The following is a 575,287-nucleotide window of genomic DNA, read 5'->3' on the forward strand; positions in this document are numbered from 1 at the left end:
AAATAAGTTTGTTTACATTTACGGGAGATGCTGCTGATTGCTTCTTATTTACAATGTCACCTGAAAGTGAGACGACGCATTTGCATGGCACTGTTGTAGCCGGCATTACAAAATATTTACGTGCCAGATGCGCTAAAGATTCATATGTCCCTTCATGCTTCAACCGCCATTGCAGAAGACATGCGTCCATGCTGACGATGGGTTCTCCTCGATAATGATCCAAGGCAGGGTGGACCGACGCCTGTTCATTTTCATCGTCTGAGTCAAATGCCACCAGCAGAAGGTTGATTTTCTTTTTTGGTGGTTCGGGTTCTGTAGTTTCCGCATCGGAGTGTTGCTCTTTAAAGACATCTGAAAGCATTCTCCACACCTCATCCCTCTCAGATTTTGGAAGGCACTTCAGATTCTTAAGTCTTGGGTCGAGTGCTGTATCTATCCTCAGAAATCTCACATTGGTACCTTCTTTGCGTTTTGTCAAATCTGCAGTGAAAGCGTTCTTAAAACGAACATGTGCTGGGTTATCATCCGAGAGTGCTATTACATGAAATATATGGCAGAATGCAGGTAAAACAGAACAGGAGACACACAATTGTCCTCTAAGGAGTTCAGTCACAAATTTAAATAATACATTTTTTTTTAACAAGCATCATCAGCATGGAAGCATGTCCTCTGGAATGGTGGCCGAAGCATGAAGGGGCATATGAATGTTTAGCATATCTGGCACGTAAATACCTTGCAATGCTGGCTACAAAAGTGCCATCCCGAACACCTGCTCTCACTTTCAGTGACTGATATTGTAAATAAGAAGCTGTCAGCAGTATCTCCCGTAAATGTCAACATACTTGTTTGTCTTAGTAATTGGCTGAACAAAAAGTAGATCTGAGTGGACTTGTAGGCTCTAAAGTTTTACTTAGTTTTGTTTTTGAGTGCAGTAATGTAACAAAAAAAATCTACATTTTAAGTTACACTTTCACGATAAAGAGATTGCACTACAGCACTTGTATGGGGAGAATTGAAAAATACTATTTCTTATATCATTTTTACAGGGCAAATATTTGTAGTAAAAAATAATACTATAAAGTGAGCACTGTACACTTGGTAGTCTGTGTTGTAATAGAAATCAATGTATTTGAAAATGTAGAAAAACATCCAAAATATTTAATAAATCTCAATTGGTATTCTATTGTTTAACAGTGCGATTCATTGTGATTTTTTTTTTTAATCACAGTTAATTTTTTGGCTAATCGTGCGAGTTAATGGTGATTAGTCGACAGCCCTAGTTAAAATCGATGCTGGTTTGAGAGCTGAGCTGTCATCATGGGCCTGACTCTGCAGCCTTTAGGCGGATCCTCAGCTGGTAAAACTGTTACAGCTCCTCCGAAGTCCACTGAGCTATTGCAATTTACCCCAGCTGAGGATCTGCTCTGTAGAGTAGTTCTTATTCACAGGGGATGTTCCATTGAACTTAATAGAACTACTTGCATGAATACCACTGTGAATAAAGGCTACAGATTCACATCATATATTTTACCTAAATGCTGCTGCAAATCCTTTGTGAACAGCTCTGTGAAGCCTGACTCCCTTTAGGTTGGTGTTTCCAGCTTGTATTTTTCATTAGTATCACCAATATATTGCCCTTCTATAGCACCTCTCACCCAAAGAGCTCATGCTTCCCAAACAGCACAGCTGTGAGCTGGGAACGAACATAATCTCCATCTTACAAATGGGGAAACTGAGGCGCGGCATTGACATTACTTGCCCACCCATACAGTCTGTCAGTGACAGGAATAGAACCCGCAAGCCCCTTCTCTAACCAATAGACCACGCACCCTTCCCAGAGCTGGAAGCAGAACCCAGGAGTGTACCTGACTCGCCGACCCTGTTCTAATCACTAGACTACACTTCCATGTTGAGATGACACTGGTCAGTGGCAGATCTAGACACAGTATATAATGGTGCTAACAGGGGTCCTTGCCAGTATGCAAGGGGAATGACATGTCTGCTCCCCACCCTACGCCCTGTTGAAGCACCCTTTGGCTGGGGCTCTGGGCAGGAGGGGTTCAGTGGAGCTGACAGGATATATAGCAATGTCCCTTGCACAGCTTGGGTGATTCTCACTCCTGTGTAGCAGGACAGCACAAAACATGTGCTCTGCTCAAGCCCCCAGAAGCCCTGTGTTGAGGACTGATCTGTCACTGAGTGAATTTCATAATTCCCACGGCTCGCCAAGGGGATTCTAGCACCAGTTTGTGCTGCTTTTGACAACACAAATTTCTGCAAGGTCCCATCCATGATGAATGCTTTATAGTTGCTCCTGCCAGGGCAGCCCGGTTCCTTTAGCTTTGGGTTTTAATAATTTATTTTGAGGGGCACAGATTGAAAAATGCACAGCTGGATGACAAATGATTGTTTTTCTGTTGCAGTCCACACGGTAGATTATTGTAAATGAATGGATTTTGAACCTACAGGGTAACATTTTCAATAGCTCCCAAGTCACTTGGGAGCCTAAACTTAATTTTTATAAGTGATTTAGGCATCACGGCTGCAGGCTGGATTCTCAAAGGTATGTGGGTGACCAGACAGCAAATGTAAAAAATCAGGATGGGGTGGGGGGTAATAGGGGCCTATATAAGAAAAAGACCCCAAAATCAGGACAATTCCTATAAAATCGGGACATCTGGTCACCCTAAGCTCACCTCAATATTTTTGAGGATCTGTGTCTTAAATTCCTTTTGAAAGTGGGACTTTAGGTGCTAAGAGTAGCAGCCGTGTTAGTCTGTATCCGCAAAAAGAACAGGAGGACTTGTGGCACCCTAAAGAGACTGACAATTTATTTGAGCATAAGCTTTCGTGAGCTACAGCTCACTTCATCGGATGCAACATCCGATGAAGTGAGCTGTAGCTCACGAAAGCTTATGCTCTAATAAATTTGTTAGTCTCTAAGGTGCCACAAGTCCTCCTTTTCTCCTTACAGTGTGTATGATAAACCCATTGTTTCATGTTCTCTGTGTGTCTATATAAATCTCCCCACTGTATTTTCCACCGAATGCATCCGATGAAGTGAGCTGTAGCTCACGAAAGCTTATGCTCTAATAAATTTGTTAGTCTCTAAGGTGCCACAAGTCCTCCTTTTCTCCTTACAGTGTGTATGATAAACCCATTGTTTCATGTTCTCTGTGTGTCTATATAAATCTCCCCACTGTATTTTCCACCGAATGCATCCGATGAAGTGAGCTGTAGCTCACGAAAGCTTATGCTCTAATAAATTTGTTAGTCTCTAAGGTGCCACAAGTCCTCCTTTTCTCCTTACAGTGTGTATGATAAACCCATTGTTTCATGTTCTCTGTGTGTCTATATAAATCTCCTCACTGTATTTTCCACCGAATGCATCCGATGAAGTGAGCTGTAGCTCACGAAAGCTTATGCTCTAATAAATTTGTTAGTCTCTAAGGTGCCACAAGTCCTCCTTTTCTCCTTACAGTGTGTATGATAAACCCATTGTTTCATGTTCTCTGTGTGTCTATATAAATCTCCCCACTGTATTTTCCACCGAATGCATCCGATGAAGTGAGCTGTAACTCACGAAAGCTTATGCTCAAATAAATGTGTTAGTCTCTAAGGTGCCACAAGTCCTCCTTTTCTTTTTGCGACTACAGACTAACACGGCTGCTACTCTGAAACCTGTATATGCTGTTTGCTTATTGTGTTTTCACGTTATTCTTCTGAGGCGGTGGGGCCACGTGGAGACAGACTAGTCAGTTTCCCCTTGGGTTACACCAGTGTCTAGTCCATTCCACTTTCAAGTCCCCCCCCCCCCCCCCGCAGCTGCCCGGGGTGCAAACTGCGGGGAAACATGAACCCCCCCCCCAACTGCTTTCCCCAACCAAGTAAAATAAGGAATTTCAGCAAGGAAAGGGAGCGTTTTTAGATGCACAAAAGCGACAGGCTGGGGCAGACGAGGCCCTTTAAAGGATGAACCTCGCTAGCCCTTTAAAAAAAAAAAAATAGATTCCTCCCCCCTCCCCCTCCCCCTTTTAAATCACAAAGCCATTGCACGTTTTATACCGAAGGCGAAAACTTTACCTCGCTCCCTACCGCTGGTTGCAACAAAGCACCAGCTCCTCCTCTCGCTCTGTGGGGCCAAGTGTTGCAAGCCGCGGCGACGCCGAGCGCTTTAGGCCCCTGGAAGCTTCCTCTCCCCGGGCCACGTGCGCCCATGGGGCTCCCCGGGCGCTGCCTGCAAAGGGCACGAATGGAAATCCCCCCCCCCCCCCCCCCCCCCAAGAAGGGGCGCGCGCTTGGGGGACCCAGCCGGGGGGCCCGCGCGGTGGCGGCGCGTCCGGGGAGAGGAAACCGGGGGGGGGGAAGAGTCATGCCCGGGGCCTGGGTACAGGCTGGTTGCCGAGGCTGAGATCTGACCCCCCCCCCCCGGCAGCTCCACGCTGGGTCGGCCGGCGGCTTGCTCTGCCCTTGCAGGGTTCCCTGCAAAGCGGGGCCGGGGGTTTTATTCCCAAGTGGCGACAAGGGGGAGCAGGGCCGCGAGGCTAAGCGACTTGCAGTCCGGAGGGGGAAGATGGTAGCAGCCGCTCCGCGAGCCTGAACGGAAGGCAGAGCTTTTTAAGTTAAAGCCTTTGCAAACCGAGATGAATTCCCCCAAAGCTCGGTACTTAGTTTTCTTTCAGTACTTCGGGACTAACTATAGGTAGGTGCCGTAGCGGCGGTGGTGGTCCTCCCGTGCTGTGGCGTTTGGCAAAACGAGTCCAGGATCTGTGCCTTCTTAGCGTGGGGTGTAAAACAACCAGATGCCCTAATATTAGGGGATTTGTTTTATAGGCGCAACTATAACCCCAGCCCCTGGAGGTGCGGGGGGGGGGAAGTGTCCCAATTTTTCACATTTCCTATCTGCAAAAAGAAAAGCAGTACTTGTGGCACCTTAGAGACTAACCAATTTATTAGAGCATAAGCTTTCGTGAGCTACAGCTCACTTCATCGGATGCATTCGAGAGGGAGAGAGCCAAAAGGCAGGTTTCCTGGAGTGTAGCTGAAGTGAGCTGTAGCTCACGAAAGCTTATGCTCTAATAAATTTCAGAGTAGCAGCCGTGTTAGTCTGTATTCGCAAAAAGAAAAGGAGTACGTGTGGCACCTTAGAGACTAACAAATTTATTAGAGCATAAGCTTTCGTGAGCTACAGCTCACTTCATCGGATGCATTTGGTGGAAAAAGCAGCCTCTGCTTTTTCCACCAAATGCATCCGATGAAGTGAGCTGTAGCTCACGAAAGCTTATGCTCTAATAAATTTGTTAGTCTCTAAGGTGCCACACGTGCTCTAATAAATTTGTTAGTCTCTAAGGTGCCACAAGTACTCCTTTTTTCTTTTTGCTTTTGCCAGCATTAGCTACAGGCAAACCCTTTCTAGTGTAGACAAGACCTTAATATCTATAACTTTCAGCCTGTCGTTTCTACTTTGTCTCTAATGCGAGAATCAAAATCACTTGCGTGCAGGTCAGTGACTGTTAGAATAACCCCTAGGTTTTGTCCCCTGTTTACTACACTGAGTAGAGTTATTTAGTGCAGTGCTCTCGGTTTTCTCAGTGCTGCACAAGGTCCCTCCCTCAAGAAGTTTCCAAGCTGAAGCTCAAGTACTGCCAATGCACGTTTGCATGTGTGGGGTTAAGTTCAGTCACACTGCTCAGTCGCAATAGCATCTGCGGGGTTGGGACCTTATCCTGAAAGCCTTTACCTGGTGCAAATTGTCCCCGAACTTCAGTGGGCTTGTCGTTATCGTTAATTTTGACTGATGTGCATTCGCTCCAGCTGGGGGCCTTCCAGACACTTTGAAAGGGTGGCCTGTGCACTGTGACCCTGGCTCTTGAAGGTCAGAGCAGGAGAAGGGTCTCAAGGAACTGTTATGAGGGCAAGTTAGGAGAAACATAAGCGGTAGGAGGGAAAAGTAGCTGAGAATGGGGTTATGTAGAGGCTTAAAGGTGAGGACAGGTAGCTTGAACTTGATATGGAAGGCTAGAGGGAAAATTGGGTGAGATTCAGAGAGGAGTGATGTGATCAGAACATTGTGGGAGGAAGGAAGGTGACTTTTGGCAGTATTTTGTGTGGACGGGATGGGGGAGCAAGGGGGAAAAGCAGGAAAACCAAAGAGGAGGAAATCTCAGTAGCTAAGGACAGATCCTTGATGTGGCAGTTCCTATGTAGGTGGGATGAGGGCCTGGCTAGGGAACAAGGAGCAAGGGTGGATTGTGATTTCTGCAGTCACAAACTTTTTTCCAAAGTAAAATAAATAAATTAAAGCTTTTAAAAATGTGAAGTGCTGTATGTGACCGTTTTCCTTCGTCCTTGAATGATGCAGAGAGAACCAAGGCAGATAAACTTGTCTTTAGACGTAGTACAGGGGCCATTTAATTTTTGCAGGGAGAGTTTGAATGTTAGATATGCCACGTAATACATTTTGACAGCTGAGATTGCATTATTTTGCTTTTCCTTTTTTCCCCTTGAGTGAGTCTCTAACTCTCGGCGAGACATTCTATTAGGCAGACAATGAAAGGAGACTAGAGAAGGAATAACTGAAATAAGATATGCAAATGTCATCTGTTGTTGAAACCATAGTCATAAATTCGTGTCTGCATCTGCTGCTTAAATATTGTTCTTTGCCTATAATCAGATTAGGCCATGATTATTAATGGGACAATTACTATAGCTAGAAGCCGCAAACTGCATCCTACGTGAATTATTAAGAAGTCTTTGTAAAACTTTGATTCCTATTCGTGTGACCTCAATACAGTACAACACTTAACAGCTCTTGAAGTCAATGGGACATAAGCATGTGCTTAATTGCTTTGCTAAATGAGAGCCTGACTAAAGTAGCAGCATATAGTGGTAGGAAAACGTATATAATTTTACTTCAGTGTACAGTATTGGTGCCTGATCCAAAGCCCATTAAAGTCAATGGCAATCTATCTAAAACAGGTGAAAGGTAGCATTTGATCCTTAGTTAAGTTTTATATAAAGAATTCGCTGGTTCTCAATCACAATCAGTCACTTGACAAAGAAGCTGACGATCCTTATTTTGCTGTAGCCCAGGTACCCAGCCTAAGTGTGATGTTACATCCTATGTTCAGCCATTGGCTGAAGGTTGGTGTTCACTGACAATTGCTAAGAACTGTTGTCTTTCTTTTGCTCTGCAGTGGTGTCATGGAGACGCTGACTGATCAGCCTGTGCTCGGTGTCCAGAATTACTTGGAGGTAGGTACTTGGGGGGGGCACTGACTCAAACTGAAAAGCTAAGGTTGCATTGTGGAACCGCAAATATTATAAGGGGGAACACTTGTCCTTGTACTGACCGCTTAGAATAATAATAATACCTGGCTCCTTGTACAGCACTTTTAGTCTGTAGATCTCAAAGCTCTTTACAAAAGAGTTCAATATTATTATCCTCTTTTTAAAGATGGGGAAACTGAAGCACAGGGGATGAAGTGTCTTGCCCAAGGTCACCCAGCAATTCAGTGGCATTGTTAAGGATTTGATACAGAGCAAGTTTTTCATGCCTTTTCTTTATTTTTTGAGGGGATGTGGGGGCCAGTCCTGCAAGCTGCTCTGCGTGGGCAGGCACTTGTCTAAAGGCAGTAGTGTGCTGGTTTCCCTTGAGATTTGATTTTAAACCGGTTTGGTTAAACTGGTGTCCATGTAGTCCTGGATTAGCTAAACCAGTTTAACCAAATGGGTGAAAGTTTGTGTGTAAACAAAACCTGGCTTACTACAGGACCTTGTGGCAGTCATCCAGCTTTTTCTGTGCCCAGTTTTCCCCTCCGATAAAAGAGGTATTAAAACACTTTCCTCCCAGGGGCATGAGAGTTTTACTGGAAGGATGTTGGTAAAACATTCTCAGATCTTTGTATGGATGCAAAGCATTGTTATTTCCAAAGCCTGCAAATGCATTTGTTAAACTGGTGCCACATGCCAGAAGTTTTGCTCTGTTCCAAAGCCATGTATTTAATAGCTTTTTGCTATTAACAAAAATTCAGTTATTACGGTGATACATTAAAATGAATGATTTGTGCTTAATTTGAATGTAAACACCCATAAGAATGGTGCACTTCGCCTGTTGTCCCAGACATGCAATCGTGAATGACTGTTTTAATCTTAATGTTTGTTCCTCATGGTCTCTATTGTCTCAAAGGGGGCAGCACTTTCACTCAGCCTTTATTTTTCTGTAATTTCTGTTGGGAACTGTACCGAGTGAACATCTGGTTCTTAGATGACTTGTCTAATGTGCAGGAATTTTGTCTGATGTTGAGGAATTTTGCTAATCACCCTTATGTTGTTTAAGTGCATTCCTCTCCAGAGGGTCGTATGACTGTCCTATCTAAGCAAAGCCATCAGAAATGTTTAATTAGCAGTGGAGTCTCACCTTTCTCCTCCCATTAATTGACAGGTAGCGACAATCTCTCAGTTTCTACACAAGCAAAACCAAATAGCTTCAAATTATAGAGACTTGTAATGATTTGGATTCTTCTTGGTAGAGCTATTAAAAGCGATCCTGTGTGTCTGCCTGTGTACTTACATAGCTCCCCTCACTGTACCTCACAAACGTTGTTAATTTATCCCTGCAAAACACATGTGCCGAAGTGGTGTTTTCCCCACTTTACAGATGGGAAGCTGAGGCCCAGAGAAATGAAGGAACAAATCCTCAAAGGTATTTAAGTACCTAACCTTCATGGATTTCAATGGGAATTAGGTTCCTAAACACCTGAGAATCTGGGTTTATGAGACTTGTCCACGGTCACACAGGGAGTCTGTTGCAGAGCATAGAATTGAACTTGGGGTCCCTGAGTCTTGATACAGGGCCTTAACCACAAGACAGTCTTCTTCTCTGCCTGGTCAAACTGGAACCAAAAGCTGGGCTTGTAAGAACAACTTTTCATAAAACCTAAAACCAGTAAAAATGGTTCTGAAAATTCCAGTGTAAACAGTTTTTGTTTTTTAAGCTAAACATTCCCCTGCAGAACTGCAATCCAAACCTTACATCATTGTGTTAGTGTGTGACACCCAAAGGTGAAATTGACTAGTAACTGTAAACAAAAGTGAGACAAGGAGGGAGAGGTAATCTCTTACTGGCCCAACTTCTGTGAGTGAAAGAGAGAAACTTTCAAGCTTACATAGAGTTCTTTGCTGTGTAAATGCAGCAGCTTCTCTCTCGCATCAACAGATGTTAGTCTAATAAAAGATGTTACCTCACCCACCTGGTCTCTCTAATATCCTGGGATTAATACAGCTACAGCAATGCTGCATGTAAACAAAAGTGAAATTGACTAGTTCATTTTCATTGTCAAGATGACAAGAAATGCAAAAATTTAAGAAGGAAATTTGCCGTTAAAAGTTCTTTCCAGTTTTAATGCATATTATATATTAACACATATAAAGAAACCTGGTGGGGTTTTTAAATGATTTCTAATCTGAAAGCATCCCTTTTAATACACTGCATATGGGTTCAATCCTACAAACACCGTGAGTAATGCCTGAGTTGTTCCATTAACTTCCAGGAGACCTCCCAAGGTGGTCAGGACTTCTCTCTGTATCAGTTGTTAACAGGATTGGGCCCTAACTGTGCAGTAGCAGTGAAAAAAGACCCATTCCTATGTCAGCCAGTAGAAAGTGGGTCATTAGTACAGGTTACAGAATGAATGCTCTGCACATCTAGGCATTTTTGTAATGTAATGCTAAGTTAATTACAATTCTGTATTGAGCGGCACATCTCTGAACACTGCTGGTGATTCCCATGTCCCACGAGTGGCTGTAATTAAAAGGAGACTCTGCTGTCTTAATTCACTTCTTGCAATCGGGGTAAGTTATAAGCTAAAGTGAAACACATGCCTGTTTATGTAAGAGATGAGATTTGAGCTGTCAGAGAGGTTACAATCCCGCCACCTTGTGCTGCAGTGGACAGCCCTTGCTATCCAGAATGAGACTCTCACATGACTGTTTATAGTCACTTCTGAAGCAACAGAAATGATGTATGGTTCTCATAAGCTTTACTTCTGGAAAGATTATCCCCTGGCATGTTTCTGGGGTGGGTTTATGGTTGCCAGGAGTAGAGATTAAACCATATGTTTTATTCTAGCCAATCTAGGTTCTATATGATGGCTCCCCTCACGTTAGGATCTGAGCATAGTATTCTTAGAGCAGCATGTTTTCTTATCATCCCTACAGGTTTTAAGGACAGTGTGCTAGTCTCTGGGATAGTCTTACCTCTTGCCCTGCTTTTCCTCTTTGGAGGAGTGGGTATGTTTGGGAAGTATGTGCAGGATAGAACTGTGTGCAGTGCAATAGACGGTGTGAACCCTTAGCACTGAATCGGGGCCCCAACGTGGTGTCAGGTGGTGTGCACTTTTGGAGGCGCTGTCCTTTTAAGATGGGTTGGTAAACGTTTATGGTCGCTGAAAAGAATGACTTGTGGCCATTAAAAGATCACTCTTCACATTTTGCATGGGTAGAATTGTAGACCTTGATGTCAGAGTTAAATTTGAGCTAGGTTAAGTAATGCCTGCCTAAAAAAAATTACTCTTGCAGCTTCAGCTAACATGCAGTATTCTTTGCTTTCTGGCCAAACTGTTGTACTGTGTTTCTATGTCCTCTTAAACAGTTGCCATGACAGAGCTGTCAGAGGCACCTGCATTTCAGTGATGGGTCAGATTACTCCTATGGGAATTATGCACCACTGCGCATGTGCAGAATTTATGTTCCCTGCAGATTTCTTTGCTTCCCCACAGAAAAATGACTTTCTGATGGGGAAGCAAAGGGAAGCCACAAGAGCAGTCATGCGACCTTCCCCAGCAGTATGTTTCGGGTGCCCGTGGCAGCCAGCAGAGAGATAAATCACTGTAGGCAGGGGGAGGGACTGGGGAAGACCCGGCTGGTGGCTCCTACCCTGTGCCAGGCTCAGCTGATAGTCCTGGCTGAGCTGGGGCGGACAGGACTTCCTCTTCCCCTGCACGGCATCTGGGGCTGGGTTGCAAATTCCTCCCCCTCTCCCCCGCTTCCTGTACCCACTGCTCCTCACCTGCAGAGGGAGGGATCACTGCACAGGGAGCTTCTCCCCCGACCACCCTGCATCCAGACCCCCTCATACTCAGACCCTCCCGCTGAGTCTCACACCTGCCGCACCCAGAACCCCCCTGAGGAGCCCCACTCCCCTGCACTTGGACCACCCCGATAAGCCCCAACCGGCTGCACCGGGATCGCCGCCCCACTCCCCCAGCATCTGCCCCCCCCATGGGACCCCCCCACACCCAGACCGACTGCCGAGCTCTATCCCCCCACACTCAGACCTCCCCCATTGAACCCCCAACACCCAGACCCCCCAACAAGCCCCTGTGCATCCAGATCCCCATCTCGCCTGGATCCCTCACTGAGCCACCCACACCCAGATGGCCCCACACAGAACCCTCTCAATCCACATCTGGATCCTCTCACACTAAGCCCCTCCACACTTGGATCCTGCCAGGCTGAGCCTGCGCACACCTGGGTGTACCTGGCACTGAGGGGCAGGGCACTGGGGTGTTTCTGGGGCAGGCCCGGTTCTTGCACTGTGTCAGGGTTGGGTGCAGCCTCACTGCTGAGTCTGTCCCCAGTGGGGAGCTGTATAGTGATCTCCCACTTCTGTGCAGTCAGGGGCCTGTGCTCTCCAATGCCATGCTGGAGCCTCCACAGTTATTTGATCAATACATTTTGCATAATTTTAAAATATTGTGCACAGAATTTTTAATTTTTTGGGACAGAATGCCCTCAGAAGTAGTCAGATGGTTCCAGCATATAGACAAATCAAAAGTGCTTTGGGTTAGATAGCTCAACGGACTGTTTGAGGCATGTGTTCTGAATTTGGTGGCAGTGTGGGGTTTTTTTTGGAACTGGTTGACTTTTTAAAAAATTTGGTGCAATTACAAAATTTAAAAAAAAAACTGCAGAAAAGGTTGAAATTTTTGCAAAAAAAATATTTTTTTGTTCAACTAACTTTAGTGCTGGTCAACTTCTTAAAAATGTTGAAATTAGGATGAAGTTTATAGTTTCACAAAGAACTGGACAAAAACTGTTTTGGGGGAAAATGTTGCTTACTCTTCTCTCCTCCCCTCTCCCCTTTCCGCCACTCCCTGGTTTTTGTCCCCCTCCCTCTCTCCCCCCCCCTCTATTTATTGTTTTTAGAGCAGTGGGTTCCCTTGTTTTACAGAGAGAGTTCCAGGCATAATGAGCAGTAGAAAGGGTGTGAAATTAAGAGAGGACAGAGGGAGCAAAAGGGCATTGTGGATGGTTGTTTGGGAGGAGAACTAACCATAAAAATTGAATCTGAAGGTAATAATATTGCGTGTGCCACACACAACAGCTCAGGCTGGAGATCTGTTTTGTAATATACAACCTGTATGCCCATGTGATCTTGTTATTACTCAGCACTGGAATTGATTACTTATCATGAGCCCAGCAGCAAGCAGGTGCTGCTTTATCATCTCTAGCCTCGGGACACACACCATTTGAAGGTCACGTATTTGCCCACCAACCTCTCCAAGATACCCCCCGCGCTGTGGGATTGAACATCTCATGGCAGCAGACCAAGGTCCATAAACTCAGAGCGGGGTATTCTGTGGAGAGCAGTGAGGAGTTCACCTACCTCGGCTGTAAGCAGTGTTCGAATGGTTGCAGCAAACTGGATGTTCTTTGGCGAACATGAACACGGCATGAAGTGCGCGTCTTCCTTATAGATGCTAAACCATCTTTGTGCTGAGGCAAAGTTCAGGATCTGTCAAACCTGCGTTCTACCTGCATTGTTAGATGAGTCACAAATCCGGACGCTCCTCAGGCAGACTTGGAGCGCTGAGGGGTATTCCATATATGCTGAGTATAAAGTGGTTTGTGTGCAACGATCTGGCCTTCCTTCGGTCGTTCGTCATGGCCAAAAGCAGCATAGCGAACTTTTCAGCCAGGTTGTTTCAATGGACAAAAACAACCCAGCACGCTGTGCTCTTGAACTTCCATCAACGTGCAAAGGGGTGCATGCCCTGATCCTACCTGGGCTTTCTGGAGGCCTGCCCCAGAGAGTCATGGATTTGTAGGATTGAGACAGATCTGGGAACTTGATTGCACCATGCCCGGTGTGATGCCTTCACTCGCGGTCACTCTGACTGGTGCAATGTTCCTTAGAAGACTCTGCGTCTGTGTATTTGCCATGCTTGTTTTTGATGGTCTGTGTTGGCATTCATTTGGCACTCACTGCTGTGGTAGCTGAGGGCTATCTGCAATTCTGGTGGCGGGAGTTAGCGCCGTCTGGTGGCGGGGGCACTGGTCTGGGAATTGGGAGACTCAGGTTTTATACTCCGCTTTGCCACCCACCTGCTGCACGACCTTGAGAAGTCACCTAATCTTAGCACCTTGGGTTGCAAAATGAGGATAATGTTTCTCACATCCTTTGGCCAAGAGCTCTGAGATTTATGGAGGGAAAGTCCTGCTTAGCGGCTAAGAATCATAACTCTAATTGAGGATCTCAGCAACATTTATTCGCATTGCTTATTGATTTATAAAGCACCCACCCATCTCCAGAGACTGTAACTGGAATGCTGCGTAAATGTTACATGGCGCTTGAAAGACAGAGTCCAAAAGGCTGTGTATCCCGTTTACCCGTCCTCTGCACAGTATAGCACTGCTTTCCCTCCCTGTCCCATGCTTGGGGCTTTGGATGAGCTCAGCAGTTGTTTTGCAATATTTGAGTGAGCAGCTTTTTGTTTTAACAAGCAAATGGGTAGAATGGGCAATTAAAAAAAAAAAAAAAAAAAAAAAAAAAAAGGAAGGGGGAGAAAAAGTTAGATCAACATATTTGTTATTGTCATTTCATGGCATCGGCATTTTGATCTCCTCAGCTGCACACTGGCCAATTCGTGGATATGCTCGGTCCTTTCATGTGGTTGGATTGATGTCGGGCACTGCTGAGTCGGGTTGCATTTATGAGAACCACATGGGATGTCTTAAAGGAACATTAATGGAAAACTTCTGGAGTCTGTAGGAATTTGTCCCCTTTGCTTCACCTTCTTGCAACCTTGAACTCCGAAAGACTTGTTCTTCGAGCGATTGCACATGTCCATTCCACTGTAGGTGTTGGTGCGTTCCAGTGCACAGTTATCGGAGAGATTTTACCCTTAGCAGCACCGGTCAGGGTGGCCCAAGTGGCCTTTTCTGTCTCATGCACATGGTGCAGGCATAAAGGGCTGAGCCACCCCAGGTCTCCTTCAGTGCTTCTGCCTGTGGTGGTTGTTGGAGCTCCCTGTCCTTGCTTCTGCAAGGCTTTTCTCTATACCTGTATCTAGTACCCGGGTATTGTGAGTGTCCTTTTAGTAGCTAGTTTGTTTGTTAGGGGGGAAAACTTGTTTTGTGTGGTTCTGACACCCAGCTTGGGGATTGGTAGCGGAGATGTGCTGCGCTCTCCAGGTTTTGAGGCCTGCCGCTCTTGTGGCAAGGCTTAGCCTAATAATAACCCTCACCCCAGCCGCCTTAAGTGCTTGTGAGGGGCTCATGTGAGCGACGAGTGTGGCATTTGTTAGGACTTTAACCCCTGTTCAAAAAAAGGCAGAGTAACCAGCTTAAATTATCTGCTGATGGAATCAGCACCTTGGCCTCCATTTGAGCCTTCTGTCTCTCTGTGGGTACCGAACCCCTTGGCGTCAGTCAGCATGGCACCTCTGGTGCTACTGGGACAAAGAGGCAGATAAGCATCATCGCTACCAACAAAGAGGCATCATCAAAAGACTCGAGGAGGGTGAGCTCTTCCAGAGACTTGGGAGCACGTTCAGAAAGGAAGCAGCCCCCAGAGCTCACCTCTAAGCAAGGGGTTTGTTGACTCCAGAACCCAGAGCGGGCCTGTTGAGACTGGCTCCTGAAGCACCTTCATCAGCATCTCCTTGCGCCGCAGAGCATCTTCCTGGGACTGGCTCCTCCTGAGCCTCTGGAGGCAGAGAGAGTTATTGAACCTCCTGGAGCCACCGTCACCAGCATGTCTAGAGACTTGCCTGGCACCGGTGCTCAAGACACCTCCTCCGGCACCTTCACCTCCGCTCTGAGCAGCTCCACCGGATGTGGCTGTTAGGGTACCAGTGAGGCCACTGCTGTCTAAAGGGAAGCCATATGTCATATCCTTGGCTGCTCTTTCTTCAGAGTTTGAGCCTCCTTCTCCAGCACTGATGGGTACAGCATTGCCTAGTCTCTGAAGTGGGTTCCTACGTACCCCAACCCCATCAGGAGAGAGAGGTCACCTGCCCGCCCTGGATTCCACCCCAGCAGGAAGCCTACAGGAGGGGCCTTTGGGCTAGGCATAGCTGAGTCCAGGGCTGTACCTCAGGCCCTTTTGGAACCTTGGGGTCATCTCCCCTTCCCGCCCCAAGCAAGAGCATCCCTGCACCATCTCAGCTGGAGAATTGTCACCACAAGCACCGTCGTGGTGGTACCTTCCATGAGCAGCTGCAAGAGGAGAAGGAACTAGACCAGCCCCTGGTTCCGTTAGCATCCTCTTCCTCCTCTCCAGAGAGGCAATTGTGGCAGAACCTATTTCTCCACCTTGGGATGATTCTAAGACTCATCTGGAGCTTTTGCGGAGGATGGCTGTAGCTCTTGATAGACCTGGGGGAGGTCTGGGAAAAATCTCACAAGCTGGGGGACATTCTAACATCTGCAGCTCCAGCTAAAATTGCCCCATTTTATTGGGAGAGCTATCTTAGAGCCTACAGTGTGCACGTAGGTGGTCTAGGTTGCCAAACTGTGCCTTAGACTCCTTCGGGGCTGGATGGTGGAGAAGTGCTCTTCTAGAGAGCACCATGTAGACATGTCAATGTCAACATGTTTACGACTGCCCTCTCCTGGATGGAATCAGAACTGCTTAACTCAGTGCCGTAGATCCTGTACTGCTAAACGAGATTCTCCTTTAGCTCAAGTAGCTGGGGACGGGTCCTTTGGAGCAGGAGGTTTTGATTCTATCCCCGCTGTCACCATGAAGTTCACAAGTGGTCATGGCATTCACCATAGTGACAATCCTGTAGCCACAGATTTGTTAGTGTTCAGAGATCACCTGCATGAAACAGAGAGATGTATCAATTTTTCAGACTAAGCATACAGAGATAGATGATGATTTAATACGTTTGGCTTTTTTCCCCCCAGGAGATTAAAACTTTCTTTCTTGGTGAATATTTATTTAGCCTGCAACCCTTAAAAACTCGTATCATTTCTAGGGATGGGTGCAAACCAAGAACCCAGATCTAAACATCCCCCCCACCCCCTGACTTCTCTAGAGTTTGGATCTAGATCTGAACACTGTGGCTTGGCCATGTCTTTTGTTGTTTCTTTATTAATATTGACAAGATATATAGGACCTGATCCTGTAGCCCTTACACACAGGTAACCCCACTGTAAGTGCAGTTTAGAGGGACAAACCTCCAGTGTCGAGCCTGAGCCTTTAATCCCCATACTCAAATGAGTAGCTGTTACTCATGCAAGTGGGCACCTGGACTTCAGTGAGATTACTTGCATAAGAAAGCACTGTTAGGATTTGCAGGATTAAGCCCATTTAGCGTTACAGCTAGTAAACTGCACCCAGTTTGATCTCCTCTAAAATGCAATAAATGCAAATCCAATTTATACACCCCCAAGAAAACAGAGCCCCAAACCCTGAGCTGTTGTTTTTTGCTTCATTGTATTTTTCTCCCTGGACTTATATGCACTGTGGTGCTTGCTGTTTGGTTTGAATCATCTCCTGAGTGTGCTGTTTCCCATCGTGCTGATGAACACTGCCCAGAACAAATCTTCCTGCACAAAGCTCTGCTTTGGCCAGCAGCTTTGTGCTATATCCAGATACTATTTCCCATGCAAGGGAGGGCGGGGAACAGAGCAGCCCAAGACTGCGTGAGGCTGTTTCAGAACAAACTCCAAAGAAAAGAAGGTAGACACAGGAATGAGTCATCTGTTGTCCCTGTTTGAGTTGGATTGCTCTTCCAGTGATGTGGGTGACGGGCTTTTAGACCCATTCTTCCAGGCCTAGTGAATGTCTCTACTGTATTCTCCTTGTTGCCACAAGAACTTGCATCCATCATACTAAGTACCGGGCCAGATCCTCAGCTGGTGTGAATCGGTGTCGCATTGTCTAAGTCTATGAGGCTATGCTGATAGATACCAGAAGAGGATCAGGCCCCTTAATTTTAAAATGTACTCTGATACTTTAGGAGGTGGCCGTTAGCCAGCACAGCACATATTGCCTATATTGCACATCTGGTGCCGTATGGATGGAATTCGTTTCCACCTGCAGTTTGCCCTTGTACTTCTCTTTTGAACTTTAAAACCCATTTGAAAGCATCCATTTCCCTTCTCTCTAACCTGGCACAGTCAGAAAGGAAGCATTGTCCAGTGGTTAGAGCACAGAGCAAGATTCAGGAAGCTCAGATTCTTCTCAGGGTACTGCTATTCATTCTCTGTCTGGCTTTGGGCAGGTTACTTCACCATCAGCATGTTCCCCATGGGGTGAATGCTATTCTCCGATCTCACATGGATGTCATTAGTTTGCAAAGCGCTGAAGGGGCCTGCACGGGAGGTGCTCAGTGTTGTTTTTGCAGGACTTACCCCAATGTAACGTCACTGGAATCAGGAGAGTTGCACTGTCGAGGCTGATGTTCAGTACATACAGCATCACAGTTAGGCATGTATCATGGTTAGGTGACTTCTGATGTCAGGGTTAGAGGTGAAACCTCATGTAACAAGCTTACCATGGAGTTTTTCTAACTGCTTCCCTTAGTTCAGTGGTTCTCAAACTTATTGAGTGGGCCCCCTTCTTTGTGTCTGTAACCAGTTAGCCCCTCCCATCCCCAAGTACATAGACTGCCACCCTCCCCTGAAGGCTTCAGAGTGTGAGCTCTAGCCCAAGCCCCAACTTTAAAGCTGTGTCGTGCTAGCCCGAGTCTCTGAAGACAGGCTGGGAGTGCTTGCTTCCCTGGGCTGTGTAGACACACCCTCATGGTCTGTTTTAACCTTTAAAGGGCAATTGAACCGGGGTCAGAGAGCTGAAAATCAGGCCTTTCTTTAGGATGCAGCACTGCAGGCGATGTCTCTCTGTCTCCTCTTCTGCAGGCAATGTTCAAACAGAAGCAGAGATTTCCCTGGCTCTGCAAGACTCTGTCCTTCTTCTCTGGATCCTGCTGAATCTACCAGGGATTCCTGTTGTTTCCTGTCCCTTCAGGATACTTTAAGGGCCCAGCTCCCACTGAAGTCAGTTCCATTGGTTTGAATGGGAGTTGGGTTGGGAAATTTCAGAATTTCTTAAATTTCCAAGGCACCAGATTGCACTGAATGGTGCAAGGTTCGTTGTTTGTTTTTGTTTTTTAAAGTATTTATAGGGAAGGTTCCATAGATTCACCCCTCTCTCTGCCACCCAACAGACTAGGATTTTATTCCCACCACCTCCCTCTGCAAATCTCTCAGCTCAGCCTTGGCTTCTGGCCCTTGTGCCAGAGCTTTTAATATGAGACCGAACCCAGTTCCCATGGAAGTTGATGGGATCCTTGCGGTTTGCAGGTGTGTGGACTGAGGGGAGGATGGACCCCTGAAGAATAATAGCAATATGGAATGTGGTTCCATATAATTCTGGCACTTAAGAGTGGACATTTTCGTGCGGTTCTAAACGTGGAAGCGCTTAGCAAATGACCTGTTAGAACAGCCCAGCTAACTGAAAGTGGTTCTTTTCATGCATCACAGCGTAAGCAGGAATTCAGGGTAAAGTGAAATCCTTGATGTGTATCCCAGCTCAAGGAATACCGTTGGCTGGAGAGAGAACGCACACCGGAAAGTAAAGTCAAATAGAAAATTGACTGGATTTAGGTAAATGAGGCACCTCCGGCCTGTGCCAAGCCATCAAATGGCGGAGCACTCAGAAATGAACAACTGCTAAGGTGAGGATGCCTGGATGCAGTATGGGCTAAGAACCAGCCCCTGGGGACTTCCAAGGCCTGATCCTCCTCTTACTTGCACTGGAGTGATCAGGAGTAAGTCCATTCAATTCAGCAAAGTTACACTGGTGTGAAAACAGCACCACTGAGGGGAGACTCCTCAATTCTAGACTCCAGTCCCAGCTGTACCAGCCACTTACTGGGTGACCTTGGGCAAGTCGTTTAATCCTTCTGCCTCAATTTCCTCATTTGGATCTCTGAGATCATGCCCAGGGGAGGTATTTGGGAGGCTTAATTAATATCAGTAATGCTGGGGTGAGTTCCTCTGATGTAAAGCACTGTGCGGGTCCAAAGTGTTTTTATCAGGCTTTTACCTGAAATTACTAAAGAGTAAATAATGCATCTTTCATAATTCAGTGCAGGTGATATTAGCAGATTAGCGTTGTGGAAATCAGGGGGAAACAAACCACCAGCTGCATATAGGCTCAAAGGACATCTGGATGGTCCAATTATGGGACACGCTCATAAGCGAAGGGGTCATTTTGTGAGTTGCTCGCAACTGGGGTCAGCAGTTCAGCAATGCTCTGCATTGGGGAGATTAATTAGGACTTGCTTTCACTGAGCTATTAAAAAGGAATCTGGTGCAGGAGTCACTTTAATAGATATTACAAGACCACGTGGCCGCTGGGCTGGAGGGAAAATAGCTTTTAATAGCTCTGGTTTTGTTGTTGGTTATTCCTTGAATGTTCAGCACATAGATCCTTCAGTTTCCTCTCCAGAGAGTTCTGCATGGGAAGGATGCCTGCTGGATGGAGGCAGCTGTGAAAATAGCTTTTTTTTGTCCCCGTCGTCCAGTTCTGTGTCTCTGTGGGTTCATTGTTCCCCACGCACCAGTCAGCCAGCCCTGCTGGGATCCACAGTCCACTCTTCTTTTCCAGTCTATTCTCCAAAAAGAGAGAGCACCTCCCAGGCCGAGGGGTAAGATCCAAACCTCAGCGCCTGGTTCTCACTGCAGTACCTTCCAGTGCCGTTCAGACACTGGTTTGAAAGGGGCTAGAGAAGGGATGGGCTGGGCGTGGGGATCCCCCTGAGCCCAAGCAGATGCAAATCCATACCAAGCCACGCAGGGTGTTTCCCATGCTCTAGCCTGGCTCCCCAAGTGTGAATTCATTGCACTTCTTGTATGCCTGATGAAATCTGCTAAATCCAAACACGTCTTCCTGCAAGTTTGCTCTCTAAATGCAGCTTCAGCTTTACCATAAGTCGCTGGGCCACATGTCAAGGTCTGCTAAAGAAAACTGTTTAATTTCTGTCTGCTCCTCTCTGCTAAAGGGTAATAAATAAAGATTTTCGCTGTTAATTGTAACCACATGTGAGCTCCAAAGAGAAGGACTAGGGAGAGGAAAAGGCTCTGGTGTGTTCTGGTTCCCAGGCCTTCCCCCTGCAGCTCAGTTACATGTTTGCACTCCTCCCCATGCTGCATAACAGCATGTTTCTAAGAGCCCAGAATCCTCTCTGCTAAAATAGCAGGAGCCTGGAAGGCATTTCCGAGTGAGCGGCTAAAACTTTATTGACTCTCGGTACCAAATTGAAATCTAATAAAGATCACTGCTTGGTCTCCTCAGGGGGGAGGGGAGTGAGCCAATTGCTAGCCATTAATCTGGTTTTCTCCTTTATTTCTTTTTCAGCCCATCTTTCTGATCTCTCTCTCCCTCCCCCTCCATCCATGTCTTCCCCCCCCCCCCCCCCCAAGCTAACTGCCTTAGTCTCTCTCTAGGGGCCTGTGAACATGAGGCTGAAAGGTGTATTTGCACAACGAGATAGCGAACGTGTTTTTGAAAACTCGAGCATAGATGGGACAAGTTGTGTTTTAAAATGTGTAAAGTCAGTCCTGGTGAACCCTAGGCTCCTACTCACTAAGGTGTTAAAATAAAACCTGCCCTGTCTTCATTAGGGTTTTTAAGAGAACGTAATTCATCCTAGCGTGCGCGCAAACACACACACATTCCTAATTATCTGCAATGGAGCCTCTTAATTAGAGGACACCACATCAATGACTCATTTAGCAGGGTTTTTCTTTACTTTCCCAGCAGGGGGGCTATGATATCGCACCTGTTTGTTTTTTTCCAGCCCTTTGTTATGGGGCAAAGGAGGAAAGCGGGGGGGGGGGACCCAGCTGTTGTGGAGGGGAGCGGTGGGGAATGGGAACTGAAATCCCTTTCAAAAGGTGTTTAATTCACTGTGGAAGCTGTGCCATAGTGCAGAACCATGCAGATATTAAATTACTTCCACCACCCTTGGTTTAAAAATGGTGATTTTTAGTATTATTTGGTGTAATTTTTAACTGTCCATCCTCTGCCCCCTCAGAAAAAATTCTCACTTCACAGCTGCAGTGTGATTCAAGGGCACAATGGTGGCTCTAGTAAAATACAATCCTCTCTCTCTCTCTCTAAATAATATATTGTCCATAGTCATTTTAATTTTAGTCTTGCTGTGACTAACGTCCCAATAGCGTTAGCAAGACATCGCATCAATGCTAAGATGACTTTCGCTAGGAAAGAAAGGCAGTATATTTAAACAGGAGCAGCCCAATTCTGTGTTCTAGTCACATATGTAACCAATGAAGAGAAGGGTGTGACTTGAGTCCGTATGGTTTATCCCGTCACTAGTATCCCTGCACTTATTCATCGGCTCCAACGCTACACGTGCGTATTAATGGGGAAGTGCCTGGATCCTTGGGGTGTTAGCATTTATTTCTGAGACTAATGAAATGCATGAGCTAGGTGCTGTGTTACTGTTAGTCTGATCTGCTGGCCCCTCCTCTGATTTTAGTAATTGATGGAAGCCTATTGTTCCCTTTATGGGTGGGAGGAATCTTTGGCTTGAGATATTTTATTCAGCTAGGGCCTGCACTGAAAATGAAAGGGTGAACCCTGCACCTGCTAAAGGCTGGTGGCAAAACTGCAATGGTGCTGGATCGGTCCCTAGGTGCTGCTGATGTCTCTTGTGTGAATTGCTTCCATAATCTTTTAGGAATTTGTGCACAGAGTCAGGCTAAAGTCAATAGCATTGTAAGGAGGCCTAGGGCAACCAGTGGTTTTCACCCTCTGGTCTGCAGACCCCTGAGGGTCCACAGTCTATGCCTCAAGATTTCCAAAGGGGTCAGCACCTCCATTTGAACTTTTTTTAGGGGTCCACAAATGAGAAACTGCTGGAAATGCAGTTACTCGCTCATCACAGGATAAGCTGCTGGGTTGCATTTAAACGCTGAGCGAGTCAACTGGCTGTCATGGCTAAGCTGTGACTTACAAATGGAGACAAGACAACGGTTTGCATTTTAAGGGTCACTGAGAAGGGGTAGGAATGGATTTGCCACTCTGCTAAATGCCATCTCTGCTCAGCCAATCACACTCCGTATGGCACGGTGGGAAGAGTGACCAGGGCTAGGGAAAATCTGGGACAGCCATATCTTGGTGGAAGATTGGATTTAGAATCTGGGTCACCCTAAAGGGGAAGTCACCTGAGAATCATAGAATATCCGGGTTGGAAGGGACCTCAGGAGGTCATCTAGTCCAACCCCCTGCTCAAAGCAGGACCAAACTTTACAAAACAACCAGCCAACCTACTCTTCTGTTCTATTTAGGTTTTTATACCATCCTCGTCACCACAGTGTCTGGGCACCTTCCAGTCGTGCATTAAGCATTGTGACTAACATCTGTTGTTTGTGATACCTTCTTCCCTGATGACAATTGTATGAAAAGCAACGACCTGCATCTACAGCGGTGACTAGGGATTTTGAGTGCCTCCATTTTGGGTGTCCAGCCTAAGATGTCTTTTAAAGGAGCCTGATTCTCAGAGGGCAAACACTCCGCACTGTCTGAAAATCGGGCCCCTTTATCGTGTCTCAAACTGGGCCCCAAAATCACCCCATCAGGTTTGAAAATTGGGTATTTTGTTGTTGTTGGCCTCAAAGAAACAAAAGCACCCACTGGTCTGCTTTCCACAAGGCGCTGAGGCCTCTGAATTGGACTCCTGTTGATTGTCCTTGGAAGCTGATGGACCCCTGCCCCTTGCAGAACGGATCCCTTGATGAGAACTGGGAAAACATTATTAAATATTTGCCAGTGACGGAGCTGGCTAGTTTCGTTTCCTGCTCAAATGATCGGGAGGCCAGTATTTAGCATGAATCATGGTGAATGTGTTGGGGGCTTGGAGTGGGGAGTTCTCTTTCCTCTGGTGTGTTACTATATAAAAGAAGTTTCAAAGGAAGAAGCAGGTGAACAGATGTAGGAAGTTTCGTTTGCTGCACGTGCTCGCATTAAATGTGTACGATTGATGCTCTACCAGAGCAAAGGTCAGATCAGTGGGACCAGGCCTATAACCATGCTCTACTTCTGCTCCCGTTGATTGCCATGGTTCAGGAGAAGGCACATGGGAGAGCCAAAGAACACAGCGTTGTGTCCTAATGCCTCCTTGCGAATCCCTTGCTCACTGTCCCTTTTCTTGGATTGCAGCGGGCGGCACAGAATCTCAGACCCGTCACTCCCATCAAGTTCTACATCTCCAGCCGAACGGACACCGGCGTCCATGCCCTTTGCAACTCTGCTCACCTAGACGTCCAGAGAGCCGCCGGGAAGCCGCCTCTCCCTGAAAGCGTAATTGTCTCCGCCCTCAATTACCACTTGAAACCCGAACCAATCCGGTGAGTGGGGTGGAGGGACAAAATCTCTCTCTGCGATTGCTGGCGAAGGTGCGATGAACTCCCCTGCATGCATTTATCCACAGAATGGGTCTGACTCTCTTAAACATCTCTGCAAGCTCTCCACCCATGTGCGCGCACACACACACACACACACACAATCTTCCCTGTCCCACCAGTGTGGTTTGGCAGTCAGGCAGTCTCATTGTATCACAGTAATGGCACTCTAAGGGTTGAAATGAGGGAGATCCTGGGGGGATCCAGCTCCTGTAATTGCTACATTCAGGGCATGGTCAACCAGTGATGATGGTATGACTGTAACTTCATATCCTTGATAGACCATCAAGGGGTTGTTCTACAGAAAGCTGCAGATTGCTCATGTAGTCGAATTTAGCTCTTCATAAAAGCATTTCTTTGCCCATATAACCAACTTTAAATAAGATTGCTTCCAACAACGCAAAGCCCTCCGAGCAAATAAACAGGATTTGCAGTTGCTCGCTAGCACCAACCAGGCCCTCTCCACTCCAGTGAGGTCAGCCCCATCCCTTCTCAATACGATCTAGTCTGCTACTTGACCTCGTTCAGAGAAGTTAAGTCAAAATTCCTAGTTTGTTGTTTTTGTAATAAAATACGATGCTCTGTTCAGTGATGCAGCTACACAATCCTTATGAGCTGATTGGCGACAACTAGACCAAGGAACATGTAACTGCAGTGATGAGCACGATATAAGGATCTACATAGACTAGATGAGAATGTCTGACATTTTGTCTCATTTCCCTCACTCCTCTGCAGTTATTACTAGTTCTCATCGAATCACAAAATCAGCTTATTTTGGACAAAACCCAGGTCTAAACACCTGCGCCCACAGACCTGGCTGCTGGGAAAAATATGATAATGAAACCAAAAGCTTTTTGTCGGGAAGTTGCATTTGTTATATAAGCAATTTGTAAGGTATATTGTATGTTAATTTTCTGTGGTTCCAAAGGGATCGGTGAATTTAATGTTCATCTGTTTCCTTCCTAAACTGTTGTGTGCTGTTACAGTGAGCTGTTAATAGTGCTATATTCCTCCTCAGAGGTGGGTATGTTTCAGTGATTATTGAGTGAACGCTAAGAGTGATGTTTACTTCTATCTTTTTTTATTGTTTTGATTGCTTTGTAGAAAACAACCAAAAAACCTCTCCCAAATTGTGGTACCAACATGCTGTTTGCAAACCATCACTTTGCTTGTGTGCTTTAGCTCTCTACCATACCCACTATCTGTTTTGTCTGTTTCGATTGTAAACTCTTTGGGGGCCGGGATGATCTCTTTGTTAGTACAGCACCTAGCACCATGAGGTCCCCGTCTCGCCTGGTCCCTAAGCGCTTCCATAAATAATAATCTACGTAAGTGCTTTACAATCCAAATTGGCATTAAGGAAAGCGGGTAGTTGGGTCAGTGCCTGAGACCTGAATGATAGATCCTTCATGTAAGATGCCCATTCATGGTGCTTACGAGGAACATGGCCTGCACCATCACGTGTCCCCACAACCCGCCTGCTGTCTGGTGGCGTGAAATTAAACAAAGGGACGCTTACGGAGGCGAATACTCTCCTGCCACAGAGCCAACGGGCTCGGGACAAAAAACAAATCCCCAACGCACCCTGTGAAAGGATTGTTGTTAAGCATAGCAACATTATTGTAAAGCGCCCCTCCCCCTCCCAGCGCCCCTGTTTGCTTTAAATCCTAATCTCCTCTTTGTATAGCAGGGCCCAACCCAAATGCCGACACAGCAAGGCCTGGGATTTGGGGGCTGACATCACAGTTGTATCTGATCTCGGTATTGCAGGGTAGAGAATCCAATCGTCCGGCATTGGGGGACTGCACAAACCCTGGCTGTAAATTGTCAGCTCTGAGATATTTTTGCGTGGGTGGTCGTGGGTTTTTTTTGTTTTTTTTAATGCCACTTTGTTTTCTCCCCTCCGTGTGGCCTGTCCGGTTTGGGAGAATCCCCAAATCAGCGTATGAAATACCATGTAGGGTCATGTCCTTTGGGGGGGGGGTGCTGAGCCAGCCCTAATAGCAAGACACCTGTAAAGCACAGGACACCCACAGCCTAGCCCAGTTGTTCTCAGACTTTTGTACTGGTGACCCCTTTCACACAGCAAGCTTCTGAGTGCGACCCCCCTCTTATAAATTAAAAACACTTCAAATATATTTAACACCATTATAAATGCTGGAGGCAAAGCGGGGTTTTGGATGGAGGCTGACCGCTCATGACCCCCCTAGTAATAACCTCGCTATCCCCTCAGAGGTCCTGACCCCCAGTTTGAGAATCCCTGGCCTAGCTCATTTCTGCAGCACCCCAAAGAGGTAGCCATTTTTGTTATCCCAGCGGGAGCGAACGGTGAGACAGATTAGGAAGCTTGGTTTAAATGTCCTGATTTCTCCCCCCACCCCCCCAAAGCTCTCTCAGGCTTTAACTGGTGTGGTGGGTGCTCAGCAACTCTGGAAAAATTAGGCCCATTGTCAAAGGTGTTTAGACGCCTAAAGATGCGGATAGACTCTGGTGGGGCTTTGAGAGGCACCAAAGCCAGTTCAGTGCCGAACGCCCATTGGCTTCAGTGGGAATTAAATGCCGAATATGCTTAGGGCCTTTTGTGACTTGCTCGGGTCCATGCACGGAGTCAGCATCCAGCCAGAGTTAGGCCGAGCTGCTGATCCCCGTGCATGTTCCGTGAGACCCCTTGGTGTGTTGACAGGTGGAACAAGGTGGAGGATTCGCTGAGTTGCTGGGACCCCAGAGTTCTCTCTCTGCTCTTGTTCTCTTCAGCACCATCTCCAGAGCGTTCTTCATGGCAGTGTCTGACAGCGCGCAGCGCACGGCTTTGCCGTTAGTGTTGCCCTGGACAGGCGTGGTGACACCCCTGGATGACAAGGGTCAGCGTGGGAGACCGCCCCGCTGTGCCTCCTAGTTGGGAGCTGTCCTCCAGTGTCCTAAATTCAGCCATGGTGATCATGTGTGAATCCACGCTTGCTGCCATGGTGGCCAGGGTCCTACCCACGCAAAGTGAAAGCTTTCCAGGGTCTGGAGCTGAGTGTCTGTAACTCGCAGGGCAACCCTCTTGGAATTCAGGTGCTTGGCACCCCTCAGGATCAATCCCTGCTCTGGTTTATTGCAACATTTCCGGAGCTGGGTGACCAGGCTACTTTGCATTGAAATACAGTGGGGCCTTTTGTCTGAAGGCTCTCGACTGAGTGAATAAAGGGAGCAGCATCTGCAGCAGCTGTCTCGGAGCCAGCTGTGTGCTCTTACTTCTGAACAAGTGCCATGGTATCTGCTGGGTGGTATGGGAACGATTAAATACAGTCCTCGGAATTTGAGTTTCACGGACAGAGGAGATGCAGAGGGAGAAGGTGTTGTAAGAGCCTTATTATTAAAGGGACAATCAACTTCAATATTATTTTTAATTGACTAATTTCCTGAGGGATTACTGCTCCCCTGCTGATGTTTAGAAGGGTCTTTAGGGCAGGCTGAAGAGCGATCTCATTGAGCATACTCCTGACACCCCCCCCCCCCCCGCCCCCAGTGCATCTTCCTTTTGCCTCTTCAGTGTTAGTTTTGCAGCTGCTGTTCTTTGGAGATACCCTCTCCTGGTGCCTGGGAAAGGGAGTTCACCCCCCAAGGTGCAGGCGAATAATGCCTTGGTGCTGGGACAGGGAGCCCAGCTTGTCCCCGCGAAGGAGTGAAGCTGGCTATAAAATGCTGGCAAATGCAGAGTAAACAAACTGGCCAAAAGAGAGATTTTTCTGATCTCATTTGTTTAGCGTAATTTAAGGTCTAAATATTTAGGTCAAAGTTTTTCAGAGGGGATTGTGATTTTTTTTTTTGTTTTTTTTTTGTGTTTCAAGTTGACGTCTCTTTAAGTGCAAAAAAACTTAGTTTCTTATTAGTTTGCAAAGTCCATTAAGTTCCCTCAAAGCAAATGCTTCTGTGATGATTATTTAAAAAAAAAAATAAAAGTCAGTGCCACAATCTCACTATTCAGAGGCAACCCTACAATAACAAACCAGGCTGTACAGCACAGCACTCAGAGGCAACCCTACAATAATAAACCAGTGTTGACAAATATAAGCCACCACGTCCAGATACCCCGCTTAAAATATAGGAGAGAATCCTGGTGGTGATGGTTTTGAGGTTTGGGGGTTTTGTGATGCCCTGTGACACAGAGCAAAGCAAAAATGAACTTGAGTTCATTGACGATTATGGTGCAAAGTAAAAAGGAGCAATAAGATAAAGTTTGACTCCCCCTGGCACAGCCCCTTGTATAGGTCTCAGCTGTACTGCCAGCAGCAAATACATCCTTGTAATTTCGCTTGTTTAAGCCTTCAGCCAGATGGATTGGTAATGGCTGTGGTTACCATGTGGCCTTTGAATGCATAGTCAGAGGCCAGCGCATGAAGCCAGTATTTCACAAGCCAGCTGAAGTTACATGTTTAACATCTGTGGGGACCTGTCCCTCAATAGTTTTCACCTTGTACAACACATATAGAAAATGGCCTACACAGTTATATTGAGAGCTAGGAGAGGGTTTGTTTTCAGATGACTCTTTGGTTTAAAAAAGGCCATAAAATAGAATTTGGTCGTATATTTTCAGTCTCAGAACTTAACACAGTTTGGAAGTCAAAGAACTTCTGATCACTCTGACAGTAGGAAGGAACAGAGTATAAATGTGGAGGTCCCGTATTTGGTTTCTTGCCTGTGTGGTCTAGTGGTGGGAGCAGTGGTTTGGAAGTCAGAACTCATAGATACAAAGGCCAGAAGGGACAATTAGACCATTTTAGTATGAACTGTATATCACAGATCACAGAATTTCATCCACTTCCTCCTGTGTTGAACCCAATAATTTGTCCATCCTATTCCTGGCTCTGCCACTGACTCATAGTTACTTGGGCAAGTCACTTAACTTATCCATGCCTCCATTTTCCCCTTGTGTCAAATGATTCCTCTTGGCTTCATTGGGAGTGGTTTTAGGCTTTGTTAATGTTTGCTTGGTGCTCCAAAATCCTCAGATGAAAGGTGCTCCAGAATTGCAAAGTGTTCTTTTCTGAATTCGTTTGCAAAATTCCATGCAATTTTTCTTTCTTGCAAAACAAATTTGGTGTTCGCAGTCATCCAGTTTCAACACAGTAAGTGCATACATCGTAGTGGTGGGTGAGGGACTGAATTCAATAAGGAAATAGCCTGTAGTGATGTGTTCCCACTGTGACTCTAACTAGCGAATTGTGGGGTTGGAGGTAAAGGTTTTAAAATCATGGCGTGTAAGTTGACAATGTCCTTGTGATTGATTATAGTCTGGTTTGATGACTAATCATTACTGGGGGGAAAGGACTTGTAAGAAGAGCATTTTGCTTTAGTGACGAATGAGACAAGCATCGAGAAGTGGAGTTGGGGACCAAAAAATCTTCTGGTGTATATATGTGGCTGTGTTAAGTCAATGGCAATTCCTTACATGCATCAGAGGGTGAGATTTGGCCCCACATGTGCTATAAATAAGAACTCTGAGAGTGATGAGGTGTAGGATGCTGATATGTTAATTGAATCGGGAGGCATGGAGTTTCCGAGAACATCTCCAGCTGTTGCATGAAGGCAGCAGGGTGAAATAATTGATTTTCAGTCCAGCAGGCTGCCAGAAGTTATGCTACCATAACCACTATTAACTAAAGGAAACCCAGAGGCTCACACAGAATTTTACCTTGGTACTTCACACTTCTGTAACACCTTGAGAACTGAGGATCTGAACGCCCTTTCCACATCATCTCGGGGGGGGGGGGGGAGAGGTAGGGGATGTACAGGTATTACTTCACCACAGTGGAAATGCATCCACCTCTGGGGTGGAACATTGTGTTTAACAGCACAACACTATGGGGTAGGAAGTAAAGAACACAATACCTCTGTGAAACTAGCGAGGATTTAGGAAAGCAGAATGCAATTACTTGAGAGGGAGTTTGGCCAGAATACCATTTATTTTTTCAGCACTATGACATTTTTCATGACCGTGAATGGTCAGGATTTCAGTCTCTTCTGAATGACACAGCACAATGACCTCTATGGCCAGGCTGGGATATTGGTTCAGTATTGACCTGGAGGGAAGAATGACACCATTCAGTGCAGCCATTTATCCAATGTCTAACACACATTAAGAAAGTGTTGGCCTTTGTCTCCCTCTAGTGGCTGGTCTGCTGAAGGGGATAACAGCCTACTGTAGTTGCAAGCTAGTGGAGGTATTCCTTTAGCTCAAGCAGTAGGGGGCCACGCTTCTAGCACTGAACGTTTTAGGTTCAAACCCTGTTCCAGGCCTAAGGGATGGCTCTTCCATTTCTACTACAAGGCCTTGGAAAGCCAGATAGCAATCTCCCTATCAAACCTTTTTATGAGGCAAACTCTACTTCATACTTAATACATATCAAACTGTTGATTTATTTACCTCCCGATGGGTTAATAGATGCTGTGGGAATAAACGTGATGAACTAGAGATTTGATCTACAGCGTGTCCCTAGATTTCTGTGCTGGGCTTTGGATGGGGAGGGGAGGCTGGTTTTGATGATCGTGATGAAAGCTCAGAGTTTTCTTCCTTCCAACCCATAAAGAAGCTCACGGTTTTATGTGCTGAGATTGGCATTAGACAGAAGATCCCGGTTAGAGAGCATCCAGTGAAAAGTTGTCAGTCATATCCCGAGGAAGGGATAAACTTTTCTCTTTCTCTATGGCCTGTTGGTCTACTACAGTTGCAATGACTGACCCATGGGATGGGGAATCTAACTTTATTTGGTCTTTAACCAGTGACCGTGTCGCTCTGATCGGTTAGAGGGTTTGGATTTAGAGGAACTCGGGTTGGTGCTGCTTCCTCCTACTTCCCCTGGCTGTACTTTTCAAAACCGTCCGTCTGCTTCATATTAAGGAATTGGTGACGGGCATGAGCCGGAGCGGACTCAGCAACCGCCACTCTCCCTCTGTAAATATTACTCTGCTGAAAAAAATTACCTCCTAATGCTGAACAGAAAACTCAGCTCTTTCATGTGGTTGAGATTGGGGAGGCGGGGCGGGGGGAGATGGTCTTTGTGAGAGTATATTAGTGTCGATAGAGTTTGGAAGGGAAACAAGATTCCATGCTGGCTGGCTGCATTATCAGCAGTAATATCCTTCTGTAGAGCTCTCCCATATGCCATGTGATGGGTCTAATCTCTCATCTGATCTTCCCCAGCCAAAAACTGGCTGCAGCAGATGATGCTCCACCAAAACCCATGCTCTAGAGCTGGAGACATGCGCGAGGAATTCCTAACCCATCGCAGAAGAGTTTGAAACCCACCCTCTATCCCAGCGCATCCTTCTCCCCTCCCCCCACCACCCCCAACTCTCACTTGTGCCTACCCACAGTCTCTGCTAACCCTTGCACTGGAGTGCACCAGTCTTGTGCGCCTTGCTGCGCCCTGTAGAAAAAACTCGGAGGACCTAAGGGCATTATTGTGTTTGTATTCATAGAATCATAGAATATCAGGGTTAGAAGGGACCTCAGGAGGTCATCTGGTCCAAACCCCTGTTCAAAGCAGGACCCATTCCCCAAATCGCCCCCTCAAGGACTGAACTCACAACTCTGGGTTTAGCAGGCCAATGCGGCTCCTATCCCAATGGCAGTGGTACCTTGCGCATTATCTGCTTTTAAAGGGATTTTACATGCCTAATGATCCTGTTATTCCCCAAAAGCTAGTCTGGTTGCAGTCTCTTAGCAACTGCTGCATCTCGACTCAGTCTTGCATTACTTTAGGGCTGCAAAGCACATTTTAAAGGATCTCGCCCACGCAGATCCAGCAAGTACCACATAAATGGAGAAGATCTGTTAAAGACATCTCCTCTCCCCAGCGACTGTAGGATGGCTCCCCGCCGAATATTTGCTGGCATTTTGTCAGAGTGATGGAATGATGGCAGGAAAATTGACTTGTATTCCTTTTTGTTTCTGGTTTGAGTTCCATATTTGCTTATTATTTGCTTCTGGATTAATGACAGACATAGCAAAATAAACATTAGTGTCGGATGAAAGCAAAGGAAGCCGAGTATTTGGTTCCCCCAGGGTGTTCGCAGGACCTGTTAATAAAATATTGCTTCCATACAGATTCTGTTGGGATCTTTAAGAATCACTTTTGCTTCCTCTGTATCCCCAGTGGAAGATAGTGCCACTCTGAATCGGAGCTCAGGAAAACACAGCCAAAGCTTTCACAGTAACGTACCATCCACTTGAGATGCGTTAAAGGGGTCTGGTTTTCAGACAGTGCTGAGCACCTGCCCTCTGAAAATCAGGTCCTTTTACGGCATTTCAAGTGGGCCCCCCACAAACTGAGATGCTACCGATCACCAACTACTCTTGGAAAAATTTGGTCAGTGGGTTTGCCCCTCCCTCGTGGGAGGAGCGTCCCATAAACATCTACCAACACCGCCCCCCCGCTCCATTATCACTTTCAGAACTCTTCTGTGCCTTGGTGCCTCCAAACAACTTGACAATGGTTAGGCTTCTGGGGTGTGGAAATCACAGCCCAGTAATGCCTCATTGTTTGTTTCCTTGTGCTCCCCCTTCTATTGACTTATATATCGATTGTCCACCCACTGGAACAGGGACTGTCCTTTTGTTCTGTGTTTGTACAGCGCCTAGCACAACGGGGTCCTTCTCTGTGGTGCTACGGTAATACAGATAAATAGTCATAATTCAGTTCCTGTCAGTAGGTGGAGTTCTCTTACCATGTGGGTTTAGCCTGTACTGATCATGCCTAAGCGCTGTATCCAGCGAACATCGCCAGGCACTGGGCCCAGGACTGATCCTGCTTTGCCAACCTACTGCATAAAGTCCGATTGACTGCAGCAGGGCTCCCAAGCGGGTGTATAATTCCCTTTGCAGGGTCAGAGGCATAAGCAATAAAGGTGGGGTGTTGCAAATCCAGTCACAAGTTTGCTCGGTGCATCGTAGACCGCATGAACACGGCAGGGTTCTGAGAAGGGCTCACTGCTCGAGCTGCTTGAAATATTCAGAAGTTTGGAATATTTTTGGGAAAAAAAACATTCATCTCTTCCCCCCCACCCCCTTCAAACCAGCTCTAGTCCCAGTCTGAAAGACAGACTTGTAGAGAGGGGACAACTCGCTCCTGGAAGGATGGGAGTGGTGGAAAGGAGCCAGGTTACAGGTCTATGATTTTGTGGTTACAAGATGTACACGTATTTTGGTGACTCCATCTTTTATGTCATTGGAGAAATCCCAGCCTAGGTAACCAAGGGACCTAAATTCCTTTGGAAATCCCGACTTTGTCAGTGCCAAGCATGGTTTTTGCAGGCCGTGCTGCTGAAATGGGCTCTAGGAGTGACTGAAATGAAGCAAGGAGGGAGGCTTAGGGGACTACATTGTGGAAAGACATTCCCAGCTCTAAAAGGACTGTAGCTCTCATTACGCTGAGTGTGCGAGGCAGGAAATAATGTGTACACAGAAGAATCATGTGAGCATAAATATATTTCTTTTCTGAAAGAGCTGCTCTATTGGAGTGCATACAAGGGTGATTATTTCCTAATAAGCAGATGAGCATTGATGAGGAAGGCTCCAGGGGAACCGCATACTTGCAGAGTGTGTGGAGGGTGGTGGGGGGAATAAATGGAACATTTAATTATGGTACTGGGGTCAGATGAGCCTTGTTACGGTAAAACTGCATTGAGTCCTTCAGCTCTGCGATACTTCCTGATCTACTCCATGGCAGTCGGGGAGAGGACCAGCGGGCACTCCAGCTGGCAAAAACCCCCTGGGCACAAGAAAAATATTTGTAAATCAGTTTGTTGCTCAAATATTTGCTCTTGATGGGCACCTGGGTTTTTTAATGGCTGTTGATCTCATTCCTCCTCGGATGCCAGGTTCAGAGCACCCCATACCTAATGCAAAGGGCCCCCGGCAGTGTGAAGACCCCTGCATTCCGCAGAGGGGAGGCCCACCTTGGTTAGAGTCACATCTGCCAGAAGAGGAAAATGACCTCTCCCTTTCACACCTCGTCCTCTTCCAAAAGCCCATGGGGCAATATCCTTCGGCCTGTCCCTGCAGGATAACAATTCTGCTTGGCTGGACCAAGAGGGGAATTGAGTTCCAAGGCGAAGCATCCTTTGCGGGAAACAGTTCAATATAACCTCTTGCGTCCAGTGGCTTATATAGATTGAAAGAAGTGGAGGAGCTAACAGGGGCATGGGCACTGCTCCCCAAAGCCAGAGAGAGCAGGAGGAGCTGTATCCCTGCTTCTCCCCTCTGTTTTAAATCAAGGTGGCCCAATTGCCATGGCAGCTTCTCACAGAGGCTCCTCTACCTGAATTAAAATAGAAAATAAGGGAGTGTAGGAAACTGTCAAGTTCTGCACCGGTGTAACGGCTCTGAAGTCCATGGAGCTGCGCCGGGGATAACTTTGTCCTAGCGCCCTTCCTCTGAATACACAAGAGCTTGTGATTTCCTGGAGGTCTCTTAAATGCAGTCCACCTGCTTGTCTTCCTGGCTGCAGAATTGGTCTAAGAGGCAGCAACGTGCTCCCTGCATTTCCACCCGACTGCGGCAAAGTCGTGTCTGTCTTTGGGGGGGGGGGTGACCTAGTTTCCTGCTATCTCCATCATCTGCTGCAGTGAGCTGAGTAACTGCCTTTGGAAAGAGCTAGCGAGGAGTGTGCTCCTTGGGTATCCAGGTGGGCCATGACTGGAAGGACCTTCCTTCTCAGGGCCCTGATTCAGGAAGGCACTCGAGTTCATGCTTGACTATAAGCATGGGAGGGAACTCATTAAAGCCCCCAGGGAAGTGCTGTTTGCCCCTTCACATAATATACGAACCGGGGGTCACCCAATTAAATTAATAGGCAGCAGGTTTAAAACAAAAGGAAGTATTTCTTCTCACAGTGCACAGTCAGCTTGTGGAAGTCGAACTCCTTGCCAGGGGATGCTGTGAAGGCCAAAAGTAGAACTGGATTCATAAAAGAACAAGATAAGTTCATGGAGCATAGGTCCATCAATGACTATTAGCCAAGATGGTCAGGGATGCAACCTCATGCTCTGGGCGTCCCTAAGCCTTTCAGCCCCAGGCTACATAACCAAGTTAAGCAGCTACGTTGATCTTACATCAACCTAACTGTGGAGGTGTCTACGCTACAATGTTCCTCCTGCCACTTTAACTCGCTCGCTTCGCTGATGGAACAAAATTGCTTCCAGGAGAAGCGGAGTGCTTCGGGTGACATAGTTAGGGTGACACAGTGTCTGGATAGACACTGCATTGCTCACGGCATCCTAAGTGACCTCCAGGAGGTGTCCCACTGTGACCGCTCTGGTAACTGGTTTGAACCCTGCTGTCCTGCAGCCAGGTATGCAGGTATACGCCCCTCCCCTTTTAACGCCCTGGGAACTTATGAAATGGCTCTTCCTGTTTGCTCGGTGTGGAGAGCTAACATAGGAACTGCCCAGCTGACCATGCCGGCTTCAGGCAGCAAACGCCCAGAGGAGGTGGATCTCCTGGGTATGTGGGGAGAGAAAGCTGTGCAGTTCCAGCTCCGCGCTAGCTATAGGAAGGTCAACGTCTACCGCCAGATTGCTTGGGGCATGGAGGAGGACTACGACAGGGACGCGCAGCAAGGCCGTGTAAAAATCAAGGAGCTGGGGCAGGCGTCCCAGAAGGCCAGGGAGGCAAATAGCTGCTCTGTCGCAGGGCTGCAAACGTGCCGCTCCTACAAGGAATCATAGAATATCCGGGTTGGAAGGGACCTCAGGAGGTCATCTAGTCCAACCCCCTGCTCAAAGCAGGACCAATCCCCAATTTTTGCTCCAGATGCCTAAATGGCCCCCTCGAGGATTAAACTCACAACCCTGGGCTTAGCAGGCCAATGCTCACACCACTGAACTATCCCTCCTCCCCCCTGATTTTTACATGCCATCCTCGGCAGCTGCTGCACCTGCACGGTCAAGAGCCCCGTGGATACTTTGCGGGGGGGGGGGGGAGGCTGGAGTCACTGGCCCACTGGAATGAACTCTGAGGACGAGGAAATGGAGGCAGCGGAGGATGGGGGACAGGTGACAGAGAGAGCCAGTGGCGTGAGGAGCCAGGATCTCGTTTTGACTCCTGAGCCATCTAGCCAGTCCCAGCAGTTGAGCTCTGGTAAGTCCTCTGTTTGCTTCAGTACGGCAGGGACACATCTGCCCATGTATGGCTTTTTTTAACCAGGCTAGATGAGGTCGTGAAATAACCAACACAGGGCCAGTTGCTATCTGCTTCTCATTCCCCTGTGCAGTGAGGCGGGGGGGGCCCTGGGGAACAGTTGGTTTATGCACGCTGGGATGTCCTGTGAATCCTCCATAGAGATCTCTAGGAAATTTTCCTGGAGCTAATCTGCAATCCTCTGCCAAAGGTTTCTTGGGAGGGCTGCTTTGTTTCTTTCCGCGTAGTAGGACGCTTCGCCATGGCACTCGGTAATTACTTCAGAAGGCACCATTGTAGCATTCAGGCTAGCAGCATACAGACCCAGTCTGCAGCCAGATGCATGCAGGAGCTGCTCCCTTGCAGCCTTGGCTACCCTCAATTTACAGCCTGTGGAAAATGGTACCAGTATTCAGAACAACAGCCCTATGTGCTTGTACTGATACTCCAGTGCCACCTCACCACCACCCCTCCCCGGGCTGCCATCCTGCTCTCTGACTCCAAAGCGAAAGTGAGAAAGTTTTGCTGCAAATCTATCCATTATGTCTTGCACATTGCCCAGAGTCACAGTCCTTCATAGCAGGAGGTGACTAATGGCCCTGCACACTTCCATCACAGCCACCCCCACAGTGGATTTCCCCACTCCAAACTGATTTGTAGTAGTCTGGCCAGCTTCCACACAGCGATCGCTACGTAGGATTCCCCTTGTGGCTATAATCTTTGCATGAAAGTCAGTGTGGATGTGATCAACCTGGGGTAAAATCCATCAATTCTAAGATTTATTCATTCGTTGCAGAGCTCTGCTGTGAAGGGACCTGGTGGGGGAGAGCATGGTTCTCTTGCCATCATTCGTGTGATCTAGCCATGACGGTGGGGGTTGCAGGGTAGTGGGGAAGGTGCAGAAAGATTTAATTTTTAAATCCACATCAGTAGCAACAGAGTTAATCATGATGTTCTATGTTTGTGTAACATACTAGGGATACCAAAGAAACTGGTAAGTATATAGTGAATTCTTGCAAAAAACACAAAACAAACCCCACTATGCGTCCCTTGATATTTGCACCAGCCACTGAAGAGCTAGTGGCCCCGCTGTGGTTGATGCTAGCCATAATGTAGCATAATATAATACCTTATATTTGTATAGTACATTTTATCCCACAGCATTTCTGCAAACCGTGAGCAAACTCCTGCTTGTCTTACTCATGCAAAACTTTCCCCTTAAGGGAGGTGGGGGTGTGTATGTGTGTGTGTGTCAGAGAGAGAGAGGGAGAATACTTTATGCGTATTTAGATGTACACCATCATGCATTCCACATTTACTGCTAAGGCAGAATGGAGCAGCTGTTTAGCAGTGTTCAGCAACACATGAGTTTGATACAACTTTCAGTTTAAACTGAAATGGAAAGGGAATTAAGGGTGGCAGGAATTAATTACTCAGGTTGGAACGTAGGTCAGGACACCAAGGTTACCTCCCTGCTCTTGCAAAAAGAGCTCTGGGGTTGTTAATAACTGCAAGGGGTCAGAACCTGTTTTGTGTCTCATTCTAAAGATACCACCTACAGTGACCCAGGCTTGCTTTTGTCTGGAATTTAAAGGCATGCTAGAAGTGATAGCTAACACAGTCTAAAACTCTAAGGTGGGTAGTCGGGGTGTGTAGACTCTACCAAGTGCCAGCCAGTTGAGTTGACGCAACGGGTCTCCTTTTCTATCCTAATCGACACAAATCCACAGTGACCCCAAGCTCCATGCTAGAGCATTGTTTTGTTATCAGATCAAAGGGATGGGTGGTAACTAGGGAATCATCAGAGGAGCTTCCTAGAGAAGTCTGTTGTGTGTTTAATTCTGGAGGTCGCCAATCCAGGTAGTGACCAGGCTTAAACTAGTGGGTTAAAAAGGATCCCAACTTTTCTTTCCTAACAGCATTCTGAGTGCCTATCGGGTGTCTGATAACTTCCACGCACGCTTCTCTGCACTGTCAAGAACCTATGTTTATCGGCTGGTGACAGGCTGCTCTCACCATTCCCAAATACCGGTGTTTGAGAGGGATCTGTGCTGGGCTCCCAAGGGAGAGTAAGTTTATTTAATTAACAGAACTTTTCAGGAAAATCCCCTTTATTGGATTATGCAGATGTTTTTCTGTTTGTTTTGTTTTTTAAGTTCAAAGTGAGTTAAACTAAGTGGAATTAAGTCCTCTTTAATTCTGAATAATTTAATATGGTAATGAGTTTAATGTGGTTTAACTAATACACTTTAAATTCACACCATTAGTTAATTCGGATTCACTTTCCTGAGTGTTCCTGTGTAGACAAGCCCTAAATTTCCAGGTGTGAGACCAGATCCCCAGCCAGTGTAAGTCAGTTTTGTCGAATGAAGTCACTGGAACCACACTGACTTACTGCCGCTGTGAATCTGGCTGTCCATCCTTTCTTCAGTGAGATCTGGGATAACTGCAGCGGCTTAGCTAGCTTACAGCCAATAGCAGATCTGCAGTGATTGAGCCACAAAGGAGTGCATCTGTGATTGACGTTCTCTGCGCTGCCAAAGCCAGAAACTCGCAATGGAGCAAACTTTTTGCATCCTCTGTAGAGAGTGAGAAACTCTAAAATGGAGACTTTTTTTCTGTACAGCAAGTTAACTCTGACAATCTAGGGTGCAATTATCCAACAAGAAACAAATGTGCAGAAACCCATTACCTTGCAGATTTTAGAGTTACAGATGGTCTACTCTGTACAGTCCCATTAAGACTGACAGCTCAGTATTTTTTTCTTGCCCCCATTTGCAAATCCATATAATTCTTCTCCCTGGTCACATTCTACAATGCTGTGTGTTCAAATAATGAATGAACGCAGGTGCCAATCATTCATGTGCAACCCTACAAAAACAAACCAGACTGCATAACCCAGTGCTCATAAACAATCTTGGAATAGCAAACCAGTTGTTGCAGATTGGTACCTATGAAACAACTCTTTAGTAATATAGCAGCATACGTGCAATGGAGGATACAAACATTTTAGTAAAGAAACGGAATGTCAGTTTCAAGCTTTAAGATAGTAAAATTGTTAAAGAATAAAACAATGTTAGGCTATCCTCATTCTTTTTTTACTAGCATATACTATAATAAATATACATTCAAGAATATTGGGGTTTTTTGGAGTTTTTCAATCACATTATAGTAAAACAGTTTTATAACTTCAAAGTCAGTTACAATAGTTTTATCACCACTAATGGAATAACTTGACATTTTTCATTACATGTATTCTTATAAAACCAGTATAACAATCACAAATGGTCCCAGCAGAGAAATCAAAATTATGTTGTCCTAATGGTAAATATGTGCATTCTTTTTTGTGGGCTGAGGAGGGGAAAAATCAGCTTAAAACTGCAAAATTATATGTTGCACACACCATAAACCCTAATCTCAAGCTTTGTGAAATGACATGTAATTTAGCCCAGATGTTGCAGTTAATTTTCTCAAAGGACAATACCACATAGTGGGTAAAGATGGACTATACCAAATGCTGAGTGGGAGGCAGTTTACTAATTGGATTGATCCTTATTCTAACAAAATCCACAGAGCAAATTCTCACTGATTTCAGTGGAAAGCAGCATCCGCCCTAAATCCGTAATATATTTTTAAAGGGACACTGTCAGTTTAAAAATCCCCTAACCAGATTCCTTTCTGTATTCCCAGTACCACCTTTAGAGCTAGTTGGGAAATCCTTTTTGTTCCTGTGAAAAATTTCCACAAAAATGGAAAAATGTTTTGAAGTTTTTCTTCAAAAGTTTTGGGGCTTTTGTTGAAAAACTGAAAATGTTCAGCCAAAAGCCACACCATTTTTGTGGGTTTCTGACGACAAAAAAACAAACAAACAAAAAACCCAACATTTAATCAAAAATGGACATTTCCATGGGGGGGGGGGAGAAGGACTCTCAAAAACAAGCCCACCATTTGTTCCACAAAAAAACCTTAAAAGAAGATCTACCACCTTGAAAGATTTTGGGTTATTAAATCTGAATGGCAATTAGCAATCTTAACTTTACTTTTTGCCCTTTATACTATCTGTTCATTGAGAGTTTGCAGTGCCTTAAACTTGTGCTTTTGCCAGTTCCTCTTCCATCTCTAGTCCGTTACGCCTGCGGATTGGCTTGCTTGTAGCAGGCTATTCCAAATGCCTGGTTTAGATAATTGTCCTTGTGTTGTGAATGTCTCTGCAATTTCCATTTTAATTTATCAGAACCTCATCCTCTAGAGAGGATTTTTAGTTTGTTTTTTTCAGGGAAGTAACTTTAATGGAGACGATCAGAGCTTGCAGTCATGAGAGATCTACAAGTTCTTTGATAGATACTGCCTTGCATAAACCTTTGCAGTAATAGGTCCTTAGAGGTGAACAGAATTCACATCTGGATTAGGGTTTGGAACACCATGTGTTTTGGTTTGGGCCATTATAAGTAGGGGGCCATTTGCAATATGAGAGTTCCCCACCCTCTACTCGCCCCTCTCAGTTTTTTCTAGAGTGTCTGAATCTGGGGCTTGGACTTGGACCCTTCTTGGAAATTTATTCTTCTCCCCCTTTCCCCCCCAAAAAACATCGTTGTGCAGAACCTTCCCTTGCTTCCAGATCCCCCTCAGACCTTCCTTCTTGCTCTGATGTATCTCTCTCCATTTTGTTCCAGCCATTTGAATGTTCCTGCCATGCAGGAAGCAGCGGGTTCCCTCCTAGGGACCCATGACTTCAGCACCTTCCGCTCAGTCAGCTCTGAAAAGCCTTTCAAATCTCCCATTAAAACCCTGGCCCAGGCAGACATCCGACCCTCTTCTGGCTTCATGTCACATCACTATGAATACAGGTAAGAACCCACGTGGCCTTCAGCCCTGTCATACACTTTGTTGACCATACACCTTGATTGCCCACTGCTTCTGCTGAGAAACCACCAACTGCAGCTTGCCAATAGCCCACTGTTCTCTCCCCTTGCCAGCAGCCTAAGACTGGAAACTAAGGGGACTGAAAGCAGCAGCCCACGTCTGAGCGAGTCGAATAGACCCACTGGCCGCCTGTCCCACCATGGAGTGTGGATCAGGCAGATGCAGTGACATGTTGTGTCATTCCTGCCCTTCCTGGTCAGTATCGAATGCCACATTGCCGAGAGCCATCAAACTTGACTTGACTCTGGCTCTTTGCATCCTCTGGTCTGCTAGTAGAAGGACATGCACTGTTCTCACCGGATGGAGCATTTCCCTAACTCCTCCTTGCCGTACAGCTGAGAAGGCAGAGAACCCCTAGTTTACAGGGGATTGGCTTCAGTTTTTAAGGATCAAAGCCATCTTAAAAAAACAAAACACAAACTCTCCTTTCTGGTCAGTGATGTACCACTCATTAAGGTCAAGAATTGAAACTGGAGCACTGTCCCCATTCCTTGTGGCCTCTGTAAAGCTATGTTGGATTGTTATTACTTCCGCATGAGTCTTGCTTGCATTAAGTATTTCGTGAATTAGCCATATTGCGTGTCCCTCCACCAATGGCATCTCACTCGTAGGTTTAGAGTGGGGCATTTGAACCAAACCTGTCTGTGAGATTCCCCAAGTGTTGCATGCAGATTTCTTCATCTCCGACTTTGGCCAAGGTGACTGTGGAGCAAAATAAGGGACTGATCCTGTGTGGTGTAAGCTTCAGATATCGCTGCAGCATGCACGCCCTCCTCCATTGCCAGCTGTCTAGCCTTGCAGCTTGCAAGCGAGGTAGTTAAAGGGGGAGGCCCTGGTCATCTCCTAGCTTTGTGGTGACCCTTGTAGACATGGTGGCACAGGATGAGTACAGCAGGCTCGCTGGCAGGGTGATCCATTTTAGGCCACTGGGAAGGGTCAGCCAGGTGCTGAGATCCAAGCTTTAGAGCACCGAGAGATTTGGGTTTGTTCCATAAACCACGTTTTAAAAAACTGACGCCTTGAAAAGAGAAGAAAATGGAGATTTGTTTGCACCCATGCTCATAGAATAGTAAAAGATCAATGACTGTAGCTGTCCCATCTGGGTCAGACACTCCAAGCCAAGTGGGGTTGGGTGTGAGCTGTACATGAGAGACCCAGGGAGGAGAAACAGGGTGTTTCTGGGTTGGTGTTGGCATCTCAGTGGATGGCACTCTCTCTTGCTACCATGGCACTGAACTGTCAGATTCTTGGGTTGAGTGTAAGGCGGAGGCCATGGCCACTTGTGTTCAGTAAACATTCCCTGGCATGTTTTCCCCAAAGTAGGAATTCTAGCCCTTGTTGTCTTGGTCTGTTCCAGTTTAGACATTTAAATCTACCTCCATCAATCCCCATCTCTGGGAGTGGCTCAGTCAGATAAAGCATGCCTCCTGTCCTCTCCAAGACTGTGATGCACTGTTAGCTACTGTATTCCACTCTAGAGGCAGCTGCATTTCATCATGAGGAAGAAGGGATTCCCCTCTATTTAATTTGCAAAGGGGTGCGGGATTCGTCGGGAGTTAACATGCCAGAGAAGTGCAAGAGGTGGTTGGTTTTTTGTTTTTTTTTAAAACACGCACTCTGATCTGAACAGCAGGTCATTGGTAGGCATTGCCTGGCTTGTTAGGATAAGTGAATAATCAATTGTTCTGGTGTGCGTGTCCAGAACAAAGCAGTCATCGTGATGGCCCTTTAAATGAAGAGAGATGGTAGGTCATGATGGAAAGACCACCTCTTCCCCCCCCCCCCCAAGAAATCAGTGTTTACAGAGTTGAGCCAATGGGGGAAGAATACACACGTACGTTCTCCGAGGTAGGCAGCATCTTGGTAGTAAATCTTTGCCTACCTGATTTTAACCTTGGCCACCACACGCCACTGGGCAGCTGAATAAGCTGCCTTTCCAGGTAGTTCCTGGAGATAGATGGCAAGGGGGGAGACTGCTATGATAGCTGGCCTCTTGTGCGTGGCAGCCTTCTTGCTGTCACTCATGGGCTGTTGTTTCTGGAGGCAAAGAGCCTTCCTCCTTCAGGGATGGATGGAGCTGAAGTTAAAACACCTCTTTGCTTCTGGGGCCCCCTTCCCCCCTGAACCTGTGTCCCCACCCTGCTGCATTCTGCCCAAGGGGGAAGTGGCAAGGAGGTGATGTTAGCAGAGCTGTTGGCGCTGTGAAAAGTCAGGTCGCCTTCCCATTAAAGGCATGTCCTCCTGACGATACTGGAAGTCTCTTCCTTTCAAAAAACCACAGCTCTGTGTAGCTAGTAATGCTTAGCCTTGAAGGAGGGCTTTGCCACAGTAGCTAATCAATCCTGTCAGCGCCCCAGGGGGAGGCGAAAATTACAGGTGAGGAAAGTGAGGCAGTCCAGTGATTTGGCCCGGGGTAAACCGAGGGCGAGTTAGGCAGAGCTGGGACTGGAACTCGGGAGCGGCTGACTTGGAGTTTCTTCTCTCGCCCCTAGCCACGGCTGCCTTGTGTTTATCCAGCTTGTGCAGCCTGGCTTCTCTGAACATTTCTGCTGGGACGTTTGCAGGCTCACCTCAACCAACAGGCCTGCAGTCTGCCCAAGGGTGGAGGGAGGAGCTGGGGGAAAGGGTAGAAGGCAGGTAAAAGGAGTCAGGAGAGGTGGTGATGGGGCAAGAAGGGGAGGTCCCTCTCCAATCTGCATCCGATGAAGTGAGCTGTAGCTCATGAAAGCTTATGCTCAAATAAATTTGTTAGTCTCTAAGGTGCCACAAGTACTCCTTTTTCTTTTTTGTGAATACAGACTAACACGGCTGCTACTCTGAAACCTCTCCAATCTTGCTGTTCAATAATAAATTGCTCATAGTCCAGCAACCAAAGGAGGGGGCCAGAATTGCATCTTTACTGGCACAATCCATCCAAAGCCACCTGCCTGTCCATTGTGAAGTTCTGGTATAGCTAGTCATTAGCATGTGGAAATGATTGCCTGTGTTTATGGCATGTCTGGAGCCTGGGTGATCTGGAATTGGGTAACCTAAGTGATCAGGCACATCAGGGAAAGAAGTGTGATTTAAACCCTTCTGTATTAGTACAGCCAACTCCAGTAAATGGCCACAGTGGTGTACGTCCTGCTTTTCATCAGTGCAGCATGTCTAGATGAGGGTTTGCAATGGAGCGACTGTAGCAGTGTAGCTACTCCAGTGCCAGTATCATAAATGTAGACAGGCCTGTTTTAGTACCAGGGCTGTTTCTTGAAACCCATCAGTTGCTCTTTGATTCAGAGTGAAATCTCCCTGCACTGAGCCCAGCTCCAGGCAAAAAAACCCAATAGACTGATAAGGAGAGTACTACCGGAGAAAGCAGTGGACTTGGCAGATCTTTCTCTCGTCACTGATCTACCAACTTGTGAATTTTTAATGTGGCTGGTTTTGTGTGTTTGATTTTAATAGAATGCTGTTGATTTAAATGGTTTGGAAAGGGAATGTGCATTTTCTAGTTTATCCTGCTTCATAAATCTGTGCCAAGCAGCTTGAGAAAGCCTTCAAGCTGAATCAGTGGCATCACACTAGTTGTTGGAGGAGCATTTCTGCTGATTTCTGGCAATGCACAAAGACGGCTATTTTATAGCGAGTCATTTTTACAGCGATGTAATGTTGTTTGTTTATTTATTTACTGAGCATGCAGACTTGGGGCTTTCAATGGTGCATGATTTCAATGGGATTTGGATGATTAATTCCCATAGATGCCTTTCAAATCCCAGCCTTAATTATTAAAATCTTGTTAAACCAAACCATTATTTTTTTGATTTAGGGAATAAATACAGTTGTGGTTTTATTTATCTTTTGTATTAATCTCCTGGTTATAATTAATCTGTCAGATGTTCCCTTGGTGGGATAGTTGTCACTTATGAAACTCGGTAGGCACCTTTCCCAAACCTGTGACTGACAGCCAATGTATCTGGAGCGTGTGCATTTCTTTACTGAAGTAGCAGCAGGAAATCAGCTTGTAAAGAAAGGCCTGAGATTGCACGAACAGCATATAAATAGGTTTTAAAACTAATCTAAGAGGTTTATTTTATTTTTTTTTCCACTCTGGAGGGTAGGATACAGCGAATGATAAACCATGATCTTTTAGTCAAATAATGCAGCTTTTCTTCCGCTTCTTTCTTCCCCTCCAAACGAAAACTGAGCTTCTGAATTGACCCCTTGTCTGTGTAAAAGGGCAGCTGTTAAAACTGCTCCCTCCATCAAACTCACCGTTGCCTGGCAACAGTGGAAGTTAGGTTAATGTCCCATCAGTACGAAGCACTCTTGAATGCTAAAGCCATGTTCAGGAACTTAGCCCCATCGCTGCTTCCTTGGGAGTAATTTTCCATCACCTGTTTCTCACTGAACATGTATTATTCGTTGCGAGGTGCTGGGTTGTGCCAAGTGAATAGCCAGCCTAGAATTTTGCTCGGAAGCAGAATTGTGTGTGATATTAACAAGGAGAAAGTTCCCCCTTATGGAAAAGTCTGATAGAATTTAACAGAGAACCAGATAATTTTCTAAGTTTATTGAGTCATCTGATATAACTTAATAGAGAATTCTATCCCGACTATAAAATTCTATAAGAAGGCTCAGAAAACTTTCAGAAAGAATCTCATTTTCCATTCAGCTCCATAGGTTTTTAGCAAAAAGAAAAGGAGGACTTGTGGCACCTTAGAGACTAACAAATTTATTTGAGCATAACTTTCGTGAGCTACAGCTACATTGGGGTCCAAGATTATGGATCAGGGGCCTTAGAGAACTAGGGACAAAGAAATAATACCTGTGGTGCTGCATTAAACTAAGAGAGGTTGCATTAAATATATTGGCCTCGATTCAGAACAGGTGCATAAGTCTTTGCTGGATCAGGGTCTTAATCTGCTTAAAATTGTGTGTGCCGTGTGCGTATGGGCAGAGCATGTACAACATATACGTAGAGGGAAAGTAATGGCATGGGAAAGCGGTAGGATATTAACGTTTTCTGATGGGAGCAGAGTCTGGGGGAGGGGAACTGAATGATGGGAAGCAGCAGCGCACGTTGCAGCAGGATGTTATCAGTGATTTGTCTTTAAAAGCATCCTCCCGACATGGAGTGCTCTAAGCTGCACCCTTCAGCGCGCTCGCCTCCCGTGCAGGCTGGCAGGTGACCTCAACTCCACTCTCCCCTTCTTGATCACATGGTAGCTTTTCACCTTCCCAGATAGCTGAGCCCTTCCCCACAAGCCTGTAGGTTCCGGGCAGGCCAAAACCGATGGTGAACCAACCTGAACAACACGCGTGCATTTCTCGCAGCCACACTTTATACACACACACACAGACCCCTTCTGCATAAGCACAGATGGTCCAAATCTTCATAGCTGCCCAGTATGCCATTACCAATAATTTTGCAGGGGCGTGGGAACAAAGCACTAACAGTTACTTGCACACAAAGATCAGCTGTTAGGATTAGCAAAGGCAAATGTTATCCCAAGTGGCAGTAGGAAGGAATTGAGGGAGGATTGGTGAATGAGGGAGCAGGGGCATTTAGGAACTCCCAGTGCATTGGATAGTTTCCATTCGCACTCACATAAATTCCAGCAGCACTTGGTAGCATGGATAAATACTGGTGGGTACTTATTTATGAGTCTATAATTGTGCTACTACATATGTACCCCCTCTATATACGGAATGGACTGGAGAGTGTTTTGCCTCTGGCCATGTCCCTTTGTAGAGTCCGCCAATGAACCATGAATTTTCAAAACCACTTTTTCCAGAAATGAACCAGATTGGATCCGCCATAAAACAAAAATCTCCCCACATTGGTAGGATGGTGTCGAGGTGTCCTTTGGAGGTTTTAAAATCCTGTTTTCAATGAGTCTTAGAAACCCTAAAACTTTTGGAAATCCAAGACTGGTATCCATTTCCAAAGCTAATATTTTTGTCGTCTTCACATAGACACTGGCTTGTTGTGGCAGGATCGTGCTTTAGGGCGGGGTGGACATTTTGGTTGTTCTAGGGTTGCTCTTGAGTGCTGTGCCATGCATTCTGGGTTTTGATTTTATGGCTGTAGGAGAAGGTTGTTTCTGGTTCGTTATTGTAGGGCTGCTCCTGGGAGTCGGGCTGCAGACATGGATTTGTTGTTATAGGGTTGGGTGTGAATACTGGGTCTTCTGCCATTTGGGGTGAGGGGATGGTGCAAAGGCACAAAGTATTCAATAAAGAATTAAAGGGGTTTGCAAGCCTAAGTGAAATGTTGGGAGAACTAGCTTTGGTAGGATCCTCTTTAAGGAACATTGGTGATTATTCCAGTAGGTTTTAGAATCGGCGTGATCTCCAGGTTGCAAAAAGCAGTGGCTGTTTCTATCCAAGCAGCACGATTTGACAAGGGAGAGGAATGCCTGCTTACCTAATGTCTGGACCAGAATCTCCATCTGGCTGTTTCCCTCAACTCTCGCACCGGCATGGGAACGCCTCTCTGTCTGCTGCAACATGCCTTCTTGACTGTTACAGATGGATTCCCTGTGCACGTCAGTTTCCTGATTTGCTTGCTCTGGCCTTTCCAGCAGCATGTGGACATTGCGGTGTGGATTGCTGAATGATGAAAAGCATTCTGCAAAGTCGGTGGTGACCACATGACTTTCCCCAGTCAGCTCCAATGAAATTGCATTGTGGGTTTGATCTTGGTATTAGGAGAGGGTTTTTTTTATGTTCCCAGCTGGGAGCATTCCCAGAGTCAGCACTTTCTCTGCAGGCAGTTGAATTGCACCTTGTTTTATACCGCGTATCTCAGGTTGTGGTCATTGCTCTGTTTGTGAGCCATTGTGCATACGTGTATAAAAATCTACACCTAGCGCATCCAAAGGATCCTACAACTCTTTACAAGCTTAGGAATCACTCCTACAAACTAGGCAGGGATTGCTCAGTGGCAGCCACCTCTGGGGTGGAACATGGCAGCTGTTTAACAGCTCACAGCAATTTTTCACTTTAATTTAGGAGTGGAAGTGGTGCTGAACGCGCTCTCTAGCTGAAATGACAGAAGAGTTTAAATAGGAGGAATGTAGGAACTGTGTGTTTTGACCGGGACACTGAGATTAAAAGCTGTTGCCAAAAAAAAAAAAAACAACCACTCCCAACTTCGGTTTCACATCTTCTCTGAAAGATTGCTCCTCCTGCCAGCCAGCAGCTTCCTAACACCCGTTTGGGGCACTGGTTCATTGCTGAATAGGGGAAAAATGCCACCTACTCCCAGACCCACACCAAGGACTGCCACCACAGTGAGCTGGGCTGGTTTAATTTGCAGTTGGCTGCCGACCACTGGATTTGGACAGACTTTTGACAGCAGCTACTCTAATGTAAAGTGGCATCATTCAGCCCTGCAGGCTAACTGGGTTTGCAGAGAAGAGCTAGTTGCATTGTGAAATCTGTACCAGAAGTTCTGAATTCCCATCTCCCCACTGGGACTGGTGCTCATCTCCTCTGTGAAGGGTAAGTGATGAATAAGGTAGATGTGAAAAGCCCCTTTATTCTTGTTGGATACTGGAGAAGCTCACTGATGATCCTTGGGTTCTGCACAGGGCTCCTTGTGTCAGTTAACCACATCCAGTCAGTGGTGCTGATGCATGTGAATGAAGAACATAACAGCAACTCTAACTGCAGGTGCACAGTGCATCGCTCTGCAAAATACGTAGGGGCCTACCCTAGCATGCGGGAAGATCGGTGTTTCCTTTTGAATTACGTTCAACTGCCTGCCTGCAAAACCCCAGTTAAACTGCTGACCAAAACAGGCACTCAAGAGGTTTACATTCCAGATTCTTTGCAGGGCAGCTGGTTTCCTTAATCTGAGTCTGTGGCGTGCGTCTGTCTGAATTTGGGCTTTGTGGATATCAGTGCTGAACTCAGGCCACAAAGTTCCCATCCAACTTTTCCCAAAACTGGGGCGGGGCTGGTTCACATTGGTCTCTGTGTTGACACAAGGGATTCAGATGTTTCTGATGATGCATTAACAGGTATAGAGTGGGGCAGTGGTTAGAGAAAGTGAGGATACAGAGCACTTGGAATACAGCTTTGCCAGCTGTTGCTTGGTGCCAGATGCAGCCATCCCTGGGCAAGATCCCAGTGGAGTCTGGGCAAGGGCTACCAGGGTTGGCTGGGCTGACAGAGTTGCCAGGTAGGGGAGGTGGCAGAAGGTCAGCAAGGCAGAGGCAGGAGAAAAGGTTCGGTTGAAATTGGAAATGTAACCTGGAGAATGGTTGGCGCCTAGCCCCAGAATTGCCTGGACATGCTGTAAAGCGGATGCTCTCCTGGAGTGGGCATTGCACGGCGTGGAGTGCTCTGCACCAGAACTGGTGGCCACCCTGCATGTTTAGGCGTTGTGCACCACAGCACTAGACTTGCAACTTCCAAACCCAGTTATAGCGATGCTAATGGCCTCCCATCTACGCTCCGGATGTTACGGGGCCGCTGGCCTGGCGTTTTAATGGTCATGGGCTAAACACGCTGTCCTGTGCAAACCCCCGATGATGCGGCACGTAGTTACAATGCACAGTGGACATGGCTAAACAGCAAGACCAAATCCTGTTACAGAGCTGGGCCCCTGGGTTCTAAGCTCCTGTCCTAGCTGCAGTCCCTCTTGGGTTCAGGGAAGACGGTCACACTTTGCCCTACTTACGGCCAGAATCACTTATTCCCCTCTCCCTCATACACTGGTTGCTTTTGTTCCTGTGAATCGCACTAATTTCCACCCCCTTGTAGCTACAGTCCAAGATCTATAGTGACGCTACAAACCACTGAGTGCTGTAGCTTTGCCAGAGGCTCAGAGAGAGAGAGAGATGTGGGTCCTGAGAGCTTGGCAAAGCCCTGCTTTCTCTGGGGCGGAGGGAAGGAATGGGGAGGGGGGGCAGACAGAGCATGGAACAACCTAATGCCATGAGGTTCCAGTTAGTAATTCATCCCGAAGCCTGGTCCGGTAATGTCTAGCAAATTCGATTAGAAATCACACCCATAAAAAATTCCTTTTAATGATGCTGAACGCTGGGCGGGGATGGAGACAGAGGATGGGGCGTGGGAGGGGAGGCAGATTTATAGTGAGCTGCAGCTTAGAGGAAAGCAAGGGAGTCTTATCTGCAAAGGCCCCAGGGATGCCTGTAGCCAGCGGTGCGGAGGGTTGGTTTAAGGGGGAAGAGATTTGTTTTGTCTGCTAGCAGTGCTCCCCCTCCTTCCCCCTTCCCCCGGCAATCCAATCTGTCTGGTTTCGAATTCCCTCCTCCCAGCCAAGCACAAAACCCTCCTCGCCGTGGACCCCGTAATGTAATATCCCCACTGAAACCCGGCTCCTCTGCCTTTTCCCAGGATGTGAAATTAAAACCAGAGGCGGGGAACTTTCCCCTGCTTCCAGCACTCCCTGTGTCTGGGGTTCTTAGTAAGCAGTGCTGCGGGGCGGGGAGCTTACCAGGGTGCTGCCTGTTTCCGGCACCTTGATGATTGTCTCTCCCTTAAAAGACGCTCGCAGCACGAGCAGAGGGATCCACAGAATGAATCCCCATAGACCAGGGGTTCTCAACCTTTTTCCTTCTGAGGCCCCCTGCCAATTGCTATAAAAACTCCATGGCTCAGCTGTGCCATAATAAACTGGTTTTCTGTAGATAAAAGCCAGGGCCGGCATTAGGGGGTAGCAAGCAAGGAATTTGCTTGGGGTTCCATGCCACAAGGGCCCCTGCAAAGCTACATTGCTCAGGCTTTGGTTTCACCCCCCGGTGACGGGGCTCAGGGCCCCAGGCATCAGCTCCATGCAGTGGGGCTTCAGCTTTCTGCCCTGGGTCCTAGCAAATCTAATGCTGACCCTGCTTGGAGGGCCCCCTGAAACCTGCTCATGGCCCCGCAGGGGGGCCCAGGGCCCCTGGTTGAGAATCACTGCCCTAGACGGCACTAGATCTGGTTAATAACTGCAAGACCCCAAGCCAGCAGACAATAATGACTATGTTCAGATTCTGCCACCCCAGCTCACCTTGAGGAACGCCTAACTGGCAAGTAGTCCATTGGTAAGTTAAGGTGTCTAGTGCTTAATTAGCTCTTCTAAGTTCCCTCCCTCTTAATAGGAAGGAGTCCAGGTGGCTGGGGGACTGAGCCCAGCCTGCCAAAGTGCTCTGGAGATGACATGATGAGCAAGACCTCAAGTGGCATCTGGGGGTACCAGGAGACCAGCCTCTCTCCGGGCATTTCAACCTGGCCAATGCCAGCTACACGCTGGGAGGAGAGGAGAAAAGCAGTCAACCATAGTGTGTTTGACCCTTTGGGTTTCTGGATTTGCTGTTTGTATGATGGTAGCACCTAGATCTCCGTTGTGCTAGGCGCTGGACAAACATAGTGAGATGGTCCCTGCCCTGAATGGTTTGCTATCGAAGGCCCTGATTCACAAAAGCCCATAAGCATGTTCTTAAATCCCATTGATGTCACTGATAAATTTAAGCATGTGCTTAAGTTTTCTCCTGAATCAGGGCCAGAATAGACCAGACAGAGAAGAACAGTGCTTTCACCCCATTGTAGAGCCAGGGAGCAAGGACACAGAGAGATGAAATGACTCGCCCAAGATCACATAAGATACCCATGGCAGAGCTGGGCATTAAACCCAGATCACCTAATCAATAGGTCTCAAAGTGTAACTGTAAATGAAGACTTGTCATTAGACAGGGTCTGTTTCAAGTGGAACCCGCAGGTATTGGGTCTTGGCCCTTCGCTATTTAACGTTTTTATCAGTGACTTGGAAGAAAACACATAATCACTGATCAAGTTTGCCAATGACACAAAAATCGGAGGAGTGGTAAATACTGGGGAGGCCGGATCACTGATACAGAGCAATCTGGATGGTTTGGTAAACTGGGTGCAAGCAAACAAATAACTGTATTAAAACACATAAAGGTAAATGTGGACATCTGAGAACAAAGAACGTCGTCCATACTAAAGGGATGGGGCACTCTATCCTGGGGAGCAGGGACTTTGAAAAAGATTTGGGGATCATGGTAGATAATCAGTTGACCGTGAGCTGCCAGTGTGACGCAGTGGCCAAAAGAGTTAATGGGATCCTGGGAAGCATGAACAGGGGAATCTCCAGTAAGAGTAGAGAGGTGATTTTACTTCTGTATTTGGCACTATTGCGACCATTGCTGGAGTCCTGCATCCAGTTCTGGTGCTCTCAATTCAAGAAGGAGGTTGATAAACTGGAGAGGGCTCAAAGAAGAGCTGCAAGAATGATTAAAGGATTAGAAAACCTGCTTTATAGTGATAGACTCAAGGAACTCAATGTATTTAGTTTAACAAAGAGAAGGGTTACAGGGTGACTTCATCACAGTCTACACGTGCCTACGTGGGGAACAAATACTTTATAACGGGCTCTTAAGTCTAGCAGAGAAAGTAGAACCCAATCCAAGGTCTGGAAGTTGAAAAATGGACAAATAGTAGAAAAATTCAGCCTGGAAATAGGGCGTGCATTTGTAACAGTGAGAGTGATTTACCATTGGAACGATTTACTAAGGGCTGTGGTGGATTCTCCATCAGTGACGTTTTTAAATCAAGATGGGATGTGTTTCTAAAAGCTCGGCTCTCGGGATTGTGTGGGGGCAGATCTCTGGCCTGTGCACTGCAGTGGGTCAGGCTGGAGGATCCCGATGGGCCCTTAGACTCCGTGAATCAGTGAAAAACCTGAGTCCTGTTCCAGTGCATTAGCCACCGGCTCTTCCTTCGTCGGAACTTGTTTCCCCACCCCTGGGGCAGGCTGCGTGTTCGCTGCACGCTAGCTGCCTTGCCAGCTCAGCGATGGCTTGCACTGAGCGCATCTTGTCAGTTCCCCGGCGCTTTTGCCTGGGCTCCCTTTTCCGCCTGCTAGGTGCTTTCTGTTTTTAGCCTCTGTCGTTGAGACCTGATCCGTAGCAACATCAGAACGCGCATCTCCCTGCATCAGTCCGTGCTCGTCGGCTGAGCGTCCGCTGCCTGCAGCGCTGATGTAAGCGCACCGACCGGCCCTGGGACGATGACTGTCTGGGGCGTATTCCCCCTCTGCCTTGCCAGCCCCAGTGCCGACCGAGCATATGACATGTGCCCAGAGCCCAGTTTCTCCTGCTGGGACACAGGGATGGAGCCACCCATCAACAGAGGCAAGCTATAGCAGTGGAAGTCGGACTCCTGGGTTCCTCCTGTCTGCTGCTGATGTGCTGGAGCTCATGTGCTGGCTTTGAGCGTATGAATGAATGATGTCACCCTCTAGTGCTCTCCCCTCTCCTCCGCCGGGGACAGTATTACAGACCTAGTAGGACAAGCTGAGAGAGTTCTCCTTTAGCTCAAGTGTAAGAAGCCCATGGATCTGGAATGTAAAAAGTCTCCGACTGTCTTTTTGGAGAGAAGGGGAAGACGTAGAGTTAAATCTAACCTGCTGGGTGCTCCTTAAATTCATTGGTGATGTGATGCCCAGCTAATTATCTTCGAACTCTGGCTGAAGGAACTGCAGTCTTGCAATGAGCAGCCTGGCTGTGCTTCCAGGTTTACGCTGGAAATGTTGTTTACTAAATGGCTCCAATTCATTAGGTAACGAGATTCTTCATTTGCCATTTCCTACAGCACTTGTTTTTAAAGAGCCCTTTGCACTGGGTATTGAGAAGCATAAATGAAATATAAATGTAACCTGCAGGAAACTATCAATAGCTACCTACCTGGTGGCAGTTGAAGCCAGTTCTTGTTTGGGAAGGAGCCTTATCTAGGGGTCAGAGAGGCTTTTCTCATCCTTTTTCTGCCAATAAGCGAAGCTGCATTAGCGACCAGGCCAGACCGAGGGCTGGGTGCCCTCAAGCAGAAGGGAGAATGTGTTGGAGGGAGCGTTTCCCGACGGGACAGATGGGATTTCGTAGAGCAAAGGCTGAAATGAACGTGACTCGGATCCCATGGCATTGCCGTTTCCTGTTACCTCCTGGACAGGCCTTTCCCTCTCCCCAGCCTGTTCAAACTGTGCCCTCCTCCTCTCCACCTTCCCTTGGCTCTGTCCCTGCCCCTCCCTAGAATCCATCCACTTGCTGCAGTTGGTTGAAAGGTTGGCCACGTTTTTCATCAAAAATGTGACTACCGATGGAGAGGGAAGGGACAGAAATGCCTCATTTCTCCTTCAGCTCTAGCGCTTGCTTCCTGTCTCCAGCATCTGATGCTTCCCAGCCCCATGAGGCTCTGTGGAATTGTATCTGAATTACACAGGGACGTAGGAATGGCCAGGGTGAATTAGACAGTCCATCTTGTCCTGTATCCTGGCTCAGCAGACAGAACCAGCTGTTTCACCAGAAAGTGAAGGAAGCCCCCACCCGCTAGTGGACAGCTATGGAATAATCCAGTTGACCCTAGCTAAGTAGAGGTTGCCCAGAAGCTGGTGGGTTTTATATCCCAAGGAATATGAATAACAACGAAGTGATGTTGCACATGGAATGGAAGGCCATGTTGGCTGGATCTCTGGTGTTCTCAGACAGTTGCACCATTTCCTAAAGGTGACCTGCAAAGAGTGGGAGAAATGGGCATGTGCTGCCTTTATTTTTGCTGCTTCCTGGTGAATGAGAAAAGATCTGAAAGGTTTGTGGAAGGAAAAAACCCAACAACCTGGTGTGTTTGTTACATTATGAATTCAGTTCTTTTCCACTCTGTTTCCCTGAAAGACTCTTTGGATGACTGGGGAACTAGTCCCAGACACCAAGCAGTTGAAAACCGATTAAATGGAAAGAGAGGGGGATTTTGATGTTCAGAACTGTTTCAGCAACAACTAATACATTCAGACACCTGCTAAACAGCTGGGGGAAAAGCTCTCTCATTAAAGATGCAAACCCCAAGCTAATCGTATAGATCTAGTCACTGAACTAATCCATGTTTACATCTCTAGCTCTTGTTAGAGCGGCCAATGAGATGGAAACTTGGTGGTGATAATGCTCTAGAAGTTTTCTAGTTTTCTTTGTTGGGATTTACATATTTTTTGAAATAAACATTTTCTGTAATAAGCTTGTTTGAAACAAACAGATCTCCCAAGGTACTGACAGTCTCTGGATGACTCCTGGTCGGCTGTCTACAGGGAGGCTGCATCCCCAGCTCTCTTGACAGGTAGAAATTCTTTCTTGACATTTGGCTGTGAATGCATTTCATGGTTCAGCAGCTGACCTCGGTTCGGAAGAATGTTAATTTTTGCACCTAGGCTTTTGCATCTGAACAGTCCCGTAGGGAGCTGCAGAAAAGCAGGAAGGGCTTGCTCCGTCTATCCAAACACATGCAGCAGCGCCGCCTGGAGTACTCACTGTTTGCTCAGTTTATTAAGGAGGGTGATGAGAGCTTCTTCAAAGACGCCTTCTAGGAACTTTGGGCCGGACAGGTGCTCCATCTAGTCCAATATCCTGGTCGTGGTCAGTACCAGTTACATCAAAGATCCAGACCTTGCAATTGGCAGTTATGGCAATCTCAGCTGCTCCCAAGGAAAGTCCTACTCCCAAACCACACATGTGCGAACTTCTGCCACACATCCGGAGGCTTTATCCAGGCTCTCACCATCTTGCGTCTCAATTACTGCAACATCCTTTTTCTCTGGAATTGACCAATGCAGTCCTGTCGCGCTCAAATCCCTTCAGAATGCCGCTGCAAAGATAGTTTGCGTAGTCTGTCGCTTTGACCGTGTCGCCCCCTCTCTTTGCAGCCCTGCATTGGCTTCTCCCTTCTCTAGTGTATCGAAAATATAAGCTGCTTGTCTTCGCTTTCAAGGTCCTTCACGGCCTTTCCCCATCTCTCGTTCGCCGTCCCACCACCAGTCAGTCCAGGATCCCAGCCTCCATTGCCCACTTGCTTGTTTGAAAATGTAATGCCTTTATGCTGTCCCCTGTGCTGCCCCTCTTGCTGGAGTGGAGCTCCCCATAAACATCCACAAAACTAATGAATTAACCTCTTTCAAAACCCTCCTTAAGACCCTCCTTTTCCACGATGCTACAAAAAACTTGACAGGTTAGGCTGCTGGTGTGCTGAGACCACAGCCGGTCATGCTGACCAACACTGTCTCATGGTTTTCTTGCACTCCCCTGTCAGTCTGTATCTACCTTTTGTCTATTGTTTTAAATGTAGATTATAAACTCTGTGGGACATCCTGTCATTTTTTGTTCTGTGTTTGTACAGTGCCTAGCAAAATGGGGTCCTGGTCCATGACTAGGGATTCCAGGTATTGCAATACTACTACTAATTATCCTTCCAAAACTCTTGTTTGGTGTGTTTTTTAGTATGTACTATTCTAACTCTGGCTAGTCTTGTTACTCCTATCAATGCCTCATAACCATTTAATCCTGCTAAACTTCTTGGCATTGGTGACATCTTGTAGCAGTGAGTTCCACCGGCTAATTATGCATCATGTGGGGAAAAAAATCTTTCCTTTTGATCAGGTTTGAATTGGCTGCTTTTCAAGTTCATTGACTGTCTTCTTGTCCTTGTATCGTCACACACAGGTCATGCTGGTTTCTGATCAACACTCCAAGTCCGATTCATTATTTTGCATGCTGCTTTCATGTCCCCTCTTAACATACCCAACTCATTGCAGCACTAGTTCACTGTTAGCTGCAGAGTGAGCAGCTGTCAGTGCAGCCACCATCCTCGTTTCCCATCCCTGGCTCCGTTCAGGTGAACTTTTGGCCAAGGTCCAAGTGACGGATCCCCCAAAAAAGGAAGCCGCACCTGGCTGCCATGGAAAAATCAGCTTCCGGCGGCTGAGTTGACTTTGGTGGTGACGATATTAACCATTGACTCTAACCCCCCGATCCCCATTCCTTACAGATGCCTGGAGGAAAATTGCGCATAAGGACTACAGTGCCTGCTGTTTAAATAACAGTGCTTCAATTAAGGCCCATTTTGCATCTCCTGGAGAAGAGCGCGTTTTGTGCATCCTCTTGGGAGATGTCTGCTCGGGTTACATCAGCGAAATGATCCTCATGACTCGACTCCCCTCCCTTCCCCCCCCCCCCCCCCGAACAGAAGCTGCATAATTGCAGCAAACGCCAAAAGCAATTTTCATGTCAGTGGAAGAAGAGGCTGGTTTTATGTGAATTTAGTGCTTCCAAAAGTAGCAGACAGATTGGCTCGGTGTGATGGGGGGGTCAGCAGCCCTGGGTAGCTCAGATGCTGGGCAAGTTTCCCGCACCTAGATGTGCGTGGGTCCAGAACCCTGACCTAAAAATCCTTCCCTTGCCATTCCAGCTGGGAGGTCTCCGCCCAGCTCTGCCAGTGCACTTTGTTCTCAGCCTGTAGCAGTCCCTGCTGATCCAGTTCTGTACGCTTAGACAGCTCTGCACCTGCAGCACCCCCTGCCATTCCAGGCATCCTGTCTGCGCTTGGCTTGCCTCCATTTAGATTCAACTCATCGGGGCAGTGCCCTGCCTGGATATGTGCATCCTGCGTGGCTTTTGATTGGTTAAAGCACAGGTGAGGCTGGTGAGGTTTAACGAGGGGGAGCTGGCAAACTGGGCCATGCGGCTGTTGAGAATTTAATTGGAAATCACTGGAGGAGGTTGTGGGCCTTTTAAATGGATCAGCAGGGACCACCTAGCAGGTGCAAATAAAAAGTGTTGATTTCCTGCTTGGTATGGAGCCTCCTCACCTGTGGGCAGCACCTGTATGGAGCAGCTCCAAGCCAGGCTGAGGCACGTCATCCCCACAAAGCAACCCAGAATCCTCCAGCCCCCTTGGCCAAGGTAATGCATCTATGTAGAGCCAACCCGGAGCTGTGCAGCCCAGGCGTGACAATCCCATAAGTGAACATAAAAACGGCCAGACTGGGTCAGACCAAAGGTCCATGCAGCCCAGTATCCTGTCTTCTGACAATTGCCAATGCCAGGTGCCCCAAAGAGAATGAACAGAAAAGGGAATCATCAAGTGATCCATCCCCTGTGGCCCATTCCCAGCTTCTGAGAAACAGAGGCTAGGGACACCATCCCTGCCCATCCTGGCTAATAGCCATTGATGGACCTATCCTCCACCTATCCTCTAGTTCTTTTTTGAACCCTGTTATGGTCTTGGTCTTCACATCATCCTCTGGCAAGGAGTTCCGCAGGTTGACTGTGGGTTGTGTGAAGAAATACTTCCTTTTATTTGTTTTAAACCTGTGCTCCTGAAATGGACCATGTCTCCCCAGCAACCGGACTGCACTGTAAATACTTAGTGCTGCTGAGAGCGCCTGGCCGTCTCTTCCCCTCTGCTTTGTCCTTGGGCATTTTAGGGTCGTGCTACTCGGCGAGGGGCAAATTTCAGGCAGTCAGGAGAACATGTCCCACCTGAAATGGCAGGAAAAGAATCTCTTGAAAGAACCCCCAGCACAACATCTGCTTCCTCGAAAGCTACATTAAAATCAGCAACCCCTCTGGGTCTCACAGGCTGGGAAGAAAAGGGGGGCGGGGGGAGTCTTAGCCCTGACCCAGGGAGGCTGCTGTCCTAGGGTGGAGTCAGATGAACAGGGATTCCAGCCCTGTTTCACCGACTGACGGGGCTTCAGGCCCTACTGTGAACAGAGATTCAGTTTGCATTTGCGTTGCTTACCCTGCCCTTACGCGGTGACCGCTTCTCTGCTGCAGAGTAGCATTGCCTGGCTGTGCCGGGACAGCTGTGCCTGTGGCTGGTCACAAATGGCTGAAATCCCCAGTGGAGACAAGAAACCGCCACCATGCTGGCAGCAGCCCATGTGAGCCTGCTATTCGATAATTATAATCGACAGTAGGATCCCCTGCAGCTGCCCCGGTCAGGGAATGTCTGCAACCTTTGGCTTATTGGGGGTGCAGGTGAACGTGATTTTCCCTGGACTGCAGCGATGTCCCTATCTGTGCTAGTTACGTGGTCGGTCTGGGGGAGCTCAGAGCAGAAGGGCAGGGTTGAGGCCCATTGGCTCGTTCTGTTCGGGGCCAGAGCTGTAGTTAGCATTTCAAACGGGTTGAGAGTCTGTGGGGCAGTTTAGTGCATCCAGACCAAAAGGAATTAAGGAAGTTTTGGTTTTCTGATTTTTTTTCTTGACGGGAGAGGTTATTAATTGCACTAAAACTGTGATCTGAACCCCTCTTCCTCCCCCCCCCACACCCGACGCCAACCGAGCGAGGGCTATAGGCGTGTTCAACTCGGTAACCAGAAACCCGGCGGGCATGTCGCGTGAGTGCCATCCAGGGAGCACTGAAACAGGACCGGTGGTGTTTGATTCTCTCTTCTCCTTCTAAAGGCTTAAGTAGATTCAGAGTGGAATTGTTCCTCCTTAATCTCCTCTCCTGGAGTCTGTTTTAGTCTTTTTTGTTCCCACTCACGGTAGTTTAAACTGATTCTTTTTTAGGTCACGGAGAGATTTAGGGCAAGGCTGAGGCTCAGTGCTGTTCGGTGGTGGTGGCGGCACAAAGATGAGTCGTCTTCGTGTGCTTGAGTTTTGGCGCCATTGAGAGCGAACAGGTCAATGGCAGAGCAGCGGGGAACCAAAACTTCCCCAGCACAGCTCTGCTGATGCCCTGGAATCCTGACCCATAGCATCCCCTGCCGTGCCCCTCCTAGCTCCCCCAACAGCTCTGCCGACGCTCCTCAGTCCTGACCCACAGCGCCTTTACCATTCCACGGCTCTGCTGATGCTGCTCTGCCCAGACCCGCCACACCCCCTGCTACTCCCCAGCTCTGTAGCTGCCCCCCCCTTTCTGATCTGTTGCCGGGAGAGAGAGAGAACCTGCCAGATGGGCCGCGTGATGCAGATGCCGAGGGCACAGAGGGAAGGACCATCCTGGCCTCTTCCCATCCCCACCTGTGTTGGGCCAGCCGCAGTGTGACTGACAGAGCTGTGTGTGTGGGTTGGGTGGAGAACAGCCTGGAGTTGATGCTGCTGTATAAACTTCCTATAAACTCCATGCAAGAAGTGAGCTGGGATGGTGAAGGAGAAAATTGCTTTAGGTATGTTGCAACGCGTGTCCCGTGCAGCCCCGAGCTGCCCTGGTCTCTCTGGTGCCATCTGTCTGAGAAGCAGCATTTCAGCTTCCCCCCATAAATCTGCTCTGCTGTTTCCCTGACAAAGGCTTGTGTCTCCTTTATTTCGGCCAGCGCGGTTTCTCTTACTCCAGGATTGTGAAATTTGCCCGTTTGCCTGTCCCTTGCAGATGTTTACAGCGAGTGGAGGACTGGGGAGTGCTCACTGCATAACTGACTGTCTGCAAGTTAAGTTTAGTTCCGGCTGGAGAATCTGGGCTCCAAAGGAAGCTGTCACCGTTCTGATGTAAAGAGCCCTCCCTGATCCCCAACACTGAAGTTGAAACTTGGCTTCACATTGATTTGCCTGCCTGCCTGTAATTGACCAGTGATTTACGGTCCCTCTTGGGGCTGCGGGGGGCTGGTTTGAGAGACAATTTTTAAAACTGATCTTTTTTTTTTTTTTTTTTTTCCTAGGGGGCTGCAGTTCTGGGAGCTAGAATTCAAGAGCAGATCATTCCTCTACAGGCAGGTACGATGTAGTGCCGCAATTGTGATAGTTCTATCCGCCTTCGGCCCCTTTCACCCGGGGATCTCAAAGCACTCCACCAGCACTAAGCAAACTTCCCTACATCCTTGGGAGGTGTCTTCCCTATTTGACAGATGGGGAAACTGAGGCAAAGAGGTGCCATGACTGTTTCGGCCATGCAGTGAATCCATAGCAGAGCCGGGAATAGAACCCAGATGTTTTTATTTCCGTGTTTGGGCCAGTACAACCAGAACCTTTAAGTTTGTTCCTAAAATGACTGGAGGTTCCAGGTCATGTGCGTGGGAGTTCTAATTGTCTCCACGCTACCTTGCCTTATCCCTATGGTGTGAGTGGCTGCAGCCAATAGCCAGGCAGTCTCACTCTGTGTTACGATGCCGAGCGTCGTGAGGACAGTCTGGAGTTTTCCCTTGTGTTTTGGATCATGAAATACTACGTAGAACTACAGAAAAGAAAAGCTCCATTACGCCATGTATTTCCTCTCCCAGGGAGATTATTCCCTACTGCAGGATTGTTCCCTACTCTGCCCTGTTCTCTAGCTATGTCCTGTCTGGTTTGAAATGACTCAGGAGTGGGGTTTTCACCACATTTCCCCCCCTCCTGAGAGAGGCTGCTCCGCAGTTTTAATGGAGCTCATTGTTCGGAAAGGATTGGCAGTTCTTGGTTGGTGGGTCTCAGCCATGGTCACGTTCTGGCGGCAGCGAGCTGCAGAGAGAGGGCTGGTTGGTCTTTTTTTGTGGGATCAATAAGCCGCTCTTTTGGATTCCGTTCTGGCAGACCAGCTTTGTTTTCATCATGGGCCGAGCAGCTTTTTAAACTCCCTGGCTGCGGGTGCCCAGTGACTGAGCAGTAGTGGGCTCGAAAGGGGGAGACCTTCAGGGCATGGGAAGGACTTAGGCCTGTTCCCGGGAAGGACAATTTAGAGAGAGAGTCTCCCTCCAAGTGAGTGTTTTAGGCATTAGACAGGAGGCCCCAGCCTCAGGCAGTGACATTTTGGGCTCCCCACGCTCCTATCTCCTATCCTGCCCAACTATCTACTGCAGTCTGCTATGACAACCTCCCCCATCCCTGCAGAAACCCAGCTCAGCTTTGAACTGTGTGCACCGACCTACCCGCAGGTGCAGTCACGATGCATTTGACAAGGGAAGCAGGGTGGGGCACCCGAGGGCAATTGTCACGAGGAGTGCAATGTGTTTGCCCCGGGAAGCTGATAAGGAGGCAATTGGGGCGTGTGGCTATCCCAGATCCCTTAGGGATAGCCTGCCTTTAAAGCCAGCAGACCTGAAACACTGAGGCATCCAAGTTAGATTCACAGCAGGCAGTGACCTCTAGTGGGGAAAATTTAAAATAATGCCAAGTACTCCTGGTTTTTTGTTAGGTTTTTTTTTTAAATAGTGCGAGTCCAGAAGGGTCGTTTCTTCACAGTCAGATCTGGGCTTGTTTTATCCATGCTGAAATGTAGGATCTTAGCAGATAGAGATGTAAAAGACCTAGCTGTCTTGAGCAGGGAAGATCCATAGAACAGATCTGAAGATTTAGAGACCAAACCCAAACCCCTAATTGCTAACAGCATTGGGAGCCAGCTGCTTTGATTGGATTAAGGCGTTAGTGGGAAAGTGATGGTGCTTTGTCTTCATCTAAATAACTCCTCACTCGTTTGACCTGTGCGTGGGTTTAACAAAGACAAACCTGATTAGCTGAGTTTACTCCACTGTAAATGCAACCTCCTGGATAATTGTTTCCTGCTCTTGTACAATGCCTTGCTTAGGTCCCTGCAGGATTCACTTTACATTTGTTTCTTAATTTTTCTTGTAAGAGCACAAACAGCCTAATAAAACAAATACAAATGGAACTCAGATGTTAGCCCCAGCCTTCCCTTCTGTGCGGGCATAACCAATTGCACGTAAGGAAGTGGACTTGCGTTTGCACAACAGCTGTTTTCACAAGTAAGCGTGCCAGCTGGGCCCCTGAGTGTTTGATCTGACTCCCTCGTAGAGATTCGGTCTGCGTTCATTGGCTGCTGGTAAAAATCAGTTTGGTGCCTAAACTCAGAGGTTAGTGGAAAATCTGGAGAGACCCATGGGAGGTGATGAGATAGCAGTTGGTGGGATACAAGTTACAGCCACAAGCATGTGCGGCAGCAGTAGCATGTTCTGTGGCCCAACCCCAAATGTCAGTGGGACTCCCCATCCCTGCGATGTGTGACACAAAGGCTGCTGTGAGCATCTGGAAAACTAGACCTAGAGTCTCCCTGAGCCTGCATAGTTACTTTCCTCTCAGTGCCCGGGGTACTAGACAGACAATCACAAAGCTCCAGCAGCATGGAGGAGGGGTCTTGCGGGACCGCACCAAACACAGTGCCCAGCTTGAAAGGCTGGTCTTCACTGAGCTGGGTGGAATTACATGTCAGGGGCTTTTGGGCATTGCAGACTTCTAGGAATGCTTGAAGAGTGAGCACAATGGATGAAGTCGCAATCACGTCAATGACCCCCACTGAACCTTCTCTCCTGCTGCTTGGCCCTGTTAGGAGCTAGCTGCCTGGTTTTGGAACCTGCTCCCATTCCTCCCCTCTTTCTCCCTTTATTTTCCTGGGGATCTTCAAGCCCTTTGCACATGAAACTTCTCAAGGGCAAATTGACTTGCCCACAGTCATGCAGTGAGCTGACCCCAGATCCCCTGGGTCCAGATCTTCCCCAGCTCTAACCACTAGACAGTGTCTTTGATAGTGACCACAGAACAGCCCTTAACCCTAGAAATGGATCACTAGCGAGGCTTTTGTGGGGAGTTTAAAGTGACATTTCATGACTGCAGCCTAACAGGAAAGCCACAGTGCAAACATGAAGTATGCAAAGGGCCAGGAGATAAATCTAGTTTCAGAATAAGCTCATCAATATACGAGGGAGGTGAAGGGCTGGGAGTTGATCATGCAGCCTAGCTGGCAAACTCAGCTGTGTATCCCTCTGACGAGATCAGTTGGTGATCCTGGGAGAGCAGCTAGGCTGCAAAGGTACCAGCTCAGAGGCTGCTAGACTCTGCTTCTGGAAGCACTATCAGCAGAAAGGAGGTTTCCTCAGCCCTCTTCAGAAGAGAGGTGCTGAGTTTTTTCTTGAGGGCAAGAGGGAAGAAGGGTCAGGCAGTAGGTAGCCCTGAAACGTGGCTTTCGGGACGTGCTTGTGTCTTTTGCTGCTGCAGCATAATACACTGCATAAAGGGCAGGAAGGAGCCTAGGCTTTTAGTTTTTGTTTCTCCTTCTTTTTTTATTACATTAGCAGTTCAGGTTGTGTCTACTCTGCTTTTCCAAGCTTCTATGATTGACTGTGGAGCTCAAAGGATTATGGGATCTTAACTCTCAAGAATGTGTACCCAGAGCAATTGAGAAGAGGTGGGATCTTTTTAGATGAGCTGTGATGGGAGCTCCTAGGACTGCCACAATTCAAATACTAAATAATCATAAACCCCTTTTAACTCAAACGCCTGCCAAACATCTGGGAGAAAAGACATTTTTGTTAAAGTTTAATCATCCCCTGCCCCTTCATTTAAGGGCTGAGGAAGTCCCAACTCAAGGTTTTTGGCTCCTCCAGCAAAATCAGACTTGATATTCCTGATATTTCTGTTTTTCATTATCGGGTGGCACCATAAAGAAGCTAAATAAATAAATAGGGTGCAAGCAGAATTTTATTGCCACCTTTATAGGTCACCAAAAAAAGGAGGATCCTAATGGCTGGAAATTCCTGATGCAAAGTTAACTGTGATAGAATTCCAATTTCTCTAGCAGTTTTCATCCCAAAATGCTCCCCTAACGATGTACACACAGCCAGCAGCCCTGTGATCTGCAATGCAGCCACCTCTGGGTTGGTAGTGAGCAGCTAGGGAACATCGTGCATGACGCTGAGTGGGCAGACACCAGGGAAAACCCTGCTCTTGTGAAAGATGTCCTAGGGTCTTTCATAGCCAGACAGGACCTGGGTTTTTAAAGGTTTGTACAAAAATCCTGTATGCACTTAGCTACCTGCATTAGAGTTTGTGTGTGAGATCTCAGTTCATCCTGCTCTGATTCTTGGGGGTGAAGGGAGGCAAGATATTTCAACTCTTCTGCTGAGATGGCTAAGAGAGAGCAGAGGCAGTAGCAAGCACAGAAGGCAGGGCGAGGCAGCTTTTCATGGCATGGATGCTGGAATTATTTTCCCCTTGAGTCATGCAGGGGAAGGCTGTGGGGGAGCTGATTGGTAGCTGGGGAGAGACAGTGACACGGCTGAGGACAGGCTGCCAATAATATAAAAGGGAACGTGTAACTTTTTAGTGTGCTTTTTGCATAAAAGCAAAATGGAAGTGTCCCCTCCTGTGAGAGGCTGAACAGCGCCCCCCGCAACCTGCAGGGCAGGGACCCTGAGCAAAGGCTAAACAATGTCTAGCGTTTCTACAGTGCCTTGCATCCCCTCAGACCCCTATTGGGCTAGCTTTGCCCTTGGAAAGGCAGCCAGGAGGGGCAAAGGGCCTTCTCCTTGAGAGGTCTGGAGCCCTCGCAGCACCTGCTGACTGTACTGTGGGGATTATGGCCCATGGCCACCCGCTCAGGCTCACATTCTTGTAACAAAGCGTTGGGATAATACCAAGGCCCTGGGCATGTGGAGAGCTTGGCTGCTGACTGGCTCCTTGCACCACCTACTTGTTAATTTCGTCCCTCTCTTATGGCTTGTTTTCTAGACTGTGAGTTCTTTCGGGCAGGGACTGCCATGTCCCACAGCCTGAGGGGAGCCGCTCTGCAGTGCTCCAGGCTGGCCGGTCTGCCCGTGGGAGCAGAGCAGAGTGCTTTGGACAGGCTAACCTGGGGCTTTCCGGGGTGCCCACTTTGAGATGCCTTAAAAGGGCCTGACATTCAGAAAGCACTGAGCATCCCTCCGGCAGGATCAGCTTCCCCTCTGATTCTGCCCAAGGCCTTTAAAGTGACACTGGCTGATGCGATGCTAGTGCCAATAGGTAGACGATTTCCGTTTTGGGCATTCGCTTTTGTGGGAGCTGTGAAATCCCATCATCTCCGTTCTCCCGCTGCACTGTGTGCTTTGAACAGGATCCCCGCCGATGCCCACTCTCTTGGCCCCACCATTGCCTTGCCCGGAGAGGACATGGGCCTGGCTGTTGCTGATGGTTTTGCTGCTTGGCTGCTTGTTTGCTAGCAGTGACACCTGTCCAGCTCCTGTGCGTAACTAACTAGCTGCTGGGCAGTCGGTGCCTTGAAAAACACAACAATGGGTTTCACTTCCTAGCAGCCATATGGAAACCAAAGGCCATCCCATACCCTATCACAGCTGGCTTAAGGGGATTGAGGTGTTGGGCCTGATTATTATGATTAATGATTTGTATTACCATCGTGCCCATCAGCCACATTCATGGACCTGGACCCCAGCATGTACCAACACGGAAGAAAAAGACGGTCCTGCTCCAAAGAGCTTACAATCTATCAGAGCCTCTCTCTTAACGAGCGACAGCGCATCCTGTAGGCAGACCTCATTCCTACATGCATCCTTGGTGCTCTAGTTTTTAGCTTCGCTTCTCCTGCATGTTGGTAGAGGTGCCATTTTTGCGGAGGAGCTGTCAGGCTGTGGCCGCTCGTGGCTGCAAGCGGGCATTGACTTCTGTCACCTGTGCCAGGCAGCAGGCCATGCACAGCCTGTGTGCAGAGATGCTCCATGCCTCTGGCTTAGGAGAATGCTTGGGACAGGAGACACTGACGAATGCAAGTACCGGTGGTATTCCTGCAGCACATTCGGTCCCAGGGACAGAGAGGGAAAGGACAACTGTTAACCTAGATGCTCAAGTGATGGGTGTGTTATAAATATGACTTCTCCATGTAGCTCTCCAGTTCTCCCGCTGTGGATGAAATCAGCGAGTGGCAGGGGGGAGGTGTTGTATGCAGATCAGAGGAGGTGTTTGAAATATCAGATTGCCGGCTGCGGGGGCATTTCCTCTCCTCTGACTCGCTTGTTTTTCGCTTTTTGAGAGAGAAAGGAGCCCCTGAGTCTCCCCCGCCTGGAAACAAGGTTGATTGCGTAACTTGAGTTTGAAAGCCCAGCTCTGTCGCATGCTCGTTAGTTTCCTACCGCAGAGGGATGTGTGGGCGCTGCTGCTCCTTGCCTCTGCTCCGCTCGCTCTCTGCCCACGCGTGCGCTCCAGTTAGAGGCAGTGTTGCTCTGTAGCAGAACGTTTCAGCGTCCCCGGCGCTCTCAGTATCCTTGCGGGGCGGGGAGGGGGGGCTCTCAGGATATAATGCAGAGGGCCCAGGAATTTGGTCTGCAGTTCACCCCTCCTCCTTTGGCCACTAGAGGTCACTGTGCTGATTTGTGTTACTGGTGGCAGCTGTCAGGGCTGCCTGCAGTCCCCAGGCACCACTGAGCAGGGCAGACGCATGGAGCAGGCAAATCACAGCAGAGCTACCCCCGCCCCAAGCTGTGCAGCCGGGACCACCGCCTATCACTGCAGCGCAGTGTCCTGCCCCTTGCAGGCTGGAGATGGGGGCAGCTGCTGGAGCTCACCAGGGCATTGCATGAGGGGGTGTCAGAAAGGCGGGGTCTCAGGGCATGTCTACACTGCAGTGTAAGCCCAGGTTTGCATTCGGGCCCATCCCTAACCCCTCTTCTGTGTACACGCACATCATTCTGTTCCAGGACCCCACGGGGATGGAGGCTCTAAGCCTGGGTTCAAGCCCTATTGCTTTGCAGTGTAGACAAAGCCTCCCTTGGATTCATGTTCTGGGAGTATCCCACAATCCCGTGGGTTGACTTTTTGTCCTCTGAACGGTCATGCTTGGTGGACAGTCCAGTTTTCCCACACGGCCCCGTGAACAAAGGGCTAGAGCGGCTGCGTTGTGGGAAGGCGCTAGGAAGTCTGGGATACGCCTGGCTGGACTCGGACCTGCATAATGCAATGTAGATGCTGGAGCCCCAGGTTGGGTTTCAACAATTCCTAACCTGGGGTTACGAATGGGTGTAGATGCTCAAGCCCTAAGGTAACAAACCCAGAGCAGGCTGACTCGAGTTCTGCTAACCCTGGACTTGCGTTGCAGGGTAGACAGACCCTGGGAGTTAAAAGACCAAGGCCAAGGGGTGCTTCTGGGAGATGTGGAAGCTCCAGGCTGCCACATCAAGTCCAGCCAAGGTCTGTATGGACAGAAAGTTGGGGCTCTTTGGGGTGACTGGTCTCGGCCTGGTTCTCTTTGGTTACGTCTACACCGCACTAAAGCACGCACAGCTGACCCAGGTCTGCTGACTTGGGCATGCGAGGCTAGGCGGTGGGGCTGCGAACTGCAGTGTGGGCGTTCAGACTCAGGCTGGAGAGACTTAAGGAGCTTGGCTTGTTTAGCCTAACTAAAAGAAGGTTGAGGGGAGATCTGATTGCTCTCTATAAATATATCAGAGGGATAAATACAGGAGAGGGAGAGGAATTATTTAAGCTCAGCACCAATGTGGACACAAGAACAAATGGGTATAAATTGGCCATTTTTAGGAAGTTTAGACTTGAAATCAGACGAAGGTTTTTAACCATCAGAGGAGTGAAGTTTTGGAATAACCTTCCAAGGGAAGCAGTGGGGGCAAAAGATCTATCTGGTTTTAAGATTCTACTCGATAAGTTTATGGAGGAGATGGTATGATGGGATAATGGGATTTTGGTAAGTAATTGATCTTTAAATATTCAGGGTAAATAGGACTAATCCCCTGAGATGGGATATTAGATGGATGGGATCTGAGTTACCCAGGAAAGAATTTTCTGTAGTATCTGGCTGGTGAATCTTGCCCATATGCTCAGGGTTTAGCTGATCGTCATATTTGGGGTCGGGAAGGAATTTTCCTCCAGGGCAGATTGGAAGAGGCCCTGGAGGTTTTTTGCCTTCCTCTGTAGCATGGGGCACGGGTCACTTGAGGGAGGCTTCTCTGCTCCTTGAAGTCTTTAAACCACGATTTGAGGACTTCAATAGCTCAGACATAGGTGAGGTTTTTCGTAGGAGTGGGTGGGTGAGATTCTGTGGCCTGCGTTGTGCAGGAGGTCGGACTAGATGATCAGAATGATCCCTTCTGACCTTAGTATCTATGAATCTATGGAGCCCGGGCGCCGAGGCCTTGTGACTGGGGGAGGTCCCAGACCCTGGGCTCCGGCTCGAGCCTGAACGTCTCCACTGAAATTTTACAGCCCTGTGAGCCCAAGTCAGCTGACGCAGGCCAGCCGCGGGTGTTTCACCTAGCGGGTCTGTGCCGTGATGGAGCCCCTGGGTTGGCATCTCAGTAAAGAAGCCCAGCATAGAATAGACCACGGAGCTTGGAATCTCCTCCAAGGGCTGGAGCCCCATAATTCCTATTCAGCTCCTCTCAGGAGACGACCAGCCCTTTGGGTCCGGACAGAGGCACAGGGTTAGCTGGGATGAGTGATGGGAGCTTCCCCCAGCTGGCTTGGCAGGGAGATGCCACAGCCAGGGGTGGCACTAAAAATACCTGCAGAAGAGGCCCCAGAGAGACAACACGTTCTTGCAGGGGCTGGTTTATCTGACCTTCCTTTGAGTAAGGGGCTTAATTTACCAGTCGCCAGTGCTGGAATTTTCTCAGGCCACTTCTTCTCAACCAGTGTGTGTTGGCAGGACTCCTCCCAGTATGACAGGGACCGGGCATGCTGCCTTGAACTGCAGGGCATGAAGCATCACTCAATATGCTAATTCCCTGGCCTGGTAGTTATAGGATGTTACATGCCCCTGGGCTCTGCTGGTTTACACTGAAAGCATCAGGTGCCAGGCAGAGGGTTTTCACAGCTGCTTTTTACAAGGGCAACAACGGGGCAGTATTTCTAAGCCGGATTCTTTGTCGTTTCAGGTACGAAGGATGGCAGGGGCTCTGGTAGCAGTTGGCCAAGGCAGGCTGGCTCCTTATCGCATAAAGGAACTATTAGAGATCAGAGACCCGCTGGCTTATCCACTAAACACCATGGCTCCAGCAGCTGGACTCTTCCTGAAATCTGTGGAGTACGACGAAGCTGGTAAGTGAATCCATGGAGTGCCCGTCAGAGGGAACACCGAGCATCGCAAGACTCCTTCAGTGCCGTCAGATCTGCCTCTGAAGGCAGCAGTAACCTGCCCCAGCCTTGCTATCAAGACCGTCTTCGCCATTATTCATCTCACAGGCTATTTATAGCCACATTCCACTGAGTGCCAAAGTCGTAATGGGCGCTCGCTGCAATGTGACCTCATGTCTCCTGTTGTGTTTCCTGGTCAGTTTCCTCCATTGGTAAAACATTCATCATAAAGTTTGCAAAGGGCGTTGAGATTCTTGGATGAACGGTGCTCTGTCGGTACAAACGAACGAATGAAGCCTCATTATACCCACGTAAGCGTTATAGCTGTTTTGATGAAGAAACTGAGGCACAAGGAGGGGCAGCAACTTGCTTGTGGTCACAGAGCAAATGAGTGGCTGAGCGAAGTCTAGGATCCAATAATTCTGGCACCTGTTCCCCTGTTCTAACTATCTGACCCCTTCCCTCCCAGAGACAGGAACAGAACCCAGGGTTCGAGACTCTTAGTCTTTTGCACGTAACAAGTAGAACTACTACCCTCTTTAAATATTTCATAGCAGGCTGAGAAGGGTAGTGTGCACTAGCCAAATATCCAGAATTTGCTCACATCTTCATTCCCACCTCTCACTGGGCTGTTACTGCACAGAACCTGTAATGATAAGACCTGTTGCTTAACCTGTCCAGAACAGGAGACGGAAATCCAAGGGGTCCCTGTGAGCGGAGACATAGTATCTATTTTATGCTGTTTATTTCAGGTACTTCTTCGTGGAAGTTTACCCCCCAAAAAAAGGGCAGTCTCTCTCAGAAGATTATGAATTCATACAATCCAAAATTCATGTCCCTTGTAGGGAAGGAGGATATTAATAAAAGCGATTTTATTGCAGGCAGAATGTGATAAGATGACATCCATCTTTCCTCCATCAAGACTATCTTATTTCTAAAATGAATCCGGCCTCTGTATTAGTGTCCCATTAAAGGGAACCAATGAAATCTTTGCCGCAAACATGCATACTTGCTTCTGATGAGATTAGCAATCTGCTCCAAGAGAGAAGGATGGGGACATTGAATTAATTCCTAGCTCACTCGCCAAGCAAGCCTTGCCATAGTGACAAATGCGAGCCACCGTTGTGAAATGATACAATAATCAAGTACCTAGCGGAGCTACTTCGTCCATTGCGCTCTCAGCCCTTTATAAAGACGTGTATTATTGTCGATGATGGGGAAACTGAGGCACGGAGAGGCAAAACCGGTTTGCTCAAAGTCACATGGGCTCCATGGCAGAAGCACTGGAGTAGAACCCAGGTATCCTGACGGCTACACAGCACTGTGCTCTACCTGGCCAGGTCAGGGTTGAGGGCACAAATGATGGAGGGTGACGATATGGGGCAGCTTGTGTAACTGGTGATCCTATGCTGCGTAGAGAGAGGCCTTCAGACCCCAGAGCTGTCCCCAGGCACACGGCAGTTGCAGTGAATAAACTAAACTCAATTTACTTCTACAGGTGGGGTGGGGACAAATGGACTTCAATGGTTCACCTTCTACTGGCTCTCTCTGGGGTCACCATCTCCCTGGAGTGCCCTCCCTGTGAGCCGCTTCCTCTCTCTGCAGCTCATTGTAGAACTTTCCTCTCCTCGTTAGCCAGCAATTCACCCAGGGCCAGGGTGAGCTGGTAATGAAGGAATGAAGGAATGAATTAACAAACACAGAGCGTCCATCTCAGCTAGCCCCACCGGCCCTCCCTGGGCCCGCTCCGTTGCAGCCAGGGCTTGCTAAAGCTGTCCAGGCTCCCCAAGGCTCTGTTAAACTGGGGTTCGGTTTCATCCCCCACAGCAGCAAAGGAGCCTCCTTTGATTTTTCTTGGAGGTGCCAGAGCAGGACTCGGGGAACAAAGAGCAATACAACCCGCCTGGAGACAAAGCAGAGCTCTTGGGCGGGCCTTGAAAATGCTGCAGCTTGTCGGTTTTGGCCCGCTCTAATGGCACTTCTCCCAAGAAGCGCTGGCGGCCGAGCCACCCAGCCATCTGCCCACGTGTGTGGGGATGGAGCCCAGGCAGGAAATGAAGAAACACAGAAACTTAAGTGCTTTCAGGTGGGGCTGGGTTTTTCTTTCTTTCCATATCAATGTTTTCCCTTTTTTTCCTCGCAGACGTGGAGACAGAAGGTAACGCAGCAAAATAGCGGCCCTGTGAGACGTGCAGCCGTGCCTGAAAGAACTCGGTTGGTGGGAGCCGTGTCGCGGAGATTTCCGGAACTCGCTTTGTATGCTGATACGCAGCCGGGTCTCAATAAACCCCATTGATTGTGGCTAGAGGCATCTCCATGTCATTTGTCCACGTGCCCAGAGGCCGCCCGGGTGGAAGGATTGGTAACTCTGGGCGACGGACAGCTGGTTGGTTTGCAGAGTCTAAGCTATTTGGGTCATACCACTGGCTATGCACTCACATACTGTCTTCCCCTCGCCTCCTGCCTCCTCCAACATACAGGGAAGGGACCTGTGTGTGTGGAGGGGCGTCACTTCCCCAAGGCACAGACGCAGAATGGGGTCAGACCACAGTAGGCAAACCTTTGTCTCCTCTCTACCCCTATTCTTTGTAATCCCTGTCCTCTTGCAGACCAGCAGGAGACACAGTAATTTTGTGTATGGATCATGAAGGCCCAACCTGAATCGCGGGATGATTGTCAAATAGTTGCAACTGAGCTGCGGACAAGACATGGAAAATTGCGGAAGAGTAATAATGGTCCTTTATTAATTATGGTCGTTTGGAAAAGCCAGAGAAGACCTATTTGTTTAAGAAAAGTTTGCTAGAACAATAGAAACTCTCAAGTATTGCATTATGCTCGCAAGTTTTTCTGATAATCAGACATTTTGCGGCAACTGTGTTACAGTTATTAATGCGCAGTGCTGACAGTGGGAGACCCAGCCGCCCGGGGCTGACAGCGGGGCAGCCCAGCTTCCAATGGCCGGGGACTAGCAGCCGGGAACTCCCACTGTCAGCTGCCTGGCTGACAAAATTGCGGTGGAAGCTGAGTTTGATGATGATGATGATGATACAAGAGGCAAATCAGAATCCAGCTTCCTCTTGAATCGCTTCAGCATGGGAGCTGGTGCTGCAGATTGTTTTCTGCTCTCATTACTGCACAAAGCACACATGAATCAACACAGGAGCGTGTCGTGACGGAAAACAGAAAGGTGCCTTTTTTTTTTTTAAAAAAAAAAATAGGATCATTTTTTGTTACACTTAAACCTCAAGTTTAGCCTATTTTATGACTGAGTCTGATACTATCAGCATCATATTGTGTGTTAATTGGCCTGGCTTGTGAATGGCACCGAAACACCAGATGTCCATAGGCAGTTGAGCATTGACTTCACTGAGAGCTAAAAGTCAAACTGAGGTGTGCTGGAGACTGCCCTGTTTTGATGTGCATATTATGCAACAGTTCATTTTTGTGGCACAAGTTTTAGGCAGAGAGACTGAAACAGGAGTTATTCTTATATAACATTATCTTGTTCTGCCTTTTGCTTTCTCTTTTAAAGCTTTGTGGTGTCTTATGGCTTGGTTGGTGCAAACTTCAGTGTCTTGTGGTTTTTTCCCAAAAGAAAGCAAACATATCGCTGAGTGAAACACTAGTGCTTGGTTTCAGAGTAGCAGTCGTGTTAGTCTGTATCCGCAAAAAGAAAAGGAGGACTTGTGGCACCTTAGACACTAACAAATTTATTTGAGCATAAGCTTTCATGAGCTACAGCTCACTTCATCGGATGCATTCAGTGGAAAATACAGTGGGGAGATTTATATACACAGAGATCATGAGTGCTTGGCCGGGTCCTGTTGCAAAAATCATGCTTAGTGCACAGTGAAAGTGCCTAATGTCAACTTTATTAATTAACCCCTCCTCCTTATGTGCCTGAGTTGCAGTTATTGAGAAGGACCAATGCAATTGGCCAGAGAGAGGGTCAGATTGTCAGTGACTGTGGGTGATGGTTTTTTCCTCCACCTTCCTTTGCAGTGTGTGGATGCAGGTGACCTGCCAAAATGATCAGGGTCTCTCACTCATTTCCCCGGCATTTGCGGCAACTCTGGGCATCAGTGCATCTTAGTCCCTCCCATTCTCTGCCTGTGGCACAAAGTCTAGGTTCCCGAGGGCTGTAATATTTGGTTTCCTTTTGGTTGCTGGTGGCTTGTGATATACAGGAAATTAAACTGAACTGTAAGACCCTGTGACAAGCTATTTCCTTGACTGCAGAGCTGGTGTTCGGAGCCTTACAGTCTGCTCCTCAAGGTAAGAGGGTGCTTTTTGTTACTGGGGGGTTGGACTAGATACCCAGTAGCCTATTCAGACAAATGAAAAATCCTATTTAATACTTAGTTGCAAGATTGTACAATGTGCATTAACTCTTTGACAGCAGGGTTGTGAGTTTGTGATGGCAAAACGAAGTATTGCATCGCCTTACTGTTGCCGGTAGCAGGTTTATCAGTGGACCCACTTCTTCCACCCACTGAAGGAGAAGTAAGAATTTTCCACTTTATTCTCTCTCTCCATGCCTAGCAGGTTGGTTCCTACTCACTTTCTAATCCCAGTTGCACAAGGGTGAGTTGGGAGCTGCATTCTTAACACTAACAGTGCCACTGGCAATTCCAAGGAGGCCCGGAAAATGCCACACAATCCCCTCCACACAGTCAGGAAGGTTAACATCAGTATCTCAGTAGGGGTGGTGCTGACTGCATCTGCTTGTATAGCTTTGGGCTCACACTGTCATTATCCTAGAGACTGGACATATTGCAGATCAGTTAAGGGACCAGCTGTCATGTTGCTTTGGACTCACCTGGGTATCTGAGCTCCACATAGATACAGACACAGGAAATCTGATGCTATAGATCAAATTTAGGCAACTGTTTCCCTGGAAAGGAGTTGACCAGTGGCCTAAACCTTGCCGCATTATTGCCATTTCTCACCAGGAAAAGCATTGGTTAAAATACAGATAAAATCACAAGTGGAATGAATCTGATTTAGGCTCAGGCTAAAGTCAAGTACTGGCCGTGATTTGGAAGCATTAGCGTTCTCTGCTAAGGAGAGGCCTAGGGCTGTAGTGTAGCTCAGGTGCCTGTCGCAGTTGTGAATGAACATGGGACTGTGCCTTTCACCAGCTGGTGCATGGAAAGACTGCCTTTTACCAGCTGGCAAAACTGAAAATCGTCTCATTGTAGTTTTACATGACACATGCTGGGCATGATGTGAAATGTTTTGTACACCTACCGGCCGCTTCAGAGTACGAACTGGAACTCTTGGCCTACCTCTGCACTTCCTGTGGTTTCTCTCTGCAGAGCAAGGTGGGAGGGTTTTGCTGAATGCTTTGCAATGTGACTTTATTCTGGTGCTTCACTTCAGACAGGAGAGCTCAGCATCAAGCCTCTGCTTTGTGAAGAGTCTTCAGAGGATCCAGTGTGTTCATTGCATTTTTCGCGTGAGATAAAATGGCCTGGGGCTGGTGGGTGAGTTTTTGTTTCTTTCACTTCCCTTTTTTGATTTGTCATGAGGCCACATGGCGCAGGACGAGGGCAACTGACATGCTGGGCTCTCTGGCTGTCCGTCAATCCAGCCACAAGTGCAGGCTCTAAAATTACAGCCTCTCTACAGATGTTTTTACCAAACACCCCCCCCAACCCACCATCTTGTTTCTCAACTTGGGTAAAACTAAAACCCTCTCATTATCTGTCTGTCCAATAGCTGAACGACCCAACTTAAATAGCTATAGGATCTGGTATTAGTTGGTCAGTTCGGAAGCTAGCGCCTTATACGAGCACTTCAAAAGTAAAAACATCTAATCAGCATGATCCTTGGTTTAGCGTCTGGATTTTTTTAAAGGAATGCCAACATCTTAATACAAGCTGGAAAGCCCCTCTCCAAATTATCAGGCTGAATTAGTTTTGCAACACTCATGGTAAATGTTTGAAAATAACCTACCATCTTATATGCTAACTTTTTATTTATTTATTGCTTTAAATATCTTGTTATGCTGCTACTTCCTTCTACTTGGATGTAATCTGCATTGGATACTGCACCCTGACATTGGGAATGCATTTCTGGTGTTTTAAAAGGGATGCTGTCAAATCACATTTGACCTGAAATTTGAATTTTGTAAAAACGAGGGTTTATCCTGTGACTAGCAGAAATGTTTCCATTACTAACAATGAAAACTTCTTTTCCAATCCAACAGACTTTTTCCTCTTCACTACCAGGTTTGCAAACCAGAACTTCTGCACCAGGGAGAGCTTGGCAAGTGAAACTCATGATGGTGATTTTCATTATCCAAGCAGTAAAATGGGCACTGATAAATAGGGCAGAAAGAATTGGGTTTTTAAAGAGATGTAGGCGCTGGTCCTGCAAGCTGATTTACTAGCAGAATGGGGGCTGTAGGGTAATAGGAGAATCAGTAAACAATTTAGTTTATTTACAATAGGGAGAAGTTGATTGTACCTGGGGAACTGGGTGCTTCTCCTAGCTTTGTGACAGGGAGAGTTTTGCTGCTACCTCTACCCCCTTGTGTATAATGAAGACACTTAGATTTATTTACTTCCGATGTGTATTGTGATGCTAAATTGTTTGTTTGTAAAGGGCCGATGATGGAATGTCTTCAGTGTTATTTCTTCCCTCTCTGATCCTCATTTTGCTATAATTAATCCAAAGCAAGTTCACTTTAAGGGAGTGGAACATCTAAACCGAGTTACTCATGTTACCAAGTCTGCACAGAGGTCTGAACTTAATGACTTCTCGACATCCCTTCCAGCCGTACACTTCACTTCCTTTTTGTGAGGCTGGAGAAGGCGGCTGTCCTCTTTCAGTGGGGCAGATCTGGTTTCTGATGTCTACTAAGATGGTGGCTTTAGCATAGCTGTGCAACATTGTACTCACAGCAGACAACTAGAATATTAGTCTCTGTGGTAATGCTGGGCAAGTAGATTTTTGCCTTGGCTAGTCAATTCTCACCCCAAGACTGCTTGAGAAGTGAGTTTTTGAGGTTTTCCTTTAACCTGAATGGGTTGGTGTTGTCAGTTAAATATCTAAAAATGTCACTTATGGGGGGAAAAGCCTACGTTTTCCTGAATGATGCTACTAACGGACTTACTTACTCAGTCTGCTCTGTCCCACGTCATTCAGTTAAGAGACAGTAATTTTACTGCCTGCTTTCTCCTATTTCCTTTAGACAAAGTCTACAGCCTATTCAATACGCCACTGCTCGCTTTATTTGCTAGTATCCTCTCAACTCACACATCACTCTTCTTTATTCCGATCACCCTGGCTGCTCCTCAGATGGAGAATTAAATTTAAGATAGCTCCAAAACCATTGCAACCTCCTTATTTGTTTTAGGCCTGCTACAATTTCTTGGTTGTCCTTTTTCCTTGTCAGGGACAGGGTCAAATCCTAGAGTTGTCACTGGATGTTTAGATTCTGCTCTGGTGAAATGTTCTTGCATGGGAGACCCTGCCTAAGGGGCAGAACTATTAAGTGGATGGTTTGCCACAGTGTGGTTTTGCAGTTATTTCCCGTTCCCCCACTCTGTTTTCTGAAAGACCCATACCAACAGATTGTGTAGTCAGATTTGCTGTTCTCCCTGTAATGCCAAAGTGAAACTGTTATTAGAGAGGTGGGGGGAAATAAACTTTGGTGCTTCTTGTAACAACAGTACAAGTGAGGGGACTGACTGTGCCCCTTTAATGTGTAATGAATAGTAGCATCTACTTTCCTAGGGCCTCCCACCAGAGGATCTCAAAGCAAACACTGCATGAAACCTCACTCCATGGGGAGGTGGTATTCTAACTGTTTCAAGAGGTTATTTGTATTACAGTAGCAGCTACAGGCGCCAGCTGACATCCAAGCCCATGTGTGCTTGGCTCTGTACAGATACATCACAAGAAACAGACTGCAAGCTCTTCGGGGCAGGGCCTAAGACAAAGGGTAGGAGGGGCAACAGGCATAGAGAGGTGAAATGACTTGCCTGAAACAGAAGGTAGGTCTGCTAGGCCTAGTCCAATGCTCAAACTCACACAACCACTCCTAAATTTGGATGCCTAATCTCAGAGAACTGGGGCTTAGCTTGCTCCTGTAACTGGTCTCCTCCAGCTGCCTGTTCAATGTAAATGAGCTGGGGACTGCAGCTGCTTAATCTCAACCAATCTCCTGTTTTAGGGGATATTTTTGATTGTAACTTGATGGAAAGTCTTTCCCCACCACACTAATGCTTATTTTTATCTTATTAGGTTTACTGAGAGTAGAAGCTTTAACTGCATTTTTAACCAGAACTGGCTGATGTAACAACACAACTCGAGTTCTCATAGAGAGCTCTTGGAGGTTTGGACTTGCTCATCTTTGGAAAGAAGAGACTAATCTAGGCTATCCCCACAGAACTTGTTCTCCTGCAGCAGAAAGCATGGAAAACACTTCCTGTACCTTGGCCAGGGGACACTCTAATGCAACACTAGTTGAAGCAGACTTCCAGTACCATCTCTTCACTATCATCTACAGCATTGTCTTTGTACTGGGACTGCTAGAAAACGTCTTAGCTCTCTACCTTTTGACCTGCAATGTCAAGCACACCTCGCACTCCTACATCTACCTCATCAACCTGGCTGTAGCAGATACCTTGTTTGTGTGTATATTGCCCTTTAAAATCCATTACCACCTGAACCGGAACAATTGGATTTTTGGAGACATGGCTTGTAGGATCACCGGGACCTTGTACTGCATAAACGTCTACCTCAGCATTGCCTTTTTCACCTGCATTTGCATGGATCGTTACATTGCTGTGCTGCACCCCTTCACCTACATCCGAATTAAAGTCACCCACTGCATGACAGTGGTCACCGGCTTTTGGCTCACTGCTGCAAGCATCATGATCCCGCTTATCCTTGGGGGGCCCCTTCACAACAAGGGCACAGGGAACAAGACAGCCTGCTTTGAGAACTTCTCGCTGCCCAGCTGGACCCATCGCATGTTGCCCTACGATGTCTGTGCCTTGCTGTTTGGCTTTGTCATCCCGTTTGCCATCATCCTCATCAGCTATCCTCTCATGGCCAAGCGGATCACCCACACCAGCCGCAGCATTCACAAAAAGAAGGCCTTGAGGACCATCTACCTCATCCTGCTCATCTGCATCCTGTGCTTTGTTCCTTATCATCTCACTCACCTGCTCCACTTCCTGATGAGGGTCCAGCTCATCCAAAGGTGCCTGTTTACCCACTTAATTTACAAAATGCGCCGGGTCACTATGGCCCTGGTCAGTTTCAACTGCTGCCTGAACCCCATCCTCTACTACTTCATGTCTTCCAGCAAGCCATGGCATCTTGGCCTCAAGTTCAGATCCAGATCCAAGGTTTATACCATCTGTGACAGAAAATTCAATGACTGTCCTTATAAAAGCAAGCCAGCAGTGAGACCACCAACACAGCAATTGAATGAATTGTCTTTTTTAAAACAAGTTCAGTAAGTTATCCACCTGAACTTTGAGGAGGAGTATTCAGGTGCTGTATACACATACCCTTTAGGGCAGGGACTATGAATTGATTTGTTCGTGGTGTCAGTCCACTTCCTAGGAGACCAGAGTCTGTTACAACCCCTGCCCCTCTCCAAAAGTCTGTTAATGGCCAAGGGAGGGCTCAGCAGACAACATGAAGATTAAAGACACGAGTTTTCCCCCCCTCAGCTCTAAAAACTGAAGTCCTATTTATACACAACACAGGCACCTCTGCTAAAGAGTGTCAGGCAATATTTCTAGTTCAATGTTACTTACTGAGCAGTACCAAAAAAAACCCCTTTACTTTGCAAATCATCCTACACTTTCCAAACAAACAGAGCAGCTGGCTTTCTGCTATTTAAAATATCCTTGTAGAATGAACAATTCCAGTCTGTGTATAGTATGAAATATTTGACAAATTATCCGAACCAATGGACATGCACCAGTATGGTTTGCTATACTGAATACTTGACTGAGTCATTCCATCATCTGCAGCCTTCTCTCAACTTTCTTAGGTATCCTTTTATTTTGAGGTGGACAGGGACTGAGAGGGCTAGTTCTAATACCAGTTGCTTTGCAGGACACTGGCTCATGATTGAAGCTCTGCGCATCTATAAAATGGGAATAACCAAGCACCCATTATTTGCTGAACACTGAGGGATGTTCTTCCTCTCGCTAAGAGACCCCTGGGGAGTACATAAGCTCCTCAGCTATTGTTCACAGCAGTGTATGCATATGCGGTAATGGGTAAGTAACTACTTAAAAGTAGACCCAAGGGATTAAAACAAGCATGATATTTAAGTTCTAACCCCCTATCAGTGTTCTGTACTGTTAACTGAATCAAGGGTCAGCTGTCAACTTTCTCTCATTGCTTCTGCATTGAACAATTTTGTTCAAAAGTGGTTGAGTGAATTAAAATACTGTTAAGAGGAGCATCTTCCTGTGATGTTCTTATGTATGTTGAAAAAGTGCTGTCATCTAAATGTTCTTTTTAATATTACAAAAATAAATGTGAATGGAAAGACTTTGAAAATTTCTTATCATGTGCTACAAGGAGCTCTAGGTAACTTGATGCAAACAGCTTGCACAGTAATTGATATATTTGTGACTGGCTTTGCTAGTGGGGGATAGCAGTGCTGCTAAAGCAAAATTTTGTCTGAATAGTTTAATACTCTCTCCTCTGCAGGATATTTTACAATAGACATTTTATTTAAAAAAAAAAAGTATTTACATGCTCTGGATAATGTAAAAAACAGAAGTAAACCTGGAAGGCTTCTGAAGTTCCATTTTCCCCATTGCTGCGTCACTCAAGCTGTAGTTTGTGGCAGTCCCTTTTTCAATAGGGATGTAAGATAGCTGCCCAGTTCTTCATCCTATACCCAGAAATAGGTCAGCAAATCAGAGCCTGCTATTTTGACAGGATACACCTAAACTTAATACTGTTTCTGAATTGTTTGACAAATGGGAGTTTGTTCTTCCAAAATAGCAGACTTGGCAGTACCAAAGTGTGAGGGGACCCTGAGACAGATTTTTTTTTTTTTTTTTGCTTTGCTCTCAAGAAAACATTTCCCCTCTAAAGAAAATCCTTTTGAAATCTACAAAACTTAAGCAATAGAGAACTCTAGCCATTAAATTAAACACTAGTGCCTCTGCTGGGGTGAGCTTTTTGCTAGTCACAACTCAAATTTTTCATACAACCCCCTACCCCAGCCTTCCCTCTGCTACCAGTACTCCACCCATTGCATCATACTGCTGATGGCTAAGGCCATCAATTTTAGGGTGGTTGATTATTTTGTTTCCAGCGCCCACAGTGGGAGTAGACGCAGGAGATGGTGCTACTGGAAAGGTAGTTTTATTAGGGCTAAAACACTGGAGAAAAGCTTAAGGAAAGGAGATGACTCTAGAGTTAGAGTGCTGTAGATTTACACCCCAGCTTGCCATGCACTAACGGGCCCTGCTGCTGCCCAATGAAAGTTTGAACCAGCAGGCTAGAGTGGCCCCGTACTAAGACGTTGTGTCTACACTGCAGCTGAGGTGTGAGACTCTCAGCCTGGACAGACTATCATGATAGCTCAGCATGAACTAGAGCACTAAAAATAGCCATGTGGATGTGTCTGTGCTGCACATGGGAGGTGCAACTGCATGCCCAAGGGGCTCATGCTGGACTCATCAAACAAACTCAAAGATGGAGTAGCTCTTTTCTGTTCCCTCACTGCAATAACCCATTTCCTCTGGAAACTCATCCTTACAATTGCAACCCTCACCACAGGCCCATGTTAGAACATAGCTAACCAGAGTTACTTTGTGAATCCACATCTTTTGAAGTGACATTTATTCTTACCTGGTATGTCCATGACACCAGCAAAACTTTGGTTCCTTGGTCCTCTGACTGTGCTGTGGCTTGGATCAGAATGGACTCCACCATGATAGATCCATCAGGGAGATGCTGAACAGAATAATCTTTCAGGACTCTAGGAAGATGGAAGGTACATTATGCATTTCTGCTCTGTACTGAAGTGGGCGTCTCACTACACAGACCTAGCTCCTACAGAGAATGCCTGCACCTCAGACTCCCCCAAAATGATATTACTATCCGCCAGCTGAGGAGGGCAGAACAGGACTTATTCAAAGCCTGCTTATGCCTTTTTATATTAATCATTAGAAAGTCACATGGCCCCACAGGGCTTGATTTCTGGCCTGTCTGAAAAGGACAGGCAAGATCCTGAAGTCAAATTGTCTGCAAAAACCACTCCCGAGGGGCTGGGCCAGCAGTCTAGAGCAGAGGAATTATCTGTACATTTCAGTCACTGGAATCTCTGTCACCTATTAACATTCCCCAGCTACACACAGCTGCTTTGGAACAGCACAGCCACCCTTAGAGGAGCAGCTGTTAAACAGCCTGTGGCATACTTACCCCTTAAGGTGATTATAGACTCGAAGCACCATCTCATGCTCCTTGCGAGGATCCTGAATATGGACACGGCAGGTAAAACGAAGCTGATGCTCCCCAAGCCCCAGTTCTTTCAGTGCCTGCTCGGGAGAGACCAAGCGGAAGCTCTGCCAAGGGAAAGGAGAAAACCATTAATCACAGGCTGCTGTTCGCATTAGAGAGCTACCCAATGAAAAAAGACTCTGGAACAAAGGACAAACAGATTTCCTTGGACCATGCCTTTTTAAATGGCCTAGCACACTGTGGACAATGCCACAAACAACAGCCGCTAGCTAGATGTGTTTGTGTACACAGATTTATTTATATAAACACCTCTCTCCATCATACATTCCCTGTTTTCCAAACCTGCCTTCAAGCACAGCTGCTGTATGAATAAAAGTTGGCACAACCCACCTATATGACAAGAGTGAGACAGACTACAACCACTAGGCTAAAGATAAGATCTCTTGACCTGGACCAGAAGGTAAATGCATCCATAGTGTGGCAGGAGGAGACAAGAGCATGATAAAAAGCAGAACTGTATTGGAAGTGGCACTGTGGATTGGTTAGCTATGTCTCCAGTGTCCTTCCAGAGACAGAGAGCCATGCCTCTGGGTTGGTCTGATCTCTACCAACCTTGGTGGTTGAGAAGCTGGGAATTCTCATACACCTGGATTTCCTTCAGAGCGGTCACTGCTGAGCTGCTTCCAAGAAGCTAGGACTATGCACAACACCTTTACTGTTAGCAGAGGCAAACAGACACTAACAGAGGCCACAAGACAAGTACTAGAGTAATCTCCTTTTCACTTACATTATCCTTCATGATTAATGTGCCATGCATGAGCTTTGGCTTCTTGGAATCTGGTACGAGACCTAGAGTGGGACCAACAAAAAGGAAGTGCAAAGTCATTAAGGGTCTTGTGCTTATCTAACACCTTTTATACACACATAGTAAAACACTTTGGGATCTAACAGACTGCAGGGCCATGGTAAGAAGAGGGTCTGAACTGCCAGCCCCTCAACTGAAATGCAGTAGGTTTAGTCTATGATCTTATAATCTTGGCAGAGACCTTTTACAAATAGTTTCTTAACCCAGTTAGCAATTCCCTGGGGATGGGGCAAATCAGGCTCAGCAATACTGACTTTCTCTCAATCTTGCAGCACACGTTGCTTCCTCTGTTTAGATAGAACTTTGGGGGGATTAAAATCAGGTTATCGTGTAATTCCAACAGGGATGGAACTGGCCCACTGAAGCATGCATTTTTATCCATTAAGCAAACTTGACAGGTAATCTCTCTGCAGAGTGCATTAGTGATGAATAGCAGGGCAGCCCCATTCTATGTGTCTCTGACTTTCCAGCATGGGGCTTTTAAAAAACAGTGAATATACTATGAATGTATAAATTGGCAAGTGAACTCTTCATCCCACTAGTGATGAAGCTCCATTATATGGGAGATCACATAAATGTGTCCACAACATCCCTTTCTCACACATCCATGCATAACCTTACATTCAGTAGTAAAAACATAAGATGTACTAGAACTGCAGTGCCTGAAAGGGAAAAGTCATTGTTAACTGGTGTATTACCTATGGCAGTCTCTCTCTTCAACAATCCAAGGGAAATGTCCACTGGTATATTGGGGCTGGTGAACAATGTAGTGGTTTCTCCGTTTGCAGGCATGTAGCAGTTGATATCTGTATTAAATGCAAACAATACTGGAGAAACGTCCATATAGAGCTTCTAATCCCAAAGGACTTTTTATACAGGAACTATCATTGCACCCATGGCTAGAGTGGAACATGGCGGGTGTTTAACAACAACCCTTTGCAACAATTTGGGACAGGGACTAAGAACATTATAGTCAACTGAAACTTGAAGGGGTAATTCAAATAGCCAGTATAGTTGTTCTAAAGGGAATCTTGCCAGGACACCAGAGTTAACACCCCTAAACGGGTGGTAAATTCCATGGGATCATTAGTCACAAGTAGCCACGGCCTTTTTTTTTTTTTTAAACACACTTTTCCCATGGAAGACAGCACAGATTTCCACAAAGGGAACAACGCCACTTTGTGAATCATCAGCAACACCTCATGCAGCAGCATGGGTTTCTTTCGGAGAACTCCCATCCAGCCTGAGTCTTGGATAATTTGTCAGAGTTGGCAAGATCACAGGCTGCAGCAAGACTGCCGCAGAACTTACAGCCATGATAAAAACAAGTTAATGCAAAAGTCACCTGCAACTGTTGGGAAAATGCACTCAATAAATAAGTATCCAGCGAGTGAAACACAATGGTCTCTTTGCTGATCATTCTCCACCTCGCCTTAGAGTCAGCTGCTTTCAAAAAAGGTTTTTATTTTTCCTCTACTCTTGTTCACTGTAACTTAAGTCCGTAGTACAGAATTATAAACATGAAAGAACTTTTCCCCACCAGTCTCTGGTTTTAGGAGTCCAAGAGACACAGCTTACAGAAATAAATCCCAGTTTATACATGCACACATACAATAACTCTCTATTTCTTCGACTGCACTGCATCTGATTGGTCCCCAAAGATCATTAAACCTGCAGCAGGGGCTTACTGCTAGCCATGCCATCTGGAGAGTCATCGAGCCAATCAAAACATGTTATTCAACTAGATTTCACGTCCTGGCCGAAGTACGTGAACTATAAAAGTAATCCTTCCCCCTTCCACAACGAATCCCCCCCCCAGCACCCTCTACACCAAACACCTCACATACGAAATTCCTGTTCAATTTTCTGCTTCAGGAACTCCATCTTCTTTGCTTCCCCGTGAACCAGAAGAACACTGCGTGGCTCGGCCTGGCGAATCAGCTGCATTATTCCCTTGGCATCAGCATGGGCACTAAAGGACATGTATTCTACCTGCATCTTCACCTCCAGCTGCAGGGAGCAAGGGGAGAAGCAAACAAACCATCCCCCATCAATACTTGCTTTGCTCGTTCGCAACTTACAAGCCGCACAGTAACTAAACCAGAGCTCTCAGCATCCGCGTGTAACTGGAGTGAGCAAGACACCGACTTCAGAAAGTGGGACAATTGAGGCAGCCAGATCCTTGACGTCAGGGGCAGTTGACAGCAGTCAGCTCCATACAAGGAAAGCAGTTAGTACCTTGCAGAATCAGACTTTATAATTCTGGATACACTACCTATCTCCGTTTTGTCCAAAGAAAATCACCATGTAAGGATTTTAATTACCAGCTGCAACGTCCCTTCCAGCAGGAATCTATGTGACAGTTACCTCACTGGGTATAAGTGATTTATGTACTTTTCCATATAGAAGTAAACACCCATTAAAGCCTCTGGGCACATCTACAATGATTTCAGGCTGTAAGAGATTTATGGGGCAATTGTTCAGCCATTTCCCACGTAGCCAAACTCCCACTGACTGTAGTTGTGGGTCCACACGTGGAAGGATGGCCGCAGAATGCAAAACATTGTCAGCGCAATCAAAGGAACTAATTCAATCACTTCAGCTAAAATGTTACTTGATATATCAACACAGGGAGAGATTTTCACCGACACAGAGGGCAGTGCAATGTGCAAGTCCCCTGAAAGTCAGTGGTGCCGTTCCAAAATTAACTTACTATTTGTCTTCCTTCCATTTCTAGCTTCCGCTGTCCACTCAGGATCTTATGGCCCACAGTTCCTTGCACACAGTAACCTGGCATAATGACCTGGAAGGAATCCAGACAAATACGTAGCATTTGCACACTGAACGGAGCTACAGTAAATTGTTCTCTTGGGACAGAGCTAGCCACACAGCCACCTGTATGATGCTGATGGCAAGTTTCCATGTTTCCCGACCTGTATACCACAGCTCTTTGTTTAGACGCTACTGAATCTATTCTGTTCAATTATGCCCCTTAGCAACTTGTATAATAAAGACCTGAGTATGGCACAAGCATTAAGATTAAATTTAAAAGGTGGCTTTTGTTAAAATTTGCATGCTACTAAATAAGGGTTATTACTAGTCACGGGTAAACAGACAGCTTTGAACAGATAAGCACAGCTGAAAATACATTTCCATAACATAATATCTTGCACCACTCATCCTTTCTGAGTCTACTGCCTACAATGCAACATTTTAATAGTCACAAAAGCTCGAGCTAAAAGAACTGTACCCATGTCAATTCCTCAGGAAATCCCTCTCTCCCCGACTATAAAGGCCTGATTATCATTCAGTTTCATCGAATTCCTTCAGAATTAAGGCTTCTTTAAAAGATCTTCAAAATAGTCAGTAAAAAAATATAAAAAGTGGTTCCACAGTCTCAAACCTGAGGAATGTCACCTTATGGGTTTCAAAGGTCACGGTCAGCCTTTGTGCACAAAAACTCTCTCAATGGGATATTTTATATCCTTATCAAGACCACCAGAGCAGGTTGGCTTTCAGAGCGTGGCTCAGTGAGAAACGCTCAGAGTTCCACAGCTATTCACCATCGATGATTTTCATAGCCAGTGTTCCCTTTGTAAAAATTGACCCATATGATAAGGTGGTCCCACTGAAATAAATGGACCAATGTGTCCCCACGCATGGATCACAGGCAGCATGTTAGGAGTGAATACTAATTTTTCCCCCTAATTGAAGCACAATGTGGTATCTAACGTAGGTCAACTTAAGTCTAGAGCGTAGACATGCCATCAGAACTGAAAGCGTCATGTTCATGCACAGTAATTAAACCTTGATTTTATCAAGCTGCATCTGTTCCTCAACGAGTGAATCCTTATCCAGCAGAGACAAATCCTGACCCCAGTGAAGCCAATGGCTAAACATCCACTAATTTCAGGGCCCAGAGTTGGTCCAAATGCAATATACCAGTCCTAAAAAGCATTTTTTAATTATGCTTTAATTAAATAAGGTCAGTCAGTTAGTGGTTATTACTAACTGAGGACTCATTTAGATAACAGCTGATAAAGGAAAGATACATGCAAAAGACTCCTCCTGCCATTATAGGCAGAGTTTATTTCTAAAACGACTGGACTGTAGCACGACACATCAATATGAGGCATCATTCAAGGTCACAATTTCTTACCATGTTCTTTTCATTCCCTGCCCATTTCCTGAAGATCTGAAGGGACTGTCCGGCATGAAGCATACCTGGGGTTGCAAATACAACCTAGGTTTCAAAACAAGAGTGTTAGGAGCTGCCACACAGAGATTCATTTTTCCTAATGATTAGAAAGCAGCTTCCCCAGATTATGGAGAGAGCACATAAGAACAGAACCCAGAAAGTTCCATCCATTAATCTGTATAGTACCAACTAATATACAGTAATGTTTATACTCATTACAGCTGTGGGGGTTTTTTTTGGGGGGGGGGGGAGAGAAGGGAGAGGCAGAGGTAATTTTTTCAAACTGTGCCTTATTTTCATACAATAAGATCTCCATAATTTTTCATAAAACAAAATACTTCAAAATTCACATTTCTTAATAAACCCTTCAAGAGTTTTTATTAGCCTGCAGTACCATGATGGTTTCTGAGTGATCTACTGGGATGTAACTAGAATAGGAATCTGTCAAAATCAATAGCAACTATTCAACATTTTTTTTTTTTTTAAAAGGGTCACTTTCATGAGTTTAATTTAAAGGGCCTGGTTATAAGAACTATAGATTGGATCAATGCAGAGGAATGCATTTAACAGATATGCCATTTTTAGATTAATTTTCTAATTACAAGAAGGTAGGTCTTGTAATATGTTTATTCCTTTTATTATGTTTAAGACAAAAGCTTCATTATTGCTGCATATGATTGGATTTATTAGTGCAAAAAAAATGTATATTCAACAGGGATTTGGGTGTAGAGTCCCAGGTCTGCCACAGGTGCTTCCTATGTGACGTTGGGCAAATTACTTCATCTCTTTGGGCCTCAGTTTCCCATCTGTAAAATGGGGATAACAGTAATTCACTATCTCAGAGAGATGTTGTGAAAAAAATACATTGACAATTGTGAGGAGCTCAGATGCTATGTAAATTGTGCGCTTTCCTTAACCCAGGCAAAAAACAGCACTAAAGCAGCTCCTATCAATGCACATCAATCCTATCACGTTCTTAACCTCCACGTACCATTGGCCCAGGGTTATCGGCAAAGGCCCTGTCAAATGCCTTGATGTGTTTGAATTCGAACATGTTTCTCTGGACAAAAGTTTTCCGGATCTTCTGATTGGTCCATGTGATGAAAAGCTTGTAGTAGTGATTGGCCTTCTCAGTCAGCCCCATGGAGAAGTAAATTGGGGCCTTCAGGTTCATTCTTTCCCTTTGGGGAGAGAGAAAAGTCAGTCAGCTGTCGTTGCTTAAGTGGGATCCTGGCAAAAATCCCTCAGGCGCTCCCCTTTGTGTGCTCAAGAATCATCTAGGGACTTAAGATTTCTATGCATATACTTACCTGGGGAAGTAATAAGCCAATCTCACTGCTATGTCACATTAATGTTAGATAATCCAATTCTCATTGTCAACTGCTCCAGACTTACCTAATCAATTATGAATGTTAAACATGATGCTACGGGGTATAATTAAGAGTAAGGCAGCTTTAGATTATGATGTACATGTTCCAACCCAGACACAGCCTCTCCTTTTTGATCTTTACCATGACGACGTTCATGAAAAAGACTCAATATTTTATTCAGCCATCCAAAAAAAGTTACTTGTCCTGAGCATGGAGAGTTTTGCAAGGCCAGAGGGATGGCATGAAATAAAGAAAGGGAAAATTTAGACTGTGTGTCTGGGGGCAAGGTGAGGCATGTCTCAAAAGAGCAAGATATTTTAGAGTAGTGTTCAAGTGGTAGAGGGAAAAAAGCATTAGAAAATATACTACAGGAAGCAATCCTACACTAGCCACCATAGGCAGATAAAGACTAGAGACAGAGAGATGAATGCAAGACTATCCATGACGAGACAGACACCACAGACTCCTGGAAAAAATGAGCACTAAGTGTATGGGGGGAAAGGGGAATAGATATACGTTTTAAATGGAAAACCTGAGGCTGTTCTTACCAGAAAGTTTCCAGTAAGATGCAGAGTTCCTGGGCACGTCCCAAAGCAAAAACCGGGATAAGAACCTGCAATTGAAGTGCAGAGTTAGACTATATACTGCCAAACACCATGCAAAGATTACATGCCCCACTAGTGCCCACAAACACCTGCACTTGCTCACAATGAGTGCACATTCAATTTTGCAGATGAACTCCATGTGCCCTCCTTTCCAAACTCTCCCCACAGAGGGCTGATCTTCTTGATGCTTCTTTTTATTTCCCTATTCATCATTTGTTCTTAATGGAGAGGAGATATTGCACATTTACTGAAAGCAACATCCCAGGCTCCCTGGATTCTTGCAATATAACAGGGAACATGCTTTATGGAGACTTGGGGAGCCACATTGTTTTGTTTAGCACTGCAAGGAAATTTCCAATAAAATACTGTAAATAAAAACAAAACCACATTTCTGGCGTTGTCTATGGAAAATTACATGGTGCCAAGCACTTTTTATCTTAACTGCCTAGGCCGCACTGGAGCAGTTATGTCCTAGCAGTAACTTATTTAGCCCTCCAGGGGACAAGGAGCGTGAGAGTCCAACATAGAACATACACACAGTTGCCTCCTTGGAGAGTTTTCACACACATCGTTTCATGTCTCTAATATTTTCTTCTGTCAAACTGTTCACTGATGCATGCTGCCAATTGGCAGGGCCTTAAATTACTGATTGGTTTTCCAGATTCAGTGACAACTTCATACTTAAGAAATCATCAGCTAGTTCTAAGAGGAGTCTCTAGGTGGGAGATCTATGTGTATGCCACCTCTGTTCTCAGAGGACTCACTTTTTCCTTCCATAAGCAGATCCAGATTTCTCCCTCACTAGGAACAGAACAATAAATGAATGAAATATATGACCAAAGTCACTGGGGATGAACTCATGTACCTTTTAACTAAGACAACATCATTAAAACTGTAAACATGTGACTGCCATACAGACTGCACCTCCCATTTTATCAGCGATTAATTTAATCCAAACCTCAGGAACTAAGGGCCACATCCTCATGAAAGTCAGCATAGTTTCATTATTTGAAAATCCAGTGACTTGACCATTGGGATCTGGCTCTAAATTATTTGTTTTAATGCAGATACAACATCCATCTTTAAGTAGGACTGCTTTAAGGCACATTTTATCGGGAAACTTCTCTCACTGGCTACAGAAAGTTGGCTTTTAATTAACAGAGGGGGCAATGACCAAAATTCTGAATGAGCAACAAAACAAACAAGTGCCTAAGGAAGACACACAAAAATCACAAAAGCCAACTACAGTTAAAAATTGCATTAAGATGTTATTGACATTATAAGCACTGCTATGTGCCATGTGCTTTGGTGGTCATGTAGACAAGATGACCAGTTGTTTATTTCAAATTGACATGATTAGAAAAGATCTGAACAAATAAAAGGGGGAAAGCTACATGCAGTGCATTCAAACATTTTTAAAATGTTTCAGAAGGGGATGTAGGTCAGTTAATACTTTCCATATATTTGGGATTTTACAGCAAAAATCTGCTCAGGGTCTAATAGTGGGGCACCGAATATGGAGATGAGAGCACTGGTTATACTAGAAATTGTTTCTTATGAATGGTTGAGTGTACAGATTTTGACAGATATTCATCGAAATTTAGAAACAGTCTAAGAGACTAGAGCACAAAATGCACATGCCTGTATTTCAGGCACTACTGTCTCTGTAACTTTGAACTACAGAGAGTTAAGATTGTAATCTTGGCATTTCCTTTCCACTATAAAAACAAAAACACCCACTTAATATCCTGCCCTTTCTAGCATAGGTTAGCAATAAAACCAACCACCAAATTTGCTTGGTGGAGCAACAGAGCTGTCGTCAGGCTCTGTAAGAAGGCAGCTCAAATATTAACAATAATACACCCTAATGACCCACCGGATGCGCATGCTTTCTACAGACTGGAAAAAGCCCCAAACCATACCTTTCCTCCTCTCTCTACACTTTCATGGACCTTTTTTAGGAAGTCCCTCTCTCTGCAGCGTTTGGAGTCTCTGATAGTTGTGGCATAGGTGGATTCGCTGATTAATAAATCCGGACGACACTTATCAATCCAGGCAGCTCTAAAAACAGAGAGAGACAATCTAATAGATAATATATAGCACTTTAATATAGGGATAATGATGGTCCTTAACCATCTTTTATAGATGGGAAAACTGAGGCCCAGAAATCACAGAATCATAGGACTGGAAGGGATCTTGAGGGGTCATCTAGTCCAGTCCCCTGCACCCACGGCAAGACTAAGTATTATCTAGACCGCTCCTGACAAGTGTTTGTCTAATCTGCTCTTAAAAACCTCCAATCCTAAGCAATTTTATTCCAGTGCTTAGCTTCCCAGACAGTTAGGAAGTTTTTCCTAATGTTCAATCTAAACCTTCATTGCTGGAGTTTAAGCCCATTGCTTCTTGTCCTATTCCTCAGAGGTTACGAAAAACAATTTTTCTCCCTCCTCCTTGTAACAACCTTTTACGTACTTGAAAATTGTTACGTCCCCTCTCAGTCTTCTCTTTTTCAGACTAAACAAACCCAATTTTTTTCAATCTTTCCTCACAGGTCATGCTTTCTAGACCTTTAATCATTTTTGTTGCTCTTCTCTGGACTCTCTCCAATTTCTCCATGTTTCCTGAAACGTGGTGCCCAGAACTGGACACAATACTCCAGTTGAGGCCTAATCAGGGCAGAGTAGAGTGGAAGAATTACTTCTCGTGTCTTGATTACAATACTCCTGCTAATACATCCCAGAATGAGGTTTGGTTTTTTTGCAACAGTTGACTCATTTAGCTTGTGGTCCACTATGACGCCCAGATCCCTTTCCACAGTACTCCTTCCTAGGCAGTCATTTCCCATTTTGTATGTGTGCAACTGATTCCTTCCTATATGGAATACTTTGCATTTGTCCTAATTCAATTTCATCCTATTTACTTCAGACCATTTCTCCAGGTTGTCCAGATTACTGTGCAGTGACTTGCTCAAGGTCACACAGGAAGTCAGTACCAGAGCCAGGAATCCTAACTTCATTGAACCATACTGTAACTGTCTCTTGCTAAATGAATCCAGTCCACAATATGGAAACTTAACACTACAGATTTTTGAGACACAAGTTTTCATTTACTTGCTGATGACTAATTTAAGAGGTTTAATTTTATTAAAGATCAGCAACGTTTAAAATCTTTCAAACACATAAATATACTTCTCCTTTAGCACCGATATAACATTTATTACTGCAAGTCAAAAATAAAACATGACTCACTACAAATTTATAGCATTTGATCTGAACTATGTGAGAAAGCGAACACCTATAAAAGATGCCATGACAGGAAAACATTTAAACCCAATTATTGTGCAGTCTTAAAAAGGGGATTAACATGACCATACACCAGAGAAAAGAATAATACTGCAGAAGTGCATTCAGAGTCTATCTTGAGGAATTATTTTAAACCTATTTAGTTCCATAATTGAAAACTGCATTTATCTTCCCAAGAGAGAAGGCATGGTCCCTTCTGACCTTAGTATCTATGAATCTAAGTAACTGAGTCTTTTATTCAAGAACACAGAATCAACACTAATAAACTCCCATATAATAACAGGAGTTGCAGGTTAAGATCTCCCGTGTATGGATCACACACATTAAAATTCACAGTCTCTCTGCTTCCTACTTACCCTAAGTGTCTATCTGGTGTCATGTTATAATCACCCTAATGGAAGAAAAGAAAACCCATTTACTCCCTGAAAGACAATTGGACACATACCATACAAAGGAGATGTATAGGTCTATAAATATTTATCTGTATACTCACAGTATATACCACAGACTCAGAACCAACTTTAATCTGGAACATGGCTGCTCCCAGCACATGGCCAGCATAATACGCCTTGATTTCCAGCTCATCATCTACCTACATAGACAAAACCATATAGCCAATTTCAGACATCTCTCTCAATGGTTAAAGAGAATTCATGAATTGGGAATTATGAGCACTGATGGCAGCTGATTTTATTACTCTGTTTCTTCACTGCTAATTTCCTGATCCCTTCCCAAATACAATTGTCCTCTTCCCACTCCATGTTTGAGAGGCAGCATCCTCTATACCACACTCCTGCTAGAGGAAACTATAGGGCAGAACCAACTTCAGGTGCAGTACCCTGAACAAATAAGGGATTTGATTACCCCCAAAGTGCCTCAGAATCCACAGACTGCAAGACAAACACACTAGCTCCTGAGATACTTCAATAGCAGCCACTAAAAGGACTCTGGGTAATCTCTGTCTCACCTTCTTCCTATTTTGTATTGTGTCTCTGCCTCCCTGCTTTCTCTTGTTTCTGCCCCTCCACCCCAGTCTCTTGCTTGTTTCTTTCTTTTATATGCACTTTGGTTTTCCACCTATTTTTGGTCTTTGATAGGTGAGGAACAACAATCCTCCACCCCCTTTCTACATGGAAGGACTGCAGAGGAAACTGACTAGGATTAGTCCTTCTCCTTCTGTATCAAGCTCTGTAGAGCACACAGCTGGCTGCAAAGGGAAACTGACAAGAAACACAGTATCTTACAAATTTCAAGTGAAAGTGCTTCTTGGCAGGGGCATGAGGAGAGGGGATTCAGATTCCTGGGCACCTTTCCCTGGTCTGCCACTGACTCTCTGTCTGACCTTGGGCACATCACTTAACCTTTTTGTGGCTCAGGCACTATAGAAGTGTGGCAATAGAAGACCCTGTCCCCTCCTCTTCAACAGTCCAACTGATTTATTCTGAGAGTTCCCCGGGGTGAGTCATTTTACCTGAACTGTCTGGTGAAGGTGGACAGCTACCACTTTTTTCATACAATCTTTAATCATTTGGGAAGTGAAGAAGTTGGTCTCCCCTTTCTTATCCACAGTAATTTTCCTGTAATCCTCCAGCAGGATGGGGCAGATGGCCTTGGTGGGGTGCGTCATGTATATGGGTCCATCATAGCCAACCATTTCACTGAAATACGGTAAAGCTCCACAGTGGTCCAAATGAAAGTGGCTGTGAAGGAACATCCAGAATGAAAGATACGTCCCACAGGCACTTAGCTAGATGTTTATTGCTGTCACCTAATACACAGATCTTGTGAACACGCATTAGTTCATGTAAAGCGCTAGAGATCCTTGCATGAAGCAGAAGTGCAATCTAATCTTTGCGGTATAGAACTGCAAGCCATTAAGGATGATTAGTTTATTAATGTAGGAGGGGAAAATGGAAGAATTATTTTCCAGTGCTTTCCTCTTCTGCATCTGAATTATAAGACGGCAGCAAGTTTTCTTACCTGATGATTACACAGTCTAGAAAGTCAGTCAGCCTTCCATTCTGGGTAATGTATGAAAAATCAGGAAAGCGTCTCTAAAAGACACAAAAGCATGTTATCAAATATTAAACAAAACTGGTTACTGAATTCAAACATGACAAACAAATGTCAGCCGCCCATGTAGCTTTAGGAATGCACTGTGGTCTTATTACAGGGCAGAACTCCAGCGGGACAACAGGGAATGCTGGTGTCACCAATGAAGTGGATCGCTACAGGCTAAACCCCATAAAAGAGATGAGTACAGAGAGTGCCAAGAAGGAGGAGGAGAAAACTGCCAATGGGAGGGTTTATTAGAACATTGCAAATAAGTAATTAAGTTATCGTCAAAGAAGAAAGATAGCTAATCCATTTGATCTTCACCAAAATGCTCATTTATAGGTTTCAGACCTCTTCATAGAGTTCTACTAAAGTTGGTAGTTTGCTCTGTGCTGTGTTTTATGAATTTTGTTATCTGCACACAAGAATTAAGCTTACTCCTCTCTCTATTAGAAGCCATCAATATTCAGGCATCGTGAGCCAAAACAACAGAGTCAGGGGGGAAAAACCAACCACCACAATGCATCACTCTATATCCAGCAAAACATACATGCTGCAGGTCTTGGTTTGGGTCCCATCATCAATCAACTGGCTGGTAAAAAAGCTCATCCCAGTACCAAACTAATGATGGGTTTTATGTTTTAAGGCAGGGGTGGGCAAACTTTTTTCCTGCCACATAAAGTGAAATGACACTGAAATGCAGGATCCACTGCCCTACTGATCGTCTTTTTAAGTTTTTCAGGTAGCTCACACACCACCTGGGGGCTGGGAGGTGGAACTACAGAACACAAACATATATGGGGAAGAGGGGACATATTTTCAGGCTTGACAAAGCCCTGGCTAGGATGATTTAACTGGGACTTGGTCCTGCTTTGAGCAGGGGGTTGGACTAGATGACCTTCTGGGGTCCCTTCCAACCCTGATATTCTATGATTCTATGATTCTATATAGTCCCCACACAGGAACTCAGAATTGCCAGAGGGAATATTGGTCCATCAAGTGTGGTACTACAACTCCAGCAGCGGTTAATACCTAAGGTTTCAGAGGAAAGTGAGCCCTCACCTAAGAGTGCACCAAAACGTTGTGTTGGATTCTTCAAACAATTTCTAAATGAAGCTGGTACAGCTGGCCAAGTAGGTTATGTAGCTTAGGCACCCATAGAACCAGAAGTAATACTGGAAAAGGCTGAGTAGATAAACCTTAAAGAATCTGCACACAGCATTCTGTCTTTCTGCCATACTTACATCATCATTATAGCCCATGTGCATCCCACAGTCTAGCATGACATTTTTCCCTGCAATAGACACAAGGATGCAGCTCCGGCCCACATCCTGGCCAGCCCCTGGAACAAGAGACAAATAAAGGAAGCTGCATCACCTGTCTATATAACCTCTTAAATCTTGATAAGGATATAAACATTTGAAGCTCTGGGAAAACACTGACTAGATAAACGTCAACATCCGTATTAAGAGAGGCAAGTATCATTATCCTCATTTTAAAAAGGAGAAAACTGAGGCACCAACAGGAGAAATGACTTGACCAATGGTACACAGTTAACCATTGGCAGGGCTGGATTTGAAATCTGGAGTTCCCCCTCCTGTAGTCACTCCTCTGTGCCACAGGGACTCATCTTTTGGTGAAAGTGCAGCTCTCCATTTAGCACCCAGCTTGTCAGTTTCAGACCAAAAGACATACATTAGCAAACAGCATTTCTGCTGATATATTTAAGGAGATGCCATCAAACGGCTTATCACTAAGACTGCTATCATCTTTGAGGAACATATTCTGTATGCAGACTACACACAGAGACAGAGCTACACAATGTAACAGCAGCTGTTTTTGAATTTGTGTACTCCACAGAACAATGACCTCCACTCTTTCCACAGCAATGTTAAATAAGCTAACATTCTGCACACACTATGCTAATATGTACGCTGAAGCAAGACCACAAAGGAAACAAGAGGCTCACCGCATAATCCAGCTTCAGTAAAAACATTTTTGGGGTGGGAAGAAAACAGTGTTTGCCAAATTCAAAAGGACAACAAGAAATAATATTTTGCACTTATCTAGCTATTTCTATCTATGAGGCAGCTTATAAATATTAATTAATCCTTTTAACATCCAAACGCAAGGATAGCAACTCTCTTTCTGTCTTCATGTTTGCAAAGCAAGTTTAAGATCACCTAAAGAGAGGAGTCAAATCTGAATGCTGTTTATACAAATGTAACACAGTAACATATAAGTAACATGTAACATAGATAGAAGTGTAAGATAGGGCAGGGATCGGCAGCCTTTGGGCACACAGCCTGTCAGGGAAATCCGCTGGCCGGCCAGGATGGTTTGTTTACCTGCAGTGTCCGCAGGTTCAACCGATTGCAGCTCCCACTGGCCGCGGTTCGCTGTTCCAGCCAACAGGGGCCACGGGAAGTGGGTTACCAATCCCTTCAAAACCATAACAAGCTATTCTATCCCAAAACATGGAAAGAGGCAGAAGTCTCCTGCTATCTATATTGGAGTTATTTCTATATTAGTTTTTTCTAACTAATTTAAATTCCTTTAAGGCTCTGTCACAGCATCCAAACCTTTTCTACCTATTTCAGCTCCATCTTGTGGTTTGAACTTACCCAAGGGAGTGACTTTTATTTCAGGCATTTTAAGCAGAGAAGAACTTTTTGAACCTTAGCTGTACAGTAGGCTATTTCAGAGATACCATAACTGGGTATTGAAAACAAGAGAAGATCCAGCCTTTATTTACTAATATCACAGAGAAGAGTTCAGCTGGAGCCCCATGGCTTCCTAGACGGAGACAAGAATACAGACAAGAAAAGGGTCAGCTAACTCGGCACATTATCAGTGTCATCTAAAAATGCATGCCTGTTTCCAATATAGTCAAGGCTAACGTTCCCCAAAAACATAAACTGGTTTCCTTTACCCTAACGTTATTACAGTGTTTTATAGTCACTCAGTCCAAGACTGATTGGGCCATGGAGGCTGAATCCTTCTCTTGGTCTTTAGAGGGATTCAGCCCAGGTGAGAGGGGATGCACATTGGCATGGCTCTATGTAGGAAGCCTGACTGCTGCCGATCCTGAAGTACCTGATCTGCGGACAGAGTGAGATCCTTCAGCCTCCTGGACTCTTGAGCAAGGACTAAGTTCATTAATTTATTAAATAAACTGCAGACAAACTCCCTCTTACAGCCTTTATTTTGAAGTGTGAGTTAGTTTTAAAAAATTAGGACCGTCACCCTCTGCATCCCCTTCCCAACGCAAAGAGCCATTAAATCAAAGACGAGAATGAACTTAGTTCAATTAACTTCTAAGTCTGGAAATAACAAAACACCTTAAATTGTCTGAATACAATTCGCACATTCTTTAGCTCTGCTTCTGGGATTCCAGAGCAGTACGTATTTTATAAATCATTACGGGAAGTTGTCAGGTTGCATTATCACTACCAATGTTCCCTCAAATTTTTGACAGGCCATGTGCGCAAAAAATTTCTTCTGTGCAAATTTTTGTGCGGGCGGCGTTTCGCCGTGTGCGCAGGGTTTAGGAAAAAAACAACTTTTTCTAAGTATTTTGATTTCGACTCAAACAACATTTTTGTGTTTGTTTTGATGATAATTTTCCCATCGGCGGTAGTGATCCCCGTTCCCTGTAAGCACACAGATCCTAAATCCCGTGCACAGCTTAGAGGGAACGGGGATCACTACCGCCGATGGGAAAATCATCATCAAAACAAACACAAAAATGTTGTTTGAGTCGCAATCAAAATATTTAGAAAAAGGCGGTTTTTTAACCGTCCACAGCCAAATGAAGCGTCTTAAGGAAGTTGAAATATACTGAAACAAACATAAAAACATCCCTTTTTTCAGAATATAAAGTTTGACTTTTTTTTTTTTTCGGTTGCAAAAGAACTTTTAGGAACAAAATATTATTTATATAAAAACCATTTTAAAAAAGTTTTAGAAGGTTGGGATCCGAGAAAGTGATGAAAACAAAACGTCCCGGTTAACCCCCAGCCCGGCGGCCCCCCCACTGCACGGCTTCCCCTGCTCAACGCGGCAACCTCCCCCCACTGACCCCGCAGCAGGGGCCCCCCCCGCGCTCACTCCCAGCCCGCGACTCCCAAACCGACTCTCAGTCCTACCGCTTCGAGCAGGCCCGCTTCCCCGGGGGCATCTGCGCATGCGCGGCAACCCCAACTAAGGCCCGCCCTCTGACTTGGAGGGGTTGTCGCTGCCCTATCACGTGACGCAGGCATAGCCTCTCACCACCTCCCCAGCGAGCGCCAGCCAATGGCCAGCGGCTATCACCCACCCCAACAACCCGACTTGCGATTGGCCAGGGCAATGCGCTTCCCGGAGAGGAAGACGGTGAATGGCTGGAGCGGGAGCCTCGGGCATGGATTGGCTGCGGCGGGAAGGGGCGGGGCAGCAGTCGGGAAGGCGGAAGCGACTGGCTGAGGGGAGCCGGGGGGAGTCTCTGGCGGTTCAATATGGCGGAGATGTTCTCCCTGAGGGAAGTGCTGGTGGCGTTCACAGCCTGCGTCAGCGAGCAGCGGGAAGTCCGCGTGGACCCGTACCTGGCGGGCTGGAAAGGCCTGGTCCGGTAAGGCGGCGGCGGCGGCAGCTCCCGGGCTGTGACCGGCCTCAGCCGGCCCGAGACCCTCCCCCGGGCCGGGAGTCAGCGGCCGCCCCGGTTTTTAATTGAGTTGGCCGGCCGCGGCTAAGGGGGGCGCCATCTTTCAGCGCGCGCTGCCCCGCCCTTCGCGCGCGTGCGCGGTCACGTGGCCGAGGCGGGCTCACGCCCCGCCCGGAAGCACTGCCGGGGCCCTGGGCCTGGCCCGCCCCGCCCGGCCCGGCCCGTTGACCCCGCCCGTGGGCGGGCCTGGCGCTGGGGGGGGGGGAGGCGGAGCAAAGCGCCCCAGGCTTCAGCGTGACCGGGCGGTGGCAGCTGGAGCAGATGTTTAAGCCCAAGCCCCTAACAGGCTGCAGGAGACCCCTTAAAAAGAAGGGGGGAATTAAGGGGGCTGCAAGCCTCGGACCAAGGGTTGATCGCGTAGAAAACGTTATAGGGCACCGTAAAACCAGTGCCAGGTACCTATCCGAGGGCTCAGCGGCCCCTTGGGTGGGGCATTGGGAGGATAACGCTGCCCTCACGCTCCATCCACCTTGAGGAAGGGGTCATTGCAACTCAGAAGCTTGCGTCTGTCCGCAACACCTGCTGGTCCAATAAACGCTAGTAGCTCCCCCACCTTGGGTCTCGAACGTCGCCCTACTACACACTTCACCTGAGTTTAAGGCAAACCACCTGCCTCAGCCCCTCCTCTTAAGATCTAAGTCGAGGTGAAGCAAAATTCAATTTTGAATTTTTAAATTATAAATATACTTAACTAATAAAATTTATCAATTTAAATTTTTGCATTTGCACAAAATTATGGAGGGGGGAGGGATCAGACAGTTCAATGACTCTAGACATTGAGATTCAAAAGGCTGAAACTTTATAACTTAATTTCATAGATTCATAGAGACTAAGGTCAGAAGGGACCCTTCTGATCATCTAATCCGACCTCCTGCACAGCGCAGGCCACAGAATTTCACCCACCCACTCCTACGCGCGCGTGCACGGTCACCAAGCACCCCGGTCAATTAATTGTCAACATCGTATGTCAAAACACACAACGTAAATAACCTTACATCAAACTAAGTTCTTAAGCGGCATTTTTTTTTTTTAAAACTTTGCCTATACGTAAACTGACTGTCGACGAAAATATTTTTCATCAGTTTGTGTGTGTACAGTGAAATCAATGTTTACCAATAAAAACCTAATCCTTCCAAGCCTAACACTGAACACTGCCTCTTGATAGTCTCTGAGAAGGTAGGGGACTGGTCCTAGGCACAAAATGGCTGTTAGTAGATTACGTTCTATATCGTTAACCAGTTTTGCTATATATTACCAACACTTGACTCCACTACTGCCTTGTTTGTAAGCCTGTTTCAGTTATTTACGACATTACCTGTAATATAAAAATGACTATCACCTTATTCTTCCATGTATTCCATTTTAGATTTAAATTCAATCTATGTTCACCATAGAATCATAGAATCATAGAATATCAGGGTTGGAAGGGACCCCAGAAGGTCATCTAGTCCAACCCCCTGCTCAAAGCAGGACCAAGTCCCAGTTAAATCATCCCAGCCAGGGCTTTGTCGAGCCTGACCTTAAAAACCTCTAAGGAAGGAGATTCTACCACCTCCCTAGGTAACGCATTCCAGTGTTTCACCACCCTCTTAGTGAAAAAGTTTTTCCTAATATCCAATCTAAACCTCCCCCATTGCAACTTGAGACCATTACTCCTCGTTCTGTCATCTGCTACCATTGAGAACAGTCTAGAGCCATCCTCTTTGAAACCCCCTTTCAGGTAGTTGAAAGCAGCTATCAAATCCCCCCTCATTCTTCTCTTCTGCAGACTAAACAATCCCAGCTCCCTCAGCCTCTCCTCATAAGTCATGTGCTCTAGACCCCTAATCATTTTTGTTGCCCTTCGCTGTACTCTTTCCAATTTATCCACATCCTTCCTGTAGTGTGGGGCCCAAAACTGGACACAGTACTCCAGATGAGGCCTCACCAGTGTCGAATAGAGGGGAACGATCACGTCCCTCGATCTGCTCGCTATGCCCCTACTTATACATCCCAAAATGCCATTGGCCTTCTTGGCAACAAGGGCACACTGCTGACTCATATCCAGCTTCTCGTCCACTGTCACCCCTAGGTCCTTTTCCGCAGAACTGCTGCCGAGCCATTCGGTCCCTAGTCTGTAGCGGTGCATTGGATTCTTCCATCCTAAGTGCAGGACCCTGCACTTATCCTTATTGAACCTCATTAGATTTCTTTTGGCCCAATCCTCCAATTTGTCTAGGTCCTTCTGTATCCTATCCCTCCCCTCCAGCGTATCTACCACTCCTCCCAGTTTAGTATCATCCGCAAATTTGCTGAGAGTGCAATCCACACCATCCTCCAGATCATTTATGAAGATATTGAACAAAATGGGCCCCAGGACCGACCAGTTCTGACCTGTCCAGTAATTTCTGATATAAATTAAGACTGATCTAACTCTTAACCATTTAAGGAATGTCACCATTTCAGCATCATTTCTCAAGCACCCTTACTCTGTTACATAACATAATTGATTTTTGTTTTGAATGTAGGTTTCTGAACTGCCTGGGCACAATTTTCTCCTTCATTTCTAAAGATGCAGTGACCAAAATAGAGATAATAGAGAATTACCGTAATAGTGACCAGCGAGAAAAGTACTTGACCGTTCAATCCATGGTGGAGTATGAGGTGGCTAATGGCCTGGTTGATCTCCAAAAGCGATCCAACTCAGGCTGCAGAACCTTGTTGCGCCTGCACCGAGCCCTTCACTGGCTGCAGATGTTCTTGGAAGGACTGAGGACTGGCAAGGACAACTCCAAAACCTCTGTGATCTGCTCAGAGACATACAATGCTTCCTTGGCTAACTATCATCCCTGGATTATTCGCAAGGCTGCTGGGGTGGCTTTTTGTGCATTACCCACTCGAAATACATTCCTTGAAACCATGAATGTGGGCACAGCTGAAGAGGCTGTGGCTATGCTGGGGGATGCTTTGCCCTATATCTGCGAAGTCTATAAAATCACAGAGGAGCTCTATGCCCAACACAAACTGCTTGACCTCCCCTAGTGTAGGGGATGTTTGATTAAAATATCTCAATATTGTAATTGCTGGAAGAGTTCACTATATTGGGGGTGGTGGGGCAGTCATGTAAATAAGTGGTTATTTGCACTAAGGACTGGATTCTTTTCCTCTCCCCCTACCCTGCCATCTCCAGTAGGTCTCTAGTAGAGCCCATAAATAATCTGATTGATTCTCTTTTAGAAGGCCAAAGAGTGCTGACTTAATTCTTGGCTCCCCTTTTATTAGAAGAAATTTGGAATAAACATTCCAAATCCCATGTTAGCTTGTTTAAACTTAAAGGATTTCTCTCTCTCCTCTGCACTGAACTCCTTTTTCAAAACTTTATCAGGTCTTTATTTGTAAAAGCCAAACAAAGCCCCCAGCCACAAGCGATCACTTAATCTTTGTAGCTCCAATGCCTTTAAACAAAAGTAGTGAGGAATCTCCCTTTGTCCTACTCATGGGATAATATTAAAATTCAGCTAAACTAGGGTTGGAACCTCTCGCTGTGGTATTGTAGGGCCTGTGTACAGATGACACTCATTGCCATTCAGCCACTTGTTCTCTGTTTAGGTTAACAAGGCAATTTGTGTTACAGGGCCTGGTATTTTGGTTTTGCTGCACTGCAACACAGGACCCTTGAAATTATGACGCTTTCTTACAACAGAGTGAGCAACTGATTGCAGACCACCTTCATGGCAGCTGGTCATCACTTGCACTGGATAACACTTCCTGCCCAGTCTTCTCCCACTCATCCTCACAAAAACTAAATGGTTTGGAGGTGTGGTATAAGGATATGTCATTCCCTCCCCCCTCCCATTTTTGTGTTGTGCTGTTGAGACAGGAAGACCCTTTGTTATTTCCTCCCTCCCCCCAGTTTTGCTGCTTGGCATCATGCCTTTTGGGGGTGGGGAATAATCTTGAGTGCAGACTGCACAGTACTGAATCACAGAATAATTCAGAGCTTTATGGATGTTGAGGCTACAGGTACAGAAACTATCCCTAGAGTAGACTTTAGGAAATAATAGGAATGCTGAAAGCCTAGTGAAATGAAGTCCTGCTGGCTGGGTGGGGTAATTATGATTTATGATATACATAAAATCATAGTGTTTGCTGAAGCTTAATGCATTCCAGTCCAAATCAATCATAAGCTTTAAAAGGAGGGTAAATCTTCATGCAAGTTGTAAGTGTAAAATTGTTTTAGCAAGAATTCCTACATATGTTGTATATACAATAGGTGTATACATAGGAAGAGGGATGCAAGCTGTTTATAAAATAATGAATTGTACTTTATCAGATATTTTCAAAATTTATCTTTCACAACAGTGCATGGATATTTCAGAAAGAACACTAATACTACTGCTGTAAAACTATTTTAAGACAACGTTCACACCTCACACTGTGCCCCTGTACATTTTACAGTGATCTAGATAATTGGAGGCATTTAAATGGCCAATAAGGCCACAATGCTGGAATTGATTATTACCTCATGGGTTTGCTAGCCACACTACTCTCCCTTAAATTACATTAATAACTTGCCTCCAAAGAGTGGCGTTGTACAGGAATGCCTGCCTTTCTCAGGTCTTTGAAGGCATGTGATCTTGGGTCTCATACATTCAGGGCATATTGAAACCAATAATGAATGGTTGCTTAATTAGTCATTTGGCTAGTAATCAGAAATGAGACTAAATAAATTTAACAGTGGATTCTAAACTCTCAGCTGCAGCATGCATCTCTAGACCCTGCAGATCAGAATCTGTCCATAGAGTATTTCTTAGCTTGAGGATCAGGAAAGGAGGGGGTTTTCCCTCATCTGATCCAAGGATAGATGTTTACCCACAGTGATTAAAAGGTATTTATGTCTCTAGTATAGCTCTGTGAAATGTGCCATTTTCCTTTCATGTTAAGATATTAATTTAGAAAAGCCCCTTTTAAATTTACTGTAACTTTAAAAATGCTGTTTTACACACAATGCTATGGGGTAGATCCCCCACATATTAAGACAATTCAGGTAACTCAGTGTTCCAGTGTCTAATAAATACTGGCTGGTTTTTGTTTTATTTTAGCTAAATGAGTTTTCTTTCTGGTCAGATGTTCTTGATATTTCATCTAAAATGTCATGTTGCATATTTTGCGTATGATCAATTTCATAAAATATTTTAAAGTATCTCGCACTACATATGATGTGAAAAAGCTGCATGTATTGTAAGTAATATCTGCATAATGCCTTTGTTCCAAAGGTTTAATATAAAGAGGGAAATATGTGAAAACTGTTTATCCTCCACCAGTATGTCCAAGCTAAATGCATCCGATGAAGTGAGCTGTAGCTCACGAAAGCTTATGCTCTAATAAATTTGTTAGTCTCTAAGGTGCCACAAGTACTCCTTTACTATTCTTATATGATCAAAGCTGTAATACTTGATTTCCAATTTCCAACAAGTGGTTTTTCAATTAAAAAGTCACTTATCAGTGGAAAACCTGAGTTTGCTTTGTATCTACTAATCTGTTGGTCCTGTTTTTTTTCAAACGGGGGTTATATATATATATATATATATATATATATATGATGGCTAGATTCCACAGGGTGGTACATACACTCAAAATCCACACATTTCTAACAGCACCCTGCAATCTGTGTGGCATCTTTAGCAAATTCCTATGCATATGCGTTGTTTAGTGATGCTTCTCCAAATTCTGAGGTTCCTCTTCTCTCCCTGCTCTGGCCATGTTCCTAAAATCCTAGCCTCTGTCCCTTACTGCTCATTAAGGCCAGGGTCCTACAAACTGCTCTGGGGGGTTGTAAGCTGCTTTGCATAGAAGGCCTCTGCATGGTATAAGGGCCAGCCATGCACAGCTGGCAGGATTGGGGCCCAAATTACATTTGGGTTTAGAGATTCCGTTTTAAGCAGAAAGTATTGTTGGACATGTGGGCCTACAGCTCAAGGGACTGGATGTAGATTTTGAGGAAGGGTCCCAATGCACCTATCTGTGCACCAGAGGGCGCTCGTTCACTGAGTGACAAACAGGTACAATCTCTTTGCCTCTGTACACGTATTAATCTTGCACCATTTGGCTCTAAATTTCCTTTTATCTTAGAGTGAATGTGTACTTAGTTTAGTCTTATGAAACTACTGAACATATTTTAAAAATGAATCACTTTCCACTCTGCTCATTAATTGTATTTCCATAGCATGTGGGGGCTGGTCATGACTAGGGATTCTATTGTGCTAGACTCTATACAGACAGAACAAAAAGATGGTCCCTGTCCTGAAGAATTTATAATTAAGTAAGCCAGTAACATTAAAAGGAGAAGAAAATATATTTCTGGAGCAATGAGTAGACTTTGCAATCACATAAGGATTTCAGATCATTCTCTGCTGGCCTGTTCCATCTATTCATGTCCTTAGATATATTCCTGCACTTGCATTCTGACCCTTTACTGAAGATTAGGGAATGATGCATAGAAAGCTTACCAAGAGATCTGCAGCCATGTCAGTTAAACAGTAAAAAAACAGCCCACTCACTCAGGAAACTCACAACTGTGTCAACCTTCACAGGGATCATACAGCAAGCTAAACACTACATTTAAATGCACAAGTATCACTCCTCTAATTGACTTATTGAAAGACATATTCTAACATCTAGAAGCAGAAAACTGCTTTTTTTCATTGGTGTTTTGAGACTAGGTGCATGATGGAATATCAATGCATACAGAGCCAGTAAGAAGTGCACCAGTGAGCTCAAGTGTTAAAACCAGAAGTTCTCCAGTTTAGATCTTCTGTCCTCCTCAGGATAAGCCTCGGTGCCTAAATGACTGTATTCTGGACTAGAGATCCATGAAGAGTTGCACTAAGCATAACACAGTAACCCCATATGCAAGAAATCACAATTTTGCCAAATGACTTAAAAACAGCGGCACAACTTACCTGTCCTAGAGCATAGACTAGCTCTTTGCTCCAGACAAGTTCCAGTGAAGATTCCGAAACCCAAATCTGTGCCATTGGATGACCTAAAATTAAAAAGTTTAGGATCCCTGTTATCTGGGCCACTGAGCACATAATTCCACAGCTCATTTAAAAATAAGTTCCACACCATTCTTTCATTGCATGTCACCTTTAAGTAGTTAGAAGGTTGCTTTCCCAGTGTGATTTGAAAACCAGCAGGAGATGCAACATGTGGCGCTTTAGAAAATTAGTCACTGTGCCTTTGGATGAAAAGGCTAAAATAAGAATCAGGAGTTTGGAGAATAAATTTAGTACCTGGGGATGAACTTGAAAGGTTATGGAGGAATAATAGGTCCCAAAGAGAATGAAGAGCTGAGGCTGGAAAAGTGCATCCGTCATGGGAGAGAAGCACACAGTCTGTCCGCAGAGAACACTGAGTTTAATGGCAGCATTTAATGTTTTACTCCACATTCTAGCAATAACTATTCTATATTTCTCTGCCACTATTTCACCATTCCCACGTCAAAGCCAAACTGTATTGTCAAGGGGAATGCTAGATAAGTTATTCAGAATGCCTAATAATGTCTGCCCTTATTTTTGATGTGTTCTCAACATATTGCTTGTTCCTCTTCCTTACGACTAGAAGTGATGACAGGGACCCTCAACATTCTTACGGTATCGTACCGGGTCCTGGGATGGAAAAGGGGAAGACCCACTGCTTTAGAAGGTTTCCTGGGATCAACATAATGTAGACTGAAAAGGGTGACTGGGTGTGTTTTTTATCCAGCCAGTGATTTTCTCTAAAACTGGTTTGAGAGTAAATACCGAGCCAAACCTGTCCCTATGCTTCAGGCTGTTTGAAAAGAGGAGTGACATTTCAGTGGACCCAAGAAGGTGAGCTAAGCCTCTGAACTTTTGGATGTCTGTCTACAATGAACCTTTTGAGATTTGGCCATCAGTACTGCTACACTAGAATGGCTTAGGGGTTTGAGCAGGGGATGGGAAGCCAGGACACCTGGGTTTTGTTCCTAGTTCTGTCACTGACCTACTGTCTGACCCTTGGGAAAATGATTTCACCTGAACCTCTAAAAGAGAGCTTTAAATCACCTAGATTGCAACACCTATGGCAACTTTCTTTATTGCCATCCCTTTTCTCCCCCTTGCCCCAAGGTGCACAAAGAGCTTAGGGTATCGAAAGAGCCCTTTCAGTTATCTAAGGAGCCTGATCCTGCAGCTTGCTATGGGCCTTTGAACCCTATTGACTTTGCAGGGATACATCCTACACCAAAAATAGGTCTTTCCATTGATTTCAATGTGCTCTGCACCAGACCCTCAGCATTTAGCTATACACTCCCCTCCTGACTTCACTCTTGCAGGAGTAACATGGGGTCCACCCAGCAACACTCTCACTCATGTAGGATCAGGTTCTCCACACATCCCTCTTCACCTAGGGCCTATAGGCACAATAGCTGCCCTGCGTCGGAACAAACCCTTGGTAACACTAGTACATCATGCAGCTATTGAAACAGTCAGTCTACGTGGGATCTTCAGATATCACATCATCTCTCTGCACAAACCATAATGCCAACGTGATTCCGTACATACACCATCAGATACACCTACGTACCACCCACTTTTCCTTTCTTTGCAAGCAAAAACAGTGGCCCTCACCTTCTCTGCTTTGAGGCTAAGATCACGCATAATGGCAGCTGATGGGTCCTATCTTGGGAATTTGCCTTGTCCTTGATGATCTAATAATCCTTGCCAGCTCTAACTGCTCTTATTCCATTGCCCCTCCCACAGTGCATGAGCATCTTCAGATAGAAACATCAGGTGCTTTGAAACAGACAGTGCCCATACAGCTTGAACCCCTCAGGAGTCCCCTGCTCACACCAAAATGGAGCCATGACAGCAAATGAAAAACAAGACATTCTCGCAGCCTGATGGCCAAGATGTTTGAAGGAGCGGAGATAAAAATGCAGCGCAGAAAAATAGCCCAATGTACACACAACCCTCTACTCCAGAATCAACATGGAAGTGGGCCCTGAGCTTGCTCCCATCTGCAGGGGATGCTCATGCAGTTATTCATTCAGAATGGATTTGAACAAGATCAGGCTATTGGAGTGGATGGAGCCATATCCTGGGCTTGAAAAATTCACCTTGCCAAAGAGGCCTATAAGAATGATGAAGGTGGGAGAGCCACCAGCAAATTCAGGTTCCCCACCCCCAGCAGCACCTACCCTATACACTCTACCACCACCACCACCACTCCCAGCTGCTGGCTGCATAACCAGCATGCAATCCCTGGACACCACTTGAGGGCTCCTCTGGCTGGTTGCAGTCTGATAATTCTGAAGCCTCAACCTCCTCTGGGCTTCGCCAAGGAAAGAGGAACTCTGTCCTTCCTTTTCCCCACCCAAGCTTCCGCCCTGTTGGCTGGATCCCCACGCCTCTAAAAGCCTCCCAACTCTTGCATGTTTCAGGTCTCTCCTACCCTCCCTCTTCTCTAGCCTGTTGGCTGCTGGGAAGGCCTTTCCGAAAGATTATGCCCTGCAGAAATTGATGGCTAAGCTCACCCATACACCAGGGAGACAGTTTGTCAATCACCAGAAATTAGCAATGTTGGTTTTTCTATTCCCTGGCTATACCAATTGGATGAGCCTAAACATAGTCCAATCTATCACAGGCAATACAATGTACAGTGATAAGGCTTTCCCTGCTCAGCCCTCTTTGGAATTGAAAAGTGCTCTCCTTTGGGTAATCACCAAGCACTGCAAATTGCATGAGAGTGGTTTTGAAAACAGCCCTCTCTGATGGACTAGAATGGTTTTATAAATAGGTAAACTGAAGTACAGAGAGGGAGAAAGTGACTTTTCCCAGAGCATATGTTAAGTCAGTGGCAATGCCACAGACAGGACCCAGAAGTCCTGATTCCTAGTCCCGTCACTAGCTGCAGGCCCCATTCCATCCTCCAATAAATAAGATCCGTTTCCCCACATTTACAGGTATTTGCAAAGTGTCCAGTTCCTGTAATCTCCCCACTCTAGCACTGACAGAATCCGAAGCGACACTGTCTACTGTAAATATGCTTGGAGTGGGGGAATCCCACAAATGAGCTGTTCAGAGAACCATGTGTGGCTAATTTTGCTTGCCCGTTAAACAGAAAGCAGGTCCATCAGGCACAGTGCAGTGATGAGTACTGTACATTGTGTACCCTGGTGCCGTAGGACCACACAGCTGCAATTTGTTTAACTGCAGAACAAGATCACTGATCAAGCCCTGGCAAGAAATAATATATTGGATCCCTCTGAAAGCAGAGCAGTCAGTGATTGCTATGATTTATGCTCCCCACCGAGGTTTATTATTGCAAGCAGATACAGGATATTTACTGTCTCATCTGCAACTAATTTCCGTTACTTTTTCTGCCAGACCGAATGAGATATTTACGTGGGAGAAGGGGAAGAAAGGACAGAACCGGCTGCTGATTGGGCCAGAATCTTTTTTGTTTGTTTCCAGCAGAATTTTTAGCTGAGTTATAAATCTCTAGGGTTAGATGGGCAAATAAAGAAAGGGCTGATACCAAAGTAACTACAGTGGAGCAGCATCAACCCAGGTGTGGAATAAGGATGGTCCTGAGGTTACAACATTGGGCTAGAACTCCTAAGAACAGGGCTCTGTCGCTTACTCTTGTAACGATGGGAAAGCTACATAGAATCCGGAGTTCAAAAGTGCCCGAGGTCAGAATCCTCAAAGGTATTTGGGTGCCTAACTCATATGGATATCGACATGTTTTAATAGTTACCAACCATCGAGAATCAACCTCTCTTTAGGAAAATAACTAAAAACGACAAATACAAAACAAGACTGAAATTGATTATTTGAATCAAGGTTTGCTGCTTGCCGATTTAAATCATGATTAAAATCAGCGATTTAAAATCAATCCACCCTGATAGGAACCTAATCTCAATGGTTTCAGAGTAGCAGCTGTGTTAGTCTGTATTCACAAAAAAGAAAAGGAGGACTTGTGGCACCTTAGAGACAAACAAATTTATTTGAGCATAAGCTTTCGTGAGCTACAGCTCACTAGCTCACGAAAGCTTATGCTCAAATAAATTTGTTTGTCTCTAAGGTGCCACAAGTCCTCCTTTTCTTTTTAATCTCAATGGGTGTGTGCTCAGCACTTTCTGAAATGTAGGGCCCTCTAAGATCTCTCACATAAGAACAGCCATACTGGATCAGAGCAAAGCTTCATCTAGCCCAGCATCCTGTCTTGCGACAGTGGCCAATGCCAGGTGCCCCAGAGGGAATGAACAGAGCAGGGAATCATCAACTGATCCAAATCGTCAAGTGATCTCTCAAGCTGAGCACTCGGTATCATTTGTCACTTTGAAAAATCTTGGCCTGTTAGTGTAAGACCATCACCGTCATATCTGGCTATATTACCCAAACAGAAAGTGCAGCAAGCACTGTTTGGGGAAAGCAAACATTCACTCTACTAAAAGGCCAGATCTTGAAAAGTGAAGAGCACTTTCACCACGAAGCTTATCAGGCCAGTGTATAAAACACGAAATCCACGCAGAGGCACTCTGGATAAGATGATCTGCAGTAATCAAGAGCTGTTGTTGATACAAGGCGACACACAAATCCAGGTGTCTGGGAAATTTGCAAACAGGAGACAGTTTTTGCAGATTTCACGCTTGAAAGAGGTCATGTAAAGCAACTTTAGTCAAATTGGATCATCTCCAGGGCCTGGGACATGATCCTGCACACCTCCCTCAAGCAAATACAGACTCTTCCTACTGAAGTCAATGAGACTCCAGGCCTGAATACATGCCACTCACTGAGTGAAGGGAGCCAGGATCAAGCCCCTGGTTTGCAGAAGAGCCCACGCAGAGGTCATTGCTGGATATTTGACTACCGAGGACCAAACACAGAGTTATTTATTCAATGAATTTTGCGAAACAAATTCGCCTGCGTCATTCTCACCTCTTAATTCTAATTAACAAGATTTTTTTGGGACCTGCCTCCACAAGTTTCTCTTTCTCTTTCCCCCCCTGCTCCCTGTGGTTTTTTTAAAATTTCCTGGGAAGTATGAGCTCTGAGAAGAGCAAAGCCATGGCTAGAGTCTTGCTGCTGTACCCGAGTTTTGTCAGCTCCGCGGCCCACGGACGCACATGCATGTCAGCTCAGTTTAAAAAGCCGGGTGATTATATCCTGGGAGGCTTATTCCCTTTTGGAATGAATACCATGAACCTGAGCGAGCGACTGGAGCCCAGTGTCGTCGTGTGTGACAGGTAAGAAGAGGTCTGTCAAGGATATCATCCTAATTGGCATACAGTGACTTTGGTCACCCCCCGGGGGTGGGGGGCGGGAGAGGGGAAATGGGCTTTTATGTAGCAAACAACCTGATGTCTTAGTCACAGAGGATGATGTTCGAGGTGAGTTAGGAAGAAAGAGTGCTATGGTACCTGGCGAGGTGGGGCGTTGAGGATGTTGCCACGGCGACGGCAGGTGCTGGAATGGGAAATCTTCAGCACTCTCCTGCTGATGTTATTCACTCCAGCATCAGATGCCACCGCCCGCCTCCAAACACACTTTGGTCAGCGATTTTAATGGTGCTGCCTGTTTGGCTGTTCCCACGGAAAGGATTCTGCTGCATCTGCCATGATGGTTTCAATACTCTGTGGGTTTAGACTGGGCTGCAACTGTGCATGGGACGCTGACAGAGCATGGCGGCTTCTTATCGCATTTGTAACCCACTGGAAAGCTCACCAGGCCTACTTGGGGCAGATGCTTACAAACCAGGATAAGAAGATCCCGGCTAGGTGATGAGCACCCTCCACTTTCACCAAATTCAGCCAGAGCGGAGGCTGCTCAGCACCTTGCAGGATTGGGCCCTATGCACTTACACGTTCCCATCCCTGCTCAGCAAAGCATTTAAGCACCTAGACTTTAAGGCCAGAAGGAACCATCGTGATCATTGCGTCTGACCTCTGCACATTGCAGGTGACAAAACCTCACCCGCCCACTCCTGTAATAGACCCCCAACCTCTGGCTGAGTTACCAACGTCCTCAAATCAGGGTTTGAGGACGTCAAGTTACAGAGAATTCACCATTTACACTACTTTAAACCTGCAGGTGGCCTGTGTCCCATGCTGCAGAGGAAGGCAAAAAACCACCAGGGTCTCTGCCAATCTGACCTGGGGGAAAATTCCTTCCCGACTCCAAATATGGCGCTCAGTTAGACCCTGAGTATGTGGGCAGGACCCACCAAGCAGACACTAACTCTAAGTGCAGGCATTCAAATCAATGGGAGTTAAGAACGTGCTTACGTGCTTTGCTGAGTTAGAGCCTACATGAAGAAGGGCATCACTGAAAAGTGAGGAATTTCTTCCTCGGCCAGTACCTGCTGTGTTAAAGCCTCAGAACACAGAGGCAATCCAGACTTTTGTGAAACGGGTGAAATTTTAATAAGGGACACTTACATTTGGAGAAAATTCCACAAGCCCAATGCAGAGATACAAGCCAACCTGGGAGCAGTTCATTGCTTCAGGCTTTGGGGTGAAATCTGGCATTCTAGATTACTTTTTGCTTTGAGTCAACTCCCAGGAAAAGCCAGCCTCAGAGGAAGCAAACCTCTCACAGATCCAACATGGGGGGGAGCACCGGGGGCCCATACACCAATTCCAGAGAGCAATAAGCCACATCTCTCAGCGTATTACTCTGTAGCTGAATGCTGTAGGCACGGCTCAGCTCAAGCTAGAGAATTTATTCTTCTTGCACACTAGCTCTTACCTGTGTACTTGCGATTTATATTTCTTTGTCAGATTCCCAAATTAGTCACATTTACAGGGACGATATAGGTTGCCAACAACACCAGACCACAATGGCAATATGTATACACACTTCCGTTTGCAGGGAGTGGAAAAGAGACCCTTGTGTCCCATCCACTGTAAAGGACAGAACTGAAGTCAACAGCACACTCCACACACAATGGTCTAGTGGTTAAAACATAGGGAGTCGAGGGCACTGGGTTCGAATCCCATCTCTGCCACAGACCTCGTGTGTGACACAGGATGAATCAATTCCCCGCTCTGTACTTCAGTTTCCTCACCTGTGAAATACAGATAATGTATTTACCTATCACCCAATGGGGCTTCAAAGCTGAATTCATTAGTGTTTGGAGATCTTCAGGCAGAAGGAACAAAATCTTACAAAGGTCCTGGTTACAGCCAAGCTCTGCTGATAGTTAAGTCATCTCCTGTAGAATCCGGATTTGCTAGAGGCAGGCTCAGCTATACCATTCTGCACCTCTGTGCTAATGCACGGCTGCTGAGAGCTCAAAGAGCATAGAATAAATTCATTCCTAGTGCAACGGCACTGATCAGTCTGGCTTCATGCAGTTCTAGGTCACTGCTTTGCTGTTTCCCGTACCTGCAGGTTATATGCTTCTGGCCTGATCTGGGCTCTAGGGATGAAGTTTGCCATCGATAAAATCAACAACTCCACTTCCCTCCTCCCGGGAATAAAACTGGGCTATGAAATCTGTGACACCCACTTAGAGCCTGTGGTGGTCATACAGCCCAGCTTGTTATTCCTGACCAGGGAGGGCAGCGCTGGCATCAGAGCCCTGTGCAGCTACACTGACCACCAGACCCGAGTAACAGCTGTGATTACAGCCAAGCTCTTCGGCTTCTTTCTCATCCCGCAGGTAAGTCTTTGGAGAATCACGGCTTTTGCATTATAGGGGTTTGGCCCAGAGAGGGTGAGAGGAAGGATTGCCAAGTGGTTAGAGCGCTGGCCTGGGCCTGGGGAGACCAGGGTTCAATTCCCTGATCCACCACAGACATGGTGAGTTACTTAGTCTCTCTCTGTCCCTCAGTCCCCTGTCTGTAAAATGGGGCTACCTCTCAGGGGCATGTGGATAAATGCACTGATGACAGTGGGGTTCAGACACTGCGCTGATGGAGGACTATCAAAGTAAGACAGAGGGGTTGCGTGTTTCCTGATCACACACGAGCTCCCTGGCTGGTGCCAGCAGATTGCTCTGGAGAGTGAAGCCGCCTTGCTGTACAAGTTGCTGCTGTTGATCCAATAGGTCTAAACGCTACTCCCTGGGTAGCGTTTGGGCCTCCGTCTGGGAGTTACTGAGCACTCTAGATTCCTATCAGTGGAATCAAGGGGGCTTGGCCCCAGGCCCTCTGCCTACAAAGGGCAGCTCAGTTTCTTGATAATAGATCCCCTTTGAACAGACAGCAGGGTGAAAATGCAGAGCGAGGAAATGACCAGAAGTGGGTGTTTATATACTGGGGAAAGTCACTGATTTTCATCCTCATGTCTGCAGTCTCCCTAGTCAGTCAATCTACTTCCTTCTTATGCCTTTACCCTGAACCCATCTTTTAGGCACCCCACGCTATCAGATATAATGTGACAGGCTGGAGTTGGTGGTTCTGGCTCCCGGTGGTTCTCTCCCGGACCAGCTTTGGTCTCACAGGGTACATCTACGCTGGAGCTGACAGGTAATTTCTGGCGTGGGCGAACGTACGCACACTCGCTCTGTACGAGCTAGAGAACTAGGAACAGCAGCGCAGTTGTGGCTGCACAGGTGGCAGGATGGTCTGGCCTCCCCGAGCACAATTCCATTCGACATCCTAGGTTATGTATTCAGGGTGGACAGCCCGGCCCGCAACCTGCGCTTCCATGTTCACACTGCTGGTTTTAGCATAGTAGATCAATCAGAGCTAGCGCGGGTATGTCTGCCCAAGATGGAAATTATACCTCCAGTCCAGACAAAGTGTGGGAGGGAATATCTTTGATTGGGCCAACTTCTGTTGGTGAGAGTCTCAAGCTGAGCTCAGGGTGGCTTGAAAGCTTCTCTCTCACCAACAGAACCTGGTCCAATCAAAGATATGACCTCCCCCACCTTCCCTCTCTAATATCCTGGGACAGTCACGGCTACAACTATACTGCATACCTCCAGTCCAGTGCAGACATATCCAGACACACTGGTCTCTCCCCCATTTCCATGTTAGCTACGGAGCCAGCAGTGAGAAACTCAGCCAAGAGGAGTATTACCCATCCTTTTTCCGGACTGTTCCCAGTGATAAGAGCCAGTCGAAAGCCCTGGTGCAGCTAATCAATAAGTTTGAATGGAACAGGATTGTGGCCATTGGGAGCAAAAATGAATATGGCCATGAAGGCCTAGGCACCTTCTCCAACTTGGCCACAGCCCAGGGCATCTGCATAGTCTGTGAGGCATTGATTCCTGCTGACCCATCAGCCCCACAAGATCACCAGAAACCAGAGAAAATCAAGTACATCAATGAGACCCAGGTGAATGTAATTATCCTCTTCTCCGTGGACAGGCCAGTGCAGGCCCTGCTGGAACTGGGGATCAGCCATGGCTTCAGCCAGAAGGTGTGGATTGCCACTGAAGCCTGGGTGATGTCTGACATAGTCACCTCTATCCCCAGCATCCAGACCATTGGGACAGTCATCAGCTTTACCATCAAGGGAAGCATTGTACCTGGCTTTCAAGACTACGTCACTGACCTCTTCTCATCCGTCCAGCAGAAGAGCTTCTGCTGGGCTTCCTGGGAGTACAGCCGTGAAGCCGACTCTGCGGTGCTTGGCCCGCACTGCAGGCAGTGTGACAACGTCTCCCTGCCCGACATCTCTCACTTGCTGGAGAACCAGCAGACCTATGTGGTGTACGTCGCAGTGTACAGCGTGGCCCATGCGCTGCACCAGGCGCTGGGGTGCATGGCGGAAGGGTGCCCCAAAGCAACTGTCAAGTCCTGGCAGGTGAGCGAGGGCCGGAGTCTCAGCAGCAGCTTTTCCACTCCGAGCCATCTGTCACGCAGCCGGCTTTCTCCCATCGGTCCTTTTCCAAATGCTAAGATTAATCCCCCTTGCAGTCTCCCAACATGAGCCCGTCATGTGAGCCACACTGACCAACTCCTTTACTCAGGCATAGGATCTGCCATAACGGATCATCGTACCATTGGCCCATCAGGTCCAGTTTCCTGCCTCTGGCAATGGCCAAAATGTGGTCCAGTGGCCTGTGAGTCAGGAGACCTGGATTCTATTCCTGACTCTGCCACAGAGCTTCTGGGTGACTTCCAGGCAAGTTACTTGCCCTCGGTGTGCCCGTTTCCGCAGCTGTAAAACCGGGAAAGCGGTACTTTGAGATCTACAAAGGAACAGCGCTGTGTACGAACCACGTATTTATTAATACAACCCTACACTGCAGTAAAGGGCCGTTAAAGGTGCAGCAGGTCCCCAAGTCAGTTCCACACCAAGGATAATGCTAGGTCAATGCTTTATAAAAAGGGGAGATTCCTTCCTGAGCCCAGCAGTTACCAGCTGATGTCCAGAAGCCTGAGAGCTGATGGCTGCTATCTTAGCCTGCCCAGGTGACAAGTGATTTCAATCAGAAAATGAGACATTCATACCCAGCCCTCTGCCACACTCAGAGCGGGTCTGTCTCTCTGCAATGTAAACCCAGGGTTAGTAGAACTTGAGCCAGCATTTGAACCAAGCCAGGGTTTGGTAACCTAGGGCTTGAGCCTCTACCCTTATTTGTAACCCCAGCTAGGGATCACTGTACACAGGCTCCAGCACCAGCACCGTATTATGCAGCTTTGGGGCCAACCAGCTGCACCCTAGATTCCCTAGTGCCCTCCCAAAACGTGGCCCATGCTAGCCATTTGTTCGTGGAACAGCGTGGGAAAAGGTCACTGTCCACCAAACTTGACCATCCAGAAGACAAAGAAAGGTCGGCCCGGGGGATTGTGGGATACTTTTGGCGGCCTTCCAGGGCATGAGTCAAATGCATCTGTGTCTACCTTGCAAAACAATAGGGCTTGAACCCTGGGTCTTGGCTCCATCCTCGTGGAGCCCTGGGACCTTGGATCAGAGTCCTGGGTTAGTGTGATGTATGTGTAGACGGAAGGGGGGTTAGCCTTGAGCCTGAGTTTGACACCTGGGCTAATACTGCAGTGTAGACATACCCCATACACTGTAGTCATGGGATGTGGTTGTAGCTGCAGCCGACATACCCAAGTTAGCTTTAATTGATTTAACTTGGGTCCCACAGCAGCAAGCTTCAGCATGGGTTGTACACAAATCCACCCCAAACCCTGGGCAATTACTTGTGGGGCTAGCGTGGGCTGAAGCTCTTGCTGCCGCAGCTTTACTGAGCTAGCTAGATGAAAGCTAGCTCTGCTACGTCAGGTCGGGCCGCAATCATACCCAGCAATTGCAATGCAGACGTACCCGATACCGGAGAGTGCTTGGCAAAGTCTCTCAGCCTCCCACCACCCACTGCCAATCGCACCTTCTTCTCTTTTCTCTGCAGCTGCTGGACCTCATGAAAACGCTTCTGTTCACCCTTGATAACCAATCATTCCAGATGAACCAGTTCCATAGCACAAACCAGGGCTACAACGTCATGTTTTGTAGTTGGCAGAAAAACAGCCTCCAGTATATATCCATTGGAGACTATCGGGGGTCCTTAAGCATCGACACGTCCCAGATTCGGTTTCACACCCTGGATAACAAGGTAAAGAGTGAGGGCAGAGGTGCTGCTAATCACAACACAGTAACAAAGCTGCACCTACTTACCCACCCAGCTTGCTTGCTGTGGCCACTCAGGACTTTATGGCTACATCAGTTCTTCCTGCTCCCAAACAGATCCCAGCTGTGTGAGCTAAAGGAGAGTCCTCCTTAGCAGTATAGGGACTCAGACACAGAGCTCTGGTCCTATCCAATACGGGGCAGTGGTGCCCATACTCAGCCCGTGTGGTTCAGTGTCATCAAATTGCTGCTGCTGCTGAATGTCTGTGGCTTTATTCATCTTCCAGAAACCTGTATCCACGTGTTTTCAGCGGTGTGAACCAGGGCAGATTAAGAGAGTGAAGAGATTCCACCTCTGCTGTTATGACTTATCGACTGTGAAGAAAACGCCTACCAGAGCACCAGAGGTGAGGCTTGGGAAACGCAACTGTCTGAATAACCCATATCCCAGCTGACTTTAGGGTCACACAACTTCCTCTAAGGAAAATTGGTGTCCAATTCTATGCTGTTCCTCTGAGAGGTCTGGTGTACAAGATGCAGACCACGGGGAGGAGGGACAAAGGGGACTTGAAGCCATCTTTGCCTGGCCTGATCCTGGGCCAGTGCTGCTCCCACCATAGGTTTGGAGCAACCCTGGGGCTGCTCTATTTACAGCAGCCTCCAAAGGGCCGAGTCACAGCTCCACATTTCTGTAGTAGCATGGGCTGCAGACATGTGCTTCTGCCCTTGGCCTGCTCCTAGTGTACCCCCAACACTTGTGAATAGGCCAGGGTTGGTTATGCCAGCCCTATGGTGGGGGAATTTCCCCCCAGTGCCTTGCGATACCTTTGCAGCCCCTGAACGCAGCTCAAGTGGCATGGGGTGGGTGAGCATCTTTCACTCGCCTATTGGTCTGCCCCTGCTACTGACCAGTGCAGGATTGTTCCCTATGATATATTCTCCAGTGCTTTGTCCAGCGTCCTTTTGAAGGGCTCAGGTGACAGCCAATGCAGGGCCAAAACAGCGGGAGTGAGCCCATGTGACATGATGGGATTTTTTTTAGTTTTGTGAGAAGGTGAAAATGATCATTGTGGCACAACTGAAGGGTCTTTTGGAAGCAGGGGTGCCTCCCTTATGGGGGGAGTAGAAGCGGAAAATACAGGGCTTGTTTGGGGACGGACAGGGGAGGAGATTGGCTAGTCACAGGGTCTGGGGATCCTGAAGATGCTTGCATATTTCTGGGGATTGTAGGAACTACATCGGCTGCTCCGTTCACCTGTGCCAGTGACCTGTCGTCACGAGCTGCCTGCGGCAGGGTCATTGCAGCCCAGAGAGACGGCGTGCAAAGCCGTGCCCAGCCTCACGTCCCCTCCTCATTGCTTGTTTTCAGAGGACTTGTTTTGCACTGAATGCCCAGAGCATCAGTGGTCACCTATTCAAAGCACCAAGTGTTACGACCGCAGCGAGAGATACCTCTTCTGGGACGAGCCGCTCGTCATCAGCTTGCTGGTCCTCGTGCTCTTCGCCACAGTACTGACCTGCCTGTCAGCAGTGCTCTTCCTTAAGAACCTCAACATCCCCCTGGTGCAGGCATCCGGGGGCACCAGGAGCATCTTTGCCCTGCTCTTCCTCTTGCAGACGTGCCTCAGCTTCTGCCTGCATATAGAAAAGCCCAGCGTTGTCAGCTGTATGGTCCAGCAGCCCCTCTACGCCCTGGGCCTCAGCGCTTGCTTCTCCACCTTCTTAGTCAAGTCACTGGAGATCGTCTTGCTGACGGAGTTCACAAGTGTCCCAAAAGCTCCCTGCTCTAGGTGACCCAGAAGAGGGCTTGGCTCGTTGTCACGATCGCCTGCCTGGTTGAGAGCATGTTCTGTTTTTGGTACATCTACTCGGTTCCAGCCATCCCAGTGAGCAATTACAAGCTGCTGCACTCCCAGGTTCTGATCATTTGTTGGGTTCAGTTCTGGTTCACGTTCATTATGATCCACGGCTACACCGGTGGCCTGGCATTCATCTGTTTCCTCTGCACTTTCATGGTGCAGACCCCTGCCAAGAGGTACAACATGGCCCGGGGGATAACGTTTAGCATGCTGTCCTACTTTGTTACTTGGATCGCTTTTGTTGCCACCTATAGCACGGTACAGCCCACGCAGCAGCCAGCTGCGCATATCTGCAGTGGGTTGCTGTGTGCGCTGGGGCTCCTGGCCTCCTACTACCTCCCGAAATGTTACATCCTTTTGTTTAAGCCCGAATGGAACACGGTGGCTTATTTCCAGTTACACCAAGGAGGGGCCTCATGAGAAGGACTCCTGCTAACCAGACCTGTTCTAGGCTGCTGTGAAATAAAAGTTGGGAGGGCTTTAAATGTTAGCAAGGATGGTTTGGTTTGTAATGACTCCATGAGTTGCCGTTGAAAGACACAATTACTGTATAAAATACACACAGCCCTACCTGGTAGACTGAAGACTAGAACCTTTCCAGCTAAAAAAAAAAAAAAAAATCACAGGGTGCTGATGCTTGAACTAAAGGACTATGCCCCAGGTGACAATAGTAGTAGGTCCCATACCCTCTTGGACCAACAATAAGCACAGGGAGACATTGCTCAGTCAGTCACCTCCATAAAGCCAGCAACATTACAGGTTCCATTTAGCAAGCATCCTAAGGTTCAGATGCTTCTCTGCAACATCTGTTCCTGTTGGATTTGCACATTTGAGCTGGGAACCTCACCAGATCCAGCTCTCTCAAAAGATTTCCAGGATTTCCCGGTTCTAGTCAGGGCAGAAATAAAAGCCAGCCTGCTTCTCTTGTGCTATTTCTGTACATCCATATCCGGTCCTGACCAGAGCATGGAAATGCAGGAGGGGCCACAGAAAGAAGGGATAGCATGGGGTGGGTGAGGAGAGGACTTGCTCTCATGGAAGAAGCAGATTCTCAGAACCCCTCGAGTTTCAACTGATGAGTTTCTAATTCCAACTCAACGGTAGGGGAAAACAATAGTTACGACCCAGGAATTGCCAAGTACATATCTACAGATCCTTTATTAATGCTCTCCAAATATGCACCACAGGTAGCATGGATGGGGGAGAGAACCCACTGAAATGCCTCTGCATTGCTGCTAGAGTGAGAACCATGTAGAATTGTATTCAAGGATCAGTTCCTCTAGTCCCAGCAACTAATCTAAAGGCTGGAGTTTGATTCTGGCTTCCATCCTCCTGGATGCTTCTTGGTATACAAGTTTGCTCTGTTCCTAGCGCCCAAGCTTGTTTTGCAATACACTGGGTTTGTAACTCCAGGCTAGCGTAACAGGAATGCATGTATTTCTACATGTTTTGTGTTTATTAAAAAGTAATAAAACCAAGACATTCCGCAGCCTTGGATTTACTTTGTAGAATTTACAGTGAATGAAATCATTTCACCATCTAAATCAGTGGCAGGCCAAAGCAGCCACCAAAACCCAAAGAGACTCCCGGATCCATCTCTGGCCAATATACCATATTTCACACTGGGATCTATCATTTCTTTGTGCTGCCCTTTTGCCTTAAAGAGGAGAGTGACTCCCATCTGCTTGAAGTTAGCTGTGACCCTGGGTTCTTGGAAAATAGCCAACGTAGCCTTGGGTTGGGGCAATTTTTGCATGCCCTTGATTTTACCTTGAGGAATACATAGAAGGGGGGCGGGGTACATGGGAGGGGAAAGATACAGGAGAAGGGAGAAGAGAACAAGAGTAGGTCACACCTGAAATGGGGGGAAAGGGAGGAATTGGAACAAGAGAGTATAATTTTTCTCCTCATAACTGATATAAATTCATGCTGGAATCCCACCTGAGCATTCTGGTGACAAATTTTCCTTTTATCATTTATACCTTCCCCAGGATCCTTCCGTATACAGGTAAGAATGTGCTATTCCTTATATATATCTATATATCTATTTACCACTGCATATATTTGTACTGAGGCTTGTAGAAACCACATCTAGATCCAGTATAAGGGAAAATATCTGGCCTGATACAAGGGGCATATTAATCATCTAAATTTGCTCTAGTATATTTTTCACCAAGCTGCCTTTGCAAAGAACATGGAAATGAAGTGAAAATAGAAAATGCAAATCTTGCAGTCCCAAGTCGGAGCAAAACGCTCCCACAGCCTCTGCAAACATGTAAAGGATCAACCAAAAGCCCCATTCCTCACCCAGTGGGACTGTTTGCATTGGGATAAAATAGCAAAATCCTTGTTGCAAATTATGAACTGCATGTTCATAAAACAGGCTCAGGAATTGTCAGATCAAGTCAGAGCAGTGGTTTGTCTAATTTAGCAACCTGCCACCAACAGTGACGAATAGCAGCTGTTTCAGAGGAAGGGGTAGGAAACCCTATAACGGACAATTATGGAATAACTAGCTCATAGAAGTTCCTTCAGAGCTGGTTAATGCTCTGAAATATGAGGGTTTACATCTTCTCCATTTTTAAAAGATCCTATCTAATGTAAATGGATATTTTTATTGTCCATAGAGTTGTCCAAATCTTTTTGAAACCCTACCAAGCTCTTGGCATATTTCATTGCAATGAGTTCCACAGACCAATTATTGCATTGTGGTTTGTCAGCTTACTACAAGCATCAGTCCAGGCTCCTTCAATTTGGCCCATTTCTTAGGGGCTACATCCAAACCCTAAATATACAAGTTTTTTGTTCAGCTGTGTTAATGGAATTAGATAGGAGTAAACAGAAATAGTAGGAATCTCCATTGCCACTTTCTATCTCTATACATAACAACAAACATTCATACCCTAGAATTGATCTTTCTGCCAACTGCCTTTTTGGTTCATTTCTAATCTATGGATTACTCCAGAAGCATCTGCTGCCTGAGCAAAGCATTCCACACATCATTTACACTCTGCGTAGAGAGAGATATGCTCTGGGGAAGAGGAGGGGAAGCACAGAGGGAGCGTGCAAACTATTTATTGCAAAAGTTACAAAATTCAAGAGAGGGAAAGGTTTGATCCCATAGGAAACAAATGCATTAAAATCAACACCCCTCTCCGAAATTCTAATTACACCCGAAACAAAGATGGGACATTTATTCTTTGGTTACTTCTCAGCTGCTTCTGATACGTCACTGAATATTTTCTTCACAAGAGGTAGAACTTTATTATAGTCTATCCCTCTTTCTGCTACAATAGCCAGAAGGCATTTTGGGCCTGATCCTAAAGCCCACTGGAAAGGATAACTCACCATGACTTCAGTAGGCTCTGGATTAGGTGAATCAGGGTTTTTATGACTGCAGATGGTCAGGATCTCAGGGATACATCTCACCTAATTGATGGAGTTACCTGTAGTGCAGCAGCGGGTAACACCACACTGAGGCATCGATTCAGCATCGTTTCACAGGGAAAAGTGTCTCCTACTGAATTAACATCACTTCCATCTTGGGCTTTCCTTGCTATCCCTACCCCAACCCTGGAGATCACAGCCCAACGTGGCACTGCTGCCCACGGACATGCCAAAGCTTGGTCATCAAAGGCGAGAGGGAGGCGGAAGCTTCCTGCCACTCGGTGGCGACTTCTGTTTGTCTTAGAGGGGGAGCTGCCTTAGGGGCCATTTGCATTCAGTGCTACAGTACCACAGTAATTATGGGCCTCAGCCAAAGCCCACTGCAGTTACGGGAAATCTTTCCATTGCCATTTCTGGGAAATGACTCTCTTGGTCTCAGTGCAGCATGGAGACTAGTCACTTTGGGCTAGATTTACAAAGGCCTAAAGATGCAGATGTGTGTCTAGAGGGATTCACAAATGGCACCTAACCGGATTAGGTGCCTAACTCCCATTGCAAGTCAATGGGCGTTAGGACACTTGCAAATCTCACTAGGCCCTCCCTGCATGCTGAGGTACCTAAATACCTTTGGAAATCTGGCCCTTTGTTGTTAAATCTAAATTAACACGTCACCCTCCCAATTCCTTCCCCTCCCCAGAGCAGCATCACCTTGACATGATCAGATGTCACCGCATCCCATTCTGCTGAAGGCTAGTTGCTTTCAGGAGGCAGGGGATGGTAAGCCTATTGGAAGATCTCAGATCTCTCAAATCCTGTTCAGAAGGCAGAGCCATGTTACTGCCTCGGCCCCTGGGGAGCAGCTTCTCTTGTCCCATTCAGAGCAGGAGAGAAATGAGCGCGAGAGCGACAGGCAGAAGGGAAGAGGTAGAGGAGAGCTAGAATCCCAGGAGTGAAAAGAGGCAGCAGATGTGTGGATATGAAGGGAAGAAGAGGGGTTTCGTTTGCAGGAAAAGCATCATTATGGTGCGAAGCTGGTGCTGAAATACCACCGTGCCGAGCACCAATACAAGAACGTTTACACAGATCTTATGAATTTAAAGGGGTTTATAGTATTAGGATGATCTAGAATAAGAGGATCTGTTCCATGGCATGTAAGCAAAATGCACATATGGTTATTCAAAGCCAGGTTTGTGATTTAAGATTATTTTATCTTGTATATCCCTATACTTGGCCCCCCTCAAACAACTCCCCACAGATCAGACTGTCTAGCTTTGAAATAATATGGCTCCATTATTCCCCCCACACACACACACACACACAAAGGAATACACATGCTATCAAATAATCCAGATTAAATGAGGCAGTCTGTGATGAAGGATCTGACTCATTCATGGTGCTATAAACCCCTACATGTACAGGACCCACAAAGGCTATGGGAAAAAAAATGGATTATAGTTTATTTGGATGCTGGAAAAAAAATACTGCTGCAATTTTCAAAGTCCTTTAGGGTATCTGGGCACTCAATTCCCAGTACTTTTAGGCATCACTGAAAGGGTCAGTACACACACACACACACACACACACACACACACACACACACACACACACAAAACAGCTGCACAGGGAACTTCCAGAGATATTGCTGGATTCAGCAACAGCTCGTCTATTCAGCAAATCAGTTCATAGACAGCTTTATGTCTATGTTTATCAGAACAGACGCTTTGGAATAGTTACGGTCATGGGGCTTGATCCTAGTTCCCACTGGAGACAAGGGTGAAGCTCCCCCCACTGACTGCAACGGAGCAGGATCAAGCCACTGAATTAGCCTGGAAGGGAAGCAAACCAACCAACCAACCAAATGGAGACTAGCTTTTACTGAGTGGCAATGGAATCAATGAAACCAAGCCAGCGGGCACATTTAAAGCACTGTGCAGGCCACTCCAGAAGCATTCATACATCTGTTTGTTTTCCCTGCCATCCATTGACTAGGGCATTTGGGCTCTGGGCAATGTAATTACTATTTGTTCTTTCAATCAAGTGACACTTTGGTTTTGTTGTGATCTAGATTAGATGGATAAAGGCACAGATTGGCTGCACAGCTATCGAGTCATATCCCAAAGGTTTGCCTCACTTTCTGTGGAGTAGATGCTGCTAAATTCTCCTCTCAATTGCAGCGTAGTCAGAAGTAGCACCACTGACTTCAGTGGTGCCATGTGGTTTAAAACTAGTGGAAGCGTGATTAGAATCAGACCTTGCCCACTAGCAAGGTTTAAATTGTCTATCACCCTGTATGAGAAATAAATGCATCGTTGCGACCATGGAGGTATCATAGCCCAAGCTGCAGAGAACAATGTGTGTCCAAGTTCATTCCTTGCTTTGGATCTCTTCTCCCAACAGTGCAGGGAGATCAATAGCCCTGCTTGCCCTTGGCGACATGTTTGATCGGCACCTTGGATAGTTGCTATTTATTAGCTGTTGCCTGTGGTGAAAGGTAGGAGCCATCGGGACGCTAAGGTGGGTGAAGGCGTACATTCTCTCACTGCGAGTGAGATGAGTACATGGGTATTATCACCTCCATTGTACAAAGGGAAAAATGAGGCACAGAGAGGCCCATGGTCACACAACAAGTTGATGGTAGAGCTGGGAACAGACCTTAGGATCTCCCTAGGCAAAAGGCCATGCTCCTTTCTATGAATATATTAAGTATATACTATCTAGTGCAGTGGTTCCCAAACTGGGGTTCGTGAAATATTAACCCCAAATATTACAGGGGGTTCTTGGGAAAAAATTCCCTAATGGAGGACAGAGCTGTCCCTAGGGACCCCGGGCATCACAGGGCCAGCAGCCTGGAGCCCCTGGACTTCCAAGAGCTGAGCAGTTTAAAGCAGGCATATATATCACACTGAGGAGATTCAAACTTCAAAACGCCTTATAAGAAATGGAAAGGGAGGTGAATATTTTTTGCTGTTTTTAAAATTAAATTGGCAGCTAGTATTGTTTTTTAAATTATTATGAAGAACAAGTTTCAGCTTTGTTGTAACGTGCGTTGTTTGCCTGGACTGCTCAAGACCTGAATGCTTGTGTAGGAGGAACTCCTTGAGTTGGCTTCTTAAATCCCTTCATGGCGTTTCACATCTGACTTTCCTTGATGAAACATAAGAGCCTTGTCTTATAACAGGCTTATTCAAAGTGATACAAGCTACGAAAGTGAGATCTGGGAAGAGTGTTGCTGTTTCATAACATAATAAAAATACTGTAATGATAAATAATTAATAGTGTGTAATAAGCATGTCATAAAAACAAATGTTATATTTCCGAGATCACTGCTTTTATAATTTATACTCAGGTAAAAGGAGAAAATCCCTTGAAATATTCATTTTTAGGAGGGGGTTTGGGAGACTTGACATTTTAGTGAAAGGGGTTCACAGGTTGTTAAAGTTTGGGAACTACTGATCTCGTGATAACCAGCAGGCCCTGGGTTTGCAGGCGTTTCAGTGGAAGTTCCATGTGTGGAGGGCTTGCAGACTGAGGCTAATGATATTTATTGCACTGCAGTAATGTCTATGAGCTCCAGACCAGGACCTCACCATGCTAGGCACTGCACGGACAAAAGACTAGAAAGATAGTCCCTGCCCCCAAAGAGCTTACAATCTGAAAGCCACAGTTATAACTAGGCTATGATTTCATCATGGACATTTTTAGTACATTTTACAGCAGAGGTGTGGGGGAAAAAAACCCTAAGTCACGTAAAGGCCACCAAATAAATGTTTTTTGTTACATCAACATTCACAAGAGACTAGTGGGGATACTGAAAGGTGAGGGCCAGGGAAGGGGCTGGAGAAAGGGCCCACTCCAAATTCACCCAGCAGCAGCGGAGGCTGGGCCTGGTTCCCCATTCCAGGAATTGTGACCTGCTACAAGAGGTTGCAGTGTCACTCTGGTTCAGCCCATGGGCCCCTCCATCTACATGCTCAGTGACTGTCAGGAGAAAGCCCCATCACAGATAAAATATAGACAGTATTTTGCTTGGAACATACACACACAGAGAATAGCACTCAGTCCCCAGAACTCCTCAAGTGCTCACAACCAAAGCATCCCAGGGACTGGTCTACATTGTAAAATTAGGTTGAGCCAGCTGAGTCTCTCAGAGATGTGAAAAATATTCCCCCCCCCCCCAGTGATGTAGTTAAGCCAACCCCTAACACCATTCTTCCATACTTAGCTACCACCTCTCGGGCAGGGGGATTAATGACAGCAAGGGGCGTCATCACTAAGGTGTTTCAATGGCAGAGCTGTAGCATTTTGAGTGTAGACATAGCCTCCCTTGCAAAGCTACCTGTTCTTTCTCCTGTGCTCTGCCCTAATGAAGGCTCAGTTCAATGTCAATAAATCCCAGAAATTAACCACATCGTGTGCATTCCATTTCATTGCCTACTCCAAATGCGTTGCTTGCTGTGCTGAAAACAAAAGCAGTGCATTATTTCAGGGAGAAATCTCCTGGTTTCTTGTGTCTGAGTTTGTAGGTGGATTTTTTTTTTTTTTTTAAAAAGGAACATCAATGCAGGATCCATCTTTACCGAAATTAGATCCTAGATTATGAACAACAAAGTTTTTATGTGGCCTTTGTGTAGCAAAAACAATCACATTATTTTTTGGGGCCATAGTATAAAAGCATCATTTTATCATATTGTAACATACACACATCCTGGTTCCACTCTCTTTTATATCAATTTTACATCCATGTAATTCCATTGACTTAAAATGGATTTACTCCTTATTTACACCAATAGATCAATATTTGGCCCTCTGAATCTACATTAAAATGCAACAGCTCAGTCTGAAGGTGCCTTCAGTGAGTTCCCCTCAGAAGTACCCAAGGCAGAACTTTTAGAAAGCAAGCAGCTCTTTTTCTGAGATCTCCATATTTTATTCCGCCCCCTTCAAAGTTGGCCCAAAGCGTTTGGTCTTTACCTCCATTTTTATCAGTGCAGCTTTATTAGCCAATCACTGAGCTGCATGAAAATGATCCCATCAATTGAATGCACATGGATGACTGGACATAAGCAGACACTAATCTATGGGATAGGCTGAACATTAGAGAAACAGGACTTCTGCAATGCATCCCAAGCACACTTCCTCCTCTGCATTTCTTTAACTCCCTGCATAATGAAGTTCTTTTGTAGGTAGGAGCCTGTGCACATGTGTGCATGGAAATTCACATGAGGGGGACTTCGTGTGGAGTAAGGCGCTACTCAGCGCGAGCCAAAGTATCAGAATCTGGCTTTACGCCTGGAAGTCCCCATTGCCGGAGACCGTACTCAAGGATGTGTTGTCACGTGTGAGATGACCCAAGTGGTGATTTCATGACCATGCAGCAGTTTATGGCATTTTCAAACCAGGAAAGACACAAAGCCACATTCTTTGATGAGACTCTACTGAGGTCAGCAAAGATTAAACTGACTCCTTTTTACAGCCAAGTGGAGTCACCTGTTCTGGGACCTGGCTGAAGTCAATAATCTAACTCCCTCATTAGACTGCTGAGTGAGTGCAGGCTGCACAACTTAGATCTGCAAGGGAAATACTGGGCCCAGTTCTCCTCTCACTTGCAGTTGAGCAGCTCTGGACTGGCTCTAAATTGTGATTAGCATCCAGCATTTAGCCAACTTCCCCTCAGCTCCCTCCAAGCTGACATGTAGGCTTTGAAAGATAGAAGAGCTGGGGAAGTTCTTCTGCACACAGCCCAGAGAAGGGGTTTCCAGTCCATATCTGCTACAGAGCAGTACTATCCATGATAGGCACGAGGGGTGTTCAGGGGTCGCCTAGGGTCCCATGATGACTGAAAGCAACCCCCCCCCCCCATTCTGCTGGTTCTTGCCAGCCTAGGAGGGTGATTTGGTCCCAATCAAACTCTAGGGAGAATCCCTGTGCCAGGCCCATTCAGTCAATTCAGGCTTTAGAGGGAGGGAGGGCGGATCTCTTTATGCTGTTTATCAAAGGCATTTTGTTGGGGTTTCCTTGTTAGACTCACCTGCAATCTGGGGTCCGGCAGAATCCTGATTTCCATCTCAGCTGGGGCAGACGTGCAGAGTCCAGAACAAAAGTGAGTCTAGCCACAGGACTGTGTTAGTGGGTTCAAGCAGCTCCAGGGGACAGAGGGAGAATTTCTCACTCCCTTCTTGGGTTTGCAACTCAGACAGCTTGTTCCAACCGAGGCCCAGGACTTAACACCCTGGTCCATCTAGTGCAAAATATCACACCGTCTACATTATACTTGTGCTCGCACATGCTTTGTCTACTCCCTTTCCAAAGGCAGGCTCAGGGAGAGGGAGGAGATAGGCTAATTAATCTAGCTTCTCTTTTAAAGAGACAAACATGCTTTCTGCACAAATGCATTGGTGATAAGCTCAGGGCCTGTGCCTTATCAGTATCTGAACATCCAGAGAAATGATGATAGGCCATACAACTCTGAATCCCAGTTCCCTGCTCTAACTTCCAGACCACACCTCCTCTTATCAACTGGACAGAATACTTACCTCTCTCAGGGAGAGGAGCTGTCAGACATAACGCATGCCTGGATAGCAAGTGCTATAGAAGTCCAAAGAATCCTCATCAATAAAGGGAAGACACTGGGTGCAGTTGTCACATAAAATTAAAAGCTTTTTTAGTGTTTAAAATAGCATTTACACATAAGCAGCTATATATTAACTATACAGACACTTGGGTTTTAATACAATATCTACAAAAAAGAATTCAATTATGCAATAGACATTTAACAGGAACAGTGCAGTCCATGCTAGTAAAAGGTTACTCTCTGAGTAGAACCAATTCTAGAATAGGTGATAGTCTGGGTTTTCATTATTTAAAATCATTTAACATTTTCCCCCCTCTACTGTACATAAATTCTTTACATGTATTTCTAATCACTGATTAGAATGATTTTTTTTAAAGTCAATCTTATTACAATCCAGTTAAATGCAAAACAAAAACAATTACATCAACTCATCAGCTGTCAGTCTCAAGATGGGACTGTCAATTTGACAAAAAAACCCAAACAAAAATATCAAAAGTCAGCGCCTGTGCATCGTTTGCCATCCAATATACCTTTGGATGAAGTGTCCAGGGACTATTACCTCTGAAAGGCAAATGTGTTAACAGGAGGTCAAAGACATCAGCGGTGTCTTTAAGACGCTCATAAACCATTCACCAAAATCTTATTCTTTAGAGAGTTGGGTTAATACATTAGGTGGGTGCATTACCCTCACATTCCAGTAGGAGGCGTCATCCCAAAGCCTTGGCACATATGTTATCTCTAATCCACAAAACACACATATTTGTTCTTATTAGTTGCTGTTGACAGGAATGAATAAATAATAGTGCAAGTCCAGCTGCAGAGCACAGGCAGATTGTGTTAATTCCCCCTTTCCCCCCAAATTCAAATATTATTTAAGGCTCCTGTTATGAGACCGGCTTTTTATTTTAACCCGTTCCACATCACACCCTTCATGTGCCTATTAACGGCAAGCCCATTATTTTTCATTGCAGGGGGAAGAGGACAGGTCAAGATACATTCTAGAGCCAGACCACTGCCAGCTCCCCAACCTTAAAATGAGCAAACTAACCTGGGCTCTACTAAGAAACTACATGCTCTTTAAGGGCCTGATCCGTCAACTATTCGCCACATGGCGTAGGACTTGCAACTGCCTCGTTGACGTCAAGGGCATGTCTCTCTGGAGGAAGCACTCCATCTGGAAGTATATGCTTGCAAAATTAGGCCCAAACGCCCCCAGGCTGCACAGATAAACTTGGATATATTTAAAGGCATTGGCAGGATTTTGGAGATCTCCCTCCATCCACTCATGAATAAGTGACAAACATTCTGCTCCTGGTTCCCCAATCACTCAGTCTGGCATCTCCCTAGACTTCAGTGGAGTTACTATACATTCCTCCAGGGGAAGGGAGAGAGGAATCAAGCCCTAAGTATTATACTGCAACTATGATGTATTGCACTATTCATAGAATGGGCACTTAGATTCTCCTATGGCTCTTCAAGGAACAGAAGATTCGAAATGCCGTTCATTGTTTGATAACCTGCCATTGCACACAGAGCAGCACATGCTCCCTAACTGGGAGCTTGATTTCAGCTGAAGCCAGTTTGGATAGAACCAGGTTAATTTCTAACTCACAGTCAAAGCCAGACTTGGCAGCCTGCTTCCTTCAGCAGATGAGCACCTTCTCAAACCTACAATAAGGACTGTGTCAGCCTGAGTCCAGAGTCACCCATGCACACGGAAATACATAACACAATCATTTCAACACAGCAGCAAAGGGCAACACAACATAGAGCAGTTTTTCTGCCAATAGCACTTACCACAACAACAACAAAAAGAAAAATACAGCAAGTGTGTAACTGCAACTCTTGAAAAGACATACAAGGAAATAACACACTTCGGCCTCCTTGGGTGAAAGCCCAGCCTGCAATCACTCCCCCTTCTGTATACCCTAACAGATACCCAAATACTACAATCTTTTCCCCTGATCCCGTAACTTTTGCTTTAAGATGAAGTGAGCCAGAAAAAAAAAAAAACCATGAAGAGAAGTAAAAAACTGGTTTAAAAGCAGAACCACCAGAGATTGTCAGTAAAGTCAAAGACTTTTTTTTTTTTTTTTTAAACACGGCCTCCTTGAGATACAGCGAAAGTAAGGGATGATTTCTTTGATCGCTTTAAAAAAAAAAAAAGAATCTGAGTGTAATTAGTATTTGCATCATGCCTAGGTGAAAAATGAAAAAAATGTTGCTAACAGCTCCAGGTTCTAAAAGGATCGTGCAATTTTATATTGGTTACCGGCAACTCTGCTATTTAGCCAGTATAGGCTGGGATTCCAGCTGAATCATAACAAAACACAGCTGGGCAATGCTAGCCAATGGGTGGGTTAGGCAAAAGGGATTTAGGGGCTTAAACAGGGAGTTGGTGTGTGGCATGGTGGGGTGTAAAATCTACAGTGCTCCAGCACACTAACGGTCCATGTGGATCCTGCCACTGTGCATTAAGAATGCCCTAAGTGTGCACTGATGAAATGAATGGCTGTTTCAAACAGCTGTTATGTCAGTGCACTCTAGGGAACCTTGTGGGTACAGCAGCAAGATCCACATGGACCTTTGGTATGTGACACCCTGGAGTGCTGCAGCTTTATGCCCCAGCTTGCTGTGCACTAACTCTTCATTTAGACACGCCCTAAGACCCACTGACTTTCAGGTTGCTCTGTGCCTAAGTCGCTTTTGAAAAGGAGTCTCACAATCCTAAGTCATTTTGATACTTTTGCAAATTTTACCCTTTGTCTTTTTCTAATTCCACTAAGAAAAAGTAAAAGAAAAAGCTGTGGCAGCCACCCCAGGGTGCGTGACCTGATAAGCACACTGCTTGGGAAGTCAGTGCTGCAGTAGGATTATAAGGGAACATGAAATCCCAGCAGTATTCAACTATACATCTCTTCTGCATGCCTGCTAGGCACTGAAACCAACAACAATGCAAGAAATATAGCAGGAGGGACCGTCATATTGGGGGGAAATCTTTTCTACACAGTGAAGCAAGATTTAAGCACCTATCCTCAAATTCATCAGGAAGAGCTGACTAATAAAGGTGGATTTTAACTGAAGGGCCAACAACACAGGACTGAAATCTTTGGAGATGTGTGACAGCGGATGCTTAAGAAAAAGCTACCGGTTGGAAGTGGGACCCTTAACACAGTTTTCACTGTGTGTCAGGTAGAAAGATTAATCAGTTTTTAGCATTTCTGAGCTGTGCAAAAAGCATTTCCCTTACCACCTGTACTAACCTCTAGCCCTGTCTGCAATCAGAATATGCCCACTTGGTAATTGCAGGGCCAACCCCAGGATTCTGATTCAGCAGAGGTGAAGCTGGGAAGGGTGATGCCAGGAAGATCTTATTCAGCAACCGAGAGGAAAAAGAGCAGCCACAATTACTAGCAAAGCCATTGATGTGGGCAGGAATAGGATGAGCATCCCCTCTTTAATCAGGAAAAGCTGCATCTTTGCCTTGCATAACCAGATAGTGGCAACTATCCCATTGCTGCAGGAACAACCTTTACAACAGCAATTAAGTGCATGTTATGACCAGACAAAAATGGACATGCCTCATCATCAGGGTTGTGATAGGATGATGTCAAAATGAAAGACAATTCTACTTCTTACGCAGCAGAGGAAAGAAGGTTTCTACATCGAATCAGATCTTTGCCTCCTGCTGGGAATTTCCCCACTTACATACTGCCCACAAACTTTCAGGTGTCAGGGCTGCTTGTGTTGTTTTTTGCTATTTACCAGATGTATGACAAGGAAATCAATCATAGTAGCCAGTGTTTCTGGTAAGAGAGCGAGAGAGAGAGAGAGAGAGAGAGAGAGAAATAAAGGTGCTAATAATGCATCACTGGAAACTTAGAAGTCATATGAAATAAAAAAAATCTTGAATCAGCCAAGACGACACACTAATTGCACTGAAAGTAGGTGCCACAATTACCAAAGCTTATTAGGCTGTGAATATACACCAGTCAATCACATTAAAAAAAACAACATGGGGAGAAAGGGAAAAAAAGAGGAGGAAAGAAAAGATGCCATCGATTTGCTGATATTTAAAAATCCCAGGTGATTTTTTTTGTTTTTTGTTTCGCAACACATGACTGAGATTCAGGAAGGTGTTACATGCAATACAGCCAAGCTTTCTTTCTTAAAGTGTTTGGCAAGGACCCTCCCCCCCCAAAAAAACCCCAAACCCCAACATCAGTGAAAACAAGCCCCTCCCGCCCCTCCCCCCAAAACAGAGTCTGAAGGCACTTCCTCTCACATGATGTCAACAAAGAATTCGCAAGGGTTGCCCATCGCCTTCTGGAAGGACTGCCGACTCCCCGTCAGCTCTGGAGGAACGGAACTCAGTTCTCTCACGGGCGGTCCGCCGGGGGGTCCACTCGTCCCATAGACTTTGGAGCTTAGCTTTGGCAGGTTGTAGAGGGGTGGGACCCCCGGAGGCCCGTACGAATGGTGGCTGTGGTGGCTTCTCTCACTGTGGGAGGCAGAGACGTGGCTGAGCTGGCTGACGGGCCGTTCACGGCGCACTACGCTGGCTCCGCCCCCGCTGTGGGCGGTGTGGTCGGATTCGCTGCCGCTTCCGGCTGACTTGCGGTCCTTCTCCCTGCCCAGAGCCCTCCGGCTGTTCTCACTGTTGCTCCGGTTAGAGCCGCTGCTCTTGCTTCCTGTGGACGGCGAGCAACAGGAACAGAACGGGAGGGTCAGTCAGTCACATTTCCTCCCCTCCTCTTTCATCAACACGTCCTGAAATCCCCCCGGCATCAAACCCACAGTGGCAACAATGACAATGACCAACTTCGGCCCACGTCAAGCATAACAGGCTATGGAGGACTCCAGAATTTGGCGATGACACCCGCTAGAACAAAGCTGAGAGGCTGTGACATGCAAAGATACACATCGATCGAACCCACCCTCCGGAGCCAGCATGGGGAAGGCATTGGCTAGCCTAGAACTACAGCCTGAAGCCCCTCTGCTTCCATGCCTTCCCACTGGCCAAGCAAAGGAGAGGGAAAAGACAAAAAGGGAAGAAAAATGGAGGAATGGGGGGGGGCGGGTTTTGTTTTTAAAACACAAAATAGGTTTCTTCTAACAGTATGATTGACTCAACGTGTGGATGCCAGGAACGCCGGTACAGGAATGGGTTATCCTACCACGAAACCGCTTCTTCAAAACAAAAAACTCATCTGCTCTTTCTGGTATCAGTCTTTGGTAAACAAAGCGGATTCAAATGATGGGCCTGCTCCAAATCCCGTGAAGTCAATGGAAGTCGTTCTGTTGGCTTCCATGGCATTAGGACCTGATCTAAAGGCAGATTCCTACAAAGCCCAACACGGAGGTGCTTTGTGGTTGTAGTGTTGTTCAAAAGCCGGCATGTAGAGTTCTTATATGTAGATTGCCACATATCATGCAAATGATGAGTCTAGAAGATATTCCCAACAGAGGCTGAAAATAATGCTTGAGAGGTTGTATGCAAGTAGCCACAGTACATGAGAGTGTGAGCTATTGACTTCACTGGGTTTTGGGTTAGGCCCTGTGTGAACAGCTGCAGGAGGTGCTCAGATATCATAAGGATGAGCATGGAAGGCTACTTAGGTAGATATTTCCAAGTAAAATCTCTCTCCCTTAAAAAAAAAATCCTAACTTTCCAAGCCATCATTCAACAAGGAACTAATTGCTCTGCTTAAACCAAAGCCCTTAGAGTTTGAGGTTCCATTCACGCACAAACTCCACCGCCTTGTAATCATGGGCCAGATTCTGAATTTGAACAAGTGCTTGCTACTCCATCAAGTCATCACAGCATTGATGGTTAATGCAACGGAAGAGAGGGAAAGAGAGAATCACAGGTGCTCCTATTGCTAGTCGCGGCTCCTGCTGATGAGATTATATTGAGAAAAAGCAAAACAAAAAAGAGATGGAGGAAAGAAAACTAGGCAGGCCTGGTGTGTGTGTAGTAGAGAGCTCAAAGTCTCCTGCAGAACGCAGAGGGCTTGAGGACCAAAGCAGAACGTGGAATACCCAAGATGCAGTGTGGACGAGGGGTTTGAGCTCAGGACTAGGAGCCTGGTGAGTTCTAGTCCTGGTGAGTTCTAGTCCTAATCTCCACCAATTCCCCCGTTTGCTTTAGGCAAGACACTTGACCGTTCAAGGCTTCAGTTTCTCCATCCATGAATGGAGGTTATAACATTTACTCCCCTATCTCCCAGGGGTGTTGTAAGGATTGGTTAGCTAAGCCCTTTGAAAACAAAGCACTACATAAATGCTGAGTTTCGTTATCAAACATCTCCTAACGAGACAATAACCCCCTCGCCCCCCATGTACCAGAGCATAATTGGGAATTAATAAAATGACTGTTCCAGCCCTCACTCCAGGCAGGATCGACGCCAGAGTGACATAGAGAATTCTTACAAGGCACTGATTATAATTCATCCTCGAGTGAATGGCGCTGTGCCCATCACCACCCAAACACAAATCTTAAGGCAGGGCTCTTTGGCAACTGCTTTGCAAAATCAAGAAGCATCTTGATAGGAAGAAATTCCAGTGCAGTGGGCCTTTTTTCCCCAGCAGGAAGTCACCATATTGTGGCAATCTTTGAAGCACTAGAGAAGTCTCCTTTTCCCCTAACTTGTCCCAGGGGAATAGCATCAGTTTTCAAGCAGGAATTCCCATGGATGGAGAGATCGGTTTAAAACCTGATGGCACAAAACTGGCCCCTTTACATTCTCCTCCCACGTTCTAGCTCTATGCTGGGCATACAATGCCGAGTCTGCTGTTACGTTCTGAGATTAACGCTGGTGTGTACGTCAAAGTAAAGGTCTCTGTGTAAGCTGCTATTCGAGATCAGGCCCCGAACCTAGGCTCACTTACCCCATCAGCACAGTCACTGCTGAAGATAGCAGCACATTCAGTTTGGTGCAGGTGAAAGGAGCTGAACCTACAGCTTTGGAGAACTAAGCCCTCTATTTACTAAGAAATATGTCCTCCCCAGAACAGTAAGATTCGGGCAACAGCAGGGCAAGCTTCGTTTTATTGCCCTTCCAATACACCTCACCACAAATCCAGGAGAGGAGAACGAAATCCAGTATCCTTGGCCGCTCTGATGACTACCAACGAGGTACCAATTGTGCAACATGGACACTCACCAGATCTGCACAGTCACCCTCAGGCTCTGCTGCCACCGAAATCCTGGGATATCCCCTTTGCTGTCTGGGGGTCACTACCAACCTACCAGAGCCACCATCATTTTGAATAGCTGAGTTATTGCTACACCCTCAATGGCTGCTCACTTTACGCTTCCGTCAGTCATGTCAGCTTTCCGAATGCCCAGTGTGACTAGATTCAGCCGCATGGTCCAGCAGCCCCAAAAACTAAGGTGCATAGCTGGCACCCACAGGCCTTCCACCAGGCGTATAACAGGAGAGCATTGGTGGACACCTCCAGAAGCAGCTTATTGGACTAATAAAAACAGGATGCAGGAGGAAAAGTCAAAAGGCTGACCAAAGGCGCTCAGGGGCGGGCACCATTTGGAAGTCTGCAGTTTGGCAGGGAGAATTCGGACACCATTCCCCGGTAGCTGTTGTCCCGTTCTGCAGTCAGATTGCTCACTCCACTAATGCCACAGTATTACAACAGGATGCGCGGGGATAGGCAAAGTGCCTCTGACAATTGAAAATAAAATGGGGGGGGGGGGGGAGACAGCTAAACATTTGGATCACAAGAGTCTAAATGATCATGCTATGAATTTCTTGTTATTATGGAGGCGTTTGAAGCTTACCAATCCCCTAGTGTCAGCCATTCCTTTCTGAATCCTTCAGTCTAATGCTTGCTCAGAACAAAACAAGGGAATAACACAGTTACAAAACAAGAAACACCACAGCAGTGTAGTTTCCAAAAGTAGAACAAGGGAGAAAAAAGTGCTGAACCCTTCAGAATGAAACCCTCCCGTTGCCTTTAATGAAACTCTCCTAGCTGGTAACCCAGGATGCATGGATAAAAAGACTGTACCTTTCCTATTCCAGCAGCAAAGAGCTAATATTCTGTTGCTCACAGTGACTGGTGAACCACATTAGGAAAAATCAGTGTGTCCCCCCCCAGCAGAACAGACCTGATGTGGATTTTTTTCCTAAAGATCTGAATTTTTTTGGTTTCCCTTCCCCACACTTTTGTTTTCAGCTGAGGTGGGAAGGGCAAGTGCTGGCAATCTCACCAGAGAGTTCTTCTCGTGGGATTTCCAGCCTGGGTTTGCAAAACGAAGGAGGTTGGATTAAGTCTGGAGGGGCTGCGTGCAAATTACTGGATGTTTATCTTGGTAACATAATTCATACCCAAACTCGGAGACTCCTTCTGAGCCTTGCCTTTTGGTTACGGGCAGTGTTTCCAAGAGGGATATTCACACTGGAAGCAATGAATTTAAGAAATTGCAGGGGACCGCCCACTGGACAGTCATACCACAGAATCATGTTTTATTTCCTTGGCTTAGAAGAATGAAGTAGCAAGGGCTGGAAGGAGATGGTACATTTATGCAACCCATGCAACATGCATCAGAGCAAAAGTAATTGTGCTCCCAATGGAACAGCGTTTCGGGGTTGCAGTCCATTTGGCTGGCTGCTCCAGACAGCACTCTTTTTGCTTATTTCACACAAGAGGAGGTGAATGGCCTTCTGCACTCAGGACGGAAGTGGAAGCCAGGAGCATGTAGTTTGGAAGCCCACTTCTGTTCCTGACTCTCAGTTCTGGCACATGGCTTCAAGCAAACCACTAACGGCCTGATTTTCAGGGACATCGAGCACTCCACTGAACTCGGCGACTCGCACCTGTGAAAACCAGGCTCTTCACCTCTCAGGGTCTCATTGTTGCCTTTTGATTAGTCGGCAAGCTGCTATCTATGTAGCTCTTTCCCAGGGTGAGGGCTGGATTAATTAGAGATTTATAAGTGCTACGTATTATATAATGCTGTGGGGTATCTATGCCACATTGGACACGACAGACAGCCCTGTAGCTAGTTCCCCCTTGGTTCTTGCTCTGTGTGCTGAGCTCTAGCGAACTACCTGGATGGAATATTGTGCTGGCTCAATTAAAATGTAACAGGCACCTTCACTGTGGTGCTGAAAGGCCGGCCCTTCTCTCCCTTGAGTCTGCAAAGAGAGGTTTGATTCAGCACAGTTGCAGTAAATCCCATGCATGGAGCATACAAACCACGGGGAAGGGGAGCACAGACAGGACTAGGGAAACTCAAGCAAATGGCCAGGGATAACGGGAGCTGGGACAGCACGTGTTCCACTCACAGGCTTACCTTCACTTTGCTGGCTACCCGCGCTGCCACTTCCATAGCTGAAGCCTGGGTCCTGGTATGCTGGTGGGAAGCATGGAGGGGGGAGTGGGTACTGGTAGGGGTACCCCTGACCCAATGGCCAAGGTGCAGCAGGATGTGGAAGGGGAGCAAGAGTGTCCTGATCAGAGGCTCCGCTAGAACCGTTGTTAAGGTTCAAGGCAGCCATATCTGGAGGAAGAAAGAAAAGATGAGGACAGTATAATTCCCTAACACCTAATACGCACGTACTATCATCACCTATAGAACGAAAGCTAATGGGTTTACCTGGGACTTAACCTCAGTAGTTCAATCCAACTATTACCCAGGGTGAAGTAGGCTGAATATTGAATATGGAGGGACGGGTATTCTCAAGCGGGCGTGTGCAACTAGGAGTGCAAAAACACATGCACTGATCTGATTCGATGCCCCAAACCTTCTATCATTTGCCTATCGCTACCAACTGCCTGCAAAGACAATCTGTTTATAGGCAGCGTCTCAGTGGGGAGATGGGCCTTGCAGCAGAACCAAAAGGTTAACAAAGCCAGTCTCTGGCGGACTACGGAAGGACGGTGGCCTTGTGCTTAAGGCACTAGACTGGGACTCAGGAGATCAGAGCTCAATGCCTGACTCCCCATGTGACTTTGGGCAAGTCCAGCTAGGGGTGTGATTCCCAGCGTGTGTACTCACACTTGCACTAGTTCATGCTGAGTGAGTGTGCCAAAACAAGTAGTGAAGCTGTGGCAGCATGGACAGCTCAGGCCAGCCACCCTGACAATAAACTGGCTTAGGCACTGGGGTAGGGGGAAGGGACATGCTCAGGGCAGCTAGCGCGGGCTGCTGCTCCCACTGCTTGCACACTATGGCAGCCACGCTCCTATTATTAGCGCTAGCTCTCCTCAGGCTGTGCGTGTCTCCCCGAGCTGGGAATCACACCCCGAGCTCTAAGTGCAGATGTAGCTTCGATCTCCTCTGTGCTTCAGCGCCCTTTCTATAAAAGGGGGATTGGTCCTGAATGCCGAGGGAAGTTGTGAGGGTACAGCCATTGCTGAAATAGAGGTGCTAACACACTACCACGATGGGGGCCCCCAAAGTGACCTGAAGAATGAATTCCAGAGTGAGAGGGGTCAGCAGAGAATGCTCTGGCAGCCTATTCCCATTTACATGAAAGGAGGGCCAGACTGAATGCCTCTGCTGATCACGCTTGCATCAGGGCACGAAATCATTATTCAATTTCAGATCATACTTACACAGTCTGCATCACTGTAGCATTTGAGCCCCTCACAGCATCCCCATAAGGCAGGGTATTCCTAGCCCTATTTTATAGATGAGGAACTGAGGCCTGAGGACACGCAGGCATGCGGCAGCCAGGATTGGAACCCAGATTTCCTGAGTCCCAGTCCAGTGTCCTATTTCACTAGGCCATCCTTCCTACCCAGATAAGAGCATAAGAACGGCCATACTGAGTCAGACCAAAGTCCATCTAGCCCAGTATCCTGTCTTCCGACAGTGGCCGATGCCAGGTGCCCCAGAGGGAATGAACAGAACAGGGAATCATCAAGTGATCCATCCCCCCGTCACCCATTCCCAGCTTCTGGCAAGATAACTCAGTTGCTTCTCCTAGGGGAAAATATTGGCTAACGATCATGTAACTCTGGCGAGGGGCAGACTCGTGTGTGGAAATCGCCAGGCTTGTGAGATCCCACAGGAGGTTGTCCTGCACTTCCTGCCAGAACAGAGGAGCTGGCATAGAGCACATGCGCAGCTTTGCCCTTCATGGCTGAGGAACTTACTGCTGCAGAGGTCCCCGAAGACGTAATAGCACTGCTCCGAGAAGGTGATTTTGTTCACAGTGTGCCTGAGGTAGCCGTGTTTTAACATGCTGCTGGCGTATTTTCTAGCCTCCCGTCTGTCCTTGAAGCCCTCCACGTGCGTGTAAAGCCAGTCGACCACATCTGCCCCTGCAATGGGAGTGGGGAATGGAGAAAGAGAAACATCCCAATGTTACTTTTAGCCGACAAGACAACGTTCAAACTCCCATCATTATCTATCACAATGCATTTGGGCCTATAGGCCTCAGCCAGCTCAGAGAATCATTGTGCTAGGCACTATCAAAAAAAGATACAGATCAGGCCCTGCCCCAGAATATCATATTTTCATAGCACCTTTCATCTAGAGATCACTTGGCCCATCACTGAAATGCAGCCACCTCTGGGGTGGGCTGGAGCACCTGTCTGAGAGCGCTAACCACCACCAGCCATCAGTTTAAACCAGGAAGTGAAGAATAATCCTGCATCCAGGTGGAGCACCTATTCATTTAAATGCTTAAAAAAAATCATACATGGATTTTTTTTACATAGTGCATATGAGAAGGAATTAAGACAATCTGAAATGACACAGTGTTTATACAGACAGTGACAGGTTTTCAACAGATATGGGGGGCCAGGAGCGGTGCAGACTCCAGGCTGTCTAGTGTCCTGTTTAGGTAACAAGTAAAAGTCACCTAGGTTGTTTAGAGCTCAGTACATATTTGCATGCAGCACGAAAACACCATCTGGGTCACTTGGCAGTCTCCGTTCAAGAGGGAAATAGCTGGGGTGGTTCAGGTCATGACTGAGATGCCTTGGCAGAGCTGTGTGAACGTGCAGGTTTGGAGCAGCAGGGGGCGCTGCTATTCTGACAGATGCCTTCCACAGCTGCGTGGAGGCACAAGATGGGAGCAGCAGTGGTATTATCCATAAGGGTTCAGGTGCAGTGGGACAATGGGTGGGGGAAGCTTGCACAGTCCTAGCTCACACTAGTTCAAACTCGAGTCATTCGTTCTTCCCTTTCACAACCAAATTCTTTCACAGATACACACAAGAAAAAAAAAAAGTCACCACGGCTCTAAAAAGGCAGCTCCGAAAGACTGGTTCTAACAAGCCACCGGGTGATCTGCGCAGCCATTGGGGGACCCGCTTACCTATCACTGCATTGGAGATGGTAATTTTTAACCACATTCTGTCCCGGATTTCCAGGCCTGAGTCAGGTAACTGCATAACCTTGACAATAGTAGCCATGTCACTCTTCACAGTCAAGGGAGATTCTTCCAATTCTGAAAGGAAGAGAAGTTAGATGCTTCTCGGAGCTCAGCCGCCTCTGCAGAGAGTCACTTCGTTTCAGCTCACCATTTGGACTGCGCCTTTCAAGACACAGCTTTCCAAAGCAAAGGCAAGACAGTCACAGGATTCCCCCGTCTTGCCCTCAGCCGTGGCACCAAGGTGCAGAATTCACACCAGTTCTGTAAAGATGCTGCTTGGAGTGAACAGTTTAGTCACTGAGCTGCTGGCACCCTACTGGTGTTGGGTTCTCTAGCCAGCTACAAGTCACTACCGGCCCTTTTCCCTAGGGGGAGCTCCTGAGGCTGATCCAATCATCAGCAATTTCCCATGTAATTTGCAGCATACCCAGAGGGACTTCAGGCAACACTCTCTCCACATTCAACCCACCATAGATCACGTGGCGGACGTAAAACTGACAATGTTAGGAACAAGCACGTTTTGCTTCTACCTAGACCTTTGGATTAATCACTATGAATGGTGGCACCTGCCAGGGAAAGAAGAGGGTGAGTTATTCTGCTATCAATGCATCTGCAGCTCATGTCAATGGGCACAGTGCAGGCATCAAAGGGAGGAGTGAAGTGAATCGGGAATCTAGAAGACAGCCTGTATCAATAACAAGCCCTAGGCCGGTGGATGCCTTGAAAATGACTTTAGTGGTACGCAGCCTTACAAACCAGGGAAAGTAACGAAACCCAATGAGAACACATATACCCCCTCCCCCACGCTCCATGCACCTCTCTTGCGGAGTATTTGGAAAAGCCAATTCTAGATGTATCAGCATTGATCACCCATTGCTGCTTTTCTCATTTGACCACCCCATCTCATGCACAACGCCCCTGACCTGAGCATTCAGCTAGAAACAAGAGTGATTTGTTTTGCTGATCCATTTCAATAATAAAACCCAACAGTAAGTGCGTGCCAGATCTTTTGTGCTGGCTGGGCAGGGTTAAGCCTGGCCCCCCTGTCCCTCTTATGGGAGGGGTATTCTCCTTGGTTACCTCACCCAGCAACTCCTAGGGCCCTTCCTTCCATTCTCTCGCAGATCATAATAATGAGAGACGGTTATGAACCCCAAACGCCATCCAACTCTGGATCCAATTCCCAACTGGTAACGTATTTTTAATGGGCTGCCCACCATACTCATTGTGTTAATCCTGCCTCCCATCCTCCCAGCTCAGGAAAATTCATATCCATCATGTAGCTCAGGCTCATCTCTAGCAGAAACATAAGCAAGTCATGAGCCCCCGCACTTTTCTAGGAGAGCAACGGAACCAATTTCACTTTGTGTCAGCCACCCTCACATTTTTGGTAAAAGGCGCATGTACGATACAGCGAAAACTCAAACCATTGATCTTGATACATGCACATCTACACACTTGAAATACATCATCACATGCCGTATACACACAAGGCTTCTAAACTCTCATGCCATCTGAGCAACACTAAGATTTGCTTTTGCTTTAAGTTAGTTAGTTTGGTTAATGACAAAAAGCAACTTTTTTTTTAAAAAAATATCTGATTTAAATATGCAGGGAGCAATAAACTTGATTTTCATATGGTCAGTCTCCAAATCAGTATTATGCTTTTAGAAGCCACTGGAAGGAGAAGGATGCTGGATCAGTAGGCTGTAGTTTGCTGGTGGCTGTCCAAATCTGAAAACTCTCAGTTACATCAAAGAAAATGTATCCACTTCAGGACTGGACTTCCTCAAGTAACCCTTGACCCAACAACATGACTGAGTGGGTTGGTGAATACACGAGCATTAGAACAGGCAGAAATGACGACCATCTTTTGAATCAGATGCATTAACCCAGTGATGCTCAGATCCCAGTGGTTCAGGAGCCAAATTAGCGATCAACATTACCCAAAGGAGCCACAATGTATTGTTTCATTTACTCTCTCTCTCTAGATTATATAGTCATTTTGCTGCGAGGATTATATAGAATTATTCTCACTGCAAAATGACTGACCAAGTGTTCTACACTTGGTGAACAACACAATAAAAGTATCTGATTGGTTAATAATTAAACCACACCATGTTTTAATATCATGTGCTGCAAAGAGAGACACATTAAAGAGCCACTTGCCGCTTCCAAGCCCTAGTCTGGGTATCACTTCATTAGCCCATTGCTTTAGATTGGTTCTGAGTGGTACCTTTACCTCTCAGTTTCACCTCTCCACTCTTAGAGATTATGGATAAGAAGGGTATATACATCAGGACAATGCAGTTGTACCATACCTCATGCCATCTTTATTTTGCACCTTCATTCTAGTGCATGTGTATACAATATTTGCTGAAAAGACAGGCCCACACAGAAGGAATAAATAGCTTTGGGCAGGATACCCCTTTTCAAAAAGCAAGACGGTATTTCACAGTAATGGTCTGAGGGCTTGATCAAACCCCATTCAAGTCAATGGAAAAAAACTCCCATTGATTTCAATGGGTTTTGGATCAGACTCCGAAACACAATAGCTGCCAAGAAGCACTTTGCAATGTTCAGGGGCTAGTTCTGTAGAAAACTGGAGTAGTTTTACACATAAAGGTATCTAGGATGATCTTAGAAGACCCGGACAGGCAGTAAGCAAGCTCCTCTTCTGAAAATGGAGGGGGAAAAGATGTTCTGCCTTTGATAGATAAACCAGCACTGGTGCTTCTCCTGGCTGAAGGCAGCTGGCCCAACAGAGAAAATCAGAGGCTAATGCAAGAGATTGTTGCCATAGAATGAGCTGAAAATTATTCTAGAACAAGGTACTTTTTTCAATAATAATATGAAAAACTGCATCCATCTGGTATGAAAAAGTCTGATTTAACAGCAATTGAGTAGTCAGGTCCCTGAGGAGTCCTGTGTTTGAGAGAAAAAGCCTGAAGAAATAAAGAGATAATGAAACCAACCAAAAAAACAAAACAAAACAAAACAAAAAAAGAAACCCAAGCCCTGCTGAATTGTGGGTTTCATCTGAGCCCCTCCCCCCCAATCTCAGGTGCTTTAGTCACAAATATTGATGTAACACTGGCTGCACCAATACATCTAATGTTAAGAACAGGCAAGAGGGCAAAGGGGGGTGGGCTGGAAGAAAAAAAAAAGTCTTTCAATCTGTTTATGTTATCCCAGCCCCATTATATAAACAAAGTAAATCAGGAGACATACCACAGTACTCAAAAGAAGGAACCCCGACACAGACTTGCACTCAGCTAATGCTGCTCCATTAACTGGCTGCTTCCACGTTTACAGCCAAAACAGTAAAACTGATGTTTATATTTGCTGTGAGTATCAGCAACGTAACCCTGAGAGACTTTAGGAGGCTCTTGGATGGGGAAATGCAATGCTGGAAAGCCCTGTTTGTATTTAAGCTCTTTGTTTATTCCATTTTGGGTTTAGAGGCGTGCGGTCTCTCAGTTTCTGCCGTGACTGAGAGTTTAATGGGTGAGATCCTCTCTTCCTCCTGACCCACTCCTGAGATCTGGGTGTGCTGCCCCTCCTGTGCATCAGATTGACTCCAAGTGGAGGAGACAGAAAGGGGAAAATCAAATAAATAGCAGTGCAGTTTGCCACCAACCTCGCTGCTAGTCCTGTTGGTCTTGTTTGTAATAAAATGTTACCCAAAAGGATAAGGATCCCAAAGAGCCAGGGGTGGGTGCTGGAACAACGTGTATAATGAGGGATGATGAGAGCCACTGAACCAAACTGTAAACCCTGTGTGTGATGGAAACCGCTTCAAGCCAGTGAGTGCGGCAGCCCCCAGTTCTAGCACCTATGCAAAGAGCATGGGAAATATGAATGAATGAAGCCTCCAGACACACCTCTGATGTGTGTCAGGATAACCACTTCACAGATGTGGAAACAGACATTTTATTCTGATTTCAAGTTTTTTCTCCTGCTCCTGTTAGGAAAAGGGAACACCCCATGCCACAAGAAATGAAAAGCTAACTGCAGAAAACTGGTTTCACTCCCAAGCAACCTTCATTTCAGAAGCATGACGAAGAGGGTGTCTGCATTCCTCATTTCCAAATCGCTGTACTGTGCAGCAAAGCACCCGATACATTAATGTTTCAAGAGGAATGTAAACAGAGTAACAGACTCTCATTGTTTGACAGAAATCAGCAGACATATTAGACTCCAGTAATCTTTAGTATTTATAAGACTGAAAAAAATGCATCTCAAGATAAAGCCATGGTGGGGTAAGTGGTTCACTTGCCTTTGACTGCTGATAATATTTCCCCCCCTTTTGCTGGTGCCGCCTACTATCTAGGAAGATGCAGAGACAAGACCTACAAAAGAGGTCACTCCCCTTTCAGAGTTTCAAGGTGAGGCTGCTGTCCACTTATGAAATCAGAGAGTGAGCGAGCGAGCAGCTACATGGTCTGGCAGGACCTGCTGGTACTTTTAAATATAAAGGCACCACCAATGCACAGACAACTTTAGGAATTTAATACTTCAGCCAAACATTTGTCCAGGAAAGATTCTGTCATTGATTATTAACCCAAAGGTCTTTAAATGATCAATGAAGGTCTACTTTATTAATTATGATGATGATGATGATGATTGTTGTTTTGCCTCTATGGAAAAATCCAGTATAACATATTAACAATGAAACCAATAGGGTCTCTTTAAGGGGTTACAGAAATTACTTTAAGCAACCTACAGATTTTAGGCCCCAATTCAGCAATGTACTTAAGTGCTTGCTTAACATTAAGCTTGTGAGTTATGCAAGCTGGCTTCAGTGGTATCCTGCTGATTTGTAGCCTTAACAGAGAATGAGAGTACTTGTGGCACCTTAGAGACTAACAAATTTGTTTGAGCATAAGCTTTTGTGTATCCAATGAAGTGAGCTGTAGCTCATGAAAGCTTATGCTCAAATTTGTTAGTCTCTAAGATGCCACAAGTACTCCTGTTCTTTTTGTGGATACAGACTAACACGGCTGCTACTCTGAAACTTAACAGAGAATGAGATCCTCCCTACAGAAATTTTAAGGCAACCTACAGAATCTGTGGGGAATTATATAACCTTGCTACAGATTGGGTTAAAAATTCTACAGAAGGTTATCATTCTGTATTAAGGGTTTTTCCATACAGAATACCTGTAGGAAAGAAACACTTTTCAAGGTGTAAAGTTCCTTAGAGCTTTTAAATTTAGATTATTTCATTGCAAAACAAGTCTTCAGGTGGAAAAAATGCCTGAACTATAATTGGCAGTGTCACGGTTAGTTAACAGAGCCAATCTCTTTTTTTTATTACCCTGTGCAGCTGAGAATATTTTCAGTGCAAAACAAAGAGATTAAAGGAGGTGTGTGTGAGCAATACAGCTAGATCCATCGATTCTCACCCCCTCTTTTAAACTACTCAGATAAGCCAACCCTTTCAGAAGTGACTAGTCATGTGAGGTATTTCAGTTTTTGGATGTTCAAGCTGAGGCACCATAAAGGGCCTGATTTTTAGAAAGGGTGGACCACTCTGAAAACTAGCCATCTTTAAGATATTTCAAACTGAGACCCCAAAATGGCTGGTCACTTTTGAAAATCTTGGCCCAAATTTTCTAAATAGGGATATGCTATTGTGCCACCAAAAGCATCCAGTTTGCATTGCTCCTCCCTATTTCTTCTTCTTTTGAAAAAATATGCCAGCCACAAAGTACGAGGAATCAGTGGGGGAAGAAAGGCTTGGGGACACACACCACAGCTTTGCCACTTTATGAGTAAGAACGAGACAAGAATTTGATCCTGATTGAGGCAAAAGTGCTGTTTAATTTTGCTGTTTGCAGGGCAATAGGAAAATGTGTCCAGTGTGCTTAGCTTAGTTGGTCAGTGCATTGATTGCTCTTTGAGCATCAACAGGACCAGCTAGAATCAGCAGCTCAAAGTGGGACGCTAGATGGCAATGTTTTGGAAGAAATCGTGAACCAGTCTGCAGAATGTGTTTAGTTTCTGGTCTCTTTATTTTTCATTCAGGAAAACACTTAAGCATGGTGCTTAAGTCCATCCCAATTTAGGGCCGCACTTACAGACTAGCTTAAGTCCCTTCAGCACATGCTTAAGTGCAGTCTCAAATAGGGATGTTTTCCTAAATTGGGGCCTCAGTGGTGAGGACCTGAACAGCCACCTGCTGTACGTATCTGTCTTGCCTTAGTGCCATGTGTTTTTAAATCAGATGTTGCATTGTGCCCTACACTCACACTAGAGAGCAAGAAAAGACTTATTTCTTCAGTTCTAAAATTTCCAAGATAAGAAACCATAATAACTTTCTCAGTAGGCTGATAGGAGAATTTAGGAACTGCCACAACATACCAGACCAGTGGAGGAGAAAATCTGACTCTTCATTTCCTCTTGCAGGACAAAAGTCACCAGGTTTTGGTTTGGTTTTTTAAATTTAATAAAGTTCCAAAAAAGAAATGGCAACCCAATTAAACCATATTAAAAACACTGTGAAGGCTGTTTTGAAAGCAAATAGAAAGTTTCCAAACATAATGCCCTAGTTCTTGATCCGCAAGGTTATCCACCTGGGGGAAATGGCTTCTGGCTCTGTAAGGGACTGATACATTAGGATGGGACTCTGCCCCTCCATTTGATTGGAAGACGTGGGGGAAGCTCTTCTAATGTATGGTGCAAAATCTAAGTGCAAAACCTTGCTCCTCCTACACTGTGGCATCACTGTGTTAACCTTCAGAAAGTTTTATGCTCCCCACACGTTAAAATTAAAATGTTTCCTTGCGGTTGTTGTGTTTGTTTGTTTGTGTCTTGCTTTGCTTTTTGTGCAGCTCTACACTGCCGGCCCTGAGCAGAAGACACCTGCCCTGTGCTGGCCGCAGTGCGACTTACTTTCCGAATCGTGAATTGAGCTTGTTAGTGAGGAGCTGGTAGATGTGATGGTGCTCATGGAGGGGCTCATACCGTAACGGGGGTATGCTCCCGTCATGGCTGTGGTATGAGAGATCCATGCTGCAGGGTCAATTGGCCTCACCGGTTCAGCTGGAATAGCAAACAAACAAACAAAAAGAAAGAAAAATCAGATTTCTGGCAGAATCCACCTCAGCAGGATTCAGTTGAGTGGGTGGGTAGGAGACCATTATTTGGAGACTGTCAGTATCTTGGGGTCATTGTCATTCACATGCACAGGGCTAAGAGGATCACTAGTGTGGGGGACCAGAAGGAATTGTCAGGAACTTTTGTCTTCATCCAGGACACTAAGCAGGGACAGTTGGGTTAGATTTGGAGGGCTACATCCAAGATGATCAGTTTCCTGTGATTGTGGCAGGAGTCTTCTCATATTATACTGTGAAACCTGACCCAGAGTGCAGACCCAAAGCTAACTGAATCCAAGAAAGAATGAAGCCCTGTGCCCCCCACCCCCAACTTAGAACTAGATATTCTGATCTGTTTGCAAAGGGTTGTGAAAAAAAAAAACCTTCCTAAGATAACAGGGTAGCTGGAAATGCCTTGACCCTTGAGGTCTTTGTGTCATGCATTTTGAAAACCTTGCAACTTAGCACTGCTATACTGGCTGCTCACTTACCCCTGGGGATAGTAAAATAACTCCTAGGTGTGGGATCCCAGCACTTGGCCACCGTTAGGCTGATAGGTCTGAAAATAAAGAAAATAAATATGGATGACTCAGTTACCTTTCCCTGTAGAACCGGGAGAACAATATTCTATCATGGTGAACTGATTTGTTCCTCCCCAAGGATGGCCAGATAGAACAATCACATTTTGAGGAGGTTTTTGCCCTAGGAACCCCATAGGGAATGAATCAGCAAGACAGCTACCAGTCTGTGTTGGTTTTAGCTGGTATACTAGCAGCCAGGGGCTAACCTATTCCAAGTGGTTCAGATAATCAGGATAAGCATCCATACTCTCAGTCCTTATCCAGATTGAACTGCTGAACTTCTTGAGCTTTGCCCAGTCCTAAATTTCGGGAGATGGGGGAAAACAGGGATCTGGTGACACACTCACCCAGGCTTGGAGACTATTTCCCGTAAAACCCGCACTGCGTCATCATTGCTCATGTTCTCAAAGTTGACCTCGTTCACCTGGAACATGCCACAAAAAGACAATGATGGTCAGAGGTTGTCACTAAAGGGAAAAGGCCATTTTATAGGCCAGTGTTAGCCTGTCCCATGCCAATGAACAGGGCATTGTCAAGCACTATGAGTGAAGCCCCATCTTAAATTCGTCTTAACTGTTTTCATTTGGTGGAAAAACTGAAGAAACAGCCAGCCAGCAGGGGGTGCTCAAGTTAAATGGCAAATATTTGGAGACTTATGTAGTAAGTAGGCCTTGTGCAAGCTAAAACTTCTTTGCACAAGAGTGAATTTCGCTCACAGGTTCTGGAACCAGGGAAGCTGGTGGAAAGGCCAAGCTGAAACCAGTAATATTTTAGCAAGTGGCATAATTTTGGGGACATGGACCAACCTGTAGAAGCATGTCTCCTGGTTCAATTCGGCCATCTGCTGCCACGGCTCCTCCTTTCATGATAGAGCCAATGTAAATGCCACCATCTCCTCGGTCGTTGCTCTGTCCTACAATGCTGATCCCCAGAAAATTATACTTTTCTAGATAGGCAGAGGGGGGAGAAAAAGCAAGCAAGGTGATTGGAAGGCCACTGAAAGCTGGCCGAGTAATATTCTATGGCCTTAAGAGAGACAGGTGTCTTCCAGATTTCTCACTACCACCACATTATCAACAGAAGCATTGTAGACATTCAGACCAAGAGGCTAAGCTGAGCTGGTTGTATGTACCTGGCATATTAATCCAAGCAGGGAGAGGATGTTGATCTTGGATTATTTTTTTCATATGACTTGTTGAAAATGTGCACATTTTAAAGAAAATAAGCAAGAGGAACTGTACTGAAAAGACCTGTCTGCACCTAGAAATAAAACACTTAACAGCATCAGGTCCTGTTTGTTTTTCCATACATCAGTGGGGCAGCAGGAATTCAGGGCTGGTGAAGGGGGTTGAATTGACAGCCCGGAAAGTGTCTATCTATCCAAACAATGGGGACAACATGGGTGGCAGCAACATAAGCCTCCATCACCAAGCTACCTTCCTCCTTACCCCACTTATAGGGGTGAGAGGAGAATTTTATCTCCAATGACCAGTCATGGCCTATCCCGCTGTATCTGCCACGAAGTTCAAAAATCCGAGACAGTTATGATGTTGGTTATGGGATATGGACACACATCCACTCTGAACTGGATTGAGACCCACATGCTTCATTTGGTGGTCTGGACAGCTGTCAAAATTTATGCCCCTTGAATCTTTTCATTGACTTCTAAAGAACTTTGAATCAGGCCCTAATTGCAGTAGCTCAGCTATTGCATCATGCTAAATCTTGACTTTAATAGCAAACAATGAACAGCACTTGACAAATAGAATTAAGAATAAAAATCAACAAGGATGCTACAACGTCATCTTACCCATATTAAGCGTGACAGTGATGATATTCAGGGACATGGTTGAATCTGTGATACTGCTGAATGAGGATGACTGGAAAAATACAATAGAGGCTTCATAAGAATCCCAGCTTTTAAATGGTTCAAAATCTATCAATGAAAATAACTAACTGGGAGCAACCAACTGATCAGATTTGGACCTTTCTTCTGTATGGAAACCATCTAGGAACCCATCATGATTTTTTGAAATTGATTCCTTATTCATGATTCTTCAATCAAATGTATTTCACCCAATGGATTGTTTAAAAGTGCTCATAGCAATGCTCAGTATCAGGGATTCTCTATTTGAACGGTGCATGCTAAGTCATGTGGTACAGTTTCAGACCAGATGACCTAAAAAAAGTACTCCTGTTGCAAAGACGCCCATTTGCATGCAAGTCCTGGTATTCACGTGGATCAAAGCTCCTTCCCAACTATCCGTGCAAATAAAACATGACCTCACAAAAGTTTGCAGAAAGGCAAACAGAAAATGGGGAACACACAGTTGAATCAAAACAGTATCAAGGTTCAGCAAACATGTTAGAGAATAGCTCTTCTGTTAGTCCAGTTCTAGCAAGAAGAGCTTAACATATTCTGTTTCTTTAAAGCCCCAACGGATATATTTTTTCTGAGAAGTTAACAAGTGCCTGATGAAATTATAATACATCATCTGAGTCACTCTGGTGCTGCTATTTTAGCACTGTACCAGAATGGAGCAAGAGACAACCCTTGCAAGTTGCTGAGTATTTCCTAAGAGCTGAGCATCCTCTCCTATTGACCTGAACGGGAGCAGAGGATGGTGTAGGCCAAATACCCAATACTGTAGTAACCTTGCCATTGGCCCTTCCCCTTACTGAAGACAGTGTCCTGACTGAGGATGTCTCACAGGAGTACGTGGCAGTGAGAAGATGGGGCAAGAAGCAGAGTCACAGCATCAGAGGCAGAGGGCTGAAGAAAAACAATAAACTGTGATGATACGTCAAGATCCCTAGGTCGAGGACCTGTTCCAAAGCCCATAGGAGTGGATAGGAATCTTTCCACTAACTTCAGTAGGCTGTTGACCAGTCCCATCATCTCTTTCTAGCACACATTGCACTCATCAGAAACATGTCCCACCCCGCCGTATGCTGCAGCACCAACCTTACCCTGTCAATCTGTCGCATCCTTTGTTTTCTCCTCCTGCGTTTATGCTTCCGTATAAGCCGGGATGAAGTACTTTGCTCTGTGGAGCTACTCAGCCTGGGGAGAATTCAAAGCACAATTCAGCTGCATAAAAGTGAGGCCATTTGCAACTCTTGACTCTGCCACAAAGGGCTGATGCCTGAAGATCCAGGAGGGAGCAAGAAACGTTGGCCCCAGCAACTGGCTCACGATGCACGCCCCCACCCCGCCCATCCTTGAACTGCTGCTCACCCCAGTGTTAGATCTTGGTCTTTGCCTAGCAGCATGCACAGGGCAGTAGATTAACTGTGACAAGGAAGTTACAGGCTAAATTACAACATGGATTAATGAGAATAATTTACTATCTTCCTCCTCTCCGGGAGCAAGAGTGAATTCAGCCCCCAGCTCGGCAAACACAAATCCTTCTGATTTAACCACCCAAAGGTCACAGATACTCAGCATAGCCTAGTACTTTGCGGTGGTCCTGACCCCGTTATCCAGTGAAGAAAACTGCACACAATAAAGACAGCTGTAGGCCAAGCAATGATTTTAATCTCTGCTCTGAAAGGCTCCAGCACAGAGAACCCTAGAGAATCATGTGAGGCTACATTTTGAGAGCCCTGGAGAAAGAAAGAAAGATCTTTGTGAGCATGCTGCTATTCCCTCCATGCAACTGGAATCCCATGTGCCTAGGAACTTAATGGGGACCTCATAGCTAAGGGAATAACTCTCTCAAATATTTATGCTTGTTCCGATGGCTCCTCGGTCCATAGGATGGAAAGAGTTACATTGCCATGGAGGGATTTATTTATTTTTGTTTCTATGATTTTCAAAGGCACTATAATAGCTGAGCGTGTCACATCCATGAATGCATTTTTCTTCCAAATCCTCGGTGAGGTAGGGAAGTTGTATCATCCCCGTTTAACAGATGAGGAACTGAGAGCCAAAGAAATGAAGCGACTTGTCCAAGGTCGCACAAGCAGTCTGTGGCAGAGCCAAGAACAGAACCCGGATCTCACAAATCCCAGTCTGGTGGGTAACCACAAGAACATCCTTCCTCTCTGTTTGTTACTCTAAAATGGTTAAGATAGACTAAGATGATGCAATATCTTTAACCAGGACAACATAGTAGCTACAAAAGCAAATGGGCAGATGCAAGTCCCTGCTTCACAAATCTGAGCAAGAGGGACCCTGGACCGGTTTTTCCATGTCTACCTGTCTCTGACCTACAAGGTTCTGGCCACGTTCAAAATGCTGGAATACCACAAGAGAGGACAAACCCTGGAAATCTCATGAAGGGGCCTGTTGTCATGAGAATCCCCACATGACAGGAGTATTCAACTCGTGTATACTCTGCGTGAACACGTTGGAGTGAATATTGGGGATGGGAACCTCATGGAGCTGGAGGGTTTGGGAACCTCTCGATTCATCCTCCAAGTTCACAAAACTAACTCAAAGCTTGTTAACATCAAGCACATGCTTCCTCTCAGCCAGCAGGGCAGTTCCAGTTGGAGAGGCAACGGCCTACATTTTCAAAAGCAACTAGTGATTGCAAGTGCCTCCATTGCTGGCAAAGTCCACACACCACTAAACTCCTACCAAAGTGCTCCAAGTATGGTACAGTATGGCTTCCAGGGTGCCTAGATCTTGTTGGCTGCTCTGCATAGGGGTCAGTTTCACATAATGTCCATTTTGCCACCAATATTTTTCCCCCACTGGATTTTCACTCTTCTCCTCTTTCCTCCCAGAGTCTCTTCTTAGACTATGAACCTAACTGCATTCAAGACTGAGCTAAATTCTCCAGCCCACAACAATCAGGTGGGCTTAAAGTCCAGCAAAGTGAGTTTGCTTGAGTCCAATGAACCTGCCTGCTACTTGACGAGAGACTCCGGGGAAACTTTCTTGCTTGGACACAAGTCAAACAGCAAGATTCCTGGGAATGCTGCCGAGTGAGAGGCAAGTGCCTTTCTTAGGCTGATAAGAGTAGGGCTTCAGTAAGCAAAATAACCTTGTGCCGAGATTTCATTCTATGCAGCGAGCCCTGGGGAAGAGGTGAAGTCCAGCATGACTCATGGTGAAGCACGCACTAATTTTTCTATTGACTTTCATGCAGCTGGGTTGGGCCATGAGTGAGAAAGAATAAAAACACATGGCAATTTTTATATGGTCATCTTTTTCTGATTATAACTGTGCTTTAAATAATTCCCGGCAGCTATGCATCATGTAGTTGATTTTCAGCGGCTGTAATGATCTTCTGAAGTGTGCAGTAGTTTAGAAGGTGCTGCTCTAGACTAGTGTTTCTCAACCTTTTTCATGTCAGGGACTGACTTGCTGCCTCCCTAGACTGTGTCAGGAAGATCTCAGGGACCGGCGCCGGTCCACGGGCCAGTCGTTGAGAAATGCCACTCTAGACACCAGGGACATTGCACACTCCTAAGGAGCAGGATTCTGGCTTGCAATGGATAAACAGATCACAGGACATGTGCCATGCAGCTCACCATATCGTTTGTTTGGTTTCACAGTGCCACACCAATCAAAGGATTAATGCCACTGGCTGCTATTTCCCATTGTAAACAGCAGGCTCTAGGTTAGATATGTTGGTGAAATGCACATGCCAGGCCGTGCCTGAGATGTCCAATCAGGGAGGGACTTCTCCCAGTAGCAGAGAGTTCTTCCTTCACCTCACAGAAAAAGGATGTTTTGTCTGGACAGGAAATCCTGGGACGAATAGGCAGAAACTTAAGACACCTTCAAGATGCCCCTAGCCCAGTTTTGCCTTAAGTAGTCTTGGCAGCGACCCAGTGTTGCCTTCAACATTTCCAACACAGAAGAATCTTCCAGCACACACACTCCCTGTCAATATTCTCATTCTCATCACACACTTCCAGTCACCAAACCCCCCGAGCTGCCCACGCTGACTGGTTGTGCCAATTCCTCCCCTCCTGCTCTGAGGCACATCAACACGGTGCTGCTTAGAAACACAAAGTGTAATTATACCAGGGGTTCAATCTCATTCTCTCTGGCAGGCTGGACTAAAAATATTTGTCTGCAGTCAATCTGGCTGGGAAATGCAGCTGCTCTCTGACCTTGTGAGCACTTAAAAGTGACGTTTTAATCCCCCCTCAAGTCAGGGACTCAGTGTTTCAAAGCTAGCTTTGATATATACAAGGGTAAAATTAGCTCAGTTCCTAATTGCACTGACACCAATTAAAGATGTCCTGATTGTAACTAGGAGGGATAATACAGTCCATTGCTAAAATACCAGCAAGATGGATACATCTTGGACAGTGGTCTGATGCAAGGGATGGCCAAGAGAATTTGGCTAACATATTCTCACCAATCTGTAGTTCGCTTAACCTTTCCTCCTATTTTCTCTGCTCCTCCTGCAATTCTGTGCTCTGGCCAGGGCTGGAAGTGTAATGAGTCTTTAGCATGGTTTGCACTTGGGTCTTCCAGCTCAAGCTAGACTTCTACCATTAAAGCTTGGCTGGTGGCCAGTAGTAGGCTGTTATTTTCTAGTGACCCAGCCACTAGACAGAAGCCACATCAGACATGTTGCTAGCGTTACAAAAGTAGAGGTGCAAAAATACCACAAGAAAGTGAACAGATCAGAAGGAGGAAGTAGCAGAAATCTCGAGAGAAAGCCTGTTTCCCATGAGACTTAGAGGTTCTACAGGCTCAAAAAAGGTCCGAGAACTAGCACCCAAACTCTAGGTCATTATTGAACCCAAACTGTCAGATATTCTTAGAGGTTCTTCCACCAAATCACCATCTTATACGTCCTTTATTACTGATTTCTTAAAGAACCATGTACCCTACCCCTTCTGACTTACTTACCTTTCATAATTACATTGAAGGAATTCTGAAGGCGTAGAGTAAATTATACCTTCTGAATGGAGACCGTGTTAGAGCACAGCATGGTTATTAAAAGTGTAACAAATAGATTCTTACAAACTGAAGGGAAAGGGAGACAATCTGCTTAATGATTCAAAAAGATGGTTCTGTAACCCTCAGGAAATTAGAGCCAATTGGATGCTTTGAGTAAATATCTGGAAAGTGCTGGGGAGGTAGTGTCTGGTCTGGTCAGGTCAACACCACCACCCATGTGTTCTACTCTCTGGACTAGAGGAGCTGGGCACTCGGTTATTATTTATTTGTATTATGGTAGTGCCCAGGGCTCCACTGAGCTAGGCACTGTATAGACAAACAAAGAAGACAGTCCCTGTCCCAGAGAACGTACAATAGAAGAGAGAGCGACTATAGTGATGAGCCTAAATAGAGGGATTAGACAGAAAGAATAGGCAAACTGGGGAAAGATGCTTGAGGTATGTGTGAGGGTGATGGCAGTTGGAACATTTGAGCATCACCTGCAGGCTGATTCCACTGTCAACCGCACTCTGAGCATCTTCAAAAGGATACACACCTTTACCCTCCCCACGTACCTCAGCAATCCTGGATAAAAAGATACGAGTCTGCATAGGAAAAAGTGAGCCTCATTTGGGAATCTGGGTTTCATTAGGATATGCACCTCTCCAAATGCTGAACACTGTCAATCTGTAAAAATGGAACTGGATATCCCAGAGAACAGACTTTCTTGAAAGACTTTTGTTTCCAGCTGGTATCAGACTAAGAGGAGTCGTCATCTTTTGGTCTGCGGTATTTCCGGTTCTACTCTGCATCAGAAACCAGGATTGGGGGGGGGCAGGGAAATCAGACCCACAAAAGATCTCCATTCATATTTGGTTCTAAAATACAGTCCATGATTTGGGGCAGTTTTTATGCAATCCAAATTGGCTCTTTCACTCTTTGTCTTTCAAAATTCAGGACCACAACTTCAGCCTTAAGACACATTTCACTTATCTTGCTTTCTGGCATCTTTCCATCACAGAGGAAGGACTTTAAAATGGTACTTGTAATAAGTATGCGAAAGAAATGAAAGAAGAGGAAAATTATGCTGAAGAATGCTGCAAATGTGTACGCATTTAATTCAATTAATTCTTGATCCCTTCTTGTGGGAAGCTGGGCAAGGTTTTAAGCTATCTTAACAACCTTGGATGCAAGTACAAGGAAAGCAGTTAGTCTTGGCAAGACTCCTAGATGATGTGAAAGCATGTTTGTAGAAAGCAGGCTTCACAGTCTCTGCCATTTCTTTCAAAAAAATAATTAGGGAAAAATCAAAGGAATCCAACTTATTTCCTCTTGCACGTTGCCATAACATTTTAGCCATCTCTCCTTGCCAACTTTTTCAACCTGTGTCCTCAACAGAACTGCTGCTTACTCCATGTTTCATCAGTAAAGAAAATATATATTACAATTACATGTCAGTCATACTCATTTTCATTTCTGTAGCACTTTTCACGCCCTGTATTTCAAAAGTGCTTTACGAGAATTAATTACTTAATCCTTTCAAAATCCCTGGAAGGCGGGTAGGAATGATTATAGCCATTTTACAATTGGACAAAGAGAGTGACTTGCCCAGGGTCACCAGGTGTCAGTGCCATGCCAGGAAAAGAACCCAGAAGTCCTGACTCTCAGTCTCCTGCTGCAACCACTGGCCAAAACTCCTTGAGCACTCCTCAAACCCGAAAGGCTACTAAACTCTACACAGAGGTTACAAAATGAGGATCATCAATGCAATCCGGTTTCTCCAAAGAGAAGGAAAGAAGGGGGAAAAGTGGTAATGATAGACGTAGTTGCGAAAAGCGCTTCAGAAAACGTTCTTTTCATTTGGTTCTTTTATGCAGTAGACTACAGCACATCTGAAGTCAGTGCAGTTGGAATTCTCGCCACGCATGATTTTGACCACATTAGAGCTAAGAGTTCTTATTAATAATAATTATAGGCTGCTGCCAGAAACCTAGCTTCCTAACAGCCTTTCATTTTCCAACTATTTATGGTCTTAGGGGAAGGAAGAGACTTTAGAAAAGTACCTTCGTATTGAAAGGATTACTCCCCAGCAGCTCTGTACTCAATAGATCACCCATTACCTGCAAACACCACTAAGTTTACGCTGTTTAATGACTTGTGTACTATACCCCATTCTATCACATTGCTTTAAAGTCATTTTTTAAAGAGAACAAATGTTTTTTTGTATCTTTTTCCCACCTCCCATTTGAAAAACACAAAAATGAATCAGAAGATCAAAGTCTGAAACTCCCTGAACCATAAGAGAGTGAAATTGCTACTGTCTGTAGAGAACCTGAGACAGAAATATGCCAGCACTATAAAAAAAAAAAAAAAAAGATGGCTCCTACCATATAAGGCACAGATGAGAAATGAATCTTGGAGTAACAGGATTCTGGTTAAGAAAAGAAACCTAGAAGATGGTGTCAAATTGGGGAACTGTACTGCCTTGAAATAGCCACTCACTGAAATAAAGTCACCCTCACTAAAACACATCACGGCTTTCACTGGATTGGAAATTAACCAACTCTGCTGCACCACTCCAAGTTAAAAATCAATCAAATACTCACAGAGAAGTACAACAGAAAGTTCACATCCTCCTCACTGTTACCACCATAAAATCCTTTTCATTTGGATTCTTCTCTCCGTGTGGTCTCCCCCTCCACCTGCTCATTCCCCACTCTCAACTCGGCCTCCAACACTAGAGTTTATCAATGCCATTAAACAAACTTACCCCCTTTAACCCTTTCCCCAGGCCCCCATCCCCAACAGCTCCAGAGCGTGTTTGGTTTTCTATCGGGCTGTATTTGCCCGTGAAGAAAATTCTCCCCCCACCAGCGGAATCTCTCATCCGCTTATGAACATCGTCTTTGTTATAGAACAACATACCTTGGAGCATTCCATTATGCTGCTCTTCCTGACGAGCTAGCCTGGCAGCTGCTTTGTATGCCAAGAACTTCTGCCCTCACCTAGAAAGGAAAGGGCCCTTGGCAGCAGCTTCTAAGAATTTCGCTCTCATCTTGGGTCAGGTGTAGAGAGTTTTCTTTATTAAAATATATGACAGGATTTAGCTGGGTCTAGCATGCTGTGCTTCAGTGGCCACCCTGACTGTGCTAATCCTGCCCCACTGCATATCTTGCTGCCATGGAAATAATTCATTTATTTACAAGAAACAAAATGAGTTGCAAGGCTCTCCTGGAAACCCTAAAGGTTTTAGGAAAGCTTAGAATGGATGCAGGTTAAAGGCAAAGGGCTGGATTCTGTGGATCATTTAGGCACAGGGAAGGCTGATGGGCTTACTCATCTGTGTAAAATACTTGAAGACTGGTCCCTTCATTTTCACATGTTGGCGATCCATGCCCACAGCTCACATTTACACAGGGAATTTCCATTTGCATGTGAAATTATCAGTTTTGGCTGGGCGTTTTTTACTTAGACTGTGTCTGCGAGCAAATATTTTTCAGGGCAAAGCAAAAATCAGCCAAACTGTCAACAGGTGACCTGTTTCAGAGTAGCAGCCGTGTTAGTCTGTATTCGCAAAAAGAAAAGGAGGACTTGTGGCACCTTAGAGACTAACAAATTTATTTGAGCATAAGCTTTCGTGAGCATCCGATGAAGTGAGCTGTAGCTCAAATAAATTTGTTAGTCTCTAAGGTGCCACAAGTCCTCCTTTTCTTTTTGCGAACAGGTGACCTGGTAGCCCAAATGAGCATCCATGAGCATTCTGCATACCGCACTACCCAGTGCGGCCTCCTTGCCCTTTACATGTGTCAAAATGGAGCTGAAATTAAGTGGGATTTTAAAAAATTAAAAATAACTGAGGCCCCAGTTCAGCAAGGCACTTAAGCATCTGACTAACTGCAAGCCTGCAAATAATTCCTCTGAATTTAATGGGCTATTCATGTGCTTAAAGTGAGGCATGTGCTTAAATACCTTGATGAGTTGGGCTCCTTTTTTGTTTGCTTTTCCCCTTAGAAATGACAGGAATATCAAGTTGTGTCTTTCTTGTTTTTACTAGAGGCTTCCTTGGAGTACCAGAGACCTGGAACGGGCTTTCTCAGCTCAGCCTCTCCAAAGGACATCAGTACAGCTCTAGATACAGCATTTATAGCTACTTTCATTGGGAAATCAGCAGGGGGAACAAGAAGTTGGTCTTGCAAAAACAATGGTGAGTTTTGTTTTAAATCTTGCAGCAATGGAGTGGCAAAATGGAGTGGCAAAATCAGTCACAGTCTGGCCCCTGGGTCCCTCTCCTTGCTCCTGGCAGGGGATATGATTTGCATCAGTCCTACACCTACTGCAGACCTACACCAGGTCTCTCCTCTGTACTTGCTCAGCTGCACTGGCTGGCACCGCGTGTGGGTAGGCAATGTGGAGCCCAGGCTCCACCTGTTCCCAAAAGCTGCCCGCCCCCCATCTTTGCAGAAGCTTCCCCACGGACGCTGCTTTTCCTCTCCCACACTCTGTTCCAAGCTGCAAATGGTGATGGGAGTAAGGGATGTGTCTAAGGGATGCCTTACACGCCCTTAGCTCGGTACATAGCTAGGGTCACAATCTGGCTCTACACGATTAAGAGCAACACAGTAAATCTACCTTAATTGCGCTGCGTGAATTCCCCACACCGGCTCCCTACCTGCTTGTGTTATCGTCATCATCAGAGTCAATGAAGCTGCTTGACTCCAGCTCGCTGCTCATCATGGTGGAAGAGCTGTCGTAGCCTGGCGGGTGCTCGCGGTGCCTGTCCAGCTTGGGGTGCCCATTGATCCGAGGGACTGCGGAGAGAACAGCAGGAAATCAGGCCTGAGGTGGAGAGAGGGTGAAAAACGACTGCAGTGGCATGAAGGTGTCAGGGAAGGGAGCATAAGACTGACACTAAAAACAACCAATTCCCAACAGCCTTCGGAAAGGGCCCATCTTGAAAACGGAACCACTTAGTGTTTGGATTTTAGTCAACAGCTGACAAATCCTACCCTAGCCTTCCCCCATCTACCCCTGCTCTGGCTCATTCGCAGACCAGGTTTAAGGTTCACAGGGAGAGTCGTACAGGGGTTAGGGCAGATGGGCTGCAGGTCAGGACTGAGGTGTATCACAGCAGAGCTCTGAGGGGAGCCCAGCGTTGAAAGAGCAGCAATTGCTGAAAGTCAGGAGTGAGGTTCGTTGGCAGAGCAGCACATAGCACAGGGTGCCACAAACTGGGGGTGAGACTCGTAGAGTAGCGGGGGAAAATGTGCATTGCCCCAGTATGCACAGTGCTATCAGCTTCTCTCTCAAACACAAATCCGTATGTTCCCCCACGCCCAGTCAGGTTCCCCATAACCTGGGCACTACAGCTACGTAGCAACCTCATTGTCTTGACCTTTCCATATGCATAAAATATACTGGCACATTTTCTTCTGCGAACACAGCTCTGAGTATGCAATCAGAGTGCAAGGACTTCCCTGTACATCTTCCCTACAGAAGTGTACCCCATTTATCTGAATGCACCAGTGGTTCACCTCTGGCTATAGAAACACTCAGGATATCCCTCTACAAAGCAAACTTCCTCGCTCCCTTCTCCCACTCAGTCACCTGTCACTAAAAGATCCTTGACCTAAGAGCGATACAATTTGCCAAGAAAGTTCTTGTCCTAGACGCCAGAAAGGCTGTTTCTGATAAGGAACCTGGTCAAGAAATCAACAAACTGGACTTCAAAGCAAGAATGACTTTTTAAAGCATGCTTTCTAACCCTTGGAATGCCTTTCCGGTACAAGCAGATTATACAATAGAAAAGCTTCATGCGGAAAGAATGACAGTGCCAGGAATATACAAACAAGAGGGAAATTATTATACCCAGGAAGAAATTTTCACAGCCTAAGACTTTGCATAAGTTTTGAAGTAAGATTACTTGAAAAGTACAAGCAGCAGCATGGACTAGCAGACAGACACAGGACCAGGGGTTGAGAGAGCTGGTTTCTAGTCCCAGATCTGCCACCCTTAACCTTGCTGCCTCGATTTACTCATCTGGGAAATGGGCATCTGATTACTTCCCTCCCTCCTTCCCAGGGGGTTTAACTGTAAAGCACTTTGAGATCTGCAGATGAAAGGTACTCGAGAATTGCAAAGCACTATTATTATTCTTTATAATTCAAGCACTCACGGCTATAAAGCTAGATAATCAAAGTACTGTGACAGTAACCGAGCCGATCCTTCTGTTGCACAAATTTCCAAATCCCGTTCTGTCACCGCCTTGGCCCAGTTTACATGAATTTAGCAGTGGAGAAAGGGGCTATGTTGGCAGTCCCTGAAGATCCAAATAGTCTTTGCATTGCCAGAGCAGGTGCAACCTGAAAGCAGCACTGTCAGTTTCCCCTCCTCCTGGTCAATGCGACTCAATCTTGGTTTGCAGGGAACCACGCCTAGCAGCATTCCTCCTAGTTAGCGTATGGTGCACGAGGGGACCATTCAGATGCCATGGTCCATCCAAGCCCTGACGCTCCGGTAGGATTGTGAACTAGTTCTAATAGTGGGTTTTGAGACTAGAAACTTGTCCTCTTGGAACTATGCTGAGACCACCGAGGATGCTCCTGTGTTTAAAGCCTCGGGTGGGTGATCAGTGTCCAGTTCCAGGTACTGCCTCAGTTTCCCCATGTGACCTTGGGACTGTCATCATTTAATCTCTCAGTGCTTCAACTCCCCATCTGTAACAATGGGACAATGGTACTTTGCCTTGTCTTTTTAGATTGCAAGTGCTTCAGGGCAGGGACTACCTTGTACTATGTGTTCGTACAGCTCCCAGTACAGTGGGGCCTTGGTTGGGACCTTTAGGCACTCTTTGGATTCCAGTAAACTTTTCACAAGTTGAACCAATCCGTTATTAGAATGATTCTTGCTATCTATGAAGAGAGGGGGAAATGTTAAAACACTTGACGTTCAGGCTCAATTTAACAGATACATAGGAAATGACTAAAGAACCAGAGCAGTGGCTCTCAACCTTTCCAGACTACCGTACTCCTTTCAGGAGTCTGATTGGTCTCCTCACTTAAAAACTACTTGCTTATAAAATCAGACATAAAAATACAAAAAAAGCGTCACAGCACACACAGTTACTGAAAAATTGCTCATTTTTACCATAGAATTATAAAAAAATCAGTTGGAATATAAATATTATACTTACATTTCAGTGTATAATACATAGAGCAGTCATTGTATGAAATGTTAGTTTGTACTGACTTCGCTAGTGCTTTTTATGTAGCCTGTTGTAAAACTGTGCAAATATCTAGCTGAGTTGATGTACCTCCGGAAGACATCTGTGTAGCCTGAATTGAGAACCACTGGACTAGAAAACATGGCTTATAGTGATAGACTCAAAGATCTCAGTCTATTTAGCTTAACAAAGAAAAGATTAAGGGGTGATTTGATTACAGTCTGTTAGTACCTACATGGGGAACTAATATTTAACCATAGGCTCTTCAATCTCGCAAAGAAATGCATCACATGACCCAATGGCTGGAAGTTGAAGCTAGTTAAATTCATACTGGAAAAAAAGGTGTAAATTTTTAATGGTGAGAGTAATTAGCCATTACAATACTTTACTAAGGGTTGCAGTGGATTTCTCATCACTGCAATTTTAAAATCAAGATTGGATGTTTTTCCTCAAAGACCTGCTCTAGGAATTATTTTGGGGAAGTTCTCTGGCCTGTGTTGTACAGGAAGGCAGACTAGATTATCACAATTGGAATCTAGGGATCTACGAGGTTCAATTTGAATAAACATTCAAAATGGACAGCTACTTCTCCAAATTCTATAGTCTAAAACAGGCTAGAAATTAATAATTTACATGTATATTGCACCACAGATGATTAGGTAAAAAATCCAGTGGGAATCCTCCCCAAAATAGCCTTCTAGTTCTGCATTTAAAACCAAACTCAGGGACCAGGCAACTAAGCCCATGTATCCCAGACTCAACACAGACAGAAGGAAAAATAAAAGGAAGTCAAATTTTGCCCCTCCCAGCCTGGACCACAGGAGTGTTCAGGCAAAAGCTATTCTAATGATCAAGCAGGCGGCCTGGAAACAGACACACACGTCTCTTGAATGATCACTGAGGAAGTAAAGACTAAACTGTTATTTCTTCTCATGGGGAATCGGCCAACTTTGACCTTTGTCAGCCAAGGTCAAGTAATCTGTTCTACAAACTCCCTGAAAGTTCAAACCCAGCACCTCAGCCAAGCTTTAAGAGCCAATTTTTTCTTTCACTGATGCTGTCATCCATGACAAAACAGAAGGAAAAAGGGAAAAACTTTCCCGATTCTAAAGCTGAGAAAACAGTGTTCTGTCCATCAAATTAGTAAATTTCACACAGCTACCAAACTGCCCGTTAAAACCACAGAGAATGTCCTTGGCTTGGGTTAATGACAAGCCTCCTTCCTGGGGAAATGAGCGAATTGTTTTAAATCCAGATACAGTGCAGTCTAGTGGATAGAGCACATGCCTGGAAACCCTAGTAGCCTGGGTTCTGTTCCCAGCATCAGCGTTGCTTCATCTCTCTGTGCTTCGGTTTCCCCCAATCTGTAAACTGGAGAATGATACAATCACTAGCTCCTGCTGGGAGGGTTTTGAGGTTTAATAAACACCTCAAAGTGTCCCATAAAGTCTTGGAGACCTTCAGATGGGAGGCTCTATAGAACTGCGAAGTTACGTTGTATCGCTGAGGCTGAGCGACGTAAATTATACCAACATCAGCACTCACGCCCACAGCATTGTGTCAGCAGGAGAGCTTCTCCCGCCGACATAGCTTCTGTCATTCGCAGAGGGGGTTTTATTATGCCAACGGGAGAGCTCTCTCCTGTCAGCATAGCATGTCTTCACCACATGCACTGCAGTGGCGCAGCTGCATTGGTACAGCTGCACCGCTGCAGCACTTGGGTGTATACGTGGCCCAAGAAATACTCAAATCTCATTGACAGTCAGTGCAATTTGCGTGGCTAACTTCCCGTAGGCGCCTTTGAAAAAATTCCATCTTAAATCACCCAAAACGTGGGCGACTTCCTAACCAGGAACCTTTTTTTCTTCCCTTGTGCAAGGGCAAAAGGTAGACTCCTGCCCACACCTGTTCAGGTCCAGGAAGGAATGTTTTCATTACTGGTCCGGAGGGTGGGATAAAACAAAACAAAACAGAAAAACACAAAGGCTTCACTGCTGAAAGAAGCCTATTCTGTTGAGGGAGATTTAAAGTAATTGCCAGGCAATTGGAGTCACCATCAGAGCTCCCCGCTTCTAGTGACTTAGTAAGACAAGAGATGGGAAGTGAACCGGAGAGCTGAAGAACACAGAAGCTCTTTAATCTGTTTACAAGAGAACAAAGCCATGCATGAAGCTTTAACTGCTGGGGCTCTCCTCCCGTTTCCTGACATTCCTTTCCACACCCAGATGTTTCTTGCCCCTCAATCAAAGATCCATCCTAGGTGCCCATTCCCTCGCCACATTCTGCAGGTGCTCTTCCCCCAACCTGTCTCACTCTTAGCTAAGCCTCCTAAGTTCTGCTTTGGATAACAATAAGGAGCACTTTTCATCCAAAGGCTCTCACAGCTCTTTACAACAGAGAGCATAAGGAACTTCATTCTGCAAAGCCCAATCCAGCAAAGCATTTGAACACATGATTAACTTAACTTTAATCATGTGCTCAGATCCTAGGGGAGTCAATGGAGCTTAAACTTTAAGCACGTGTGCAAGGTCTGTGCTAAATCGGGGTCCACATCTTCAAAGGCAGTTGGGCGCCTAACTTCCATTGGATGGGATTTTCAAAGGAGCCAAAGGGAGTTAGGCACATAAATTCCAATGGAATTTTAGGAGACTAAACACCTTTCAGGATCAGGGCCTAAGTGACCTGGCCAAGGGCAAACAGCGAGTCTTTGTTCCTCTTTGGTGTTGGCTTCGTAGCTGGATTCAATGCGCATCTGGTTAAAAAGCTGAGCCTGACACTACCATACAGCTGAGGAGCTGTGCAGATGAATTTATAAGGTAAACGGATTAGCTTTACAACTTTGCTGTCTCAAGGCAGCATTTCCAATCAGGCAGGTCACAGGCAGCACCTCACTAAAGCAAGGTGCGTCTATTGACAACAAACATCTGTCACAACGTGAGAGCTGAAGTTGAGGGGAAGAGGAAAAGGGTTTAGGAAGAGACGGTTGGACCCAATTTTTACTGTGCTGATCACTGCTGGTGTGGAATACCTGTTGACTTTCCTTTTAATTGGACTGCATTTTTAAATTTTAGAGAGGGGGGGAAAAATCCTTGTTTTGGGTTATAAGACCACATGAAATAAATACATACCCTGCCAGGTAAGAGGGCAGGAACTGTCCATCAGATTCAGAAATATTTAATAATTTCTTGCACTAATAATAGTAACTTCTTACACTTCCATCACACCTTCTGTTTGAACACTTTGCTACGCTTGACCAACAATGAGGTTGAAATGTTCAGAACCGCTGTGATGAACATTTGTTGTTTGTCTTGCTGTAGTACTGAGAATTCACAGGATGGCATCAGGGTCCTGATGTTCTGTACAAACACAGAGAACTGGCCCCTGCCTTGTGCAAGGGATCTCATTAGGGTTGGGAAGGATAGAAAAATCTACCGCAGCCTTGGGGTTCAACAGCCATTATAGTAGCCAATACCCCTCTCACCTCCACCCCCATATGCTTGGGGTTAGGCCAGGAATTCACAAAGATCTCCTTGCACTGAACTCTCCAGTCCTTGTTGTTATGCAGAGTCCCGGGGACGAGGTGAAGGAAAAATAATGAAAACGAATAGCAACAGTGATTGCGATAACAGAACCTGAACACATCCAGCAGCTAGAGGGGAGGTGGTCACAATGCCAGCAGATATTTGCAAATCAGCCTGTAGCTGGGTCTTCAGCAAACACCACAGATAAACACTAGGATTAAAGAAACCCATCTACCATAATCCATCATTCTGGGTCAGTTGAATCTCCGTGCTGTGTTTCTGTCTGAACTGGCTGCTAAGGATTCTCCTTTCCCATTCAGAGGGGGGCTCCTGGATTTGCCAAATAAACACCGGGTTTCCAGTTTATTTTGTCAGCTGTGCGGGATGGGGCACCCTTATTGTGCAAACCAAAATACAGGAACACATGGCAGCATTCGGAGTGAAAGAACAGCGTCTCCTCACACCCCCCGCCAACACGATCCCTGGGAAAGTCAGGTTAACAGGAACTGGCCAGGGGTTGCATGAAAGGCAGAGGGGTGGGTCAGAAAAGTCTTGAGAGGCCCAGTCTTATGGTTAGCCTGACAAGGAATGATAGGAAACTGGTTCTCACATTATTATTGCGGTAACTTTCTAACTAAGATGAGGACCACATTGTGCAAGGAGCTGTACACACACACACACACACACACACACACACACAGCAACTGTCCTTGACGCACATAGCTTACAATCTAAACAGACAAGTCAGACGGCAAGTGGGAGAAAGGCAGGATTATTATCCCCACATTACAGATTGGAACTGGGGCACAGAGAAGGACTTGGTCTCACAGGAATGTCTGCAGCAGAGCCAGGCATACCACCCAGATCTCTCAAGTCCCAGTCTGGTGTCTTAAATATGAAACCACCCTTCCTTCCCCCCTTCCCTGTGCATGGGTTAATGGGAATTGTTGAGTGGGATGGGAAATTCCATAAGGGAAGCAGGCCCAGAGGGAGGTTATTAAAAAACGGGTGAATGGGGAGGAGAGGGAAGCTCCTAAGTCAGGGAGAGACCCAGACCACAACCCGAGATCCAACTACATCTGGGATCCAGATCTCAATTGTGTCTTGAGCTTGTTGGTATCCCCAAGGGAGAGAGAAGGAAAAGAAGAGAGTGGGTTGAAGAAAGGAAGAGTAGGTGGGCTGGTCAGTCAGGGGCCGAGGAGACCAGGAGGGCAATGAAAGGATTTCAGGGACAGTCTCCATTTCCTGACCAGGGACAGCAACTCCCGCTGCTGACTCCAGGCCCCAGAACTACCCAAAGCCACACACGTTAGCATATGATGGAAATGCAGCCACTGGAGGTAAAACCCACTCTACTGGCAGCTCTTTGGGGCAGGGACCATCTTTTTGTCCTGTACAGCCTAATGGGGCTCTGGTCCATGACGGGGGCTCCTAGGTGCTATAATAGATGAGGAAAATAAAACTGGTCTCCCTGTTGTCTTGTCTGTGTAAACCTTGTCTGTCTTCGATCCAGTTCAGGCTTTTTCATGGTACCCATCACCTCAGACTGCAAGTTCTGTGGGGGAGAGAATGTTCCTTATTCTAGGTTTGCAAATAACTGGGGAAATTTCTGCTAGCCCTACCGCACAGTGTTTTGGCTCACCTCCACCACAGTGCTGTAGCAGTGTTTAACTGAAAACTAGCCCATCAAAAACAAAACAAAAAACCACCCTAATGCTGAGCCCTGAAATATCTCCATCCACTTCAGCAGTCTCTATCCACTTCAGCAGTGTTTTAAGGGATATAAACCTCTGAAAAATGGGGCTAAACAACAGAATGCCGAAAAATTCAAAAGATTGGAGCTTGAGCCATTAGGTGCAGAGACTGTTCTGATGTGTGTAGAGCCCCTAGCACAATGGGTCCCTGATCTCCAAGTGGGGCCCTCCCGGCACTACAGGAATAGAAAGAATCCATCATTCAAACGTAGCAATGTGGAGTCAATACCCCAGACAAGAAAAAATAACCTATAGCAAAGCCATGGGAACTCCCAAGCCACCTCACCAAATGCAGACCCAACACAGAGCAGAGCTGCTTGTGAGAGATGACTGCATATCATTTGCGGACAACAAACCGGGAGCAAAGTCTTGCTCTCTCTGAAGCTTTGTTGTTGTCTTCAGTGGGTGCTGCAGCTTTCCAGATTCGCTAGCTGCCTCCTACTTTAACATGGACAGATTGAATCACTTTGTTCTTTCCGAATTTTAAATGTCCATTTTTCATAGAGTAGCTGTGTATAAATTAGAAGCCGCACAGGTCCAAAACACTAACCCCAAGGAGACCCGCTATATACTTCCCCATTAGACAAAACACCCTTTGTATTTTTTTTCTTGCCCTCCCCGAGTTCCCTCTGCTATTCATTGGTTGCAACTTATAAAACCAATCCCATCAATGGGAGCGGATCATTTCTATTTCATTTGGTGGAGCTGACATTAAACAGAGCCCTGATCTTAAAAACAAGCCTCCGTTGGGGAAAGTGTTCCCAGCTCCAACTGGCTGGAGCATGAAGATCACACAAAAGTTGCAGGGCCAGAATTTCATCTCAGGTACAGGGGTGTGAATGGGAGATGAATCTGGCCAACAGGCTGCAACAAGGAGAAAGCTTATTTATATTCAGTTTTGATTATTAAGCATGTAGCTTTCAAGGCCAGTTGCATTTGTCATGTTCCCCCTTCCCCTCCGGTTGCATAACTCTTCTCTATTTTTGCAGCTGAAGGGCTCTGTGAATAAGTTTGGGCTGCCCCCGGCACTCATTACTCCATGTTCACTATGGAAGCCCCAAATCCCCCCTCCCCGCCCCCAGGCAGTGACTAGACAGCATAGATTCTTTATTCTATTCAGAGTGGGTGGTCTAAGAGCTTTTTACCACTGTGGGTCCCCTTTTCCTCTGTATAATTCCATCTTGCATTTTCTTCACTGCTGAAAACTCTACGTGTCATCAGTTACGGGGGGGTTAAAGAGAGATATTTATCGCCTGCAACCTCCAAGCTCTCTCTTAGCCCACACAGCTGGGAAGGGCACTCACTTCCACAAGCGGGCCTCCCTCACAACACAGCTCCTCATTCATAATGGAGCCTTTAGCCAGTGAATTTTTCTGTTCACAAACTGTCCGTGAGCAGATGGGTACAATATCCCTGAATTTGTCATTCAGAATTCTTTGCCAAATAATGCTGATGGATAATTCTGGGTCAGTAGCTCATTTGGTTTGCAAAGAACATTCACCGTTCAAAATGCTAGGCTTTTTGATTAGACACAAAGGTCATGTGGCAGGCTTTTGTTCTCTCATTGGATGAGCGTAGATCTTAGAATCAGGTTTCAGGTGAGAATCCTTGCAATTGCAATTAGTTATTTCCTTCCTTTTTACACTCTTGCAACACTTGCTCAGAATTCACCAATCCCACAAACCTCAATGCTAATAAATTCACTCACCAGGACATTCACCGAAAACAAAAACAAATGCTCATAGCAAATTTGCTTCAAAATTCAAACCAACATTGATAGGATTTTTTTTTTTTTTGAAGCTGTCACTGTCTCATTGTCTAACACTAGGGTCTGGTGCAGGCTTCTCGGCTATTCCTATAATAGGGTTTTAAGCAGTATTTCTCTACAAGAAAACACACTTATTTTCCTGTGCATTGTCTGGCTAAAGATTTATGAAGGATTACAACACAGCATGAGAACATTCCTCACTGCGATTATCTCGCACTCTGAATTAATATCGACAGGAGCGGTTAGCTTTGGCATCTCAGAATATCCCACGATTTACATTTCCCTAAAGTACCTGCTAGTTTTGGAAGCTATAATCTTGCAGCTGTAACTTGTATTCCAATCAAATAGACTAGGATAGCTAATCCCATGTGTAATATTTAGACTCACACAGTTTCCCCATTCATTTTCAGGTAAATAATTTATCCCAGAAAAACTCCATCCGTTCACAGCCACTATGAAGAATTAATGGCCCACATCAATTTGCTATGCTCTTTCGTTCTCAAGAGGGACTTTTCACAAGGAGGAGCAAGCTAAAAGCAGGCAGAACTTTAACTAGCTGAGTGCTGCTTCACATACTTGGGACCAAAACACACTTAACAGGGCTTATCTGCACACTGGGCAAGTTTCCTTCAAAGCTCTGACCTTCCAATGAAATACCTGTGTTTAAAAACACAGAAGGCAAGTGCCATATGGCTGCTGCACTGTGGTTAGACATGGGTTAAACATGGATCCATTTGCACTTGTTCTTAACTTTCCTCAGTTTCCTGGTCACTTCGGTTGGTGATCAGAGAGTCTCTCTCTAAGCTAGGTTTTCCCTTTCATGACCCATATTCTCTTTCGACTCAGTCTTGCTGTGAAATCACAAGGTTGGAAGGAAGAAAGCAAAGCTCTGGAAAGCTGGTGGGAGCATGGTCTACCAAGTAAGGCAGGGGAGTAGGAATCAGGACTCCTGGGTTCTATTTCTGCCTTGGCCAGTGCCTGGCTGTTTGACCTTGGACAAGTCTCAATCTCTCTGTGCCTCAATTTGTCAGGATGCAAAATGAGGTGAAGCTGCTTCACTAGCAGTCACGAGATGTTTATAAAGCCCATGGAGATCCTAGGACATGGCCATGGGAGTGCTAAGGGCTTACAGAATAAAAACTTGCCAATTGACGTTGATGATCCACTGCCCTCTCCCCCGTTCGCGTGCCGAGAATGGGCCTCTCACCACTGAAAGTTTAATAGCAGGGTGCTGGGGCAAGTGCTTTAATGTGCGCGGAGGCAGGTTTTGTTTGTGCCAAGAGTACATGTGAATTTTCAGTGGGTGCAGTGTTTGACAATGTCTCCCCCCACCCCCCCGGCATAAATGAGCACTTTCCATCACATGGATACAGATGGGAAAGTAAAAATATTAGCACTCACATGGGGCTGGGTATCTTCAAAAGGACTTTACAAACATGAAATCATTGACACCTTCAATACACTGCTGGAGGCAAGTGTGCGTTATCGCCATTTGATAGACAGAGTGCCTCAGTTTCCCTTTCTAAAGACCACATGGTTACAAAACGCCCTTGCGGAAGCCTGTAATCCATTTGACCGCACGGGAGCCTCAGTTAAGATGGCTCTTGATACCTACAGTGATACACGCGGGGCTGCGCTTCTGGGTAGCATCTGATTGGTTCCAGAGGTCTCGTCAGGAGGGGGCGCCACTTGTGGCAATGTTTCCTACTGTGACTGGATCTCAGAGGGGACCCTTGCTGCCGTCGCTGCTGCTGCTGCCTCTCCTGCCGTGGCCGGCTTCCCCCGAAACATTCCAGAAAGGTGGACGTGACCATGTCCCTGCCCACCCTGGGGCCCGTGAAGGAATCCACAGGGTGCAACGTGGCAGCCATGCCGCGCAGCTCAAGCAACCAAATCCAGAGGCACAAAGTTCTCCCGTTCTGTGCATTAAAAATAACTCTACTTCTGAAAAGAGGATGTCGTTCAGAGCTCCAGCTCTGGCATTAAGAGAATTCTTTGCCCGAAGACTCAGAGATTATGGGGGGGAGGGGAATCTGCATGCTCTTCCTCCATGACATAATCCCAAGGACGCTTGTGCCCGAAGGGCAGCCAACCTGGTGAGCACTGTATCTTCAAGGGACTGGGGAAACAGAACACAAATCATTTGCATGGGCTTTTTCCACATGGCTGTTCCCTGAACATGCTTAGCACTCTCTCTCTTTCATGGATCATCTCTGAAGAGCCAAATCCTTTTACGGACACATTTTTAATGGGATCCCTAGAATATATGCTATAGTCCTCTCTATCCAAATGAGCCACGCATAAACACAGCTTTGGAATTTGCATGATTACTTTATACTCTATACTCTGGCTACAGGAGAGGATGATGATTTGGGAATTATTATTTTTAAATTGTCTCGGATTTTTAATGTATATCAGAAATACAGTTTGGGCCTAACTACACTGGCTGATTATTCTATTTTAATATAGTTCTTTAAATTCTTTATGCATTTTGCCTTGAGGACAATGTATTAATAATAAACAATGGTTAAAAATGGTATCCTTATAGTACACGTGTGGAGATTCCCTTCTTATAAATTTGTTCAGTTTCATGTACACATTGGTATCTAACAGGACCATTGGCAGGTTCCACAGACAAAATTCTGTCAATTATATTGGTGTAAATCTACAGTAACTCCATTGACTTCTACTTGACAAAGGATAAAACACACAGACTGCTGTCAGGGATATTGTCTGCTTATAGTGGTGGAGGCATTTCTTACAATGGATCAAATTCTGGTCTCATTCCCACCAGTGTAAATCCAGATTAACCTTCACTGAAGTCAACGGGAGTTTGGAATGTGTAAGGACCAAAAAATATAGCCTGACAGACTGAGATCCTACAAGTTAAGTCCCTGATTCAAGAAGTGACATAGCATGTGCTTAAATCCATCTCATGCTAAGTGTGTCCTTATACCCCACTGACTTCAACACGTGCTTAAGTTCTTTCCTGAATCAGGACACATGGGCAAGATTGCGCTTTCATTACAGGCAAAATACTTATTGACTTCAGCGGGAGCTTTGCTTGAATAAGATCTACGGGATCAGGTCCTAAAAATCAGTTATTTAATGCCACCTCCTCTGGAGTCTATGTGAAATTAATCATCGAACATTTTCTGTTTGATGCATTTCAAATATTTTTGTACGAGGGCTCACGTTTTGTCTCAAGTGATGCACCCTGGCGTTACTACCAGGTGCTCCAGCCCAGCTGTAAAGAGGCGGTATTTGCTGAGGAACGGTTTCCATTCAGAAAATTAAGGGCCAAATCATCAGATGAACTTCCTCAGCTCCCAGAGACTCCAATTGGAGTTGCAGTGGCTCAGCTCCTTTCAAGCTTTGGCTCTATGCTTATACCCCATTTCAGGGAGATTTTCATATTCCATGACTGCCTTCTTCGCTGACTGGGTCATTAGGGCACAGAGACAGCTACATCTCTTACCCTGGGGATGATAGGACATTTAAAGAGAGCTCTCAGCTTTGTCACAAATCTCTCCAATTCCCTTTTTCTTTGTTTGCTTTTCTTTTTTAAATTATCCCTCAGAAGCAAAGCAAAGGAAATTAGGAAGGGGAGTGGAATATGGAGGTGATATTTCAACAGAGAAAAATAATGTATATTCTCGGTATCATAATTATTAATAGTAGTAACATTTTTTATGATAGCACCTAAAGACTCCTATAGGGTACTGTACATGCTATATGTTACCGCGTATGCTAGATTTAAACAGATCTAACACAACTCTAAGAACTGTGATCTTATATCCTCAAACAATGTTTTCCCTCCATTTACAGTAAGTAGTAAGTCACATTGTCTAGGTCTCTTACTACCCAACCCAGGAACTCTTCTAGGACATGCAACTTCTTGATTCCCATTTGTGCAGCTCACTTCTTTTAATAAAATTAAAAGATTTAAGAAAATACCTATCCCGCTCCTCTCCCCACCTCTGCCTTATTTTTCCATTCATATTACAATCATTACATCAAAAGATATATTTCCTAATACCAACATTTAAACCATTTACAAAGCTTTTTACCTAAGCAATATGCGTTGTTGAAAAAATCCCAGTTGTTTTTAACATAATAATGTTTTTAGCACCTCATACAGCAAAAGAGCTTTGGAAATATACTTTAACTTTTGACAAAATCATGGCCTTTGATCAGAAATACTATTTAAATAATCTTTCTCATGGGGTTTTACCAGAGCAGAGGTCAATAATCCTTAACTAGAGAAACAGACAGTATTGTTCTGCAAAGACATCAAAACTGAGCTGTTGGGTTTTTAACTATAAAGGATTGTTAGGATTCACGTTTTTCAAAGTTTGTACAACACCAAAGCAAGAGGGTAGAAAGAGATCTCTCACATACACACCTCTCTCTAAAACCCATCTTACATATTCACCCACCTCCTGAATTTGTCCTCCAGCAGCATATACCAAAAGCTACTCACTTTAAAGCTCCCTTCAGCAATACACTCAGTAAGCTGCTATAGATACTTACTTTAAAGCACAACTTCTGCTGACTAGACTGGGCAGAACAAACTTCAGCCTGGGCTTCCTAAGAAATCCTTTTAAAACAAGCACACACACAACCAAACCTCAACGTGCCTAAGGACACCTGAGACAGCGATCAGCGAGACACTACAGTCAGCCCTCACTCTGGCTTCACTGAGTGCCAAACCAATGAGGGAGAAGCTATGCAAATGCTCCGGTGATGTACTCTCTTCCTAGGGCCTCTGGCACACATGTTGTGGCCCTGATGAATAGTCCTTCAGCGCTGAGTCCCCAAAGGGCAGTGCTGGGAAGACAGGTAGACTTCTCTCCAGCAGGCAGTGGACATATGCCGGCCAACAAAGGGGTCTCTAGTGAGAAGGCACACGCTCCTGATCAAAGCAACAGGCCGTGTGCTGCTTTGACCAGAAGAAAGAAACACCGTGTTTCTGCTTTCAATGGCATAAGCTCAGCACAAAGCAGGACAGTCGAACACGCTTGCAAACACTCTCCCCCACTACCTCTGTACGACCCCCCCCCCCACACTGGATCTGCGAAGGAAGTGAGAGATCATTCCACCCATTATCCCTCAGGCTTGTTGAGCCAGAATAAAGGCAGCGGCAAATGGCGTCAACTCTACAAAGAGGCCGCCGGAGTTCAGTTTGCGATGTCGTATGTTAACTCGGCTGAAATCAGACAAATATGAAATGAAAAAACCAACAGAATTTCTTCGGGGTGCGGCAGGGGAGGGAAGCAGAGGCTCCAACAATTCCTAAAATAACAGACAGGATGAGTGCTACTTAGCAGCACTGAGATTCCTCCTAAACATAGAGAAACACCCCCAAGGCCAGGCACATATGGTCTCCTTTGACTCACACACTTAGTTGTATAGCATGATGTTCCCCATACATAAAGCACACAAGTACCAGTCAGCCTCAGTGGCTTTTGTTGTAGATTAAGAAAAACCACCAAAACAAGAAAGAATAAAATCTCTCTGCAAGAACTGCCAGAGTGGACCAAACGTTGCAGAGGAAGGTGTAAGAACCCCGCAGTAGCAGATGTGCAATAACCTGCCCCCCACATTAACCCTTATCCTCCTCTCTAATAGCTAGAGATTGGCTTAAACCCTGAAGCATGAGCTTTACCATCCCTTCTGAAAAGTTTGTGAGCACTGACTATAGCAACACCAGCTATTTCTGTTCTCCATATTCGTGTCCCAGCATTTTAAAAAATCTTGCTAAGTCCTTGGCTTCAGTGGCTCCCCATGGCAAATTCAGTCCATGTCCATTCAACAATACTTAGTTTTGGGTTAATTCTTGACCTTGGCTGAGTTTGAACTCGAGACCCGGAAGCCAAAGGCCCGCCCCGCCTCCCATTACCAGCCTCCAGAGCCCATTCCGTCCGTCCCTTGTCACACTTTAGATGGCTCTCTCAAGAAGCGCCACAGGCCTGGAAGAGAAGAGCTGCCAAGACTCTCCAGTAGGAGGCAGCAGACCCTGTAAACGCTTGGGCTCCGGTTCTGCAGCATCACACCCAGCACTACTTAGCTGCTGTATCTGAAGGTGCCAAAAGTCCGCCTTAAGCATCCCGCCCCCAAATGCAAACGTAAGTATGGTCTCTCCTACCTCTGGCCTTTCATTCCTAACTAAAAAAAAAATGCCTCATCTTGGAGAGCTGTTTAATGAGTAGCTGCAACCAAGTCTTGTGGCCTGCGGATGTTTCGGAGGGAGCAACTGGCAGAAGGGGTGGCTCCGTGGGCAAAAAACTACATCTATCATCGGGTAGTGCAACTTTGCAATTGCTATCTGTTCAAACATTCCTATTGCAAGAAACAAGGAGCCAAGGCATTTAAAAAAAAATGTCTAAACGGTAATTGGTGTCTGTTTAGAACTGAGCATGGAAGTGGAGTCAGAAATGCAGAGGCGATTATCTGAGCAATGCTGCGAGAAAGCAAATTAAAAGTTATTACTCTAACCAAATTTCTCACTTGCAGGTAGCCTGCCATTCATTTCCCCAAAAAGCAGAGGCTCCAACAACTGCTTTTATCAACTGCTGATGAGCTGTGCTGAAAACAAGAGTAGAGCAGACAAGGTGCAAAGGCATGCAGAGACCACCTTCCCTGCGAGCTCCCTCCATGTGAAGAGGCATCAAGAGGAAGGTGGGGCATGAAAGAAATCCTCTTGAGCTGAACTGATCCAGAAAGGCTCTCTTCACCGGCCCCTTTGGCTGATGCATGTGGCTAAGCTACAAGCTAGCAAGGCTGAGCTCTGGAAACCTGAGACCCTGCGATAAAGGTACATTGAGGCCAGATCCTCAGCTCAGCTCCTTGACTTCAGTGGAGTTCTGTCAACTTACAGCACCTGATGATCTGCCCCATGTACATTGAGTCCCTTCTCATTAATTTGCTCAGTGGAACATGTAGGCTCCCAAATGGGCTGCTGGCCTTTTAAAGCTCCATAATCAAAAATAATCATGGACCCACTAAAAATGATTCCACAGACTTTGGGAGCCTAATTTGTCCGAGTACAGAGCAACAAACACCTACCTCCCCCCTACCTACAGGTGATCTCACCCGCTCACACATTTCATGCACAAGGCAGAGCTGGCAGTCCCAAAATATCATGGCACTGTGCACCAGTCAGACCTGCGAGTGCCAGTTAGAACTAAATAATTAAATACTACCTAGCTCTTAAATAGTGATTTTCATGAATAGGTCTCAAGGGTATCCAAGTCTAAGAGGCAAAAGACTGAGATCCACCAATCACGGATGCGATTTTCAGGAGGTAGACACCCAATCTTAGGCTCCTTTGAAGAGGCCAATCAGAGCCGACGTAGGCCAGAGCATAAAGATTCAGTATAATACTTGTTACTGCATTGCCTAAATAGCAACTATTAAAACATTTAACAAGCGCACCACATAGCAGACACATTTACTAACATCTATGGTGGTGGAACCAACCGGGGCATTCCTCAGCAGGTTATTATGGTTTATTGTCAGTGCAGCATCTTTCCCGCTTTGCCATCATAAAACTGCAAGTGAAATAAGATGGGGAGTAAAAAATGCTGCTAACCCAGGTAAACGGGATTGAACCATTGGCTTCAATGGGGGTTGGGTGGCAGGGGAGGAGGAGGAAGGAAAGCAGAGCAGTAAGGCAGGCCTGGCTCATTTTGAGGGGCGAAAGGGGAGGTGATCAAAAGGAGTAACTCATCCGCTAGGTTCTAAGGGTTTGAAGCCTGTTCCATTTGGGGTTGGGGGATCGAAATGGTTCTGCCAATCCGCTCCGCAGCCCTTCAGAGTCAGAATTCACTTTGTTAAAGAGCAGATTATGTTGTTAATGGGCAGCTCTCTCTCAAACCAATGGCGCCAGGAGTGCTGGATAGCCGAGCAGTGTGCTTGTTCCCAGACCAGTGTCTGCTTGAAAAAAAAATAATTATGAAGGGAAACAAGGCCAAGTCCATAAGCCAGGACTAAAGATGCCCCCCCCTGCATAGCCCCACCCGTAAGTCTCTAGAGAAAGGTTAAGTTAGAGGCATTTTATCAAAGACAAACTCAATGGAAAGTAATTAAACATGAGAGGGGAAACTTGAAAGGCTTGTTCTGTCCTCGGATTAGCAGAGTGTGCCCAGCTAAATAGCTAAGAGCGGCTACAGGCTTGGATCTTCTAGGCAACTGTCATCTTCAGATTCCCTTTTGAACTCCCACCCTGGAAACGGAAACTTGCAGAAGCCAGATCCTCAGCTGGGACAAAATGCCGCAGCTCCAGTCGTGTCAGTGAGCAATATTAGTTTGCATCATCTGAGATGCCAGCCTAGGGTGACCAGATGTCCTGATTTTATAGGGAGAGTCCTGATTTTTGGGTCTTTTTCTTATATAGACTTCTATTCCCCCTCCTCTTCTCCCGCCATCCACTGTCCCAATTTTTCATGCTTGCTGTCTGGTCCCCCTACTCCCGCCCCTGGCTTTTAAACTTCTCAAGCTGGGTCAGCATTGTTAAGTGCCAGGCGTGTTTATGATGCTATGTAGACAAATAATTGTTAGGATGAACCTGTCTGAATAAGTTAAGAACCTCTGATTGCCACCCCCTTCCCAAACCCATGCCGGTAAGGAACCCCTTTTCAGCTCTCTAACAGTTCATTACATTTTTTACCCCTTGAGGCTTGACATTATTGCAGCAGCCAGCGCACAGCTGGGCTTTGGCTGGGACTGGAAATGGAACTGTTGAACGGCTGCTCCAGAGAGAGGCTTCCAGCCCGAGTTTGCAGATCAGAGAGGCACTGATCGTTCAGGTAAGCAGCCACACTCCGGGTAACTCAGTCAAAACCAAGAATGCCAAGCTTGTAGTTTGTCCATCACTGGTTTACTACAGAACATGCTTCCTGCTGTCATTTGTCACTCACCTCCCTCCTATTTGAAGCCTGTTAGTTTTGGCAAAACAATAATACACGTTTCATCTGGAGGTTTTTACCCAGGGGGCCTGATTCTCATTTACACCAAGTCCCCTTTGAAGCCGCTCTACGCTATCAAAGTGGTGTAAAGTGGGGGCAGGTATAATATGCTCCCACGCTAAGGCACCGTTACACTGTCAGAGTGGAATAAATGGACCTTAGGTCTTCTCTACACTGGAGTTTTTACAGTATCCCCTCAGGTTTGACTGTAAATAGCTATAGTTACACCAGTATCTCTCATGCACATGCACATCCATGGTGCGTTTTTTCTGGTTTCATTATGTTCCCTGGGAAGGGGTTTAAATTAAACCAAAAAAACCCAAAATAAGAATGTCTGCATGGGGCTTATACTGGTATAATGCTGTCTGTATCACTGGGACAATTTTCCCATGTGGACAAACCCTAAGCGTAAATGAGAATCACACCCCTTTATCTCAGCCATTCCCAGCCACAAACACATCATGCCGTTTCTGTCTCCTTTGTACCCACTATCCATCTGGGAATTCAATGCCTAACCCACTAATGGCCAGGGACTTTCTACCCTCCTTGACCAAGGGCTCCTATTGCGTCACTGGAGGACCCAGAATCCATTGAGACAATCAGACAAGAACCTTTTAATCTGTCACGACGATTAGGAGAAGGCATCACTCGGGAGGTTAAAGTGCGTTCTCCTTGGCTTTCATCAACAACTGAGAAGTTCTCACCCTGAGGGACAAAGCACTTCAAAGTATGGAATCAAACAAGCCTTGAACAGGGGCAGCAGAGGAGAGGCATTTGCACCAGCAAGTTATAAAAAGTTCTCCATTAGCACCATGTAGAAGAGCAGGGAGGCTGGGCCTGACAGAAATCACAACTAAACCTAAACCTCAAATAGGAGGTGACAGAGCGCCACAGCTCTAGCTATTCAAGGGGTCTTCCATCAATTATAGACAGACACTGAAATCCGTTCCCACTTTACCAACACATACCACCGCCCCTCCAGCAGCTGGGTCCCGGCCTGTGAGCACAGGACATAGTCCTTACTGTGCAGGTAAGGGGAGAAGAGTGAGTATTAGTGTCTCATGGCCACGGTGTGCTCCCTGCTTGTCTGTGTGTTGTATGCACCTGCCATCTCTTCTCTTGTGCTTAGATTGGGAGCTCTTCAGGGCTCTGTTTTGCGTTTGCACAACACCTAACATGATGGGGATGCAGCTGCCGCAACACAGACAAATAAAACAAACTCACAACGACAATGACGCAATCACGGGCTCCTTCCTTCCCTCATACATCAAACAGACTCACAGACAAGCACGCAGACCAGCCGCGGGAGTAGCCCATGCAAGACTTTATGCCCCTTTACACAGAAGGCAACTCACGACAGCTGTGAACAGACCCAAGCGGCAGCAAGCTGCCTCCACGTTAAAAACGAAGCCAACCTGAAAACAAACCTACTGTAGCTCGGCAGCACTAAGTCCTTGGACATACGTGTGATTGATCCTGGAGCATTACGGCCACCAGTGTCAATTGAGTGAGTGTTGGTTTGGCAAGGGAATGTAATCACTTACCCCCAATGACTTTTCCTTCAAACAGGAGTAACCAATCCATCTATTTGTCAAAGGAAATGTACAGAGAAACACAATTGCTCGTGAGCAGTTGCTTCCCAGTGCTGAATTAGTCTTAACTTGCCCTGGAAGATGAGCTGGAGGCAGGAAAACATAACTTCCCTTTTAACAAATATCCCTTCCCAATGTTACAGCACAAGATTAGTTTCCAATCCACTTTCTGTACCTTAATAGATTTGCCTACATGGTTCAGTATTTACATACATCGCCTTTCAGCTGCAAATCACAGAACACATTGTAAACGTCAATTAAATCTCATACAATATCCCAGGTCAAGCGTCATTATCCCCATCTTACAGATGGATAAAGCGAAGCCCAGAGAAATGAAGGGATATGCCCAAGGTCCAGAGAAAGTCAGCAGGAGAACAGTTAGAAGCCAGGAATCCCAATACCCAGCCCCCTGCTTTTAGTGCTAGGCAATATTTCTCAGCAGAGGAGCACTACATCCACAAAGACGTTCTCTGGGTCTGATTTTCAGAGATCCTGAGCATCTGTAGCTCCAAGTGAAAACAACACTTGCAGGTTCCCAGCACCTCTGGGGTGGGAAAAAAGAAATCAGACCATCAAATGCTATTATATGCATCTAAATGTGTAAAACTAGCTGACAGATGGTATTTACAAATGAAGACTTTCCTGGCGCCCCTTATTCCTAATAGAACTGTGTCAGTACAGTCCTTAGTACATCAGATAGTTTGGGACACTGTTGGTCCTACCAAAGCAAATAGCATTTGAAATAACTACATAAATATTTCCCACATGTACCTATTTGGTCTGGATTCTAATTACCCATGGACCATGCCTGATTTTTGCATGGTGACATCTTGAAGAATAATCAAACTAAGCCAGAGATGGTTGGGCAAAGCTCTTTTTAGAAAACTACAGTTGTTTAAGTTTCCATTACAACTGGCCTGAACAAAGGGCACTGGGAATACAGATACATGGTTCTCCCCAAGGCTTAAGAATAGTCATGCTGTAGCGGCTACAGGAAATTTGGAACAATCGCTCTTCCCAACCATTCACAGCGCCTTGAGTGTAAATGCCAGGCATCTCCCAAAGCACAGGCCATTGACCCAGCATTTTGATCTGTCCATACAATGGTTCATTTCACTGCAGTGCAAACTCATCATCGAAACAATTGCGCCGACACTTGACATCTGTAGACTTGTCAAAAAACGGCAGCAGCTATAAAACATTCTGAATGCCCATGAAAACTTGTCCCTTAATTACCTCCCTAATTAGACGTTCTGCGGTCCCTTTTCTCGCTCCTCCTCGGGAAATGGACGTGGGACCTTTGTCCTAGTCAGCGAGGGGTCCCGAGAACCTGTGCCAAGCAGACCTCCCACACTTCTAATTAAGAGCTTGGCTCCCCTCGTTTAATGGGACTTGGTCAACTTTTCCTAGTATCAAGTACTCTGGTTGCTTTAAAGGGGATGGGGGACAGGGAACAAGGGGAGTCAGGGTTCTCCCCTAGTGACAGCTCCAGTGCATTCAGCCTGTGATTTTATTTGCAGCCAAATCCAGAGAGAGATTTGCTACTAATTAGAGTGAAAGGTGATCAGGAGAAAGACATTTCCTAACTCATACAAAGCCTCAGTTTGATACAAAGGGGCTCTTGGTTTTCCCCACACCAATTATTTCTGTTTCTTTAGCACCCTTCCCCCCCACGCACTTTGGGGGGCAGGAGGAAGGGTGGAAATCACATTCAAAAGGTAACTTTGCCCAGGTCCGCTTTACAAAGTGCATCTTTGTCTGCAAGTTGGCTTTATTGTCTCTCACTTAAGAGACAGACGACATCTACATCAGCACAAATGCGCTCTTCTTTTGCGCTTGGTGGGTAACTCTCTGGTTTGGGAGCACAACAATCTAAGAATCATGCAATCCCTCTGAAGAGGGCACACTGCTGTTTGCTTGTCCTTTCTGTTTTCCAGCCGTTTTATTAGACACACGGGGGATCTGTAGACAAAGATTAGCGTCTGCATCATGTTACTCGACATCTGAGGATGTGGGTCATTCTCTAACGAGGATTATTCTTTTCAAAATTACTTAACTGAAATTGCATGTTGGGAGGAAGATAAATTGGAAGGTTGGAGCCTCCAGAAATTAACGATCTTGTTTCCATGTATCATGCTAGTGTGTGAGTAAGGAAAAGGGGTCAATCCCCTCTACCAGCACCTGAATCCTGACCCAAAGCCCACTGAAGTCAACATAAAGCTTCCCCAATTGACTTCATTGGGCCCCTGAATACAACCCAGGCAGCATCCTGTGCTGGGTGCTCTCTTAGGCCCCGATTCAGCAAAGCACTCAACATGCTTTAGTCCTATTGATGTTATTTGGCTTTAAGCACTTGCTTAATGTTAAGCGTGTGCATAACTGCTTTGCTGAATGGGTCAACAAGCACATTCCACAATGTTCCTTGACCCCACAGAGGCCTGGTCGGCCAGACTGGGAGCAGGCCCGGCTGATCAGAGCTGAGTGAAGAATGGATTTTTGAGTTCAGCGGCCAAACAAAAAAAATCTGAAAAATTCAGTTTGGCAACAAACCAGGAGGGGTGGGGTTTTTTTGGTTTTCACGATGAATTAAAGGGAACTAAAAACTTTTGTTTGGGTCAAACAAAACATTCAGAATGTTGACATTTTCCAAACAACATCTGCTAACCGAAGCGTCGGTCCAAATGGACATTTCATTTCAAAACTTGTCAAAACGGTTCCTTTGGACATTTTGTTTGGAAATGATATTTTCAGGGTTTTCCCCCCAGGTTTTTTCCTTGAACAAAACTATTTGCTGAATGTGACCCACATTCACAAAGACATTCAGAGCCCTGAGGAACGCATTTTTCGATGAAATTTCTATTCCCTGAAAAAACATCTGGTCCAGCTCTCTTATGGACATCCTTTCTTCAAACCAACCACAATGGAAAATCATCTGATGCACCAGTCGGGCCTGGGGGAACAACTAGGAGACTGCTTCTTCCAAATGTCACACCTCTTTAAATGCACATCACTTTACGCAATTTAAAAATGAACTCGTTGGAAATTAAGCGGATTCCCTGGGAGAAATCACTTTCCCCAGCACTGCAATTTCTTTGATAACTGATGAAGGATTTGTTTTTTAATCAGAATAGACACAGGCACAATGACGTCTGACACCATTTATGATTTCTAGGCTATCAAATAGTAACAAAATTTATGAGAGGTGGGTGCGGAGCAGGAGGGAGCGGAACATGCTCACGTGTCGTTACCAGAGTCACTCCCTGATTCAGTAAATCACAAACTCCTCTCTGCTACATACCTCTATGATCTTTGGTAATCTCCTGCACAAGGAACAGATCGTGTGGTAACCAAATTCTCTTCTAATTCTCAATTTATGCAAAGCAAGGCTTAACATTTTTCTTGAGAACTCTATGCAAGGTCAGTCATGCACTTATGGAGACAATCATTCAGGCAGGGGAGACCCAATTAAGCTTTCCCATTAAAGTACCAGAAATATTTTGCCTGTCCATTCCTGAAGATTTTCATAAGATCACACATGGACACAAGAATTCTGCTCCAAAATGTCCGACGAAAAAGGTGACTTACTTAACCTTCTGCAAGTAGCAGGATACAGAAGAGAAACGAAAAACAAACATGAAAATGTTACAGGAACAGCAAACACAACTGGTATTTGAAGCAACTGCAGACAAAAGGGCTGGAATCTCTGGCCTGCCCCAGCTACTTTGGGCAATGGGGCAGAGTTAAAGTTGTGTGTGAAACCTTAACTTTGACTTTTCCTGATGGAGTATTAAAGCCCTGATCTTACAATGTGCTTTGCAAGGACAGACCCCCTGCAACCACACTGAGCTCCAATTACATCAATGAGGTACTGCATGGATGCAGGGATTTGCCCTGCATGGAGCTTATAGTACAGTCATGACCCAACTTTGCAGGCTTAATATTCTCAGTGAAGATTTCTATACACAATACATATATCATACCCCAGCAGTTCAACCACAGGCTGTTGGGCTTCACGCAGGAACCATCGAGGTGAAATTTTCTGGCCCACATTATGCAGGAAGCCAGTTTAGATGATCATAGTGGCGCCCTTCTGGCCTTAATATTTTTTTTAAACTATTCACACATTAGAAATGAGTGTAAACACAGTACTAGTCTAGTCTATACAGGTTTTTATATCATGCTTATCACTGCAGTATCTGAGCACCTTCCGATAGTGCATTAAGTAACGTGAGTAGCATCTGTCATGGGTTTGCTCTCTCATCCTCTCACAGTGGGGTATGAGAAGCTTGTGCAGGAGATAATCTTGTTTTGGTAGCATGTTTTTCACACAGGCACCCACACACTGCTCTGTATCTATGCTACAGAAGGGTGGTTAAAGAAATGCACCTTGCACTTGAAGCAAATGGTGGGAAGGTGCGTGATGGTCCTTAGTCCGTGGGGAAGTTCATTCCAGTGTCTCTCACCAGCACCAGTGAATACTCTGTCTTGTGCACAGACCTGAGCTATATCCTTATCAATAGAGAGCTCCCTTGTGCCAGAGAAGCAAGACAGTCAACCATGGTTTTCATCCCAGCGCTTTAGGCTCTTTTAAATATCTTGGGCCCAGACCATGGAGCACCTTGACGATAAGAACCGAGATCCTGAACTTGAAATTCTGTGAGAAGCCAGTGTAGAAAACAGAGGGCAAGTCTGATGTGGTCTCAGTAGCCCATGTTGCTGAGGAGACATGCTCCAGCATTCTGCTGTAGTTGGAGTTCCCTAAGGGCTGAAGGCTTCATGCCCATACATATTGCAGTAGATGCATACTTAATACATCCTGCATAAGAAGAAGCTTTTTCTCCACGTCATACATCTCCACACAAGTCTTGTTCACATTCAGATCTGCTAAAAGGTCATGATTATTTTATTCATTCATTTTCATGGCTCAGCCAGACCCATATCCTCACACACAGTTTGGAAAATAAGATAGCAGTAAACTATGGTGGGAAAAGCTACAATTAATGCAGATAATGTATTATTTAAATTAAGAGCGTATGGAAAGTTTGTTCCCCTACCAACTTGAGTTTGGCTCTGTTAAGGAATGCAGAATGTGGCCCTTAGATGGGAGAGGGGGAGTAGGGCCATACACCATGGGGATGTCTGTGGCCAGGCTACTATCAGCACATACGGGACAGAGTTGGTTAAAATACTGTCAAAAAAATACATGAAAGTAGCTACTCAACAAAACAAAAACATTCACAGAAAATTTTCATCATTGCTAGAAACTTCTCCAGTTTTTTTTAAACAACAAAAGTTTGGTTTCACTTGCTGAGAAAACAAATACACCAACATTTTTACTTTTCAAAAAGCTGAAACATTTTCACAGGAAATTCTGAAAAATAAAAATGTTTACAAAAGTTCCCATGAGAAACAACTGATTTTTTCAATCAGCTTGAATGTTGGGTACAGTCAAATTGATTAATCCCCAAATGCTTGGCTTAAGCAGCAACTCCATGCACAAGAGTGTTTAAATAACACACACACATGTTATAATACCCCAGCTCTGTTAGGGGTTGATCCTGAGGAGAAAGGGTTAAGTGGGTTCGGCTGACTCATTAGAGGTATGGGTCTCCTTATCTCACTTGGATATAAAGCAAAAATTGCTCTCTGGTGAGAGGGGATTTAGGGTGTGGGCTGAGCAGATGTGAGAGAGGAACTGTATAGGCAGCTAAACCTGGGGAGAAAGTTTGAGCTGAACTTTGTCATCATATTGCTAATGAAGCCATACCCCATAAGTGGGGTCAGCATTTGACTCTACACAGTACACAGAGCGTGTGTTGAAGCAGGTTGGGAAAGACACCTTCTTATACAGAGTGGGAGAAACTGCAGGTGCTCAGTATAAGTCTATAGTCCTGAATGCTCCCATTCATGTCTATTCTTCACTAGAAAGAACAGCAAGAAGCCATAAAAACAGTATCATGTTACCAGGCATGTCCCCGGCCTCAGCTGAGGGTATACCATCCATTTAGAGAATGGCCAGTGTGTGTCCACGAATGCGTGTGAGCAACTCAACAGCAGCACTTGTATTAAGAGTAATCCTGAAAACAATGAACTAGAGCGTGCAGCCCAATACGCACAAGCAATTCTACCATGACAACACACTGTTAATTATCACCACCAAGAGATCACTTAAGTCTTATTCGAGTTTTCAAATCAGGATTGTGTTTCTCTGTGAGGAACGTGCCCTAATTCAACCACAGATTGTTGGACTCAAAGGAGGAACTGCGGGACGAAATCCTCGGTCCTGTGTTATGCAGGAGGTTAGGCTAGACGACCGTAAGAGTCTCTGCTGGTCCTAAAATCTAAAATGGTTTCATTTCTGGAGAACTGCGGGTTACCGAAAGTGCCTGAGGGGAGTTGCATCTGTCCATTTTGCAGGTGAAAAAGAACATATTTACCAGTAACTGCTGCTGTCGTTTATCTTTTTGCATCAATATGGGAACTGACTGAATGTTCACACTGAACAGAACCTCCCAGGGACAGAAGGAATGCTCCCTTTTTAGATCCTGTATTACAAACTGAAGGCCAGGTGCATTACAGTCTCTCTGAAGCACTGCTACCTAGAGTATATTTGCTCTTCAGCAGGATTCAACCTTTCACATGAATACCTAAAGTGGGCTGTAGCCCACGAAAGCTTATGCTCTAATAAATTTGTTAGTCGCTAAGGTGCCACAAGTGCTCCTCTTCTTTTTACTAATAGACACACGTTCTCCACAGTGGTTGGCTAGATCAGGCAGAGGAAGGGGAGAATCTCAATGGGTTTATGGCATTATGAACTTTGCAAAGAACTTTTGGGGAATTCACAAAAATATAATCTCATCCATGAACCATTTTTTCTTGTCCTTTAAAATTCCAAGAGCTAATCAAATTTAAAATGACAACCAAAGAGGGGTTGCCTAGCTCTTGGGTTCTCTATTCAGGGGTTGCAAACCCCCAGAGAGGGCAGCAAACAGGCATCAGGGAGTTTTCCCCACCTTGCCCTTTCCATAATGCTATGTAAATGGCTATCTATTTTGCGCAGTGGTCTGTCCTGCTCCTTATAGCACGCTGGACGCATGAGCAAGGACTTGGTGATGTGAAGGAGTGTGCTTCAAACAAGAACAGTGCCTTATTTCCAATTGAAGGCAACCGTCCGGGCTTGTCAGCTCATGACAGCTTCTTCTCTGGCATTTAAAGAAGATTAAAAGGCAGATGTAATTTGCAATGATTTGTCTCACAGGGCGGCAGGGGGGGAATCCAACACCCCTCCGATTAGTGAGATCGATTTTGAAGCCCCTTTGCAACGCAGTTCATATGTCAGATGAGCCTTCTGGCCATCTCTGCCTACTGGAATGAAAGGATGGGGGGGCGTTTGGCTGTGGAACAGACAATAGGATGGGGGTTCACAGCCAAATTCAGGCACAGGAGCTGTGTGTGTCACTCATCACTGAGAAATAATGGCCAAGCCGTTCCTCAGCTGCTATGGGAATAAGGCAATGCAAGAAGTCTTTGATCTGGCCATGTAGAGACTCATTAAAAGGAGACCAAAATTACAGCTCCAGTAATTCACTATGGGGTGGGGGAAGTGTCCTCTTTAGCACTCTGTGGGTCTTTTTGTTTTGTTCCGGGGGTGTTAATTACACTGCAGTGCAAAGCCACGCTAGTTTAAGCGCCTGCAGTGCCATCGGCTCACCAAACTACGCTGAAAAAAATGCCCTGCTATAGAATCATAGGACTGGAAGGGACCTTGAGAGGTCATCTAGTCCGGTCCCTGCACCACTACCACCCCTCCCTTGCCATCTAGCCAGTACCAGGCTGGAATATCAGCAAAACCAAGACAGGTCTGTAAGGAGGGGGGTTTACACACATAGGGAAAGGTATGAGCTAGCTGTCAGAACACAGGGCCAGCAGCCAGGAACTTCTGCTTTTCAATAACACGCTCAGTGACGTACACAATTGTCTTAGGCCAGCCAGTCAGGGTTTGATCCTGCTCCCAATGAAGTCTGCCACAAAACTCACATAGTCTTCAGTGGGGGAGGCTCAGACCCTCAAATGCCTCGCCTCCGTGCCCTCATTAAAACAGGGGTGATCACTCTAATTCACTTGCCTCCTCAGGGCTCCAGGAGGATTAATGAGCAATGTGCTAAGAGAGGTAAAGCCCTGTGAAGATGCATAAACTCTATTTAAGTGAAAAGGGTTATTATAGGAAAATTCAGTGTGTGAAGTAAACCCCATTAAGTGCAGTGATGGGCCAGAGTTGCAAAATTCAGGTCCCGATGCCATCCAAGGTAGGGAATGATGGGATGCAAGATACGGCATCAGGCCCATCCCTCCATTAACAGGAAAGGGTTCAAGATCTAGCCAGATAACCAGAATATCCCCAGTAACGTTCGATAGGATGGAAACCCTCATGCGTCGGGGCATAAGCTAACCCCTGACTAATGGGCACCTTATTCCAGAATGGTCTCTTCTAGAATCTCGGGGACCTTCCCCTGAACCAGATGGTGCTAGCCACTGTTGGAGACTAGACACTGGAGTGGATGGAGCACATCTGATTTGTAGTACAGCTATTCTTTTGTTCCTATGGCACCATTCCAGCAATAGCAACCCACTTCATTCTTGTGGATACACACTAATACGGCTACCCCTCTGATTCTTACCAGCCGTCGTTATAAATTCTGCTCCCTTATTGGAAAAATAAATAAAACAGCAGCAGAACTTTCCATTTCTCCAAACGTCCAATCCCACCTATGCACCCCCAAAAATCTGGGGTCCCTGATAAGGAGGTAGCTACTCTCAAGAGAAGGAATGCCCAACAAACTCGGGGCTACTCCGTTTGATTGCAAGAAAGATGGAAACCTCCCACCTGAGACTGTATGTCAAACAACTGTGACCAATCCAAACAAGCCCCCAAAAGGGCTTTGTTTAGCTAACTACAAATCACAGGCGAAAAAGCGCAGCATTCAAGGACACCTAACAAGATGCATCCGAGTGCCCATTAGATAGGTCAGGATCAATGGATCTCCCAGGGAATGGTGGGAAGCAGAGGTTAGCACTTCTCCTCATTAAAAAGGACACTTTCTCTTTGTAAACTTGAATTCTCAAAACTAAAAAACAAATTATTGATGTGGCAGCAAATGAATGATACTGAAGGGGGAAGAGGCTAAAGGCTGGAACCAGGCAGCCAACATAACGGCCTCATACAATCTCACCGGGCCAGGGCTATGCAACAGCAAAGAAAACGTAACGCTATTTATATGCGGCATACCTAGGGGTACATAAACAGAATATGCCTCTGTGTACAGATGGGATAATATGGATGGCACAAGACCCAATTCCTTGTTCTACCTTATTCAACCCTGACACCAAACCTATTGAGAAACCTCCAAGGAAAGTGATCAGACCGGACAGATGGGATCCTCCTGGACGGCAGGCACTAAGGCACCTCACAGCCCAGCGAACACAGTCCATAAACACTCACCTCCTCGGAGGCTCAACTCCACCGCCATGTGGCGGACACAACATTGCATGGAAGGTCTGTAGGAAAGGAGATCAAGAATACCATCTGCAGCTGAACTCACAGCCATACAGCTTCTCAGTGTGATCCTACCACATCTGGCAAACTAAGTAGCACTGAAACAGGTCAGTACTTGGGTCAGTCAGTTTAGGAAAACCCAGGGTGCTGTAGGAAGCAATTCAGTGGGTAACGTGCTTCCCTCCGAGTCAGGACTGAATCATTGCCCCAGCATGGTTCTTGGGGACAGTGTGATCTTCCAGATAAGCTGAAAGAACCTGAGGTTTTAGTAACCACCAGTGGTTACTAAAGGTCCTGTAGCTTTTCACCACGGCATTATTACCCCTTGTTAAATGCTGATGGTATTCTCAGTACTGTACAAACAAGGATCCTTCTTCCCCATGGAGCTTATAATGTACAAAAAAAAGTCACGCACAGGTAAACAGACTCATCAGGGGTATGTCTCCACTGTATCTGAAAGAGAGCCTCCCAGTGACCTTTGAGCTGAATTTGCTTTGAGTTTTGAGAGGGCCTTGTCTGAACCTGAACTTCCAGGCTACAAACCCTATATGGACTGAAGCCCACAAACCAAACAATTTGTCCAGAGCCTTACAAACCTAAGCCACCCGCTTCCTCACAGCTCTTCTCCACTTTCTGACCCAGACATTTAAACAGGCATTGACAAGTCTAGCAAACGTCCCCTCCAGACAGCAACTGGGAGCCCTGCCAACCTATCTCTGATCACAAAGTTCAGGGGAAGGGGAAACATCCTCTGAGCTGAGCAGAGAAAAAACATATACTCTCTCCACTCCCTCTCCCACAGCTGAAGCCAGCCTCAGCTGTAATAATACACATCTGCCCATGGGAGACAAGGCCCAAAACACATGCTCCCCCTACGGTGGGGTAGTAAATGAGACGGGGCATGGATGAATGGAAAGGGCAACATACATTGAAAACAGACAGACATGGGCCCCACGGGGTATTTTTAGCTCTTTGGTCAACAGCCCTTAGGGTCTGATCCACCTAGGTGCTAAACAAGCCCTGAAGCTGGCCAGCGGCTTGCAGGATTGAACGTTTGCTAGAAAGGACCTGACCACATCCAACCCCTCCCACCCTAGCAGGTATCTGTGCTGGAACCAAACAGTTGGAGGGATAGACAGCACAAGGCATTTACATAATATGTGATGAGCAAGGGATGGACAGACCGACAGGGAACTACATTTTGACCTAGCCTACGGAGAAAAGGGCTAAAGGGCTTTTCATCCAAATGGTGAGAAATCAGCTGCTCTGGTAGAGAACAAGGTGACACTAAGTAGTTTTGGCCAAGTTTCCCTTTGAGATTTCGGATGTGAACCTCAATCTCAAAGCAATGCTTGGAAGGCACAATCCACAGGGGCTGAAGCTGGCCAAATCAGGCAGTGAGGTTCTGCTGAGTTTCACACAGCTCTGGCTTAAGCACTAGAACAGCACCCTGCATCAGATCAGGGCCAGTGGGACCCAGGGCCAGTCAGACCTCAAATGAGGGGCCCGCCAGGTTAGCAGTAGAGAGAGAGCTGGCAGCCAGCAATGAAGAGACATTCCAGCGAGTTGCCAAACTCCACATGCACCTTCTGTTTCTTTGGAGTGGAGCATCGAGAAGAGAAGCAGAGCAGGCAAGTGGGGGTGAAGGAAGCCAAGAGGTCCGTCTCTTAATACTTCCTTCTTATCGAGCTCAGACTGGCATATTTAATGCAGTCGTTTGTAAAGAGATTGGGAGCGAGGAAGACAATAAACCAGCGTTAAACACACGTCGCCCTTTTAACATTCTTCGAGTAACAACCTTTTGACCCAACATTGTTAGAACATTCCCCCCTTTCCAGTGGTTTCCCAAAGGAATCTGCAGTCGGTACCATGTGAAGACGGCTCTCTGCTCCACCTGCCATTTGAGGGACTTTCATTCATTCTCCAAGCCACTGACAAGTTGGGTGGTTAAATAAACAGAAAGACACCTGTTGCCGACACAATATTTATGCCCTTTTGGTCTTGTGTTTGGAGGCACTCGCAGATACTTTGGTAGGTGGGGCTGTGAGTTAAACCTACACAGGCTCAAGAGATGTCAGAGCAAAATATTCCAGAAGCAGGACAGTTTTACGCTTGATGAGCCACAACACTTAACCCTTCCTTAAGCCTGGATATGCCAAACATTGCTCCTCTGGCAAGGAATTAAAAACTAAGCTTACTTAGGTGTGTAGAGTAGAGACCAGGGGATGGAATTCTACAGTTCACTTACCTTGAATGTGCAAATGTTTCAAAACCATAATTTCTGGGTGTGCATGATATGCACGCACACAGCCATGTAAAAACATGACTTCCTTACTACATATCTAAGGCTTTATCCAAACCGAGCTGAATGGGAAGATCCCCATTGACTTCAATGGGCTTTGGATCAGACCCTTAGTGGTCAGGTGGGATTTTACAGCTGGCACTTACGGTGCCCATCACGGCCACACAGAACTTCATGCACTGGGGAGCAACTCCTTCACACAACGGGCAGGGCTGTGCAGATACAGGTTTACATGTCTTGGGCTGAGTCCAGAAGCAGCACCAGTATCAAGTCTGATGAGATGCATAGTTATGCCACTGAGGTGTTGGAGTTCTAAGGGGAAATCTAAGATAGCACTGAAGGCAGTGTCCCAAGATAAACCAAGAGCTGAGAGTTGCAACAGGCTACCTAAACAAAATATGGTGCATAAACACCCATGACCCCAGCTAAACGCCAATGGCAGGGTGCCAATGACAGACCTTGTGCAGTTAGTGCCAGCAGATTTTTCTGTACATGTATTAAAAAAAAAAAAGTGCTAGAAACACAGGGGGCAAAATGATGAGAAAAGTTAATTTTAAAAAAAAAAAAGGGGGGGGAGGGGGAAATAGACACGTTTTCGTCAAAAATGGAAATCTGGAAAATTCTGACCAGCTCTAAAATGCCCTTTGTCTCCACTGCAATGTAAATAATAAGCAGATGCAAAGCTGGGACCCATCTTCTATCAACACTGGAGCCATTTGTGCAAATTCCGCAATAGGATTTCCCTTCACCCCCTTCGCTTCACTGGAGGGTGCTTGGGCTAACAGGAAAGGACAGGAGCTCCGGGCTTGCTAACATGCTTCCCTGTCCTTTATCACAGGGGTTCTCAACCTTTTCCCTTCTGAGCCCTCCTCCTCCCACACCATGCTATAAAAACTCCACACCCACCTGTGCCACAACAACTGTTTGCTGCATATAAAAGCCAGGGCCGGCGTTAAGGGAGTAGCAAGCAGGGCAATTGCCTGAGGCTCCATGCCACAGGGGGCCCCACAAAGCTAAATTGCTCAGGCTTCGGCTTCAGCCCCAGGTGGCGGGGCTCAGGACTTAGACTTTCTGCCCTGGGCCCCAGTGAGACTAATGCTGGCCCTGCTCAGTAGACCCTCTGAAACTGGCTCACGGTCCCATAGGGGCCTTGGACCCCTAGTTGAGAACTGCTGCTTTATCAAACGTGCCATCGTTTTTAAAAGCACAGGAACCCATCAGCTCCATCAGGGCCCCAGAAAGAAAAGAATGATGCCGCAGATGGATAAAAGGGCCGTGGGGCTTACCGTCTTCATGGCCTTCCCTGTTCCTCCGCCGGTGTCTCTCTCGCCTGTGGCTAACAACCGACTCCGTTCCTGTTTCGTTGTCCAGTCCATCTCGACTGCTGGCAGCATTCGGGCTGAGAGAGACAAGGGGGTAGAAGACAGTCAGGGGTCACACACCGCCTCACTAAAAATAAACTTGCCAATGCACTTAGTGTCCAGGAAGGGAGCTGATTCACAGCCCCAGAGAATGAATACAGAGGACAGGTACAACACAGAGAGCAGCAGAGCAAGCTTCCCACAGACTGCTTCGCAAGGGCACCCCCGGTGCTGAGCTAGAGGACGCGGGGACAGATTGGTCTCCCAGCCTTGGGAATGCCCAGAAAGCATCATCCTCCCATTGAACGAAGCAGTCTCAGACCCTCTAGTTTAGATTGTGGTCCCAATGGTCTAACCACCTTGATGGTGGGATGAGCGAGGGGATGGTTTCCACGTGAATCTCAGCAGTTCCGTGGCACGCTTTGGAGAGGCCAGCGGGAAGGCAGCTTTGACTGGTTACACATTCACACAGCTGCTGGAGACTCCAGTCCAGGTTTGAACAGCACCAGGACAGGAGCCTGACCATCAGGGCGGCAGCACAAACACGCCTCGGGCCTGCCTAACTCAGGTGAGAAAACAGTGCAGGGACTCTTGAAGAAAGGGTCATTCGTTCTCACACACGTTTCTACCTCTGAACACACAACTGCCTTTCTCCCCATGCCCCTCAATATTCTCCGCAGCTCAAGGATCCAAGAGACAGTCCCAAGTACGACTGAGCGACTCCAGTAATGCTGACAATCCAGCGGTGTGTTTCTCTGGAGAAGTGGCTATCGGTGGGTCATTCTGAAAGGAGTGCTAGATACTCCCTGGCCTTCTCAGGTATCCCTAGGGTAGCCATGAGCCATGCTGCTCACCATCCTGAGGGCTCAGTCACACAGTGCATGGGTCCCCAACCTTTACGGCAATGCCCCGTTTGGAGCTAGCAGCTTGCTGGGAGCCAAAGGGCATAAACCACAACTGAGCACAGCCCCCTTTATGGCAGCCCTGCAGCCTAGGAAGACCCCAAATCCCAGAATTCATTGGTGAGATACAAAGGAATGGAGGAAGCAGCCTAGAGCATGCTTGGACTCGCAGTCACTCTGGGCTGCACTGCCACATTAGAGAGGAGGCTCGTTGCCTGACAACACCATGTCCTCCTCCAATCCTTATGTTACCTCAAGGACCCCCGTTTGAATTCAGCAGTGCAGATTCCCGCCAAAGTACTGGCCCCAGTCACTGCACTGATTCACGTTCTATTCCTTGCAGCCAATTTACCCTAGACCCTCCTTCTTCCTCCACCAGTCCATAGCCTGACCTCCCCCACCATGTCCTGCCTTTTCCCCGCTGGATCGGGGCACAAGGGAGAGAGCGGGGGAGTTAGGTTTTGTTGGGTGAACAACATCAAGGGGCAAGAGCGGAAAAGGGGCCAGTTGGGATTTAACCAAGCCAAAGCCCTGGGCGTATCTCTGGGCGGCTGAAAGCCCTCCGCTTCCCTCTTCTGCGACAGCGCCCCTAGAAGCCACTTGTCCACTCCAGCAATATGCCAGTGCCCAGATTGTCAGTGGAAATGTTGGTATGTAAGTCAGGGAAGAATTCAGCCTCAGACTTAAGGCCACATTGTGAATCTAGACAAAACGGGAGCAAAACCGGCTCCCTAATCCTAGCCTTCAGGGGGCTGCTCCTCAATACAGCTAAGTAAGGTTGCCCATGACACCTGGTTTAAATAACTGAGCCAAACTGCAGCCTTTGCTAGCCCATCACTGGGGCTGTAATACAGAGCACTGTACATGTAACCCCTTTTACAAGCAACCGTCTGTTTCAAGACCACTGCTGAGGAAATGCCAAAGTGAAGCTGGCCGGGGCAGAGGGGATGAGCTCCCCCCGGCCCCCCCAAACAGCAGTAGCTTGGCTGTATACATCTCCCTTCAGGCTCAATGTGTTTTATAGGGCTCTATCATTCTTGCGTTTCATAAACGGCACCGGAGCACTCATGTGGAAGGCAGTAGGAAAAGCTTCCCAGAGGCCACAGCTCATTGTAATGGACTGATTTGGGGAAATTGACCTGTAGCTCCTGAAAACGCCGACAAAACAGGATCTGAGGTAGCAATGTGCCACTGTGCATCTAGGGGCTGGAATGGCTTTCCTGAGAAAGGGTCGCTGCTCACAGTCACCTCAGATACCCACCCTGCAAACAAGCGGCCCCGGCTTGCGGGCACGCCATGCAGCTGAGAGTTACATTTCATGTGTATCTAAGTAGTTGCTTTGATGGCCATCATCACAATAGTATCCCAGCTCCACACAGTCATCAACAGATTTATTCTTACAACACCCCAGGAGGTAAGAAAGTGCCGTATCATCCCCTTCCTATAGATGGGGAAGTGAGGCAGAGTCTAAAGGTAGATCTACACTTTGAGCTGGACTACCATACCACTGTACATTCCAGCCGAGGAGACATACCTGCAGTAGCTAAAACTCCAGGTTTGAGGAGACAAATTACCTCTAGCTCAAAGTGTAGATGTACCCCCAGAGACTTGCCCAGGTCACACAGGGTGTCTGTGGCATAGCCGGGAATCAAACCCTTCAGAGTCTTGGTTGAGGGCCCTACTGGTAGGTCTCCCCTTGCTTCCCTCAGATTGCTGCATTAGCATTTTGGGGTGCTTTTCACCAAAGATCTCAAATGGAACATCCTTGCTTCACCAATAGATAAAATAAGGCACAAAGTAATTGCTAATTTTGGGGGTCCAATTTTTGACACCCTACAGTAGGGTCTGAATTCCAGCAGGGCTGAACACTGGCAGCTCCCGTTGGTCTCAATAGGAGATGGAGGGGGGGGGTCATCACAGCTGAAAATGGGGCCCTGCTGCAGTATGTCTAAAGTTGAGCATGCAAGAATGGAGGCATGCAAAATCAGAGGCCATATTTTAAAATGTGGGCTAAAAAGAGAGCCAGAAATACATCCCAGATCTCTCGAGTCCCAGGTCCTTGTCTGAACCACTAAAAAACACCGTTGTTGCCACCAACGCGCTGAATGACAGTCCAGTAACATGAAATATTTGTCTTAGGGACAAAAAAAAAAAATCACTAGTTACATCTCAGCAATACATGCTCCAACACTGACTCACCACTTTGCCCCTATCAGAGACTGAATGGATCTCTCTAGTCTAATAGCAGGTCAAGAGAGGATAAATTGCATACAGAGAATGCAATAAAATGGATACATTTAATGACATTATGGAAGTGCTCTATTGATTACATGGATTCAAAAAGCAAAACTGTTATACAACTACTGTAGACCATCAAGGGAGTTGAACAGTGTATGTGTAATAAGCGTATAGAGCACTTAAGAGGGTTAAAAGCCAATTATATGGACACCTATTTAATAATGATTTTCTTTCTTTTCCTGGGGGTTTCCGTTTTATGTTCCATACCATGGTGAGTTGGGGTGAAACCATTAAATGAAACAGGTTAATCTTACTCAGCCACTCCATAGCAGCTTCCGGCTGAGGCGCTCAGACATTTTGCAAACACTAGTTAAGCCCCATAATCTCCACATGGAATAGGCAAGTATTATCCCCATTTTACAGATGGAGATACTGAGGCACAGTGAGGTTAAAGGATTTGTCTGTGACAATCAGGAACAAAACCCAGGGGTCAGGAATCCCTGCCTGTGCTCGAATCACAAGACCATTTCCCACCCAAAACAAGAGGAAAGGAGGACTGAAATCCACCCGTCTGAGCCCAATGTTCTCTCCCTGGAATCACAGGAAACTGAACATTGAAGATACACCCATCCAGCAACAGCCGGCTCCTGCTCTATGCTCCAAGGAAGAGGCAAAAACTCCTTTTAGCCCCCACCATATGCCCCATGGGGAAGGGAATTAGGTCCCCAAATGAAATTTGGCCACCAGTTCAATCTTTACATGCACCAAAGAGGCTCAGAGAAGCATCCTAACATTTGGATACTTTGAGGAACAGAAAACTTTGCACCGTTTGAGTTTGCTCCTAACTACCATAGTACAGAGAGATGTGTGGTACAGTGGATAAGGTACCGGATTGGGACTCTGGAGATCTGAGTTCTATCCCAATCCTACCACTACCTCAAGAGAAGAATTTAAATCGATCCGTTCCTGTTTCCCAATCTGTGCATGGGAGATAATGTTTACCCAGCTGTGCACAGTGCTTTCAGACCAGGGGATGAAAAGATTGTTAATGCTAAATACTAGCAATAATCTCCAGAGATGCCTCTCAGATCTCGGCAGTTACGCCGCAGACCAGGACACACGCTGAGAAAGAGAGACAGAAGCAGTACCAAATCGACCAAAACACCAAGCTTTGTAAAAATAGTGCACAACTTAAAGCTGATCCTTGACAGCCAGAAATCGCTTAAACAGCATATGCTGCGGAAGGAATCCCCCAGCTTCTCATTAAGGCTGAAGAAACACAGGAGATGCCCTGCCAGTTTCACATGTGTGCATGTCTCTATTGCGAGAATGAGCTGGGCACTTCAAACAGAAAGCGCAGGAAAAGGGAATTCAAGAGACTCGAGCACGCTGCTCAGCGCTGATGCTAGTTCTTTTCCTCAGGAGCCGTAAAAATTAAAATTCTTTGAGGGAGAAAAGGCTGGTGCCTCAGCGGTTCTCTCTTTCCGTATCGAGAAACCCAGGACAACAATCAAAGGCTGCATCAAATCCTCCTCACTCAAACCCACATGGGGACGACTGAAAGAGAGCAGGAAACCCACAAGATCTCTATGGACTTTCCTCAGGGTGGAAATTCAGAAGGGACCACGCTAGCAGCTTCCAAACCTGAGTAAGTGGGCCCCCAACGCCTCTTTGCTGAGGTGTTTTAGTCCTGACCAACAGTTCCTCTTGCTGCTACGGTCCTGCACGCCCCCAGCTGTGCCACCATGCCTCAGTCCTGAGCCACAATCCCCCCTGGGATGCTTTTCTCTTTTAGGTCCGGTTATCACGGGGTGGTGGGGGGAAAAGAGAAAGGAGAGAAAAGAAAGATTCCTCATGGAAGATATTCCCTTCCTTTGTCCCTAAACAAAGATGGGCATCAGCAGGTTTTCCAGGCCTTCATCAGTCAACCTCAGCAGCACCATCTAGTGAGTACAGGCAGTTACCATGCGTCGCTACACAGCTCGCCGGTGATCGGACTCTCAAAGGCTGCCCGAGAAATCTTTACAGGAAATGCAACGCTGCTGGCTTCCTCTCTCACTGCTGGGAGGTCGGGTTTACTTGCCAACATGAAAGGAGCACACTGTGGATATGTGAGGGCAGGGATACTGGGCCAGGCCCTCCACTGGGGTAAATCAGCATTGCTCCATTGATGTGACTGGAGCAATGCCAATCTATATCCTCTGAGCAAGCAATCCCAGCTTGTAGTGCCAGGTTCTGGTCAAAGCTTCGAGGTGATCATTTTCTAATAAGATTAGTATAGCCTCCTCTCTCACAGTATCCGAGTGCCTCACAATCTTTAGTGTGTTGCTCCTCACAGCCTACCCTGTGAAGCCGGGCAGGATTACTGTCGTGCGTTTGGCAAAGACAGGCTATGCCAATGGGAGAGCACTCAGCATAATAACTCCACCTCAATGAGAGGCAGAAGAGCGTCTCCCACTATCCATACCACACTAAGAGCGCTATCCATACCACGCTAAGTCGATCTAACTTGCGTCACTCAGGGAGGTGGCTTTTTCACACCACTGAGCAATGTAAGTTACGTCGATTTAAACAGTAGTGTAGACAAGCTCTGAGGCACAGAAAGACTAAGTGACTTGCCCAAGTTCACACAGGAAGTCGGTGGTAGAGCAGGGAATTGAACCCAGCTCTCCGGGGTTGTAGATTAGAGCTCTAACCACTGGACTGTCCACCAGGCAGTTGAACTATGACCACACAAAAGCAATGGGTTATTTCTGCCCTCACTGAGCTACTCATGGTGCCAAGCAACTGCATTCAAATACAATGAAAAGCATCAGAAAAAAAATAACCTTTTTGAATCCAGCCAAAAATAAATCCAAAGGTTGGGAATAGGACAAAAAAAAAACCAACCCTACAGCAATGAGGCGGCAGCTGGTGTGTTGTTTATCATTCTGACCAGTATTATCTCGTTGTGCTCCCTGCCAACCCATCCGTCGACTTGAATCCATCTCCTCTCGTCTCATACTTGGATCATAAGGTCTTTGGGGCACCGACTGTCTTTGTTCTGTGACTGTACAGCACCTCGCACACTGGGGCCCTCATCTACAGTCGGGGCCCCTGGGTGATGCAATTAATAAATACAACCACCACCAGAAAAAGGAGGGAGAAGAGAAGCAATAGACATCGGGCCCGCGGCGGTTATACTAAAATATACTTAAAATCTACTACTACGAAATAGAAAAAGGAACCAACACAGGTATCGAGTGGTGGGGGAAGCAATTCCTACCCTAAAAAGCCCTCCCCTTGCAGAGGCCTGCTGGCCTGGGATGAAAGGGCGATCCCAGGCCAGCAGGCAGAGTGCAAGTGCAGAGATCTGTCAATTACAGGCTGCGACTGAACTGAACCGCAAACCTCTCATCAGACTTCAGGGGAAGAACTTGGGCTTTAAAACAACTCGTCTACCAACTTCAAACCAACCCATCACGTTGCTTCCCAGGACCCTGTCCTCAGCGGCTGGCCAACGTTCCTGCATTCTCCCTGTCTGCCGAGGCCAACCCCAGCCAGGGCCAGCACTCCCGGCAGCAGGAACAGGCATACACAATGATGGGCCACACACTTGGCAGTCCCCTCTCCTCATGTATACCCATTGCCGCCCGCCCCACCATACCCTCATTAGGCCCTTGCTCCACTGGCCCAAGAAAGCCAAGCGCTTGCATTTCTTCTCCATCCCCCATTTCTCCACACTGCTGTTTGTTCAGCCAGATGGCTGAACGCCTCCAAGTGCAGCGACAGCAAGTGTTGTCTAGTAGTCAGAACACAAGTCTGGGAGCCAGGACCTCCCAGCTTCTCTGCCTGACTCACTGTGTGAGACCTTGGGCAAGCCACGTCACCTCGTTGTGTCTCGGTTTGCCCAGCTGTGAAATGGGGATATCAGTCCCTACCTCCTAGGGGCGCTGGGAAGCATGACGCCCCATTGACAAAGTTCTGGGAGTTCGACAGATGGCAGCAGGTGCAAAAGAAGAGCACAGCTGGATAAAACGGCATCTTTAAAACACAGGGGGTAAAACAGAGTGCTGCACGCCTGACCCTGTGCCACGAGTTTGAGGGGGTGTTTTTGAAGGCACAGTTAAAGCGTTCTAAAACCAGCACGTACTTCTATATATAGGTCAGGAAGAAAAGAACTAGTTATGCTAGCAGGTCATGTGACTGCAATCGTACAGGCTACTCGCCCACAAGGAAAGCGAAGCTTGGCCACAAGAGGGCAGCATAACCCTGGCAAGAAACGCAGGCCAGGTGAGCATTCCCTGGGATTTCTTGTCCCCTCCAGAATGCAGCTTGGTGCTTAGCCCCCGCCCAGATAACCGGCTCACCCAGGCCACAGACATCCCAGAAAGCAGGGGTGGAGGAAGGAGGAGGGAACGTGAGAACAGCGGGAAAGGACACTGGGTTTGCCTCTTTGAATATTGAGCCACCGGCTCACAAGCATTGGGGTTCAGCTCCCCCTCCGCATCCTTACTGGGAACCTGTTAATGTCACCAGTGCGGAGCCAAATGCAAAGGGCAGGGTTGGAACAAATGGAACAGCTGTTAACTTCTCTGCGCCAGGGGCTGCCTGCCATTTGGGCCTGGCAGCACAAAGCCTGCCAAAGAAGCGAAGTGGAGAGATGTCCAGGCATCAGCATCAATGCACCGAGCACAGGTCATCTGGGTTGCCAGGGACAAGGAGAGGCCAGAGGCACCAAGAGCTCACTTGGCTTCCGAGCAAATAAAATAGGCAAACACAAGGGTTTCATGCAGAGGGTGGTTCACTTGATTAGGCCGGATTGGTCAATATATCAAGAGAAACAGCACTGAATTTTGAGCTAGGTGAGCCTGGGACTGACAGCCCTAGAGACTGATGATTTCAGTTTTTCTGAAGGGAGGCAGAGTGGTCTGGTGGTCAGAGCAAGGGGGGAGGGGGATCAGAATTCCTGGGTTCTATTTGCACTTCTAGGAGGCAGTGTGGCTCGGTGGTTAGAGCATGGGTCTGGGACTCTGGCACTTTGCTTTCTAGTCCTGATGCTGATACTAACTTGACCTTGGGGAAAACGCCACTTAACTTCTCTGTGCATCAGTTTTCCCATCGGTTTAACCTGTCGAGCACTTATACACACGTCAGAAGTGAGAATAATTCATGCAGTTGACAAGTGGTGAGGGGCCTGAGATCCAAGATTCATATCCAGATTCCAACCACCCCAAAGGACTGGTGCACAGGGTGGCAGTTTTGAGTCTGAGTTTGGGAGCTGGATTCACTGGGTTACAGGAAAAGGAACCAATAGCAAAATTCAGATCCCAAATTCAGGACTGCACTGATCTGGGGTTTCAGTTCAGGCCCCAATCTAAAACTACAGGGCAGAATCTCAGCTCTCAAGCACAGCTAGCCTTTGGGGGAAAATACTTGCTGTTCCCTGGAACAGATCAGAAGGATCACTGGATACTTTAAAACAGCATACACTATGGTCTGGATCTTGCTCTCAGTCCCCACTCAAATCAATGGGAGTCATTCTGGATTTACACTGGGAGGATCTGGCCCTGTATGTAGAGCTGCAGGTAACGAGGCTGCTATTCCACCAACGTACATTGCATTCCATACAGTCGGGGTGATAGCGTGGGGAGCATTATTCCTTATGCAAATTGTTGCTCTTTATAATAATGGTCTGCTGCCCGTGTATGCTACATAATTATATGGCACACGGTAATAAAAGGTTGTCATCCACATGCCACACAAAGCATTTACATTCCTCCCCTTCTCCCCCACCCAAGGTGGGTTTCGAAATGACGAGCAATAAGATAGTTTCACTCTAATGATCACATTTTTTCTTCCCATCCCCACTTTTATTCCCCAATGAGCACAGCAATATCAAAACAATAAAACAAAACAGGTAGGAACCACCTAACACAGGGAACTGAGAGCTGGGGGAGGGCAAGGCAGAGAGGTGGGGGAAGAACCAGTCAAGTATTTTGCATCCCTTGATTAGAAAGAATAGCTTGGCCTTACTGAAATGAAGGAGGCCGTGAGTCTCCGATGCCACCCGTTCTCTCGATGGGAGGAGGGAGGTCCGTGTGGCTTTCAGCGCACTGGGAGCCCGTGTCGGAGTGGGAGCTTTCAGCCAGGACCAGCTGCAATAGAATAAAAGGGAGAATTAGATACACCCATACAGGTTTCCATGCCCTGACGTAAGGCGCTCAGCTGCCCCCTTGATAGGTACCCTATGAATGTCTAGATAGATTAGAGGCAGAGAGAACTGCTTGGCACTGGATTTTGATGGCTCTTTGCCAACCTTTCACAAAAGCTGGATCACTTTGGGTCCGAATGTGAAATTGGAACTTGTAGGGATTTGTGCAAAGCCCTTATGAGTCCCACAAACCTGCAGCTGACTCAAAGCAAGACCAACATTGCTGGGCGGGGAGCGTGTTTTGAGAGACTTAGGAAACCCAAAGGATGTTGCAGATGGAAACTTGTGACCCTCAGCAGGTCATCGGGACTGAACAAAACCCCTGTAATCCTCCCAGGCCTTCAGGAACCCTTCGGAAACGCATGCACATGAATGCGCTGGGGGTCTCTGCAGAACACCCTGCCTTCAGTGACCGCTTTACACGACGGGTTCAATCAACCCCCCATGCTCACAAGGAAAATCAAAGGCTGCAAAATCACATGGCCCAAATGCAAGGAGTTGCTCCATCAGTTCCCATGGCAGGCGCTTGTGCGAGAAGTGCTGAAGACTGAGGATTGAATCCCAGCTGTATGCACACTGCCATGGTTTGTTACACAGACACCCCTGAACACAGGGAAAAAAATTCAGAATCTGGGTCCAGATCCAATTCCATGGCTAGTCCTTATTTTTATACAAAAAAATCCCCTGCCTGAACACCTGGGAACTTTAGGAGGTAGACATGAAATCCCGAGTTGGGTCTGAGTTTTGTGATTTAGGCCCATTTCCATTATAAATGTCAAGGTCATTCCTCAACAGTGCCATAAAATCCTCAGACAGGCAGAAACAAATGGCAGTCAGTTTAAAAATCCAGAGGATCCCTGAAGAGTTGGGGCATTTTTTTTGTTTTTGTTTTTTTGCTTCACAGGCTGTGCGCTCTCAATAGTCCATAATGGCTGGAAATCTTCTGTAAAACAACGTTGCTATAAACGACTGCGTTCAAACCTCCTTTAATACCGACATCTGCATTCACGGAAGCTACAGGCTGCTGGCAGGCAGGCAGCCAGTCAGGGGAGCGGGGAAGGATGCAAAGGACTCAATGTAGAACGCTCATGTGAAAACAGGTAATTGAAGAAAAGCTACAGCAATCAATCAATCAATCTTCTCACCACAAACAACAAGCAGCTAGACACAGCCCGGTGTGTCGGAGGCTTATACATTCCATTCTCATTACAAGGGTGTATAAATTCTGCAGATCCCCACCACACCGCCACTTCTTATTTTCAACTTCCTATCAACGGGAGGAAGCCTTGTGTATATGGATAGCAGGGATATTAGGGTTACACAAAAGACACATGGGTCCAGTCCTGTTCCACCAAACTCAGCGGATGAAACTCCCATGGGCTTTTGCACATGCAGAATCAGGGCTTTTGAGAGTAAGCCAATCAGGTAATGGATACACTGGAGCTAAACAAATGGGTTCCCCTCTTTTCCCTCATTCCTAACTCAGAGCCTTATGTTGAGGGACACTGGAGGATGTTTGAAGTTGGAGACTTCTACTAACCAAGTCTGATTTATCCAGCTGCCTCGTACCTTCATTTCCCTATTCTTTCAGTCCACTCCCCATCACCCCGCCCCCCCCCACACACTTTTTTTTTTTGTTGGTAGAGCCAGGTGAAACAAGGGCTACACTTCCATCTTTATAGAACCTTGCTAGCGTTGGAGAAAGCCACAGTTAAAGCACATAACTGGGAATCAGATAATCCGGGTTCAATTCCCAGCTCTGCTGGGGACTCTGTGCAGCCTTAAATGAGTCACTTCATTTCTCCATACCTCAGGTTTTCCCCTCAGGCCGGCGCGAGGTTAAATTAATTTACAAACATTAATGAATGAATTTGTGGCCCTTGGGTGGAAGGGGCCATAGCTGGATAAAGGACGCTTACAATCAAACCAGAAGCGGTTTGGACCCAGCTTCCATTTCAAAACTAACTCCTGACGTTTGGGGATTTCAGATTAAGGGGTCCAGTTTTGCTCCAACTTTATTTTCAACAGAAAGAGGCAAAAATAGGAGCAATATTTTTGTTTTAAAATATAGATTAGATTTATTGATTAATTATTATTACTATAGGGAAACAGCCCCTTGTCCCACGCTATCCTGGCCGCCACACGTCATTTGGAGAATGCAGGAGGCAAAAAGGCTTGAAAACCTGTTCCATTTTTTGTTCACTTGTGCAAACTCCTCCTGTTGCAAGACTTTATTTCTAGTGTGGTCACACTTCAAGGCCCGAAAGGAGGACATCAGAGTCCTGTTATGCTCGGCCCTGTACACACACAGCAAGAGATAGCTACTGCCCCAAAAGAGCTTGCAGGCCAAACAGACAATACCCAGGGTGGGAGAAAGACAGTTTGAATGGCATCTTGAACAGATGGGAAACTGAGGCACAGAACAACAAGGTGACTTGTCTAAGGGTCACACATGGCGTGGGTGGCAGAAACAGGAATTAATCTGGGATCTTTCGAGTCCCATCCAGTGCCTTAACCGTGAGAGCGCATCCATCAGCCTCATTTCATTCATACCATTTTGTCCAGAGATAGGAAATTCAGATTAACCGGAAATGACACCGAGGACATTTCTTTCACATGGGCCACTGATCAGACAAGATGCTGACCATTTCTGGCCACGAGCTCCACTTGAACTAATCACCTAGAAGCGAAGGGGCCCATATCCTGTTACCAATCCCCTAAACCATCTAAATCCCCTTACCCGAGTCCCTCCACACAATACGATTAAGAAACCTTTTAATTAAGTAGATGCACTAATACCAACTAAGATTATCACCTCCTACTGAGAGGCCAAAGGTCTCAGTCTCTCTCCATTTGTAACGGGGCATAAAAGCTAAACACAGCTTAAACGAGCTTGACCGTAATTGGTTAATTTATCAAAGGCTAATCCTAATATAATTCTTGGGTAAATACTAGCCATCAGTGCAAAGGGTGCAGGGGAGGAAAACTGGTGATCCTGGCAGGCAGCACGGAGTCCCGAAGGGGAATAGATCATAGAAAAAGGCAGGCAAGAGACGGATGGACACAAAAAGGAGCAGTTTGAATACAAAACAGTTCTTTGAAGCCAGCTATATTACTCAGACTCGTACATCACCCAAAACTAGAGCGACGGGGGAAAAATATGGAAGCGACACATAGCATGAGTGATCCAAATAACATGCCGACAGGAATCTGTTTAGCGCCGGGAAAGTGTCTAGAAGGCATGGTGGCATTATGGAGACGGAGGTGCCTCTCTGAGCAAGGCCTATCCCTCAAGGAATCCCTCTGCGGGGGACAAAGTTTGCACGAATCAAACCAAGGAACACAAAAGAAGAAAAGAAATTGGGCATAGACACGAGACTCAAACACTCCTCACGCCTCGTCCCGCTCCCAAATCAGACCGAGCTATCCAGACCAGTCTAGTGCCATTTGCTTTGAAGCGGGAAGATGCAAAAAACTTTCTCCAGGCTTTCCACAGACGGAAACACCTGTCCTAATTACATGCAGCCACGTAACAAAGAGGCCGAGATGAGCTGACTCTGAGACCAATCACTTCCCAGGAAAAACGGAAGTGACACATTTTAGCTGGGACTGTCAGTTACCCAGCAGCCCCGCGCCCTTGGCCTGACAAGCTAATTGTGCTGACGAGGTGGCACAACACCTGGGGCTCTAGTGCACACACTGAAGGCCACTGTCAGCTTTGCCTGATGTTAGCCATGGGCTCTATTTTAGGCATAGTGCACCTGGGCTGGCCTGTTCAAAGGGACGAAGGGCCACACACCCATTTCCTATCGGCATTCGATAGGATCAGAGTTCCCAGCTCCCTTAGGCTGCTTTGATTGTCCCAGGCCCAGTGGAGGTGCAGAAACAAGGACATACAGTGCTCTTCTTAGCTAACTTAGCCTCTCAGCAGCACCCTTGGGTGGTAGGATAGATATCATTAGCCTCATTTTACAGATGTGGAAACCTAAGTGATTTGAACCTAAGTGCCTAAGTGATTTGCCGTAGGTCACAGAGGTATCATAGAATCATAACGTTGGAAGGGACCTCAGGGTCATCTAGTCCAACCCCCTGCTCAAAGCAGGGCCAATCCCCAATTTTTGCCCCAGATCCCTAAATGGCCCCCTCAACAATTGAACTCATGACCGTGGGTTTAGCAGACCAATGCTCAAACCACTGAGCTATCCCTCCCCAGGTAGTCAGTGGCCAGGTGGGATGGAACTCAGGAGATCCTGATTCCTATATGTAGCCCATAAGACCACGCCCCCACCCACTAAAGACAGAAGAGGGCTAGCCAAGTGGCCTGTTCCATCCTTCCACCAATGCAGTGGCTTGACCCACACCTACCAGAACCTGCCCAATTTGACTGGAAATTCTGCATGGACAAGCTCGCTCTATTGATTTCTGGTACCTCCTGTTGGCCAGCTTGCAAAGCCTGAAAGAAAGTCGTGTGGATGTCAGTTGTCAACTGAAAGTTAATTCCCACGAGAGGATTTAGAAGGGCCGACAGAGGGCAGCCCCGTCATCTGTCAGGAGCCTCGGGTTAAGCCTGGGTCTCTTCAGAAATCAAACAGCAGCTCTCCAGGCAGGGAGACAGATTATTATTGGAGCTGGTCAAAAATTTTGTTTAAATTTGAATTTGGTGGGGCAAGAAGATGGAGAACTCTTTCTCCGAGCTAGAGCTGGTATTACCTAATGGAGGAAACATCACCTAGTGGTTAGAGCACAGACCTGAGAGCCAGAACTCTTGGGTTCTAGCCCAAGTTCTGCCCCTGATTTGCTGCAAGACACTTGACAAGTGACCTAATCTGTGTGACGCAGTTTCTCCATCAGTCAAATAAGGATAACACCATCTCCCTGGGACTAGTGAAACCCAATGAATCAATATTTTAATGCTTTGAAATCCTTGCAGAAGGCCAAATGCAGAAGTGTTTGCATCTCTAAAGGGAAGGGCTTAGTCCTGCAAAGCAATGAGGCAAAATCCTGCTGATTATTTGAGTTTGTATGGCCCAGCCTTGGGGAGGATATGAAACTCAAACAGCTTTTTTGAGTATATTGGAAGTGTCAGGAAATCCCTCAAGTCTGGCAGCACCTGAAATGAGCTGGGAGGGAGACAGTTTAAAAGGGCTTCAGAAAAAGTGTTCTTGCTGCTCTGCCAATCTGGGGCCTGGAGGGTCCTGCAGGATGACCTGACTTTAGCAAAAGGCCTTGGAGCAATTTAGTTATTAAAATAAAATCATTTGCTGTCCAGGTCCGTGTCGGCTGACAGCAGGTAGGGCACGCTCTGCCGTTCGCTGAATCTTTCATCCTGTGCTCCTAGACATCCACATTTGTGAACATGGGAAATAAAGTGTCATTCAATATTCTGATGGCTGTAAACCAAATTAACAGGAATACAACGAAGGAGCTTCAGGAAAATACCCGCTGTACTACTGCAGGAAAGGAAACCCGCCCCAGGCGACAAAGGTGCAGTTGGATTAAGGCAATGGCTCAGGCTAGCTGGCTTTCCACAGTGGTCGAATGGAGTGGAATCAGAAAAGTTACACGTAGTACAGTGCCTAACACAATGGAGTGCTGAATCTGGTTGGGGCCTTCCAATGCTACCATAGCACATGCTGTAATAAAACAGCTTTCCAAATGGAGTGGGACAGCTCTTTGTTGTGACAGCACAAGGAAGAGGAATTCTGGAGCAAAGTGAGGGTGTTACAGTGTTTGCTGCATCTACACTCTGGGATCTAACAAAGGGCTCGTATCATGCATTGAGGTGCAGGGAAATCTGTTCTGTCTTTTGTAAAGCTCATTAAGGATTCATCATTTCTTCCTACAACGAACGATGCCAGGCAGAAATCTAACTATCTGATGGGCTTCGCTTGAAGATAAATCACATCCCTTTCTCTCAGAGAGCTAGAGTGTAGCGCAAAAGGCTCCAGTACTAGTTCATTTTGAAAAAAAAAAAAAAAAAGAACGTGGTATTCTGTTTGGGCATTATAGGCTTCTCAAAGTGTTTCCAGAAGAGCAAGGTTGTTAACTCCAGCATCCTGGCCAAATGCCAACTCTGATCATTACATTTTGCCCATCAAGTTCCCCCTGCAGTTTCAACTGGATACAGCATCCTGCTTCATTTCCTGCCTTATACTGCAGCTGCGCTGTGTGTGGTTACACGGCTTTCCTGTGCGCTGTGAAACAGGTGCTGTGTTCCACCCCAGAGAAGGCTGCATTTCAGTGATGGATGAGGCAGACCCTAAACCTCTTTTGCCTATTTCACAGGGGTGAGAATTAATAAATGTGTAACCAATTATAATTGTTGCTTCACGTAATGTTTATTTAACTTAAAGTCTGTTTCACGAATTAACACAGTGAGATCCTCATATTGCTAAGATCTCACCACAGCACCCGCTATTAAATCTTTGTGGAGAGATGATGAGAGCTTACCTATTCTGCGTGAGCTATAGAAAAGGCCTGATTCTCCTCTCCGACTGTTAACGCTGCAGTATCTCCGCTGACTTTAAGGGAGTCACTTCTGATTTACAGCAGCACAAGTGATACCCAGTGACAGGCTCAGAGGACGCAGGTTAATACTGTGAAGCTTAGCAAGAGTCGATGATAAGAGTATCCCCTGTGATCTTTTAACACTGATGGAAGACTCACCTTTCTTTCTGAATGCTAGGCAAGTGTAAATGACCTCCTGAAGGGTGGACTTGAACCTCGCGCAGCTGATCGATCCTTGGTGTATTTCTAATCAAGTCAATGGAGCTACTCCATTACACCAGGGTGAATTTGGCCCACCATAAAATATTCTGGCCATGACCTCGTCTTTCACTCCTCAGCAGTTCTCTACACTAGCGAGAGTAGCCAATTAAAATGTCCTTTAACCAATTAAAATGCACTGGGCAACCAGAGGCTAAGGAATTTAATTGAGTGATGAGGGGGCAGCAATCAAAGTTACCCCGATAATTTGCAGGGGACTCAATCCAATCAAATGCCTGTATGGATGAACCCGTCACCCATCCCACCTGAAAGCTTAGCATAGGCACCAGGAAAAACCTTATGCTGGCTCAGGGTGACTGTAGGTGCTCCGAATCAGTGGTGGGTCAGCTAGTGCAAATCTATTGGTACACCATCAACTGATTGCTCAAGTGCACGCAAGTCCGAAGGTCCCATTTGAAGTACAAGACACGAATAGCACACTGGCTTGGGAGTCAAAACACCCGAGTTCTATTCCCAGCTAGGCCAATGACCTTCTGTGGGACCTTGGGCAAATCACTTCATTTCCCGTGCCTCAGTTTCCCACCCTACCCCATGTCATATTATTTAAACTATAAGCTCTTCAGCACAGGGACTAATCTCTTGCTATGTGTTTGTATTGGGCCTAGCACCACGTTGGCTACTGTAACACAAAGAACGCCTGCCTCACCGCAGAACCTCTGAACTAGCCCAGGCCACGAAACGGAGGAAGAGATTTGTTAAGGTGACCCAGAGTTGAGGCCACGAAGCAATGAGGGCTGGGTTGGTGGGGGTGTTTATAGTACAGTTTGCTCTCATGCCGGCTGCATTTAACTCTGCATCAGTAGTTACTGAGCTCGTTGGGCCGAGAATCTAAACATGCAGCTTCATTAGAAGTCTTATTTAAATCTCTCGGCCCTGCTGTGTGAAATGTTGGAGCTCTCAGCATCTCTGCCCCCTTGAGGACAAGGAGGGAGGGGAAGAATAGCAGATGCATAAATACCTAATTAAGAAGGGCCATTAGTCAGGATTTCTGCAGACAACCCCGTAACTTCCACCTCTCGTTAGGGGCAGAGAGTCATTACTTCATACGAAGGCATAAGTTCCATTGGCTGCTGAAGGCAAAGCCCCGAAGACATGGCCTATTGTTCCGAGGAGCAATGGTTCTCAACCAGGGGAACATGTACCCCTCAGGGTACGCAGAGGTCTTCCAGGGGACACATCAACTCAACTAGATTCTTGCCTAGTTTTACAACAGGCTGCATAAAAAGCATTAGCGAAGTCAGTCCAAACTACAATTTCACACAGACCGTGTCTCATTTATACTGCTCTGTATCTTATACACTGAAATGCAAGTACAAGATTTATATTCCAATTGATTTTATAATTGTATGAGAAAATGAGCCATTTTTCAGTACTAGTGTGGCTGTGACAACTTTGTATTTTTATGTCTGAGTTTGTAAGCAAGTAGTTTTTAAGTGAGGAGAAACTTGGGGGTACAGCAGACAAATCAGACTCCTGAAAAGGGTACAGCAGTCTGGAAAGGTTGAGAACAAATGCCAAGGAGCATTGCCCGTGTGGGCATCGATCCCGCAAAGGGATCCAACTGTCCGCCTGGACAGAATCAACAGGACTTTCCAGAGCGGGTCTGTACAGGCAGATCAGGGCCACGGGATTTACTTTAGGGCCTGGGATGGGAGACTGCCCCAAGGACAATCCAAGCTACTCAGCAAATTGTGATGAGTATTCACTAGGCAGCATGCCGCCCGCTGACCCTGCAAACACCCATTACTGGGGGTTAGCACTTACTGCTGTCACCAGTCCCCCACTGGGCTCTGGGGCAGGCTCCTGGGAACTAGAGGAAAAAATGCCAAGCACAGGCTGCTGCTGTCAGAGGAGCTGTGCACCTGGAGGGATCTTTTAGATGATGTGAAACACAGGAAGAGTGACCAGACAGCAAGGGTGAAAAATCGGGACGGGGTGGGGTGTAATAGGCACTTACATAAAACAAAGCCCCAAATATTGGGACTGTCCCTATAAAATTAGGATATCTGGTCACCCTAAACACAGGCCTGACCATCTGTGGCTAGTTAAGATCCTGGGTCATTTTCATAAGAATAGGACAATTTACCCAGGTATCCTGACCAAATTACAGTTGGAGCAACAACTTCCTTCCTCTTTATATTCCCCCTTCAGTTTTGATAGGAGACTATGTACTTCATTTCATCCTCAGGTCTGGTTCTGAATTTTTGCCAGTGGCTTCTATTCTATACCAGGCAGAAACAAAACCCCTGCACTTGGTCTGGCTCAAAATCCACAGGGAAATGTTTCAGCATGGGCCCAAGAGCAGAGGTATCTCCCACTATGGCACTGAGGGGCAGATGAAAACACACACGTCCATACGTTCTAGTCTATCTTGATGACCTTCATTGCCGCTGTATCCTACCCCCAGTGACTTCAGTGAGGTTTGGGTCAGGCCCCAACTCTACTGCTCAGTCTGTTCAAGAGATCTTTGATGCAAAGACAATGTTGTCCTCACGCTATTTGGTGCCAAGAGCACCAACAATCATCCCATTTCCTATCAAGCAGTCCTCCTCCCGCCAACTTCAGCTCTTTCTCCAGATTTTTTGCAAAATATCTAGCCTACCTTCAAACTGTTCTATTTCAAGAACACACTCTTCTCTCCACCCCCTGGCACAAGTCTGGGAAAGCTCTAAAACATCCTCAATTGCAAAGCTTGGAGGAGCTCAAGCTCGTATGCCGCTGACTGTGTCTACTAAAACAGAATATCAGCCCATGATTCCTCAGCCCTGCATCTCCTTTGACATATGGCAAAGGGAAATGGACTATAACGAGGGTCTCTAAAGTGACTGGAGACAGCTGGGCTTCAGCATTGACAGCTGTAGGGGTCTCCTAACCCCTTGTGCAAAGCATGTAAGTATATGCAGGACCATCTGCTTTCATCAGTGGGAGAATAGCTCCCCTCCCCTTCCCCTCAGTGTCTATTTCACTTCTGCAGCCTGATATTTAGGAGAAAATAGTCAAAAACTAAGTTTTGATCTTTCCACCTAACCCCCAATCTGTGTCCCCAGTGACCGTACCATTAGCATCTGCATGAGTGACAGGAAGGCCCAAGGAGCCACCTTCAGCTCCTCTTCTGTCCTTGATTTTAACATCCTTGCTGGGTCTAAGCCCCATCCCTCCTCCCTCCCAATTCTAAATTGGGGGCAGGACACGAGAGAGGAGGGTCCAAAAGCACAGGGGAGAGGACACCTAGGATGGGATTGTGCGGTTATTTGGAAAGACACGTGTACAACTGAAATCACGCCCCTGAACTAGGGGTTTCATTTTTGTTATTTCAAATTTCTGTAACTCGCTCCCCCGAGGCAAAACTATGGCCGGGAGATTTTTAGAAAGGGATTTGACAAACAGGATCAGAGAGGGCATGCCAAGCTCATGAAGAGGACAAAAGTAGGTACTGGGGCCGGCTGGTGTATGAACAGAAACAAGGCCACAGACATACAAAAGCCGGGGCCAAGTGATGCAGGATCTTGCAATTGCCACCAACAGTGGACTCACACAAGACCCTATTTTCAAGAGCGCCACACCCACAGCCAGGGACAGTTTTCAAAGTTCTCAGCAGCTCCCACTCGGGCACGAATGGCTGGATTTCCAAAATGTTCCTGTACCCAACATGCACCCTGTCTGCTGAGCTTTTTGGAAAATGCAGGCCTCATGAATCCAGACCCAGAATATTTCTCCCAGCAAAACGGGCATGAGGTTACCCCCCCACTGCCAATAGCAGAGAAGCATGTGAGCTTGTATTCTGACAGGGGAAGAGAAAAATCCTGCTGTCATTTCTTTTTACAAATTAGAATCAGCAGGAAGCGGCTTGTTTGGATTATTTAGATTCTGCATCCGCCGCCTCAATTATGCACTAAGAGACACTGGCTCTTAGCAACAGATCACCGAAGAATCCCAGGTCTCCTATGCAACCCTGTATGGCACAAGGCTGCGTGACTCTACCTGACCACTGCAAGAGCAATTGCCCAGCAATGCAGCGCCTGGAAGTGTACATACAAGCGGACATGCAGTTAGGTCCATTGACAAAGCATTATCTCTTGGCACCTAGATACTACAGCCGGAGAGAGACATGGGTATGACATCACTAAGAGCCAATCAGAAATTGGAATCATCACAAACCAGTCACTCAGCCAATTTTTCTCAGATGTTACAAAGCTTTCCGAAAAACCACGGATAACGGCCAACCCACTGCGTGCCCACTGCTGGCCTCTCGGCTGGTTCTGAATCGGCAGCTACCTGCAGGCCAGTTCTTTTCAAATTCCCAACCGCAGCGGCCAGGCTGTGAAAGCACTGCAGGAGTGGCTGCAGCAACACCTGAAGGGGGTGTGTGTGCGTGCGCCCTCCCACAGCTGCCACTGGCTTTTCCACAGCCAAAATCCCCAGCAAGGTCCCAATCCTACAAACCACGGAGCAAATGGATAACTTTGCCCATGTAAACAGTCCCCTTGGCATCAAGGGGAAGTACCCCCGACTCATGTTGAAGGGTTTGTGGGACTAGGGATCAAGGGAGGCATTTCTTGCAACAGAGCAGCTCAGGGGAATGTGGGTTGGTTGGTTTACATTCAATTAAAACTTCGGCTTTGTCGAGAGGAACGGTCAGTGCCTGGCAACCTGGGATGTAAATCTACAGTGCACTCGTGCACTAAATAGCTCTCAGGACCCTGCTAACACGCATTACACGTCCCTAGCTCACTTGGAGTCGCTCTGTTTTGAAATGGGAATAGGGCAATGCACACCAGGGAACTGCTAATGCAGGGTAGCAGGGACCACACCACCAGTTTGTGCGCAACACGCCAGTGCATCGTGGCTTTACACCCCAGCTTGCTGTGCACTCAGACTATGTCTACATTTGAGCTGGGCGGTGGGATTCCCAGTTCACTTAGATGGAACCGGGCTAGTGCTGCTTGAGTTAACATGCTAATAATATTAGCAGAGCCATGCGGCAGCTAGGGTTAGCGACCAGAGCATATACCAAGGGGTTGGAGTGGGTACACACTCAGGTAGCTAGCTCAAGCCACTGCCTGTACTGCCCTACGCTGCTATTTTTAGCACACTGACTCCAGTGGAATTAGTACACCTATATGAGCTGGGAATCGCATGTCCCAGCTCAAGGGGGGGACACAGTCTAACTGTTCATATAGACGAGTCCTAAAACATATGGATTAAGAATTTCAGAAATGCCTAGTGATTTGGTGCACCTTAAAGGGGCTCGATTTTCAGAGGGTGGGTGCTAAAATATTCTGAAAATGAGGGTCCCTTTAAAGTGTCAAGTTGGGCACCCAAAAATCACTGGCCACTTTGGAAAAATCTTGGCGACGCGTCACACAAATCGCTAGTAGAACATTGCAAGATCTGGAGGAATATAAAGGGGTGTGGGGAGTCTAGAAACAGACAGAAGAGTATTTGAATAATTGTACTTCATAGCACATTGGGATATATATATTAAAAAGCGTCACATCTTCTAAATGCAACTTCCATGTGTCAAAATATCTTTATAACCTCTTTCAAACATCTGATCAGATGCACCAAATGAGAAACAAAGTTGTTTGCAAACCATCTGAGGTTAGGAATTGAGGTTTGGGAGTTTGCCTGCATCTATTTTAATTTTCAAAGGGTGCACCATGCATGTTAAACTGATTAAGAAGCAGCCTCACCAAAGCGAGAGTCAGAATGGAATTAAAAGTCATGTTGCGAAACAAACAAAGTTGATTTGTGATTTAGCTCACCAAAGGAGGAGGTTGCACTTTACCCTCAAATACAGCTGACAAGTAGCATCATGGCTCGGATTAGAATGCTAAATGCAAAATACACCGACACACTCATCCCCAGGGGCTCCCACAGATTGCCCAAGAGGACAGGTTCATGTGAGTGGCGTATACATCAGAGGATCCATTTTCTTAGCAGCACATCTGACAATTCCTTCCTACAAGTCCAGTAGATAAACACACACGCACAAGGGTCCTAAATCAAAGCCCACTGAAGTCAGCAGCAAGACTCCATTGATTTCAATGGACTTTGGATAGACCCCAACCCATCTTTCATCTCCTGTCATTGCCCTATGAGCGGCTAACGTATTCATGACAGATGAACGGCTACACCAGCCCACGCCTACCGCCTCCTGTTCCCTCATTGTGCACTCTGATCCCATGAGACTAAGCGCCACAGACGGGATGAGGGAACTTAAAGCAGTAGTTACAAAAGCCTGAAATACCAGTAGCTTGGCCTCCTGGGTTATAGCCAGAACAGAATCACTGCTAGGACAAGAATCCGTTCTCTGGTGCTTGAACCGTTTGGCAGATTGTCCATGAACTTGTGCTGCTATGGATGTAGAAGTTACGTCCCCCCCAGAGTCTCTCCCAGTCCTGCAAATAGGCTGCAGTGAAATACATTTTTGTAACAATAAATATACAGGTATTTCACCCAACAGCTCCAGATAGAGGGGATTGGCAGAGGGGAACAGTAACCAGATTATACTCCCATGCTCATCAGCCCCCCCCCAACCCGCCAATCAACAGCTCAGCTCCTGTCACTGTGGGAGAGAAGGTAGGTCTGTCTGCCCCACGTCCATTCCTGACCTCTGGGGAATGGGAATCTTCTGAGCCCTCCTAAAGGCCCGATTCTCTTCTCATGTCCATGCAGGACAGGAGGCGCGAAGAGCATCAATGCAAAACTGGTGAGAGAGCAGAATCCGGCCTTGCGATCTTGCCTACACCTGCACTTTTTCACATGCTGCTCTGCCAATCCAGTTCAGTCCTGATCTGCAGAGAAATCTATTCCCCCACCCACCTGGTACCTTGTGGTTCTGGAGTGGGAGGGGGGAATCTTTCTACTCCGAGTTTGAAGGCTGGCTCTGGGCTGAGGCCCATAGCAGAACAGTCTATTGTGATAAAATCCAGCCAGACTCCTGGCCTCTGCTCTTCGCCCATCATTTCGTTCAGTGGCCACATGGTTTGTCAGGAAGATGGGCTTACGCTTAAGACACTAGCCTTGGACTCAGGAGATCAGAGTTTGACTCCCATCCCTACCATGGACTGTCTGACTCTGGGCAAGTCACTCCACCCCCCTGCACCCCAATTATGAAATGGAGATAATGGTCCCATTGTCAGCTGTGCTCATTTGAGCTGGAAGCTCTTCAGGGCAGGGTCTGTCTCTTACTGTGCAGATGAAAGACGGGCACGCTATTTAATATTAACAACGTTTATACTGTGCTAGTGCCTAAAGGCCAATCTGGTTGGGCCCCACTGAGCAGGTGTCTTACAAATCTAGAGTAAGCAACAGGCCCAAATCACTTACAGTCTAAAAAAACCCCGTAAGATGGAACAAGTGGATGAGACAAACAAGCAGGCCAAGGCAGGGATGGAGGAGGTGGGACGACAAACATAACAGGAGGCATGCAATTGTTCGCCAATCAGGAGCGGCGACTGTGACTCGCCACTCGTGGGTATAAATGAGCGCGATTCCAAAGCTAGGGGAATCAAGCAACAGCTGAAGGGTTGCAAAGCCTCTTTTTAAAGATATCGCCTATGGAAACCAGTCCAGCATGTGACGCCAAGATCAAAGCTCCTGCTTATGACAAATATAATGATTCAGATGTTACTTTAAAAAAAAAAAAAAAAAAGATGAAACTCAGAACTTTCTAAATGTCACTCGTCTTTTAACTTCAAAGCGTCAGTTGCTGCACCTGCCTCTGGAGAAAGACAGGAGGGGAATACTAAGCTACTTCACATATGCCGAATGCCAAAGTTTTTAAACATTCTGCCAGGACGTGGAATGTACACACAAATACAGAGGAAGAGCCCAGTTATCAAAACCGACTTAGTGGGAGAGTCAAGACGTTTGCTGTAGGTAGGCTTTGCAGAGTACTTTAAAAAATAATACTACTACTTTCAGCAGGTGATGTTGATGTTTATTTTTAAGCATTTGTTTTCTATTTTAATAGATTTAAATTTTCACATTTTTTTTTTATCCATTTCAGTTCTTCGTTGTGAGAAATCAGATGGTGGAAAAATCAGAAAATTTAATGACAGCAGACACAGATTCAAAAAGGTAAAGCTTTATAACTATTAAAACAAAAAACTGTAAGCATCATGTCAAAATCTATAAGCTAAATGGCCTTAAATCAAACGCTAACAAGTTTACGAGCAGCATTTTTCTTACTTTGCCCGTCTGTAAATTTCAATCATCATGGATGGAAATACATTTTCATCAGTGCGTGTGTGCACGATGAAATTGACGTTTACTAACATTTACCAATAAAAATCTAACCCTTCCAAGCCTAGCTACAGGCAGACACGTGATTTAAACAGCAAAGGAAACAAAGGCAGCTCAAATCCATTGTGTGGGAAGCCAGGTACTGGAGTAGTTCATGCTGAAAAACATCCTTATTCCAAAAGAGAAAGCTGTAACGAGGCTAGGTCTGAAATGCATGGATGCAATTATATATTCAGTTCAAGTGACTGGGATATTAAAAGGTTCCAAACTGTGAACAATTAATTTTAACATAAGTAAGATTAACATAAACCTCCTCCAATAATTAACAGCAAGGAGAGGCAGATAACCATTGCAATTTTATGGGTTTAGTGCGAAAAAAGTAATTTGCAATTGGTAATGCAGGTCAGGCACAGATGTTTCAACTGATAGTTTAGCACAGTCATCCGCAGCACTTGTCAATGTCATCTTCTGCAAAAGGGTGTTGTAAACAATCGGTAAGAGGAGGGCTACAAACTGAATCCTAGCTGGCAGGGTATGCACAGAAACTTAGAGACAAGTTTATGGATGCTGGGTGGTTCTCAGTCTTTTGAAGCAGATATCAGTTTACATTGCCTGCACCAACCAGTGCCCACTGCCTTCTGTTCAGTTGTTCATACTTACCCCTCCATGGAAACGGTTTGCTTGATAATGAATTACAACATGCACAGCTGAATGGCAGCTAGACAAGGGGCCAAGAACAGACTCAACACTAATAATGTGGAGAATGGGAGACTAATGTACTTGTTGCAAGAGGCTTGGCAATACCACTGGTTTGGAATAGCTGATGTAGGGCATCCATTTGCTTGTGCTTTTTGATCTTTGCAATACTAATGTGATCTCTAACCTTACAGATTTGTTTTCTGTGACTCCGCAACCAAACCGACCCTGGGCTGGCACTCAGGACCATAAAGACTTCTGCTTCATTACCTGATGAATCTCATTTCATCTACGGAGGAACAGAGGAACAAAGCCAATGTTTTTCCTGGAAAAGTGAAACAAGCGACCAAGGAGCATTGTCTGACTTGGAGGAGCTAAGCCATGGACACAAATATCCAGACGAGAAAATTCCCTGTTCCCTGATTTCATAAGCATTAGCCCAGATCATGGTATTACAAGCATCAGGAACACCAAGAGCGGCAGAAAGGTGGTGAATACCTCATCATAGTAACATTTAGCACTTATTAGCAGGCCTTGATAAGGGGATGACAAACAACGAAACAATAAAACAATTTACAAAGACTAGCCCAAACTAGCCAACTGCAAGACTAGCAGAAGCAGCATATCTACAGGTTTCAGAGTAGCAGTCGTGTTAGTCTGTATTCGCAAAAAGAAAAGGAGGACTTGTGGCACCTTAGAGACTAACAAATAAATTTGTTAGTCTCTAAGGTGCCACAAGTCCTCCTTTTCTTTTAGCATATCTACAGCAATTCAGTGGGGCTCTATCTTATCAGCACGTGGAATGGAAGAACAGTTCGGAACAGTCAGGGCTTGTCTACAGTTAGAAATTGACCAAAACGGCTATTCTGAAGTAGTTATAAATCCCCAAGTGGACATTCTTATGCCAGAATCAGAGTGCCTTTTCCCAATTTAATATAATCCACTGGATTCTGGGATAAATACTCTGGAATCACTGTTTTGGAAAATGTTCAAGTATAGACTATCCCTTAGGGATGAGCATCACCCTAAAAGGTTCAGCATGTGAGTTCAGAGGATCATGCATAGCCCAGATCCGGTAAGGCTGGTTAGATCCTTACAGGCCCAGATGGAAATAAGAATCTTCCCAGGGAGTTTCAGTCGCTTAAGAAGGTTGAAATCAATGCAGGAATCTGTCTCAGAAATGGAGACACAACATTTCTCTGAGCTGCAAACGCTGCTCTTCACAAGACGTTCCTTTTCCAAGGAGTTTGATTCTTAAGGGTTGGTTTTGTGACTTCTTCCTTAAAAATCCAACTTTCTACATGACCTTTTAGGAGACCTTTCAGCCATTTACATATTCAAAGAGCTGTATAAACACATGAACTAATTAATACTAATTAATCCCCATGTTGAGAAATACTATGCCATCTAGTAATTAGAAACTTAGTAATTTCATAACATGCTTGCACAAAGCAGGGGGCAAAGTTAAGGTCGCACGTGCAATCTTAAATTGCATTTCCTACTGGAATGTGCAGCCTTAAAGCTCCTTTAATGTAATTTTGTATGGAATACCCCCATGTACAAGCACAGAACAAAGAGCGATGGCACTGATCCTGCACTAAGTTCCTTGCATCGCAAGTCTCTTTGCTTGGAGCTCTGCAGGATTGGAACCTTGCTGTAAAAAGCAGGGCTGCTACGTCTGCTATACCACCACCTGGGGATAATACCTCAGCGTCTCCCTTTAAGGAGAAGCCACATTTTGCACTGATCAAAAGGTCCTACTGCATTTTTGCTCTAGAGCTAAGAACTGCAGCCATTGCAAACTATCCGTGTCAGGAAAGCGAAGACCCCTATAATTCACAGACCCGGAGGCCTGCACTTCTCAGAATGGATGGCTACATGAAATAGTAAAACCAGGTTAACACTAATATTCCTGACCTTGTCAGTAAAGGGAGACCAAGTGCAATTAGGGAGCCACTCCAGACTTCCTCCTGTTGGGTATGATGAAGGGGTTTCCCAGTCCCCACCCAGTCATGACTCATGAATTTTATGAAATGGAGGTCACCTACCAGGTGTTGATCCCTTTCCTCTCCCATCACACACAGTCCCTGCTCCCACAGAAGTCAATGGCACAGGACAAGGCTCACTGGGCTTTTCCTATTGACTTCACTTGGAGTTGAGAACACTCAGAACCTCCCAGGATTGGGCCCTCCGTATTTAATGGCAACCTCTGAATGCCACTGTTGTAACAAGTTAATGAACACGCGACCTCTGTCAGCAGAGAAAGATAACACATGGCCGGTGCTGACATTTTTGGTGAGTCCAATTAAAACGTAAAGCTTCTGAAGTTTGTTTCTCTCTTTTCAAGTACATCTTGACGTCTGAATCATTGGAGACTTGGGTTCTGGTAGGTTTTTTAATCTCTCTTTAGACAGTTTCATTTCAATGAGCCACAGCGTTTTTCCTTTATGTTCCCATGCTGCTACTAACCACTCCATTAGAAGGTTAAAAAAAAAATCAAACATTATGCTCAAAAAATTCACTCGTCCTTCAAACAGTCCTTCTGGTTGTGAGGCTCCCATTTAAGAAAGGGGAAAGACGACCTTATGATTAGGAACTGGGCTGGGATACAGGAGAGGTGGATTCAAATCACAGAGGCACCTGGTGTCACACCAAGCAAGTCCCTTCCCTCCCATGCCGCAGTTTCCTACTTGTAAAATAGGGATTGGATTCCTTTGTCTTGTACCTATTTAGATTGCAAGCTTTGGGGGCAGAGGAGTCTCTTACTACGTATCCATACAGCACCTACAGTGGGGCTCTGATCTTGGCCAAGGGCTCTAGGAGCAACCATAAAGTAAGTAGCAGCAGCTTTCCTTTCATATAGGAATGGATGGGAAAAACTGGAATAAGGGAGAAACCCCTGGATTATCTATTCTTGAAGGTCTGGAAAGTGGCCAGCACCCTCTACTTAAACTAAATCATAATTAATAATAAAAAGAATACTTAAAAAGATGCATTTTAGAGACTTTGGAATTCCACTGGGATTTTTAAAAAAAAATTTGTAAAAATATGTAACATTATTTATCTCTCACTGTTCATGTGTAGATCTCAATGCACTTTGCAAAAGAAACCAAAATATCATGATCCCCATTTTACAGATGGGAAACACAGAGGCACACAGTCAGGAAGTGACCTGCCCATTGTCACAAAGCAGGTCATTGACAGAGCTGGGAACTCGGGTCTCCTGATCTCAAGACTCATTCTCTTATCCACCGCCTAAATAAATGGGTTTTTGTAACAGCGACAAACAGCAGCAGCGCTAGAAAGGGGGGTGGGGGAACAATCCAAGTCCCTTTAATCCTTAGTATGGAGAAATGGATTTTCCAAAGCCCTAAATATAACTACCTTTGCAATAACATCAATTCTGCACAGGAGGGCTAGCACAATGCATTCACCCAACTGGCTGACTTACACTGAATCTGAAACTCGTCCCATTGCCGGAGCAAAACTAGAGATCTCCCACCCATCGTACACTAAATCGCACTCATAACTGCTTCTGAAACAGCAAGTCAATTTAGGTTAGATAAAAATAAACCCCATGGAGATAGCAAATGTGTTGAAAAGGATAAGCGCCCGCTCAGCGGTGCAGAAGGCTGCTTGAATGTCAGCCTGTTTGCATAAATGCTATTCAGTTCAGCAGCTTAAATTGGGGGAAATGGTGCCAAGCAGCAGGTATGGCCTTCGGGTCACTCTTCATGAGCAGGGGACAGAGAACTGAGAAGGAGCTTGTAGGGTTTGGCTTGTTCTTCTCCCGTTCAGCAAGCCGCTATTCACTTCCATCCCTTTAAAATGGATGCTGCTCGCATGACTTAGTAGTAGCCACACAGTGGTTGATGCCTCTAACTATGGGGAAGAAGTTTATGGGACCTTTAACTACCTCCAGTTTTCAGGTTGCTCAGTTTTAACAGCTCAGCCAAAAGAAGGAACCTCCAACCTGGCAGTGTCTATTCACACAAGAGAGATCAGGACCCACTCAGAGAGAAGAGCACTGCCATCAGGCACTCGGATACCACAACAATGGATCCGGTCCTGGAACAGAGCTCCTGTGGTACCTAGATATCTCTTGTCTGTCTCTAGCCTGGTTCTGCTGGCCTTGGACGGTCTGACTGGATCATCGGTATTTGTTCAAGGTTGGTTTTATTCTCCAGTGCAAAAAAACACGCTTGAAAATGGAAACGGTTTAGTGTCCAGTTTTTGACCGGAACACTCAGTCGAAAAGGAACCCTGTCAGACCAGCCCACCGGGCCGTTAAAAGTCCGGGGAGCGGTGCTGTGGAGCTAAGGCAGGCTAGTCCCTACCTGTCCTGGCACTGCACTGTGCCCCGAAAGCGGCCAGCAGATCCAGCTCCTAGGCTGGGGGGGGAAACCAAGTGGCTCTGCATGCTGCCCCCGCCCCAAGCACTGGTTTTGCACTCCCATTGGCCAGGAACTGCGGCCAATAGGAGTTGCAGGGGTGGTGCCTGCGGCTGAGAGCAGCACGCAGAGCTGCCTACTGCACCTTTGCCTAGGAGCTGGACCGGCTGGCTGCTTACAGGGTGCAGCACAGAGCCAGGGCAGATAGGAAGCCTGCCTTAGCCCCCTCACTGTGCCACTGACCGGGAGCCACCGAGGTACGCCAGAGCCCCAACCCCCCCAAACCTGGAGCCTCCTCCTGCACCCCAACCCCCCCATCCCAGAGCCTGCACCCCCAGTTAGAGCCCACACCCCCTCCTGTACCCCAACCTCCTGCCCAGAGCCCCCTCACACACCTTGAACCCCTCTCTCCCCACCAACCTGCAGCCCCCCACACCCTGAACTCCTCATCCCCAGCACCACCCCAGAGCTCACACCCTCAGACAAAGCCCTCACCCCTCCTGCAACCCAATCCCCTACCCCCCAAATCCTTGCCTCGGCCCAGAGCCCCCTCCCCCACCCCCACCCTGAACCCCTCTACCCCACCCCCCAGCCTGAAGCCCCCCCCTGCACCTCAAACACCTCATTCCTGGCCCCACCCCCTCCAGTACCCCACCCTCCTGCCCCAGCCTGGAACCCCCTCCTGCACCCTGAACCCCTCATTTCTGGCCCCACCCCAGAGCCTGCACCCTCAGTTAGAGCCCTCACCCCCTCCTGCACCCCAACCCCCGGCCAGCGAAAGTGAGTGAGGGTGGGAGACAGGAAGCCACTGGGGGAGGGGGAATGTAGTGAGCAGCGCCTTGGAAAAGGGGTGGGGCTAGGGCGTTCGGTTTTGTGCGATTAGAAAATTGGCAACCCGAGTTACTTGATCCATTAGTAAAAACGGAGATTTCTCCCTTGGTTATGAAGGCAGATATTTAAATGGTCCCTTCTCGCTTGATTACTTTCTTGATTCCTTGGTAGCATCAAGGATTTGTATCAGCACACTTCTGGGAATAGTAGTTGAGCTTTTCAAAGCCATCTAAGGACTTTAGCTACCTAAATCCTTTAGTCGGCTTTGAAAAATCCCAGTGTCTATTAGTCATCTACTGCTGCAGGGCCACAAGGACGGCACACAAAGCAAGCTGCGTAGGACCTATATAAATAGCTTTTTAAATAAACATTTCTCGGTGACAAAGTGCTGGGTTGGATTTTTCTTTTATATGACTATTTAAAGCCTGGGGAACATTCCCACTTTGGGCCATAAGCCATTTTAACATTAAAGATCCCGGTTCAGCAAAACATTTGAGTATCCGCTTAATGCTAAACACAAGTTTGAGTGCTTTGCTGAACGCAGGTGGACTTAACCCTAAGCCTGTGGTTTGCCGAAGTGGGGCTAGAGAATTGTTGTGACGATACTGTTTAAAACGTTTGTCCCTTTTAAAACAAGAGAGAAAGAGAATACTGTAGAGTGCAGCTGAGACAAATTCGTCTGCAGGGCCCAATCCTGCTCTCGCTAAAGAGGACAGTAAAACTCATCAGCTGCACTCGGAGCAGTCTTAGGCCCTGTATGAACGCGTATTGTTGATTTCTCACAGCCAGGCATGACGTTGTGCGTCTGAGTCAACAGATACAGATGTCATAAACACCCCCCCCCCCCCCCACACACACACACACACACCCCCTCAAACGGACAGACATTTAAAACCACATTGCACGCTCCTTCTACAGCGTACAGCCCATGTGCATTCTACTGCCGGCTACAACACGTCACCCAGGTTTCCTTTGACTTTGACAGCCAAAACGCGTGTCGTCATGTCTTCCAGCAGACGGGCCCAGCGACTTTCTGAGCAGCCCAGCGAGGTTTGTACAACGCAGAGACAGGTTTCCTCAGCAGCGTTTCTGTGAGACGACTGAGGTACTGAAATATTTTAGTCCTCCCCCTCCCCACCCCCGTGCTCTCTTTGGGGTGGGAGAAGTACATCTATGGGCTGGATCTTCAGTTGGTATAAAAGTCAGCTTAGCTCAGTTGAAAGCAACAGAACTCAGCTGAGGATCTTGTCCCATACACTAGAGGGTTACAAAGTCAATCCCCACAGAGCTAACTGCACTGAACAGCGCATGGCAGACAGCTGACAATGGCTGGCGTATATGCACCCTTACAGTTATTGCTGGGTCCAGATGAACCTATCTGCTTGGATTTTCCCCACTAAAATAACCCTAGAACAATTTTTTTAAATACTTATTGGCTGTGGGCAATCCTGCAGACACTGGCTACCTACCAGCCCCTTGACTACTAGCCCCACAGACTGTAGTAACAAATTTCACTGAGCTTACTCTCTCAGCGATGAATGCTATACCGTCAAAGCCAAGGCCCTAACACGATGTTCATGCCCTGCATTTAGGTGCTTGGAACAGTGTGTAGGGGCAAATGGACATCACTCAAGTCCAACTTAAGCCCTGTTTTGGAGACTTGAGTCGTGCAGACCTTGCGTCGGCCCTGTGTACAAGGGCGAATGGTATCCCTACTTCCAGATTTCAGTATCCAAGTGCAAGCTTTGGACATCCCAGCAAGGGGCCTACGTTTGAAAACCGTGCTCTTCATTATGCAAATCAAGTATTAAAATTGCAGGCAGACTCTTGCACAATCATTAGTATTGTCATCTTCTGCTGGGTACCAATAGGAGGGCATCTGATGTCTCACTCAGACTGAATAATCAGAGAGGATAGTAAATGGACATGAGCTTGCTAGATCCTTTTTGCCATAAAAAAAAGCCCACAAAGCTGAAGGCTCATAAGAGCCCCTTCTCCGGCGGCTAACGGCACGCTCCTCTGTGAATCAGCCACCCCTGAGACTTATAAACTTGTAGCCAAGCGCAGCAACATCCTCATAAAATGGCCTAACACACACAACACACTTCTGGCGTCTACACCGCCAAGCTAATCCCCAGCTGGGCAGGAAGGTATCTTGCATGGTAAACCTCGGGGAAGATTGCTAAAGTCACAGGTTCTGTATCACTGCCAAGCCGACCATAGTCCTACTGCAGAGCTGGGTACTGGGCCGAGCACACCAGCTATGCAATGAGGGTCTTTTTCAGCGCAGCTCTGAGAGCAAGTCACCCATGTGCAGGATGGAAGGCATCCCAGAGGGCTGCACATAGATTCAACATGCAGCACATTGTAATTAAGAACTACAATTAGCCAGCTGCAAGAGGGCCTTTGTAGCACATTGATTAAGAGAAACACAGAAAAGCAGAAAGAATGTGAGGGGTGTGGACTGAGGGACAGAGACTCAGGAGATCTGGGGTCTATTTCCAGCTCTGACACTGATCTGCTCTATCTCTCTCGGAAAGCCACTTCACCCTCTGTCTCTTTGCCTTCCTACCCTTTGCCTGTTTTGTCTATTAAGACTGTAAGCTCTTTTGGGCAGGGACCATCTCTTACTCTGCGTACATAGGTGTATGCATTGTGCTTAGTACAATGGGGCCCAAATCTTGTCTGATGCCACCAGGCACGACCATAGTACAAATAAATACATTTGAAAGAAAAATGATCTTTCAGATCAATGGATATCAATGCAGGCTTAAAACTGACCCTTCCAAAAATCAGACAGACAGACTTACTCAGCAGAACTCTGCCTATTGTTAGTCATGTACCATGGACAAAAGGATGCACCCAATTCTCTTGTTATACCACCACATTTATCCCTCTCCTATGAATTATATGACATTTCCTCCAGATCTCTACATGCAAATTCACTCTGATGCTTTCTTTAGAGGGTGGGACATATAGTCTTAAAAAATTCCTTGAACATTTTTGAAGTTCTAGTGTAGCAAAAATAAGTTTAATTTCCTCCCCCCCCCCAGACTTGTGGACCGCAAAACATTCCAAAATAAATGGGGGGGGGGTGGAGAGAACGGATTTGCAGATCACAGGGCTTTGAGGCAAAGGTACAATACTGAAATCCTTGCAAATTAGAAAAACGCCTCCCAAAATGCAGAAACATCAATCCTAGGCAACTGAAAACAATCAGTATGCATTTGTGCAGTTTGCAGTCTCAGGCAAAAGAGAGATCCTCATAAATTGAATTAAGTCTTGTCACTGACCATCTAGATGCTTCTGGAAATAAGAACTACACGCAAAGTTTATAATACAAGGGTAATATTTTCAATAATGGGTATTTAGATGCATCACAAACAGCCTGACTTTTACAGTGCAGAACGCTATTGGAGTCCCTAGGTGCCCTGAACATTTGAAAATCAGGCCACTGATCTAAATGCCCAACTCCAGCCCCTGTTTTTGAAAATCGTGGCCTAAAGAAAGAAACTTGCCCACTCAATTCTACTTACTTAGTCTGGGCCCAATTCTACAAAGATAATGTACATAGGTAACTATATTCAAGCAAGTAGTCCCACTGATATCCATGGGACCACTCGTATTAGTAAAGCTAGTCACACGTGAATATGCATGATCACGCCCTTACAAAGGCATAAATTCTTTAAAGGCAGAGTTTGAGTCAATACCTCAAACTAGAGAGTATTGGGGACGGGAGAAGAGACAAACTCCTGCACTGTCACATACTCTGATTTTGTTTGTAGGCATGAGGACAGTACTTTCCAGCTGTACTCACATACCAGCTAATCCCAGCTAGATCCCAGCCACCGCGCAGCACACGTACACAGACCAACCTACCCAGGACACCACTCTTCCATTGAAGCACGGTAGCTTTGCATTGTCATCCGAGATCTCCTCCTTCACCACCCTGAAAAATAAAACCATCAAGAGCTTGTATCAACATCAGATCCTGGTGGGCATTTAACAGGTTCTAATCCATGACATCAAGACAGTTCTTTGCTCTGATCATCCTAACGTAGCACGGAGACCATAAACTGTAAGTAATGCTCCAATCCTTTAGAGGGCATAATTGTACTCCTATGCGTTTTGTTCTGTTCATCTTCTAAACTATCTAGTCCTATAGAGGGAATGCTGCTGGTTCGGATGCATTTCCTGTTCAATTACTCTGCATGCCATACATTTCATCCAGAAGAGGGTTATTCATCTTCTGGACAAAAAATGCTGGCCAGGTCAATGAATGGCTCTGGTGGGCAAGCTGTCAACTTCCCTCTGGCTGTGGAGTCCAGGATGTTCAGAGGTGAAGTCTCAGTAAAGGTTATTTCAGCTGGGGACTTTTTATCTTAATGACATTGAATCTGGGAGAAAGGCCAACATGGGCATCAAGATGTGACTTTCCCAGCTATGAATGCATCTCAGTAGGTTTGTGAAGGGCTAGACACACATTTTAGTTTTAGTTGGGTTTTTGAGAATCAGAAGCACCAAGCAGTATCCAGTATAAAGAGTGAGATTCAAAACCCCCTGAAGTCTTTTCACTGACTTCGAAGTGCTTCGGATCAAGTTCAGAGAGAACACCAGACTCATTTCACATAGGTCACCAAGCAGATAACAGCGTATCACCTTCCAGTTACTACTTACGCTGAGAGTGACCAGATGTTCCGATTTTATAGAGACAGTCCCAATATTTGGGACTTTTTTTTTTTTTATTAATATGGGCTCCTATTGGCTCCTATTACCCCCACCCCGTCCCGATTTTTCACACTTGCTATCTGGTCACCCTACTTACACTATAACCTAGAAGTGAAAGCTACACCAGTATCAAATCTCCATACATTGCCTGTACTACCCCTTTGCTGCATCCGGAAGCTGTTCCTACAATAAGATGGCTACTCTGCACATAGCAATTGAAGACAAAGTTATGAATACTGAATTCGTTTCTTTCACCTTTATTGATCTGCCCAAGTTATATACAAAAAAAGGAATGTGTATGAAAAAGACACAGTAGACAGACAACAGAGACAGATCCCAGGTCTCCGGAAGGACTTCAGATGGGAACTCTGTGCAGGCAGAAGCTGCAGAATCAGGCCCAGAGGTCATGGGATCCTAATGATTTTAACATCAGTAAGTCTCCAGCACCATACCGGTCAAGCCCCAGTCTAGACGGTAGGGAAAAGAGTGCAGAGGGAAAGGACAGTAAGGAAGCAGGTGGAGGTAGGGTGTGAGGGGTACAACTGTTACAGCTAATGATAAAGGAAAGCAATGCACCACATGTTGGGTCACATTTCTCTCCTTTTACAACCCAGCCTTCAAATCATCTGAAAACAGCAGGTGGAGAGTTATCAGCAGTGACTGTCCATCTGCCAGAGAGAACACCAATCACTTTCTCAACTCTGAAGTCTCACTCCTGCCTTGCCACTATGACTTACATTCCAGTACAGCTTCTAGGCGCTAACCCAGGTCAGGGCTCCGTTGCGCTAGGTGCTGCTGGCACACAGACAGCTCACACTGAATGCTTCACAATGTGGATGGACAAGCCAGAGGAAGTTCTTAAATCCCAGTCTGTGAAATAGGGATAATAGACTAATCTTAAGGGACTCCTCTGCGGTCACACAGGTAAGTCTGAAGCAGAGCTGCGCTTTGAACTCAGATCTTCTGCAGCACCACAGTTCAGCCCCTTTACTCCAAGGCCATCCCTTCCCCTTAATTCAAGCACCCTTCACTCCACTCTTGGATCATCATTTTTCTCTTGCCACTAATAAAGCGCTGGCTTTCCCCCGGCTCCTCCACCCCCCAATTTCGGAAGTGTTCAAAAAGCTGCAGCCTGCCCCAAGGGGGATATGGATGAGTGCCAAGGTGCAGCTGTAGCTTGGGAGTTCTTTTCCCTTGCAGAAGTGTGATGCCAAAGCTGTGTGATCTTCAGAAGGAGACGAATGAGGCGTTATTGTTCATCAGCTGCATGCAGCTCCAAAAATGCCAGGGAGCAGAAGGGAGCATTGCCCCACCTCTCAGGCTGCTGCCGACAGCAGCTGGAACCACAGAGGCTGTGCAGTGGGAGAAATATTACCCTTCAGCTCCTCATTCTGCTAGCGGCACGGGCTGGCACAAGAACAAAGGCAAGATCCCAGATCTGAAGGGGGTCAAGATTTCATTTATTTTCGGAGGTCCAATTCAAGCATCTCAACTCCCAAAGGAGGAGCGGCACTACCGTACGCCATGCCAGCTACGCATATGTCTGCTAGCAAGAGATTAAGCGTGTCAATTTCATTTTCCGCAGGGCAGCCCCTAGTTGCTTTCTTAAAGACATCCCATCCTCAATTTAAAAACCCACCTCCCGCAAAAGCTTCCTGTAAGAAGAGCAACCCAGTTCGCTTTCACAGAATGTTTATTTCCATGTTGTTTGATTGCTGCTTTATAGCTGTGTAGTAAATCAGCAGCAAATCTTGGACATCTGTTAATCAAAAAGGTGACTTGACTCATCTGTTTGTCCTCCCAGAACCTCCGACATCCATCCTCCCACCTAGCGATCCTCTCCACAGAAGGCATGCTTTGTTAGTGGGAAGGCAGGCTCAGAAGAGCTGCTAGGCTCATGCCTGCTTGAATGAACGCCTCTCCCATCTGGGGACCAAATGCCTTGACCCTGCAATCTCTCCCTCCCTCTCGCTCTCCTTCAGCCTGTCTAAGCTCTGGCTGCCCAGCTCCACTTCTTCTCCTGACTGCATTCAGGATCTCCCCACTTTCTTGCACCTTTATCCTGGTTTTGTCCTGCCTCGGCTAGCCCTCATCGCCACTTGCAGCCACCTTTGCTCCACCCTAGTAACGTTCAGTCTCCCCACCCTCTCTGGCTCGCTCCCCGCTCCATTTCTGCTCCATGGTTGGCTACCAAGGAAAGGACTATTGCATTTGAAGAAAGGATTTGAATGAACAGAAGGAGATGGGACAATGTTATACCAGGGCAGAGGATCCCTGGCACCCAAACCCATGTGGTTTCAATGTACCAGTGGAGAGAGGGGTTGTGCCAGGGCTAAGGGAACTGGAGCAAGGCCCAACAGATCCATTGCTACACAGATTCACCTCAGAGAGGATGCGGTACGGCTGCTGTTCCTCCTCCATCCCCCACACGCACCCTTGCAGTACACAACCCAGCTATTTGGATGAGGCTCCTGGTCCCTATTCATCATTGGTTCCCAGCCAATGGGAGTTGCCAGGGCAGTGCTTGGGGCAGGGGCAGTGTGAAGAGCCAGATTAAAAAACATCTAAAGAGCCAGATGCAGCCCCCGGGCCATAGTTTGCCCACCCCTGCTCTAACCCCACGCGGGGGCATTGGTTCATATGCTGACTCAAGAGGAAAGTCACCCACCAGGGTCAGTACCATTACTACTCACTCCTGAATTCTCCTTAGAGGTCTTCCCATTCGAGTACTGACCACACACACAGATCCCCGTAACACAGCCTCCATCCACGTATGCAGCTCCCATTGATGCAACATGAGCAGTGTGCACAGATGGAGGACACTGGACTGCCATCAAACGCATTCACAATTAAAAGGGCGGCAACTGTTCCAAACAGTCTCACACTGAAAATGAAAATCAACATCCATGCCAAAAGGCTTCCCGACATCAGAATCCGGATTCTGAACTCTCCTCCCCTGAGGATAGCAAAGTAAAGGTCAGAGTCCTCCTGATTTGCTCCAGCTTCAGAAAGCAGAGTCAGGACCAAAGATTGTTAAACCTGCTCTCAAAACGGTCCTCAATTATTCACTCAACTCTATGTAACCTCCAGCTTTTACCACTGGAGTGTTTAACTTTTAAGGCGTTTGTTTGTTTGTTCTAGCGTTCCAACGCCCCAGCCGCACAGGGCAGTGGGAGAAGATTGCTCACAATCTTCAGGCAACCCACTGGATTGATTTATTTATAAAGAAGCAAATACAAGCCAGACATTCAAGTGACACTATTAGAAAGAAAACAAACATGCACTCCCAAGCTGGGCTCAGTTCCAGGGGTTCCTTTCCAAGGGCTTCGTTCCACATTTTTACCCCTTACATTTTTCTTCCCAGGCTTCTCGCCCCTTGAATTCCAAGTTGAAACAAGCCCTCAGATTCAAAGCAAAAAACTCAGCCGGAAATGAGGTTTGGGGTCAAAGCCATGTCAAATCACCACATTCTTCATGCCTTCTGCCCAGAGCCAACAGACTGCCCAGGTTAACTCAGGAAGCATGTGCCTATCCTCACTGAGGAAGGATGGCCTTGTGGTGAAGGGGACTCAAGAAATCTGGGTTCAATTCCCAACTCTGCCACAGACTGTGAGGCCACATGCAAGTCATGCTCCCTGGCTCTCAGAGTCTGTAAATGGGTAACAACATTCCCTTTGTTTAAGTTAAGCCCTTTGGGGTAGGCACAGGAATGCCAAAGTGCCCGTAATCAATGCATTCTCCCCCCCCTTGGCAGAGAAGAGATTGGTCTGGGTTCACAGGCAACAAGGTCTACATTGAGGCTGCTGCACACTGATGGTGGTTCTCCCTACCTCCCACACTAAATAAAATAGCTTGTACTGCTGAATAGCACTGCACACAGCCTCCCTAAATCCTGGCCTGGACTCCACAGTGATGAAAGAGACTGTTGACTACACTACAATCAATACCTCTGGAGTCATCCAGGTGAATACTTCAGTATCAACTAGTGGTTCCATACTACTGGGAGTAATTAGCAATTGCCTTGAAGCTGTGGGTTCGCAACAAATCCTCAGTGAGCCAGCTTCTAGCTCTACTAAACAGTTACAGATGTCATCTTTCAACAGGGTACATTCAACTAGCTTTTTATGACTGTTGCTTTAGGCTAGAGAGAGTTCTCATTTAAACAAGATAAGATTAAGATTAATCTTAAGTGTGAGCTCTGAAATCCCATCACCTTTCCCAGCACTCTCCAATCCCGGTCTCAAAAACTGCAATCTATCAGAAACCGCTCTCAGCCGTGGAGGCAAAGCGGGCAGTTCCAGTGGTTCCTGAAAAGGCCAGCAGAAGAGAAGTTTTAAAGAAGAATGAATTATTTTTGGGGGGGGGGGGGGTGAGGTTAAGCAGGGTGGATAAAAATTGATAATCTTTGTTCAGATTTTTATTTTAAAATTGAATACTTAAAAAAATAAGCCTATTTAAAATTAAATTTGAAATGATGACAACCTATATCAAGGCCCAAATTTACTAGAACGTATACAAATATTTTAAATTAAATTTCAAAAGCAACATCCAAGCAGTACATGTTTGCTGCCAAAGTTTTAAAGAAAATCAGACCACGGAACAGGTGGAAGTCACTGGCTAAGTACCTGGAACCAGAGTGTGTTGAAATGCTACACCAGCTTTTGGCAACAGTAGCCTCTTCTGCAGATGCAAAGAGAATATTTTCTTCTTGTCAGTTTATTCATCTAGTTCAGTTCAATGACTATTCAGTCACAGTTCAGAAACTGATTGGGAACAAGCAGGAAAGCTTGTTTTCCTCATCCAAGCTACGAATAATAACTAGGTACGAGGATGAGATCTACTAATTCTAAAATCTTGAAAGACATGGTGTCCAGAAACAATTAGTTCAATTTACTAACTACTGATCATACTTCCTTCGTTTAATAAGTTCGTTTGAAATGCAAAACATGTTTTGACAAGCTTACTTTATTCCCTTATTTATCCAGCACATTCAAGGGAGTTTTATTTAAAAAACATTTTAAAGTTCTGTTCTTGTGCATTTTTAATTGAATTATAATTCCTATCCAAATGCAGCTTGACACTAATCTAGAGTAAAAAAACAAATCTAGTAAATAAGAAATGAGTCAGTCACGATTTTCTACCATAATAAAAAAAGTAAATAATTAAGAATCTGATAAATGTAAGTTAAACTATATAATTCCTTAAATAAATGTGTGGAGATATAATGTATCCTCCTAGTTAGGAAAAAGTACCAAATTTAGTGTAGAAGGCTCTATTTAGTTGTAAATCAACTTGTTTTAATAATTACCAACCAATGAGAATCAATGTTTCTATAGTTTAAAATAGTTTCTATAGTCTAAAAATTACAAATGCAAAACAAGATTAAAATCAATTATTTAAACTTCTTACTATTTGAATTGTGATTAAAATTGGTGATTTAAATCAATCCACTCTGTTTTTAATATACTGAGATCTTGTACCATGAGTGCTTAAGTTTTGAAAGGGCTTAAATGCTTTGGTGAATCGGAGCCTGAATGTTTAGAGTTTTCAGTCCGAAAATGCAATAAAAATGCATCACGGAACTTCCGGGTTAATTTGGCGCAATGATTTCACTTCAGATTTGCTCAAATTCCAAGACAAGTTATCATAATTACCAGCCTTATACTCTCATTCAGTCCTGAATCAGAGCCAGGCTGGGTTCTTTCCGGCTCATGCGTCACTAGTAATAATGATTCTGCAGGCCCAGTTCTTCCCTCCATTACAACAACTCTGCAACATCACTGTCGTCAATAGGATCAAAGAGATAAAATCCAGGGCAGAATTAGTTAGCAGGAAACTGCAATTTAAATAATTGCTTTAAATCTTGTTTTGCATTTGTAATTTTTTTTTGTCACCTTGAAGTCTAGTAAATTTCAATAGATTGAGGTTATAAAACCACATTTTCCATTATTTATGTTCTTCTCTCCCCAGTTGCTGTGTTAAAGACCCACGTGAACCATCGGGAGATGGACTATACTGTGCTGTCAGATGAACAAAATCAACAAGGGGGAGGGAATATTTTCCTCCCTCTAATCTCTGTCAGAAAGATCTTAGTAATAATATTATTACCTTCCTTTGCATCCAATAGCTGGAAGTTGAAGATAGACAAATTTTGATTGGAAATAAGGTGTACATTTTTAATGGTGACAGTAATTAACCATTGGAATCATTTACCCAGAGTCACTGTAGATTCTTTAATCGCTGACCATTATAAAATCAAGATAGGATGTTTTTCTAAAAGCTCTGCTCTAGGAATTATTTTGGGGAAGTTCTCTGGCCAGTGCTATGCAGGAGGTCAGATAAGTGATCACAATGGTCTGTTCTGGGCTTCGAATCTATGAATCCATAGATTTCAAAGCCCTTTGTGCAAAAAAGAGGTAAGTATCCATTTCTCCTTTTTTACATGGTTTCTTCAGTGCTGGTAGGATACACATTTACAGCCAGAAGCGCACTTTTAAGCAGGCTGGGTCCCTTCATATTAGTAGAATGGACAACAACATTTTAAAATTCCAATTGAGAGTTTATTTCTGTGTTTGCACTTTCCATTGTCCAAAGCAGAGAACGGACTATTCAATTTCACTTTGCTTTTGGTTATGGTCAGCGTCCTACAAACAAGCATCAAACTGCAATTTTGGGATTGCTAACACTTGTGCTGGGGGAGGGGTATTGGCTACTGAAATGCTTCCAATGGAAATTCAAGAGAGTCATGGAAATTTCTATTTTTCAGTTTTTGTTTAAAATAAAACCCTACAATTTGGGCCAAGTTTTGATCTGACAGTATCCATTTAATTTGGAAAAGAATAGGAACCCGTTGCCCAAACTTGCCATCAGATCCACATGGGCAGACCCTACAGCTGGCACAGAGCCCCCGCGACCTCCACCCAAATTCAGCAAAACATTTAAGCAAATGCTTAACCTTGTGCACGTGGCTTCAGTCCCATTCAATCGGATTTAAGCACATGCTTCAGTATATTGCTGAATCCTTGCTGAGGCTCTTCATAAATCCAGCTGCAGGATAGGACTTAAGATGCTGCAATAATTTTATGCTGGCGGCTACGTCTTAAGCTAGAATGGCAATTTTTGGTAAGGAAATGTCATTTCCTGGGAATTATACCCCAATCCTGCACATCCTTATGCACCAGTTTACTCTACTCATGTGAGCAGAGCCAGAGAAGTCAGCAAGGCTACTCACATAAGTAAATTTAAGCCTGTTCAGATTTACAGTACTACAGCTCAAATGTTTGACCTTTTGGGGCCACCCACTAAGCTCAGGAGTGTGGTAAGGCTCATGTGTTGGGAGGTGGCGAGTTATGTTGTTCATCAGCTCCCCCCAAAATTGCTACATTTTCCAAAGGCTTCATGGCTATCAGGGTCTTTTTAAAGACCACCGGAATATGTGATTTCCCTGCTACTCAGCACAGAACGCTTCAGCCATATGCTTGCTGGAAAAGAGATGCATCAAAGCTACCACTTCCAAAACAATGCACTTTTGCACAGGCTCTGCTGGGAAAGGGCTGCCAGCTCTGCTACAGCTTGAGCCATCGAATACGGCCCCAGGCTATGAGGCAGGAGAACAGCCGCCTGCAATTCCCGGCTTGCTCTGGGTAGCAGCAAACAGTGCCAAGAATATCAAATGCTGCTGCCACCACTAATTTCATAAATCATTCTTTGTGCAGAAGAGGCAGCTCTCGGTTCCCAGAAGGTGGTGGCCGTGGGCTGAGGGAGGGAAGGAGAATGAAGCACCTGGGTTCATTCATTCAATTTGGGGACCTCTTTGAAAGCACAGATCAGTCAAAGGCCCCTTACTTGGCTACACAAGGACGGAGGTGCAGGGCTCGTGAGAAGGATGCGTGTCAGCATCTGGGGAGCACTAGAGGCTGCTCTCGCTAACAGACAACAGCGACTCAGCATCTTGGGACTTGCAGGATCAGGCCCTGAGCGACAGGCTCGCTTCCTAAGCCCGGTCGAGGCTGGCACAGCGAGGAGCAGCAGAGAGGCCGGGGAGCTTCTCGTCTGCCAAAGGACTCCTGCCAAGCAGCTGGGGCAGGACTCCTTAAGTCAGGGTGTGTGCGGGGGGGGGAGCTGCACAATGGGGGGAAAAAGAGTAGGATGCTCCCCCCTCCCCCTGCAGCCTGCCCTATGATAATGGCAGCCATCAAGCCAGGGCCACTTGGCAGCTGGAAAAGTAGGTCCTCAGTCCTGACTCTGGAATGGGTATTTGCCACCTAAGCCACACTCTGCAGCTGGACAGAAGTCAGGTAGGTGCAGAGCTTATTACGGCTAAGAGCAAGCATTTGCCAGACTGGGATCCTGCTATCCCTCTTTATTCCAGGTCTTCTATGTGCCCCTCGAGCGGGAAACTCTCTGCCAGGAACTGTCCATCAGTGTGTGTATTGCGCAGTCATCACTAAACAAACAATGAGCAGTAATAAAACAAGCGGGTTCCTGGAACCTGGGCTGCAGGTGTCCTGAGTACAACTGTCTCCTGGAGGTGGCCCGAGCGTGTCCCAGCAGCGCACCCAACCCTTCCAATGCAGGGACAGGGCACGCCTCAGGAAGAGTGAGCCGGAGACAGAAGCTCATGCCAGTATTTTAGATTCACAATAATTTTGCCCTGGTCCTGACACCTGTCAGCAGAGGTGAACTTTTAGAACTCTCCATCCACATACCAGGTAGGTCAAGCGAAGCGTAGAGCGGGGCAAGGACTCAGCAGCCGAGCCAGGGACAGAACCCAGGAACCCCCAAGCACTTCTGCTATGGAAAGTTTAGAGCAAGCAGGCACTTTCTCCACGGGGGCTTCTCCAAGGGTCACGTTCTTCCCAGCTTTCCATTGGGAGGAAATTTAAAAACCAATTCGTAAATGGAACCATCAGTCCTTGTAGAAGAAACCACCCTCCTTCCCTCACACCAGTCCCCAGGTCCTCCCCTTCCCATCTAGGTTCCTATACCCTCCTTGTGCCCACCCTCTCTCCCCTTCTGACTTGCAGCAGAAGCTCCACTTTGAAAACACTCAGAAGAATCTGAGGCCAAGGAGGCATGGCCAGGCGGTGCTGCACGGCCCTGTTCCAGGGGCAGGAGAGCCAGGCTCCGTGTCCGGCTCGCCCCCAGATTTCAGGTTCTACTTTCCACTGGGTGTGGTAGGGCTTCGAGCAGCCCCCCACCTCTGGTTCTGGGGGGTGGGGGCAGGTGCATTGACTCTGGTTCCACCAGGACTAGGCAGAGACCGCTTCTGAGCCCCGAATGAATTCAAGCTGCCTCCCCTTAACAGCAATGACAGGAGCACTGCCCACACTCACCCAGGGGTTAACGCATCCTTAGCCACAGGTGACCACAGGCCTTGCACAGGGTGACTCAAGCCTTCTCACGTGGGACCTTGGGTAAAATCTCTTCCCAGCCACCTGACTTCACAGGCCTCAGCCATTAAATGCTTGAAGATCCTCAGAGAGAAGGGCAAAGCAACAGGGTAATTTGTCCTAAATTCAAAGCCAATTTGTCTCAGAGTCAGTAAGATGACAGAACCGGAGACAAGCTCATTGAAGCGCGACTTTTAGCAACAGAAGTTCAAGCCGCAGCTTCTCACGGGTGCCCACTTTGATTCCACTTATGAAGCAACGGATTCCCCCCCACACTCCAAAGCAGCAGTTTAAATTAGCAGCACAGTCTGCTAATCTGTGACATGTAAACCAGCCAGGAAGTTCTTTATATTAACCCACTAGATGTTTTGGCAGCCCTTGAGTCTACACCTCAGCCCAAGCAGCTTTGAAGCCTCCTAACTGTGCTGTAATCCGCTTCCATCTATACATTAACATGGAATTCTCAGCAGTGGAAACAGAAGTTGCTCCATTGAAGTCAGGCATTCCACTGAAGTCAGTTGAACTCTACTAATTTACATCAGCCAACAATCTGCCATTACACCTTTAAATCTGCCCAGAAAGTTTCCCCAGAATACCCAGATTACCTGGTAACATTGGTCTTGTTGGACCAATCTGCAAGGATTAAGACCCCATGTAGAATATAAACACTGCAAGACAGCAAGGCTGCCGTGAGTCCCTGGTGGGGAATAGCACCAACGGATAGGAAATTGTGTCATCATTGCGGGGGTCCACTCTAAAATACAAAGAGCGCGTCAGTCCCTGTAAGGACAGAACGTATTTCAGAGTGCACACAGCAAACCAGGAGCAAACCATCATTGCAGCCAACCTTCCCGAGTCTCTTTAAAATAAAATAAAATAAAATAAATAAAAAAAAAAAAGTCTCACCCCACTGATCACATGATGGGTTGGGAGTACTCCAAACAGAATTCAACACAGCTGCTCTAAAAATAGATCCCTTTCAAAGCTGATTAACATTTCTGTTGGAATTCTTAATGAGAATTAAGACTATATTTTCGATAGCTGGGGCCTCCACACAAAAAGGTGTTTGTTTAACAATTCCTCCTTGGGAAAAAACAAACGAAAAAACTCACAAAAATAATGCCACCCACAAAATTAGCTGATGGGGTCTGGCCAGGACACAGTGTTTATTCTGGAAATAGACTAGAAGGGATGGAATCTTTTTGCCAAGCAGGATAAACACCATGCTGCAGTGCAGCATCAGAAGGACCCTGCTCAACGCAAAAGATCCACAGCCTTCTGTGATGCTGGAAAAACCTTAGATCTCAGCTGCACCCCGCTGAGTTACCAAGCAGGAAACTGGGTTGAGCTGCAGAAGCTTGCGGAGGCAGATCCGCAGGTGCCTCTCTGTAAAAAGCTCATGCAAATGACTCCCTAGCCTAGGGATCTTTCCGCTCAATGCAGTCGAGCCAGAACGGAACCTATGCACCATTTTTGAGCAGTTAAAGAATGACTATACTTTGCATTTCCATACAGGCTCCTGTATGAACCAACACTTGCATAAACCCATCATGAACACACACTGGCACACAACTCAATTACTATACAATTAACACACTGCAACAGCAGAAAGTTGGTACTAAAATCCTATTCCTACAGCTTCCAAAGCAGAGGCCTCTACCACTGGACCTTAAGGCGAGCTCCCTCAGCTGACAAATAGTAGGTCTGTTATCCTCTTCATGGGGTCAGCCACTAGAGGCCATCACCACCCAGGCATAAAGCACATTAAAAACTTGCCCCTTGACTGGGTGTTCCCCAGGCTGGGATTAATGAAGGGACCATCCTGAGACCCATTCTTAGAGGTCCCATAAAAAATTCAAGGACAGACCTTATGCATTAGGCATTCAGGGAAGTTGCTTCTTTTAAGCAGAGTTTAGGACCCCCTCAGAGGGTCCTAACTCTGAAAAATCCACAGCCCTGAGCAACAGTTATACTGACTTTAACCCCCATGTAGACAGCGCTACATTAACAGGAGAACTTCTGCTGTCAACACATTAATCCACCTTCCTGAGAGGCGGTAGCTACGATTACAGGAGAAGTTCTCCCATCGACACAGTGCTGTCTACAGGAGGTGAAGGTCGTAAGAACTAAGATGGTTAGGGCTGTGGATTTTTCACACCCCTGAGCGATGTAGTTATACAGCCATAGGTCTGTAGCCTAGATCAGCCTACCCACCGAAGACTATTAGCACCCATAAAATGAGGTGACGCTTTCTCCAAACCCAGAGAAACTCGTCACTTTCAGGTTTTATACCATTTGCTTCTGAGGATAGCTAACAAGGCAAGGTCAGGGAGCAGAACCCCCAAGTCCTGCCTCCCAATTTCCTGCATTAAGGAGGCAGCGTGGCTACTAATGGCTCATGTTATCGCAAGAGATGGCTGAGGATCCCCGGAGGGTGCACATGAATGCCCAAGATGACAGTGGATCATTTTAGTCACTTCAGGGGCTTGTTAAAGATATATATGTATTTAAATCAAAACAGGAACTCTGAACGGAGTGACTCTAATTAAAGGCACATAAAGGGGAGTTAACCTAAGCATTTCAATGTGTAAAAATCAGACCACTCTTCAGGGAAGAGCAAACATTGCTCCTAGCTGGGTCACAGAGTATAAAGGAGCTTAGGAGGAGAAAGAGTAGCAGCCGTGTTAGTCTGTATCCGCAAAAAGAAAAGGAGGACTTGTGGCACCTTAGAGACTAACATATTTATTTGAGCATAAGCTTTTGTGAGCTACAGCTCACTTCATCGGATGCTCAAATAAATTTGTTAGTCTCTAAGGTGCCACAAGTCCTCCTTTTCTTTTTAGGAGGAGAAACTGATGGGAAAACCTATAATGGGAGCAATAAGGTTACTTAGGGGACTGGGGGTATGTCTATACGGCAACCCGAAGCGTGACTGCTGCACAGGCAGGCACACCCATGCACAGCTAAAAACCAAGAGTGGAAATCCAGAACCATGAGCTTCGGCACAAGCTAACTTGCATGGATCTGCCTTAGATGGAGCACTGCTTATTTTCATTGGGAGACAGGAGGCATCAAGGTGTCCTGGTGCAAGCAATACAGATTGTTATTCACACCATGCCCTTCACTCCACCCTAGTTTCTCTGCTGACTACTTCTTGTGTCTCCCTAGCCCACTCCTAACTCCATGCCACCCCTCAGGCCTGGCCTAGGCTTTCCAGTTTGGTTGCCAAGCTTCTCCCTCGCCTCCTTCAAAACCACTTATGAAGAAATCCACCTGTTCCGAGATGCATCCAGCAATGCAGATGGCACACTGCTCTGCCTTTGCGCGGCACGATGGTATAGTGCTGTATCGGACCCTTGAGACTGAAGCTTCTCTGGGGCAGGGACCCTGTTATTTCCTGGGCACCGTTCACATATCATACATCAGGGCGCTCACACGGGGAACTAAGAAATGATACAAAATAAAGAAGTGGTGTGTGGATCTTGATTAAGTTTAGGCTGCAGCTCAAGATTTGATGTGGAGGCTGAATACAGGCAAGGGGACAGGCTCTGTTCTGAGGATACTGAAAGCCAAATCAATACACAAGCTCAGATTTCAACCCAATCTGGCACAAGTCTCTCAAATCTTGCGAGAGCTGGACTTCTGAAATCCTGGGTTACAGCTGAGCCACATTGCCAAGAACAGGCCACTTCCACTTCGAGAGCCAAAACTGGAGAGCCAAAACCTAATCCAGAAATTCTAACACAACCCTGTCCTACCCACCCCAACACTCAAACACACACACTTTAAACTGGATTACTGGCGTGTGTCAAGTTAAGCCCACGTATACGTCTTTGCAAAACTGGGCCTAAGTGAGGTCAGGAGACAATAGTATTTGGGGTCAGAATATAACAGAAAAGGTTAGACAAGGACATGCATGTGACAGGACAGGAAGTGAAACATAACTGGATGGTGAAATCGACAAGCTTGTATAAAGATGCCAAAATTTCCTCTTGTCTGTCCTCTGTTAGCCGATGTTAGGACTCTGCATTAGTCCGCTGAGTAAATGTTGTTGACCCACTGTGGCAGAAGCATTCACCTGGAATAAAGAGATGGGTGTAGCCCTCTGGCCAGAGGGAGATAGGGAGGTCCTCCGGAGAACCCAGGGAACCAGGCTTGGATCGGAGGCTTATGCTCCTTATTATTAATAGAATTACCCATAAAGCACAGCTGCAGGATGCATGTGAACTGACCTATAGAGTCACTGAGTCTAAGGCCAGAAAAGACCGAGATCATCTGACATCCTGTATATCACGGCCACCAACGCCAGCACACTAAGCCCAACAACCAGAATGAGACCAAAGTATCACAGCCTACAGGACATGACTATTGTGTGCCACATGCAGAGAATAGGAGGGAACAAGGTGCACCAGTGCCCGAGAACCTGGCTATGGCAGGGAAATAATTAAAGCAGATATACCCAGATAATCCTGGCAAGTGACCTGCACCCAAATGCTGCAGAAAAGAAGGGAAAAACCCCACGGTCATTGTCAATCTCACTTGGGGGGGAAATGCCTTCCCAACCCTACATATGGTGATCAGCTAGACCCTGAGCATATGAACAAGAACCAGCCAGCCAAGCATCTGAGAGAGAAAATGGGCTCAGTGCCACCTGACAGCCCTGGCCCATTCTGCCCAGTGTACCATCTCCAGCCATGGCCATCCCTGATGCTTCAGAGAAAGGAGATTTTAAAAGCCTCCCAGAATACATTGCAGGAAAACCAGCTCCCTTCCTGACCCCCTGCTGGTGGCCAGCTGAAACCCTGGTGCATGAGCATTAGGAACATAAAAAACTGGAAGTCCCAAGGCTGTTGAACCCTGCCCCTGTCGTCTCAAGCAATGCCATCATACATCCATACTCAAATTTGTCCAGCTCTCTCTCAAAACTAAATTAAGTTGTTTGCTCCCCGCAACTCCTACTGGGAGGCGGTTCCAGAACCTCATTTCTTGGATGGTTAGAAACCTTCTAATTTCCAGCCTAATTTGGTTCATGGCCAGTTTATGTCCATTTGTTCTAGTGTTGACATTGTTCTTTAACTCTAAGTAGCTCTTCACATGCCCTAGTGTTTATCCCCCCCAATGTATTTATAGAAAGCAATCATATCCCCTTCTCAGACTTCTTTTTGTGATACTCAACTAATCAACCTCTTCCAGTCTCCTCTCATAAAACAGGCCTCCATTCCCCTGATCATCCTAGTAGCTCTTCACTGCATCTGTTCAAGATTACATTCATCTTTCTTGAACATGGGTGACCAGACCTGTACACAGGATTCCAAATGAGGTTTTACCAATGCCTTGTACAAAAGCGTTAATACTTCTCTCTCTCTCTACTGGAAATAGCTCACCTAATACATCCTAGAATCACATTTGCCCTTTTCACAGCTACATGACATTGGTGATTCATAATCCACCTGTATTGACTAAAACCACCATGTCTCTCTCCTACTCTGCACTTCCAACTGATCAGCCCCCACTTTGGAACAGAAATTCATATTGTTAGTCCTCAAATGCATGACCTTGCATGTTGCGCTATTGAATTGTGTCTTATTTCTGTCACTCCAGTTTTCACTGTCACCTAGATCTTCCTGTATAATATTCCGATCCTTCTCTATATTGACAATGCCTCTTATCTTTGTATCATCATGTTTCGTTAGCACGCTCCTACATTTTGTGCCATCATCATTAATAAAAATATTGAGTAAGACTGGTCCCAAGACTGATCCTTGAGGAGCTTCACCAGTAAACTCAACTTCAGTCCGATTATTCACTTTTCAGCACAACCCTCGACTTCTTCCCATCTTACAATGCTTGCAGTGATCCCCATCTTCCCTAATTAACTAATGATTTCCCATGTGGTACCGTGTCAAATGCTTTACTGAAGTCTAAATAAATTAAAACCTAAAGCACTTCCCTTATCTTAAAAAAAAAATCAGTTATTTTCTGAAAGAAGGATCTCAAGTTAGTTTGTTGTGGTCTAACTTTGTAAACCCATGCTGCATTACAACTCCTTTGCCATTTACCTCTAAATTTAATTGTTCAGAGAGGTAAATGGTGACTTTGTGCTTAAAGAAGTATATTGGTCTCAAAAGATCTGGGTTCAGTTCCCAGTTATACCAGACTCTCTGTGTGACCTTGGCCAGCTCATTTGTACCTCAATAGCACCACCTATGAGCTGGGGATAAACCATTCTCTCCCCCATTCTTCTTCTTCTGTCTTGTCTATTTAGATTGTGACCTCTTTGGGGCAGGCACAATCTCTTACTCTGTGTCTGTACAGAGCCTAACCTGACAGGATCCTGATCTTGGTTGGCGCGATCATAATAAATATGGCCAAAAAACAAACAAAATACCTCTGAAGCAGAAGATCTCAAAATAGACGGCAATATCTCAGCCCACGATGCTGGTGACATCTGCTGCTATGCACTGGGGAATTTTAAAGACGGTTTTAATAATTTAAGCAAACAGTCTCTTTTTAAAGAAGATTTAAAAAAACAGGAACAAGAAGCCCTACCTTCCCATCCAAAAGATGCTACCTAAAGATATATACATAAATTAAAAAAAAAAAAAGTTATCAATGACACCGATGGTAAAAATGCAACATAGCCCAGGGCTGGATCTGAAATATACATGTTCTCCATTTTCACAAAATGCTTTTCCCCCCCCCCTTTTTTTTTTTTTTTTACTTAAAAGAGGAAAAAAGGGACCCCAGTCTCCTTGAGCCAACTGTTTTGGCAGATCATAAATAAAAGAAGATTTACTGCAGCATCTTTTAAGCCTCATCAAACATGACTGCATAAATTTATCTTTCACTACTCACTCCACACCAGAAAGGCTGATCTGAAGACGCCTGATAAAAATGAAAAGGGGTACAAAACATGTCAACAACCACTGCCTGGATAGCTATTGAAGTTGTTCAGACCAAATGTGTGCAATGAATGCTTTGCCCGCAAGTGTAAGCCCAAAAGAAAACCACAACTTGCAAACTTTCCAGGCATGGCATTTAAAAAAAAAAAAAAAAAAACCCACCACCCACACACTCTTTTAAAGAATCCACCATTCCTCAAATTTCACCCTTCAGTTACGGTGCTGATTTGGTATTTCTGTGCTGTGTGTCATTTATTCTAGATACAGCTCCTGCTACAACGCATGTTGCAATGTTGGCTGGAAGAGCCAATATTCCCCTTGCCCTGAGCCTGTAAAGAGACCTGACCGTTGCTCTGCCATGAGGAAAAGTCCAGCACTCTTGTTATGGACTCCTGACATCATTATAGGATTACTGAGATCAGGGCCCCATCATGCTAGGCAACGTACACCCATACTGGGAGTGACTGTCCCTGCCCTGTATAGCATACAGTTTACAGAAGACAACAAAGGGTGCGAGGGGAAGCAGAGATAGGGAGAAGTGAAGTGACTTGCTCAAGTTCATTCAGGGAGTCTATGCGAGCAGAGATTAGAACACCTCTCTGTTGAGCACTGGGTCTTGGGGCCTATCCACTAGCTCCCAAAGATTCAGCTGCAAAAGCTTCTGTGATGAGCTGCAGGTTTCAGGAAATTCTCTGCAGCAATATCCCACTGGCCAATGGACATGTCACCCTCTGCCACCTCAATGGCTCTGCTGGAAGGCAGAACAGTCCATCGACTAGGATGTAGATTACTTCTATCCCCAGCTCTGACCCTGACCTACAGAGACATGGAGGCCAAGTCACTTCACCTCTGTCCCCAACCATAAGGAGGGACAACGCTGCTTACCCACCTTCACAAAGCACTTTGAAATCCATGGATGAAAAGCATCCGTTAAGAACCAAAGCGTCATGTTATTACTGTAAAGCCAAGCGAACCCACAACAGCACATGGCAGAGGTAGTAGAACCCAGGAGCCCTGATCTAACTAGTGCTCTCTGCAGGGGTTTGGAGTAGAACTGGGAAACGGTTCACAGAAAACAGTACATTTAATTATATTTAATGCTGGTGCTTATTGGACAAGTGAATAGACAGCAAAGGCTGTTTGCAGAATGCTTGCATTCAAAATGTGATTAATGGTTTATACAAACATACTTCTGCCTATAAGCTGATTGTTAACTATTAGCAACTACTCAAAGTGATAGCTGCAATTTATATCCTTATTTAGGCTTGTAACTGGTCCAGATAAATCATATCCTCTCTTTTTCTGCTCTGACAGGATGTTTTCAAATGGCAGCTGAAGACATCTATTCTATGGTGTATCTACACTGCAGTGAAAACTCGATCTGCGGGACCTGGATTTGCAGTTTCCAAGCCTGCGCTTCAGTGTCCGCACTGCATTGTAATCTGGGCTTACAATTGCTGCACCCAAGTCTCTCAGCAGTACTAACGCATCCACACTGCACTACACAGACCTTCTCATTTAGGTCTTTGGTGTGAGCTGTGTTCACACTGAAAAGGAGAGTGCTTGGATCCAAAGCCACACCGGGACTCAGACTGAGATACTCCTCCACCCATCCCCAGCAGGATTCTTGGACCCCTATCCTGAGTGCTTGCTGACCCAAGTCAGACTAATGCTTGTGTGTGAATGGAAGGGGCCCTTGGGCTCAAACCTAAATCAGAGCCTGGGCTTAGTGTACAATGTAGACACACCCTTAATGTGGATTCTAAAATGAATTTGAAACACTCACTCACTCTCATGACCATTCTTGTGAACAAACGTTTGCAAATCGCAAACGAACAGGATGGTGAACAACAGTCAAGTGACTTCAGTAGAATTTATTTTATAAACATACATTTGCGCGGGGGGAGCCAGTTTTTTCCCCTTGCACTCACTTTTACAAATTGGGATGGAACACGGCATGCACTTTGCCTGGGAGAATTCTTTTGAAAAACAAATTGAAGGAAAGAACTTAAGGTTTTTACAGCTGGTGTGAAATAAAATCTGAATTGGAACTGCTACCTGAAGAGTAACAAGTCTAATCTAATGTATCCCATCTGGGTGCCTCTGGGGACCTTCCATCACTGTAGGATCAAGTGCCTCCCAATCATGAATTAAATTATTCTCCTAGCCCCTACAGGGTACGGAGGTATTATCCCCATTGCACAGACAGGGAAGTCCACAGTGGCAAAGTGACTTGCACAAAGTGGCAGAATCAAGAACTGAATCCAGAGCTGGAGTCCCACTCCAGGGCTTTGACCACATTCTAGATTAAAAAATCCTCGTTCAAAAATGGAATACGTTTTCCTAGGAAAGGACCTAGAAGAAAACTACAAAAGGGAGACTACAGCGGACAGCAAGCCGGTGGTTGAATGCCCATTTGAAATGGCTGGTTCCGATTCAGTTTTCTCCTGGATGTAATTCTCTTCAAAACACCAGAGCGGCAAATTCTCCAAATAGCACGTACAGGCAACAGCCACACGAAGTCAAGGCAGAAAAGCAGCCAGTTAAAAATCTAAGCCACTGTAGGCTGAACCCATGTCTTGACCTTTGTATACAAAGAACCATGTACTAATTCACCAAAGTGCTGCTGCTTCTAATACACACTTGAAGTTTCCTTCTCCCAGCCGAGCCCCAGTGGAGAACAAAGGGCACAGTTCAGATGCTTTCCCTAATCAAAAGTGGCTCCAGATCTCACCAGCAAGTGGCAAAGAAACCTGCCCAACTCCCAGAGGGTCTGGCCAAGTCACCTGCCATGTTGCCACCACCTCAAAGATTTATCCGGTGTGTAGAGCAACTGCTTATTCAAATGGCATCCCCTCCCTCTAGCGCAAGGCACCTATAGCAATCAGCACCATCAGTGGGGGGCATCATCCCATTATCTATTACTGAGAAAAGAATGTAAACACGCCATCAGGGACCCTAGACTTTACAGAACTCACATGGTTGCCAGGGGCGATGCAGCCCCTCCACCATGGTACCGTGTATCGAAAAGCACCACTTGACAACCATCATCACTGGGGACTGAACTCAGGGACTCCGTAGCCAAAGCACACACCTCTATGGGTCAAAACAAGATTAAGTCCCCTAGCTGGAAGCTCCAGCAGACTTATGTCCCCTGTGATTCAGAGGAGGAGAGGATGCATACTCCCACCGCATGAAGCAGCGGTACAGGTGCATCTCACTCAGCACTGCAGACCCGTTCTTCAGCGGCAGAGCTGAGTGCTGTGTGTGGAGACAGCAGGGTGAATCACCGGGCCTGCTGCGCAGTGCCAAGAGCTGGCATGGTTACCAGGTGCGCCGTTCACACGCAAACATCACGCGTAAAAACCAGCGAGCTGACAAGCGGGGTGGGGAGCAGCAAACTCAGACTTAAGGGGCAAAGTTCACAACACATGTACTGTGGAATTGGTCTGGTGGTTGGAACAGGGGTCTGGAGTCAGGACTCCTTGGTCTCTTTGTGGGTCTGGCACTCATTGAGTGACCTTTAATCAGTCATTTCTTCAGTGCTGCAGCCTTTCCAGTACTACAACTAACTTAATATACAACTCACCCTTTTGCCAAGACCCAGGGCAAGCTCCCAGCTCCATGCAAGTCAGATTTAGCGACACATAGGTGTCATAAAAAGAAAAGGAGTACTTGTGGCACCTTAGAGACTAACAAATGCTTTCGTGAGCTGCAGCTCACTTCATCGGATGCATTCGATGAAGTGAGCTGTAGCTCACGAAAGCTTATGCTCTAATATATTTGTTAGTCTCTAAGGTGCCACAAGTACTCCTTTTCTTTTTGCGAATACAGACTAACACGGCTGCTACTCTGATAGGTGTCATACTAGCCTTCTGTACAGGGATGCATTTAATCCTTCAAGTCTGGGCTCTGTGTAAACTCGAAAGCTTGTCTCTCTCACCAAGAGAAGTTGACCAATACAAAATATTACCTCACCCACCTGGTCTCTCTCATATTCTGGGACCAGGACCCAGCTACACACCACTGCATCCAATGGGTGAATACAGAGACACTCTCAAAGCATTTTAGAGTGAAGAGCATCATTATCCCCATACCAACACCGTAGTTTCCCAGGATCCTTAGTGAACGGTCAGAAAGGGCTCCAAGAAAGATTCCAAAGACAGGTAAAGCATTACAGCTAGTTTGCTATCCTATAGGTCCCTACTCAGTCAATTCCCACTGAGGTTAATGAGTAATGGCTCATTATTATTATTATTCAAAATGTCAAACATCGATAAGGAGAGACAATACCTGGAGCCAGCAAATGTCTCTTATCTTTGCACATTTGCTCACATTTTTTAAATGGCCAAAGAAGCAGGTGTCTGACAGCCAGGTGGGGGCGGGATTGTTATTTCCTGCTTCAATGAAAAAACAGGAGTACTTGTGGCACCTTAGAGACTAACAAATGGGGCAAGTAATGCTGCTTTTCCACAATTTCAGCCCGTGCACATCGACGGAAGCAATCTATGTAGAAGTCCAGTCTGTTGTTTCGACCTTCAGGAGGAGTCCACACAGAATCCTTCTTTTTGTAGGATTGGTAGGAAGGATTCTGTGGGTTAGTATGTTGTTCAGAGGTGCGTTGGAAATATTCTTTGAGTCAGAGACGTCGAAAGTAGGATTCTAGGTAACCACAGAACTGTATCATGTTTGTGGGCCTGGAGGGAAAAAAGGAGAGGCCCCGAGATAGCCCGGCACAAGAGTCTGTCCTAAGAATATAGCTGGAAAGATTAACAATATTGTTGGGTGGGTTAAGGAAACTACTGTTGTGGCTCCTTGTGGCAAGTAGCAGTTTAGATAGTTTAGTGTCCTTTTTCCTTTGTAGAGAAGCAAAGTTTGTGACAACATTGTTGTACAGCAAGATTAACACAGGGTGAATATGCAACTTGTAAGCCCACCTCAGGACTGAATACTTTGAGTGGGAAGGCTGGCATGTACTTACATCTAACTGCAACCACAAACAGCAAAAGGTACAAGACCAGCTAAGAGATCTTTCCAGCTGGAATAGCAACATGCAGGCACATTGACAACCTCGATAGCATCACACGCACATATATAGAAAAACCAGAAAACAAGCAACTGGCATTCAATAGCATACTTCATTTCTATGCCAAAGCAATTCAGAGTCACAGTCTTGCAACTTGCCTTTAGAATTCAGCAGCAGAGCTGGATTTTTGCAGGCAAAGGCTGTCACCAGCACTTTGGCTTATTGGTTGTCAAGCAATCTATTTTCAAAGGCAATAATACCAGTCACATATTGCAACCTTAAGAATCCATTTTCTGTGTTAAAAGGAGAGAGAGAGAAAAAAATATAAATCTATAAAATCGTGTTCCTTCAGTCTCGTTCCATTTGCTTTGCTGTCATTGGTAACCATGGTGCAATCATTCAGAAATCAGAGCATTCATTTTAGTGTTCCTCTCCAGTGTAGCACTTGTGGCGTTAATGACATCAGTACAAATTTCATGACAGGTAATAAAGCAAAGACTAGACCCAAGATCTGCTGAGTTAGAAGGGGCCATTTTTACAGTCACGTTTCTGATGCAAACTACACTTCAGAGATACCTTTTCAGTTCTTTGCACCTAAAACTATGCTGCCAACATATGAATTCATATGTGTAACGGGACACCTGTGTGTGCATGTGCAAGTGTAACACTGACAGACCCTGGTTGTCAGCGGGCAGGATCGAACCGGGGACCTCTGGAGCTTAGTGCATGAGCCTCTTCCGCATGAGCTAAAAGCCAACTGACTCTTAGCTAAAATGAGTCTGTTCTACAGTCTTCTCTCCAAGACGTCTTGGTACCACTAGATGGGACAGAACACCACACCCAGGAGGTGTGTGGGTTACACAAGTCCCCATTCACTAAAGCAAGCAAGCAAGCGTGCTTGTGTACTTTGAGAGTATTTAGATGCCAATGTTTGGTGGGAGCCATGTTAAGGAATTTGGTATTTATTCCATGGTCAGAGTGGTGACTAGGTAGAATGAATGTTCATTCAGGATTGTGGAGATAAGTACAAGTCAAGGTGCACTGTAAAGCTAATGTAATGATGGCCCCGTCTGGTTCATTTGAACTCTGGATTTCAAAAGCATGTGCCCCCACTGCCTGACCTAAAAGATCAAGTCCATTTGCTCAAACCCAGTAGCAGATCCATTAACCTCCATGTAATTGGTCTAGGTGCCCTACAGGTATCACGAGACATGGGACCACCCTTTGTAAACCGCAGCATAGTTACTTATGGGGCAAACGAGACTTGCCTCCCATTGCAAGGTGCTTTGTGATCTACATATGAGTGTTGGGGCAAAGTCCCATGGGGCAAAGTCCCCCCTTTCCCCTCAGGAAAGTGGGCCAGTACAAGGCATATGGGCCATTTAAAACTGAGCCCTCCTATTTCCTACACAAGGAAATGGAGGAAAAACAAGGGCACAGGCTGCCTTTGCAACCAGATGTTCCCCATAAAGAGGGAATTGGTTTCTTAATGAAATGCAACATAAAGTTAAGAGTTAGTCTCATCTGTCCTATGCACCCACGGGGTATAGCTTGCTGCTCTAGCCATCTTTCAATACACAGCAAGTATTAATTTGTTATCAATAAAAATATGTCACCCGAGCGTAACTCTGTCACCATATCAGATGCCAAAAACCTCAATTCAGTCATATATTATATATTTTTTTTTTACTCAAAACCACCCAAGAAATGAAAAATGCTGAATGTTAACACACACACACACACACACACGAGATGGGCATTGATTCTAATTTGTCTTTGAAGTGTTTCTTCTCACGTTACTTAATGACTTGACTAAAGTTCCATATCCAGGCCAAATTTAAAAAAAAATAAAAAGCAGCCACCATGGCCAATGCCTTACAGAAAATACTATCAACTAGCCAGTTCCAATGATTGCTAGCTGAGAGATCCAAATGCCAATTCAGACACATGAAAAACTACACACTACAGCCAAGTGGCCCTGATGCTCACAGACGCAAACATTTGGGATGTGGAAAATCATCCATCTGGGGGTGGTTGTAAGAGTTTTGATTTAGTATGGTCTTGATGCAGAAACCTTTCACATTATTTTATTATAGACCGGGTCTCTCTTTCTCTCTCTCTCTCTCTCAAAGTTATTTGTCTAGAGATCAAATAGCATCATTCAGGGTCACTGATGTAGTGGAGACAATTGAGTTCATCAGGTCAGCTGGCACATGACCTCAGCTTCCACCAGCACAACTCAGTGTACAGGCATTTGGCAGTTCGGCGTATGCTGTAACGAATTCATGTTCTGAAAGCAATAGGCACCATCACTATATAAATTAGCAAAACCACACACAGAGGCAGCTGAGGACTAGAGCTCAGTCTGTTAGCTCACGTGTTGGAAGCCTGTCTCTTCGGAGCTAGATTCAGTGCATGGCCTGGATGGCCTCTACTGGGGGAAATACTCACCAAGTCTTAGTTGCAAATTAACACTGCCCTCACCTGTGGTGTTCCACCAGGGTTTAATCCCCCACAGGAGGCAACAGTTCCCACTGGCCCAGGCAATGAATCAAGATCACCGAACACACTCCTCTGACATTCTCTGGGCATGTGCACACAGTGCATCTAAAGCAACATCCCTAACATGCTAACTAAAAAAAAAGAATGAGATTATCGATCAGGCACTGTTGTAGTATAGACACTTACTACAGCAACAGAAGGGGTTCTTCCTCCACGGACACAAATCCACCTCTTTGGTAGCTAGATTGATGGAAGAATTTTTTCACCGCCCTGAGCGATGCAGTTAAGCCAACCTCACTTTGTAGTTCAGGCCAGCCCTCAGTTTCAATTTCAAGTCAGAAAAACAGATTGCTAAGGAATGAGCACAATTCTTGTGAAATATGAGCCTTTAGAGCCCGTGCAATCAACAGCGGCTCAAAACAGGGTTAGAGTGAGATTGGTAAGTGAGAGAACTAAGTCATCAGCCAAGACACGCTACGGTTAAACTGACGGACAGCATGGATTTGGACCCCCAATAAATTAGCTGAGTACTATGGCAATGAATTAGTCATTAAGCCAGCCTTGAAAAGGCTGCTAATCTAGTAACCAATCAAAACTGAAAAGAAAATGCAAGTGTCCATTTTTCAATACATCTAAAGAGAGATCTTCAAAAGAAGTTACGTTTAGAGGATATTTTGCATGTTACAAAGTGAGAGAAACTTTAACAAGGTTCCTGTAGCTTAAGTTTTGCAGCTGATGACTTCTCATATAGCTATTTCAATTCTCAGCAAGCCTCCCCAGAACACAAGAAGCAAATGCAATGCGTGCTAATGACATAGGGCTCATTAATGAAACCTCTGGCTAAGCTCCTTGGAGCAGGGACGATTGTTTCCTTTGTGTGGTGCACCTAGCACAATGGGGGCCCAATGAGCCCTGTAAGTGCTCTTGTAATTTAAATATTAACCTTAGAAGATGACCTAGAAGGTAGATCAGTGCCAATGGAGGAAAGACGTTGTATTCTTTATCCATTTCTTAGTGAACAAGCACAGACCTCTCAGTGTGCACCACCACCAGATGCCTGCTTTCTGGCAGTCCCAGTGGACAGTTTCAGGATGGAATGGACTATCAATGAGAGGCAGTGCGGTCTAGGGATAAGGCCCTGGACAAGCCTTGGGAGATCTGGATTCAGTCCCTGGTTCAGCTGCCGGCCTTGGGTGAGTCACAATGAGGCCCTGACTTCAGCTGGGGTCAGCTAGAATAATACGATACTAGATGATTAACTGTCTTCCATGCAGTGGGCGATCCCTTCCATTCCAGGGAGGCACACTGGTGGGGCAGTGTGAAGAAGTCTGCATTGTTCCCAAGCTGCGAATAAACAGAGGACTGCAGTGCTCAGGACTGGCGCTCCAGCATTTTCTGCTCACAACACCACAAAACTTATGGAGGGAAGGGATCTGGGATGAAGATTGTGGGAAACAAGAGGCGCACGTGGTTACTCCAAAGAGGACACATTTCCATCACCCCAAGCCTTCCCTGAATGTTAGAGGCTAGGAGGCTGTGATTTCAGATACACGTGCAAGAAGGGGGTGAATCCGAGGGCGACATTGGTGAAGAGACAGACACTGCACACAAAAACACTTAAGCACCACCACCCATCATATCAATTTCATTACAGAATCTCTCTTGGGCATTCAGACTTCAATACCAAGCACTGCCAGTCTGAAAGGGACAGAACTCAGTCACTGGCTCATGAGTAATACTCCATCCAGAAGCCTTTAAATACCAAATTACAATCAAAGAAGATTAGGGCTTTCTTCTAAATCAAGTTTATTCTCAATTAAACCTAGCCAAACACATTGCATATGCGTCATCCATTGTAGTTAGTCTCATTCTGCTTCCTCTTCCAGATCTTGTTGTGAAGTTGGGACCCAGGCAAATCATCACTGGAGAACAGCGCTGGCCAGAGTAGATGGGGGCTATTTATCCCACAGCCTTCATCAGGCAACATTTGTTACCCACAAGGAATAATTCAGGAACTCTCACCTTTATTTTAAGAAGCTGGGAATTTTTACTGGAGTCCTTTATGCTCCACCCTTGTTTGGTGGCAGGTGACTCTCCATCCATCACAAAGCTTTGAGGACCACCATGTCCTTTTAAACCCCACAAGGCTCTACCTAACAGCCACCCCCAATTCTGAGAGCCAAGGACGACGGGACCGACTTCTCATTTATTGACTGGAAAAAGGTGATGTTGAGCAATAATGCTACCAGTCATAAGTGCTCCAGGCCTAACAAACCGATCAGAAGTTCCACCTCTCCAAGGCAAAGCCTGCTACGCTTGGGTGCTATCAAATCTCACTGCTCTGGGCACCAGGAAACCAGAAGTTAAACTGGACACTGCCAATACTCACAAGCAACTGTACCATGTTGTTAGTCCAAGATCTTTGCTGTACCATTCATGCCCATTACTCTCCATTCAGTCCCAGCATGGTTTAACCCACCATGGAGGTTAGCCTGGGGTTTGGAGGAGCCCGATGATTGAGAACAACCCCAGGAGGGAGAGATCAGCCTGAGGAGGAAGACCCTGTGATAAAAGCCTGAGGTACATGAACTGGTGGTAGAGAAGCACTGCACTAGGCCACTGAGCATATGCTGGATATAACTAAGCGGTGGACTTCATGCTCCATCTAGGAATGGGTATAAAGCTGCAAAGTTCTTGTCAAGGAGCAGGCCTGGGCCAGACTGTTCCAGCTCACAGGGAGTCCCAACCAGATTCTGAGGACACGTTCCCCTAGAGGTCAAGCCACCCATCTCGCAAACCCCATAGGCATAGGACAGTGCCAGACATTCCCTCTCACCAGCATGGTTGGGTGTCTGCCTGTCAGTAGTTCTGCAGGCTGCTGGGGTGTTCAGGTGGGAAAGTGGATTTGGTGCTTGACAAAAAGCTACACGAAAACTTCAGGGATGGTGCCGACTGTGCACACAGCTGTTTGGATCGGGGTTTTGTTTCACTCCGTCATCCCAGTGAAGGGGACTAAACCTGCTGAGCCCACCCCCACCCCCCATTGATCAGACTGCAGTGCCGTACAACCCCAGCAATGCTGCGTTTCAGCCCTCCACTGTCCTTTCGGTCTCACCAAGCCCAATGGGGCATTAGTGATAGGAGCATCGTTTGCCCAGCTGCTCTTAAAAGCAGCCATTTAAAGAAAATCAGAAACCCTAATATGCTGTGAAGCTTTCAGCTAAGATGCCGTTCAAGTGACAGATGGGGCGCTTACCAAGAGCCAACATGCGTGCGTTAGGAAACTGCGTCCCCAACATCACACGTAGAGAACTATTACCTTGCAGCTGGGAGAGCCCATGGGCCGACTGTCTTGGGAGCAGCCCCGATTAGAACGCTCACAACATGCTTCTCGCTTGCCGAGCTCTACCTGGCAGCTTGTTTTCCCTCCCCTTTAAGAGTCATTGGAGTGGCCTAAATAACACTGCTTAGAGCAACCAGGGTAGGTGAGAAGAATTTTAGATTCTGTGCACCTGGGAGTGGGGGCCATGTCCTATTTGGAGGGTGAGGGGAGAAGGGGCAAACCCTTTGCTCCAAATTTGACCCAAACCCTTCGCAGACCCAAGAGGTCCTGGCTACTGGAGAAGCATGTGAATTTTTAGTACTGAATCCAACAGAACCTGAAACCCTTTCTTAGGGTTACTAATTCCTACTGCTGCACATACTACAAGAGACAAATATAGGGGCAGGTTGTTATTTATATCCAATTACATCATTAGAGGTCTGCAGCTGAGAGCAGGGCCCCACTGTGCTAGGCCCTGTACAAACAGTAAGGGATGGTGCCTTCCCCCAAAAGCTTGCAACATAGACAAAACAAAGGAAGGACGATTGTCTCCATTTAATAGATGGGAAACTGAGGCACAGAGCAATTAAGTGGCTTGCCCAAGATCGCACAGGAAGCATGTGACGGAGAACTGAGCCCAGATCTAAACGCCAATTCAGCACCTTCAGAGGATGACTGGGTTTTCGGTGATTCTTTACCAGTTTTCAGACGATATAACTCTGCTGACGTGGGTGTACAGTGAGCGGAGAATCAAGCTAGAATTTGTCTGGCCACTAGGGAGGCATCCATTTAGGCACCGCTGCCTTTTAGCCTGTATGAATAGTCCTGTGCCCTTTAGTATGCTGGTCCCACTAACACTCCAACCGGGAGCTTGCTGCAGAGGACTGAAAGACCAGGCTATTTCCTTCCTTCCATAGTCAGTGATCCCAATTCCCCCCAGCCCACGTTTATTGTGCTAATTGCCCTACTGCAGGCTCCGATTATTTTAAAATGCCTTTGACAGGTGAATGGCATCGTGGACTTCCCTCTCTCATTTGTTCAGATTGCAAGAACGTAACCTACCACCGTGTTTTCTTCAGCTATCTAATTAATTAGAGAAGCCTTGTGGTTCTTCCTGCCACATGTAGCTCTCTGGAGTATCTCATACAGTCTTTAGTCATTTTCCTCGTAGGTTGTGAAATGAACTACAGGGAATCCAAATCCCTCAGTCTTTAGATCACACTAAGATCCTGGTAAGCCCAGGCCAGGGGTTTAGTGGAAATGCTCTGCTGTGTGGGATCCCTAATTTCTCATTCCAGCCTGGCAGGAGGCTGGGAATGCTGCAGGAGACAGTGCCTGCATAGTGGTGGGCCGGCAATTTGTGCAACCATGCTTCATAGATCCTAGTGAAAGCCAGGCACCCTCACAGTCGCTCCATACCTGAACCTGCAGACCTCACTCAAAGTCATCAGGAAGGGTTATGTGAATAAGGACTGAAGGATCAGCTCCCTTATGCTCAAAGCATAGCTCCTTCATCACTCACGAATAGGCTTTGGAGCCACATTCAATTGGCTAAAGACGCTGTGAAATAGAATGTGAAACAGTGGGGGAAGTTTGCTGAAGTGACAAGACATTTGAAAAACGTGTGAGTTTGAGTTTTGGGAGAAGGTTTGAGCTGGGTTCTGGTAAAACAAAACTAGGAAGCATCAGGCTCATCTCTAGTTGAACCCAAATAACTCCTCTGAGGGGACTTCACAGTCCAGGGAACATCTGTCTAGGAAGAGTCAGGCTTTGGCACCACTTGCAGATCTGGGGTCTGCAGCATCCCTTGTGGTACCAAAACCACTGCACTACTCAGTTGTAACAAACAAACAAAGTTAGTCCTTTATGGCCACTAGACACAGTCAGGCCCTGTGGTTATCTTGGGTTCTCGCTCTCCAGCTTGGGTGGTTTGGTGTCACCAGAAAGGGTCGCTCCAAATCCTACACAGAAGGGACTGCTGACTACCACACAGGGTCTGATGAGAGGAGAGTGGCCCAAGCTCATGTGGCAGGTCTCACAAGCACCAAGACTATGTGCTGAATCTAAACCTCCACCTAGTGACAAAACACAAGTGGCTGCTTATTGGACAGACTCAAGTCCCCGAGAGCATCAGGGAGCAGTTTGCAGCCTCGGAACAGACCAACGCTGCAGGAGCCTCTGATAACTAAGCGCTCTTCATTTATGTGGCTACAGGTACAGTAGATAAAGCAGCTACATAGCTTAAATGGGGGCAGGCTGCGCATCGGACCCTGAAAGCTTCTTTGGCTGCGCAAGTTTCTTTGCGGTAGGATCTGGATAGCATCTCCCAAAATAAAAGCTCTACTTTGCCATTTCCTAATTCCCATTTCTTTGAGACCTATCTACTCTGATCCAACAGAAGAGCTAATCCCAATGGCTTTGTAATCTGTCCATTCTTCCATTACAGCTGAATTCTTAACTTCATTCATTTTCTGCGACTCCAGGATAGACTAGCAGCTCTATAACTGTGGCAGTTGCCAATTGTTATCCAACCAACCAGAGGCTGACTTCCTAATTAGTGCTCTCCAGAGTTGAGAAAAAAAGAATCCATTACGAAGGCGAGAGAATGGAGGTGGAGGATTAAACTTTTGGCTCTTCAGAACTGTCTTTTGCGAGTCTGTTGCTAGGACCTCGCCACACATATGCGAGAACAGACCTTCCTCAAATGCTTCCTGAGAATGAACTTCTCTAGTCTGCGACTCCTAGACCCATTTCCTCTGTGCTCCAAAGGGCTTGCAGTCATGCCACCAGGCAGAACTCAGGAGCCAAGTGGGGCTGGGCTAGCCCTTCATTGAGCTCTCTCCCATTTAGCACCCAGGAAATGGGATTCAATACGGGGTGCTCTTCCTTCCAAATCACCACAAAGCAACAACATCACTACCATGATATTAGAGGGCACGCTACTAACATGGGTGGGGGCAATTTTTTGGAGCAAATGTAAAATCAAAGTCCTGTCCACTTGTCATTGAAGAATCCATGGACCTTTTCACAAGAGACAGGATGTCAACACCTTGGTGTCCTGCCCAAATGAGAACTTTGTTAGTTTCAGCCTACCTAACTAAGTTCCCCTCTGCCGTTTAAAATTAACATAGGCTGGTTCTTCACCTTCAGCCCTAATCTGTTGTGGAGAGTTGCTGCGCACTGTTAAAACAGCTGCCACGTCCCATCCCAGGGGTCAGTGCAGCAATTCCTGTGGGCAGTTTGTTGAATGCTTTGAGATCCTGAGTCTAATTGAAACATCTCATTCCAATGACTACTTCATTAACATTGTTCCATTCACCAGTTATTTGCCCAGTAGAGGACTAAACATACTGCATGTGTTAGAATTCCCATCGGTAACTGGATTCACGCCCTGGACTTTTAAACCACATTGCCCTCAAGTGTTTTCTATTCAAATTGCCAGCTTCACTTCAACTTGCTGCAACCATCATTCAGCCAGCATCTTCCGTAGGACACCATTTCAATACTCTACTTTATTTTGCATACAAATTTAATTAGTTCTGGGAGCCAGTCAGAATAACTAGGAAGAGTCATTTATGTAATTTGTCAGACTAGGTTAGTGTGCCAATAAATATCTTTAGGCTGACAATTTTGAATAAAAATCCCATAATAAAATTCAATTGTGCCGAGCTTTACATAAACCAACACAATTGAACCTTCTTAATATCTCTCTGCTTTAAATAGCAGGCTCTCTTTGATTACCAATAAATCTCTAAGCTCTGGACACTCACAATCATTGTACCTTTGATATGATAGCAGGGAACTCCTCCCGCTGACATTTCTACAGACCTTTGGATGGAACATGAAAGGGGAGTGGACATTAGCCCTTTTTGGATTTATCACCATCTTTTTAATCTATTCATAAAAAGCCTATAAAGGGGATACAGTGCAAAGTTATTAAGCCTTGAAATTTACATGCCTGATTGTCCCATTTGCAACACTTACCTCAAGGGGACACTGAAAGATATTCATTATAAATACATTTGCTTAAGTAAGGGCCTGATCCTGAAGCTTTTCCTTATATGAGCAGTCTAACTAGAACTTCAATAGAACTACTCAGAGTAAGATTTGCAGGTTCGAGCCCCAAAAGTGTAGGTTCGCTGATTTTTTGAAAATTCGTGTTTTTAGAATGCTAGAGATCTAGCAATTTGAACACAGCTTGTAGATTTGTGCTCAGGCCACCAGAGGGTTCCCCATCCTGCTGGTCCCCAAGAGGGCTATATCTGGCTCTGATGTTCAAAAAAGCTGAGCCCCCATACTGAAATCAATGGAAGTGCCTATCTAAATGCATGTATGGCCCTCATCATCCTAGCATCTGAGGATCTGCCAGCCAATCATGGGTTTGATCCTAACAATGGCTTTTCAAGCTAGGAAAAGTATTATCCCCATTTGTAAAGTGGGGAACCGAGATAGACAACGGACTTGCCCATAGTCACAGAGGGAGACTGTGGATGAGCTGAGAATTGAACTCAGATCTCTTGGCTCCCAGCCCAGTGTCACAGACCATCCTTTCTACCCACATGGGATCTGGCGAGTGCCCAGGACTTCTAAAGTTCAGGCGAAATGTGGAGATGGGTAGCACATGAGGCTTGAAGCTGTTGCTACAGCAACAGCAAGTATTGGCTTTAATATTTCACGTTTTTCTAGTGCCTCCCATAAAAGGCTGTCCAATGGACTATGGACCAGATTATGATGCCTTTACTTGCTATTCAACATAAGTAAGGGATCAGAAACGGATTCCAATTTATTAAGCCTCACTACTTCTGCAATGTCGCATAGTTTCCTCACCTATTAAAAGGGGATAATAGAGGCATGGGTTGGTTCACTAACTAGTCTAAAAACACGTTAAGTGTCTACCCTGTTTTTTAAAAAGTCATTCCTTTTAATGGACTGAAGTTAGGTATCCAAAAAAACCACCACCAGATCTTTTGGAATTCTGAGCAGCACTTTAGCATGTCAGGGACAGCAACTCCCAGTCTACTGTTCTAACCATTATACCACACCCTTGAAGACAAAAAAAACCAAAACAAAACAAAACCACACACACACACAAAGGTGGCATCTTTCTCTTCAAGTGCTATAAAGTTGCAGTCAGTACAGCAGGTCTGACCGTGTCCATATTACATCACCTGTCTAATGTGTTACTTTCAGTCCATGTTCTGTCCTGTTCCACCATGCTTAACTAGGACATGGAGCGCTCGGAAAGCTGAGCAAAGAAAAGGAGATTACGCACTAATTATGCTGAGACTGCAATTGCTTTATTCCTCCAATTTTCTTGGCATGCTGTCCTGGGGCAGCACTGTGCCCTTGCTTGTAGGAGCATAATTTTTTTCCAGTGCCACAGTTCAAGGCTTTAGACGGGTTTCTCTAACGTTTGTATTTTGTTTGTACTGCATCACTTTTTTGCAGCCAGTTTCACATTACACAAAATTCCAAAGTACAGAGCCTGCAACAGTGCAAATCAGAGGGCATCACCCTTTGTTACAGTATATTAAAGAGACTCCTCAACTTTAAAAGGCCATCATTCCACATTCACTATTGTTATATAAGCAACACTTAAGATTTCTACAACTGAAGGATGGGGGGTGGGGGAGGGGGAATCCATAATTCTCTCCATTAATTTCTGTTTACTTTGTGCATTTGGCAGTACTTTGTAGGCAGTCAGTTTTGCTGTTTCCCCTGCAGAGCCAGTTTGTTTGCATGAGTCTTTCACACAAAAAGGCAAGAGAAACGTTTTAAAAACACAGGAAAATGGGAGTGTGAAAATCGTAAGTATTGGCAGGGGAACTTGGGATCGGTTGTAGGACCCACAACTACTTTTAACTTGCAGTTTAAAAACTGATTTAATTTCAAGTTGAAGAGTAGCAGCCGTGTTGGAATGCATCCGATGAAGTGAGCTGTAGCTCACGAAAGCTTATGCTCTAATAAATTTGTTAGTCTCTAAGGTGCCACAAGTACTCCTTTTCTAATTTCAAGTTGAGCGTTCCTTTAAAGCACGCTGCTCCGAGGGCTCACAAGAGCCAGATTTCAACACAGCATCACGGAGATCATGCAAAGTGCTGCAAAACTATTCCTAGAGGGGCTCCGTTTAATGAGGCACTAAGAACCCAGGGATATGTCCCCAGGAGGCTTAGTGTCTAGCCCAGGTTACTGCAGTGCCAGTGTGGATGCCCCTACATATGTAAGGCTCTGCAGATGCTGGCAGGTGGGCTTGGCTAACCTGGATACCCATTCCTGGGTTTCCAGACCCCAGTTAATTTTGCAGTGAAGACATCCCCACAGTGCTGTGTCCTCTGGTTGTAACGTAGGGCAAACCCAGAGTCATTGTAAAAGCCACAAGACAATGACCGTATTATCACCTCAACACATTTATTAAGCAGGTTTCTCAGGAGTCAGCCTCGCCCCAGATACTTTGGAGGCCCGTAAAGCTCAAAAACAGAGCGACTTCAACAACCCCTCAACGTTCAAACCAGCAGAGATGTCCTGACTCAAGTGCTGCTACTCTTATGACAACAAGTTATTTTTAAAAGAGAGCAGGAGGAAAGTGGTCAACTTGCATTTAACTGAAATGCCCAATCCAAACAGACGAGAAAACTTTGTTTTCCTATTTCAGTCAATTCACAGCCCTGGTGACGGATGCCCTCTGTCTGTTCACCAACACGCACCTATAAACACAAGCAGCAGCAGGGCCGGCTTCCCTGCTGATGTGCCTGAACCCGGACCTGCAAAGGGTCCATCCCACAGAACCATTCAGTCCGTAGCCTCTCTGGACGATGCTAGCAGAGGAGCCAATGGCGATGGTGGCTGTTGTGATATTAAACCCGCATTCACCAGGAATCAAGCTGACCGCTCATTTCACACAAACCCCCAACACAACTATTACTGGCCTAGATTCAAACCCTGGACGCCTCAGCAAAAGGGGTCTGTGTAGGTTTTACTAATTCCCTGGGTGGGGTCACCCAGACCGCAAGAACAGGCCACTTGTGTGGAGAGTTACAGAGCCATTTCCCAGTTTACACTAGGTTACTCTAAAGACGCAAATAGATATGGCTCTAACGAGGATATTCAATAAACTGCCGAGAGTCCACAATGCGCCAATTATTGGCTGGTATAACGTAAAGCTCCTTGCCATCAGCTTAGCATCCAGATATAAATCACAGCTGCTCACGCCACCTACGCCAGCCCTTGGGGAAGGAAAAACACGACCATTGAGTCTCCAACACGGGGGGGGGGGGTTGTCTCATTTTGCTTAATTTGAAGCAACACGTATTATTGGACTGTCAGTGATTGACTCAAGGTTGTCAAAACCAATTGCATCTAGAAGGAACCACGGGCAGCAGCCTTTAGTCAGTCTGTCAGGCTTGGCTAGATCAATTATGTCACGAACTTGTTCTCGCATCTGATACCTTCCAGCCTGCAGTCCCCAGAGCTGGCCACAATGGTCCCTTCTGTGATTACAATTTCCATCCCCTCGTCTTCTGTTGCTTTCTCTTTTATTTTACTTGATGAGAAAAAACTACCATTCCTTCTTAAAGAGACAGAGAGGGCTTCCACTAAAGAATGAATATATATAGATATATATATATAGATATATTGAGATTTCTGTATCCTTCCCAAAAAAAAAAAAAAAAGTTAGTGTTTCAGTTTAGCATGTCAAGACTTAACCTAGGGTGACCAGACAGCAAGTGTGAAAAATCGGGACAGGGAGTTGGGGGTGGAGAGGGAGTAATAGTAGCCTATATAAGAAAGACACCCAAAAATCAGGACTGTTCTGATAAAATCGGGACATCTGGTCACCCCAACTTAACCAGATGAAAAGAAACCTTTCAACATGCAAAGAGGTAAGTGGGATGTTAACTAGTGTGATCTCATCCTCCCTGCCTAGGGTGACCCGATGTCCCGTTTTTAGGGAGAGTCCTGGTTTTTGGGGACTTTTTCTTATATAGGCGCCTATTACCCCCCCACACCCCGTCTCGTTTTTTCACAGTTGCTAGCTGGTCACCTTATCACTGCTGCTACTGCTCTTAAGTTTTTCAGACTGCACTTGGTCTCACTTTTTCACACTCCCTCCACCCCTCTCTGGGAGTTTTATTGGGGCTTTATCATGGGAACAATAGCACAATGGAATCTCTTCACCCACTGTTTGCTGAGTTCTTTATTACATGCTCATTCTTTAGGACATCTGCATCATCATGGTAATTAGGGCCGAATGAAAGGGCCTTTAGTAAATAAGAACCAATTAACTGCAGGGCATAGGGAATAGGTTTCATGTTATACTTTCCCTTCCCTATGTATGCAAGGAGCATAAAACACAGGATGAAACTACAGAAGGGCTGAACCGGTGCGGCTCAGAATGCTGGAGCTCTGGGGGTGGGCGATATTAGGGGTGCCAACTTTCTAATAGCAGAAAACGAAACATCTTGGCCCTGCCCCTTCCGAGGCCCCGCCTCTTCTGAGGCCCCGCCCCCGCACTCACTCCACCCTCACTCACAGGCTCATTTTATCAGGCTGAGGCAGGGCTCCGGGCTGGGGCAGGGAGTTGGGGTGCAGACTCTGGGCTGGGGGTGTGGGCTTCAAGGTGGGGCCAGAAATGCAGGATTCGGGGTGTGAGAGGGGGCTCTGGGCTGGGGCAGGGAGTTGGGGTGCAGGCTCTGGGCTGGGGGCGTGAGAAGGGGCTCTGGGCTGGGGACATGGGCTTCAAGGTGGGGCCAGAAATGTGGGATTCAGGGTGTGGGATGGGGCTTCAGGCTGGGGCTGAGGTGTTTAGAGTGCAGGAGGGGGCCCTGGGCCAGGGGTGTGGGATAAAAAAAAAAAAAAAAAAAAAAAGATACCCAACCATAGCTACGCCAACAAAGCCCGCCATGTAAACGCAACCATGCTGAGAGAGGAGGGATTCTAGTGGCACAGCTAATGGCCGTTGGCAGAGAGGTCTTACTATCCTAACAAAACTCCTCCTTCTATTGCCTTATCCTGCATCTACACTAGGGGGCACTGCCGGTATAGCTATATAGGCAAAGACCCAGTAGCGTAGACAAGGCCTCACTCACTATGTGTTTACAGCGTAGATCAGCTCTCTTCTTGACTGAAGGCTCTAGGCACTGTCATAATACAAATAAATACAAGACGAATCACCCAAGCTGATTTTTCCTCTGCTGCCCTTGCTCAGATGTCTAAGTTCCACCTCATCTTTACTATGGCCAAGCCTGGTGCAGCTGCAGGAATTCCCACTATGGGAACCTGTCAAACCAACTCCTCCTAAAGCTTGGCCACCATTCTCTGCAACACCCAAGGAAAAGGACCCCTCCACCCCTTGCAGGCCAGAGTCCTAATTCCTCTTTGCACTTGCTGATTTTCATTATAAAAACTCCAGTCAGCTTGGCTTTAATGATGCAAACCAGGATCCCGCCCTGCACCAGAGGGCAATTCACAGCAGCCTTTGCTTCAATTCACTGGCTTGCTGCTAATTTGTGTGAGGGCGGGGTAGGGGAGCGAATTTTTTCCCCTTGCTAACATAAGCAAAACTTGATTAACTAGATTTAAAAAAAAATACACACCTTATTCATAAAGATGCTGGGAGGGGAGAAAAGGAGCATGTTAAACAAGTAAGAACTGGAGCCACCTGGCTAATGTCAGCCATGAAATGCAGCCCCTGCTGGCCAATCTGAAACACAGAGGAGGCAGGCATTTGATTGCTCTAATTCAGAATGAAGCTAACTAATAGTGTATTAGGAATGGGACCCCTGATTTATCCCACAGCTCATTGTTACAAGGAAAAAGAATGTGACGGGTTCGGTCACAGAGACCCCCTTGGGATTGTCACCTGATGTGCTGAATTTACCTCTGAGCTTGTTTTCCCTGCCAGCTTGTGGAGCCAGACATGCTAGCATGCTGCAACCCAGACTCAGGGTCTGAACCACACCCCCAAAGCTGCAGGTTTTAACCGTAAACCACTCAGCAGGTACTTCTCTCCAGCACCCAGACACCCAGTTCCCAATGGGATCCAAATCCCAAATAAAATCAGTTTCACATTGTATAAAGCTTATACAGGGTAAACTCAAATTGTCTACCCTCTATAATACTGATAGCTGCGCATATCTCTCTCTGTTTGCTCCCCCCAGGTATTAATCACTTACTCTGGGTTTATCAATAAGCAAAAAAGTGATTTTATTAAGTAGGATTTCATAGAATACTAGGGTAGAAGAGACCTCAGGAGGTCATCTAGTCCAATCCCCTGCTCAAAGTAGGACCAACACCAACTAAATCATCCCAGCCAGGGCTGTGTCAAGCCGGGCCTTAAAAATTTAAGAGATTTCACATAACTGACAGAACAAAGTAAGCGACCAAGCAAAACAACACAACACAACACACACAAGTCTAAGCCTAATACTTTAAGAAATTGATTACAGATAATCTCTCACCCTCAGAGATGTTCCAAAAAGCTTCTTTCACAGACTAGACTCCGTCCTAGTCTGGGCCCCATCCTTTCCCTGGTACAGTCCTTGTTAGTTCCAGCAGACATCTTAGGTGGAAACTAGGAATTTTCTCATGACTGGAAGCTCTCTTTGTTCTGTTCCACCCCCTTTTATATTTTTGGCACAAGGCAGGAATGTTTTGTTTCTCTGGGTCCCCACCCACCCTTCTAAATGGAAAAGCACCAGGTTTAAGATGGATTCCAGTATAGTGTTACATGTTCACATGCCCTGTGAGACCCCATTCTCCCCGGGCTGGCCTGTATGTACCCAGGAAGGTTTGCAAGTAAACAGAGTAATTTACAGGTCATGGATTCTGAAGCACCCTTAATGGCTTCCACGTAATATGTTTGCATCAGTAATACACGTTTATGTCTTATTCTCCTAACTCCAGACAGAAATAATACATGCAAACAAATGGGATGACCACACTCAGTAGATCATAAGCTTTGTAATGATACCCTACAAGAGACCTTTTGCATAAAGCATATTCCAGCTACATCATGTTTACACTCATAAGTATAGTTCCATAAAACATTACGGAGTGCAACATCACAAAGAGAAAGATCCTAAACATCATGAAAAGGACCAGATCAATCCCCTACATGCCATGAACTGGGGACATGTCTTTTTCAAATCAAGCCTGAGGCAAGTGTTGTGAGCAGAGCGAACCAGTATGAAAATATTTTGAAATATACCATCTCATTTTAAAGTGTCCCCAGTCCCATGTCCATGGAAGCTATGGATTGCTGCTATACCACCACAGAATATCAGGGTTGGAAGGGACCTCAGGAGCTCATCTAGTCCAACCCCTTGCTCAAAGAAGGGCCAATCCCCAGCTAAATCATCCCAGCCAGGGCTTTGTCAAGCCTGACCATCCGGTCTCTCCCTATTTCAACACCCACAGCTCTTCAGCCCCAGATGCATTCCTACCAGTTCAAAACTAGCTTCTGCCCCCCAGAGCCACTATGAGTTTTGCCATCGATCTGGCCTTTAACAACTCATGTCTTACTCAAAAATCCATAGTGGCTGGGATCCCACTAGTCTTCCTGATGACAAAGGAAGCCCAGGCATCCCCTAAATGAGAGGAAGTGGCATGATGAGTCCAGAGATTGAGGTACAGAAGGTCTTTGTAAATGCACAGGTCACATCATTGCTGGCTACCACTTTGCAAGAATAAGTTTTACATATGGCCAAATACCGTTTACTTTATTAGACAGAACAGATACACAGCATACAAAAGGGGAAATATGCCCCAGCACACAGGGATTGGGCATGCATCTCCTTTCCCTTTAAGTACCACTTTACATCTCATGAAAGGTCTAAGTGGGGCTGAGGCACCCTTCCCCACGGTGAGTTTCAGAATAAAAAGTCATCCCTCCTAATGCAATGGATCCATTTTTCAAATTTTACCTGTAACTAAAATAGCCCATCGGGTGCAATGAATCCCTGGAAATCAGCCCTTTCTCAAAAACCTTTGAGAGAATCATTTGACTGGCCCTGCTTTCTGAATAGGCAGATTTCCCTTTCTTCACTCAAACTACAGCACTAGATTCAAGATCAAACTTCTGCAGGTGCAAGTGGCATGATCTCCACAGATGGTTGCCACAGAGAAATTGTTGCAATGACTGCCAAAAGCCAGAAGAGAAAGAGACACACACGTTTTGCCCTGTGGAGCAAAGCAAAAGAGGAAAGAAATCTGGCAAGCTACTGTGATTTCTTGGCAGATGAATGAGATAACCAGTTGTAGGACTTTACTGCCAAAATGCTAAATGCCGGGTATATTTGTACCAATGTAGTACATGTGTGTAGCTGCCCAGCCTCCCAGGGTTGATGTGCAGCATTCATGGAACAAGAAGCTTGCATTGGTGTGGCTCAGCCTGGTTCAAAAGCTTTTATAGATGGGTTATTGAGGCACAAAGATTCATTCCCCAAATACATGTGCTGAAGTTTAAACATGGGAATAGTCCAACCGAAGTCAAAGGAACTAGTTTAAGCTAAGCACGTGCAGATCTGTTTGTCCGATCGGGGTCTAAATGACCTGTCCTGAGCAATACACAGCCAAAAATTGGACCCGGACCTCAAGTCTCAATCCAGTCCCTTCAGTGCATCATCCTTTCTCTCACTTCTAAGTGAAACTGAAATTATTTTCCCCATTTAAAGTTCTTTCAGGTTTAGCGGTTGACTATTATTAGTCACTAGGATTTTTAAGATGACTCCTACTTTGACACTGGCTTTTCCAATCTAATTCCTTTCACAATCTATTTAGTGAAAATGCTGAAAGGTTTTTTTCTTTTCTTTTTTAAAAAACCTGAACGAATAGTAGAGTAAGTGCTACCTTCACAAATCCCCATGGCAGCAGAACCAGCTGCTAATGCTCAGCTTTAGGCACGCTTGCTTGCAAAGAGATTTCTACTAGCGCACTTCGAATACATCCGCTGCCACATCCCCGAGCTGGCAAACGGATACAAACAGAAAGCTCTTGAGGGGGCAGGAAAAAGTAGTAAACTTTTCTGACCCATCACAAAGGTTTGGTTTGGGTCTGAGGCAAAGGGCTAGCGAAGGGGCCACAACGAACTTGTTCTCCTTCAAGTCTCTCCTTGAGACTCTCCCCTGCCATGATGGCCACAGAACACTCAACAGCAGCTACACTGCCAGCGTGCTGGGACGGCTGCACAATCTGCTCAGCCGAAGGGTCTCGCTGTTAGCTTGTGCGCCACCCTCTGGTTTCTTGTACTTCAGCTGTAAGCTCTCTGGGGCAGTGACCTTCTTTTCATTAGTTGCTTACACAGTTCCCACCACGATGGGGTTCCAGTCACAGATTAGGCCTCTGCTCCTGGAGACTGACTGTAATAGAACTGGTTTGTTTCAGTGTCCGTGTGCAAAGCCACCAGCTAAACCACACAGGCTATTGTGGACCGAGGCCAGGTTTGAATTCTTGGGAGCCAGGAGCTCTCAGTGAAGAGCCCTTATCTGTTCATTTTGCCACAGAACCAACCCAGTGTTCTTTGTATGATCCATGACTCATCTCTGTGCAGGCTCTTGCCTAATAACCAACCTGCAAAATCCATCCAGGTGTTGCCCCTTTTTCAGAAGTCAGCTATGGCTGCCATGGAAATGGATGCCTTTCAAACCCAAGCAAAGGGTGCCCAGACACGATAGCAATGGGTGCCTTAGAAATGCAAAATAATGAAAATAGCACACAAAGCCGACAAAAAACATACTGCTTGAAAACAAAGATCTGGAGCTGGGCTGTAGAGACTCAAAGCTATTTTTGAAAGGAAGATTCCCGACTGCCTGAACGGACTGACAGCTCGTTAAGGCTGCTAACACAGGAACAAGCACGAGACCCGTTTCCCCACCATGTCCATATATTAGCTCATCTTGAATTCATTTTCGAATGAGGATGACTGTGGTCGGAAGAGTTTGATGCAGAACATTCAGCGCCTTCCCCCCAGTTTTGAAGCAAGAGAAGGTGTAGAGATTATTCTTTATTTGCTTGCTTTGATTGGAAATGCTGAGATGGTCTCTCGCAGAAGCAAGTATGGAAATGCTTCCTGGACTAGCTAAACCAAGAGCAGTCTCAGCTTGAGGCATAGCGAGATACCATTAACATTAACAGCCATTAGCACTAATGCCAGGATAGTCCAAGGACAATAGGATTCCCTCTTTAAGAGGGGTTTCCATGCAGGATGGAAGAGCCCCTTGGCAGTGAAAAGCCATTTGCTTTTCCAGCTGTATTCCCACTGCTGTTGTTGAGGAAGCAGCATGACCTAGCAGGGATTGGGAGTCAGAGGTTCTAGTCCCAGCTTCAGGAAATTCAACTTCTCTCTGCTCCTCAGTTTTCCTCTCTATGAAATAAGGGGGAAAAATTAATAATTCCTTAGCTCAAGGGGAGGACGACATTTCCCTAGTGCTCTCCTTGCCAAGGATCTCAAAGCGCTTTGCAAACACTAAAGAGCCAGAGCCCAGTAATCTCTAACAGATTAACTCTGCATACAAATGGAAAGCAGCATTCCGCCCTTAGCATATATTTGCCAAGCACTTGGAGATCCTTTGCATGGAAAGCACTAGGGAAGGGCCATGTATTAACAAAGGCTTCATCTCATGTTTATGACATCAGTTCCTGTTGCCATGGAAGTGAGTGAGGTCACAAAAGGTAGCAATAGGTCATCTCTGCAGGGCCGAGGAGGAGGAAATGCACATTTGTCAAAACAAGTCATAAAACCGAGGCTCTGACCACTGGGAATCTCAGAGCTTGAGGCCAAATTTGGTGTCTTGGCCAAATCCCAATCTGGATAATTACATTCAGCTGGCCTTCATCCCCACCTAGTTCATATGGAGGGAGCATTCTTCACAGCATTTCCAGCTCTCACGATTTCATCTTGCACGTCGCAAGACTTGAAGCCGCAGCTCCTGGAGTTCTGTAATTAGGGGAGAATCTCAGGTTTCATTTTTAAAGGAGGACATTTCTAGCCCTGGCTGTAGAGGAAAGCTTGAAAAGGTCATTGATGTGCCCCTCGATCACCCACATCTTGATTTTTAAACCAGGATTCATGATTTTTGAATGGATGGGGTTGGCAATATTGTCCTCACTCCATCCTGAACTGTTCTGTAGGAGATCAAAGCTATTATGTTGCTCTCCAAAGAAGGCTGCATTTGAATGGTTGCTGAAGTCAGATCTGCAGCTAGGCAGCTTTGAAAATCTCAGTTTAAAGATCATCCAAATGCCTGGGGCAGGTTTGAAAATCTCAGCCACAGTTTGTCAAGTGCTTTACAAGGATACTATGTAGATACACTGTGCGCTATGAAAGCATAACATATTATTCATTAGCACAGATGGGCCTACATTAGATGGAGTTCAGAATCTGAGCTCTGGAGCTGGAGACAAAATTCTCATCTTTCCTACAGACCAAATTCCTACCACTGATAATCACTTCTGAATCACAGTGTTCAGAGTTCAGATCCAAACTGGACATTCAGGTGTTTGCATTCCACCCATTTGAGCTGCAAGCTTGTATCCAATTCCTTTTTTCGGTTTCTGCACATCTCTAATAAGACTTAGATAGTCAGCAAAAGCAAGGAGGAAATTTAACCAAGACACACGCGAGCAGTAACCTGACATAGGTTTGAAACAGCCATTTCCTGCCAGTGAAAAAACAGCACGCACAGATGAATTCATCAAAACAGTTAAGTTAAAATTTCCACCCCTGAAAAATATCCTGCTCTTTCATCTCCACTGGGAAGCAAAATTTGTGTTTTGTTCCAAACTAAAGCACTTTCACATGTCTTGTGATTTGAGGCAAGCATGCCTCATCTCCCCCACCCACCCTCCAGGGGCCTGCTCCCCTTTTTTTTATGCTGTGCATGAAGAAAACCCCATGCAGGGAGAGTCTGACATATAGGACGTTCTTACAGAAAGGAATATTGTCACTAGCAAACCTGCTCTTGCTAGACACGGTTCACTAAATGCCATCTGCACTCACATGAAGTTCCATGAAAAGCCCGGGTAAGTGACATGTGGCTCTCTCGTTTAGTAGAGCTCCCTTTGCACCATCATACACACACGGAGGGGAAACGTGAGGAACATCTGCATTTTGCTGTTAACTGGGGGGCTGTGGAATAAAATCCCACAGGAAGCATACCATCTACATTGCAGTATTTGTAGAAAGCAGATGGCAGTTCCGAGACATGCCACATCAGTATCAAAGCTGGAGTCTAGAGCTCAAAGGTGCCAGTATCTCTGGATCGCGTAATTGACATAATAAAAGAGAGCTGGGGCCCCAATTTAGAACAGCAGAGGATTTGAAGATCTGTCAGTACAACATCACATCTCTATACGCTGTTCTGTAGCTGGAGGCTCTAAACCATGCAGCAGCTCACAACACGGAAATTTAAAGAGATAACAACAATCCTGTGGTATGGCTGCATAAACTTGGCAGTTGTCAGCAGGCACAGAACTCCGGGCCTTCTGCTACAGTAAGCACCTGCCCTTAATGCTTGTACTAAGGGAATCTCAGCTGCAGTAGTAGAATTTATATATTGAGGGCATGTCTACACAACAGCCTAACTCGATAGAATTTACTTTGTGCAGGAGTGTGAAAAAGTCGTCCCCCCCGACCGTCGCAAGTTTCACACTGTTCCACACCAGCGCTATGTCAGCAGGAGACACTGTCAGCATAGCACATCTTCACCAGACACACCAATGTAGCGCTGTAGTGTAGACTTGCCCCATGTTGGCCTCCAACCACTAGGGGATGACAGGGTTGCATTTCTGATAGGATTACAATCGCTCCAGCTCTATGCCAGTGTAAACCCCACTTAAAGGGTGGTGAATCTGGCCCCATGATCTTTAGATCCAGCTCTTGTATGTTTGGCTTTAAGCACGTACATCTTTGCAAGACTGGGGCCTTAGCTTGTAAGATCCTTGGGGAAAGGATAGTCTTCCAACATCTTCCTCCCTATAGATACATAGAAAAACATTCTCTACTGCGTGGTTTAATTAAAAAAAAATAAATCAACTTAATTCACATGAATCTGGAAGAGCAGTGACAGGAACAAACCCCAGAACCAAAAATCTCACTCCAAGCAGGAAGCCCTCTAGCGGACTTCATTGAAGGATCCCACATGTAAGAGTTTGGGAATTTCTCCTCCATCACTGCTTGCCCTCTTCAGTATCCCTCTGCTTCCCTCCTCTCTCATAAGATATTTGGGTAATTGCTCTTGTAATTAACAACAATAATTCTAGGAGGAGGCATGAACAAAAATTATCCATCAAAACATTTCTCTTCAAAGTATGGACTTTTAAACAAAACTGCAACACAGACGTTGGGCCTAAAAATAAGGGGGTCATTCCTTAAGAACCCGTGCTCCAAGCTGTAAGAGGAACACCAGCAGAGAAGTGGCCTTTTGTACTTTAAAAGCAGAACCTTAGCAACAGCAACATTTGTTTTTACCAGAATGCCTCATGCCAAGTAAGCTCTGATGATTAATGAGGACAAATTGATATTTTTTTCCCTTGCAGACATTCCAGTAATCAATTTAGCATCCCAAACCACTAGCTATGATCACGTAGCGGATACTTTAGAGCACTGTAGGCAAGGACTGACATAGGATACTTGTTCAGATCAGGGAAGATCGTTCATTTTGCTGTCACTGGGGAATGTTATAATTTCAGAAAGATATCTAACAGCCACCACCTACATTTTCATTATGAAGAACGTATTCCCTTAGGTTCAACACCACAGGTTCAGCAAAACATCTACAGCTAGTGAAATTAGGCCACAATCTATGGGGAAAAAGTAGGTTTCCTCCCACTCACCCTGACATGGACTGAAATAAGATTAGAGACTGTGTGTTGCAAATTGCCAGTTCCTTTCAGTACAAGGTTAGCTACCTCCAGATTTTCTTATCCTTGGTAACCATGATGCATAGCAGGAAGGTGATCTGCATATGGAAAAAATTATCCTGCTAAGCAATTTGAATTAAATAATAAACATTACAGTCTTATTTGTAAAAACATTCTCTAGAAGCTTTCATTTATGTAAAGTGGAGGTAGAAAGCATACGCTGCTGCCCTAGACCCAGTATAGATTGTGAAAACCCCCGAGGTTAACTCTCCTGGATCAATGTACTCTCCTCCCCGACACATGCATTCAACAAATGTATTCCTTCTGCTAAATCCCTCGTTGTGTTAAGATGTTCTTAAATGGACTAACAGCAATGCCGAGAAAAAAAAATCAGTTGTGCAGCTTCTTCCTTACAGCAAAGGGAAATATTCGAGTGACCGTCAAGTCAAGAAGAGTGAAAAAAACCAAACCAAACCATAATGTGTCCTAGCAACAGGGAAATAGAAACACACAAAACCACATGTGGCAAGCATGTCTCATTATTCTCACTGGAATATTTTAGTTTCAAGATCTTGGTTTAAAATGAAGGGTGTGGACTAGTAACAATTTTTCCTTGTTTGTGTGCAGGAAGTTATGCATACCTCACGTGATCAGAAGCTTGCATAAACCATAAATTTAGCTAAACAACTAAACTACCTGTACCTTTTGAGATCTTCTCCCTTCCACCTCCTCTCAGAGGAAAGCAATCAGTGAAGTCCAGTATTTAGAGCTGTGATCTGGATATCAGAAATCATGGATAGTCTATTCCTGCCCCTGAATTCATGTTGGCACTGTTATGGCATTAGAACTTCTGAGCAGGACAAGAATTCCTCTTGGTTTCATCTAGAAAAATTGAGTCACCATGAGATTTTTGCAGGAGATTGTGATTCTGTAAATGGAAAACTGCCATGTAATATGTAGGTGGCATTTTTCATCTGAGTGTCTCAAAGTACTTAATGATCATGAAGCTTTGAAATCTCTTAGGAAGGTTACAAAGTCAGAGGCAGGGCCAGGAATAGAACTTTAGAATATCAGCTTCCACTCCTCTAAGCCATGCAAGAAAGATGCCATCTGCATGCTGAGCGGCTGTGGATATTAATTTATCCTAAACAATTATTGGATTCATCACTCTGGGATCCTACATGGCTTCTTTTGCAGCTTCTTTCTGTTGTGAATGGTGCAAAAACATTCTGTAGCACAAACTTAGTCAAGGAAATAAAATTGTAACAATATTTATGGCTCTTTCAAAGGATCCTGGCATCAAAAAGCAGCTCTCAGGTTTGCTTCAACTTTAATTTTCCAGCTACAGTTGCTCATTCTATGCTTGATTGGGTTCTTTGCTGTGATTTCTGAAAGACTAAGATGTGCTGCTACAATAGCATGCCACAATAGCTGGCATGAGGGTCTGTCTGCTCAGAAACAAACTCAAAGGGCCAAATTTTAAGTATGCATAAGTGATTGTCCATGCAAAAATTGCACATCCAAATTAGAGAACAGTCTGAAATGAAGGCCCACACATTGTATTTCACTAGATTCTGCACTTGTGCGCTTAAAATTAAGCACATGAGCAATCCATTGACTCCAGTGAAACTACAGTTAAGCCCAAGCAGGATCAGGACCTTAATCATTATTCATACAGCACCTAACACACATCAGACATGTACAGGACAGAGAGGGTAAAGTCCCAGCCCCAAAGACCTTACAGTCCCAGTCGAGACAACAAGAGAGTTACAGTCTTTGTATACATCTTGCTGGCCAAGGCAGATCTGTGTGCAGGGAGATTCCCCAGGAAAGGCACATGACCCAACGACCACAGCAACAGAGCTGAGAAGGACCCTGATATAGGAGGTTTTCTGGGGCAGGCCTGCGAGTGGTCACACTGGTCCATGACTAAAGCTCCTAGGTACTAATAAAATACATAAACAACACCAGTCACTGTGTCACCTGGGCAGGATTCCAAGGCTGAAATTTTCAAACCCTCCTACAGGATTTAGGCACCCAATTTCCAGGAAATTGGAAATCGTGAGGCTAAATTCCCTAGACCACTTTGTGGGGGGGGGGGGAACCCCATCAAAGCCTAGAGCGCATGCATAGAATATTCCCTAACCTTGCCAGTTAAAGGTGGGTCAACATCAGCAGAGCCCAGTAAATCTGCAGATATCTGCTTTATATCCATGGATGCAGATATTCGTGGACCACATTCGCGGATCAGATGCGGATACAAATTTTGTATCTGCGCAGGGCTCTGTGCATCGACAATCCCTCTCCTTTCCTCTTACCTTTCACCTGAGGCTCTCAAATCTTATTGCAAAGGTGTATAAATTGTACAGCAAGACAAGCTGAAGCACAGGGCGGTTAAGTGACTTGCCCAAGTTGACACAGGAAGTCAATGGCAGAGTCAGAAACAGAACTCAGGTCTCCTGGTGGTTAGAGCAGGGCAATGGGCACTGTACCATGCTGCCTTTTATGCAAGCAAAAGACTGTATTGCAACAGATGCATCTACAGGAACAAAGCTGGGATTAAAGCTGAAACCTTAACCAAGAATTTCACAAAACTCTAACAAAAGATGCCCAAGTGCAGTTTGGGAAACCAATTTTGAAGGGGACTTTATTCTCAACCTAAGTTGGGCATGATTTTTTCCACAAAGCACTGCACCAAGGCCCAGTTTTCAAATGACAGGAAAAGTCTAATTTCCCACACTTCTCCCATGGAAAGGCAATCATGCTATTCCTGCCGTTTGCCTTCCGTAGAGCAAGCACCAGACCCATTGCTTAGATGCTGCACTGCAGAGGGAAAGAGAGAATACTTAGTTCAAAGACTGAGCAAAAAGCCATGCAAGTTAATGGCACTAGCAGTCCCATTCAATTACGGTTCTCTCAAGAGGATGCCGTCCAGGCTGCCAGAACGGACACAATGAGATGGTAACACAGAGTAACCTCCTATTCATTTTACACAAAGGCTTTAAAATACAGTTTTAACGAACGATCACTCGGTCATTACGCAAGATCCTATACTCCAGGGCTAATAAGGCAGCCAGACATATGGACCCAAGACGGCCAAAGACTACGGGAGATGTCTGCAAAAGGTACTTACGGGATTCCGATACTCAGTTCCCACTAACAATTAAGGCATTTGGGTGCCCAGTTCCCATTTGGCAACTTTGAAAATCTCACCCTCTAAGTTCTATCCACGTAGGGGGGAAAAAAAAAATCTTCCATGCTCTTTTCAATGCAGAGGGGGTGATAATATTCAGTGGCCTGCCTGGTGGACAAAACCTCACACATCGTAAGACATGCTAGCCAGAGACTAAAGTTGGGTCTGAATCCTTTGGCAGGTAGGGTTCAAGCAAGTAGTACCTGGAAAGCTTTTGCCTCTGGGACATAAAAAAGGGTCCTTATTAATACTACTGTCATCAGCATGGCTGCTTGTCAGTCCCTACTTGTGGCTGAAGGAGTATCTTACGTCCTGCTGTCAAAGAGCATACGACTCGACGGGGACGTGTGGAATCGGTGGTAGAACTGGTTGGGAATTTTCCATGGTTTAAAGTCAGAAAATGCTGACTTGTCAGCCCTGAAATGTTTCCCTGCTGCTGTCCCGTGGCGGAAAGCCGGGAAACTGACAAGAATGTGTCCATTTCAGCCAGCAGCTGCCATCCAAAGAGCAGACTTCCTTTTGGAACCACCATCTGTCTGTTGCTGAAACAAAGGTTTTATGGAATTTCTGGTGCTCGTGCACACACAGAGTCTGGTTTCAGTCCCAATCTGAAAGAAACCAAGTTTCAGAAGTTTTCCTATTAACCGGAAATTGCAAGTTTTGGCCAGCTCTAAATCGATGGACCCTAGAATGAAAGAGTTGGGTGGATAATAATGTCCAGTCCAGCCCTCGGTAAGTTCTGATTCCCAAAGGAGAGCACAGGCTTGTGTACAAAGGAGGAGACACCAAAGTTCTGCAGTTATTAACAGCAAAATCTTGACTAGGAGATGCCATGCAACGAGCGGCAGGGTCCTATCCCATAAAATGAGCTGAGCAACCAAATGGCTGAAATGCCTCAGGTACGTGTATAACCCCAATATACCGCAGTCAAGAGTCAGCCACTGAAGAACTGTGTTCCTCATTTCCTCCCCAGAAGGATCATGGGAAAAGAGACAGCAGCTTCCTGGTTCACCCAGAATAAATTGTAATTAACCTATCCTTTGGGTTGGTCTGACCCCATTACTGTGGAGATTTGGTTTTAAACAGACCTGAGCAAGTAATTTAGTCTCAAGAATCTATGTTCTGTGCTAATAGACAAAACCTCACATGCACCATATGGTTTTAAAATTGAAGTCTCAATGAAAACATTTAAATATTATAAAGACACCCTGCAGTATTGGAAACACAAAGCACAAGAACATCAGGCTGCTGCAACAGAACCTGAAAGGGACACAGACGGTAACCCAAGAGCAACAGACACTAGTCTTATTTTACTGTCCAATCAAAGCCCTATTTACTGCCTCACGCTGCTTCTTGTTTAGAACATTCTTGCACACGCGTGTTTACGGAGAAACACCTTCCAAAGTATCAACAAACAAAATCTGCTATTGCCGACAAAACAATTTGGATATAAAGCATGCGCATAAACAAATCATTGTAAACACGCTGGTAAACAATATAGTGACAAAGACGGTAATATAGATACCAGTGTACCAGCAACACAGCAGAGTTAGAACGCACCATTAAGCTTTAGAAATAGGAATTAAAACACAACTAAAATTCATTTTATACACATTAGTTTTATCTCCAATCTCACATATTGGATCAAATGCTCTTTCCTGGCCACCATGTGGACAGCTTAGCACATTCTCTGTGCTTAACAAGTCCTACCATAGGTTTCCGGGAGGATTTATTTTACCAGGTCAATCTTACATATAGCTGATAGGGGGACGTTGCAGGATACTCATTTCAGCCAATCACATTTAGCCTGGGAATTCTCTGCACCAGATTGAACTTGGTGCAAATATTTAGGCCATCCCTTCCTTGAATACTGTAAAATCCTCTGTATTTGTTCATCAGTTGGTCTCATTCAATTACACTTTGGAGCAGAAACTGGCTGCTTTGCCTCCATGTATGCGTTAGTCTCTGAAAACGGGGACTTCCCCCGCCCCCCCAGATAGCAAGAAAGTGCTCAGATGAAGTCGCCAGCAATGCATGCCCCCCTTCAGCCTAGTATGTGCTACACCATTGAGCTAATGCTCATTAAACCACCAGTGACGTCAGTGGCATCTGATGCAAACTTTTGGTGCTGTTAATTAGACTGGCACAGTCAGCCATCAGCTGGAAAGAGTCTAGCCAGCATCAATAGCAACTCCTCCCGCGCGCGCGCGCACACACACACACATCCATGCACAAGTGGGGCACTCGGCACCTATCTCTGCTCTGCCACTGATGACAGGGAGCAAAGAGCCAGAGGCAGAACTGTCAAGTCGTGTTGCTAGGCCGAGACACCTCCTCTCCCACCCCTCTGACAGAGTTCTCTGCAGAGTCAGGGCAGATCTCTCCAATTCGTCAGCTCCCCAATCTGAAGCACACGCACAGATGGCATTCTTTGAACGCCACAAGCTCTCTGACGTCTGCACGGCAGGAAGGTTGCAGTTCCAGAATAGCTTTGTATATCCTAGGCCCTGGAAAGGTCAGCCCTCCTTGATTTTGCGATCCAGCTAGCAGAAATTAAGTGGATTTACCAGGAACTTCTCATTACATTTCCTCCCAAGAGCACAGGTGTCCTCATAATCCTTAGTCTGTCACTTAAGCTCTTTTCACCGGGGAAAAAGTACCAATGCAAACTCAGAAGGTGCAAAAGCCTGTAACAGCTCAGCCAGCTTTCTGGTGCATTTACAATCCCCGCTAATCTGCTTCCCTCTTCCAAGCCCACCAGCAGAGTCTGATCCAAAGTCCATTGAAATCAGCAGCAGCTTTGCCATTTATTTAGGAGTGTTTTGGATCAGGCCCATAAGGGCAAAGGGAATCTTGTACCTGCCAGTGAATCAGAAGCCTCTGCATAAGCACTTGGCTGATGGAGATGGACCTATTCACATACTTCAAGTCAAACATGTGCTTAGATGCTTTGCTGAATTGAGGCCTACACGCTCTGGTTAGTAATGGGTTCCTAGATGCTAGGAACTGGTGCTTCAGTACCAGTGATAAGTTCTTTGGAGGGTACCTAACTCCACCACAGAGATTGGTCACAGAATTTCTATTTACTCAAGTGTCTATGGAAGCAGCACTGCCCCATCATGGAGCATATGCTAGTTAAGGTAGCCCAGTTACGGTCTAAATGCAAGTCACACATGAGGGGCTGCTTGTCCAGTAGACTCTCCAAAACTGAAACTCCTCCCGCAGTGCCTGGGATACCTTAAAAAGGAAGCGCCAACCTGACCGATGCAGATCAGCGCACCCCCACAATCTCTGTGGTAACCTCCCATTAGGGAGCCCGCTAATCATGCTGATTAGTAACAACGGGGAAGAGCACCTGTGTCAATTCTCCCCTTCCTATTTCCCTGCATAGCATAATGCACAACGTTCGTGCGGCAAAGGGCCTGAAGTGTTCCCACACACAGAACGTTAATGGCTAGTGGAAATGAGGTGGACATCTCCCGTGACCTCAGTCTCTGTCCCAATATCGCTATGTTATGCTGCCATTAAGCCACACACCCCTGGTAGTAGATAAGACAGGTGCATTTCTCTCCCCACTTCTAATATGCTTCAAAGTCAAGGGTTTGAGCAGTTTTCCATATTTAGAGGAGGGGGGGGATTATATAAAATACATCTCCCAGGAGCCTTCATCCAAAACTCCAGAGGAGTTTATTAAGCCCTTAGAGAAAGAGACCATTCAAGAGAGGAGAAGGATGGGAAAAGAGACGGGCTTCTTTTGACACTCTGTGGCCAGCGAGCAGTGGGCTTCAGTCCCATCTGGGCGGACATGAACTGTGGGCGAAGGTGGGTCGTAACTGTGATAAATTTAAAAAAAAAAATATATCACACTGGGCAAAAGTTAGAAATGAGTAAAACCAAAGTAACTCAGCACCCTCCTCCCCACCCCTTTCAAACCAGCCATTGAAGATTCAACTCAGGAACCTGCACAACACATACCCATTATTTAGCCCGCTCTGGACTTTTTAAACGGAAGAATTGCGTTGCCATTCGGTGGGAGAGACATGGGACGGATGCAGCTGGGGAGAAGACAGATTAGGATAGAGGGGAAGAATAGCAGCGGGCCCTGGGAGCCTCTCTGGAGGGGTGCTGGGAGGTTAGAGTAGAGTACCCCAAGTCAGAAGGGGACAAGAGGAGCGGAAGGAGGCTGCCCCAGGGGAGAGAAGGCTCCCCATGGTATTGTCCCACCCCTGAATCCCACAGGGACTGTAGCACTGCCCCTGATAATGCAGGCCTTGTTATCTGATCCTTGCTGGCCCTCCACATCGTCAGATCCCCTTGAGGGATGTGGAGGGAGCTGGGGTGTTTGAGACTATTGGCCAATAGGGACAGCATGTGCGCAGTGGTTGGATTCTTTCCCCTGAGGAGCTGGGCTGCCATCGGAGAAAGGGATGGCCTGGGACACTGTACCCAAGCACTGAACTTCCGTGAACATAGCCTGAGAAGTGCCTGGATTTTAGGTTGCGGGGGGGGGGGGGGGGGGGAAGAACCCAGCCATTCTGGAATGGAGAGGAGCCCCAGCTGCCTCTAAAGGTAAGAAGGTGGAAATTCCTTATGTTTCAACTTGTGCATGGGGTGGGGAGGGCAGGGTGGTTTACAGCACATGATGCAAGTTTTTTTCCCCAGGTACAGGGCGAGGCAACCTGGCCCACAATCATCTGCACGCAGACGAGAGAGCATGGAACCTCCCCCTGCCCTAGACGCAATGCAGAGCACCCCTGGAGAGGCGCACAACCGCTGCCTTGCATTTCACAGGAAAAACAAACAGTCTTTTAAACTCCTACCGGCCCCTGCCAAGCCTGCAGAGCTGGAACAGGACGTGGGTAACAGACCTCGAGATAGAGCTATCACCTCTGTGGTGAGGAACCAAGCAGCTGTAATGCTGAGGACGACCACTCTGGAGACAGCAGGGTGCAGCTCCTGTGTTGGAAAGTCGTCCCTAGGCGGGGCCTGACCCCTTCACTTGTTCTCAGGGATGGATTGCCAGAGTTCAGCCGAGGGCGTGTCGGGAGCTTGGAATTTTCCCTTCCCATATGCCGGGGGAGCACGGGGAGTGTCAGAGTGCTGGGAGCCACCATGAATTGAGAGAACATTTCAAAGGCTAACAGAGGCTCCCTCGTCAAAGACATGTCCATAGGTGTTGGGGGGGCTGCCGCACCCCTGGCTTGACGTGGTTTCCATCACACACAGGGTTTACAGTTTGGTTCAGTGGCTCTCAGCACCCCCCACTATTCACATTGTTCCAGCCCCCTGGATGTCTCCATCTTTGGTATTTCTAGGGGGCTTGCCCACATGGGATACCCAAGCACTGGAAAATGCCAGAGGCAGCAATGAGCATATCCACAGGTCCCTTATTCCCCCCCACCCAATTACCAAACTCTTTCCATTTTACTCCTCCCAAAGGACTTCTGTTCTTCTTGTTTTTTCCTCCACCCCCAAGCTTCTCCATAATGCTCCTGACCATTCAAATCAATGGAAAGACACAATTGCTTCAATGGGCTTTGCTCAGGCCTTAAGTACTAGTTGGGGTCTGGGGGACAGAGAGATGCAGCTACAGGGGGAAGAGGTGCATCTTGCCTTTAGACACAGATTTAGTTGGGAATCAGTCCTGCTTTGAGCAGGGGGTTGGACTAGATGACCTCCTGAGGTCCCTTCCAACCCTGATATTCTATGGTTCTACGACAGCCACTCTCCCTGGCTCTCAATCACCTCTTCTGGGAAGGGAGTTCCCTAAGCTGGGGTCTTGCAGAGACACAGCTCTGGCATTTGAGCCCACAAGACCGATTCCTTGCCTCTGTTGTGCAGTCGCCCTGGTAAGATATGGCTGGCTAGACAGCTTCTGGGATAACTCAGTTCTAGCCTAGTCAATGAAGGGCTTATATAGGCTCAATACAGAGCCTTTTCTTATTGGGAAAGCAGATTTATTTCGATAGTTCCCATGTATTTTATTATTGTCAACATGCTCCTAAATGGCTATTTTGATTCCGTTGCCATGAGCCTTCTTTCTAAGCTACATTACTGGCCTCATCAGCTAAAGTGACAAAGCAGGACTTGGAGCAATCTAAATGCAACACTGCCTGCGCTTAGTCTTATACCTTTAATAGAAGACACTGGTCAAAATCAAGGCCAAGTTAAAAAACAAAAACAAAAACAAAAAATCAATTGCCTTAGAACTCTTGGAAGAAAAAAGGACAAGATTCCATTTGTCTAAAGGGAGAGAGAAACCACCTAGTCAAGAACTTTTTGCTAATTTCCTGAGGAAAGGCTCAGGTGCAGACGGTGCACTTAAGCCTGAAAGGAAAGTTACAGCTCAGCTCGTTCTCCTCAGACTGATGAGAAGGTTAAGAGGAGGGAAAAGGAGGGACTTTTTGATCTAGCATGTAGCAGATCCACACCCCACCTAGAACATCAAGCTGGACCCCGGGATCAGGGAGACGCAAAGCACTTTTGCCTAATCGCAAGTTCAGCGACAACATGCATACAATAGAGAGCAGCTCATTGGAAATCACTTTTCAAGAAAAATATTTTACTAAAAAAAAAAAAAAACCATCCGAACACACCTTATATCTTGGCCCTCAATTACTCGAGTGTCTGAATTTTCAGAAGGAATGTGTGATTTTCTGGGGATGGGGGAGAGGAGCAGGGGACAGAGTTTCGAGTGCGTCTAATAGGAACAAAAACATTTTCAACCAATGTTTAAGGTTTCAGTGAAAACGCTCTTTAAAGTTTACATATTCCCCCACAGTTAAAATTCTGAACAGGAAGGGTGAGATTTGCAGAAGTCTTTACCATTCACTTCAATGGGAGCAGAGATAATCCAACACAGAGTGCACTGGAAAAAGCCACCTAAAGCATTTTGCTGCAGCAGGGTGAACCAGCAAATGAAAGCTATTAGATAGAAGCAGAAAAAGAAGCCATCAGTCCAGAGAGTCACCATCCAAGCCAAATGAATGACAAAAACGTAACGGCAAATGTTAGAGATACTGAAAATTCTGCCAACAAATCATTATTGCTTCTTTTGGGCTTCCCAGCCCATGCCGTCTACTCTACTCCTTAAACTGTAAAGTTTTGGGGGGCTGGGACCAGAGACGGTGCTAGGCCATTAGGGGACCTAAGCAAGAATATCCCCCATACACAAAACACATACTAAAAAAGCAAATAGGGGGCCTTCCATGAGCTGCTCAGGACCATAAGCAATTGCTTAGTCTGCTTATGCTTGGGGATGTATTTTGCATCTTGTAGAGAACGGAGGACATTATTTGTTAAGTTTCAGAGTAGCAGCCGTGTTAGTCTGTATTCGCAAAAAGAAAAGGAGTACCCGTGGCACCTTAGAGACTAACAAATTTATTAGAGCATAAGCTTTCGTGAGCTACAGCTCACTTCATCGGATGCATTTGGGTCCACCAAATGCATCCGATGAAGTGAGCTGTAGCTCACGAAAGCTTATGCTCTAATAAATTTGTTAGTCTCTAAGGTGCCACGGGTACTCCTTTTCATTATTTGTTAAGCATCAGCAGTAAGTTTTTTATAGCAAGAATCATTCCCACATTAAATATATTGCATTTCCCTAACAAAGTATGCGGAGAGCTCAGAAATTGATACGTTGTATTTACTGAGGACCATCAGAGAAGTTGGAACACATCAGAATGCAAGCTTCCCTTACGAAAGGAGGACTAAGTTAAAACCCTGTCCCTATTGCTGTGTAAGGAAAAGTTTGCAGGCCAGCAGAGCATGCCTTCCTTTTTTGTTTACAGCTGACACCGTATGCTTTCTGTGGCTGCGGACAATCCCGGTCTGGGTTAAGGAATTAGTCATTAACCCACCTGGGAACAGGGGCTTTGTGTTGAATACAGATAGCAGTTTGTGTTTCCTATTACACGTCAGCGTTAATAAATTGCAAGGAAATCCTTCTGCAAACTGAGCGCAAACACTGGGGCAAACTGGGAGCAGTCAAGAGACACTTTTAAGCTTTTCAAAGGCCACGGTAGCATTGGCCGCAGAACAGTCATGAAATCATGCCTTCAACAAATCTCATTGGGTGTTTTGATAAGTTACCCAAAGGAGAGTCCATCCCCACCCCAGCATTTTGCATCCAGGTTAGACAGCTGGTGAATAAATCAAATAATGGTGTTGAAGTTAAGAGGAAAATTTAGGCCATCAGGAAAAGATTTCTTCCAAACCGCATCTCCCCCCCCCCAAGTTTACAAGGTGCACTGAGTGAGCCTGCTCTGGTGAAGGGGCAGGTTATAGTAGGGTCCTTTCATCTCTAATTTTCATTACTAGGTACCCCAAATGTAACCAGTAATAGAACTCATCTGGACCTCTGGCTGTGCAAAAAGCCTAGCGCCCGCAACACACCTTGCTTGGTTTTCTACTGATTAAAAGGAACTTTACTATCCATCTAGGTATTCCCATCATAGCATCTCAATGCTAATCCACACACACACACACACACACACACACACACACACACACACACAAACACACCGTTAATTCATACAAGCCATACAGCAGTATCTGCTTCACCTACTATAACAAAAGCAAATGAAATATCAGCTCTGCCTATCCAGCAGGGATCTATTACATGTACATTTTATTGTGGCATGAAGGCTTAAGTGCCGTAAATTTTTATTGGTACTGCAGCAGTACCTAGAGGTCATAGTGTGCCACACACACACACACACACACACACACACACACACACACACACAAAAACTGTTCTAGCTCTAAATAGACCAGACAAATGGTGGGAGAAGGCCGGTATTATGGAATCAGAGTCACAGAAATGTAAGGCTAGAAGGACCCTCGGGAGGTCATCTAGTCCAGCCCATTGTGCTGACGCAGGACCAGGTAAACTAGATCATCCCTGACTGGTGTTTGTCCAACCTGGTCTTAAAAACCTCCAAGGATGGGGATTCCACAACCTCCCTTGGATACCTGTTCCAGAGCTTAGAGTTCACAAATTTCTCTTAATACCTAAATCTGCAGCAAGGAAGATTCAGGTTACGCCGACTACTTCTTGTCCTACCTTCAGCGGACACGGAGAACAATTGAGCATCCTCCTTATAACAACCCTGATCATATTTGAATACTGTGGTCAGGTCCCCCCACCCCACCCAGTTGTCTTTTCTCAAAACTAAACATGCCCCATTTTTAAAAAAAAACAAACAAACATTTCCTATTGATGAAAGATTTAGAAACCCTGATCTTTTTTGTTGCTCTGCTTTGCATCTCTAATTTGTCCACAGCTTCCTGGTGCTCAGAACGGGATTCGGGACTTCAGCTGAGGCCTCACCAGTTCGAGCAGAGTGGGAGATTAGCAGCTGTGCCTTGCATATACCACACTTGTAAAAACACTCCAGGAGGACCTTAGCCTTTTTCGCATTTGCATCGCATTGCTGACTTATTGGCGCTATGATCCACTATCGCCTGCAGATCCTTTTCAGCAGAACTACCACCTAGCCAACCGGTCCCCATTTCGTAGCTGTGCATTTGATTTTCCCTTCCTGAGGATAGTACTTTGCGCTTATCTTTATTGAATTTTATCTTGTGGATTTCAGATCAATTCTCTAATTCGCCATCGTCATTTTCAATTCTAATCCTGTCCTTCAAAGTGCTCGTACAACCCCTACCACCGCGGTGTCATCCACAAATTTTATAAGCATACTCTCCATGTCATTAATGAATGTATGAAAATATTGCATGGTACCAGACCCAGGCAGGACCCCACTAGTGTATTAGTGAAACAGGCAAGCGCTTGATTCCCCCCCCCCAAATAGTTCCTCCCATCCCCCGCCCTGATACAGAAAATGAAAAAAAAAATAAGAACAAAAAATTCCACAAGTAGATTTATGCATTTAAATACATCATTGTACACGGTTAATGTAACCAAAGCTCAGTATGATAAATGGGAACGTTTTCAAAAGCACCTAAGTGAATTAAGCTCCTAAATCTCATTTTCGAAAATGACTTAGGAGCATAGGCACTTAGGGGAAAATTTTACCCCAAGTCCTCACAATTTGAGTTTCTGTGTTTTTGTTCTATATAAAAACCTGCATGTACAATAGCACGCCTGTAGTAGGATCAACGTATGGCAGTGCTGGAAGCTAAAAAGGTGGTTAGAAATCTAAAATAAAATTAAACATGTTCAACGTAAAATTAGTTTTGTGGTCCCATGTAAGAGCCTGATCCAACTCAATCAGGATTTCAGTAGCCAGTGGATCGGACTCTAAGCAGGAACTTGTGCTTACATATTATGAAGTGACTGTGGTTTTCTGAAACTCAAACTTTTTCAGGCTGCTCGCCCATCACATGGGCAGACATCTGAGTCCTTCCTTTTTTTAAATACAAGTTATTAAAAAGTGACTAAGGGAAAGATTCTGATTGCAGTTAAAAATCCAGAGTAGCTCCATCAATGTCAAAAGAGTTACTCCAGATTTACACAACTACAGAACTGGCCTGTTGCGACTAACACAATTTCCATTTGGGAGCTGAATGCAAGTGCTCTGTGCATAGCACGTGCAGCAACTGTATTAACTCCCTAAACTATCATCATCAAAAAAGGTCGCAGCTCCACTCTCCAAAGCACGTGGCTCCTGCCGAATTCAGTGGCAGTCCCAATGGGGAAAGCCAGTGCAAAACATAACCCCCGTGTGATGGCGGTCTGCAAACTAGGTAGTCCCCTGTGTCAAAACTTTGGGGATAAGGAGTCAATAAGCAGAGACCGGAGTTCTCACTCAGCACAGATGAGAGCAGCTTAGAGAGTTATTATAGCATGTTGTTATAACAATACACACTTAAGAAAACCCACAAGCACAAGAGGACATCTTGTTTCGCACTCTCCCCCCGAGGCCTGTGTGTTCTGTCATGTCAATAACACTTATACCAAATAGTCCCCAAGTATGTGTTTACAAGGTATATGTGGCTGATGCAGGTTATTGACATAAGTTGCACATTATATGGTGCCTAAATACACAGCTTGGATCCATTAATTACTTGCATCAGGATCTGCACGTATATGGGGTTTGTGGTCCATAGGAAGTTTTTCTTACGGATAAAAATTACACAGGACAGCAGATGCCAGGAAGATTTAAAATGGAGTGCGAACCAACATCAGTCTGGTATGGTCTAAAAAACACCCCTGCTTTACTCACATAAGTAGTTCCGGAAACAGAAGCAAGATCTGGATCCCTATCCATTAGATGTTACGTATTCTAGAAGGGACTGTAAACACTAGGCTTTCCCCCCACCCCCCATTTCCTTGTCCTTTCACCACCCCAACATTGTTCATCAGCATACAGGTTTTGCCAGCATGACCTCTCCAAAATAAATTCTACGGGGCTCTTTTTATGGCTGCATTCATAACAAACCGTTAGCGCTCGTAACTCATTGAGATACTGTAGTATTCCACAACGCCCGCTCCCAGGACACACCCCTGTAGGATTCTAAGAGAGGCCTGCTGACGTTCTGCATTTTAAAACCAAGCAATAGTCTGTGCTCAGCTCATTTCCAAAACTCTGCTCCCTCCATATGAGCAGAGGTGCCAGAGAAGGCAGCGGGTATTGGCATCGGGAGAAATCAGAGTATCTGAGCTGAGATTTGTCAAGTGGGTCTTAAGAGTTTTAATGGGGGGAAAAAAATTAGTTTGCCTTGGACAAGATCCACGCAGGGAGGTTACGGGCAGAGAACAACGTGTGGACAGGCAGGTTTGGGTAAGGTTTTCAGGCTGTATGATTAGGTGGAGATAAAGTAGGTCGGGAGCACATCAGCTCGCAGCCCTGGTCCCACAGAGCCATGTACTGGAACTTGATTTAGGCTAACTGGCATGAAGCCATTCCCCTTTGCCTAGCTCAGACAGTGTGATGGACTCATTTACTTGGGGGAAATCTGTCTCAGCATTGTGAGGATTTCTTACAGAAATGAATCCAATAAGGCTGGTCACCTTTAAAAAGGCGGATTGATAACCTGAGCCATCTGTAAAGCAGAGGGCGATGGAACAGAGACTTCAGCTGGCTTCAGTTCAAAGGCAGGTAACCACAGTGGAGCATAGTCATCTTTTCAGGCCACAGCTGCAATTGCCATACATGGTTATTCTGCCCATGGTGAAGCTGAACAAGGTAGCAATAAAGAAGATTAACTAGTAAATCTATGTAGACAAATTAACAATCTGGGCCCTTGGGGAGAAATTCTAATTACTTAATCAGGAATCCCTACGAATCATTACAAGGCATTCAAGACAGCAGTGAGAAGAAGATCAGGGTATGGGATAAGTTAACTTGAGGTCTGTTAAATCTCCAAGGCAAGTGTCAGCTTCATCGAGGCACGGGCGGATGCCGTTTTTTCTCCTGCCAGAAGTACTGTCATTTCCCCACCATGGTTATGAATGGGGACGGTGTTTTAGAAAAGAAATTTTCAGGATTCGTCATGATTTTAGAGTGATAATCACTTAAAGCAAGAGTCCCATGGAGACAGAAGGAAAGGGAACAGAGCTTGCGGGCAAAGAGATTGGGGAAGAACTTGAAGACTATGTGGAGGTCTTTTTAAAGTAATACAAGGAACTCTCACCACAAGTCTCCCAATGACTCTAGTGGGGTTGAGAAAGAAAACTCCACACCACCCTCACTTCTAAAATTTCTTTTAAAGCCAGCTATGTGGGCAATTCTCACCCATTAAGCTTCCTTATAGCCAGAAAGGGGTCACTTGTAACTGCTCCTGTTAAACAATTCAAAGCAAGACAGCCAATTGGGCCCAACATTGCGTCGTGCTGGGAGAGATCACATACAGTCAGTCAGTTAACATCTAAGAAATAGTTATGGCACAAGAACAGTGGGGTTAGTTTTCTCAACAAGGGGACTTTCACAGAACATAAAAACTTGCTGGATGGATTTATTGGTGTATCATACGGATACTGAGCATTTCCCAAAACCACTTGACTGGATGCATCGTACCCATGGAGAATATTTCACAGCGTTGCACCTCAAGTTCCTCAAAAGATCATCAACGCGCTGTGACCCTTTCAGGATGCCGTTTTGAAGAAAACTCAGTAAAACAGGCTGGGCTTAGCGATGAGCATTTATATGCAAGAGCGTTTCTACAAGCCATGGAGGATCCCTTTGATATGAGTACAAGCAGACATTCAATTTTAAAGCTTGCTGGGGTTAACATTTCTTATAGGAACCAGCAACATATTCCGCTCTTCATCGGGTTTCCTATAGAAACTCGGTTCTTGCCATACACGCGATCAGGTCGTGTGCAACAGCAGATTTACCAACACACTATGGTGACATGGCAGGCAGAAAGGCACCTATTGTGATGTATCTGTACATTCGGGATTGCTCGTTATCCCCCTCCCCTGCCCTCTGGAGTTGGTAATCACAGGATGCAGCCAGCTATAATGGGATAAACACTCAGAAATGCCAACTCCTGGAAAAAATGTGGGAGAGGCGATTTCAGTTATCAAGGCAGCTGAATTGACACAGGCAGCAAGATTCAAAGGAAGATGCAGGCTGGAAGAACAAGGAGAGCATTCTGGCAGCTACCGCCATGCAGAACAAGCTAAGAAGTAAATTCCAACTATACACTACAGCTACGCTACCTCATCAACTTCCATATGCTTTTGCAGGAGCATAGCAGTTGCAAAAAAGACTAACACTGTAGATAGTTTCATGTCGAGAGGATTCCTCACGAATTAGTTTTAGCCAGTACATTGCATGGCAACCCCAGCCTCCACACACACAAAAGGAACTGTGCAATGTCTTGGTTCTCTAACATCTCCAACATCGGAGACTCTGCAAAGCTGGCAATCAGAATGATAACTGGCAAAGGTGCACACAGTCACTTACCAGCTGCATTTTAAGTAGAATCCCAAAGACAAGCAGGAACAATCCTATTTTCAAAAACCCCAGGCAAGTGCCCAAAGGCAAGCAGAATCCAAGCCGAATCAGCCCGCTGTATTAATCTCCAGTATACCGCGGCAATCTTTACAGGTTTTAAAACTGCATACAAATGAATTCCTTAATCCCAGCTTTAATCTGTTCCCATGCTATTTATGGTTGATTTTGAAAACGTAGACATGGATCTCCTCCTGATGAGCCTGCTTTGCTCCCTCTCTGGCAGACTAGAAGGACGATAATCTTTCAACAAATTATTCTTTAATAAACCCTATTTAATCCCACTCCCTTCACAAACAAATTCATTCATTACAGGAGCAGTAAACCCACAGATGCGTTCTGAACCTCACTCCTAGAGACACTTAATCATTTTAACAGCTGCACAATGTACATGCGTGTTTAAATCAAAGCTGTAGTAAGGCTACCTGCATACAGGATAGTTGACTATACACACACGTTGTGGGGGAGGTTTAGTTCTAGGAATAGTAGCTAAATTGTTTTTCTAGCTTGTCTCACAGCAGACCAGGAAGCAGCCCAAACCTAACTGTATCCCTTTGGCATGTTTTCATAGTGCTAGTTTTTAATAAATATAACACTCCACCCTCAGAGCAGGGCTGTCCTCGGGATCCAGGTTATTGCCACTAGAAAGAACAATGGCTGTTTTAAGTATTTAGATTATACTACAGATGGACCGTTAAAATAAGATGAGACTTGCACTACAGAGAAACATCGGAGTGAATCTGGCAAAATACATGTATGCTAGTACAGTTACAAGCACATAGTCTTTGGGCCCTCTGAGCCAGGGATTGGTACAGATACCTTTATGATTTAGCATTTGCAGGACAATAGTACCTACAGCCTACAGCCAAAATTAAAGGTCCCACTTATGCTCCTTGCTCCTAGAAGCTCAACATCTAAACAGACAAAGCTGGAGAAGGGAAGTACGACTGCCCTCATTTTAGAAACAGCAAACAAGGCTCTAAGCACAGCACACACCTAGCAATTCAGCAAAGCACTTGGTCACATGTCTAACTTTTTACACAGATGTGTGTTTAAATGTCTTACTGAACTGGGACCTAAGTGAGTTGCCCAAGGTCACATAGGAAGCCAGTGGCAGAACAAGCATTGACTCTAGATTTCAAGTCCCAGGTCAGTACCAGGCATCAGTACGTCAGGCTTGTGAGACTTTTAACCTAGGTTCCCCTCCCTGCCTTAAGGCCGAAAACTCCCTCCTGGACCCCACTGCTGCCTGACCCAGATATTCAGGCCCAAATGGTGCTCTAAATGATTTCATTACTCCGCAGTGACACTGGTTTGACTGAGAACAGCACGTGGCCCTCAGTTTGGGAGCTCTCCATCTCACCATGGATTGGGACAGCTGCCAACTTCTTGCATGAGGACCTGGAGCAGACCAAGCTCCATTTCCGGCTGGAGCACACTCAGGAGAATAGGAGCCTGTGGCTGCTCCATGGAACCAGTCAAGGCCCCCGTCTGGCAGACCGATAGATTGGCCCATAAAGGTTGAGAATCACTGCTGTCGAGACACCATCCTAAATCACAGAAGTCTTATTAGCAACCATTGAGTGCAGTAAGTAGTTAAAATCCCAGCGCCAAATCAAAGCGAGGCTTTGGAAGATTTCCCTGCCTCTGATAAATTTCTCCCGTCTCATGTTGCTACTCAGCCACCTGTTTCACCTACATTTTTGTGGGTGCCGCTCATTGAAATAGTGGCAGATCTGACTTTAAAAAACATCTGTTCCCCTTGGTACCCACAGCAAACTGCAAATTCAAAATATGAACTTGATAGTTAAGGAACTGCTGACTCAAAGCCCACTGAAATCAATGGAAAGACTAATTGATTGCACTGGGCTTTGGCTCAAGCCCTGAGTAGGCATGCTGCTGGTAGATTCTTCAGATTCTGGGCCCTCCCTACAATGCTAGTTAAGTGAGCAACAATAGAGACTATAGGGCTATAAAACCTTGCCACAGCACTGTAACATGTCCTGCATTCATTTCCTTGAGCAGCCCACATCACATGGAACAGCTGAGCGTGACCTTAAGACAACTTTGATGTGCATAGGCCAAAAGAACCAGTTACATAATAGTCCGAGCAAACAGAGAGACAAGCAGATAAGGCCTAAAAGAACCCGGGACGGGGAAAAACTTTAGCGGGAACTAATTTGTTGCACCGTCTGTTCAAACACATGTATCACTTGAAAGAGATATTTGCACTAGAATATATTTATTAGGCATTTACAAGAGAGAGGCCAACTTATTTGTATAAGACCATAAAAATGGCCATACTGGGTCAGACCAATGGTCCATCTAAGCCCAGTATCCTGTCTTGCAATAGGGGCCAATACCAGATGCTGGAGAGGGAGTGAACAGAACAGGGCAATTATCAAAAGATCCATCCTCTGTCATCCAGTCCCAGTTTCTGGCAGTCAAAGACTTAGGCTTTGACCATCTTAGCTAATTGCCATTGATGGACCTATGCTCCATAAATTTCTCTCATTCTTTTTTGAACCCAGTTTACTTCTGCCGTTCACAACCTCCCCTGGAAGTGGGCTCCACAGGTTGACTGTGCACTGTGTGAAGGAGTACTGCCTTATGTTTGTTTTAAACCTGATGCCTGTTCATTTCATTGGGTGACCCTTGGTTCGTGTTATGTGAAGGAGTAAATGACACTTCCCTAGTCACCCTCACCACATCAGTCGTCTCTTTTCCAAGCTGAGAAGCCCCATTCTTTATTAATCTCCCCTCGTAGGGACGCTGTTCCACACCCCTAATCATTTTTGTTCCCCTTCTCTGGACCTTTTCCAATTCCAATGTACCTTTTTTGAGATGGGGCAACCAGAACTGCACATAGTATTCAAGGTGTGGGCGTACCATGGATCTGTAGAGTGGCATTTGTATGTTTTCCTGTCTTATTTTTATCCCTTTCCTAATGGTTCTTAACAGTCTGTTAGCTTTTCGGACTGCCTCTGCATGTTGAGTAGATGTTCTCAGAGGTCCATCCACAAGCTCTCTTTCTTGAGTGGTAACAGCTAATTTAGACCCTATTATTTTGTATGTATAGTTGGGATGATGTTTTCCAATCTGCATTACTTTGCATTTATCACCATTGAATTTCATCTGCCATTTTTGTTGCCCAGTCACCCAGTTCTGTGAGATCCCTTTATAACTCTTTGCATGCAGCTTTGTTGCACGACGGTATTACCATTTAAGGCCCCCAAGCCTGAAACTCCTTGTGCCTGAGTGGACTGCTGCACCCATATGGAGTTTAACTGCAGTAGGGCTTCTGCACAGGGTCAACAATCTGTACTTGGCAAAAAGCTGGAAGATTAAGACTTAAACTTGCAGTTGAGAGCTATCTACCGTTCCCTTATTCGTTTAGTTTATGAAAACATTGGGGATTCTATGTATTAAGAAGGGTTCCTAACCTGTTAGGTTAGAATACAAACTCGCTTAGATTCGAGTAAGGAATGTACCAAGTAATCTATTTGCAATCTGGACAGATTTTTCCATTGCTGGAGAATAAGTTTCACTATCATAACAGCTATTGAGTTGTGTGAATGATATTAAACTCCTCTTCTTTTCAATACTAGTTGAGTTAGATGTTGCACTACAATTCTAATAAGAATTAGCTAAACAAGGTTGTCTGGAGGGATTAAAAATTCACCCATTCATTTTGGTCAGATGAGGTCTACAAACTAATGGGCCAGATTCTCAGCTGCTGTAGGTCAATGTTTCTTCATTGATTTGTTCACCATAAGGTCATAACTATTTAATCCTCAAGCTGTGGAGGTAGGTAAATATCATTCATGGGGAAACTGAGAAAGAGATATTAAGGGCTTGATTTGAGAAGTGCTGAGCACTGTCTGCCCCCTTGAAGGCAGTGGGAGCAGCAGGCGCCCAGCTACTTTGGAAACTTGGCCTTGCGGCTCCAATTCAGCATGTTTTAAGATTACCCACACGCCTAACTCCATCCCGGCCCAGCAAAGCACATAAACACATGCTTGAGTCTCATGAAGTCAGTGGGAGATGACCATAGCTAGGATTCTCAAAGTGGCCTCAAGGAGTAAAAAGCATCCACCCCACATTGGCCAACTAATTTCCTTTGACCCCTTTGAAAATCCCAGCCCAAATGTGAAGAATTAAGCACATGCTTAAGTGATCTGCTGAATCAGGGTTTTGATGACTTGGTCAATGCCATAGTTTGAGTCATAGTCAAAAATGGGATTAGAACTCAGGCATATTCTGGTTTCTTGTATACTGGGCGAGAGGATTCCAGAACAGCAGGTCCTTGACAGAAAAGGTTTGTCCCTCAGTATCACCATTAGGGGGACAGGAAGACAATCAGCGGTTCCAACCCTACTGCCATATTGGTCAAACAGCTAGGAAATGAACAATAGGGCAGACCCATGGGAGCTGGGGGCACATTCATCACTATAAACCTTGGGACTTGGCCCAGATTACGCATTGTAGATTGAATAGTTCTTCCTCTGTATCTCTCTTGCCAGCAACAATCCTGTCTTGCAGTGTCCTGTGCTAGCTAGTAAGGGGATGGATATAATGAAATCTCAGCATGTGTTACCATACATTTATCTTAGGATGATAACATTACAAGCAGTCCTGTAATTAATTGCTTTATCTTTGAGTTTATTGCTTTCATGGTTTCCAGCTCTAAACCACACATTATTGGACAGTGTTCTACAGTGTAATAAATCACTACTTTTTTTTCCCAGAGCTTTTCCTTACAAAGGAGACGAGTTGGAAATACATGTGCTCATCTAATATTATGGACGCTCCATGTGAATAAGCCGGATCCGGAGCTGTAAGATCTGTACAACCATCAGAATTTAAATTAAAAAAAAGTGGTTCCATTTGACTACATTAGAGAATTTTTAATTAAGTTTGTTTATTCAAATTAGTAACTGCAAAAAGAAAGTCAGTGAAGTTGCATTAGACAAAGGACTACAAGGACACATGGGCATAACCTCAGAGTCAACACTATTCCAATGGATAGGAAATGACCTATTGTCACTTACTACGAAAGGCGGGGGGGGAAAAAAGGTCAGTTACTGTAAAACACCAAACCAGGTGACACTGCTCTTCAGCTAACAGACCCAGGCCATGAGGAGCAGCTTTTTAGAGACTCATTTTTGGTGGACACATCGTCATATCCTGAGGCCTGACCCTGCAGTGCTCTGAACACCCTCACCTCCGCACAGACTCCAAAAGGGAGAGGAAGTTGTCAGCAACCCTACTTTAGAAAATAAGAGCTCTAAGATGTCTTGCAGCTATAAGGCAATATTTACAGTCATATGTTATTGTGAGCTATAGATATGAAAAAGTAGCAGGAAAATACTGTCCTTTCAAAGTACAGACAAATCCATGCCCCCACTAGTGGGTGCAGAGGTCATCATGCATGGAAGATGGAGTAGGAGACACAACATTTATTATGAGCCTGATATAAGCAGACTTCAAGTGATGTTAAGTTGTTCTGTATCATACCTGTGCATCGCTAAGGTTTACACTACCATAGCTGGCTGAGGCTGTAACATTAAGTACTTTGTGCTTTAGTAAATTAAGCCCTAACTAAATCAAAGATCCCTAGACCCTCCTCTGCCATGCTTTCTGACCAGTATGCTGAATGCTGGCCAAACACTCAGCATAGGTACTTGAAACAGACTGTGCAGCAAGGCATGGCTCTGCCCCTGTTCTAACGCCACTTCTCTTTGCCCTAAATAACCCTGGTCATTCCTGGTTGGAAACAATTCACTGTATACGTTATTTCTGTTATTTATTACATTATTTCAGGATCCAGGAAAGGCTGGGCCATAATTACAACAACATGTGCAATATTGCAGAGTCAGTTCCTGATCGCTGGCTTCAGAAGAAGGCTCCACTTCTGCACGAAAACATTTGCCTTCCTAACACAAGAACTACTTTTCACTCCATATTGGGATTTATAAACTGCCCTGCCAAGCAGTCAACTTGCCAAATTATAGCTCTGCACGGCCATTGAGCAGCAATGCCAAGAACAGAAGTCTACAGCGAGAGAACTCTCAACGACAGTAACGTTTCAGTTTTAAATGAAATCTAAGTACCTCTTACAGAACAGAAAAAAAAATTCCTCAGGGAACATTTTCAGGGATGTTCAGAGGAAATCAGACAATTCTTGTGATTGTTACCGGAAACTGTAGATATAATCCCCTGCTTGCTACAGAAAAAAATGCACCCTTCAGGATACAAGATTATAGAAACACAAACCCGTATTTACTGTTAATACTTTGTCCTGACAGCTAAAACGCAAATTAGTTCTCCAATTCCCTCTGCTTTCCATATGTAATTGTGTTTATAAAGGAAGCAATAAAAGTTTAGTAGGACCAGTAGACAAAGCTGATTGATCATATATTGGCTTATGAGAGACACTAGCCCCAAACAGGAGCAGACACTACCTTACTGCACCAATAGCTTCCTACTCCAGTGCATTTACAACACAACCCAGCTTTAGTCTTTAGCCATTCATACAGACTGTATCCTGAAATGCTTTATAAAGTTAACCACCACAGTTAGAGAGTGGAATGATCACAGCAGGGTGAGAGAGAAACAGAGGTACACAGAAAGGAGAAAAACTTGTTTTCATGGGAAATTTGAAAGCTGGGGGTGGGGAGGAGGAGATAAAGTGGAGGAACAGAGAAAAGTTGTTCCAGAGGATAGGAGCTGCACAGAAGGCTCTTGCACCAACTCCGCTGAGGGGTGGGATAAAGAGGAGGCTGGTGCTAATGGACTGGGGACAGGAACAAAGTCAGAGGAGATGCGACATTGGTATAACTTACACCTTTCAGCCCCCACAACAAAGTTGTCCCATGACACCTAGGATTTACTGACATTGGCCATGAGCTGACATATGAGCAGTCCCATTGAAGTCAGAAGGACTACACACATGTATGTAGTTAAGCTTGTGCATCAGTGTTTGCAGGATCAGGGCTTTAGACTGAACCCTATAGACCAACATATATAGTTTACACACCCATGTCATCCCTCGACCAGAAATGGGCTCATTGGGTCCAAGTGGAAGGGAGTCTAAGGGACACAGCACCTCTACATTTGGTTCAGAGAAGTTCTGTAGGTTAGGATGGAGCAAATCCAGGTAGTAACATTACAAGGCAGACAGTTTTGAACTGGATTCTGAAATAAGATAACTACTTGCTTAAAGAATTATATATACACATACACATATATACCTGCACACCCCCATGAGGAAACCCCAATGACTGCCCCAGTCACCAACTGCACGATGAACTTGATGCAGAGAAGCCATCAGTGGTTGGAGAAATGAGCCCTGCTCTAAGAAGATGATATATTACAGCAAGAAGGGAGGTGAAAGGGGCATCACTAGAGGTTCACAGTACCCCATAATTGATTAAATCCAGTGGTCACAGAAGGAAAAAGAGACAAGTGATTGTAGTGTTGTTAGCACTGTTAAATGTTACATCAGCTCTTCCATTAGAGATCTGATTTTATGTTGGTTTGAAACTTGGCCACAGAAATTCATTGTGAGCTGAAGCTTAGGAAAGATAAGGAAACACCCTTTAAATTTACACACAGGCCCTAATCTTGCAGTCAGACACATGCTGGCAGACCCTTCTACCCTCAAAGAGCCAAGGATTGAGGTCATATCTTGTTATATATTATTTAGGAACTTCTACAGGGGTTTGAGCACAAAAACTTTGATGTTTACCTTTAAACAACTTCAACTTTTAGAGAGACCCATCTTGCAACAAAACTAGTGCCAATGCATGAATGTGCCCCAGATGCAGTGAGCATCCACAACTCCCACTGAAGTCAACAGGAGTTGTGGGATGTTCTGTACTTTAGTATCAAGTACCCCCCCCCCATCAGAAAATTTTAAGGTCAGCGCATAGACTGGGTCTGGCTTTTCTTTTACTGCTGGTTCCTGAAGCAGAATATAGTAAACGCCTTGGAACTGCCAATTTTGCAGCACACATCTGCACACAGGCACTTCAAAAGGTGGCATGCCAGGTACCGCACATGAGCAGCAACGGAATCACATTTTATCCTATGTACTACACATACAAGGCCGAGCAGCAGCAGTTAGAGACCAAGTATGACCTTTAGCTTTGAATTTGCTAGGCACATCTTGGTTCATGTTGTTATCACCTTATCATTTAAGCTGGTGGTGTTAGTGTCTGTGAGAATCCCATTCACAAACTTGTAGCTTTGCTACTTGGAAAAGCAAAACCTTTCCAGTTCCATATTACAAGATCACTAGGACACTCTCTGAGACAACGGCCTCAACCAAACACCCTCATATTTGCCACTGTGCGATGCAAGGTTCCCCCGATATCACCAAGCAGCGGATCCACACTTCACTGGCAGCACAGACAACTTAACTGCAGTCATTCTCCCCCCAACACACACGTCGCTTTTACAAAGTATCAATTGTATTGTATATTTGTATTGGAGAATATTGTTGACTAAAGGGACACTAATTTGACAGATCCAAAATCTGACTGTACATTTGCAACTCTCCACTCTGATGCCAACTCCATTTTCACGAGCAGGCAAGTGGACTGGGTAGAGATGAAAAGCCAGTCAGTAAGGGAACTGAAAAACAAGAATCCTGCACAGGATTTTCTTGTTAATTACAATCCTTCACCTGGACAAAGAGCAAGGATAGCACCACGTGAGTGACTTTACCTGCAGTCCCAACAAATTCAAGAATCCAGCCCGGTTTTACTGAGGGTTGATCACACATCCTAAGAGCTGGTATTTTAAGGCTATCCCACAATATTGCAGCACCCTTCATTTAAGGGTCCATGAAGAAAAATGTAAGTTTAAGGGACAGGCACATTTTATGCTTGTCCGACATGATATACATATTTTTAAGTTGTACTCAACTGTACTATTAAAAAGGAAGTACTTCAGAAGGTCCAAACTGGCTGGTCTAACATATGGACCATTTCACACATCCCCATGTGTTTGTTTTGAAATTAATTCTTTATGTACTTTTTTCTAAATAAATGTTTCCAAATTCTAGGAAATAAATAAATCAATGCATGAGCAGCTCAGTAACAAACCAATATAAACAAACAAACAATCTACTACTCTCCTCTGCTTTTTCCACCAAATGCATCCGATGAAGTGAGCTGTAGCTCACGAAAGCTTATGCTCTAATAAATTTGTTAGTCTCTAAGGTGCCACGGGTACTCCTTTTCTTTTTATAAGAAATACCCTTCAGCATGGAAACATATTCCAGTGTGGATAGAGAAACAATAGAAGGAACAAGCTTCAGGGTTCAAGCTTTCAAGAAGCAATAAAGAGAATATCATTTTAAGATGGTGTGAATATTACCAACAGAGTCATTTTAGATACCAGGCACTATATTCATATGCTTATTATGCTAGTGAGGCTACAGACATTAGATCATGTTACTTTACGACAAAGGTTTCATCTATCCTCTTCCACAAGCAATCTAGAAATGCAGAGATGCCTTGCCAGTGATAGATGCAGATACAAACATCCAACACCAAAAAGTGCAGCTGTGTATTACAGAGGGATTACTACACTTTGAAAGCTGATTTATGACAAACTGTCAAAGGGCAATGGACTCTTTTTTTTTTTTTTTTAAATATGAATGCATACAAATTGAAGTGTACAAACCCCCCATTGGTGCGGGAAAGCTAGCATTTAGGAATGCTGGGCCAGAAGTGTGTCCAGCACCCAACAGATCCCATTGGAAATCCGGCCTTAAGAGTGGAGGCTGAGGACTTTTGAAAATGTGGCCCCTCGCCTTCATCGGCTTTTATACGTTCCGCATACTCTCGGGGTGAAAACGATCACTTCCGAGAGCAAACAGCTACCTGACGGGTGCGCGCAAAGGTGCTTCTCCACTTGCAAGAGTGGAAGTCCCTTTGACTACGTCCCTTAGCATATTCATGGTCAGATCCTTTACACTATATCACTGGGGTGTCCTGAAGACTATCCAGACCAGATGTGTAAGCAGCTGGGACAGGGTTACAGGAGAGCGGAGACGCTCCGTGTGCAGAGAGCGGCCGAGGGCTTGCTCAGCGGGAAACCAGCCAGTTACCCAACTCCCCATGGCTAGTGCCAGGGCAGAGCATTTGCCTCTCTTTCTGGGCGACTAGCTGGGCATCGGGGAATGGAATTCCTCCCATTTCCCCACGGGTGGCTGTCCGGGAGGCAGCCACCTGGAGCAGGAGGAGAAAGGCCTTTGGCCCAATCTACCAGAGGCAGATGCCTGCACATGGGAAGGGATATGAACCGGTCTCCCTGTGGGTCCGACTTGGGGAGCGGGATAAGGCCCTTCCCTTGCCCTCTTGTCCCTGGGTATCGGGGCGGGAATTGCCCCCCACACCTTGGCATAGGGAGATGCCCTGCCCCCCCCTGCTGCCGGGGTACAGTCATGGGGGGAGGGAGGGGCAGGCTCCTTACACCTAGTGCTTGGGTGAGTGTCCCTGGGGGCAGGAAGGGAGAAGTTGCCCCCGTGCCGCCCACCGCTGGGTAATTGGCGCGGGGGGGGGGGGAGAAGAACCTGCCCCCATGCCGACCCCCCCCCGGCCGGGTAATTGGCACCGGGGGGGGGAGGAACCTGCCCCATGCTCCCCCGCTGGGTAATTGGCGCCGGGGGGCGGGGAAATCTGCCCCCATGCTGCCCCCCCACCCCCCAGCCCGGGCCGCCATGTTAGTCGCTGCCTCCCCCGGTCCCTGCGGCGGCTGCCCGGGCCTAGGGCGAAGCCGGCGCGGCGGTGCCAGGACCCCCCCCCTGCAGCCAGCGGGGGTGTCAAGGCGCGGGAGGACCCCCCCCCACACAGCGCTAACCAGCCCCGCTGGGGGGGGGGCACCAGCCCCGCTGGCTCTAGCGCTGCCCCAGCCCCCTCCCCGGGCACCCCTTGAAGGGCAACAGCCCCCCCCCCCCAGGCGGCCTCCGCGCCCCCTCCCCATCCCAGCCTCGCGTAAAGCGGCGCAACCCACCCCCCACCCCAGCGCGATCCCAGCCCCTCCGCCCAGCCACAGCTGCTGGGGGGGGGGGGGCTGCTCTCTACGCCCCATCTCCCAGCCCTTGGGGGCGTTTGCTCCGTTCCCCCCGCCCCCCACCAAAATCAAACAAACAACCGCTCCTCGGACCCTTGCCCCTCCCACGAGCACGGATGGAAAGTTGCACCCCGGCGCGGGGAACAGGTGCTGCCGGGTGGGGGTTAAAGCCCATCGCAGCTGACGGCGGGGGGGGGGGGAAGGGAAGAAGCACCAAGTATTCGCCCCCCCCCCTTCCAGGGAGCGCCTGGAATCACTAGGGCTCGGAGAGAAGATGATGATGATGATGATGATGATGGGGGGGGGGGGGCGCCGACACACTCACCCGAAATCCTGGTCCATGGACTTGAAGAAGAATTTGTAGCTGTGCACGGGCCGGTTGCCCAGGACATTCTTAAAATCCGTCAGCGTGACTCTCTCCGGGGGGACGGGCAGCTTCACCAGGTAGGGGGTCTCCTCCTCGTCGATGTGGTAGATGATTTTAGTCTCCGCCATGGGGGGGGGGACACGGGAAGGGGGGGGGAGGTCCGGCCGGGGCCGGAGCTGCCAGTCACCCGCTGCCCGGGTTTCCCAAGCCCCGCTCCGGCGCGGCTGCCAACAGGAAGGGCGAGCCCGGCTCCTGGCTGTGGCGCCGGCGCCCGCGTTCCCTGCACCGCTCTCTAGCTGCTCCACGGGAGAAATGCACGCGGCGCCCGGCCCGGCCCGGCCCGCATCCCCGCGCAGGGGCCAGCGGGGCTGCTGGTAGCACCCGCCTTCCGCCGCTGCGAGCCGCCGGCCTCGGCCCCTCGCTCTTGCTGGGGAGGGGGAGCGAAGCCGCTTCCCAGCCTCCTCCGGGCGGCCGCCCCCCGGCTGAGTTCAAGGGACCCCGGGAGGCGGAGCCCGGCCCCGCACCCGCCGGGGGGCCCGGCTCCCGCTGGCGAACCGGCGCTGGCTCCCGAGGCCGGGTTGAGACGTGAAACCCCACGGGCCCGGGGAACGAAACGGCCACGATCGCTCGTCCCCGGCCCGGAGACAGACCCGGGGGCTGGTTTCTGGGCGGCTGGACAGGGACAAAGACAAACACCTCGATAAGGAAACGTTTGGAGGCTGGCTGTGTGGACGGGGGATTCCAGCCACGCCAAAGGCCGGTCACGCTTTATGGATGCCAGGCTTGGAAACCTGGCCGTGAAGCTCCTAGTCCATCATCATCTCGCTCCACACAGCACCTGTCATTGCCTGGCTGAGAGCGATTTACTGTCCCATAAAGAAAAGGAGGACTTGTGGCACCTTAGAGACTAACACATCTATTAGAGCATGAGCTTTCCTGAGCTACAGCTCGCTCCATTGGATGCATCCGATGAAGTGAGCTGTAGCTCAGGAAAGCTTATGCTCTAATAAATTTGTTAGTCTCTAAGGTGCCACAAGTCCTCCTTTTCTTTTTGCGAATACAGACTAACACGGCTCTTACTGTCCCATGGCAATGTCGGGCCAGATCTAGCAACGCCTTGCGTTCAAATAGGCCCTCGTCATGTGAGCAGCCCCTTTGAGGCCCGTAAAATGGCTAAGGAAGGGCAGGGGAGTGAGCACCTGCAGTTCTCATTGCAATAAAAATCAAGCCGTGACAAGTATGTGCCTAAATGTGGATCTGGGACCATAACAGAGTAGGCACCCAGGGATGAAAATGTTGGCCAAACTTTGGGGCCCAGCCCATTCGCTGCCCTACGCCTGCTTCTCTTCTGCAGATTGCTCTGGCTCCTTGCAGGAATAACCTGTGGGATAGGGACACAAGTGACACTGGCTTTGCATTAATGGTTGGAATAGAGAGAAACCAAAGAATGCTGGAATTTAGCACCCCCTGGCCCCCCCCCAAAAAAAAAGAATTTGGGGCTAAACTGAGCAAGAGCTGGTAAAAGAGATTTTGGTAGCTGCAGAAAAATGTGTCTTGTGCTTTGTAACTGGAAACACAGGTACAGAAAGCAGAGAGGTCACTGGACAAATCAGGGTTGTGCTTTCCCTTTATATTTCAACAGAGCTGGGTTGATTTTTTTTTTTCTTTCTAATCACCATGCTCTGTGTTCCCCTGCTGTTAGTACAATTTGTCATGGACCAGCAGGCTTCTCCAAAGCCTATGCTAATAAGAAAGCAGAGAGAGACATTTGCCGTCTTCAGAAATCTTCTTTAAGAGGTGCTGATTGGGAATCTATCAAGGCTAGATACTTCTGGGGCACTTGGCACCTACAAAGCTTTTTACCTGTCATAAAAATGTAATTCTTTCTCAGAAGTCATGTAGCGTACAACTAAAGCTATCCCATGCGTTGGAATAGCTTTGGTCCTACTGCTCCAGGTGGGAGAGCGGTGCTTTGGAGCAGAGTGGAGGTCCTCTGCTTCTAGAGAACACCTCTTTAGGGGACCATACTCTGCAGCTCCTACATTTGAGTGACTCCAGCTTCCTCCTTAGAAAATCCCAAAGAAGGGCAACCAGCGTGTGAAAATTTCCAAAAAATATGTCTGGGTCGCGGGGAATCTGCTGTTCATTAAAAATACATCTGCAGCAAAGCCCCAAGCTAATTATATTCCTTTTTTTTTTTTTTGCACCTCCCTCCCCAGAAAGAGCACATTCATTTCTCCGAATATTCAGCTGCTGCGTGTGGAAAGGTAAATCGCAACTCACTAATTGAATTACCTGTGACAGTGGAATGATTTTTCCATTAGAAAAAAAGAATAGAGGAACCAGTCGTGTTAAGGCAGCTGCCGTAGGCCAAATGGTTCGTTAACATTGTTACTATTTATTATTTTGAAAGGGGAGTGAGGGGGTATCCCCAAATCTAAGCCTGAGAGGTGAGATTTTGAAAAGCACCTAGTTAGGTTCCTAATTCCTGTTGATTTTTAATGGGAATTGGGCACCTAACTTTAACTTCCTTAGGCTTTGAGACGCCTACCCTCCATCTTACATTTACATAGCATCTTTCAGCCTGAGGTGCTTTAACAAACTATGGGCCCAATCCTGCAAACACAACTGAGTGTAGTGATTAATTGCTTTGAGCAGCCCCTTTGCTTAGATAGTGGTAGTCAGTTTATGCATGATCAGGCCCTGTTTACACTTCACCAAGCCCTGAAATGCAGCCATCACTGAGGTGGATGAGGTAGCCAGATGGAAAACCAGTGCACAGCATGCATGTCATCAAGGAGAGAAGGTTGTTATTTAATTTATTTATTTATTACTACATACTTGGCAATAGACAGTTTGATTCTGCCAGCCTGGGGATGGATCTATGGTTCTTTCTACCCTAATTTCCTATGTTCCCATCCCATTTAAAAAGAAGCCATCTCACCCGAAAGGAACCTAAACATTCTCTATTGTAACAGACCCATAGCGTCATTCTATGTTGAGTGAGCACGGGGCTTGGATTCATTTCAGTAACATTTAGTATCATTGTAACTGGGGCTGACAAAATGGGGGAAGGGGAGATAAGTGTACCAGGCCCTGAGTTCAAAGGGCTTCCCCCCTCCCCCCATCTGTAACATCTGCGTAAATAAAGTGAAAGGGGCGTGGCAGTGAACATGATGTACCAAGGTCTCACATTGCTCTTGCCAGGCCTGACTGTGACACATATTGGGAAACCAAAATGCTAGCGCCAGCTATCTGCCAGCACTCCTACTATTGTGATGTAATTACAAAATTGCATTCGATGGAATTATCCAGCCCTGAATCTCTACGGGCATTTATACCACTGGTTTCACCATTGAGCCCAAATCCCTGTATAATCCTTTAATGAGACATGCAAGGTGAACAGCAAGCAGAAGCTGTGGCCTGACTTTCCAAAACGTGGTTAGTGGTTGTAGGGTGGCTCAGCTTTGGGGTGTCCAATTTGGCACACATCAAAGGCATCTGATTTTCAGGAAGTGCTGAGCACCTCCCCTCAACATCAGTCTTCTTTAAGGTGTCCCCAGTTCGACTCCTCAGAATTTAGCCATTAGTCACTTTGGAAACTTCAGGTCTATGTTTTCACTATTTAAATATTGGCCTTTTACTCACAATAAGCACAAACTACTGAGGATTTCCATAAGCTCACGCATCCAAGTTCTCTCTCTCACACACACATACACTGTGGTTCACATAACATTTTGGGATGCGCTTGGTACAGAAAATAGCCACAAAACCAGCAGTTTCCCCACATTTTAGAATTGTGTGGTAGGAATGTACAAGATTCTTGTACATTCTTGCAGGCTTGTTCTCTAACCTGAGCTATGCTTTTCAGAGATACCAAGTCCTCTGCAATCTTTTTAATAAACAATAAAGAAACACCCACACACAAATATTCAAGACTTTGGTCTCTTTAGTGTGTACTTAATGACCTGTTGAATTGCTCCGTCTCTAAGGAGGAGCTAACACAGAGACTGGGTCTGCAGAGCCCTGTCCCTGCTCTAGCCAATTTGCTTTTGCTTTTGACAACTAAAAATGGAATGAGTTGTATAATTGTCAGATGGCTACGTGCCAGCATAGAGATGAGGCTCTTGGATTTATGACTCTCAGAAGGATTCCTGTGTCCCGCCCATAATGCCCTGCCTTCTTGGCGTAACCCAGATTAACATTACAGTTAAACCACAAGCTAATCCAATTAAGAAATGTATTTGGTACATAGTGAGGAACAGGGGGGTTGCCATGCTAGTAAACCATTGGTGCACCAAGGCTAATATTTTGCTTCTTGCAGAATTGAGTACCTGACATTTCAAAGGAAAGTCAGATTAAGGCATAATGGTCCTAGACACTTGAGGCGGGAAATATCTTTCTGGAGGAGATGAATGCCGGAAGCATAAGTGTTGATCACCCCTTTTTTTTTTTTTTAAGCAATTGACACTACCCTTCATTACCGGCCACAGAATTCACAGATTCAGAGATTCCAAGGTCAGGAGGGACCACTGGGATCATCTAGTCTGACCTCCTGCAGAGCACAGGCCAGAGAACTGCCCCAAAACGATTGCTTTAGCAGATCTTTCAGAAAACCATCCAATCTTGATTTAAAAATTGCCAGTGATGGAGAATGCATCACTGGTAAGATGAGACCCTTCTATCAGAAGCCCGGTATGAGGCCTAAGGCCTGAACTAAAGTAATGGTCAAGACTTTGTTAACATAAAGCAAAGTTAATCTGTGAGCCAGAGGCAGGCCCTGCTCACAGAAGCTGGCAAGGAAAGGGCTGATGCTGCAAAAATATTCAGACCTAAAAGGTACTGGACACTAGAGGTACAAACATGTGCCAGGATGATACCAGAACACTCCGATACTCGCACATTCCACACAGATAACAAGGAACAGGCGGACCCATCCTAAAGACAGGGGCAGGAGGGTAATATGATGGCTAGCGTTGTTTTGATCAAACCAACATGTACAAGCTGATAGGTGGCACCTTACTACATAGAGGGGTTGTACCTCAATACGTCAGGAGTGAGTTGTAACTTGTTTGTATTTAAGAATTCACATGTGAGGAGTTACCTTGTCTGGCCTAGGGGGCAGTGGTGAATCCCACCACTGACTGGGACAGTCCATTGTCAGGGAGCACATATGTACTAGCAGAACGGTAGACATCTGATTCGGGGACCTAGAGATTGTGTTTCATTTGGCAATAAACCTGGCCGGGTGCCTTCGTACCTTATCAGAGTCTGTGGTCATTGGGGGTTCTCTTGGGATCTGCTGTGTCAGCGATCTGCAGAGCTGGGGCCGCACACAGAGGGAACACACGCATGCAACCGACTGTTGTCAACATTGAACAGAGCAGAGCACCACACCGGTGACGTCTGATGACAATCATGACCCTTGGTAAATTGCTCCCGTCGTTAATTACCCTCCTGTTACACCTGTGCACCTTATTTCCTGTCTGAATTTGTCTAGCTTCAACTTCCAGCCATTGGATCATGTTAGATCTTTCTCTGCTAGACTGATGAGCAAATATTGGTTCCTCAGGCAGATACTTACAGTCTGTAATCAAGTCACCCTTTAAACTTCTCCTTCTTAAACTAAATGGATTGAGCTCTTTGAGTCTGTCACTGTCAGGCATGTTTTCCAGTCCTTTAATCATTCTTATGGCTCTTCAATTATCAACCCCTTTTTAAAAAATCTGGCTTTTGTGTTGTATTTCTGATGGCCTCTTGTGGCATTGAATTCCACAAGCTTACTGCACGCCGTGTGCTTTAAGTATTTGCACTAGAAATGGGACTTAAAGAAAAGCAAGGATTGGGACCCCCGGGAGTTTTAGGGAACTGTGTGACTCAGGCCCTTTCCCAGCTTGCAGGGATGTTTCAGAAATCTCTGCAGGTAAAGGAGAAAAAGCATCTCCCCTCACTCTGGTGACCCTTTGGCAGAGGAATCCAAAGGCAAGACACGTGTTTATTTCGACTCTAAGTGCTCTGGAGATAGGAATAGTCTTTTCCTTGGGTCTGCGTACAGTACTCTAGCATAACAGGGCCTTGATCTGTGATTGGGACCACTAGACACTACCAAGGTACAAATAAATGTCTGAGTGCCCTTCACACCTTGCATGGAATGTTTGAGGTTTAGAAACCTATCAAGGATCAGGAAATTTAGTTTTGGTCCTGTACCAAGAGAAAGGTTCCTGAGCACTTCACAGAACAGCCAAGTCACTCTGCCCCTGCCTGTGGTATGAGACTCATAAGGGGAAGATGAACAGAATGGCCACTCAAATGACACCTCACACAAACACCTGTCAAGAACTGAGCAAAAACATCCATTGGGAGCTTAGATGTTGGTTTTGCCTGAGAAAACAAGCCTGCTTTGTTCTCTAAGGGCCAGCCGATGGGAGTTTTGCCAGTGATGTCAATGAGATCATAAAAGTGCCCTTGGGCAGATTGCCAGCTAGCAAATGAAAACTTCTGCTCATTGACAGAATGGGAACATCTGGGCTAGTGTCAGTACAAGCTTCCCACACCCCCATGCTCAACAGTCCTTGCCAACTTTCCTTATCCACCCTATAGGTTCAGACTCAGTTCTTTGGCATCTCTGCTGAGAATGCCAATGAGGAGGCCAGTGAGTGTCACATCTATGGATGCTTCTCCATCAGGAAGTGAACTGAGGCCCCCAGCTAGCTGGCAAAGACTCCATCTGATCCACACTAAGGACCTAGAGATAAACGTTTCTCAATTTGCCAAGCCATTGGGTCCTGCCAGCATGACTCATTTTTACTATTCATTCATGTAATCGAATGCTTTTCACTTAAGCATTACCCACATGAGTCACTGGTGGCAGAGGAGAAAGGGAGAGGGAGATGTTGCCCATTTACAATGGAATGATGTATGAAAGTTTGGGAACAGTCACCTCTGTGAGTGCTGCCATGTGTGCAAACCATCAAGCAAGCCACTGCTCTTCGCCACACGTTTTAAATGACCCTCATCTATCGAGGTTTAATTGTAGTGGGCGCTAACAAATTTTCTGAATGTAATAGGAAAGGAAGGTGTAATGATGTACACACACTCTTCTCATCTCGGTGGCTTGACGGCTCACTTTCAGCGTTTTAGCTCCAGTTCATAGAGGCCGTAAATGTTTCCTGTCATCAAAAAATAGCAGATGGCAGCTAGCCATGGAAATTGTCCTCGGAGCTTTTTACAAAGGAAAGACGGGTCATGTATCGCCCACACATCTAAACCGTAGGGCCTGGGTTTGTCTAAAATTAAGAAGCAATGGGCCTGCTCCTCAGGTAGTATAAATCGCCATTGAAATCAATATACACCACCTGAGTATCTGGCCCAGTGTGTCTATTTCCTCTTCTGCCACCTCGCTGAGCGATGGACAGGTCATTGCAGAACTCGGCTCAGGCGAGGCTCCCATGGCAATAAACCCATCGGCCACCAGAGGGTGGCAAAGGCATCGCAGTTCAGCACGTCCGCCCCCCGGCCTTCCAGCAAGGTTCCTTGGTGCTTTTGGCTGCGGCAGGTTTCAAGTGACACCTGATACAGGGCATTTTCAAAGGCACTTCAGGGACTGTACATACTTACCCTGCGGGGCTTTCCAGCTACAGGTCTGCGCCCGCCGTGAGGTCTGTAGGACTGAGACAAAATGTACCCAAAAAAAAAATAAATAAATAAACGCTTGATTCCTCAGCCCAGGCAGCACCTGGCGTCTGAACTCCTGTGGGACTGTTTCAAAGAAACAAGTTAGTAAACCCTGCTGGGGCACGTGCATAGTTCCCCTACGACCGTAAATAGAAGCCGTGGGACTGGGGATGGGATACAGCCGCCTCCAGCCCAGGCTCTAATTTTAAATCCAGCCCAGGTCTGTAATGATGCTGTTCCCATCTGATGAGTGTCAGTGGCTCCATGGGAAGTGTTTTGCGGGGCTCAGGTCAGTTACCAGCAGACAGGTGGCTGCAGCACAAAACCCAGAGCCATAGTCAGCACGAATTGGCTCCTATGCTGATCAAAGAATGAACAGGCCACGAGACTAGGGTGACCAGATGTCCCTATTTTATAGGGACAGTCCCGATATTTGGGGCTTTTTCTTATATAGGTGCCTATTACCCCCCCCCCCGTCCCGATTTTTCACACTTGCTGTCTGGTCACCCTACATGAGACTGAACTACCCTCCAGTGCATCAGTGCATCCCAGCAGCAGCAAACTCAATGTGAAAACCAGATGATTACCTGTATTACTAAGGTGCTCCCATCCCTGAAGTGCAGCCACCTCTGAAGTGGAATGTGGCAGCTGTTTAACAGCTCATAGCAACACTACAAACAATTTAGAGGAGGATATGAAGAAGAATACCAGATTGAACTGAAGCTGTGGAGCATAATTTAAATTGGCCGAATTTGGCCAGAGTCTTACAGGTCATGCCCCATATCTTGCAAAAGGTTTTATGAGATCTTTACTAACTTGATGATCAAAAGTGACCCAGGCCCCAGTTTTACATCTTATCTAGTGTCCTGTAGTGCCGCTGAAAGCCTGGCGGTGTTGCTGTTGCATACATCACCATTTAAAACTGCCGTGGTCTGCCAGATAACATCTGAGGGATGAAGTCTGAATGGTAGAGGAGTCTGTTTGAGTTCTATAAGCCAGATGGGTTGGAAACATTGACAGCAGCAGGAAAAACAAAACCCAGCCCATCTCTTGGCTGGTCAAATGCCTGAACTTGCCACTCTTATGCAGAAAAGTCTCCTTTTGAAGTTGTTGGAAGTTTTGCTTGAGAAGGGACGTCAGGTTGGAGCACGGAGGCAGGTCATCAAAGCAGCAAGTGGGATCCAGTTCATTTTGATAAAGTGCCATTTTTCCTCCTCTTGATTGTTTTAGATGGGAGCCTCAAATGCAAGGCCTATATTAAATTCCCTGCCTCCACAGATCAAGTGGGACGAAACCTGTGTTCTAGCCAAGACACAATCCCTAGATGAATCCCATCCAGAGGGCATCTACGGGACTAGAAACACCACCCCTTCCCCCCCCCCCCACCTCTCAAACATTTTCACAGTGAGGACTATATCTCAGCAGTGAGTATAATGGGCACCTCCTGCCTCCCATTCTGCATTGCCTGGTTCACCCAGCTTCCCACTCACCACCGGGCAGCACCCCTCCAGTCCTTGTTCACATGGGAAAGTTTTCCTGTAATTGACATTGTCCTTAATGCAATTAAAGCCAGCTCTCTGCGAAGCGCCAGAGTTTGGGAACCTGGGCAAGGGACTGTGTTTTGTCCATTTAGGAGAGAGTGAATCTCCATTTAGGAGACAGTGAATCACACAGTCTACTTTTGCTCTTTATTTCACCTCTCCTTCCCATCTGTGTCTCCTCCACCCCCACCGCGGTGCTTGCTCCCCTCTCCTCTTCTTCCTCTGTGCAGGTTTCCGGACACTTTGTTCCCTTCTCCCTGGGATGTTTCTCCAGCTGGTGACTGGCAGCTCCACTCCCTTTGGAAGTAGGTCCCCCTAAATCTTTCCTGTTTCCATTCCTCCTCTGAGCATGGAGCTGAACCAAAGTCACTTGAAGACAATGGAAATACTCCCCTTCATTCCAATGGCCTGTAGCTGCTACACTGGCTCTTCCTTGTTCCCAGCTGCTTTTACGGGTGGCCAGGACCTCCTTGGCAATGAAGAGCCTGACTGCCTGGAGAAACAGAGGGAAATGAGGAGGAACAGTCAGCGCTGTGACCAGCCATCTCTCTGCAGACCACCAATGGGTGGCACAACACTGTTTGGGAGCCTGTGACCCGGAGCATTGTGTAAGCCAGGATTGGCCCTGGCTAGGCATTAGGACCATGTTCTCCAAGCGGTTTGGTGATCACACCCACCTCTGTCAGCTGCCCGATTTGTGTATGGGAAAAATTCTCCCTTTTGGTTGGCGGCTGGTCACTTTCCCTTGGAGCACATGTAAATGTGTGTGTCATGCGTGTGCAAACAGACCTGTCTGCAGACTTTTCAGCTGCACTTTCGGAGACCCTTTGGAAGCTCGGCTCCCCATTTCCCATCTAGCACTAATGGGAGAAATCAAACCCAGCATGTGCCATGTCCGCCCAACAAATTGCTGGTGTCTTTGGCCTCCAGCAGTTGCAGTATAATTTGAAAGCATTTATTGTGGCCCAGCCCTGCAGTTTGCTCGAGGCTTTTAGCAAAAAACAAAAAAACAAAAACACACACATAAGGTGAGGAAATAGTTTTCAATCTAAAATCTGGTCTCAGGTTTGATTCCTTCCCAGTGGGGAGTTGGTCGAGGGATGAGCTCAGCTGCTACAAGCCACCCGTCGGCTCTGAATGGCCGGCCCTGCTTCCCCTTAGATGCTGCAGTGAGGAACATGCGCTGCAGCTTAAAAATGGGTCCAACCCGCGTGGACCCACTGTGTGCTTGTGGGCCCTGAATTCATCTCAGCCAAAGAAACGGAAGGGTCCCGATGCTTGGTGCAACCTGGGGAACTCCAAAGGCAAAGGGTTTGATTGTCACACATGTTTAGGGGAGCCCTATCCTAGCAGGGCTGATTGAGCAGCACCCAGACAAGGGGGGGAACGCCATCAGAGGCAGGGAAATCACCCCAACCTTCCTTTCAATCTGCTGTCAGAAAGAGGATGGGGGGGGCTCCAGCTCATCACTAGCCCCCTCTTTAACCTTGTTTATTTTGGCGAGTTGGGAGAGTTGAAGGAGGCTGTGCAGGCTGACTTGCTCTCAGGTAAGAGGTGTCATGGAATAACAATGGATTGTTTTTAATATGAATTCCATGTAGGTGAGACACGAAGCATTGGCTAGAGTCAGGCAGACTGGACAGGCTCCTCAATCCACCTCTGACTATTTATATTGTATCACCCCCTGCTTTTCTCCCATGCCAAATGCTTTGATCTCCCTCTTCCTTTGCCAGGGACTGGACTGTCCATCCAACAGGGTAACATAGGCGGTTTCCACTCTGTCCTGGGAAGAACTCTGTCACTCCCGCTGGACTATTGGTCAGCAGTTGGTGGCTCTCCAAGAGCAGAACGGACTTGGGGAGGCCTGGCGGGTATTTAAGTCCAGTAGGAATTCCAGGTAGGAGGAATTGACTAAATGTGCACCAAGTGGCATGAGTTTTAGAAGTTTAACTCCAGGCAGCAGGTGGGTGGGGCAGATTCCTGACCCCCTATTAAAGGCAAATTCTTTGCTTCTCTGTCTGCCCATGCTAGAGTCCTGAAGATTCTACTAACAGTAATAATAATGCTACTATACTGTCACCGTGCCCCAAAACCCCCCACCCCTGCAGTTTCAATGGGATATGGTGTCTTCCTTCTCTTTTTGTCCTACAACCCTGTGCGTCGTTACCATGGACTGCTAAACCCACAGTGGTGGTGTGAGCTGTATCTCCAGTAGAAGGCTTGATCCTGATATGTAATTTCTTGGGAAATCAATGGGAGGTTTTGCGTATAGACTGTAGGATTTGGGCCTTACAGCCTCAGTCTGATGAGCCCTTCCCGTGGGGAACTCTTCCCAAAGTCAAGAGGAGTTCCATGTACTGGGAGCGTGCAGGATTAGGCCCACAGTTTGTTGAGCATTTTGGAGCACTTTGAGGAGGAAGGTGCTGCACAGAGGTAAGAAGGAACATGCGGCTGCTTCTCAGTCTCTTAGAGGGTGTCTCGAAGAGCAAGAAATAAAACCAACTGCATTTGAAAACCAAGTACATTCTTCTTTATTTCTTACATGTAAGGAGAGTTACACAATGGGCTGATAAATGATGACAATAAAGCAATATTGATAGTATGGAAATGAAGTATATTACAACACAGAGTCAAACCAGCTTTATGGGCCAAACTCTCCTCTCAATCTGGAGAGGAAGCACAGTTCAGTGGCTACTGCACACAGCTAAAAAGCAGGAGATTTGTGTCCTAGTCCTAGCTCCGCTATTGATCTCTTGTGTATCTTTGGACAAGTCGATACAAATCACGGTGTGCCTCAGTTTCCCCATCTGAGACGTGAAGACAGTTCTACTTACAAACCTTTGTAAAGCACTTTGAGATCTTGGACGGAAGGGCTCCTTGGTATTAATTATTATTATTATTACAGGGTTGCACAGCTGTAACAGAGAAAAAATAGCCCCATATATAATTTAGGAGGCATTTTCTATTGCACATATTGCTCTAATTTTATTAACAGATTTTCTCGCTGATGTTCCCCTGTCTAACTTCAAATAATTAAAATTGGGAGGGCTGCATATTAGAAATAAAAAAATAAATGTTCCAAATGCACCTCAGAAAAAGCCAAATGCAGCACCAGGCCCCCTGCAGAAGATTCATAGATGATCATAACAGAGGGGACTGTTATGATCATCCAATCTGATCTCCTGTGTAACACAAGCTAGAGAATCTCACCCACTAATTTCTGCATCAAGCCCAGAATTTTTGGCTGAGCTGGAGCGTATCTTTCAGCAAGCATCCCCTTTTGATTTAAAGATTTCGGGTGACAGAGACTCCACCACATGTCTCGGTAAAGTGTTCCTATGGTTAATTACCCAGCGTAGCCCTCAAACCAAAAGCATGGTTTGTCACTGCTAACACCTTCTGGGTTTTACATTAAAAACTTAAAGACACTTCTCTACGTTGCAATGACTACTATTTAATCAGGGCGTTTGTTAAAATAAAAAATCCTAAATGGTATAAAATAATCAAATACAAAAAAACTTTACAGCTTTTCCTGTGCTCGCCATGAGTTTTCTTTCCACATACAAAATCTCTTGTAGAATTTCATTTCTTTGCGGGGGAAATCATCAGACAAACCAAAATTATTCTTTTTCCATGAACAAACTGTTGTGGGTCAGATCATTAGCTAATGTAAACTGGTGTAGCCATCAGAGCTTACTGATTTACACCAGCTAAGAAACTGGCTCTGCCTTTGCTTCAAGTTCCAGTGTCATCTGGGAAGCAGCACTTAGCCTCTGCCCGTTTGAATTTTAACACATGCCCAACCACTCAGATATTGGGGGAAGAAACACTTTTTGCTTCACTCTGTGGGAAGACAATCCTCAAGTCATTCGGGTGCATCCTACCTGCTGCACGCAACCCGGGCAAGCCCCACATAAAGACTGGGTTATAGCATCACACCTGCCAGGCAGGTTCTCATCTAGATGGAGCTCCACTGTAATTAGCAAGTTTCTTATTACCAAAATATGTATCTATATACCCATTCCAAAGGCTCTGCCTTTGCTTCAAGTTCCAGTGTCATCTGGGAAGCAGCACTTAGCCTCTGCCCATTTGAATTTTAACACATGCCCAACCACTCAGATATTGGGGGAAGAAACACTTTTTGCTTCACTCTGTGGGAAGACAATCCTCAAGTCATTCGGGTGCATCCTACCTGCTGCATGCAACTCGGGCAAGCCCCACATAAAGACTGGGTTATAGCATCACACCTGCCAGGCAGGTTCTCATCTAGATGGAACTCCACTGTAATTAGCAAGTTTCTAATTACCAAAATATGTATCTATATACCCATTCCCAGCAACAAGAGCAGCTGTGTACTTTCTGGCAAAATATCTAAATTGTAGACTAACATAATCCCTGTTGTTTTAGCACCTGTATATGGATTGCGCAGCTGCATCAAATTACACCATATTGCAAGCATCTAGTCAAGTTCAGATCACTAAGGCTTCAATTAAGATCTCACCAGCTCATGCCGAGGATAGTTTTTTGCCCAGACACTCTGAATCACAAGAGCTGTTCTTTTTTTATCTTTTCCAAATCACCACATCCACCTAGGTGCCTTAGTTCTTTATGAGTACCCACTTTCCAGCCTACAGAAGGGACTCCCTACTGTTTATGTCCAATTAAGATCATGACAATGTCGTCTTCATTAAACTAATCCTAGGATTTCTCGCTGTCTTTCTCTCTGGTGCCAAATTACTATGCTTGCTAAGAAGTCATTGTAGGTCCGATAGCCTATAGAACTGTTAACAATAACAATCATTCACCTATGAACAATTGCACTTGGGAGGAAAAATGGCCAAAAGGACTCAATCAGTGGGAACGCAAGTGCAATAAAATGAATTTTCTGGCAACTTTCCTATCAAAGTGGAGAGCATAAATCACAGGGAAAGGATCATGCTTTCACTGCTCCAAAGTCAAAACCACCAGCACCGGATAATATTGATTCCAAGAATTAAAATAAAGGCCCTGTTGCTGCTGGAAAATTCTCGCTTCCAAAGAGCCTATCCGATCTGGGACCAGCTGGCATTTAACATAACCCTTTTTAAGGTCACTGATGTAAACTGTTGCCTTGTTTCCAAACAAAAGATTACAGTCTATAAAATCTTAACTACCCTACCAGACCCTTTGCTTTTTCTGCCATCAACTTGCTTCAGAACAGGGGGAGCAACCAGCAGACAAATATTAAGGGGTTTTATTATTATAGTGAAATGCGTTTCTCAGGAATCAAAGGAAACTAGAAGGGTGCAGAGCTTGACAACAGTCCATAAATCAAAAGGGGAACATGTCTGCTGAAGATTAAATGCAGCATCTGCTCAGTGCAGTTATCTTTTTTTTTTTTTTGCACTGCTATAAACACATGCATTTAGGGTTCTCAAAGTGCTGTAGAAATATTAATGAATTGCTCCTCTGTGAGTGAGGAATTATTATCCCTCATGCACTGATGAGAAACCTGAGCTGCAGAGAGAACAGCCATACTCCTTCAGGCCAAGGGGAAAGACCAACAATATACAAGAACAAACATGCAAAGGAGCTAAAGCTAATGAGCTGCTCCATGGTGCCAGAGCTGAAAGCTGTCTGCCCTCTCATCACTCCTATACACCATGAGACACAAGAACCTACTCCTGCTGACTCCACTTAGTTATTTAACAGTACTATGGAAACACTGCCCAGATTGTCCTGTAGTCTTGCCTGGATCTCTTTATCTCCGGACTCTGACCTGGTATGTGTCCCTGAAATAGGGCAGCAATGCATGCCTTGTCCAGCTTTATTTTCTCGTTGATTAGCAAAAACCAACCTTGCACTGAACCTGTTCAGATCTTACACTTGATGTGCCAGACTTGAATAATGCCATTTCAGTCAGCTTTGCTTTGAGAGGGTGCAGTCCTCCAAGAGACCCTCTTTTTAAAATCTCCTCCCCCGCCCCATCAAGGCCTGGGAACTTTTTATTTTTTATTATTAAGCTTCAGTGGTGTGTCTGGCTCTGGACCAGATACGGTCCCTGCCCCAAGGAGCTGGCAGTGGAAGCATCACAGTAAGGTCTCTGTCGGGACATGATTCCTTCAAGAACCATCACCTCTCTTACCACCCTGTGGAAAGGAAGGGGTTTCTCTCCTGAGTGCTCCTAGACCCTGCCAGTGTGACAACCTCAGATCCTCACGTGGCAGGCCAGAGATAAAGGAGGAACTTTGTCCCTCCACATGCAGCACAGTGCAATTGGCCAGGAAATTGTGCATTCTTTTGAAGTACCAGGTAGTGACTGAGGCAGGTTATCAGACAACGGCCTGATCCATTATGGCAAATCCTTTGTTCTGTGCTGTCTAGCAAGACTTCCAGCCTGGCCCTTCTTCTGTTTTTTCTTAAAGTGGCCTGGACAGCGAGGGACGTCTAACAACTGCTGGGCACAATTTTCCCTGGCCAAGATTTTGTGTAATTCAGCCAGCTTTGGGCCCAGGCTGAAACTCCAAGCCAGTTGCGCCAAGTGGACTGTGAGAAACGCAGTTTACTTTGAGCGGCTGCATGTGCAGAGATGCAGCCACGATACATCGCACAAGCAAAATTCCACCCCCAAACGTCACAGGAGTCTCCACAGAACCACGCACAAATGCCTCTTCTGAGTTACTGATTCATTTGCTTGCTAAGCGGGCACAGTCTCACCTCGAGCAACGTAGGGTTACATACACCCCAGGCTTGACTGCTACCCACATTCACACTGGAGATCAAAGCAAAGATGGGGAGCTCTCAAAGCCCTGTGCCGAGTTCAGAAAACATGTTAATTTTTTCTCCTTAAGATATTTTGCAGACAAATGAAATATTTAAACTCCTCTGGAGCTTATGATTAAGTGACCCCATTTCTAGCCTGTGTCTATATAAGCTGCGCAAAGCAATTTGAACTGGCAAGTAAAAGTTCCAACCTTTGACTCACAGACATGAAAGAGAAAGAGACAGACACACAGTAATGCTGATTGAATAACCAGTGCTCCTTCCTGCACCTGCAGAGATGTGGGTTGGATTTCAATCAAGCCCAGCGAAATACAAGCCAAGAATGGCTCTCTGCTTTCTCAAAAAGAAAAGGAGGACTTCTGTGGCACTCAGATCATAGAATCATAGAATCATAGAATATCAGGGTTGGAAGGGACCCCAGAAGGTCATCTAGTCCAACCCCCTGCTCAAAGCAGGACCAAGTCCCAGTTAAATCATCCCAGCCAGGGCTTTGTCAAGCCTGACCTTAAAAACCTCTAAGGAAGGAGATTCTACCACCTCCCTAGGTAACGCATTCCAGTGTTTCACCACCCTCTTAGTGAAAAAGTTTTTCCTAATATCCAATCTAAACCTCCCCCATTGCAACTTGAGACCATTACTCCTCGTTCTGTCATCTGCTACCATTGAGAACAGTCTAGAGCCATCCTCTTTGAAACCCCCTTTCAGGTAGTTGAAAGCAGCTATCAAATCCCCCCTCATTCATTCAGATCCGATGAAGTGAGCTGTAGCTCACGAAAGCTTATGCTCGAATAAATTTTGTTAGTCTCTAAGGTGCCACAAGTCCTCCTTTTCTTTTTGCGGATATAGACTAACACAGCTGCTACTCTGAAACCTGTCATCTCTGCTTTCTGAGGCTGGGCAACTAGTGGAAGCTAGGGCCCTGATCCTACCAGCTGTGTCCCATAGGATCAGGGATCTGCCCTCACTGAGCAGCTTGCAGGAAGTGGGACTAAAGGAGGATAAGGGAAGTTTCTCAAAAATCACAGGATCTCTATATGGGGCCATTGGATCTCTGGAAGGGTCCAGAATAACTGGAGGTCTCTATATGGGGCCATTGGCTTTCTAGAGGGGTCCAGAATAACTGGAGGCTAAAGAATTACCCTAGTATTTGCACCAGTATTTTTTCACACCTCTGCTGTTTAGCTAACGTTGCCCTAAGAGGCTGCATTAAAGTAGCACTCTCCCATCGAAACTTATTCTTCTGTAAGGAGACGCCCACCACAAGGGAGAAATTAGAGCCTATGTGGTACTCATGATGAACCATTTTCCTTTACAAATCTCCTTTAGGTACCGAAAGCCTCTCATCCTGGCTTCTAAGTATGTATGTGGGATGGCATTGTGACAAGGTTGGCTGGGCACCAACCATGATCCCTCTGATGGAGCCTGAAGAACTAAATTCAGCTGTGGAGTAAATGAATGCAACTCAACAGCAATTGAGTTGCTTACTCCAGGCCTGAATTTGGCCTGAAATGCATTCTTGCTGCAGCCAGGCATCTCCGGATTTCAGCCTCTGCCAGTGAGGAGATAATGGAAACTGAACTACGTCATAATCCACTGTGTGATTGCCAATGTGCAAAGAGTTGACTCAGAAAGAGATTCAATTTTAAACCTGAAATACCAGCCCAACAGGCTATTTATTTGCAAAGGGCTTCTCCCCTACATCTCCTGCTTCCAAATGTGCAGTCAACATCCACGGAACTGATCCTGTTTCCTTTCCCTCCTCAACCTTCCTGCCTAGGAATTAGCGCCCTGTAGCCTGTTTTGAGAGTTCGTTGATATACACACCCTGCAGCCCTTCTGAATCTGTTCCTCCTTCGCTGGGACCTTCCAAGTCTTACGGAGAAACAAAGAATGCTCCCCAGAGCAACTGTATGATGATCATTTACCAATAGGAAACAGACAGCGGAGAATTTGAAATGCTGGCCAAACAGTCGATGGGGCCACTGGATGATGGAGGTGCTGAAGGAGCACTCAAGGAAGACAAGGCCGTTGCGGAGAAGCTCAATGAATTGTTTGCATGAGTCTTCATTGCAGAGGATGTGAGGGAGATTCCCACACCTGAGCCATTCTTTTTAGGTGACAGATCTGAGGAACTGCCCCTGATTGAGTTTGATCTCAGTTGCCAACCTAAGGACTACGTTCAGCCCCAGCATAATGCCTCTCTTTACGTCAAAAAAAAGAAAAGAAAAGGAGGACTTGTGGCACCTTAGAGACTAACAAATTTATTAGAGCATAAGCTTTTGTGAGCCACAGCATCCAGTGAAGTGAGACTAACACGGCTGCTACTCTGAAACCTCTCTTTACGTCAGTGGGAGTCATGGCTGGGGCTGGGTTTGGTCCATAGTGAAAAATTCTCCTCCCTGATCCATCCTGCAGCTACAGGGTGGAGTTAGGGCTGCAGCTCATTGCGTGGGTAGGACCCACCTGGCAAATGCAGGATATGCAGCAGAGAACCACCCGACGGATCCAAGAATTTTGCCTTGTTCATGGTAAGATTTCTGGTTCTGATCTAACTTACACTGGTTTTCCAACAGCACAATGCATTGACTTCAAATGAAGCTGTACCTGCTCAAGCCAAGGTTGGATTTGGTCTATAATTTAAAAAAAAAAAATAATAGTAAGATCAGGCCAGGTGGCTGAGAGGAATAAGACAGAGCTAGGTATCCACAGCATCTGGAATCTAATCCCAGTGCTGCCATTATCCTCTGTAAAATCACAGGCAAGTTACTGCACTTGTATGCCTCAGTTTCCACATCTGGAGGAGGATGGTAATATTTATTCGCCCTCCTGGCAGGGCATGAGGATGGATTAGCTAACATTGATACCACATCTTGACTATGGAAAGTGCTAAGTGTCATGATTGTTCCTCCTGATTTATGCCAGCATACGGGAGATCAGAATCAGACCCTGTTTTATTCTCTGTTAAACACATTGCAGGGAAAAGTACCTGACATATGGATGGCTCAGGGTCATGGTGCAGCTTGGGTTTATTTCGTGCTGTTAAGTTAAAGCGAAACGTCTGCTGATTCAGCTGAAAAAAAACATTGATGCAAAAGAACCAAAAAATCAGGAAAAGGGAAGGAAAAATAAACAGGAAAGGGGGAAAAGAAGCCACCAAAAAAATCTCAAGATCACACAGCCAAGCTAAACCTTTCTGTATGCAGTTGCACACACCTTGGTGCCCACCAGGAAGAAAGTCTAAATGAAAGCTCTATGGTAACTGAAAGGATGTTGTAATAAGGAATGCATCTCGTCTATTTTTAATTGCAGCTTCTGGTCCAGCCAGCAGCTTCAGAATGTCTTCATTTACAGTATTCCTTCCTGAAATCTGAAAGCACAGGAGGGGGTGGAGGTTAGTGGTTGCAGACTCATTTAAAATCATGCAAATCAAGCCATTGTGATATATACAGATGTGCAGCAAGGTGCTGACAGCCTGCCCGTCTGGTAAAAATCCTCTTTCTGAGACCCAGCTGGGGCTGGGCGTGGTTTGTGTGTTGTGATGGGAGATGCCTCAACTGAAAGGAGGGTCTTGTATTAAGGCACCTGAGTGCTGCTTAGAAGACCTGAGTTAAATTCCCTCCTCCCATGGCTCAGATCCCCAAATGGGAATAATGTGATTTCCCCACTTCACAGGTCGAGCCATGTAAAAAACAGATTTTTCAGCTCATTGGCAATTCCAACAGAAGGTTCAGGTTGACTCAAAAATGAATTTTTTCTAAATTTTTGGTGACTTGAAAAATAATAAGATGAAGAAGAAAAAAGAATCATTTCAGGTCACACAAAACATTTTGATTTTTTTTCAGAATTTCTCTCTCTGTTAGGGTGTTTTTCAACCAAAGCTCTTCACGGAAACTGACGTGAATTTGCCATGTTTTGGTGTCGCCGAATCTGCATTTTCCACTGAAAAGACGTTTCAGTCGAAAAATTTCACCCCATTCTACTCGCAGGAGAACAAGAAGGATAAATGCATTCATGAGTGTGAGGCATGCGGAGTGAACAGAACTTTTTCAGTGCTCTGTGAAAGTGACTCACAACTACATCCAGACCTAGGCGTGAGTGGGGAGGATTTGGGAGCTTTCCATCCACCTCTTTTGCTGTGGGGTGCCTTCTCTCTTACAATTTCATCTCCATGCTTCGTGACAGCCACCCACATGATCGGATTCAAACAGAAGCAGACCCCGGTTCCCTTTAGGAAAAGCTTTCTCCCCTCTTTATACAGAGAATATTCCATTGTTCAAAATAACACATAATCATTTTACTAGAGAGGACAAAACATCTCCTTCATTTGCTAGCAACCCCCCATTGACTCTGCTTCTTTCAGTGATCTGGTATGGTCCTTTCACAGATGTGATCCAGACTGGTCCCAAGCTATTTAAATGGTTACTGTGAGATGCTCGGCAGGATCTAGGCAGTAGCATAGCAACAGTTGCAGCTCCAGGATAACTTAATGTGATCACTGCACCAATAAAGTTATAAAGCTTAATTACAGGAGGCCTGGCATCTGATTCCCTTCTCACTTGCCCCACTTTTACACCAGTGTAACTTTGTTGATTTCAGTGAAGTTACTCCAGATTTACACAGGCATGAGAGGAGATTCAGACTCATGGGGGTTTTGTTTACTTGCTTTGGATCAAGTGGATGATGTCCATAACTAGAGTAGCCCATGGTACTTTCTTCCAGAGAGTGGGTCATTCCTAACCTCCATGGGAGCACATTTCAGCTAGGGGGCATCTTTGCCCCGAGAAGCTGGGGAAAGTACTATTTAAAAGACTGGAATAAAGTATTCTAGCTCTGTTACACACTGTGGTGGGAAGAAAATTCTCATCTGCTGCCAAGAGCTTTTAAGGCTCCTAATCACCACTTGTAACTTGTGGCTGCATGATGAGAGAACATGAGCAGAACCAACTCCTCATTCCAGCGGCCATGTGTCAGGCTGGTTGGACATTCCCCCTTCATCTGTGGCTTGGGCTGCTACAATCTTAGCACCACGCTCCCTGCCTCCCGCTTGCCCCCACAATAAAGAGCATCCAACCCAGCATTTAGTGGGTGGAGTGGGTCATCGTTACCTTTGTCTAAATCGATGATCTTTGCTGGGAAGCTCTTGGCCTGCTCAGCCCGCATCTTCAGGATATTGTTTTTGAAATCTGCGTGAGGAAGGAGCGCAGTTCAGAGGCCGGCCTCCAACAGAACATTAAAAGAAAGCAATGCTTTTCCAATGAGAGGGATGTGAGATCGTTCCTGGCGGGCACTAGGTGTATCTCCTGATCGGTCATATTTGCAGAACTACTCAGATACTGGCAGGAAGGAAACATGTTTCCCCAGCTTAATCACTGCACTGGCACAGATCAGGTCTGAATACTTCAGCATCCTGCCCTCAGTAACGGCCAAGGATTGCTTAGGTCTGTAGCGAGATGCTCCGGATTAGCTGGGTGAAGGGCACCTGGGGGCCTTTCCTGATGTAGTTATTTAAAGAATTTTGCTCCTAGGAAATCTCTCAGAAGATGCATGCCCTCGACAGGATTTCTTCAGAGTTGTAGGAAGCCACTTGGTGCAGCCTGCCCCACTCCCCTGCACAGAATTATATCCCAGGTCCCATCCCCTGCCCCAGACCTGCCTCCTGGAACTTCTCTATTCTCTGTTGCTGCATTTCACACACTTTCTAGTTTTCAGGGGCCCATCTTGGGATCTCTGTAGCTCAGCCTCAGACTCTGTATCTTATCATTCTCCAAGTAGTCCCTCCCTCCAGAGGACAGATTATGGGTAGGCCTTTATTTGGATTGCACAGAACAAAACAGAGAAAGGGCCAAATTCTTCCCTGAGGTACCAGTGAGTCTACTGACATACCCGGAGACACACAGGGAGTGAGTTTGGCCCCCTATGCTCAGCTCGGTACACCAAAGAGGAACAAGTTGACTCTAAATGCAATCTTTCCCACGCTTGAACAATGAGAAGGCCCCCTGATTAACCACCAAAACAAGGAACTCAAGGCTCCCATTTCAAGCTCCAGTAAAAAGAAGGAGGATCCATCTCCAGCTATGTTACAGGATCCCCCGGGTATGCACACACATCCATGCAGTGACCCTTATGTAAGCCATCACTGAGCCTGGCTTGCATCCCTTTATTTCAGCATGGTTCATCTGACCATGAGATCCAACAATGGGATTCTCAGTCTTCTATACTCTAGGACCCAAGAGTCAGCCACTCCCAACTTCATCTCCTAGGATATTTCTCTGAGTCCTTTTGCCCCTTTTCCCCTGCACTTTCAAAGAGGAATGATGGTTTGCAGCATCCAGGGAGGACCTGATTGCAATGGACTGAGTAAAATTTGCTACAGTGGAAGATGGGAGGCAGGGAATGGGGCTGGCTCATAACCTTCCTCTTTCCCCAACTCAGTCAACTGCTGTTCATACCCTCTTCTGGGAGGGGAGCAAGGTCAAGTGATTAGAGCAGGGACCTCAGAGGCTGGATTTTGGGATTTTATTTCTATCTCTCCCAGTGACTCACTGCGTAGCATTGGACATGTTATTTAGTTGGTCTGTGCCTCAATTTGCCCATCTGTAACATGGGGTTAATGACAAAGTGCTTCGAGACTCTTCAATGGTAGACCCTAGAGAAGTGGCTTCGTGATTATCATCTTTATAACATCCCTTCACAGAATGTGGGGCAAATTTTCATCCTGTTTTTGCGTCACAGGGCTTCACATTCCCATGAATTTTGCTTTGAGCTGCAGGGTTCAAAGAAGCCCAAAAGCTCAAAGTGAAAGTAAAGAGTTTTGCCCGGTTTCCTCCAAACTCATAAATCAGACTCCAGCATATCCCAAAACTCCCAGTTACCCAAAAACTCAAGCCCCCAGGTTCAGCCCAAAATGTTTGGCAAACTTGGCTCAAGTTTTAGGTTTGTGCGCTGAGATTTCCAAAGCTGCCTACAGACTGTGGATGGACAAGTCCCACAGAAATTAATGAGAAATTGGGCAACCAACCAAATCCTTTAGATGGCTTGGAAAATCTCAGTCATGATTAGTTTTGATCCAAGAGTTGAGAACTGCTGCAGGAAGCATCCTGCTGAATCAACACATACCCAGCCTTATGTCTTCACTTTTGTACTGAGTCAGGTCAGTTGTGTCAGTTGAAAACTCTTTGAGATTCACGTCCTTCCTGACAAAGGGAATGAGGGGGAAAAAAGTCACCATTTGCCAGATATTTTCTACACTTGGTTCCTTTAACTCTCTTCATTTTTGCAGTTTGTTCCCCACTCTCTCATGTTTCCCCTCTCTTCTGCTCCCAACATTCCAGCCAATTCCTGATCTTCAAAGGGGGTAATTTCAGAGCAGTCTATTGGGGGATTTCAGCTGTACCACATACATTAAAGCTAAGGGGAGTGCTGTGGTTAAATCATCACCCACTGTTTTGAAGATTTACTCTTTAACAATAAAGACCAAAATGACTATGTTTTAATTGTTCTCTTTCATCACACCGCCCTTTAGGTGTAATCCAGATGGAAAAGGAGATTTCATAGAAAATGGTAACCTTTTCTGTAAGTTTTTTGGGGACCATTCCCGAGAATTTAATCGAAAATGTTGTACATCTGTAGGATGGTAGGAAAACCCTGCAAAAGGAGTTCATTCTCTGTTAAATACTAGAGGTTTTAGAGTATATTCTGTAGAACCCTACAGATAGGGCACAGCATTGAGAGTCAGGAGACCTGGGTACTAATCCGGGCTCTGCCAGGGTATGTCTACACTGCACTGGAAACCCAGGTTTGTGGGACCTGGGCTTGTGGACTTGGTGTTTCCAAGCCCATGCTTGAGCATCCACACTGCATTGTAAACCTGGGCTTACAATCGCTGGACCCAGGTCTCACAGCCGTGCTACCGCATCCACACTGCACTATGCTGACCTTCTGACTCGGGTCTGAGGCTTGAGCTGAGTCCACACTACAGAATGACAGGGCTTGGACCCAACTCTGACCCATGCCCCTAGCTGGCCCGAGTCAGACTGATTTATGTATCGACAGAAAAGGGGCTTGAGCTCAAACCTGAGTCAGAGCCCGAGCTTAGTGTGCAGTGTAGACGTACCTCCACTGTCCTGCTCTGTGACCTTCAGCAAGTCACTTTGCCTCGTTGTGCCTCGTTTTTCCTCCCACCCTTTGTCTGTCTTGTCTATGCAAATTGTAAGATCTTTGGGTCAGGGATGGTTTCTTACTATATGTAAGTACAATACCTAGCCCAATGGGGTTCTGATCTCAGTCAGGACCTTGAGGTGCTACCATAATACAGGTAATAGAATCCCTAATAAATTCTATCAGACTTTTCCCATAAAGGAAGGGAACACACGACAAAATGGTTTCACAAAAGGGAATCACACCTCCCACTGAAGTCAGGGGAACGTCACCACCTCTCTCCCTCTCCTACAGCATGTCAGCCAAAGGTCTCTTCCTTACAGAGAAATAAATGGAGAAGCACAAGTCCCAGAAATGGGACCAAGGTGCAAAGAAAGTTTAAGGGGACTTTTAGGCACAGGTGTTTGTCCAGGACAATCACAGCAGTGTTTGCACCAGACCTGTGCACTTTGTGCCTCTAACACAAACTCCTGGGGGTATCTTTAATAAAGCGCCGTTTATTTTGAGGCTCAGTTCGCAGTGTGTAAGCAGAGGAAATCCAGCTACCGAGCCAGCCCTCCAACAACCCCGTGCCCATTTTGGTAGGGTTCAAGCTGCTCACCAGGGATGGGGAATCCCAATTTTTGTGTACAGCAATGGCCACAATTAGGGAGTGAACTGCAGGTGAATCAGCAGGAAGGCAGTGAATAAAGCCTGTCAATCAACATGCTGGTTACATGACTATGCACTTCACAGAGACACCCTTGGCACAGGTACAGCCCTCCCGAAGCTGATGACATTACACCATGTGACAGCACTGAGGATCTGGGCCCATATTTTTCAAGATGGAGCCTTTCGCTTTGTTCAGTGCTTATTTACTACTGATCAGGGATTCCTACTTACTCTTCGTATTTCTTCACGTTGTATTCGTAGCCTAGATGGGGAAAGAGACACGCAGTGAGCAGAAGCAATGGCAGCATTTGACCCAACCCTCTGACTGGGGCTAAGAGAGCTGCTCACAGAGGGCCTGGCTGTCACAGCCCAACCACATGCCCACCTGTGTGCATCCCACCTCCACTGCCCCAGGACCAGTCATGTTTTGTTCCTAAATCTCCACCTGTTGTTCCACCCCTCCCAGACCAGCAGATGACTGGCAATCAAAAGCTTTGGTCTTCTTCATTTGTCATGTCTCCCTCTGGCATTTCAGGGGTGGACGTTTCAGGGGTCACTCACTGCCCCGTGCTGCTGAACTCACTAGTAATTGGTCCATGGTACATCTGCACAGGTGAGACAAGACAGCCATTTAGGTCTGTGTCTATCATGGGCCCCAGGTACCAGACTAGAGTCTAGTCTAGATGTTTAGACCTTTCCAAAAGGCGGTTATCGGGCTAGATTCCTTCACCCCGCCTTGGAGGTACTATGATCTCAGGGGCCTTCTCCTCCTTAAGTAAGACCTTGGCCCAAATTCTGTTCTCATTTGTCACCGATGTGAACCCAGTGTAACTCCATCAAAGTGAGGGGAGTGGCTCTGGATTTACAGCAGTGTCACTGAAATGAGAATCTGGTCCCCTGGTGTTTGGGTCCCTACCGGCCACAAAGAATGGCAATCCAAGGGCACCACTGAGGAAGTCGACATTGCCCCACACACCCGCTCGCCATAGCGTACGTGGCTATTTCTGCAGGCACTTATCTTCTTCTGCAGGGGAGAGTCACCCACAGCATAGGGTCCACACAAGGCTGAAGACCCCAATTACACCTCACTTCGCCCATAGGTGGTGCACTGGGTTTTACACAGTTTGGACAGAGATGACATGTAACTGTTGGTAGTGGGGGTGGTCCAGTTTAAAGGTTGGGAGGCGGGGAGGTGACCGCCCCATGGTCTGATGACCATCACACCCTCTTACTGAACGGTCTCTCTTCAAGCCCACTCCTGCAAACCCTTTCTACAGAGCAGCATGCTGGCCACCACGAGCCTCATTGCCTTCAGCACGATGCTCAGAAGCAAGTGCTGGCAGAGCTGGCTTCTTAAGCGGGGTAACACTCCTGGAGACTTTGCCATTGGTGGCCTTTCCCTGCCGGCCAGGCGCTTACCTCTCCTCCGGCGTTTGCGGGTAACAAGCACCACAATGATGAGGAGGATGAGGAAGAGGAGCAGGGTTGCCAGGATATAGCCCAGCTGCTGGAAGAAGTGCACCCGGCTCTCGGGGATGATGACGTTGATCACGTTATGGCCCCTGCCTAGGTTTGGATCTGGGGTTGGCGAGAGAAAGCAAAGCAGAATAAAATGGCGGCACCCATGTGTCTGGAGCAAAGCAGAACACAGATGGGGGGCCCGGTTCAAAGGTAAATCCTTCTTGGTGACGACTTTGAAACCTAACCATGCCCCAGAGTGGGGAAGGAGAGAAATGCTGGCCTCTTTTAAATGCTGTTGTGCATCAGGGCACAGAACGGCAGCCATTTCCACCCCAGAAATGGCTACACTTCAGTGAGGAATGAGTGAGCCAATAGATACAGGCTATAATGGTCAGTGGGAGCCTTTTCTATGAAAGGGGTCCCGTTAGAGAGAGGCCTGAGGCAAAGCTAGCCCCACGTCCGAATAGCCTCTCATCACGTAGGAACTGGCTCCAGAGATGGCTCACCTCATCTGCATGAAGGGACGAACTAAAACCCCAAACCAAATGCACTGCCCCTGTTGGGCCTACAGATTTACCTTCCCTGGGAGCAAGTTTATGGAGTGTCACAATAATCGATGGTATTGTGCTGACGGAACAGGTGCAAAAAGGGGGACAGGGAGACAGAGTGAGTCCAAACTAAAAGGCCTCCTGCTATAATTCAAGGGCTGCGTAAAGCTCATGCCTGATAAACAGGAGACGTGTGGGACCAGAACTCAGTGACCCAAAACCAGGGTGCTGGAAATTACGTCTAATTGGTGAACAACCGTAAAAAGGGGCAACTCCACCATCACTCCCTTTTGGGGCTCTTAACAAGAAAAGACCTTTCGGGGGAAATTAGCGGAGACAGATGGGCAGAGGAAGCTACTGCAACATGGGCTGATTGAAAGAAGGGGACAGAGCAAGCTTCACCCCCATGGCTGCTGCCCCCATGCCCCCCCCCTTCTGTGTAATATGAGTCTGGCTGAACTGGCCACATTTTGCAACACTGCTGTGCGCCTGTCACCAGAGAGGCAGATAAAAGCAATGCCTAAAATGGCCCGATGCTCATTACAATTTGCCAGGTCTCAGAGTGGCTGGTAACACCATGCATGGTGCCTGTTTTTTCCCCAGCAGCGAGATTGTCTGTGAAAGTCAACAGAGCTGCATTTTCTGGCTGTCTGATTCTTTTCTCTTCCTTCTAGTATGAGTTTGGCTTGTTTTGTCTTCAAGGAAGATGGATCGGACTATAACAGCAACAACTGTTCCAATCCCCCTCGACTAACTTCTTCTCTTTCCTCCAAAAGGACAGTTATCACCATCTCTGTCACCATCTCAGACTGTCACACAAGGGCAGTCCCTTTCGAAGAGCACCCTTCAGCTACAGGGAAAGGGATCAAGGAATGTTGTTAAAATGAAAGCCTTATTCAATACGGTACATTTCAAATGCATTAACCGTCTTTCCTTCTTCTCTGGATCTTTAATGAAAGATTTCCATGGATAATTAGTGGTGATTGCTATGCTGCTGACCAGGCTGAGGTCTCTGGATACCAAACCCTGACCCTATTTAATGCTGGATAGTGGCAGGGTCATAGACTCACATTAACACCTAGGGCCCCTTGATTCCATCTAAATTAACACAACACACCCCTCTGGAGTCTCAATTATTGTTTCTCTTGTCATCTGAGCTTGAAGGCTCCCAGCTGAGATCGGGACCCACAAGGCTGAGTACCGTACATACCCATGATAAGAGACAGCCCTGCCTTTAGGAACGTATGGTCCTAAGGATTATTAACCCCAACTAACAGAGAGGGAACTGAGTCACAGGGAGAGTCGGTGATGTGAGGAGTCAGGCAGGGCATAGATAGTAGAACCAGGCAGTGAATCCCGCTCCCCCAAGAGTCTGGCCAACTCACTAACCACTAGCTCATCCGCCATCTCTGCTGCACAAGGCATTAATAATTATTCTTTAACATGTGCTCATGTTTAACGCTCCCAAGACTTTCCAGGGAAGCAAACGTGCTGTTAGTGACTCTTGCCGATTATCACTGCACTGCTCCTGTCTAGCAAAGAGGGCAAGTCCAGGGAGAAGCAAAGAGAGTCCAGGTGCCTCTGCAGGAGAGCATAGTGAGCTTTTCTGGTCGCTTTAGACATGCACTGCACTGCTTCGGCTCCAGACGGCTAACAGATGAAACAGCCTGGCCCTGCCAAGTGCTATAATTTATGGAGTGGAAGGAATTTGCAATGCCCAAGAATGAATTTTCTTTTAAATAAAACAAAATAAATAACTAAGAACACAGCGAAAAAGCCAGGAATCCATTCCATTTCTGGGCGCAGCAGCTTGTCGATTCCAGTTGCTCGTCTTCCAGGCAGGGAAGGGAAACAGGGTTTTTACACGGAACGTTTTTTCTAGAGCCTGAATAATTGGGTCAATGCTCTCCCTCCCTCCCCAGAAAAAGAGAAGGAAATATTTGTTTGCAAGAGTCAGGGGGTTAGATAAATCCTGCTGAAGGATAGATAGCAAAGTCCTGAGATGCACGGTGCTGTGGGAGACTTCCCTTTGAAGCAGAGTTCAAAGCAATGCTGTCTCACGGAGACTGGGAATGTTCACACAGCACCAGACAAATGCCAACAGGGAATTGTAACCTGAAAGCTGCTTCAGAGTTAAATTCCTATGTTAGTGAGAGAGAGTAAGGGGAAACATCCAAAGAGCCATTGTACCTTGCAGTATATTCAGGCAGAATTCCCTAATGGCTAAAGCAGGGACCAGGAATCCTGGGTTCTATTCCTGGCTCTGCACTCTCATACTCAAACTTCCTAAGTATTCTGGTTCCTCAGTTTCCCCAGTGTCTATATAATAATTAAAAAGCTCCAAATTCTGCTCACCATTATACCAGAGTCAATCTGGAGTAATTCCATTACTTTGGATTTACACTAGTCTAAGGGAGAGCAGAATTTAGCTCCATCTTTTCTTTGTAAGTGTATTTTGATGCTCATGAGTGTGGGGGGCTAAAAACAGAGACAAATAGCAGGCACTGAGTGGCAGGCAGACTTTTCCCCCACCATCCCCGGCCCACCATGCACAATATTGCCAAGAAAGAACTTCCATCTTTCTGCCAACACTCCTGTCCTAAGCAGAGACTATGCTATGCCAAAATGGAGGGTGATTTTGCAGTGTGGACCAAATGACCATCGAGACTAGAATGAGACCACTGGGCCTGTCTCAGCTGGGACATGATTGGCCCCAGTTTGAACCCAGCTCTCCATTTGTGTCAGCCTTGCCTGTGCAGCCAGATCTCCCCCAAGCCTTTTTAGTCATTCCCCGGTAAGTGACATGACACCTCCGGAGTATCGGTTAAGCGCAGCGATTATCGGCTGTCAGAGGAATGTCGCTGCTGAGCAAAGCCAGCGAGTTCATCATGACTCCAACAGCTGGTTTTGCTTTTCGGGCCATTTGAGAATGTTATAAGCTATTCAGTTCCATCAGTACAGAAATGCAAATACGGCCAGGGTCCAGAAACTCCACATTCCCTACAATAAACTAAGCTCTGAGCACCCTGACCCAAAGGTCCAGGACCCCAGTTACAGAAGGGCTAATGGGCCAGAGCAAATAGCCCATTAAACCAAACAGCCAAACTTTAATTAAACACTTGAGTGACCCAGGACCCCTGAGCATTAGGAGATGCTAACCTGGTGATGAAAATGAAGAATTGAGGCAGCTGCTCAAGAACAGGTAGGAATCAGGAAACCCACTAGCTGTCTCTGGGTTGGGTCCTGCTCTGGGAAGAGCAGGAAGTGGGACCAGAAATACATCCCCAGGTGCTTGTATTGTAAAAGTGGCTCCTGCCAGGCAGGCGCGGATACCACAGGGCAGACCCAGGCTGAGCACTTTGCGGCTGCTCCGAGCAAGAGAGAAACGCCAGCGTCCCCCCCGATGGCAGCATGTCTGATCGGCCAGTGGGGCGCTCTGGCCAGAAAAGCATAATTCCCCGGGGGACCCGGTGCCTGGGCTGGCATATCCGTTGCTCCTGTCCCGTAATGCTCTGCTGATTGTACTGGGGAAGAAGCTACCTATATCCTTTTCCTGCCCTTGCAGAGCTGCGTAGCGCAAGGCTGGATTCAGCCCTCGCTGTGATGTCTTTTTGCCGCGAGAGTTTGACCGCTAGAATCCTGGAACACGCAGGCGTGGTCCATCTGGGAAACCATTTGTTACCAACTTGGTAAGAGCAGCAGGGCATTCTGGGAAGGGGAGGAACAGCCAGGTGGAGACTTCTGAAAGCCTGATGGAGTCTTCGCTAAGCTTTGTGGACGAAACCCAGTTAGACCTGGTTCAGAACCTGAATACTGGATCTGACCCCTCCTGAACTTTCGGGGAGCTTGAATCCAGATCCAAACAATCCAAAGTGGGCCGCTCTCTTCAACGGGCCAGACAGAATATCCAACACCCTCAGACTGAGGAGGAGTTCAGCTACAAAGCCAATGGATGTGAAATTCACAACGCAGCCCCATCCCTAATGAGGGGGAAGGGCCTTTGATTCTCATGGGGTCAGCATACACTCAAGGAGAGGAATAAGACCCCGATAATAAGACAAAGAATCTATTTAAACCACTCCATGCCTCAGTTTCCATATCTGGAAAATGGCAAAAATGACTGACTTGCTCCACAAGGATGCTGCGAGCATTAATTAATGACTGCCAAGTGCCCACAATCCTGTGGTGAAAGGCCCTGGTTATGTACATACAGCTACTGGTTTGGGGGCAGGTTGTTTTGTTTGTTTTTTAAATACACACAACTGGGGAAACTGAGCCAAAAACTTAAGAGCCAAAGATGATGCCCTGGAAATGCCAACATCACCACTGGAAAATCAAGAGGCTCAGCAAGAGTTCTGTGTGGTCTGGTGGGTTTGTCCTCCAGCCCAATCATGTATCCCTTTTTTATTACCATTGCTACCCATTGCACTGGCCGTTGCTGGCTTGCTCTATTGGAGATGAACTGGGTAACTCTTGTCACCAGAGCCAGGCTTAAAAAAATATTAAAAACCCACTTGCAGAGCCATCAACATCAACTGCACTGCAGCACATCTCCATGCTGTTAAAGGCGGCAGTAGCTGTCACACAGAGGAAGCAACCACACGGGCAGATGTTTAAACCAGGTGACAGCATCCACAGCGTGACAGTTTACTGGTCTTTTGCCTTCCCCTGACATCACTTGCTGGACAGGGCTGGAGTTGGCTTAGCCTTTTGTAAACACTAGGCATTTCACTAGCATAACAAAGAATAGATTTGAAACAGTTTTAGGCCTCTTGTGGTTTATTTTATTAAGTATTATTATTATTATTATTATTATTACTATTATGAACACCTAGCTGTTATCTAGTGCTTTTCACCAGTAGATCTCAAAACACTTTACAAAGGAGATCAGCAGCATTACCCGCATATTACAGAGGAGGAAACTGAGGTACCAGGCAGTGAAGTGACTTGCCCAAGGTCACTCAGCAGGCTAGTGGCAGAGCCAGGAACAGTATCTCTATCTAGTATACAGTATCTCTTCCCCATTCTAGTTTTCCACCAAAGTGTAAGCTTAGGTGATGTTGCTTTATGCTACAAACAAGAGCCAAACTTGCAATATTTGTAAATATCGCATTCCCAGCTGCACCCAAGCCACTGCACTAAAGTTCCCTAAAATAGTTGGTGCTATTTAACAAAAGAGATGAGCTCTAACCTAGCCAGCAATGCAAGAGTTAAGGCACCGATATTCCCACACACACGCTCACAAATCAGACTATAAATCAGTGAATTCAGTGGAGTTACACACTGAGGCCTCAATCCTGCAATCTGATCCATACAGGTGGACCCTTAGACACGAAGTCCACAGGGCTCTACATGGATGTGAGGGTCCACTCGCATGCATCAGGATACAGGATTGGGGACCAGACGCACATGCAGCCATAGTCAAAATCCTTTCCTTGTTTCTCTCAAATACGGCATAATCCCGTTTAGTTGCCTTGCTCCGTACTACTCCATTTAGGACAAGGAGGAATAATTAACAGGTTTGTTTTATAAAGAAATACCTATCTCACAGGCATGTGAGAATTGAGGGATTCAATGTTTGTAAGGTGCTCTGAGACCTTTGGTTGAAATATATGACAAAGTTGCATGCATTTTCAAAGGGCTGGTGCTTTAAGCCAGGATAACTGATTTTTAGTGCAAAAAATTAAGCAGGGAACAGCCTCCTGACATTCCTGCCACCAAAATATCAGAGATGAGATCCCCGGCGCTAGTGTAAATGGGTCTAGCTTCACTGAAGCCTGTGGAGCTACACCACTTTGCACCAGCTGAGGCTCTGAAGGGCAGCAGAGAACAGAGCATAGATCTGTGAACTGTGCTACAATAAATATGTCATTGAGATAATGGCCAGATTCTTCTCTCAGTTACGCAGATGTAAGTCCAGAATCATTCCACTAAAGTCAGTGGGTTCACTCTAGATTTATGCAGGTGCAACCAAGAGCAGAATCCAGCCCGGGTTTCTATTGGCAGCAGGATGAAGTTTCCTGTCTGGAAACGGCTCCAAACCTTGGCTATGCCTGAAACTGGAGCTGTTCATTGAGAAAGGTCAGCACTTTGGTTCTGTTATCTCCTGACATTTTCCTTTTCTTTCCTTTCTCCCGGAAGATTTTTACAGGGGTGTACAAAGAGTGGGGGGTTCTGTCACGGCCACTCCCACTGCTATGGAAACAGGACCCGTTCCGGCACGCTGCATGGTGTCGATGGGTTTGGAACAGGCACACGAGACATTCCAGCTTCTCTCAAATTCCCATTGATTCAGCAAATTCTTAGTGTGGCCAGATGAGCACTCACCACCCAGGGGCCCAAAGGGGGCAAAGCTTAGCAGCTGAACCGACTTGCTTTGCTTTACCCAAGGCCCATTAGGACCTGATCCAAACCCCGCTGAGATCTGTGGTCTTTAGATCAGTCCCCAAGTGCACAGCAGCCAGCCCCTCATGGACCTGTTTAGCAAAGGCTCTGAACAGAAATAATCCAGTTTATGTGTTCTTCAAATGAGGGGCGGGGGGGGTGGTGATTCTGGGCCTGATCCTTCTCCCACTGCCATCTCTGCAAGTTTTGCCATGGACTTCAAAGGGAACATGTTCATCTTGTCTGTGTCGTGCTGTTGGCCAGAGGAGTTCAGTGGGGACTATTTGTATGAGTAAACATTACCGAGATTTGCCAGATCAGGACCCAGTTTGCCAAAGTGGCAGAAGTCTCCTTCCCTTCTTGTACTAATACTTTGCACACAGGGCACAGTTCAGGCCTCTTTACCCTTCAATAGCGCCTGTCATCGGAGGATCTCAAAGCACTTGATGAATATCAACCAATGATGGCTCATGTCACTGCTGCAAGCCGTTCTCTCCAACCTGTGCAGGCACAAAGCAATTACCCTGCTACTCACGTGACCGCGCGCTGCAGGACTGGAACCTACTGGATTCGTCCAAAGTCACAAAGCCAGTCACAGAGACTCAGCCAGAAAGGGAACCTCGGTGTCCTGACTCCCAGTTTCCCTGCACTGATCCTTAGACTTCACTGTCTCCTTAAGTTCCTCCAGCACACACTGACCTACAAGACTGCGTTTATCAGTCCAGCTGCAGCCACTGTTCTCATTCAGTTAACGGAACATAGTAGCTTTATTTTATTGTATTTAGTCCTGTGCACGCCAATGAAATGTCAAGGAGTAAAGAGTAAAAGCAATGGCAAAAGTTTATCAGGGAGAAACAAAAACCATTGAACCCGGGAAGAGCAGTCGTTTGCTGCTTAAATGTGAATTAGTGTAAGGTGAGAGAGGGCTCTTGAGCCTGCTTCTTTGATTGGAATAATTAATCCTTTCATTCTCTTTGCCAGTGACAAACCCCAGTGCAGGACCCAGACTACTGAAATTATCTTGCCCGTATCCATCACCTTTTCTGCCAACATGCTTGATAGGCTCAATTAAACTGAAACACATGACACTGGGATCACTTTCCCCACCACTGAAATGCAGCCACTGCTGGGGTGAAACACAGCAGCTATGGGACAGCCCACAGCAACACTAAATCAACAGTTTTGAAGTGCAAACGATGAATATGTCCTCTATTGAAAGCCATCGGACAAGGTAAGAAGGCAGAACGTAATTACCCCACATCAGAATGAGTCAGGATACTGAGGCTCTCTCTCAGTGCTATTCCACTCCACTGGAACATTAGTTAGGTATTTCCTCCAGAAGGCAAGAGGGGACAGTGCTGCTTGAGCTGTTTTGGGTACCTGATGCAGGATTGAATGACTGGTGAGCTAGTCTGTCTGTATTAAATTGGTTCTAGCTCCTCCCATGTTTTGTCCACCTTCTGCTCAGGTAGTTACCAGTTCACTGACTGCACAAACAAAGAGCAACGCTGGATTCCTAGGGGACCCTCCCTGAAATTGAAATGTAGATCTGCAAAATGGCAGCTGAATGTGACTTCCCAAGCCAAGGGACAGCAGCAAAAAAGGCCATAGGCAGAGAGCATAATATTTGTGTTCCAGCCTCTACGTAAACTCGCCCACGGGCAATCTCTGTTTGATAATACCTCTCTTTTCTGGATGCCGACCTATGGCCCAACAGAGAGATGCAGGTCTCCATGGCTTGGAAAAGCCTCTTGCTGAAGCAGAACGGAGCTACTTAAAGATTTATGAAGCATGTTTAAATTCAGTATTAAGCAGCCAATAAATATTAAACCACGATGAATATTTTAAAATGTTAATAAAGAATGATAACCCAGAAGGCTCAAAAATTATTAAACTGGGGAAGGGGGGTTGCCAGTGATTAGTGTGATGGTTCAGGGTTTGAACAGCCTGTCAGAGAGCAGCTCGTCCAGAGAAGAAAATGCGAGATATGGCAAAAAAGGGGGATCTTGGGGCCTGATTCTCCAACGCCTGGCATGACACCTGTTCAGAGTGGGTGTGAAATGCTCCCACAGTAGAATAGTAACCTTTGAAATGAACTTTGCATCAGTGTATACAGTCGCACTAGATGCAAGGCAGAGAATAATCAGGTCCATCGGCTGCAGAGGTGCTGAGCATCTTTAACTCCCACTGACTTCAATGGAAGCTTTGAATGGCAGGATCAGGCCCTGTCCAGAGGTTCCCAGGATTTGCTTCAGACTGCTCTTTGCAGACGCTTTCCCCCTCAAGAAGAAAAGGAGTACTTGTGGCACCTTAGAGACTAACACAAGTACTCCTTTTCTTTTTGCGAATACAGACTAACACGGCGGCTACTCTGAAACCTTTCCCCCTCAAGCAATCAGAGCACTCACCACCCACACAAAGACACCAACCACCCCTCAGAACATAGGGGCAGATTCATTCCTGCATTGACAGAAGGGACATTGTTTGAGTCTCATCTATTCCTGGCTGCAGGGCCATGTGTGGGCCCTGGCTCAGGCTGGGGAAGCTCTCAGAGCATCTCAAAGTTGCTTCAGTGGCCTCTGTGGAGCATTGCAGGGATGCCGAGTCACCTTGGTCACATCCCCTCCCTCCTTCTGGCCTGCCCCAGAGTGTTTCCTGAGGCCAGGTCTGTTGTGGGGGCAACATAAAGCCAGCAGAGCCATCTCTATGCCTGCTAGAAAACTCTCTGGAACTTGAGGCATTCCCTGAGGCCTGCTCTGTGACCCCTCTCAGCCTAGGGCAGGGCTATAGCTGTTCACTCCTCCCTGGGAGGAAGGACACCCCATCCTGGGAGGGTCACCTACCTACAGCTGGCACGCTGTTGGGGTTAGTGAGGTTCACCACCTTCTTCTCTCTCACTGGCTCCATCACGGAGACCCGGAAGATCCTGCGCTCGTGGAGGCCGCAGTAGTGATGGTGGAGGTGGCAGGAGTACGTGCCCTCATCTGCGTTCTCCAGGCCCGAAATCCGCAGCGAGAAGTCGCCCAGGGCGAAGGCCGTCTCAGTGATGTTCATCTTCTGCCGGATGAAGAGAGGCCCGTAGGAGCGGCGCTCGCCGGAGGCGTACAGGTCTATGAGGCGGTCGGCCCGATCATGCGGGACCCCCGGGGGCTGCCTGTCCCAGTGGACCACTTGCTGCTCCTCCTCGCTGTGCCGCTCAGTCCAGATCTGGTTCCGGTTCACGCACGGGAGCACCACGGTGCTGTCCTTCAAGACAACGATCACAGCCTTCTCGCCATCCCAGTACCTCTTCGCTTCCCTGGCTGCAGAGAGGACATAGGAGGCAGCTGGGTAAACATATACAGTCCCATTTCATCTGGAAACAACCCAGTGCACACACCTTATTATACCTTATTGCCCCCAGCAGCTCTGCTGTCTAGATGCCAGCCTTTCCCATGCCAGGAGCCACCGAGAATGCTTTCCTGCTCCGCACTGCCACCCAAGGATCTCAAAGTGCTTCACAACCTGAGGCACATGGAGGGGGAGTGAATGGCTCAAATCTCACACAGAGAGTCTGTGCCAGAGCTAGGCACCCAACGCAGGATTCCCGGGTCCCAGTTTAGGGTGTTAACTGCGAGTCCGTCCTTCCCCTCGTAGCTGAGAGTCCGTGGCTAGGTTTGCAAAGAAGGAAGAGCGTGCGCTCTCCAGTGACAGAGAATGGAAAAACAATAACAGACTTTATCTTCAACATGCTGGGTCCCATCCTCCAAGCATCTAAGGCAGTCTCCTTGCAGGAAATGCTTTGATGCCCCCAGTGCCCTAATTACTGGGGGAGTTACAGGCTCACTGGCTTACAGGCTGTTCCTGCTGAGCAATAAAAACCAGAAAAGCAGCCTCGGGCTCCCGGAGACAGACTGGGCGTTTTTATTATATGAACAGAAACGTTCAGGGAGCAAGAGCAGAAGATGCTGCTTCCTTCCCATCCCAACACCCGCTTATACGAGTTACCCCTACGCTTGCTGGACACTCAGCCCTTTGCCTCTTTCTCAGCACAGGCAGGCAGGGCAGCCTCAGCTCTTTCCCAGGGCTAACCAGACTAGGACCAGCAGGAAAGCCAGACAAGATGGAGGTGATGCTAGCAGGCAAAGGGGAACATGTGCAGCAAGTGGTGTCTCCATCCAAGTGGTGCCATCGGTGGCAGTCCCTAGAAGCTCCCCCTCTTGACGCAGCAAGACTCCAATGGAAAGCAAAGGAGACCTCACAGCTGCCTCGTTGCTAGAAGCTGCAGTAAGCACTGGTGTCTTTTGAGGTACAGCAACATTCACATGCAGCACCAGTGATCCTATCCCACGCGGTGCTTGGCCTCTGCACAGACCCCCCACTAATTTCAATGAGGCACTGGGTGGGAGCAGGGTTCTCCCTCACCAAAGCTGGCTCAAGGTGCTAGCCCTGGGCAGTACCCCTGTGAAGCCAACAAGGGTCTACACGAGCATAGGGCTCCCGCTGCCCAGAGCTCTCTGTCAGACGGGGGCCCGAGGTACTGGGCATGGAAGTACCTGCCCCCCGCAGAGGGACCGATGCCCATCGTTTGCATCAGCATGTGCCTTTACCTTTCTCGGTGACCTCCAGCTGGATTTTCACCGTTTCGTACAGATGGCAGTAGTGATGGTGGAGGTTGCAGGAGTACGTGCCTTGGTCGCTCTCTGCAACATCTAACGCAAGAGGAGAAAAAGAACCTTTAAGAGCAAGGTGACACTTGTCTGCCATTGTTTATGCAGCACATCCCCAGGCTTGGCGGTACCGAAGGAGCTTTAGACAAACAGGGCCAACATCTCACTGCAGTTACATGCTCATTTGAGCTCATTCTTGTTTGTTTGAGTTATTATTTGGCATTTCAGTAATACCGGCCCCAGCCAAGCTTGTGCTAAGCACTGTAAGAGACCCAAAGAGCGTACAATTTGTATAGACAAGACTGACAGAGAGTGGGAGAAAGGCAGGATTCTTATCATGTTACAGGTGGGGAAATGAGGCACAGAGTAATTAAGTGACTCAATCAAGGCCACACAGGGAGTCCACGACAGTGCTAGGACTGGAACCCAGAGTGCTTTACCCATAAGGCTATCCTTCCTCTTTGACACACAGTGATTAAGACTTTCAAAGTGGTTGCAAGGCAAGTTTCTCCTAAAAGGTGGTTAATTTACTAGTGGTTAGAACCCTGCATTTCCTGAGTCTCAGATGACATCAGCCTGCCCTTCCCCTTAGGAAATCTCAGTACAAGAGCATGGAGCTACAGCAATGGAAGGAGAGATCACTTTGGCTCCTGGTACCTTTGATCACCAGTGAGAAGTTGCCATCTGCGAACGCATTCTGGGGCATGGCTATCCTCCCTTGGTTGTAGGAGCTGTACACCCGCTGCTCCCCAGCTGAGTACATGTCACACAGCCTCTCCGCCTTGTAATCTCCATCCTGGTTGCTATACAAGTCCCAGTGGACCACACGCTGGCGGTCATTCAGACGGTCCTGGGTCCAGATCATGCGGTAACTCTTGCAGGTCAGGACAGTTTGGGACCCAGCCACGGCGCTGACATTCGACACCGACACCACCACGCTCTCGGGGTTCAACATGTCAGCTGGGACTGTGGGCAGAGAGAGGGAGAGGCCGGACAGATGGGGTGTGAGGTGGGGAAGGATGCATAAAAGCAGCAGGTTGGTCATGGCAGCATGTTCTAGAATCTATGCATGTCTGGCAACAGCTCATGGGCGGCCAGGCGGTTCCCCGTTCCTGGCCAATGGGAAATGCGGAGTTGGTGCTTGGGACCAAGCACCAACTCCACGGGGGCAGCATGCAGAGACCCCTCCTAGGAGTCCCTGCCATACATGTTGCCACTTCTGAGATCAGTGGCGGGCCAGGGCAGGTAGGGAGCCTGCCTTAGCCTCGCTGCACTGCTGGACTTTTAGCAGCCTAAAATCTCCTGGATTGGCTTCAGTAGCCTCCGGGAGATTGAGCCTGATTCCGGGAGACTCCGGGTCAAACTGGGAGGGTTGGCAACCCTAGTCAGTTCCCATACTTCTAATGATCCTAAAACCAGGACAGATTAAAAGGGCATCACTTACCTGAATACAAATGAACAATAGACCCTGTTGAAGGAAAAGAGAAAATAATGTTACTGACAAAGTAAATAAGCAAATATTAAATATATTCATAGCCAGCAGTCAGCATCTTTCCTTTATTTTTATTATTCCATCCTTCAGCTCTTCTTCAATATTGTGATTATTTCATATTTATATTGTGCTAGCGCTGACGGCCTCACAACCCGTCTAGGTCCCACGGTGCTAGGCCCTTTACAAGCATAAGAAATTAGGGTCCCTGACCCAAAGAGCGTCCAGCAGATATAAAAAACAAGCAGGCTGGAGAAGGGGGTGGAGACACAGCGTCAAAAATATAGCCGGATTTGGTCTTGGCTTTGCAGAGATAACCTGAGGCATCAGATTAAACTGTGGGCCAGGAGTTTACCATGCTAATTAACTCTCTTCACCACCTTCAACCCCAGCGATCTGGTCTGGCTCTTCCTCCCATCTTTTTCATTATCTGGATTCTCTTCTGTTCATTTTACTCATACCCTGGTCTAGGTGATCATTAGAAAAGGGAGAAAAGTGGATTGGAAACTTATCAGTGGCCTGGTATTTGTGGTATCTTTCAGAGGCCAAATACTGTATCCACCAACCCCCTCCCCCATTGAAATGAACGGGCCATTCATGTCAGCGGAAGAAAAACAGAGATTTCTTCCAGTCCTTGCATTCATCTTTTAATGTGCTGGTCGGGCTAGAGGGGAGTTTATAATCCCAGTTTAACTTCTCCTCAGTTGGTCCTACAGATGCAGCTTTTCACCTGTTAAATATCTTAATTCTGTTCGGGAGCCAACAGGATAAAAAAAGAAAAAAATGAAGCATGTAAACAACGCACCAGTGCGGCCCGGAGTCAATGCAGAGGTGCAATTTAGCAGCTGAGGGCCAGATCCTGTGCATGGAAACCAATCCGGTCCCTCCCAAGATCAGGGCTTAAACGTGTATGTAACTTACGCCTTCTAATGGGTGCAGCCCGCAGACAGGATTTGAACCTGACCTTAAGGGTATGTCCACACAGTAACTGGGAGGCATGCCTGCAACTCGCTAGCTAGCTAGCGAGCTAGCTGAGCTAGCTTTGATTGAGTTAGCTTGCTAAAATAGCAGTGTGGCCATGGCTGCCTGGGCAGCAACACAGGTGAGCCACTCGTGTACAATCTGGACGGGACGGTAGGTACAGACTCAGGCAGCTAGTCCAGGCCTGGGGGCTCCACGGCTATTTCCAGTGAGCTAGCTCTGGGGTGTCTACACATACTGTCCCGATGGCGGTGTAGACATTCTCGGCTAGCCATCACTAAGGGTTTCTCCTGTCGCTAAAAGGGCTGAGGCCAGCATTTTTGGAACTAAGTGGCCAGGGGTCCTGTTCTCAGGCAATCACTGGCCTTTCTGATGTCTGTATGGTGCCTTCCATCCTGGGCCAGTCACAAAAGTGCTTTCAGCCAGATTGCAGTCACACACTGCTTCTCAGTTGTAGCTTTGCCCAGAGCTCGGAGCTGTGATTAGGGGTGGGAGCATACTGACAGGGACTATCCCTGTGCCCTCACACCACAAAGCCTGGCTTTACACAATGGAAACAAGACCTTATCTACCACGGGGGTTTTTCCTCTCTAACATTTTCCACCACTGCTACCGACATGGCAGTTCCACCACCAGCAGCCATGGTGGGAACGCTAGTGAACACAAGCGGCTGATAGCTGCCGGCGTTTCGACCAGCTCACAACACAGACTGGCTCAGTGCAGGGTAACACGAGACAGCGGCTGAGCATGCCCATTGATGGGAAATTGTAGGGAATTACCAAAATACCCGCCCTCCCCCAGTGTTCTCTTGCTGAGACGGAGTGTTTATAACCAAACTGGCATACAAACATCACCTTGGTCTCTCTCCACTGGTTCCAGCTGTTTAGCCGGTGGTGCTATGCAGTGTGTCTGACCGTGCTGCCATTATAAAATAGAGGCTTTTGTTCTGCCTGGTGTACAGTCAGCCAGGGCGAGGCCCTCAGAGCTGTTCATTTGGAGTGGGAGGGGCTCTGGGGTCTTGTAGGAGGACACCTAACCTTACATCTGGAAGATAAAAGTTCCACCCTTCTCCCACAAATGGTTAGTAAGAAAGGGTGACAAGGCACAATTGCATCTCTGCTGCTGCCACACGGACCAGGATCCCCATCACAGTCCATTGCGATTCCAGGGATCATCCATGGACTGTAGCAGCAAGGGGGTGCTGGATGGTTCATGGAATTAACAATGGGATATGGAGCCTTCCCCTTGTAGGTCATCTATTTGAACCCTGCTCAGCTCTGTGCTATCTGTGTGAACAGCATTTGGTAATCTCACTCTGGTTCCTTCTTAGAGGGCATCCAGATTGCTGTCCCAACAGAGACATGGAGATTCAAGTCCCTTCTTGTTTCACCCAGGTCAGAGGTGAGCTGGAGTAAAGTGGAGGGGAAGACCACACTGCCACTCTTCCTGTCCCTATGGCTAAACAAAGGACTTTGGTGTCCAAGACTTTGAAGCTAGCACCTTTTAGGAGACAGGACAGCAGCACCAATGCTGGAGTTGATGCAACTGAGTTCTAGTGTTTCATAAAAGGCAAAAAGCTGCTGATCAGAAAAACATGAATCCTTTGACCAAGCTCGCTGCACTCAGGTGTTTTCCCCTGCACGTTCCTTTCACACTTCACTGCCAGTACTATTCAGAGAAACCACCTGTTGACATCAAGGGCATCTCCATTAAATTCTATCTCCCTAACACGCCTGGCTTCCCCGGGCTAACCCAGTGCAGCCTCTCCAGCCCACATAACTCAGATCCATGTACTAAGAACTACTTCCTGGGACATGAACAAATGTCTTCGTTTCCACCTTCGGTTAGCCCAGTACGTCCTGCTAGTTATATAGGATAGGAAGTCCAGTGGGCAGTGTGGAGAGCATGGTTCAGTATCACAACACAGTGATCATTCATCTCCATAAACCATCTGTTAACCATTGAAGCACAAATGGGTTACAGCCGGATAATTAGTTGTTTTGTCCTGCTAATGCCATGGGCACAATGCCACCCGGACAAAGACTGGAATATTTCTTGCTACAGGGAATAAATTAACTCCAGAATGGGGCTACTTCAATCACACCCACAGAGAACATGCTCAGTGAAATAAACCACTCTTCTTCTCTGCCTCTCGCAAAACACTGGCAGTGACACCATGGTGGGAGAATGGCAATTTGCAGGCAAGAGCTCCATTCAAAGATACTCCAGAGGGAAGCCTTTTCTTCTGCATTTATATTTGCAGCTTTACAAAGAGAATACGCTGGGGAAATGCCAGTGTACTTTGTATCACTTCGTATAAAAGAAAGGGACAACCCATTCCCAAACAGTGAAGTGATTCCTTCGTTTCTGATCCCTGTTCTTGTGGTTTACAAAGCACTTGATGGCGCAGAATGATAATGCTCAGGCCTTCGTTTCTGGAAGCTCAGATTTAGCTTGGGGCAACAAGAAAATAATACTTTGCCTTTCTATAGCACTCTCCTTCTGAGGATCCCAAAATCCTTTACAAACATGGATCAAAGTATTAATTTTACTGGTGGAAAAACTGAGGCACAAATGCTAAATAATTAGTTCACGGTCCCACCTTGACTGCAGATTAGGCAGATCTTCTAACACCCAGGTCCATGCTTTACCCTCTTGATCATGCGCTAATGAACATGCTGGACCCAGACTACTCACCAGGGGGCACGGGTTCATCTCACAAACCATCATGCAAACTCTGGGCAAGCCTGAGGGCCAGAACTGCAGGTGAGAACTAAAGTGCATTGTTCGAACTGTCTGGGAGAAATTTGTCTTATGGTTTTCACTGATCTTGATCTTCGTGAGTGAGCCCTGATGGATCAACTGTCCCAGGGCTGCAGTAAGTGACTGAAATCACTGGGAGTTACTCACACGCAGTGATGGAATAACTAGGACCTGGGCATATCTTCAGGTGTGAAGAAACATCATGTCATCGTGCTGGGTCCTGGCCTAGTATTGCCATGCATTAGTGTTACGATGTAATGCTAACCAGTCAGGATACAGTCAGGTTTGCATCATGACACAGGGAGGTGATGTCATGATGAGGTGATGCGGTCAAATGTCCTTTGTCCCAGAGCACAATGCCTACAACTTGGGGCTGCTAGCTGTCTGCAAAGCCAGTGCTGTCAGAGACTCGTTTTGCTGTTCATTTAATAATGGATTGATTTGGTGCTGCAAGAATCTCCTCTTGTGGGTGAGCCGTGGGAATGCATTTATTTTTCCCTTTTCCCCTTACAACTTAATGTAAAAACCATGGAGGCAAACTGCATAAATTGGACATCTGACAAAGCCATCCAGCCGAGCCTTCCAAACCCGGAAACCCTCCATGGTCTCCATTCCACAGCCTGCATCGTCCCTGAGCTAAGAATAGCAGAGCCCCTCTCCCCCCATTTCTGGATTCTGTTTTTATGCTGGTTTTACCAACTGGCATGATCAGGACCACACAAGTCCTGACTCTCCTGTCCATCCACTGGGGCGTATTGCCAAGATGGGCTGCTGGAGCTTATTAACAGGCCACGTGTGTTCCTCCACCACATTGCAAAGCGTGGTTGTCCTGTGAAACAAGGCTGCAGAGCGTGATCATCTGAAACATCAGGGCAGCAGCTTCCAGGAGACAAAAACTTTCCACGGCTCCTGCCGGCTTTCTTTCATTCATCTGTTAAAGCTTCTGTTCATAGATCCTTACAGGGGAGGCAGTAGTCTTGCAGTTACTAGGCAACTGCATGTCAGGACTCCTGAATTCTCTTCTCAGCTCTGCCACTCATTGTAGGACATGGGCATGTCACTGTGTTTCTCTGTGCCTCAATTTACCCATCTGTAAAGTAGGCATAATACCTGTCTATGCTTTGCCAGGGATGTACTTTGAGCCCTCAGTTCTATTATTCATCCGGAATGGCTGGGATAAAAACCCTGGACTGTGCATGGCTCAGTGACACCAACTCCCACCTGTCAGTACTGATCCTGTCAACTGAAAGAGGCCACTCTGCCCACCTTGATCGAGGCAGTAACCGTGTCAGGAGGGCAGCATGAAAGGAGGTGTGAAGCCAGGAGTGGGAGGAGACAAAGGAGGTAATAAGTTGAGCCGATTGGGCAGGATGTAAGGGGAAGAGTGGGGTGGTGTGAGATCAGGGATGCCCGTGGGCTACTGGGACCCAATTCATCAATGTGCCTGAGACCGGAGATGGGATGAAAGAAAAGTGGCACCTCCCTGATTCTGGGTCGTGGTTTGGGGCTGCCCTGGGCCCCAGCCCTAATCTGCCTCCGGCCCCAGGCAGCCATTGGGGCAGCTGGGAACAGCCAGAGCACAGCCGCACTGTGGCCACCCTCCCCCTGGCCTGGAAGGAGGTGTGTTGTAGAGGCATTGCACCAGCTCTGTCTATGCTGGAAAAAAGGCCAGTGACCCATCCTGGCAGCCGTACAGCCCCTTACACTAACAAAGTTTGTGTGATGGAGGCAAGGGGCAGCCAGGAGCCCCGGGCTCAATTCACAGCACTGTCAAAGCGACATCCAGGGCCACGATGGCGGATGGCTCCAGGAGATGAAAGGGACGGGCAGGTTGCCCTGGTTTCCCTCTGCAACCATTAGGCCTAGAAACACGATTTTTGTTTTAATGAAAGCTGAGAATCCTCCACAATCCCAGGACTCCGAGACCTGAAGCTTTGGGACCACAACCTCAAGATTTGGACAAACTGTGTTCGCTGCAGTTCATGGTTCCACTTTCCAAAATCGAGGGCAACCGCTCTGACCCCTGTAGCTACATCCCCCAGCCCCATCCTCACGCTACAGCACCAACTCCAGACACAAGTGGCACTGGGGAGACCGGCTCACATAGTGTCCCCTAACTTTTCCTCTACGCTAGAGGCAAACATAGGGCTCTTCCCACCAGGTTCCTCAGATATTGTGCTGGCCAGTCCAACAAAATCTCAGAGGAAAGGCAAAATCTTGAGCTCCACTGGATGAGAAGAGGAGAACAGACTACATTTCAAGATCCTTTGGAAAACACATACCCAGGCTCTGGCATCTATAATTCCAAGGCAAGCTTCTTAAATAGGCCAAGAAGAATCTGGGCAAACAAGAAGCAAGATCCCCAAGCTCTGAGGAACGTCCCACATCGACACTGCTCCGCAGACTGCCTCTTCTGCGTGACCCAACTAGGAAACCACCTCTCCCCTTTCCTACACACAGAACAACACCACTGCTTCAGTCAAAAGGTGTCTGGGATGCTGAGGAGAGACTGCCGCTCTGACTGAGAGGCTGAGCCCAAAGCTGGGAGTGCATGCTAATCAAAACACCCGGTATCCTGTTCAACGAAGAGCTAACAGAGGATGAAAGCAAAGGCAGAGCTGAGCCAGGAATCTGGCTAACATCACAGAAGGCAGCATGAATGGGGTTGTTGGTTGGTAAGCAGATGTGTGCGTTATAGGGTCCTGTGATAGCAGGTAAATCCCCCAAGGGCCCGATTCTGCCACCATTACTCACACTGGTTCTGATCCTGGCCCGCCGTAGCCAGTAGGAGCTTTGCCATTGACTTCAGGAGGTGCCAGATCAGATATAGAGAGAGTAGTGCTTTACAAGACAAGCAGTGCCACTGAAATCCAGAAGGCCACTTAAGAAGCAAGGGACTCCCCCTAGGAGTAAGGGAAGCAGAACCAAGCCTTCTTAGTGATTTACACCCAGCATACTTGAGCACCGTCTCTTCCCAAGGCAAGTGAGATCACCCAGGAATCATCCATGCTCTTCTTCCTAATGATTCAGCTGATACAGGCTGAAGGAAGATCCTTCTGAATGCAGGGACCTCATCTCTGGCCCAGCCTGCCTATGTCCCTAGACAAGGCCTTATTGTAAGAATAAGTTCAGCTCTGACCATCTCACCATCCCTTTCTCAGCAGCTTTGTGTCTTTTTCAGTCCCTTTTTCTTTGCCTATCTCATTGCCCATTTTCCAGGTCACTGAGTCTCATAGACTTTAAGGCCAGAAGGGACCATCGTGATCATCTGGTCTGACCTTCTGCACGTCGCAGCCCACAGAATCTCACTCACCCACTCGTGTAATAGACCCCGAACCTCTGGCTGAGTTACTGAAGTCCTTAAATCATGGTTTAAAGACGTCAAGTTACAGAGAATTCACCAAAAAAACCGAGGAGTACTTGTGGCACCTTAGAGACTAACAAATTTATTTGGGCATAAAGCTTTTGTGGGCTAAAACTCACTTCATCGGATGCATGCCGTGGAAAAGGTATATATACACAGTAGGAAGATATACATACACAGAGAACATGAAACGATGGGTGTTGCCATACCAACTGTAACAAGACCAATTAATTAAGGTGGGCTATTATCAGCAGGAGAAAAAAATCCTTTTGCACTTGTTTAAACCTGCAAGTGACCTGTGACCCATGCTACAGAGGAAGGCGAAACACACCCTCCCTCCCCCGAGGGTCTCTGCCAATTGGACCCAGGGGGAAATTCTTTCTCAACCCCAAATATGGCGCTCAGTTAGACGCTGAGCATGTGGGCAAGACGCACCAGGCAGCCACTTGGGAAAGAATTCTCTGTAGTAACTCAGAGCCCTCCCTCCTGTTTAGCGTAACTCTATCCAAACTGTGCAGCATCCCGGATTCTAAACAATAGCACTCATGACCTAGGACAGAGTCCCGTCAGTTTCAAAGTGCTGCACGACACCTTCGTGAACGAAGTGTTATCACTTCTAAGCTGCACTTCAGGAAATTGAGCTCTGGAGAAGTTCAGGCCAATGCTTTTGAAAGTTTCAGGGTGCCCAACTTGGGGCACCTTGGGCCTGATTTGCAGAAGGGCTGAGCACCTGCAGGGACTACACCTGGACTTGTAAGTGCTCAGCAGCTCTGGGAATCAGCCCCTACGTGTCTCCATTTGGGTAGCCTAAGAAACCAGACATGCGCCAACTCAGTGGCCACTTATGAAAATTTCAGCCTACCCCAGGTCACACAGTCAGACAATCGCAGAGCCAGAACCAGAACCCAGGCATCCTGCCTCCCACTCCCTGCTCTAATCATTAACACACCACTGTGGTGCTGCCTAGGAGCCCGACATACGTCCAAGAATGCGACACCTCTGCACTGGGCATTAAACCAGCCTCCATTGACAAAAAGGGAGCTGCAGCTCCTCTCGCTGGAGGGGTGGCAGAATCACGGTCCTGCTGGAGCGAGTGGCTGGTGGATCAGGCCCTGAACGAGAGGCTTACTGAAAAACGGGAGTTTTTTTAAAAGTTAAAAATAAGAAGCATGTGAAAATACCAAGTTCCTCGTTCTCCGTCATCGCGGCCCCTGTGTCCACACTTTTAAGGGCCTCCCTAGAGCTATTCCCACGTCCGTGCAAACATACCACATGCTGCTACTGAGTTAAGCTCATACTGTCTTGGAAAATGGTAGCAACTTCACGCTGGCTCTTTGGGGGCCTGACCCACTGTCAACGGGGCCATTATGGCTTCTCCTCCGGGCACTGTACTAGCAGTAGTCACTCCGAATAGCTCAGCTCAGTTCTGGGAAGCTGTCAGCTGACCCAGCAGAGGGAGGCGACCTACGCCCCTCTTTTCAAGTCACCCAGCTGGGGGCATCCGTGAGTAATGCAAGTGCTTGATTCCTAATGGCTAACCACACTGCATCCCTTCTGCGCCTGTCTCCTGCTGGCCTCGGAGTGAAAGACTGAGGCTGGATATTGAATGAAGATCCCCCACAGGCAACCACTTGCGAGGGCTGGCTCAGGCTGCAGTCACTGGCTGTTTTTTAAGTCCCCATTTAAAAAAAAAAAAAAAAAACGGCTCCTGGGATCCAATTTCTCAACAGCAGATTTTTGTTCTTGCTTTCGTAGGGGATTTTGGGACTCCCAAAAGCTTCCGCAGCCATCCAACTCCAGCAGTTCCAGCAAGTGGGAACATGCCTGTCAGACCAGAGAGAGACAAAGAAGTGCTGTCTCAGCAGAAAGAAGAAAGTCCTCCTCCGTCTGCACGAGAAGCCAGGAGAAGCTCCGCCAGCATTTGCCAGCCGCCATCTTGACAGCTGTGCACACAGGCCCCACTCACAGGCCCACTTCTCCCAGACAACTCAGAGATGTGCTTCGCTTTGAAAACACTTCTCAGCCTCGTGTACAGTGTGTTGGCGCATGGCCCGCTATGCAGAGCCATTCGGAATGGAGCCAATCTTTCCCCGAGGGATGAACACTCGAGGGGGGAGATCAGAACCGCATCCCACCAAAGATTAAAGGAACTGGATTTCCCCCACCCCTTGCCTCCAACTTTATTTTCACGGGAATTTGGTGACGTCAGCCTGGAAGTGGAAGATCTCTGACGGGGCTCCAACACCGCCCCCACCTCTACAAACTGCACTCAAATGTGTCCGTTAGACACCCTCAATCCTGACCTGCAGGATTACGGTTCCAGGTCTGAGCCCCACACAGCTCTACTGTTGGTGAGCAGCAACACAACCTGCTGTTCCTGTCCCACATGCTCCTCAAGCACCTGAATCTTGTAGGGTAACAACCCAGCTGGTTCCAGTCCCCTCAGTTCTGCCAGTGCTTCTCAGGCATAACCCGAAACCATCCCCTCCTGCTCTGTCACGGATCCCCACGCAGCTCTCCCACTGCTTCTCAGTCGTGATCGTCTCTTCCGGTGCTGAGTCCCTCACAGCTCTGCCCATGCTCCACAGTCCTCACCTGCGGCTTTCCCTGCTCTTCCAGTCCTGGACCATGCCCAGAGGCACTGCCGACTGTGGATGGCTTGGTGAGGTGGAAAATATCCACCCGGGACCAGACTGAGCACAAAAACTGAATTCATCTGTGACCTGAAGGAGCTAGGAAAGGCAGGTGCAGGGAACCCCAGCCACTGGCTAATGGGATTATTTGGGTTTATGAGTTGGGGGATAAAACAGCCCTAAAAGAGCTTGCAGCCCACATTTCCCAGATGGGATGCGCTGTCGTCCTTCGGAAATTGAGCTGTCCTGTGCCCCAGGGTGAGCCAGCCTTGCTCACACCCAGCTCTCCTCAGAGAAGAAGGTGTCAAAGGGGCTGGTTTGGGTTGTGTGATGTGGGCTGCTTCCTTCTGGGGGCTGCTATTTACCCACAAGTCTTTTCACTTCATTAAATCCTTCCTGCTGAGGTCCCCTCTCTCGGCACATTGGGTCTGCCATTGTCCTCCACAGAAAATTTTGCAACACAGGAAAAAACATAAACAGTGCCACATTTCTATAATAACCCCCCTCCCCTGACCATCCTCCCCCTCCTCCCTCTCCACCCTCCCCCGGGATGTCAGGTGAATCCTGTTTTTACCTGGGCAGCCCAAACAGTTTTAATATTTCCCCCCTTATCGTCCACAACAACTGCCTGCTCCTGCCATAGAGCACAAAGTCACCTGAGATCAAATGATTCAGAGCGTTTCAAAGCTTTGGGGCAATACCAGGCTATGTTCCTTCCCTTTCTTCTGCACACCAAGATGATCAGCAGCAAAACAAACCAAAGTACATGGATAACGACCCAGAACATCCTCTGATCTACCCCCACCCCACCAAACATTCCTCCTCCAGAAAAGCCAAGAGAAATCCCTTTTCCCCATCCAAACCTTTTCGCCCACCCCACCACACAGATACACTCCTGAAAACAACTAGCTACAAGAATCTAAACCAAGACACTGAACTGACAGAGCCAGCTTCCCCAGGAAAACTCCAAGACCCCATTCGCTCTGGGTGCAAGAAAGATACATAACATTGATGCCGATCAGCTAGAAGCTTACTTTGCAGAAGCAACAGCTGCCACAGAAGGAGTTTTGTTACTTGCTTCATTTCTTCAGCCTCTGTGTGTTTCTCTCTCTCTCTCTCTCTCCTGAAAAACAAGTCGAAGTTTTGTTTTTTTTAACCCAAAAACACTATGACCTCATCAACATACAGCCAGGGAGCCAGGGACAGCAGCTCAAATTCTTGCAGTATTACTCCACCTACAATTTATAACATCCCACCTCCCCTCTGCACTGCCCCCTCCAAAACACTCTCCACCTCCTTCCCTTCCTTAATGCTTCCTGCTCAATTTCTCCAAAACACGAGCTCTCTCTCTTCCCCCCTTGGATCCTTCTGCTCTACTCCCTGACTTTGATGTCAAAGTCTTATCTGCTGACTTTTGCTGGTCCCACACAGCTCTGTGCTCCAAAAACCAGCCCCCTCCCCCTACTTCCCTTCTGGGTACGAAACTAATTTTCCTTGTGCTTTTACTGGATCCAGCTGTTCCTCCCTTTCTTTTGACACTCATCCAGCTGTCTGCCAGAGACAGGATTTTTGAACCTTCACAGTTTTTTGATCTGTGTCTCCTCACATGGTTTTACTTTAAAAACAAGTATCAGAGGATGACTTAAGAAACAACGTTGACTTGAGTTCAGGGCAGTGGAGGCAAAACAGACTAGATTATAACTATCTCCCCAAATGTCTCCTGATGGATAGGACTCCTCTCCAGCCTTTGGTGCCAGCTTCTCTGCTATGTAGAGACAGGAAAGATACGACCAGCAGAGAACCTCTACATTCAGGCTCCGTGTACAAGAACAGAACAATGCCATGGGTTGATTGATTTCTATTCAGAGAAAAAACAGACACCTTGTACAACGGATCTTGGAGAGCCCAATATACCTCTCTTTGTTTCCTTGGTCCACTCATAAGCTGTCAGAGACAAGACTAATAGGGGAAATGTTGGTGGGGCCACCTGGATCCGTTGTTACTGAGGGCCATGATACAGCAATGATCTCAGGTAGTGATGGAAAAGCAGAGTTCTGCTCATGAAGTCTTTAAACCACGATTTGAGGACTTCAATAGCTCAGACATAAGTTAGGGGTTTGTTACAGGAGTTGGTGGGTAAGAGTCTATGGCCTGAGTTGTGCAGGAGGTCAGACTAGACGATCATAATGGTCCCTTCTGACCTTAAAGTCTATGATTCTATAAGAAAGACTGTTACGTTAGGCCAGGTCTGTACATAAAGTGGTACCGATGTGACAAAAAGTGTGATTTTATATCAGTTCAGTTACCAGTGCAATGTTGTTCGTGGACATGTACATCCATTCAAACCCAGCTCAGAGCAGTTTAGCTTGCATCAGTAAATGCACAGGCCATGCTAAACCAATGTAATCAGTTTTAAACTGATATGAAAGATCACATATGAAAGGGGTAGCAGTTTAACTAAATCGATTTCAGTTAAACCAACGCAGTTTTTGTGTGTAGAGAGTCAATTGAGAGGAATAACTGAGAATTTTAGTGAGAATAACTGTGCTAGGTGGGTCCCTGATTGGTCTTTGTGCAGGCAAAAAGTATTATTGTGCCCATTTTAAAGTTGGGGAACTGAGCCACTGAGAGATGCCAATGAAAGTCAGTGGGAGTTAGGCTCCTAAATCACTTAGGGACTTTTGAAAATATTAACCAAGGTCACACAGGGAGAGCTAGGAAATGGACCCAGATCTCTCAAATCCTAGTTTAACATCTTCACCTCAAGACCAAAATCTTGCACCAAGATTTGAGTCCATGCCCAACGCTAATGCCAGAGGGAGCTGCACTTAGGTGGGATATTCAGCCTAACACAGATCTCCTCTGAGGGCTGTCACAAAGGACGTTACAGACCCCAGGGCACTTTCCCAGATGGCATAGGGAGAGGACTTGAATGTCCCCTCTCAGTCGGAGCTAGTACATGAAGGTTGCAAAGGGCAGAGTAACTGGTGGTACTTGCTCTCACAGCATGTAGCATGAGTAACATAACAGGAGTACGAAAAGTGCTTAGATGTTATTTTAGGACTTGGGCCCAATTCTCAACAGGTGTAAGTTGGAGCCATTCCATTAGAATTTGGCCCTGTGCTTTGGTCTTGAATGATTTTGTACTTTTGAGAATTGTTAAACTGCCTCCTAGAATTTAGCAGTGGATTATACCCTGCTCTAGGGTTCCATGCACTGATTTAAACATTCTGTTGCAAGCACATCATTCTCTATGGATTTCTATCGGACTCTTCCACACAAGTCCGATGGGCATCTCCTACTTGACCAGGCCTATACCTGCAAAGGGCAGGGCGTGTTAGGGCAGCCCACTCCTACCTCTCTCCTTGTGTGAACTCTCGAATGGTACTTTCCCAGTAATTCCCTAGGATCTGACCAGAAGGAAACGACTGTCTCAGTTGCAGTTTAGATTTTCTCATAGAGAAGTTCACTCCCCGCAGGCTTGGCTTTCATCACAGCCCTTCCTGTTGCCACCCTCTGTGCCTGTCCCTTTCAGAGGCTCCTGGCCTTCCACTCAGTCCTGGCCATGCATTGAGCTGCAGAGCACACCGGGCACCGAAAGGCGTCTCAGACCTCTTTGACAGGTGGCATTCGATACAGCAATCAGTTTCCCAGCGTTACACAGCCTTCCTGTTTGGTAACTTGCCTCAGAGAGAAAGGAAATCTTTAGCAACTGGCAGACTTCTCCACTTTGTGGGCAAACACACTGTTAGTCAGCCATGAGCACTGCCCTTTCCATGTAGGTTTCAGATTGGGCTGTTTGACGCACTGTAGCTGATTGAGCCAATAAGATGACCGATAAGACGCTTAGTGGCAAAGCATTGTGTGTTGAAACACCTGGATTTCCTAAAGCCACATGTTTGAATCCTACCAGGGCTACCACATCCCTTTGTTCTTCCAAGGGAAATAAAGACATAACCCTAGAAAGTTAAAAGTGTGTGGATCTGTCCAATGAGCCCTTCGAACCAAAGGATATTGAAGGTCTCCATAGCATTTCTAGCAGAGAAAGTGTGTGCCCCTAGTCAATTTTTCCCCTGCCACAATATCATGCCCTATCCTCTGTGCTGGATGGCAGTTGTTCCCCACCCTAGAAGTGGTTGCATCAGTGGAGCTGGATAAGTGCTTTAGGAGGAAAGGTGCATTATAAATGTAACATTTTATTACAGAGACCTAAACACCAGGACATAGTGCGTGCTCTGCAACAAGTGTGAGTTGAGGAGCAGCTAGACTAGATCAGACCCGTGGTCCATCTAGCCCAGTATCTTGCCTCCAACAGTTACCAGCACCAGATGCTTCAGAGGAGGTGCAAGAAACTCCAGTGATTATTATTAAATAATCTGTCCATAAACAATGGTTCTTTTTAACAGATCCAGACTCAGCCCAGTGGAAACAAACACAGCAAAGCTCCAAATTCGGCGGGATGTACTGGTTTGGCTACAAGAAGATCCCACTGAAATTTGATCCCAAACTTGAACTCAACCATCCTGAACTTGAACTCAACCACTCTGCTGGAGATGGAGGAGTGCGGGTAACTTTGCTTGTTTTCCTGACTCTCTGCTCTTCCCAGGATTAGAAATCCAGAAATACCAGCTCGTGATGGTCCCAGTCCCTACCAAACCCAGGGAACGCTTCAGCATAAGCCAAAGGGGAGCCAGAGACACTTGGACATATTCAGAGCCAGTCATTTGGAGGTTTGACTCTTGCTCACTCCAACCTGACCCCTGCAGAGATGAGTCAATGACCTTCTTCAGAGAGGAACACCAAAGTGTCAGGGACATCACAGGAGGAGAGACAGTCTAGTGGGTAAAGCATAAGAGGAGGAGTCCTGCTAGAGGAGTTCTATATATTGGCTGTACGACTACCAGACCCTGAAATCATTTCACCTCCCTGTGCCTTCATTTCCCCATACGGGGGCTCAACAACCTGCTTAATTCAGGTATTTTTGAAAAGTGCTTTGAGATCCGCAGATGGGAGGGGCTAGAAAAATGCAACGTGATTAGTCAGGCTTCCAAACCTCCTGCCTGTCGCACTTACCCCTCTCTTCCCCCCACTCTGAGCTGAACACCGGCTAGCAGCTCTCCAGCTGGTATCGATCACCATGGCTCCACAGACGACACTGAACTCCAGCTGAGACGCTGGCCCATCATCTCTGCCTGAGGAGGGGGGAGAAGGAGTCTATCCTATTGTATCCCCTTGCCTCCGTGGGTCAGAGGAGCAAGATGAAACGGTTCTGAACCCACGGCCCTCTGCCCAGCTGCATCATCAGAGAGCAGGACCTGCAAGACGTTTAGCTCAGCGGCAGAAAACCTTGTGCAATTGACGCCCTTCTGCGTCTTGCAAGCTCGGGACCAGCCCCACCCTACTCCGTTCTTTATCACCTCCTGCTGATCAACCTTGACCTTTCGGGCATTGACTGCAGGTCCCTTCCCTCCCCCATCCCCTGTTCTGCATCCTGGGTCTGGCTTTGCAGAAGCTGCTGGCTGTGCCTTGCATGACTTCTCTGGATGGCTGTGGTTGCTGCTGTTATGAATCGGCTATTTCCTGTCTGAAAGGAGCCAAAATCCAGGCAGAAGCCACTGAGGTCTGCAAAGGAAAACAACTAAACTGGCAAGAAGAGGCGCAGCCTCTGGGGCTCAGGCTGAGAGAAGGGGAGAGAAAGAGGGGGGCCAAGGCGTTTATAGAACATCCCTCTCCAAGCGAGTGTGGCTCGTAGGCCCGTGCCATGCTGCATGTCCCATCCCCCACCCCCCACCCTAAGGCCCCACGCTGTTCTGGCTGGCCTTCACAGCTGAGGCCAATTGGGGCCACTCTTGGGTTGGCCAGCCCGTGATTGTGTTACCTGGGAAGACCCTGGAAGTGAGATAGCTGCCTCAGCTGCTCTCCCTGGCACTTGTCAGGCTGGGCATGGAGGGGGTGAGCCAGCTTTTCCCAGGCCCCTCCTACACCCGCCCTTCTAGTGGTATTTGGGGTATTGATTCTCCAAACAAGCAGTGCCGCTCATTTGCTCAAAAGTGGCACGTTCCAGTTGCCTCCTCTGACCACTGGGATGGCCAAAGAAAAGCAGCTTCACCCAGGGAAAAAAGCTCTGCTTCATCATTTCGACCAACCAGCCACAGGCCTCTGGCCACCCAGCGCCCACAGAGCAGATCATGGCATGTTACAGAGCAGCACAGCAAGACTCTTTGAGCACTGGAGGAAGAGTTGGATCTAGTTTAGGATCCACACAGTTGCAGGTCCTGCCAGGGAAGCTGGTGACTAAGTCCACTCAGTCCTATTTCTTGTTCAGCCAATTGCTCAGGCAAATGAGTTTGTTTACATTTACGGGCGATAATGCTGCCTGCTTCTTATTTACAATGTCCCCTGAAAGTGAGAACAGGTATTTGCATTGGCACTGTTGTAGCTGGTGTTGCAAGGTGTTTAAATGCATATGCTAACCATTCGTATGCCCCTCAGGCTCTAAAGTTTTGCATTGTTTTGTTTTTGAGTGCAGTTATGTAAAAAAAACAAAACAACTATATTTGTAAGTTGCACTTTCATGATAAAGAGATTGCACTACAGCACTTGTCTGAGGCGAGTACAGAAGAAAAATGGTGAAAAATATTATTTCTTTTGTTTATCTTTTTTACAGTGCAAATATTTGTGATAAAAATAATAATATAAAGTGAACACTGTACACTGAGTTTTCTGTGTTGTAACTGAAATCAATATATTTGAAAATGTAGAAAAACATCCATAAATATTTATAACATATTTAAATTGGTATTCTATTATTGTTTAACAGTGCGATTAAAACTGCGATGAATCACAACTATTTCTTTTAATCTCATGATTAATTGCGATTATTTTTTTAATTGTTTGACAGCGCTACCTTCAATCATTTTGTTTAAAATTGCACTACCTTTTATTAGTGCCAGAGCAATTATCTAGAGTGTTGACGTGACCAAACACCACAGCCCAACTGATGATATAAAGAGACACAGCACACGCCTATTTCCTATCTGAGAGAGCCACCACGCTAAGGAAGGAGCGGCTTTCAAAGCTGTAAACAGGTGCATAGTTATTAACAAGGCATGGCAGGAGTAGTTCCCACTGGACTATAAGACACAAAATAACACAGAATCATAGAATATTAGGGTTGGAAGAGACCTTGGGAGACCTCATGTGCTTTCAACTACCTGAAAGGGGGTTCCAAAGAGGATGGATCTAGACTTTTCTCAGTGGTAGCGGATGACAGAAGGAGGAGTAATGGTCTCAAGTTGCAGTGGGGGAGGTTTAGGTTGGATATTAGGAAAAACTTTTTCACTAGGAGGGTGGTGAAACACTGGAATGCGTTACCTAGGGAGGTGGTGGAATTTCCTTCCTTAGAAGTTTTTAAGGTCAGGCTTGACAAAGCCCTGGCTGGGATGATTTAGTTGGGGATTGGTCCTGCTTTGAGCAGGGGGTTGGACTAGATGACGTCCTGAGGTCCCTTTCAACCCTGATATTCTATGATTCTATGATCTAGTCCAACCCCCTGCTCAAAGCAGGACCAACACCAACCAAATCATCCCAGCCAGGGCTTTGTCAAGCCGGGCCTTAAAAACCTCTAAGAATGGAGATTCCACCACGTCCCTAGGTAACCCATTCCAGTGCTTCACCCTCTCCTATGAAATAGTGTTTCCTAATATCCAACCTAGACCTCGCCCACCGCAACTTGAGACCATTGCTCCTTGTTCTGTCATCTGCCACCACTGAGAACAGCCAAGCTCCATCCCCTTTGGAGCCCCCCCTTCAGGTAGTTGAAGGCTGCTGTCAAATGCCCCCCTCTCTCTTCTCTTACAGACTAAATAACCCCAGTCCCCTCATAATCCCAGTTCCCTCATAGCATGAGTCATTCACAAAGCACGTGTCAATGACCCATGATCAAACTACCAATGATCCTTTTAGGTCTGTTCTAACATGGGATTGGATGACATCTCATCACAATCTGCTCTAGATGATCAAAAGCAAGGAAAAGATTCCCATTGGACAGCAGAGCTGGGGGTTTCCAGCGCAAGGAGCACTACAGATGGGAAATGAAGCGTACTGACAGGTGCACTGGCAAAGCAACACTGGTGCTGCGGGTCAGGAGGGAGAAGCATCTGCAGAGCTGTGCCTGGAAACCCAGGGCTGCCAGTCAGGATTAAGGTGCACGGATGCAATTCTTTGTAGCAGGAATTGCTGGCATAACTCTTGTTATCCCACCAGTGCCACCAATCTGCCACATTCATGAGGATTTACATACCATCCATATGCACTCCCTTTTCTCAGGACAATGTGATTAGAAAACCTCCCTTTAGTGCTGTCTATTGCTGACAGACGAGACCAATATAACACAAGCCCACCTAAGTCACTGGAGACTGCATGTTTCCCAGGAGGATTCATTTGGTTGCAAAGCTTCTCCTATTAAAATAAATCTTCCATCTGCAATGAATCCGGTAAGGGAGACTGAAATAATACAACATACACTTGGTACCGTGAACTAAGAGGACAAAACAGAAATTTAGCCGCAATGACAAGCTTGTCAAATGAAACCTATCATTATCTCAGTGACCTAACGAGCAGTGGCATCTCTTCGGGATTCCATGTTACAGTGTTTCTTCTGTACTCAAAGTACAGTGCTAAACCCCGATTTCCCTTTCTGCAGAGTTTAATCAAAATGAAAAGTCCAGGGTTCTGTGCAGAGGTTCCTCTGTGTATTCCTGTTCAACCGCAGAACCTGAACGATCACCAGCCTAGGTGCACAGAGTCTCCCAGCCTGACCCAGCTGCTGGCACAAATCCATGAGCCAGCTGGGTGAAGATATCAGGCTGCCTACTGTAACGGGCACATCTCAGCCTTTCTGTGTATTTATATGCACAGTAAAATCATGGTAAATTATTAGCTGGGGATTCATCTATTAATTCCCCGTCATGTTCCAGTGACAAACCTGTTGCTGGTGAAGAGAAAAGAGAGAGAGCCCTGGATCTAGTCAGTGGGGGAGCTGAGATCAGGTCAGCAAGAGGAAGGATGACCCAGCGGTTGGAGTGCTAGCCCAGGAGACCTGGGTTCAAGTCCCTGTTCTAGCACAGACTTTGGACAAATCACTTAGGATTGGATCCACAAAGGCATTTGGGTACCCAAACCACAGATGGAGATGCCTTAATCACAGGACTGGAATCCCACCCATTCTGTCTGGCTGTTCAGGTGTTGCTGTCCAATTAGATGTCCTCCCATGGACCTTTTGCCATGAAACCTCTTGGGGGTTCTGGGCTGCTGTAGTTCCAGTCACTTTAATGTCTTGGGATAGCACTATATTTAAACACCGGTTTTCACTGGGCGGCCTTTAGACTTGGATTCCTGGAATTCATTTCAAAACCAGGACTAGAAGCCAACTAGAAAAACAGAAGACTTGCCCAAGAAACCAACAGAGATTTTTTTCCAGACTTTAGTTTGAAGATTCTGTTTCCAAGATAAAAATGCAGGACTCAGACTGACAGTGAACGAGTGCAGAGAGAATCTGGATGGATGGACTGATTTGTGGGCTTGAAAGTCATCAAACTGGGGTAGATCTGCAGCTGGTGTAAATCAGTGTGGCTCTATTGACTTCACTGGAGCTATGTCAATTTACACCACAAATTCTGGTATCGTTTAAAACTTTCACAGTAGTGTTGGATAAGATCTGCTGGATCACTGAATCCTATGCTAAGGGCACCAGGTAATTGATTAATTAATTAATATAGCTCTTCTATAATGTGTTTATCCACAGACCTCAAAGCACTTTACAAAGGCGGGAAGTATCCTTATCCTCATTTTAGATGGGGAAACTGAGGCACAGAGCAGGCCATGACTTGCTGTAGCAGGGTGGCTACCCTGCTCCTAAAATAGAAGGGGTTAAAAGCAGCCCTGGAGAGGGCTGTGGCTGGGGATGGCTGCCTGGGGAAGCAGCCGCAGCTGGGCCACACCCCAATCAGGCCCCAGCTGGCCTGTATACTAAGGCTGTGAGCCAGAGACCCAAGGAGGTTCTCTCCAGGCTGGGAAAGAGCAGGGCCCGGCTGTTTGCCTGACAGGGTACTGAGGGTGGTGCCGTGCTGGGGAAGGAGCAGGGGCACTCCAGGATGGCAACTCCCCAGGCTGTAGGGCCTGGTCCAAGGCCCATAGCGGTACTGGGAGGCAGAGGAAGGCAACAGGCCCGAACCCTCTTGCCTATGATGAGTGGCCTTTACACGGCAGTCTGCCCCAGAGTGCGGGGGCTTGGTGATGACTGGCAGTAGCCCAGACTGAGGCAAGGTGGGGATAGTGGGTTGGGGGTTCCCCAAGAAGGGGAGACCCAGAGGCAGAGTGTGCGGGTGGGTTACAGCCAGGGGGCAGAACCTCAGAGAAAGGAGCACCGGGGTGTGTGAGGGACACGGGGGCCAGAGCTGTGCAGATTACTGGCCTGCAGAGGGCGCTCCAGGCTGGAAAAGAGCTAATTCCCAATGACCAGCAGGAGGTGTTGCAAGTGCCGCACTCTCACACTTGCCCAAGGTCACCCAGAAAAGCAGTGGCAGAGCCAGGAATTGAATCAGGTCTCTTAAGTCCCAGTCCAGTGCTCTATCATTCTTCTGGACAAGCCTCTATTTGTGCTTTTAATTACAAATGGAAGGGAAAGCTGTAAAAGGAACCCAGCGTGCTTTGTGGGGTGGGTGCAGGAGTCGCTAGGACTTACTACCCATTTTGTCTATCATGGACCTGGCATCACAAAATGCATAAGAGGGGATCTCTATGCCGCAAGCCTGTGCTCCCTTTTGTCAAAGAGGAGCCCACCCTGGACAGCCACCGTAACACAGCATAACCCGTCTGGGTCCCCACTGCAGCTGAGCAAATCCCCTTGTTAGCCAAGTCTCACTGGCCAGAACTCCGCCGTGAGGGCAGGGAACTTAAACCACCCACCACAAACTCTTGGTCCTGACACCATTCGGGTTTGCAGTCAGAGCCCCATTTGCCAGCCTGCTGGGATATGAACAGGAACCAATCAAAACCTATCTTCTGCATCTCGGATCCGAACCAATCCTTTTGCTGGGCTCAAAACAGGAGAGGGATATAAACCAAAGCTTATTCTCAAGAGATCTCCAGCCCAATTTTGCAAGCTCAAGAGTTTGGAAAGTTTGGAGGAATGGCCAAACCTCTAGATTCTTAGCCAAATCGCTGACCTTTTTTGAAGTTCACCCATCAATGCACACAGCGCAGACTGGCCTGGGCAAACATGGGAGATATGCTGGGCATAGGTTGGTGAATTATTGATTGTGGACAAGTTATCCAGTGACTGACGTCCCTTTTTCTGTCTGTTCACAGCCAGGCCAGGACTTCCATCTCTTTGTTCGGGGTCCTCAGGTATCTGACAAATCTTCAGTGCAGCCACACTGCAGCCCATGGGATGCTGGTGGCTGTTCAGTGCAAGTATGCAATATTCAGGCTATGTGATTGGTCACCTAAGTCACATATTATTGCTTCTACTCTCTAATTGGATGGCTGGGGCTTTTATAAGCTGAAGAAAGGCCTGAATAAATCATTGGGGTCTTATTTCTCTCAGGGGAAGGGGAACTTGAAGGAGGGGACGCAGAAGATAAACAAGCATTCGGGAAGTGGGGGCTTGTAATTAATGCACTGGATTGGGACTCAGAAGATCTGAGTCGAATTCCTGGCTCTGCCACTGACTCCTTGTGTGATCCTGGGCAAATCGCTTAGTCTCTCTGGGCCAGATTTTTAAAGGTATTCCCAGGAATGCTCATGGAAATGAATAAACAAGGCTGCAGACACAGTCGAATCAGGGTGAGTGGCAGAGCCAGGAACAGAATTCAGTGCTCCTGAATCTCAGCCCGGCACCTTCTCCCCTGGACCATGCTGCTTTTGTCTTATCAGAGAGGTTGGAACTAAGACCCTGCTTCTGGCAACTGCATCCACATAAAGGGGACTCTCGCAGTCCCACAGAGCTCCAGTGGAGTCAATGGGACTCCACATAGCCACAGGGCTCTGCCAGCACATGCACCAATGCATTTGTGGGATCCGGGCTTACCCAGCTACACAGAAGAGAGAGTGCCGCTGACAATGCACAGCGCTGCCCAATGTGCAAAGTGAGCTGACTGCAAAAATCAAGGTAAATGTTTCTCTCTCATTTCATTCATCCCCAGCAATCTCAGGACTCAGGCATTACACGTGACTATGGTGGGTAATGTGTTCAGACAGGAACATGATGGTTGGGTTGACAGTCTTCCCACCAAAAGTTTTTTGACTCTCCCTGATGCCATAAGCAAGGCAACATTCTTGCCATGTCTGTTTCCCCTTTCCTGTTGGTCTCATTAAAAAATACATATGTAATTCCCCCACCAGCTCAAATTGCCAGACCAGCATTGAGCATGTAAAATTAAGACACGGGTGCTGAATGGAAAATGGCACCATGGCCCATCAGGTTACTCTGGGGCTGAGAAAATGTGGAAATGAGACACTGCAGCTGGATGTGAATGGGAGTTTGCCCTGAATAAAGACTTCAGGATTTGACTATATGCACGGCCAGGAGTCAGTTCACAGGCATCCAACAGGGACATACCTGGTCAAGGGGAAATCTGCTCCAGGGCATCAAGGGTCCTCAGATCATTCATGTCCACAGAGAGCAACAGCTACTACATTTGAATGCAAACTGCATGGAATTCAGTGTTTCCAGCTCACAAAGGGCTGGGTCACCCCCACAGGAGCTGTGGTTCTCTGGAGTCTCCGTTTTTCAAATTTACACTTAGATCACTAAGCCACCCCCTTCGGCATATATCTCGCGTTTGTCCCTGTCTGCAGATTACAGACAGCTCTAAGAACTAGGAGGAAATGACAATGGAATCAAATCAGCCAGTTTGTTTGTCTTAGGCGTGCAAGACAAGCCAGCATCCTAGGAGCCTGACATTCCACTCACTGTTACTCATCCCTGTTTGTTATTGATTTGAAAAAGCTCTTAAAGACAATGAGGGAAAGAGGAGACCCTGATGTGTAGCTGACTAGCAGACTCAGGTCCCGCTGACATTCCTGGGGGACTCGGTTACAGTACAGCAGTCTCCAGCACAGTTACAAGACAGCTAATTGTAAAATCTATCTCTTATAGAGAGTTTTCCTCAGTAGATCTCAAAGCACATTACAAAGAAGGTCAGTATCATTATCCTCATTTGATAGATGGGGAAACTGAGGCACAGAGAGGCGTACTTACTTACCCAAGGTCACCCAGCAAGCTAGTGGCCAAGCCGGAGGAAAAAAACAGTCCAGGGCTCTATCCACTTGCCCACACTGCCTCCTTGGTCACACACACTAGATGGGGCCATATCAGGTGTTGGCTGGTGCAGAAGTCCAAGGCATAGCACAGATTGGGAGTCCAGTCAAGACACCCTTCATTCCATCTTTGCATCACAATAAACCCTCTTCTAACAAAAACAAGGAGGAGTCCTTGCAGCACCTTAGAGACTAACAAATTTATTTGGGCATAAGTGGGTTCTAGCCCATGAAAGCTTATGCCCAAATAAATTTGTTGGTCTCTAAGGTGACACAAGGACTCTTCATTATATTTGCTGATACAGACTAACGTGGCTACCACTCTGAACCCTCTTCTAACAGTGGCCCTCACCCTACAACTAGAACCTCACGGTCGAAACCCTGAACCCATGTGAAGCTGACTGAAGCCTATGATGGGAGACAGCTGTTGTTGAAGTGGGTTTTGGCTCACAAAAGCTTATGCCCAAATAAATTTGTTAGTCTCTAAGGTGTCACAAGGACTCCTCGGTTTTTTGCTGATACAGATTAACATGGCTACCACTCTGAAACCTGTTCTAAGCAGGTTCCCCTAGCTGCAATAGCCAGCAGCACGAAGTCCTACAGTTCTGCTTGTATTTGGGGTGATGGGGTTCAGCATGCGCACATCGACTGCCACTGACTTTGGATCAAGCCTGGATTCCTTCTCCGTTCTCCTTGACCCCTCTTTCATTCACCGGCGAGCTGTGACACCTCTAACAGGCGCTAGGCTGCTCCTCCTCCCTGGAACGTCCCCTCATTTACCTTTGGAAATAACCACTGCTGAAGCGTGAGTGAATTTGGTGCTGGTGAAGAGGGCTGAAGGGCCAGTCCTCGGCCTCTCCGAGGGCAGCGGCAAGCCAGTCGTCCACCGCCTAGACCTCAGGGGCCACACCGCGAGCGCTTCATGCTATTTCATTGACTAACGGAAGCAGGCAGGACTCAAAGGTACTCAGGGAGTGGATCCCGTGCTGCAAAAAGGTGTCATTTTCAGAGTCACTTTTCTGACCATCAGCCTCGTGCTTGAAACCACATTGTCTAGCCCCTCCCCACATGAGAACCAGGCTCTGGTGAAACTAGCTTTTGAAGGGACTCCGTTCCCCATGCTAATTGCAGCCCATCAGTTCTGCCCGCCTATAATAATGAGGCAGCGACATTGCAAGCCCAGCAGCTTATTTTGAGATCGCAAATGATGGAGAGAGAGAAAGAGGGCTGGGAAAATCAATAGCTTTGTCCTGAAAAGAGTGCTTGGAGGCTGCCTCCCAAGAGGGTTTATTATTTTCCGAGGGTTTCCAGACCACTTCATTTACAAGAAAAGAAAACATCATTTGGGCTTCAAGAAGCCTGCCCTCCAGAATGCCATATAAGCCTGTTGCTAAATTCAGAGCTGTAAACACGGAGCTGGGTCAGCTTTTCACACTTGGGGCTGCTTTGAAAGGGCAACTTGTGTTTAATTGTATATACATTCTGGGCCCGATTTTCAGAAGTGCTGAACATCCCCAGTTCCAGCTGAACATAACAGGGAGCTGCTGCTGTTGACCACCTCTGGAAATTGGATGCCACGTGTTTCTCTCTGCTTGGAAACCTACATCCCCCCACTTTTAATGATCACCGTTTGCACCTCTATTACGCCTTCCATCCAAGGGCCACAATGCCCTACAGAGCACCAGTTAATTTAGTCTCACAACACCCTTGTCAGGCAGATAAGGATGGTTATTCCCAATTTTAGAACTGAGGACGCTGAACTGATTAAGTAACTTGCCAAAGGCCATAGAGGGAATCAGTGTTCCTGGCTCCTAGGCCCAGCTCCTCTAAGGTATTTAGGTACCTAACTCTCATTGGAACCAATGGGAGTTAGGAATCTAAATACCTTTGAGGGGCTGGGCCATATATCTTACTCAAACCTTATCTTAGTAGGTCCTGAATGTTACTGCGGTAGTTAGTAATGCACTAGCTCCTCTGTAAGGAATGCTGTAATGTGGAACCTCGCAGCGCACTCTTGTGGGCCTGAGGATCTAGTGTTCTAATAAGCTTCATTATAATCAGTTTCATTTGTGAAACCAGCTGAGGGTAATTTTACCTGTTCATTATCCACGAAGACCCATTGAGAGCAACCAGCCGTTAACCAAGAAATTAATAATTGTCATAAGTCACTGTGGCCTCGGAAAAGTACAATTTCTGAAACCACGGCTGAAAAGCATCTCTCCATCATTCCTAATCTTCATTTTGCAGGTTGATCGCTCTCCGAGTGGCCCTGGAGGACTCATGAAAGAGAGACAATGCCCTAGAAGATGGGTCTAGCAACATTAACTTCCAGAGCATGCGGGTCCGAGGGGATGGATTGGATTTAGAGAAATACAGAGTTTACCAGTTTACAGAAAATGGGCTTTTTCAAGCCAGGAAGCGTAGGGGGGCTTCTGCCAGACCACTACAGAAAGGGGGGCAAGCCGCGGTCAGTTCTTTGCAGATGGGCTGTTTGAACAGGGAGCTGGGAAGAGGAGGTACAAAGAAGAGAGTTTGGTTTACTGTGCAAGGCAGCAGGCAAGGCATTCATTCACAGCAAACTGAAATGGGAAAAATGTTGCCTGGGAGGGTGAAAGAGACATTGACATAGCAACTTCATCCCAAAGAGCTGGGCACAACAACCACGGTCACGCATTACTGAAATGCAGCCACTTCTGAGGTGGAACATAAAAGCACATAGAAACACTGCACAATAGTTTAGAACAGGAAGTGAAGAAGAATCCCATATCCGAATAAAACTGCAGGGGAATTCAGGCAGGTGGAAATGGGAATCTGGCCAGGACACTGGGGCTAGCACCCCTATTCTTGCAAAAAGATACCAGGAAATCTTTAATACTCTGGAGTGGAAGCCCCTGACCAGCAGTCAGAGATTACAGAATCACAAATCCCCTACCCCCAGTCGTTACAGAGTTGATATTCCGCGTGCCTGGAAATGGGGACATGAAAAAAGTGTACACAAAAAGGGGACATGCTCTTTTAGAATGTTGAGGGAGGCCTCTTTGAAAACCTGCCTCGTGCATCAAACCTACTGCACTCCTTACAAAGCAGCTTGCAGAACAGTGAGAAGGCCAGTAACTGTGATCAGGGTGAGGGAGAAGCGAGAGTCACTCACTAAGTTCAAGTCAAAATTTATGAACGCATCAGAGCTGATTTGGACTAAGATCCATACTGGACAATGCTCCTTAAATTCATATCAAGCAAACTACCTTCCCCACCCCTTACTTTTTGTTTAATCTGGCATCCCCCTTTAAATGCATGGCAGAACCCTCCTCTTGGCTGCATACATCAGATCCCAACTCTGCACTTAGAATTTTATCCTGTGCGAAACTTCCAGACAGGAAAACAAGAGCTAGGTTTGCCTGGAGTGGAGTGGATCTGTGCTTGCTCTAAGTTTAAGGTAGAGATGCTTTATATTTCTCCTTGCTTTGTCCATCCCTTGCAACTGCTCAGTATAGCAGTTGCAAATATAGGCCCACAGAAATGCTGGGCAAGAAGAGAGCATGCCAAACAGTGCAGCAGGCCCTTTTCATCTCTTCCAACAGCGCCACAGCTCATGCTGCTCAGATCAGGGAGTCTGCTGAAAAAGCTCTTTAAAAGTTCCTGCTCCAAGCTGGAGGAAGCTTGTCTCTGACACCAGCTCAGCACTGGACACCACACAAAGAGACGGTAAAGAGCCGGGAAATCAGAGAAAAGCTGGCCACCCATCTGCAAACCCCAGAACCTCCTCATGGCAGGAGGTAGACAGCCACTTATTACATCTCCTGTCACTCATCCAAGCACATTTCCCCTTCATTTGCCCCCCTCTATTTCCCTGCTGTGGCTGATTAGCCTCGTATGGCTTGCTGGAGGGAAGCCCTCCCACCGTGATTAGCTGTCGGGAGCTACAGTAGGAAGTCTGTTTTCACCAAGCAAGATTTCAAAATTGCTTGTGAGCAATGCTAAGCTAAACCAGTATCAACTGGGGGTATTCTGGGGCAAAAATTAAAATAGGCGGAACCAACTGGCACAAAGAGGGTAGGAGTTTCTCATTCTCCTCTTGTTTAGTCTGGTTTTACGTCAGGATGCAGTGCTGCCTAGTGGATAGAGATCCAGGGGTCCCTTTCCTGGCTCTGCCACTGGCTTGCTGGGTGACTTTGGGCAAGTCACTTCACCACTATGTGCCTGAGTTTCCATCTCAGGTTTACTGATGATAGAACTGGGTAGTAAGGACTTCAGTGGCATCTCCCTGGCTTTCCCAGTGTAACTGAGATCAGAGTCCAGCCCTACATGTTTGCCTGCCTCCTATCCCAGGGAATTCCAAGGCAGAACTAGGGGTTTTTGTCTTCTCCCCTACTTTCCAGCTGGAAAGGGATCATGCGCTCAATCCCAGCCTTTATCATGGCTCTTCCCCACCTCCTGGTTCTTCCTTCCCTAGTCTCTTTTCTCTTTCTTTTATTGACATCATACCTGCTGATAGTTGCTCCCTGCACCACAAGCTGAGTCTTTGCAGAAAGAAGCCAAAATGGAGGACAGACCATTTATAGGAGCCCCACCCACAGGCAGGTCTAAGCTAATTAGTAGGAGTTTGTGCCCTATAAATAGGGTTGCCAGAATTCCATTTTTATGTTTTTAATCATTTTGATGGATAACAGTTTATTTTTAGGTTTAAGAGTAGCAGCCGTGTTAGTCTGTATTCGCAAAAAGAAAAGGAGGACTTGTGGCACCTTAGAGACTAACAAATTTATTTGAGCATAAGCTAGTTTATTTTTAAGCATTTTTTCTGCGTGTATTGATTTACATTTTCACAGCTGTGCAAAATTAAGGGTGTTACGCATTTTTGTTTTATTTGTATCCATTTAAATATTCACACTTGTATGTGAAATTATGGGGGGATCAGAAAATGAAGGGGGTCAGTCAATAATTACAGAAGAGGCTGAGATTCAAAAAAAAGCTGAAGCTTTAGAACAGTTAAAACGCAGATGATCAACATCACATGCATATACAAAATAAATATCCTGAACTCAAACTTGTTCTCAAGCAGCGTTTTGCTTACTTTGCCTAGCTGCAAATTTTATCAATGGAAATATTTTTTGTAAGTTTGTGGGTGTCATTGCCATTTAATGACATTGACCAGTAAAAATGTCATCCTTCCAAACCTACCGACAAACAGCTCTGGTTCTGCGAACTGTTACTCTTTGTTCGCCCTAGAAATGAAAGGACCAAAACACAGGGGGCAGCTCAGCCTGGATTTGGGGGGATTTTAAATTTGGGCCTGAATTTTGCAGCTCGCGCTGTGGAGGAGATGGAGAGACGCCACAGGCCAGACAAAGCCCTCTTTGTGTGCATTCTCTATGTAGACGTGATTTGCTGGCCTGTACATTTTCATTCACCCTCCCTTGTGTTCTGCAACCCCTTTGTATAATAATGAAAACCACTCCCGCCCTGTGTGTAGCATCCTCATTTGCCACCCTCTTCCTCTCCAGATCAAATGTGGACCCTGGCAAGAATCCTCCACAGATTCCTGGTGAGGAAAAGTTTCCTGCTTTTCTGGAGGGCCCAGCAGCCCACATCCCTTCCACAAGGAATGGCTGGTATTGTCCAAAAGTAGGAGATTTGGCTCTCCCTACCTTAGGACAAGCCAAGGGAGATTGCCTTACACATGGCAGGAGGCTGGTAACAACCTAGGTCATTCCCCTCCTCACACCTAAGAAAGGTAAAACTGCTCAGACAATGGCAGTTCTGTGAAGGCTGCTCGTTTAGCTACCTACATTAAGCAGGTTTGAGGCTGCAGTGCAGCAACAACTTTTGGACAGTAATTGGAACTAGGGGGGCTGGAACTAGGGGTGCTGCCGCACACCCTGGCTTGAAGTAGAAATAACAAACACCATATATATGGTTTCCATCAGCAGCAGCCCCGCTATAAAAATTGTTCCAGCACCCCTGATTGGAACAGTATGGATGCCCTGAGGAGCCAAAGCAGGGCGGTCTGGTCTGGAGGGATGGCTGCCATGATGACCTCTTTCAAAGCTTCTGCCCTCAGGACAATTCTGACCTGAATCCAGCTGGCTCTTTCATGGCTGAGCTGGCCCTGCAAAGCTACCAGGAGCGAGAACACTTTGTCAGTAGAAGAAACGGATCTGACTCAAAGTCACCCAAGGAGCAGAGCTGCTGAGTAAGACGGTGCCATTAACCTGCAGTCACATTGGTGGCCATATCCACACCTCAGTCCTTTTTTACCGTTCTCGCTTTTAGCACGCTTTGTACCCGGTTGATCATTATTCTGCTTCAGCTCACCCCCACCGCTGGCTTGGGTCACAGTTCAGCTGTGAGGCCTCTGCCAAGTTTTGCAAATCCACTTCAAATATAAAGTCTTAAATATTTCCAAAATCTTTATTTTTATGGAGCTTGCCACACCCTCGGGGGGGGGGGGCTTTGCCTCTTAGCAGCCTGGCGCTACGTCACTCCAGGACTATTCACAGGACTTACTGAGCGCTCAATGCTGCGAGTCCTCCAAGTGCTGTTCATGTCAGTGAAAAGGCAGAGAACTCAGCCCCACCAGAACTCACCCAGCACCACAGCTGGTTGAGCTCCCTTAAAGATTTTGTGAAGAAAAATGGCTTTTCGGACGATAACAAAATCCCCGTGAATTTGTCGTATCATTTGAAATGTTCGGCTGTTCCATCAAAATAAAATGAGAGCTTTGACTTTGAATTGAAACCAAATTACTTCCAGTTTTTGCCTCTTTCTCCCACCCCCGCCAGCTTCTCTCCCATCAAGAGGGGGAAAAGAAAGACAGGGAGAGGAGAACTAAAAGTTCCCCAGAGAGAAAGAGATGGTTGATTGATTGGTTTGAATAGAATCAAAACAAATGTTTTTGGTTCAGAGCAAATGCACATGAAATTTCTCATTACAATTAGATGAAAAATTGAAAAATTCCACCTGAAATTTAAAAAAGAAAAAAAGGTTTTGTTTCTTTTGCATTTTATGTGGAAAATCCATGTCATTTTTGACCAGTCCTCCTCTGCACATTGTAGGACTGAGCCTAACTCAGCATTTCAATACACAAAGTCCAAGGCAGGACTTTTTAACAATATTTTTTTTCACAATCAGGTTTCATTATCGACAGTGCTGTTAGCATCATTGAAAGATCATTTGCGCCAGATCCTCCACTGATGGCAATCAGCACAATTTCATTAACTTCACTGGAATCCCACCAGTTTACAGCAGCTCAGGACCATTTACTTTTAAAATACATGGGGCCAGGTCCTCCTCAGCTCAATCCCATTGAAGTTAACGGAAACATGCCTATTTACATCAGCTAAAGATTTGGCCCATTGTTTTTAACCTGGCAGAATCCCTATTAGCTCACTGGTGTAAACGCCCCCATTGTTTTTGCTCAGGAATTATTGGGCTGCAGTACCTCTGGATTTTTAATAAATCCAATCAGCAGCTAGCTGATCAACAGCAGGGGAACTCGGCACTTCACTCTCTGAAAGGTAGGCATTGTTCACAAGCCGCTCGTAAAACTTCCAGGGCACAGTGGAGGCGGGAATTAGATGGGGTAGAAAAGATCCCTGGCATGTGCCCCTTCATCTGAGATTGCCCTGGAGCCTTAATGACTCAAGCAAAGAGGATGGTGCCCAAAATACACACTAGGAACCTGGCCCTTGGCATCAGAGTCTTAGCACTGAGCACAGATGGAACCCCTCAGGCTGCAAACGGAAGGAAATTTGCTTTGCAACTTAGTGAAATCTTCCAGCAGCCAATACAACACCGTGAAGAATAACTTCCTTTCACATTTTCTTTTACAGCCACACACGGCTGGGTCTACTGGGCACCCCGCAGCCTGTACCCAGCACTTCAGACACATGTGCCTGCTCCTATGAGATCACAGCAGGACTTGCTGCCAGTACACATCATAAAGAGCTGTTTCAGTCCATACTGTTTGGAGGAAGCGTGTCACCCTGACAAGGCTCCATTATGTGGGCAGCGCCAGCATAAACTGGCAAGCGGGTTTCTTCCAGCTCTCTCCAGTGCTTTCGGATTAGCACGGGGTCACCTGAACCTTCACACACAACTCAAACCAACACCAGGCCTTGATCAAAGCTTTGAAAGAGCTCTGGGCACATTCCCTGCCCCATTATATCCAGGCCTCGCCCTGCGGTGCTTGGTGCAGACACACGCAAGAGGCTGGTCTCTTGGTATTTTGAGGACGACCTTGTATGTAGTAGTTCCCTGAACTATTCCAAGGCTCATACAGGAGCAGGGTCTCTCCCTTTGGTTCTGCCACTGGGAGGGGAAGCCAAATCAGAGTTGCTGGCAGGGCTGGTGACAGTTTCAGAACCCAGTGAAGCATGGGCTGAGAGCTGATTAAAGTCAGCCTGGAGCAGAAATATTCCCAAGAAGCCTGTTCTCAGGAGATTTGCAGCCCACGGTTTGGATAAGCAGCTCAAATCTGTGTTTCTCTGACTCAAACCCAAATTCCACATCTTTGGAGGTTCATCCATCACTACTTGTATGGTAGGAATTACTCCAGCTGTCAAAGTTGCCCAGAAGACAGTCAAGCTAATGCTTGCACATGCAGCACATGTAACAGGATCACTTGAATCAGGTGTGGTTTTCGCACAAGGAGAATGCTGCAGTGTTGTGACTAACACAGGGTGGACCTGTTGCTATCTTTCATCCATTTCAATTTGATATTCATGGCCATATTGGACTGAATGCACCAATCTTGTCTGACCTTGGAAACTAAACCGTCCACGGCCTGGCTAATATTTGAACAGGACACCACCTGGGAATCTTGAGTGTGGTAGGCAGCCTTTCAATTTGATCCTCGTTACCAAAAAGCTTTACTCCACATATGGATAGTTTCCTGTTTGACTGGTGATGAGACAGGATTTGAAATTTCAGTTTGTGCTTTATAAAAGCTCACTTGGAATAGACTCCTCCCAAAATTTCAGTATCACAGGCCATGTGTGCACCAGCCTTATCCTAAAAATCTCCCACTGCTACCAATGGAGTGATTGCTACTGCAGCCAGACCCCTGGGAACTGTGGATTTATTTTCACCATAGCTTGTAGACCTGCTGTGAACAGGAGTGGACACTCCAGTGGTTAAAAAGCCAGTGGCCAGCAAGGAGTTCTGTCTACATGGGCTTTACCCCAACGCCACGTCACCAACCGACATAACGGACCTGATTCTCAGCTGCTATAAATCAATGTATCTCCAGTGAAGTCAAGGGAACTACATCGATCAACGCCAGCTGAGGATCTGCCCCAGCATTTGACAGATATCTTGAGCTCAGGATATTTTGAATGCAGGAGCTATTATTTCAGAACCAGAAACCACTGGGAATCTCAAACATCTGGACTCCTGAGATTTTTCCAGTTCAGCATCTAGACTGGAGCAGGTGGGATACATTTCAATCAGCACCTCGTTACGACACTGATAACAGTGTCACATGTATCTAAATGGAGAAACTCCCAGCCCTTCTGAAGTTTGCCCATCACCATTATGAGCTGCCAGTCCTGCAGCAGATTCAGCCCATCCCAGCTGTTTCACGTCACCGTGTTGCTGTGTCCTGGGAAGGGAGCAGGCCGTTTGTGCGAGGTTTATAAACTGCTTTGACTGATGGGGAACAGAATACAGCCCCTTTATATCTCTTTGGAGAACAACTGTATTCCTATCTGAGATCCAAACCATGGTTTCCGTTCAAACCAGGTAGCTCTGTGACCACGTTGAGCCAGACGATAAAACTACCAGACTGAATGAGACACAATATTCTGCTCAACAGTCTAGTTTGCTCTCTGTATTCAAGCACACATAACCCAAGCACGGGGGGGGAGGGGATGGGGTTCATGCGTATAATTGGTTTCAGATTCCAGGTTTCAGAGCTCCTTCCTGAGTGATGTCTGAGTCCCAGTTTCAAACATCCATCATGTTGTCTTCCCTGGATAGCTCCAGTCTCTGGAATACTTAGCATGGGTTCCTCTGGCAGCTTCCTGCTGTTTTTCAACCGTAATAGGGAGATGAAGGAAGAATCCTTGAAACCTCTTGATTTATCTGAGTTGGATAAAGGTCAAAGCATGTCCTTTTACAGGCTTTCAGCCGCTACCATAGCTACACATACATATGTGTGCATACACATATAGATGTATATATATTTCCAGCCAGTAGAAGTTCATAAGGTTTCCAGAATGGAATATTATGTGCTGGTGCTTCCCCTACAGACAAATATGGGGAACTCTCTTTCATCTATTCCTCCCCAACAAGAGCAGGATGAGGTTAACCCAAAGGATGAAGGGCTATATTAGGGTAGAAAACCTGATCTGTCATTGAGCGAGCTAGGACACGGTGATTTTAATCTTGGTGGAGGATTACACAGAGAGAATGAGAGCCTGGATGTGTGTGTCTGTGTGTCCGTATAGTGTCTGGCACTGAAACAGCATGAGAGATTTCAACCATGCTTTACGACAGTGAGTTTCAGCCTGGGGTCCGCAGACTATGTCTAAGATTTCCAAAGGATTCGCACCGCTCTTTGAAATTTTTTAGGGGTCTGCAAATGAAAAAAGGTTGAAAACCATTGCTTTAGGATAACCATGATTTAACCATGCAACCCCACCTAGAAAAAAAATACACGACTAAGAGCAGGGCACAAATGTCTTGTCCCCACCCTTTAATTATATAGGAACATACTGGGGCTTATTTGTAAACACCATTGCAAATTACACAGTACTGCCATATACCAGCAGATTAGGCAGCCATTATGTTTAGTAAATGTAAAGATGATGACTATATGTGCTGAACTATGATTTAGAGGGCAGATATAATCAAACTTATACTTAGTGAAGAGATGGAATTCACTACAGAGACCTCCAGCTGTAACACGGTGCCTGCCCTGTAACGAAACAATCCAGCTCTTGTAGAAGGTGAAGAATTGCATGAGGTCTGTACCATGGAACTTCAAGCGTTTCAGAATTCTTTCCTAGCAGCTGATTCGGCGTTAAAGAATGGGGTGGTCATATCAAGAGGTGGCTTTAATGCTATTGGGCTAATCCCAGAATATGACAAATTCCCCCCCTCCACTCTTGAGCTACCAGACATGACTGCAGTGAGCTGCTTTGTGTTCCACAGCCTTCCCAAGTGACTACTGCAGGCAGTGCAACAATGACAGACACTGCTCTCCTACCCAAAGACTAAAGAGCTTTGCACGTTATGTTCTTTCCTATGGCATGCCCAGTAGATTCCAAGGTAGAGTGAGATCAGAACAACCCACAAAGCCATGACCCCAACTCCGCACCCCCTGAAATAGTAAAGGGGAATTGGTTAAGATGGCCATGGATATTTGATGTACATGGCCAGTCTCTGTATGTTCACTTCCGAGTTACAAAAAGAGGGAGAGTACAACCGTGTTTGTGGCACCGCTATCAACATTCCCCAGACTATCACAGGGAAAGTCAGGGACACACGCACCTCACACCAGTTGCCACATTCCAATCACTCTCACACGCGTTAGGCTGGAAGATGGGATGGCATATCAGTGCTTCTGGATTAAAAGCAGGAGTCACAGGATTCTGTCTGCTCAGGCTGGCAAGAGCAGAGAACATCACAGCAGCTTGTAATTTTGAAGACCTCCCCCCCCGCTACCACAGCAACCAGCACCCTAGAAACACACAGATTGATTGTTCACACAGGAGGGCAATAAGTGAGAGGCCTAAGAGCCAGTCCCAAAAGCAGCAGGAACGGGAGTGACAGAGCTGCGAATACAGCCCATAGGAATGAGCATGAAGGGATTAAAAAAAAAAAAAAAAAAACCCAAGAGCCTCACTCCAAATGAGATAATACTCTAGGCGCCTGCTCAGAGAGGCCAGACTGAAAGGACCAGACAGCAAGGCACTGTGGTGCAGTTACACTGTAACAAATTCAGACTCTTCAGTGACCCCTGGGTGCCTGCTGAATATGGACCACACCCCTGAAATCTAGAGCCAGCATTACATACAGGGACTTTTTAATGCAGAGGGTTAAGCGCTCCCCTTATTGATTGGAGCCCTGAAGGAATAGGCTGAAAAAAGCCCTGTTTGAGCTGGTTAAAAAGAATTGCAGCTGTAGCCCTTTTTAAAGCTTGACAAGGAGGCAGGGGGTTGTTTTTAAAGCGCTGATCAAAGTCACCTGCTATACCAGACTTGAGCCTATAGTCTGGAAAATCCACCAACCTTAGCAATGTTTTATTTCTGCATGTGACTCAAGGGTCACTTCAATTTAATCTGAAGAAGTGGGGGTTTTTACCCACAAAAGCTTATGCCAAAATAATTCTGTTAGTCTTTAAAGGTACCACCAGACTCCTGATTGTTTTTGTGGATGCAGGCTAACATGGCTACCCCTCTGATCAATTTAATAAACCTCTCATTATAGCAATATGCTTCTGTCAAGAATAATGATTTTTACACCCCCCCCCCAATTCTTTAAAAAAAGAAAAGGAGTACTTGTGGCACCTTAAAGACAAGTATTCTTTTCTTTTTGCAAATACAGACTAACACTGCTGCTACTCTGAAACCAATTCTTTAAAATACAAGAACTCCTATGGCATTTCAGAGGGCCTTGATTCTACTGCCATCTACTGACAGCCAGAAGCATAGCAGGTGTCTTTTGATCGCATCAGCAGATGACCTACAGAAGGATACAACAGAAATTAATCTAAATGTTACCCTGTAGCAATGAGTTCAACAGGCCAATGTACTTGAAGTATATTCTTTTATTCGCTTTTAATTTTGTTGTCTTTTGGTTTAATCAGGTGTCCCCTTATTCTTGGATTATGAAGGAAGGAACAGGAGCACGCAATTTATCACCTATGCACCATTTATTATTTTGTATACCTCTAATATAATCCCTCCAAACTCAAATGCCTCAGTCTTTTTCATCTCTTTTCATAGGAGATCACCTCTAATTGTTTTCATCATCTGTCTCTGGTGGGATATGGTATTTCACCTCACAGATGGAAAGATTGAGGCATGGAGAGGGAAAGTGACTTGCCCCAGTGCAAGTCAAAGAAGGGTCAAAAACAGAAACCAGGACTCTAGACCCCCACTAAAAATGGTTCAGACAATACAAATAAAGATCTTTAGTTGCTTCTTCTCTTCAGGACTGTTGTTGAATGCTTTCACTTGAAGAAGGTGCACACTGAGGCTTCAGACGAGTGGAACTGCATTGTATTTTGTAATGCTGATTAATGCAACTTCTACTCCTGCCCCAACTCTGCTACAGAAATAATGCAAACAAATTTATTAGAGCATAAGCTTTCGTGAGCTTCGTGATGCATCGGAAATGCATCCGATGAAGTGAGCTGTAGCTCACGAAAGCTTATGCTCTAATAAATTTGTTAGTCTCTAAGGTGCCACAAGTACTGCTTTTCTTTTTGCGAATACAGACTAACACGGCTGCTACTCTGAAAGAAATAATGCTGTTCACCGGCTGTCTTGAGAAGCAAGTAGCAGGATGTATAAGGAGAATGAGACATTAAGCCTCGCAGGTATGTAACAGGCAGTATGCCACTATTTTACAACCAACAGAGAGCTTCTCCTGTAGGAACATTTGAGATGTGATGGTCACCAGTATGAGGTGCAGTCCCTCTCACACTAAGAGGCCATTGGTGCAGCAGGGAATGCTTTCCTCTCGCCACATTAAGACTATTGTATCATACTTGTGATTCTCTCATTCCATCTCCACCAAGGTAACAAAGCCTACCACATTCATATCCCCATTTGGGACTGGATACTATGTGCTAGGGCGGTTACACTTCCAAGGACTTATTACCAATACAAAAAGGCCCTGATCTAGGAGGAAGGTATGTGCAGGATCTTTTCTGCCTTATGCCTTTCACTAAGAAAATTGAGAACAGCTGGATCAGCCTTGATCTCAGTCCCTCGCAGCAAATTGGTCCCAATCTGGCTCTCACTGGAACTCCATGAGAATATTCCTCAGAACTGGCAAGTCCTGTGGGTTGGGTCATTTTATTCAGAACCTTACTTGCTCTATTTCCCCTCTCTTCTCCATGCAGCTAGATAGAGGGGAAGACAGAGGGCTGACTTGAGCAAATGAACCCACAAATTGATTTTTAACTCAGGTCATTTTTAGTAGTTATACCCACAGGCTTTTTTCAGCAAATGGCACTTTATTATTTCAATAGCCAGTATTGCACAGGGTTCGGAATGATCTCCTCACCAAGATTTTAAACATCTACACACCTCTGATCTCATCATTCAGAACAAAGTTAAAACAACTTTGACTTATTTTAAATACCTTTTAGTTACAATTAAATGCCAAAACACATTTGAGGTGTTCCAGTCACTTAGTTCTCACAAATATCTTGGGCAGCTGCCAGCTCTCAGAAGGCTTTTTCAACCCAGCTCTCCTCCAGATGCGTTTCAGATCTTTTTCAAACTTTGCCTGAAAAGAAAAAGGGACAACTGTGAGCTCTCTTGGAAGAGACACGTTCAAACCAAGATATCCCACTGCATAAAAAGCATCCTAAAGAGAAGCTGGGTGTTATCTGTATGAAGGAAGCAGTACATTACCTAGGCAGCCTATCCCGCTTCTCAGAATATGCTCTAGTTCTTATTGCAGAAAATGCATTTCAAATGCCATATAACTGCATTTTAGAAATGTTCCATTAGAAATACTGAAAACAGAGACATATTTAACGAGTTCAAATGATAAAAAAACTAGTATCCAATAGGGATTAAGAAAGGAAATGGGACCTTTAACACTGGCTCTTTAAACTTGAAGGGACAAACAAGACACAAACGCCTTCTAAGGACATGTGTGGTGGGAGAAAGACTAGAACAGGGATGAAAATTTGAAGCATAGAAGAACTGTGGGCTGTGGAAAGGCAGAGCTAAGTAGCCCATACAACCAATGGAGTTGCATCTGCCTCCAGCAGTCTGAATGTGGACCCAAGTCCTTCCCTCCTACCCCATTCTAGAAAGTAAAATGCTTCTGGGCAGGAGTGCAGTGTGATATTTTCTCCTTACAGCTGCTGACACTGGCTGCTCTGTGCACATCAATTGAGGATGCTGGCAAGACAGGTAGAAAATGGTTATTACACCAACTATCCAAACACATCTTGGGCATGTGTAATACTCGTTGGTGCCTATGTCAAGAGATTATTTTTATCCACTGAAGAAGTTGTAACCATTCATCTTTTCAAATTATTTGAATGTCAAGATAGATCACCATGCATAGCGATGTATCATTCAAAGTTTAATACATCTCTTTCCAGCTACACAAATATTAAATAATTGGCCAAGCACATCCAGGTCAAAAAACAAACCAAAAAGTTCAGAGGGTTCCGAAACCAGCATGATCTGCAAAGCCACCAGCCCAATGCACTGGAATTGCTCCAATCAGATTGCTGCTGCTTTTCACAAGTCAATTCTAGATTAAAAGCACCACATAAACTGCTAGCCATATCTAAAGAAAGTACCAGCCACTTTTTGAAAATATGCCTCTGTTGATTTGCTGGACTGTTTAACCCAATCTCACCTGACGTTTCTTCCTGCGACCATCTAGTACCTTCCTCCGCAAAAAACGTGTTCGTTTGAGCAGCTTTTTGTACTTATGCCGATTCATTTTCCTCCTACGGATCTTCAACACATTCTTACACTCAACCTTGTTAGTGCTGACTTCTCCTTCCTCTTCCTCCACATCAGCTCCCCCTTCACATGGGGGATAGTCATATTGTTGGGTAGGCTCATAACCTAGCTTTTCATGAACATTGATGATCTCCACTTTAGGGAGAGAGTATCTAACAGTCAGCCAGCTTTCTAAAGGGCTGATGGACATTTTTCTGGGGACCAGCATTTCTTCCAGTTCAGGGTCCAGTGCATACCAGCGCTGAGGTTGGGCTCCATTCTTATTAGAGGGTTGTGTGCTGTAATTTGCAGATGTAGGACCAGAGCACAGCACAGAAGACACTGATCTTGGCAAAAAAAGTCCTCAAAAAAACAAGAGTTTTATTTAAACTTCTTGAAGAACACATAACATGAGTGTCTACCTTTAAAATAGCTAAATATTAAAATTATGCCCCAAAAGCTACTTTAAAAGTTATTTAGGTTGCAAATTCAAGCACTTGGAAGCCAAATTTACTCTCGCCTGTGCAATTGTAATTCCACCCCTTGTGCATCCATTCTGTTCACTGAATGAAGTGGGGTCATGTGGAAAACATAGTGCACAACCACGTAATTAAAGACTATCAACGCATATGCACAATGGGTCAAATTAAAGTGCATTGGGAGGCATAAAACTGTCATTTCTTAACTTCTGAGTGGGTGAGTTTGCAGGAAAAAGTAATTTAGGTTAACATAGAAAATTGCATACAAAAAACTACTTTGTCTTTTTCCTTTGAATAAACACACACATTCTATTGCGTACAGCTGTAACAACCCACAAATCGTGCGCCACTGGCCGGGTTTGAACCCTGAACCTTCAGGATTGCAACACAGACTTCTACTACAGTAGCCTGCACCAGCAGTGGGATGTTATCTGTGGGAAGATATGGGCATGCGGGTCTGGTTGAGGGGAGGCCAGTCCAGCTCTTTTCCCCTCCCACTCCTCAGGAGATGGAAGACTCCTGCATCTCATGGTTTCCCCAGAAGAAAGAATGGAATGCTGGGGCCAAGTGCATTGGGGTGGGTTATGGGATGATCCCAGCCTAACTCTGTCTCTCTCCCTCACTCAGGTGTTGGAGGAGCTCCTAGTGGTGCACCCAAGAGAGGGGATGGATGACAAGTCAGGTCCATGGTATGTGTTTGGCTAAGGAGGGACAGGAAGGGAAAAACCTGGCTTAAATGTGCCACAGTGGTATAACTACAGTATATAGTTACTGATGTTGCTTTTGTGGGCCCATGGTTCAAATACACAGGAAATTTCAAATAATTATTTGGACCACTATGTTCAAAAACAGTTTAACACTAAAGAATGCAGAGGTTAAACTCAAAAAGAAAAGGAGTACTTGTGGCACCTTAGAGACTAACAAATTTATTAGTCTCTAAGGTGCCACAAGTACTCCTTTTCTTTTTGAGAATACAGACTAACACGGCTGCTACTCTGAAACCAGAGGTTAAACTGTAATTTACCCATGAGTTGAACTAAGGCAAAACATGCACTTTACCTTAAGGAAAAGGGTACAATTGAACCAGCTAAAATTAAGCTGAAGAGGTTACCCCCACATCTAGAGCAGGAAAAAAGTCAGATCTAGAAAGATCCTAAGAACCTGAAAAGATCTCAGCATTCAATCCTCCTGCTCCCAAATACATTAATTCCCCTTAAGATCATGTATAAAGTTAAGTCAAAACCTCACAATAGTGTCAATACACACCAATCAGCAGGATTAGTGACCTACTGTTCTTCAGCACAAACGACTCATTCTCCTGACTTGTAATGCTTGCTGGCAAAAGAAACTCTGGAAGTCTCATTACCTCTGAAAACTTCAAAATTAGGTTTTGCACTAGGAGTTCTAACACAGATGCACTCAGGGGGATTTTAGTTTCACAGTTCTGTTTACCTGCAAATCGTGAGGCCTTCGCTAATTGAGAAGGTAGTCGTGATATCAACATATTTGATACCGATTTCTTCCCTCTGTAAGAACCAGTAACGACTGCCAAAATAAGAACATTCATTCAGTGAACTACACAAAACTGGAAGGAACTGAACCAGGCACCCACCCTGATCACCCCCAACCGCCCCGCCGCCGCCGCCCCCCCAACCGCTCCCCCGCCGGGCCCCGCCGCCGCCGCCCCCCCAACCGCTCCCCCGCCGGGCCCCCCCCGCCCCCCCAACCGCTCCCCCGCCGGGCCCCCCCAACCGCCCTCCCGCCCAACCGCTCCCCCGCCGGGCCCCCCCAACCGCCCCCCCGCCCAACCGCTCCCCCGCCGGGGCCGCCCCCGCCCCCACCATGACCCTTTCCTACGGGGACCCGGGGAATAGGCCGCCGCCCCGCGCTGCAGGTGGGCTCCCCGAGCCGAGCCCGCCCCCGCCCCAGCCCCCCGTCCCCCCAGCGGGGAGGGCCCGGGCCCGCCCGCACTCACCATCCCTGGCCCGCCGCCCGGGCCGCCCCCCCTCCACACACCACGGAAATTCCGGCGACGCTCCGGTCCGCCCGGCCCCGCGCCCCAGCACCCGGGTTCCGGCCGCAGCGGTTCTAGGCCCGCCGGCCGGTGTAGCAGCATAAACGGCCCCCTGCCCGTGTTTGCGCCCTAGGTTGTACTGCGCATGCTCAGTACGGGATGGCCGCTGCCCGGGGCGGGGGGACAGACGTGGGCTGGGCAGGCGGCCAGGCTGGCAGCCCCGAGACCCGGACGGACAGACAGGACCCAGCAGAGAGCCCCAGACTCACTAAGCACAGGCACATAGAATATCAGGGTTGGAAGGGACCTCAGGAGATCATCTAGTCCAACCCCCTGCTCAAAGCAGGACCAATCCCCAATTTTTGCCCCAGATCCCTAAACGGCCCCCTCAAGGATTGAACTCACAACCCTGAGTTTAGCAGGCCAATACTCAAACCACTAACACACACACACACACAAAGGTGAGCCCCAGACACACTAACACACACAAGGGTGAGCCCCAGACACACTAACACACACACAAGGGTGAGCCCCAGACACACTGACACACACACAAAGGTCAGACACACAGACACACAAGGGTGAGTCCCAGACACACTAACACACACAAAGATGAGCCCCCCTCACACACAAGGGTGAGCCCCAGACACACTAACACACACACAAAGGTGAGACACAGACACACACACAGACACACAAGGGTGAGCCCCAGACACACTAACACACACACAAGGGTGAGCCCCAGACACACTAACACACACACAAAGGTGAGACACAGGCACACACACGGACACACAAGGGTGAGTCCCAGACACACTAACACACACAAAGATGAGCCCCCCACACACACAAGGGTGAGCCCCAGACACACTAACACACACACAAAGGTCAGACACACACACAGACACACAAAGGTGAGCCCCAGACACACTAACACACACACACAAACGTGAATCCTAGACACACTCACACAAGGGTGAACCCCAGAAACACACATGCACCCACAGGTGAGCGCTCTAGAGAGACGCTTGAACACAGATGCAGGCACATATAGGCACATGCAGAGGTGAGTCACAGAGACACATTCACATGCATTCATAGACACGTGGGTGAACAGTAGAGAGACACATGAACACACACAGCTGAGCCCCAGACATACACATGAACACAGGGGTGTGCATGTGCATGTGCATGCTGCACACAGATGTTTGAAACCCAAATGTTGAAGCGGTTAAAGCACTTGCAGGCCTGGATTTCTGTAATTACCTAGCTCCTAGCCTGAGTAGTGGCAGAGTGGCTGGAATCACATCATGTGCATGTTTGGGCTACATTCCCACATGGTGCTTCTGGCCTGGGTATAACAGAAATGGGAGAAAGAACAGGTACTACTTATGTTCCTTGCCAAAGGGACAAGACTTCAGTGTTTCCCTGAAGCAGCTTCTACACAGGGATGTTGAATGACAGCAGCGTGTTCTGAGAAAAATATTCCTCTCTGGGGAAATTCCTTTGGGGAATATGTTTGAAATACCCCCTCACACATGCAGCCCTCGCCTGTGATGATGTCTAACTGCACTACCTACTGACTACCAAGTATATCTCCCGCCTATATTAGGTGTCAGCCCAGCAGATTGGACTCTTTTATTTTACTCAAGTTATACCCAAAACTATTGGTCAAGTCTGCTCTCTAGTGTGGCTTAAAGACACTGGGATGGGTCATTCTTCTCTTGCCATGCCTAACTCTAATGGGCATTTCTGATTCTGTTGCTGGCCATCTCACAATAAACTGACATCAGGGGTCTCATGAGAACCTGGGGGAAGAAGAGCACAAGACTTCTGGGCACTAGCCTCATCAGTGCTTCTTCAAACCCCAGAAGAAAATCATTGAACATCTATAAACATTTTCTTGAAGTGGTTAGGGGGGTTTCCAGGATTGACTTTCCAATGTTCAGCACTTCTTAGAGATGGGTTTTGCTGAATTCTGGAGAATATTCCATGCAGGAGGAAAAGGCACCTATGACAGGAATTGATGGCCTCATATTACACCACCTATGGCCCAACCTGCCCAGGGTGCTATGTCCAGAGCTAACATTCAACCCGTAGGCCACCCAGCAAGAGCCTTGGGGCAGCTTCCAACATGGAAACTCTTCTCCAAGATGGGTTTGGCAACCCAGACTGGCTGAAGCCTGTCCACATTTAAACTGATACTGGAGAGACCGGGAAGGGCTTTCTCTGTGTTAATGTCAATACTCCATATTCATTGGCCCTGGATGCAACACTGTGGGCTAATATCCCTCATTTGTGCCATGGCTTTGTCTGTCAAACCCTTCAATTAAAACACCCTTCTTAACTGCAGCAGCTTCTAGCTTCGTAGGATATGATTGCACTAGTTTTTTAGTCAACGTTGCTTCTTCCAGGGTAAACAAGATCTACATTTCTAAAGGCAAGAAATACCCATGCTAATCAGAGGAAGAGGGGTGGGGCGGGGCACAGAGGAGGGAGAACAAGCTGTGTGTGTCTTCTTTACATGGCATGAAAAAAAGCACTGTCCACCCACCCCACAGTTTCTCTTTTGCACCTTTCCTTCAAGTGAAGGAAAGCAAAACACACACATTCCATCAGCAAGCATCACAGCACTGGACCATGGACAGGTCATTATGACATGGTGACACTTTCAGATTGCCAGTGGCAGTCAAAGGAATGAGGGGTATATGGAGCAGAAAGTAGACATGCTGCCACACAGCTGCAGGTTATGAACCAGTTTTCAACCAGTAGCTTCATTTCTCCCCCTCTAAAAAGCAGAATGAAGGGGTAGCAGAATTAGATATGTCTGAACAAGAGGGAGTATTTGTGAAGTGAAAAGCTGTAACTACACGGAGTTTAAAAAATAGCTTCTATTTGGATCCCTGAAACGCCCTCAGGTGACTATGAAGAGCATTACAACAACTGGATTAACAGCACAGAGCCTTTAACCGACTGTAATTCTGAGCAATAGCTACTGACCGTCAGTGCCATCCAGTAATAGTTTGGTAGCCTAGATGAAAAGCACTTTGGGGGTAGTTACCCAGATTTTAGAGTTTGCATCACCTGAAGTGATAAAGTTACACCAGCTGGGGGAAGGGTGTAAGTGCAGAAGGCAGAGGACAAAGGAAGGAGTTGTAATTTAGGAACAGCCATGATGCACTTGTAGGGGCAGCTGTAGAACGCACCTAATCGCAAGTCTCTCTGAGACTACTGAGAACATTAGACAGGGTGCAGATGTAGTATCTCCAGAGAGGGCTGCAGCAGCAGTACCCCCACCCCATGGGCATAGCAAGAAGGAATTTAACACAAAGGGTCCCATAGGTGTAAGGTACAGCTATTTCAGCCACAGAAGAGCTATGAATAGCCCAGGCCACCTGTAATGCACTGGCTAGATTTAACACTGAAATTCACTGCACACAGAGTGATTAGCTGCAGTGCCAGATTTGTTTCATAAGCCTCTTTTGTCTCTGAGGAGCTGAGTCACCTAAAGGCTTTCTGTTTTCACCCTCCCACCTTTGCAGGAGAAGGGGACTATTTGTTTATGGCTCTAGCACCCAGGGAAATTCCAGGAAGAATTGGATTAAGGCAACCCTAGGCACACCACAACAATGCCTACTCCCCCATACAAGCTTAGCCCCCTTTGCCCTGCCTCCACACCAAGACCACCCTGCACGGAAGGGGTGATGGAAACAACAGACCTTGACCCTATTTGTTCCCCACAAGCACCACTAGTGTGTCTGCCTTCATGGGAAGGCAGGGATGGGGCCCCAGTCTGTATCCCACTAGCTGGCAGTGTTTCTGCTTGGGGTGGGGGGGAGCGAGTAGGGGCTCCTGCACTCTTTCAGGAGGCCAGATGCTGGTATTAACACCCTAAGGAGATGTAGAACAGTGGTTCTCATCCAGGGGCCTGAGGCTGCCCTAGGGGTGGGCGGGGGCCACCAAGCATTAGACTCACTAGGGCCCAGGGCAGAAAGCTTAAGCCCTGAACCTGGGGTTGAAGCCCAGGCCCTGAGCCCTACCACCCAGGGCTGAAGCAGGAGACCGAGCAATGTGGGAGGCCCTGTAGCACAAGGCCCCAGCCAACTGACCTGCTTGCTAACCCCTATCACCGACCCTGGCTTTTATGTGCAGAAAAGCCATTACTGTGACCCAGGTGGGCCGTGGAGTTTTTATAGCATATTGAGAACCCATGATGTAGAAGATAGTTTGCACCTCCCACAGTCATTGGTTCAGTGGGACTTAGTTATGGTTCATCTGCCATTGGTACTCTGACATGAGAGTGGGGGGGGGGGGGAAGAGGGGGAAAAAAAAAAAGTGAAAACTTAAGCAAGGTCCCTGGACATGGAATCTGTATCTTAAGCCAGCTTGCAAGATTGCACTGGGGCAGGTTTTGAAGAATAGCTTCTGTCCAGGAAGAGACAGCTCATAGCAGCTTTGGCCCTTGTTATTAAAATCACACCTCATCACACAAAGGAAGCTATTCTTCGGCACACCATTAAAATAACTAGGCAGCTTGACCCAAGGAATTAGTGCCTCAGCAAGTACTGTTTTAAAGAGAAACAATTAAAAAAAAAGAAAAAGAAAAACACTTCGTAGTTCCTGCAATAAATCTTTGCTTCCACCCTTACCTCAGTCAGCATTCAGAGATCTCTGCTCTATCCCAGCTACGAGTGACATTTTGTACTCAAGAATTAGTTGCTCTCCATGTTTTGGGCACTACCAGTGAACTGAGCCAGCCTCTAACAGCCACCCTCAAGTAGCACTGGGCAGAGAGCAATGCCTTTCAGCTGGAAATTTGATCTCATGCACCTTGAGCCAGAGGCCTAGACTCCTAAGCTAGGTCCAGTAGAGAGCCTCTGAATAGTTCAGTAAACAAGTGGTTTTTGCTTAAACAAAAGCAGCTTTTATTAAAGACAAGTTAGGAGTCAAACATGCAAACCCCACCCCTACATGGACCAGGGAATTGGTCACAGCAAGGAAGAAAACAAGTGTCTTGTGCCGTGACCAGGGGGACACTTCTCCAGAAGTGCAGTGGCCAGGGTTAAAGCTTCAGTCTTTACCCACCTGAACAGCCCTGACCTGATATTCTGGTGACTCTTGTACTGTAAATCAGTTTGGTTCAGCCTGCAGGAGTCATCCAGACACGTCCCTCCAGCTTGGACCAAGGACTGTAACAACCCCTTTGCCTGCTGTAAACGGGCCCAACGCCACTGAATGGAATGGTCTCACCTACAACTCTTACCCATAGAGTAGGTCTTATTACTGATTTGGTTTTGGGATCCAGTAGGAATAATCCCCACCCCCTTAGCTGTAGGTTTGGTAAATTGGAGTGTTTGCTAAAAAGATATCATTCCCCATGTCCCATTTCCTTCTCAGGGTTTGCAGAGGTTATTTGAACATAGCAATACCATTACATAGCAGAGCTAAAAACTTCACAATGTCTGTACATATTGGATAACAGTTTTTTTTTAAAATATACTAGTTGAAATAGTCAAAGATCTGGATGAAAACATTAATACCAGAAGTTAAATATTGGTTGGCAATCTCATCCTGTAGTCCACGGTGTGGATTACCATGGTAGTGTTCCCCCTTGCCCGTCTAGAAAGGAGCCGTTGTCTTTTTCACTGAGATTAGCCAGAACTGAGAGGATACCTGGGATAGCTTCTTGCATCTGCAAGGGAGCCTAGGAGGATCAAGATTAAAGAATTATTAGGAGTATCCTTGGGGAAAGGCAAGCAATAGAATTCTACTTAAGGGTGTGCAAGAGCTTCCTTAATGTTGCACTTAATATAGTTTCCTAGCTAATGAGATGTGTTAAGGCAACTGGCTCTTCAGGGCCTTCAACAGTTACAATTAGTGTATTAGCAAAAAGAAAAGGAGTACTTGTGGCACCTTAGAGACCAACAAATTTATTGGAGCATAAGCTTTCATGAGCTACAGCTCACTTCATCGGATGCAGACTAACACGGCTACTACTCTGAAACCTGTAATTAGTGTATTGTAAGAATGAACTAGAGAGCCAGCATATTTTAAGGTGTTGAAATGCAAGGTTGGTCCTACTTAAAAAAAAAAAAAATAAATAAAAAAAAATAGAGAGAGTCTTGACATCACTAACCATGTCTCCTCCCATGTCAGTTTGAATCCAGCCTGGGTGCAGAGAAATACAAAGGATTCCATCCACTTTCAAGTCTGCAGCAAGACACCTGGTGATCATATTCAGAGCAGTCTAGAAGAGTGAAGATGATATCAGTAGGTCAGTTTCACATATCAGCTTTGAGGTCTGGAAGGAAGGCCACCCAGTTAGTACCTTGCTTCCACCCCCACCCTCCACTTGATGAGTCAGGGAGCTGTAGAAAGGTCACATCCAGAAGATGTACTTCAGACACTGGACTTCAGTCTCCTCTCACCTAGGAGATGCCAATCAAGAGCTGGCCAAAAAAAAGTCAATGGAGCTAGATTGGTGCAAGTGAGAGGAGAATCAGGTGCCAATCTTTTGGTCAAGTTCTAACGGATCTGGAAGTACAGTTTGACACTCACATGGAAGAGTCTTGTAATTATTCTTAGATCAAGGGTTCTGAAAGGCTGTATTTATATAGTGGGTTGGGGGCCTGTGAGTATATAGATACAGCCTTTCAGAACCCGTGAACTAAGAATATTTACAAGACTCTTCCATCCAAGCATTTAAGACCAAAGAGAAAGAAAAGGTAACCTCTTCCTTCCCTCCCAGCCTACAGGATACCTTGATGAGTTTAATGGAGCTACTTGGTTTGTGCAGTCATGGTTGTATTGAGTGTCTGAAGAAACAGATGATGTTCCATTTAGTTCTAAAGCAGCAAGGTCCTAGCACCTTAGGAGTTGAGAAAGGCATGTTGTTGCAGGAGAGGGGAGGAAGAGTGTCTGCCATAAGGGACATTTATGTCATTTAACCCAAACAGCCAGTATTATATTAAATCCATCCTTGGATAACAGAAACCAATACCAGATCAATCACAGTCCCTGGATGTGTAGATGTTAAAAACCCATATACTGTGATTAGTGTCAACATGAGACATTTCCACTTCTTGCAATCATTTTAATATTGATCACCTTGCTGACGCCTTGCACTACAGGAATAGGTACATTGTAGGTCTAGGTAGATCTAAGAATGCTGGGTGCATTTAGAAGGGACTATGGATCCCCTTTAACTCAGAGCATTTCCAAGTTTCAATTGAGCACAGTGTTGGAAAACACCCACCTTTGCTATTCTATAGGGATAGACTTTTAGGAACATCTCATTTGCCGTGACCAGTTGCATGGAGGCAGCAAGCGATGACATATTGATAATGGCTGCTCGGTGACAACCCATACCGGTGCTCAACTGGGCTGCCTTCCTCAGAAGGGGAAGAAAGGCCTGCAAGAGAAAGAGGGTTCACTTGATTTAAACTTAAAATTTCAGTCTCAGCCTGACCAAGACCAATTTGGGATTAAACACACTTCTCTTAAGAGCACAGAGCAATACAGCCATGACAATGTTATGCTACTGTCTCACTTGCAGTGACATTAACAGACTAGTAGACCCTCTGCAGAGCTAGCTACTGATTTATGCTGACTTTAGAACCACTACAGACCTATCATTCACATGAAGCAAGCAGCTTCTCAATTTAATCCTTTACTTATTTACAGTCCCAGAGTCTGCTCAGGACCTGGCACTATGGACTCCTGAAGAGACACAAAGTACTCTTATCCCACAAGACAGGGAGATTTGCATACCACAGAAAGGCTAGAAGCTGGCTCTGAGGAGTCCACCACGTACTGTTCATTGCTCAAACCAGAGGGCATGGTCAAACTTTATGTGGAGTGTGACACACCCCGGGCTAGAGTTGAGACTGGCCTACTTGCCTAACTGACCTCTCTCCAGACTAGTTTAAGAGCTCTGAGAATCAGCATTAGCCAGTGACCATGCAATTAAGCATTAGCTTGTCTCTGGAAGACTCTCCATGCTTGTACAATGTAAAGAGGCATAGGTGGGGCTCAAGATGACTTATAATGGGCAGCACAGAAAGGACAGAGCCTTTTTAGTCTCTTTCCCATGTCCCGGTCTTACCTTAGTGACCATCAACTGAGCAACTGTGTTGGTTTCATAAATGGTGAGCATTGTTTCAGCAGTGACTTCTTCCAGGGAAGCAACCACATTGATACCAGCATTGTTAATGAGGCAGTTCAGCCCTTTGTCTCCTAAGATCTCTTCCACTTCCTTGACTACTTTCTTTATGCTGTTTTCACAGACCACGTCTGCCACAGGGAGGAAAGGAAACACCAGCAATGAAGTGGATTCTGTAGGACAGTGAGAGTCTGCGTGCCCAGTATGGGCTGGAAATGCAAAGCCAGTGCATCAGTCTGGCTCAGGATAGGTGTAGAAAATACATGTGGTAGAAAATTTAAGTCCCACTGAAACAAGCATGGGCAGAACATTTAGGCAAGAGGAATGTTACATGGTCTATGTTGTCCCACGTGTCTTCCCTTTAATGAAGGTGGGAAATAAGGGCTTCCTCACCCCAGTCTGATATACATCTGGTTGTGCATGGCCAGTCCTCTTGCTTGATTTAGCTCAGTTTTTCTTCATGCCCAGAAGGGGCTGAGTGCACCACAATTTCATGTTTGTCACATCAAGATCAGGGTACGAAGAGGACGCATGATCTCAATCCAGCGCCAGGACTGGTACAGTGTGATCAAATACAAGCTAAAGGAGAGAGAAGGAGCTGAGAGTTTGGGTTCCCCCCCCCCACCCCTGCAAGCCATTCTACATAGAAATGAGATCCAGACTCTGAGGTTGTTTGAATGTGGAGTTTTGCCTCAGGCCCCCCTGTAGTGAGGGGCTGACAATAAGTGTGGGGGGGGAGGGAGAGGGGGAAGGGGAAAGGAGTTCTCTTCAATAGGCAGTAGTCAGATGTCAAAAGTGATCTCAAAAACAGTGAGTTTCAGTTAAACGTATACAGCCTGTGACAGACAAATAAATGAACCCTGAAAGCCAAGTATTAGCATGGACCATTTCTCAAACACTAGAAGGAACCAGACTCTCACACAAGAGTTATAAGAAATCTGTACAGTACCAGAGATCTTGGGAGTGGCTTTAAGTTATTTGTGAAGAGATGCGACTTCTGATCTTCCACTCCCATGTCTCAAAAGCAACCCAACCTTGCTATGGTAGCACATGGTTCAGTTTGTTAGGAGGCCCTTTCACTCACCAAGCTGGAGTAGTTTGATGTGGCTATACTGCTTGCTGAGCTGCTGGAGTTCCTAGAAACAGAAGGAAAAAGTGAGTTGTGGTCTCGTCTGCCTGTGGTTATGGCTCAGTTTTCAGGAGTGCTGAGCACTCGGTATAGTTAGCTTCCATGGGAGTGAGGCGCAGGCCACCTCTGAGAAATCAAGCTCTTAGGTGACTCACTTAGTAAAGCCGCTAGCAGCCCCACACCATGAGGGCAACCCGCTTAGATTCTCCATTAGGCTAGCATGCAGAGCGTGTATGCAGTCAGTCTAGCCATCAGATGGAACACCACTGGTGAGCCCATCCTGCGATGGGCTTCTGCTAGCAAGATATCGCGACTTATATTGCATGCAGTTGCTGGATAGACATGACACTGCTTCCCACTCAGAGGGTCAGCTACTGAGTCACACACCCTTCCCCTCCATTATAAAATAAGGTGTTCAGTCATTTAAGATTAGGGTACCTCTGTGCTTGTAGCAGCCCGGAAAAGCAGCACTAGCTTAAGTAAGGAGCATTTGAGGTTTGAGAACATGGAAGGGCAATCACTGGGAAGTTTTTTTATTGTGCAAGACTCGAGACTGAATTCTTTTCAGTTCCATGAACTATAGTTCAGTCGTTCTCCACAAAACATTCACAGTGAAATTAAAGACTGAAGTTTAACTGTCTAGGGAAACAAGGAGTCACTAACTTTTAGCAAAAAGAAAAGGAGTACTTGTGGCACCTTAGAGACTAACAAATTTATTAGAGCATAAGCTTTCGTGAGCTACAGCTCACTTCATCGGAAATGCATCCGATGAAGTGAGCTGTAGCTCACGAAAGCTTATGCTCTAATAAATGTGTTAGTCTCTAAGGTGCCACAAGTACTCCTTTTCTTTTTGCAAATACAGACTAACACGGCTGCTACTCTGAAACCTAACTTTTAACAGGAACACAATTGCAATGGTAACCTAGCTGCCACTAGACAGTGTCAGATTCAGGTTGATAGATCCTGGGGGAACACCGTCCCTGCTAGGCCCCAAAGCAGGGTGCAAATCCTAGCCAAATGAAACCGACAGGATGGGTGAAACCTGCCATATGGTGCCCCCCACAGGGTGGGCTTGGAATGCTAAGCTCTGCCTACAGCCTGCTCAGAAAGCATACAATACAGTGTAGCTATTAGTAAGGATCTAATTTTCTATTTCTAAATAATAAATTTCAATAAATTTAACCCTTCCAAACCTATATATAAACCAGGGGTCTGATGACTCAATCAGGCACCATAGTTGGTGAGTTGTTGCACAAGATGATTCTTGGCTAGCTAGGTCCATAATCGGCAAGGGTGGAGGGATCTCCAACTTGAAGAAATGCATGATCCTTCCAAACCACTCTGAATATAGGACACTTCTCTTTCTAATTAGGATTCCCACATTCAAAGCTAGTCCTTCTACTATGTTTCCCTCTCCTGCGGTGTGTCCCTGTGCGATAGCACATTATCACTAGAAGAACTCCAGTCCAGGGAAAAATGAAGGGAGGGACAGTGGAGGGCTATCACTCTGACTTTGCAATAGCAGATGCTGGTTCTTAATAGTTCCCTTTGGTCACTTCAGCCTGTAGCTAACTAGGATACTGGACTGTTCCTTTTATGTAAAAACTTTGGCAGATGAACTCTGTAGCCAGCAGGACCCACTAAACAAAATGAAGAGTCAAATCTTTTCTGGGACACTGAAATATCTCAGATGGACACACAGTCTCTAAAGTCTCAAAAGCTACATTCTGGAAGGCTTTGTAACTTGTTACATTTCAATCTGGGGTGGAGGCAGCATCATTGATCCTGGCTTTGCCTAAGTTACGACTGACCCTGGAGTAGGTGCAGCTGATGGTATCTTAACTTGTTAAAATAAACACAACCCAGTGACAGTGAGTGGTCACAAGTCTGTGGAATTTACCATCTGTGAAAAGTTCCAGGATGATACCAAAGGCCCAAGTCTTGTTTAGGAGTTCAAGAGGAATATCGAGGCAAGGCTCCCAGCCGACAAGCCTTGTGCCTTATCTGTAAGGGTCACCTCAAGACGTCTGTGGGGGAAACTGAAGTCTCCACAGCTTTTTCCATCGCTCACCACCCTGAGGCTGCTAACAAGAGGGTCAGTTCTGTTTGATTCAATCACTAATCAGACCGATAGCAAGCACCAGCTTGTTTAGGAGGAGGCTTGGCATGGAACTAACTGAGCCACTGCCACGTTGCGAGCATTAAAAAAGTCATGTGGACTATTGTACACATTGCTGTTTATGCTGTCCTTAACTACTGCCTTAGGGCAAAGCTTTTTGAAGATTGTGAGGGCTGTGTCACAGAAAATGGCCAAACCAGAAGATGCCTGTGTGTGTTTTTGCACACATTCAGAACCCCTAGAGTTTTATATCGCATATTTTTCCCCTCACCATTCTCCAACTTAATCCTTTTAGATTTCTTATAGTTTTTCTTAAGCAGGGTTCTGTAACTTTCTGTGCGGACCGACAGTCAATATAAAGCTGTAAGCAGGCATCTTCCGGTTTGGTCATTTTCATTAAAACATGGTCAGGATCGCCACTGAATTGCACAGCATTTATCAAGGTCACCCCTTGTGCTAAATGTTCTTGGGTTAGGCACAGACATTGCATAGCATAACCTTTGGCAATAACAGTGTTTAATAAGCTTTCCAAACACAGCTCTGCACACAGGCCCTGGAGCTTGCAGTTTATATCCACTGAAGTCCAAGTCACACAGTCATGGCACTGTTGGGCTGGTGCATCTACGACACAGCCCTCACAATCTTCAAAAAAGCTTTTCCCTGAGACAGAGGTTAAGGACAGCATGAACAGTAACAAAAAGAAAAGGAGTACTTGTGGCACTTTAGAGACTAACAAATTTATTTGAGCATAAAGTGCCACAAGTACTCCTTTTCTTTTTGTGAACACAGACTAACACGGCTGCTACTCTGAAACCTGTCAAACAGTAACATGTACAATAGTTGGCATGACTTTTTTTTTTTTTTTTTACACTCATGATGTGGCACTGGCTCAGTTAGTTCCATGCCAAGCCTCCTCTTAAACTCCTCATAGCCGTCATTCTCGGAGTCCTCTTCAACAATTTGTATCAGTGTTGAGCAAAAACAAGGTGGGCCCGGTTCACCTTCGCTGCTTAATGCGACGCTGTCCAGGGCCTCCAGGTCCTCTAGAAAGGCGTCATCTAGCTGTCGAGAGATTTTCAGACAAGAAACAAGTGTAAGTTCCCACTGCTTGGTTTTAGATTTACATAACCCCCGGTTCCTAATCCATTACACCCCATCTTCATCTGTCACTTCTTAATCATTCATTTACCTGAGCAACGTCTTTTCCATTCACCTTGTCCGCCAGTGACTCCCCTGAGCTGCGTTCGCCTTCCTCCTTCAGGTGACAAGAAGCCACCATGCTCATTGGGGTGTCTCACAAGCAGTTGGGTTGCAGGTTCAGATTATGGCATAACCATCAATGGCTGGGCCAAAGGGCTCCCCTCGGTCTCTCCCTCCTCCTCAGAACTGTTGCTGATGTAGCGCTTTCTCCGCGGACGGTCAAAGATCCTCGGGGCTAAAACAAAATCCGAAGTCCTCACGGGGGTGGTAAAGGAGTCCATGTTTCCACGATTTCTAAAACACGTGTTCTTGGTAAGGGATTGCCTCTTCTGCCCAGCACCAGGACTTATGGCTTGATGGTGCTGTGCTCTGATTGGCAGAGGGTCCTGGGAGGAGTTCTTAGAGGGGTCACTTGACCGTCTTCTGGGTGGTTCACCCCATCCCACAACCTGCCCTATTTTGGTCAAATCTGCTCTCACAGTGGTCCTATGTGGCCGAAACCCCTCCTGATTAGTAGAAGGAGGTGGGAGGAGTTCTTAGAGGGGTGACATGACACACCTTGCTTCCGGCCACATGGCCGCCTTGACCACAGAAGTAACACCCCCATAGGGTGGGACTTCCAGTGACACGCGGGCAGGGTTTAAGGGGTCAAGGGGCAGGGTTAGGGTTTCGTTGATGGTAGGGCCCTGAAACTACTTATGTGCACCTGTAATGAACCCCCTAATAAGGGGCTCAGAGTAAATATGCTGGACTCCTCAATTAAGAGGAGTACATATAACACCATACAAGTGTACGAGGAAAGATGTTCTCTGAAGAGAGGTGTTCAGGTATTTAAGAGGGCTGCACCATCCATGAAAATGTGTTTGCAGTGATAGCACAAGTGTATTTAAACAAGTTACTTGGGCAGCCCCAGACTCCAAAGATCTCTCCAGCGGTTCTCAAACTGTGGGTTGGTACCCAAAAGCGGGTTGCGACTCCCTTTGAATGGGTGGCAGGACTCTGGTTGCGGGCCCCCTGCCTGAGGCTGCAGCCCTTGAGATTCAGCTTTGCCACACACCCACCGGCCCAAAGCGGTGGGGCTCAGGCTGTGGCCCCTCCACCTAGGGCAGTGGGACTTGGGCAGGTCCAGGCTTCGGTCTCCCCTCCTGGGGTCGTGAAGTGATTTTTGTTGTCAGAAGGGGCTCACAGTGCAATGAAGTTTGAGAACCCCTGATAGTTATTCTACATTACAATACAGTTTCTCTGGGAGTGTTTTTTTTTTTAAATTAAAAAAAATATATAGCTCGATTTACAGGCAATTCTTTAAGCAATTCTTATTCTCAGAGACACTGAGTTATTGCCATCTGATGGCAGTTTAGTGGCCTGTGTTAAACAAGCTGGTGTTTGCCATCTGTGGGGAAAAAATCCAGTAGGACTAAACTTCTAAGTAGGCCTAAAACTTTGGTCAAGCTAACTGTATGTTACAAAGCATAAGTAGAGGCTGAGGAAAATTCCACTGTGGGGCAGCTGCAACAGAACAGCTTAGGAAATGTAACCCTAACAGCTAGAAATTAGGAAAGACTAACTAACCGCAAAGAACAACCTGTCAGTAACAGGAAAAGCTTGTTTTGCTATATCCCAAATAAGGAAAAACTACTATTAGAGCCTGTACTATATGCCAAATAAGGGAAAATGCTGTTAAAGGAAGTGTGCTTAACAAATTGTGGTGTTCAGCTATATAGACTCCTATATTTTCTGCTTACACAGAGCAGCTATGGCTGACTCTCCCTGTATACGTATACTTGAATAAAGTTCTTCATGCATTTCTGATTTCAAACAAAATGCGTGGTTACATTTTGTGGTGGAAAATTCACAAGTTACAAAGCCTTCCAGAATGTAGCTTTTGAGACTTTAGAGACTTTGTGTCCGTCCGAGATATTTCAGTGTCCCAGAAAAGATTTGGACTCTTCATTTTGTTTAGTGGATCCTGCTGGCTACAGAGTTCTTCATCTGACAAAGTTTTTACGTAAAAGGAACAGTCCAGTATCCTAGTTCGCTACAGGCTGCAGTGACCAAAGGGAACTGTTAAGAACCAGCATCTACTATTGCAAAGTCAGAGTGATAGCCCTCCACTGTCCCTCCCTTCATTTTTTTCCCTGGACTGGAGTTCTTCTAGCAATAAATGTGGTATCACACAGGGACACACTGCAGGAGAGGGAAACATAGTAGAAGGACTAGCTTTGAATGTTGGAACCTAATTAGAAAGAGAAGTGTCCTATATTCAGAGTGGTCTGGAAGGATCATGCATGTCTTCAAGTTGGAGATCCCTCCACCCTTGCAGATTTACGGACCTAGCTAGCCAAGAATCACCTTGTGCAACTCCTCACCAACTATGGTGCCTGATTAAGTCAGCAGACCCCTGGTTTATATGTAGGTTTGGAAGGGTTAAATTTATTGACATTTATTATTTAAAAATAGAACCTTCACCTTGGAGAGACAAATTGTTTCCCTTAATTGGGGTTTACAGATAGGGAAAGAAAGAAATAGGTTGCTTGAGAATTTAACACACTCTGAAATGAGGATATTTTGTATCTTGACAACTTGTCTTTTGACAGTTACAAAGCTTTAACTCTGAATCTCAATGTTGATTAAATAATTGTTGTACAACACCCTCCCATTGTTTCCCACAACCGTGAAAGTTTAAATACGTAAAAATAAGAAAATAGTTATTTTTAAGTATCTTCCATCAAAATAATAATAAAATTCTGCCAAGCCTATTTGCACGTGAGGGGCTGCCACCAGGGCATTCTCTGTGCAGGGTCCTTAACTTTGAACCCCAGGTTGTGAGGAGGATGGAATAGGAGGAGTTCCAACAAACCAAGATCCATTGTCTTTCAGGGCATGCTTAACTGAACATTAACTGCTCGCTCATGTTTTCCAGAGCGGCACAAGTGTTTTGTTAATCCTGAATGAGTGAGCTGGAATGCAGGATTGATTTGGTGAGAGAACTGTAGCCATTTCTATTGCTCATGTACCTAGGGCAATGGGCAGGTAGTTTTAAAAAAAAAAAAAAATACATTGAACAGTACTGAATCAGACAAATCCATGCTAAAGTGGGGTATTGTACTTCTAAGAGAAGGGGTAATCGACTGCCTGCAGGCTTTCTATCCTCAGAAGTCCATTTGCTATGCACACTCTATAGACAACACCTAGGATTTATTCAGCACAAGTCAGTCTAAGCTGGCAGAGACTCACATATAAAAGCCTTCAAAACTGTTCTCAATTATCCCAGGGGTCAGCAAGTTACAGGAAAGAAAGACATTTGCTGCCTTCTGTAGCTGGGAGGGTTGGGTGGAGGGATCCAATGTGTTCCCAGGTCACTGGAGGAGAAGTACCACTGGCTATATGCTGGCAGTTAGCCTACATAGAGAGGAGGGTTACAAGATCAAGCAAAATATTTAAGTCCACAAGACAGGCTTTTAAAAGCCAGTAGTAGCTTCTTTCCCACCTTTTCAGGTGTGTTCTGGAAGCAATTTAGGTCTCCTGTAATTGGATTTTTACAAGTCCGGATTAGAGAGGCCTTTCAGACATTTCCACAGAAGTGCATCGCCCAGCTCAGGAGAGGATACTAGGATCAGTCCATTCTAGTCTAGTAGCTTTTTTACAGCCACTTTTCACCGGTAAGGCTACACAAGGTGCAGAACAGTGGAGAATCAGGCCCTAGGTGTTTTTTTGGGGGGAGGGCAGGGGGAAGTTCCTGAACTGGGTAAATGTGACTTTTCCCATAGATCTACTCCCTGGGTACAAAGAAGAGCACATGGTTCCCATTTATATAGCCAGGTTGAAGTGAAGTAAAAAAGCCTTTTGAGGGGCAGGCTCCAACATCTTGTTGGCTGAAGCTTTGAACACTCCTGCTTTACTAAAAGAAGTTGAGCTCCAGGATATTTGAGTGGGGAGTAAGGAAGAGACTATGAATAGCATTGCTTTTCTGCTCAAACGTGCTTAGTAAGAGCTTATATCTGGCATTCAAAAAGTTAACACAAATACTGTTGCTAAGCCATGATGTTATCATGAGTTTTGCCAAGTTTGGTGTTTAAGGCCCCAGCTGCTGAAGTCAGGAGAATCTCTCCTTTCATTGGAAAAGGGAGTTTCTAGCTCTCAGGGCTGCCGGAAAAGAAGAGCTCAGACAAGACACCTTGCAGGCGCTGCCATGCCATCTACCTTCTAATTCAAAACAAGGTTTCACCAAAGTCTTGAGATTTTCAGGGGCCCCCACTCAGGATTTTTGAATGCTTAGGGCAGGCAACATTGTTCTCTTAATTTCTGTAATGTGTAACTTCTGTTTTCCCCTCCTCCGTAGGGTTTCAGAAGCCACCTTTTAGCAACACCCCTCGCTAGGGAGAAGGAGTGTTAATTTCAAGCCAGCTTCAGAGATTTATTATTTGTATTGATGCAATGCTCAGAGCATTGTGCTTCAACCGGTGGCCTGTGTGCCAGATCCATCCAGTCGGCAAGGGCCTTCCAGGTGGCCCACTGCCTGGTGTCAGCTGTTCCTTCCTGCCTCCTAGGAGGCCAATCAAAACTGCTCAGAAGCAGCACAGATCTCCTCCTCCACCTCTCCCCCATCCCTGTGCCCAAGGTCACAAAGGAAATTTGGGGAAAGCCAGGAATTGAAGCCCCATCTCCGAAGTTAATGCCCTAACTAATAGATCAGCCCTCTCAAGAGGGCATAACATAAGAATGGCCATACTGGGTCAGACAAAAGGTCCATCTAGCCCAGTATCCGGTCTTCAGATAGTGGCCAATGCCAGGTGCCCCAGAGCAAATGAACTAATTCATTCCCTGTCACTCATTTCCGGCTTCTGGCAAACAGAGGCTAGGGACACCATCCCTACTCATCCTGGCTAATAGCCATTGATGGACTTAGCCTGCATGAATTTATCTAGTTCTTTTCTGAACCCTGTTATAGTCTTGGTCTTCACAACATCCTTTGGCAAGGAGTTCCACAGGTTGACTGTGTGTTGTGTGAAGAAATACTTCCTTGTGTTTGTTTGAAATCTGCAGCCTGTTAATTTCATTGGGTGCCCCAGTTCTTGTTATGAGAAGGAGTAAATAAATCAGGAAGTGTTACTTTCTCTACACCAGTCATGATTTGATAGATCATCATATCCCCCCCTTCGTCGTCTCTTTTCCAAGCTGAAGAGTCCCAGTCTTATTAATCTCTCCTCATACTGAAGCTGCTCCCTGCTACCATACCCCTAATCATTTTGCCCTTTGCTGAACCTTCTCCAATTCAAATATATCTTTTTTGAGATGGGGTGACCACATCTGCACACAGTATTCAAGATGTGGGCATATCATGGATTTATAAAGGCAATATGATATTTTCTGTCTTCTTATCCATCACTTTCTTAATGATTCCCAAATTGTGTTTGCTTTTTTGACTGCTGCTGCACATAGAGCAGATTTTTTTTTTTTTTTTTAAAGAGAACTGTCCACAATGACTCCAAGATCTTTTTTGAGTGGTAACAGCTAATTTAGACCCCATCATTTTATATGCATGAAGAATGCAGGAAGGCACACACCAGACATTCTCTGAAGTTAGCCAAGGGCAGACTTTGACCTTGCAATTAGCAGGTGGGCCATGGGTTCAAGGACTTATTCCAGAAGGCAAGGGCAGACCAGAGATATGCTGTGGAGTTTTCACCAGGATGGTTCCCCCCTCCGCCTTCTGTGAAAATAGGGTGGGCCACAAATTATTACCCCACTTGCAAGCTAGATACCTCAAAGCTACGATTAGCAATCACTTGCAACAAAAGAAGTCTGGAGAGTGCCTGGACAAAGTAGTCAAGTCTATACCCACAACATTGTAATAGGAATGCTAATTGAAAGAGGGCAGGGGAAATCTAATGAATTGGCTGAGTAGGTTTCAAGAATACAGATTTAAGTCTACCCAAATGGATTCATTTGGGTAGTGATAAGCAAGCTGATCCCAACCTGAAGGCAAGAGGGATTAAAAAAATAACACTCTGACATATAGACATGAAGCAAGACTGAAATACACCAAGGCAATAAACTCTTTTTCAACTGAGCAAAAATCCCATCACACAAAAGGCAAGGGAATCAGCGCAACAGAAGAGATCCAGGAGACTAGTATGGTTGAGGAGGCTTTCAGGAATCAGGGGGAGTTAACAGGAATTTACCTATCCAGCGTTGAGCGAATGAGGGAACAAGGTTAGTGACTTTGAGGGAGGTTTGAGATGGGGCAGCTGTACAAGTAGACGGTTTTCCAGATGTGCCTTCCAGCTAAGAAAGGAGTTCTGGCCTCAGCTCTGGAATGTACAAGAGCCCTCGGAATGCCTCGTTAATTACTTTTGAGTCTTGTGCCCTTGAAAGGCGGAGTGTTACAAGCACTAGTCAAGTCAGTAGCTCCCCAACGCTTAAATGGGAGCATCGTACGATCCCGACCCACCTCGGGGTTAGATATCAAGCAGAAAGTTTCAAAAACCAAACACACACGCACCACCCCTTAGGGAGTATGGCCAGTTTCCCAGCAGGTTGATCGTTTGGAATAGGACTTGTGCTACACCAGGGAGGCAGCACACATGGAAGTTCTTCCCCCCAACTGATCCTTGGGTTTTGCCCTGATCCACACCCCGAGCCCCATGGAGAACAGAGAGCCCCCCCTCCCCAGCAGGGGTGCTGGGACAATTTGTATACTGGGGGGTGCCGAGAGCCACTGAACCAAACTGTAAACCCTTGATATGATGGAAACCCCACTTCACGTCAGGGGGTGCAACAGCAGTACCCCCCCCCGACACCCCTAGTTCCAGCACTTCTGCCCCAGGACTGACTCCCTGGGCTGCAGAAGGCCCCGGGGCACGTGAGCCAACGCCCCCCGGTACCGACCAGGAGAGCTGGCCCCGGGGGAGGGGGGTGTCTCGGCAGGGCCGCCCCCGTTTTACCTGCGCCTTCTCCGGGTAGCGGCACGTGGCGATCACCCAGTCGGGAGCGGGGCTGGCGGCCGCCAGCCCCCGCACCAGCCCCAGCCCGATGCCCCGGCTGCAGCCGGTGATGAGCACGGAGCGGCAGCGCTGCTGAGCCATGCTGGGGCCGGGCGCCGAGGACACGGGCCGGCCCGCTGCGGGCGGGGCGGCTTTAAACCCAGCCCGGGGGGGAGGGACCGGGGCCTCGCCCCCGCCCACCCCGGGCCCCACCCCCTGGCTGCTCCCCCCCCAGGGTCCCATCCCTCACTCCCACCGGCTGCTCGGCCCATATCCCCCAATCCCAGCCTAGGGTCCCCTCCCGCTCCCTGCCCCCAGGGGATCTCGGCACCTCGCCCGCTAGCTGCCCCGCCCCAGCCCCATCGCCTCCCAGGGTCCCGTCCCACCCCACCCCACCGCACCCCACTCATCCCATTCCCCTCCCAGGCTCCCCACCCCACCCCACTCACCCCATTCCCCTCCCAGGCTCCCCCACCCCACCGCACCCCACTCATCCCATTCCCCTCCCAGGCTCCCCACCCCACCCCACTCACCCCATTCCCCTCCCAGGCTCCCCCACCCCACCGCACCCCACTCATCCCATTCCCCTCCCAGGCTCCCCACCCCACCCCACTCACCCCATTCCCCTCCCAGGCTCCCCCACCCCACCGCACCCCACTCATCCCATTCCCCTCCCAGGCTCCCCACCCCCACTCACCCCATTCCCCTCCCAGGTCCCCCACCCCACCGCACCCCACTCATCCCATTCCCCTCCCAGGCTCCCCCACCCCACCCCACTCATCCCAATCCCCTCCCAGGGTCCCGTCCCACCCCACCCCACCCCACTCATCCCATTCCCCTCCCAGGCTCCCCCACCCCACCCCACTCATCCCAATCCCTTCCCAGGGTCCCGTCCCACCCCACCCCACCCCACCCCACTCATCCCATTCCCCTCCCAGGGTCCCCCACCCCACCCCACTCATCCCATTCCCCTCCCAGGCTCCCCACCGCACTCATCCCATTCCCCTCCCAGGGTCCCCCACCCCACCCCACTCACCCACCCCACCACACCCCACTCATCCCATTCCCCTCCCAGGCTCCCCACCCCACTCACCCCATTCCCCTCCCAGGCTCCCCCACCCCACCGCACCCCACTCATCCCATTCCCCTCCCAGGCTCCCCCACCCCACCCCACTCACCCCATTCCCCTCCCAGGCTCCCCACCCCACCGCACCCCACTCATCCCATTCCCCTCCCAGGCTCCCCACCCCACCCCACTCACCCCATTCCCCTCCCAGGCTCCCCCACCCCACCCCACCCCACCCCACTCCACTCATCCCATTCCCCTCCCAGGCTCCCCCACCCCACCCCACTCATCCCAATCCCCTCCCAGGGTCCTGTCCCACCCCACCCCACTCACCCCATTCCCCTCCCAGGGTCCCCCACCCCACCGCACTCATCCCATTCCCCTCCCAGGCTTCCCACTCATCCCAATCCCCTCCCAGGGTCCCCCACCCCACCGCACTCACCCCATTCCCCTCCCAGGGTCCCCCACCCCACCGCACTCATCCCAATCCCCTCCCAGGGTCCCGTCCCACCCCACCCCACTCACCCCATTCCCCTCCCAGGGTCCCCCACCCCACCGCACTCATCCCATTCCCCTCCCAGGCTTCCCACCCCACCCCACTCATCCCATTCCCCTCCCAGGCTCCCCACCCCACCCCACTCATCCCATTCCCCTCCCAGGCTCCCCCACCCCACCCCACCCCACTCATCCCATTCCCCTCCCAGGTTCCCCCACTCCACCCCACTCATCCCAATCCCCTCCCAGGGTCCCGTCCCACCCCACCCCACTCATCCCATTCCCCTCCCAGGCTCCCCACCCCACCCCACTCATCCCAATCCCCTCCCAGGGTCCCGTCCCACCCCACCCCATTCACCCCATTCCCCTCCCAGGGTCCCCCACCCCACCGCACTCATCCCATTCCCCTCCCAGGCTTCCCACCCCACCCCACTCATCCCAATCCCCTCCCAGGCTCCCCACCCTACCCCACCCCACCGCACTCATCCCAATCCCCTCCCAGGGTCCCCCACCCCACCCCACTCATCCCAATCCCCTCCCAGGGTCCTGTCCCACCCCACCCCACCCCACTCATCCCATTCCCCTCCCAGGCTCCCCACCCCACCCCACTCACCCCATTCCCCTCCCAGGCTCCCCCACCCCACTGCACCCCACTCATCCCATTCCCCTCCCAGGCTCCCCATCCCACTCACCCCATTCCCCTCCCAGGCTCCCCCACCCCACCCCACTCATCCCAATCCCCTCCCAGGGTCCCGTCCCACCCCACCCCACTCATCCCATTCCCCTCCCAGGCTCCCCACCCCACCCCACCCCACTCACCCCATTCCCCTCCCAGGGTCCCCCACCCCACCGCACTCATCCCATTCCCCTCCCAGGCTTCCCACCCCACCCCACCCCACTCATCCCAATCCCCTCCCAGGGTCCCCCACCCCACCGCACTCATCCCAATCCCCTCCCAGGGTCCCCCACCCCACCCCACCGCACTCATCCCAATCCCCTCCCAGGCTCCCCACCCTACCCCACCCCACCGCACTCATCCCAATCCCCTCCCAGGTTCCCCCACCCCACCCCACCCCACTCATCCCAATCCCCTCCCAGGGTCCCGTCCCACCCCACCTCACCCCACTCCACTCATCCCATTCCCCTCCCAGGCTCCCCTCCCCACCCCATCCCACCCCACTCATCCCAATCCCCTCCCAGGCTCCCCACCCCACCCCACCGCACTCATCCCAATCCCCTCCCAGGGTCCCCCACCCCACCCCACCCCACTCATCCCAATCCCCTCCCAGGGTCCCCCACCCCACCGCACTCATCCCAATCTCCTCCCAGGCTCTCCCCCCCCCCCCACTCATCCCAATCACATTCCCCTCCCAGGCCCCCAGGTCATCTCCTTCCCCAGCCCCCCTTGAAAATCTCCACCCACTGCCCCCTCTCTCCTTTCAGCCCTTCTTCCCACCCCACACCCTCTGCCGGACCCCTCATCCCATTTGCTCCCCATCCTGCTTTGCGAGCTGCACTTCCCTCCCCAGGGCCCTTATCCCATCCTGCCCCACTCCCCAGGCCTTCCCCTCCAGTAAGTGGGGTGAGACGAGGGCTTGACAGCTCCCCATCATTCCAGTGTCCCCATAGAGAGGGCCTCCCCCACTCCCCCAGAGATGCCATTTCTCTGCTGTCTTTTCGCCCTTTCCGTGGGTAGCCCCTGGGCTGAGGGCGCTTGCTCGAATATAAAAGTCTCAGGCTGAAAAGTAAAGAAAAGATCAATTCCCAACACATGTGCTGCAGCTGCAGCTAGTAAAACACATTCCTCAGCATGAAGCCGTTTGTTTGGTTTTGGGGGCCACTGTAACCGAAAAGGAGGCCCCCTGGGCAGTGCAATCAGAAATGAATGGGCGGCGGGAGTGGGGGGGGGGGGTTTGTTGAAAAAACAAATGTGCTCAGGAATTGATTAGATTTCCATGGAGGAAGGAGAACTTTTTTTTTTCTTTCCCATCATGGAAAGCTTTCTCTCCCTCTCTCTGCTTCTCTTTCAGGGTAACCGACCACCACCCACTCCCCTTCGTGACGGGCTGAGGAGTCCGGCTGCCAAGTGGGGTAAATGGGGAACAGTATTTATATTACAGTCACAATTAAAGGCCCCAGCCAAGGATAGGGCCCTGTGGAGCTTCCTTCCATTCCCTACCCACCCCTCATCCTCCAGTGATATAGGTCAGTATTATTCTCCTCTCGTTTTACAGATGGGGAAACTGAGGTGCAAAGATGTTAAATAACTTGCCTGCATTCTCTGTTAGGTGGAGCTGAAATAGATCCCGGGAGTTCTGACTTCAGCACCCTGCATTGCACCAACCCGTTCTTTGTTGGTTTCTTTCTTATTTCTGCTTAAGAGAAACCACTCTGATAGCTCTAAATAATGTTTGGGATCTGCACATCTTCATCATTGCTGGTCAGCCCGAGAGAAGGATTGCTATTCATTTATTCATCCCAAGATCTTCTTCTACCTGTACTGGGGTGGGTGGGGAGCTCATAAAGTACTTGGGTCTGATTTCTCATATCTAAGGCACGTCAGCACAAGAAAGAGCTTGAGTAAAAGCTGCACTGACTAGTCAGATAGCCTCTTGTATGAGAACTTTGGCTCTGTCTCATGTACAATGGCACATAGGTATGGTAGCCAGTTTATTCCTTGTTTCAGAGTAGCAGCCGTGTTAGTCTGTATTCGCAAAAAGAAAAGGAGTACTTGTGGCACCTTAGAGACTAACAAATTTATTAGAGCATAAGCTTTCGTGAGCTACAGCTCACTTCATCGGATGCACCGATGAAGTGAGCTGTAGCTCACGAAAGCTTATGCTCTAATAAATTTGTTAGTCTCTAAGGTGCCACAAGTACTCCTAGTTTATTCCTTATATGCTAAGTCTCTGTACGCAACATCAGAACCATGTCAAGGCTTCCATCTTCCCATTACTTGCTTGCAGGCCTGTCAAAATCAGTCAGAGAACATTCAGTATCCGAAATACCCATCTGATTTACTCTGTGTGAGCGAAAGGAGTCAGTTCCTGCCAAACTGTAGTACTGGGAATAGTCTCCATATTCATGGAGGCAACTATTGATACTGTGGGTAGAGTGTCAGGCCCCGTTTCAACAAAGGTCTGAACCATGTGCTAACTTTAAGCAAAAAAAAGGACAAGTTCTGGGAAGTAGAAGGTGCTTTCCAACAGGGCAGATTGTGCAGGGAAAAGTACAACAGATTATGCATATTAAATTGCGGTATTTTTATAGCATCCCAAATACATATGACACTTCATAAACATACAGTCAGAGTGATAGCTAGCACCGAATAGCCCTTTTCATGGATACATCTTACAGCACTTTACAAAGGTGGGAAAGCATTACTGGCCCCATTGTGCGGATGGGAAACAGGCGAAAGGTGAAGTGACTTGCCCAAGGGCATAGAGTGAGTCAGTGACAGAGATGGTAATAGACCCCAGGTCCCTGATTTCCAGTGATGTGCTCTATGCACTGGATCATACACCCTCATAAGACAGGTTACCTGCCCCAAAGAGCATACAGTCCTGAACAGAGCTTTATGGGGTTTTCAAATGCTTTCAAGTTAATGTGTAATTAAAGACACAGGGCCAGATTCTCAGTGGGTGTAAGTCAGCATAGCTCCACTGAAGTCAATGCAGCTGCACCAATTTACACCAGCTGAAAAGCTGGCCCATAGCTCCCATGCAGAACATCAGCTGCCCCGACCTAAGTTGGAGTAGGTGACCTGGTTCAGAGTATTCCCTGCTGAGTGTTGCTAGGCAGGCTCACTAAAAACAGGTGTTTCTGTTCTCCCTGTCCCAGATGCTAGCTAGCAATCTTATCCAGCTGCCTTCCTTCTTAAACACAATCCAAAATTCAACCAAAAGGATTTATTTGGCAGAGTGTAAGATCAGGGAGTTGGGGGCGAAAGGCAGATCCCATATCTCTAGCCCACAAGTTGAAGCCAGTGGAGCTGTGTCATTTCACAAGATCTGAGCCTCTGCCCCCTAATATTTATCGATATGTCCATCACCCTGCAGCGGGGGCCGCCTGTTGGTGGTGGATGAAATGGAATGCTCCCCATATGCATATGGGACCTGAGCTGACTCAAGGGAAAGACACCCTTTGATTTTAACAGGCTTTGGGTCAAGTCTATCGGGCTGCCCTATACACATGGATTAGTTGGGAGAGGCCACAAGAAATGTCCTCTCCTCCCAGTGTACTCACCGTAATCTGTCTTTGTATAAATTATTATTCTCTCCATCCATTAAGACTGGGCTAACTAACTTCACACGCAGTTTGTGTAGGCATAGGTTTCCTCTCAACCATGCGCCTTACAGGACATGTCTACACTGCAATAAAAGACCTGCAGCATGGCTGCGGCTGGCCTAAGTCAGCTGACTCAAGCTTGCAAGGCTGTGCTCTGGGACTATAAAATTATAGTGTAGACATTCAGCCTAGGGCTGGACCCTGAGCTCGGAGACCCTGTCGGGTGGAGGGTCTCAAATCCCGGGCTCCAGCCCAAGCCCAAATGTCTACATTGCTCTAGTTAGCCCTTCAGCCTGAGCCCCACAAGCCGGAGTCAGCTGACTTGGGCTCTGAGACCCAGTGCTGTGGGCTTTTTATTGCAGTGTAGACAGACCCAGAGTCACTTGGAGGCCCAGGGGGATGGACAACAATCCTTGGACCCAAGGGCCACCTGCTGGTTATGAGTTCAAGTTCTGCTCTTGGCTGATTTCAGAGAATGTCTGATGTGTGCACTTCTGCATTCTTTGGAGAAGAAATATGAGCTAGTGGTTAGGACATTGACATGAAACACCTGGGTTCAATTCCTGGCTCTAAGCCCAGACTTACTGTGTGATCTTGGGCAAGTCACCTAGTCTCTGTGTGCCTCAGTTCACCCTCCTGTACAATGGGGAGGATAGCCACTGCTCTGCCTCACAGGGATGTTGTGAGGACCAATACATTAAAGAGCTATGCTCATGGTAACAGGATCACTGTGAGTACCGTAGACAGATTGTAAGTGATCCTCCATAACAGCACCCTCAGGGAGGGATTTTCAATTCTAGCATCCTTTCAGGCACATCAGTTTCAAGGCTGTATCTGAATCTTGTCCATTGACATTTCTCTGTTGTCGGGTTGGCTCCCCAGTGGCAAGATGGCCTAGTGACTGAGTTACAGGCACTCAGGATTTGCTCAAGGTTCAGTGACTTTGGAAATAGTACTGCCTGGGGACTGAATGCTCTGACAGTGATGGGTAATATAGTTGCTTATCAAAGCTTGGCTCAGTCTTGCAGATAAGAGGTTGATTTCATGCAGGGAGCTTGGAACAAACACATACTCACCCATGCATAAAGGCAAGCGCTCACGCACGCACACACAAACCAAAACCGGGCCAATTTCAAGAGGTCCCAGACCATGCAAACAATCCAGCGTTGGATGTGATCAACATGCTTTGTTTAAGGTGGATCCTGGGATTAGATTCTGCTGCTCCCTGAAAAGGGAAGGGAGAGATTCCTCTTTCTGTGCAGACGGGATGTGGTATGACCCAGCAGTGAAGCAACAATGTGTACTGACACCTGCACCTTCTCCTTACCAAACAAAGCCTCTGAAGGCACTATGTTCAGTAGCATCTCTCTCCCTCTCTGATCTGTTTCATCGATGTGTTGATTTGGGAACAATACTTTCTGTACATTAACAAAGGCATTTTGTGGCTTTGGCGGATTTTCGAGAAATCCCCTTCATGCTTAATGTTTCTCAGTTGTCGTCTTTGTGTGTGTACTTTTTTCAGCCCTTGCTGTCTGGACAGGCCATCGGTGTCAGACATTGCTGGAGTTCTGCACACTGTGTTGATTCAGCATCAGTACATGGCCTGCCAGCCATCCTCTGGGTAAATGTGTGTACTGGTATTTCTGTTCTACATTCATGAAGGATACATTCCTGCAGATCTTTGCCATGCCTGCCACCCAAGTTGAAGGGTCAGAAACATTTTCAGTGTATATTTTCAGTGTACTGTACACAGAACTGTAAATAATACTTTGCCTTCCTCAAGCGCTTTTCATCTGAGGATCACAAAGCCTTTGAGAAATATTAACAACTGCAGCCTGACGGCTTGCCTGTGAGGGTCAGTAAGTACTATCTGGAGGAAATGATGTACAGAGAGGTGAAGTCACTTGTCCGAGGCTACATGGAGGCTCGATAGCAGAGATTAGAATCCAGCTCTGAGTCCTGAACTCCCAGGCCTTTGCATTAGCTACTAGGCCGGGATGGCTCATATACGGAGAGCGATTAATGAATCACTGAAATTTTGCTTTACAGGGGTTTATACAGATGTTTTCTTTCATTTCAAATAAACCCAAAGCTTAAGCAAAACTCCATGGAACACCCGCCTGCTTCCTCCAGTTCAACTCAGCAAAACCATGAGAAACAACAGCCTGCATTGGGCATGGATGCAAAGCCATGAATTGTCCTTCTCAGAGTTCCCAAACCTTACTGAACCTTTCAGCACATCTGGCCTGCTTCATGCTTTCAGTGAAAATGTGAAAGGAGGTGAGTTTCATGTGATTTCAGGGTCTGGTGCAAGCATTTTATTGGCCAAATGGGCAACATTTCCACAGGCTGTTCGCTTTCATTGAAATCATTGGCAAAACTCCCACTGGCTTCAACGGGAGCAGCATTTGGGCTATGCGGGATAATGGGGCCCTCTGATCCTCATTTTTACAGTAGGGCTGAAGTCTTCAAGGTTGCCTGAGAGATTTGGGCACCCAATTACCATTCAAATCAACAAGGATCAAGCATTCAATTGCCTTCGGAGATTTTGAAAATCTCAGCCCATGTTATTCAAATCCATGTGCTATGTCACCAATTGGCCTGTTATTCTCCAAATCTCCCCTTAAGAACAGCCCTTTCACTGTTAAACACTTCCTGTTTGAGTACACTATCAGGGGACATTATTCTTATGTACTCACCCAGAAGGGAAAATACATTCTTTGTTGACTGTCCCTTTCTTTGTTGATCTAGAGCAAACATAGGTGTGAGGACAAGAACTTCTGCCTGTACAACAACAGTCACAGCTGCTGGGTCAATTTATTAGGAAACATCAGTCAAGTAACCTGGTTAAATATTTTCCCTTGACACAGAAGCCCTGAGCTCAGGAGAGAAAGTCTTATCTGTGGCACTATTGATAGCCCACAATCTCAGTGATGATAAATGAGATAGTTTGTTTGGTGTTAGTTGAACGCCAGATCTCCCGCTTTGGGCTTGGGTTAAACATGACTAGCAGAAAATGCTTATTCCTTGTCTGCACTCCACCCCACAGTCACATGAGTTAACACATGTGAGGACACAATTACAAACTCTAGCATAGACAAGCCCTTTAAGCACAGCCCACTAAATGTTATTAATGACAATTAGCACTTACATTGAGTTTTCTTCTTCAAGTCACTAGTACTGATATTAACTGTTAATGCCTTCTCTTGGTGCTCAGTCCTGCCAGGTGCCAAGCAGCCTGGCTGTGACCCAGCAAAGCATTTAGGCATCTGCTTGACTTTAGTCTCTAAGGTGCCACAAGTACTCCTTTTCTTTTTGCTTGACTTTAGACACTTGAGTAGCTCCATTGACTTCCTGGAAAATTAGGGCTAAATTGACACTCATTTAAGCTAATGGCAAAACTCCCCTTTACTTTCATGGGGCAAGATCAGGCTCTTACTCCCATGGTTTAAGATAAGCACATGTTTAAGTACTTTGCTGAATTAGGGCCAGACTGCTCAGCACCTGGCAGGAGCATGTTTGTACTCCACTTTTCATGTAGATGTCTCCAAGCACTCTGCTAAAATGAGGATCATTGACCCCCATTTTATAGATGGGGAAACTGATGCCCTGTATTGCTTCCCCTGTACATCACAGCACCCATGGGAAAGGCTGTCTTGGCTCTTGTCTTGTGGAGAGTCAGAGCATTAGGGACCATAAGCCAATCAGAAAAACAATGCCGTCCATCAAGAGCAGATTTCACTAGTGAGTCGATACAAAACCCAAATGCAACGTTCATGTCATAGATTCCGAGGCCAGGAAGGACCATTGTGATCGTCTAGTCTCACCTCCTGCAGAGCACAAGCCATAGGACCTCCCTGAATTAATTCCTGTTTGAACCAGAGCAGATCTTTGAGAATAACATCCACTCTCCATTCAAAATACCAAGCCTGCAAAAGTCAGAAAAGTAAAAAAAATAAAAAGGTAGGTTGCTCCTACCAGAGCTGTCCCGGGGGGGGGGGGGGGGTGCAGGCCCTTCCCCACTAGTCTCCTCGCCATCTACATGGCGTACCTGCCCTCCCACCTGCCCACCTGTCGCTCGCCTCCCTGTTCACCTCCTCACCCTGCTCGCCCGCCTGCCTCCTCACCTGAATATTGGGACAAATGGCGTCCCGATCGGACATTGGTTGGGATGCGGGACAAAGGGCTAAATATCGGGACAGTCCTGATTTTATAAAAGCATGGGACCCCCCAAAGCAGAGGGCCCAGGGCTGTCACCCCGATTCGCCATACCCAAGGGATGGCTCTGGCTCCTACCTTAGCAACGAGCCATGTTCCACAGACATGGTGCTGCATCCAAGTGTACATTTAACAAGCAAAACCAGGAACAGAACATCCCACATCCATGCAATGGGGCCAAGTTAACATTGTAGGAGCCTGAACTTTTGGAACTTCCTGACTTTTCAGTGCTCGGAATTATTTTCACCGCAGACAGCAAAATCAGTGGGGAGTGAGGGGAGGAGCCTTATGTGAGATTTTTCTGGCTTTGTGAAGAAACAAATCTGACAGGAGAGTGGGAGAACAGAAGGGAAGAGAGCAGGAAAAGCTGAAAGGTTGCACATTCCTTCAGCTCTGTGAGCAACTTAATCTGGCACTGTTCAGCTTATTGAATGTCCAGGTTCAAAGCAGAGGTGTCCTTAATTCTGGGACTATGCAAAAGCCTCCCAAACCTGACAGCTCTCTTCTCCATGGGGTTTATAAATACTGCCTGCCCTCAGCTCTGGGACTGTCCTTTGACCAGCATTGCCATCAATATCTCCCCCCACACCCTTCTTTCTGTGCTGACCAAGCAGAAGTGGACAAGCTGGGAAAACTGTGGATGCTGTGATGGGGTGTGTACCCCACTCCAGCCCTGATAGGGTTAATGAATCCTGGCCAGGTAACCTAAGAGTGAAGCCCGGCTGGGCCAGCACTATAAAGCCATCTACTATGAGGCCATCTTAAGGGCCCACTGGCATTGAACTTTCCTGCGCTCTCTCTCAGATGTGCTGGGGAACATTGTGTGCCCTTTGCCCACGGGATCTTGCACATTTAAAGGGATGATCAGGCCCCTGGTGATCTGCTGCTGGCAGGCCCATGCTAAGATAGGTTGGCCCCAAACTTACCTCATTCCAACCTCCCCTCCTTCCCCTTAATGGGACAGGAGGGATGGAAAAACCTGCATTCCGTCCTCAGGCAGAACACCCCCTGAAGACCACGAGAGTGGCCCCCCAGTGAGCAGTAGATGTCAAGGGAGCTAGTGTCAGCATTTCCTATGTCCCAGTGGCACAGGGTCACTAAAAAGGTGAGCACCTTCTGAAATGCAAATGGGATTCCCCAGCTGCTCAGAAATGTTCCTGAACAGCAAACAAAAGCCCGTTTCAAGGACAAAGTCCCGGGCTGCAATTTTATAGCCTACAATAACTGTTATCATGATAACACTGTTAATGGGGCCAAAGGACTTGCTCCTAATCTCTCCCCTTGTGCCCACAGAAAAGCAGGTGTAGCAATACGAGAGGGGAGGGGAGGGAAGCACAGCACTTGTTCTAGCCCAGCAGCAAGGGATGCAGCAGTGGGGGACCATACCTGCAGAGGCTGCTACTTTAACCCTTTACAGGCAAGGACGGGAGCTCATGAGAGATGGGCCCAGACACAAAGGATGGATTTCATAAGCACCAGGATTGGGGCTCTGGGGTTTTGGATTGGGCGCAGCCTCTATTCTTTGGATGGGTCAAGCTGTGAATCAGTGACCCTCCCTCCCTGCATCTGCAAGGGCATTTCCGGTCAGAAACGGCTGAGGAGGAACTGACACCATGCACTCCTTGTTTGTCCTGTTTGGTTTGTGGTTAATACTAAGGAAGGGACCCTCATGGCTCAGCAAAACTAGTACAGCTGAGATATGGATCTGTCTAGCCAGGTACCACGCCCCCCTCCATCACTGCCATAGTAGCTTTCACATTGCGATCCCCAGCTTGATCCCAATGCAGGGCAGTAGCGAAGGAAGGCCACTGCCGCTTGACACATCTGTAGTGTCCCACACATCATGGGCTGGAAGGACTCAGCCAATCCCCTAGTCCTCATCATATCACGGGCAGCAGCACGAACCAAGTCCAGGGACTGAAGACACATTGGGCCAGGGAGACAGTGAACGCCCTTCACAGCCCAGAGCAGGACTCCTGCAGACCCATTGGGGAAAGTGCACAGGGCCACTGCCCTGCTCTCTGCCTGCGCTCGCTTTGCCAAAGCCCTTCAGAGGAGGACAGGAATAGACGAGGGCAAACGAGTGAATTTGTCTGAGCCCAACCTCCTCTCCCACAGGTCTCGCAGTGGCTGGTTGAGCGCTGAACACGGGGGCTGCAGTTTGAGCCTGCCAGGACATACATTCATATGCTGAGCTCAGAGTTCTTTTCTGTGGCATCAGCGCATAGTGTTCCTTTGAAAAGATTTCAGGTGAAGCTGGTGCTTATGAAAGGTAACAGCCCTTGGCCAGGTCAGGGTTGTACACATCTCTGCCAAGGCGCCTCTGTCCCAGACTCCCCACCCCTGCTCTTCCAGGCCTTGGCTCTCTCCAGAAGCTCTGCCAGTTCACCTCACTCCTTGCTATTCCAGACCGAGCTCTCCGGCAACGGTGGCCAGGGCATGGCAAATCAGAGGTTTGTTTGATGGGCAAAATGCAGAGGGGACTCAGTTCACTTCAGAGCCAGAAGGGGAAAGAGCTAGGGCATCAGTGCAAAGTTCGGTGGGGCAGAGCGCGTCTTTCTGTTCTGTGTTCGTACAGCTCCTAGCACATTGGGGCCCTGGACCACAAATAGGGCTCCTAGATGAAACAGTAATACCAATAATCGATCATCACAGATTGTCACATGGCTCCTCTTTTTTGAGGGATACCTGAGGCAGAGGTGAAAGGTCCTACGGTGGGAGCTGGCAGCGGTCCCGTGTGCCAGCTTTTCTCTGCAGCATACAGCATGCCTGTTGTTACTCTACACAGGCAAGTGAATGCAGTGGAGGAGGGAGTGGGAATGGACTTGCATGGCTACAAAACAACCCAGCACCTTATTGTCAGTCTTAATATTTTGTGCCAAATAATATGAGAAAGTGACGCAAAAGACCTGGCTTGTTCTTTAAGAAAAAGGGAAACTGGGATGCCGGTGGGGTGGGCTGGCAATTGCACTTCTGAGGTAGGTCCACAACCTGAGCAGGTTAAGTTACATTGTTCTCAGCACCCTGTGGAGGAGGAAGCATGGCCCAGTGGTGAACTCTCTGTTCTGAGCAACTGCGTTGTTCCGGAAGTGGCCTGTTGTCATGGAGGGGGCCGGGGCTGTGTTTCCTGTGTCACTGGCTCTGGATGGCACCCTGGAGCCGACTGCTGATTTCTCTTGCCTGGGTACTTTGCTTTGGCAGTGACAGATGGTCTCTTGGCTGCTCACTTCTATACTCACTCTGTCTCCTACTTCAATTTCCAGAGGGGCTGAGCATGCACAAACCCCACTGCCAGCCAGGGGAGCTCAGCACCTCTGGGAATCATTGGCCACTGCCATGTTTGGACAGTGTTTTAAAGATTAAAGATGAAATCCTGGCCCCATTGAACTCAATGGGAGTTTAGCTGCTGACTTCAATGGGTGGAATTTTTCAAAGCTGGCTACAGGATTTGCCTCCCAGTAGCCATTTCTTTGGAAAATCCCTACCTACGAGTGCTAAGCACTAGGAAGTGCCAGGTGTCATTCTGCAAGGTACCTTGTTAAGGAAGGGAGCACATTATTTGGTAAAGCACATTACAGTGCACAGATGAGAGGTGCTATCTCACTATTAAATATTATTACTCCTAATACACCTTTACTTGAAATAACTCAGTCTGCCCTATGTACATTAAATTAAATCTCAATCCCCCTAGCAATACCATAAAGTGCCATAAACACCCTAGATCAGCGGTGTCCAATACATTTGCCACTAGCCACATGTGGCTAATAGGCTATTGAATTGTGGCTAATGCATGTGGCTTTTTTATATTGTGGCTAATAAGAAAAATTCAAAACTACAAGTGTGGCTAGCAGTGTGGCTAGCATCGAATTTCCATTGGCCACCGTTGCCCTAGCTCTTAAAGACATGAGGAAGCAAATGCATCTGGACTCTTTGTGGTGGCTGTGTGTGAGAGCTGGTGGAGTTGTTATCCCAAGGCATGACAATAAGCAGGCTTGGAAACCCAGCACAACTGCCCTGTAGATTGCAGGACTGCTGTCTGTTTGTACATTGCATAGATCCTGACTTTCCTCTTTCCAATGCACTGATATGACCTCAATGGATAGTTTTGAAAGGGTCTTTCTCTAGCTGGTGCCACACCCAGGGCTGTTGCTGGGGTTGCAAAGGGGGCAGTGGGAGAGGTGGGAAGGACCAGGGAGTCAATTTGTTTGTTTTACTTTTTAAACAAACCTGCTCTCTCATCCACAAAGAGGGCAACAACAGTAACTGGCAAACACACCTACCACCTTTAGAGAGAAATGCTGACACTTTGTTCCTGGTAAAAACCACACTGAACAATACTGATAAACTCTCAGACCAGTAGCTGCTCAGCTTGGATCATCTGAAGTTGGCAGTGGGGAGGGAAAAGAGGTCAGAGGCATCCTTCATGTTTTGTAATGATCTGAAGCATGGTGTATCTGAAAAGAAGGGTTTTAATGAGCATTAGGGATCTGATAAATTACTCCTGTGATCAGGTCCAGGAAGACAGACTCCTGCTCCCATTGGGCTCCTACCCCAGGGACCTAATTTTTATTTGCATGACAGTAGTGGCCCACCGTGCTAGGCGCTGCACAAACAGTCTCTGACCCCAAGAGCTCACAACCTGAATTGACAAGGCAGAAGGTGGGAGAGAGAAAGTGACTTACCCAAGGTCACAAATAGTTCAGTAGCAGACCTAAGATTCGAACCTATGCCTTCTAACTCCCAGCCCACCAGACCATGGTGCCTCAGCCCCCAACTAGCAATACCAAGAGAGGAATCCCCATCAGCAATAGGGAAAAGTACAAGATGCTGCCAACTGAGGATCTAGCTCTATTTTTTTTACACCCAGAAAGGACATGCATCCACAATACACACTCCAAGGCAAAGCACTGTACAAGCATTACAAAGATAGGAAAAATCTCCTGCTGCCACAGAGAAAAAAAACACACTGTTCTCAGGCCCCATGGGCAGGAGAGGAGAGGAGAGGAGAGCAGGACAGGGGCTGGAGAATTGGGCATGTCATAAATATAAAGGGAAGGGTAACCACCTTTCTGTATACAGTGCTATAAAATCCCTCCTGGCCAGAGGCAAACCCTTTCACCTGTAAAGGGTTAAGAAGCTAAGGTAACCTTGCTGGCACCTGACCCAAAATGACCAATGAGGGGATCAGATGCTTTCAAATCTGGAGTGGGGGGGAACAAAGGGTTGTCTGTCTGTGTGATGCTTTTGATGGGAACAGATCAGGAATGCAGTCTTACAACTCCTGTTAAGCAAGTAAGTAATCTAGCTAGAAATGTGTTAGATTTCCTCTTGTTTAATGGCTGGTAAAATAAACTGTGCTGAATGGAATGTATATTCCTGTTTTTGCGTCTTTTCGTAACTTAAGGTTTTGCCTAGAGGTATGCTCTATGTTTTGAACCTGATTACCCTGTAAGGTATTTACCATCCTGATTTTACAGAGGTGATTCTTTTACCTTTTCTTTAATTCAAATTCTTCTTTTAAGAACCTGATTGATTTTTCATTGTTCTTAAGATCCAAGGGTTTGGGTCTGTGTTCACCTGTACAAATTGGTGAGGATTCTTATCAAGCCTTCCCCAGGAAAGGGGATGTAGGGCTTGGGGGGATATTTTGGGAGAAGACATCTCCAAGTGGGCTCTTTCCCTGTTCTTTGTTTAAAACACTTGGTGGTGGCGGCAACATACGGTTCAAGGATAAAGGCACAGTTTGTAGCTTGGGGAAGCTTTTAACCTAAGCTGGTAAGAGTAAGCTTAGGGGGTCTTTCATGCAGGTCCCAACATCTGTACCCTAGAGTTCAGAGTGGGGAAGGAACCTTGACAGGGCAGCTGGGACCAACAGAAACAGCTGGGATGAAGTCTGACTATGGAGAGCAGCATGGCCAGCCTCAGATGTTCAAAAATCAGCCAGCTCCCACTCTCCAATTATAAGACTGATGTAAAAAAATATTTTTTTCAGGTAAATTTTGGGTTCTTTGCCTCCAGTTTGTTGATCCTTTAGGCTCCACTCGGCTCAGGTTTTTCTACACAGCCATGAGGGCTAGAAACTTTATTTTGAGATTCTCACATCATTTCTTGACTCCTGGAAATGGAATTTTAAGTAAATATCAAACATCCAAAGAGCTGGCGACGCTTGGAACATTCCATTGATAAGTCGAAGGACCTCCAGCCACAATGCAAGCCCCATTCACACTTATGTTGGGAAAACTATGGCCAGGTGGGAACCCAGCTTCACTTACTCTGGGAATGCCCAGTAGTCACGTGTACCTGAACTAACAAGGCCTGTATGACATTCCCAACCCCCTAACTTGTCTGCTGAATCCAATACTGACAAAGTCTAGCAACAACTGGCTGAAATATCTAAACCTACTCTTCAAATGAGCAGCAAAAGAATGCAGGAGCCCTGAGCTCCCTCCAACCGGACTGACTCTGACTCTGTTTCCGGTTCTGGTTACAAAAGCTGAAGGACATTCAAAAACTAAAAGCAAATCAAAGCAATCTGACTCAGAACCAGTGCCATTTGTTCATGGACAGTTAACTGCTCAGCTGCTGTTTTTAGTTCAGATTCCATGCCCACTTAGCTAGTCAGCAGGGGCTGCCCAGAAGCCTAGCAATTTGGGGGAGGGTTTTTCTGGGAGGCGGGCAAGGAATGGGGCTGAGACCTGAATAAGTCTCTTCCCATGCAGGCCACCAAACATCAATGGTTTGTGATCACTACTGAGCCAGGCTAGATTCACCCCAGTGACCTGAAGGGGAAGGCTGGTTGTTCTTCTTGTTGAACAAAAAGGGAGCTGTGTTCATTTCAGTTCTATTTGAAAGACCCGGGGAAAGCAATCTGCGCTAGCCAGATGGAAAGAGACAAAAACCAGGCTTGTCAGAGAGTACTAGGAACATGGGGGGAGTAAAGAGAATGCTACTAAATATGACTTAACTCTGTTTTCTTTAACAGCTTTTTGAAATCCCTGGGATGATTTCACCTCCTCCCCCCACTGCTGTGCCCAGTCATGTGCACTCAGCAGTCACTGCCGGAACTGTGCTTAAAAAAAGATTAAGTGAACAAATGCTAAACAGTGCCAAGAAAAGGGAAGAAAAGAATCTGTGTAAACTCCATTCATGGAATTCCTGGCTCACCCATCCTCAGCAGTGTTCACTCCCAGAGCCACCTGGGCAACTCCCCTTGTCTGGTTCACATCAAAACGGCCCTGATGCTCATCGACTTTGAAATGTTTTCACACCCTGCAAACTGGCACCTGGCCACTTTCCCTTTCTTTTCTGTGTGTATAGGGCGAATTCTTTGCCAGGGCTCTTTGGATAAGGGAAAGAAAATAGATTTTGCATGAATTTCATGGAAATTGGCATCGCCAGAGATTTTCTGGCAGCTGGTTACAGGTAAAATTAAGGTTAATTTTTTTTTTTTTTTAAAATGGGACTTTCACATCCCCAGTCCAGAGTCCATCCCCAGGTGGGTTTAATGCCAGTGGGAGGTGCTGGATTGAGAGTGACCTGGATACCAAAGCCCTCTGTTTATCCACAGGAAAACAGCGTAATGACTCGGCCAGAGGATGGCACCTCTGGAAGGAAAGTGTTTCCCCGCCATGGTGTGAAAGGCCTGGCTTCAACAGACTTGATGGAATAAGAGCCAGCAATACCACTCCCTAGAATGTCTGCAGGATCCTGCATGCAGAGAGTGACCTAGTCTGTGAGATCAGAAGGTTTTAGGGTGGGGATTGTGTCCCATTAATGTGGTAGTGGTCTCTTTGCTGTGTCTGTTTTCCATATATTATTCCCCAGCTTCTTCCAAATAGTCCTTCATTTCTCCTGTCTGAGATAACAAACCTGAAAGGCTTTCTCTTTGCCCCTTACCATAAGCAGGCCCCGGTGCTGAACTGGCATCTGGTCCATATTCCCCACTTCCAATGAAGTGGCGTTATAAAGAGCCTGTGTCTTTCTGCTTCAAAGACAAACATAGCAGAGTCTCATAAATCATGGCTCTGTAATCCCTAGATATTAACAGTATCTGTTCCCTGTGGGGTTTATTAATCATCTTGCAAGGGAAGAAGACAAGACCTGACTAGCATTGCCATCCCTGCTAGAGAGCAAAACTAGATGTTGGAATTATTAATATTTCAAATTATTAATATGGGAAACCAGCAGACACTAATTTAACCATATGTTCCTTTATTAAGTCAGAAGGACAAATGGTATTTTATACAATGGCTTTAAACATGCCTAACAGCCAAAGAACAAGCAGTCATTACACCCAAACAGTAAGCATTTGCTCAAGATACTTACAAACGGGCTAAACTCACAGGTGCTTAGACCCATACTGGTCAGCTCCAATGAGGTCAGGCAGGTATTAACAATGAACCCTTTAAGAGTTTACTTTTTATATTCTTCAACAAACAAGTGATGTCATTGCCAGTTACTGACTTTAGCTAAAAAGCCATTTGAGACAATTCACCCTTATTTCCAGACTTAATCCCAATAAGGTTTCCAACCTCCTGTCTTCCCATGCCCTTTCCTCCCTCTCTCTTCCCCTCCTTCTTGCTGGCCAACAGAACACAGGAAGATCTATGCTTGTATCTTTGAAACAGTTTTTCTTTGTCTTGTGTGGCAAATTGCCTACTTTGATGGATCTTGCGCTTTCTCTTCTTGGGGAGGGTTCAGGGCACCATTTCTCCCCCCTGAACTGGGGTATTAATTGCCCTACTAGCATCCTAGAGGAGGGGAGTGGAGAGGGAGGGACCCAGGCCCGCCCTCTACTCCAGGTCCCAGGCCAGGGGCCCTAGGGATAGCAGTAAACCGATTGAACTAGCAGTTCCTTCCCCTGGACTACTTCCCTCTCCTGCCCTTCAGCTTGTAGGGCTTCCTGCCCTCCCTCTGCACAAACCAGGTGTCCCTTTACCTAGGGTCTTGGTCTTCTTAGCCCACCACAGCACTTCTCCAAACTCTCCTCTGCTTCCCTCCAAACTGCTCTCTGCTCCAACACCAATCCACTCTGCTTCAACTCCTCCAAACTGCTCTCTGCTCCAACACCAATCCACTCTGCTTCAATTCCTCCAAACTGCTCTCTGCTCCAACACCAATCCACTCTGCTTTAACTCCTCCAAACTGCTCTCTGCTCCAACACCAATCCACTCTGCTTCAATTCCTTTCCTTGTCTGATTAAAGCAGGGGGGTTTTTATCAGGTGCTCTAATTGGGTTCAGGTGCTTTAATTAATCTATAGCAAACTTTCTTCCCTTTACAGGGAATAAGGCTCCCTTCTAACACTCTCCTGCTGCCCTCTGGCCATGCTGTATCACACTTGTTATTGCAGGTCTTTCTTCTATTAGTTACTTTTTGAACTACACATCCTTCCCACAGTGCAAGTAATACGTACCTTATTATTCTCACGGCCGCCTTTTACTTGCTGATTGGGGCCTTTTCCTTACTGGCCACAAACCATAAAGCAGACATTGTGTTCTTTACCAAACTTAAGCTAACTTTCATTCTTTTAATTGCATAACTATCCCTCAACTACTTATAACCACCTACTTGGCTACATTTATGGTTCAATAGTAAAAATATTTAAGAGACCAAATAGCCAAGTGTAATCAGTTTACCAGTCAAAGACAAAGCAATCTCATGGCATTCACTTTATCTTGAAGGACTGGATCCAAAGTATGTGTTCAGGCTACCTGTGCTAATTTACAAGCTGAAAGCTAATCATCATCCAAGATTCAACCTACCAACCTGTCTTGTCTTTCTGTATCTTCTTTATCTTAGTTTTGAATTCCACATTTCAGGTACCTGGCGGCTGTGCAGGTACAAGGACATACTATTCATTTTTCTTATTTTGGACAGTTTTTGTATTTGTACCAAGAGCAGGGCTCAACTATAGCATGAGTGAAGAGCATTCTGGGAAAAGCATAATTCAAGCCACATTTATACAACTTACCATAGACGAAGGTTAGGTAGCGATGCTGTAATGTGCACAGTGTTAAGGTCATGCATGTAATACATATTAGCGTGGAGGGCCATACGCAGAGCAATGCTGGACACTCAGCTGGTGTCTTCCGGCTACATTTTTAGCTAGTCAGTGGAATGCCTGTTCTCCCTCACAATGTGTACCATGTAGAGCTGGACAAGATGTTTGCTACACACCAAAGAGAGGCCTGAACCAACTCCCAGGCTCAAATACTGCCTGAGACTTCGAGAACATTTGGATCTGGTTCCAAACTTTGTGACCTATATCTTGTGGTTATGGATCCTTATTTAGGATTCATAAAGAAACCGAACCAAAGACCCAGATCCAGTTGCCTCAGAACTTTGCAACAGTTCAGATCCAGTGCCGATCTTTGCAATTCGGTTTTAAAAAAGGCAGAAGGACTTGAGCCAAATTCAGAAAAGTGTTCTTGAAATCTTGCAGCGAAGCTGGGCTAAGGTCTGAGACGTGGGGCTTGGTTTCAAGCTAGCCTGTATGGATTTCAGATCACAGATGGAAAGGTTCCATGCACCATGCCCATCTCTATGATGTCATTGAATCGCTCACATAGGGTTGTCAAAACACCAGTGTTTGTTTCAGGGAAAAGACACCCCTAGAGCCCCAAAAAAGGCCGAGAGTAAAACTGACTGCTGCTGGGTCACCTACCAGCACAGATATGCCCATGGAACCTTTCTGTGGTTGGATCGATCTTCCTGGTGTCACATGAAAACAAAAGGATTTGCAACGACCTGGAACCCATGCAGCAAAAACCTGCCTTTGAAAGGAACATAAAAGAAAGTAGGTGCTGGTGTACATTCAGCTCAGGTGGGAAGTCGAGATTGTTTAAGGGCTGAATGTAATATTAGGGAACTCTAAACCCTCAGTGACCTTCAGAAGAACCCCTTACAACCCCTCTTGAGCAAACAGAGGAGGTGGAGTGTCATTGGAATGTAGACATCCTTGACAGCTTGCCATTAAATACAGGTGGGGGGCTTTACTGGGCTCATTAGGAACTGTGGATTCTCAGATCTCCACCCAGTGGCAGGCTTTAAAATCCTAAGAGTGAAGACTCCAGAGGGACTGTGTTGAGAAATGGTGTTACTGTCATTAACCCGTAGGCCTGGGAAACCAGAATTGTTCCCATGTTGATGGCTCATTCGCTCTGCAGAAGGGGACGTGCTAAAGGAAGACCCCCCGTTCCCACATCGCTTTAGCCAGTGGTTGTCAGCTACGCCGTGGAAAGGATGCAGGTAAGTGCCGGGGTGGTGGATGTTATGCACAGCCAATTCTTGAGCTCTCATCAGTCAAACCAGGAGATTGCCCTTGATTTTGGCACATTTTTCATTTTCAAGGCACTTCATGAGCATGAGCCAATTAATCCTGGCCACCCATCTGTGAGGAGGGGAAGTAAAAATTATTATTCTCAAATTCCAAGATAGAGAAAGCAGGACACAAGTGAGAAACAGTGACCTACCCAAGACCCGCTTAGGAAGTCATCCCTGCTGGGATTAGACTTGAGAGATCCTGACTCCCACTCCTGTGCTCAGATCACACCTCTTTGTGCTGCAATGTCGTATTGCACCCAGTGATGGCTCCAGGTAGAGCCAGGCATGATGACATTCGGGTAAAATACAAGTGGTGAGGAAAGCACCCTGGAGCTTCTCTTTTTTAGTTGTACAGCATCTGCCGACGAACTTGAAAACCATCCTGAATGGACAAAAGGCAGAGCGCGGAGGGTCTACTGCACAAATTAGAGAGGCCAGCTGGTATCAATAGCCATCTCCAGCTGACTGAGCCATGGGAAGTGCAGGAGCTTGGGAAGGGACTCTGCTGGCCAACACCTGCAGGGATTATAGCCCTGAAGAGCAATGGGTCTAAAGGGACCGTGAGCAGCCAGAGGTTCACAGCGGAGCAGTATGGGGTCCTAATGAACTCCCTCTTCCAGCTGGTATTTGTTCACTCGGCCTGGGGTCAAAGCCACGTAAACAGAAAGAAGCAAGAGTTTTGGGTCCCTGAGGTCACCCCTTCCCCCAGGGCAATCAGAACTACAACTACCTACAAGTGGCCCATACTCTGGCCTATGTGAGTTTGCCAGGGAAGCGTCTCCCCTCCTGCACACATGCTCATTAGGATAACAGGACTCACCTGCCCGGGAGCCTGACAGGAACCTCACTGCCTTCCTTTATCCCATGGACAGAAGTGGGGCAGTAGCTGTGCCTTGCTATCAACCTGTGACAGGTTCCCTGTCCCCCCAGGGTGCCACTTGGAACTCAGGTACCATTGAACCCCCAGGCCCACCAGCCTGGACTCCCTTTACACTGTACTTCTGGCTGTGCAGCCTGCCACGCCCTCCCCCAGGCTTCACGCTGCACTTTTACCAGCACACACATAGGTAGGGACACACCGTGCTGCAGAAACACACTGACACTGAAATCAGCTCTGCATGGGAAGGGTCAGCTAAGGAACTACCTAGTACTCAAGTGCACACCCCCCTCTAGAGGATAAATCTAAAAGTATACCGCCTTGCACTGCACAGAGATATGTACAGCATAGGCTCACGAAATTCGCCCCCTCCCTCAATGTGGAGGAAGAGATGCAACAGCTTTTGCCCCCCAGTAATGTTTTCCACACACTGGTCTTAGACAAAACAAAACAAGTTTATTAACTACAAAAGATGGTTTTCCCTTATAATCACTTAAAATCTAACAGATCAAAGCAGATTACCTAGCAAATAAAACAAACGTGCAATCTAAGCTTAATATAGTAAAGAAATTGGATATGTGTAATAAATTCTCACCCTATTATGTTAGGCAGATTACAAAGATTCTTGAAGGCAAACTCCACTTGTTTGCAGCTTAAAACTCCAGTGGTGTTCGGATGGGGAGGGAAGGCACAACCTGGGGGGTGCCGTGGGTATGCAGTGGGGTGGGGCAGGTTCCCTACCCAGGTTCCTGGGAAGCAGTGATCTCCAGTTCCTAGCTCGAGGTGCTGTCTCCACTCCACCCCAAGCCCTGGTTCTGCAGCTCCCATTGGCTGGGAACCACGGCCAATAGCAGCTGCAGGGGCGGTGCCTGCAGGCAGAGGCAGCACATAGAGCGGAGTTGTGGCCTTTCTGGGGAGCCCTCTCCAGGTAAGCACTGCCCTGCACCCCAATCCTCAGCCCCCCCCCCAAACACCTGCTGCTAGGGGGGCCTGAGGCTGCCCCAGCAGCAGCCAGTGCGACTGGCCCAGGGGCAGCGTGAGTCCTGGAGGTCACAGAAAGTCATGGAATCCATGACCGCCGTGACACACACGGAGCCATAATCATATCATTACAATATCTCTGAAGGATATGGGGTGTAACGCCATGCCACCTTTGCCATAGCTATTGGGTTGACTGGAACAGAATGGAGTGCAACTGACCCACCATGGTTCTCCCCACAAACCCTCACAGCCTGTTACCAGGGGCCAGCTGTGCTCCTAGGCAAGAAGAAAAGTTGTGGGGGGGGAATATCAGGACTAGAATTTTGGTTCCATCAGACCAGACCTTTCCCCTCTGATTCGATAATTCACACAGCTGAGCTTGCTCTGAATTTCCCAGTCATTAGTGGAGCAGCCTTTGAGATCACACACTGCCTTGATTATTTGATTCAGTTCAGGCCATTTCATAGGTTATGGGTTGGAAAACACCAAGGAAAAGACAGCTCAAGAAATCACTTGGGGATTGCAGGAGCAGAAAGCTGCAAAAATCACCTGAGAAAACACATGCAAGGGGCCAGGAGTTCATTTCACTGTCTGAAATATTCTTGGCCATTCAGGTGAGCAAGCTGCCTTTTCAAAGGGCTGGCCGTGTGTCTTTGGTAACTGACTGAATGCTGAATTGCCAAAATGTTATTTCCCATCAGCCACTGCCAATTACAAGCCAGCCCCAGCCCCCCAAAACCCATCCACGGGTGCTTTGGGGTTGCACATTCAGCAGAAATCTTCCTTACGGCGCTTGTGCAAACCACTTTGGCGCCACTCCTGCAATTGGATCAGAACTCACAGACCCTTGTGCTCACCTGAAAACAAACAGGCTTGGAAGCAAGGCCCATTGGCATGACTGATTAGAGGTGTGGCCCTTTGTCCCTTGCTCTGGCACAGCTGGGTGGATAACGGGAGTTGGGGGAAGGCTTATTCTTTGAATAGTTCACTCTCAAACGAAGATCAGATACTGGAGAAAAACCACTCATCTAAAATTATATGAAATTTGTCAGATAAATTAGACATATGAATTAGCTCTAGTCTGCAGCTCTTTCTGCAGAGTCAAAGCCTGTTTCCTTCCATGACAGACCCAGGCCACAGCTTCGGCTGGTAGAAACGGACATGGCTCGCCTGAAGTCAATGGAGCTATTCTGATTTACAGCAGCTGAGAACCGGACCTCTGAACTTCAGCTGCTTTGTCAGTCTTGTACTCTTGGTCCACCTTGCAGCAGATTCTCTCCGTTCTAGACAGCTGCCAAGACTGTTAGTTATCCACGCGGGGGGAAGGGGGGTCGTTTCAGTAAGAACATGCTGTTCTCTTCTAGAATAGGATGTCCCTTTTAATCCCAGGACATAATCCCTTTGGTTTGGGGCCCTATACACACATTTTCTCCTAGGCGTTCAGCTATGTTTTATAGAGGGGCTGAGGTTCCAAGACATTTCTCTCTCTGGCTTCAACCCTGTCAGAAAGTGGAGTATTACTGTTTATTCAACGCTGTACATTTGCACAGCAGTTGATATAAAACAGCTGCTGCCTCACGCCAAATGAGGTAATGTATATCTAGAAACCCCTACCCAGGTGGGGGCTGCTGACTACTCTGGAGCCCTCTTCCCCAAATGCACTCGGAGGTTTAACTCGAAGCATTCCAGTTAACAGGCTCCCATTTTAACTCAGAGATCGATAGCAAAACGCATCAGGTGGAAGTTTCAACTGCAGAACTTGCTCCCCTTGTGTAGCCGTCACCCTTTACATCTGCTGATTTTCAGAACCCGGTGCACAGCCCAGCTCTTTGAAGGATTGCTCTCTAAGGGATTGGACAGGAGGCCTCTTGGCCCAGATCTCCAGAGGAATTTAGGCACCTAATTCCCACTGATGTCAGTGGGAAATAGGCACCTTTGAGGATAGAAGTCCTCATATTTAAAATGACTAACAGAGCTGAGCTGATGATTAAAGGGGGGAAATGGCCTCTTCCTTTTAAGACTGGCATGAGCAAAGAGATGCATTTTACTCTGCTAAATGCGCCTGGTTGATCCCTTTGCAGCTACATTAGGTAGTAAGGACAGAGTGTACATGCAGACTCTGGGCAGAACAAGATTACTCCACAAAGGGGTCTCACAAAACTGGGTGACTGGGCAACAAAATGGCAGATGAAATTCAATGCTGACAAATACAAAGTAATGCACATTGGAAAACAACCTCAACTATACATACAACATGATGGGGTCTAAATTAATTGTTACCGCTCAAGAAAGATCTTGGAATCAACATGGATCGTTTTCTGAAAACATCTCCTCACTGTGCAGCAGCAGTCAAGCAAACAATCTTAGGATCCGTTAAGAAGGAAAATATGTCCTTTCCTAACTATCCCATTAGATAAATCCATGGTACACCCAAACCTTGAATACTGCATGCAGTTTGGATCCCCTCGTCTCAAAAAAGATAATTAGAATTGGAAAAAGTACAGAGAAGGGATACAGAGCATCTTTCATATGAGAGATTAAGAAGACAGGGACTGTTCTGCTTGGAAGAGACCACTAAGGGGGGCTATGATAGAGGTCTATAAAATCACAAATGTTGTGGAGAAAGTGAATAAGGAACTGTTCTTTGGCCTCTCACATTACACAGGAACCAAGAGTCACCCAATGAAATGAATAGGCAACAGGTTTAAAAACAAACTTAAGTACTTCTTCACACAGTGCAGTCAATTCATTGCCATGGGACATTTTGAAGGCCAAAAGTATAAGTGGGTTAAAAAAATAAGTTCATGGAGGACAGGTCTATTAGTGGCTATTAGCCAAGATGATCAGGGATGCAATCCCATGCTATAGCTTTCCTTCAAGCTCCGATTACCAGAAGCTGGAAGTGGATGATAAGGGGTGGATAACTCTTCAAGTTGCCTTGTTCCATTCAGTCCTTCTGAAGCAACTGGCACTGGCCACTGTCAGCCAACAGGATAGTGGGCTAGATGGACCATTGGTCTGACTGAGTAGAGCTATTCTTCTGTTCTTTCTAATCCAAACAGAGTAACGCTTTGGACAGGTCAAGATTACTTTGATGTACTGCTTTGAGCTCGTTACTTTAAGACAGTGTATACTAAATAATCCAAATAGCCACTGAAGTGTGAACTTACTTCAGTTTCCCTCCATGTGTGCAAAATACAGGCGAAGGCAGATAGTTTGCTGGCTTTTGAATAGATGAAAGAAGAGACCAGCTTGGTTAAAACCAGTTAGAACAACTCCATGCTAGTATCCTTCCCCTCCTCACACTCTCAAGTTATATTCCTTGACACTGCACAATCCTAACTTAAGCTCTACAGAGTTTTCCTATGTCTCAGCCTATAGACAACTGCTTCTACTTGGGCTACTTGAGAAACAGGCGCTGAAGATACCTAAAGACCAAAGTCCCTCAAGTTTGACCAGTAATGTAAAGTAACAGATCATTAGCAAAAAGTGAGTTACATATAAAAGCCACTGTTATGGAACCATATAGCAGCTACATGCAAAGCTAGAAGAAAAGGAGTACGGCTGCTACTCTGAAACCATGCAAAGCTAGGTAACTGTGGGACCTTACTGTAACCCTTGTCCTCACTGACTTCAAACTTTGTCACCCTCTCCATGTCATGTCCAAAATTAGATCATATGCTGTTTGAGGGCTAGCAGCTGACTCTTTCATGTATGTGGGAGGTGCCTATAGCCCCCCAACATTCTGAAATGGCTTTCAACTGAGGGCTGGTCTCCAGAGGGAAGATTACTAGCATAGCCAGAGTGGTAGAATTCCCTATGTGGACATTTGTATCCCCAAAAAGGAAGGCTCTTTTTGGATATTTATACTGCTTTCAAAGCAAATTAAAAATCAGAAAACAAGCACTCTTATTCAGGAAGACAAGTAGGCCCATGGGAGTTTTACTGGTATAGCTAGACCAGTAATTTTCTCCACATGGACATGTCCTTACAGAAGATTAAAGTTCCTTATAACAAATGTTTAAGTTTCTTCTGTTTCAGTATTATTTTTTGGAGGGACTGAGACTTGCTGGATGGAGTAAAGCCTTTTTAGGGGTTTATGTTCAAGTGAAGTGTAAGCAGCAGCATTGCCAGAACTCTGAACCAATGGAGAACAAACAAGAAAAAAAAACCCTGAAACTCTCGAGGAAGAAGTCTAACACACCAATAAACTTATCCACAGGGCTTAACTGCACCATCACTATTTAGTCTCTTCCCATTAGTTTTCCTCAGCTGTCAGCTCAATTAATTTCAAGTGATTTTGCTTTAAAAACAAAGGGTTTTTTTGTTTTTTTTTTAAGAAACTCAGAGGTCAGATGGCAGAGCAAGCAACATTTAACCCTTGGTGCAGTGATAGAAGACAGCAACATACACAATACATTGTGGCACATGCAGGGCAGCATGTGTGATGAGTTACCTGGGTGCCTCCACTTTTATCCCAATCTGAAGCATTTTGGGGAGGCCTGATTGTCACAGGCTTGGGGTGCTCAGCACTTCCTAGGTGATACACCGGGAGCAGCCCTGCTTCAGGTCCTTGTGGTTGCTCTGCTTCCCCTGCTCCAGAGCAGTTTGTGGGAAACTGTGGCAACATGAGGAAGCTGCCATGAGTCATTAGGGTGTGGGAAGGGCCAGGGCAAAAACAGCAGGAAGGGGAAACTGTTGCTGTTCAGCTCTAGAAACCACAGCATTTTGTTTATTCTCCCCCCTGCACTGCAATTAGTGGAGTGGGACCCAGGAGCACCCTTCTTCCAAGGCAAATTTGCAAGTTATACTACACTGCTTGCACAATTCTGTTCTGGGATATGGGAACAAGGAACTTCAATGCCATACTAATGGCTGACTCACCCCTCATGCTGTGCACGCCTGTTGATGGGACACTGAAAATCTTTGTAAATGCTCATGGGATGAGCCTGCCAGCAGATCCCTCGAAGACATATGAGGGCATTAATAATGCCCCACCCTCACTTTAGTATCTAGGCAACTAAAGCTAACCTATGCTGTATCAGGGTATGTCTATACATCCCCTGGCTGCGAGCCTCCAAGCCTGGGTCAAAAGATTCAGGCTCTCACTACTGCACTAAAAATAATGCTGTAGACTTCAGAGCCCAAGCCATGACGTCTACACACAACTATTTTTAGTGCTGCAGCATGTGAACCTGTCAACCCAGGCTCAGGAGCTTGCTGCTGCGGGCTGTGTAGACATACCCTCAGTGGCTAGAAATTCACAGGAACCACTGTCAACCTATCAGCAGCCATCATTACTTTCTTTCCAAGGGTAGGAAAACACTCACCACTTCAGGCAGTTAACCCTGTTACACCTGCACTGATGAAAACTCTTATGGACCTAAGTTGCACAGCATTTAACTCCCTCCCATGGGAAAAGAAGAGACCTGTTTTACCATTACTCGCATCCCCTGTAAACATGTGCTACAAAATTACTCTGAAACAGTATTTATATTTGCAATGGGAATGAGGGGCGATCAACAGGTTATCTCAAGTGCTTATATACAAATGCACAAAGCCTTGGAAACAAGCAGGGAGAACTGGAGGTCCTGGTGATGTCAAGGAATTATGACGTGATTGGAATAACAGAGACTTGGTGGGATAACTCACATGACTGGAGTACAGTCATGGATGGTTATAAACTGTTCAGGAAGGACAGGCAGGGCAGAAAAGGTGGGGGAGTAGCACTATATGTAAGGGAGCAGTATGACTGCTCAGAGCTCCGGTACGAAACTGTGGAAAAACCTGAGTGTCTCTGGATTAAGTGTAGAAGTGTGTGCAACAAGAGTGATGTCATGGTGGGAGTCTGCTATAGACCACCGGACCAGGGGGATGAGGTGGATGAGGCTTTCTTCCGGCAACTCACGGAAGCTACTAGATCGCATGCCCTGATTCTCATGGGTGACTTTAATTTTCCTGATATCTGCTGGGAGAGCAATACAGCGGTGCATAGACAATCCAGGAAGTTTTTGGAAAGCGTAGGGGACAATTTCCTGGTGCAAGTGCTAGGGGAGCCAACTAGGGGGAGCGCTTTTCTTGACCTGCTGCTCACAAACCGGGTAGAATTAGTGGGGGAAGCAAAAGTGGATGGGAATCTGGGAGGCAGTGACCATGAGTTGGTTGAGTTCAGGATCCTGACGCAGGGAAGAAAGGTAAGCAGCAGGATACGGACCCTGGACTTCAGGAAAGCAGACTTTGACTCCCTCAGGGAACAGATGGCCAGGATCCCCTGGGGGACTAACATGAAAGGGAAGGGAGTCCAGGAGAGCTGGCTGTATTTCAAGGAATCCCTGTTGAGGTTACAGGGACAAACCATCCCGATGAGTCGAAAGAATAGTGAATATGGCAGGCGACCAGCTTGGCTTAATGGTGAAATCCTAGCGGATCTTAAACATAAAAAAGAAGCTTACAAGAAGTGGAAGGTTGGACATATGACCAGGGAAGAGTATAAAAATATTGCTCGGGCATGTAGGAAAGATATCAGGAGGGCCAAATCGCACCTGGAGCTGCAGCTAGCAAGAGATGTCAAGAGTAACAAGAAGGGTTTCTTCAGGTATGTTGGCAACAAGAAGAAAGCCAAGGAAAGTGTGGGCCCCTTACTGAATGAGGGAGGCAAGCTAGTGACAGAGGATGTGGAAAAAGCTAATGTACTCAATGCTTTTTTTGCCTCTGTTTTCACTAACAAGGTCAGCTCCCAGACTGCTGTGCTGGGCATCACAAAATGGGGAAGAGATGGCCAGCCCTCTGTAGAGATAGAGGTGGTTAGGGACTATTTAGAAAAGCTGGACGTGCACAAGTCCATGGGGCCGGACGAATTGCATCCGAGAGTGCTGAAGGAATTGGCGGCTGTGATTGCAGAGCCCTTGGCCATTATCTTTGAAAACTCGTGGCGAACGGGGGAAGTCCCGGATGACTGGAAAAAGGCTAATGTAGTGCCCATCTTTAAAAAAGGGAAGAAGGAGGATCCTGGGAATTACAGGCCAGTCAGCCTCACCTCAGTCCCTGGAAAAATCATGGAGCAGGTCCTCAAAGAATCAATCCTGAAGCACTTAGAGGAGAGGAAAGTGATCAGGAACAGTCAGCATGGATTAACCAAGGGAAGGTCATGCCTGACTAATCTAATCGCCTTTTATGATGAGATTACTGGTTCTGTGGATGAAGGGAAAGCAGTGGATGTATTGTTTCTTGACTTTAGCAAAGCTTTTGACACGGTCTCCCACAGCATTCTTGTCAGCAAGTTAAGGAAGTATGGGCCGGATGAATGCACTATAAGGTGGGTAGAAAGCTGGCTAGATTGTCGGGCTCAACGGGTAGTGATCAATGGCTCCATGTCTAGTTGGCAGCCGGTGTCAAGTGGAGTGCCCCAGGGGTCGGTCCTGGGGCCCGTTTTGTTCAATATCTTCATAAATGATCTGGAGGATGGTGTGGATTGCACTCTCAGCAAATTTGCGGATGATACTAAACTGGGAGGAGTGGTAGATACGCTGGAGGGGAGGGATAGGATACAGAAGGACCTAGACAAATTGGAGGATTGGGCCAAAAGAAATCTAATGAGGTTCAATAAGGATAAGTGCAGGGTCCTGCACTTAGGATGGAAGAATCCAATGCACCGCTACAGACTAGGGACCGAATGGCTCGGCAGCAGTTCTGCGGAAAAGGACCTAGGGGTGACAGTGGACGAGAAGCTGGATATGAGTCAGCAGTGTGCCCTTGTTGCCAAGAAGGCCAATGGCATTTTGGGATGTATAAGTAGGGGCATAGCGAGCAGATCGAGGGACGTGATCGTTCCCCTCTATTCGACACTGGTGAGGCCTCATCTGGAGTACTGTGTCCAGTTTTGGGCCCCACACTACAAGAAGGATGTGGATAAATTGGAAAGAGTACAGCGAAGGGCAACAAAAATGATTAGGGGTCTAGAGCACATGACTTATGAGGAGAGGCTGAGGGAGCTGGGATTGTTTAGTCTGCAGAAGAGAAGAATGAGGGGGGATTTGATAGCTGCTTTCAACTACCTGAAAGGGGGTTTCAAAGAGGATGGCTCTAGACTGTTCTCAATGGTAGCAGATGACAGAACGAGGAGTAATGGTCTCAAGTTGCAATGGGGGAGGTTTAGATTGGATATTAGGAAAAACTTTTTCACTAAGAGGGTGGTGAAACACTGGAATGCGTTACCTAGGGAGGTGGTAGAATCTCCTTCCTTAGAGGTTTTTAAGGTCAGGCTTGACAAAGCCCTGGCTGGGATGATTTAACTGGGACTTGGTCCTGCTTTGAGCAGGGGGTTGGACTAGATGACCTTCTGGGGTCCCTTCCAACCCTGATATTCTATGATTCTATGAATGGCACACGCCAGTTTAAAAATAAAAACCTTATAACCTATTCATTTACTCCTATTTGAAGTCAGGTTATTTTTCCCCTTTTTGGATTAGCATGGCAGTACAACTTAGAAGTCTCTGAATTACAACAGACAGTAACATCATGGAGTTTAAATACAAAAATCAAATACTTTAATGAAATTAGGGAGCACAGGAACAGCTCAGATATACCACTAAAACGGATACTCCTGAGCTGTGTACTTGGGCTGTTTTTTTTGTTTTTTTTTGTTTTTTTTTTTAAACACTTTCTGTTTTTAAACAAGCAAGCAGACTGACAAACTACCAGTTCTTCAGAGTGTCAAAGATCCTGAGTATAGAGTTATTCAAAACACATAAAAATGTATATATATGAAACTTCTCTATGAGCTGGTGGCCTGCACACAGCATTGCACGGATAAAAATATACTACTTTCAATACACAGAGCTAAATACTTTCACATTTATCAGAATTCTCTACACAAATCTTAAATTGATAGAATTCAAGTTTTGACTTTTCAGTATATAGCTTTCACTTGTATTAAACAAATGCTTATTTACATGGTGGAGAAAGTATAAGGGCTAATAAGGCCATATTCCCATATTGTATTGTTAAACACTGCAAAATATATACACAATGTAACCTAATATAGGCATCAGTTCTAGAAATATCACCTTACATTTGTACAACATAATTGAGTCAGTATGAAACGACAGCTTTGTTAGCACCAAGCCACTAATGGTGTTCATGAAACATTTGAGCTTTCTTCTAGCTCCACCAGGAAGGGCTGGTTCAGCAGAATTCTCTAATTGCTGAGCAAGGAAATTGGTGCTCTCAATACTCCAAGTCCAGAAATATACTAACACCATTGCACTACAGTATGCAAATATACCCATTACCAAAGAGCAGGCATAGGAGCAGCCACTACAACAGAGAGGCTCTTCAGTGTTTCTAAGAGACATTCCAGCAGCAGAACAACTAAGCCATCTACCAGATCAAGTCTTCCACATCATCATGTCTGTTCAGTGTCTTTGTATTTGTATTCATGCCAACAAGCACAGGGTTAGAAAAGATTACTGATGCTAAGTGGTTTAGACCCAGGCTAACCCTATGCTACAAGGGCAAAATGGGGGAAAATCGGGCTCCACTCTGAATCCCAAAGGACATAGGAGAACCCTTTGTAGCGCTCATCTCCTATGCCTGCTGTGGCCAGGGTGGTCTCGGTCATAACGATGACCCGTACGCTCATAGGAGTGGGAACGCTCATGTCTCTCTCTGTAGTAGTGACTTTTTTTCTTGTACTTCCCAGAATGATCAGAACGCTCTCGTGAGTGGCTTCGGGAACGGGATGAGCTCCTGCTGCGGGACTTCCTTGGCTTGTGTGTCGAATATTTGTAGTCCTTTGACTTTTTGTAACTCCTCATTTTAGAGCCTTTGTAACTAGCACTATGGTTGAACTGTCTTGGGGGAGAATCACTGCGACTCCTGGAGCGGCTGTGGGATTTGGAACCACTCGATGTCGAGTAGCTTTCACTTTTTCTAAGACAGGGAAGCAGGAGGAGAAGAGAACAAACAGTGAGTGCTTTAACAATCAATGCCCGATTACTTTACAACATTAAAAGACAGATTATAGTAATCTTAGGTGCTACTTGGAACACAAGGAAAAAAGGTTTCAGAAGAAAATGATTTGACACTGTCCTTTAAAATGCCACCCTTACTTGTCAACTACAATTGAGGTTGAAAGCTGCCCTCAAAACAGATCTTGCAAGCAAAAGCCGCTTCTCTAAATACAGAGCTACTAATTTGATTAGTTGAACCAGCAAATCTTAAGACATATTTCAACAGATTTTAGCTTTTGTCTGTGTCACCTGCCTTCAAACACAATACTTCCCCAGCTCATACCCCATAACAAATTAAAACACAGTGTAAGTAATTTCCTGTAGAACTAAAATAATAGGTAACATTTGTAATCATTATATCTGTTATTGGATGGGTAAAAAACCAAGATCCTTGTGAAAGATACTGTTCAGTATTTCAAACACATTTTATTAACAATCCAAAACCTTCTGCTGTAATTATGAAGCTGATTTCTTTCTGTAAGAATTTTAGAAGATGTATGGATTTGGGAGGTTCTATGATTACCTCTCATGGATAGCTATATACTTGTAAATTGAGCCCATTTACCATAGATTTTTCTTCTCTCTAATTTCCTAGACTGAGCATCACCACCAGCAAGAGGCTTTGCAGGCCAAATTTGGACCTCAGTTCTGCTAGTGCAACCCCAGTGTTTGGTACAGGTGGCACAAGGCATAATGGAGGGAGAATCCATTTCCCTATCCCCCAAGCTTTGTTGCCTCTATGGCGAGGATAGTAAGAAGCAGTATAAACTTATTGTCATTTAAGTCAGCAGAAAGGACTATGGGCACAAGGAGCAGATTTGCTGAGTAAGATGGCGCCATTCACATGCAGTTATTCCTCGAACCCTAAACTTCACTTTAACTTACACTGGCCACCACGTTGCAACTCCATACACTAGTCTCATTTCCAGAGCTCAAACAGGGTTTAAAGTTTTATACAAATCGCTGTAGTTGTTGCTTCAACAGAGTCCACTGACTACCAAAGCACCATTCTCTGGGATGGTAGTTTGCCATTAGCATAGCAGGTTACGAATGGGACTCAGAACTTCCACCCATTTCAGTACATACCTGCGCTTAGGAGACGCTGATCTAGATGGTGATCTTGAATAACTCTGCTCTCGACTTCTGCTTCCACTCCTGCTCTCCCTTCCTTTCTGAATGCTATGAATGACAGAATCCAAGTAAGATTTAGATTTAAGTGCTAGGAGGGAAAAAAAAAAAAAAGGTAGTATCTATATAATGTGGAATCTTACCCATTCACTGGGCTGTTGGAATTCATTCTTTTTGTTCCGTCCATTTTTCGTTTGGCATTCTTCATTGCCTGCACAGCAAGTGGGGAAGGTTTATTTCCTTTACCTTCTTTTGGAGACTCTAAAAGAAAAATGTAAAAGTTTACACTTCATCCCCTCCACATGCGTATCAAAAAGATGTCAATCTTTAGCAGGCAACCCAACTGTAAGGAGTGGCAAGCAGTGGTTGAATGGGTCACCTGCCCTGACTAACGAGGGCAAGAATTGACTAAATTACCACATCCCTCTAGATGCCCTTTGCAGTACATACAGATAAAGGGTGAAACTTGGACACCTTTAGGTAAGTCACGAGTTATTCAAATCTAAAGTAAATTTCTGAGGCTGTAAACTTAGTACATAAATAGTTGTGTCATGTCCCAACGCTGCCTTTCTTCTAGCACACATGAGGCTAAGAAAAAGAATGGGAAAAATTTCATGAGTAGTTTGACTACTCCTTTCTACAGAGTGATTACACTGCAAAACAGCAGCATTTGCATCATCATTTGGAATACAGAGAGCTTAACAAGGAATACCTGCAATCTAAAATAGCCTGACTGAGACAGGATTCTTACTCAAGTTATTAAGTCACTGTAATATCCCCAAAATATGGGAGAAAAGCAATGCAGTCCAAATATGGAAACTAGGTACATTGATACCAACCATTTTTAGGAACAGGGGAAAACCCTGACGTGTTATCCAAATTGGGAGTCCTGTCAGGTAGCAGACCTTTAGCTAGTGCTTTTGCCTCTTCAATGGCTAGTTTTTTCTTTTCTACTTTGCTTTCCAGATAAGACAAATCAACCTGCAAACGCACATAAAAAAAAATTAGTTCTCTGTACTGTTTCAATTGACCATCCATGCTTAGAAGAGATATGACTCACAGGGGTCTGGATCCTGCTCCCAGAGAAGTGGGAGCTTTGCAACTGGCTTCAATGGGAGCAAGATGTTTTGCCCTATTTATTCTGAATACACACTGTATAAAACAATAGCGAACCTTTTTCCGAGTATATAGCTGCAGGATTTTTATACAAATCCCTTGAATTTCCTCCTCTGTTGCTCCAAACAGTAGAAACCAGTGAGGACGGTTAGGAAGTGGGATCTACAATTGAGAAGTCATATAATCAATTTTCTACTTCTGCATGAAAACCTTAATATAAACTGAAACGACAAAATATAAATAGATTTTTCACCTCCAATGTTCTAGCTGCAAGGTAGATACAGGCACAGGCAATATTTTCTGGCTGGAATCTTACAAAGACATCTGTTCGTAGACTGTCATTCATGTAATTCCTGAAAGACACAATAAGGGGACAATTGCAACCCCCTGCACAATGCCTCTCTGTTCTATTCTCTTCCATTCTACAGTAACTACTTCTCTATGCATTCTATTACTAAGCTCAAATGCTAGACTCCTGTAAATCTGAAGAGAAATTAGAAAAAATTTCTTCAAGAGGATGGATATGTGGTTGGGAATAAGTTTCTGACTGGCTGTCAGACAAATCAGTTATGAAAGAGAACCAATTTTAACTTTACTTTTCCCTCTAGATCTACTGGCCTGCTCTCATGCAAAAACAAATGTTTTTGTAGAGAAAACATAATCTGTAAAGAACTCAGTAACAAAAAATCTAGGCTCAATCCCGGAGTGCAGAGAAGCATGCAAACTCAAAGCTAGTGTTCAAAGTTGCCGATCCTGCTGGAGTTCTCTGGTGAAATGCAATCCACTTCAGCATGTACCCATTTCCACTGGAAAGTTTTTGGAACCTGTCCATTTTCCATTAGTGAGACAGCATCCAAGACAGAATCCATTTGTGATGCAAAAGCTAGTCGTGGAAGAAATCCAGATATTTGGGATCATCAATGCAGAGGGACGGTTCAGTATTCAAACAGGTCTCCTCTTCTCTGGCATATGACAGTATCGTTTCCAAATGTCCCATTTCAACAAGGTTTCTTAAAATGAATATTCACAGAATGAGACAACTGTAAAATATTGCACATATTCCACAACAGTCAGTACACATGTTAAAGATTTTGATTTTAAATCCTCAAGGAAGTTTGTATTTTCAAAGTACTTGCATCTGAATTTATCAACAAATAAAATGCTTAAAGGTATAATTTTTAAAGAAATATTTCTTTCAAGCAGCATGTCAGGTGGGCAAGAGAGAAAACACCACCCAAAACAAAGACCACCATATAGTTATACAAGCTTTCTAGGAAGAGAGTTCGAAATTGATCGTGCGGGTAATGCAGTACACAAGGATTCATTAACTCAAGGAGGCCCAAACCAGAGCCCACAGCCCATTTAAAACCAGTTTATAGAAAGAGGAGATGCTCATGAATCACATTTCCATCTATGTGTTTTATTCTTTACTATATATTTCAGTTCTAATACATGGGGAGCGACTGACCACTGGGAAAAAAGTGGCAAGTTAAAGGCTTAGTCTTGACCGTCCTTCACCTTGCCCATCAGGAAAGCTTAAACTAAGTCATGCTGTTCTATCACCTGTTTTTGCTATGGAGAAGACATTTTGAAGGAGATCAGAGAAAGCCTTTGTGAAATGAAGTGCAGCGAGAGTAGTAGTATTCATACCTTGTGAAGGATGAATGGGCTTCCTTTTCCAAACTGCTAAACAAAAACTAACTGGCTAACAGGCCTTTGGGCTCGGAGTTTGGGGGGCATGTAGAATTAAACATTTGTCACATTTCTTCAGCTTTAAGTTGTTCTGTAAAACCACTGCACTTCAAACATCAGTTATACTGGATACCCATGATCTTCCAGGTACTGGAAGCAATGAATGGTTAGGGTATTGCTCTAATAGTTATTTCTCTGCATCCCAAACAAAAAAGGGAAATTGGTGCCTGATAGTCTTACTTCACATGTGAATTCTGAATGCAATGGTATTGTGTAATCTGGAAGTAGGGAAAACGTCCAGCGTCATTGCTGTACTTCATTCCAAACTGCAGACCCTCTACTCAAGTATCTTCAGTGTTGGATTAAATAACATCCACAGATACGATAAAAACCTGAAGTCTACCAGTTAGTTAATTTACGCATAAGACTTAAATCCCACCTTAAATAGTTTTTTTTTCTTTCAGGCATTTTAAAAACGTACAGCATCTTTAACATAGTTAAAACATATTAAAATTAACAGTTTTCAAAATTTAAACAATCAAGTTCTAATATATACAATAGAGTCAACGGCACAACAACAAAAAACAAAAGTATAAGCACAAGAAGCAGTTGGCCAGTTACTATACTATCGTATTTATACCACCTGTCTAGAGTCAGCCTTCTCTTTGTAGAGCCTGCTTTGGTTTGACTGAAGACGGCAGTTATCCCTGCACCATAGCGCTTGGGCAGCAGAGAAGTCTTAGTCACTTACCCTCAGAGGCTACCCTTTGATTAAAAGAGTACAGAAAAGAAAAGTCAAAACAGGTTCTCCACCAAACAGATCACAGTACCAGAGAGTTCAGTCAGCAGAAATATGACCTTTAGATTCATTATTCCAATTTTTAAATTATGTCATTGTTTCATGAGTTACATGTTTGTTACAATCAAGACCTGGAATTTTAACTTCGATACCCATCCCCAAATGAGTCTTCACTACAGTGAAGCAACACAAGACAGGCAGAAGACGTTTCATGACAAATGCAAAAACACTGAGTTATCCAGTCTTAGTAGCTGACATCTTGGATTATCCATGTGGATAAAAAGGATTTATGTCGAGGGTTCCTGATAGCCTTGTTGCAACCAGCAGCTCAAGTGTTGGGAAAGTCTGTCTCCCAGCATCAGCGACGGACAAGAACTGCACATATGATTTACCCAAAGAAACAACCACTTAACATTTTCACTTTAGAGGGAAGGGCAAAGGGTAGGAGAAAAGGGAAGAAAGAGCAAAGGTTGAGGGGTTTAAAAGCTATCTTACCATTTAAGACAGTGCCTGAAACTTAGAGGCCGATCAACATTTGGGTAGTAGGTTGGGGCACTCCAGGAAACACTGGAACTGTCTATTCCATGAACATAGTTGTGGGCTACACCAATGTTGCCCAGAGTGCCTCAAATGACATATTTCTGCCACTGCCCTGCTGGTCTCATATAACAAGCAAGATCAACTTACCATGAAGTCTGGACCAGGTGTTGGTTACGTTCACATTCTAATACCTGAAGGTACATAACGATTATCTGGAAGATATGGGTTATTGAGTTATTACCAAGAATCTTTATAGCCAAATATTTAATTCAGAGAGGATGTCCACGTGGCATCCGATATTCTGTTCTAGATTTTAACACACTCAAATATCCACAGAAAGAGTGCTTGTAAGATGCCAAGTGTTTACCAGGGTAGTTTCTGCCTTCAATTACAAAGGGGGAAACAACAGGCTCCAAAAATTTATGTGCACAGCCAAATCTGACCTCTCTCATACTCCTCCTTCTGAGCTCAGTCATCCTATTCATCTAGAAGTCTTGCCTTCCACTCAGTTTTCAAAATAGGTATGCGTTTCCTATAGAACTCAACATTCCTCTTCTAGCTGCCACAGGGGAGGAAACACTGCCACTTTTTCCAGTTGGCACCAATCCACCACAAACATCTCTATTGGGAGGGACTAAACCTAGCCAACATTTCTTCCCTCTTTTGCTTCTGCAAAGTTTAAAAGGTTCACAGCAACATACAAAACAAAGTTTTTGTGAACCACAAAAAAAAAAAAAAAAAAAAAAAGACTGGATAAAAGAAAACGATTACAGGAAATTCACAGGAATTAGTGGGTGAAGGAGTATGCTCATTCCTGTGATCGGTAAATAAGGAGGATCAGAAAGAATGGCAGTGGGCAGAGAAAATCTGTACAGAGCAAGGTACCTACACATTTTTAATCAGAGGGCACTTGATCTCAAATTTAAAGAGCATTTACACAACAGCGAGCTGAAGAGGTCTGAAGTAGTAGCCCATTGCTACAAGACAGAGAGCAGATACCTGCAGTGCAAGGAAAAGGAGAGCCCTTACACTACTTTAACCTTCTATTAGGTTCAAACAGCAGTGCTGACTAGCTCATATGGGGAGCAGAGTCCAGCACACTTTGGAGGACACCATTCCTGGGACTGAGAATTTCACACATCCTATCAGTAATGACGAATATTATAATCAGAGCTAGATTCGACAAAAGGGATATTCGAGAGCCTTAGTCAAAGAGGAGTTATTCATAATGCTTCAGAATTTAACTCCAAAATTACCTGCTCATTCAACAGTAAGTTGTTTTCATGCTATGACAAAGTGAAGTATCCAAGTACAGTTAAGTCTAACCAGTCCTTAACATCTGCATCCACCTTCAGTCTTCACTGACCAATGAGATACAAGACCAACTATTAAGACTCTCTTGAATGAGAAACAAGATAGTAAGATCACTGTAAACTAGCTTCACTGGGTTTAGTATTGTGGAACAAGAAACTTTTATCCAGTTTAATAGTCTACCCAGAACAGGCAGAGTGTGAGAAACACTCACCCACTGTTTTATAGGTTAGCTGAACATCGTACAAACCTTATGAGGGTGCTTTACATGAACACAGAACCCCAGCTCCTTTAAAACTCTTCTCTCTGCCTTTATGATTTGGTTCTTCAAATTAACATAATCTTGATCCAGTAGTAGAGGTACAGGTTTTCTGTAAGACATTATTTCAGATTCCATCAAGTAAGAGTGAACTGCCAATATTAAAAGACAACCAACAATCTTACTTGACACATATGCAGGTTACTATATTTTGATGCAAACTAGTTAGTATTTACAGCAGTACAAGCATTTTTCTACTTAAGAAAATAACCAGATTAATGTTTTGGTTTTCATTTCCCAATCAAGGTTTTACCCCATGTTCCTTGAGTCATGATGCATCTGAACTCCCTCATAGGCAAAAACAACAACTATGGCTAGCTAGGGTACTAAATTCAGGCTCTCATGTTCAGTAATCCCCACATTTAAACAACTGGCCGTGAAGAAAGTGAACATTTTTCAGATTCTAAACTTACTTTTTCTCTCTTAGATGCCGAAGGCGATGGAATACGTTAATTACATCTCTTATGCGCCTCGGTGCTTCTTCAATTTTGGATGCCAGATGAACACAGGCCATTGACACATGCTGAAATATAAGTATTGCAACATACTGATGTTTTGCTCAAATCTGGAACTGATCGCCTCCAAGAGCTTTAGGAGGGATAACAAGAGAAAGTGGTGGTAAAAACAAGAAATATTCAAAATTTTAAGTTAAGTATTTGTTATAATATAGATGTGTAAAACTGTGTTTAACTAAACATATCTATAGCTTGAAAGTTTCCTGTACACATAGTTCAACAGGGCATAATACATGCTCTCAAACATGAGAGAAATCAAATGTATAGCACATTTTTTAAAAGAATCCTTACCTCCATGGAATGCTTCACAAAAGATTTTGTATAAAAGAAACGCTGAAACAGCACCTGCCCTGTTGCCATTGCCACCTAGAAAGCAAGAAATGGTAATCCAATATTAACATTCTCATACAGGATTCTAGAGCAAGATGAATTACACTACAACAAATCTGAGTCCCATAAAACCCATTAGAAATGCCTGACTCGGTAACAATCAGCTTAAAAAAAAAGGCTACACCATTATAAAGGATTTTTTTTCAACACCTAGAACCAAAATGTGTGGTCTTAAAACAGATGAGATAGTAGAAAAGTACCAAAACAAAATATCTTATAGGGACACTCAAAAGTAATTATGAGGGTGGACACTGCAGTCCAAACAGCTCCCAGGGCTCAGCCATCTATGTAAACACTCCTACTTGTTTATTTTTGGTTCTATGTTCCTTGAGCAATATTAAAAGGCAACCACCAACTCAAAGTGGAGTCATTTTAACCATGAGTCAGCACTAAATGTCAAGTAAATCTGCCCCCAAGCTCCCCAGCCAGTCTTTGTGGTTTACAGTCATATATCCATATTTAAAGACTCCCTTGTTGCCGTATTAAACGCACTCAGATGCAAGAAAAGATGGCTAGAGAAATTAAAACAGCTAAAATAAGGATTACCCGGTAGCAGCATTAGGCAAAAAACAAAATTTTATTTTATTTTTTTTTTAAACAGAAGGTCTCATTAACCTTGTTTCAATATAGCCGCCTTTCTGAACCCCTCCAAGCATCATGGCAACATCTCACTCTGTCCCATTTTCTTTACTGGTAGCGTAAAGGAGGAACTGAAGCTCGCCAGGAAAGTCAACTGGCGACATGTCATACGAGAAAGGTTTCCCCCCCCCCCCCACCAAAGGCATCCAGTGAAGCGAGCTGTAGCTCAGGAAAGCTTATGCGCCAATAAACGTGTTAGTCTCTAAGGTGCCACAAGTCCTCCTGTTCTTTTTACGAGAAGGAGCGTAAGACACCTCATTTGAAAGGCATTGCGGAATCGTGCGCGTTACCAGCCGCAGCGAAGCCAAGGCCTGAGCGGCGGGGGGAGGATCCCCCCTGAGAAACGAGCGAGGCTCGGCCAAGCTACCAGGAAGGGCCCCGGAGGGCCGGGCCAACCGCGGAAGAGATGGTTACATCAGCCGCTTCCGGTCTCAGCGGAGCCGGCCGGGACGCTGCCCGTAAAGGACGCAACGGGGCCAGAGTCACACGCCTGGTTCCTTGGGAAACAAAAGGGCCGGGGGCGCCTCTGGATCCCGGTTCCACCCTCCCCATTGCAAACGCGGGTGCTGGGCCCGGGGGGGTGCCCGTCTGCCCCGCTTGCTGCCGGGGTCGGGTTTCACCTGGTTTCTGGGAGCGCGGGGGGGGGGGGGTCGCAGCGGCCCTTGGGCACCAGCAGACGGCGGGGGGCCCTGCCCCGACGGGCGGGGAGAACAAAGCGTCCCCCGTCGTCCCGTCCCCCCCGCGCGCGACGCTCCCAGGCAACAAAGGCCCGGCGCCCCCGGGCCCCTCCCGCCTGGGCCTGACTCCGCGGCCCCGTTCGCCCCTGAGACCGGAAGCTGCCCCCCCCCCGCCGCGGGCCTGGCCCCCCCCCGCCCCGCTCACCTGCGGGAGCCGCAGCAGGATGCCGGCCGCCTGGATGAGCTCGCAGCCGGTGACGCGCAGCTGGGTCTCGGTGTCGGGGTCCAGGCCGCTGCCCATGGAGGGGGTGAAGCGCAGCGCGTCGTCGGGCAGCAGGCAGTTCTCCAGCGTGATCAGCACCCCCGAGTACAGCCGGTCCCCGATCAGCACCGCGCCGGGGCCCGGGGCGCCGCTCCCCGCCGGGGCCGGCCCCGCCGCCGGCGGCCCGCCCGGGCCCCCCGCTACTACGGCCGCCGCGCTGCCCGTCCCCGCCGCCATCTTGGGCCGCCGCCTCACCTCCCTCTCGCCTTCCCCTTCTCCAGCGCCGGGCGGCGTCCCGCCCCTTCCCCCTACGCTCGCCTCCCATTGGCGGGGGGCAGCGAGGCGCCGCTCTCGGATTGGCCGGCCTGCCCCCGGCGTGACGCAGCGGTTGGGAATTCGAAACAGGGTGGAGCGGGCGGAACTTCCGGCGTGCACCGCGCGCCTCGCGCGCCCCCTCCCCCACCCAGACAAAGCCTGGGTCGCCACCCCCGGCTAGGCCCGAGCCAGCCCTTCCCCCCAGCACACGGCAGGGGAGCCCCCCCGACGGGGGGGGGATTTGAAAAACTAATTGAGACAGATGCTGGGGGGATCGAGAGGGCCTGTGAGAGAAATCTGGAGCCCCCCCTTCTTCATGTTCACTGGGGTTCCCCCTTCCACTTATGGACAATTGGGGGCCCCGATACACTTGCCCTCCCACCCCACATACTTATTTGCTTTCTGACAGAAGCCCTCAGGGGCACTCCACTCACATGTTCAAGCTTTTCTCTGCTATGCAGGAGGGCAAGAAGCCTTTTTTTTTTTAAGTTTGTTTCCTAAATAACCCCTTGACTCCAGCAGCTGGGGCTTTAAGTAAAACAAGTCTCCCAAGGCTTACCCCCAAAATCTTGAATTGACAACACTGACCAGCCTTCCCACAACTGTAGTTTTATCTTGCACGACTATGCTTCATAAGAGCTCAAGCAGGAATTCTCTTCTACAGCAGCAACACCAGCACCAGCACCTGCCTTGAACAGACTCCAGCACAGATTTCACTGGAGGATATATCCTAGTGTCAGCTTCCATTTGCTTCAGCTTTAGCTAGGTCATTTATAGTATGGTGGTGCTCCCCTGAAGACCATCGTCTTGGAGGGTTCAGGGTTTTACACAGCCAGAGGTCCCAATCGCACTACAGCTTTTAACTGCAAGGCCTGCTCTACACTAAAAAATTATATCAAGCTAGGTATATCACTCAGGGCTGTGAAAAAATTCACACCTTGAGCAATTTACTTTGGTCCACCTAACCTAAAGTGTAGATTACAGCAGGGTTGATGGAAGAATTCCTATATTCACCTAGTTACCACTTTTGAAGAGTGGAATAACTACACTCATGGGGAAAAAAAAGAAAAGGAGTACTTCTCGCACCTTAGAGACTAAGAAATTTATTTGAGCATAAGCTTTCATGAGCTACAGCTTATGCTCAAATAAATTTGTTAGTCTCTAAAGTGCCACAAGTACTCCTTTTCTTTTTTTGCGAATACGGACTAACAGCTGCTACTCTGAAAACTGATGGGGAAAAAACCCTTCCATCAATGTAGGAAAGTCTATGCTATTGTAGCTCAGTTGTAGCGTAGATATGAGCTTAATTTCTGGTTCCCTGACTCCGATACAAGTGTAGTATAGATTGAACCAGTGAGAGATTAGCAACTCTGTGGATTTAGGTTTTAGGCAACACATCACATGTAAGCTTTCCTTACTAGACTGGCCTGTTTAATTTTTAAACTAATTTGAAAGACAGACTCCTACACTTGAATATACTTTAGCTGTGCTGCACTCTTTTACATATTCTAGTTTAAAGAAAAGCTAGATACTCCACATTTTGTGGCATGAAGCTAGATGGCACAATACTTTAGAAGGTGTGGTTTATACTCCCAACAACATCAGAATTTATGGTGATTTCACTAGCTTTTTTTTTTATTATTAAAAAGATGCCTTCACATGCTTATCTCATGGACTGGCTACTTATTTTAGTAGAACTCTACTAGCTGCAGCACATGCCTTACTAAGCCTTTAAGATTTTCCTTTTTTCTGCTTTTTGGCAGGTACTTCCAAAGTCATCTTATGCGTCATATATTTAAGCCATATCTTTGCAATATAACCTCTTTAACACTGAGTACCACATTGATATTTTTCTACTTGCATCTATGTGGGATAGTTGTCAACGTTTCAGGAAGCACTTAAAAATGTATGTTATACTGTGACACCAGAAGTGACTATTCAGATATTTTCATAATATATAAAAAAAACCTTTATTAGATTGTTACAGAACAAAAATGTTTACACAACATTTTTACATAGAGTGACTTCTGCACAGTAGGGTTTATACCTGTTAAGCTTAGATTGCAATTTTAACCAAAACCACTAAGGAAAAAGAACCGTCCTCATGAGTTTACAAGCTAGTTGTCTAAGTCTTCCTTCTTTCTTGCTAGATGATTTTAGAGGATTTTGTTTCACAGATATGATCTTTTTTGTTCTCTGGGGTGCAAACTTACTTTGAAATACAAGTCTCTGCTTAGAATAGGAGCTACAATTGCAGATTATGCCTGTCACTTCAGTAATGGTGTACAATTCTTGAAAATATTCCTTCTGGTTCTTTTCCATCTCCAAGGGCATCAAGGAATCCTTCTTGTCTCCTCCTTTGGGCTAAGGCAGCTAGGGACTTGAATGTCTTTGGCTCATAAATAGCCAGATCAGCAAGCATTTTCCTGTTCAGCTCCACCTGGCACTAAATGCAAGAAGGATGGTCAATGAAGAGCACAGTAATTATCCTTTTACAAATGTTCATTGTTAAGTTCTTAAGTGCATTATTATATACATGTTTCATTAAAACGCTATCATTTATTGGATGTTTTAGGCAAACAAACATCTGATTTTACTACCTGGGAAAACCTCACAAGATATACAATTAATTTTTGTGAATATCCCAAGGGGAAAGCGTCATACAATTCAACAGCAGCAATATGATACAAAACAGATAACCATGGGTTTTCTAAAACCCCTTCTGATCAAATTCCAGAAACTACAGTGGGGAGTCTCTTCCTTTATGGAAGTCTACATAGTAAGTGCCTGATCTTGGATGCTCTAGTTTGCAAATTCCAGCAAACAATGTAAATATGTTCCAAAGGGATGGAAATTCTTATTGAAATAATGTTTTGCACTTTTATAGTGATTTCCATCCAAGGTTCTCAGTGCTCCTTTGTAATGTATTCTATCCATTTTAGAGGTGAGGAAATGGACACAGAAATTGATTTGGCCAGAGTCGCACAAGTTGTCCGTTTCAGAGTTTGCATCAGAACTTGGCTCTCAGTTCCTAGTCCTGTGCCTTAACCATCCGTACATAGTATTTCAGATTATGCAATAACATCCAGAAATATTCTCAGCCCATCCATTTATTTTCACCTTTAAATAAAAAGCCAAGTTTGAGTTTCAGGGCCCAATCCCATGAAGTGCTGCACACCAACAATTCCCATGGACTTCCACAGGAGTGGTGGAAGCTGAACTCAGGATCCAGCCCTTAAAAGGGTCTCAAAATGGAAGGACCTCAGGATTGGTCCCTTTATAGATTACATAGGGCAACGAGTGGATGATCTAAAATGTCAAAAGATTATAGAAAGCAGGTCTGCTTCTTTTGGAAAATGAAACTAAGGACCTCCCTGATGGACAATTCTAAGATCAAGGGACACTGACTTTCTCTGAAATACCTGTTCCTTTGTCTGAGTTTGATGGAACTTCTGTGCAGAGTACTTTATTCCATTAGTTACCAAGAGTTACAAGAGAAAACAATAGAAGCACTTTAACAGTTTGCAAAAAAGAAAAGAGGACATGTGGCACCTTAGAGACTAACAAATTTATTTGAGCATAAGCTTTCGTGAGCTACAGCTCACTTCATCGGATGCATTTGGTGGAAAATACAGTGGGGAGATATATATACACACACAGAGAACATGAAACAATGGGTTTTATCATACACACTATAAGGAGAAAAGGAGTACTTGTGGCACCTTAGAGACTAAGGTGCCACAAGTACTCCTTTTCTTTTTGCGAATACAGACTAACACGACTGCTACTCTGAAACTATAAGGAGTGATCACTTAAGATGAGCTATTACCAGCAGGAAGAACCTGGTAGCTGAACTTTGTGACTTTGTCCTCACCCATAACTATCTCACATTAGGGGACAATGTATACCTTCAAATCAGCGGCACTGTGATGGGTACCCGCATGGCCCCACAGTATGCCAACATTTTTATGGCTGACTTAGAACAACGCTTCCTCAGCTCTTGTCCCTTAATGCCCCTACTCTACTTGCGCTACATTGATGACATCTTCATCATCTGGACTCATGGAAAAGAAGCCCTTGAGGAATTCCACCATGATTTCAACAATTTCCATCCCATCATCAACCTCAGCCTGGACCAGTCCACACAAGAGATCCACTTCCTGGACACTACGGTGCTAATAAGCGATGGTCCCATAACCACCACCCTATATCAGAAACCTACTGACCGCTATTCCTACCTACATGCCTCTAGCTCTCATCCAGATCACACCACACGATCCATTGTCTACAGCCAAGCTCTATGATATAACTGCATTTGCTCCAACCCCTCAGACAGAGACAAACACCTACAAGATCTCTATCATGCATTCTTACAACTACAATACCCACCTGCTGAAGTGAAGAAACAGACTGACAGAGCCAGAAGAATACCCAGAAGTCACCTACTACAGGACAGGCCCAACAAAGAAAATAACAGAATGCCACTAGCCATCACCATCAGCCCCCAACTAAAACCTCTCCAACGCATCATCAAGGATCTACAACCTATCCTGAAGGACGCCCCATCACTCTCACAGATCTTGGGAGACAGGCCAGTCCTTGCTTACAGACAACCCCCCAACCTGAAGCAAATATTCACCAGCAACCACACACCACACAACAGAACCACTAACTCAGGAACCTATCCTTGCAACAAAGCCCATTGCCAATTCTGTCCACATATCTATTCAGGAGACACCATCATAGGGCCTAATCACATCAGCCACACTATCAGAGGCTCGTTCACCTGCGCATCTACCAATGTGATATATGCCATCATGTGCCAGCAATGCCCCTCTGCCATGCACATTGGCCAAACTGGACAGTCTCTACGTAAAAGAATGAATGGACACAAATCAGACGTCAAGAATTATAACATTCAAAAACCAGTTGGAGAACACTTCAATCGCTATGGTCACTCGATCACAGACCTAAGAGTGGCTATACTTCAACAAAAAAGCTTCAAAAACAGACTCCAACGAGAGACTGCTGAATTGGAATTGATTTGCAAACTGGATACAATTAACTTAGACTTGAATAGAGACTGGGAGTGGATGAGTTATTACATAAAGTAAAACTATTTCCCCATGTTATTTCTCCCCCCCACCCTCCCCCCACTGTTTCTCAGACGTTCTTGTTAACTACTGGAAATGGCCCACCTTAATTATCACCACAAAAGGTTTTCCTCCTTCCCCCCTTCCTTCCCGCTGGTAATAGCTCATCTTAAGTGATCACTCTCCTTACAGTGTGTATGATAAAACCCATTGTTTCATGTTCTCTGTGTGCGTATACAAATCTCCCCACTGTATTTTCCACCGAATGCATCTGATGAAGTGAGCTGTAGCTCACGAAAGCTTATGCTCAAATAATTTTTTTTAGTCTCTAAGGTGCCACAAGTACTCCTTTTTTTTTTTTTTTTTTTTGCAAATACAGACTAACACGGCTGCTACTCTGAAACCTGTTTAACAGTTTGATAACTTTAGAATAAATCTGATTTAATTAGTTGATCAAATAAGCTACTGGTTTAATTTTCCATCCAGCTGTTCTACTGACTTAATTTTGGGGGGGATGGGGGGAACTAACAGTGTTTAAAGCACACTGCCATCTTAAATTTTGCTCAGGTTAAAAGTTTGGAGAAACAAGCTAAACCTAAGACCAACACATTTTTCCAATTCTAATGTGAAGCTTTGAAACAAATCCCCCTGTATGTTTTAAAAGAGCACCGAAGTGCTAAGAATGTAGCAGCGAAACTGACTGCATTTATTTTTGTTGTCCATGTTGACTGAAATGCACCAGTTTAATTAGTGAAAAGTAATTCGGATTTTTAAACTCACTTTTAGTAATTCAAGTAATTCAAATTTTATTTGTTTTGTATTTTTTAAATATCTTGACATCTAAAAAGGCAGATATTACTCTAAGCACCTGATAGTAGCATAGGTAACAACATTTACAATAAACAATGTAAATTGACACTGTCCCTTTAAAGAATAAATGAAAACAAGTTCTTCTGATCACATAAATCTATAATGAAGAGGTAGGAATGTGTTATGAGTCTTATGTTGAGCTCTTATGCTGCCAAGATAAAAGAAGGTCATTTGTAGCAGAAATAGATACAAGGATAAAACATGACTACATTATTGCAGTAAGCAAGAAAAATCATACACAAGAAATTTCATATTTATCACTCATCAACAGAGCTGGGAGGTTTTCTGGGTGTTTTATGGAATGACTGATTGAAAGACCAATGAGAATTTTGGACAACATGTCACCATTTCAGTGCAATTCTTCTTCAAGCAACACACTTACCTTAAGCAGATTGCCTATGAAAGCTGGATATTTCAAACCATGTTCAAGAGAAGCTGCTTCAATCCTCGTAATCCAGAGCTTAAAAAACACAATGATTTAAATATAAAAATACAAATATTCTAGTTGATGCTTTCTTTTGGTAAAGAATTAGACATATGGATATGCTCAGATTCAATAAATACAATGTGTCCTGACCAACATTTCTTCAGTGCTAAAATTCTGATGCAACATGAGCTACTGCAAAGCCAACAGGGGCTATTGCACTTGCCTTGAACTTGGAAAACTACTCTTTCAACAGCAGTTTGTAAAGCATTTGGGGATATCCTGAGTAGGAAAATGGCTATATAAAAATGACTCTAGTCTCTTCCAGTTTCACTGTTTACATCTAACATTTTGGTTTGTTTTTTACCGCTCTCATGAATTTCTTCTTTTCTCTTCGGGCCTTTGTAGACTTCACAAAAGCTCTCCGAACGCTTCGTACAGCCAATCTATAGCAGCGGTTCTTCCTTCCACGAAAATGCTAAGGCAAAAACAAGATGTTCCAGTTCAGTTATTAACTTTATAAGGCTGTAAAGCCCTTCGGTAATATGAATATAGAAGATATCACTTTGCATTTCTGTAGAGCCTTTCATTAAGAGGATCTCAAAGCACTTTACAAACATTAGTTAAGCCTCAACCAATTATCTCATTTTACAAATGGGGAAATAGTAACTCAAAGATTAAGTAACCTGAGAAAGACTACAGTTTCTCGCTGGCTGGACAGAGCACAGAATCAGTTTTAGTTTTCAATCCCAGATTCTAACAGTGAGCCAAACTCATACTAACTTTCTAACTCTTAAAAAAACAGAAGGGGCTGCCTGTATGCAAAAAGCACGAATATCAGTTGGGAATCCCTATCCTTAGTAACGTCTCATAGCTTGAGCCACTTTGTGTACCACTGATGATCATATAAGATCTGTGGCAACCACCACAGTTGCACATATGGAAAATTAACACTGGGCAAGTGCACCATGCAATTAGTCTGCCCTCCAACAAGTGTCCCCACAGGGTACTCATGATGTATGACTAGACTGGGACCCAAAAGTGTAGGATATGCCCATTTAATTGTAGGCAATGTCCTCCTCAATGCTATAGCAGGTGATTATATCACCAAAGCTGCTGACAATATGCCCTTACAGAAAATTAATTTTTAACCCTATATGCAATAGCTTAAGAGAGACTGTCCACTTAAGTCATACTGTAAAGTAGTAGCTTTATCTGTTCTAAGAACACCTGATGATCTACAAATATACATTTACTTGTCACTGTTAATGCTCTTTACTTTTTGCATTTTAATCAGTTCAAATGAAGTCAATTCAGCCAGTTTCATTGTTTATAGTCAAGTGTCATTTTCAGATTGCTTCTGCTGCAGTGTTTGGGTTTCAAACACTGAGGGAACGTTTGGTTAAAGCTTTATCAAAATTTGTTTCTACAGTATTTATATTTCTGGAGACCAAATTCAAGCTCACACTGTCCCTTTAACCTTATATGTGCAAGCAAGGCTCAGGTAGCCATCTAATCCCATTTATACGGCAACTATGGACAGCCAATAAATCAGCTATTTTCCTTTAAGCCGTAACATCCTGCCTCTCTTTTGTATAAAAAAAAAATAATAAAGGGTGTGAACTTCTGGCTCTATTATGGAGAAGAGCATAGCCTCTGGGGGAGGCCAGGGTGAAAGCTTTATCTGTGCTCTCTGCCATTCCCTCCACCATGCCCTGGGCAACTCAGAGAGGAACGAGTGTCACCGTCAGGCCCAGAGGAAGGACAAGACTGTAAGTGGATGGGGTGTGGGAGGAAGCAACTAAGAAAAAGAAAGGGACAAACACCCTCCTTCTGCTCCTGGGGGGGACGCGGCACCCCCCCGCCCCCGGCTCCTTGGGGGGGACGCGGCTCCCCCCCGCCCCCGCTCCTTGGGGGGACGCGACCCTCCCACTCCTTCTGCTCCCTGGGAACAGACACCCCCACCCCCTTCGGTTTCGCGGCCGGGCTGGGAGCGGCGGGCTCTGGGGGCAAGGTGGGCGACAGGGCAGGAAAAAGCGCCGGGCTCCCAGCGGATGCGGAAACGGAGGCGAGGCGCGGCCAGGCCAGCGCCGAAGCTGCGAGCGGGGCGGGGGCGGAAAGAGGGCGAGGGCCGGGGCCGGGGCCGGGCCGGGCCGGGGCCGGGGCCACTCACTCGCGCGTGCTTGAGCACCGCCTGCACCCTCCAGCAGCGGTCGGTCAGGCGGCTCCGCAGCCAGCAGGGCGCGCTCAGGAAAACCATCGCCCCTGCGGCCGGCAGCGCCCTGCGCGCGAGCGAGCGGGGCCCGGGGCACGTGCGCAGGCCCGGGGAGCGCCGGGGGGGGGCGGGGCCGCGGCGCAGCTGCGGGGGGGTTAAGAGGCGGGGCGGGGCGGGGCGCTGCTGCGGGAGGGAGGCGGGGCCAGCCCCAGCTATGGTGTGGGGGGGGGTGTCTCAGCGGCTCAGGCTAGGGCTGGGTGGGGATTCCCATGCACTTAGTTTTGGGGGGCAGGAGCATCGCTGCTGGACCTGGGGGTGCTGCAGCACCCCTGTCTTGAAGTGGTTTCTATCATACATACAGGCTTTACAGGTTTCAGAGTAGCAGCCGTGTTCTTCGCAAAAAGAAAAGGAGGACTTGTGGCACCTTGGAGACTAACCAATTTATTTGAGCATAAGCTTTCGTGAGCTACAGCTCACTTCATCGGATGCATTTGGAGGCTTTACAGTTGGGTTCAATAGCTCGTGCCCCCCCCCCGTACAAATTGTTCCAGCCCCCCTGGGTAGGAGGTCACAGCTGCCCAGATATTTTTTGGAGGGGAAGAGCAACAGCTGCAGAGATTGGGGAGAAACGTAGGTCTGGGTACATGAGACTCCCCCCACCTCCCCCCCAGCAAAGCCAGTTATTTGCACTGTCTGAAAAGCTGGGCAGATGGCCTGCGGGCTACATAGAAGTAGCAACCAGTGGGGCTGGGAGGGCTGCCTGTTATGGGTACCCAGCCCATCTCACGCTGAGGCTTTCAGTGTTTAAACCTTTGCCAAACTTTAGCTGGTGGAACGGACGCTTTCCCTGCCAGGTGTCTCCTCAAGATGAATTAAAAAAAAAAAAAATTGAGCTGAAAGAGTTCAGCCGTTTGTGAGCAGGAGAAAAAAACTTTCCCACAAACTTTTCTTTTGGACGCTCCAGTGTCCTCGTGCTTTGGAGCCGGAACTTGAAATAAGGCCTTTGAGCCAATAATGAGCCATTTGCTGTTCCCCGAAAATCAGCTCTCCCAGCTGCAGTTGAAATCAATGGGAGCTGTGCTTTGAACACATAAAGTGCTGCATAATGCTAAGTATTCTGGAATATCAGGTCCCAGGTTTCTAAAATAGCCGGGCACCCAAAATTAGTAGATACTTTGGACCTTAATCTCTTTGTGCCTTAGTTCCCCATCTCTAAAATGAAGATAACAGTACGCCCTCATCTCACAGAGGTGTTGTGGAAAGAAATGTTTGTAAAGCACTCAGATGCTATGGTGATGCTATTGTATTAATTTAGAGGGACTAAATGGACCCAAAGAGTTGAAGGTGTTAACATGACCCAATCACTGTCCAATGTTAAACAGTCTTAAACAAGATTCAGGAGCACTGGTACACAGATATCTTTTGCACCTTTTCCCATCAACATTTATTTTTATAGGTTATTGTGACACTTTCTGAACTTTCATTCAGTTTTCACAGTTGAGCTCACAATTAGGGTACATTTTTATGCCCAGTTATCACAACAGTACCATAGAAAAGCCCACAAGGAAATTAATAATTCTGTCTTCAGAGCAGGGTTTGAAAGGTGTGCAGTAAAAGGCCTGGAGTCACCCATTGAAAAATGTGGAGAAAACAAAATATTAAATAGCTGGTTACTAAGTGAGCACCATCCATTCTGTGCCCTGAATGAGGCAGTGGTCTTGTAAAAAACAGTAAGTGATAGTGTAATTGAAGACCATAATGCATATGCACAAGAGGGCTGAATTAAGGTTACAGCGGCAGCCTTAATTCTGGCATTTCCTAATTTTTGCTTGTGCAACCTTAATATTCTTTTAACTTAATATTTTGTGTAATATATGTAGATATAGTTTAATATTATGTATATCTAACCTATATTGATATACAGTATACCATAGATATACATTGCAGATAAGATGTTTGTAATATTAAAATAAGGGCTACATCAAATGAGACTTTTGCCCTGGTGTCAGCCAAAATTTCTCCACCTGTCTGCACATACATACAGTTGTGTAGTGTGTTGTGTGCCATTTCTGCAGTCATTACCCCAAGGGTGGTTGCATTTCAGTGGTGAAGTTATTCCAATTCTGTCATTTGTTCGATTTCATAGGTAGTTGTGCCCCTAAGGGCTCTTTTATGCCAACTGGCATAGGGCACACTGTTATGTAACCATAAATCCCAGCAGATCTGACAAACTCATTACGCCCAACATGCTCTTGTCAGAATATTTAGCCAAACAGTTCTTATGAGGTATCATGAAAAATGGTGACATGCTGGTCATGAATATCATTGTGTGATGTGAGTATGGGTTGCGTATAAACAGCTATGTACGTGTGCTGGAAATGTGTTCTTAAAAGATGTTGTGGAGGCAGTTGATAAACAAAGGATCGTGGGTTATGTGTCTGCATGGATCAGGCTAACAGGCAGATGAGAAAACTACATGGCCTGGTTGCAAGAAAAGGACAATAAAAGTCCATGTACATCTAAGGTAAACAAAGTGATCAAGGCAAACGAGAAAGTGAATTGACCAGAGGAGGAAGAAGGGGCTTGGCGCCTGCAACCAGAGGAAACACAGGCGCCAACTTTTCAAAGTGCCGGGGGGGCTCGACCCCCGGCTCTGCCCCAGGCCCTGCCCCCACTCTACCTCCACCCTTCCCGCCCAGTTCCGCCCCCTCCTCTGCGCGCTCCGCATCCTCGCTCCTTCCCCTCCCCCCAGCTTCCTGCACACCACGAAACAGCTATTCATGGCAGGCAGGAGGCTCTGATCCATGGGACCTGCCGGCGGGTGGGAGGCACTGGAGGGGGGCTGCTGGTGAGTGCTCAGCACCCAACAATTTTCCCCAGTGGGTACTCCAGCCTCGGAGCACCCACGGAGTCAGCACCTATGAGCAGGGGAGAAGAACTTTGCCTAGGTTTATTTTTCAAAGAATACATTTCAAAGGTTTTCTGACTGAAAAAAGGAATCAAAGGGACTTCTCAGTTATCCATCACTTAAGGCACAAAAGGGGCCAGCACTCTTGGAATCTGTGAAAGATGGGTCCCCAGCCAGGTGGGTTGAGAATGCTGAGAACTGACTGTAGGTGAGAAATTGCCTGAGACCATTAAGTTTAAGGAAGCATGTTTGTTAAGGAACAAAAGCATGTTTTCTTTTGTTTTATTTGTAGCCACTTTCTGTTTCTATTATCTCTGTTCAGTATCACTTAAATCTCTACTCTTTATTAATAAACTAATTTTAGTTTTACCATAAAGTCATCTCAGTACTGTTATATTAAAGTGTGGCGTGCAGTCTCGGATGAGCCAACAGGCTGGGGTGTATTCTGTTTCTTTCAAGACAGTGAACTTGGTATTTCTGTGGGCATCTGGTGACAGGAGGTGAATACTGCAGAGGAACAGTCTTCCAGGGGGTTCGGGAACTGGGGTGGACTGAATGTTACCTGCAAGGCAAGGTGAAGACTGGCAGAGTCTCAAGGAGTTTGCTGGTGAGGCGGACAGACCGGTGTGGCTGGGAGCTAACACACAGTTTAAGCTCCAGCAAAACTCTCCCTTACTAAGGCAGATGAGTAACACAGTGGCTTATGATTCTGGGCACAGCGAGACAGTGTCACAGTGGTGAACAGGTACAAGCAAATGAATGAAAAATCTGTCTGGGAGGCACAAATTTTTCATAGCTGAAACCTTTCATGACCGTGCAGACTTCCTACCTGATCATTGGCCAGCAGGGGTTATCTCCAGTTTAGCGTCCCTCTCTCCCTGCAGAGGGGAAGATAAGGAGGGAGTATTGGATTCTGTAGATCAGGCGTGTTGCATAGAATGAAGGCAGGAATTCCTACTCCATGCTTGGGAAGCTACCTTGTCGCAACCCCCAGTCACCTACAGTGCTGACTGTAGTCGCCCAGACTGGGGGACATGCCTCTGTTTGGTTTCTGGCAATGTAAGACCAAGCTCACGTTGCTGAGATTACTACACTGGAAGAGCTTGTAGGAAGGACGTAGGTGACCCGACAGAATTTTGTTGTGATTGCTGCACCCTGCTAGTTTACACCTTCTAAAGGTGTTCACATGCCAACAATCTCTCCTCATCTGAACTGTTGGTCCATGCTTTGTCATGTCTATTCTAGGCCCTACAAACTGCTTTGTGCATGGGACTCATGCACTAGTGCAGAACCCCCCTGACTTTTGGGGGGTCCTGCATGGGTGCAGGGATCTGCCCGTGTGAATCCAGCTAAAGGGACAAAGCCTAAGACTATATACAATCTAATGCTAGGGAATACGTCTTAGTCCGTGCTTGGAAAGAACTACGTAAATGAATAATAGTAAAAAATAACAAAGTGCTTTGAGACCATTGGTTAGAAGGAGTCATAGAAGTGCAAATTATTATTGTAGCATGAGCTAATGTCCACAGGGGGGTTTATAACTGAAAAGAGAGCTGTTCAAATACTGAATAATACGATTCATCAAGTAAAATATTGGCCGGATCATGTATTATTCATCAAATATTGCACTCAACCAGCTGTAAAGTTGAGTAATGCAAAACACGGAATCATGAATAGTGCCATTACTTGACAAATATTATCCATCCAGCTCTAACCAAGACCAAATTCTCATTTTCATTTACTTTTGTTGACATAGTTTTATTACATGTCTTCAACCGTCCTTCAAAATGTACATGTTTGATTTTGGCTGCAGGCATGGAAGTGACTACTTGGGAGCATTTTGCAGATTGGAGCTATTTTTCCATTTGGAAACAAATTATACCCTGCATTCATTTGGAATCTGCCCTATATGGAGGCAGCAGGTGCAGTTATTGCCTAGATGACAGCTTTGCTGATTCAGTGCTTCCTATGCCACAAGAGCTAGTAATTTATCGGTTGATTCAGTGTTTCTTTTATGCATACAGGTTTATTGAATGTCCACTGACGGAATATAAGAAGACATCAGCATGGGATTATTCTAATGTTCACAGGTGTATTCTAGAGATAGGATGATTGTAAATAGCACAGATCTGGCCATTTTGCCCTTCTTCTGCATCCCAAGCCAGTGCCGCCCAGAGGATTCAGGGGGCCTGCGGCAAAGCAATTTCGGGGGCCCCTTCCATAAAAAAAAAGTTAGTTTTGCTGCCCCAAGTGGTGAAGAAAAAAAAAAGAAAAACCCAAGTCATGCTGCCAAAGAAAGAAGAGGACAGGAGGACCCGCCAGCGAATTGCCGCAGAAGACTGAAGTAGAGCGATTGAGCTGCCACCAAAGTGCCGCCAACGAGGAAGAGAGGGACTGAAAGACTCGCTGCTGAGTTGCCACTGAAATTGCCCCCGCCCTGTCTGTGGGGTTTGGGGCAAATTGGCCCACTTGACACCCCCCCCACACACACACAGGCGGCCCTGTCCCATGCTAAATCGTAAGTGAATTTCAGGCACTTCAAATGGCCACCACCATGTGATGATGGTGGCCATTTTAAGTGTGGTCTTGCTTCTTCTTGCCGCCTGGCCTATCTTCTACCAATCTCCTTTACCGGGTCTTCTGCTGCTTCATTACTCCAACCACCCTTTCCAGGGCCCCATCTTCCGCCTTGGGCACTTCCCACCCCACCTCCCTCCTTTAGGATTCATCTAGTATCCGTTGGCTACATTATCTGGTATCTAATGAATCACCAAAGATGGTTTAATCACATTCCCAGTAAATACCTATTACAGCAGCACACTGGTAAAAACAGAACCTTTTAAATAGTGAGAGCCTTATTCTTATTTATACTAAGGCCCCATGACACCACTCTAGCGGTATTAAGGGGCCTTACAATGGGTATACAGTGTATTTATACCCCCTTTAAGGTTCCATTACTCTGCAAGAACAATGTAAATGAGAATCAGGCCCTTTATCGGTTAATACTGGAATGATGAGAAAGTCTGATCCTTCTTCACAAGGTGGCAACAGAGTAAACTGAAGGACAAAGTTGTTCTCATGCCTCTCAGGTCCAGTTGACTGTACTTGAGTTGGGATCTAGTTCAGGTCTGGATTGCAGCTTGTCATCTTCTCCTGGGAAGTGGACGGAGTGCCCCCAGGAAGGACCCTGTCTGACGCTAGATCCTGTGCCGTTTCATGCCAGCGAGTTCTGAGGGACAGACTTGCCCCCTTCCCCAGCAGCAGCTCCATTAAAAGGAAGTGATTTTTTTCCACAGCCAGGTGCAGTGGGGTTTTGTTTAGCCAGCCGGCTGCATTGATCTCCGCTCCATGGTCCAGAAGGTAACTGACTACCTCGCTGTGCCCACAGCAGGCAGCTCTGTGAAGCGGAGTCAGATTCAGACAGTCTCTAATGTTGGCAACAGCTCCTTTCTCAACCAGCAGGTGGACGAGGGCCAAGTGTCCCGCAGCCGCTGCCTTGTGGAGTGCCGTGCAGCCGTAGTGGTCCTTCATGTTCACATCAGCTTTGCTTTCCAGCAATAGTCCTGTAATCTGGGGGAATAAAAAGGGAGTTCAGTTGTGTGGCCCCATGCACACGAATGGGCATGCATCCTACCTTCTTGCAATGCATAGGAATATTGGTCCCAAACCTGTGAGCACCTCTGTTTATCAGCTATTTTCATTTCCAAGTCTACAGGAGTTGAGGGCACTCAGCACCTCTTAGGAGTAGGTCAGCATCTTGTAGGACTGGGCCCACACTGCGAAACCTACAGCAATTTCAGTGGCTAGTTGCAGTCTCAGAGACCCATGTGCCAGTACAGGGCTCACTGCAGGACCAGGGCCTTAAAATGAGTATTACTTTTTGCTCTTCAGGTCTTGGCATGGGACAAGAAACTAGAAACTCCTTCTGAGGACTTCGGTAGGGCCAGGATTTCAGTTTTAGTGAATAAGTGTTTTTAGCAGTAAATGCAGCTTCCTGCTTCTTTTTAAAGTATTCTCAGCAAGGCATAGTCTAGTGGATTTATTTTTCTTGGTGAATGTAAATTTCATAGATTCATAGATCCCATGGCCAGAAGGAACCATTGTGATCATCTAGTCTGACTTCCTGTATAACACAGGCCACAGAACTCCCCCAAAATAATTCCTAGAGTATGCCGTGACATTCTGTTTTTGATTGACAAATTTCATTTGCATTTTATCTTTGCATTTGCCTTTTAATTCTTCCATTTCTTTCTCCTATTTTAAAGTCACTCATTGAATTCTCCCCTGTGTTCTGATAGCTGGGAGTGGGGGAGGGCAGGGGGAATTCCCAGCTGATTTACTGTTCCTCCTTAGAAAAGGCTACTGTGCATTGAGTGCACCTCTTCAAACTACCAATGGCACCCAAGAGATCGAATCTCATCACCAGAATATGATCTGTCTTCAGCCAAGGTGCTGTTAGGAAGTCGAGTCCTTTAAGTTTTTGTGATGTATCTTTTCCCTAAACATGCACAGAGAAGCCAAGCCCATTGTGCAATTGTGTCAGCGGTCACATAGTTCAATATGAGCAACCAGTCAATGGAGCTAGCTGCAACTCTTCAGGCATATCTTTCCACTTTGTGGAACTTTGGAACCCCAGAGGACAATCAAGAGAGAAAGCTGTGTGTGTTGATAACCCAGACATAACATTCACGGCCAAACGGCTGGCTCAGAGTCAGCATCTTTGATCATCTCGGATTGTCCCAAGTGAGCACTGGATTGGGACTCAGGAGACCTATCTTCTGTTCCCAGCTCTGCCACTGACCTGTGGTGAGACCCTGGGCAGGTCACTTCCCCCCGCTGTGCCTCAGTTTCCCCATCTGTAAAAAGGGGATAATGATACAGACCTCTTTGTAAAGTGTTTTGAAATCTAGGGATGCAAAGTGCTATGTAAGAGCTAAATATTCATATCCATATTATTATTGATAGACTTCAGTGGCCATCTCTCCCACCTTGCTGACCCTAATCAACTGATAATGAACCATTGCCATGAGCATATTGCAGAATTCCATGCATTAAGAAGAATGGATGTTTGGGGCCTACCTCTCGATTGCCATTATCAGATGCAATGGCAAGTGCTGTTCTCCCCAGCCCATCCTGTGCATTGATGTTGGCACTCTTGGCTAGCAAGAATCTTAAAGCGTCACTTCTTCCCGTCTCTGCTGCGATGTGCAGTGCTGTGATGCCTCTGTTACTGCCCAGATCTGGGGAGAGACCCTGGCAAATCAGCAAGTCCATGATATGCAGCTGGCTGTTCACAGTCGCCCAGTGCAGTGCTGTCCACTGGTTGTTGTCCCCGCTGGCAGGATCTGTGCCTTGCTGTAGGAGCAACTGCACGATGAGGGTGTGGCCACTGGCTGCTGCACAGTGAAGTGGGGTGAGGCCCCCTTTAGTCACGGCTGATGCTGGAGATCCCCGAGCCAAGAGAAACTCAGCCACTTGGGTATGGCCGCTCCAAGAGGCATGGTGCAGCGGGGTGTAGTGGGCTCTGTCTGTGGCATGGACCAAGGCTCCACGCTGCACCAGGAACTTCACCAGCATGATGGATCCCTTCAGCGTGGCGCTGTGTAAGGGGGTCCATCCATTCTCATCCCTGTGTGGGCACAAAAATGGAACCTCAGGGTGTTTCTTTCAGGACGGAGAGCGAATGAGCGAGACAGACCTGGGGTAGAGTGGGAGAAGCCGGCTCAAGGGGGCTCACCTGCTCTCTATCACTGCCCCCTGCCGCAGTAGCTGCTTCATCCCGTGGGTGTTACCGTCCCAAGCTGCCAGGTGAAGCTCTCTCCAGCCCCGGTGCACAGGGGCAGACAGTGAGTTATTCTCCATGAGTTGAATGCCAGATTCAGAACTGTTCCCCATCGACTCTCCTTCCAGGGTCATCTCCTCACTCAGCTCCATCCACCTCCTCAGGAACTCGGCCTCTGCTCTCATTCCTCATTTTGTTTTTTTCCACAAGCAACAAACAATCTGCTAAATATTAGTTCCATTAACTACACCGCCCACCATCACTGCAGGGGGGACTATGGCAATTAAAACTATGCTGTGGACCCTCTACGCCACAGCTTTCAATCTAATAGTAACCCAAAGCCCTTGCTGTCTGTTGGCTTTTGTTGCTCTCCATGGGTATGACTACACTGCAAAAAGCCCCACAGCAGTGAGTCTCACAGCCTGGGTCAACTGACTGGGGCTACGTGGCTAAAAACAGCAGTGTAGATGTTCTCACTCGGGCTGGAGTCTGGGCTCTGAGACCCTTCCCCCCTCACAAGGTTTCAGATCCCGGGATCCAGCCCAAGCGAGAGCATCAACACTGCTGTTTTTAGCCCTGTAGCTTGAGCCCCACCAGCTCCAGTCAGTTGACCCAGGCTCTGAAATTCACTGTGGCCACGGTGCTGTGCTGTCGGTTTCCACTGTCCCTGTGCAAAAGGTTAATGTTTCATGAACCTGAATCTCATCATGTTAGGGGGTTGAAGGATTATAGCCATTTCACCACTTAGTTCCACTGCCCATTAATAATAAGCAAATGGGAGGGTATTCAGATGCATGGCCAGCCAAGCTCAGGTGTACAAAACAGCATTTTAAGAGCTCAACTTGCCCTGACTCAAAATGAGGATGATCAAATAACAAGCCCCTTGTTCCTCTGTGGGGCTCAGCTCTCTGCTTTTGGAGGTGGGGCTCTTCCATACAGAGATTCAAGAGACGTACATGGAGAATTTCTGGAGTTTCACAGCACCCACATCCTCAAAACTACACAGACACCATTGTGATATTTCCCATCATAAAAGATAAACAAATAAAGCTAGTTCTTGTCTCTCAGAGCCAACCCCTTTTTAGACAGAAAGGACAGCAATTTTCCTTACCAATCATTGTCCTGCCACAGACACGTGTGTAAGGTGGCTCCGGCGGGCGTGGCTGTATGCACAGCTTGTTATGGTAGGGTTGTTGCTCAGTGTGAGACTTCACACACTGGTTTGTTATTGCGGGGTCACTTCTGGCGTGGCAGCCTTTGCAAGCTTTGGTAATGGCTGGGTTGTTCCTCGGTGCTAGCCCACTGGCATTAATTCAAAAAGCAAAATTCGACCAAGTAGTGAAGCTGTTGGGGGAAAATAAAGCCCCTGCGTATAAGGTATCACACAGACCAGTATGAGATAAAAATCAATGCAAGTGAAATGTGCCAATCCCTCTGACCTTGAGAGTGTCCCGTTAATGTCCAGTGAAGCATGAAGGGTCTGAAAAGCGCATTGTCCTCGTGGCTTTCTGCATCTAGTACTGTGCTCCGTGCTGTTTACTCAGTGACTAAATGGATGCGGGAGGAGACTTGGTTGCTAATGGTTAATAGGATAATGTCTGTTTCCCTGCACGCATGTAACTTCTTTCAGCACTGCTGCCAACATTCCACTAGACAATGAGAGACACCGGGTCAGCAGCGTCACATAGCACCACTCCCTCGCCTCCTCCAGTCTTTAGTAAGACACTCTCTAGGCAAAGACAACTACAGATCCAGTCCATCAGCTAGCTGGGGGTCAGCTGCTCAGAGCTTTGGAAAGTGATTGTGGCTGTTGTGGACTGGAGTGACATTCACTAGAGCTTCAGGTCTGCCCAGAACAGTTAAGCAAAGTAAATTCTGTGCTACTCTTAATAAAGTGCAGACCTTCTGACAAGCACCAACATGTTCTCGCTCTCTGAGGCTCCTTGTGTTATATGATAACCTGCTTTTACTAGGCATTGGCACAGTTTTTGATCTTCCAGACAGGGTCAGGTTGCGAGTGCTTTGCTCCTGAAGCATTAACTCTTGCTTCTATGGGGCACAAGAAGAATGAGAGAATATCTTGCCTTTCAGGTGCCGTTGGTTCTGAAGGATCCTGGACAAAATATCCTATAAACTATGGGTCTGATTTTCAGGTACACCTGCATCTCCCACCTGAAATTGTGGGTACCTAGCACCTTGGAAAATCAGGCCCTGTTTTCATTCATCACTTTGCCCACCACTGAAATAAACCAGAGCTGGGGTGGAATATAGCGACTGTTTAGCAGCTCACAGCAATTCTACTACAAATGTTTGCCTCGAGCACAGGAAGAAGAATCCTGTATCCGGGTAACTGCAGGAGGAGCCCAGGTCAGCAGAGTGCAAGCCGAGAGGTTCTGATGAGCATCCATTTATTTGGGGTGATTGTACAAACAAAGCTTTTGAGGTCCATCCACCACTAGAAAGACTTTAGTGTAATAAATGATCACGTGCTTATTCTACCAAGATGGTAAGTGGCACATAAAAGATGGGGTTAGTCCTCTGCGTCCAGCCTTCCTTCCTATTATTTGCAGTAAGGCCCCTTCCACCGTTCTAGTTGTGTAAAGGGACCTTTCAGTGGGTGTGCATGTAGTTGACTCTGTCAGAGGTGTGTAAAGGGGCCTTTGTGTCCATGATAAGCCATCCCCATTCCCCATGGGGGAATTTGGGAATGTGGGTCACATCCCCCAGAATCTGTTAGTCTCTAAGGTGCCACAAGTATCCCCCAGAATGTCTCATTGGCATTCAGGGAGAGAAGGCCGTGAATAAACCAAAACCAAAGGCAGGAGCTGTAAGAACCCACAAGGTGGTGCTGTAGCTATAAAGACATTTGAGAAATTGTCCTCCCACCAGTAGTGCTCTGGGTGGCTCTGGGGTCGGTGAGATAAGTTCATGTTTACTGCACCAGCTACAGCATCTAATATCTCCTGGCAGGAAAATCTTCCCCAGGTAATACTTAGCAAGACTTCTCTCCCACTTACTAAGAGGTTCTTACCAGGGCTGGGGAAAGCTAGAGGAATTGGAGGTGCTGTGAACGTCTCACGCTGTTTTTTGGGGTTTGCAAAGCTATTTTGATGTCTAGATGATTCATTTGAACCCATATTGTTTTCCAAGCCGAATTCAATTTGAAAAATACAATCTGCTCCCAGCTCCTTATGGGCTCAATTCTGCTTTCATTTACATTGAGGGAAATCTGGAATAACTCCACTGGATGCACTGAAGTTGCTCTGGATTTATGCCAATGTAACTGAGATCACAGGTTGAGCCAATATGCTTTCTAGAGCCAGAGAAGATTGTGCTATGCATTAGAAAGAGAAGAGCTCCCAATAAACAAGGCCAGCATATGCTGGTGCCCAATATTATAGGTGTGGCTGGTAAACAGGCCTAATTTATGGGATTCAATTTCACTGATTTGCTGGGACATATTGGATTGGGTATTACACGCTGTTCAATACTGTGATACTTGTAAAAAGTGTTATGTCCATTATTAAATACTAATCACAGTTATAGTTTGTTCTCATTACTGGCAACCTCTTCCTGGCACAGAGAATCTGACCCTAAATGTCCTCTTTCATTTTTAGGAAACCAAACACAACAACCTCATTATTAATATTGTTTATCAATTGTAGGGCAACAGAACCCAGGGTCCATGCAGGCTCCAAGCTCCCCTGGGCTAGGGGCCACACAAACACAGAGAAAGACACCGGACCTTTCCCAAACTGACTAGCAACAAAAGTGAAACTGATCAGTCAATCTTCAGAGTCAGGTACTTCAAATGTGAACATACTTCAGTACAGGGGTTTGTGCACATGCACTGGAGTTCGTCACTGCTCCAGTTCATCATGTGCAAAATCTGACCCTAATCCCCCAAGGTGAATGAGATGAAAAAAGCGAAACAACCGGCATAAATGGTGAAACGTCCATGAGATTTTTAAAAATCCATTTTTATAACCTCAGGTATTCTTAGTAACAGGCAAGGACTGCAATTTTAAAGCAGATGACATTTCTCTTGACAGCATCCTTCTAGTTATCATCATAATAAAAAGAGCATTAAGAGCATGAATGTCAGCTGACTGTTGTGAAATAAACCTTCCTGTCACAATCGATCAAGCAAGAAATGTTCAGCCTCTCTGTTCTTTGCTATTTGCAGTCACTCGATGCAGTTGCACTGGGTTTGTTTATTTATTTATTTACTTAATGGTGGTGGAATTACATATTAGTATTATACTACATTGGCCAAGGTCAAAGCCGCCTATCTACATTAAAATATCCTAACAATGCTAATAAGTTAGATGGAATCTATCAATCTTCGAATGTGTTTCCATTAATTTATTCTGGGTCAGTTTATCTACATCAATGATTGCCCTTGTCAGCTAGGAAATCTGAAACCTTTAGGAAACACAAACGCAATTCACCAGGACTTATTTGAAATGCTAACCGATAGTTAGCTGGGAACATAGTTCAATAATGTGTCTACCTTTGAAACAAAATCAATGTTACTCAGAAGGGTATTAATGTGGGCTGTTTTTTTTAATGCTGCATTTTTAATATATAAAATGTATTTGCAATGCCAATTTCACTGGATCCCAAAGGACAGATTTGAAGCTGGTGTAAACCAGATGCCACTGAAGTGGAGCTATGTTGATTTACACCTGCTGAGGATCTGGCCCACAGTGCCCATCTGAGAGCAAAGCAGTTGCTGCAGTTGGATGAAATCTACAAGAAAAATAAACTCGCTTTTTGTCCTGTTTTTCCTACTCCCAACAGTTCACCAAGTTTAGGAGCTGCTGGGACAGATAAAATAAAAGCCAGCAGAAAGGCGGAAAAGGGGAAGCCCTAAACTCTGCTGTTTTGGGACTGCAAATGTTGTAGAAGCCAAAATAAAAAGAGACAGGTTGATTGGCACGCTCCTACAGTTTACAGGATCAGGGCCCTAGCTGGTAGCAGTTTAAAGGCATTGCCGTTTGACCCAGTTGTCTGATATGTATAGTGGAAATGGCTGAGAAATAAAATGAGAACATTGCCCAAAACTCAAACTGAGGCGTTATGTTCACCTTGTTTTCTCCCACACATTTGTACTTCCTGGTTCCATCTGGGACAAGAAGTATCACAGCACAGGCTGACCTAGTATTTCAGTCTTGCCAACCACAAGCATTTGAAAATCATGAGTCAGGGCCCCAATTAATCATGAGATTGAATTAACAATCTGAGATTTTGGGGTTCTTCTTCTTAGCTTTCTAGTTCTTGAGCCTTAAATTGCACTCGGGCCACGTTTTCAAGCTTTGTTCTTCATCACGAGGGCTAGAAATTTACTTTTTTAAAATGAAAGCTGAGATTCTCATGAAATCACTTGACTCCAGGAGCTGGCAATTGAAGAAAAATATCAAGTATCATGAGATTTGCAATAAAATCGTGAGAGTTGTCAACACTGATTTGTGGTCCAGCTTTGCAGACCCACGCTATTTTAATGGTTCTGAGAAGTGTCCAGTCATTCAGGTGCCTCTTCAATCCAAATTTCCAAGGGATTTGAAAATCACATTCCAGCAGCCCTAACCAAGCAACCTCCGTAGGGCTGGGCAGCACGTGATCAACAATAATGATGCTGGTGGAAATTGAGCCAAAGTCTGGGTTTATGTTTGCATACCAGCAGCGGGCATGCCTGTTCTCCATTCCACCACATGCTGCAAATTACTGCGGTTGGCTCAGTGCAAGGATGCGAATTGCTGAAATTCAGCCAATGTACACTTTCTTCTTTGTTCGCTGCAGCTTAGAGCCTATCATGCATCTTCCCTAGCCTGACACAATGGGCCCCTTTATGCTGTCACTGATACCTGTGCAAAGGGAGTGCAAGGAAGAAATCAGACTTCTCCACTCACACCCAGGGCAGGAATGTACACCCGCTTTGCACAACTGGGAATGAAAACAGAAAGGGGCGTGGAGTCTCAGGTCCCGTAACATGACAGGATCTTTGTAGGGGCCAGTCCTGCAGTCCTCTCTCAGACTAAACTCTCATTGGCTTGACTGAGTGCAAGAACTGAGGAAGGGCTGCAGGACTGAATCCTTGGCTATAAGCGGTGGCAAAGACTTATTAGGCCATTTACCTTTCAGATGAGCCATAAAGTCAAGGTCCTGACTGCTCCTGGTGACCAAGGATCCAGTCGTTTTTCCCCAGAGAGTGGGGACTAGCTCCTGTGCCCTGGCATATCCCAATAGGATAATTATGTTCTGCCTGCTTGCAGTCCTAGGCAGTTTCAGCTGACTCCAGTAGGCTAAATCCATAGTCAGCATATCCCAGTGGCACCATCCTGATGTGCACAAACCGAGGATGTAGCCCTCTCTTCACTTCCTGCCCTGAGCTGTTGAGAAGTGTTGCCCTGCGCTGACAAGCAGCTGCTGTATTGTGCCCAAGAGGTGGCTGCATTCCAGAACTGGGTGGAAGCAATCCCAGTGCATGCTTTGCACGATCGGTGTATTTTGGGGTTGGGCCCTGTCTCGTACAAACACCCAATCATCACCATCATTGCTCTGCATCATTATCCTGAAACTTCACTCCTCTTGGGGGGGAACAGATATGCAGCTTGGAGGTATACATCACACTTGCTGCTAGGGAACTTTCCCTTGGTATTCAGTCCTGAACCTCCCTTTGCTCAGTTCAGGCCCATGGCTACTTTGAGCTTCTTTTGCCCTTTCTTCCCAATGGATTGTCGCCTTGCGGTGCCTTTGCCTTGCCGATGACTTGGGCACTTTGCTCTGAAGATATTAAGACACAGCGAGCCTTTCTGTCGGGCAAAGAGGACTCCAGACACACAGCGAAAGCTTTTTGAACGGTAAAAACCGGAACTGAAACCTACACACATTAATCTCATTGCAACGGCCCGCTGCAGCCGCCGTCCTGATGGGTGGACTCTGTGTTTCCATGAGTATTTATTTCCCTTTATTATTCTTCAAATGTATTTATTGATGGAAGGAACTGGGATGAACTTTCACCGAGTGTCACTGGTGTATTTCATCAGGACTGGAGACAAGGTGAGACGCTTGGAGTGAAGATTGGTAGCATGAATGGGAACACAATAGTGAAGTACTGAAGGGCCAGGAGAATGAGCAGCTCCAGTGAGGCTGGGGAAGACAAGCAAATGCTTTCAAGTTGCACTGATGAGCCGTCGACAAGTTTACTCCAATTCATCCACAGGAGGGAGAAGGAAGGAGCCAGGGAATGAAATAGGGGAATTGGGGCCTGTCTGTGCCTTCTTTTACTTATCTCACTGTAACTCCATGGACTTCAGTGGAGTTGCTCCTGATTTACACCAGAGCGGGAGGAGTGGGCCCAATGTTTTGTAAACCTGGTGCATTGACAACAGTGGCCATGATCGGCCCTGAGTGTGTGACGGAGAGGAGCAGGTTTAGTTCTGTTTTCAACTGAGTAGCCTGGCAACCAGAAATATATTTCCACCCTGTATGTTTGCAAAGTCAATGGGGCAAAGCCAGGGCCCTAATTAGATGTGGTCTAAGAATGGGCAGAATGCCCCCTCTCCCATGTTTGGGTTTTGCAGGGGGGTGATAAAGCATTGGTAAGGGGAATCGGGCATGGCCCCTGAGCCAGAAGTATTTTGATAACCCTGTGAAGCTGGGTTCATTAGAAAGACAAACCAAACAGCTAGTCGTTGGTAGCCTGGAGTAGCTTGATTCAGATGGATCCGTGGTGATCTTCTCCCAGAATCAAAGGGAGAGAGGCCAACACTGCTGCTCCGATAGAGCAGCTCTGCATAAATGTCCATTAATACCTTCTCAGCAGCTGCTGTGCATCACAGCCCAGCTGTGGCTGCTTAGCTGGGGTGAGTGAGGAAATTCCCATCTATAGAGCGCTCTGGGTTCCAGCTGGCTACAAGGAGCTCTTTAAATCACCCTACTGAACATGCCAAGCTCTCTTTTGGCATGTCGCCTCCACAAGCCACTTCTTGGGGCAGGGACTAGCTGCCTTTTCATTGGGAGTCCATGCTGCACCTAGCACAGTGGGGCCCTCCCTGGAGTCCTGAGCCCCTACCACAGTATAAATAACAGTAGCTTGCCTAGGGCCCTGCAAGCATCAGGGCTGGGGTTAGAGAAATCCTGGCTCACGGTCCCATACCCCGACCTCTGGGATAATTCAGCTCTCATGTGTCTCTCCTTTGCTTCACTCTGCTGTGCATGAGAATCTCAGGCACGTTTGATTTTCCTTGGCAGAAAGCCGGTGATAATGAAGGGAACTGGGTTAGAAGCTGACAGCTGTTTTACAGAGTTAGCCTCCTGGAGCACTCGAGCAAAGAGGCCAGATGGGTCTGCCACGGCCCAGGCAGGGGAAGAAATGAATCCATGAAAAGGGCAGCCACAGGAGGGGCTGGCTATCTCTAATGAGCAATGATGGTGGATGTGCTTTGAGACTGGTCTCTCTTTTGGATGGGTAAGATGCTCCATGGTGCTTCATTGCTAATTGTTCACAGGCAAGCGTCCAGTTTTTAATCTCACCATCCTCATCTGTTTTCTCTTCCCAAAGCTACTAATCCCGGAAAGGATGCGTCTTGATGATGCGAGGCACCCTTAACCAGCTCAGTGGTTAGTGGGCTCGCACCCTCCTTGTGCGTCACTCAGCTGTACTGCCTAGATGTGCCGTGGGACTTAACCAGCGCGCTGGCCCCTTGCAGGGGGGTGAGTTTTGTTTGGAGGTGACTTTGCATTTGTGTGCTCTTTCCTCTCGCTAATTGTGTTTTGACGCTGCCCACCAGTGGTCACACACAGGAGCTTCAGGGTGACGATTGCCCCTCCCAAATGTAACATCTTTTAGCTAGTTCAGCTGGTAAGAATTTCTAGGAAAGGGCTTGGTCTTCAGCTTAAACCAATCAAACATTTGCAAAAGCCTGATACCCCCAACAGTCACCCGGCTAGCAGCTGTCTTGCTTCAACAGCCTTTCTCCTCCTTTTTAGAGCCTCATTGCCTTCCTCTCTTTTGCACTTCTTTCCTGTCCCCCTAATATTCCGGTTTGAAGACCGGAGATGGGATACCTTCTCTGTCAGTGACTGATGGAACTATTATTTCCAGTGCACACTGTGCCCGCCCTTATCTCATTAGGATTTGTAGCTAAACAATCATCGTCATCTTAGAGTAGGCAGTGACATCCAGTGGTAAGAGCACTGGGGTGGGAGATCTGGGGGTCTGCCATTAACTGGCTCTGAGACCTTATGCAAGTCTCTGTCCTCTGTCTCCTTTTCCCATATCTCCACAATGGGGATAAGGATCTCTGGATGAAAAGTGCTACGTAAGAGCGAAGTGTAAGTGGAGCCAACCTGTGTCACTTTGGTCTACATGCAGTTTTGGCCCCATTTGAGTTGTATTGGTTTAGAAGCGGTGCAACCCCGGAGTGTGGGGGCAGCTGTACTAGGATCAAAGTGCTTCTAACAGGATCGCTTATTTCTGTATGGGGAAGGTGATGGGGTGGGTTCAGTGGGGTTAAGGGTGAGGTTGGTAGGTGGCCTGTGGTAGGGTTAGGGGTGGTTTCAGCCGGCCACCCCAGGCTAGGGTTAGGGTCAGAGCCAATTGGTTCTCTGGGCTTCGGGTTAGATTTGGTTGGTGTTGCTGGCCCAGGGCTAGGGTTGGGGCTAGTTAGTGGCTCTGACCTTAGGCTAAGGTTGGGCAGAGTTGGTTGCACTGGTCCTGGTATCTGGGCCACCGGCTCTTGATCCTTTCACAAGGCCATTGAACTCTGGAAGCTAGCCGACTCGGCTCGCCTGTCAGTCATTATTCCACTTTGCACCATGTCCCCACCAGAGGCCTGATCATGTGAGGTTTAAGGAGGAATTTGGGGGCAGATAATCCCGGTGCCAGGGCAGAGACAGAGGAAGCCTTCCCTATTCAGGGGATGTGGGGCCTGTGCCATCCATTAGGGCACCCCTGAGGACTTCCCTAAAGTGTATTACTATTTCAAAGGACCTTCTAGGGCTTTGCAGGGGCACAGAATAGCTGGACCCTGAGACCATCCCAACCATGCTTCCCCCTCTGGTCTGCACCCACACACTGCATCCACTCTATCCTCAGGTCTCTTTTGCCTAAGTTGCCAGTGGAAGTGGTGCAGGGTTAGCCCAGCTGCTGGAGGCCTCTGTGTCACGGGTAGTTTCGGAGGGAGCCCATACACCAGGGCTCACCCAAATCTGAGCGGGGGTGTAGTGCTACCATAGCGGTCCAGAGTGTCACACAGGCACCTGAAATCCAGGACGGAGCTCTGCACCCGCCCTTCAAAAAGCTACCCTCCGGCAGCTCCGCCTTGCCATTTTCTGCGCCGCGGGCCAGAGGTTCCCCACTGCCCTGGCCTCTCGGGGCTGCCTGGTGGCAGGAGGATGCACCGACTCGCAGCAGCCACACACATGTCATTGCCCCAGCTGCAAAACGCAGCGTGGGCCGTTGGTGCTGGGAAATCAACCCCGTGCACGGTGAGGGGTGGCCGCCACGTCTCCCCCGCCGCCGCTGGAGGGGGAATGGTTGGGCCCCCACCCAAAGCTGCTCCGGGGGGGGGAGATAGCGGGCAGGCTGGGGTGCTGCGCTGGGTCCAACAACGTGCAGTGACCCCCACATGTGCAGGGCAAGGAGGAAGCACCATGGCGCCCCCCAGGAGAGGGGAGCTGCTGGCGGCGGAGAAGGAGCTGCTGGCGGCGATTGCCCAAGGTGAGGCATGCACGTGCCCAGCGCCGCCGGTGAAGCCCTGTGTCTGGGGGCACCGGGGCTAGGGAGAAGGTGTGGCGTCGGGGGAGACGCTAAACTAGGACCATCTGTCATCGCCCGTCCTCCCAAACATCGGGGCCCTCCCAGATTTCCACTCGTAGCTACACCACTGCCGTATGCCTGCTCTGTGGCTGCCTCGTTGGCACAAAGGGGCCGGGACGCAATGCCTGTAAGGTCAAGTCAGCACGGTATCACTGGTGTGGCCTTGCTGAGTGTAACCCTCCTGCCTCACCCCTATGACAACCGGGGGACAGCCTGTCTGCCCCTACCCCTGCACAGAGGCTCTAGGCTGCGCTCTCTCCGAGCTGAGTGACGGATCAGATCATGACATGACCGGGCCAGCTGTAATAAGGACTGTAATATCTCAGCTGCCATTTGGCCAGCTATGTAATTTGCTAATGGGATTCCTGAAAGCATGGGTTATGCTTCCGAAGCACAGTTGGAAAGGGACATTCTCTTGTCACAAAACTCATATTAAAAATAAATGCACAAATCTGTTTCTAATAACAGCTTAGAATAACCAGGCTGAAACAGGCTTAGGAATTGAATGAATTTTTCACTGTCTGTGCTATTTTAAAAAAATTTCTCCATTTCACTCAGCTTGGATATGGTAACTAGAGTGATCTGTTTAACACTGAATTCCCAGTCAGTTTCACTGTCTGGGTCTATTGCAGAAGCAGCATTGGTATGTGTGTCTTCGCAACATTGGGCAGATCTATTATAATTAAGAAGTGGGGGAGGGAGAAAGAAAAGAAGGAAAAAGTTTGTTTGTTTGTTTAAATGATTAAAATGTTTAGGGGCTTTTAACCTTTCATTTCTCCCTAAACATACTCACCCTTTTATATTTTCAAAATCTAAATTTCAGCCCTAAATCTGGCTGCAGGTGTCTACGTAAATATAAACCCACAGCGTCAAAAATAAAATAAAATTAGACTCAGGCATCGACACCTTTCAGAACAACATTTGTTAGCATCAAATCTTTCACCAGTGGGTGATGTGAAAGGAATACTAATAGAGAGCGATTTCCAGGTGTTTGTGGATGCTGGCAGATCTGGGATTGTTAGAGAAGCTATAAATAATCCTTAACTTTTCTCTAGCACTTTTTATCTTTTGATCTCAAAGTGGTGCACAAAAAAGGGAAAGTATCATTATCCTCGTTTTACAGGGGAAAAACTGAGGCTTGGAGAGACGTACAGCTGGTCAAGGTGGTTTTTAAAATGGAAAATGGCTTTTTGGACAAAATGGAAACTTTTGCAAAAATGTTTGCTTCTCACAAAATCTATGGTTTTCTGATGAAACTTGAAACATTTCATTTTCTCAAATATTTGCTTTGAGAAGTCCTTCCTTTTCAGTGACATTTTATGGGAGAGGCAGGCAGGGTCTGGGTGAAGAGACATTGCCTGTCCCTCTCTGGGTCATTTCTAGTACAGCTCCTTTCTAGAAGGGAAAGCAGCCCATTTTTTTTGGAAGTGGAAGGAGAAACAATGTGTGCCTGGGGCTGTCACATGCATGGTGCTGCTTCCTGTGCCAGCATCCCAGCTGCACCGTGTTCATGATAGAAGTGATCCCAGCAATATTTATTAGGCGTTTTGCATGTTTGATCAATTGCACAGAACTTGAAAGGGCAAGTCTGACCTGCAATAGAAACCCCACATCTCCAAGTCTGGGTCAACTGACTTGGGCTCGCAGGGCTTGGGCTGCAGGGCTAAGAACAGCAGTGTAGATGTTCGCATTTGGGCTGGAGCCCCTGGCCTCTTTGCAGAGGAGTAAGGTGCGGCTATGCAGCCCCCCCCCCAGGTCACCCAGCCACAGCTGTTTGCATTTGAAGGCAACCACTTTCTAAATGAAGCGAAGCTGGTGTCCCAGGGTCCAGCTACTTAACAGGAAAAAAAAATGAATGAAAAATGAATGAAAACAGCCAAAAAAGAAAAAGAAAAGTGGGGGATAGGGAATGGTCCAAAAAAATCTTCCCCAGAAAGGACTTTGGCCAGGCCCTCTGAGCCTGCTCCAGCCTCTTTGCACTGCTCCCTGACAGGGCAGTCAGGAATTCCTCTGCATTGTGCTGGCTCTATGGCATCTGCTCCCAGACCCCCAGTGTAGGGGCAGTATTGGGAATGGGGAGCATGACTGTAATGCCTTGTGTTCCAGATCCTAGCTGGGGAAAGTCCTTGTTATAAGCTTACATATGCTAGAGCAGCCACGAGACTGCTCTAACTTACCCAGGGTTCTGAACTGGCCTCTAGGTGCTTCTGGGATCAGGTGAGTGAAAAGACAGCTTTTAGCCACTTTTGTTCTCCATCTGTCCATAATCCGCTCGCTTCGGGTTTTGTGCTGAGCACAGCTCAGCTGGAACCAAGAATCTTCCATTGAGTACTTCAGAGAGTCCATAGAATATAATCAGGGACAAAGTTCCAGAGATGGGCTCTGAACAGACAGCTGGACCATGGTGAGCCTCAGGTTAAGGGCAAGAATGAGCTATGCCAGGTGGCCTTATGTGGACCGCTTTAGGGAGTCTCTATGCCATTCCTAAAAGACAGGGATCTGTGTCACCAAAGACATCCTCCAAATGGGCACTGCTTGTTCCCCTGGCTGGCAGTCGGAGGAGAGGCCCGGGAGTGGATGGGCTTGGATATTGAATTCCCCTTCCCAGCACAGCCAGCTGCGTCCAGGTGTAAGCTGAGGCACGTTGGTGTGCGGGGAAAGACAAATGGAGAGGCACAGCGGATACTCGTATCATCCATGAACCTTTTGCCTGGGTCAATTTCTCACTGAGCAGGTGCAGTGCTAGGATGTGACTCCTGGCTGACTTGGCAGTCAGCGTTGCCGGCGGTCTCAGCATGTGCTGGGGATGGATAATGCTGCAGGTTCCGTCTGGATCTGGCGTGTCTGATGGCAGATAAAATAAATGCACCCAGGAGAAAGCAGGATTCTTCTGCTGCCCAGATCAATTCCCAAGGAACAGAAGGAGTAGGAGGGATGTAAATCGCTTCATGCCCTCACCTGACCATGGCTGTCATTGAGGGCGAAGCATCAAGAGCTCCTGCTTGCACTGAATTAACAGGTGCAGGGAAGAGAGGAGAAAAGCACCTTCACTATCTTGAAAGCCCAGGACAATGTAGGGTTTTAATAAGACCCTCATGAAACTGATCTATTGCTCTCCCAGCCCTGTCGGGGGGTTGGGGGTGGGGGTGGGGAGGTGTAATCCTTCCAACAGTTCATATACTTGGAGTGTGAGCGTTTCATTTCCATAAAGCAATCATTAGAACGCACTATTTTATGGTGTCCTTCGAGAGGAAAAATAAGTGTTTTAGCGCAAGTCAAGGGCTCATACATTATTCATGGCCCCAGTGCTATTATAGACAGATTGAAGTTAGATTTAGAGCCCTGATGCTGTCCTGGGGTATGTGACAAATTGCGGACAGCCTCATAAAGTAAAAACTGACAGCTACAAACCAAGACTGGGTTGCATTCACAGCTTGAACTGGGTCTCGGCAAACACGTGGCGAGCTGGAGATTACTGATTTTAAACACCTTCACTTACGGCCCCTCAGTCCAGCCTGGCCACCTGGACGGCAGTGCCAGCGGTCAGCCAACAGCAGATAGTCTCCATGTGTTGGAAAGGAAGGAATGCCACAAATCTTTCCCTGGCCGTTGCTATGTTCCTACAGGATCTGGGAAGGCAGCTGAACTGACCGTGATCCCCAGTGCCGCATGTGCTAAATGGGTCCGTTCACTGAGCCGTCAATTGCTCCTGCCCTCTTTGCACTGTGACCACAGGAGCAGAAATGGCCATCGCGATGTGTCTGATGCGCTGGGCAATGCACGCATTTCCTTTCACCAGCTCTAGAGCTGCTGCCTTTCAGGTTCACAGGACATCTCCTTGGGTTTTGTATTATGGGAAAATAAACAGGGCTGGGAAACTGGGCCAGAAATCTGACAAGAGCTTCCTGTGCCTGACTAAGTCAGAACGGTCAACGCTGCAGGCCTCCCGATGGGATGGCACTGCTTCTGCCTTGGTGCCTGCAGGAGTCAGTACGTGCCGAGACAGCTGAAAATCAGAACCTGGCCCCTGATCAACACGTCCGTGCACCGCTCTAGTGGCCATAAAGCTGCCCTTATTGCACATGCTGCCGAAGGGAATCCTTAGGTGATATACAGCGGGTCTAGCCAGCTATATGCCATTCCCTCCTAGGCCCCCGCAGATCTGGGATGTCAAGGGCATGGTCAGGGGAAGGCAGCATGACCTGAGCACTACCATGCCCTGGCCCCTTAAGGCTGCTCTGTGTTGTGCTGGGGGGGGATCACCCTCCAGAGAGCAGGGAAACATAAAAGAGGTGCACAGTGTCCTTCGCCCCCCACCTCAGCACAGCTTCGCCAGACTCAAGGGTTGGAGACCTCAGAGCACCGATTCAGTGAGAATTTGGGAAAGAGGTTCAGGGGATCCTCGCTTTAGCCAAACCTGCTCACCTGGGCCTGGGTGTCTTGTCTGGGGATGGTGTCTGAGATCAACATGTGAGATTCAAGGGGGTGGTTTTGTTCTCTTTGAATCCTTTCCAGGCACTGCATTTCTCTGCCTTCGGGAGCTCCTGGGCCGCATTGTAAACACAAATAAAGTCACACTTGAACTCATCCATTACAATCGCAATTGAATTCAGTACAACTAAATGCAGTTCTCTTTCCACAGAGCACTCTCATATTTTGTATATTGACCAGTACTCTCATCTATTGTGGGCTATTAAATCTCCCAGACTTTAATTACCAGCCAATTGTCAAAGTCGTTGGAATTGTCTTTGAAACAGAGGATCCTATTGGCTTTGAGTTTGAAGATGTCCACAGTTAGTACCTGCATATTTGGCATAAACGGAGCTGAAAACTGGGCTGTAAATTTGGACCAGCTTGATTGGCTTCAGCAGAGTTACTCAGGATTTTCACCAGTGTGCTTGAGAGCAGAATGTGGCCCAATAAATGCAAATTTCTCCTTCCTCATGAGCCTGGGAGATCTGTGCTACATATTCTGCTCTGGTGGTTGTGTGGCATTCTCACTAATGACAGTGGAATTGCTTTAGCCGACCATTGCATGATACAATGTGCAAGAGAGAGTTGGAGTGCGGCTATCTATCTATCTATCTATCTATCCTCTCATGATCCACACCGTCTGATCTCTTTTCCTTCCATTTCTACCCTCCTTAGTCTTCTCTACTTCCCCATTTTGACCCTCTCCTTCCGTCCATTTCTTTCCAACCACGCTGTCGTCCCCTTCCGGTTAAGGCTGGGATATGGGACGAGTGTACTTGGGAGGATGATTAATTTATGGCTGTCACCCTCCAAATGTGGGTGATTTGTCATTCCACATCCTAGCTGTTCTAAGGGACTGACAGAAAGCTGGGGGGGGAGGGGGGGAGCCATTTTGCACCAGATTAAGATAAGGGAGGAGCCTGCAGGGGAGGGTCAACAAGGAGGTGGAGGACCTGCCTGCCTGATGGAACGCAGATGATCTCCCAGGGACTCCCAAGGGAAGGTGAGCTGGGGAGAGACATTGCGTTTTATTTTGTATGATCTGTGCTCTCCTGGGCTTTACATGAGTAAGGATAAAAGAGCATAAAGATGTGAGACTGGGCAAAATGTGTGTGTGTGTGTGTGTGTTGTCTGCTTCACAACTGCTGTGTGCCCCTGAGAGAGTTGAACTATACACCAGACGCTTCATGCCATTGGGGTAGCGTTCTGGGAGAGGGTTGTGTTCCAGTATGGGAGAGTCTGAAGGGTCCGCGCTGCGCCCAGAGGGGCTAGGCAGCTGGACAGTGGGTTCCAGAGAGAAGGTCTGTGCCCTGAGAACATGCCTAGGGAGCCTGAGATTGGGGCAGTGGCTAGACTTTGTTCAGGCTCCTGAAGCTTGAAATGCCCCAGGGACCACAGCACAGAAGATTCCCCTCGCAGCAGTGCTAGCGGGTGGCCAAGTAAGGGTTAGCATTTGGACGGTGGATTCCAGTTCATCCTCAAAAGCTGATGTTACTCATGTTGTCCTGACCTTCGTAGCCACCTAAATCACCCCAAAGGGAGATTTTGTAATAAGCTTGCACAAGCATCTAGCAGAATCGGATGGAAACAAAGGCTCCTCTTTCCTGGGGCTCCCTGGCTGACAGCTGGTCAATAAAACAACCCAGGAGTCTTGATTTTGTTGTTGGTTTTCTTTCCTTCCCCAGCCAGCTGCCAGGGGAGCTGATTGCATCACAGTGTGCATGCAGAGAGCTCAGTGGAAGCTTTCTACACATTGTGCGGGCCATCCCAGCAGGAGTGCCATATGGATTTGGCACAGCACTGCTAAGATAGTCTCTCTTTTTTAGATTGAAGCCAGTGGTGTGATGGGGTGACACATCTAGGACTGATGCCCTCTGTGTATCTACAGAGCAGGTTCAGTAGTAGCAATGGCAAGGCCTCCTTTTCCCTCACCATTTCACACCCCTTGCACCTGCCTAAGTGCCACCCTCAGCCCTGCTCTGGAGTGCCCCCACTCCCAGTTAAAGGTGAGAGCCTAATTAGTCTCCAGGGCTCCTTCAATCCTCTCTGCTGAGACTACCAGCAAGGATGCCAACTAGTGGCAACCGCAGTAATTGATTTTTTTATGCAGACACCTGTTCCAGTCTGCGGAACTCATTGCCACAAGATGTTGTTGAAGCCAAGTGCTTAGCAGGCTTTAGACCGCGTTCAGACACTGATATGACTAACAAGAATAACCCATTAGAATAATACAGATGAAAAACCAGCCAACCAAGACACAAGTTGTGGAAGGGATTTAGGCCCCGAACTAAATAGAGTTTCGGACCCTAACTCCCACTGATGTCAATATCTTTGAGGAATTGCACCTTAAACCCTCATGCTTCAGGGCTTCAGCCAACCTCTAATCATTGGGGTTGAGGAAGAAATTGTGTCTGTGGCAGGTTATCCCAGAGCAGCCAACTCAAGGTTTCTTATACTGGGCTATGAATCATCTGATACCGGTCACAGGATGCTGGGCTAGGTGAACCATGGGTCTGAGCCCATCTGGCAGTGCCTAGGAAGGGGAAGGATGCTGAAGGAGGGCAGCTCTCCGGAGCTCCTAGGTAGACAGGCTGGGTGAGAACCCTGGATGGAGCAGGGGTAAGTCTCATTTGAGGGCTGTGCAGACAGCAGTGAGAAGCTCCAAGGGGTGGGGGTGGGGGGGGCTGCAAAGGACTGTGATCCGGAGGGAGGGCTATACACAATGGTAAGCCCCACTACGCTGGACTGTGGCACTACAATACCATGGCACAGTAGAGGTGATATGTAGACATAGTCGGGGCCACTGTGCTCTGCGTTTCCAGCTTTTCTTTGATTTAAGCCCGAGCCTTCACAGTTACCCCGTAGTTTTTGCCAATGTGCTTACGAGCCTTTTCCACTAAACAATTGTCCTTGCCCTGGTTAGAGGTCCCAACTCGGCCCCGAACAATATTACACGCTTAAATAATGGGGGGCCGTTACACGGGCATAGTAAACGCTCGGCCTAGGCAGTTCACCACGTTTATTGCCCCCAGCACCGTCTCGTTTTATGCTCTGATTCGGGGCCATATTAACGCTGTGCACGGCCGGTGCAGTGGCTCCGAGCAGGATGTCTTGGATAGTCATTTCCCCCTGGAGGGCTGGATTGATCTGGGGACATATTTTAGAGACTTGCGGGCAAGAGATCATGCAGCTGCGTTGCGCTAGTTTATGCTTCTCTCCATCCACCCATTCTTCAGGGCTGGGGAGTGAAGGGGGAGAGGGGAGCTGATTGCATTGCAAGTGAACACACCTCTGTCCCTGCTTTAAAAGCTTCCTTCTCTCCAGTCTTTATAGTCCTGAGCCAAGCCCCTGAAAGTCAGAGGGAGGCTTTCCATTGACTTCGAGGGGCTTCGAACCAGGCCCCGGGAGAAGGAAGTGGATGACCCTTGTGGCTTGGAGATTGGTGCTCAGACCTTTCCCGATCGAGGGCCGTATCACGGCATGCTGCGTGGAACAGAGTACAGCTGAGCCCGCCGTTAATATGAAGGGTTTCCCACTAAAGGCACCTGCATGCAGTGCTCCATGTGTTGGGAGCCGCAGGCTTTGCGGGCTGCTGCACCGTTCGTGGGCTGGATTGCAGAACGCCATGGGCAGCGCTGAGGGGGCAGGGTGCGCTTGATTAGCTCCCACCGCCCTCTCCCTCTCTGTGGAGCTCCTGCCCAGTGGAGAGATGCCTGAGGAAGCTCAGCTAGGTTGCAGTCAGTGCTCTGTTTCAATGCCCGATGCCCAGTCAAGGCTGGAAAACAGCTGCGTTTCCCTGGACTCAGCTTTTCCATAACCAGGCCCGTTTCCTCCTGGCACGGTACATCGGAGGATGGCCCGCCACTGGGCTCGGGTCACGTGAGGGGACTCTAGCTCTGGCTCTGACTCAGTGCTGGGTGTGCTGGCCAAGAAAGTGCAGCCGGCACGGGGTTAACTCCCAGCTCCGATCACTCACAGGGCTCGGGAGGATGGCCCAGTCCATCCCTAGATGGGACAGAACCCCACGGTGTGGGGTTTCATGGGCTGCTGGCTGAGTGCGGGGGAGGAGGGGCGTGTTAGAGCCTCTGCTTATGTAAAAATGCTGCTTATTTCATTATACCCCCTGCACACCGTGTGGAGTTTAGGCGCCTGGCGGCGTTGGGATTCTGTGGGAGAATTCTGGCTCGGCCACAGTTCCTCCTGGGTCCTAGGAGGGGTGCTTCTGGCTGCACCGGGTTGGAGCATGATCCGACCCCTTTAGGGAGGTTCCCAGTAGCAGTAATTGGGTGTCGTGTCTCTGTTGCCCAAGAGGATTGTGTCCAGCCCACTGGCTCCCCTTGTGCATGTGGACAGGGCTGGGCAAGACCCAGGTCCCTGAGGGCTCAGGAATAAGGCTTGGCCTCTGGCTGGGTGAGAGACCTGTTTGAGCTGGAAACCTGAATAGCCTCCCTCCAAGCGCAGAGGTTGTCTGGTTCCAGAGGGACTCTCTTCACTTCCGCGCTCACTCCAGCCAGATGGGCTGGATGCACACTGGTTGTGCAGCTCTTTACAGCTCTGCTTAACTAACCTGTAAAGCTAAAGGGCCTTGGGGAGTTCAGCTCTAGATGTTCTTTGACGCTGTCAGTCAGCTGCCGTGACCGAGAAGAGCTGATTCAATTAAGGCACCAAACCTTCCGGAGCAGACCCAATGGCTGAAACCAAGCTGGAGCACTCCCCATGGCAGGGTAGCAATGAGACCTGAGGTGCTGTGAGGTCTGTGTGCGTGGGACAGGGACGGGTGTGCTGGGACGGGGATCCCAGTTAGAGCTGTGCAATCCGCAGTAATACAGGTGCCGGTGCTGGTGCGGTTCCACTTGCCAGAAGTTTCCCTGTAACTTCAGGTTCAGAAAACCAGGGCAACTGGCCAACTCCCCGTCCCCTATGGTTTGACTCCTAGAAAGAAACATGCCTCTTGGAGCCAATGGAGAGGGAGATGGCCCATGGCTGCCAACTTCAGCAACTCATGGGTTGGGGCTTCAAGTTTTGCCTGGTTTCCAGACATGGTAGGAAAGTTTCACCCGGCTCTAGGCCTCAGTGTCTTTGCTAAGGGCTCCAAGTCATTCCCCCGCTGTGTGCTGCATTACAGGGGTTCCTCTGCCTTCCTCCCCCCATCCCTGTGTTCCCAACTCAGCCCTGCCCTGCAGCATTATGGAAGCACTTCTACTCTTCCCTTCTCCCGCTGAGCCCTTCCTCCAAGCGGGGCGGGTGGTATCATTTCTGTTAGTATTTTACCTCTCATTTTCTGTTGATCAGTTCCTGCTGATTCTATTAGCAGCCTGGCTGGATAAAAGTTATTAACACATGGAGATTTCCCTGCAAGTGTCACTCTACCCAGGGGTTTGTCCTAAAGACAAAGAGGATGAACTGAGAATTAACCAGCACCCTGAATTAAGGCAATTAGGAGTACTTGACATATAATAGCAGGATTTTTCTGAATCATTTCTCTCTCCAAACCTTGAATTACTCCTCACTGCCAAGAGATGTGAAATTTTGTTTCAAAATGAATTCCCTGCTAAAGAAACCAACTACGCACCCCTACGCTCTATGTGTTTAACGGATTTGTACCTCCGGCACTTTGGCAAAGTGGAAGAGAGAACTGGAAATATGGAAATGATTTCCTAGGTCAGCCAGTGCAGTTGAGTCCACTGCTCACTTAGGAGCCAGCAGTTACCAGGGCTTTGTGCAATTTTCTCTCCATCTCCTGGTAAAGTGACTGGCTAAGCCGAGCTGTTCCAAGGTTCGCAGTTAGATTAAAACAGAAATGGGTCTTCCAGCCGAGCTGCTGGTTTGAATCCATTAAAAGTGCTTGTGCTGGCTCTGGCTGAAACATTTCAATATTTCAATGTTAAAAATGATAACTGGGAAACAGGCTGATGACATTTGGGGGACATTTTTCCTTTGGTTTTCAACCAGCAAGGCATAGCTGGGCTTAAGTTTTAAAAAGATTCCAGGGTTGGGTTGTTGGTTTTTTCAAATGTTTCGTTTTGAAAAATACGGCAAGCCATTTCAAAAAAATGATGAAATGTTCTCCTGGAGTTTTGATCAGTGCTAGCGAGGTCTTGGTTGGACGGTATGAGGAAAGGGGTCCGTGTGACAGACCTAGAGACCCATGTCCTCTAATTATCCAGCCAGGTGTGTTTCCCACACAGTTGGTCTGCCCCATCAGTGTGGCTCGACCTGGGAGATCCCATGATGGAAGATGGAAGGAGTTCAGTCTCTATGGCCCACCCAATCCTTGGCCTTCCAGCGGAGACTCCTAACAGCTAGCACCCAATTGTAACAGTTGTTTTTGTGATGTCACTGAGCATGCTGACTCATCTATGGAGGCCACCAAACGGCCGTTGGATGTTGGTATTTTTGGTCACTACTCCCTCTTTCTCTTTCATTCTGTCTCCAGGCCTGTCCCTGCCTATCTGTCTGCCACTGTTCATGTACAGTGATGCACTCGTATCACGCTCAGCATGTCATCTGAAAGCCTAGGTTTAAACTCAAGACCCTGATGTCAATTGCTCTTGCTTTGCATTTGAATACGCATCAACCGCTCAAGGATGTAGCCTCTCATAGGGTAATCTGTCACTCTCCATATGTCAGACAGTCCTGATGGACGTCTCCTATTCCCTCGGCTGTGTGCATGGCAAAGGCTTCTGTGTGCCTATTTCATTCAATGGGGGGCAGATCTGTGTCTCTGGAAATAAAAAGCACGCTGGCTCTAACGCAGTGAGGAATGCTAGCCTGGAAATAGCACAAGAGAACATGGGCTCAGCAAGAAAATGACAAGTTAGTGAAAATGCAAATACAACATGTTCAGCTGTTGGCAACATACTATCCCAGCCAAACTCAGTTATTTCTAACTTGCTTCACCTGACTCGTTTTAAGGAGGCTCAGAAGCTGGTCAGATCTCACAGAGGTGCACCTTAGAGAATTAAGCTTCGTATCATCTCCGTGAGGCATTGTAGACTTTACAAAGGGAAAAGACCTTTTAGGGCTCCTAACCCATCTCTGCTGCACAGTATTGTTCCCTGTTGCACTTTTACACTTCTTGTATGTCTACAGGCAGCTAAATACTTCACGTCCATTTTGCAGATGACTAAACTAAGCACTTTGGGGCAGGGCCCATCTTTTTGTTTTGTGTTTGTACAGCACCGAGATGATAAGCTCTTTGTGGGGACAAAAAGACAAGGAGTACTTGTGGCACCTTAGAGACTAACAAATTTATTAGAGCATAAGCTTTCGTGAGCTACAGCTCACTTCATCAGATGTGGGGACAGTAGTTTTGGCCTATGTTTGTACAGAGCCGAGTAGAGGGGGAACCTGGTCCATGACTGGTGCTCCTAGGCACTACTGCAATACAAATAATAATAATAATAATCTCTAGGGAGGTTTGACTAAGGAAACAAAAGCCAGGAGTGGAACGCAGGAGGCCTGGCTCGCAGGCTTGGGCACCCGCCAGGAAGTGCTCTAAGTAACGTGAGCAGAGCTGCTTGTTTTATTATTATCTCTTTAACATTTACAGAATTTATTGACTTATAAAAATCTATCTGTGTTTTTTGCAGAACAGTCGATCTAAGCTGTTAAATCAGAGCTGCTCTTGTCATGGGCTACTGGGCTACAGCTGAGGAGATCTGGGTTTAGTTAATGAGATACCACAGCCCTTGAGCTAAGAGAGGAAGGTCTTTTTGCTCAGGAAGTAGAGGCTCATGCTTTTAGACTGACAAGTCCTGATCTGATCCCAGCAGCTGATGTTTATCTGTGTTAGGCCCTTGTATGGTCTTTGTAGTATCTGAACTCCTCACAAGAGCCTGATGAGGCAGGACAATGCTGTTGTCCCCATTGTCCAGAGGGGGATCTGAGGCCCAGGGAATCTAAGCGACTTGCCCAAGGGCCACACAGGAAGTCAGTTGTGGAGCAGAGAATTGAATCTGGATCGCCGGTTTGTGCCCTAACCACTGAAAATTCTCTCCTCAGGCAAGGGCATTGCGTTACGGTTGCTGTTCAAATAAACACTTTCTTAATTCCCTTTTATTTTCACTCTCCCATTCCTCTCCGGACAGCTGGGCACTGTTCAGACTGATAGTTCAGAATGTGTGGAGGGCTAGCTTAATCCACTGCTAGCAATGCATGTTTTATCTTATTTGCCATTAGACTCCGGCTGGAACAAATCGAGTCTCAGGCTAGTGTCAGTGCTGCTAGTCTGAGCATCTGCTTTTAATCCATCCCTTGAGTGGTTGCACCTGTTTTATCTGAAGAGAACTTGACACCGAAGATAAATAATCACAAGCAAAACAGCTGAATTAGCTGCGCTGTCACCTGCAGGGCTGAGGCGAGAGGAGACTGAAAGAATCAGGGATCATCTGTGGAGAGCGGACTAGCCTGGCCCCTTAGCTACAGCCCTAAGCAAGGGGGGTTGCATAAACAGCACCATTTCAGGATCGGCCCCAGCAGTACAATGGCTCCTCTGCCCGGGTCTGGCTCTCGGGAGGAAAGCAGGTTCCTGCAGCCTTTGAAATTGCCTTCCCCCACTGCTCCTTTGGGATTGGGGGATGGAGCCCTGTAGTCTGGATGTGGCTGGTTTGACTACCTGGGAAGCCGTAATAACCACATTTGATCCTGCATCACCTTTGCCAAAGCATAGCCTCTGCAGCTGCTCACAAGAGAACTGCCTCTCGAACACCATCCAACAAAGAGAAGAAGAAGCTGGGAAGTCAGCTCTGTGCTCCTGGTGAGTGTTACCATCCTTCCCTCCACAGGCACAATTAACTTCACAGCAAAGCCATTAACTGAAGACACTGCAGAAGACTAGCTCAGCTTTGTAACTTTCCCAAGCACTTATGCAGATCACTGCACAGTAATTAGATATTGACATATCTCCTCCCACACCTCTCCGTGCCTTCAAGCTCATTAAAAACAATTCTATACCGTGGCTCCCCAAGGAGCTGGCTGGCAGTGGCTTGTGAAAGAGAGAGATGTTTTCTGTAGCACAAACAGTCTCACCAACATCTGGGTTTCTAGACAGATAACGGAGACCTGATGAGGACCCTCTACCATGGCTCTTTCCAAAATGAACTGTAAGATGGACCAATGGGATGATCTGGCATAGCAAGTCCAATGGATTTACCAGCAACCTGCCCTGGTCGGGGTGGATGGGATCAGTCAGAGGGATCCACACCCAGGTGATCCGCTCCGCCAATATGGGCATTGCTGGGATGTGTTCAAAAATAGTTATTTATATTGTCACCATAGAAAGTGAGAGGTTTCAGAGTAGCAGCCGTGTTAGTCTGTATTCGCAAAAAGAAAAGGAGTACTTGTGGCACCTTAGAGACTAACAAATTTATTAGAGCATAAGCTTTCGTGGTGAGCTGTAGCTCACGAAAGCTTATGCTCTAATAAATTTGTTAGTCTCTAAGGTGCCACAAGTACTCCTTTTCTTTTTTCATAGAAAGTGAGATGGCTCAAAAGGTTCACAGCTCAATGGAGTTATGCCGGATTTATACCCATGTATTAAAGCAGAATCAGGCTCAGCGTTTTCCTAAGAATCCCTTAAAGCTTTTTTTTTTTAAAGGACTCCATAGTGATATAATTAAATCTCACCTGCTGTAAACAGTTGCAGTAAGCTTGGTGGGCCTCCTTGTATGTGTGCGTCCCAGCGTCCCCCCCGAGCACAGGAAAAGAAGCTACCTTCTGCAGCAATACAAGCGTCTCTGATAGGGTTTCTGATAGGGTTTCTCTGATAGGGTTGCCAGTCCCTTTAGAGCACTCACAGGGCACGCGCAGCTGCTTGGCTCTGTTATCTGCTGTAGAATCGCAAAGGCGCCATTATGGAATTTTAGCGCCCTTTCCCTTTGCTGTCATTTACACCAGCCCCTGGAAGTTTGGGTATAAAATCTGCTCCCTGTCATGGGCTCAGAACATCCCCACATCCTGAATCCAGCTCCAGATTTCCCATCCAGGGCCCTTCTCTACCAAAAGAGCCAGGAGCTTGGAGTAGCCGAGTTCACCCGACAATAGCCTCAATAGTGCAGCACAGATCTGTGCAAGCTGGAAATGGCTAGTGAAGATGCATTATCTCGGTCAGTTTGCTCTACGCCCAGACAGTCAGATCCCCATCAGGCCCTGGGCCCAGTTTCCAAAATACTCTCACCCAAAATGTATCAAGCATAAAAAGTCTCAGAGGAACCCTCAGTTCCACAAGAGGGCAAGTGCTATCACCATGGTACGATTGTAATACGACTTCTGCAACAAAGCTGCTGCAAGCAGATGAGCTGGAGGCCTGCTGGGTGCAGTATATGTTATGGTCAACTTAGCCGTTAACAATCGCATCCATAGTAGGAAGTGAGGGGGTCTCTGAATCATGCGGTGTCTTCAGCACCAACAACTGAAATGAGCAGTGAGAAAAAATCATCCTCTCTTCAAAATAATCCATTTACTGACTTAATGGCAGCAGAGTGGGAGCCAGATGGTCATTCGCGGTAACATCCAAAGGCCCCTGTTGGAATCGGGGCAGGGTTGTGTTAGGAGCGGTACAAACACAGTGGGAATAACCAAGGTCCTTTCCTGGCTGCACAGGAAGGGTGTTACACACATTTGGCCCTGTAATTGCAACATTTAACGGGGGAAATCTATGGCCTTGTGATCCAGGCACTTGACTAGGAGATGGGAGTTCAATACTTAGCTCTGCGTGGCCTTGGGCAAGTCATTAATCTCTACGCACCTTAGTCCCCCATCTGTAAAAGGGGGATAATGATCCTTCCTTTTGCTGACTTGTCTATTTAGGAGGCAAGTTCTTTGGGGGTGGGGCCTGTCCCACTATGTATATGTACAGCATCTAGCACAGTGGGGCCCTAATTTTCGTTAATACAAATAACGAAGAGTACCACAGGTAAGTGGTGAGAATGCAAAGCCAGCACTTTGCACTGATGTGACTCAAACCCTGCCTCTCTCTAGCAGCCCTGCCTTTGGGATAACCCAGCTGTTGCAACTTAGCAGCTGTCTGCGTGTGCTACTGCTCCCTGGAACTCTTCAGTCAGGAGCCTGGGTGTGCAGAAACCCCCGTGGCAGGGCGCTTCTCCTTCTGAGAGTGGCTCCTACTCACGCTCGTGCAGTCCTCATCTGGCACGGATTTCAAGCATGGAGCCGTTTGAGGGGAGCCTCCCAGGAATGCAAGGTGCTTTCCTGTAAGAATCATGCCCAAGACAAGTCCTCAGCATGAGGAGCAAGGAAAGTCAATGGGGTGCTGCTGCTGGGGAGACAGCGCTTGTTCCGAGAACCTGAGATCATGTCCTTCGTCTGCGTTCACACACGTGAGCACCGAAAAGACCAAAGACTCTAGGGAGTCGAGACAGAAGGCTACACACTTCTCTGCTCCCACAGCTCAGCTGTGTGAGGCACAACCCATTTCTGAGCCCACGCACACTGCAGCCTGGTTTTCCTTTTCTCTCCCGTGCAAATCAAGCTGTTATTCCCCATTCCCTCCTTGAGCTTTCCAGTGTCCCCGTCCCCCAAGGGTCCTGCAGGCACTTCCCAGGCTTCCAGCGGGCTGATAAGACTCTCTGGCCAGCACCTCCCAGCAAACTCTGGCTACTCTATCCAATCCTAATATGTGACACTCATCACCATAGCCGCTGGAAATGCCACAGGGGCTCAGAATACCAACGAAAAGACGAAGAGAGTTGTCAGGGTCAAAGACACCTGTGTGGAAGCGGGTCAAAGATTTGTCATCAGAAAGTTTATTTCCAACAGTAAAAGGCTTTTTTGCCAGCATGGAAGTTTCCACGCAAAACGTTTGTTTTCGTTGAAAAATGTTTGAGTTTATATCAAAGGCTGGAAATCACGGTAGGAATTTTGACGTTTTTCCTGGAGGAAAAATAATCATTTCCTGTCAAACTTTAGTCTGTATCTTAGAAACCACGTTTATTTTTTAAGAATTGTATGCAATGGTTGACTCACACAAGCTTTGTATTGTCTGCTTGGTCCAGTGCAAAGTGGTTTGAAGGAATGAGCATCGAGTTGCACTGCTGGGTTCCACTCCCTGCTATGCCACTGATTAGCAGTCCGTCTTGGGCCAGACATGCAACTGGTATTTGCCTCAGTTTCCCCATCTGTTCAGAGGGGATGTTTCCTTGCTCCCAGCGTGCTAATAGCATGTATGTAAAGTGCAATATAAGTGCTAAAGATCAGGAGAGACAATTTCCATTTCTTTACATGGGTTTGATCATGAGCCAAGCAAAAAGACCTCCATTCATTGCAGTTCTTGTTGCCTCAAAAGAGAGTTACCGTTTGCAGAGCATGCTGAGATCCCTGTCTAGGAAGTGCAATGATTATCGTCTGTTACCGTATCCTAGTCTTTTATCTGCAAAGAAATTGTGGCCGGAGAGTTGAGAACAGAGCAATTTCAGTGTCAAAAAAGACCTAACCTGGGAAGGTGGGGAGAGCGTGGTACCCAGGCGCTGCGTGCTAAGTGGCTGGGGTGGAGAAACAAGCTGCAAAGGATTGGCTAGCACAGGAAGGAAATCTGATAAAGCCGATCAAGAGCCAGCAGTATGAACAGTGCAGCATTGCACAGCTCCAGAGCCAGCTCAGAAGGGAAGATGCTGCTCCTGTCTGAGTGCCTGTGAATGCAGACAGCTGTGTGCACCGAAACCACACACGCTGCTCCAGTCAGCTTGTGTCTCTTTGCTTTCAGCGCTGCACAGCACGGGCAGGGTTTCCAACAGGACGAGGGAGAAGCTGCTCCCGTTTGTTCTTTTAACCAGGCACGCCAATTGGAAGAAAGTTGGGTAATTACTTGGTTCTGGGATACTGGCCACAAATAGATGATTCAAAGTCAAGGAACAGTCTCTGAAAGGGCCTGAGCCTGACACTCTTAGCCAGCAGGACTACTAGGTGATCTCCAGAGCTGTGCAGCATATCTAAGCTAGGGCAGAAATTCTTGGGAACTCCTTGGGACCGTATCCCCGTAAAGAAGAGCCCCAGAAGACAGAGAGAGCGTGCAAGAGAAAATAAGGAAATTCCGTGGATTCAAAAGCAAAGCAATAGCCCGTAGCTGGTTCCGGACCAAACTTCCAGCAGGTGCAGCTCTGTTCTCAGACTGGAGGAGAGGCAGTGCTGGGGAATATACTGCAGGGCATGATCCTGCCCTGGCCAGGCTGGGGTGCACCAGGTGACCCAGTAGGGCCATTCCATCACTAGGGTCTTTGCTGCTGTCTGGCTAGCCCTTCTCTGCTGGCTTCCGGCTGAGAAAGGAAAGCCCCAGAGCTCCACGCTCGGGTTCGTGGCCACAGCAAAGGCAGGAAAAAAGAACAAGGGAAGGAGGGGTAAAGAAACTCCTCTGAGAATGTTCGACCAGGAGATCGAGGACTTTGAAGTGGACAATCTGTCCGACACGTCCCGGATGATCCCTGGCCTCCCTCCTTACGACATGGACGACCAGCTTCTTCCCTTGGAGCCCCGGAGCACCTGCTGCTGCTGGGCTTGGACCCTGCTGATCGTCGCCATGAACTCTCTGGTCTTCCTCGTGAACTTGCTCCTGGTGGTCACCATCTTTGCTGTCGTGCTGCTGCCGACAATCGTGGTGGTGTACTTCGGCTTCCAGTGCCACTCCCGGGTAAGTGAGCGTGGCCCGGCCCCTGCATGGGCCTTGGCACCCTGACCCAGGACAGGGCCCTGGCTTCCCTGGGATTCTTGACTGAGCTCCTCTGAGGAAAGAGGGCAGGACAGTGGCTTTAAAAACCAGGTTGGGATTGCTGAGGGGAGGGAATATGTGTGTCTGAGTGAGTGGAGGTGAGGGACAAATGGACAGACAGACAGAATGTGCTCTGGGGTGTGACACCTTTGCACACCAGCCATTGTAACTGCTTCCAAGTCACCCAGGAGAACTGACTTTAGCAACAGGTCCCCTGTAGGGCCTAATCCAAAGCCCATCCAAATCTCTGGGAGTCTGTCCTTTGACTTCACTGGGTGTTGGATCAGGTCCTTATTTGAACCCTTGCCAGGTGCTCCTTGCCTTCTTCTCTAAGCAGAGGCCACTAAGGTGGGATTCACGGGTGGGAGCAACGGGCTTGGTAAGAACCTAAGGAAAAAAAAAGCTGGAGACCAACTTTCTAGAATAACCAGTCCCACCCCAGATTCCTTGCTTGAGCTGGCTTGGTTTTAAGTCAATTCCTAGGGTAGAAACAACAGATTTTTTTTCCCCACTAGTAAAATATTTCCTAGGTGAAAACAAAATGGTTGTACTGTTGGGCCAGGCCACTCTGAGCCTGGCGTGAGGGGTGGGATTAGATAAACCCCGTGCACTGGGGCAAGCAAGCATCCCCTCTCCTGCATGCAGAGAGTTTAGATCCAGCCTCCGCGGCTTGAGATTTCAAGTTCCCTCTACACCAATACTTGAATCTTGACAAAGAAATCTCACCTTTACCCCGTCCGTCCCCAGCTGCAGGATTTTGTTCCCTGGACAGCTGTATTGATTCATAAAGAGATTTTACAGCAAAGCACTCCCCACTCGGGCAAAGGTCCCATAGAAGATCATGGGAGTTTGGGGCACACAGCTGACACAGGGGTGGACCTTTGAGGTTTACATTGCCCTGCAGCCTGTTGTGCATACGAGGGGGTCCCCTCTGCTGGATGCATGTGGGGTGACTCCCATTCACAGGGCATGATAGAGGAACATAGTGCACCAGAATTCCATACGTCCTTTGAGCGAAGGCTCGCCAAGCACTTGTCAGGATCCCGTGCACCCACCATCCAGGTCAGGCAGCACCCAAGTTACACGTATCGCCCAGTGAGCCAGCAAAGAGCCAAGATGCGAATGTAGAGCCCTGAGCTTTTCGCCTTGTGTAGTCACTGGCACTAGCGCACAGGGGTCCTCCGTCTAAAGGGCTGCGTTTTACACCCAGTGCGCACTGGTGTAAAAGGGCCAACCCAAGGGGGATGCATGATGTTCTTTACCATTTATTCAGCATACATAATCATTGCTTCTTTCAGTGCTGATTTCTTCTCTGACATGCAGACTTAACAGAGGGCGTGTGTGCAGTTTGCATGATGAGGCAGTCCTGGGCTTGCACACATGGCACTCGTCCTGTGAATTCCTTTGTCTGGCCATCTGCAAAATGCCCTCAGTGAAAGGGTTAAAGCAGTTCTCTGGGATGCTCTCTCCTATTAGGGCTCAGTAACTGATGGGACTTCCCCCGCAGTGCCGCAGGGGGTCTCACCCCTGCCTCAGAGGTTGGGCTCCTACCCTGCCCCAGAACTCGGTGCAGGACTAGACTAGTCTTTGGATGAGATGTTAACATGGAGGTCCCTTTGGGGCTGAAAAGAGGGAAGTGAAAGATCCCCTCTCTGTGGCATTTGAGGAGAGGTTTGGAATAGCCCCAGTGACCTGGACACAGGGCTTTTCCCTAGAGCTGTGTGAAGCTTCCCGCCTCTGAGCTGTGGGGTCAAGGCCAGATGAGTTTGCAAACTTCAGCCCCTGCTTAGGGAATGGGAATGCGGCTGGGCTGAGCTTTGTTCACCCAGAGAAGAAGCCGGCAAATATCCCAGCCCCCGTGTCACACCCTCATCCCCCAGCTCCAACAACAGCATCCCCCGAGTCCTGACAATCACAAGATCCTCCCCCCAGCAGCCTTCAGGATACTAAGGGGATTCCCTGGAGCTTGTGGGGAGATCCCCTGGCAAGTCTGTTTGTCCCCCTCAAACATCTAAATGAATCTGGAAGTCTCCAGCCCCTGTGAACTGAACAGCTCGGCTCAGCTTGTCCTTCCTGGTGTGAGCTGACCCCTTCAGAGCTCCCATGGCCCTCAGGTGTTGGGGGGGCTCATGTGGGTGAACCACACATGCCCCCCCCATATAGTGTTCTTCCCTCCTGGGACACTGGCAGGTTGTAAGTTGAGCTCTTGCTGAGCACATGACAGCTACATCTGCTGCACTTCCCATCTCTTTTCATCTCACCTTGACACAGGGGTCTACAGCAAAGCAACCCTATTCCGCATGGAAGTTCTTTTTACCCAGCCTAATCCTATTTTTTATGGGAAAATTCCAACTCAGCTACCTAGAGCAGGCTACATTGATGTGCCCTCTGTGAAATACTTTGGAGACCAGAACTCCAGATCTGAAATTCTGAAGGAGTTCAGCTTCCGATGCAAATCCAGAGCCAGATTCAAAGCTCGGGTCTGTCTTGTCTTCAGTTGTGTGGGGTTTCATATAGTGAGAAGAAATTGGGTCAACTTCCAATCTGTCTTGTATATTTTATGTGTGTCAGCAGTATTTGGGCAGATCCTGAGGAAAGGGAGGTTTTGGTATTGCTGATTTCTCTGAGGGCCCAAATCTGAAGACATCAGTTAGTGTCTACTCTCCACTTGCTTAGGCAAAATTCCCTTTGAAGTCAGTGGGAATTTTGCTCAAGGAGTGAGAAAGCCCTCCAAGATTTGGCTCCTTGTTATTCAAGGAGCTTTTGCACCAGTTTTACCCCAGTGTAACTCCATTGACTTCACTGGAGTTCCTCCCGTGTGAGATCAGAATCAGGCTCTGCAAGATGCCAGTCATAGGGGACCTGTGCTTTGCTCCACATAGGAAGGGTTTAACCCCTTGAATGCTGGCAGGAGTGCTCTGGATTCATTCTGACACTCCCCAGTATGCTCGGGAGCTGTAGGTCTGTCAGGCGTCATTTTTTATTCCTGTTTTAATTAACAAGCAGCTGTGACACAGATCAAGTAAATACACTGCCTGGGTTGACAGAGAATTAGCTCACGAAAGCTTATGCTCTAATAAATTTGTTAGTCTCTAAGGTGCCACAAGTACTCCTTTTCTTTTTGTGCAGCTTCAGTCACTCACTGCAGTTTGCATTTTAATGTCACAATATTTCTCTGCAACTCCCCTGCAGCATCTACACTACAGAGGCAGCAATAGCAGACGGCTCACAGTCCCGTCCCCCACCCCGTGATTTGCAGCCCTCCCCATGGACTTTAATTTGTTTTGTTAATTTCATTTCAACAAAGCCCTCTTCCTGCAAGTGTCATTCTCTGTGATCTGTCTAATGATAAGAACAAGATCTAATAAAAGATACACACACACACACACACACACTCCCGTCTTGCAGATCTGGGCCAGCTTCCCAGACCCATGGGCTGCAGTTTTTTATTTATTCCCATTGAAAAACTCATTTTGTCCCCATTTAGTACTCTGTCTCTGTGTGTGTCAGTTTCATTTGGATGCTCTGCTCTGAGTGTTTTGGGGGATTTTTAAAGAATGTTTATGGCTTTCCATTTCTCATCGTATTTCCCTGTTTTGCTCCAGCATCATTTGTCCGATGTGGGGATATGATATGAACCTTTCTGTCTTTGTGCCATCACACATTTGTTTTCCTGTCTGGGTGAAAGGAGACAAAAGAATATCTTGGCAAATAAAGACTAAGTCCCAAACCTTCAAAGGTATTTAGGGAGCTAACTTCTGTTCAAATCAATGGGACCTAGGCACCTAAGTACATCTGAGGATCTGGGGCTAATGCTCTGAACCTGCTTTGAGAAGTGGCGGGGCACAGTCTGGAGTCTATGCAGATCTTCCCTGATATGAATGGGGTACCATGTGGGCAGAGGGAGTTACAAATGCCAATCTCAAAGCAGGATCAGGGCGGTGTATGGCTTGCATTTTCAAAAGGCACTAGTGATTCTGGGTGTCTCCATTGTTGGGGTCCCCATCTTAAAACACCTGAAAAGGAGCTGGACTTCAGTCAGTGCTCAGCACCCGTCCTCTGAGAAGATTTCCATCCAAATAATGATCCAGCCTGATGACGGAAGTATACCTCAAATCAGAGGACAAAATCTAATGATGCTGCAAGGCTAATGGAAGCCAGGCTGCGTCACTTTGTAGTGTGAAAGGGATTAAAGTCACAATAGCTGATAAAAAGTCAGAACCTACCAAATGCTGCTCTGGTTTTTGCTACTAGCCTGAACTCCACAATTCGTAAGATGCTAAAAGATAGCAATAATTGTAATAACGATTCAAGATACACAAACAAGATGAAGTCATTGTGTGACCACTGTCCCCAGATACGTCCACTGAGGAAACCTGCAACCTCCAGTGTTTTCTCTCTCTATTACGCTGACCCAGCACACTCTGAAATCAATGGCAAGACTCTCATTTGACTTCAGTAGAGGTGGGTTAGGGTCTAAATTATTAAATATATTGTAGTTCACAAAGAGCCTTATCCGGCTCGCAAAGACAAAGTCTTTCCATTGATTTGACTAGTAGTTGGATCAGTCTGTATAATGTGCTCAATTTTGGATCCATTCTTGGGGGTCCGATTCTGCACGTATGCACGACCTAATATAGTGTTTATTACCTTGACTAATCCATTGAAACCTCCCGGGAATACTGTGTTTGCAAGCCTGGGATGTAATCACCAATCAGTCATTGTTAGAAATAAACTGTGTAGGAACTCATTTCTTCTCTCTCTCTCTCAATATTAGGGATGGATCCTGAACGGCTTACTCAGGGAAAATGCCCATTGACTTCACTGTGAGTTTTCCCTGCAGGACTGGGCCCTTAGGTATTGTCAATTTCAAGTATGTCTCAGCGTCTCATTTGCTCCCTGCCCAATAGATCCTAAGCTAAGAGCACCCACCTCAGCCTGATTTACTCAGCTCACTGCACTGAAAAATATTGAAAATAAGTTTTTTCCCTTTTAATAACATAAGCTGCATCTCCTATTTGATCTGCCGCCTCCCATTGCATCCCATCTCAGTCCAGTTACACAAAGCACCTGGGAGTAGGGCATGAGAAATGATCCAATCCATGCAGCAGGGTCACTTTAGAGGAGGGCTTAAATAACAAGAGAGAATTAGAAGCTCTTATTATTAAATAAAAAGATACCCCTGGGCCAGATAGCTGGTATAAATCAGTACAGTTTTATTGACCTCAGTGGAGAATGCAGATTAACACCAGCCGAGACTTGCCCCAAGATTTACCTTCAGAAACACTGAGCTTGGGAGTTTACCGCACCACCTATTATCCTCAGAAGCACCTCTATGAAATGCCTAGTATGGTCAGGAACATCTGCTAGCCAGAGGTGAGGGCTGGATGGGGTTAGTGCTGGCAAAATCCAGGCAATCTCAACCTGGAAATAAATCACCTTCAAAAGATTAAACTTTCCCTTAATTAAAATATGGCATCGAGTTAAATCCCTGTGGCTCTGTGCCCAAAAAGTCTGTGTCTGGTTAGCCTCCAGTTTGCACCAGCATAACTCCATTGAAATGAACAGAGTTACTCCTGATTTACACCAAGGTTAGTGAGAGGGGAGTTACCTGCCCTCTTCTCTCCACTCTGACCATTGTACTTTTGTCTCTGCTACACACATTTGGCCCTTAGCATACCGAGGGCAAGAAGACACAAGGTGTCTCTCCGGGCTCTGGACATTTGCTTTGCACCTTCTTATTACTTTGCCCATGGCAAAGAGTGAAGGCATATTTCACCCTGATAGAAGCCTGCTGTGAATGTTAAGAGTCTGTTCTGATACCATTTAACAGGGAAATGGTTACGTTACTTACGTTACATTCCTTTGGTGAGCGTACGTAGAACTGCACAGATGTAAGAAATTGCAGAGCAAACATGAGAGAGAAAGTAAAAGAAGAGATAAAGTAACTAAAAGTCTAGAAAGGTGGTTTGAATTGCACTAAACCTGTACTGAAAGGGGGGAGAGTTAACATGGAAATGAGAGGCCAATACACAGGAATAAGAAAAGATAACAAAAAGTTATCAATAAGTTTGTGTAACAAAGGGAGGTCGAAGCTGTACTGTTCGGTGCTGGAGGTGACTGTGATAGGATCATCCTTATAAGCTTCCCACTTGCAAGTAATTGATCACTATGTGCTGAGAATATTGCCTTAATAGAGATCTGTTACTACTGAGTAAGTGAATCTTAATCCAACACAAAATACTCTCAATCCGTTGCTCTGAACACAAAGGTTCAGGACCCCAATGCAGACTGACAGGACCTGAAAGCACAGGAGCTAAGGGTCTTGTCTTCCTTTGGGTCTGGGGAAGCCACCACTGTTCTTAACGGGAGGCGTTGATCAGTAACATCCATTTCAGTAAACAAGCGGCCACTGGTTGGTTGAGAATGTATCGCCGAAATAATAACCCCTCCCACCCGCAAGAATCAATGCTATTGTTCAGCAAAGAGACACTCACCGCCAGTGGAAACTAATGTGGCTAAAGAATCTAAAGCTTTGGTTGTAAATACAGCGGCACTCAACCTGTGGTCCGTGGACACCTGGGGATCCACAGACTATGTCTGAAGATTTCCAAAGGGGTCCGCATCTCCATTTGAAATTTTTTAGGGGTTTGCAAATGAAAAAAGGTTGAGAACCACTGATCTAACAGACCTCTGCCAGCTCCCTAGGGTCAACCCTGGCTAGGGGTTGGCACCACCATGTTGAACGACGGACACGTGACAAAATTACTGTACTTAGTGACGGACATGGGGGGGTGGTTATGTCATTCAGTCATTCAATTTTGTGAAAAATTACCACAGACCTCAAAATTTTTACCACCCCATATACGGACACATTGCTGACCCCTGCCCCTGGCCAGCTACCATAGGGTAAAAGGTGTTAAACTGTGTCTGTGCTAGGTGCAAAGTCCGGTTTAGGAGGAATTAGTGGACAGGATCGTAAATAATGCATTTCCCCTGAGTCTAGACAAAGCCTCAGGGATTTTGCACATTACAGTGCTAAATGTAGGATGTCATGTAGCCACTCAGCCAGCCTTCCCTCCTTAGTGTATGGGCCTGGGAATCAGAACTCCTGGTTCTCTTCTCAGCTCTGCCACTTGTGATCTTGGGCAAGTCACATAATTCCAGCCTACCTTATTTTCCCTATTTACTCATGTACCTCACTGGTATGCTGTGAAGCTTAGCTAAAGTTTGTATAATGTCCCTGACCTCCTGGAGGCTAGGGGTGTGCCGTTGTTGGTGCTTAGCAAAGCAAGAAAGGTGGACTTTGTGGTTTGGGCACTGGGGTGGGACTCTGCTACAGGCTTCCTGTGTGACCCCAGGCCAGTCACTCAATCCACAGAGCACACCTGAAAAACAATGATAATAGTACTTCGTGTCTCCCCTCCTTGTCTATTCAGACAAGCTCTTTGGGGCAGGGACTGCCTCTTACTAGGTGTGTGTCCAGCACTTAGGGCCCTGATCTTGGTTGGAGCTTCCAGGTGCTGTTGTAATAATAGTATATGCCCCAAACCACATGCTGTCCTTAATGCCCCAAGAGGATCTCCTGTGGGCATTGAAACAGTGGAAGTCCAGCCCCTGAATACACCAGCCCAGGGTTCCCCCAAGTCCCAGGGCATGCTGCAACGGGATGCGTTTGGCAGTGTTCAGTGAATGCCATGCAGACATCCAGCCAGAGCAGACGTATGTTCCATGAAGCAGCTAGTTCATCACCCAGAGCCTTAGTGCATTCATTCGACGCTCTTCGAGATGCACCAACACGCAGAGAGCGTACTGTTGACTGCAGGCATTTATCCCCGCGCCCGAGGGGTGATAAAGCCTCGTGGTGTAGTATGCAGCTAACGCACCAAGGACTGAAAGTGGCCGGCTCCCCCACCTCACGCTTTCCCTGAGATGGTTTTGCTCTTTCAGTAGCTGATATATGCGTGGTTCCGGGCATTTTAGTTCGCCACATTTACAGCCCTGGACTGTTATGACAAAGCGGCAAGCTGCTGTTATTACCCAGTGCATCCAGAGATCTTGCTAGCTCATGAACAGAGAGGCCTTTGTCATGGTAATCACTGCTCAGACGTCACTGCTGCTAACAGACATAAAACTAATAGCCAGCTCTGGCACAAGACAGCCAGATGTGCCATTGAATTGTCCAGCAGCACCCCAATCTCTCACCTGTCTCCTTACCCCTCCTGCTAGAACGTTTCCTCCTGCAGTACCTAAGGGATCTATGGTATTCCTGAGTGTGTGTGAAGGGGGAGAAGGGGAGGCAATCCAGCCGTAGGTTTCTTGACGTCTCTAATGAGCAGTCTCAGATTCATTAGCCTTCATGACTGCTCCATTGTATAAAAAATACACCCCCAAGGGCTGGGCTGCAGTACCCTGCCTCTCACCGAATAGTCCTGGCACTGTGAGTCTTCATCAGGAAGATCTGTGGAGCAAGGCATTAATGGCTATGCATAAAGCTACCACAATCTGGCCCCAAACCAGCTGAAATGGCCAAACCCAGCTTTCTATAGCTTTCCCCAAAGCCTCTGCCGCTGGAGACATGAGGGACGAATTGATTTCCTACCACTCCCTGCCTGGGATTGGAGTTATTTTCCTTCTGCCACTCAGTAGCTCCTTAGAGGAGGTAAATTGTTAAACTGGGCATCCAAGGGGAGCGCTACCTAGTAACGAAACGAATAAATCACCCAGGCTTTGTCGGAATGAGTCTCTGCAGAACAGCGACTGCAGCCGGGTGCATCATATTTTCTTTGGTGCAGTGTGCGTTTGCCTTGTACACACAGAGGCGTCTGACTCGCGACATTGATTTCCCTGCAGAGATATGGAAGTTTATCTTTATTCCCCTTACGTTACTTTCCTTTGGTGACTTTTTAAAGGGAGAGAATCTCATTTGCCTAGATGTTGATCCCCATTAAAGATGGGCCAGTGGGTTTGGAGCAGGATAAACAATTATCCTGAACAATTGTCCCTTTCTAGAATTAAACGAGTGCAGTTCTGGAGGATCTGAAAAGGTTTGTCTTCTTTCACTTCTGCATGCCCTGGTGCTGCCCAGATCCAGATAAATCTGGAAGAGACTGGCTGCCATGAGAAAACTTATTCCCTGTCATGCTTTCCAAATATCAGTACAGGACTCAAAGCAAAAGAGCTGTCAATCTCACCAGCAAGCCTGTTCTCCTGAGGATTGCAGCCCATTTTAGCAAACTGAAGAGCTCCTGGTAGCTGGGACAGGATGCTTTATGGATAAAGCAGCTCCTGAACTTTATTGATCTCCATTGAAAATGCTCCACTAGTACGAGCATTTGCAGCTCCACTGAAGGGAATGGAGTTGCAGCTGCTCACATCAGCCTTCAATATGTCTCAGAAACTTCTGCAGTAATAACTGTCACAGTCTGTACGTGCATCGTCCCTCTTTTCCCTATCTCCACACAATCCTCCCATACTCCCATGGCTCTCTCGCCACTCCGGACCGTCAGTGTCTCTGGCCCTCCCTTGTGCCCCAGGGCCCTCTTGAAATAGATGACTCTCTGCTATTGTCTGACACGTAGCGTGATGGCTGAAAGGTTCATAAACTCAGAGTCCAGAGATGGGCAGGATCTCTTTGGTGACCCAGTCCATCCCACTGCCAGTGCAGGAATGCCCAAGGAAACTGCTTTTATGACTTTTTGTTAGCCAGTGTGGTGAAACAGGAGTTTACTTTGTTGCTGGTTTAGTATACCCTACGGGGGATTAGCTACCAGTCTTGGCGGTGTATCTGCCCTATTTCTCAGCAGTTGGTCCTGAATTTGGCATCCTGAGTCGTGACTCACTGAGGCATGGTTACACCTTGGGCATCCCAGTCCTTGTATTATCACCGAAAACACCAGATTTAAAGGTTAGTGATTCTTTACAACCAGTCTCAACAAATAAAGAGTTCTTCTGATCCCAAAGGACCAGCCACACACCCATGTCAATATATAGCTTAGATCTTGCCCCAAAATCACGCTGTTGCCAATCCTTTAGTACCTAAAATCAAAAGATTTATTCATAAAAGAAAGAAAGAAAGAAAGAAAGAAAGAAAGAAAGAAAGAAAGAAAGAAAGAAAGAAAGAAAGAAAGAAAGAAAGAAAGAAAGAAAGAAAGAGGTGAGAATTAAAATTGGTCAAAGGAATCAAATACATACAGTAATTGCAAAGTTCTTGGTTCAGGCTTGTAGCAGTGATGGAATAAACTGCTGGTTTGATAAGTCTCTGGTTGCTTCCAAATCATTAGATGGTCCTCAGTCGATTGGTTAGAATGCTCCCTTTAGTATAAGTTCATAAACCAGAGGCTTGGGAAGGATAGAGGCTGGAGCAGGATAGCGGCAAAATGGAGACGTTTCCAGGGCCTTTTATCTTTTCCCCCATTGTTCTTACTGTGGAAAATTACAGCAACAAGATGGAGTCTGGAGTCATGTGGGCAAGTCCCATGTCCACGCATTTCGGCTACTCCCAGCAGGAAATTCCACTAAGTGTAGAGGGGTGTTTCCCATGGTCCGTTGTCAGTTAAATGTTCTCTCGATGGGCCACTCGATTTGAATAGTCCCTCCAAGACGTGCTGCCTAGCTACCTTGTGGGCTGTACCCCAAGAGCAAACATTTGAAATCCAAGTCTAGAGCCAATACTTATAATTTTCGGTATTTTCCACCGAATGCATCTGATGAAGTGAGCTGTAGCTCACGAAAGCTTATGCTCAAATAAATTTGTTAGTCTCTAAAGTGCCACAAGTACTCCTTTTCTTTTTGCAAATACAGACTAACACGGCTGCTACTCTGAAACCGATACTTATAACTTCAAATACAAAAGTGATTCATGTGTACAGACAGCACAATCATAACCAGCAAATCCTAACCTTTTCATAGACACCTCACTTGACAACCTTTGTACAAGATTTGCTGCAAATACCTAACAGTGGTTGCAGCAATGATCTGTATGGTCATATTTTAATCAGAGAACGTAACACTTGCCTCTTCAAAGCCCTGGCACATCAGGCATGCCAGGTACCCGTGACTTCTTGCAGGCGGCGTGGATCCTACATGGAGGAGTCTATTGACATCTCAGACCCAGACAGGAGATTCTCTGTGGAGATTGCCTGGATGGGGATCTCTCCCTGCCCCCTCAGGAGGTTTCATTGGCAGACATTCCTTTGTGCTGACATTTTCCTAATGCAGGTGGCTGTGGATGCTCCCAGGCTCTGTTTACCATGAGCAATCCAAATAAGGTGCGAGCTTCCTAGTCAGTTACAGGCCCTAATTACCTGTCATGCTTTCCAAATACCAGTACAGTCTCCCACGCTGCGTCTTGACAGCCTCTTGCATCAACTCTAGCATTTTGCTGGGTTAATCAAGCCCCGTGACTGCTAGCTTGGGGATTTGGATCTGGTCAGGAGAGGTGGAGCGAGAGGTGGATGGAGTGATTTGCAGCGTGTTTATTGCATCCAGCCAGTTCCACGCATCCAGCCAGTTCCCCAATGATTGAGCTGAGACCCTGCCTCGTGGCGCAGGACCTCTGCACTGACAGCCCATTAAACCTCCCGTTACATGTCCAATCACATTGGTGAGCTTCCAGTTGATGGTTCCCTCTAGGCCTGACCTGCCTCCCACCTGATCCTTTGATGCCTAGTCATTACCCACAGGTTCTTCTCTCCACTCTCAATCGTTATTGTTTAAAAATGGAAACCATTTGGAGAAGGCATTTTTTCACCTTAGCTGTGGGGATGATCCATCTCCCAGCTGGTGCCATCGGGTCCCCTCCACTTGCCAGCCGATACTGAAAGCTCCTCGCTTTGCCTGCAAAGTGCCTTGGCGTGTTTGTCTCAGGGAATTCCTTGTGGGAAAAAGCGTTCCCAGATGCCACGCTCCAGCCCATTCACCACTGGCTTTTTTCATATGAATTATTACAATAGAACCCAGGGGCCACCGTCTTGGACCAGGACCCCTTTGTGGCAGTGCTGTGAACTCACAGAACAAAAAGTCCGTGCACCAATTGCTCTTAATTGTATCCCATCTCAATTGTATCCCATTTGCTAAGGGCAGAGGCTATTTGTGTTCAAACAAGGGCTCCCCCCCCCCCAGACAATAGGCTCCCTTGTTCCCGGCCAATTGGCTTCACTGGAAAGCCATATGGCTGGATGTGTCAGGAGAACGACTTCCCCGCAGGCCAGACGGGGGGGAAGTGTGACTCAGATTCTGCTCCCACATACCTGGGACCACTCAAGTCAATAGATTGTTTACAGTTTTGTTGTAGCCGTGTTGGTGCCAGGTTATTAAAGAGACAAGGCGGGTGAGGTAAGATCTTACCTCCAGACCTGAAGAAGAGCTCTGTGTAAGCTTGAAAGCTTGTCTCTTTCTCCAACAGAAATGGATCCAATCAAAGATATGACCTCACCCACCTTGTCTCTCTAAGGTCAATAGAGTTACCCTGGATTCACATTGGTGTAACAAAGCAAAATTCAGCCCCTTATTCCAAGCCCTAACTTATTCCATAAGAGCACAGGGAACACTGGCTGCTCACACTTCTGTCAGCCCAAACATTGTCTAACCTCCGGTTTGCTCCCCTGTGAAAGTCCATCATTAAGGAACGTGATTTAAGGCACAGAGGTGGAATGGCTTTGGAGAGTTATCAAGAATCAAGCTGGGCGGCTGAGCTGTGGTGGCTGCTCTAGAAATGAAATGATTAACTGCACTTCGGTGGTGCCTTTCATGCAGTGATCGTGAAGAGCTCAAGACAGCTGAGCTCGTACACTTTGCACATTGGGGATGTCACCACGGACGTCAGAGTGACTCCTGATTTGCACTGGATTTCATTCCAAGATCCATCATTGCCAATCAATTCAACAAAGCTGGAAACAGAACTTGCTCCTTAGAGGAGCCATGGAATGACTGTGTGACCTGGGGCAAGTCACTAAACACCTCTGTGCCTCAGTTTCCCCATCAGTACAATGGGGATAATACATCATCAGTTTTCAGTTATGTTACAGGGATGTGGTGGGGCTTAATTTATGCTTGTGAAATGCTTTGAAAGCTGAGGAGCTGTAGGAGTGCAAAGAATTAATATTTTTAATTGCGGAATCATTATGAGTGGGACAGAGCCTGCTTCTCTTAGTAAGTCCTTACTCAGGGAAGATTCCTTTGAGAATGAAAGGGTCCGGCCTTTTATTATTGTTGTATATTCATAAATACAGGCTGTTTTGTTCTAAGCCTGAGAAAAGCTAGATAGAAGCCATGAACCAGCCTCAAAGGGAGTTTCTCTTGCAGTCATTATGGCAGGAGCTATTTCTGAAAGCTCCAAGGCAGATGAAGTCCCAGCTCTGTATTGGTTCCTCTTCTGCTAATAGACAAAATGTTGGATGAATAATACTCCTCTGATGTTTTGACCTCAATTATAAAAAGAAAAGAACAGAATTAGATGTGAAATTCAGCTGGTAGAAATGCAAAGCAGCTTTCTGTGGCTGCTGCAGGCACCAGGAAATGGGCTTGATGTTCATACAAAGGGTAATTTCGTTACAGATGACAAAGTAGGAACTGCCACCCCAGATCAGACTCGTGGTCCATTTGGTCCACTGTCCTGTCCCCACCAGCCACCAGTACCAGCCCAAACCCTTCCCCAATGGCCTCAGCCCCTTTTTCCGGTTCAGACAGGGATCCTCTCCCCGGGATCCACTCCCCACATCCATGCTATGGATGGGCAAACCTGGGGTGAAGGCTCCCCCCCACCTGTACAGAACTGGATCCAACTGAACCTTGCAGAGGTTCTGAAATGCTAAGCCAACCCCGCAATCATTCATTCCAGTTGTTGCTGTTGCCTCTTCATTGCAGAATTCTGGCCCCGACAGGAACCCAAACACCCTGAGGTTGCCCAGGGATGGGGAGCTGCTGCCTAGACGCGCTGCCCCCCTCTTTTCTCCTGAATACTGTACTTAGGTGGGACTCAAACGTTGCACCGACCGCCGGCTGCATGGGGATGAATTTCAGCCCCAGGGGGGCTGTTGTTATCATGAAAAGGTGAGTCGTACATTCCCACCAGCACTTTGTTCCCACCACCCCGTCAGGGAGAGGCAGAGGTGTGTCCATTAAGGAGAGCAAATAGGTTGCCATGAAGACATTATATTCACATGCATGTTGATTTGTTTAAATTCCAGTCCGAAGGAGGCTATTTGGAGTTTTTCTTTAACTCAGCGGATGGCTTGTGAACATGACATGTCAGCCCCACTCCCCAGGAAAAACAGCTTCCTGCAGGCTTGCTGCAGCAATGAATAACCCTCACCCCATAGAGCCCGGGCACTGATTGTCACAGAGGCTCACGATCAAGTCGTTCAGTAAGTCTGCTGTTGTTATTATTATCACCAGACAACAGCCTCAGGCTGAAACGCTCAAGCGGGGCCGTGAATATTGGGTGCCCGGCTGCCTCCTGATTTCCGCCCACAATTCCACTCGAAGTCAATCGGAGCTGGGGATGCTCAGCCCCTCTGCAAATGGAGCCCATGGGAACCAATGGGTCATTCCATCCTGCCATGTATGTGGCTGGGTCAGATGCTACACGTTGGCTCCCCTGAGCCAGAGGTCCTGTACCATCCCCATGGCTTGTTCTCTATGCAGTGAGCGAGTGAAAGGGGTTCGCTCTCCCCAAAGAGCAAGTCCCGCAAATTGGAAGCCTGTGATGTGCATGCTACTGAACAAGGCCAAACCTTGTTGCTCCTGATGTCTCCTGTTGCTTTCCAAAAGGGAAAACATTCCCCCACAATGGCCCTGGTATCATGGCCCTAGCTGAAAGGGGGACATGGGCCACTGGGTTAGACGAACATTTCCTGACGGAGAAATCAGCCCTTGGTTTCTCACACAGCTGTGCTCTGGTCACAAGTGAGCTGTGGTGGCTGCTCTAGAGATGAAATGATCACTGCGCTTTGGTGGTGCCTTTCACACAGTGATCATGAAGAGCTTACAACAACTGAGCTTGCACACTGGGTGTCTCCATGGATGTCAGAGTCACTCCTGATTTGTACTGGTGCAAGTTCAGAGCCAGGCACAATGTACACTGCAACCCTCTGTGTGGGAGATAGGTATTTTTAACCCCTGCTTTGCAGAAGGAGAAACTGAGGGCTTTTCTACATGGGAAAGTTATTGAGAAATAAGCCAGGGTGTGAATTTAAATCGCAGGAGCCATTCTGGGCTATACCTCTGTGTCACCAAGCCCTAAGGTACAGAGGGATGAAGAAGACTCACCCAAGGTCACACAATGAGTCAATGGTACAGGTAAGAATACAATCTTGGGGTCCTGAATAGACCAACTTGCCTCTCTGGAATGGCAATGTTGGGACTAGAAATGGAACAGAATTTGAATTCACCTGCTTTAGATCTTTCATGGCATATTTGTCCATCAAGATATGGATTCAATTGCTCTCCAGACATGGCTGTTGTGGGCCTGGTTCTCTGATGCCCTGCACCTTGTGTTCCTACGTAACATGAGTGCAGCAAGGGATGTGAAGTGCTGCCAAAGCAGAACCACAGAGTTTTACACGCACTTGACACTGGTGCAAATGAGTGCACATGGGGCAGGGTGACTCAGAATCAGGCCCTGCCTGCATGAGATATAATTGATATATATTTCGAAATGAGGCCTTTTTTACGTAATGCAACATGCCAGCCTTCTTTAAAGTGTTGCTAAATGATCCCAGGTGATTTTAGCTCTTTGAGTTGCCTTGATAAGAGCCAGGATTGATAGCAGTGACTTTAAAGCAGCTCTTCCCAGCAGTTTGTGGTGATTAGGGGATTGTCTCTAAAACTTCACTGGAAGTTTAAAGACCTCCCTGTGAATTTGTTCTGAGTTAACAGGGGATGATGGGCAGATTTCCCCTGATGGTTCCCTAGGGGTTGGAGAATACAGCCTCTCGGAGTAAACCACAAAGCTACTTTCTATAGCTTATCGCTCTTGCCTTTAACAGCCAAGAAAGGATATTTATCAAGTGCCACAGTCATTTAATGAATTTGCATCGGAACCTGCTCAATGAAACCAATGAGACAAGAATTACGTTCTTAATGTGGCTTCAAACTGTGTTCAAACATAAGTACCCAAAGGCCGAGTTTATCTGTAGAGATATCTCAGGAAGAGACCAACATATATACAGGGTTGTGATATAGCAGGCCAGGACTGGTGTTTGGGAGGTTGTAGAATCTCCATCACTGGAGATTTTTAAGAGCAGGTTAGACAAGCACCTGTCAGGAATGATCTAGATAATACTTAGTCCTGCCTTGAGTGCAGGGGACTGGACTAGATGATCTCTCAAGCTCCCTTCCAGTTCTATGATTCTATAAACCGTGCAGGCATCTGCTGCAGCGTTCCCTGCTCTTTGGAGCTCCAAAGCAACCACTTTGAGGCCCTCTGCATACATCTGGCAACTCCCATGCTCGTCTGATCTGATCTACCTTCTGGTGGTAGGACCGCTATAATCACAGTAGTGCCTGCTGTCACACAGATTGGAGAAAGAGAGAGAGAGAGAGAGAGAAAGGAAGGATGAAGTTCTGAATCTTTGCCCGGTGGTAGGGCCAAAAGAGGACATGCGAGGAGAAGGAAAAGCCATGTGCTGGAGAAGAACGCTCTTGTGCATTACACATTAATAATCACCAATTATTGTTGATCCCACTCTGGAATCAGAGGCAAAGCCCACAGGGTTTGAAATAATGAGAGAGGAGCGTCTTCCCGGATTGCTTTCTCAGTTGGAGATAATAAAAGTACAACACGCTGAATGCATTAAAAGATTTTTTGCTCCTCTCTTTCCAAATTATATGTATAAAATGATCTCTCTATCTCAGAGGCATCTTTTGGAAATTCATTATTACTGATTGTTTGGTTCTAGCTTTGCCTACATATGCAAAGACTTTGTAAGTCACAAAGCCAGCTACAACCAAACATGTTTTCAGTGGCCTTCCTTAAATTCAGGCAGGATCCATATCTGTAAAGTCTTTAGGGGAAGAGCCGAGCTCTTGAAAGACTTGTCTGATGCCATTTATTCAGTGCTAGTATCTGTGCTCTTGGTTATTTCCTCACAAGCTTCTGGCAGGTCCACCAGAGAAGATAAAACTATACAATGTGTGGACATTGTCGAATTAAATAATAGTAGGAGTCCTCTAGAAACACTTATATTGTCCACAACAATGCAAACAAAGAACATTTTTTAACAAGATGAATAATAATCCAGGGACTGAACAGTGGAGACAGCTGTAATGAAATACCAGTAACCTACTACAAATGGCTGGTTAGGAAAGCGAGAGTAAAATGCAACATGTAAAACAGCACTTTGTGCTGGCTGTTCACTTGAATAGTTTAGCAGAGAAAAACATTAGGACAGTCTTTAGATCTGTGTTATAAGGAAGTGTTTAGTAGATAAATGGATCTACAGTTAGCTAGCTATAATTATTTGAAAATAACTGTCCCAAAGAGTTCAGAAACTGTCAGTCTATTGTGCGTCTTGATTGGCACAAGTTGAAGTGGTAATTGTATCTGTAGAGCTTAACAAAAACCAGACAAGCCTGAAGCAAACCCTGGCTGAGCTTCAACTGGAAGACCACGAAGACCGCACCCAACTGCTGAGAAGGTTCAGATTCAAATTTCAAATCCCTCTGTTCAGGTCCTGGAGTTTGGTGCTGCCTATTATAGAGTTATATTGAATCCAGTTCCAAATCTGGAGTTTGGAACCCTGCTTCTGGCTTGGGGCCATCTCTTAAAAGAGCTGTAATAGTGCACTTCCAGTAAAATTGCTAGATGGATGTGAGCCTAGAGATCTAGTAACAGCATTTTAATCCCGCAGCTGTTTCTGTAGGGCTGAAGTTCACTGGGAAGTCTCCTTTTAACAGTGGGTAACCATCTGAGGTTTAGTTGGAACCTCAGGAGATGTTTGCTTGTCCTTGCAATGGCACAAGTCTCATAACAAGCTGTGCCATGTGCTATGCCTGTCCGGCGTGAGATCCAAGAAGAGAGCTTTTGATGCCACTGGCTATTTTAGGAACAAACTCGCCAACACAGGAGTAAAAAGAAACAGGCGACAAACCCATAGGGAGGAAAACAATAGAAGTAAAAACAGAGAAGGAAGGCGAGCGCAGCATGTCACTGTGACAGGCACTCCTCCCTCCTCCCCAAACCCAGAAGGGAGAACACACAGCAGGCATGCCCATTACATCAAAACTGAGCCTCAGGAGTGCATGAAGGAGCTGGGATGCTTTCTGCAGCTTTGCAACCCATTTCAGAGCATCCTATGTAAATAGCCCCTTACAGAGATAGACCACAATAGCTCCCTATGGCAACTGTGCAGTCCCGTTACCATGGTACCTCACAACCTTCTCCCTAGCCAAGGAGGGAGGGAAGGACCTCATTTTACAAATCAGGGAGTGAAGCAGAGAGAGACTATGTGACTTGCTCAGTGCCCCATGGGTAGTCCGTGTCCAAGCAGTGAATTGCCCTAGCCGCTGGGCCATCCTTCTGAGGACCGTGGCAGCCATTCTGTGAAGCATGTTGTCTATTGTGTGATCCTCACCCCTGTTCAGAGAACCAGCCTAAGGCCTCTGCACCACGCAAAGGGATTTTGAGCATTTCATTGGGCAGTTGCAAAAAAATTGCTCTTTGCAGAAATAGCTGCTGCTTGTCCTTGAAAATTCTGTGTTAGGGGAAATTTCTGTCATCCTTAACTAGACAACATCCCCTCTGGTGGCTAAGGGCACTAGACCATGGCTCATGAGACCTGGCTCTGCCTCTGAACTACTGGGTGACTTCAGGCAAGGCAGTTCCTCTCCTATCCTTTGTCTTGTCTGTTTGTCTATAAGCACTCCAGGCAGGGCCTGTATCTCATTATGGGTATGTACAGACCTAGCGCATTGGGGCTTCACTCTTGGTTGGGTCCTGAACATGCTACTGTAATACAGATAATAAGAGGAGCTTTGGTTGATTAACAAGCACAGAATTTGGCCCTTAGGCCAGGATGATGTTGAGAAAGGACAAAAGGCTGGTCTGGAATTTGATGCAAAAGCTACTGGCAGTTTTTGGAAGTTTAGGCTTTGTTATTCCTTCCAGCCATTGGAAATACCAAACAGATCAGGTGCTGGAGAGCAGCAGGAAAAAGAAGAAAGATGGTTGAAAGGGAAGTGGCCTGGGTTGGCAGGAGACAAGTGAAGTGGGCTATTATTTATTACTGTTTATTTTGCCGCAGAGCTTAGAAATACTAGTTATGAAGCAGGGCACCATTGAGGCACTGTCTAAATCCAGAACAAAGAGAGGTCTCTTCTCCCTTCTCTTGCACTCGAAGAAGAAGAGACAACAGATGGACACAAGATAGGCAAGTGCCAAGGAACAATGAGACAGTGTTGGTCAGTATGACAGGCTGTGGTCTCAGCACACCAGCTGCCTAACCATTGTTAAGCTTTTCTTAGGGATCCTGGAGAAGGAGAGCCTTAAGACGGGTTTGTAAGGTGGATAATGCATTACTTTTGTGGATGTTTATGGGGCGCTTCAGGGGAGAGATAGCATGGGAGAAAGCAAGAAGGTGCTTGTTTGAAAATTTAAGAAGGGGGCAATGGTGGCTGGAGTCATGGGCCAATCAGAGGCGGGAGTCGACCTCTCAGTAGTGAATGAGAGATGATAGGGTCAATGGGGATAGGCCGTGAAGAGTCTTGAAAGTGAATACAAGCAGCTTGTGTCTGATGCGATAGAGAAGGAGAGGGAAGAAAAGAGAGGGGTGCCATGGTCAAATATCAGGCTAGGAAAGTTACCTTTGCAACAGCAGCATTCTGACTGGATCTGAATGGGGCAAGACTGCATTTGTCAGGGCCAGAGAAAAGAATATTGCAGTAATTGAGACCATGAGCACCTGGACAAGAGGGTAGCTGCGTGGATGGGCAGGAAAGGCATGAGTCAAAGATGATGGGCAGTATATAGGCAGGTTGGAGGTATTGTCCACAGTGAGGAGAAGGGAGAACTTGTGAGGGGGATTAAAAAGCTCTATTAGGAAGAGATGGCTGGGACAGCAGAACAGGGAAGGTGAACATCAGAAACAGAGAGGCTGAGCTAACAGCTCTGCAGATGCTATAAATTGACATCGCTCTAATGAAATCAACAGGGCAGATGCCCAGCTAATACAAAGCAGCATCACTCCATTTGCTTCAGTAGAGCTATGCCAATTTACATTAGCTGGGGATCTGGCCCTTTCCTTTTCAAAGGCTGAATACTGTCTGTTAATTGATCAAGGTCACTCTTTGAACTGCCATCACAGCCACAAAGACTGAAGGTTAAGTGCCCCTGGGAATTACTGCTGTTGCTGGTGTTTCCCATCTTGGCTTTGGCTTTTGATTCAGCCTAATGGTAATTAGTGTAAATAGTTTTGACCCAAAGGCTTTAAAAGAATCATGAAGTGGCTTCAGATGCTCTCAGCCTCTTTCTTTTATAGAGTGCTGCATAAAGCTAACAACAAGGCACTTGCAGCTGGGAAAGGCTCTGGTGCTGTTTGGAGTGACTGGCATAGAATTGACAGCATCTGGTAGGGATGACTGAGGAGAGCACATTAGGAAGATAGCGTTGTAGTCAATGGTTCTCTCAATCTCAGAGGTCATGGGCAGAGTGCTGCTGGCTTTGTGGGGAGAAAACCACAGAAAGTTATGGAAAACCAAGGTTCTAACAAAAAAAAACCAACCCTCCCTGCTTTTTCTTTGCTTTAAATTGCAGGATCAAACAGTGGCAAATTAATCTGTTTAAAAAAAAAATCAAAGTTAACAGCCAGCATGAGAAATAAAGATCGGGGCTTGGAAATTAAGAGCGGAGTGGCTGGTTATTGCAGGAAACTAATGAGGGTCAATGTGATACTCCCACTGAGGGAAATGGCTGGATAACATTTAGAGCAAACTGCATACTTTAGTCTCTGGATCCTCTGGCAGGGAGCTGAGAGCTGCAGCAAAATGGTCTGGATCCCGCAAGCCTCACCACTGAGGGGACAGATGTGTGTGGCAGGAATGAATGAACCAAACACAGCACTAGCTGGAACCCACCTGTTGGGAAAAGGGAGGATGAGGTGGAAAAAACTGTTTGTTTGTTTTTTTTAAATTGCCTTTTTAAAAAAAAAAGTTTTTTGCAGAAAATTTTAGTTTCTTTCAACAATTTCAGCTTTTTTCAACAAAAAAGCAAATAATTTTTGAGCTTTAGTAGGCTTTGATGTTCAAAAACTAGAAAGTTTGGGGGTTTCATGGAAAAACTAGAGAATTTCACCCTCACCACCGATTGATAAAAATGCTTATCTTTCTCTGACCAGCTGTAGTTCGGAACCATCCTAATCCCTTTGAATTTAGGTGGAGTGGAGTGCTTACCACTTTTAGGCGCTTTCACAAAACTCAGCCATAATAATTATCTTGCTTCCATAGCACCTTCCATCCAATAGATCTGTCTTCTGTTCCTAGCTCTGCTACTGACCTGCATGACTTTGGGCCAATCACTTAACCTCTCTGGCCTTGTCTGCACTAGGAAAGAAGGTGTGTGGTTTTTAACGTGTATTAGTTAACTCATGGTACGTAATGTGTTAAAATTAGTGCAGACAAGGCAAGTTGCAATTGTCACTCGTTAGCTGGTGGGTATGAATCCCCTTAGTAGTGTAAAGTACCATATACGTGCTCTTGTCTTTGTTCTTCAGCCCCTGCAGTCTGCAGAAGAGACCACCCTGTCCACAGCCTGGGGTGTGCTTGTGTATTTAAAATGACCCTGGGCCACACAGCAGCTTGGTAGAAAATGCTGAGAACTTGGTTTCTGCAAGGCTAGACTAGCTGAGGGCATTATTGGAAGGGTGTCTGTGAATGCACCTTTAAGGGAAATATGGAGAAGTGCCTCTAGATGGACATAGGTATTTATCAAGGACCAAATCATGGCCACCTTATTCAGGGCTTGGTGCACACTCTGAATACCCAGTCTGTGCACTCCGGAGATCCCTGGGGGTCCATGCCCCAGGGCACAGAGAACCACTGCCCAAAGGGACCAGGGAAGCCATAGGGGGAAGGGTTATTTAGGAAATCTTTGCTACGCTAGTGTCAGAGGGGACTTTGGGGGGAAGACTGGGTATGATGCTCCAAAGGGCAGCTGTGTGTGTGTGGTAACATCTTTTCCCTGACCGGGGCATTGGCAACAGGGATTGAACCCGGGATTTCTGGCTCTTAAAGCAGGAGTTGCTACTGCCTGAGCTACCAGGTACAACTCTCTTAGGTGAGCCTGTAGCAGGCTCCTCAAGTGCTGTGGCCCAGCCACTACTAGAGGGGGATAGAGCGCCACATCGAGTGGGTGTGGCTTACATTAGCTTTGGTGAAGCGGACACCAAAACCAAAAGGAACCAATGCAAAGTCCCCACAAGACAGCACAGTGTTTGTCTCTCCTCTGGAGCACACCACACTGAGCAGAACACAGCAGGTATGCCTACACTTCAGGGAGGAGATGTGATTCCAGCTGGGGTAGACGGATGCCTACTAGCACTGCTTTAGCTAGAGCACTTAAAACCAGCAGTGTTGATGTAGTGGCATGGGCAGCAGCTTGGTCTAGCCACTCGAGCTCAGACTCAGGAGACTGGGTGGGCTTGGACTTGCGTGACAAGCTCGAGGCTTCCATGAGATAAACTGTCTCTGTAGAGCATAGCAAGAGTGGTGGTAAGTGTAAAGAAAGATGGGTCTTGGGGTAACTGGGACTGTTCAGAGCTTTGGTTCAGTAATGTCTACAGAATGGACTCCAAAGCTCTTGCAAGGGGCTGCAGGCGAGCTAGAGCTCCGTATTTAGCAGCCAAATGTGCACTGAAAGCTTTCTAACCACGCTTGCGGCAGCTGGGGCTTCTGCTGTTAATGCATAAGCCAGACAGACTTTTGGGTTGCAAAGGGATTTTCCCAACAGAATGCTGGGCCTTTGTTATTCACTGCTTTATTTCTGCCAGGAAATATTCTGAGCCCAGGCCCTTTCATGGGAATGACATTTAATCATGCACACACAAACACGTACAAAAAACAATGAATTGGCAACCTTGATGAAAGGATGAGAAATGATTGCTGGCGAAGCCCAGCCAGGAGCTGCATGAGCTAAGGTGCCCATGAAGTGGAACCTGCTTTTCCTTGGGGTCTCCGGTCTTTGTTTGGTTGCCCTGCTAATTTCTCTGCTCTTCTGAAAATCTTGCTGGTGTTTTGCTACTAAAGCGAAAGGTGCCAGCAATTTTATTTATTTGGCACCAATGCTCGCAGTCCTCTGGGGACATAATATAGTAGGGGCGGGCACGCACCACCCAAGTAATCACTTAATGGGCATAACAGCAGCAAGCAAACAATCATTTTCCTTCAACATTCAATCCAATAAACTATAAGCGGCAATATTACATAAAGTGTGATGGGGGAAAAGCAAGGCTCTGATTGGTCACTAAACATTCATCTTGGAAGCCTGGGAAAGCAAATATTCGAATTGTTCCCTTCAAAAAAGTGCTTGGTTTTAATGGCCTTTGGCTGAAAGCTTTAATGGCGTAAAGCCATTTTATATTAGCAAGATGAGTAGGTAAGAGGCAGAGGGTGCAGCTCAGAGGCAGAGGTCCCTGATGTGTACAAGAGGAACAAGAGTCTGAAAGTCAAAAAAAAAATTGCCATTTAGTTTCACTGCTTATACCAGAATCTAAGAGGTTGACACGAGTCCACCAAAGTGCTTAAGTACATGCTTCTAGCCCCATTGAACTAGTCTTTCATTAGGGACGTGGGACTGAATGGATGCTCTGTCTCATACAGCTGGCTCACTAGACCAGCAGCCCTGCTGAGTGCTTCTCTTTAGACTTCTAAATGGGTTAGGTTGTCAATTATTAAAGCAAAAACATGATTAGCCAAAGGTTGAGTATCCTAGGGGATTGACTTATTATACTCGGGCTGCTGGATCCAGCCTAGGCTGGTCCCAGTACAGACACTAGTTGCAGATCCATCTTTGGGGTTGGTTTTTTTTTTTTTCTGACCTTCTATTCTGGGGAGAGACAAATTGTTTCAGGAAAAATGCAGAAACCCTGTTGAGCCTTTGCATGATTTTAGGACAGAAGATGCGCTGAGATGAGCCTGTTTCTGAAATGCTCCAGGAACCTTTTCTTTTTTCTCTGTTCCATTCTATTCTATGCTATACAGGTTCTTACACCGCGCGTCTCTCATAGGACCCAAGGCCTAGATTAGGCCCCTAACTCCTGTGAGGATCAAAGTCCAAGTGTCTTTTTTCTCCTCATTTTCAATGTTCCTGGCTGCTCCTGCACTTCCTGATTCCATCTGAAAAAGGAACTGGAAGCATCCCTGAGCAAAGCATTTCCCATGGCATTTTCTCTTGGGATTGGTGCTGCAAATCTCAGGGGGATCCCCCTCCCCCCAGCCTAAATCTGCAGCCCCAAGATGTTCATAAAAGCATCCAAACTTGGCGGTGCTTCTCTGAACCCAAACGCTGATTTTTTTGAAGTTCATCCATCACCGGATGAACTCATGTAGCCTGTTGGAAATTAGTTTCTTGTACGGGGCTGGACTTCAGCCGCTCCGTTCCAGTAATGAACCATAGCCAGTGCTTCCGCTGCTGTGCTTCCGTTCCAGGGACACAAGGCTTTCGGAAAGAAGAGCAGAGGGTCCTTTATGCCCCAGGCTTTAGCAATCTCACACCTGATTAAGTATTGACCTTTGCCCTCTGATACCAATGTCACACGTCCTAATTAGGCCAGTATATTTTCTTTTCAGGCCCAAGCTTTGGAAAATTGCCCTTCTTGTGTCAGTGTGTAATGAAGTGCAAGGTGGTCTCTACTCCGCTGTTTTCATCCTCCTTCACCCAATATTCTTCCTCTGCTCACCTCATTAGCGTTTTCCTTCTGACAGCGTTGGTGGCATCCGCTTGGCGTGAGCGCTGCCAAAGCACTAAGCCATACGCCGAGCAGCGGAGGCTGGGCAGAGTGCGTGGGAAGCATGAAGCAGTGCAGCAGGCTGCGTGCGGGACTTGGAGTACGTCTGCACTGCAATCCTGGACATCAGGTGTCAAAACGCGCCAGCTCCCTGGGCCTGCACTGGAAACGGCTCTCCCGCTGCTGCTGAGCGACCGGGGAGTACTGAGCAGCTGCCAGGAGCATGGAGGGAGAAGCAGCCCACTTGCATGAGTGGCAGCTGTCAAGTCCTTTGTGATGCTCCTGGATGAAAGACACAATAGTGGCTTGTAGCATATTGTTGCCCTTTGGCCTGAGCAGTTAGCCAAATTCTAGGGCTTTTTCAGGTTCTTCCAATTAGGTGGAGAAATCAGTGATACGACTCTGGTCTGATCTTGGTATAATTATGTTGATTTACAGAAAGTCCTGCTTCCCTGAATGCAGTAAACACAAACCACAGCAGAAACCCCCAAGTCTGCCACTCCAGTGAGCTCTGTGCCCAAGAAGCTCTGTCTCTGCTTCTTCTCCATGTCACACTCACAAGTGCTCCTTGTTGCTTTTTGCCTCTAACACATAACCTGCAACCGATACCCGAGCCCCTGTGTTTGCAAATCTACCCGGGCTAGCTCTAGCCTTGCCGTGTGGCTCAGTGCCTTGGGAGGCTACCATCATTGTTTGTTGCATAAATTGTGCCTTCTGCTGAGTTTTTAAAAGTATTTGTCCCTCCCCTCTTCCCTCGTTGGTTTTGTGGTTGTCTTTGGATCTCAGACTGGTGCTGTTAACACTTTTCGGCATAGCAATATGTATGGGACAGATTTTGGCACCCTTACTCATGCAGAGTAGTGCACATAATGCCTTACTTATTCAAGTAACGCTACAGAAATCCTTCTGGACTAAGGCATGAGTGAAGTGACCCAGATCTGGCCTTATATATGCCCCCTGCATAGCAGCGGGTGGCTTCATTCTGGAGAGTAGGTGCGGCTTGGCGAGGGAGTCCTGAAATCCTGCTCAGTGTCCATCGCCTGGTTGCCAGCCAGTCGCTGCGGGAGTATAATAGCATGAGCTGCAAAACTCCAGGACCTGTGTGACGCCCAGCTCAGATTAGATGATCACAAAAGTTTTTTCTGACCTTCTTAGCAATGAATCTACGCAGTGGGTAAAAATAAATAACCCCCAACAACCCCCAACAACCTGGCACATACCACCCAGCTCCTAGCCCTGATGACACCCCTCAGTCCTGACCTGCAGTCCTCCATGATTCCAGCCCTGCGTTACCCACAAACAGCCCTGCTGATGCCCCTCTGTCCTGACCTGCAGCCCCTCACAATTCCAGCTGTAGTCTCCCCACAAACAGCCCTGCTGAGACCCCTCAGTCCTGACCTGCAGCCCCCTGCTATTCCAGCCTTGGGCTCCCCACAAACAGCTCTAATTACACCCCTCAGTCCTGACCTGCAGCCCTCCACTATTCCAGCCCTGCTCCACAAAAAGCCCTGCTGGCGCCCCTCAGTCCTGACCTGCACCCCCCACTATTCCAACCCAGTGCTCCACACAAATAGCCCTGCTGAGACCCCTCAGTCCTGACCTGCAACCCCCCACAATTCCACTCTTGCCCCTCATGCCCCACCTTTCTGTCAGTTCATCACAGTCCTGATGCACCTACTGCTGTTTTACTTCCCCTGCCTCTCCCCCATTGCACCTTTCTCCTGAGCTGGCCCAAAACACCCCTGTTCTCCCACCCCAGGGCCAAAACAGCAGGGGATGGTTCACACCTGGGGCTTCAAATCCAACACCCAGCTCTCTCCACACTCTGGGGTCAGGCGGGAGGTTGGGTTTGAGATTCCAGTTTGGGCCCATCTCTGAGTTTATCTTTGACAAAGTTTCAGACCTACGTCAGAGGATATGTAGTTGAAGCATCTGGGCAGCGACATTTAGTGACCCTCCCGCTCCCCCAGCATCGGGGCTGCCTTTCCATTTTGGCTCATGCCACTTGCCTTCTGCAAATCCTGCTGAGATTACAGAGACCACCCCACAACCCCCTCCCCCAAAATCCTTTCCCAAGCTCAGACCTGCAAAACAAATGGACTGAGTCTGTGATAGGGGACATTGATCTGGTGCTGCAGGAGTTAAAAATCCTGCCTCACCAAGGACCCCATTAGGCTTGCGGTGGAACGGAAATGTAGCCACCAGTGCAGTCTACTAATTAGGGCCAATGGCTCATCACAATCCACATGGGGGAAATTAAGCCCCACTTCCTCTGAGGGCAGCTATAAAGCAGAGTGAGGTGGGGGCTGGCTGGGCTGTTAGGGGCTGGCCTGTGCTTAAAAATCAGCAGCATCTTGTCAGTGGTGGAGGGTCTCTTGTTAGTTGCAGATGCCCTGAGAGACTGTTCAAGGGATCGTTTCACGTGGTCAGCAATGAGGTGAAACCAAGGGGTTGGGGGTAGTTCAGGGCATTGCTAATAGGATCCAGAACCTACCGTGCCTTGTGTGTGCCCTGCATGGTAGTGACTGAAGGCTGCTACTGTCTGATGGGGGCTGAGTCTGGTCTAGGTTTGCAGTGGCACAGAATCCACCTCCTCACTAACCGTCCCCGTCCTGGGCAATCTCAGCAGAGAGGCCGGCTGGCTGTGAACTGGCCCTGGATGCTCAGGATGGGGCAGGGCAGGGCCATGCTGGGGGACAGCAATATTGCTTTGCTGATGCTTGTACTGCCCCTGATCTGTGGCCTAATGGAGGATTATTTCAGCCAGAGGCCGTCATGAAGTGCAATGTGCTGACTGCTTCCTGAGCAAACCCCCTCTAGTCACTGCCTGCCTAAAGCAACATGAACCCCTTTAAAAACAAAAAAAACCCTTCAAAAAAAATCTTCAAAATCAGACTCCAGCGAGAGACTGCTGAATTGGAATTAATTTGCAAACTGGATACAATTAACTTAGACTTGAATAGAGACTGGGAGTGGATGAGTCATTACACAAAGTAAAATTATTTCCCCATGTTATTTCTCTCCCCCACCTCACCCCCCCACTGTTCCTCAGATGTTCTTTTTTCAGAGTAGCAGCCGTGTTAGTCTGTATTCGCAAAAAGAAAAGGAGTACTTGTGGCACCTTAGAGACTAACAAATTTATTAGAGCATAAGCTTTCGTGAGCTACAGCTCACTTCACCGGATGCATCGGAATGCATCTTATGCTCTAATACATTTGTTAGTCTCTAAGGTGCCACAAGTACTCCTTTTCTTTTTTCAGTTGTTCTTGTTAACTGCTGGAAATGGCCCACCTTGCTTGTCACCATGAAAGGTTTTCCTCCTTTTTCCCCCCCTGCTGCTGGTGATGGCTCATCTTAAGTGATCACTCTCCTTATAGTGTGTATGATAAACCCATTGTTTCATGTTCTCTGTGTGTGTGTATATAAATCTCTCCTCTGTTTTTTCCACCAAATGCATCCGATGAAGTGAGCTGTAGCTCACGAAAGCTTATGCTCTAATAAATTTGTTAGTCTCTAAGGTGCCACAAGTACTCCTTTCCCTTTAAAATAAACTCTCCACTCCTCTTTCCTGGGTGCTTCTGTCCTCACAGACACACAGGGCTTCTTCCCTGATCTATGACTGTGTAGTAATTATATTGATTACTTAATGCCCAGTTCTCACTCTGAGGTTTTGTGGGGTCTAGTCCCAAGGTGAGGCCCAGAGATATTAGCATTATTCATACACAGGACAAACTCTTTGAACCGACAATCGTTTTAGTAGCACGACTGGTAAACACACAAACCCTCTAACCCAAATGAGTAGGTAGCAATAACAGAAAATTGGTTCAAGTCCAGTGTCATAACAAACGTATAGGCACCCCAGCCTTGGGGTGAGCTAGAAGCAATGAGAAGTATGGTGACCTGTGAAGGTCTGATCCTAGCTCTGGCATACTACAGGTCCCGACAGTCTAGGCTGTGGCTAGCTCTGTTATAGGGTTCAATGTCCACCATGAATATTCATAAAAATGTCCAGCCTCCTCCATCCAGATTTAAATTTTCTCACCCTGGTAATGTTGGTGTGTCCTTATCCTATAAATTCGGATACGACTTATTGCAAACTCATTAGCATATATGTCAGTTGGTTGCTATAGCAATTTTGTGGTTGAACATTTGCGGATGTTCCTGTCATAAAACACCCGAACTGGCATGAACTGATTTCTTGTGGTGACCTGTCAGCAGTTGGACTGACTTGTTTATCACAGTGTTATGTCTGATGTCTTGTGTCTTAAGGTCACTTCTTGTTAACTTACTTAGGCTAAAGCTTGTAGGCTTCATATCCTTATACTAAGAGCTCAGCTAACATCTTACAGGTTTGGGCTGGCCCGGTAGGTCTCTTGCATTACTGCCGTATATCTTTTATCTATAGGCTACAGGGGATTTGTACAGCCCAGGGCTAATGTAGCCTGTGTCTTTAACACAGCATCATTTCATGCAAATCCCCATGTGACGAACTGTTCCTGGAGACGGTGTGATTGACGTGGCTATGGGGGGCGTGACTGAGGGGCACAGCTTGCTTTCGGAATGCTCCCCTTTGCTGGCATGGGGTGGCATGAATGGGGCACTGATGACCCTCAGAGCCGTCTGTGCAGAGGCAGCTTCCGCTTTCAATGTGTTTATAATGGTTGGTGAATTTGTGCCATGTCAGGGGCTAATGGCACCGGTTAGACCCTTGCATATTACAGGTCTTTACAGACCCACATATATGGTGGGCATGAACTGCAGCGCTCGCTGCTCTTCCAGTCCTAGGCACTGCTCCCCAGCTTTGCCAATGCACCTCAAGCCTGTTCGGCAGCACCCCTGCTGGTCCAGCACTGCGCTTCCCACACAACAATGCACGCCTGACCAGCAGTGCTCACTGCTAATCCAGTCCTGTGCCCCCACCCAGCTCTGCCAATGCCCCTCGATCCTGGCCTGCCTCTGCTCCTCATGCTTTCCTCACAATTCCCAAAAGGCCTGTGGAGCTCTGCCAAAGCACCTCATTTCTGACTTGTGACAACAGCCGGGGCTCTCTGGAGCACAGGTTAGCAGTTGTCACTGCAGCATGTGCCCAGCGTCTCTAAGGGTATGTCTACCCTGCAGGCTCTCCATATATGACCGTGCGCAAGGGTGCCCAGACCTTCATATGGTCCACACTCAGAGCCTTTCACCATGCGCCTCAAGGCAAGTAGCTCCTGAGCTGGTGAGCTCATGTGGGTAGGGGTGCGGGTTGAGCTGCAACCCGCCCCCTCCTCACCCACTTTGCAGCCGGGTGGTAGCAAGGGTATGGGTCAAGCCTCGCCAGCACTGCCATTCCCACAATTCCCTGTACACATCCCTGTGTACCTACATCTAAACTTTTCACTCATCTGCCATGCACTGGAAGCTACCTCAAAGACTAGGCTGGAAACATCAGGACTGTTCCCCACATTGTGATCCACAAGGCAGGATTTGAATCCAGGTCACCAGCAGTGAAGGAGTGGGGCACTGACCTACTCTGCTATTCAGACCCCAGATCTCAGCAATAGGGAATCATCTAGCTACAATAAAAAGTATCCAGGAAGCATTGTCCATATCTTTCCCTGTTTCTTCTGCAGAGGGTTCTGAACTGTGTGGAATTAATACAGAGACATTAAAAGGCAATTCCTATTAGATCTACAGACCCTAAGATGAATCAGCTGAAAACATTCTGCAGTAGGAGTCAGAGAATGATCATTTGCATATTCATCATTTACATTCAAATAGGATAATCAGACTGTACTTGGGCTGTGAAGCGAGTACATTATACTAGCTGATGAGGGAGAAGAGCGAAGAGTTCAAAAACCAGAGGGGAAAATAGCAGAGAAGGGGTGTCTAACGGGGATACTATTATATCCTCCAGCTAAGTGGGAGAAGCCAGTGGAGTCAGCTGTTCTCACCAAGTAAGAGTCATTTCCCAGTCATGTCAGTGGCAATATTGCACATTTCCAGCACTCCTTCCACCCCTCATGATAGCGATGCTTTTTGAAATGCTGCTGCAGTGCTGGGGGGATTATGCTGAAATTTTGTTGTGGGTCTGGCTTGGTCTCTCAGCCTGTTTTTTGAGCAGAGATCATGTATGTGTGGGAAGGGCTAAGGAGGCCCAGCCTGATGTGACTATTTCCTGGTGCTGCAATTTTGTTCAATTTCACACAGTTAAGCAGTCTTGAGGTAGGTCAATGATTTGCATGCAAGGTCTCGGTCCACAGCACATGCTATTGGTGACTTATTGGTGGCCCTTTTCCAGCCATGACATGTCATGAAAAACTCCAGGACACGTTTTATTTTGCAAGACAAGGGGTGTTATCCCACGTGTCTCAAATACCATAGGGTTGGGGGACCTTTTAGAAACCAAGATAGATAGTCTTGAGCAAATTCCATGCTGGGTGATTCTGTTCTGCTCATCCCCTTACTGTTCCAATTTGATACAATGTCCTTCTTTACTTCCTATCCTAAATGGCTGTGTAACACTCCAGCTCACTTTTTGAACAGCTTCCACGGTCCACTCCAGCGGTAGCTCCTATTTCTGCTTGACAAGCATTTTTTGGCAGGAAAAGCACAATGTGAATGTGCCAAAACCTCCATCATCCCCACCACTGGCATGGCTAATAGTATCTGATTAACACGCTATTGTTTTTTATTGAAGAATATAAAGTATCAGCATGCTCCTGATTTGTAGCAGGCCACGTATCGGGGGATGTATTTAGTCTCCAGACTGCAGGCTAAGCCTGTTTTATTGCCAAAAGGATATAACACTTGTCAGATTATATGTTTAATTAGACCATTATGTCCATGTCCCTCGCTTGTAATTCTGCAGACCCTGTCCATTGCTTAGGTAAACACGTATTTTTTGCCATCTGACAGGTTGGATCATTTTACAAGGCCCCTGTGAAAGGAGGTTGGTTTGATGGCAGGGTGGGTAAGAAGGGATCTCAGTCCAGCTCCTGTGGGAGAAGCTTCCAGGGTTTCCCACAGCACAGACAGTTCCCACATAGCAGGAAGTAGGCAATGTCTTTAGGGCCTGATCCAAACTCCTCTGCAGGCAACAGAAAGACACCTCCTTGGTTCAATAGTACAGCATCATAGAATCATAGGAATATAGGGCTGGAAGGGACCCCAAGAAGTCATCAAGTCTAGCCCCCTGCGCTGTGGCAGGATCAAGTAAACCTAGACCATCCTTGACAGGGGTTTGTTCAGCCTGTTCTTAAAAACCTCCAGTGATCAGGAATAAACCGAAGATCTCATGGTCTAGGGCTCTCCATTCAGCATCAATCACGAGAACTACCGTCACTTGGCGGGGTGGGGGTGGGAGGAGAGGGCTAAGCAAAGAAATGTTTCATTCTGAAAAGAAAACTGACATGCTTACAGCCTTAACCACTGGTTTGGGTGCCCTCTCTCCCATCACACATGCTTATTCCACCCCCGCTGGTGTACACATTAGGAACTGAGTCAGACTTTAATCAAAATGACATGAAGCCGCACAGTTTGTTCACAGCCCAACACTACAAAACAAACCCTAGTTCTGGTATCTATTGACATAAGAGACAAAGAAATAGAATAACATAAGAGAGGCGCAGATTTAGCAAAAAGAAAAGGAGTACTTGTGGCACCTTAGAGACTAACAAATTTATTAGAGCATAAGCTTTCGTGAGCTACAGCTCACTTCATCGGATGCTCAGATGCAACAAAGGCAGCCCCTCTGCTGTGTGGCAGGCACAGGATAGCGAGTGGGAAGGTGGGAAGAACTGACATCTTCACATAAAGTTCTGCTTGAGCTGTCTGAACCCAAAGAGCTCTTCAGGGTGTCTTCGCTGCTGAGTTTACTTGGGTCATTGGTGCTCAGGTGTGAGCACTGGAGGAGGCTTAGCCCAGGGGATAACGGTCACACCACAAAGTCAGACTTGAGTTTGTCCAATTGACTGCATCCACGTTGGGTTGACAATCAATAGTGTGAGGTACTCTAGACCTCCTGGCTCCGTATTCCACGGTTCCAAGTGCTGCACTGGAGGAATTCCACCCAGTCCAGCTTCTGGCAGAGTGGGCACAGTCTCGGGGCATTACCAGACTAGGCACTGTGGTCCATGGTCTGCCAGTACAGATTCTTCAGGGGTTAATTTTCTCCCCACACTAACATCCCATCCAGTGGGTCCCTTCCTCTGTCAGCTTCTTGGAGACAGCATCATAGCATTATAGATTTGGGGTCCTGGTCCCAAAATCTGAGGTTTTACTGGCCTTGCAGCGAAGATCCGCTAGCACCCTAGTTACAGCTTCAAGCCAGCTGGCAACATTCTGGGGGGATGGTGCCCCAGATGCCATCTGTTCACCACCAGTTGTACAAGTGCTAGAAACATTGCATGTACAGCAGGGCACATGTGAATGTGGGGTGCAAAGGCCAAACCAGACTTTGTGAACGGGCAGGTGACTTCTGGTTGAATGGGAGGCAAAGAGTAAGTAGATGGCAAGAAAATAGTTCCCAGGTGTAATTGTGGGAAAGCCTTAGAGGACTGTCAGCACTCAAGTGGCTTAGGTCCGCATCCACATTGCAGATTTGTTGGGTTACCAGCTCAAGTGTTGGTAGCACTCAGGTGTTAGCCTCTACCCCTGGACAAACCAGGGAGTGAGAGGTTTTGGGGAGTAGACGGGAATCGGGGTAGGGCCAACAGTAAGAACCTGAGTTAACTTTGCAGTGAAGACAAGCTCTTAGAACACGTTATCAGGTCTGAATGCAAACTTTACAGCTGGCTTGTGTCTGTAAAGGGCTGAACCAAAGCCTGGGATCGGAATACATTATTGTCATCTTGTTTGCATTGCGATAGCATCTAGAGACTCCAGGCAGATATCACACCCCTCCCCCCCACATTGTGCTAGGTGCCCTACCCACGTAAAAGGAAAAGATGGTCTTTGCTCCAAAGATCTCACAGTCTAAGTAGAGCTCAAATTCCTTGAAAGCTCAGGCTCAGGACAGGTCTATGCTAAAACATACGTTTGCCCCAGCAATGTAGCTCAGGGATGTGAAAAATCCACATCTCTGAGCAACGTAGGTAAGCCGGCCCAACCCCCAGTGTAGATTCTGTCCACCAAGCTCTGCCTCTCCCATCGCTGTAGGGAAAGCGACTCCACAGTTGCGCTGCTGTAGCGGTTTAAGTGTAGACAAAACCACAGAGCCAAACTGTGCAGCCCAGACCCATCCAGTTTTAGCTCCCTGCTGGAAACGAAAGGGTTTGCAGGCACTTATGACAGTGGGGTTATTACCAGAAATATTTGCCTGTTCTCTTCTGCGGTTTGTCTGGCACTGGCTCGTGTAAATATTGTTAAAAGATGGGCTGTTCCTGTTAAACATCCCACAGTAAGGATTTCAAGTTAGCTGGAACCCTGCCACACTACTACAGAATACAGATGGAGAGGAGAGCTACGTAATTTGCAGGCTACAGTACAAATGCATTTATACCCTTCAAGGTCTTTCCCGTTAAAAGGATGGGTTGGGGGGCTCTCCATCTGATATATTGCTTGTGTCATGTACTGAGAACCCTTTTTCTTTGTGCTAAAGGAAAAAGGCCCAGTAGGAAAGCAGGCAACACAGCAAGTTGACATGCCCTCTGCTGAGAACCTGGCATGAACCTTTCTCTGCTTGAAGAGATTTTATTCCAACTTCAAAACAATGAGGTTACAAAGTTGGACAAGGTCATTTGCCTTTTAGCAGCTGGATCCATCAGGGAGTATGGGGGGAGAATCCAAAGATAGTAAAATTTGGGAAGAAGGATGCTGAATGAGATTTTTATAAACACTTCTGATTTACTTGTGGTGGTGGGAAGCTGCCTGCTTCTAAATAGCTTTTTTGGCTGCCCTAGGAGGTTTCAGAGGTTTGCTGTTTGCATTTTGCTTCTCCTCATTATGGCTAAAGCTGCCTGAATTGTGCAGTTTAGTTTGATCCCAAGGCTATGAACTGCACAAAAAAATATGTAAACTTCTTGGTACTTAACACTAAGGTTTTATTCTTAATAAACCTGAGAGGTTTGTTGGTGAAATCGACAAATTTCTGACAATCCACGTGTCATAAAAGATTCTAAGTTTTAACCCCATGAAGCAACCAGGTGAAGGCTGGTTAATAACGATCAGAGACAGGCAGAACCAGAGGTGGCTTTGGCCTACGTTGTGCAAAACTTTACTGGTGGGAATTTGGTGTTAACAAAATCAAAAGCAAGGTAGTTTAGACTTGTTCCTGTTTTTTCCAGACACCCACAGCTCATTGGGTTTGGATGAATGGCTCGTTTTGACCCTGTTCTCTCCCACTTGCCATGGTGGGAAACTCTTTTAACTGTGAGCTTAACAAGTTCTGCACCAGATTCTGCTCCTAGTATAAATGGTTACAATTCCATTGAGAACAGTGCTCTCCACTGACTCTATTTACACCCGTTGTCTACTCTGTAATGCATTCTCTGACTGGCTATTCCAGGCCAGAACTTTGGGAGAGCCTGTGTGTTGACTGTGTTAGTCAGTGTGGGAGCTAAGGAGCCTAAGAGAACCACAGGGTCTGTCAATATCCCACAACCCCAATTGCCATTCTATTCACCATCACCAAATTCTGTCTTTTCTCTAGCCCAAGAGATACTCTAAATAAGCCTGGTCAGCCCAGGGCTGAATGCGGTCCAGTGTGAAATGAAATGCAAAGGCCCTGAAGGAGGAATGCGAACCCAGAGGGAAGGTGTGGAAACTGCATCAAAGGCAGCTGGCAGCCGGCAGGTGAAACAGTTCAGAGCGCTTTACTTTTTTGAGAGACGGCTTCATTTGACTGAATCAGCTTGGGTTGAGTTTTAATCTCTTGCTTGGCTGGCTCTAAGATCTTTCTAGAGGCCAGCCGCTTTTGAGCTGGGGTGGGATGGGGAGGGGGAACATATCCTTGAACTTTCATTTGCTTCCATCACCAGTAATCAATTGACCTTGACATCAACCCCATTAGCTATTCTCAGAAAACATCCTCGCTCCCCTCCTTACCTCCTATTAATTCTGCATTAATTGTACAAGAGAGTTGCCAGCCGGGGGAGGGTGGGGCGAGATTAAAAACATAAAATCAGCCATTCAGATCAGTGCATTGGGGAGGAGGGAGAGAACCATTTTGAAATGGCATGCCCTTGAAAATGAGCTCTCAGCTAGGAGAGTGATTGAAAGAGGTCAATGCTGCAGAGGTTGATACCAAAGGGTCTGCACCAAAGAAGGCTTTTCGGACAAAACCCGCAGCTTGTAATTGACCAGTCAAGACGTCTTCCAGATTGAAACCTCGCTCGTTCTGGGAGCTTTGGGAAATGCTTTTGCTGGGGTTGGATTGCATAGGCTGCCGTTTGTTTGTTGTGTTTGGCTCAGTTTAGGGGCCCGAGTGGCAGCATCGTTCCGACAGGCTGTAGCAAAGGTAAGGAATGGAGGGCTTTGCTCTGTTGCAGTTCAGCCTCCAGTGCAGGTATTACTTGACACGGAAGAAGCACTTCGCATTTTCAAAGTGCTTTGAGTGAGTAAGTGCCAAGACACCCTTGTGAGCTAGGGAAGTGAGTGAGCACTAATGGCGATGCAGCAGGGATGAATTGCACCAACCATGGGTTAGCAACAATGCATACAAAAATCTGATAAAGATAAGCCCGCCTCTCCCCTGTAACTCCCTGCTGAAATAATGCTAGGGAGAGAAGGCAGCAGAAAGACTCTCTGTATCTATCTTTCTATCTCTCCTTCCTATACGCCTCTGTGGTATCTAACAGCCCCTTCTTACAGATGTATGAGTTATAAAGAAATGTCCATTGGCTAAATATGTATGTGCCATGCATTAATTATGCCTAGTTGAAACCATCTAGGCTGGAGGGTGTCATGTTTTTTTACATACAAATGGTAATCAGGTAGGTCCAGACCCAAAATGACTTTTGTTTTAGATTAAAGAAAAATGACAACAAACATTAGCCATAATAAAGTCTCCATGGGAGAGAGCACAGTATGTACGTTCCCTCCGTAACTGGGTGCAGCAGGTCTAAGAACAAAATGGCTTCACTTTCTGCTCTTAAGCAGAGCAACATTCCCTTCGGGGCAGTGTAAGTTAGGTTTTATAGAAGAGGCTTTGTGCTGACCTTAAATGTTGGGTCTCCTGTGACTTGACAAGCCTCCCTGTGAAATCATAAATCTAGCCCACAAACTGAGCCCAAGTCACGAGAGATGAGACAGCAAGGACTGGAACATTAAGCTCCCCCATTAAACTCAGCAGTGCCTAGACCATTAGCTTGGAAGGCCTTGAGTTCCAGTTCATAAGCAAAGTGAATTTCTTCCAGCTGAGAGAATATCCCTGTATCCCTTTGTGAGTATGTCAGTCAGATCAGAAGAGAAAGCCAGGGACTGCCTTTTCCATAGCTGGAGAACACAATTATTTTCTGCCTTTGAACGGGTGCAGGAAGGAGCCGTGCCCTGGCAAGGCAGAAGCAGCTTGGTGAGCACATTCCTTCTGTCTTTGGGTGCTGCTTTTCAGTGCTTTTCCTTTACTTATAGGTTGCCCTTTATGCTGCGTGGAGCAAATAAGGATTGTTTAAAACCAGATGGGTTGTGTTTGCTGTGGGGACACTGAGAAAGAAAGAGAAGCCTTGTAAAAGGGAAAAAGACAGGGGGAACCTGCTGTCGTCCGCTCATGCAGAGTGTACGGGTAGCTGCACTTGGAACACCTGTTCTTTTGATTAGTGTTGTAATGGTGCTTAGAGCCCTCAACTGAGATGGAGGTTCCATTGTGCGAGGCACTGTACAAATACGTGGTGAGAGACAGTCCTTGCCCTGGAGATCTCCGAGTCTGAGGAGGTGCTGGGTAGGAGAAAGGGATCTGATATGTGAGCAGAAGTTTGAGAGCTAGGGTAGTGCTGATGTGTGCAGGCAGTGTGTGCCAGGGCTGAGAACTGAATGGATGGCTTGAGTGGGGGTCCCAGACCGCTGCCTTAACCTCAAGCACATCTATTCCCCCCTCCCACCTCCTCTTTCTTTGTTATTAGAAGCTAAGATCTAGCTGTATTTTCTTTATTTTTCTATCATTGTCAATGTGCTTTTGCAGCCCACGTCACTGTAGCATCAGGGATCTTTGTATCCAAAAACTAAAAAATACAAAAGTATATTATTAGGGGTGAGTCAATACAATTAACATTTCCTGCTCTGTTATCTGCATGCAATGCCCTGGCCTTGTAATGATGGTTGATTAACTAAACGCCTGATTAAAGAGGTTCTGTGAGGCAGCCTGGAAATTGCCAGGCCTGGCTCAGAAGAGAGAGGAAGGCTGGTCTTGGGGCTAAGGCGCTGGATGGAGACCCAGGAGGAGTCCAGTTACTGGTCTGTGAGACCTTGGGCAAGTCCCTTCATCTGGGCGGTGCGTCTTTACTGCAGAATTGGCCCAGGTGATCAGCACCTGGGTTAGCCTCGCTTGGGGATGAGCAGCCACACTGCAAAGCCCTGCTGTGCTACCGTGTCCTCCCTCGCGCTGCACTCTCCCGTGTGTGTTGCTAGGACTTCCGGGGGCATATATCCCATGGGTCTCTGTGCTGCAGTAAACTGAGGCCCCCCCTAGGATTCTTTCCCCATGAATTGCTGAAGAACCTGTTTGCCCTTCTGGACACACGGCGGGATTGTGGGAAGGCTCTGGGGGACTATCAGCACTGGAGTGGGTTAGCCTCTGTCCAGAAAGTGGCACTTGACCTCTAGGCTACCTGGGCACCCCAACATTCAGGGGAAAGGGCTGTGTGTGTGGATAGGAGCAGGTTTAGGGGCAACACCCAGGCAGCCCAGGCTAACTGTACAATGTGGACACACCTTGTGTCTCAGCTCCCTTCTGGGAACAGTGCTAACTGTACTTCCTTTAGCTATTTAGCCTGGGAGGTCTTTGGGGCAGGGATGTTTATTCTGTGTCCACTTAGCTCAGTGGAACCCTGACCTTGGCCAGGTGTCCCGGAGCCATTACAGAGAGTAACAGGATTCTGTTGGACCCCACCTGCAGTGGGGATGGGCTTTTTGTAGGGAGCATTTTGCCCCTAATACATGTAGGCCATAGAGCCCAGATCTCCTGGTTCCCAGCCTCGTGCTTTCCAGTATTATTCAGCTTTGGGGCATGGCGCTTGTTCCTGAAGCGCTTTCATGGATCGTGCTGTCCTGAGGGCCCTCGCTGTTGAGTTTTCTGGCTGTGCATCTGGTACACAGGTGGCTAGCGGTGTTTACAAACAATCCTCTGAAATTCCTATTAAAATCCCATCGAACCAAGTGTCTGGCTGCCGGCAAGCAGCTGTCCGGCTGTGAACAGACAGACCTACTTCCGGCCAGGGCCGGTACCTACTGGGAGCCTGCCAGGCTACTGAGAACACATGAGTGCGATGGCGCTAAGGAAGCCTGTCTTCCGCCCCAGGCCTCTGACCCACTTTGCCCTTTCTCCCGTCTCTTGCAGGTGCTGCACTCCTCTGCTTACTACTGCAAAACCATCCTGGACGACAACAGCGCCTCTGCCCTGATCATCCTCGGCTTCGTCATCATGTCCCCGCTCATCATGGTGGCCATGGCCATCTACTGCAGCCTGGCACGGCGCCTTCGCCTCTTCCTGTGCTCCCAGCCCTACACCCGGGCCGTCTACAAGGGGGTGAAGTGGCGCTGGTACGAGGAGGGGGGGCTGTGCAACTGTGCCAAGGAGTGGAGCACTCAAGTCAAGGCCTGGGTATGAGCTCGCTGCAGTGGCTCCCCCAGCCCCCTTCCCCCCCCCCAGTACATCCCCCCTTGGCACCTGCAAGGTCACCATCTGGAGTCCTGGTAGGCATAGGTTCTCAGGGTTCCTAGGGCCAGAGGAATGTAGCTGGGTCTGGAATGAACCCCTCTCCTGTAGTTGTACCTTGGCCTGTAACCCTCAGCAGGTTCTCCCCATTGTGATGGACAAAAGCGTGTCAAAGGGGCTCGCCCTCCTCCTACTTATGCAGGGCCAGTCATGTCCCTGCTGGTATCGAAGAGACAGCACTCGCTGACATAGAAAGGGGGATACTTCGTTGAGGCTGCTGGACACAGACAGACCCTGTGCTTCTTCCTGGCTCCCAGCTTTGTGAAGCTTGGTCTCAGAACACGGGATCTCCTTATGTCGTGGACTAGATTGAGCCATGATGGAAGGGGCTGCGGATGGTGCTACAGGCACAAGGGAAAATTAGCCGTGTGCTTAAAAAGCTCTATCCTTTGTCCCAGAGAAGTGGCCCCCTGTAAACCACACATTCCGCCAGGATGGGGTCCATTGTGGCCCCCCTACTTAGAATCCTATTGTGGTTGCACAGGTGTCTGGCCCCACAAATGCACCGGTGAGTCTGGACCTATACAACACTCAGGAGCCATCACCTTGTTGCACCTTGACTATGTCCGTCCCGCTTTGCACAGCTGCTTTCGTAGCAGGTGATAATGGTGACTGTGTTCCTTTGTGATTAGTGGGGACCAGGTGGCTTGGGGGATCTCTACTGGGCTGTGGGTACCTTCCCCCCAGGGTGCTGGCCTGAACCCTGCCTGCTTCGATGCTGGTTATTGAAATCTGATGGCCACGCAATGGCCTGCTAGACATTGGGTATTGTCCAGTGCAGTGTTTCCCAGACGGTGGGTCCCGACTTGCCACTGGGTCGCAGGAAGGTTCTAGATTGGTGTGGAGGGAGGGCTGGGGGGGGGTGTGGAGAGAAACCCCGCCCCACACTCACCCCGCAGAGGCTGGGACTGGCTCCCCGCTCTGGGCGTTGATGGCGGGGCAGCTGAGTCAAACCTGAGTGGCGCTGCGAACTGGCAGATAGGGTCGCAGGGCCCGGAGCAGGGAGCTGGGCCCAGCCCTGCAGGATAGCAGCCATTGCCCCCCACCTCCCTGGGGCCTCCCCTCCGCATCCAGCCGGGATTCCGTTTGGGAGACTGGGGGACAGGGGTTACTGCGGGTGGTCTGTGCCCCCTCGGTGGGGGAGGAGAGGAGGAGACAGCGGCAGTGGAAGAGGACCCTGCCTTTCATTTTGGGCCCCTCCCATGAATCTGGACCTTTTGTAGACACAATGGCGGGTCTGAAAAAACAGACAAAACGCAGTTGGCGGGTCATCGTAGTAAAAAGTTTGGGAATCACTGGTCTAGTGGACAGGGCTCGGCAGCCAAAAGCCATTCCAGCAGCTGGCACTCGCTGACCCATCTCGTGCCCAATCTCCTCAGACAGGCCAAGGGTTGAACGGGCCACAGAGATGACATTCCCTGCCCCAGCGCAGAGCTGAGGCCTGTCGGCAGGGCAGTGCAAGGGACGCGGCCCTCGCGGATATCCCAGATGCACCTATAGGCACAAGGGGTTTCATTCTCCAGGGCTCTCCAGCCAGCACCTTTCACCCATACGAGGGCTTTGTTTCTTGGGGGAGGGAGCCATACATTCTACACCTACCCCTGCAAGAAATCCAGCCTGGGTTCCCATCCTCACCCAGTACCGGAGAACTAACACAGGGCCTGGTCCATTGCCAGCAACATCAAGGAGAGTCTCTCCCTTGGCTTCAGCTGGCTTTGAACCAGGCCTGAGGAGGGCCTTTCCGAGCTGGATGCCATTGACCACTGGAAGCTGTGTATCCCCAGTCGCCGTTGTTCTTCTGTCCATTGTAACCATTTCAATTGCTGATGTGTAAATAAATCCCACGCTGGGGGCTCTGCCGTGGGGGCTGCTCTTCATTTGCTGTCTGAGCACCGGCGGTACAGGCTGTTCATGTGTGATGCCCATTGTAATGTCACCGGGCCATTGGAGCCCTCGCTGTATATTAAAGACTAATTTATGTATTTTCCCTGGGCTTTGGTTTTCATTCTAAGGGCGTAAGGCTCTGGGGCCTTGGAAGCAAAGTGACCATGGGAAGCTGAGGGGGGTGGCAGCTGAACACTGGACAGAACGCCATTGGGAATTCCATGGCAAACTCAGGCTTAGTTCCCCAAATGTGTGCGGTCAGCAGATGGGCAGCAACCGGGCCCAGTCCCGCCTGAGGAATACACTGCAGGAGAATGGCTAGGGGCCTGGAACAACTGTCGGGGAAGAGTGATCACTGACGATCTTAGGAGATGAATAAGAGGGGACGTGATCAAAGTATTACTGTGAGAGCAACGTGGAGACTGTGAGGTCCGTTCCGTGAAGTGTTTTGAGATTTTTAAGCTTTCAAAATTCTCCTTGAAGGCAAATTCCCCCAACACACCCGCTCTGGGTCAGCTGAAGTGTTGCGTTTTCAGTTCTGTCTGTTTCATTTTGTAGATCAGACAACATTTTTACAAATTTGAAATGAAAATTGTTTGTTTTGCAACAATCAAAACGGTTCATTCAGAAAATGTCAACACATATCCCCCCCGTTTTTTCCCCAAACACAATGCTGGTAAAATTGACCCGATTGTGTGAAGTAGTTTGATTTCAATGGAACTGTATATTCTGATGGACTATGGGTCCGTTGAAGTTTCTTTGGCTATCTTTAACTGTTGCTCCTTTGGCCCCATAGGTTAGACTAAGCAGGGCCTTGCAGGGCTGCTTCCATGAAAGGGTGAGAAATTGATGCTCTGAGGCAGGTCTGTTCTTGGGGCCATCTTGTTTATTTACCCAAGATGCACACAAAGTCCTGTTCCCCTGAACACAGTAGGAGCAACCAACAGCAGGCAGTTTCCTTGCTCAGAATCCCCAAGTCTGCTACACCAGTGAGCTCTGTGCCCAAGAAAGTCTGTCTTTCCACTTCCTCTCAGGGTCACACTCACAACTGCTTCTCCTGGCTTTCTGCCTCTAACGCACACCGGCTGGAGAGCCAATATCCTAGCTCCTGTGTCAGGGTTATCAGGGCGACCCTCTCAGTCCACACAGCTTAGCTGTGACGTGCCATGTGCCTTGAGTGGTCCCTCCATTGTTTGTAGCTGTCTCTAGTACATAAAGGGGCTTAATTTTTCCTTCTGTGGAGTCTGAAAGAGTGCTTGCAACAGCCATTGCAATTGTTTTTGGATCAGAGACCCAACGGATGGCAGCCATTAGCAGCTTTCAACGTAATGGTACAAATAGTGAATGGGATCAAGAAGGTGGATCATGATTTTCCATTCAATCCTGTCTCACAGTATGAAAACAAGGGAACATTCAATTAGATTGAGAAGAGAAAAGGAAATACGTTTTCTTATTATTGGCCTGTGCAACATACTGAGGACAAGAGTTTAGCAGGATTCAAAATGGAATTGGACATTGATATGGGAAACAAGAAGAGCCATAGTTAGAATAATAAATATTACAAATAAACAAGAGGTTTAGAAGGGCTATGAATTCTCATGCTCCAGGGCATAAACCAGCCTTTAACTATTGGTGGTCAGGAAGACATTTCCACTGAGCTCAGGTCATCCCATAATTGCCTATTGCATGGTTTCTTGAACACACTGTGAAACAGCCAGTGCTGGCCACTGTCAGAGACAGGACACTGGACCATGGCTGAATCAGTCTGGCAATTCCTGTGCGAGTCAGTGCTTCAGTGATGCTTCTCCCCATCACCAAGGTGGCAGGGTCCTCAGTGAACAAAGGTTAATCTCAGCTCAGCTGCCTCCTGCTTTTGCTCAAGGGAAGGGCTTGAGGAGGGGTTTATAGATTCATAGATTCATAGATACTAAGGTCAGAAGGGACCATTCTGATCATCTAGTCTGACCTCCTGCACAGCGCAGGCCACAGAATCTCACCCACCCACTCCTATGAAAAACCTCACCCATGTCTGAGCTAATGAAGTCCTTAAATCATGGTTTAAAGACTTCAAGGAGCAGAGAAGCCTCCCTCAAGTCAACCATGCCCCATGCTACAGAGGAAGACGAAAAACCTCCAGGGCCTCTCCAATCTGCCCTGGAGGAAAATTCCTTCCCGACCCCCAAATATGGCAATCAGCTAAACCCTGAGCATATGGGCAAGATTCACCAGCCAGATACCCTATGGTTGTTTGGATGGCAAAAAGGGGAGGGTCCCTGGGAAGTTTATGCTCCTCACATAGGGAGAGAAAACTCTGAGGAACCCCTAACTAGGAGGGGGAGAGGAGTTTTCTGCTTTCCTTTTTGTAGCATGAACTTATTTTGCTTCCCCATTCCGAGCTATTATTCCTAGAGAGAAAGACCTTGCTGCCTGCTTCTGTATTTCCTCTGCTGAGTCATTCCATGAGCTTTTATTGTGATTCCTCCCACCCTGGCAGCTGCATTAAATCAATGCCTAGGCAGGTTGCCTCCATAACCCTGAACCCTCTACTCAGCACGGGCTCTAGTAGTATAGCTATGAACCCAGCTTCCAATTTACTTGCCTGAATCCAAAGAGATGCACACAGCAGAGCAAGATTGCGGCAGGCAGCTGAGCATCAATCCTGCAGCCCAGGTGTAATTCTTTAAATCCATGCCTAATTGCGTCAACAGAGATGGGCCGGCTCTGGCATTTCTAGGACACCTGATCCAATCAAAACACCCACTGAGTAATTGGGCAATCTAGCTCAGATGGTAGCAGACACAGGGCAGATCAAAGGGTTAGCCTCTGCTGGACTTCTGGCCCTTCTGTTGTCTTGGCTGCATCTAGACCTGGTCCACAGCATGAAACAGAATTAAACGGCAGAGAAGGATGGGAAGAGAGAGAACTACACTCTGTGCTGCTGGTGCCCAGAGCAACAGCATTGCCCTGGGGAAGAAGGGCTAAAAGCAGCATAGAACTTGGTTGCAGGAGGGGTAGCAGCCGTTGTGGATGGGAGAGGATGTACACCATGAGAGGGTGCCAGGGAGGGACTGGCAAAAGGGCTGTGGACTGTGTGGCACTGAAGAAAGAGGGTGTGGCTTGGACACAGCCAGACTGGGGCCCACTCAGAGCAGGTAGAAGACAATGTGATAAACTGGGTAACACCATGTTGGGTGGGTCAGTCTCATTCCTGGCAGCGGAACGCAAGGCAAGACCCCATCAGCCACTGCACCATAACAGGCCAGGCTGGCCGGGGGAGCCCATGCTGCTGGGCTGACCTCAGAGTGAGCATTGGTATAAAAGAAACATCAATCAGCGTCTATCCAAATCTGTTACTGCGATCGCTGGGTCACAGCCACCCCACATACCGCCTGGGAGGCAGACCCTAGGACCCACAGTTTAATTGAAAGGGACAATTAAAAACTTTCACACTAGGTGGGTGGTGCATGTTTCAGAACCTAGTTGCCTAGTTAACTGTCCTAGGCCTGCCCTCAGCACACAGCCTCCTAGTGTTGTTTTGCCTCTGGCCCTGAGGGACTCACAAGCCAACATGCCAGTCAGGCAGCTGGGTGCAAATCATGCCCCTCCAGGTGCTCTCAGGACCTCTCCTGTGGGGCAAGTTCAAATTTGCCTCGTTACGCAATTTCTAAGGCATCACTCTGCCGCTCCCCAGGAATCTTGCAACACTGCTTCGGAATGTGGCCCTTAGACAATAAGCAAACCCCGCCTACGTGGCATAAGGCTGCATTTCCTATCCAGCGTTTCTGACCACAAACCACAAGAGTCTCCTACCTCTCTGAGTGAAATACCCTGCCGAATAGTGGCATGAAGCTTTTTCTCCAAAATTCTTGGGGACCAACAACCATGAAAAAATACAATAGATACGCAGCACCAAATCCTGCCTCGACTTGCGCCCGACTTAGGGAGAGTTGTTTCCTAATGATCAGTGTGGTGTCACCAGTCAATTTTCCAGTCACCTCAATATTCCAGAGAACAGCGTCACACTGGGGAGAGGCAGGCTGCACAGCTGTGTGGTTTGGTCTTTGACCAACGCTTCCCCAGAGACACACGCAGCAGGAGTTTGGAAGACTCAACAACAGCTCTGTCCAGGGGTGGGTGTCTCTAATGTGCACAGCGGCGTAGTCTGTGTGTATCTTCTCCTCCGGGGAGAGGATGTTAATAACAACATACTGGTGATCAATATCAACAAGGCTGATGAAAAATTGGCGAGAAGCTGTGAGAATGATTAAAGGATGGGAAAACAGGCTTTAGACTCCAGAAGCTCAGTCTATTTAGTCTATCAGGGAGAAGGTTCAGGGGTGACTTGATCACAGTCTATCAGTATTTACATGGGGAATGGATCTTTGATATTAGAAGGCTCTTCATACTAGCAGACAAAGGTGTAACAGATGCAGTCACTGGAAGCTTGACGCTAGATAAACTCAGCGTAGAAGTAAGGCACAATTTTTTAGTGAGAATAATTAAAAATTGGGACAACTTACCAAGGGTCATGGTGGCTTCTCTGTCACTGGAAATCTTTAATCAAGACTAGATGCATTTCTGAAAGAACTGCTCTGCTTCAAACAGGAGTTACTTCAAGGAAGTTCCATGGCTTGGACTATACAGGAGGTCAGACTCCTAATCACACTGGCCTTAGAATCTGGGAATCTATCAATCTGGCAGGGGATGCCCTTGTCTGAATCAAACTGAGACAGCACCTCAGCAGGGCAGTATGGGGCACTGCTGCAGGAAATGCTGTCTATTGCATGAAATGTAAAATCGATATCCTGACCACTTGTGGTCACTAATGTTTCCATGACACGTTCCTCACAAGTAAGGACTTTAATGCCAGCATCCTGTTTGGGTTTTTAAATTCTGCCACCCTAAAGACCTCCCTCAGGCTCAGCTGGCTATGATATTTGTCACTTCCTGGCCTAACTCTGGTTCCTGACTGTCTCTGGTTCCTGGGGGGAGGGATAGCTCAGTGGTTTGAGCATTGGCCTGCTAAATGCAGGGTTGTGGGTTCAATCCTTGAGGGGGCCATTTAGGGATCTGGGGCAAAAAAAATTGGGGATTGGTCCTGCTTTGAGCAGAGGGTTGGACTAGATGATCTCCTGAGGTCCCTTCCAACTCTGATATTCTGTGATGTCCCACTCTTTGGGGGTGGAATAAAAGGCCAGCAACTCAACCAAATGGCCAAAGGTAAATGTCACGTTGAAGCTGGTTGTTCCCAATAAACCACTCAGGTGAATATCCAGCAAAGGATTTGCTAACACCATCTGGGCAGACTGGTCCCAGAAGCAGTAGGGAAGGGACCCAACCTGATCCGAAGCTGACCTACAGTCCTGAAATCTGGGATGTCTGAAATCCAGCTCTGGAGCTGAATTTTCTATTTCTGGCCTGTTTCTAATTTAAACACAGGATCCAGCCTGGAAGAAGCATAACTGACTGTTCTGTTTGCTACAGCACACCTGGCAGATGTGCCCCCATCTGTGCGGGTTCTCCTTCCTGTTATTACGCATTCCCAGAGCAACAGGAAGCGGTTTTTTGGCAGCAGTACTTTCCTGCATTCAGACACTGATTGCAGCCTTGCTCTTGACTCTATTATGCATGTCTGTAGCAACCTGCATGGAACTTGGAGGGAGGAGCACAGTCTGCAGGAGGGCTGAGTTTGGAGGAGGTACCATGAAGCCAGTCTGTGTGCACATGGCTGGAATGCTGGCTGCAGTTGCATCATCTCTGTAAATAGTTCATAAAGAGTCAGTTTAGTTTTAGGAACATGGAGCCCTCTCTTGTTATTATCCAGCACGTGGTACGTGAAACAACACCTAACACGTGCAAGAATGGCAGCCATTCTACCAGGCATCTGAAGCCTGTCGCCAGCTGTTTTCTTTGCCTCCCTGCCCACGGTGTCCCTCTGGTCTCCGAATGCAAACTTCACACACAGACTGATCACTAACACAGCAGGTGCTGTTAGATACAGAAAGGCAGTAAAAAGTTACTAACTGGGAGGACAAAAGGATGTTTCTTTGCATGACAGGGAATATTACATCCCTGGACACTAGCATTGTGCCTCATGGTGTACACTTACTAATTCACCCCCACGGCCAAGCAGGGCTTTGGAGAGCCTCTGGATACGGGGATGGCAAAGGTGGCTTCACCTACCCTCTCCATTCCTAACCCAAGCGCAGGTCCTGAGTAACTACGAATCAGACCCATCAATGTCGGCAAGAGAACAGGATCAGCTCCTGGATCCTCAGAGGACCTATGTGTTTTCAGACATTGTAGTGAGTTCTCTGCTCTAACCCAGCGTGTTCTGTGGCCCTGTGACTGAGACACGTATGTGATCAATGACTGCAACTAACACATGCTTATTGAGTCAGTTGCTCGCCTGCCACTTAATCAAATTGGATTTATAAAACAATATTCTTTAATCTAGTTGGGCGATGCAGAATAAATTAGCAGTTACTTGGCAAATAGCTCTGTTCATAAAAACAACTCTGATTTAAATTACTGTTTTATTTTATGGAGAATTTTAATATCAGTGGGGAAATGAATCCATCAGAAACCACGAGCCATCTCTCTGCAGCATGGGAGGGATGTTGTTAAGTGAAATAAATTGTATTCTTTCATAGACAGGGGAATTGGATTCTCCTGGTGCTGGTATCAGGAATGATTCCACTGAAGTCAGAAAGAGTTACACTGAGGTAAAATTGGTGTAATGACAGGAGAGCCAGACCCAGCACTGGATACTCCTCACTGGGGACTTGTGAACAATTAGATTGTAAGCTCCCTGGGGCAGGGATTGTTCCTTTGTTTGGTATTTGTACAGAGTCTAGCACATTGTGTCCAGTTCTGGGTGCCACATTTCAGGAAAGATGTGGACAAATTGGAGAAAGTCCAGAGAAGAGCAACAAAAATGATTAATGGTCTAGAAAACATGACCTCTGAGGGAAGATTGAAAAAATGGGGTTTGTTTAGACTGAGAAAGGGGACGTGATAACAGTTTTCAAGTACATAAAAGGTTGTTATAAGGAGGAGGGAGAAAAATCATTCTCCTTAACTTCTGAGGATAGGACAAGAAGAAACAGGCTTAAACTGCAGCAAGGGAGGTTTAGATTGGACATTAGGAAAAACTTCCTAACAGTCAGGGTGGAATAAATTGCCTAGGGAGGTTGTAGAATCTCCATAATCGGAGATTTTAAAGAGCAAGTTAGACAAAGACCTGTCAGGGGTGGACTAGATAATACTTAGTCCTGCCATGAGTGCAGGGGACTGGATTAAATGACCTCTCAAGGTCCCTTCTGGTTCTATGATTCTGTGATTTGTATCCTGGACAAAACCTGGGGCTCCTAGGTACTACTGCAATACAAATAAATAAAAATAATCTCTTCTGGTAGTGTTGGTGCCTGGTGGGTAATGCAGTGGACTGGGACTCAGGAGTCCTGGATCCTATTCCCAGCTCTTCCACTAACCTGCTGGGTTATCTTGGGCAGGTCACGTCACCATGCTGTGCCTCAGTTTCTCCATCTGTAAAATGGGGACAATGATACTGACCTCCTTTGGAAAGCACTTTGAGCTCTACTGATGAAACGGTACATGTGAGAGCCGGGTATTATTATCAGTTTGCTCATTTAAGGGCTATTGGCACAGCTTTCAGTTTGATTATATGGTTTTTCATTAGTCATAAGGCCCACAGCTAAGGGTAATCTGGAAGCACCTTCATGCCATTTCTAAGCCATAGAAAGAAGGTCACTTAAATGTAAACAGCCTTGGAGTTTTCAGGAAAAACGTCCCCGGTGCAAACTCTGTGGTAATTAATAATAATGATTTGCCCCACCCCCTGCCAAGGTTCCAAGCAGACAATTAAAGTACAGTCACTGTTCCTTCAAAATGCAGAAAAGAAGTCATTCCCTGTGTAGGCAATGCAGTGCAATGCTTAGTGCACCTGAACTGGGAGACTGTACTCCTCCTGGCTTCTATTTCCAGCTAGGTCACTGTCTAGCTATCTGTAGAAAGGTTCCATTACTGTAGTATGTAAACACTTCTCCACTCTTTAATGCATTTATTCACACAGCAGCCCTGTGAGGCAGGGAAGTGCTATTATCCCCATTTACTGATGGGGAAACTGAGGCATGGGGAAACTGAGGCACAGACCCTCAGAGGTATTTAGGCGCCTAACTCCCTTTGTGGATCTGTGTCCCCTTTGGCAAATTGCTTGGTACCTGAGCTTCCCAGTCTGTAAAATGTGGACAGTGAGTCCTTAGGTGGCGCAAAGGTGTTATCTGAGGGTTAACTGTGCTTTTCGAACATTTAGGGGGTGCTCAGATGAAAGGTACTAGATAGTGACAACCATATTTATCATTGTGCATTAAGTGCCAACCCAGTGATGGTTCAAAGAGCTGGGTTATAAATCTCTTAGGCAGCAGATGCACATAAAGCAAACAGGAACTGCTATCACTGCTGCCACATCACGTCCCGGAGATGAATGGACGAAGTTAAGATGAATTGCAGACACTGTTGCTTTCTGAATGTGAGTGAGTGTGGAGGTTGATGGGAGCTGTCAAGCTCCTCACAGCCACGCTTCATTTGCACTGCACGACCCACTCAGTCCCCAGCTCTGCGGGGTGCAATCCGCTGCCTAGCAGGTACACCGCAGACAGCAGTGGGGCACTCACACCACCCCTGCCCAGCTGCCAGCCCTCTAAGTGAGAGGAGAGCCCCTGGCCTGTTCTGCCCTTGGTCTCTCTGCGGAGGCTGTGAACCAGGGTGTCATTTGGAAGAGGGTGGAGGCACACCCAGCTCATTTCACACAGGGTGTCGAAGCGCATCAGACAGCCAAACGGGGATTCACCAGACTGGTTCCAAAGACGACAGAGGTGGGTGAAATTCACTCCCGAGCACCCAGCTGTCTCAGTCAGCATGGTGAGCCCCCTTACCAGCAGGGAGGGTATTTTTACAGCCTGCCCAATCTCTAGCTGCCACCTCCTGGCTAATACTGTGATACTGATACTACCCTCCCCTGTAGTTCCCACCCCAGGGAAACTGAGTCACTATCTGGTGAGCTCCCACCAGACTGCCCCCACCTCACTGGTCATGGGTGATGGAGCGAGACAGGCTGGCATTAGGCACAAGAGAACCACAAAAACATGCAGAAAACCTCTGAGTATCTATGGGCCTGACTGAGCCAAAGCCTCTTGGAGTCTTGCCATTGACAGAACAGGGCTTAGGCTCAGGCCGTGTTTCAAGACACTTTAAACAAGTGGCTGTGACCGAGGGACTGTTCAGTGGGCCTTTGAGGAACGTCTTCGGGGAGGGTCACAGCCCAGGTCTTAGTGGGAAAAACGTCCACCACAAAGCCACCGCCACAGTCCGCACCAGCTGGCCTCTTTGCGGCAGTCTCAGAAGAAAGGCCAATGACTGACTAGGCCCTGACTGAGCTCCCCTCTCATGCCTAGTGGGGGCCCATCCCCATCAAGGAAGAGCCATCCCGGCGACTGGTGCGTGAAGTGGCTGCTCATACAAGCGAAGCGCTGTTACTGCTTACTTAAAAGCCAGTGAGTAGCTCCTGTGGAAGTGTGACGGCCAACACGCCCAGGATTGGGCCAGGAGCCTCCAGAGCTAAAAGCAGGTGCTGCTACAGAATGAGCTAAGGGGTCAGGGCTTCTTACTTGGGGGCTGTGATAGACTTTTACCGTTGACTTCAATGGGAGCAGAGTTGGGTCAACCATGAGTGCTGTTGGAAATCTCTCCCTACAGCCTTAACCCAAAATTCACGGAAGTCAGTGACTCCAGCTAACTCCAGCGGGCTTTGGAGCAAGCTCTAAAAGCACATGGGTTGGCAGCTCAGTCCCTTGGGTATGGCAAATCAGGGTGACTGCTCCGGGCCCCATGCTTTGGGGGGCCCCACGCTTCAGTGTGTTGTGCAGGGGGCACTAGGCCAGCCCAGGAGTGGGGTTAGGGTGCCTCTTGCCCCGAGAACAGGTGCCACTCTGTGACTCTCCATCATCGCTCGCCCCCCAGCACCGCTGTCCCCTCCCCACACCAGATTTCACCTGTATAAAAAAATGTTAAGGGGGACCCATACAGGCTGATTTGTCCTGGGCCCTGCGCCCCGCTAGGGATGGCCCTATGTGTCAGCCAGCATCCCCTGGCTGGAGATTGGCTGCCTGCACTCAGCTCAGTACTGCCTGCCTTCTCTGCAAGCACTGGGACAGGGCTTTCTCATTCCTTATGCTCTCATTCACAATGCATCAGAAAAGAGACATCTATTTGGGGGGCTCTTTGGCCACTCTTTTAAAAATCCCACATAGGCAGCTTGGGCATGGATTGAATTTCCCTGCAACATGAAAGCGTGCAAGTCATTCAGAGTCACAGCATTAGAGGGACACTGACGCACCATGGAAGACTTTGAAATGCATTCCCCCACCTCCGAAATGATTCTGTTCACATCTCTCATGTATTTTCTGTATTTTTCCTCTCCTCTTTTGTTCCTATATGGGCCTGATCCAAAGCCCATTGATGTGATTGGAAAGGCTCCCGCTGACTTCAATGGGTTCGGGATCAGGCCCTTGTTTCATAGAAACAGGATTCTAGTTCCTTCAACAGACGCTGTTGGTTTAATTTTAGCCCCTAAAAGTTCGATTTTCACCAGGGAAAAAGGGAGTGGCTGAAAGCTAATATGAAGAGAATACCGTTGGTCCTGGGTTTTGTTTTAAATGTGAAAGTTCCCCTGAAATACAGGAAACTCAACAATTGCAGGATTGGGATAATGCATGAAAAACAGAAAGTGACTAGAAACAAAAGTGAAATTGCCCAGTCTCAGGTCACTGTCCAGGCCAAGCAAATTGCAAAAATGAAATATACGTGTGTATATACACACAAATTACACAAAGTAAATGAGACTTAAAATGATGTTCACTTTCATTGGTCAAGGTGTTGCTAATAATAACAAAGATAAGGATGCTTTGTTTCTCAGTAGGATTTTTATCCAGCAGTGTCCCTTGATTTTTTTATTCTTGCAAATTCCATGTTTCCTCTTTGGATTAGGTTTTGCTCACAGACAAATGGAAGTTTATAAAAAGGCTATTTCCAGGTGCTGATGGCTATTGTGTGGAAAAAACCAAGGTAGCGTCTTCTTTTCAAGTCTGCTTCGTTCACTGTATTATTTATTTATTCTTGGCGCCTTAGAGACTAACAAATTTATTTGAGCATAAGCTTTCATGAGCTACAGCTCACTCACGGCTGCTACTCTGAAACTTGTTATTTATTCTTGTAATTTAAGCAATAAAGCTGAGCACTGCAGACCTTTCTAATGAGTCTTAGCCCTTTGCATCTCAAAGATCTGCAGCATCATTAGCTAATATCCCCATAAGGCCCTTGTGAGATAGATCCATCTGATCCCCGTTTTACAGGTGGGCAAACTGAGATGCAGAGGTTAAATGACATGCCCAAGGCTACACGCTGAGACAGCGTTGGGGCCAAGATTAAAATTCAGTCACTCCTGATTCACAACCGCTTCCAAATGCCGTTAAACTATGCTGAGTTCCCAGCCAAGGATGACAAGGAGAGACAAGATTGCAAGGCACTACCCATCCCCGCTGGACTGATTGGACCTTGTAAGGTAGGGTGGGATCTTGTCATAGTGCCATACCTGGTGGAACTCTGATGCCCTGAGCCCAGGGTCTGGGTGGTTTGACCAGCAGAGCAGTTGTAGTCTCACAAAGAACAAGGGGCCTGATTCAAAGCCGCTGAAGTCAAAGGGAATCTTCGCATTGGTGCTACAAAGGCGACGCCAATGAATACCTGGTGGTAGGTGGTCAACCAATTCATGCTCGCCGGGCTCCACTAGCCAACAAGCCAGAACCCAGATACCCAGCTCTCCAATGGGCTGATCCTATTTGCAAGTCGGTGACAATGACGGATATATTTGACATGCCTTCAGTGGAAACAGAGCAGACCCAATTCATGATAGGTGTCGGTCCAAAGTTAGCCCAGTTGATTATTTTTAGACATAAGAAAATGCTTCCATCAACCTATTGGGTCCCCTTCGAAAGCTTATGCTCAAATAAATGTGTTAGTCTCTAAGGTGCCCCAAGTCCTGCTTTTCTTTTTGCGAATACAGACTAACACGGCTGCTACTCTGAAACCGGTCTCAGAATGGTTAGCCTGGCTAGCGGACGGTAGCTATGTTTACCAGCCATTAGTATTTAGTTCACTGCTCCTCCCTCCCTTATTTACTATCAAGTGCCCGCACTACCCCAAGTGGCTCTGATTTATTTTGTCAGTGCACAATCAACCACTGTGCTCATCAGGTTTCATGTAATCAGGGCGGGTGCTTGCCTTTCAGTTCGAAGGAGCCTTGCACCCCAGGCTGGGTGACACAGGGCTCAGTTGCTATAGCAATGCAGCTTTCCTTATCAACTTGATTGCAAGACTTTATAGGCGTTTGCCACTTTGAGTTGTAAGGAAGAGGTCATTGCTATCCAGTCCCTTAGTATTTTTACAAGAGAGCGGTCATTTCTACAGGATAGTGCAGCATTTCCCTTAGGCGAGGTTATTGCTGCAGTATTTTGAGGAAGTATTATTTTCACAGGGGCAGGCCATTCCTGCCCTCTTGTTATAAGAGGAACTTTGCCTTCATGTTCCTCTGCCCTGTTTGCCATCAGCTTGAGACTCAGCTCTCAGGCACAGGGCCATTGGTATATCCTGCCTCGAGGTTTCCCTCCCCTCCTTCTCCCTTCATTCCCCTTTGCTCTAACTTCTTATACCAGCAGCACATCAGCCCTGTAGCCAAGAAGATGGCAAAATCCATCCCTGGCCGTGGAAACCCGCAGGGGCAGCAGAGTGGCATAAAGCAGAAAAGAGGTCACTTTCACTTTCACCCTCTCTCTGAAACCCTGGTACTCAGAGAGGGGTAGAAATTAGAGACGGGAACAGAGCCGGTGCTAGGCATAAGCAGTCTCAGCAATTACTTAGGGCCCCAAGCAACTCAAGGGGACCCCCTATTCACTTTTGATTATGTGTTGGGGTGGCGGGGGATATTCCTGTTTAGGGTCCCCGATGGTCTAGCACCACCACTGGTCAGTGGAAGTGTTCATTTCAACTCTCTTCCTGCAAAAACAGATTCCAGGAACCCTGAATCCCAGTCTCCTGCTCTAACCCCTGGACAACACCCCCCTTACAGAGCAGAGGGGAAGAGGAATCCCGATGCTTTGGTCACCGAGTGTCACACCTCAGATGCTAGGTAGATGTCACTAGAACATTCTCCTGGGGGCTGCCATACCAATGTGACTGGATTTCAGTCCTCCTCTTGGCCAGAGACACTTGGGCAGTGGCTGGTGCTGTGTGGTGGTGTAGCAATGTACAGCTCCAAGCTCCCTTCGCACTCCAAGGGGCCACCTGTGTTTTGTTTTTCCTTTAAACTTAAGAGAGAAAGGGATGCCTGCAACAAGAGAAAAAGGATGGTCAAGTGGTTGGAATGCTAGCCTGGGACTTGGGTCCAATTCTCTGCTCTTCAACAGACCACCCTGGCTAACTCACTTAGCCTCTCTGTGCCTCAGTTTCCCATCTGTAAAATGTGGGTGACAGCACTGCCCTGCCTCACTGGCAGGTTGTGAAGATACATTAAAGATTATGAGATTCTCAATAAAGGGGACAATAAATACCATATATTATAGGGACCATCAGATGTACTATAGTTAAGGTTTACATCAGCTTTCTGTTTAAAGCTCAACTTTTCTAAGTGCCCTAAAACATGAACGGTTAATCGGCTTGCCTTGAAATTTGGTGTGCATCATGGGGATATGGGGTATGGTTAATGACCCAAATTTGGGGTCATTTGACCTAGAGATTCCCAAATTACAGACCTCGGAAGGAAAAAACACTTTTCTTAAAGTTGACATATTCTACCAATGTATTTTTGCCCTGACCTGGGGATCAAACCATGGCACTGATCCTGGCACAAGGCAACGCATGACACCCACTGGCCCTCTGGAGGAGCAAAATTTATAGAGAGAGAACAACTTTGCAAGCTAAATTCAATCAGCTTGTGGCTGTTGCCTCTCTAAATGTAAGTAGAGGGAAGGTTCAAAGCCAGCAAGAACATCATTCTCCTGGAACCTTCCCTGAAAGGGCTGGATAACGTTCTCCCTTCCCTGTTATTTTCCTTTTGTGTTCTCACCTCTGTTCTTCTGCATCAAATATATTGCTAAGTGGGATGGGAAGAAAAGAGCAATTGCTCAAGAGTAATGGAAAGAGAGCCAAATTTCACTGAAAACATTGGTTTGTGTTTTGAGAAATTCTCTGGCATTTCACAGAGTTTAGTCTTTGCTGCATGAATTTCAAAGGTTTAAGAAAGAAAGAAAGAAAGAAAGAAAGAAAGAAAGAAAAAGAAACCACCCAAAACACAGCAGAAGTTCTGCCTCTCTGATCCAGGCAGTCTTGCAGCCAATCTGCTGGAGATAGGAGCTACTAGCCTCGCTTTTAATCATGTCAGCCATCTCCTCTATGCAAGATTTATAGCCAATGGTTTTGTCCAATGCAGCTTAGCTCCAGATTCTCCTCCATGCAAAGGCAAGGGATAATAAAAGCAATCAGGGAATAGAAAGTGGGGAAAACATAACTAACCCAATGGGATTTACACATTGTGGCAGGGAATAAATCGCCTGCAAGACATTCCTTCTGTGCATGTCCTTGAACTTGATGCATACTGCAACATTCTCCTTGTGCCTTTCAGAAATGAGTTTTTCCTCCTATGGAGATAGATCTAGATATAAATCAGATCTTCACAGTGGGCAGGGGTGCTGAACAGGTGTTTGGCCATGTTTGCAAAAGAGAGGGATGGGTATCTGGTTATGTATGGAGAAATAGCACCAAAATGTTTACAAAGCAAAGCAGAAACAATAACTTGGGGAGAAAAACAACAGCTGGGATGGATACTTAATGGGTTACTCAGCAAATAATAATATACTGTGCAATTGCCAGTTTCTCCAGGAGACACGTTCATTGTTTCCCCTGGACCTTTTTCAAGTAAAGCTCTAAGTTAGCTTCGGGAAGATGCTCTGCCATCTTGGGCTGAGATTTATACCAGCTCACCCAAGCTAAGCAGCATCCACCTTGATGGATATGCAGAGGGAAGGGCCAAGTGATTTAAAAGCATGAACCCAAAGTTAGGCTCCAAAATCCATGTGTAGGCTCCTAAACACGGGTTTTATTTTCAGACATGCTCAGCAACCAAAACTCCCTTTGAAGTCCTTGGGGGCCATTGGATGGCCAGCACTTTGGAAAATCAGGCCATTTATCGGGAGCCTAACTCTAGGCTCCTGGTTTTGAAAATCTCGGCCAAGACGTCTCATGGCAACTGTGTGGGCTGCAAGAAGTGGTGCCGTTAATGCAGAACCCGGGGGGACAGTTTTTTCTTAGTCTGAGACTACTGCACTATTCCTTCAGCTGTGCCACTGCAGGTGGTATCTTCGGGGTTAGAGGTACCACTCGGACCCTGGTCACCTGCAATCATTAGAGTTCTCACAAAAGTTTTCATGAATGTAAGGGGGTTAGTGTGAGAAGGCATCCTGCCCCTTTAAGGGCCAGGTGGGCCTTGGGCTAGCCAGCCCTATTCAATCAGGCCCACCTGTGCCATAATGAACTGCCTCCCAGCCTGAGGGGTGGAACCAATGAGGTCAGGTGACAGCATGGGAAACACCTGGGCCCATATAAAGGCTTGAAAGGCGGCTGGGAGGAACTTGTGACAGAAGGTGCAGACAGCAGGTTAGAGGTCTGTGGGAGCCCTGAGGTAAGGGCTGTAAGAACAAGGGAGGATGCTGGGAGATGCTGCTGGAGTAACCAGGGAGGGGAGGCAGTGGGAAACTTGCCAGGAGGAAAAGAGCCTCTAGGGTAAAAGCCCTGGCAGATAGTGCTCAGCTTACGGAGCAAAGGAGAACTTGGCAGGGCCTAGAGCAGAGAACTTCAGCATCGCCCGCAAGCAGTGGAAGAACCCTTTGTTTGGATGGTTTTGCAGTTTTCAGTTGGACTTTTGTTGCCTGAACTGGAAAGGTGACCAGGCTGGAGGGCTGGGCCATGGAAGATGCAAACTGCTAGAGAGCTGGAGTGCAGGTGCCCTGCGAGGGTGCAGGAGGGGAAGAATTCTGACAACACTGTCCTGGCTGGCAGAGGTGCCCTGGTGGTGAGTTCTCCCCCCCCCCCGGCTGCTGTTAGCCAGGGTGTCCTCTGCAAACTAATATTTGGGTAAATACATGGGGTGGCTCCAAGCCAACAAATTGTCGCAATTGCACACAGGACTGGGTGTCAGGACTTCTGGGATCTGTGGCCAGGTCTGCTGCTGACCTGGAATGAGCCGTTTAACGATCATAGCCTCTAGTTTGCCCACATGTAAAATAGGGATAGTGAGAACAACCAGCTCCTGGGGGAGGAGGCCAAGGTATGGAAGCTTCAGTAACTGTTGTTTGCAAAGCACTCTGAGATCCGTTGCTAGAAGAGGCTAGAGAAATGCAAAGTGCTGTAGACCGTGAGGCAGAGTTCAGGCCATTGCTTAGGTTCTCAAGTAAGCAGCTTCTCGAGCCAATAAATGGCTCAGATACCCCCCAGCACATTACAATGGTGGGGGGAGGGAAGGAGGGGGGGCGTGTTATCAGTTCAGTCAGGGATAGCCTGCAAAGGGTTCTGTCCCTGGGCTGGCTGCCTGTACTGGAAGGGAAGATCAAGGAGCAAAAGGGGAGAGGCCCCTGGCCAGTGTGAGCCCATGATGAGTTTGCTACTTTGCCATCTGCAGATAAACAGGGATCTTGACCAGGCTTAAGGCTTGGTCCACGGCTTGGGGCGCTGATTCATTTCAGTCTCGCTCCAGTGACCCGTCGCTCAGAAATCCGCCTCCATCAGGCCTGGCACTGACATCCTGCACGTCTGTGTTCGTCCCTCTTTGGACTGACTGAAAACTCTGCCTAGTGCTGTTCAGAGTCTGAGCCGACAGGGCTTCCCTCAATGCCAGCCCTTTCAGTGAAGGATCCCTTCCCGTCTCCTCTACCTGGGCACATTTCTGCTGTTCCTCCTTCATCAAGGGTCTCCCAGCACTCCTGTGAAGCTGGGCAAGCGATGGGAAACTAGAGATTGCTCAGGTTTCAGAGTAGCAGCCGTGTTAGTCTGTATTCGCAAACAGAAAAGAGGACTTGTGGCACCTTAGAGACTAACAAATTTATTAGAGCATAAGCTTTCGTGAGCTACAGCTCACTTCATCGGTATGCATTTTCATCCGATGAAGTGAGCTGTAGCTCACGAAAGCTTATGCTCTAATAAATTTGTTAGTCTCTAAGGTGTCACAAGTACTCCTTTTCTTTTAGAGATTGCTCAGTCCGCTATGGGGTATGTGGCCAAGATCTCTCAAAACTCTGTCTCTCACCCTGTGTCCTGCGCTGTCCAGGATCTCGCCCTCCGTGTTCCTCTTTGTCCATTTCTGCCACAGCCATCTTTCTGCCTCTTCCTACCCCCCCAGCATGGAGCACCACCCTGTCTGCTCTGCTCCACATGCCACTTCCCTCTCCATAAAGACTCACTCCTCCTGCCAGGCCAAGGAGTGAGCAAATATGTAACAAGCCTCTTCATGGTTCATCAGCAGATCCTTCAGCATGTCAACACAGGCTTCTGTCACTTAATACAGCCCCCTCGTTCCCTCCTGCCAGCTCCCTGACCCCAGTGTTATGATCTCTTAGTGATGGCTGTAGTGTAGAACCTAGGTAGACCCACCTGTCTGCTCTGTGTCTGTTAGATGAGAGGCTCTGAAGGGTGGTCTGAGTTTTATTTCTTGGACTGCACCAAGTCCACTGAGAGTGCTTCATGGATCATAATAAACAATGGAATACACAAGTTGCTAAAAATAACCGTGATGAAAACCCTTGTGTAATTAGTAGGAAACAATCAGATGTGATTTCTGCTCATGCATTGTAACTTTAATGTATTATAAATAGGCTTATACATTATTGAGTCACTGGAAACCTGTAAAGTTTCTGTTATTCCTAGTTGTCGAGATGTTTTACCTGCTCTCCTGTTAGTCGACCTAATGATCGATTGTTTGTTTTTGTTTTCCCTTCCATCCTGTAGTTGCTGGGATTCATGCTCGTTTCCAGTCAAATGAGAAATTGAATAAAGCAGAACTAAGGGAGATAAAGCATCTTTTAATAAAACTGAGAAGGAGTTCATGGCATGCTCTTCTGTAAGAATGTTTGTTTTCTTGCTCCTGTCCCAGTGAAAGCTGGGTCACTCCAGGTTTGATTCTGATTTCACTTATGCTGGTGTAAATCAGGAGCAGCTCTGCTGAGACAGATGGAATTATACTGGTGTAAACACCAAGGATCTGAGATGAGAAGGAGGCTTGGAGTATTTACACAACAATTTACATCTGCAGTTATTAACAGCCCTACTGCTGGAAAAACCCGGTAGGTATCATTGTCACTTTCCAAGGAAGGGAAAATGCGGGCAGGTTAAGGGATTTGTTCAAGGCCACAGCAGTCAGTAGCAGAGCCAGGATTGGAGCAACTTGTGATCATTCCTGCAGACCAGGTTTCCCTTCACAAATGCTTATGCATAAAGTACAACTCTCTGAATGCACTGAACAGGGCTTGTCTACCCAAACAATTAGACCACAGCAAACTGGGCTGTGAATCTATCCGCCACTAGCCTGCTGCCATCGGACTGTCCGGGTGCACCCTGCTGACGCCGGTTACTGGTTTATTAGTGCTTGAATCTAGCCCTCTTTGAAACTGGATTCAGAGTAGCAGCCGTGTTAGTCTGTAGCTGCAAAAAGAAAAGGAGGACTTGTGGCACCTTAGTCTCTATTTATCAGTCTCTAAGGTGCCACAAGTATTCCTTTTTTCTTTTTTTTTTTTCTTTTTTTTTTTTTTAAATCTGGACTAGCTCAAAGAGCAGCAAGACCCACACAAACAGGCTAGTGTGGGGTAGATTGACATCCCCGCTTGCCATGGACTAATTGTCCATCTAGACAAGCCCTTTGTCTCCAGTGCAGTCTCTTTTCTCTCCAGGTGTAGGGACCGATTTGGAGGGCACAGGTGTCCTTCCACTTTGCAGATGCTGAATAGTTTGTTGCTGCGACATTTGTGTGCACCCATCTCAATTCCAACCCCCCCCCCCGTCCCCTTCTCCGCATGATGCCCTCTTGTATTGCCACTTGCAAGCAGCAGGCCTGACAAAGAACCCAGGGAAGTCAGTTCTAGGCAGTGGGACAGCAGTAGGGCTGGAAAGATACTAGTAAATAAAGGCAGCGGAAGCTTTGCTGTAATTCCACACGTGGGTCCCCCAGCCCAGCACTTCAGAAATCAATGGCGGAGCAACCAGGGTAGAGTGGAATTCAGAGAAGCTTGTTCCAATTTTCCACAACTCCTTGATCCGTGCTGGGGAGGTATGGGTAGCGTTCAGGGGCTTACCCTGCTGCGCCCAGGTTGCTAGTCACTGGAAGCTATGCCTGCAGGAGTGAGTTCAGTGAGTCCTGTGGGAGGCACCCTTCAATTTTCACCTACCCAGCTGCAAAGCCTGTTACAACAAAAGGTTCCAGAGTTCAAAATCCAAAGCAAAATGAACCCAGCCTCCCCAGCTGGGTTCTCCACAGGGGAACCATTGCAGTCCAGGAGATCCAAGCTCTAAGGCTGGCCTGTCAGACAACTTGTGCTGCTCACTGAATATCTTTGCTTTGCTTTCTGAATTGTGCAATGGGAATTGAGGTATTTACCAGGCCCCTTGGGAGATCCGGATGGCAAGAACTGTGTAAGAGCCAAGTCTGATTCTTTTCTCCCATGCTGTAAGAAATGCAGTGGAGGTTGTCCTTTATTTATCATCCTTTACAGACCATTTAATGGCTGTTTAGTAGCAGAGCGGGTGTGAGCAGTGCTGGGAATAGGTATTTAATGCATCACATCCACCCCCAGCCTCTCCACCCCCACCAGCGTCATCAACCCTCTTGGTAAGTGTTGAGCAGCTCTGCCAATACACCGCAGTCCTCATCATCTCCCACCCCCTGCCAGTTCAGTTGTAGGTGCTAGGCCACGGGCTTCCATCTTCACCTGCACAAGGCTCCTCCTGAGCAGACCCTGGTTGTCACTCCTTGACGATGGAAACTGGGCTGAGAACACACAAGCTGGGTTTCAACCCAGGCCTCCTGTTACCAAGACTGAGGGCCTTAACCTGCTGCCCTACAGGTCAGCCTGTCTCACGGAGGCTTTGATGGGGCAGCACATTTGATCTGCGCAGTTCTGCCCATTGATTTTTAAACCTCCTTTGTCCGTCTTAGAGCTTATACCAATGGCTTGAACACCAGTCACCTGGGAGGAATGTGGCCCAACAGCATGTGCCGGACGCTGCCTGTTTCTCCGAGGAAGTGTGGCAGCAGGAAGAAGAGGGCTACAAAGATCTGGAGACGTGTCCAGAGGGATATTCAAAAGGGCTCGGCATTAGCCTAACAGTGTTGCCAATGAGCCCCCCGGGGCATCGGAGCCATTTGGAACATCCTGCCTGCAGTGTTAGGGACTCTGAATACGACACTGAATCCATCTTTCTCTGTGATGTTGATGTGACAACATTTTGCTGAAACCCACGACTCCTTGTTTCTTTACCAATACACAGAGCCCTACCAAATTCACGGCCATGAAAAACGTGTCACGGATGGTGAAATCTGGTCTCCTCCCTGTGAAATCTGGTCTTTTGTGTGCTTTTACCCTACACTATACAGATTTCATGGGGGAGACCAGATTTCTCAAATTGGGGGTCCTGACCCAAAAGGGAGATGCAGGGGGGTCACAAGTCTATTTTAGGGGGGCTGCAGTATTGCCACCCTTACTTCTGTGCTGCCTTCAGAGCTGGGTGGCCAGAGAATGGTGGCTGGAGAGCAATGGCTGGTGGCCAGGCCCCCAGCTCTTAAGGTGAAAAGAAAAGGAGTACCCGTGGCACCTTAGAGACTAACAAATTTATTAGAGCATAAGCTTTCGTGAGCTACAGCTCACTTCATCGGCTGAAGTGAGCTGTAGCTCACGAAAGCTTATGCTCTAATAAATTTGTTAGTCTCTAAGGTGCCACGGGTACTCCTTTTCTTTTTGCGAATACAGACTAACACAGCTGCTACTCTGACAGCTCTTAAGGTGGTGTCCCTCCAGCAGTAGCACAGAAGTAAGGGTGGTAATACCCTACCATGCCTCCCTTACTTCTGCACTGCTGCCTTCAGAGCTGGGAGGTTGGAGAGCGGCAGCTGCTGACTGAGGGCCCAGCTCTGCAGGCAGCAGCACAGAAGTAAGGGTGGCCATCCCACACCAGGCCATCCTTCCCTCTGCACTGCTGCTGGCGGCAGCTCAGCTTTCAGAGCTGGGCTCCCAGCCAGCAGCCTCAGCTGCCCAGCTCAGAAGGCAGCGCCATCGCCAGCAGCAGTGCAGAAGCCAGGGTGGCACTACCGCAACCCCCCGATAATAACCTTGTGACCCCCCATCCCAACTCCTTTTTGGGTCAGGACCCCTACACTTGCAACACTCTGAAATTTCAGATTTAAATAGCTGAAATGAAATTTACTTTTTTTTTTTTTAAATCCTATCACTGGGAAATTGACCAAACTGGACTGTGAATTTGGTAGAGCCCTACCAATACACCAGGGGAGAAGGTTCAGAACGGAGCCCAGGGCTAGGAGATCTCTTCTGCTCCTGCCATGCCCAATGCCTAGGAGTTTATCCACAGGACCTGTAAATAGCCCTGATAAAGTCTGGGGTGGGATGGAATCTGGGGCAGGTATCAGCGCCGGGAGTGAGTGATTGGTCAGTTACAAAGACTATCAAGATGCTTAACAAATCTGTTCTTGGCAGACCACCAAGTCACTTTCTTTGATATTACTCATCAATTGGCTTTCCAGAAAGTGAGCGAAGTGGAGACACAAGCAACCTGGCATAGGCCACAGCTGGGGTGGGGCTCCATTCTGGGATGCCCAGGTCAGCAAAACCTATGCTCAGATTTCTAGCTGATGTTGCAAACGACCAACCCTCGTTAAGCATGATTAAACTCAGCAACACTCATTAATCAGATTCATTTGTACAACAACCTCCTTAAATAAGACCAGAAGAACAGCAGGATATATTGAAATGAAGATGAATGTCGGCAGCAGCAAAAACATCCACCGGGAAAAATAAATTTGAGAAATGTGACTTTTATAGGCTTGGCTACTTTTAGTTCAAGGTTTTCCATTATGCTGAGCTAAGCATTCCGCTTCCAATACAAGGCCAGAGAAACCAGCTCTACTGTTGATGTAAATGACTTGTCCCTGGATAATTCAGAGTAAATACATATTCATTAGGCTCCCTCTGCTCTAAGGGAGGATTGTGTCTCCTGATCTGTCAGGTGTTCAGTCCCAAATGGGGAACAGAGGTTTCATTAGAATAATGATGATTTTTTTTTTTAAATTTGTACACAACTTTCAGAGAGGCCCATTTTCCAGATATTTAAATGGGATTGAGGAAACCGCAAAGCCGCTGGGATAATGCTGGAGGGAGCGAATTATTGTTTGACTTAGGTGCATTGTCCCCGTGTGGTGGTGTTTATTGTGTGTATTATGGTAGCAGCCAACGATCCCAGACAGGATCAGGACCCAATTGTGCCAGGCGCCGCGCAAACCTAGGAAGAGATTATCCGGGCTCTAAAGACTTTGCAATCAAAGGCGCTGAAGCTGAAACTGCTCCATGACTGGATTTTTGTGCCCAAACAAAGCCCCATTGTCCTTAGTAGCAGTCCATATGGGTGCAGGGTCCATTCATTGATCAGAGCCCTACGTGATGCCTAGCTGCTGGTATGGACTGAGCGTGAAGCTATATGTTAGCTTGTATTATACGCCTGAGTGTGGTGGCTTTGCCAAGTAGTTTCCAGCCAGTTAAATCTTCCCCCAGTGTCACTGCCTTTCACACATGCTATTCACCTTTGGCCATTCCCTGTGGGGCATTAACACCAATGAAGGGTGGGTGAGATACAAGGAGATTTCTGGGTTGCAGGGAAGCAGAGAGCAGGGAGAAGAAACAAACAACAAAGCGAAACCAGTGTCTAATGCAGTCAGAGTTGTCCTTCAAAGATCGGATGCTAGAGAGGACCAAACCGCAGTCCAGAGGTGAACAGCTTTGATTTAGACATGAATTTACCAAATCGTCTCTCTCCTGGTAAGGGACCATATTTGAACCCTGGATTCAAACCGCCCAGGGAACTTTCCCGATCTAAATTTTCCACCTTGGGCCCGTTCTGTATGTGAAATTCCTATGATTTATAAGAGAATGAGCTAGGCATCTGTTTTGGCCTTTAAAGGCTTGATTCACAGCCTACTGCAATCAGAGGGTGTCTTTCTATTCACTTCAATGGGCTTTTGATTAGGCCCTTAGTCCTTAAGTGCATTATCCTGTGTTCAAAATACTAAATGCTCAGCAGCGTTTCCTGGCAGAGGAAACTTGTCACATGCATCCTCCTCTCCAGCAGGGAAAGGCTGGGACAAGCGTATGGAGGATGTCTCCTGAAAGGTGCTTCCTTGGGATCCAAATGAGGCATGTGTTTGCATTTCTTACTGCACGGTCCAGCTCCAGAACTCTGAAATCGTGACCCCAAAGTAAGGAGGTAGTTGCAAACCCAGTCACATAAACTCCTGGAGACACTGCTCATGTCAATACAATCGCTGCAGGGCGGCATCAGCCCAAAACAGAAGGGTAAAAATAACTGGGCTGTCCCTCAGCGGTAACGCATCCATCACAAGGTCACATGGGGTTAATACACCAGCTGATTCCTTCATCTCTAAAGCCTCAATTCAAGCTGAGCAGGTCAGCGGTGGGGAAATCACCCTGCTAGTCAGTCTTAGTCTATGCTAGAAGAGGTTTGCTGGTGTAGCTAGCCCAGTGTCTGATAACAGTGTCTATACCAGCAAACCCTCCTAGTGGAGATGCCATGTATTCTGGCAAATAAAAGTGCTTTTGCCAATGTAGCCTATCCCGGTTCCCTGCATGAAGGGAGCTATTCTGGAGAAAGCACTTTTCTGCCAGTTTAACTGCGTCTGCACTAAGCTGTTTGTCGGTGTAGAAATGTCTTTGAATAATCACCCCTTAGCTGACATTGATGCATTTCTAACACAGCCATGGCTTCAGTCACTGACTGTGCAGGGAGACATGAATCCTGGGGACCATTTCAGCCTAGAGCTGCTACTAAAAATCATAATCACAAAACTGTTTCTTTCCCTCCAAATATGGAATTTCCCCATAAGATTGCAGAGATTCGAGCCCACAATTTACAATCCCACTCCAGTGACAGGCTCAGGATCCTGCAAACCAGCAGTGGGAGCTTCTTCCCCTGATAATGCCAGCGATAGGAGGCCCTAAGTCCTATCCCAAGACCTTGGCATCTTGGAGTCTTTGTGCCTAGAATGTAAATGTTTTTTAGAGGTTTCTCAAGTGCGCTGTAATTTTCCTTCCCATCACAGCTTGTACCAAGCCCAGGTGCTCAGCTCGTCTGGCTTTACAGGCTATGTCAAGCAGCACTGGTCAAACATTCCCATCCCCTTTCTAAATCAGCTGGTCTGTAAATGACGTGACAGATACGAATGTCCCGCTGGTGAGGCAGGGGCAATGGTTCTAGCAGTACTCGGCCAAGGTGAGCTGCAGAACCCGTTCCTGGGAGGCTTTGTGACCTGGCCATCCCAACTCCTGCTGGCAAAACCTCTATAGCTCACCTCGCTGCCCCGTGCTGTGCATATGGTGGAAGCTGCCCTGGGGTTCACAACTCTAATAGGCCACCTAGGACTTAAAGCAGCCACATGGGACAAACAGCACCTCTGAATTTGGTCCGGCAGGGTGGCAGCTGGGGAGATTTGCAGGGTGGTGGTCCGGGGGTGAATCTAACCCATTTCTCTGGCATGTGCCCTTTTCTCCTGTTTCTTTGGCTCCTTGCGAGGTTCATACAGACCACTGAAAAACAGGGCTGGCCCAGCCCACCTCATCTGCTCCAGAGCAGCTGCCCTGGGGACGGGCACCACACACCTCACATGCCCTGACCCAGCCCCCTCAAGGGACCCAGTTCCCCTTTTGGCCCATGTCTGGTTTATTGTGTGGTTTTGATTGATCTTGATAATTAAAGACTCACCAATAGTTGCTGGCCCCGTGGGCCGGGGCCGAAGGCAGAGTTGGCTGCAGTCTGTACAGAGATGCACTGAATCACTAGAGATGATGGCTAAGCCATGGTGACAAAGGAGCAGGATTTCATGTGTCCATGACTTCAAGCTCCCTCTGAGACAGGAACAAAGCTTCGGGTCCGCCATGTCTACTTTTAGTCACCTTCTAATTAGCAAATGAGGGTTAATTGGGTGATTTGTGGCCATGGGCTAGGAACGCTGGGCCATTGCCTTGCATGCTGTCATTTGCACATGTGCGAAGTGGGTGCAAAATCCTAGTGAACCAGTACAATACACCCCTGCCTCGCAGTCCCTCTTCACGGGCATAATGACTACGCTGGCTGGAGGGTAGTGCAGCATCAGGCCTCGTGCCGCTGGACTCCGTTGAGGTAGCAATTTGAAAACCTCAGCCCAGGATGGTCCTTATGCAACCACTGGATTTTAAATAAGCCTTGTTCTCAGTGCTGTTAAATATTGTATGACTCCCATTGGCAGCCGAAGCAGCCTGTGTTATGAAACATTTGTCAGCTCACATGAGTAAGCCAATATTGCAGGCAGCTCAGCCAGAAATTATTGACACACGCAGGCTGGGGGTGGGTGCAGGTGGACTAGCCCGTGGCCTAAAGGCTTATGCTTTTAAAGCTGAAGATGGAGGTTCTGTAGTGGGTGGGTTTACTTGACCTCAACACAGGAAACTAGTCTTACTGCAGAATGAATGAATGGTAATGTGCTTCCATGAGTTGAAAATTGTTATTCTGTTGGAATGGACAAGCTTTTGTGGCACACAGAGCTCCAGATCTGAAGGAGCACCCCGTGTAGCTTGAAAGCTTGTCTGTCACCAACACGAGTTGGTCCAATCAAAGTTATGACCGCCCCAACTTTGTCTCTCTCCTGTGGATTTCCACCAGCTGGGGATCTGGCTCAGAGAAGTGCAGACGCCATGTTGTACAGTGCGTGCTGGAACTCCTGCCCCCCTGCGGTGCGACTCGTCCCCTCGTGCCGCCCAAAATCATCGTGCAAAGCATCCGCCTGGGCGTGACAACATCTTTCCCCAAACGATTGTGTTAAAGAGCCTAGTCTAATCATGATTTATTCCCACTTTGGTCATTGGGAGGCCAATAATCAAGCAGGGCTAATTCGGCAAAAATTAATTCATGCGTAATTCACCAGGCTGTCGCCATTGTGTGGAGCATTAATTGATACTGACATGCCGTAAAATCCCCCCCACGCCTGGCAGTGGACCGGCGTGCAGTTCTGCTAGCATGGCTCCGGCCTGCTCTACAGAGCTCCCACGCTCTGGCAGTGCCTTCCCATCCTGATCTGCCACAGCCTCGTAACTCCCACGGAGTGACTGCCTGAACTGTAACCTTCAAGGAGGGACTCCTTCCTCCACTGCGGCACCAGCATGGCAGGGAAGGGCCAGTGCTGAAAAGGACTTGACCATTGTGAAATTGGGGATTGTTCCTTCAAGGGCTGAGTCTGGGCAGGGCTCTGCGAAGGTCTTGTGCTGCACAAGCCACTTGGTTGGCACCAGACCCAGAATAAAGCAGAGCTTTTGCCGTACCTGAAGCACCGAGTGATCGCAGACAGGCACCGGCTGAGCACACGGGCCACATTCGCACCCTGCGGCATTCGCACCCTCTTGGGTCACCCTTCTTAGAGCCAGCTCCAGCCTGCCACTCTCGCCCAGGCTAACGTGTTTGCTCCCTTCACCCGCCACGCGGGCTGTGCACTTTGCCATTAACCTGCCAGATGTTAAACCAGCCGCTGCTGTAAAATGAACTCGGCCCCGAGTGCAGGGCTGAGCTCTGTGTTATTTTTTTGTTTGCTCCCATGCCAAGCCAAGCCCAGTTTGTTGGGACGATGCTGACTGGTCAGGGCAGGAGACCTCTAGATGGCAGAGATGAAGATGTCAGTGTGGGACTCACAGGGTGGGTGAGGGAATGCAGCCAGATGTGGCCTCCCCAGGGCGGACCCAGGAGGGGAAATAAACACAAAGAGCTGCAGTGGTTGTAGCAGAAAAAGACGTTCTCTGCCTGCTCTGTCCCCTCATACAAATGAAAACCCAGGGAAGGGGAGCAGCCTTGGGGGAGCTGGATGGCTCAGGAGTGATGGCAACGGGATACAGAGGCTTCCATCCTGAGGCCGGCAGCGACTGAAGGTTGCTCCCACCTGACTGCTATTCAGGCCCTAAGAGAAATGAATCTGGTCACTTCTCCAGGAACCATGGTTCTCATCGCAAAAGGCATCATCAAATTGTCTCCTTTGCTGGGAGTCTCAGAAGAGAGGCCAGGGACTGCAGAAGAGAAGAATGAGGGGGGATTTGATAGCTGCTTTCAACTACCTGAAAGGGGGTTTCAAAGAGGATGGCTCTAGACTGTTCTCAATGGTAGCAGATGACAGAACGAGGAGTAATGGTCTCAAGTTGCAATGGGGGAGGTTTAGATTGGATATTAGGAAAAACTTTTTCACTAAGAGGGTGGTGAAACACTGGAATGCGTTACCTAGGGAGGTGGTAGAATCTCCTTCCTTAGAGGTTTTTAAGGTCAGGCTTGACAAAGCCCTGGCTGGGATGATTTAACTGGGACTTGGTCCTGCTTTGAGCAGGGGGTTGGACTAGATGACCTTCTGGGGTCCCTTCCAACCCTGATATTCTATGATTCTATGATTCTATGATTCTATGACTGAATGGGACTCAGACTGAAGCCCCGACTCTCTTAGGATCTGCTCACAAGCCAAGCCTCATCTTCCCATAACTGCTGAATAGCTTGGATGAATAATTTTTGGACTCTGGGTTGTTTGTGAGTTAATCATACTATAGGAACCCAGGAACTGCCAGCCTGGATTAGACCCAGGTCAGTCTAGTCCAATCTAGTAACCTGATGCTCTGGAGGGAGGAAGGGGAGCCTGCAGTACCACAGGTGGGGTCATCTGCCCCCCACATTAGGTCTAGTTATGCCAGTGACTTGTCCATGTTCAGTCGGGTAATTACATACGCCCCTCGTTTCACTGGGATAATGTCATTACCAGAGCCTGGATTTAGCCAGTACACCCATCTTCTGTGAAAAAATCCCTGGGCTCTCCAACTTAATTCATAGAGCCATAGAGTTAGAAGGGACCGCAAGGGTCAGCTAGTCTCACCCCCTGCCCAGATGCAGGATTTGTTGTCTCTAAGCCATGTAAATCGCCACCTGAAAGCTGGCGTGCCTGGCATTGGGTGCCATGGTGATGCAGTGTAAACACTTTGACAGACGGAGATGGACATGCTGGAGCTTGACTTCTGCCCCAAGGGCTTCTACCTGCTCAATTTCCCCCACCCCAATACTTTCTGCAGCACCCTGCATCTTCCCTGGAGGCTTTCCAGCCAAGCACTGACTAGGCCCCGCCCTGCTTAGCGTCTGAGGGCTGGAGGGGCTCACAGTTGGAGTGGAAAGGAAGACAAGGAGTCAGGTCTATTCTGCACCCCAGAAAGAAGGTTGTCTCCACCCTTTGGCTGATTCCTTCTTCGCCCGAGCGCCCAGAGGAGTGTCTGCCTCTGAAGCCGGTTCCCACAAAGCAAATACCAATGAGGGCGGGGGGGAAGAAGAGAGGAGAGGAGAGGAGAGGAGAGGAAGGCTTTTGCAAGTGGTCATCTGTGCACAGGCTGCACTACCAATCCAGGTCCCAGGCCCCTCTGCTGGTCCCATGGCAATCGGAGAGAGAGCCGTGTGACGGTGCTACCGTTTCACACAGTGAAAAACAGCTGTCCCTGCCAAGTCCCTCTGACTCCAGAAGAGGACATCTTTGCAGCAGGGGAGCTGCCACTGGGAACATGAATGGGAATACACCCCGGATCTGGAGGCTGTCACACATCTTGGGCCTTTGATAGATGCTGTTACCGCGTTCCAGGTCATTTCAACTAGCTCAGGTGTCGCTCGCTCTCTCACAGGCTTCTAGTTCTATGCCGTTGAGACGTTGCTGGCTGAAGTCTGGAGGCAACCAGCTTCCAAAGCAGGAATCCTGGGTAGCAGAGCAGGTTGCAGTCACACCTGAAAAACTGGGTTCAAATCCAGTTTGGGTCACAAAGGAAGGGAGTTTGATTTGCTAGAGGCCAGCCATGGGCCAGATCCTCAGCTGGTGGAGGCTGGCACAGTGCCGTTGAAGTCATTAGTGCAATGCTGATTTACGCTAGCCCCATTTGTCCCCATCACAAAACTCACTGTGCAGTGTGTCGTGCTGCAGGTCTCGGATCACGTGAGACACCAGACTGGAGGGTAGGATGGCGGAGAGGCTGTGTGTGCACTGGGGAAGGGGGTAGCAGAAGGTGCTGCAGGCCAGGGCTGAGGGGCACTGGCAGAGCTGGGTTGGGAACCGACTTCCTTTGCTCCAGCCCCTGCTTTCTAGGTATCGTGCAATCTCCAGCTGTGCGGGCCTGAGCTCGGCTCCCGCCCAGCGGCTCACACGGAGCCATCCAAGCACGGTTAGTTCCACAGCCAGAAGCTCCCTTCATGTGTCATGGTCTGGGGCGAGGAGGGAGCAATGAGCTCACCAGACAAGCATCCCGTCAGTGATTTATCCCCCTTGCAGCGTGGTCAGGTGCAGGCTCTGAAGCATGAACTCCCTTCCCCCCCCCGGCCCCCAGCCCTGACCAGGATGGTGTCTCAATGCAAATCCCCATTGCTGTGAGCAATAACAAAGGGACGCTGGCACTGTCATCACTGAGGGGTTTGTTTCAGGGCAGGGGTGGCCAAACTGGGGCTCTGGAGCCACATGCGGCTCTTCAGAAGTTAATATGCGGCTCCTTGTACAGGCACCAACTCCGGGGCTGGAGCTACAGGCACCAACTTTCCAACGTGCCGGGGGGAGTGGTGCTCACTGCTCAACTCCACCCCTTCCCGGCCCCTCCCCTGAACCTGCTCTGCCCTCGCTCCTCCCCCCCAACCCCAGAGCCTCCAGCATGCCATGAAACAGCTGATCGGGAGGTAGGGGGAGGCATTGATTGGCCAGGCTGCTGGTGGGTGGGAGGTGCCGGGACCAGGTGGTGGGAGCTGATTCGAGGCTGCTGACATATTCCTGTGGCTCTTTGACAATGTACATTGGTAAATTCTGGCTCCTTCTCAGGCTCAGGTTTGCCACCCCTGGTTTCAGGGGGTATCTTAGTAACACTCACTCTTTGGATTTGGAGCCTTCATGTATTATGGAAGGGAATATTTAATGCAGAAGGACCACATTGGGGGCCGATAAGCCGGGGCACAAATGGGGTAGGAAGGAAGAAAAGCCCTGACTTCTCGCCAGACTTGCAGCCTCCGAATTTGTGGGAGCTCCCCTCCCCTGTGCAGCACCAAGCTCTCCGAAGCAGAATGGCTCTTGGTTCTCCCCCTGGGGCAATGTGTCTGTGCCAGCCACTTTTCAGAGCTGTGGCTAACCACCAGAATCCAGCCCTCCCCTCCAGAAAGAGGAAATTGCGTGCAGATTTCCATCATCCACCAGCACTGCAAACACATATGCCTCATTTCCAAGGCTAATGTTTTACGAAGCATCTTGTTAGACGGTGGTGTCAGTTTAGCTTTTTGTCTAAACCCTAGGTAATTGGTAGCTGCAAATACAGGCTCAAACGATCTGTTCTCTGAGCTCACTGCAAATATAGATTAAACTCCCAGCAGGATCTCTGGCAGCTTTGTGTTTATTAGAGAGAAAATGAGAAAGCAAGGCCTCCCGTCTAGACTCAATTTCAATACCCTGCGCAATCCTTTTGGGCAGAGGGGATGGGCCTTTGAAAAGAGGAAGCACCATCACTATTGCCAAAGGGCACTGGGAATCACACAAGCCAGGCCTCAGAATGTGCCTTATCCCATGCATTGCTCTGTCTTGTGTGGCTTATATCCTCTCATGTCTGTCTCATGGAGCCCAGGGGCTCAGGGCATGTTTGGAGAACATACGAACATAAACATAAGAATGGCCCTACTGCGTCAGACCAAGGATCTGTCTAGCCCAGTATCCTGTCTTCTGACAGTGGCCGATGCCAGGTGCCCCAGAGGGAATGAACAGAACAGGTGATCATCAAGTGATCCATCCCCTGTCGCCCTTTCCCAGCTTCTGGCAAACAGTCAATCCATTGCCAGTCCAGGGAAACCCTGCACATGTGTCACATCATTATAGGATCTATTTCGGTCAATGGAACAGCCTCCCTGTTGGGGGGGGGGGTAGCTATACAGAGGCTGCCTGCCTGCTCTAAGACATGCTCCCAAAGTGACCCCATCTGAGGCACGTGACCTCTGTGACCATCTCCTGGGAAAGGCCCCCAGACCGTCACCCCGTCCAACACTGAACCATCCAGCTGCGCTACATTCGCTTTTGTTACAATCCAGAACGCTGTCGCTGGACACAACAGAGACTGAAGCAGAGAGCCCAGAGGCAGGCAGAGAGGGATGAAACAAGGGATGGAGAGAGAGAGGCCAAAAGACATGGAATAACAGAGAGAAAGCCAGATGGACAGAGAGAGAGAGAGAGCCTCACAGAAAAAGAGAGTGTGTCTCTAAAAGTTCTGAACTTCACAAGGATCCAAAGTCCACGAAGGTTGAGCTAAATGGCACAGTAACTATCAGAGGGATAGCTGTGTTCATCTGTATCCACAAAAACAATGAGGAGTCCGGTGGCACTTTAAAGACTAATACATGTATTTGGGGATAAGCTTTCGTGGGTAAAAGCCCCACTTTTTCTGCATCTGAAGAAGTGGGGTTTTTACCCACAAAAGCTTATCCCCAAATACATGTATTAGTCTTTAAAGTGCCACAGTAACTATGTAAGTTTCAGCGGCAAAGAGTCCTGTGGCACCTAATAGACTAACAGACGTATTGGAGCATAAGCTTTCGTGGGTGAATACCCACTTTGTCAGATGCATGTCATGTAAGTTTCAGCATCTTGCTGCAGATCAGCTTGCCCTCTGCTAAAGCTGGAGGGGCAACCCACTGTAATCTCTGCTCATTTGCTGTGCTGGTTTAGGTTACGCTTCCTTCGAAGCACAATTCAGAAGGACGCTGCTTCTCTGCTCTGCATGAGGCACACCTTGTCGTTGGGGGGGGCTATCGTGGGTGCAAACTTCGAAAAACAGCCTTGTTTCCCGACAACTGTTTTTCAAGAAGAAATTAGCCAGACGTTCCATTTGTTGTGTAATCTTCAGTGATGCTGTTCAACGCTTTATTGAAAACACGGTTGACGTTTTTTTCATTTACTGAGAAGCCAGTTTGGGCCCGTGCTTCTCTCGCATGCTAATAAGGTGCTGTAGCAGGAGATGAAATCGCCTGCTTTGAGTAATGGGCTGAGAATGAAGTGGCTGGTCTGATTTTCACATCAGGTCGAGATGTGCTCCGCATTGCTAAGCAGTGGGAGCTTTGTGTGAATCGGTGCAATTGGTCTGGGACATGGTCTGGAAATTTCCTGCTCTTGATGGGGCATGGGATTTTCAGGCAAGACCAATGGAGGCTGGATTTTAACCTGCACATGCTTTCAAAACATCTGAAACACCTTCTGATCTAGCTGAGGAAAAGAAAGCCAACCCGGCAACCACTCTTGCGCTACTGCTACGGCTGTTGCCTCCCCATTGTTTTATCTAGGCTTTCTTCCCCCTGCCGCAACAGAGCCCTCTCAGCACAAAAGTAATAAACCTAGTGCTGTAAAGAGGCAAAAGAGGGGAGCAGCAGAACTGGCAGAAATGTGGGCTCATTCCTACCACACTCAGTCACACCAGGAACATTTTACCCCATGAGTAGGAGCATTGGATCAGCATAAGGGAGGCAGAGCTGGGCCCAGAGATAACAGAGTCCCTGGGCTGGTCTGCCACCTCCACGGCTTCATGCTATGATTATGATTATTTAGTACAGCGGTGCCTAGACCAGTGGCTTTCCAAGCTCTTATCATTTGCGGACCCCTAAAAAATGTCAAAAGGAGGTGTGGACCCCTTTGGGGAATCTTAAACATAGTCTGTGGACCTCCAGAGGTCCGTGGACCACAGGTTGAAAACCACTGGCCTAGAGCTTGGGATCCAGTTGAGATCAGGGGACCATTGTGCTAGATGCTGTAGAGAGGCATGGAGGGAGACAGGGCCTGCACCTAAGCGCTTACAGTTAACCAGATAAAAGGTGGAAGGGGCAACAAAAGTCACAGAATGATGCCCAAAGTTGCAGGGAAAAGCCAGCCTTCTGACTCCTTTTATGAAGGGCTTTGGGAGCCACCATTCAAACTTATCATCAACATTTTGAATAAAATAAAAAATAAAAGGAGGCTCACCATTAGTCTCCTCATTTGCCAGATAGGGAAACTGAGGCACGGGGCTATGGGCTAGCTTGCCCAAGGTTGACGGCGGAGATGAGACTAGAAACCAGGATCCGTGGCATCCAGGCTTGTGCCCTGACCCTCTGGCTAACCCCTCACTGCATGAAAAATAATTAGCACGTGAAACAAGACGGCCCTAACAGCAGGGTTGAATGTCTGATTTTGTAAGCAAGTCATTTTTAAGTGAGGTGTAACTTGGGGGTACGCAGGACAAATCAGACTCCGGAAAGGGGCCCGGTCATCTGGGAAGGTTGAGAGTAGCAGACATATCCATGTATTTCTCCTAGACACCACTAGAGATGGACAGAGCGCCACACAGAGTGGGTGACCTGAGCACCTGGACTGAGGCCACTGTAGATTGTTGAGATAAAAGGGACTGGACGTGTAAGGATGGGAGTCTGATCTCAAGGACCTCGCCCAACGTGTGAATCTGGTGTGAATTGGTTACCACACTTCAGATTAATGCCGGTGCCACCCAACGCAGGGTTTAGCCCAAAGCATTACGAGTCCAGTTGACAGCCAGGCCAGCATTCTGTAGTTTTTGTTTGAATCGGCCCTGTCGGAAATGAAATGGGAGTCGGAAGGAAGCAGACATGATCAGGGACAATGTGGCTTTCGAAGAAGGGTGGGTGCTGTTGATGTGGTACCTGGAATCACAGGGGGAAATTCTCCTCTCACTCACATACAAGGCACACAAGTGGGAGCCAAGAGATTTGGGTTCAATTTCTGGCTCTGCCCTAAACTCTGTGCATGATACTGGGCGAGTCACCTAACCTCGGGGCCCCTTTTCCCCCATTGCCAAATGAAGGGGGATGAAAGAATTCCTTTCTCCCACGCTCTGCCTGTCTTGTCTGGTTAGGGCTTGTTCAGCAGAGCCCTTTAAGCATGTGTTTTATTCTAACTCAGTGAAGTTAATGGGACACACGTTCAAAGCATGTGCTCCAGTGTTTTGATGACTCAGGCACCAGGACCATAAGCTGGCCAAGGCAGGCACTGTCTCTTGTATCCGTACAGCAGCTGGCACAAAGGAGCCTTGATCTTGCACATAAAAATCAAAAAGAAAAGGAGTACTTGTGGCACCTTAGAGACCACAAATTTATTTGAGCATAAGATTTCATGAAGTGAGCTGTAGCTCACGAAAGCTTATGCTCAAATAAATTTGTTAGTCTCTAAGGTGCCACAAGTACTCCTTTTCTTTTTGTGAATACAGACTAACACGGCTGCTACTCTGAAACCTATAAAAAACAAAGGTAGGTTTCAGAGTAGTAGCCGGGTTAGTCTATATCCACAAAAAGAACAGGAGTACTTGTGGCACCTTGGAGACTAACAAATTTATTTGAGCATAAGCTTTCGGGGGATACAGCCCATACTAAACGGTCAAATGCTTTCCATGAAATCAAATGAGATGGGTGCTTTTGCTAGCTGCTGCTGTGTGTCCCTTTGTTTTAAACGCCACACACTCTTTCAGCGATACGCTACCTGACAAGCCCCTGCTTCTCCTTGTCACCATTCAGATTGTAGCACAGCTTTGGTTCTCCTGTTCAGTCCTCTTGCTCCATGTGAAACAAGCTTTCAATTATCCTTTTAAATGATGGCTTTGAAGAACAATTACAGGGAGCTGCATCAAACTGTTTAAATACGTCTCGCTTGGAATCCAGAGTGAATTCTTTGCAAACGTTCCCGAGAGTCAGCTATTACTGAAGGCTGCTTGGTAACAATTGCAGAGCTGCTACACAAAATCACATTTTCTCTCATCCTCTGCTATGCTCTGAACTGGGGTCAGCTGGGATACAGTCCCCTTCAAAGTGAGTATTTAAATGGATGCTGCTAAAAGGTGGCCAGAAAGTTTAATTCCATTGGCAAGATTTGCAAAGCCTAAATCTAGGCTCCCAGATACACACTTAGGCACCTCCAGAGGCAGTGTGGTCTAGTGGATAGCGTGGGGGGGGGGGCTAGGACTCAAGATTTGAGTGCTTTTCCCAGCTCTGCCACTGATTTACCATATAACCTTGGGCAAGTTACTTCATCTTTGTGTGCCTTCGTCCCCCACCACACATACCTTGTCTGCTTAATCTGTGAGCTTGTTGGAGCAGGGAGTTGTCTCTTGTGCTATGGATACACAAATGATGCAGCTGCGCTGCTGTAAAACTCTCAGCCAATTCACACCCCTCAGTGACATATTCACACCCCAGAGTGACATAACTTATGTCAATTTATGCTGTATTGTAGCATTGCCTCACTCTCTGGTGTTTGCATACACAGAACCCAACGCGCAACGGGGCCCTGCTCTTGGGGCCTCCCAGGGCTACAAAAATAATAAATAAGTGGCATGATTTTCAGAAGTCCCCAGCTCACTGAGAACTTGTCGGGTGATCAGCATTTTTGAAAATCTGAGAACTTGTTATGGTGCTTAGAAGTGGATTTAGAAGCCTCACTTTAGGCTCCTAAAATCTTGGACATATTTAAAAACACAATGTACTCTGAAAGGGAAAGCTGCTCCTGTTGTTTTGATCCAGTCCTTCTTCCCAAGAAACTGCAAAAAATGTCTTTAATCACTGTGTATCTAGTACTTAATTAGGAAAAAAAAAAGACTTTCAACAGAGCACAACACACAGCAGCACCCAGTGAGAGCATCTGGGACTAGCTCAGCACTTTTAAAAGTACGGATGCTGCCTATGAAGCCCTGGAATGGGTTACCTAGGGAGGGGGTGGAATCTCCATCCTTCAAGGTTTTTAAGGCCCGGCTTGACAAAGCCCTGGCTGGGATGATTTAGTTGGTGTTGATCCTGCTTTGAGCAGGGGGTTTGACTAGATACCTCCTGACTTCTTCCAACCCTAATACTCTATGATTCTACAGGTCAAGCTCTGTTGAAAATCTTACCCGATCAATTGTGGCTGCTGAACACTTAAAAAAACCGAACTGGTACCCAATGTTTTGTTCTCCTGGGCTCCCTCTGCTGTCTGACTCCTATACTCTCCTTAGCCCTGGGTTGGCGTCGCTGACAAAATAAACCCTTTGAATACATATATACTTGCTAGCACGGGGTGATGTGTACAGTAGAAAGCTCTGTGTTCATTTTAATCTCTGTTAGCAACAGAAGAGGAGGGAGGGGAGAAATGAATCCAGGGGATGATGTGTGAAAAAGGGCAAAACTGGGAAGAAACAAAATGTTCTTTCCAAGGACGTGCCCAGAAAGGGTTAAAAAGAGAGACAGCCAAGCCCATTGTGGCTGATAGGATTATTGTTCATCAATAGAATAATGAAATCCTCATCTGGATGCATTGGCTGCTCACATACAATTTCCCAATCCCGTTACACACTAATGGAGAAACAGAGACAGATGAGACTGGGGTGGGGCGAAGCTTTTAATTCTCATTCTGTAGGATGCCTGTGATAGCTGCAATGGCACTGTACGGTATCTATGATCAATCAGCAGGAAAAGGTCCCCTCCGCCTCTATGGGACGGAAGGGGGTCATGTCATGCTAACACAAAACATGTATGGAAACCATATGTAGGGATTGATAATTACTCAAATTAGCCTTCGCACAGCCCCACAGGTAGCAGAGAAGGAGCACTGCCCCATTTAATGGCCTTTCCAGGAGCCTGGCTGATGTGTATGAAACGCAGGAGCTGGCGAGTGTTGGATAAGCCTCAGGCAATCCTGAGCGAAGGATCAAATTCTGCTCAGGCACTGGTGCAAATCTGGGGTAAGCCTGTTGGAGCCTGTGCTATTGTGATTTACAGCAACATAAATGAGAACAGGTTTCGGCCCCAAGGACAGCAGAGCCTGTACAAAGCGCAAGGAAATCCGGGCCAGCGAAGCCCAGGGAGTTGGATAAATAATACTTCTGTCTCCAGCCTTTGGCTCCTGCAGCCTTTCAGCTTAAAGGAAATTCCAGCTGAAATGTTTAAATTGGTTCCCACTGGATCTAATCAGCCAATTTGGGTTTGGGAACAGAGCAGTGTGTGTATTGGTCAGTTGATTCCCCTGGGACTACTGCTCCCCCCAATCAAAACCTGTGCAAACAAGAATAAACAAACACAAAGTCAATGGCAAAACTCCCCTCGATTCCAGAAATGCCAGGGTTTCACCTCAAGAGAGGCCAGCTGAAGGCTTGTAATGGAGTTCTTTGTAATTGTCACTAGGGTGAAGTAAAAGACAAACCATCTGGGTTAGCAGTCAACCCAGATTGCATAGTGGAAGGATCCTCCCAATGCAGGAGTACTCCTTCGCGAGCAGAGATGGGCTGGACTGGAACTAGGTTCAGTTTTGCAAAGCCTGGTCTGCTGGCTTTGCTGACCCAAGAGGAGAGATGGCTCAGATCCAGACCCCGCCTATCTGAACACCGATACTCTCCCCCAGAAGTACTGAAGGAGCATCTGGTTCCAGCCAAGGTCAAGGGAGCTGGTTATATATACATAGTCATTTCTCTTTGTAAAAAAGAAAAGGAGTACTTGTGGCACCTTAGAGACTAGCAAATTTATTTGAGCATAAGCTTTAGTGAGCTACAGCTCACTTCATCGGATGCATTCGGTGGAAAATACAGTGGGGAGATTTATCACGAAAGCTTATGCTCAAATAAATTTGTTAGTCTCTAAGGTGCCACAAGTCCTCCTTTTCTTTTTTGCGAATACAGACTAACGCGGCTGCTACTCTGAAACCTGTTATTTCTCTTTGTGTCACTTTCACCCAAGCTACAGCATGTGGTTACTCAGGTGACCTCCTTGTATCTGCCTCACTTCATTTGGGAGCACAAGCACTGAAACAGATACAATGGGCAAATCCTGAGAGGTGCCAACCCATCATTAGCCATTGTTCACGTAGGACCTACACAAAACCATTCCGTGGGGGCTGCCTCTCAGGATTTGGCCATTTCATTCTAATAAAACAATGAAATTATTGGCCGCTTACAAAGTACCCTTACGAGATTGGCTATTACATTCAACATCACCGTGAGCAGATTAACACGGCACTTGCTTAGCCTTCCCTGGGCCATTATTTTATGTTAACGTGGCAGTGATTTACACTGTAATATAATTTGAAAGACATGTCGTGGGCAATTTCTTTTGCTCTTTATTTATGCTACCAAATATTTAACTGGAACTTGAATGGCTTTGAGGAAATCTTCCCTGCCCATCTTTTCAATTCCCTCCTCTTTGCTGTGCTAACTAGAGCATTGCAGCATTGCTGATATGTTTGTAAACTTGATTAAAACTAATGAAACAAACAAACAAAAATCCTATCAAGACTTCCTGGACACAGTTCCCTAATGTAGTTTAGCAGCTCATCAATATGGTAATTTGATTCTATAGCCATCAGTCGCCTTCTTATAGCATCCGCCTTCTCTGTTTAAAGGGACAAGAAGGCTTTCAAAGGTATATTTACATACCTTGCTTCATCCCAAAGTTTTTACATGCATAAAAACTGAGCCATAAGCTGTCCACACGAATAATTCCGCCAACCATTGCAATGCAGATGCCTCTGCACTGAAACACAGCAGCTGTTCAGTAACAAGGTACAACAGTATAGGCCGGGCATGCTGGGGCTCCCGCAGGTTTGAAAATATTTACCAGAGCTTCGCTGAATTTAAGCTCTGAGTATAGGATAGAACGTGACAAAGAAAATAGTTGGGACCAATCCTGTATTGGCAAAGAGAGAGAGACTGGGTGGTCTAAAGAGGTGTTAGACTGTAAAGTCTTCAAGGCAGGCACCATCTCTTGCTGTGTGTCCAAGCTTCCTAGTTTCACAGAGTTTAAAGCCAGGAGAGACCATTCGATCACCAGTCTAACCTCCTGGGTATCATACCCCATTAGTCTTTGCACAAAACCTTGAGTTAGACTAAAGCATTCCAGTCCTCAGGAGACTTAATTGTGAGCCACAAACACAGAACCAATGCCCGAGGCCCCTCCAATGTCTGTACAGCACTTTGGCCTAGCACCATGGGGCCCGAATCTCAGATGGAGCCCCTAGGCACTATTGAAATGTTACTACTACTAATTATACTATCCTGGATCCTAGGAACACTATATCCATTCAAAACTGCAGGGGAAGGGAATTTCCAATGTCCCAGGGTAATTGAGCCATTAGTGCCAATATGCAGGAGAAGTCCCATGGTTATTACTTGCTTACCTTGGGGTTTGGTTTGGTTTTTTGCTTAATGGCAGAGGCCTGATTATGAGTCACTTTTAATCACCTAATTCTATTACAGTCTTAACAAGAAATAGTGAATAGGTATCATAATAGAATCCCATTAAACGGCCTACCTGCATTTCATAGAGACCCAAAGATTTACCCTAGCACAACAATTCGGAGACAGCAAACCTACCTAGGCTGGTCTACATCTAAAACTTAGGTCAACCTCGCAACTTTGCTGAAGGCTGTGGGAAAATGTTGCACTCAATGTGATGTACTTAGGACCCCAGAGCAGATACAGCTGGGTCCATGGAAGAACTCTAGGATTGACCTTGCTACCAACTCTCCTACATTGACGGACCCACCCCCCTTGCCGTCTATGTAGGAAGCGTCTATACCACGGTGCTGCAGCACCCTCACTGCGCCACTGTAGCAGCTGTAGTGTTGATGTGCCCACAGCATCACTCCCTTGTGCTAGTAGGCAGGCTAGCTGAAGGGATCTAAGCATATTTCCAGAAAGGAAGGTTTGTTAACCCTGGCAGCTACACCCTTACGCTCCCCACCACAGTTTCAGCTGGATTCAGTGATTTTCTGCACGTATTGTTCTGAACCACCATGTAATATTGCTGTGAAGCAGCTGCCATGTGTCACCCCAGAGGCGGCTGCGTTTCATGGTGAGTGAGGTGATCTTTGTGCGACCTCTAATGACTGTGCACTTCTGCGAAAGCCAGGGAGTGGAAATGTTGCTGATCTTCCTCCAGGAGTTTTCTGGGTGGTCCTTTGTTCTTCCTGATGAGAGGACAAATTGAGCCAGGGCCGGCTGAGGGTGGTTCATTTCACGCCCAGCCGCCTCGACAGGATCCCTTGAAGGGCAATATGATACTGAAGCTGTCGTGTCTAAGATTCAATGCTCTGCTTAGCTTAGGGCCTGGTCCAGAGCTCAGTGAAGGTAATGGGAAGACTCTCATTGGCTTCAGCATGCTCAGCCCTGCTCCTATTATAGTCAGTAGTGAGATTCAAAAAGGGCAGGATCAGGCCCATAGCTCATAAGTCTGATCCATACCGACAGGGAAATCTGGGCCTTGAGGAGGGTGTGGCAAGGTCACCACCTCTCATGGCTGTGTGGTGCATCCCGTGATAGCTGGTGATTTTCTTAAAGCCCCAGCTCCTGGAGTCATGTGAATACCTGATAATCACAGCTTCTAGTTATACAGAAGAGGACATGTCTAGCACTCATGGTTATGGAGCAATGCCTTAAGATGTGACCTGAGTGAACCTGAAAGGCTCAGAAGCCAGAAGGCAAAGAAAAAGAATTCAATGTTCATTATTTAAAAAAATCTCCTGATTTTTAGGACCTGACCCATGATTTTTGAAGGCTTGGGATTTGCAGCACTGCATTTCTAAAATGGGTCACCTTTTCCAGAGGTTGCCTTTTGTTTGTTTTCTTACCAACCAGGCCCACAGGGTGGTGGTGATTTTGAGTGACAACCCCAGGCTTATAGCCTGAACAAGAAAACTAAATGTAAGATCTGTGGCTGTGGGACCCAGACACACAGCAAAGAAAGCAGAGTCTTGGAGAAGCAGCAATCAATAGCCCGGGTTTTAGAAACCCGGGTCTGTGTATTCATAGATACAGGGAAGTTATATGGAATAAGAGATTTCATATTGAAGCAGAGATGTAAGGTGGGTTGCTGTGCTCATCAATATCTCTCTTCCAAGAGATCGGCTCCTTCCTTCCCATATCACTAAAACACAGCCTCCAAAACAGGCCTGGAAATCCCAGCTGCAAACCTGGGAGATCCACAAGCTCGATACA

General features: G+C 46.8%; 13 protein-coding genes and 1 long non-coding RNA gene across 39 annotated transcripts; 6 read left to right on the forward strand and 8 right to left on the reverse strand.

Annotated features, from left to right (window-relative positions):
- Nucleotides 1–4,142: 4,142 nt before the first annotated feature.
- Nucleotides 4,143–71,667, forward strand: PUSL1 (pseudouridine synthase like 1). Of its 4 annotated transcripts, none has more exons than XM_038376369.2 (8): nucleotides 4,143–4,702; nucleotides 7,197–7,254; nucleotides 23,480–23,667; nucleotides 37,804–37,953; nucleotides 40,558–40,731; nucleotides 60,242–60,296; nucleotides 69,164–69,326; nucleotides 71,506–71,667. In XM_038376369.2, exons 1-8 carry the CDS (start codon nucleotides 4,644–4,646, stop codon nucleotides 71,535–71,537), a joined length of 879 nt encoding a protein of 292 aa, XP_038232297.1. In that variant the 5' UTR covers nucleotides 4,143–4,643; the 3' UTR covers nucleotides 71,538–71,667. The 4 variants fall into 4 exon arrangements, with proteins under 4 accessions (XP_038232297.1, XP_038232298.1, XP_038232299.1 ...); XM_038376370.2 differs by having other exon boundaries at nucleotides 4,143–4,663; XM_043500214.1 differs by lacking the exon at nucleotides 4,143–4,702 and adding an exon at nucleotides 5,386–7,092.
- A 1,501-nt stretch (nucleotides 71,668–73,168) lies between these two features.
- LOC119844917 (lysophosphatidic acid receptor 6-like) lies at nucleotides 73,169–79,021 on the forward strand. Of its 7 annotated transcripts, none has more exons than XM_043500208.1 (4): nucleotides 73,169–73,637; nucleotides 73,762–73,865; nucleotides 74,745–74,848; nucleotides 77,616–79,021. In XM_043500208.1, exon 4 carries the CDS (start codon nucleotides 77,786–77,788, stop codon nucleotides 78,839–78,841), a length of 1,056 nt encoding a protein of 351 aa, XP_043356143.1. In that variant the 5' UTR covers nucleotides 73,169–73,637; nucleotides 73,762–73,865; nucleotides 74,745–74,848; nucleotides 77,616–77,785; the 3' UTR covers nucleotides 78,842–79,021. The 7 variants fall into 7 exon arrangements, with proteins under 7 accessions (XP_043356143.1, XP_043356145.1, XP_043356142.1 ...); XM_043500210.1 differs by having other exon boundaries at nucleotides 73,765–73,865; XM_043500207.1 differs by having other exon boundaries at nucleotides 73,169–73,865.
- Nucleotides 79,022–80,056: 1,035 nt separating this feature from the next.
- On the reverse strand, nucleotides 80,057–98,992 carry INTS11 (integrator complex subunit 11). 3 transcript variants are annotated; one of them, XM_038376365.2, is made up of 18 exons: nucleotides 98,800–98,992; nucleotides 96,841–97,012; nucleotides 95,461–95,558; nucleotides 94,142–94,215; nucleotides 93,633–93,861; nucleotides 92,655–92,753; nucleotides 92,518–92,552; nucleotides 90,782–90,920; nucleotides 88,803–88,867; nucleotides 87,876–88,065; nucleotides 86,846–86,929; nucleotides 85,400–85,489; nucleotides 84,534–84,696; nucleotides 83,385–83,492; nucleotides 82,609–82,670; nucleotides 81,783–81,925; nucleotides 81,210–81,339; nucleotides 80,057–80,241 (listed from the first exon to the last, which is right to left on the reverse strand). In XM_038376365.2, the coding sequence occupies exons 2-18, from the start codon at nucleotides 96,866–96,868 to the stop codon at nucleotides 80,176–80,178; spliced, it is 1,803 nt and encodes a 600-aa protein (XP_038232293.1). In that variant the 5' UTR covers nucleotides 96,869–97,012; nucleotides 98,800–98,992; the 3' UTR covers nucleotides 80,057–80,175. The 3 variants fall into 3 exon arrangements, with proteins under 3 accessions (XP_038232293.1, XP_038232292.1, XP_043356140.1); XM_038376364.2 differs by lacking the exon at nucleotides 98,800–98,992 and adding an exon at nucleotides 98,365–98,494; XM_043500205.1 differs by lacking the exons at nucleotides 95,461–95,558; nucleotides 96,841–97,012; nucleotides 98,800–98,992 and adding an exon at nucleotides 95,279–95,444.
- On the forward strand, nucleotides 98,645–104,236 carry LOC119844919 (ceramide-1-phosphate transfer protein). The gene is made up of 2 exons (XM_038376372.2): nucleotides 98,645–98,825; nucleotides 101,426–104,236. Exons 1-2 carry the CDS (start codon nucleotides 98,713–98,715, stop codon nucleotides 101,937–101,939), a joined length of 627 nt encoding a protein of 208 aa, XP_038232300.2. The 5' UTR covers nucleotides 98,645–98,712; the 3' UTR covers nucleotides 101,940–104,236.
- A 6,546-nt stretch (nucleotides 104,237–110,782) lies between these two features.
- On the forward strand, nucleotides 110,783–119,933 carry TAS1R3 (taste 1 receptor member 3). The gene is given in 8 exon segments (XM_038377208.2): nucleotides 110,783–111,171; nucleotides 113,318–113,588; nucleotides 114,878–115,681; nucleotides 117,237–117,440; nucleotides 117,742–117,820; nucleotides 117,823–117,861; nucleotides 118,824–119,216; nucleotides 119,219–119,933. Coding segments are annotated over 8 exon segments (2,508 nt in total). The 5' UTR covers nucleotides 110,783–110,968; the 3' UTR covers nucleotides 119,734–119,933.
- A 9,411-nt stretch (nucleotides 119,934–129,344) lies between these two features.
- On the reverse strand, nucleotides 129,345–303,294 carry DVL1 (dishevelled segment polarity protein 1). Of its 8 annotated transcripts, XR_006276425.1 has the most exons (17): nucleotides 302,737–303,205; nucleotides 292,690–292,876; nucleotides 228,360–228,429; nucleotides 203,349–203,470; nucleotides 194,119–194,231; nucleotides 160,824–160,962; nucleotides 152,272–152,365; nucleotides 151,112–151,181; nucleotides 150,108–150,247; nucleotides 149,649–149,725; nucleotides 149,212–149,279; nucleotides 148,518–148,667; nucleotides 141,565–141,696; nucleotides 140,396–140,563; nucleotides 138,588–138,794; nucleotides 137,502–138,429; nucleotides 133,840–133,962 (listed from the first exon to the last, which is right to left on the reverse strand). XR_006276425.1 is itself a non-coding variant. In XM_043500183.1 (16 exons), the coding sequence occupies exons 1-16, from the start codon at nucleotides 302,801–302,803 to the stop codon at nucleotides 133,553–133,555; spliced, it is 2,142 nt and encodes a 713-aa protein (XP_043356118.1). In that variant the 5' UTR covers nucleotides 302,804–303,203; the 3' UTR covers nucleotides 129,345–133,552. The 8 variants fall into 8 exon arrangements, 7 of the variants coding, with proteins under 7 accessions (XP_043356118.1, XP_043356117.1, XP_043356119.1 ...); XM_043500183.1 differs by lacking the exon at nucleotides 137,502–138,429 and having other exon boundaries at nucleotides 129,345–133,962; nucleotides 148,590–148,667; nucleotides 302,737–303,203; XM_043500182.1 differs by lacking the exon at nucleotides 137,502–138,429 and having other exon boundaries at nucleotides 129,345–133,962; nucleotides 302,737–303,203.
- Nucleotides 302,736–315,051, forward strand: LOC122457097. The gene is made up of 2 exons (XR_006276427.1): nucleotides 302,736–302,855; nucleotides 313,727–315,051. It is a non-coding gene; the product is annotated as an uncharacterized LOC122457097 (long non-coding RNA).
- A 5,968-nt stretch (nucleotides 315,052–321,019) lies between these two features.
- MXRA8 (matrix remodeling associated 8) lies at nucleotides 321,020–379,591 on the reverse strand. The gene is made up of 11 exons (XM_038376572.2): nucleotides 379,472–379,591; nucleotides 352,870–352,958; nucleotides 342,050–342,073; nucleotides 341,263–341,571; nucleotides 340,546–340,647; nucleotides 338,800–339,258; nucleotides 328,983–329,141; nucleotides 327,795–327,825; nucleotides 325,872–325,948; nucleotides 323,861–323,938; nucleotides 321,020–322,122 (listed from the first exon to the last, which is right to left on the reverse strand). The coding sequence occupies exons 2-11, from the start codon at nucleotides 352,916–352,918 to the stop codon at nucleotides 322,097–322,099; spliced, it is 1,314 nt and encodes a 437-aa protein (XP_038232500.1). The 5' UTR covers nucleotides 352,919–352,958; nucleotides 379,472–379,591; the 3' UTR covers nucleotides 321,020–322,096.
- On the reverse strand, nucleotides 379,459–383,431 carry AURKAIP1 (aurora kinase A interacting protein 1). The gene is made up of 4 exons (XM_038376575.2): nucleotides 383,257–383,431; nucleotides 382,734–382,826; nucleotides 380,714–381,165; nucleotides 379,459–379,618 (listed from the first exon to the last, which is right to left on the reverse strand). Exons 2-4 carry the CDS (start codon nucleotides 382,783–382,785, stop codon nucleotides 379,517–379,519), a joined length of 606 nt encoding a protein of 201 aa, XP_038232503.1. The 5' UTR covers nucleotides 382,786–382,826; nucleotides 383,257–383,431; the 3' UTR covers nucleotides 379,459–379,516.
- A 4,351-nt stretch (nucleotides 383,432–387,782) lies between these two features.
- LOC119844972 (C-factor-like) lies at nucleotides 387,783–403,024 on the reverse strand. The gene is made up of 6 exons (XM_038376577.2): nucleotides 402,849–403,024; nucleotides 392,541–392,592; nucleotides 391,400–391,587; nucleotides 390,551–390,706; nucleotides 389,432–389,542; nucleotides 387,783–388,999 (listed from the first exon to the last, which is right to left on the reverse strand). The coding sequence occupies exons 1-6, from the start codon at nucleotides 402,987–402,989 to the stop codon at nucleotides 388,886–388,888; spliced, it is 762 nt and encodes a 253-aa protein (XP_038232505.1). The 5' UTR covers nucleotides 402,990–403,024; the 3' UTR covers nucleotides 387,783–388,885.
- A 31,634-nt stretch (nucleotides 403,025–434,658) lies between these two features.
- On the reverse strand, nucleotides 434,659–445,785 carry CCNL2 (cyclin L2). Of its 6 annotated transcripts, XM_038376744.2 has the most exons (11): nucleotides 445,477–445,785; nucleotides 443,857–443,931; nucleotides 443,464–443,573; nucleotides 442,982–443,102; nucleotides 441,568–441,632; nucleotides 438,643–438,742; nucleotides 438,447–438,551; nucleotides 438,113–438,254; nucleotides 437,417–437,534; nucleotides 437,232–437,324; nucleotides 434,659–436,065 (listed from the first exon to the last, which is right to left on the reverse strand). In XM_038376744.2, the coding sequence occupies exons 1-11, from the start codon at nucleotides 445,768–445,770 to the stop codon at nucleotides 435,714–435,716; spliced, it is 1,575 nt and encodes a 524-aa protein (XP_038232672.1). In that variant the 5' UTR covers nucleotides 445,771–445,785; the 3' UTR covers nucleotides 434,659–435,713. The 6 variants fall into 6 exon arrangements, 4 of the variants coding, with proteins under 4 accessions (XP_038232672.1, XP_038232673.1, XP_038232678.1 ...); XM_038376745.2 differs by lacking the exon at nucleotides 445,477–445,785 and having other exon boundaries at nucleotides 443,464–443,638; nucleotides 443,857–443,918; XM_038376750.1 differs by lacking the exons at nucleotides 441,568–441,632; nucleotides 442,982–443,102; nucleotides 443,464–443,573; nucleotides 443,857–443,931; nucleotides 445,477–445,785 and adding an exon at nucleotides 440,725–440,847.
- A 2,008-nt stretch (nucleotides 445,786–447,793) lies between these two features.
- MRPL20 (mitochondrial ribosomal protein L20) lies at nucleotides 447,794–454,579 on the reverse strand. The gene is made up of 4 exons (XM_038377007.2): nucleotides 454,409–454,579; nucleotides 452,603–452,713; nucleotides 452,194–452,271; nucleotides 447,794–448,294 (listed from the first exon to the last, which is right to left on the reverse strand). The coding sequence occupies exons 1-4, from the start codon at nucleotides 454,493–454,495 to the stop codon at nucleotides 448,121–448,123; spliced, it is 450 nt and encodes a 149-aa protein (XP_038232935.1). The 5' UTR covers nucleotides 454,496–454,579; the 3' UTR covers nucleotides 447,794–448,120.
- Nucleotides 454,580–460,121: 5,542 nt separating this feature from the next.
- Nucleotides 460,122–464,757, reverse strand: ANKRD65 (ankyrin repeat domain 65). Of its 3 annotated transcripts, none has more exons than XM_038377005.2 (5): nucleotides 464,580–464,757; nucleotides 464,252–464,484; nucleotides 463,096–463,361; nucleotides 462,438–462,987; nucleotides 460,122–460,928 (listed from the first exon to the last, which is right to left on the reverse strand). In XM_038377005.2, the coding sequence occupies exons 3-5, from the start codon at nucleotides 463,323–463,325 to the stop codon at nucleotides 460,476–460,478; spliced, it is 1,233 nt and encodes a 410-aa protein (XP_038232933.1). In that variant the 5' UTR covers nucleotides 463,326–463,361; nucleotides 464,252–464,484; nucleotides 464,580–464,757; the 3' UTR covers nucleotides 460,122–460,475. The 3 variants fall into 3 exon arrangements, with proteins under 3 accessions (XP_038232933.1, XP_038232932.1, XP_038232931.1); XM_038377004.2 differs by having other exon boundaries at nucleotides 463,096–463,364; XM_038377003.2 differs by having other exon boundaries at nucleotides 463,096–463,327; nucleotides 464,580–464,756.
- A 26,087-nt stretch (nucleotides 464,758–490,844) lies between these two features.
- On the forward strand, nucleotides 490,845–533,926 carry TMEM88B (transmembrane protein 88B). The gene is made up of 2 exons (XM_038377006.2): nucleotides 490,845–492,077; nucleotides 531,564–533,926. The coding sequence occupies exons 1-2, from the start codon at nucleotides 491,808–491,810 to the stop codon at nucleotides 531,831–531,833; spliced, it is 540 nt and encodes a 179-aa protein (XP_038232934.1). The 5' UTR covers nucleotides 490,845–491,807; the 3' UTR covers nucleotides 531,834–533,926.
- Nucleotides 533,927–575,287: the final 41,361 nt, after the last annotated feature.

This window comes from Dermochelys coriacea, chromosome 18, assembly GCF_009764565.3.
Source record: "Dermochelys coriacea isolate rDerCor1 chromosome 18, rDerCor1.pri.v4, whole genome shotgun sequence".
In the NCBI taxonomy this organism is placed as follows: domain Eukaryota; kingdom Metazoa; phylum Chordata; order Testudines; family Dermochelyidae; genus Dermochelys; species Dermochelys coriacea.

Bases quoted from the DNA above. Each gene is read 5' to 3' on its own strand.
- AURKAIP1 (XM_038376575.2), bottom strand. From the start codon at position 382,785: ATGTTGATATCACGACTACCTTCTCAATTAGCGAAGGCCTCACGATTT. The intron at 381,166-382,733 runs GTAAACAGAACT...TGTTTTTTTGAG, and splicing joins GAAGGCCTCACGATTTGCAG to GACTTTTTTTGCCAAGATCA. The intron at 379,619-380,713 runs GTGAGATTGGGT...TTTTCTTTTCAG, and splicing joins GTCGCAGGAAGAAACGTCAG to GCAAAGTTTGAAAAAGATCT.
- CCNL2 (XM_038376744.2), bottom strand. From the start codon at position 445,770: ATGGCGGCGGGGACGGGCAGCGCGGCGGCCGTAGTAGCGGGGGGCCCG. The intron at 443,932-445,476 runs GTGAGCGGGGCG...CTTGCTTTCTAG, and splicing joins TCCTGCTGCGGCTCCCGCAG to GTGGCAATGGCAACAGGGCA. The intron at 436,066-437,231 runs GTATGTACTGAA...TCCCTGTCTTAG, and splicing joins TCAGCGTCTCCTAAGCGCAG to AAAAAGTGAAAGCTACTCGA.
- MXRA8 (XM_038376572.2), bottom strand. From the start codon at position 352,918: ATGAAGCAAGTAACAAAACTCCTTCTGTGGCAGCTGTTGCTTCTGCAA. The intron at 325,949-327,794 runs GTAAGTAGGAAT...TCCCTTTGTCAG, and splicing joins AACGTGAAGAAATACGAAGA to GAAGGACGTGAATCTCAAAG. The intron at 322,123-323,860 runs GTAACGATGACC...CTGTGCTTTCAG, and splicing joins GATCATCGATTTAGACAAAG to ATTTCAGGAAGGAATACTGT.
- LOC119844972 (XM_038376577.2), bottom strand. From the start codon at position 402,989: ATGGCTCAGCAGCGCTGCCGCTCCGTGCTCATCACCGGCTGCAGCCGG. The intron at 392,593-402,848 runs GTAAAACGGGGG...TTCTGTTTCTAG, and splicing joins GCTACCCGGAGAAGGCGCAG to GAACTCCAGCAGCTCAGCAA. The intron at 390,707-391,399 runs GTAAGACCGGGA...TTTCTCTTGCAG, and splicing joins CTCAGTTGATGGTCACTAAG to GCCTTTCTTCCCCTTCTGAG.
- LOC119844919 (XM_038376372.2), top strand. From the start codon at position 98,713: ATGGCGGAGATGTTCTCCCTGAGGGAAGTGCTGGTGGCGTTCACAGCC. The intron at 98,826-101,425 runs GTAAGGCGGCGG...TTTTGAATGTAG, and splicing joins GGCTGGAAAGGCCTGGTCCG to GTTTCTGAACTGCCTGGGCA.
- DVL1 (XM_043500182.1), bottom strand. From the start codon at position 302,803: ATGTCCTGGGCAACCGGCCCGTGCACAGCTACAAATTCTTCTTCAAGT. The intron at 292,877-302,736 runs GTGAGTGTGTCG...TCTGTGATTTAG, and splicing joins TCCATGGACCAGGATTTCGG to GATGGTGTCTCGACAGCAGT. The intron at 228,430-292,689 runs GTGAGATGGAGA...TTTATTTTTCAG, and splicing joins GGCAGCTGTCCCAATCCATG to GGTGGTGAAGGAGGAGATCT.
- MRPL20 (XM_038377007.2), bottom strand. From the start codon at position 454,495: ATGGTTTTCCTGAGCGCGCCCTGCTGGCTGCGGAGCCGCCTGACCGAC. The intron at 452,272-452,602 runs GTAAAAAACAAA...GTGTTTTTTAAG, and splicing joins AGAAGAAATTCATGAGAGCG to CTCTGGATTACGAGGATTGA. The intron at 448,295-452,193 runs GTAAGTGTGTTG...TCTTGCATTTAG, and splicing joins TCATAGGCAATCTGCTTAAG to TGCCAGGTGGAGCTGAACAG.
- TMEM88B (XM_038377006.2), top strand. From the start codon at position 491,808: ATGTTCGACCAGGAGATCGAGGACTTTGAAGTGGACAATCTGTCCGAC. The intron at 492,078-531,563 runs GTAAGTGAGCGT...CGTCTCTTGCAG, and splicing joins GCTTCCAGTGCCACTCCCGG to GTGCTGCACTCCTCTGCTTA.
- PUSL1 (XM_038376369.2), top strand. From the start codon at position 4,644: ATGAATTCCCCCAAAGCTCGGTACTTAGTTTTCTTTCAGTACTTCGGG. The intron at 4,703-7,196 runs GTAGGTGCCGTA...TTTGCTCTGCAG, and splicing joins TACTTCGGGACTAACTATAG to TGGTGTCATGGAGACGCTGA. The intron at 40,732-60,241 runs GTAAGAACCCAC...TTTTTTTCCTAG, and splicing joins TCACATCACTATGAATACAG to GGGGCTGCAGTTCTGGGAGC.
- LOC119844917 (XM_043500206.1), top strand. From the start codon at position 77,786: ATGGAAAACACTTCCTGTACCTTGGCCAGGGGACACTCTAATGCAACA.
- ANKRD65 (XM_038377003.2), bottom strand. The intron at 462,988-463,095 runs GTGAGCCCCCTT...GTGCCCACACAG, and splicing joins GGGGCAGTGATAGAGAGCAG to GGATGAGAATGGATGGACCC. The intron at 460,929-462,437 runs GTAGGCCCCAAA...TTATTCCCCCAG, and splicing joins CTGATAATGGCAATCGAGAG to ATTACAGGACTATTGCTGGA.
- INTS11 (XM_038376365.2), bottom strand. From the start codon at position 96,868: ATGCCTGAAATAAAAGTCACTCCCTTGG. The intron at 90,921-92,517 runs GTAAGTAGGAAG...CTCTGTTTTTAG, and splicing joins ACACCAGATAGACACTTAGG to AGCTGCCTGGATTGATAAGT. The intron at 81,926-82,608 runs GTAAGTGAAAAG...TTCCCTTGGCAG, and splicing joins CATTAATCATGAAGGATAAT to AGCTTCCGCTTGGTCTCTCC.